We start from the raw sequence: 576,716 nt of genomic DNA, 5'->3' as shown, positions 1-576,716 counted from the left end.
GGACCAGACGGCATACCAGGGCGAGTACTTAGGATGTGCACAGCACAACTGGCAGGTGTGTTTACAGACATTTTTAATTTCTCCCTCTCCCAGTGTAGAGTGCCCTCCTGCTTCAAATTATCCACCATTCTCCCTGTACCAAAAAAGACCAAGGTGACATGCCTGAATGACCAGCGTCCTACACACTCACCTCAATAATAAGCAAATGCTTTGAGAGGCTGGTCAAGGATAACATCTACAGCTTGCTACCACCCCAACTGGATCCCCTACAATCTGCCTACCAACTGCCAGTCTGAGCCTCTGGCGATGATCTTTGCATCATCAATGGGGATCGGAGAGGTTCCGGAGGATTGGAGGGTTGCAGATGTTGTTCCAATATTCACGAAAGGGAGTAGAGATAAGCCAGGAAATTATAGACCAGTGAGTTTTGCTTCAGTGGTTGGTAAGTTGATGGAGAAGATCCTGAGAGGCAAGATTTGTGAACATTTGGAGAGGTATAATATGATTTGTGTTGGGCACGTGGCCAAGTGGTTAAGGTATTCATCTAGTGATCTGAAGGTCGCTAGTTCAAGCCTCAGCTGTGGCAGCGTGTTTGTGTCCTTGAGCAAGGCACTTAATCACACATTGCTCTAGTGTCTGTGCGAGGAGTGGCGCCCCACACAGACTTCCAATTCGCGCCTTGTAAGGCATGAAAATGCCTGATGCAGGCCTCTCATGGTCTGAGTCGATATCCCCCCTTCCCCCCCACAATATGATTAGAAATAGTCAGTATGGCTTTGTGAAAAGCAGGTCATGCCTTACAGGCCTGATTGAATTTTTTGAAGATGTGACTAGCACATTGATGAAGGTAGAGCAGTAGATGTAGTGTATATTGATTTCAGCAAGGCATTTGATAAGGTACCCTGTGCAAGGCTTATTGAGAAAGTAAGGAGGCATGGGATCCAAGGGGACATTGCTTGGTGGATCCAGAAATGGCTTGCCCACAGAAGGCAAAGAGTGGTTGTAGATGGGTCATATTCTGCATGGAGGTCAGTGGGATGTGCATTAAGAATTCATGACGGAAGAGTTATGAAGACAAAGTTTATATTCAGACTGTTCACTTCAGCTATGCTTTAGTGACAGAACTTGACGGCTCTCAAGAATTCCATAACAATGTTGTGGATAGTGTAGAGGGCTGTCAGAGGTTACAGTAGGACATCGATAGGATGCAAAACTGGGCTGAGAAGTGGCAGATGGAGTTCAACCCAGATAAATGTGAGGTGGTTCATTTTGGTAGGTCAAATATGATGGCAGAATATAGTACTAATGGTAAGACTCTTGGCAGTGTGGAAGATCAGAGGGATCTTGGGGTCAGGCCCCACTTGGAGTACTGTACTCAGTTCTGGTCGCCTCACTATAGGAAGGATGTGGAAACTATAGAAAGAGTGCAGAGGAGATTTACAAGGATGTTGCCTGGATTGGGGAGCATGCCTTATGAGAATAGATTGAGTGAACTCGACCTTTCTTCCTTAGAGCAACAGAGGATGAGAAGTGACCTGATAGAGGTGTATAAGATGATGAGAGGCATTTATCATGCGGATAGTCAGAGGCTTTTTCCCAGGGCTGAAATGATTAGCACGAGAGGGCACAGTTTTAAGGTGCTTGGAAGCAGGTACAGAGGAGATGACAGGGGTAGGTTTCTTACACAGAGAGTGGTGAGTGCGTGGAATGGGCTGCCAGCGACAGTAGTGGAGGTGGATACAATAGAATTTTTTAAGAGACTCCTGGGCAGGTACATAGAGTTCAGAAAAATAGAGAGCTATGGGTAACCCTGGGTCATTTCTAAGCTAAGGACAAGTTCGGCACAGCTTTGTGGGCCAAAGGGACTGTATTGTGATGTAAGTTTTTCTATGTTTCTAAGTTTCTACTTGATCAACAGATCAACAGATGATATAATAGCCACTGCACTACATACAGGCCTTACACATCTGGAGAAGAAGGATGCTTAGGTGAGAATGCTGTTCTTGTACTACAGTTGAGCATTCAACTCCATAGTTCCATCCAGGCTCGACAAGAAGCTTAGAGACCTCGGCCTTCACCCTGCCTTGTGCAGGTGGATCCTGGACTTCCTGTCAGATTGCCAGCGGGTTGTAAGAGTGGCCCCCTCACCTCCAAACCTCTGACTCTCAATACAGGAGCCCCTCAGGGCTGCATACTGAGTCCCCTCCTTTACTCCCTGTATACCCACGACTGTGTCGCCACCCACAGCTCCAATCTGCTAATTAAATCTGCCGACGATGCTACATTGATTGGCCTTATCTCAAACAATAATGAGGTGGCCTACAGGGAAGAAATCATCTCTCTGACACAATGGTGTCAAGACAACAACTCTCCCTCAATGTCGCAAAAACAAAGGAGCTGTTGTGCTCAAAGCCTGTGCCCCTCAGCTATGTGGAGTACTTTGCCATGTCTTCAACCTGAGCCTGAGGCTCCGGAGGGTTCCTGTGCTGTGGAAGACATCCTGCCTCGTCCCTGCGCCGAAGACGCCGCGCCCCAACAGCCTCAGTGACTACAGTCTTGTGGCATTGACCTCCCACATCATGAAGACCCTGGAGAGACTTGTTCTGGAGCTGCTCCGGCCTATGGTCAGGCTATACTTAGATCCCTTCCAGTTCGCCTACCAGCCCCAACTAGGAGTTGAGGATGCCATCGTCTACCTGCTGAACCGTGTCTACGCCCACCTGGACAAGCCTGCAAGCACTGTGAGGGTTACGTTTTTTGACTTCTCCAGTGCGTTCAACACCATCCGCCCTGCTCTGCTGGGGGAGAAGCAGACAGCGATGCAGGTGGATGCTTCCCTGGTGTCATGGATTCTTGATTACCTGACTGGCAGACCACAATACGTGTGCTTGCAACACTGTGTGTCCGACAGAGTGATCAGCAGCACTGGGGCTCCACAGGGGACTGACTTGTCTCCCTTTCTCTTCACCATTTACATCTCGGACTTCAACTACTGCACAGAGTCTTGTCATCTTCAGAAGTTTTCGGATGACTCTGCCATAGTTGGATGCATCAGCAAGGGAGGTGAGGCTGAGTACAGGGCTACAGTAGGAAACTTCGTCACATGGTGTGAGCAGAATTATCTGCAGCTTAATGTGAAAAAGACTAAGGAGCTGGTGGTAGACCTGAGGAGAGCTAAGGTACCGGTGACCCCTGTTTCCACCCAGGGGGTCAGTGTGGACATGGTGGAGGATTACAGATACCTGGGGATACGACTTGACAAACTGGACTGGTCAAAGAACACTGACGCTGTCTACAGGAAGGGTCAGAGCTGTCTCTATTTCCTGAGGAGACTGAGGTCCTTTAACATCTGCCGGACGATGCTGAGGGTGTTCTATGAGTCTGTGGTGGCCAGTGCTATCATGTTGGCTGTTGTGTGCTGGGGAAGCAGGCTGAGGGTAGCAGACACCAACAGAATCAGCAAACTCATTCGTAAGACCAGTGATGTGGGGATGGAACTGGACTCTCTGACGGTGGTGTCTGAAAAGAGAATGCTGTCCAAGTTGCATGCCATCTTGGACAATGTCTCCCATCCACTACATAATGTACTGGGTGGGCACAGGAGTACATTCAGCCAGAGACTCATTCCACCGAGATGCAACACAAAGCGTCATAGGAAGTCATTCCTGCCTGTGGCCATCAAATTTTACAACTCCTCCCTTGGAGGGTCAGACACCCTGAGCCAATAGGCTGGTCCTGGACTTATTTCCTGGCATAATTTACATATTACTATTTAACTATTTATGGTTTTATTACTATTTATTATTTATGGTGCAACTGTAATGAAAACCAATTTCCCCCGGGATCAATAAAGTATGACTATGACTATGACTATGATTACAGGTGGAATGTAGATGGGCTAGCCCCTATTGACATCAATGGATCTGGGGTTGAGAGGGTAAACAGCTTTAAGTTCCTCAGCATCCACATCACCGAGGACCTCACGTGGTCTGTACACACCAGCTGTGTGGTGAAAAATGCACAACAGCGCCTCCTTCGCCTCAGACGGTTGAGGAAGTTTGGTATGGGCCCCCAAATCCTCAGAACTTTCTACAGGGGCACAATTGAGAGCATCCTGACTGGCTGCATCACTGCCTAGTATGGGAACTGTACTTCCCTCAATCGCAGGATTCTGCAGAGAGTGGTGTGGACAGCCCAGCGCACCTGTAGTTATGAACTTCCCATGATTCAGGACATTTACAAGGACAGGTGTGTAAAAAGGACCCGTAGGATCATTGGAGACCCAAGCCATTCCAACCACAATCTACTCCAGCTGCTATGATCTGGGAAACGGTACTGCAGCATAAAAGCCAGGACCAACAGGCTCTGGGACAGCTTCTTCCACCAGGGCATCAGACTGATGAACTCATGCTGACTTGAGTGTACTCTATATTACACTGACTGTTCTATTTATTATAAATTACTATGATTGCACATTGCACATTTAGATGGAGACGTAACATAAAGATTTTTACTCCTCATGTATGCGAAGGATGTAAGAAATAAATTCAATTCAATTCTGTTAATCTTTGTAAACATACACCAGCAAGTCAGTGGAAGGTACAACAAACAATTAGAAGGACAATGAGTACACTGGGCTGTATTGCAGGAGTATTTGAGCCCAAGAAAACTGATGCCTTATTCTTGCTGAAGTGGCTGTTCTAAGAAAGCAATGTTGCTGCCAGCGACCACACGGGTAATTATCCTGTATGACGTGTCCACTGGTCAATCCAATAATAATGTTCCACAAAGTCAAAGAAATGTATTCAATCCTTTATTAGCAACTAGCAAAACATACAGCACGCGTGGCCATTTCGGTGAAGATATCTGTTATCTGTCAAGTAGGGGACTGTGCACAATTCTGATTTGATGGAGATGGACGTGAGAGTACAGAGGAACATCTGGAAAACTTCTGAAATGCCCGTTTCGCTGCCACTGCTACTGTGTGGTAACCGGAATCTCCGGAGCAGAAGGCCCCAAAATCCTCGGCTTTGCGTGTCTCAGCGGCCAGGGCGAGGTCGAAGGCGTTTGGCAGAGGATGGCACTCGGGAGGCTGCGTCGGAGAGGCTGGTCGGAAGCTCGAAGTTTTCAGACCGATGGACTCTGGGTCGGCTGTGGTCGGCTGCTTCCAAGGCATCGGCAAGTTGACGGCGCCTGGAGGTTTATAGCAGGGAGTTTCTGCCTTTTTCCGCTTGCTATCGAGGACTCGGGAGTCGATCGACCCGGGAACTTTTGAGACATGATTTACCGTGCCCATGGTTTGTTCTTCATCAAATTATGGTATTGCTTTGCACTGCTTTAACTATATGTTATAATTATGCGGTTCTGTCAGTGCTAGTCTTTGGTTTGTCCTGTTTTCGGTGATATCACACCGGAGAATCATTGTATCATTTCTTAATGCATGTATGCATTTCTAAATGACAATAAAAGAGGACTGAGTGTTCTCATAATCTATTCTAATACCATCTTGAAGTGATGCAAATAAGTGTAGTTAAGTGTAATGAACGATGTATTGAACGAACAACAAAAGATATGAAACCTGTCAGTCCCCAACTACAAACTGCCCAGAACAAAGCACAAAAACATAACTTTGTTAACACAAAATAATAAACATAACTTTGTTTTTACCACACCCCCACCCACGTGACTAGTTACCATAACAAACATAATAAACACCCAACAAAACATGCAATGCAGATAGAGAACAGATTGATGGCTCCTACACTTGCCAAGGAGGGATTTGCTAACAGTAGAATCAACAAGAGTTTACCAAACAGATTGATTCCTTTGCATGGATTGTGTAAATGGAGAGATCAAGCAGACTGGGTCTATTCTCTGAAATTAAGAAAGTACAGGAAGTGATCTCAGAGGTGACAAAAACTGCTTCATTCATTGTCTTTCCTCAGAGTCTTTCAAGTTCTCAACTAAAAAGTACTGAGGAGTGTCAGGAGCTGAGTACATTCAAGGCAAAGAACCATGGCCTTCTGAGTCTTAGGGGAATCAATAGATGTGGAGTCGCTACAGGAACATGGTGCTGAGATGGAAGATCAGTCAAAATCTTGAGTGTTGCAGCCGCCACCAGAGGCCAAATGGCCGACTGTTCTTTCAATTTAATATGCGCCAATGAAAATACAGCATTTCTTCTGTAATGATTTTCTTTGGACATTACACAAGCTCACGAAAGCTGACAATTTATTCTTGGGTTATACATGGCAGCAATATAGGATTCTGCAGAGATTCGGCATGACATCTAAAACCTTGACAAACTTCTATAGATGTGTAGTGGAGAGTTTATTGACTGGCTGGTGTGGAAACTCCAATGCTGCTGAATGAAAAATCTTACAAAAGGTAGTGGATTCAGCCCAGTACATCATGGATAAAGCCCTCCCAGCCATTGAACACTTCTTCATGAAACGCTGTCGTAAGAAAGCTGCATCCGTCGTCAGAGATTGCCACCACCCAGGCCACGGTCTTTTCTTGTTGCTGCCACCAGGTAGAAAGTACAAGACCCTCAGGACTCACCAACCAGCTTCAAGAGCAGTTACTACCCATCAGCCGTCAGGCTCTTGAATAAAAGTGGAGAACTACACTCACTTGCCCATCCATTGAGATATTCCCACCACCATTAATATCACTTTCAGGAATCTTTATCTCAGTATCTCATGTTCTTGTTATTTATTGCTATTTATTTACATTTGCATATTTGCACAGTTTGTTGTCTTCTGCACTCTGGTTGATCTTTCATTGATCCTGTTATAGTTACTATTCTATAGATTTGCTAAGTAAGCCCCAAGAAAAATTAATCTCAGAGGTGTGTATGGTGGCATATATATACTTTGATAATAAAATTTACTTTGAACTTTGAAATTAAATGGAGCCACAGATGAGTGTCCAATGGGGGCTAAAGATGTTTGAGCTGCCCCGGAATGGACACGACAAGCCCCTGCACTAGAGGTGCTACAGCTCCCTGGACATCCCATACACCTGTGGCTCCAAATAGCTGCTGACATCTGACAGTGGCCACATCCCATATCGATGGGCAGGCTAAACCAGGTGAGGGTAGCTGGCGGCATCATACCCCAGTGAGATGGGGACATGCCTGTCCGAGCAAGTGAGGTCAGGTCTGGCAGACTGCGTGGACGAGACCTACAGTGAGATCCAACAGCCAGGGAGGCGGTACTTCTACACTCCATGAGAGCAAAGGGCAGGACAAAGCACAGAAAGCTCATGGTCATTCACTGTAACCAAGGAAGACCCCAGTTTGTGATGCTTGTTTGTAGTGCTGGACTTGGTCAAGAAAGCAGAACTGCCCCAGTGCAATGGCTTGTCCGCTCTAAAAACTCTCCCACACAGGTTTCCCCTCATAGTCGGACGACCACCACCACTTCTAAATTAGCACATTACTGCAGGTAATATACCAAATGCCATGGTTTACTTGCCTGCAACTTCTGGTGCAAACAAACCATGTATGTTTCTTCTTTATCTCCTTTGGTCCCTTGGAATCAACAAAGTTTTAACTCCAGCCCCTTGGTATGAACATAGAATTCTCCAACTTCCAGTAATTCCCTCCCCCTCCCTTCCCCTATCCCAGTTTCACTCTGCCCCCTCCCCCAGCTGCCTATCACCTCCTTCATGGTTCCGCCTCCTTCTACTACCCATTGTGTTTTCCCCTATTCTTTCTTCACATTTCCTGCCTATCACCTCCCTGCCTCCCCTCTCCCACCCCTTTATCTTTCCCCTGACTGGTTTTTCACCTGGAATCTACCAGCCTTCTCCTTCCCACCCTCCCCCACCTTCTTTATAAGGCCTCTGCCCCTTCCCTCTACAGTCCTGACGAAGGGTTCCGGCCCGAAACGTCGACCGATCATTTCCACGGATGCTGCCTGACCTGCTGAGTTTTTCCAGCGTGTTGAGAGTGTTGCCTTGACCCCAGCATCTGCAGAGTATTTTGTGTTTAAGTCTTAACTCCAGTTGTGTAGGTCAGTGGTGCCTGATGAGGTTCATTAAGTCGTCAGAGAAAGGTGTAAGCCTGAATCCTACATGTATTTTAGGATTCTGCAAAGGATGAGGATGACCAACAATTGATGAAGGAAGAAACGGAATTTAAGAGTAAACAAGTGGGTGAAATAAAACAGATTTTAAGAATGTGTTTTAAGTGGTATGGACTAGTGAGGGCAAATGTGGGTCCTGTACAGACAGAGAAAAGATACTTTATGATGGGGATAAAGAACTGCGGAGGAATTAAACAAAATCTTAATATCATAAATGCTTTGGCTTTAAAATTATTCTAGAGATACTGAAGAAAAAATAGTCTTTGTAAATGATGATGTCAAAGAAATTAGCATCAGCATAGATTTTAGGTTAATGAGCCTGAAGATTGATAAATATGATGAACTCAGTGTTCTACCTTCCAAAGATTTGGATAAAAAAGGGACATAGTGATGAAGGTCGCTTCTGGTGATCATCTTCCAAAACTCAAGATTCTGGGATGTAGATTCAAGAATGGAGAGAGAGAGAGTGATGATACAGAGAGAGGAGATCTAAGAAATCAAAAAAATCTAAATCTAAGATGGCAGAAGGGAAGAACTGAATCGTTGAGTGGGTGGATATGCTCACAACCTGTTTGTCTGGAAGTTCCAAAATTTGACCCCAGGGATGTCGAAGGAGCGTCAAGTCAAGGTGTTACATGATGTGGGGGAGAATCTGTAAGTAGAAGTATTTGCTTATTGCTGCTTCCTCCTGTCATTTTCAATGACAAGGACCTTAGGTTTGCATAGCCCATGATTGCAACAAATTGCTTGTACCAGCAAGGAGCTCAGAGAGCATTGAAGAGGATAGTAATTCTTACTGAGCAATATCAGCAGGTAAATGCCACATTTTCTAAGAAGTATCTTTGCAAGAGGGTTGTCATCAAAAGCTTTTGATCTTTGTATCAGTGCATATAAATCAGACATGTTTAAGCTGCTAAGGCAGGATACCTGAAACTCATACAATTCTGACAGTCGTAACATTTCAGCAAGTCATGTTCATTTCTTTTCATCCGTATCTTGAAGGTTTGACATTCTCAGAAATAACAAATAATCCAACATCCAGGTCAACAAGCACCGTTTAGATGTCTTGAACTCTAGACATTGGTTAAACTGACATTTTCAATGCATGGACACATTTTCTTTCAATTTGGCAATATACGCTGAAGGCAATATATCTTCACTTTGCTGGAAGACACAGTGGTCACGTATCAATATTTTAAAAAATTAATATTTGCAAAATGCACTGAATAATTTTTTAAAATCCTAATTACTGTTTAAATCGAGATGTGAGTCTAGTTTTCTTTAACTTAAAAATGTACCAAATATCACAAATTTGGTTTAGTATTTTTATTAATGCTTTACAATAGGCAATACAATAAGAGAAAAGAGTTTTGTCATGTTAGATTCATACAGCACAGAAACAGGCCATTTGGCTAACCACCTGGTCTGTAACTTTCTATGCCTTGTTGATTTAAATGCTTACTAAATTCTTCTTAGATGCTCTGAGAGTCTCTGACTCTGTCAGCCTCTCAGGATCAGAATCACTTTATCATCAGCATGTGAAACATACCAGAAATTAGTGTGGTTCAGTGTCAAGCATAAAAAACACAGGACAATACCATAACAGACAACACAATAGCAGCCAACAATTTACAAGGCAATGGTGCAAACAGCCTTGAGCAACGAACAATGAGAACAGTCACATGCACAAATGTCAATAATCAAACTTAAATGAATGTGAACATATGAATAGACTCAATAATTATCAACAGAACAAGGAGAGCAGGAAAGACCATTTAATGGATATTTTGCAGGGACTGTCAGGGTATTACACCTGAGTGAGCTTTGTTGAGAAGTGGGATAGCTACAGGAAGGAAGCTTCAGAGATGACATGTTGTCCAGGTGGTGATAGACTTTTAGCATCTCATCAAAGGCCATTTGGTGAATAGGTTACTAATAGGGTGGGTGGAGTCAGCAGTAAATTTTAACAGTAAATTCTTTCAACATAATATTTGGAATGTACAGTACATGTCATATTCTACACTTAACTTCAACTTGTGAAGATCTGACCCTTCCAAAGAACTTCCTCTCAAGTAATACGACAAATCTCCTTGTTTCAGAATCGGATTTATTATCAATGACATATGATAGGGCAGCAAAAGCATAAAAACGTAAATAAATACTGCAAAAAAAGGAATAACAAGGGTTTATGAACTGTTCAGAAATCTGATAGAGGAGGGTAAGAAGCTGTTTTTAAATCACTATGGGGCAGGTCTTCTGGCCTCTGTACCTCCTCTTGATGGTAGCAATGAGAAGATATATCCCAAATGCTGAGGGTCCTTAACGAAAGATACAACCTTCTTAAGACAGTGCCCCTTGAAGATGTCCATGCTGGAGGGGAGGGTTTTTCCTGTGGCAGAGTTGGCTGAGTGTATAACCTTTCTGATCCTGTGCATTGAAGGTGAAATACCAGGGTATGATGCAACCAGTCAGAACCAGTTAGAAATGTGTAAGTGTTGTTGGTGACATAGCAAATCTTCTTGAACTTCTAATAAAAGAGAGCCACTGGTCTGTCTTCTTCACAATTTCAAAAATGTGCTGGTCCCAGGATATTTCCTCAGAGTTGTTGACCGGGATTTGGAATCTGCTCAAACACGAGAAAATCTGCAGATGCTGGAAATCCAAGCAACATACACAAAATGCTGAAAGAACTCAGCAGGCCAGGCAGCGTCTATGGAAAAAGAGTAAAGAGTCAACGTTTCGGGCCAAAACCCTCCATCAGACCTGATGAAGGGTCTCGGCCCAAAAACGTCGACTCTTTACTCTTATCCATAGCTACTGCCAGGCCAGCTGAGTTCCATTGACATCTGCTCATGCTTTTCACCAATAACCTCTGTGAGGACTGGTGTTCTCAAACCTTTCCCTTCCTGGTCCACAATCTTTTCCTTGGACTTGCTGATGCTGAGTAAAAATTGTTGCTGTGATATCACTTAACCAGCTGTCCTGACTCCTGCAAGCACTATTGCAATCTGAGATTCAATCAACACAGTGGTATCATTGGCAAATTTATAGATGGTGTTTGAGTTGTGCCTAGACGCACAGCCATGAGTGTAGCGAGAGTAGTGCAAAAGGTTAAGCACACAATTATTAAGGTGCGTCTGAGTCATCGTCAGCAAGGAAGATGTGTTCACACTGGCTATGGTCACCTGATGATGTAGCTGAGGATTCAGTTTCAGAGGGAGCCATAGAGGCTTAGGTTTTTACAGGGTTTCCCTTGCTCAAAATGAAGAGATGTGAATTTCTCTATATCTTTCCAGATATTCCTTCTCTGTCTTGAGTCATCATTGGCCAGGAATTCCTATAGATTGCTGCGGAGGTTCCATGTTTTCATTAATTCTTCAAGAACATCTTTAAAACCTTTCTTCTACCCTCCTGCTTGAGATCTTGGCATGATAGAGATCAGACTAGATTACTTGTTATGAGAGTTTGGTGATAAATGTACAATCAATATGGTCCATTCATCAGACTGTGCATAGCCTTCATGGTGGAACATGTTGTCCAGGGAGGAGAAGAAGTGATAAACTAGAATGGCAAAAGGATACTTCACTTTATCTTCCGGTAAAATAAAATTTGGTTCAATGTTGGAAAAAGAAAATATTCAATCCAATCAACCTATCATTTTCTTCCCTTAATTAAACCTAAAATTATCGATTTGAAGTCCTGTTCTAGTCATCAGAACTATTAATCATAAATCAATGCTAATAATCACTTATTCATCGGTATAGTTGCTCCAGAAAATCTAATAAAGTAAACTGGGTTATTACTTTAAGTTTATTTAATTAACTTTCTAGGTTCAACATTAATGCTTCGGGCTATTCTTTTTGACAACCTGAAAAGTCTCGGAAGATTGTAGTCAATCAATTTGGCATATTGATTAAAAAATCCTGACAGCTTCTCAAATGCATTTTATATATAATTAATGTTGCAGATACTGCAGTTTAGTGTTTTAATGTAGTAACTATGAAAGAAACATTTAAGAAGCATCTAAACTATGTCTTAAATTGATTCATCTTTTTATCGATTGTGTCTGCTGTCATTGTCACCAGCAATATGTCTTTGTGAATGTTATTCGACGTGATAATTAGCAACATGACAGTGAGTAGAAAGTGGGTTGCTCGGCAAGCTTTCCTAAATCCCCGGCATGACATTGATAATGTGAGGATACATATATCACTGTCAGGGTGAGCTGTCACACAACTCTCGTCTTACACAAGCTTCATCAATCCATCATCATTTAGGTCTTGACAGCTCTGGACATATATACAACGGTGAATGAAAATTAGAGGAAACTGCCTATAGTCGGGAATACAGATTTCAGACCTCGGGATGAAATTTGTATTTTTAATGTGAATGCATATTCCCTTGCAATGAATCTTCATTGCCATTTCACCACAGGGAATATTTGAGTCTTTGTAAAAGGTACAAACAGTTTTCCTTTACATAGAATAAAGTACACTTTGGTGTTTGTTCTGTCCCAGAAAAAGATGCCTTACATTCCAATATTTATTCTTGACACTAGAAATATTGTTATTTTACTTTTCTCCCTACCTGAATGACACTTTAAGCAAGAATTTAAAACTCAGTGAAAGTGCAGTTGATGCTAACCATCTTAAAGAGAAACCCCCATTCACTAAGATAGATATATTAAAAGAATTATTCACTAATTAAAATGTGTACAACTTTATTTCAATTTACACAAACAAGTGCTATTTTTAGACCATCAGGGCATGACGCAGACAAATTCTTACTTGATCAAAGTTGCATTTATGCATGTACATGCATCAAACAATGAACAGTACAAGTTGTTGGACACATTAGCTAATTTTACATTAAAAACACATGAAAAGGGAATGCAAGCTAAACTTCACTGCCTTTCTTGTAACACTAGCAATATTAGCTTCATATAGATAAATCGCAATGAACATATCTCAAAGTTCAATGAAAAGAGCATCTGTGAAAATTCCCAAAAGCATCATTGTGGTCATGACTTTTATTTGGCGTTGACATCATTACATTAGTCACGATTTAGTCACCTTGTAAAATCCAATTTGATTAATAAAATATTTAGTTAGAAGTCATTTATGAGGTCTGTGTGCAAGTGACACCTATAAGCACAAAAAGGGAAAGCTCTGTTGAAAAATGAGTAATATCTGTATAGAAATATTTTGTCAGCCCTTGGAGTGGGAACAATACACTTTTCTAATTTCCGCCACCCAGGTCATGGACTCTTGACGCTGCTGGCATTAGGAAAAAGATATAGGAAACACAGGACCCACACCATCAAGTTCAGGAACAGCTACCACCCCTCAACCAGTAGGCTTCTGAGGCCGATGGGGTAATTTCACTTGCCCCATCTCTGAACTGTTCCCACAACCAATGGAATCATTTTCAAGGGCTCTTCGTCTGCTGTTCTCGATATTTATTGCTTATTTATTATTTCCTCTTTAGTCTTGTGTATTTTTTGTCTTTTGCTCACTGGTTGTCTGCCCTGTTGGATACGGTCTTTCATTAATTCTATTATGGATTTATTCATTATGCCGTAGGAAAACGAATCTCAGGGTTGTATATGGTGGCATATACATATGTACTTTGATAATAAATTTACTTTGAACATTGAACTTCCTTATATTGATGAATAACAAAAACCACCTGACTAAATGGTGAAAAAAAATTGTGGAATTTGTAGTAACAAGTTAGAATTGTAGTAACAGTATTAAGACAACATAGGGATCCTATAGTTGCAAAAGTAGACCATTCTCATCATTCCAACCTGCTCCAACAATAAATGTGTTTCTGGTGTTACACAAGGTACTCACCTACATTCAATACATTTAAAGGACCAGAAGACGATCCCGTGAAAAGTGACATTTAATCATGGAAGAGTGCATCATAAAGTTAGGGCGTAACTATTTAAAAGGCATTGCATGTACAAAGGCGTACGATACCTTATGTGCCATTTCACATTACTCAAAACCCGGAAAGAAAATGCAATTTTTACTGCAAATTCCCATGAGGTGTTCATATAAGCCTGATGTAAAATATTGTTACAAACGAATACGTCATGTGCTAAGCAAACTTACGAATATGCATAATTCGAACGTCCATACGCACGCGTTCAGTACCAAAAGTTTGAAATGAAAATAAAATAATCACAGAAAACTAACACTGACATACAAGCGTCTTTAATTAACCCCTAAGCTATATTCTGAATGTCTAATCTGGATATAAAATGAACCCGGAGAACGTGCTGTATTTGTTATTGTTGCCGCCGTGTGCTTTCCCGCCGTCTAGTTTGATATAGATCTCATCTCCAGTGTCCAGGTGAAGAACCACACTATTACTAGCGTAATCGTAGTTCTGGTCTGCGTCCTGAGCGATCGCGCTGGCACGAACCTGAACAGAGGACAAAAGTAAAGGGCAATTGATCGATTCAAGTAATCTTCACGCGAATGGCTTATCAGAACACTTCCTCCGCCTCCTACATTTCAGCGGATGCACTGATCACTGTGCTCCAGGCTGAGGAACCAGTTTTATGCAGAAGTAATGTTATTATTTCGCCTCTAATGCTGCCCTCAGCCATATGTCTCTTGAACAAAAGGGGATAATTACATTCCTCTATTAGATGTTCCCACAACCAATGAGCTCACTTTAAGGACTCTTTATCTGTTTTTTTTCGTGTTCTCTTTATTTATTGCTATTTATTTATATGTGCATTTGCACAGTTCGTTGTCTTCTGCACTCTGGTTGATCTTTCATTGATCCTGTTTACAGTAACGATTCTATAAATTCGTTGAGTATGCCCGCAGGAAAAAGAAACTCAGGGCTGTATGTGGTGACACGAATGTGCTCTGATAATACATTTTACTTTGAGCTTTGCACTTTGAGTGAGCAGTTGGTCAGACTTCCGCGTTAATATAAAAGGCGGATAATTTAACTAAAAATAAACCATCATTTGGGGTTAATGTTTACCATGATGCTGCATTAGCTCTTTATTCGATATCTAAAAGTGGCATGACAATTTATTAAACTGAACGACTGTTTTCCTATGTCTCTTCATGGGAACCCGTGTTGCTGAGTTGGGTTCAGTATCTCTGAAAGCATGGAACCACAGCAAAATACCTGCCACGCATGGCGTGGTTCGCAGGATCGGCAAGGCGGCATGAAAAGAACAGGCTCCTACTCACCTGGCCGTTCTTGCAGAGGTCAGCCCACATGCTCGTCCCGTCACCTCCTCTCATCAGGACGTGGTACGTGAAGAAGTAGATCCCGGGCACAGCGCACGTAAACTTCCCAGTGCTCGAGTCGTAGTAGTTCCCCAAATTGGTGACCACGTCGTCAAACTTCAGGACTTCGTATCCTTCGTGCGGACTTTTCAAGCCAACATAGAAGGCGATCTTCGGGCTGCTGAAAGCGGTGGCGCTCAGCGCTCCAGTAACTGGTCCCCCTGAGGCAGTCAGCGCCGGCAAGCCCGCCTTGACCAGATCACCCTTCTCTCCCGGTGGCCCTCTTGGCCCCGGTGGCCCGGGCTCGCCCGGAGGGCCCCTCGGCCCAGGCTTTCCTGTCCGTCCCGGTTCTCCTTTCGGCCCTTGGATGAAGGGCGGTGGAGGGACGGCACTGAAATCCTGCATGAGCTCCACGGCCGTGTTGCTGTGTTTGGGGCTGTAGGGATCGCAGATCATCCTGCAAGTCCCCAGCATCTCATAGTGAGCGGCAGCGTTGGTACTCTGGACCACGAGCGGGATAGCTACAAGCAGCATCAGCACCATGACAACGCTCACCAGTGCCGCGACTAGGCGCTTCCTTCGGAAAATCCGAGAAGCCGAATCCAGCAACTCTTTACTTTTTGAAGTAATGTTGGAAGCTAATGTGTCTCTATATTCTTCCAGAGGAACAACAGCGAGTGTCTGCGTAACGCCGTAAATTGTAAAGGGGGACGAAATGACTTATCTTAACTGAAAGCTCGGAGATCCACGGGCGATGACAGTACTGCCAATCTCGATTAGCTTCAGCGACTTCTACTCATCCTGATATCTGCTGGCAGCTACAAGCGCTTTCAACAGACACCTGCAGCAATCGCAGCCCCTGGACTGCAACAAAACCCACTGACGTAATGGGGCCAGGGCAATGCCAAATGCAACGTGAGTTAATCACGGATCAATATTCACATCATGTTTTTTTTAATAGTTTAAGAGTGCCAGCTTGAGGATATTTTGCGATGCAGGAAGTTTCACAAACACATGCGTCCTTTGGAAGTTTTCAGGCAGCCTGTAAAATAACTGATATTTTCGCGCTACTCGGAGAATACAGGGAGGCGCTTTTAATCGAGTGGCTGAAGGATATTTTCAACAGACACGGCATTTTTTTTCTTGACAGTGATGCCAATCAAAATAAGCCATGACTTGTGAATGTTAAAGTAGTCTATACTTTTATAATGCAATGCTAATTAATGAAATAACATAGTTTGATAAAGTTAAAAGACAAACAGGCCAGAAGCCGAGCTGGTGACAGCGGAGGGAAGAGGGCCGGAGTACATTCAAATATGTAAACAACTTCGCGAGTTTAAGTCACTGCTATTATTATAGTTGGTTACAAATTAGATTCCCGAGGAAAGGTCTTGGCCCGAAACATAGACTGTTTATTTCCATGGATGCTGCCTGGCCTGCTGAGTTCCTCCAGCGTTTTGTGTGTGTTGCTTTGGATTTCCAGCATCCGCAGGCTTTCTCGAGCTTGTACCGGACGATGAATGTTATTCACCGGCCAACCAAACTGGGATTGTGCGTTAAGAATTCGTGACGGGAGGGTTACGAAGACGAAGTCTGTATCAGACTGCCCACTTCAGCTGCGCTTTAGTGACCGAACTTGACGGTTCTCGAGAATTCCATAACAATGTTCTGAATAGAGCGGAGGGCTGTCAGAGGTTACAGCAGGACATCGATAGGATGTAAAACTGAGCTGAGAAGTGGCAGATGGAGTTCAACCATCTAACCATCTCAACCCAGATAAGTGTGAGATGGTTCATTTTGGTGGGTCAAATATGATGACAGAATATAGTATTAATGGTAAGACTCTTGGCAGTGTGGAGGATCAGAGGGATCTTGGGATCCGAGTCCATAGGACACTCAAAACTGCTGCGCAGGTTGACTCTGTGGTTAAGAAGGCAAACTGTGCATTGGCCTTCATCAATCGTGGGATTGTGTTTAGGAGCCGAGAGGTAATGTTACAGCTACATAGGACCCTAGTCAGACCCCACCTGGAGTTCTGTGCTCAGTTCTGGTCACCTCAGTACTGGAAGGATGTGGAAACCATAGAAAGGGTGCAGAAGAGATTTACAAGGATGTTGCCTGGATTGGGGAGCATGCCTTATGAGAATAGGTTGAGGCAGATACAATAGGGTCTTTTAAGAGACTCCTGGACAGGTACATGGAGTTTAGAAAAATAGAGGGCTATGAGTAACCCTAGGTAATTTCTAAAGTAAGTACATGTTCGGCACAGCATTGTGGGCTGAAGGGCCTGTATTGTGCTGTAGGTTTTCTATGTTTCCAATATATTTAGAGTGATCATTATTAAATTGATACATACTGAACTGACAAGTAGATCTAAAGAATAAAAGGAACACTGAAAAGCAACCTGCATGGAAACAGTTAACCGCACTCACACACAACAAAACGTTAATGATGGGAAGTGACCTTTCATTGATCCGGCATGTTAACTTTCTCCAATGGTGCTGCCTGACATTTTCAATGTTCATGCAATCTCTTTTTTTCGTTTTGTTTTCATATTTCTAGTCTCCCTTCCACACTTCTCGTTCATATTTACTACGTATGTACATTTGTAATGGAAACGTTATTGCTTCCATTCATAGAGTAGACCAGTAACCTAAGATTAATAAGGGCTATGTGCCTCAAACTTCCAAGAGGACAACAAACTTGTTGTAGGGTTTGGAGGCTTGCGTCTGTCAATGATCCAGAGAGCTATGTTGGCTGGAGTCAGGGCTATGGTGACTCTTGGTAGGGTTACCCATGCCAAACAGGTCGAAGGGTACAGGCCAGACTAAGAGTGGTCCCACCAGTCCTGCATGTCTGGGCGCTCAGCTCAGGGTTAACAACACTGACTTGTCAAACAAAACTATTATGGAAACAACAATAAAGGATCCTTACATATCTGCGTGCAACCAAGGACTCTGAACCACACCATATCCACAGGTTGGGATCCAAATTACAATATCTCAGTTATTTTAAAATCTTATTTTGACCTTTTCAAATTTGAAGGCTATTATTCTAATCTCTGGGGTGCTGGGTGGAGATAGATCTCTAACAAAAGAGGTGTAAGGCACTCCTTCCCTCTGCTAGCCTGCAGGTCACCCTTGGGCAAAGTGTTGCAATGTTTAGCCTCCCCACACCCCCTCTCCCTGATCAGGGTCACATGAAGTCATGGGACCAGGTGGTGGATGGTCGTATGAGCAGCTGGTGAATATCACAAGCTCTAGTCACACGATCACTGGCGTCAGGCAAGCAATCTCTGAAGAGTATTAGCTGGGGTCAGCCATCTTGTAAGGACATGACCGAGAACAAGGCAGTAGCAATCTACAACTTAGAAAAATTTGCCACAAACAATCATGGAAAGACCATGATCACCCACATCATTCGACAAGACATTTAATGAACAAACAAATGATTCTATTCTCCAAGTGGTATTAGGACTACATACAGTATTCTAATACATTGATTCAGAGCTGGGGTTCACAGACATCAATTTCCAGGATGAGTTCCGTCAGCTTGAAGTAGGTTTCCTATATATGGAACAACTGTGTCTATTACAATGATACCTGTGTGATTCCAAAGTTTGTTAAGTGTCACAACCAGGGGTCATCTATAAGGAAAAAGAAGGGATGTTTTCAGTTAGTATGCAGATCCTTGTCTGGTGGAACTGCCTGAGTTCCTCAATGTATTGTGAGTAATATCAGTTCTTCAAGCGTCTGTATAGTTTGCCTGAGTTCTTGTTAGCTTTGCTGGTTAATTTCTGTAATAAATGACTTATTTTTAATTGTCAAGGTCTCTGTGATTTCTGCACTTGAGTTCACTAGTGACACTCACAGTACTGAGCCAAGAGGGGTTGGCATGACCCCTGAAAGCATGTAGGAATTCAGGACCAATCAGATAATATAGGTGTCCAGAATTGAATTCAATTGAATTGACTTTATTTCTTAAATCCTTCACATACATGAAGAATAAAAATATTTATGTTATGTCTCCGTCTAAATGTGAAATGTGCAGTCATAGTAATTTATAATAATTTATAATAAATAGAACAGTCAATGTAACATAGAAATGCACTCAAAGCAGCGTGAGTTCATCAGTCTGATGGCCTGGTGGAAGAAGCTGTCCCGGAGCCTGTTGGTCCTGGCCTTTATGCTGTGGTACCATTTCCCGGATGGTAGCAGCTGGAATAGATTGTGGTTGGGTTGACTCAGGTCCACAATGATCCTTTGGGCCCTTTTCTCACACCTATTGTTGTAAGTGTCCTGAATCATGGGAAGTTCAAAACTACAGACGTGCTAGGCTGTCTGCACCACTCTCTGCAGAGTCCTGCGATTGAGGGACGTACAGTTCCCATAACAGGCAGTGATGCAGCCAGTCAGGATGCTCTCAATTGTGCCAAAAGACAATACTTACAATGCAATAATCCCCAAAGACAACAATTACAATGCAAGACATTGAAAATACTGTGCTAAATTAAATCATCCCAAATTGAATACAAATGATAAATATAAAGAAAGCTTAATAATCACCATGATACCAAATGGGACACCTGCAAAACCTGCTTCTGCCTATACAAGGATTTTGCCTGGATTGGGGAGCATGCCTTATGAGGATAGGTTGAGTGAACTCGGCCTTTTCTCCTTGGAGTGATGGAGGATGAGAGGTGACCTGATAGAGGTGTATAAGATGATGAGAGGCATTTGTCATGTGGATAGTCAGAGGCTTTTTCCCAGGGCTGAAATGGCTAGCACGAGAGGGCATAGTTTTAAGGTGCTTGGAAGTAGGTAAAGAAGAGATGTCAGGGCTAAGTTTTTTATGCAGAGAGTGGTGAGTGCGTGGAATGGGCTGTTGGCAGTGGTGGTGGAGGCAGAAACGATAGGGTCTTTTAAGAGACTCCTGGATGGCTACATGGAGCTTAGAAAAATAGAGGGCTATGGGTAAAGCCTCAGTAGTTCTAAGGTAGGGACATGTTCGGCACAGCTTTGTGGGCCGAAGGGCCTATATTGTGCTGTATGTTTTCTATGTTTCTATATTTCTATAAGGAATTTGTATGTTCTCCCTGTGACCACGTGGGTTTCCTCCAGGTGCTCTGGTTTCCTCACAAAATCAAAAGATGTACTAGTTAGTAGGTTAATTGGTTATTGTAAATTGTCCCATGCATAGGCCAGGATTAAATTGGCAGATTGCTGGGCAGTGTGGCTTGAAGTGCCAGAAGAACCTACTTCATGCTATATCTCAATAAAATAAATAAATAAATAACAAAGTGGAAAAACCCAGTGCTATTCCAAAGACAAAAAAAATTAGACTTAACTGGTAAACAAGGAACAGTGCATTCCCACAAGGTGACACTGAGAGAATACAGTCAAAGGTTCAAAGGTTTATTTTACTATCAAAGTACGTGTGCAGTGTCCAGCTCTGAGATTCGTCTTCTCTCGATAGCCATGAAACAAAGAAAACCGTGGAAATTGTTAAAAGAAAGACATCAAACCATACCCCCGCACAAAAAAGAACAAGAACTTGCAAACCCCAAACTCTAAACCCCTCTCTTGTACAAAAACTAACTAAAACAACAAAACCCGAAGCTCCCAACCTCACAAAAAAAGTAATATATTGGCCACACGGAAAAACAGAAACAAGAACATCCAACCCCAAACCTTCAAACATACTAACTTACACAAATCCTTTCTTTTTCTTTAAAAATGTCCCCCAGTTGTGTCATTATGTCTTTTCCGGCTATCCTGAATATGAAAGGATGATGGGATAGATTCACCAGGTGTATATTTACTTCTGGAAAAGGTCAACCTGCAAAGTTTATGAATAATAAAATATTTACAAGATTAATACTTAATTAACAGGTGAAAGTCACAATAAACCAATTACACTTTGACGAACTGCGTTAAAAATAACATTGACTCAGTGACTGATTCCATCTGCTTACAGTGTTACTGGGGGTTTCAAATGGACATTCCTTCCAATTTTATTTGAGTGACTTATGTAATTGTTTTACCATGAAACTGTTGGATTCATAAATAAGTGAGTTGGCTATGCACATTGGAGAACGTCACTAAATGGCACCTCAGTAGGCAGGTAAAGGTTAAAGTTTAAGGATGGAATGCAAGAATTACAACAGTGATAATCTCCTTTCTGCTGCCACAATAAATAAAAAAACTGCTTTCAAAAAGAAAATAAATTACTTTGGATCCAAAAAGGAGTCAAATAAAGTTGCCTGAAAAATTAACAGGCTTTAGATTAAGAGTGGTATAACATTCAACAAAGATAGATAAATGTAGTTTCCTGCAGTCAGATGCAAGGGAGATTGTAATTGAGAAAAACAAAATGGTAGAATGATTAAACAAATACAGTATTGTCCTGTTTTCACAGAAGAGGACACACATAATTTCCTAGAATTTCTGGTAATCAAGAGTCCAGTGACCTCTGGGTCCAGTGGTCCGGACGAGTGTCACAAACTGGCGACTTTCTAGGTTGCAGTGGATGAGCTTGACATCTTCCAGGCCTTCTCATGCCCTTCACTGTTCACGGAGTGTAGCAGTATCACCTTCCCGGTCATTGGATCTCACTGTAGATCTCATCCACCCAGTCGACCAGAGGTGACTTCACATGCAGGGACAGGCATGTCCCTGATTCCTTGGGCCATGAGGCCTGCCAGCTACCCGCACCAGGCTTGGCCCGCCCACCGAGGCTGTGTTCCGGGAAGTGACCGCTGTCGTATGCAAACAGCTACTTGGAGCCACAGGTGGGCGCAGAGTGTCCGGTGTGGACCAAGGTAAGTGAACTTCCCAGAATGGACGCGAGAAGCTCCTCACCAGAGGTGTTTTCCCTCCCCAGACACCTCGTACACTCTCATCTCAGAATACTAAGAGAGATTTGCATAAAAATACAGAACATAGAATGGTATTGCACACAAACAGACCTTTCAGCCCACCATGTCTGTACAAACCATGATGAAAATCTGTTGCACATGGTCTATACAATCCATTCCCTGTCTGTCCATGCGCCTCTTAAATATTGTTATCCTACCTACCTACCTACCTACCTACTTCCACCTCTTCCTCTGACAGTGAGTTCTAGGCACCTACCGTCTCTGTTTAAAAGAACTCGAGTCATAGATCTCTTTTAAACTTCATCTTCTTGATTTGTAAATTTTTAAATTCCTATCTCTTTAAACCTATGCTCTTTATTTCCCGAGGCAAGGTCCTTGCAGTCGAGTGATCATCGAAGCTTTCGGTGGATGGGGCTGGAGCAAGGTTTAATCAGTGTGGATTGTAGATTTGAATTCTAACTTTGGTTTATGATCTGTTCTAGTTTCTAGCTCTAGTTCCACTTGTTCCTTTTTGTTACTACTTTCAGATGGTTTTTGAATTAGAGTGGTCTGAAGATAATGAACTCTGAGCTGAACTGAACTGAAATATGCCTTTTGATTTTGTGTTTTATATTCTGTGTTTTTGCTTGTTTTTTTATTATTGTTTGCATGATTGTTTTTCACATGGCTTGAGGGGATTGGTTGTTTTTCTTTGAATGAGCTGGTTCCATGTTTCTTCTGTGTTTTGTGACTACCTGTCAGGAAGACAGATTTCAGAGTTGTATATGGCAGGCGTACTTTGTACTTTGAATCTTTGACATTTCCACTCTGAAAAAAGACTATCTACCCTAACTCATCATCATCATCATCAGGTGCCATGCCCAGTTTGAGCTTTGACTGCCATGGCCCACACACTCCTCTTTCCAGTCAAGTGGATCAATTCATTGGTATTCATTTCCAGTTCTCTGGTTGCTGTCTCCATCATCATTTGTCTTTGCCTTCCTCTTGTTTTCTTCCCTTCAATCTTTCCCATAATTACTGTGCATTCTAACTCCTCTTTCCTAATCACTTGTCCAATGAAGTTACATTGCCTTTTCATGGTCATATACATTATTTCTCTTTTTGTGTTTGCTCTATTCATAACATCCTTGTTAGATATTCATTTCATCCATTATATTCTTTGCATCTTCCTCAAAAACGACATCTCTGCTGCTTCAATACGTTTCCTCATGTTACTAGATATTGTCCAACATTCTGAGCTATATACCATAACTGGATAAACGTAACATTTCAGTACCCTGAGGTGGGTTATCACGCCTAGTTTAGTATTGGTCAGTACACACTTCATTCTCATAAAGGTGTCTTTTGCCATCCCTGTTCTTCTTTTGATGTCCATGTCGCACCTGCCATCTGATGTCACCCAGCTTCCTAAGTAGCAAAAGTTCTGTACTTGTTTTATGTCTTCCCCGCTTATTCTCAGCCTGCAGATAGGATTCTCCTTCTTTTTGGATATCACCATACATTCTGTTTTTTTGCAATTGATAGATAGACCCATTTTTGCACTTTCTTCAACAACTATATCAATTAAGTTTTGTAGTTCTTCCTCCGTACTTGCAATTAACACAGTGTCATCTGCATATCTGAAATGATTGATGTTTTCACCTCCAACTTTGATTCCCAGGATGTCTCTTATTTTTTGTAATATTGTTTCACTGTAGACATTAAATAAATCAGGGGAGAAAACACACCCTTGTCCAACACCTCTCTTGATTTTCGTAAACTGACTCACTTCATCTATTCTTACAGCGGCAGTTTGTTCCCAGTACAGATTTCTGATTAGGCAGAGGTCTTTCGAATCTAGATCTAGAGTTTTCTGTAATATTTCAAATAACTTATTGTGCTTCACTTTATCAAATGCTTTTGTGTAGTCAATAAAACAAACAAATCTTTGTGCACTTGAATAGCTCGTTCTGATAGTATCCTTAACATCAATATTGCGTTTCCTGTACCTTTGTCTTTCACAAAACCACATTGTTCTTTACCTATTTCATCTTGTATCTTACTTTTAGCTCTTGTCATTAAAATCCTTAGAAATATCTTGGTGATATGACTCATTAAACTTATGGTCCTATGTAATTCACATTCTATTGCTCCAGGTTTCTTAGGAAGAGTGATAAATACTGATTTTTTCATCTCTTCTGGTATTATTCTAGTCTCATAAATTTCATTGATTAAATCAGTAAGTTTTTCAATTCCATAACCTTCAAGGGCGATAATTTGTTCTATTACTAATTCATCAGGACCTGCTGCCTTTCCTTTCTTCATCTCATTTATTGCATTACAAACTTCAGATTTTAAAATACTTGGACCTTCAATGTTTTTCTTAATTTATGGTTTTTCATCTTGATCGTCTTCAAACAATTCCTGAATATACTGTCCTTTGCTTTCAAACATCCACCTGAAGAACATAGGAGCTTTTTACCAGTGATATTCTTGATTTGTTGATGTAACCTTTTTGGATCAGTAATAGGGATTCTTTCTATTTGCTCACATTCCTGGTTTAACCATTCTTCTTTGGCTTTTTGACATAAGCTTTTAACTTTTTTTATCTAAGGACTTACATTCTGTAAGATTTGCTTTCTTCCATCTCCTTACTTCCATTAGATTTTTGATTTCATCTGTCATCCATTTATTCTTTGTGCCTTTTTCTTTTTTAGGAATCACTGACTTTGCTGATTCTACCAAGGCATCCTTTAGAGAGGTAAAGTTCATTTCTACATGATTGCTATGACCTACCCTAACTCAGCCACTCATAATATTACATACTTCTGTCAGGTCACCCCTCTGCCTCCTATACTCCAGAGAAAATGGTCCAGTTTTGTCCACCCCTTCTTTATGGCTAACGTGCTCTAATCCAGATAATGGTGAACCCATTCTACATCTTCTCCAAAGCTTCTGCATCCATGTGGATGGCAGGACGATGGAGGGCTATGGTCCTGGAGCAGGACAATGGGACTAGGCCGTTTAAATGGTTCAACATGGATTAGATGAGCCTGTTTCTATACTGTACTTTTCTGTGACTCTATCCTTTCTGTAATACAGTGATTAGAACTGCACACAATATTCCAATTCCCCCTGACAACCATTGAAAACTTTCTTCTTACATTTAACCTTACAATATGCAACACCTCAGAATTATACCATAAGACCATAAGACATAGGAGAAGAATTAGGCCTCTCAGCCCAGTGAGTCTGCTCTGCCATTCCATCATGGCTGATTTATTATCCATCTCAATCCCATTCAACTCTCTTCTCCCCATAGCCTTTGACGCTCTTACTAGTTGAGAACCGATCAGCTCTCTACTTTAAATGTGCCTCCACAGAATTGTCCGGATTAAACACCATCTGTCATTTTTCTGGTTATATTTGGGCCAAAGAGCCTGGGTTTATGCTGTACAGCTCCAAGTTTGTACACAGACCAACCATGGTCGTTTTATGTTTTTCCAGATACAAACAGATCCTATTCCCATGAAACATATCCAATAATTTCCCCACCATTGATTGAAGACTCATTGGCCTATAACTGCCTGATTTGCTTCTACCTTTCTTAAAAAGATAAATACCACTGACTTTGAAGTTCTCCAGTCCCCCAGTCCAGTGACTCCAGTCCTCTGGGACTTTGCCTGTGCTCAAAGAAGACACAAAGGTCTCTGTTAAGAGACCAGTGTAGGTATATATTCTCTCTCTTGCTCTCTTTCTCTGCCTGTCTCTCTCTCTCTCTCTCTCTCTCTCTCTCTCTCTCTCTCTCTCTCTTTCTCTGTCTCTCTCTCCCCCTTAATATTATTGGTAAGACTTTTGGCAGTGTGGAGGATCAGAGAGATCTTGGGGTCTGTGTCCATAGGACACTCAAAGCAGCTGTGCAAGTTGACAGTGTTGTTAAGAGGGCGTATGGTGTATTGGCCTTCATCAATGGTGGGATAGAGTTCAAGAGCAGTGAGGTAATCTTACAGCTATATAAGACCTTGGTCAGACCTCACTTGGAGTACTGTGTTCAGTTCTGGTCACCTCATTACAGGAAGGATGTGAATACTATAGAGAGAGTGCAGAGGAGATTTACAAGGATGTTGCCTGGATTGGAAGGTGTACCTTATGAAAGTAGGTTGAGTGGACTTGGCCTCTTCTCTTTGGAGTGATGAAGGATCAGAAGTGGTTTGATAGAGGTATATAAGATGATGAGAGGCATTGATTGTGTGGATAGACAGAGGTTTTTTTCCCAGGGCTGAAATGCCTAACACGATGGGGCATAGTTTTAAGGTGTTTGGAAATAGGTACCGAGGCGATATCGGAAGTAAGTTTTTCACACAGAGTGGTGGGTGCATGGAATACACTGCTGGCGATGGTGGTGGAGGCAGATACAATAGGGTCTTTTAAGAGGCTCTTAGCTAAGTACATGGAGCTTAGAAAAATAGAGGGCTATGTGGTAGGGTAATTCCAGGCAGATTCTAGACTAGATTACAAGGTCAGCACAACATTGTGGGCCGAAGGGCCTGTAATGTGCTGTAGATGTCTATGTTCTATGTTCTATGTTCTATGTTCTATGTTCTATGTTCTATGTTCTAAGAAATAGCCTAATGCTGTTTGTATCCCTTATGATCCTATGTACTGATGGCTTAGAGATAGATGAACTTGCAGGTAATGTAGTTGGAGGTGTTGAGTTGCAGAAATATTAACATCATATGTAAATTGTTGAAACTCCCGTAAATGACTTAAGTATAGTCAAATAAGAACTCATTGACTTTGGATAGATCAGAGTATTCTCTAAATACTTAAAAGCTTGATCTAGCAGGAGTATAAAGAGATTTAAGAGTCCATGTGCACAGAAAATCAAATTGTCATCAAGGTTAAGGTTCATTATGGAGAACCTTGAGACCTGGAAAAAGCCTTGAACATAGGCAAGAGGAGCTCAGAAAGTGGACTCAGAATGTGGACCAGAAACTCGGAATGTAAACTACAGACACTCGGAACATAATTTCAAACATTGCCTTGAGAAAATTGGAATGTAGACGAGAGATACAGAATGTGGACTTGAGAATAGATGACATTCTCACCCAAAGCCAACCAATATAATGCTGTCAAGCACAAAATGCTCAGGGAACTCAGCAGGCCAGGCAGCATCAAAGGAAAAAAATTACAGACAACGTTTCGGCCCAAAAGGTCGATGTCCTGCCCAAGGGTTTGGGCCCAAAATGTCGACAGTGTTTTTCTCCAATGTAGAGATGGTGACCAGAATTTATTCATAAGAATTCCAAAAGACATTGGTGGCTTAGTCGAGCAACACCACGAGATGTAACATTCTCAAATCTAGGACCCAACAATTAGCGTTAATTGGGCGTCCGCTTAAGTAATACAATTAACATGGAATCCCTGAGCCTATCAAAATAAAATTAACACGTTTAAACCGAAAGCACTAGGAGACTGCATTACAAAGAGTGAGACTCTTTCAAAAACCACAAGGAACTCAAAGTGATGAATGACTCCCATTAAACAGCAATTAACCGAGTCAGGTACCCTAAGAACCTAGGAGCGCAATGCTCTCTGGCGTCCCACACAGGCCCGGTGAGCTCATTGCAGAGCCACCCTCCCTTTGGCCAGCACCTGACGGTTCAGGGAGTCCTGGGGATCCTTGGGAGAGACCTGGGGAACCTTGATGACATTGAGAACCGGGGACACTTAGACCCAGAAAAACCTTGAGACCTGGAAAGAGACTTCAACATATACTAGAGAAGCTTAGAATATGGACTCAGAACTTGGACTTGAGAAATTCGGAACATTGACAAGAACAGTTTGAAACATGGATTCAGAATGTGGACTTGAGAAACTCGGAACGTAGACTAGAGAAACCGCGAGACATAACTGATTCAGGTGCTCAAAAAATCTTGGCGCCCAGAGCTCTCTGCACAGGCCCAGAGAGCTCATTACACAAATATTATGGATATGCACAGAAAATACTTAAAAAGTTTGATGTAATTCTGGCATATCTAGAAAAATGGAATACAATGGTCAGATATTTAGTTTAGAATATGGAAGCTTTTGTGGACCCCATAATTTTAGAAGAAAGGATTGGCTTTGTAGGGAGGGAGCATTAATTGAACAGATGGACTCAAAGTTAAATTGTGAAGAAAGATTACACAAACTAAGATTGTGCTTGCCTTGGAATTTAGAAAGCAACAAGGTGATTAATAAAGGAATTCACAGAGCAGCAAGAGGAAAATAAATTGCACAGGTAAAGCTATGAATACAGGATAAAGCCTAAAATTTAAAGCCAGGCATTTGGAAAGTGAGGTTCAGAAGTGCTTCTACAAACTAAGGTTATTACAAATGGTGAATTTTCTGTAAATTAAATTGATAAATTTGCATCTTACCTTTGATGCCAGTCTGACAAAATTTTTGTTAACCAATATATTTGGTGGAAAATGGAAATACGTCAGAATTAGAATCAGGTTTAATATCACCTGTAATTGTCTGGAAATTACAGTAAGAACTATATATTAAAAATTAAATTAAAGTAGTGCAAAAAGAGGGGGAAATGCTGATGTGGTATTTATGGATTTATTGTCCATGCAGAAATATGATGTTGGAGGGGAAGCGGATGTTCCTGAAACATTCAGTGGGTATTTTCAGGCATGTCTGCCTCCTCCTTTATGGTAGCAATGAGAAGAGGGACGTCCTGGGTATTGAGCGTCCTTACCGATAGAATCCTCCCTTTTGAATGTGTCCTTGATGCTGGGGAGGCTAGTGCCATTGATGGAGCTAGCTGAATTTACAAGTTTCTGCAGCTTTTTACAATCCTGTACAGTAGCCCCTCCGCACCAGACTGTGGTGCAACCAGTTAGACTGTTCCTCACACTGCATCGGTAGAAATTTGCGAGTGGCTTTGGAGACATACCAGGTCCCCTCAAACTCCTAATGAAATATACCCACTGTCGTGCCTTCTTTGTAATTGTATCAATATGTTTGGTCCAGGACAAATCATCAGAGATGTTAACACCAAGGAATTTGAAACTGCTCACCCTTTCCACTGCTGATCCCGGTATGTGTTCCCTCAACTTTCCCTTCCTGAAGTCCACAATTAATTCCTGGGTCTTACTGACATTGAGTGCAAGATTGTTATGTGACACCACTCAACCAGCTGATCTATCTCACTCCTGTACACTTCCTCATCACCATCTGAAATTCTGCCAACAATAGTTGTGTCATTGGCAGATTTATAGATGGTGTTTGAGCTGTGCATAGCCATACAGTCATAGGTTTAGAGAGAGTAGAGCAGTGGGCTAAACATGCATCCTTGAGGTGTGCCAGTGTTGATTGTCAGTGAGGAGGAGATGTTATTTCCAATCTGCACAGACTTGGTCTCCCGGTTAGGAAGTCAAGGATCCAGTTGCAAGGGAAGGTATAGCAACTCAGGTCTTGGAATTTGTTGATTAGACCTGAGGGAATGATTGTGTTGAACGCTGAGCTGTAATCAATAAACAGCAGCCTGACAAATATGTGGGCTATGGTCTACGTGATCCGAGTCTGAGTGGAGAGCCAATGAGGTTGTATCTTCTGTAGACCTATTGTGATGTTAGGTAGTTGCTGTGGATCCAGGTCCTTGTTTAGGCAGGAGTTGATTCCAGTCATGACCAACCTCTCAAAGCACTTCATCGCAGTAGATGTGAGTGCCACTGGACGATAGTTGTTGAGGCAGCTCACACTGTTGTTCTTGGGCTCAGGTTACAAACCAAACAGAGATCTCAATTACTGGAAGAAGCAAGCCTGAAGGTTAAATAGCCAACCCTGCTCCTTTGTCCCTACCTCATGTTTCCAGGAGCTGCAGCATTTTGCTGCTGTAAAACTTGCTGGGAAATGGGCAAGAGGCAGGAGGGAGTAATTCTAAATGGATAGCCCTTCAGATTTTATGCAATTTTGATTATTTTTTGAAATCTGAGCACCACAGTCAAAGTCAGCATCCTTCATTGTCTTCAGTAAGTTACTGTTGGCTACTCTTATTGAACCTCCACAATTCCTCTGGTGAAAGTACTTACCCAGAGTCCTACTGGACAGAGATTTCCAGGATTTAGACCCATTTCTGGTGATGAACAGTGATGTACCCCACATCAGGATGATGCAAAACTTGAAAGAGAACATGCAGGTACTGATGTTTCGATGTGCCTGCTGCCCTTGTCCTCCCTCGGGTTAGAGGTCAGAGGGTTGGGAGGGGCTGCTGGAGTAGCTTGCTCAAGAAAAATGCAGAACTCTGCACAAACTGGGGGAATGAAAGTTTGAGGATTTCATGAATGCCAATCTTGTACAGTGCTTTTTCTTGGATAGATAAATAAATAAATAGTTTAAAAAGGTGAACATGAATTATTCGTAGTCACTTCAAAGTGACAATAAATGCTTTGAAAATAAATTTAGAGGATTTTTTATTTGTATTTTTGAATCCAATTAATTATCTATGTATACTGCTTATCTTACATTGATATTCAAATGAGTAGACAATTTGTAAATAATTAGCTTGTATAAATTAATAGTCCTTCTGATGAAAAGATGAGCTACAGTCATAGAACACTACAGCACAGAAACAGGCCCTTTGGCCTATCTAATCCATGCCAAACCATTTAAACTGCCCACTCCCATTGACCTGCACCAGACTTCACTTAAACGTTTACATTAATAAATATTTTGACTGATTGCTTTGCTATCACTTCAAAAGAAGCACCATATATTCATGATCAGAAAAAATGAACTAGGCTTAGAAATAATCTACAGATTTTAAGTACTATTTAACTGCCTTGGTACAACTTGTTTTTCACATGTCATTTATGAAGCAAAAATATATATTTACTTCAGCCAGAAAAATAGCCATCAAAGAAATCTCAAGTCAAATTAACTGCATGTTACTTGAGTGTCACATTGTACACAGGTGAATGACAAATACGCCCTTACATCATTGAGCCGGATGAGTACAAGCATTTAGAGTGACACTGCAGTACGTTCACTTTGTAATGAGTGAACAGTGTTCCAGCTTGGTCCACTATCTGTACTACAGAAAAAGTCAATGATTTTACAGTACCTCGTGTGGAAGTCCATTCTCCTAGTCTGTCTAAGTCCCTCTTCATCCTACCTGTTTCCTCAACACTACCTGCCCATCCACCAATCTTCGTATCATCTGCAAACTTGACAACAAAACCATCTATTCCATCATCTAAATCTTTTATATGCAGCATAAAAAGAAGCAGTCCCAATACTACAGATCACCGACCTGTGGAACACCAGTTGTTACTGGCAGCCAACAGAAAAGTATTCTTTTATTCCCACTGGCTGCCTCCTACCAATCAGCCAATGCTCTACAGTAACTTTCCTGTAATACCATGGGCTCTTAACTTGGTAAGCAGCCTCAGGCCTTCTGAAAATCCAAATATACAACATCCACTGTATCCCCCCTATCTATCCTACTTATAATCTTCTCAAAGAATTCCAACAGATTTGTCAGGCAGGATTTTTCCTGAAGGAAACCATGCTGACTTTGTACTACCTTGTCCTGTATCACCAAGTACTCCATAGCCTCATCCTTAACAATTGACTCCAACATCATCCCAACCACTGAGGTCAGGCTAACTGGTCAATAATTTCCTCTCTGCTGCCTTCATCCTTTTTTAAAGAGTGGAGTAATATTAGCAATTTTCCAGTCCTCTGACACCATTCCAGAGTCCAATGATTTCTGAAAGATCATTTCTAATACCACCACAACCTCTAACGCTACCTCTGTAAGAAACGTAGGATGCAGTTCCTCTGGTCCGGGTGACTTATGCACCTTTAGGTCTTTCAGTTTTTTGAGCACCTTCTCCCTTGTAACAGAAACTGCACCCACTTCTCTTCCTTCACACACTATGACATCAGGCATACTGATAGTGTCTTCCATAGTGATGTCTGATGCAAAATACTCATTTAGTTCATCAGCCATCTCCTTGTCCCCCGTTATTATTTCTCCTGCCTCATTTTCTAGCAGTCCTATATCCACTCTCATTTCTCTTTTATTTTTAACATACTTGAAAAAACTTCTACTATTCATTTTGATATTATTTGCTAGCTTGCTTTCATATTTCATCTGATGTAGCAGTATTTCAGTGAAGTAAGGGAAATTACAGTGGTATGAGAGAGGAGTTGGCCAAAGTAAACAGGAAGGAGCTGCTGGCAGGGATGTCAGCAGAGCAGCAATGGCGTGAGTTTCTGGGAAAAGTGAGGAAGGTGCAGGACATGTGTATTCCAAAAATGAAAAAATACTCAAATGATAAAACTCACTGTACACCCATGATTGTGTAGCCAAGTTTCCATCAAACTCAATATATAAGTTTGCTGATGTCACAACAATTGTAGGCCGTATCTCAGGTAATGATAAGCTTGAGTACAGAGAGGAAATTAAGAACCTGGTGGCACGGTGTGAAGACAATAACCTATCCCTCAACGTCAGCAAGACGAAGGAATTGGTTGTTGACTTCAAAAGGAGTAGCGGACCGCACGACCCAATTTACATCGGTGGTGCGCAAGTGGAACAGGTCAAAAGCTTTAAGTTCCTTGGGGTCAATATCACAAATGACCTGACTTGGTCCAACCACGCAGAGTTCACTGCCAAGAAGGCCCACCAGTGCCTTTACTTCCTGAGAAAACTAAAGAAATTTGACCTGTCCCCTAAAACCCTCACTAATTTTTATAGATGCACCGTATAAAGCATTCTTCTAGGGTGCATCACAACCTGGTATGGAAGTTGTCCTGTCCAAGACCGGAAGAAGCTGCAGAAGATCGTGAACACGGCGCAGCACATCACACAAACTAATCTTCTGTCCGTGGACTCACTTTACACCGCACGCTGTCGGAGCAGTGCTGCCAGGATAATCAAGGACACGACCCACCCAGCCAACACACTTTTCATCCCTCTTCCCTCCAGGAGAGGGCTCAGGAGCTTGAAGACTCGTACGGCCAGATTTGGGAACAGCTTCTTTCCAACTGTGATAAGACTGCTGAATGGATCCTGACCCAGATCTGGGCCGTACCCTCCAAATATCCAGACCTGCCTCTTGGTTTTTTTGCATTACCTTACTTTCCATTTTTCTATTTTCTATTTATGATTTATAATTTAGATTTTTGTATTTACTAATTTTTACTATTTTTAATGTTTAATATTTGTAATCCAGGGAGCGGGAAGCGCAGAATCAAATATCGCTGTGATGTTTGTACGTTCTAGTATCAATTGTTTGGCGACAATAAAGTATAAAGTATAAAGTGAGGTATCTTTTCCCTTCCAATGATTTTTTTAGTTGCTCTCTGTAGGTTTTTAAAAACTTCCCAATCCTCTATTTTCCCACTAATTCTTGTTTCATTGTATACCCTTTCTTTTGCTTTTACAATAGCTTTGACTTCCCTTGTCAGCCACGGTTGTACTATTTTATCATTTGAATATTTTTTCATTTTTGGAATACACATGTCCTGTACCTTCCTTATTTTTCCCAGAAACACACACCATTGCTGCTCTGCTGACATCTCTGCCAGCAGCTCCTTCCAATTTACTTTGGCCAACTCCTCTCTCCTTACCACTGTAATTTCCCTTACTCCACTGAAATACTGCTACATCAGACTTCACTTTCTCCCTATCAAATTTCAAGTTGAACTCAATCATATTGTGATCACTGGTTCCCAAGGGTTCTTTTACCTTAAGCTCCCTAATCGCCTCCGTTCATTACATCAAGGGTTCCCAACTGTTTTTGCACCGCAGACTGGTCTAATATTGACAATATTCTTTGCGGACTGGCTGGGTCGGGTGAGGGGGGGGGGGGGAGGGGTGTTAATCACGACTGGAATATAGGTGGAAAGTCAACTATAAATCACTTATAAGTGGCTAATATACTCAATTTCGTTTCTAAAGGGGTTTATCTGATTAATTTAATATTAAATACACAGTGTGTATTTTCCTCGCATGAATATAGTGATAAGTCAATTATAACAGTGGTCCCAAACCTCCGGGCCGCAGACCAATTCGTTGCCGCGAAGAATGCAGCGGGACAGCGGTGGTCGGAGCGCACCTAGCACATCTTTAAGAAAAAAGCTGAAATAAACAAGCTAATTGATTAGGTGCTGCCCGGCACATAAATGTCAGCCCAGGTCAGAGGCGACGCAATCTATGTTTATGTTTCTATCCTGTTTCTATCCTCACTGGTGCATGGCACAAGCAGCAATCCAGAAATTACTACCCTGGAAGTCCTGCTTCTGATCTTTCTACCTAGCTCTCTAAATTCTCTTTTCAGGACCTCATTGCTTTTCCTTCCTATGTCATTGAATCCTCCCACAAGACTGTGAGTTCCATGATGCAGATGATCTGTAATGAATTGGACCAGAGAACCAAGTCTGGCCTAAGGTTGGTGGCAGCAATTTTTGGTGGAAAAAAAGAGTTGTTTATTGACATCCATCAGCATTTTCCAGTCAAAGGCCATGTTCATCTGTCCTGTTTCTGGGTTAGGAGGGAGATTAGTTGGTCTTTTCCCTCCCTCCCGGACAAGTGTTGCTGGTGTCAGAGTGTTAGTTGTTCAGGGGAAAAGGAGTTGGTTGCTTTCCTCATGGTCTCCATTGCCACTGCCAGGCTCTCCAACACCTGGTTGTGATGCTATGTGTATCTGCCTTGTCTGAGGCTGGTTTTGCATCTTGCAAGGATATGCTTGAGTGTTGCCAGCATCGGGCACAGGGCACATGTTGGGCCCTGACCAAACCACAGGTGAAGGTTTTTTTGTGAGGGAAGCATATCATATGTGGCTCTGATGAGAAAGCTCAGTCTGTTTGCTTCCATCTCCCATATGACCTTCCAGCTGATTTTCCTCCTCTTAATGCTCTCCAACCACATCCATTGCCCCTACTTAGCCAGGGAGACCGGCTTTGCACATCTATCTGACTCTTCTTGTTGCTGTACTTCCTCAACAATTATCTTCCTTTGCTCTGGAATAGTGGCCTTGTGCCAGATGAGTCCACTTGCTGCCAGACCAAAGTCATTCCTGGCCTGTTGGACTTGCCCCACAATATCTCTATGTCTAAGAGCTGCTGTTGCTTGCTTTTATTATGTTTTTATTATTATTGTGTTTTTTGTGCTGCACTGGAGCTGGAGTAACAATTATTTCGTTCTCCATTCCACTTGTATACTGCAAATGATATTAAACAATCATGAATCTTGAATCAGCTTGTTTTATGTTGTCCTAACATTTGTCAAGGTCCCTCTCAATAGTGACTACTGATGCAAAGCAATCATTAAGGACTTCCTGTATCTCTCCGAATCCAAGAACATTTTTCCTATTTTGTCCCTGATTAGTCTTGCCCTCACATGAGTCATCTTCCTATTCTTTACATACATTTAGAATGCCTTCGGTTTTCCTTAATCCTACTTAACACAGCCTTCTTATGGTTCCTCCTAGCTCCCCTAAATCCATTGTTAAGTGCCTTCCTGGCTACCCTTTAATCTCTAGAGCCCTGTCTTTCCTTGCTTCCTGAACCACCTTCCTTCCATTGACTAAAATGTTCCTCATGATACCCCAGTTCCTTCATCGCATCATCTTTTCCCTACCTCAATGGGACAAGTCCATCCAGAACCCCATATACAAGTGATTAGGGTTGTTCTTCTGTTTAAGAAATGCAGTAGAGACAAACTAAGAGATTATATGCCAGTAAGTTTATGGTGCTGCCATACTTCCTTCGTAGTTGCACTTAGGTGCTGAGTTCAGGAAAGGTTCTCTAAAATGATAACACTGAGGACCACTGAATCAGTAATCATCAGAGGATCAGAGGCAGAGAGGGTCAGTAACTTTAAATTCCTGGGTGTCACTATCTCAGAGGACCTATCCTGGAACCATCATGTAAGTATTATTGTGAAGAAGCTACTTCAGTGCCTCTTCTTCCTTAGAAGTCTCCGGAGGTTTGGCACGTCATTGAAAACCTTGACAAACTTCCATAGAAGTGTGGTGGAAAGTGTGCTGGCTGCGTTACGGCCTGGTCTGAGAACACCAGTGACTTTGAGTGGAAAATACCGCAAAAGGTAGTGGATTTTGCCCCCGGTGCATCATGGGTAAAACACACCCAACCATTGAACACAACTATATGAAACACTGCCATAGAAAAGCACTGTCTATTGTCACGTACCCGGTGACGGGTTAAAGATCCAGCAGAAATGGAAAACACTTTGGAGTCCAGTATTGCTATTAACTAATGGTACTTATTAGTAACTACGCAATACAGTAATATATGTGCAGATATATCAAACAGGTTAGCAATGATTATATATATATATATGTGTGGAAATATGTGAAAACCAAGCTTCTTCACATCTAGCGGTAAATAGATAGTCTTACGATGATGAGTAAGGATCAGTTCAGTTCATGGTATTTAGTTGAGTAGTGATGGAGAGAGAGAGAGGGAGAGATTTGAGTCTTCAGGTGAGCTGACGTCATCAATCTTCCCGTTGTCCTCCAAAATCCTTTAGAAGTCACCGACTGTGACCACAACAAAGGGGACCATTCTTCTGTGGTGGAATTATCAACCCAGGCGAGAGTTGAACACGTGAAAAACTCCCCACTGGTCACACCCTTTTCACACAGCGAGAGCCACTGATCGATCTTCCAAAGCCCAACTTTTCTGTGGGCACAACAAAGCTCATTCAGTGTCCAGAACCATGTGCCTGTAGGTCTAACAGCTGACCTTCTATTTATCTCAACATGCTGAACACCAGCTGTCCATCAAGCAACTCCTCCCTTCTCGCTCTGTAAGAACTTGGAAGCTGCCAGTGTCCTTGCAGAAGGTATGAACAAACTGTGAGCAGTCTTCGCCTCTCTCTCTTTCTTTCTCTCTCTTTTTAACAAGGTGTCTGTGTTGAACAACTCTCTCTCTCTTTTCAAAAGCACAGTTCATAGGGGTAATTCAGGACCCCGTCACACTATCATCAAAGATTCTCACCACCCAGGCCACGCTCTTTTCTCGCTGCTGCCATCAGGTAGAAGGTACAAGTGCCTCAGGACTCGCACCACCAGGTTTAAGAACGGTTACTACCTCTCAACCATCAGGCTCTTGAACAAAAGGGGATAACCACACTCATTTAAGGATGCTGTTATATTGTTATCTTGTACTTGTTATTTATTTATTGCTATTTATTTAAATCTGCATTTGCACAACTTACTTATAGTTTTTAGGTCCTGATGTTTACAGTTTACAGTTATTGTTCTATAGATTTGCTAAGAATGCCAACAGAGACTTGTATGTGGTGACATACATGTACTCTGATAATAAATTTTAATCTGAACTTTGAACTTTTGAATTTAAAGCTGCTGACCCTCTTCACCTCCGATTCCCCCAATGAGGACTGGCTTATGAACTTGAGTAAGGGCTTATTGTTGTCGCAGCACTCAGCCAAATTTTCATTCTCCCTCCTATATGCTGATTCATCATCACTTTTGATTCAGCAAACTTGAATACGGCATTGGAGATCTGCTTAGCTATACAGTCATAAGTGTAAAGCGAGTAAAGCAGGGGGCTGAGCACACAGTGTTGTGATGCACACCTGATGGAGACTGTGGAGGAGATTCTTTTGCCAGTCTGAACTGACTGGGATCTGCAGGTGAGGAAATCGAGGATCCAATTCCATAAAGAGGTACTGGAGCTGAGATATAGAAGTTTATTGATTAGTTTTGAGGAGATGATAGTATAGAATGCCAAGCTGTAGTCAACGAAGAGCATCCTGATGTATGCATCTTCGCTGCCCAGATGTTTCAGGGTTGAGTGAAGAGACAATGAAATGGCAACCGCTGTACACCTGTTGTAATGGTAGGCAAATTGAAGGAAATCCAATCACAAACAAGAGAAGATCTGCAGGTGCTAGAAATCAAAGCAACACACACAAAATGCTGGAGGAACTAGGCAGGCCAGGCAGCATCTATGGAAAAGAGTACAGTCGACGTTTCGGGGCAAGACTCTTCGGCAGGACTGGAGAAAAAACGCTGAGGAGTAGATATAAAAGGTGGGGGGAGGGGAGAGAGATACACAAGGTGAGAGGTGAAACCTGAAAGGGAGGGATGAAGTAAAGAGCTTGAAAGTTGATTAGTAAAAGAGATACAGGGCTGGAGAAGGGGGAGTCTGATAGAAGAGGACAGAAGGCCATGGAAGAAAGAAAAGGGGGAGGACAGCTGAGGGAGGCAATGGGCTGGTGAGGAGATAAGGAAAAGAGGATGGGGAATGGTGAAGGGGGGCAATTACCAGAAGTTTGAGAAATCGATATTCATGCCATTAGGTTGGAGGCTACCCAGATGGGAGATAAAGTGTTGTTCCTCCAGCCTAAGGGTGTCCTCATCACGACAGTGGAGGCAGAAGTTGATGCGGTTCAGTGCCAATCTCTCAAAACACTTCATCACAGTGGATGTAAGTGCTACTGGATGGTAGTCATTGAGGCCGGTTACCACGTTTTCCTTGGCACCAGTATGACTGAAGCCTGCTTGAAGCAGGTAGGTACCTCAGACTGCCAAAGCGAGACATTAAAGGTATCGGCGAACGCTCCAGCTAGTTGATTAGCGCAGGTCTTTTGCTCTCAGCCAGTTACCTTTTCAGGGCTGGATGCTTTCCGTGGGTTCATCCTCCTGAAGGATGCTCTCACTTCACCCCCAGAGACTGAAATCACAGGGTCATCAGATGCTGTGGGAGATTATCAAGTTTCCTGCATGTTTTGATGGTCAAAGCAAGCATAGAAGGCATTGAGCTCATCTGGATGCGAAGCCCTGTTTTCACCTATGTTGCTTGACTTAACTTTATAGAGGGTGATAACGTTCAAGCCCTGCCACCACACTTGAGCATCCTTCATTGATCCAAGATTGGTCCAGACTATGAGATGGTTTTCTGGAGACCTCTTGTATCTTACTTGGTCACCGGGCCTAAGTATCCCTGATCTGGCCCTCAGCAGATTGTGGATTTCCTGTTTCATCTAGGGCTTCTGGTTGGGAAAGATCACTAATGGTTTTGTGATCAGTTGGAAATTTGTGAGAAATAATGGCAAATAGAGTCTAATCTTGGCCAGTTCCAAATTTAAAGTACATTTCCTATCAAAGTATACAACCTTGAGATTCATTTTCTTGCAGGCAGCCACAAAACAAAGAAACAACATAGATCCCAATTAAAGAAAAAAAACCCACACAGCAGGACCATCAAATGTGCAAAATAAAGAGCAAATAACACACAAAACATTAAACATCAAACTGCAGAGTCTCCGAAAGTGAGTCCATAGTCACGACCCACTGATACGAGAGAAGCTGGTCCAGGAGCCAATGGCCCTGGCCACAGCCTCTGACATGAGTGAAGTTGGTCCAAAGCTGATGGTCATGACCACAGTCACCGATATGAGTGAAGCTGGTCCAGGAGCCGATGGTCATGGCCACAGTCACCGAGTCATCCATTCAGCACTGTGCCAATGGCCGCAGAGCCAGTTCCACACCAAAGCGCCTTGATCAAATAGTAAAGCGTGTTCAGCACTGAGGACATTCAACATCAAACTTCAGCTAAAAATAAATTACTATTGAAAACGTAGAAATGTAGAACATAGAAATCTGCAGCACATTACAGGCCCTTCAGCCCACAATGTTCTCTGACCATGTAACCCACTCGAGAAACTGTCTAGAATTTCCCTGGGGCATAGCCTTCCATTTTTCTAAGCTCATGTACCTATCTTAAAAGACCCTATTGTATCCGCCTCTACCACAGTCACCAGCAGTGCATTCCATGCACCCACCACTCTCTGAGTGAAAAACTTACTTCTGACGTCCCCTCAGTACCTATTTCCAAGCACCTTAAAACTGTGCCCCCTTGCGTTAGCCATTTCAGCCCTGGGAAAAAGCCTCTGACTATACACACGATCAATGCTCCTCATCATCTTATACACCTCTATCAGGTCACCTCAAGTCCTTCGGCGCTCCAATGAGAAAAGGCCAAGTATACTCAACCTATTCTCATAAGGTACGCCTTCCAATCCAGGCAACATCCTTGTAAATCTCCTCAGCACTCTCTCTATAGTATCCACATCCTTCCTGTAATGAGGTGAGCAGAACTGAACACAGTACTCCAAGTGGGGTCTAACTAAGGTCTTACGTAGCTGTAAGATTACCTCACTGCTCTTGAACTCAATCCCACGGTTGATGTGAGCTATTACACCATACACCTTCTTAACGATACTGTCAGCCTGTGCAGCAGCTTTGTGTCCTATGGAAAACAGACCCCAAGATCTCACTGATCCTCCACACTGCCAAGAATCTTACCATTAAAGATATATTCTGTCTTCAAATTTGACCTACCGAAATGAACCACACTTATCTGGGTTGAACGCCATCTGACAATCCTCAGCCCAGTTCTGCATCCTATCAATGTCGCACTGTAACCTCTGACAACCCTCCAGACTATCCACAACACCCCCAACCATTGTGTCATCAGAAAACTTAATAACCCAACCCTCTACTTCCTCATCCTGGTCATTAATAAAAAGCACAAAGAGGAGAGGGTCCCAGCACAGATCCCTGCCGAACACCACTGGTCACCAACCATGCAGAATTTAAACCATAACAATCATCCTTTGCCTTCTGTGGGCAAAAAAATTCTGGATCCACAAAGCAGGATCTCCTTGGATCCCATACCTGCATACTTTCCGAAGGAGCCTTGCATAGGGAACCTTATCAAATATCTTCCTGAAATCCATATACACTACATCCACTGTCTACTGTCATCAATGTGTTTTGTTACCTCCTCAAAGAATTTGATCAGGCTCATAAGGCACAACCTGCCCTTCACAGTGCCATGCTGATTATCCCTAATCAGATTATGTCTCCCCAAATGCTCATAAATCCTGTCCGTCAGAATTTTTTCCAACAATTTGCCCACCACTGAATTAAGACTCACCGGTCCATAATTTCCTGGATTATTCCTTCTCTCTTTCTTGAACAAGGGAAGAACATTTGCAACCTTCCAATTCTCTGGCACTTCTCCCGTCCCTATTGATGATGCAAAGATCATTGCCAGAGGCTCAGCAATCTCCTCCCTTGTTTCCCATAGTAGCCTGTGATATATTTCAACCGCTCCCAGCTTCTTTTCTAAATTAATACCTTTCAACAGCTCCAGTACATCCTCTTTCTTAATGTCTATACATTCAAGCATTTCAGTCCACTGTAAATCATCCCCACAATAGCCAAGGGTTTTTTCACTGGTGAATACTGAAGCAAAGTATTCATTTAAGTACATCCACTACCTCCTGCGGCTCCATCGTATGTTTCCACTTTTGTACCTGATTGGTCCTATTCTCACACAGCTCATCCTCTTGCTCTTCACAATCCTGTACAATGCCTTGGGGTTTTCCTTAATCCTGCCTTTGCACGACCCCTTCTGGCTCTCCTAATTTCATTCTTGAGTTCCTTCCTGGTATCCTTGTAATTTTCTAGAGCTCTAACAGTACCTAGTTTCTTGAACCTTTCATAAGCTTTTCTTTTCTTCTTAATTATATTTTCCACATCCTTGGTTCTTTTACCCTACCATCCTTTCCCCATCTCAGTGGAACATACCTATGCAGAATGCTATGCAAATGTTCCTGAACATTTGTCACATTTCTGCTGTGCATTTCCCTGAGAACATCTGCTCCCAATTTACGTTCCCAAGTTACTGCCTAATAGCAAGATATTTCCCCTGCTCCAATTGAACGTTTTCCAAAGTTGTCAGCTCCTATCCCTCTCCAGCACTATGATAACAGAGACAGAGTTGTGATCACTACCTCCAAAATTCTCTCCCACCGAGAAATCTGACACCTGACCAGGTTCATTTCCCAAAATCTGATCGAGTACAGCCTCTCCTCTAGTTGGCTTATCTACAAATTGTGTCAGGAAATCTTCCTGAACACACCTAACAAACTCTACCCCATCTAACCCCCTAGATCTAAGGAGATGCCAGTCAATATTAGGAAAGTTAAAATCACCTATCACAACAACCCTATTATTATTGCACCTTTCTAGAATCTGCCTCCCTTTCTGATCTTCGAGAAATAAGTTGCAGATACCTGTAAAATTAGTCATTTCCATCATGGGTACTAGCCTCCAGAGTATCCAAGAGATCATCATGGTGCGGTGCCTTAGGAAAGCAGTGTCCATTGTTAAGCATCCCCACCACCCAGGACATGCCCTCTTCACACTGTTACCATCGGGAAAGAGGTGCAGAAACCCGCAGGCACATACTCAGTGATTCAGGAACAGCTTCTTCCCCTCTGCCATCTGATTTCTAAATGGACATTTAACCTATGAACACTACCTCACTACTTTTTTATTTCTGTTTTTTTTGCACTGCTGACTTTAACTTAACTACTTATAGACATATATAAATGTAACTCACGTTTTTTCACTATATTTATTTATCATGCATTTCATTGTACTGGTGATAAGCTATGAAATTCCACGCTCTGTGCCGGCAATATTAAACTGGATTCTGATCCTGAATATCCACGAGCCACCTTGCAGCGTGGGACCCCATATTCCCTCACCTTCCGCTGGCAGCAGTGAGAGGGAGACCAGTCAAACATGGGCAGGTGGCACTGGACACCCACTTGTTTTCCGCCCTCCTCCTCGTCAATTCTAATTTGGCTGAGCGCTTCAGTCAGCACAGAGTAATGGAGGCAAATGCAGCTTCATGTTCTGCCATTAGGAATCAATGCAGCCACCCGCACGGACAGCTGTGGCAGCACTCCATGCTGAATCCCCCAGGAATGACAGGTTGCAATCGATCGCAGTTCAGAAGAACTATATCTAGAAGAAGGATAGTATCCAATAGCTTTGTAAACTGTTTGCAAGATGTTACCGTTGGGTCACTGGAGCATGTTGCGAGAAGTCACTGGAAATGTGAGGTTCTTTTGGAAGTAAATATAAAGGGAAAATATAGAGTAAATGGCAGGACCCTTTGAGTTTTGAGCTGAAATATCTCCAATTTCCCTTCCACCGCAGCTGCTTCTTAACCCATTGAGTTCCTCCAACTGATTGTTCATTGCTCTAGATTATCGCATCTGCAGTCTCTTGTGTCCCTTCAGTCATTGAACTTCAGAGGGATCTTGGGGTGCATGCACAGCTCCCTGAAATTAGCAAGACGAGTGGATAAGGTATTAAAGAATGCTTGCCTTCGTTGGTCAGGGTGCTACAATTACATAAGGAAGGTATTCTAAGGGACCGGATATCAAAATATTTGGATAGACATGGACTGCTTAAGGATAGTTGGCATGGCTTTGCGCATGGTAGCTCATGTCTAACCAATTTTACAGAGTTTTTCAAGGAAGTTACCAGGAAAGTGGATGAAGGCAAGGCAGTGGATGGTTTCTACATGGACTTCAGTGAAACATTTGACAAGGTCCTGCATGGAGGTTGGTCAAAAAAAGTTCAATCCTTTGGCATTCAAGATGAAGTAGTAAATTGGATTAGACGTTGGCTTTGTGGGAGAAGCCACAGAGTGGTCATAGAGGGCTGCCTCTCTGACTGGAGGGCTGTGACTAGTGGTGTGCCACAGGGACTGGTGCTGGGCCCTTCATTGTTTGTCATCTATATCAATGATCTGGATGATAATGTGGTTAACTGGATCAGCACATTTTTGGGTGACACCAAGATTGGGGGTTTAGTGGACAGTGAGGAAGGCTGTCATGGCTCACAGCGGGATCTCCATCAGCTGGAAAAATGAGCTGAGAAATGGCAGATGGAATTTTATGCAGACAAGTGCATGCGAGATTTTGGACTTTGTAGGTCCTACACAGTGAATGGTGGGGCACTGAGGAGTGCAGTAGAACAAAGGGAATACAGGTCCATAATTTGTTGAAAGTGGCTTCACAGGTAGAAAGAGTCATAAAGAAAACTTTTGGCACATAAGCCTTCATAAATCAATATATTGAATACAGGAGATGGGATGTTATGTTGAAGTTGTACAAGATGTTGATGTGTCCTAATTTGGAGTATTGTATGTGGTATTGAGCAACTACCTACAGGAGACGTGCAACCCAGGTTGAAAGAGTACAGAGAAAATTTACAAGATTTGCTGCCAGGTCTAGAGGACTTGAGTTATAAGCTAAGATAGTTTATGTACATACAGTAGATTGATTGTATGTCCATAAATTGTCATTAGGCAGAGGAGAGTCTGTACATAAGCTAACTCTGAATGATAAAGAGGTGGTGGTTGGGGGATGTTTTGGGGTGGGTTAATGTAGAGATGATGATCAGCCTTACTTCTTGGTGAAAGTAACTGCTTTTGAATTTGGTGATACTGCCACGGATGCTATGTAGTCTCCTCCCTGATGGAAGTGGGACGAGTAACTCATGAGAAAGATGGGTGGGATCCTTCGTGATGTTGCTGGCCTTTTCCTGGCACCTTTCTTTACATGCAGTATGTCAGTATGCAGTGATGCGTTGAGCAATTTTGACTACCAGTTGTACAGCTTTCCTGTTGCAGCAGTGCACTTTCCACACCCTGCAGTGATTCTGCATACTGCTCTCCACTGAGCATCTGTAGAAGGACGTGAGCAAAGATGTGCATAGTCCAACTCTCTTCCGCCTTCTCAGAAAGTAGAGGCATTGGTGAACTTATGTGATTGTGTAGGATGTGTTCTGCGACCGTGAGAGTTTGTGTGATATGTGCTCTCCCAGGACTTTGAAACTGCTCACAATTTCCACTTCCAGCATGAAGAGGAGTGTGAGTGGAACAAGTTCTCCTGAATAGTTAACTACCTCATCTGCCTTGTTGACATTGAGGAAGAAGTTATTTGCCTGGCACCAGGTGTCAAGCTCTTCCACATCTTCCCTGTAGACTGTCTCATTGTTGGTGATGAGCTTCATCACTGTTATGTCATTGGTGAACTTGACAAAGTGATGACTGTGGCATTTGTCCATGTAGTCATGCAAAGTGAATAACTTCATACTTGAATATGCTGGTACATGTTAACATTAAGAAAAAGGATGTGCTGGAATGCTCCAAAAATATTAGGATAGATAGGCTAGTGTCTAAGACTTTTGCATAGTACTGTGGTAATTTTATGTATAGCACTATACTGCTGCCACAAAAAAAAGCAAATTTCATGACATATGTGAGTGATGATAAACCTGATTCTGATATGGGTCTCTATTGTGGACTGAGAGTGGGAAAGAGGCAGGGAGAGGGGAATCATGGTTGGAAAAAGGGGAAGGGAGAGGTGAGGGAGTGGGAAGCACCGGAGAGACATTCTGTAATAATCAATAAACCAATTGTTTGGAATCAAATGACCTTGTTTGTTGTCTAGGGCTGGGTGTGACTGCCCACATGTCACTCCCCACCCCTGGCACTCCTTCTCTGCCACCTGTCCCACACCCCTCCCATGATGCTCCACCCTCACCATTCCCAACATTCTTTGCTCCCCCCAGATTTACAAACTCGCTCTCTAATCCACGCTGACAAATACAATTCTGTGCAAAAGTCTTAAGTCTTAATACCCTAAGCTTTATACAGTATATATAATATATATCAGTATATATATGTGTGTGTGTGTGTGTGTGTGTGTGTGTGTGTGTGTGTGTGTGTTTATTTATTTATATGTGCCTAAAATTTTGTAAATCCCCAGTGTATAGGATGTACCCTAGAGAAGAGATTGCTGCGTCTTGGGGGATAATCTTTGCATCCTCACTGGCCACCGATCTGGGCTTGTGGTGAGAAGGGAGAGAATTAAGAGCAGCAAGTATTTTGTGTAGGTGATGTGTAGGTGGAATGAACTGCTAGAGGAAGCAGTTGAGGGAGCTACAATAATGTCATATACAAAGCACTTGGACAGGTACATGAAGGTGCAGATCTTGAAGGGATATGAGGCAAACGCAGGGAATTGGGACTAGTTGGGTGGGCACCATGCTCAGCATGAAGTGGTTGTGCTGAATGGACTGTATCCACACCGTCCTGCACTCTAACTCTATGACTCTATCTCTCGGTCATGTTTCTGAAACAGTTATAATTTCCAGTCTAATGCTCTGAGTTCATCAGACCCTGTCTTGAATATACTCAGTAACAGGTCCGGAATACCCATCTTGGGTAGAAAATTCCAAAGGCTCACCATCCTCTAGGTGAAGAAACTTCTTCCCATCTCAGTCATGAATGATCAACCCCTTACTTAAAGGTGTGACTTCAAGTTCTCAACAAGTGAGCAGGGGAACTAGTAGCTCTGTATTTTTATTTATTTATTTATTGAGTATGGATTAGACCCTTCCAGTCCTTCAAGCCTCAATCCCCTGATCACGGGACAATTTACAATCACCCAGAGGAAACCCATGCGTTTATGGGGAGAACTCCTTACAGACAGCAACAGGACTCTGTCAAAGCCTGAAAGAGCCTTGTATATTTGAATGAAAACACAAACTCATTCCTATAAATTCAAGGGGTGTTTGCCCAGTCTGATTACTCATTCCTCAGTCGACTCCTCTGTCGTTGAGTATGTACTACCTTGGAAAGTATCACTAGATCTTGTACGCGATGTTTCTGATGCGGTCTTATCATGGCAAAGTGATGCTAGGTGTTGTGTATGTGGTGGTGGTGGAGTTGGAGGGATGGGTTAGTGGATGGACATGTTGATCATGCTGATGGCTTGAAGGAAGTATCTGTTTTAGAGTCTGGTGGTCCTCGAGTGAATGCTGTGTAGCCTTTTCCCTGATGGGAGGGAGAGAAACAGTCCAAGAGCAGGGGTGGGTGGGATCCTTCATGATATTGTTGGCCTTTTTCTGGCACCCTTCTATATCGACAGCATGTCCCCGATGTTAGGTAGGCTGGCGCTGGTGATGTGCTGGGCAGGTTTGACTACCCATCGCAGAGCCTTCCTGCCTGCCCCAGCCCAGTTTCTATACCACACAATGATGCAGCATGTTAGAATGCTCATAACTGCACATCTGTAGAACTTTGTGAGTGTTAATAAGCAGAGACCAGCTCTCTTCAGCCTCCTCGGCAAGTAGAGGCACGGAGGAGCTTTCTTGACGATGCAGGATGTGCTTTGGAACCAAGAAAGTTTGTGCGAGAAGTGCTGTGCACCACCAGGCGTTTCAAGCTGCTCACTGCTTCCGTTACTTTGCTGCCAATGTGAAGAGGGGTGTGAGTGGTGAGGGTTTTCCTGGAGCCGATAACTGTCTCCATTGTCTTGTTGGCATTGAAGAAGAGGTTATTTGCCTGGTACTGTGTGTGTGCGTGTGTGTGGAACGTCTGTGCCGCTGACTGTGGTTTGAGCCATTCGTCTTGAACTTACTTGCCATTGTCCAAACAATTTAAGCCCACACATTTTCTACTTCTCAGAACTTGCTATAGAAACAAATCATTCTCAATCTTAAGAGCAATGTGGCACAGTGGTTCACACAACGCTTTATAGCACAGGCAACCTGGATTCAATTCCACCTACTGCCTGTGAGGACATTGTATGTTCTCCCCGTGACTGCGTGGCTTTCCTCCCACGGTCCAAAGGCGTACCAATTAGTAGGTTAATTGGGCGTTTTAAATTGTCTCCTGATTAAGGTTGGATTAAATTGGGGAATTGTTGGGCAGCGAGGCTCGGAAGGCAGGAAGGGCCTATTCCACGTTACCTCCATAAATAAATTTTAAAAATGAATGCCTAAGAAGAAAAAGCAGAATGATTGTGCAGATTGTGCTCTGCCCATCAGTCTACGACACCCAAAGTATGTTCACCCTAACAAGGCCACAACTCAGACATAAGTGATCATGTTAATAGACCTAATGTCAGGATGGCATGGTAGTGTAGTGGTTAGCACAAGGCTTTACAGTACAGCTGATCAAGATTCAATTCCCACCACTGTCTGTAAAGAGTTTACACGTTGTTGCCTTGAATGCGTGGGTTTCCTCCGGGTGCTCCAGTTTCCACCCACAGTCCAAAAGACCTACCGGTTGATAAGTCGATAGGCCATTGTAAATTGTGTCATAATTAGGCTAGGGTTAGACCATGATTAAGCCATGATTAGACGTACCAGTTGATAGGCCATTTTAAATTGTCCCATTATTAAAGGCCTCCGTTAGTCTTGCAAGACCATGGATCTGCGCCTGGAAAGTCTTCACTCTCCAGGGCGCAGGCCTGGGCAAGGTTGTATGGAAGACCAGCAGTTGCCCATGCTGCAAGTCTCCCCTCTCCATGACACCAATGTTGTCCAAGGGAAGGGCATTAGGACCCATACAGTTTGGCACCAGTGTTGTCACAGAGCAATGTGTGATTAAGTGCCTTGTCCAATGCCTTAACCACTTGGCCACATGCCCATTATTAGACTAGGGTTAAATCAGTGGGCAGTGCGGCTCAAACGGCTGGAAGGACCTTCTCCCCGTTGTATCTCAATGGATGTCTACACAGTTGAGGAGCCCCTACTGAAGCAGCTTTTCACAAAATATGAGAGGGTAATGATGAACCTGACCAACAGGTTATTGCTTCTGTTTAAAAACTTGTTTCTATTGGATGTAAACCTTAAATATTGTCCCTTTGTGTAATGAGCAGGAGAGCATCATGGAGTGGTACCACTGAAAATATTCTTTATTAATGTATTAACTACAGAGGTAGTTCCCAGCTGTCTTGCTGCCAGTGCTTAATGAATAGGTATAGGAGGTACTAGCCTTTAACTACCCTTTTAATGGCCCAGAATGACAGGACTACTCCACTGGCCCTTCAAGGAAACATTCACCCTCTTTGTAAATCTGTGTTCCTCTCTCATCCAGCAATCATCATCTTTCTCTCACTAGCCCCAATCCTAACCAAATGCCACTCTCTCCAGCCTCTGCAGCCATCCCACAACCTCTCAGTTCATTCATCCTGCTTCCAGTTCTTATTCTGGCACTACCTAAATGAACCCAAGCGATGAGTGGAAGAGAGAAGGAAAACACTTTAATAAGATGACCTTCCTGGCTTCACTGGATATTTCATCAATCAGCCGTGCACATAAATCTTCACCCATCTTGGAAAATTTGGGGAGAGTCATTGAGAACATAGGGAAATATTAATGTAGGCTGAGTTTAAATTGAAGTTTCTAGGTTGGTTCAGACTCAGAAGGATGCAATATCTGTCCCAAAGCTGCATGAAACTATAACTTACCTTCCTCATAGATATCGGGGCTAAGGTGCTCTCTTTTCCTCTTCTTTGATACCCAACATTGCTGGCATGCTGTAGTTGGGCCTCCACCAAGGAAGGCCGGATTGCTGTCTCAATGCTCAAAGGACATGAGATTCTAAATTATCATAGTCATTAACATGAGAAAGTCTGCAGGTGCTGGAAATTCAGAGCAACACACAACAAAATGCTGGAGGAGCTCAACAGGTCAGGCAACATCCGTGGAAAGGAAAAAAAGTGGTTTGCCATTGCAGACATTCCACCTCTCCCGGAAGTTCCGGGAGTCTCCCGCATATGAATAGTGGCTCCCTGATGCCCGCAAATTATATACAATATCACAGAAATCAATTTTTTTGAGAGCGAGTGAGCGTGAGAAAGCAAGAGAGAGCGCGAGAGTGACTACAAGAGAGAGAGGGCGAGAGCGCACCATGGCAGAGTGTTCCAAAGAAAATAAAATATGAAACGTACAGCACCCCAGACTACACTAAAGTGCACCCCTGCCTAATAGGGGTCAAAAATAATGACAGTGTTGCTCACTGCACTGTTTGTAACAGTGACTTTTCTATTGCCCATGGTTGGGTTAAAACTGTAAAAGACGTGTTGAGGTGAGTTTAACAGGTGTCATTCGTTCATTAGCATAGCTAACATTATTTAAACTAGCTGGCCAGCTGCTAAGGAGCTACTCTATTGCAAGCATCCCACCTCTCCCAGAAGTCTCCTGCAAATTGATGGTGCTACCTCCCTGATATCAGTTTTTGCAGGGTGGGATGTCTGCCAGTGCCTTCTTCTGGGCCGTGTCTTTACAAGACAGCTGGCCCCAGCCAATATCAATACTCTTCAGAGATCGCCTGCCTGGTGTCAGTGGTCACATAACCAGGACTTGTGATCTGCACCAGCCGCTCATACGACCATCCACCACCTGCTCCCATGGCTTCACGTGACCCTTATCGGCGGGGGACAGGGTGGCATGGGTGAGGGCGGCTAAGCAGGTGCTACCCCTTGCCCAAGGATGACCTACAGACTAGCAGAGGGAAGGAGCATCTTACATCTCCTTTGATAGAAATGTATCTCCACTTCACCCCCCCTGAAATTCTAAATAGAGGTTTAATATAAAGATGGAATAATACTATTGCCCTCACTTCATTACATTAAATCTGCATTTCTGCAAATTTTCCAAACACTGTGCTCCTCCCACACCACAGAAAACCCCCATAAGGCCCTAAAATGCAAAAAGGGGCCTGGAGGCTGCATCATTATCGTGTACGATGAGGATGTCCTGCTAGAAAAAGATCTCCTTACCTAGAAGCTTATAAGATAATCAACTGTAAACAGTAGAGGAGAGAATAAACTCTATTACAAGAATAATAATCAGGAAACAAAACAACAATTCGAAAAGAGCAAAGGGTATCAATTTCAGGAGCTTTTTGCAATAGCCCAGCCAGATGCACGTCAGTAATTGGACCTCTATCATTATCAAATCCACAATCTCATTTTCATGTTGATTTTCCACTTGATTAAGCCACAGGGTTTTGGTTTGTACACTGAAAAGAAACAATTTTAAGTCTGTCTAGCATTTTCCTGTAGATGCTCTCTGTGGCAATTACACAAGGCAATAAAATGGTGTCATGTATTTTTGCATGCTGAATTCCGCTAACTGACAACACGGTTGAATTTTAAAATTGAAATGAACTTTAACTTTTAGCAGAGTTATTCTAATACATGCTGTAATTTCAATTTGAAAATCTCCTCATTATTCTTTGACAGCAGAACCGCATCCTTCAATGAAGCTTTTACTTATATTTTTCATGAGATTAAACATTTTGAGGGATTATTACGAAGCTGACATAATGCTGAAAGGGTTTAAGAATGAAGACAATGTAAGTCAGCATCATTACAGTGATTAAGTTAAGAGGTTCTATCAAAACAATCTTGTCTTGCAATGTTAGAATATACAGCCATGTTACCAAGTCAACCAACCTTTTTCAAATCAATGCATTCATGCATGTTTGACACTCATTAAAACATAGTGGATTAACAACAGAAATAAAATAGAGCACAAGAATTGGTAGAGTATGATAATGTAGTTAAAATACACCGGACAACAGGGTTTTTTGATCATTTTGATTCCTCGGAACTTTTTTTTGTATATGATAGGCCACTTGAAGCTGGATACAAATATAATTTCAGACTACATGTATCACACAGGAATTTGGAGTAACAAGAAATTAACTTTTATTGAATATAATGCATTTATTTACATAATGCTGCTGACACTTTTCAATAGCTCAATTAAGCTAAAAATGTTTTGTTGATGATTTTCATTTCTGCTGCGTCTGAGGCTTCTCACTTGTCCAACAATAATCAGCCAGCATTGATGGATTCCAGTTGCCCTGACACCGTTTCTCCATGACCGCAGTGTCCTGCTGAAACCTTTCACCCTGTTTGCATTAACAGCACCAGGATTTGCAGGGAAGAGGTCCAAATGGAAATACAGAAAATGAATTTTTAGAACGTTTCCCTTCAAGATTTTGTATGCTTGAAGCATGTTGTCAAACAGCGCATGTAGTTTTCTGCTCTGCAGTTGCCAAGAAATTTTTTTACAACATTCTTGAATGCCTTCCATGTGATTTTCTCTGGTCCCACTAGAAGTTCTTCAAATTGCCTGTCACTGATCACCTCTTTGATTTATAGACCAACAAAAATGCCTTCTTTAATCTTGGCATCAGTTATTCTGACTTGACTTATGAAGTGAAATAATAAATATAGGCATTTTTTAAATGGTGCCTAACTGGGAAATTCCATGGTGATTTTCATGATCAGCAACCCAAAATCCATAAGATACACCCAAAATTGTTCAGTAAGCAAAATCTTTGTTGTCCAGTGTTATCTGACTTAATAACTTTTTTTTTTTACCTCAGGAATACACATTGTGATTTTATGTTCTAGAATTTATTTATATAAAAATCATATAATTAATCCAGTGATAGATTATATTGGGTTCAAATCCAATAAGATGCTGGCGTGTTCAATTGCAACAGCTTCTGCAGGGTCAAGCAAAGGTATTGTTGTCTTTTTTATAATCACAACACCCAGCTGGACATTAGGAAGTTAAAGTACTGCAGGTCTACCCCATCAGCAAGTTGCTTGTTAGCAGAGAAACTGAAGGAGCTGGACTTGGTGTGATCATGCTGCTGCATCAAGGTTGTGTTCAGTGTAATCGTCACATTTTTGAGATCGCCAGACCCTGCTGGACATTGTCAATATGGAATGCTGCAAGCCTGATTCACTGATTCATTGGCGGACGACAGGGGAGGATGGTGGGAGGGCTGCGTAGCCTCATGCTGCAGTGTGACCTGTATACAGCCAGCCAGGAAAGAGGCATTGGAGTCATCGTGCTTTACCAGAGGCGTTGTGGTGCAGCGTCCAAGCAGGAATCAGTGTTGCCCCAGTGTTCACTCAGCAGAAGAAGCTGTACTGTGTTTGACAGCAGACTGCTACAACAGGGTCTTGAATTATGTTTTCTTTTGTGTGACTGTATTTTACTGATATCTTATATATGCTTGTTATCTTTCATGTGTTATATGTGCCTTGTGACGTGTGTGATTGTTGGTGTCGTGTTTTGCACCTTGGCTCCAGGGTAATGCTGTTTTGTTTGGCTGTATTCATTGGTGCTCATATTTGGTTGAATGATAATTAAACTTGAACTTGGGGTATCGCCCTGCCTCACTCTATTTAGAAATAAACCTCAATTAGCACTAGAAGGACCTGAACAATAAGTGAACGGGCCACATCCTGAGAAGTGAGATGATCAATTTTTGTCCATTTTTGACTTTGTCACAGATTGTCAATCATTCCCATAAAATAGTGCTATTGGACTTTGCAATCATTCAATTAGATGATTGAACCCAGAAACACTTCAGTGATTGACCTAATTTTAGTGCATTTAGTAAACTCCCAATCACTAACTCCTGAATCCAAATACAGTTTATACTACATGCTAAGACAGCTGCAAAGGAAATGATTAATAAATAATTGATCATTACAAGATGCCATAGATGCTTAACATATTTGTTTTCATGCAGAGCAACAAACTTGTGGGAAAATCAGGCAGGAAAAAGCATGATAATCCAGATATGGGTTTGATTGGAAACAAAGGCTAAGTACTTAATCATGCTTAAAAGGAATCTAAGAAACTACCGTCATAAACCAAGCACCATAGTGCAAGACTGCTGCACAATCACTCTGGATTCTGGTTAATTGAGAGACATTGGGACCACTACATTTTGGCCCAATTAAGCGGCTGCCTCAAATAGCCAAAGGAAATAGCAAAAATATATTTAAAAAATCAAATTGCCATTCAACTGAGTAACAAATTAAGTACTTAAATGAAATACAGAACAAATTAGAACACTACCACAACTAAAACAGTACTATAAAACTGTATTAGTTATCGACAGAGGAATTCATTCAGTATATGTTGCCATGTTCTTTTAAATGAGCAATTTTAATTGCATAGATATACAATGCAGATAATGGACTACATTCATATAATACTATCAATGATTATAAAACCATAAGACATAGGAGCAGAATTAGGCCATTTGGGCCCATCAGTTCTGCTCCACCATTCAATCATGGCTAATCCTTTTGCTCCATCCTCAGCCCCACTGCCCAGCGTTCTCCCCGTAACCTTTGATGTCGTGTCCAGTCAAGTACCTATCAACCTCAGCTTTAAATACACCCAATAACCTGGTCTCCACAGCTGTATGTTGTAATAAATTCCACAAATTCACCACGCTCTGGCTAAGAAATTACTCCGCATCTCTGTTTTAAATGGATGTTCCTCTATCCCAATGCTGTGCCTTCTTGTCCTAGACTCCCCCACCATGGTAGGCATTCTTTCCACATCTACTCTGCCTAGGCCTTTCAACATTCAAAAGGTTTTAATGAGATTCCCCCTCATCCTTCTAAACTGCAGTGAGTAGAAACCCAGATCTATCAAATGTTCCTCATATGGTAACTCTTTCATTCCCAGAATCATCCTTGTGAACCTCCTCTGAATCCGCTCCAATGCCAGCACATCTTTTCTAAGATGAGGAGCCCACAACTGTTCACAATACCAGCAACTTTGATGTGTGTTGTTACAATACTCAACATGAAGCCTCAACAGTGCCTTATAAAGCTTCAGCATCACATCCCTACTCTTGTATTCTAGACCTCTTGAAATGAATGCTAACATTGCATTTGCCTTCCTCACCACCACTCTACCTACAAATTCACCTTTAGGGTGTTCTGTACAAGGATTCCCAAGTCCCTTTACATCTCAGATTTTTTGATTTTCTCCTCATTTAGAAAATAGTCTGCACATTTATTTCTACGACCAAAATGAATGACCATGTACTTTCCAACATTGTATTTCATTTGCCACTTTCTTGCCTATTCTCCTAATTTGTCCAAGTCCTTCTGCACCCTATCTGTTTCTTCAACAGTACTTATCCGTCCACCAATCTTCATATCATATTAGTGCGCATGCACCGGTCGTGCACGCAGCCTGGTACAGCCGTTCCAATCTATTCTTTTATTTTCTTCTTCTTACTTTTTAATTTACGTTATTTTTGTATTTTTTTTCTCACGGTAACACGTCGAAGCTGCACCCTCTCTAACATGCTGGTAGAGAGAGTTTTATTTGGGTTTTCTTTAGCGCTGGAAATAGTTACATCCCGACACGCGGGACAGAAGCAAGTTCGCATTGTGTATTCCACGGACCAGCAAATCCCGTCCGGCTTAGCTAACAGAGCGGTGGACACCCCTGCTGAAATCCAGAGGAAAACACACAGAGGATGCAGAGGGGGATCACAAAGCCGAGGAAAGAGGACCGGGTCGAGATAACAGAGACTTTTGGAGAAGAGGAGTTCGGTGGGTAATACCGTTCCGGCTGACTGGAAGTGCACCGAGAGCGGTAAGTGTAAAGGAGTTGGGTGCTTACTGATCTGGTTAACAACAGATGGTGCAATCCGGGGTATATTACGATCGAGGAATGTGTTTGTAGACTGGATATTGAACTTTTTACTGTTTGACTCTGGCCACATTCCACCGAGATACAACACTTGGCGACACGGGAAGTTGTTCCTGCCTGTGGCCATCGAACGTGCAGCTCCTCCCGTGGAGGGTCAGACACCCTGAGCCAATAGACTGGTCCTGGACTTATTTTCCATCTAGCATAGTTTGCATTTTGGTGTTTGATTGTTTGTGGTTTTTGTATTGCTATATTTACGCTCTATTCTTGGTTGGTGCGGCTGTAACGAAACCAAATTTCCCTCAGGATTAATAAAGTATATCTATCTATCTATCTATCTATCTAACTGCAAACTTGGCAACAAAATCATCTATTCCATCATCTAAATAATTGGCATAATGCATAAAATAAGCATTCCCAACGCTGACCCCTGTGAAACACTACGAGTCACTGACAGCCATCCAGAAAAGGATTCTTTTATTCCCACTTCCTGCCTCCTACCAATCAGCCAGTGCTCTAACCACGCAAGTAACTTTCCTGTAATACCATGGGCTGTTAAATTGGAAAGCAGCCTCATATGTGGCATTTTGTCAAAGGTCTTCTGAAAATCCAAATAGACACCACCTACTGCATCCCCTTTATCTATCCATGGTGTAATATCCTCAAAGAATTCTAACAGGTTCATCAGGCAAAACTTTTCCTTAAGGAAGCCACATTGACTATGTCCTATCTTGTCCTGTGTCACCAGGTACTCCACAACCTTATCCTTAACATTTTCCCAACCACTGAAGTCAGGCTAATTGGTCGATAATTTCCTTTCTGCTGCTTTTTTCCTTTCTTAAAGAGTGGAGTGACATTTTCAATTTTACAGTCCACTGATACCACGCCAGAGTCCAATGATTCTTGAAAGATCATTACTAATGCCTCCACAATCTCTACTGCTATGTCTTTCAGAACCCTAGGGTGCAGATAATCTGTTCCGGGTACTTATGTACCTTTAGGTCTTTCAGCTTTTTGAACAGCTTCTCCCTTGTAATCGTAACTGCACTCACTTCTCTTTCCTCTCACCCTTCAACATCTGGCACAACATCTGATGCAAAATACTCATTTAGTTCATCTGCCAACTCCTTGGCCATTATTATTTCTCCATTCTCGTTTTCTAGTGGTTCTATATCCACTCTCATCTCTCTTTTACCTTTACTTACTTGAAAAAGCTTTTGCTATCTACTTTGATATTGTTTGCTAGTTTGCTTTTCTATTTTTTTTCTATTTATTTGTTTTTTTCACCTGGAACCTACCAGCCTTCTCCTTCCCACCCTCCCCCCACCTTCTTTATAGGGCACCTGCCCCTTCTCTCTTCAGTCCTGACAAAGGGTTCCGGCCCGAAACGTCGACCGATCTTTTCCACGGATGCTGCCCGACCTGCTGAGTTCCTCCAGCGTGTTGTGAGTGTTGCTTTTCTATTTCATCTTTTCCCTCCTAATGATTCTTTTAGTTGCTCTCTGTAGGGTTTTCAAAGCTCCCCAACCCTCTGTCTTCCCAAACAAGAGAAAATTTTCAGATGCTGGAAATCCAAACAGCACACACAAAATGCTGGAGGAACTCAACAGGCCAGGCAGCATCTATAGAAAAAAGTACAGTCGATGTTTCGGGCCAAGACCTTTTGGCAGGACTGGAGAAAAAAAGCTGAGGAGTAGATTTAAAAGGTGGAAGGAAGGGAGGGAGAAACACAAGGTGAGAGGTGAAACCTGAAGGGGGAGGGATGAAGAAAAGAGCTGGGAAGTTGATTGGTGAAAGAGACAGAGGACCATGGAAGAGAGTTAAGGGGGGGGAGCAGCAGAGGGAGGTGATGGGCGGCCAAGGAGTCAAGGTAAGGGAGAGAAAAAGAGATGGGAAATGCTGAAGGGGGGGGGGGGCTGTCCATTACCAGACAGTTGAGAAACCAATGTTTACACCATCCAGTTAGAGGCTACCCAGACGGAATATAAGGTGTTGTTCCTCCAGTCTAAGTGTGGCTCATCACGACAGTGGAGAAAGCTATGGATAGACATATTGGAATGGGAATGGGAAGTGGAATTAAAGTGGGGGGCCACCAGGAGATCCTGCTTTTTCTGGCGGACAGAGTGTAGGTGCTCAGCAAAGCGGTCTCCCAATAAGTACCAGGAGGGAGATCAGTGGGGAGGGACGAAAGGACAAAGGAGTCACATAGGGAGCGATTGCTGAGCAAAGCAGAAAGTGGGGAGAGGGGGGAGGGAAAGTTTTGCTTGTTGGTAGGATCCCGTTAGAGATGGTGGAAGTTCTAAAGAATTATGTGCCGGATGCGGAGGCTGGTCGGGTGGTACATGAGGACAAGAGGAACCCTATCCCTGGTAGGGTGGTGGGAGGATGGCGTGAGAGCAGACGTGCGTGAAATGGAAGAGATGTGGTTGTGGGCAACGTTGATGGTGGAGGAAGGCAAGCCCCTTTCATTGAAAAGGAGGACATCTCCTTTGTTCGAGAATGAAAAGCCTCATCCTGAGAGCAGATGCAGAGGAACAGACGAATTGAGAGAAGGAGATAGTGTTCTTACAAGTAACAGGGTGGGAAGAGGTATAGTCCAAGTAACTGAGAGAGTCACACATCAAAGTTGCTGGTGAATGCAGCAGGCCAGGCAGCATCTCCAGGAAGAGGTACAGTCGACGTTTCAGTCCGAGATCTTTCGTCAGGACTAACTGAAGGAAGAGTTAGTAAGAGATTTAAAAGTTGGAGGGGGAGGGGGAGATACAAAATGATAGGAGAACAGGAGCAGGAGGGACGGAGCCAAGAGCTGGACAGGTGATTGGCAAAAAGGATATGAGAGGATCATGGGACAGGCGGTCTGGGAAGAAAGACAAAGGGGGGGGGGGAACCCAAAGGATGGGCAAGGGGTATAGTTAGAGGGACAGAGAGAGAAAAAGGAGAGTGAGAGAATGAATGTGTGTATAAAAATAAATAATGGATGGGTTACGAGGGGGAGGTGGGGCCTTAGCGGAAGTTAGAGAAGTCAATGTTCATGCCATCAGGTTGGAGGCTACCTAGACGGAATATAAGGTGTTGTTCCTCCAACCTGAGTGTGGCTTCATCTTTACAGTAGAGGAGGGCATGGATGGATATGTCAGAACGGGAATGGGATGTGGAATTAAAATGTGTGGCCACTGGGAGATCCTGCTTTCTCTGGCGGACGGAGCGTAGGTGTTCAGCAAAGCGGTCTCCCAGTCTGTGTCAGGTCTCGCCAATATATAAAAGGCCACATCGGGAGCACCGGACGCAGTATATCACCCCAGCCAACTCACAGGTGAAGTGTCGCCTCACCTGGAAGGATTGTCTGGGGCCCTGAATGGTGGTAAGGGAGGAAGTGTAAGGGCATGTGTAGCACTCGTTCCGCTTACAAGGATAAGTGCCAGGAGGGAGATCAGTGGGGAGGGATGGGGGGGACGAATGGACAAGGGAGTCGCGTAGGGAGCAATCCCTGCGGAATGCAGAGAGACGGGGGGGGAAAGATGTGCTTAGTGGTGGGATCCCCTTGGAGGTGGCGGAAGTTACGGAGAATAATATGTTGGACCCAGAGGCTGGTGGGGTGGTAGGTGAGGACCAGGGGAACCCTATTCCTAGTGGGGTGGCGGGAGGATGGAGTGAGAGCAGATGTGCGTGAAATGGGGGAGATGCGTTTGAGAGCAGAGTTGATGGTGGAGGAAGGGAAGCCACTTTCTTTAAAAAAGGAGGACATCTCTCTCGTCCTGGAATGAAAAGCCTCATCCTGAAAGCAGATGCGGCAGAGACGGAGGAATTGCGAGAAGGGGATGGCGTTTTTGCAAGAGACAGGGTGAGAAGAGGAATAGTCCAGATAGCTGTGAGAGTCAGTAGGCTTATAGTAGACATCAGTGGATAAGCTGTCTCCAGAAATAGAGACAGAAAGATCTAGAAAGGGGAGGCAGGTGTCGGAAGTGGACCAGGTAAACTTGAGGGCAGGGTGAAAGTTGGAGGCAAAGTTAATAAAGTCAACGGGCTCAGCATGCATGCAGGAAGCAGCGCCAATGCAGTCGTCGATGTAGCGAAGGAAAAGTGGGGGACAGATACCAGAATAGGTACGGAACATAGATTGTTCCACAAAGCCGTCAAAAAGGCAGGCATAGCTAAGACCCATACGGGTGCCCATAGTTACACCTTTAGTTTGGAGGAATTGGGAGGAGCCAAAGGAGAAATTATTAAGAGTAAGGACAAATTCCGCTAGACAGAGCAGAGTAGAACTGAGAGAGTCTGTGGGTTTGTAACAGGCATCAGTGGATAAGCTGTCTCCAGAGATCGAGACAGTGAGATCGAGAAAGGGGAGAGAAATGTCAGAAATGTTCCTGGAATCATCAGGTGTTTCGGGTCTTTCAACATCATACAACCTCTTCCAGGTGACCCAGCCGGGGCTGATCAGACCCCAGCTTGTCTCCAGATGGCTAGCTACTTATGACTCCATGGCTCCCCTCTTTTGAGCCACAGCCATCTTGAGGCCCTCTCTGCCACATCGGTGGTACTGCGGATGGCTCTCCTCTTCCTCTCTCCCTAAATGCCCAAAATGCTGAAGGCTCTAACTAAGGAACGGGCTACGAATCCCCTACAACCAACCTCCACTGGGAGACACCTCGCTCTCCATCCAGCCTGCTGACAGTTGCTGACCAGTCCTGCGTACTTGGAGAGCTTCCTTTCAAAGGCCTCTTCCAAGCTATCTTCCCATGGGACTGTCAGCTCCAGCAGCACCACTTGCTTAGTAGACTCAGACACTAGCTCAATGTCTGGTCGCAGGATGGTGGCTGCGATGTGGTTGGGGAACCAGCTGCCCTTCAAGGTCCACCAGCAGCTGCCAGTCCCTTGCAGAGGTCAGAATGCCTGCAGATGTTCTTTTGGCAGGTATTGGCTGCTCCCCAGCTCTGACAAAGGCAATGGTCTGCTTGGAGGGTCAGGACCGCTTTGCCCACTCAACTCCTGCGCTGACGGCTTCAGCGATGGTCTTCAGGACCTGATCATGCCTCCACCTGTACCGTCCCTCACCAAGTGCCCTTGCACAGCCGCTGAGAATGTGCTCCAGGGTTCCTCGCTTGGAACACAGTGGGCATGCAGATGAATCTGCCTTGCCCCATGTGCGCAGGTTTGATGGGCTTGGAAGCACATCGTACACTGCCTGGATGAGAAATCGGATGCGGTGTGGTTCGGCTTTCCAAAGATCAGCCCAGGTCACTTTCCTCTCAACCGCATTCTCCCATCTTGTCCAAGCTCCCTGTTGCTCATTCCCACTGCCTTGTAGGCTCTCATCTCCTCCACTACTGCTCTCACCTCCTCCTGAACTAGACAACGCCTTTCCTTCACTCTGGTGTCCATTTGGGGAGTTGGAAAGGATCATAGCCCCCAAATGTGTTCAGTAAAGTTTCCTTAATCAGTGCATAGAAGTCTCAGCTAGAGAGAATGCAATACTAGATTTTGAGGAAATAACAAGCAGGATAGACAAAGGAGAACCGGTTGATGTTGTGTACTTGGATTTTAAGAAGGCCTTTGACAAGGTGCCACACATAGGCTGCTAAGCTAATTACGAGCCCATGGTATTACAGGAAAGATACTCGCATGGGTAGAGCATTGGCTGATTGGCAGGAGGCAAAGAGTGGGAATAAAGGGAGCCTTTTCCGATTGACTGTGGTGACTACTGGTGGTCCACAGTACTTGGTGTTGGGACCTTTTTTTTGCATTGTATGTTAATGGTTTGAATGATGGAATTGATAGCTCTGTGGCCAAGTTTGCGAATGATATGAAAATAGGTGGATTGGCAGGTGGTGTTGAGGAAGCAAGGGGCTGCAGAAGGACTTAGACAGATTCAGAGAATGGGAAAAGAAGTGAAAGGCAGATGCAATACAGTGTTGGGAAGTGTATGGTAATGCACTTTGGTAAAAGGAGTAAAAACGTAGACTACTTTCTAACCAGGAAAAAAATTCAAATATCTGAGGTACAAAGGGACTTGGAAGTCCTTATGCAGAATTGCCTAAAGGTTGGCTTGCAGATTGAGCTGGTAGTGTGGAAGGCAAATGCAATGTTAACGTTCATCTTGAGAGAATTCGAAAACAAGTTGTAACGCTAAGGCTTTGTAAGGTACTCTTGATCCTCACTTGCAGAGTGAGGACCAATTGATGTCTCTAGGCATGTACTCACTGGAATTCAGAAGAATTAGAAGGGATCTCATCGAATGTTGAAAGGCCTCGATTGAATTTGAATCAGAATCAGGTTTATTATCACTGGCACGTGTCATGAAATTTGTCAACTTAGCAGCAGCTGTTCAATGTAATACATAATATAGAAGAAAAATAATAATTGTAAAGGGTTTCTTCTTTTATGTTACTGCTAAGGCTAATAAAATGGCTTCTTTGTTATGTTATAATAAAATGGCTCCCCAGTAATGTTAAATGCTGAATTAACAGTAGCAGCTTGTTTGGGTTATAATTACTGATAAAGAGAATTGTATTCATTTGCTAACCAATTGGGATAGATGTTATTCTTTCTTGTGTGTCTGTAAGCTTTTGTTTTCGCGGGCTTTGAGCAGAAGGCGCGATGGGGACAGAGAGAGGAGACGCGATGCTATAAGCTGGGCGACGGAACGGACCCTGAGCGGGAGTCTGAGGCCCAGGGTCTTCGGCAAGGAGAGGAGACAAGGACAGACTCGTGCGGAGCGTTTGGTCGACCACCAAGGGTCCCATTCGAGGGTCGGAGGACATCGACTGGAGGAAAGGGAGACCCGGTTCTGTAAGAGCTCCAACGAATTATTTGTGCACAGGACTGATAGAGTTACTGACTTGGCGCCTTTATTGTATTTGTTTCTACTAACGCATCACCAAGAAATACTTATAAAGTGTAATCCTTTAATCGCATATGGTGTATTGTCTGTTATTTGGCGTGGTGGGGTACATCACACAGCATCCACACAAACTTGATTATCCATTTTGGCGGGGCCGGAGGCTGCTCCCCCTGGACGAAAGCGAGACGAGCGAGCCTGAGGCTTACCAGGAGGCTACATAATAATAATAAAAAATAAATAAGTGTAACATGCTGTAAGGTTTCAATGTTAAGGCTAATGTACTGGCTTCTATATAATGTTCCACTGTTAAGGTAATGGTTTCCCTATAACAGCAATGGTTGGGTTATGACTAGAGATAACGGGACTTTGCAAAGTATGCTATTCAATGGGAGAAATGTTGTTCTTTCTTGTCTGTCTGGGAGTTGGGTTTTTCATGGTCTTTCATCGGGGAGCGATGGAGAGAGAGGACGCGAATGGAGAGTCAGAATACCACCAGACGGAGTGGATTGAGGAGCGAGGGTCCGAGGGCCAGTTACACTGGGAGGTCGGCGATGCTTGGAGGAGGTCGATGGATGACGAATAGCCATATCTGTGAGCTCCATCGATATGCAATAGACTTTTTTCTTTAAAATGGGCTCTTTTTATTTTTATTTTCTTTACTAACCCTTTATTCAGATTAGGATTTATAAAGTTCAATCATTTAATCGCATATTGTGTCCTGTCTGATATTTTGCGGTGCAGATTTGTACCCAGACAACACACCACACAGCATCCACACAAACGAGATTTCTCAGTTTGGTGGGGCCAGGAGATGTTTTCCCCGAGACAAACACGTGCTGCCCGAGCCTGAGGGTTACAGAAGTAAATCAATTGCAGTATACATACATTGAATAGATAAAAAATCGTGCAAGAACAGAAATATATATTAAAAAAGTGAGGTAGTATTCATGGGATTAATGTCTATTTAGGAATCAGTTGCCAGAGGGGAAGAAGCTGTTCCTGAATCACTGAGTGTGTGCCTTCAGGCTACTGTACCTCCTACCTGATGGTAACAGTGAGAGAAGGGCATGTGTTGGGTGCCTGGGTCCTGAGTGGATGTAGAGAGGATGTTTCCTTTGGTGGGGGAGTCTAAGGTCAGAAGGCATAGCCTCAGAATAGCCTATATCTTATATTCTTAGGGTGTCTTATTAACCATTCTCCCCGGAAAAAAAAGTTTCTAGTGGTCCAATCAGTCTATGCCTTATCATCTTGTACACTTCTATCAAGTCACCTCTCATCCTCCTTCATTCCAAAGAGAAAACTCCTAGTTTGCTCAACCTCTCCTCATAAGACAGGTTCTCTAATCCAGGCAGCATCCTGGTAAATCTTCTCTGCACACTCTCTAAACTTCCACATCCTTCTTATACTGAGGCGACCAGAACTTAACAAAATATTCCAAGTGTTCTCCAAATGAGTTTTATAGATCTGCAACATCGCCACTCAGCTTTATAATTGAATCCCTGACCAATGATGTCAACACATTTGCCTAGTCCTGCAGAGTGGTCTCGGCCTGAAACGTCGAATGTTTACTCTTTTCCATAGACGCTGCCTGACCTGTTGAGTTCCTCCAGCATTTCGTGTGTGTTGAGATGCCTCATGTGTGGCAACTTTGAGGGACTGATGGACATTGTCCCAAAGATCTAATATTAATCTAATATTCAGTAAATTACTAGAATGGTGACATATTCCTTTCTGCTGAAGAGAATTAATTCTATTGCAGTCGTATTTATGACAGTTGGAAGTTTTTATTGCTGAAATCTGCACAGGCTCACAAAAATCATATAAAATACCTTCAGGCTTCACTCTGACATGTCAGTGATGAAATATATCTACACAGATGTACTTGACTACTGGCATCAGTTGTGCCTGTAACAATCACAGATTCAGAATGGCATTAATATACTTTTTAACAAGACACTAATGGCAATTTTAAACAGGGTGACATTGTTATATAAATTACCACAGATAAAATCTGCAATACTGTTTATATTTATTTGAACAAAAATGAAAGGGAACACAGTTTTTATATATCCTTTAATAAGCTCTGCAAAAATAAAAAATATTAAGTACCATGGGGGAGGGAGAGAGGCTGTATTCTCCAGTGTTTCAACCTCATCTTCAGACATTCCGTTTCAGTGAAAGAGGACAAAAATGAGTCAGTAACCTGCTGCTTGAAGTTTATGCTAGTTTAAGCCTGCAAATAGGAAATGTGCATTAAACTGTCCAGGAATGACTACATATTCCAATTATTCCTCTGTGAGGGCAACTCTCAGTATCTATTTGGTTCTTTATCACATAATTGCATAACTAAGAATGTGGATGCTTGGCAAGAACTTACGTCCTGACATTGTGTAATGCATTTAACATCTATTCCACAATTATAATGCTGTCACTTTCCTTCAATGCAACCTTGTATGAGATGTGGCCTTTATTATCTTCAGCTCTGCAAAGTAGGCCATGTTCTCATTAAGATCGAACATAACCTTCCAAAGAAGGGGGTTAAAATGGATTGTTTCCTCAGGGGATTTACCTCTTCTTGCCACCTTACCATTAAGAAACTAGGTAAAAAAGGTAAGAGAACATGTCATAATTATAGTAGGGAGCTTCAAGTACCAGTCAGCTATTCAAACAAATCAAATCGCAACAATTTTGAGAAACAACTGATCATGTAAAGATTCAAAGATTCAAAGTACGCTTATTGTCAAAATATGCATGCAGTAAACAACCCTGAGATTTGTCTTCCCACGAAACAAAGAAACACCTTGGAACCTGTTTGAAGAAAACATCAAAGACCCAATGTGCGAGAAAAGAACGAATCGGGCAAATGGCACGAAGCGAGCCGATAACACAGAACATAAAACATCAAGCCGGCAGGTAATTGAAACAGTCTAGGAATGTTCAGTTCAAATGAATGCTGCCTCATCCATTGACTACAGGTCACAGGGTCAGTCCGCTCCAATCAAAATCGCGCTAAGTAGCAAATACAAAGAAGCAACCAGAACTAGAAACATGAACCGCAGAATATAATCCACAAACTGCATCGATTAAACCTTGTCCAAAACCCAAGGCTCATTCATCATATTTAGTTTATAGAAAGAATGATATTTTAGCGGCTTGAGCAATTCACCAATACAACTTAGTAAAATTGTAGGATAACTTTCATTTTGAGGTAAATACAAAATTCATATTAATATATCTCAAACATTATATTAGTGTTACCATTTGCTAAGTAAAGATATGAAGTCAAAATAGAGAGTTAATTAAGTCATATTCATAACATTGTAATAACATCTGCATTACAAAAGTTAACCATAACTGTTTCAGCCGCTTCCATTTGGCAAATGGTACCGCAGCATTAAAGCCAGAACCAACATACAGGACAGCTTCTTTCTACAAGCCACTGGACTTACAAATTCACATGTCTGTACATTGCAACAGAGTTATGACACAAAGATTTTTACTCTCTCATGTTGTGGAGTGGATGTAAGATTTAAGTTAATTTAATTTAATTAATTAAATAAACGCATGGGTATTTAAATGGGCACATTACAAAAATGCATGTTATAGACTCACATTGTTATACTCATCTCTAAAACACATAACAATTGTTGAAAGGGCCTATGTCTGCTGCATTGTGTATCCCCGCTTAGTGTTTATACTGGCTTTTCATAGTGTCAGGTCAAATAGGATGTATACCCAACCTCAAAATTCAAAGTTCAAAATTCAATGTACATTTATAATTGAAACACTATAAACTACATACTATATACAACCTTGAGATTCATTTCCTTACAGGTAGCCACAAAACAAAGAAACCCAATACTGTAGAACCCATGAAAAAAGACCATCAAACACCTAATGTGCAGGAAAAAACATATTGTGCAAGCAATCAAAATAACATCCAGAACTGAAGTTTATGAAAGTGAGTCCACAGTCACAAAGTCAGCCGTCACTGTAGCTCATTAGGTGCAGATCACAGCCTCAGTTCAGTAGCAAGATGAGCAAACCTCGCGGATCAGTGAGCTGAACACTGGCCCGTCCCTCGCCTCCAGCCCTGACGCACTGAGCTTTCCGATCTGGACAGGGACTTAAATCTTGCAAACCTCAGGTTGTTCCTCACGCTTGGAGGCCGCCGCCTCAATTCGGCCAGTACCCTACCTTTCCAGTTTAGCCTGGTACTTAAATCAGTCAGAACCCAAGTCTTTTCTTACTCTCAGGCCTAGGCCCAGGCCCCGCTGCCTCACCTCTGCTTGCCTTACCTGCATCAAATTCCACTCCAGCAATGGGCAAACACTGGCAAATTCCCCACTCTCGGGCCCAGGCCCTGCTGCCTTGATTCAGCCCGTTAATAGAATAACATCGTTTTGTTTGTTTTGTTTGCTACTAGTTAGTCATCACTCTGCTTCACCAGTGCCATCTTAAGCCAGAAATAAAACTTAACCCCTCCTGTTGGCCAACCACATTTTCCAAACAGGACATATGCAAAGGAAGTTTTATAACCAATTACAAGTTACACAAGTGCCTCATTTACTTAATGTTGCTTTCATATACCAGTTCCAATTTTCTGTTGACAGCCATATGATGTAAGTTTCTACTGGTAGTGTCATTATGTTGCAAATATCTGAGAAGCTATTAAAGTATGATATAATTAACACTGCATTTTATTTCCAGTGAAATATGAGTTGGTAACAAGTGCAAAACACATGATTGGAAAGATTGTTTTAAGTCTGTTGACCGTAAATTAACATTTCAGTTTGCTCAGTGTATATCTTCGATGATTTTTGGTAATTCATTTCTTATGTTGTCTAACCTTGTCAGGATTTCCCTGAAAATGCTTGCTAATGGCTGTTTCTTATTGAGTGATGGATTTATAGCTGAAAGAACTTGATTCTCTTGATTACTCAGGGTATGGCTTCAAGACGAGTAATGAACTGATTCTGTCATGATTTCTCCATTGCTCACTGAGTTTTAGTTGGAGCCCCTGCAAAAAGAAAAGTCCATATCTGACTTGACACCTGTTTTTCAATTATTCTTCACTAATCTTGGTGTACATTCAAAAGAAACTCTTGGGTTTATCAGCATAGCAGGTGTTGGAAGAACAAACTAAAGATATAATTTCAAAAGAGAAAGAACAGACAAGATTGCAACATTTCTGTATAAATATTTATAAAAGTAAACAGTTTTTTAATCAACGCTGATTATTTCAGACTGTCCTGTCAACCACAACTGAATTACAAAGATGAACAGGATATGTTGTGTGTTCAATATTTCAATAATATTTGAGAAATCTTATAAATATGTTGTAGATTGAGCATTGTTGTTCTTTTACATAATTAATTATGGGTTATGAGTAAAAATATGTTAATTACATACATCACCATACTAACACATGATATGTGCATGCCTCACTTAAAGTAAACTCAAACTAGACCCATATTCCCAGACTCGCATGTCTTCGTTTAAATTAGTTTAATGTTTTCAAGTTATAAAACAAAACAGAATAGATTCATTTTGCCCCGAAAGAGTTTAATTTAGATTATGAGAACACTCAGTCCTCTTTTATTGTCATTTAGAAATGCATACGTGCATTAAGGAATGATACAATGTTTTTTCCGGAGTGATATCACAGAAAACAGGACAAACCAAACACTAACACTGACAGAACCACATAGTCATAACATTTAGTTACAGCAGTGCAAAGCAATACCATAATTTGATGAAGAACCAACCATGGGCACGATAAAAATTGTCTAAAAGTCCCCGAATCGATCGACCCCCGAGTCCCCGATAGCAGGCGGCAAAAGGGAGAAACTCCCTGCCATAAACCTCCAGGCACTGACAACTGCCGATGCATTGGAAGCAGCCGACCACAGCCGACACCGAGTCCATCCGTCCGAAACTTCAAGCCTCCGACAAGTTTCTCTGATACAGCCTCCTGAACGCCATCCTCTACCGAGCGCCTTTGACCTCGCCCCGGCTGCTGAAACAATGAGGATTTCAGGGCCTTCTGCTCCTGAGATTCTGGTTACCACACAGTAGCAGCGACAGCGAAGCAGGCATTTCAGAAGTTTTCCAGATGTTCCTCCGTGCTCTCATGTCTGTCTCCATCAAATCAGAATTGTGCACGGTCCCCTACTTGACAGATTACAGATATCACCACCGCACGCGTTGCCGTCGCGCCGCCATCTTTTCCTCCCATTTAACCCAGTGTAAGAGCATTTGTAGTTTGTTACTTGACTATATGAAAGTCTTCTTTTCCCCAAAATGTTTCATTTATCTAAGGGTACACCTGATGTGCCTTGTCAACATTATAAACAACACTTTATTAATAATGATCACCTCCAGCAAAGGGGAAGCGGGCAGCAGCGAGGAAGAGCGGAAGCAGATACTCGGGGCAAGCGGGTGCAAGGAGGGGTTAAGGTGACCAGAGGCAGAGGCAGGGTCAAGGCAAAGGCAAGACATCCCTGAGAGCGAGGAAAGAACCAATGTTTGTCTGATGCTATTTGCTAACTTCCATTGTTTGCATGATTTGTTTATCTCTCTCTCACCACATTCGGTGTTTTTTCTTCACAAACAAGAGAAAATCTGTAGATGCTGGAAATCCAGGCAACACACGCAAAATTCTGGAGGAATTCAGCAGGCCCAAAATGTCGACTGTACTTTTTCCATAGATGCTGCCTGGCCTGCTGAGTTCCTCCAGCATTTTGTGTGTGTTCCTTGACCTTTTTCATGAGTTCTGGTTTGTTTCTTTGTTTTCTGGCTGTTTGTTAAAAGATGAATCTCAATGTTGTATACATATCAAGTATATATACTTTGAGAATAAATGTACTTTGATCTTTGAAACAGGGTTCTGTTTATTTTAATATTTGAATCAAAGAAAAGCCTGCACTTCAGCCCAGATGTACAATGTGTGTGTGAAAATTATAATTTTCCTTGCAGCTGAGTTCTTCAGGAGGGCTGGAATTCCATAAGGCGCTGGTAAGGCCTCACTTGGAATACTGTGGGCAGTTTTGGGCTCCTTCTTTAAGAAAAGATGTGCTGACGTTGGAGAAGGTACAGAGAAGATTCACTAGAATGATTCCAGGAATGAGAGGGTTAACATATGAGGAACGTTTGTCTGCTCTTGGACTGTATTACTTGGAGTTTAGAAGAATGAGGGGAGACCTCATAGAAACATTTCGAATGTTGAAAGGCATGGACAGAGTGGATGTGGCAAAGTTGTTTCCCATGGTGGGGGAGTCTAGTACAAGAGGGCATGACTTAAGGATTGAAGGGCCCCCATTCAGAACAGAGATGCGAAGAAACTTTTTTAGCCAGAGGGTGGTGAATCTGTGGAATTCGTTGCCACGGGCGGCAGTGGAGGCCAAGTCATTGGGTGTATTTAAGGCAGAGATTGATAGGTATCTGAGTAGCCAGGGCATCAAAGGTTACGGTGAGAAGGTGGGGGAGTGGGACTAAATGGGAGAATGGATCAGCTCATGATAAAATGGCGGAGAAGACTTGATGGGCCAAATGGCCGACTTCTGCTCCTTTGTCTTATGGTCTTATGGTCTAATTTTAGTGGACATGCAAGTCTGAAGCTAACAGTATAGTGGTGAAATAACAGTTTGACAATTCCAGCAATAAAGTTTCAAAGAACATAGACATAGACCTACTTTATTGATCCCTAGGGAAAATGAGTTTCGTTACAGCTGCACCAACCAAGAATTGCATAAATATAGAAATACAAAAACCACAAACAATCAAACAACAATATGCAAACTATGCCAGATGGAAATAAGTCCAGGACTAGCCTATTGGCTCAGGGTGTCTGACCCTGCATGGGAGGAGCTGCAAAGTTCGATGGCCACAGGCAGGAACGACCTCCCGTGACGCCCAGTGTTGCATCTCGGTGGAATATGGCCGGAGTCCAACAGCAAGAAGTTCAATATCCGGGCTACGAACACGTTCCTCGATCGTAATATGACCAGGATTGCACTATCCGCTGTTAACCAGAACAGCAAGCTCCCAACTCCTTTACACTTACTGCTCTCAGTGCACTTCCAGTCAGCCCGAACGAGGGTGATCATTATCAGACAGATGTTTTGATCGTGGGATTGCGTCCAATGGAAGTCATTGTTAGTGCTTAAATATTGTAAGGTCTCTGCCTCCTCCATCTTCTCAGGTGGTGCACTTCAGATTACAACAACCTCGGGGCTTCCTCAATCCCTTGTAATTGTCTTCTTGCAGGCAGCCACAAAACAAAGAAAACACAATGGAACCCATTAAAAAAAACCCACACAAGAAAGGCCTTCAAATGCCGAAAGAACAAATTGTGCAAACAATAAGAAAATAAACAAACACTGAACATGAACCACAGAGTCCACGAGAGTGAATCCACAGTCACGGATCCAGTTCAGCAGGTCCAGGAGGCTGATGGCTGCAGAGTCAGTTCAGTGCTGTGGCAAGTAAGCTTCACAGAGTAGTGAGCAGAACACTGGTTTGCCCCTCGCCCTTGGCCTTGAAGCCTTGATCTTTTAATCTGGCACAGTGCTTAAATTGGCAAAACATCCTTGACAATAAGTATTCCTGTTTTGGTACTGTTGGGAGGGACGGCCTACCTGGGGGAAGTAACAGTGGCCATGTCTCTGGCACAGGGTCTGGCCCTGTGGCTTAGACGGGTAGGGAAAGGAAGAGGATGGCAGCAGTGATAGGGGACTCTATAGTTAGGGGGTCAGACAGGTGATTCTGTAGACGCAGGAAAGAAACACAGATGGTAGTTTGCCTCACAGGTGCCAGGGTCCGGGATGTTTTTGATTGCGGCCACGATATCCTGCAGTGGGAGGGAGAACCGCCAGAGGTCGTGGTACATATTGGTACCAACGACATAGGTAGGAAAATGGAGGAGGTCCTGAAGACAGACTACAGGGAGTTAGGAAGGAAATTGAGAAGCAGGACCTCAAAGGTAGTTATCTCGGGATTACTGCCTGTGCCTTGTGACAGTGAGTATAGGAATAGAATGAAGTTGAGAATAATTGACTGGCTAAGGGATTGGAGCAGTGGGCAAGGATTCAGATTTCTGCATCATTGGGACCTCTTTTGGGGCAGGTGTGACCTGTACAAAAAGGACGGGTTGCACTTGAATCCCAGGGGTCCAATATCCTGGCGGGGAGGTTTGCAAAGGCTGTTGAGGTGAGTTTAAGCTAGAATTGCTGGGGGCTGGGAACAGAACTGAAGTGATGGAGGAAGAGGCGTTTGGCTCACAAATAGAGAAAGCTTGTAAACAGTATGAGAGGGAGGATAGGCAGGTGAAAGAAAAGGGACGCGCTCAGACCGATGGTTTGAGATGTGTCTATTTTAATGCAAGGAGTATTATGAATAAAGCGGATGAGCTTAGAGTGTGGATCAGTACTTGGAGCTATGATGTTGTGGTCATTACAGAGACTTGGATGGCTCAGGGGCAGGAATGGTTATTCTGAGTGCCAGGCTTTAGATGTTTCAGAAAGGACAGGGAGGGAGACAAAAGAGGTGGGGGCATGACACTGCTGATCAGAAATAGTTTCATGGCTGCAGAAAAGGAGGAAGTCATGGAGGGGTTGTCTATGGAGTCTCTGTGGGTGGAAGTTAGGAACAGTAAGGGGTCAATAACTCTACTGGGTGTTTTTTATAGACTACCCAATAGTTACAGGGACATCGAGGAGCAGATAGGGAGACAGATTCTGGAAAGGTGTAATAATAAGAGCATTGTCATGGTGGGAGATTTTAATTTCCCAAATATTGATTGGCATCTCCCTACAGCGAGGGGTTAGGATGGCGCAGAGGTTGTTAGGTGTGTTCAGGAAGGTTTCTTGACTCAATACATAGATAAGCCTACAAGAGGATAGGCTGTACTTGATCTGGTATTGGGAAATGAACCTGGTCAGGTGTCAGATCTCTCAGTGGGAGATCATTTTGGAGATAGCGATCACAATTCTATCTCCTTTACCATAACATTGGAGGGGGATAGGAACAGACAAGTTCAGAAAGCGTTTAATTGGAGTAATGGGAAATATGAGGCTATCAGGCAGGAACTTGAAAGCATAAAGTGGAAACAGATGTTCTCAGGGAAATGTATGGCAGAAATGAGGCAAATGTTCAGGGGATATTTGCGTGGAGTTCTGCATAGGTATGTTCCAATGAGACAGGGAAAGGATGGTAGAGTACAGGAACTGTGGTGTACAAAGGCTGTTGTAAATCTAGTCAAGAAGAAGAGAAAAGCTTATGAAAGTTTCAAAAAACTATGTAATGTTAGAGATCTTGAAGATTATAAGGCTAGCAGGAAGGAGCTTAAGAATGAAATTAGGAGAGCCAGAAGGGGTCATAAGAAGGCCTTGGCAGACAGGATTAAGAAAAACCCAAAGGCATTCTACAACTATGTGAAGAGCAAGAGGATAAGACGTGAGAGAATAGGACTAATCAAGTGTGACAGTGGAAAAGTGTGTATGGAACCGGAGGAGATAGCAGAGGTACTTAATGAACACTTTTCTTCAGTATTCAACACGGAAAAGAACCTTGGCGATTGAAGGGTTGACTTTTAGTGGACTGAAAAGGTTGAGCTTAGAAATATTAAGAAAAAGGATGTGCTGGAGCTTTTGGAAAGCATGAAGTTGGATAAGTCTCCGGGACCGGAAGAGATGTACCTGAGGCTACTGTGGGAGGCGAGGGAGGAGACTGCTGAGCCTCTGGCGATAATCTTTGCATCATCAACAGGGACGGGAGAGGTTCCGAAGGATTGGAGGGTTGCAGATGTTTTACCAGTATTCAAGAAAGGAAGTAGAGATAGCTCAGGAAATTATAGACCAATGAGTCTTAATTCAGTGGTTGGTAAATTGATGGAAAAGATCCTGAGAGGCAGGACTTATAAACATTTGGAGAGACGTAATATGATTAGGAATAGTCAGCATGGCTTTGTCAAAGGCACATCTTGCCTTATGAGCCTAATTGAATTTTTTGAGGATGTGACTAAACCCATTGATGAAGGCTAATTGAGAAAGTAAGGAGGAATGGGATCCAAGGGGACCTTGCTTTTTGGATCCAGAATTGGCTTGCCCACAGAAGGCAAAGAGTGGTTGTAAAAACTGTAGCATGCTGCTGTGCAGAGAGACTTTGGAGTGCTTGTGCATGAATCACAAAAGGTTGGTTTGCAGGTGCAGCAGGCTACCAAGAAGACAAATGGGATGTTGGCCTTCATTACTAGAGGTATTGAATTTAAGAGCAGGGAGGTTAGACTGCAACTGTACAGGGGTACTGGTGAGGCTGCACCTGGAGTACTGTGTGCAGTTCTGGTCTCCTTACTTGAAGAAGGATATATTGGCTTTGGAGGCGGTGCAGAGGAGGTTCACCAGGTTGATTCCAAAGATGAGCGAGTTAGACTATGAGGAGAGATTGAGTCAGCTGGGGCTGTGCTTTCTGGAACTCAGAAGACTGAGATGAGATCTTATAGAAGGATAGATGGGCCAGTGGGCATGTTTCCGTGCTGCATTTTCTATGACTCTGTATTATTCCTTTTGTGTGGTTGCTAGCACCGCACACAATTATCCTGCAACCTAACCAAAGTTTTATAAAGTTGCATCATGATCTTCCAGCTCTTTTGCCTATGACCTGGCTTAAAAAGCCAGTGTCCTCTATATTTTCTACATCAACATATCAACAAAAGCTGCCACTCTTGGGGATCAATGGACTTGTACACCAAAGTATCTGTTTCTCAATGCTCTCTGGAACCCTACTATTCATGGTGCTTTACTCCTCACATTCCATTTGTCATTTCTCTGCTCAAGCTACCAAAACTATGAAAGGGAGAGATAAGATAGAGGCAGGAAAGTTGTTTCCACTAGTAGGTGAGAATCGAACTAGGGGCATAGCCTCAAGATTCAGGGGAGTAGATTTAGGACAGAGATGAGGAGGAACTGAGGAGGAGAGATAAGGTACCCCATTCAAGGCTTATTGAGAATGGAAGGAGGCATGAGATCCAAGGGAACACTGCTTTGTGGATCCAGAACTGGCTTGCCCACAGAAGGCAAAGAGTGGTTGTAGACAGGTCATATTCTGCATGGAGGTCGTTCACCAGTGGTGTGCCTCAGGGATCTGTTCTGGGACCCCTACTCTACGTGATTTTTATAAATGACCTGGATGAGGAAGTCGAGGGATGGGTTAGTAAGTTTGCTTATGACAGAAAGATTGGAGGTGTTGTGGGTAGTGTGGAGGACTGTCAGAGGTTACAGCGGGACATTGATAGGATGCAAAACTGGGCTGAGAAGTGGCAGATGGAGTTCAACCCAGGTAAGTGTGAAGTGGTTCATTTTGGTAGGTCAAATATGATGGCAGAATATGGTATTAATGGTAAAACTGTTGGCAGTGTGGAGGATCAGAGGGATCTTGGGGTCTGAGTCCATAGGACGCTCAAAGCATCTGCGCAGGTTGACTCCGTGGTTAAGAAGGCGTACAGTGTACTGGCCTTCATCAATGGTGGAATTGAAGTTAGGAGCTGAGAAGTAATGTTGCAGCTGTATAGAACCCTGGTCAGACCCCACTTGGAGTATTGTGCTCAGTTCTGGTCACCTCACTACAGGAAGGATGTGGAAGCCATAGGAAGGGTGCAGAGGAGATTTACAAGGATGTTGCCTGGATTGGGGAGCATGCCTTATGAAAATAGGTTGAATGAACTTGGCCTTTTCTCCTTGGAGCGGCGGAGGATGAGAGGTGACCTGATAGAGGTGTATAAGATGATGAGAAGCATTGATCGTGTGGATAGTCAGAGGCTTTTTCCCAGGGCTGAAATGGTTGCCACAAGAGGACACAGATTTAAGGTTCTGGGGAGTAGGTACAGAGGAGATGTCAGGGGTAAGTTTTTTACTCAGAGAGTGGTTAGTGTGTGGAATAGGCTGCCGGCAACGGTGGTGGAGGTGGATATGATAGGGTCTTTTAAGAGACTTTTGGATAGGTACATGGAGCTTAGAAAAACAGAGGGCTATAGGTAAGCCTAGTAATTTCTAAGGTAGGGACATGTTTGGCATAACGTTGTAGGCCGAAGGGCTTGTATTGTGCTGTAGGCTTTCTATGTTTCTATATTTCTATGAACTGCTTTTCCCAGAGGGTGGTGAATCTGTGGAATTCTCTTCCCAATGAAGCAGTGGAGTTTACCTCAGTAAATATATCTAAGACAAGGTTGGATAGATTTTTGCATAGTAGTGGAATTAAGGGTTATGGGGAAAAGGCAGGAAGGTGGAGATGAGTCCATGGTCAGATCAGTCATGATCTTATTGAATGGTGGAGCAGGCTTGATGGGCCAGATGGCCTACATCTGCTCCTATTTCTTATGTTCTTATGTTCTTATGCGATGATGAGCAGGTAAGGAGATAAGGTAAGAGGGAAATGGGAATGGGGAATGGTTAGTGAGGGTTGGGGGCCATTCTCGAAAGTTCAAGAAATCAATGTTCATGCCATCAGGTTGGAGGCTACGCAGATGGAATAAAAGGTGTTTCTCCTCCAAACTGGGCATGGCCTCATCACGGCAGCAGAGGAGGCCATGATCTGACATGTCGTAAATATATTGTCTGATTAAGCACTCCTTGTTTGTTTGTATAATTCATTACGGCTTATATGCAAGAAGTATATGAATGACATTCATCATTATGCGTCCACGTCGTATCTGAGCACCTTACTAAATCAAAAATGAAGTAGACATGTTTTCCCAGACTCCTGTGTTGTTCTTTCAATTAGTTTCTGGAGTTGCAGAACGGGACAAAATGGACTTCCCATCGACAGCACTGATGACCGTTGACCAACACTGATCAACTCCTAAGTCTAAATTAATCCAGGCGCTCAGTATTTTTTATCCAATAAACTCCCCTTCCACTGAAGTTAGATTCATTAGCCTATACCTGGCTTATAATTCCTGTCCTGTATGATTAAAGATCCACATTTTCTGTCCTTTAGTCATCTATCACTTCAACAGCACCAGTAAAGAATCAGAAATCTTTGTCAGAACCCTAATAATCTCCTCCTTTGCCTCCTACTTTTAGTCTGGGAAACATCTCACCAGACATGGGGGGCTTATTCATTTCAAGGGGTCCAGAATACAAGAGCAGGGATGTGATGCTGAGGCCTTATAAAGCACTGCTGAGGCATCACCTTGAGTATTGTGAACAGTTTTGGGTTCCTCATCTAAGAAAAGATCTGCTGGCATTGGAAAGGGTTCAGAAAAACGCTAATTCCGAGAATGAAAAGTTTACCATTTAAGAAACATTTGATAGTTCTGGGTCTGTACTAGAAGGATGAGGGGGTATCTCATTGAAATCTTTCGAATGCTGCAAGGCCTAGACAGAGTAGATGTGGAAAGAATATTTCACATGGTGGGGGAGTCTAGGACAAGAGGGCACAGCCTCAGGATAGAAGGATGTTTGTTTAAAACAGAGATGCAGAGGAATTTCTTTAGCCGGAGGTTGGTGAATTTGTGGAATTTATTACCACAGGCAGCTGTGGAGGCCAGGTCATTGGATGTATTTAAGGTATTTAATGCATTTTGGGTGTATATAGGTTCTTCACTGGCCACAGTATCAAAGGTAACGGGGAGAAAGCCGGGCAGTGGGGCTGAAGAGGGGCAAAAAGGATCAACCATTATTGAATGGCGGAGCAGACTCGACTGGCCAAAAATGGCTTAATTCTGCTCCAATGTTTTACGGTCATATGGTCTTATTCACCTTCATGCCCACTACAGCATGTAATACTGCCAAGAGCCCTGCGGCCCTTTGCAGCTTGCTGGAGAGTGTTATGTGTCTGGGTTTTTCAAGCACCTCTATTCACTAATTGTTAGAGCTGTAAAGGCCTTGTGCTTTCTCTTTAATCTTGTTAAGTTTATTGTGACTGGCAAGGGTTTTCTGCTTTCCATTATTACGTTTTTAATTCGGACTCTCAATTAGCGGTGTCAGAGTGCTGGTGTGGAGAATAATTTGTCTCATGATGTCGCTTGGTTATGCTATCAATGCTCTGCTGGTGTTCCTCTATATGATCTCTTATTTCCTTCTCTACATGGAAGTCTGCCAATCCTCCACATCTGGATTCAGTCCTGCCAGTGTTCACCGTGACCGCGTCTGTTGTTCCTCCACACCTGGGTTCAGTCGTTGTCAGCATTCACCATGACAAATACATCCTGCATTTTAAAGTGAATATGCTCTAGAATATCTCTGTTCATTTTCCTGAGCTTTGCAACAATATCTACAATTGTCTCCTCCAAGTTCAATCTATTTCATTACTCCAATAAGAATGGAAAAGGAACTTCCGGACTGACCTTAATAAATAATTTGAGCTTCCTTTTATGTAGAAGTAGAGTTTACTGAAGCTAAAAACATTTCATGCTATTAAGTATTTCCAATCTATCGCCAATGCATCCAAACATATTAGAACATGTGAACACTCACAACACGCTGGAGGAACTCAGCAGGTCAGTCAGTTGAAAAGATTAGTCGACGTTTCAGGCCAAAACCCTTCATCAGGACTGAGAAAGAACTTTGGGGAGGGTTTGAAGAATGCTGGTAGTTGGAAAAAACAGTAATTTTTAAGACATAGGGGTGGGGGAGGGGAAGTAGGGAGGTAATTGGCAGGTGAACAATAGTAGAAGGAGGCAGAACTATGAGGGAGGTGATGCAAAATAGGGATAGAGGAAGGAAGGGGAGGGAATTACTGGAAGTTGGAGAATTCTATGTTCATACCAAGGGGCTGGAGCCTACCGAGACGGTATATGAGGTGTTGCTCCTCCAACCTGAGTTTAGCCTCATCATGGCAGTAGAGGAGGCCATGTATGAACATATCTGAATGGGAATGGGAAGCAGAGTTGAAGTGGGTGGCTACTGGGAGATCCTGTCTGTTGCGGCGGACGGAGTGGAGGTGCTCGACGAAGCGGTCCCCCAATCTGCATCGGGTTTCACCGATGTAGAGGAGGCCGCACCGGGAGCACCGGATGCAATAGATGACCCCAACAGATTCGCAAGTGAAGTGTTGCCTCACCTGGAAGGACTGTTTGGGGCCCTGAATGGTGGCAAGAGAGGAGATGTAGGGACAGGTGTAGCACTTACGCTCACAGGGATAAGTGCCGGGTGGGAGATCCGTGGGGATGGACGTGCGGATAAGTGAGTCGCGGAGGGATCGATCCCTACGGAAAGCGGAGAGGGGTGGAGAGGGAAAGATGTGCTTAGTACATGTGTAGGCCTATTTCAGTAGCACAATGACTTGGACCTTGGGGAAGGGTGGCCCTGCAGCAAAAACAAATTGCAATACGCAAGCCTATAAACAAAACGTTTGCTGCTTCTGGGGAGTGAATCACCAAGCAGTCTTTGTCGGCACTGGCACATTCCTTGACTAATTTGTTTTGATTGTATTGGTTGAGGGAGGAATATTAACTACATCATTAAAAGAGCTGTCTATTGTGTTCAAAAAGTAACAAGGATGAAATAGACATTGTTTCCATGGTTTAATTTCTCACTTGATGCATGTCCGACAATACAATGTTTGCACTCTCCTATCACTTCAGGATTCACTCAGGATCAGAGATAACTTTATTTTTCATTTATTGAGATACAGCACAGAATAGGCCCTTCTGGCCCTCTAAGCCACACTGTCCAACAGTCCCCCAATTTAATCCTAGCCTAACCACGGGACAATTTGCAATGACCAGTTAATTTACCAACTGGTACATCTTTGGACTGTGGTTGGAAACCAGAGCGCCCAGAGGAAAGCCTCGTGGTCACAGGAGAATGTGCAAACTCCCTACAAGCAGCGGTGGGAAATGAACCTGGGTCACTGGTACTGCAAAGCGTTGTGCTACCATCCCACCCCACTTCCTGTTCAAGGATGGCAAGTGAGATCAACCTCAGATCTGTAGACTCTGCGACAAATGAGGCAGGTGGCAGGTAAGAGGGAAGGTGGCGTATTCCTTAGTCTTGATGAAGGGTCTCGGACAAAAACGTCGACTGTTTACTGATTTCCATATATACTTCCAAGCCTGCTGAGCTCCACCGCACTTTTTTTTTGGATTTCCAGCATCTACTGAATTTCACGTGGTTGCATTCCTTCTGCTGTTTATTCCGTGTGCTGCTGAGAAATAGACTCATGGTTCGTGATGCCTGCCTGAATTTTCTTTCTCCATTTTGGAGTGGTCATGACAAAGAATTCTCACAAATCTTTTTGGTGACTTTCCAGAAGACTTTGAAAACATTGACATAGACATTCTCTAATCTCTTGCTGTGCTGGAGCAAAGGATAGAGGGTCCCTGGAGTCTGGTATCAGTCAGGTGAGGAATGTAGCCTACCATGTGATGGTAACTCAGTATAATGATAGCACCAATGCTGGACATGTTGATATGGGAGAGGACACTGAAGTTATTCTGCTTATCCTGCCAGAAGAATTGGAAGATTTTGACATATCCCTCCACAGCTTTGAAGTTCATGTGAGTCAGAGGGATAAGAGGAGGGTGGAGATCGCTGCAGACCAATAGTGTAATGAGCTCTTTGGGCCTTTGCGGGGTGATAGACAGCAAAGAGCTTTGAGATTTTGAATTGGTTAATTGTTGTTTAATGAAAGTTAAATCATTTAGAGTTCCTTGTGCTTTTCTCGAGCAACTCACTCTTTGTAATATGGTCTCCTGCTGCTTTCTGTTTAAGCTTATTTCAGTTTATTTTGATAGGCTTGGGGATTCCGTGTTTCTTGTGTGATACAAGTGGATGCCCAGATAACGTTAATCATGGGGTCCTAGTTTTGAGAATGTTACTTCTCGTGGGGTTGCTCCGCCGAGCCACCAACGTTCTTTTGGAATCACTATGAATAAACCCTGGATGTTGTCTCTACATTGGAGTCTGTCTTTCCTCTGCACTTGGGTTCCGATATTGCCAGCACACACCATGACAAATAGATCATGAGCTGAGTGTACGGATGACAGTCTTAACCCACGGGCTGTACTGATGCACTTAAAAGTGATGGTGAATTTCACTATCAACATCTGCCTTCAGTGAGCTATAGTGACTGAGACACAGGAAGTGATCCACATTTTCTGGAGCTTCATGGTAGAACATTACTGCCAGGAGGTGGTGATGTACAGTGGGCGTAGGTTAATAAAGGACATTTGTTCTGTTTGCTATAAAGTGTAAGACCAATTCTCTCACTGAACATGTCAACAATGTTATGGACCTTGGTCCTTACATATGCAGGTGTCAACAGTAGTTGAAATGACTAAAATTGAGGTGACCTTGGTTTTGGAGTGGAGATGACAAAGGTCAAACAGTTCCCAGTTTCTATTGTGGACCAACTCCATTCTAGCAACGTGTTTGTTTGAGGAAAGGTGAACCATTGTGGTAAGGAGGACTGAGAACAATTAATGTTGTGATGATGCAGCCTTCCTTGCATGTGCCATCTAGTTTTTTTTTACAGCTGTGCAGACCAACACTGCTCTGAACAATTGCCTGAAAACTGTGCAGCACCTTAAATATTTTTTGAAATGCGCATCCTATAAATTCTTATTAGATTATTATTTTTTGAGAGATTATTTACCAAAAAAGTCGAAGTATAGAATTCTTCACATCAAACAAACACAAACCACAACTCACAACACAATAAAACCATGTCAGACAGTCAAAACAATCAACAGGCACAGTAGCAAAAGTAAAATGTTTTGACTAGTTTCCGTCAGTGTTCAGCAGGCTGATAGTTTATTAACAATGAGCTACCGACTTCCATTCTGCACTTATTGTTGCAATTTGTAATCGTATTGTAACTTGAAACACTGACAATGTAAGTACGTTGATGCTCTAATATGTTCCTAATTAACTGTTGTGGTGTATTAACTGTTGTTGTATGTGTATTAATTAGAAAATTAATGGATTATATTAATTAACACAATTAATTACAGCTATTTCACAATTATATTAACATAGATTTCAAAATTATATTAAGATAATTTCAAAGTTGTATTAACATTTTAAATTTCAGCTGTGTGGCAACAAAGGCTGTGTGCGTTGGAACATTCCAGTTACTGCACGGCCGTGCACCCATGCAGCCGAAAGGGAACAGCGCTTCCTTGGCACTAGCCTGTGTTGAGTTTTGCTGTGGACTCATTAGTTCAATAGATTACAGGCTGACGTGGAGCAGATACAGTATAAGATAGTGCAAATTTCTGAAGGGGTCCACATTTGAGGAAGATGCTCCATAATCCCTGTGACAGCGTTAAAGGGTACTTAGAAATAAGTGAAAGTTGCACGTTGTGGTTAGTGATGATATGTGAATTTATCCTAGGTTCATCAATGGTAAAGGTTCTGTCCATTGTGCATCCTGATGGATAGCATCCACTTGCCTCATGCATTACAGCTCTTCAGCCACAAGGAGAATGAAGACATTCAGGCCAAATAGTCAACAACACATCTTGTGGGCAACAGCAGGTGTAATCTTCTGGATTACTTCACTCACATTTGTCTCGCTACATGAAGACTGTAACAATTATGGGCGTCTGAGGTCTCCTGCATTTTCAGACCTTGAAATTGAGGTTGTAGATTTGTGACTGAAGTTTCTTCCCATAATATTTTATGCTTTCAGATGTGATAGCACCTGCTGCTGATTCCTGTTATGTTACAGTTAACATATGATGTTTTCAGCCAGGAGTCGTGAAGAGGTTGAACCCTCTGCCTCCACTTGGTCCATGTTCTCTGTATTTTCATGTGCCCACCTAAGGGTCTCTTAAATAGGTTTGTCATATCTGCGTCCATCACAAATCCTGGCAGCATACGCCAAGCACTCACCCTTTTCTGGGTAAAGATTTTGACTCATACATCTCCTTTGAGCTCCCCCCCCACCCACCATCTTAAAACATGCCCTCTAGTATTAGACATTTTGACCTCAGGGAGAAAGGTAGGGTCTATATATGTCTCCTCATAATTTTAAAAAATGCTATTAGATACCTTCTTAGCATCCATCAGTTCAGATAAAACACCCTAGTTTGTCTAACCTCACCTTATAGCACATGCCCTCTAATCCAGCCAGCATCCTCTGCAGTTTCTCCATAGCCTCTGTATTCTTCCTATAAACCAGAAATGAAAGCAATACTCCAGAGGCAGCCTAACCAGAATTATATAAAGTTGTCACATAACTTCTTGACTTTTGAACTCAGTACTTCAGCTAATAAAAGCAAATGCCTTCTTAACCACCCCCATTGACTTATATGGCCACATTTAGGGAGCTATGGATTTGGACTTCAAGATACCACTGTACATCAGCAATCAAAGAGTTTTTCAAAGTCCCAGCTGCCTGCTTCCCTTTCTCTGATAAGGTTGCATCCATGCTTGGCTCTCAGCAGCATGACCCTATGGCGTTTGGGGCCTTGACAACTCAGAAATGTATGCAGATCATGATTATCAAAGAGTTTCTAGGCCTCCTCTGCCCCTTCCACCCACCATCTGTTCTTTAAGACATGTTTTCTTTTGGATCTTGATGGGCATATGTTTGTGGAGCTGTTTATTTCCACTGAGGTGTGGTAAAATTTCCAATCCAAGAACAATTTTCATGTTTGGACAATTAGCTTCAGAGTCCAGTGTTTTTTTTTGTAGAGAAGTTGAGGTCTTCTTCACTGGTGCAATAAAGGAGAACGTCAGGTCAATCAACATGCTGCATTTTCTATTAGTTGGGGGCCGTCAGGTAGCTTGTCAGGCGCTGTCAGAGAAATGCTTTCCTTTTGGGGTCCCTAAAACCCACAAAAATGAGACCATAAGACAACAAGATGTAGGAGCAGAATTCGGCCATTTGGTCCATCAAGTCTGCTCCACCATTTCATCATGGCTGATTCATTTCCCTGTCAGCCCCAATCTCATGTCTTCTCCTCAAGCACAGACTAAAAAAAGAATCCATCAACCTCTACTTTAAATATACCCAATATTTTGGCCTCCAGAGCTCCCGTGGCAACAAATTCTACAGACCCACCACTCTCTGGCAAAAGAAATTCCTCCTCATCTCTGCTCTAAATGGACATCCCTCTATTCTGAGGATATGTCCTCTAGTCTTAGACTCCTCCACCATAAGAACCATGTTCCTGTCATGGTCCAGTCCGTGAAGTCCGCGTTCCGGTTCACGGTCCAGTCCGTGGACTCCGGACTCCAGGTCTTCCAACTGTCCCTTGTTTCAGTTGGGCTTAATCATAGGCACCTGATGCTCATCTTGGGGCTGGGAATATAAGTGGCCCTGGGATCAAGTGTGGGTGCTGGTTTGTCTTGTCAGTATCCCTTTGGAGCAACCTGCTGGTGGAGGGCTAGAGTAGCCATTTGTGATCTCTAGGCCTGGTTAGAGGACCACTGCTTCATGGAGCCTTGTTGTCTCTAGTTGGAGCAGTCATTATGGTATGGATTCAGCTGTTTCTGGGGCCAGCTGAGTGGCTGTCTGCCACTCTGAGCTAGATATGGATTTGGCTGTTTCCATAGTCAGCCAAGGTTGCTGGCTGTCCTGAGACTTGGAGACACCCTGGATTGAGCTCCCTTCCTGTCCTTGCCTCTGTGGGGTAAGTTGGGCTGTCCTTGCTGTTATCCTATGGTGGGATCTGTCCCTTCCTGTCTTTGCCTCTGTTGGGTAAGCCAGGCTGACTTTGCTGTTACCCTGAGGCAGGACTGTTCTCTTCCCCCTCCCCATCTGAATCCCTGTCAGTTTCCTTGATGGTTTACCTTGGCAGTCATCCTGACCTGGTGTCCAAGGAAGGGGCCTGGCCCTGTGAAAGCATTGTGGCCCTGTGTCCTAGGAATGGTCCTGGCCCTGTACTCTGAGCCCTGGCTCTGCCCCCAAGGACCTAACTGAGCTGAGTCCAAGTGCCCTGAAGAACCCAAGTGCCGGGGTCTGAACCTGAGTCAAGACCCAGGTTTTGGGTCCTTGTCCAGTCTCTGGCTTTGAGTCTAAGCCCAGGCTCCTAGTTCCTAGTTCCTTGTCCTGATCCTCCTTTCCTAGCCAAAGTCCTAGCCCAAGTCTGTGTTCCTGTCCCAGCTCCTAGTCTATGTCCAGTCCCATCCATAACTCTAATCCAGTCCAGTTCCCAGTACTTCAGTGTCTGTGTCTTGCATTTGAGTCTGCCATCAGCCCCCCAGCCATATGACACTACTTCACATCCATTCTGTCGAGGCCTTTCAATGATCAATAGGCTTCAATGAGCTCATCCCTCATTCTTTTGAATTCCAGTGAGTACAGGCCTAGAGCTATCATCTTCTCACCCTCAATCCTTTCTGCCCCAAATCTCTTCTCCTTTTAAAGTCTTCACTTCCTCACCTTCTATGACCCTCCTTCAGATCAGTTCAAATGATTAACAGTGGACCAATCAATTCAAAAAGAAAGCTTTGCACAGGTCAGGGAGAAGAGTTTAAAAAAGGAGCATTTCACAGGGCTTGGCGCATTAGGCTTGGCTTTTCCCTAGGCCTCCTGTCCCATGATCCTCTCCCTTCTCCAGCCTTGTATCCCTTTTGCCAATCAACTTTCCAGCTCTTAGCTTCATCCCTCTCCCTGCCTGCCCCCCCCATCTTCTCTTATCATTTTGGATCTCACCCTCCTCTTCCCACTTTCAAATCTCTTACCATCTTTCAGTTAGTCCTGACAAAGGGTCTCGGCCCAAAATGTCGACTGTACCTCTTCCCATAGATGCTGCCTGGCCTGTTGCATTCCACCAGCATTTTGTGTGTGTTGCTTGAATTTTCAGCATCTGCAGATTTCCTCATGTTAACTATAGGCTAGTTAGTTTAACATCTATAGTTGGGAAAATGCTTGAAGCTATCATTTAAAGAAAAATAACACAGCATCTGGAAAGAAATGGATCCATCAGGCAGACGCAGCATGGATTCAGCAAAGGCAGATCCTGTTTGACAAACTTACTGGAGTTCTTTGAGGATATAATGAGTGCAGTGGACAGGGGGGGACAGATGGGTGTTGTTTACTTGGATTTCCAGAAGGCATTCGATAAGGTGCCACATAAAAGACTTACCCATAAGATAAGGATGCATAGAGTTGGGGGTGATGTATTAGCATGAATAGAGGACTGGTTACCTAATAGAAAGCAGAGAGTTGGGTGCATGGATGTTACTCTGGTTGGCAATCAGAGCAGTGGTGAGCAGCGTGCCGCAGGGATTGGTGCTGGGCCCGCAATTGTTCATAATATATATTAACGATCAAGAAGTGGGGACCGAGTGTAGTGTATCTAAGTTTGCTGATGATACTAAATTGAGTGGAAAGGCAAATTGTGCAGAAGATAGTCTGCAGAGTGATATAGATAGATCAAGTGAGTGGGCAAGGGTCTGGCAGATGGAGTACAATGTTGGTAAACGTGAGGTCATCCACTTTGGAAGGAAAAATGAAAGAGCAAATTATTATTTAAATGGTGAAAAACTGCAGCAGCTGCTGTGCAGAGGAACTTGGGAGTGCTTGTGCATGAATCACAAAATGTTGATTTGCAGGTGCAGCAGGTTATCAAGAAGACAAATGGAATGTTGGCTTTCATTGCTAGAGGGATTGAATTCAAGAGCAGGGAGGTTATGCTACAACTGTACAGGGTACTGGTGAGGCCACACCTGGAGTACTGCGTGCAGTTCTGGTCTCATTACTTGAGGAAGGATATTGGAGGTGGTGCAGAGGAGATTCACTAGATTGATTCCAGAGATGAGGGGTTAGACTGAGGAGAGATTGACTAATCTGGGACTGTACTCGCTGGAATTCAGAAGAATGAGGAGATCTTGTAGAAAGATATAAAATTATGAAAGGGAAAGATAAGATAGAGACAGGAAAGTTGTTTCCACTGGTAGGTGAGACTCGAACTAGGGGCATAGCCTCAAGATTCAGGGGAGTAGATTTAGGACAGATGCAGAACTGCACTTCCCAGAAGGTGGTGAATCTGTGGGAATTCCCTGCTCAATGAAGCAGTAGAGACTACCTCAATAAATGTATTTAAGACAAGATTGGACAGATTTCTGCATAGTAGGGGAATTAAGTTTTATGAAGAAAAGGCAGGTAGGTGGAGATGAGTCCATGGCCAGATCAGCCATGATCTTATTGAATGGCGGAGCAGGCTCGATGGGCCAAATGGCCTATTCCTGCTCCTATTTCTTATGTTCTTATATTTTCAGTACTTGCAGAATATTATACCAATCTGTCATCTTAGTATTAAGAGTGTTCCTTTAGAATCACACAGGGAAAATGTCTTGTGCATACTTGCTTTGAAATACAGACTGAGAATGCACTGACCTCATCATGATCTGTTCAATAGTGCCTTCTTTTGGCAAGTAGTTCTAGCTTATTACATTTATTCATATATTTCCATTATTTTTCATGATGCCCTCAGGTTACTCCTAGACTTGACAAAATTCAGTCACACATTTTTGCATGCCTTTATTCTTCAGGGGAGAACATTATATACATTCCATCAATGCAAATAAAGCGAAGCCAAATGTTATCGTCTAATGTCATAGTGCCTGGCAGTTGTAGCCTAATATGTTCACACCTGAATGATATGATTTTAAACATTGAAAACACTGCTCTTTCCTAGTAGTATTGAGACACGTCTCCTAAGTGACCTCTAGTGTACAAATGGAAAAACAGCTGAATTTAATCAGATTGGACTGGCGACTGTCTCAATTAATTGTTTCACCAATAATTTGGTTTGCACAATTTCTCCCCCAATGCAAGCTGTATCTCTTTGTTATTACTATTCAGCTTTCATCCCTCCTGCTGTTATTCTTCCCTAAGTTTGCAGCCTACAAAGCAAGAGGTTTTGCATTTTCTCGGTGAAATAAAGCTATGAATGTTATCATGTCCATCTGTTACATAATAATCATGTTTCATTTTGAATTAAAGTAATCAATTTTATTGAAAACAAATAAGTGGGTTCTCAGTTTGGTAAGTTTCATCTTCTATTAAGATAATCTGGTGAGTCTCCTGTGCTCAATGTACATACATTTCAACAGTTCAGTTCCTGTGGAGACAATCTGTATGCTAGAGGTATCACATGTGCTGTAGACTTGGTCCTAGTTTATATATTCACTGATCTGTATAGCAAGAAGAATAGAAGCATCACTTCATGGAACTGGAATTCTGATGCAGTGGATTTTTTTTGTTTTATCTCAGTGCTTATTATTATATGTCTATAGATAAATGGTTTGGGTTTGTGTTCAATACCTAGGAAAAGACAAGTTCTCCAAGGTTAACTTATGCAGTACTGGTACCATCAGCTTACTACGAAAACAAACACTGGATAAAATCATTCATTTAGGAAAGAAAAATTTTAAAAATTACAGTTCCAACCTGAACAAGGGTAAACAAATTACTTTCATATAGATTTATAATTCTGGAAGCTATGTATCTATTTTCTGTCTGTATTGTATTTTGTAGTGCATTTATTATGGTAATTTGTCAGCTGGGTTGGGGCGTGGTGGAAGCAAATGTGATATATAGTGATGTATTTACGCTTGGGGTTAGTTAGTTTTTAGCCAGAGGGAGCGAGCCACAGGGAAGGATTTTTTTTGTTGACCGCTTAAATGCGTGCAGAACATCAATTCTGATATTGTTCAAATATGCTAGTTATGCTAATTGGAACATTATTAGCCCACTTAAATATGTTGACTTTGCTAATTGGAATGCTAATTTAGTTTGACTGCTAATTACACTTAGTTATTTTGCTAATTAGAATGCTTAGTTGTACTGATTTGAACATTAAGATTACTATACCACTAATTTGGTTTCATTAGTTTTTTTATCGTTACAAGATCGTTCATCTTTGATGGTTTTGTAATAAAGGATCAAATGCACTTTTTTTTGATTTGGAAATTCGTTACTTTAGAGTTGTGTCATACTGCGTCAACCTCCATACTCAGTCTCTGGGTGGTTTTTGTTTGTTTTAAAATAATGCTGACAATTATTGAGCATGCTAAAATCCTTCATAGGGAATGGATGTCATGCTTGGAAATGATAAACCAATGGCCCAAACTTTGATGGAAGAGATGGATTTACAGTATTAAAATAAAGCTTGAGGGAAGCCTGTGTGAGACCTCCATTAGTTAGGGGCAACCATGGATGTTGTGTCCTAGCTGTCTAGATACACAAGCCAGAGCAGTACAACATGGAGAACAAGCTGTTGCTCATATAGCAAGCTCTCCTTCTCCACACATCTGATGAATCAATCCAAAGGAATGGTAATGAGCATGTCAGGCAGACAAAAATAAACGTACTGCGTAAGGAAGAGATAAAGATAAAAAAATCAAGTTTCAGTTTCAAAAAGAGCACTAATCTACATGCTGTTGATGAAAAATCTGATAATGATGAGAGTGATATAGGAATGAGTAACCTTGAGCTTTACAATGTGAAAACTAACAAGAGACAAGCAGTTAAGGAGAGCAGAGTTAATTGTTCCAGAAGAAAGATGTCCAGTGCTGTCAGAGCCTCTTCCTGCAGTCCCAGAGTCAACTCTTAGAACCACCGCCAAGGAGGATCCAGAACCCGAGATTGTTTTCAAGGCCACAAGTCTCACCTGCCAAGCAGAGAAATTCTCCTTGTCAGGAAAGATGATGTCCCACAAGAGTAAGAAATGCTCCACAGCAATTAAATCTTCAGGCTTCAATGGGACAATTTTAAATTTACTATGTTGTGGATATCTATATAGTAGTTATATTATACAGTATACTATGTATACAGTATAAGATGACTGGAGAGCAAAATGTTATATATAAGAACACAAGAAATAGGAGCAGAAGTAGGCCATCCGGTCCATTGAGCCTGCCCCGCCATTCAATAAGGTCATGGCTGATCTGTCCGTAAACTCATCTCCATCTACCTACCTATTCCCCATAACCCTTAATTCCCCTACTATGTAAAAACCTGCATCTTAGGTTAGGCTAACTGGATCTTAAATATATTTAGTGACGAAGCCTCAGCTGCTTCCCTGGGCAGAGAATTCCACAGATTCACCACTCTCTGGGGGAAATAGTTTCTCCTCATTTCTGTCCTAAATCTTCTCCCCTGAATCTTGAGGCAATATCTCCTCGTTCTAGTCTCACCTACCAATGGAAGCAACTTTTCTACTTCTATCTTATCTATCCCTTTCAAAATCTTGTATGTTTCTATAACATGCCCTCTCATTCTTCTGAATTCCAGAGAGTATAGTCCCAGGCGACTCAATCTCTCCTCATAGGTTAACCCCTTCATCCCTGGAATCAACGGTGAACCACCTTTGCACTGCCTCCAAAGCCAGTATATCCTTCCTCAAGTATGGAGACCAGAACTGCACACAGTACACCAGGTGCGGCCTCACCAGTACCCTGTACAGTTGCAGCATGACCTCCCTGCTCTTGAATTCAATCCCTCTAGCAATGAAGGCCAACATTCCATTTGCCTTCTTAATAACCTGTTGCACCTGCAAGCCAACTTTTTGCAATTCATGAACAAGCACTCCCAAGTCCCTCTGCACAACAGCATGCTGCAACTTTTCAGCATTTAAATACTAATCTGCTCTTCTATTATTCCTTCCAAAGTGGATGATCTCGCATTTACCAACGTTGTATTCCATCTGCCAGACCTTGGCCCACTCACTTAACCTATCTATATCCCTCTGCAGACTCTCCACATCCTCTGTACAATTTGCTTTTCCACTCAGTTTAGTGTCATCAGCAAATTTTGCCACACTACACTCAGTCCCCTCTTCCAAATCATCAATGTAAATGGTTAACAGCTGCGGGCCCAGCACCGACCCCTGCGGCACCCCACTCACCACTGACTGCCAACTGGAGAAACACCCATTTATACCAACTCTCTGCCTTCTATTGGTTAACCAATCCGCTATACATGCCAATACACTTCCTCCAACTCCTCTCTTGTGTGGCACCTTTTCGAACGCCTTCTGGAAATCCACCTGTTCCCCTCGATCCACTGCACTCATTATGTCTTCAAAGAACTCCAGTAAGTTTGTCAAACAGGACCTGCCCTATATTGAGTTGAGGTTTATAACTAAGCAGGGAGGAGCATTGAGTATTTAATATTTTATTAATATTTGAGTAATGTTCTAAATATGTTGTTTGCATTAAGCATTCTTTCACAAACGAGAAGTTCTGCATTCTCTGTTTGTTTACATAGTTCATTATAGAAACATAGAAAATAGGTGCAGGAGTAGGCCATTCGGCCCTTCGAGCCTGCACCGCCATTTATTATGATCATGGCTGATCATCCAACTCAGAACACCGCCCCAGCCTTCCCTCCATACCCCCTGACCCCCGTAGCCACAAGGGCCATATCTAACTCCCTCTTAAATATAGCCAATGAACTGGCCTCAACTGTTTCCTGTGGCAGAGAATTCCACAGATTCACCACTCTCTGTGTGAAGAAGTTTTTCCTAATCTCTGTCCTAAAAGGCTTCCCCTCTATCCTCAAACTGTGACCCCTCGTTCTGGACTTCCCCAACATCGGGAACAATCTTCCTGCATCTAACCTGTCCAATCCCTTTAGGATCTTATACGTTTCAATCAGATCCCCCCTCAATCTTCTAAATTCCAACGAGTACAAGCCCAGTTCATCCAGTCTTTCTTCATATGAAAGTCCTGCCATCCCAGGAATCAACCTGGTGAACCTTCTTTGTACTCCCTCTATGGCAAGGATGTCTTTCCTCAGATTAGGGGACCAAAACAGCACACAATACTCCAGGTGTGGTCTCACCAAGGCCTTGTACAACTGCAGTAGTACCTCCCTGCTCCTGTACTCGAATCCTCTCGCTATAAATGCCAGCATACCATTTGCCTTTTTCACCGCCTGCTGTACCTGCATGCCCACTTTCAATGACTGTTGTATAATGACACCCAGGTCTCGTTGCACCTCCCCTTTTCCTAATCGGCCACCATTCAGATAATAATCTGTTTTCCTATTTTTGCCACCAAAGTGGATAACTTCACACTTATCCACATTAAATTGCATCTGCCATGAATTTGCCCACTCACCCAACCTATCCAAGTCACCCTGCATCCTCTTAGCATCCTCCTCACAGCTAACACTGCCACCCAGCTTCGTGTCATCCGCAGACTTGGAGATGTTGCATTTAATTCCCTCATCCAAGTCATTAATATATATTGTAAACAACTGGGGTCCCAGCACTGAGCCTTGCGGTACCCCACTAGTCACCGCCTGCGATTCTGAAAAGGTCCCGTTTATTCCCACTCTTTGCTTCCTGTCTGCTAACCAACTCTCCACCCACACCAATACCTTACCCCCAATACCATGTGCTTTAAGTTTGCACACTAATCTCCTGTGTGGGACCTTGTCAAAAGCCTTCTGAAAATCCAAATATATCACATCCACTGGTTCTCCCCTATCCACTCTACTAGTTACATCCTCAAAAAATTCTATGAGATTCGTCAGACATGATTTTCCTTTCACAAATCCATGCTGACTTTGTCTGATCATTTCACCGCTTTCCAAATGTGCTGTTATCACATCCTTGATAACTGACTTATGGTGTATACTGTATGTAAAAGTACATGAATGGCATACGTCATTATGCCTCCACGTCATACATGAGTGTCTCTCTAAAGAAAAACTAAGTAGACAAAACATATCTTGTCTCCATGTGTTTCTTTCAATTAGTTCCAGGAGTTACACAACATTACAGTGATCACATTACAGAACACTTGAGCTCACTCCACACGGGTGGGATTGCGTTTCCTCTTACCTGCCACTTCAATTCTTGATCCCACTTCCACTCAATCTTATCGATCGGGAGCCTCCTGCACTGTTACAATGAGTTTGAGTCAGGGCAATTTCTCCAACCTCTAACTGCCTTTCTCTGTTTATTTCAGATGTGACTATTTCTGCTGTAAGTAATCCATCTGAGATATTGGATCATATCTTTTTCCTTATCCAGTAGTACACCCTGATCTTGTCTTTGCAGCCCATCACACTTCTTTGTCTCCCTCAAAGTGACATTTATTTATTAAGTTATTGACCTATAGTGCAGAATAGACCCTTCTGACCCTTCGAGACGCACCGCCCAGCAATCCCCCAATTTATTCCTAGCCTAATCATGGCACAATTAACCTACAAACCGGTATGTCTTTGGATTGTGGGAGGAAATTGGAGCACGCAGAGGAAGCCCACGCAGATGGGAAGAACTTACAAAGTCGTTACAGGCAGAGGTGGGAATTGAACCCATGTGGTCTGTAGTGTAAAGTGTTGTGCTGACCACTACGCTACTGTGCTGCCAACACCTGACTGAATCTACCACAGATCCCAAAATCTGATGAATCTACCAGCTGTTCTCTACAACTTATCGAACTGTTTAGCTTTTAGTTCGGACAAGGAATCTTTAATCTGAAAACAGTAACTCTATGTAATTCTCTTTCCACAGAAGTTGCCTGATCCTCTGAGAATTTCCAGCACTTCCTGTTTGCATTTCCATGGTAACCAGGTAGCAGCAGCAAAGAATCTATGGTTGCCATAAAGAAGAGGCTGCAAGGAAGAAGGGGAGCCCTTAGATTTAATGGAAAAAGACTTGGACATTCTGATCAGCAATCACCATCCTCCTACATGTCTCTATCATGTGGTCCACTGACAGCAGATATCAAAGCCCTAGAAAAATATCACCTATGCTACCTCCACAAAGTCTTCCAAATTCACTGAGGCAAGTCATCATTAATGTCCTCCATCAGGCCAATTCCAGCACTGAGTTACTCTCAATCAAACATATTGTGCAGCCTATTATTCACATCCTCAATACTGATTACATATACATATATTGGTTTTTAAAGCAATTATTAACATGATCATTTTGGTCCACACCTTATGACAGACATTCCTTCTCTTCTCTTCATGCTTTCCTCCCTCTGCAACTTACATTGCAAAGGTCTTAGGCACATATATACAGCTAGGATGCCTAAGACTTTTGCCATTACAGCTCTGACTGCCAGAGTTTGGGGTTGAATTCCAGTGCCGTCTGTAAAAGCTGATTTGTATATCCTCCCCATGAATGCATGGGATTCCTCCGGGTGCCCTGGTTTCCTCCGGGTGCCTGGGTTTCCTCCCCCTTTCTGTGCTGTATCTCTAAACAAATAATTATGACACAGGAATTGGCTCTTTCAGCCCACAGTGTCTTGACTTGTCTATCTACGCTAATCCCATTTATCCACATTAGGCCCATATCCCTCAACAGCTTTCTATCCAAGTGACTTTTAAAAGATATAATTGTATCTGCCACTGTCACTATATCAGCTTTCATCCCCGGTGCGAAAAGCTAAGCAGAAAACAATTTCTGAACACTAAGTAGAAATAAGTGAAATTTGGGGGGAAAAAATCAAAAACATTACTACTGATATTGCCTTAATTTCATAGTTATTTTTCTTTTTGTTTCCAGTAAATGAAATTTTGTCTGCAGCTTTCTCCCATTGGTATCAATTATGGATGGCTATAATTGTTACTGTTGTTCTGTTGGCATAATGGGCCATTGATTTGAATAGTTTAATGAATCTCTTGTCTTTTTATACCTGGTACACATTTCCAATGACACCAGGAGCAGCTGCTGGATGCTTGGCCTGTTACAGCAGGGAGCTTTCTGCACCTGTCTCCGGAACCACCAAAATACAGGGCTGTGCAAAAGTCTTAGCCACATATATATAGCAAGAGTCCAAAGACTTTTGCACAGTCCTGTAGTAATTTTATATATTGTACTGTACTGCTGCCACAAAAAAAAAACAAATTCCATGATAAGTCTGATTCTGATATGGGTCTCTGTTGTGGACTGAAAGTGGGAAGGGGGCAGGGAGAGGGGAGAGGGAAAAGGGGAAGGGAGAGGGGAGGGAGCAGGAAGCACCAGAGAAATGTTCTGTAATGATCAATAAACCAATTGTTGGGAATCAAATTTCATGGTGTCTCAGAGCTATGTGTGTCTACACCCATGCCACCCTCCCCCTGCCTCTCTGGCATTCCTTCTCAGCTACCTGTCCTACACCCCTCCCGCGACGCTCCAGCCTCACTATTCCCAACATCCCTTTGCTCCCGCCAGGTTTACAAACTCGCTCTCCATTCCACACTGACAAACGCAGCGCCGTGTAGAAGTCTTAGACACCCAAGCTATATATACAGTGCATTCAGTGTGTGTATATATATATATACAATATGTCTGTGTTAGTCCATCGTCGACGTGGATGAGGACCTCGACACGCGTGATTTGGATTTAAGTGAAGGAGAGTTGTGCCGCGTCAGCCTCGCTCTATCTTCCTATCTGGATCCAGTGGTAAAACAGAGTCGAGACGGCTGGAGATGGGACTAGGCGCAGTGGATGACCAGGACGTTTTGTGTCTTGTCCTGCTCTACGCGTTCCACGACGCTTGCCGAGACCGCCTTCTTGACCGTTGGAACTTCCATTGGTCTCGTCCGCTCAATCCGCCGGAGTCTGTCTTCACATGCTGGGATAGACAACTCCCTGTTTCACCGAGGGTTTGAGACCCGTCGGCTACCCTCACCTGGTTTAGCCGGCTTGACGAAGCCGTTGCCCGGGGTGTGGCCGTTGTCGCACGCAAACAGCTACAGGGAGCCACAGGTGAGAGCTGAGCGCCAAGTGGGCACCAAAGGTGGACTAACTGCCTTGAAAAAGAAAATCAGCTACTGTAGAACATCGCGAAAACTCGGTTCTTATAGCAGCATCACGTGAGAATTAAAAAAGGAAGGAAACCATATCAAGTTTAAAACTTCTCTTAATTGTGGTCCTTTTCCAAGAAAATATTTTCACAATGTTGCAGATCTGAATTCTGTGCCAAAATGCTTTTAAAATCCTTTGATACCTATTTACTTCACAGAATGATGTGACAGTCACACAATTAATGTTACATGAGATATACAAACTAATTCTAAAATGCGTTTTAATTTGTATTTTCATTTGGAATCATTACAACAGAAACCAACTGGTGAAGTTTGCATTTTTTATTCCATTTTAAAATTTAGAATTACAAAACTGAATCTGAATCTGAATCAGGTTTAATATAACCAGCAGATGTCATGAAATCTCTTGTTTTGTTAAAAATTACAATGACAAGAATATACGGTATAAAAAGTTTAATTTAGTAGTGCAAAAAAATGAGGGAAAAAATACTTGAGGTAGTGTTCATGGGTTCATGTCCATTCAGAAATCTGATGGCAGAGAGGAAGAAGCTGTTCCTGAAACATTGAGTTTGTGTCTTCAGGCTCCTGTACCTTCTCCCTGATGGTAGCAATGAGAGCAGGTTATGACCTGGGTGATGAAGGTAGTTGTTGATGAATGCTGCCTTTTTGAGGCATCGTTTTTTGAAAGTATCGTGGATACAGGGGAGGCTAGTGACCATGATGGACCTGGCTGAATTTACAACTTACAGTAGCTTTTTCCAATCCTGTGCAATGACCCCCTCACACATTAATATGATCCGCTTGCAAACTAAGTGACATTGTCAATTCAGTATTTCATTACTTTCTTGTTGGCCAGCTTATTAATGACCTCCTCGACTACCACTGAGTACATCTACATAGAGCGCTGTCACAGGAAAGCAGCATCCATCATTCAGGACCCACACCACCCAGGCCCTGCTCTTTTCCCACTGTTGCCAATGGGAAGAAGGTACAGGAGCCTCAGGAACTGTTATTACCCCTCAACCATCAGGCCCTTGAACCAGCGGGGATAATTTCATTCAACTTCACTTGCCCCATCACTGAACTGTTCCCACAACCAATGGACTCACTTTCTAGAACCTTTTATGTCATGTTCTCAATATTTATTACTTATTTATTTCTTTTTGTTTTTTGTCTTTTGTACACTGATTTTAATGCCCAAGTTGGTCCAGTCTTTCATTTATTCTGTTATGGTTATTTTCTCAGGAAACTCGATCTTAGAGTAATATATGGTGACATATATGCACTTTGATAATAAACTTACTTTGAACTTCTGAAGTTGCTGAAGAGCCCATTGTGAGATTTACAAACTTTGCTATAGCTGGGGCTGGAGAGATTTGAAGAGGCAAGCAAAATGGCATGAATTCTCCTATTGATGTCTTTGCCGGCCTCCGTTCGGAAGCAGCAGAAGTACACACCATCACAAGTACACCGCCAAGGCCTTCCGACACCGGACTTGGCTGAGCTTTAGTATTCTTCTCCGGGTCTAGAACAACTTAAACATCTAACTCACTTTCTGATGATGCGGTGCTGTAACAGAAAAATGTAGGAAGAATGTCCATTGTAGATCCATTATTCCCATGGAGAGTACAGAATATTTGTTCAAAGCCGGCACTATGTAATTAAATATACATCATTATATCATTATAAAATTAGTCAGCTCTATTTTGGGTAGTAGCCTCCATAGTATCCAAGACATCTTGAAGGAGCAGTGCCTCGAAAAGGCAACGTCCATTATTAAAGACCCCCATCATCCAGGACATGCCTTCTTCTCATTAATTGCTACCATCAGGAAAGGTACAAAAATCTGAATGCACACACTGAATGATTCAGGAACAGCTTTTTCCCCTCTGCCATCCAATTCCTAAATGGACATTGAACCCATGAACGCTACCTCACTACCTATTTTAAATCTATATACTATTTATGTGTGCACTATTTTAATCTGTTTAATATAAATAAATATACTCACTGTATTTGATCTACTTATTTATTTTTTCTTTCTATATTACCACACATTGCATTCAACTGCTGCCGCTAAGTGAACAAGTTTCACGCCAGCACCAATAAACCTGATTCCGATTCTGATTTCATTGGAAATCAATGAGAAATATTAAGTGACACAGACAAAGAGCTAAAGGAACTCAGCAGGTCTAGCAGCATCTATGGAAATGAATAAACACAAGAGATTCTGCAGATGCTGGAAATCCGAGCAACACACACAAAATGCTGGAGGAACTCAGCAGGTCAGGCAGCATCTATGCAAATGAGTAAACAGTTGACGTTTCAGGCTAAGACTCTTCAGAACTGAAAAGGAAGGAAAGATACCAGAATTAAAAGGTGGGGGGAGGGTAAAGAGGCTGGCTGGAAAGTGATAGCTGAAACCAGGTGGGTGGGAAAGGTCAAGGGCTGGAGAATAAGGAACCTGATAGGAGAGGAGAATGGATCTGCAGACTTTCTCATGTCAATGAGAAATATTGTACAATAGTTGTTGAATAAATAGAGGGGATCAAAAAAGCAAGTGACAACCCAAGAAATTTGGAAGTATTGATATTAGAGTGAAAGATGTACTGTAGTATCAGTAGAAAATACCTTGATCAATGAGAAAAAATGGGTTAGAATAAACGGATTCTTGTGAAATAAATTGCAAGATAAATGTTGCTAAAACCTGTGTGTCCGTTGACCCAATACCAGCTACACCTTGGCATGAATGCTGGTGAACAAATTCTGGGTCCTGGTGAAGGGTTTTGGCCCACAGCGTCAACTGTGTACTCTTTTCCATAGACGCTGCCTGACCTGCTGAGTTCCTCCAGCATTCTGTGTGTGTTGATTCGGTGAACAACTAAACAGCTTGTGGGAGGAGGACACTTTCAGAAAGGGCAGCACAGTGGCATTGCAGTTCATGCAACCCCATTGCAGCGCAGAACGTTCTGCAGTTCGGAGTTCAATTCCAGCGCCATCTGTAAAGGGTTTGTACATTCTTCCCGTGACCACAGCTCATCACATGCATGTTATTATCCTGTGGAATCTAAGCTGCTTTAACAGCTTGGATACAAAATTGGTGAAGTAACAGGAAACACACAGCAGCAGTAGTGGTTAGGGATGACATGGTAAAGAAGTGGTTAGCACAACACTTTACAGTACCAGTGACAAGTGAGGTTTATTGTCATCTAACTATATACATGTATTTAACCTATATAATAGATATGGAAATGAGACAATGTTTCTTCAAACCAGGGTGTAAAATACATACCACACATAACACACAATGACTTCGGAAGGTGAGGATGAAATCTACTGATGAATCACACATAAATAACAAACTGAAATGCATTAATATTAAATATTGTAAGGTATGGAACAGATTAACCAGTGACACCTCAAATATGACATAGCCAGAAGCTCAGAAACCTAATGACCTGGGGAAAGAAATTGTTTCTTATCCTGATCATTCTTGCTTTTATGCATTGTCATCTCCTGCCCGATGGTAGAAAGACAAAGGGGATGCTGACTGGATGGGTGGGACCCTTAATAATACCAAGGGACCTGCATATGCAGCGCTCCTGATGAATGTCCCCGATGAATGGTAGGGAAACCCCTATGATCCTCTCAGCTGTTCTCACAGTCCCTTGTAGGGACTTCTGGTCCGATACTCCACTGCTCCTGAACCAGATGGAGATACAACTTGTCAGGACACTCTCAATGGTGCTCCTGTAAAACGCAATTAAGATGGGAGGTGGGAACCTTACTTGCCTCAATTTTCTTAGGAAGTGGAGGCACTGCTGTGCATTCTTGTTCAGGGAGTGATATTAAGGGACCAGGTGAGGTCATCTGTGATGTGAACTCCCAGGAACTTGGTGCACTTAACTCTCTCTATGGAAAAGCCATGTATTCGCAGAGGGGGATGGTTTATGTGCACCTTCCTGAAGTCCACAATGATTTCCTTTGTCTTCTCCACTTTCAGGCTTAGGTTGTTCTTCTCAGACCAATCCACCAGTCGCTCCACTTCCTCTCTATACTCTGTCTCCTTAGGTTTAATTCCCACTGCTGATTGTAAGGAGTTTGTATGTTCTCCCTGTGACTATGTGAGTTTCCCCTGGGTGCTCCAGTTTCCTCCCACAGTCCAAAGATTTACCACTTAGTAGATTAATTGGCTATTGTAAATTGTCCTGTGATTAGGCTAGAGTTAAAAAGATCGGTTGCTGCTCGTTAAGCCAGAAGGGCCTGTTCTGTGCTGTACCTCTAAATAAATAAACAAATATATACAGACTGCTCTCCACTATACTTTCAAATAGAACGGCACCACAGAACACAATCACAAACCCAATTCAGGCCCTTTTCTAAATGACACTAAAGATGAAAAATAACAAATGTGTGAATGGAATTACATTTCAAAATCACGTCAGGAATTCAAATGATGATTTCTAACATTGCATGAAACCCTCGATGAGTTTTCTGGCATGTCGATATGATACTCTCTTTGTTGACGTGTTAAATTTCATAGAAGGCAACATTGCTGCTGCTCTGTCTTGCCGTCACTGGAAATATGAACAGATCGGATGCAGCTGCCAGCCACCTGGCCTTGTTTCCCTGGCAGCAAATGGTACAGGAACAAAAACAATTGACTGACTAGCTTTGAGTTAAAATACTAATTATCATAGAATTATGAATTATCACTTTCAGTCTAAGTATGGACACAGCATGAAACAAAGCACACCAAATGTAAAAGATAAGTTATTTTATAAACCTCATTATTTTGCCTGGAAATAAAGTACCTGGTTTAAAAACTCCTATTGAAGTAGAATTCCATGAAATCTGATGTCACAAGCACATTACATACAGTATATTATTAGTAATATTTTTAATATTGACTTATTAATCTAAAACAAAGAAAGTTTGGATTATCAGACGACATGGCACAGGCTGGCACCAATATTTATACATAAGAGTAAAAACTGTTTGCCCTTGCAAGCAAGATTTATGCATTTTTGAAACATCGCACATGCGGGTTCTGCATATATTACTTTTCCTTTTGGTTGAACCAAATACCAATTACACAGACAAAACCTCCCAAACCTTTTTTTTCATGTGACTGTATTTTACTGACATTTTATATGTGCTTGCTAACAAGTGCCTTGTACCGTGTGTGACTGTTGGTACTGTGGCCCTGGAGTAACGTTGTTTCATCAGGCTGTGTTCATGTATGGTTGAATGACGATTAAACCTGAACTATTAAACTAATCCAATTGGCTGTGAGAATATTTTCATAGAACTGATGCCAATATTTATGCAAATACAAGAACAATGAAAAGGCTAGAACGGCTGAGTTCCTCCAGCATTGTGTGTGAGTGAGTGTGAGTGTGTGTGTGTGTGTGTGTGTGTGTATACACATGTGTGTATGTGCGTGTGTGCAGGTGTTTGTGTGCACGTTTGTGTTTCATGTGTGAGCGTGTGTGTATGTGCATGTGTTTGTGTGTGTTTGTGTCTGTTTTTGAGCGTGTGTGTGTATGTGAGTATGTATGTCTGTGAGTGTGCATGCATGTATGTATGTGTCTGCGTGTGTGTGTGCATGTGTGTTTTTGTGTGTGCATGTGTGTAGGCACGTGTGTGTTTGTGTGTATGTATGTTTGTGTGAGTGTGTGTGCATGTGTGTTTATGTCTGTGTCTGTGTGTTTCTGTTTGTGTGCATGTGTGTATGCATTTGCATGTATGTGTGTATGTGTTTTTGTGTGGGTGCATATGTGTAGGCATGTGTCTGTGTGTGAGTGTGTGCGTACGTGTTTTGGTGTGTGTGTGTGTGTGTGTGTGTGTGTGTGTGTGTGTGTGTGTGTGTGTGTGTGTGTGTGTGTTGATAAAGGCTAGAAATTCTATGTCTCCATACCTGTAAACTTTTAGACCATTTTCTGTCATTTTATACTCTGTTATATTGAATTGTTTTTAGTACTGACATAAAATGATCTCGAATGCAAAACTATCAGTTTGACCCAGGATTGAATTCAGTAGCGTAACCTCAAAGCTCTGATAACATGTTAATACATTAATAAAAAATAAACACCAGTGGAAATGAGCATTTTCAGCAGTTTGTAAATCACATTCCCAAAGTGATTTATAAGGCCTCTGTCCTGGTTTCCATCACTGACCATAAATATTCTGTCCTGTCTCAACCCGTCTGTGTTGAATAATACCCTTACTCCAAAGCTCCCATGGTTAGCCTTCATCCTCCACCTCAGAAAGCCAGTAGTGGTTTTCATTGAAAACTCAACTGTTTGCAACATTTTGCATAACTCCCACCCACACTTGTACTTAATGACTCCAAGTAAAAAGCACAACAGTTAAATAAATGATAAACCCCTGCAATGGGAGCACTTCATTCTCACTCTGTGATTTAATTAACATGCACTAAACTTATCCATTTCTAAAATTACATCTTTAATCGTAGGATGAGGCAGCAACAAAATTTGTTCATCCCAATGTGATTTCAGTGCCCTTCGTTTGGAAATACAAATAGGAAGGGGAATCTGCCAGGAAATGAGTGGGTGGGATTCATTATTTGAAGTTTGTCTTCGGCGGTGTTTATTCTGCTGTCAGCGGAGACTTTAATTAAAGACATTTGCTTCTGCTGTTGCAATATCGTCTTTGGATGTAAAGTGGCAAATTAGAAAAATAAAGAATAACATTATCCACAGCCCAATTCCTCCTATGCTTCAATTGCTCCTTTGAACATAATCCCAGACCCAGTTTTCCCTTGGGTATGACTCAGCACAGTGCAATGTAGAAAGGACTCTCCCAACAGCAGCAAACAACTGTCCTCACAGAAGGGCTTTGAAACTGATGACATCCCACCCCAGGATTAACAGGCATTAAAAATGAGACAGAAGGGTTTACAGTAAAATACTGTCGAAATTTTTAACTCACTTTTAAAAGCTATGGCATTTGAGCACAAACACCTTAAAATAATTAAATGTAAACTAGCTGTTTTCAATCAAATAAAAAAGACTTACTATCTCCCCAGCAGCTGTTTCTTCCCATCAAATCTTAATCAGGTACAATCTGGTGTAGTCTTCACATTAGATTTACCAACTTGCAAAGTGGAAACTAGTAATGAAATACTGGACAGATTCCACCAAAGTACTGCAAGGAAACCCAGCAGTACAAATCCACAGCAAAAGATGGTGCTCTTGGTTTAAGCTGTGCTGGACTTCCAAGGAGAAGTTCATAAGACCATAAAATATAGGAGTGGAATTGCATGACATATGCTGGTGATATTAAACCTGATTCTGATTATGAAGATCTCAGCCATTTGGCCCGTTCAGTCCACTCCATTATTTCATCATGTCTGATCCATTTTCCTCTCAGCCCTGATCTCCTGCCTTCTCCCCATATCCCTTCTTGCCTTGACCAATCAAGAATCTATCAACTTCTGCCTTAAATATACCCAATGACTGGGCCTTCACAGACACCTGTTGCATTCGAATTTCACAGATTCACCACTCTCTGGCTAAAGAAATTCCACCTCATCTCCATTCTAAATGGGCGTTCCTCCATTCTGAGGCTGTGCCCTCTGGTCCTAGTCTCCCCTACCACAGGAAACATCTCCTCCACATCCACTCTATTGAGACCTTTCAACATTCAATAGGTTTCAATGAGATTCCTCCCCCTGTTCTGAATTCCAGTGAGTACCAGCCCAGACCCATCAAGTGCTCCTCATATAAGACCATAAGACAAAGGAGCAGAAGTCAGCCATTCGGCGCATCGAGTCTGCTCTGCCATTTTATCATGAGCTAATCCATTCTCCCATTTAGTCCCACTCCCCTGCCTTCTCACCATAACCTTTGATGCCCTGGCTGTTCATTTCTGTGAACCCTGGCCAACGACAGCACATCCTTTCTTAGATAAGGGGCCCAAAAATGTTCGCAATGCCTCACCGTTGTTTTATAGAGCCTCAACATTACATCCTTGTTTTTTATATTCTAGTCCTCTTGAAATGAATGTTAATATCACATTTGCCTTCCTCACCACAGCCTCAACCTGAAAATTAACCTTCAGGTGCACTGCCACTTGGGTGAAGAGTTGTCTGTTGATTTTGAACAATTTTTCTTTGTCTCAATGTTAAAATTATTCTGAATCTCATATATGAATATCTCAAAGCAAAACAGGAGTACTATTATGAAAATGTCACAAGAAATTATTCTCACACTGAATGAGCCTCAGAGCAGTCCAAAGTGTGAAATTAAGTTGTGAGAAATCACAAAGAAGTTGCAAAGCATCAAATCAGCTTTACTGAAGGGTCAAGGATGTGAGATACAAGAAAGGTCTTTCAGTTTTATGTCTTTTATATTCTGTGTTTCACCCATTCTTTCTTGTTGCAGTTTGGTGCAATTTGTTAGTTTTTAATGTGTGTGTGGGGGGAATGTTGGGGTCTGATGCTCTTGCTGTTTCCAGAATTTCTTTTTCTGCATGGGGGGGGCAATGCTCTTGTTTCAACTCGTGCAATTTTTTTTCACGTGGGGGAGGAGTCTGATGATCATGTTGGCTGATTATTCTGGATGCCACTTAGTGCAATTTGGTTGGGGTTTTTTTTGTAGCGAAGTTTGGACATTAATGTTCTTGCTATTTGTACGATTAGTTTTTCTGCATGGGGGTGGGTTGATGTTGCCATTTGTGCAATTTGATTTTCCTTGTGCAGGGGGTTTATGTTTTACTTTGAATGACACCCATGGTTTTCTTTGCTTCATGACTATCTGGTGAAGATGAATCTCAGAGTTGTATTCTGCATACATACTTCAATAATAAAGGAACCTTTAAATATGAACTTCAAAGGTTCAAGGTTCATTTATTATCAAACTTGTACACTTCAGTTAGAAAAATAGAAAAAGGGCTCTGTGTGAGCTAATAATTTATTGAAGCTTTAAGTTCATTAAATATAGAAAACCTACAGCACAATACAGGCACTTCGTCCCACAATGCTGTACCGAAAATGTCCTTAGAAATTACCGAGAGTTACCTATAGCCCTCTATTTTCCTAAGCTCCATGTACCTATCCAGGTGTCTCCTAAAAGACCCAATCATTTCCGCCTCCAAAACTATCGCCAGCAGCCCATTCCATGCACTCACCACTCTCTGGCTAAAAAACTTACACCGAACATCTCCTCTCTACCTACTTCCAAGTACCTTAAAACTATGCCCTCTCGTGTTAGCCATTTCAGCTCTGGGAAAAACCCTCTGACTATCCACACAATCAATGCCTCTTATCATCTTATACGCCTCTATCAGGTCGCCTCTCATCCTCCGTCGCTCCAAGGAGAAAAGGCAAAGTTCACTCAATCTATTGTCATAAGGCGTGCTCCCCAATCTAGGCAACACCCTTGTAAGTCTCTTTTGCACCCTTTCTATAGTTTCCACATCCTTCCTGTAGTGAGGTGACCAGAATTGAGCACAGTACTCCAAGTAGGGCCTGACCAGGGTCCTATATAGCTGCAACATTACCTCTCGGCCCCTAAACTCAATCCCACGATTGATGAAGGCCAATGCACTGTATGCCTTCTTAGCCACAGAGTCAACCTGTGCAGCTGCTTTGAGTGTCATATGGACTTGGACCCCAAGATCCCACTGATCCTCCACACTGCCAAGAGTCTTACCATTAATACTATATTCTGCCATCATATTTGACCTACCAAAATGAACCACCTCACACTTATTTGGGTGAACTCCATCTTCTACTTCTCAGCCCAGTTCTGCATCCTATAGATGTCCTGCTGTAACCTCTGACAGCCCTCCACACTACCCACAACACCCCCAACCTTTGTGTCATCACCAAATTTACTAACCCATCCCTCCACTTCCTCATCCATGTCATTTATAAACATCACGAAGAATAGGGGTCGCAGAACAGATCCCTGGGGTACACCACGCAGAATATGACCCGTCTACAACCACTCTTTGCCTTCTGTGAGCAAGACAATTCTGGATCCACAAAGCAAGGTCCCCTTGGATCCCATGCCTCCTTGCTTTTTTAATAAGCCTTGCATGGGGTACCTTATCAAATGCCTTGCTGAAATCCATATACACTACATCTACTGCTCTTCCTTCATCAATGTGTTTAGTCACATCCTCAAAAAATTCAATCAGGTTTGTAAGGCACAACCTGTCTTTGACAAAGTCATGCTGACTATTCCTAATCATATTATGCCTCTCCAAATGTTTGTAAATCCTGCCTCTCAGGATCTTTTCCATCAACTTACTAACCACTGAAGTAAGATTCACTGGTCTATAATTTCCTGGGCTACTTCTATTCCCTTTCTTGAAGAAGGGAACAAAACCTGCAACCCTCCAATCCTCCGGAACCTGTCCCGACCCCATTGATGATGCAAAATTATTGTCAGAGGCTCAGCAATCTCATCCTTATACACCTCCATTCCCCATTAAGAAGGCCTCAAAGCCCTCCGCTACTTTCTGGACAATAAACCTCACCAGTTCCCCACCACCACCACCCTCCTCCGGTTGGTGGAACTGGTACTCACACTTAATAACTTCTCTTTTGGCTCTTCCCACTTTCTTCAGACCAAGGGTGTAGCTATGGGCACTCACATGGGCCCCAGCTATGCCTGCCTCTTCGTTTGTTATGTGGAACAGTCTGTGCTCCAAACCTATACTGGTACTGCTCCCCAACTTTTCCTTCGCTACATTGACGACTACATTGTTGCTGCTTCCTGCATCCATGCTGAGCTCATCAATTTCATCGGCTTTACTTCAAACTTCCACCCAGCCCTCAAATTCACTTGGTCTATCTCGGACACTTCTCTCCCCTTTCTCAATCTCTCGGTCTCCATCTCTGGAGACAGACTGTCCACTGACATCTTCTACAAGCCCACTGACTCTCATAACTACCTCGACTATACCTCTTCCCACCCTGCCACATGCAAAAATGCCATTCCTCTGTCTCCGCCGCATCTGCTTCCAGGATGAAGCTTTCCATTCCAGGACATCTCAAATGTCCTCTTTCTTTAAGGATCATGATTTCCATTCTGCTGTCATCAATAATGCCCTCAACCACATCTCCTCCATTTCCTGCACTTCAGCCCTCACCCCATCCTCCCACCACCACAACAGGGACAGAGTTCCCCTTGTCCTCACCTACCACCCCACTAGCCTCCGGACCAACACATTATCCTCCGCAACTTCCGCCACCTTCAACAGGACCCCACCACTAAGCACACCTTTCCCTCTCCACCCCTCTCCGCCTTCCACAGGGATCAGTCCCTCCGCGACTCCCTGGTCCACACATCCCTCCCCACGGATCTCCCACCTGGCACTTATCCCCGTAAGAGTAAGTGCTACACCTGTCCCTACACCTCCTCTCTTGCCACCATTCAGGGCCCCAAACAGTCCTTCCAGGTGAGGCAACACTTCACTTGTGAGTCTGTTGGGGTCATCTATTGCATCCAGTGCTCCCGGTGCAGCCTCCTCTACATCGGTGAAACCCAATGCAGATTGGGGGACCACTTCGTTGAGCACCTCCGCTCTGTCCGCCACAACAGACAGGATCTCCCAGTAGCCACCCACTTCAACTCTGCTTCCCATTCCCATTCAAATATGTCCATACATGGCCTCCTCTACTGCCATGATCAGGCTAAACTCAGGTTGGAGGAGCAACAGCTCATATACCTTCTGGGTAGTCTCCAGCCCCTTGGTATGAACATTGAATTCTACAACTTCCTGTAATTCCCTCCCCTTCCCTTCCCCTATCCCAGTTTCACTCTGCCCCCTCCCCCAGCTGCCTACTACCTCCCTCATGGTTCCACCTCCTTCTACTACCCATTGTGATCTCCCCTATCCCTTCTTTACTTTTCCTGCCTATCCTCTCCCTGCTTCCCCTCCCCCACCCCTTTATCTTTCCCCTTACTGGTTTTTCACCTGGAGCCTACCAGCCTTCTCCTTCCCACCCTCCTCCCACCTTCTTTATAGGGCCTCTGCCCCTTCCCTCTTCAGTCCTGACGAAGGGTTCCGGCCCGAAACGTTGATTGATAGTTTCCATGGGTGCTGCCCGACCTGCTGAGTTCCTCCAGCGTGTTGTGAGTGTTGCTTTGGCCACAGCATCTGCAGAGTATTTTGTGTTTACAATCTCCTCCGTCGCCTCCCACAGAAGCCTGGGGTATATCTCATCCAGTCCCGAAGACTTATCCAACTTCATGCTTTCCGAAAGCTCCAGAAAATCCTCTTTCTTAATGTCTATATGCTCAAGCTTTTCAGTCCACTGTAAGTCATCCCTACAATTGCCAAGATCCTTTTCCGTAGTGAATACTGAAGCAAAGTATTCATTAAGTATCTCTGCAATCTTCTCCGGTTCCATACACACTTTTCCGCTGTCACACTTGATTGGTCCTATTCTCTCATGTTTTACCCTCTTGCTCTTCACACACTTGTAGAATAACCATATAACCATATGACAATTACAGCATGGAAACAGGCCATCTCAGCCCTTCTAGTCCATGCCGAACGCTTACTCTCACCTAGTAGCATTCCATTCCTGTCCATATACATATCCAAATTTTTTTTAAATGACAAAATCTACCACTTCTGCTGGAAGCTCGTTCCACACAGCTACCACTCTCTGAGTAAAGAAGTTCCCCCTCGTGTTACCCCTAAACTTTTGCCCTTTAACTCTCAACTCATGTCCTGTTGTTTGAATCTCCCCCACTCTCAATGGAAAAAGCCTATCCACGTCAACTCTATCTACCCCCCTCATAATTATAAATACCTCTATCAAGTCCCCCCTCAACCTTCTACGCTCCAAAGAATAAAGACCTAACTTGTTCAACCTTTCTCTGTAACTTAGGTGTTGAAACCCAGGTAACATTCTAGTAAATCTCCTCTGTACTCTCTCTGTTTTGTTGACATCTTTCCTATAATTCGGTGACCAGAACTGTACACAATACTCTAAATTTGGCCTCACCAATGCCTTGTACAATTTTAACATTACATTCCAACTCCTATACTCAATGCTCTGATTTATAAAGGCCAGCATACCAAAAGCTTTCTTCACCACCCTATCCACGTGAGATTCCACCTTCAGGGAACTATGCACCATTATTCCTAGATCACTCTGTTCTACTGCATTCCTCAATGCCCCACCATTTACCATGTATGTCCTATTTTGATTAGTCCTACCAAAATGTAGCACCTCACACTTATCAGCATTCAACTTCATCTGCCATCTTTCAGCCCACTCTTCTAACTGGCATAAATCTCTCTGCAAGCTTTGAAAACCTTCTTCATTATCCACTACGCAACCTATCTTAGTATCATCTGCATACTTACTAATCTAATTTACCACCCCATCATCCAGATCATTAATGTATATGACAAACAACATTGGACCCTGAGGCACACCACTAGTCACTGGCCTCCAATCTGACAAACAGTTATCCACCACTACTGTCTGGCATCTCCCATCCAGCCACTGTTGAATCCATTTTATTACTTCAATATTAACACCTAACGATTGAACCTTCCTAACTAACCTTCCATGTGGAACCTTGTCAAAGGCCATATAGACAACATTCACCGCTTTACTCTCATCAATTTTCCTAGTAACCTCTTCAAAAAATTCAATAAGATTTGTCAAACATGACCTTCCATGTACAAATCCATGTTGACTGTTCCTAATCAGACCCTGTCTATCCAGATAATTATATATACCATCTCTAAGAATACTTTCCATTAAATCACCCACCACTGACGTCAAACTTACAGGCCGATAATTGCTAAGTTTACTCTTAGAACCCTTTTTAAACAATGTAACCACATGAGCAATACACCAATCCTCCGGCACCATCCCCGTCTCTAATGACATTTGAATTATTTCTGTCAGAGCCCCTTCTATTTCTATACTAACTTCCCTCAGGGTCCTAGGGAATATCCTGTCAGGACCTGGAGACTTATCCACTTTTATATTCCTTAAAAGCACCAGTACTTCCTCTTCTTTAATCATCATAGTTTCCATAACTTCCCTACTTGTTTCCCTTACCTTACACAATTTAATATCCTTCTCCTTAGTGAATATCAAAGAAAAGAAGTAGTTCAAAATCTCCCCCCTCACTTTTGGCTCCGCACACAGCTGTCCACTCTGATTCTCTAAGTGACCAATTTTATCCCTCACTATCCTTTTGCTATTGATATAACTGTAGAAACCCTTTGGGTTTATTTTCACCTTACTTGCCAAAGCAACCTCATATCTTCTTTTAGCTTTTCTAATTTCTTTCTTAGATTCTTTTTACATTCTTTATATTCCTCAAGCACCTCATTTACTCCATGCTTCCTATATTTATTGTTGATATCTCTCTTTTTCCGAAATATGTTTCCAAACTCCCTTGAAAACCATGGCTCTCTCAAACTTTTAACCTTTCCTTTCAACCTAACAGGAACATAAAGATTCTGTATCCTCAAAATTTCACCTTTAAATGACCTCCATTGCTCTATTACATCCTTCCCATAAAACAAATTGTCCCAATCCACTCCTTCTAAATCCTTTCGCATCTCCTCAAAGTTAACCTTTCTCCAATCAAAAATCTCAACCCTGTGTCCAGTCCTATCCTTCTGCATAATTATATTGAAACTAATGGCATTGTGATCCCTGGACCCGACGTGCTCCCCAACAGATACCTCCGTCACCTAACCTATCTCATTCCCTAACAGAAGATCCAACACTGCCCCTTCTCTAGTTGCTACCTCTATTTATTGCAGCAAAGAACTATCCTGCACACATTTTACAAACTCCAAACCATTCAGCCCTTTTACAGAATGGGCTTCCCAGTCTATGTGCAGAAAATTAAAATCTCCCACAATCACAGCCTTGTGCTTACTACAAGTATCTGCCATCTCCTTACAAATTTGCTCCTCCAATCTTGCTCCCCATTAGGTGGTCTATAATACACCCCTATAAGCATTACTACACCTTTCCCATTCCTCAATTCCACCCAAGTATCCTCCCTAGATCAGCCCCCTACTCTATCCTGCCAAAGCACCGCTGTAATATTTTCTCTAACAAGCAATGCAACACCTCCCCCTCTTGTCCCTCTGATTCTATCACACCTGAAGCAACAAAATCCAGGAATATTTAGTTGCCAGTCACACCCCTCCTGCATCCATGTTTCACTAATAGCTACAACATCATATTTCCAGGTATCAATCCATGCTCTAAGCTCAGCCACCTTTCTTACAATACTCCTAGCATTAAATTAGATGCATTTAAGAAACTCGCCACCTCTTACTCTCTGTTTATCCCTAATGGTGCATACAACTTTATTATCTTTTTCTTCCTTCTCCCCTACATCTTCGTTCTGAATGCTCCCCTTCTCTGTCACCTGCCTATCCTCCCTCATACACTGTCTATTAGCTTTCTCTATTTGTGAACTAACCTCCTCTCTCCTAGTCTCTTCAATTTGATTCCCACCCCGCAACCATTCTACTTTAAAATCTCCCCAGTAGCCTTCGCAAATCTCCCCACCAGGATATTGGTCCCCCTAGGATTCAAGTGCAACCTGTCCTTTTTGTACAGATCACACCTGCCCTAAAAGAGGTCCCAATGATCCAGAAACTTGAATCCCTGCCCCTGCTCCAATCCCTCAGCCACATATTTATCCTACACCTCATTCCATTTCTACTCTCACTGTCGCGTGACACAGGCAGTAATCCCGAGATTATTACCTTTGCAGTCCTTCTTCTCCACTCCCTTCCTAACTCCCTATATTCTCCTTTCAGGACCTCTTCCCTTTGGTTTGAATGCCTTGAGGTTTTCCTTAATCCTGCTCACCAAGGCCTTCTCATGGCCCTTTCTGGTTCTCCTAATTTCATTCATAAGCTCCTTCCTACTACCCTTCATACCTTCTAGATCTCTATCACTACCTAGTTTTTTTGAACCTTTCGTAAGCTTTTTCTTTCTTCTTGACTAGATTTTCAACAGCCTTTGTACACCACGGTTCCTGTACCCTACCATCCTTTCCCTGTCACATTGGAATGTACCTCTGCAGAACGCCATGCAAATATGCCCTGAACATTTGCCACATTGCTGCCGTACATTTCCCTGAGAACATCTGCTCCCAACTTATGTTTCCAAGTTCCTGCCTGATAGCTTCATATTTCCCCTTACTCCAATTTAACGCTTTCCCAACTTATCTGTTTCTATCCCTCTCCAATGCTATGGTAAAGGAGATAGAACTGAGACCCAGTACTCAATCCCTCCATGACTTCCTCCTTTTCTGCAGCCGTGACACCGTCTCTGACCAGCAGTGCCATGCCCCCACCTCTCTTGCCTCCTTTCCTGACCTTTCTGAAACATCTATAGCCTGGCACTCGAAGTAACTATTCCTGCCCATGAACCGTCCAAGTCTCTGTAATGGCCATGACATCTAGCTCCAAGTACTGATCCACGCTCTAAGCACTATATGAGGTCATTCTTACCCTCGGCCATTAGGCTTTATGAGTCAACCTATAGCCAGGGAAATGATGAAACCCTCCTGTTAGACTGTTTGTGGTAACTTATTTTTTTTAATTCTTTCCACTTCTCTTCTATTATTTATATCTGTGCACTTATAGTGCAACTGTGACAATGTAATTTCCTTTGGGATCAATAAAGTAGCTATTTTTCTATCTATCTACCTATCAAACCTGCTCACAATACTCCAAGTGAGGCCTCACCAGTGCTTTATAAAGTCTCAACATTACATCCTTGCTTTTATATTCTAGTCGTTTTGAAATGAATGCTAACATTGCATTTGCCTTCCTCCCCGCAGACTCAACCTGCAAATTAACCTTCAGGGAATCCTCCACAAGGACTCCCAAGTCCCCTTGCACTGCAGTTTTTTTTTGTATTTTCTCTTCATTTAGAAAATAATCAACCCTTTCATTTCTTCAATCAAAGTGCATGACCATACATTTCTGACTCTGCTTTCCATCTGCCATTTCTTTGACCATTCTTCTAATCAGTTTAAGTCCTTCTGTAGTCTCTCTACTTCCTCAAAACTACCTGCCCCTCCACCTATCTTCATAGCATCTGCAAACTTTGCAACAAAGCCATCAATTCCATCATCCAAATCATTGACAAATAATGTAAGAAGAATCAGTCCCAACACAGACCCCTGTGGAACACCACTAGTCACCAGCAGCCAGCCAGAAAAGGCTCCCTTTATTTCCACAATTTGTCTCCAGCCAATCAGACACTGCTTTATCCATGCCACCATCATTCCTCTAATACCATGGGCTCGTTGCTTATTAAGCAGCCTCATGTGTGGTACTTTGCCGAAGGCCTTCTGAAAGTCCAAGTACAAAACTTCAAGCAATTCTCCTTTGCCTATCCTGCTTGTCATTTCTTCAAAGAATTCCAACAAATATGTCAGGCAAGATTTTCCCTTGAGGAAACCATGCTGACTATGGTCTATCATAAGAACATAAGAAATAGTAGACGTAGGCCATCTGGCCTGTCAAGCCTGCTCCACAATTCAATAAGATCATGGCTGATCTGGCCAAGGACTCATCTCCACCTACCTACCTTTTCCCCATAACTTTTAATTCCCCTGCAATGCAAAAATCTACCCAAACTTGTCTTCAATATATTCACTGAGGTAGCAACCACTGCTTCATTGAGCAGAGAATTCCACAGATTCACCGCACTCTGGGAAAAGCAGTTCCTTCTCATGTCCATCCTAAATCACTCCCCCAAATCTTGAGGCTACATCCCTCAGTTCTAGTCTCACCTATCAGTGCAAATAACTTTCCTGCCTCTATCTTATCTATCCTTTCCATAATTTTATATCTTTCTATAAGACCTCCTCTCATTCTTCTGAATTCCAGTGAGTACAGTCCCAGGCGACTCAATCTCTCCTCATACTCTAACCCCCTCATTTCTGGAATTAACCTGGTGAACATCCTCTGCACCAACTCCAGCCAGTATATCCTTCTTCAAGTATGGAGATCAGAACTACATGCAGTACTCCAGGTGCAGCTTCACCAGTACCCTGTACAGTTGCAGCATAACCTCCCTGCTCCCATCCCATTTGCCTTCTTGATAACCAGCTGCACCTGCAAACCAACCATTTGTGATTCATGCACAAGCACTCCCAAGTCCCTCTGCACAGCAGCATGCTGCAATTTTTTACCATTTAAATAATAATCTGCTCTTTCACTTTTCTTCCAAAGTGGATGACCTCACATTTACCCATATTGTATTCCATCTTCCACACCCTTGACTACTCACTTAACCTATCTATATCCCTCTGCAGACTCTCCGTATCTTCTGGACAATTTGCTTTTCCATTCAATTTAGTATCACCAGCAAACTTAGATACACTACACTCGGTCCCCTCTTTCAGATCATTAATGTATATCATGAACAGTTGCAGACCCAGCACCGACTCCTGCGGCACACCACTCACCACTGCTCTGATTGCCAACCAGAGTAATCCATGTATTCCAATTCTCTACTTTCTATTAGTTAATCAATCCTCTACCCATGCTAATAAATCACTCTCAACTCTATGTATCCTTATCTTATGGATAAGTCTTTTATGTGGCACCTTATCAAACACCTTCTGGAAATCCAAGTAAGTAACATCCATCTGTTCCCCTCTATCCACTGTGCTCATTATATCCTCAACGAACTCCAGTAAATTTGCCTCCAAGTACCCTGAGATCTCATCCTTAATAATCGACTCCAACATCTTTCCAACTAATGAGGTCAGACAATTTGGCCTGTAGATACCTTTCTTCTGCCTCTCTCCCTTCCTGGAGAGTGGAATGATATTTGACAATCGTCTGGTCTTCTGGAACCATTCCAGAATCAAGTGGTACCTGAAAGACAATTACTAATGCCTTCACGATCTCTTCAGCCTCCTGTTTCAGAACTCTGGGGCAATACTCCATTTGGTCCAGATGATTTATCTACTTTCAGACCTTTCAGTTTCCCAAGAACCTTCTATCTATTTATGGTAACTTCATACACTTCATACACCCGATGCCTGTAACATCTATCATGCTGCTAGTGTCGCCACAGACTGATGCAAAATACTTATTCAGTTCATCCGCCACTTCCTTGTCTCCTCATTACTACCTCTCCCACATCACTTTCCAGTGGTCTGATATCCACTGTGACCTCTCTTTTACACTTTTTGTATCTGAAGAAACTTTTGGTATCCTCTTTAATATTATTGTAGTGTTGTACTATAGCATGGTACTACTGCCACAAAGTTAACGCATTTCACGATATATGTCAGTGATATTCAACCTGATTCTGATACTGATTCTGACAAGCCCCTTCACCAGAGGTGCTACCCTTCCCTGGACACCTCATACACCCCATACAATTGTACTAAATCACATTTCCATGGTATTGTTCCCAATGTGCTAAAACTAAATTAAAATCTACCAAAGTGTAATATTTTGAAGATTTCCTAAGAAATAATTTTAAATAGGAGATTTTTTTTGATATTGCATTAAGGGAAGGGCTTATCACATTCATAACAACAGGATCTGGATGAAAGTTCATTAATATATTAAAGGCACACGTGTTTTTACCCCTCAAGGATAAACTATTTAAAGTTTGTTAGCATGTGTGGTTATTTAATAAACACCTCAGCACACTAAGTTTTTTGAACTCTACATGGGAACAGATGGGGAAAAAAAGAGAGCATAAGAAGGGCTTTGGGGAGAGAGGATTTCAACAAGGTCAGTGAAGTCTTTAAAGACTAAACTCCAGAAAAAGAAAACTAGACAGGCTAAACAAATTGAAAATACCAAAACCACTTGAAGTCCATATTTTTGTCAAGTTTCTGAAGGAACTGACTATTTGCAAGTGTAAGATTTATTTTAGGACGTGCACGTTGGGTCACTTGAAGCTTTTCTGAATGAAGCAGCCCAACAGGTATTAATTAGGACTATCAACAACAGGGTCTATCATTACCTTTCTCTCATTAACCTGAAGATCAGCAGTTTTTAATTAAATCTTCTTCTTTTCTACCCCCTCAGGATCAAGAACTTCCACTCCAGTTTATAAGGTCAATGTTGGCACTGCAGTATGAGCAGGTAGGGGTTACTTAACATAAAAGCACACAACTAAAAAAAATGGTTGTATTGGTTTAATTTCATAATACAACTGCCATTTGGGATCAGATGCTGACTGAAGGGGAATGGTTAATATAAGTCTAAGTTCTCCTTCTGAGTTGCACGACACCATGTTCACAGAACCTCATTTTAAAACATAAAATGTTGGTGTTGGTCCACAAAGAGATTATAATCTCATCTGGACCATGAGGTGAGATTAAAAAGTGAAAGGAGGAATTGTCAAGGAAGGGAATGATCAGATGCAGATATTTGTTTCAGCACATCTTTGAAACGTTCCCTCTGCTTCACCTCGTATCACTCTCCATGACAGAGTTTGAAATAAAATGTCTATTTCAGCACTCTGCTGCTGCATATGCAAATGAATGCAGTTTCCCCAACATAACTGGTTGAATGGAATTAGGGACTCGGTATTGAGGTAGGATATTGATATTGGTATATTACCCCTTTTCTTAAAATGGAAGAGTTTCAGAGATAGCATTAGTGAACTTTTTGAGATACATGGTATAAGTAGCTTAGGTCCCAAACAGGAGGCTTGGTTGGTGCTATCTGGTACATAAGAACATAAGAAATAGGAGCAGGAGTCGGCCATCTGGCCCATCGAGCCTGCTCTGCCATTCAATAAGATCATGGCTGATCTGGCCAACAATGTCTCAAGGAAAAAAAAACATTATTTTAAAGATTGAAAAATTTTGGTGATAATAAAAAAACCCTACTTTTTCTGCTTAGTATCTATATCTCTCTGCAGGCTCTCCGTATCTTCTGCACACTGGCATATGATTCGTAAATGGACATTGAACCCATGAATACTACCTCACTTTTTAAAAATATATTATTTTTGTTTTTTCACTATTTTTATTCTATTCAATATAGATATACTTACTGTAATTGATTTACTTATTTGTTTTTCATTTTTTCTTTCTATATTATCATGTATTGCATTAATTTGCTATTGGTAAGTTAACAAATTTCACGACACATGTCGGTGATAATAAACCTGATTCTAATTCTGATTCTGACCCTCTGAAATGATAACATCAAAGTATCTAAAATTGCTGACCCTCTCCACCTCTGATCCCCCAGAGGGGACTGGCTTATGGACCTGCTCTTTAAGCCAATAAACAGGTCCCAGGCCTTGCAACATGCTGGAGGGATCAGCAGGCTGGGCAACATCGATGGAAAAGTGTATTCAGCTGATGTTTTGGGTTGAGAATTGGAGCTAATGTACTCCTCTGGAGAGAATTAGCTATCAGATAGAAAGCAAAAAAGAGAAAGTAAACTGACCCTTCTCGATTGGCAGGCAGCAATGAACGAGGTGATGAATTCTGTACCCAAGAGAGCTGTGGCTCAGCCATTGAATTCTGAGATCAATAGAGAAGAACAAAGAGTCTGGGGAATATTCAGAAAATGATACTGAGTGGATCATCAGCTATAATTGAGCTGAATGGTGGAAAATACTTAAGGGCAAATTGTCTTCTCCTTCTTCTAATACTTACGCCCTGATGAAGGGTCTCGGCCTGAAGTGTCAATTGGTTATCCATTTCAATAGATGCTGCCTGACTTACTGAGTGCGTATGTTGGTCTGGATTTCCAGCATTTGCAGGATCTCTTGTGTTTATTCATTTCCATAGATGCTGCCTGACTTACTGAGTACCTCTAGCATTTTGCGTGTGTTGCTCTGGATTTCCAGCATCTGATCCTTCAGCATTTTGTGTGTATTGCTTATGTTTCTATGATTTTTTTCTGTAAAAAGCTCCACATGAATTCATATTTCCCTTTGGCTTTGCAAAATGCTGAAGAATATACAAATGCCAAAAATACCACCAAGAATTTCAAGCAATTACTTTTGGACCATGTGTACCCTGCCTGGGACTGGTGAGGAAAAACTCAAGCGTGCTCTGAACTTGCGATAAATTTCGTGAGAGATATACGTTGTTGTCCATGGGAGCGGTTGATTTTGACACACCTAATAAACGAAAGGTTCGGTGTTGATTAGGATGAGAGCCTATATTTTCATCTAATCGTAGTATACAATGTGGAAGGAGGGGCTTTCGGGAGATTGACTGCAGTTCGTCACATGGCTTATCTGCATTCGGCTTGTACCAAGTACACGAACAACGTGTAAGTACTATGAAGTCAGAATGTATGTGTGAGTTCGCTGTGTTAATGCAGTGTTGTAATGTTGCAGTAAATTGTGTTAAGTTTCTAAATTGAGTTGTTTCCTTCTTGTTTCTGTGTCAGAAGAGTCACGATATGTTGCTAAATTTGGAATTTGGCAGAGGAAGATCAGGTGCTGTAACATAGTATCGCTGCTTTGACCTTAACTTTGAGGAAGTGTGTGTGCTCCTTGTGCGCGAGTACTTTCAGCGTCTTGGCTCGCTTTCACTATTAATTGCAGACTTTGCACTTAAATAAATCAACGAATAGTAATCCGACAACATTTAAGTGCGGCAAATCGCGATGAGTGCGGAGTAGAACCGCATTCGAGAGGTCAGTAGACAGAGTTAGTTTAATGCCGCTGTTCTTAATTGAATGTCACTTTTCTGATTTTCAAACCAGGACGCGTGCATGAACGTGTAAAGCTGCACGACTCATTCCGTAAAATATAAATTGGGCATATTACAGCGGATAGCTTGGGAAGTTTCTGTAGTTAAAATACGGCGCTCTCTGCGACATACACAGAAAGGGGGTGGGGTGGGGGGTTGGGAAATAGTTTGTTTTAACATTTCCATTCAAATTCAGCCATACGCAATCCAATTGTGATAGTTTGCAGAGCCAAGAATGTGGGTGAGCACTCTTCTATTGGGATTAGCACCCATTAATATGATGAGTTCTGGGTGTAGGGGAGAAGGAGTGGAAGGGATTGTTGCATTGTAGATGGGCATAACTAAACAATGTTGTAGACTTTTTTTCAGTTTACAGATGTTTGATTTATAAAAATGTCACCGGAATGTCACCTGATACGGGTATAGAAGTTTATGAGGGGTATAGATAGGGCAAATGCAGACTTTTTTTCCACTGAGGTTGAGGGGACAACTTGAGGTCATGGGTCAAGGGTGAAAGGTGAAAAGTTTAAGGGGGAACATGAGGGGGAACTTCTTCCCTCAGAGGGTCGTCAAAGTGTGGAATGAGTTGCAACATCTAAGAGAATTTTGGATGGGTATGCATGGATGGCAGGGGTATAGAGGGATATAGTCTTGGTGCAGGTCAATGGGAGTAGGCAGTTTAAATGGTTTGGCATGGACTAGACAGGCCAAAGGACCTGTTCCAGTGCTGCACTTTTCTAAGATTTTTCAGAGTATGTACCTTTGGCTTGCAAAGTCGTTCATTTTCACAAGTAATGTCCCACTTCCCATGTATGGGAATATATTGATGCATTTAGTCCCACCTTTGCAAGGTGCACTGTTTTCCCAGTACACGTGCTTTTCACAAATGGAGGAACTGCTACCAAGTACTTGTAATGTACATGGTAATACACCTGACAGAATATACCTGAGCATCACCTGAGACATCCAAGAATAATGGAATCCTATAGGTGTACATTCTTCCTGTTATTAAATAGGTCTCAGATGAAAAGTTACTACAAAATCTTAAAGGAGTTTGATTCATTGGTTAAATATTTTGGTTGAGTGAGAATTCACAGCTGACATTTATCAGGATAATAGAATGGGAAAGAGAATAAAATGCATAAATTTACAGAGTGGTTTTGGAATCATTATTTTTAATTAACATTACCTAGATTTGGAAACATGGGTGCAATTAGATCAAGTTAGCAATAAATGGAGATCAGGGAATATCTGACATGTTCAAGGGGCAGAGTTATTACTGATGTAAATCATACAGATAATTGTAAAATGATATGCATTAAAAAGAAGAACATGAATAGATTTAATAAACTGAAAAGAATTTAATGAAGTTGGTGGTTCCTTCTTATTCTTCACTTAATAGAATTGAAAGAAACTTGCCTCCTGGGAGAGAATCCGTTGTCATACTCCTTCCTGTTTCCACACCATTGCCCTGTGTTTTAAACATTTTTATTCCCACATTTCTGGGATCTATCTGCACTTTGTATTTCCAAGTTTTCTGATGAGATGTACTCAATTAGGTGAAGGAGCTCTAATTTATTTATTGAGATGCAATATGGAATAGACCCTTCTGGCCCTTTGAATCACACTACCCGGCAGTCCCCTGATTTTAATCTGAGCCTAATCATGGGACAATTTACAATGTCCAATTAACCTCCCAACCTGTATGTCTTTGGAATGTGGAGGGCAACACCTGGAGGGTTATGAGGAGAGCGTACAAACTCCTTACAGGCATGGCTAGAATTGAAGCCTGTACTGTAGAGTGCTGTGCTACCGCTTCGCTCCATTTCATGATCGCCCACATCATACGACACAGCGTATAACGAACATCTAAACCAGAGTAGTTAATTGGATGTAGGCAAACTAAAGGAACGGAGACTGATTTGGTAGATAAGAGTACAACGTGGAAAAGTGTGAGGTAATCCATCAGTAGAAGAAAATAAAAGTAGAATATACTTTTTAAAATGATAGATAATTGTGGTGTTGATGCTTGAAGGAACCATGGTGGCCATACATATAGTTAACATGAAGGTGTGTAAGGTAAATGGTACGTTGGTGTTTGCAGGTTGAATTAAATGCAAATATAAAGATGTTTTGCCATATTTATAAAGGGTTTTAGTGAAATTACTCTTATTGTACACAATTTTGCTCTCCTAACCTAAATAAAAGTGTGTATCATATGACATTGACGATCATGGTCTTTCCATGACTGTGATTGCTTTTAGAAACTTCCTCTACAGAAGTGGTTTGCCATTGCTGCCTTCTGGGTAGTGTCTTTACAAGACGGGTGACCCCAGCCATTGTCAATACTCCTCAAAGATCACCTGGCATCAGTGGTCACATAACCAGGACTTGTGATATGCACCAGCTATTTATATGACCATCCACCCCCTGCTCCTATGGCTTCACATGACCCTGATCAGGGGGCTAAGCAGATGCTACACCTTGCCCAAGGGTGATTTGCAGGCTAGTGGAGGGAAGGAACACCTTACACCTCCTTTGGTAGAGACGGATCTTCTCCCCTCCGCCCAACTTTCTTGTTAGGCCTGTCATTATAAGACAATGAGTAGGTCAAATCGTATTCTGAAGAGTTTAATAGAGTGAGAGGTGGCTTCATCAAATTGTACGAAGTTTTCAGGGAGTTTGAAATGATAGAGACAAGAATAATGTTTCTCCTGCCTGAGAACTGTAGAGGTAGGTGACCACAGTCTCAAAATGACTAGCATGTATAAAGAAACTGGAGCAGTCAAAGAAAATCAACCGAGAGGGAAAACATGCGAGCTCCACATAGACAGCACCTGAGGATGGAATCAAGCCCACATCATTGGAGCTGTGAGGCAATCATTCCGTTATTTGTTCATTGAGATACCGCACAATTTGAACGCTAACCTAATCACAGGAAATTTACAATGACCAACTAAGCTCTCAACAGTCTTTGGAGTGTGGGAGGAAACCGGAGCACCCGGAGGAAACCCACGCGGTCATGGGGAGAACATACAAACTCCTTACAGGCAGTGGCGGGAATTGAACCCCAATCACCTGTACTGTAAAATGTTGTGCTAACCACTACGCTACCTTGTTGCCCCAGTTAATTAGACGGCAGCACTTTTTGTTGAGCAGGTTCAACAGAACCCAGAAAAGAGACAGAGATTACAGTGCCCTAAAACCTGAAAGAATTCTTCACTCTCTCGTTCTATACAAGTGCAAGTAATTGGTAGCCATCCCGAAGAGCAAATGCACTGTTTAAATTATAACACCATCCAGTTTACCAGGTAATTAAAATTGCACAAATCATGCAAGATGCCAGTTCCACAATGGTATTTGGCTTCTGTTTTCAAACAGCACGTGATTCAAAATCTGGCTCAGTATAACAAAACTGCATTTTTTGTTCCTGGAATTTAGGAAATCCTTGCATGGTAGTATGTACCACCTAATCCTATTTACCCTGAAAATTAGTGTTAAATATATCAGGCGTTTTACATTCCTGATGAGGATTGTACTCCCCAGAAGGCAATGGATTAAAGAATTCCAGTTTATCAATTTAGTGATGAAGGAACAGTAGAGTGTATGACAGAGGTGGAAGTGTCTGACACGATCAGTACATGTGGATTAAATCAGCAATGCTAGTTATGTGACTGTATTAGTAAGAAATTTCAGTTATTTTCACAGCAACATTTATATTGATATAAGCTCCAGCAGTAATCATGCTTTTATTCTTCTTGGTGATAGGATATGTTATTTTATTTATTTATTGAGGTACAGTGTGGTCTGAATCCTTCCAGCCCTTCAAGCCACACTGTCCAGCAAACCTCGATTTCATCCTAGCCTAATCATGGGACAATTTACAATGACCAATTAACCTACCAACGGGTATGTCTTTGGACTGTGGTAGGAAACACACGCAGTCACTGGGGGAACGTACAGGTGCCTTATGGGCAGTGTTAGGAATTGAACCTGGGTCGCGTATACTGTAAGGTGTTGCACTAAGCACTTCGTTGCTATGCTGCTGTAGAAGCTGTAATAATGAACAGAATAACTTGCAGGTACAGCAAGCTAGTAGGACATCACAGGGTAAACTAGCGATTATTCCAGTAATATTCATGTAGCTTTCACTGCTATAGTTCAAACAAAGCTCTGTAAAGCTTATGAAATACTTTTAAAGTTTGGAGATTTATAAAGTAGGAAAGGTGACTGCTAATTTGTGCACAGATCTCTACAAAATGCAGTATGATCATGTCCAGATAATCTGCTTTTCCATTACGGATTAAGGGATCAATACTGGAGCTGCAGGTAACCCTGTGCTTTTGTTAAAATAGTACAGATCCTTTGCATTTGTCTGTTCAGAGAAACGACGGCATAGCTGAAATGGTCACCCAGAAAATTGTACCTTTTTGTTTTCTTTGGTAATTCCTGGGATCTGGGTATCACTAGCAAGGTTGGCTTTTCTTGCCCACGTTGTTTTTCAAATAATTCTGTTAATTTCTGCTGAAAATATATTGGAAATTTTTCCCCACATTTGAAAGGCTTTCTGGAATGGTGGAATGTATCAGAATCAGGTTTAATATCACCAGCATATGTCATGAAATTTGTTAACTTTGCAGCAGCAGTGCATTGTAATACATAATAATGGAGAAAAAGTATTGAATTACAATAATATATTAAAAAGTTAAATATGAGTAGTGCAAAAAATAAAAATAAAAAAATTGTAAGCTGGTGCTCATGGGTGCAATGTCCATTTAGAAATCAGATAGCAGAGGGGAAGAAGCTGTTCCTGAATCGTTGGTGTCTTTATGCTAAACTACCACCCGAAGAAAATGTATAAATATTTTGGAAAGAAAGTGGGACTTAAGAAAAGAGGGAGTTTACGTCATGCATTGGCTACTGAAGAGAGAGATGGGTAGTTAACCTTTCAATGTGAAAACAGCATTGTTGACATTGAACAACCTTGGATTGTTGGGATGTTGCAAGTCCAACGCACTTGAAATAAAATCGTCTCAGAATTCTCAGCTTACAGCTGTTACTCCTCGTAAAGATTCTGATAAATGCCCTTGTGCAAAGCTTCACTGTTTTTGCTTATGAGTAGTGGAGCAAGATGAACAATGTTATTGTTGGCTCTATTTTTGCAGCAATTCACAGGTTAATGCCTGACAATGAGTGAATTGCTGGGTAATGCTGAAACTTTGAAAGAAATTCTAAAGAATGTAATTTGGGGCTAGTAAATGATCTCAAAACACGAGATTTTGCAGATGCTGGAAATCTTGGCAACACACACAAAGCGCTAGCAGAACACAACAAGTCAGGCAGCTTCTATGGAGAGAAACTCAAAGTCAATGTTTCAGGCTGAGGCCCTTCCTGATGAGTTCTGTATAGTGCCGTTACTGATGTTCAATGAAGGGGAAGTTAGGAATGTTAAATTCTCTAACAATGTTTTGAACTTTATTTGTATTCCTTCTAACCAGTTAATTGGCAAATAATTTTTTAACATTTAAAGTAGAGGGATTTTAAATTCACAATTCGGAATCAGGTTTAATATCACCAGCATAAATTGTGAAATTTGTTAACTTTGCAGCAGTGGCAGTACAATAGAGGGGAAAAAAGTGAATTAGAATAAATATATTAAAACTTTAAAGCTGAGATGTTTTTCTGTGGCCTATTTGTATCCCTTCATTTGTACCACTAAAACAAATGATCTGATCTTTGTACCTTGTGGTTCACTTGACCATGCTTTGTGCATATTGGTTGTCACATTTCCTTCACGTCATCAAGTGAAGAATATCGTCTTCTGTTGTCTGAAAGAAATCTAGGACAGTTTGTAAATTGAAAAGAATGTGTCAGATTTGAACACCTTGTAACTTGAATCATGGGTTTCTTGACCAATGTGGTAAATTAGTTATACTAAGAGTTAACTTGTACGTTGAGTTTCATAGTAAATCTCTGGTGATTTTAAAAAATGAACAGTTTCCGCTACAGGCTTTCAAGTCAATTCAAGTTTATTGTTATTTAACTATATACAAGTATTGAATGTATAATAACCATATAATGTAAATAGAAATGAGACAATGTTTTTCTGAACCAGGGTATAAAACACAGTAGGAAATATAATACACAATAGCTTATGCAGGTGAGGATAAAATCTACAGATGAATTATGCATAATATCAAACTAAAGTGCATAAATTAAATATGGTGAGGTTTGGAACAGATTAACTGGTGACACTTTGAATGCGATGCAGCAGGGAGTTTAGAAGCCTAATGGCCTGAAGGAAGAAACTGTTTCTCATCCTGACCGTTCTTGTTTTTACGCATCGTAGTCTCCTGCCTGATGGTAGAAAATCAAAGAGGGTGCTGGATGGGTGGGATCCTTAATAATACTAAGGGCCCTGCATACACTGCGCTCCTGATGCATGTCTCCAATGGATGGATGGTAGGGAGACCTCCTCTCAGCTGTCCCTTTCTGGATTCAACTATTGTGTTTCACTTGGAGATGGTTAAAATGGTTTATTTTTGGTTTATGGCTATGGCTAACAGGAAGATTTCAAAAAGCATTTTTGCAGATGGTACTAGATCTTGGTCCAGGTTAATTAGTGGTATAATTTTTCTATTTGATATTATCTTGCTTGCAGTATATATAATTGATTTGACTGAGAACTTCATGTAATGACTTTGCTTATATTGGTGATGATAGAATTCTCTCACTGGCAAAACTTGTTTCCTGGTGCAATGGTATTAATAATTAAGGAATGTTATTAATAATTTTGTTAACAATACTTCAGTCTTTTCAACTTCAGACTACGTGGAAAATGAAAAAGGCAGAGGAGAAACCAAGGGAATAACTTCTGTGTCCTGTATTTCTCATATTTTCTTTGCTAACTTATGGATCATTTGACTTTCTCAGATATGTATATGTTGCATATTTGTATTGTTGAGAATTTTTTACATTATACAACAATATATTGAAAATACAGGATTAGAACAGACAAGTAGAGTAAGACTTGCACAAGTGAATTCAACTCCCAGCAGTGATTATATTCAGTTCCAAATAAAAAGGTGCTAATGGGTCCATTGGACCTCTAAAGCATAGAGAATGACTGTCTTATAGAGTAACTTTTGGCAGTGAATTCATAGCTTTGAAACTGTGAGCTTTAAGAAGAGAGATCTGCTGAAGCTATTACCACCTCTTGAACAAACCATCTGCTTCATGAGGAAATTTAATTTTGAATTGACTAAAGCAGGGGTCGGCAACCTTTTTGCTTCTGTGGGCCGGATCGCGAATTAATGAGCGGACGGTGGGCCGGATAAGTGCCATAAAAAACTTGAAATATGGGAATTATCTATTTAAATACATCTAGTTATGTTTTGCCTCAAATTAATGAATAACGCATGCTAGAAAATCATTTGTGCTTAAGGTTGCCTACCCCTGGACTAAAGCAAAGAAGCTGGTGTCTCCACAAGACTGTTGTTGGTGTCACTAAGCCACAAAGCCAGTCCTATGCCAGCATTTGTTCTGCAAAATATAATTATAAATGGAAATATAATGTGGTCTGTAGATCAGAGTTGCCTGCTAAAAGCATGTTTTTCACTGCCCATTGCGCTGGCGTTTAGGGCAGCAATGAAATTCTTCCATTTCTGGTGGTGTTCAGGGCTTCCTTCATTGTGTCAGTAGCTTCCTCTCAGTTTCAGTACTGGCAGTCATGCAAGTCCCAGGTGGAGACTTGGGAATACCATGGCATTCAGATGTAGAAGGATTCTTCATTGCTGTTTCCATAACAAATTTGTTTTTACCAGTCGGTTAGCCCTGAGCTAAACCCCCAAACCTGGAGGACTGGTGGACCACTCTTAGTCTGTCTTCTGCCCTTTAACCTGTTTGACATGGGTGAGAGCCAAAGCATAAAGCCCTGACTCCAGCCAGCATAGCTCTCTGGGTCATTGAGACACGCAAGCCTCCAAACCACTACAAGGCTGTGGTCCTCTTGGAGGGTTAAAAATACAAATGGTGGCTAAATTGCTGGTGATCCAAGGCATCTGGAGCACACAGGCAGGAGCAGGAAGAACTCCGCAGATCAAACATGTATATGGGGAGAAATATACAACTGATATTTCCGGTTGAGACCCTTTGTCGGAACAGGAAAGAGAGGGTTGGATCAAAATTTGGCAGGGGATTGGTGAAAACTGAGGGGATGTACAGGTAGGTGAGGGGGAGGATGGGCAAGTGGGAGAGAGAGAAGGTGTGGGAGAAAGGTCAGGTAGGGAGGTGAAGGGGAGGATAGACAGGTGGGGAGAGAGGAGGTGAGGGGAGGATGTGAGGGGGAGGATGGTCAGGTGGGGGAGGGAGTTCTCCATGTTACCTACATAAATACACCTTACTCTAGTCATCTGGGGCATAATATTATTATTACTGCTTTATATCGTGTACTGCAGGCAGTGGAGTATGCGGATGGCAGAGTGAAGATACATCTCTATCAAAGGGGGTGTAAGGTGCTCCTTCCCTCTGCTAACCTGCAGGTCACCCTTGGTCAAGGTGTAGCACCTGCTTAGCCCCCCAGGCAGGGTTATGTGAAACCATGGGAGCAGCTGGTGCATATCACAAGTCCTGGTTATGTGACCACTGATGCCAGGCAGACCATCTCTGAAGAGTATTGATAATGGCTGGGGTCACCTGTCTTGTAGAGACACTGCCCAGAAGAAGACAATGGCAAACCACTTATGTAGAAACATTTTCCAAAATCAATTGTGGTCAATGGACCATGATAACCCACATCATATGACATGGCACATGATAATGATTAATCCTAAATTCTAGCCAGTTATAGTAATGGTAAAATGGTCAGTTACTTTTTTGTGAAACTTAAGACAACTTTTCAAGCTTGTTGTTATACAACTTTTCAAGTTTGTTGTAGATGGCAATGTGGCCTGTTCCTGCACAGTGTGAGCTGTTAAACATATGTACAGATGGAAGTCATTATAAATCAGCGTAAATTTCCACTTCTATATTAACCCTCAAATGTTAAACTTTGTGAATGAAATGCAGCTTTAAATTTTCTTGGTCTACTAAGTCATTGCTACTACCAAAAAATGAATCCTATATTCTTGAATACACTTCCTTTTCCACCTCAAAATTTCTTTCTTTGCAATTTTCATTCAGTGTTTTGACAAATAAAGACAAATCTAGGCTCAAGGAGTTCTTCAGATGCTGGAAACCCAGAACTGTTAGTCTCCCCTCTTGTTGTGGAAAGAGTGATACCTGTCTGTCCCTCATTAATGAGAGAGAGCCTTTGGCATGTCAAAGTGCTGGGTTATCAGCTGGAGATTTTGATGGACTCCAGATCATTGTCTCTTGGGGCTTTACTATTGCTCGCATGGTGGGCGGTGTGGGGGGGGTGCTGATACTTTCTGCTGGAACAAGTGGGGAGGGGGAGGGTTGATGCTTTGCTGCTGCTTTGCATGGGAGGGGAGAAGTGGGTCTTTGGCATTCTAACGTTTTTCTGTCATTCATTCCTTGGGGGTTTTTTTTCTGTTTCATGGATGTCTGTGGAGAGTACGAATTTCAGATTGTATACTGTAGACCTTCTCTGATATGAAATGGAGCCATTGAACCAACACACACAAAATGCTGAAGGTACACCGCAGGTCAGGTAGCATCTATGGAAATGAAAAAAACAGTCGACATTTCTGGCAGAGACCCTTCTTCATGACTCAGGACTAGACTGACCCAATAAGGCCAGGAGTACTTAGTCAGGCCAACAGCTGCTCTCCCTTTTAGGTACTGTATGATTATGAAGACACGTAGTCCTCTTTTATTGTCATCTAGTAATGCATGCATTAAGAAATGATACATTATTTCCTCCAGTGTGATATCACAAAACACAGGACAAACCAAGACTGAAAAAAACTGACAAAACCACATAATCATAACATATAGTTACAAACAGTGCAACGATACCATAACTTGATGAAGAAGTCCCTGAGCACAGTAAAGTTCAAAGTTTCTCAAATGTCCCACATCCCACGCAGACGGGAGACTCTCCCTGCCATGCCGACCACAATCTGACTCTGAGTCATCGGAAAACTTCGAGCTCTGATCAGCTTTCCAACACCAAGTACTGAGCACCATCTCTGTCCGAGCCATTCGACCTCCTTTTCCATCGCCAAAAGCAGGCAAGGCCGGGGATTTTGAGGCCTACCCTCCAAAAGATTCACGACCACACAGTAACGACAGCAGCGAACGGGCATTTCAGAAATTTCTCCAGATGTTCCTCTGTGCTTTCACATCCATTCTCCATCAAATCAGAATTGTCCACGGCCCCTATTTAACGGATACAATATCATTTTCACCGCAGAGCTGCCGGTGTGCTGTCTTGAAGAAGAACCAGTGTGCTGTTCAATTGCCCTTACCAATATATAGATCCTCATATAATGATAAGAAAGGAGATAATCTATTCATGATTACACTACTATTTGTGGCGGCTTGCTGTCTGTGAATTGATTTTTGTACAGAGTACGTTACAACAACAATTACAATGCACTTCATTACCACAGGTGTCTAGGGTTTTCTGAAAGATGTTTGAATATTGAGGGACAGAAACAAGCCATTCTTTTCATTGACCAAGCCTTTGTTGATCAAACGTGTTTTTTTTAATGTATCAAATCTTCATGTGGTAATATTTCTGCTTGGCATCTTGTGATGCTGAGATACATCCTAGGATGCGTTGGGACACATCATTAGTGATGTAAACTTGGGTTATCAGGTGTTTCAGGTCTTTCGACATCAGACCCTGTCACCCAGGTGACACAGCCAGGGTTGATCAGGACCCAGTTTGTGTCTGAGCAGCATTGGTCCAGGGGTCACACCTCTTGATCCATAGCCATCTGGAGGCTCGCTCAGCAGCCTCTGTGACGATCCCGATGGCTCTTCTCTTTGCAGCCCCCAAAATACAAAGAAGAGAATAGATTCCACGTGGCAAGCGTCCCAACAAAACTTCTACACCCCACCTCTATAGGTTCACATCATGCCCTGCCCATTAGAAAGCGATGCAAGCCAATAACTGGAAGGTCAAAATTCTCTGTTTTCCATAAATCTGTCAATATTCTAAAAGTTTTAAAATTTCAGTTGCTGAATTTTCTTTGTTCTCCTCTGTACCTCTTATTTATTTCATTTCACTCTGTAAAATTATAAAAAGAAGAGGTAAAACTTAATGTATTGTTACTAGTGGGAGCTCTTCCATGTGATTGGCTGTCAGTCCTGCTTGATTTTTGTACCTGAGATTCTTCAAGTTGACTATACAATTAAATTACCTTCAGGCAAAGGTAAAATCTGCACCAGAGAAATAACTGGGTCTTTTTCCTTTGCATCAAGCACTATAGTTGTTGCCGACCACAAGAGATAGGGGAATGGGATGCAAGTGCTACACAAACAAATGTATTACCATAGTTAGTCCAACTGCTGATATCACAGCATCATTTCACAATATTAAATTTCCAAATAAATCTTTTTGATTTTCTCACAGAACAGTAAATCAGTCCAAAAAGGAACTGCAAACTAAAAGAAAATCTGCAGATACTGGAAATCCGAGGAACACACACAAAGTGCTGGAGCATTTCAGTATAGTCCTAAGGGTTTCGGCCTGAAATGTCAACTGTACTTTTTTTTCATAGATGCTACCTGACCTGCTGAGTTCCTCCAGCATTTTGTGTGTGTTGCTACAAACTAAAATGTGTTTTTCCAGTACTGTACAAAGCTAATTCTTCAAAGCAGAATCTTCTACTTTTAGACCAGCACAATTCCAAGAGTTGCTGGCAAACAATCTTAATTTCCAGATTGTGCACTGTGCCACAACCAAAATAATGACTCTAAAATATCTCTTCTACCTTCCACAAGACTGATAACTTCTGTAAGTGTCTGACTGTCATAAATATAAAGTTTTATAGTAAAAGTTAAATTTTGAGTTAACTTCTTTCTCTTAGATTTAGTAGAATTCTTTGGGAATTAGACATACTTCTAGTGAATCCAGAGATGTAGTGAACGGTTTGTATACTCAATTCTTCACCTCTCACAGTGGTACAAGTTAGTATTCTCATTTTGTTCTAAAGGCAAGTAGTTGGACAAAGCAAGTATAAAGATCTTAATCAATACCAGGTGTTTGTGTCTCACTAACAGACTCAGTCATTATAAACAGAAGTAACACACACAAAATGCTAGAGGAACTCAGCAGTCCAGGCAGCATCTGTGTAAAAGAGTAAACAGTCGACGGTTCGGGTCGAAACCCTTCAGCAGGAAGGTCTAACCCAAAACGTCGACTGTACACCTTTCCACAGATGCTGCCTGGCCTGCTGAGTTCCTCCAGCATTTTGTGTGTGTTACTTGGATTTCCAGCATCTGCAGATTTTCACTTGTTCATTATAAATGAACACATTCTAATTATGATAGTACAACATAATAAACTATAATTTTAAACAACACACACACACACACACACACACACACACACACACACACACACACACACACACACACACACACACACACACACAAAATGCTGCAGGAAATCAGCAGGTCAGGCAGCCTCTATGGAAATGAATAAACACGTGAGGTTTCACGCCTAGGCCTTTCATCATGAGTGGAAAGAGGGAAGACACCAGAATGCAAAGGAGAGGGGAAGGGGGATGGCCAGAAGGTGATAAACAGCCAGGTGGATAGGAAAGATAAAGGGCTGGAGAGGAGGGATTCTGATAGGAGAGGAGAGTGGACCATAGGAGAAAGAGAGGAGGAGGGTCACCAAGAAGAGGTGATAGGCAAATGAGATGAGGTAAGAGGCCAGAGTGGGAAATAGATGAAGAGGGGAAGGAGAGGAAGTTTTTTTTTTACCAGAAAGAGAAATAATTTTAATTGGCGTGAAGCATACATAATTATGATTTGTAAAGATGACAACAACTTTTCTACTGGAGCTAGTCAAGAGGAAGTGGAGGGAATCCATTCGGTTTATGTTCATTCAGTATTTTCCCTGCAAGTGCATTCAAAGCATTTGTTTGTAATGGTTTTCAAAAATGAATTACATGCTGCTTGGAATTAAATAGATGTTAACAAAACTAACGTTGAAGTTCTTCGAACATATGACACCAGTTGGCTCCTCTCTATGTGGGAAATAAATGTGTTTATTTTTCTGCATCCATATATCAAAACCTTGTTTAAAATCCACTTTGCATGAAAGATCATACTTTTCATTTCTCAATTCATATCTGTAATGTTGATATTGGGATGAGGGACAGCTCTGCAGGGAAATAAACAATCTCCGTCCATCATTAAGGACCCCCATTACCCTGGTCATGCCTTGTTTACGTTGCTACCATCAGGAGCCTGAAGACACACACTCAATGATTCAGGAACGGCTTCTTCCCCTCTGCCATCTGATTTCTGAATGAACGTTGAACCCATGAATCCTACCTCAGTACTTTTTTATTTCTATTTTTGCACTACCTATTTAATTTTACTATTTTATATATATATACACACACTTACTGTAATTCACAGTTTTTCTTTCTCTATTATTATGTGTTGCGTTGTACTGCTGCTGCAAAGTTAACAAATTTCACAATGTATGCTGGTAATATTTAGATAAATTAAGATAAAACTTTATTCATCCTGAAGGAAATTATGATTGTAAGGTTGCTCAGTCAGAAATATATACTTTTAAATACAAAATGTAAGTATTGAGGTACAAAAATGGATACAAAATGTGCAATATAACGTCTGTCTAGGTACCATATCTGATGTGGACTTTGGTGACCATGGTTTTCCATATAGATCTATCCTCCGTTTTTTGAATGACTTCCATTTCCTCGATGTGTAGCCACCAGGCTATGCTTTTGATGTACATAAGCCGACGTCTTCCTCTAAGTTTGCTCCCCTCAATCTTTCCAGAGAGTATGAGTTTTACTAGTTCATCTTTCCGCATGATGTGTTCTAGGAATCTGAGTTGTCTTTCTCTTATTGTTGGTATGAGTGATCGAACTGCTTGGGCTCTTCTGAGAACTTCTTCATTTGATGTGTGTGTGGTCCATGATATTTTTAACATTCTCCTGTAGAACCATAATTCAGCTGCTTCTGGTCTCTTTTCCATTGCTGGAGAAATGGTCCAGCATTCACTTCCATAAGTCAGGATAGAATAAATGTAGCACTGCAGTATTCTGTTTTTAGTGTACATGCTCATCTTTCTGTCTGTTAATATGGTCTTCATTTTTTGGAAAGCTTCTTTCGCCATTGCTATTCTGTATTTGATATCTGTGTCGCACCTGCCATCACTTGTTATTAGGCTGCCAAGATATTTGAATTTGTTGACTTGTTTGATGTTTGTATTTCCAATCTTGATCACAATATAAAATAATAGTGTAAAATACAAATGTGCAATGAAACCATATAATTGTATGCTTAAGGAGGAGTCGCAGAGTCTTATAGCCACGGGGGGAAAGGATCTCCTGTGACGTTCAGTGGTGAACCTCGGAGGAATCAGTCTGTTACTAAAGGTGCTCCTCTGTTTGTCCTGTATGTCATGGAGGGGTGAGAGGGATCCTTCATAACACTCCGTAGCTTCTGCAGCAACCTCCTCTCAGACACAACTACTTGGGAATCCAGTTCCACCCCCAGAACAGAACCAGCCTTCCTGACGAGCTTATCGATCTCCTTGGCATCAGCTGCTGTCACCCTGCTGCCCCAGCAGACTACAGCGTAGAATAGAATGCTGTCCACCACTGAGTCGTAAAACATCTGCAGCTTAGTACTGCAGATGTTGAAGGACCAGAGCCTCCTCAGGAAGTACAGTTGGCTCTGTTACTTCTTGTACCGAGCCCCTGTATTTTTAGTCCAGTCCAGTTTATTGTCCGGGGGAGTTCCCAGGTGTTTGTAGTGCTGGACAACTTCCACATCCATTCCCTTGGTGGATTAAACCTGATTCTCAATTTAAACTGACCAGAATGCCAGCAAGGAAATTGCTAAATATTACAATACACAAACACCAGAGACATACGTAATAAACTCACACTGGAACGTTTTATATGTTTAAGGATTTTCAAAGCAAATGAGAATACATAAAGTTAATTGTTAAATTATCTCTTCAGCTCTTTATCTCTTCCACCAATCAACTTCTCAGCTCTTTGCTTCACCCCCTCTCCCAGTTTCACCTATCACCTACCACCTTGTACTACCTTCTCCCCTCCTCCCACCCTCTTAATCTGACTTCTCCTCTTTCTTTCCAGTCCTGTTGAAAGGTCTCGGCCCAAAACATCGACAGTTTACTCTTTTTCAAAGGTGCTGCCAGACCTGCTGAGTTCCTCCAGCACTTTGTGTGTATTGCTCTGGATTTCCAGCATCTGCAGATTTTCTCATGTTTTTAATTATTAAGTTGTTTTTTCCCTCTTATACCAGAATATTTTATTTTAGGACAAAACTACATTGCTAAGTGCTTATTCTTCTTTGCTTTTGGAAACAAAAAAGAAAATTTTCTGTATTTTCTGTCAAACCGGAAAGATTGCAGACCAAAGGAATGTATGTCATAGACTGTGAACATGTTTCACAGAAAGTATGAACTTTGCTTTGTCTATTGTGTGCATATGTTCTGTTCAAATCTGCTTATGCCTAATTGCTAAATAGCTTTCAGTTGTTTCAAGGACCCATGGAAGATTAAAATCAATTTGTTATGGCTATTTGTTGAAGATTTCCAATTCTATTAGCCATGGGTCCAAAAATGGAGTTCTTTGTTTTCTAATAACCGTCTTGCCTTAGCCAAGAGAGTAAAGCCCTGCATTAAAAAAAAGTTTTGTGTTTTCCTGCATTTTCAAGTTTAGAAAGCAAGTAGTTGAAGTAGAGCCATCAGGATTCCCCAGAGAATTGCTCGATAACAAGCCTAACATTCACTGGGGGCAAAGTATTAAAAAGCATCCGAAAGAGTGTAGATGAAAAGCCTAATTAAGTGTTGGAGAAAGATCAGAAGTTGAAAATTTGCTGACTTAGTGGAAAGAGGCTTTCAGATGAACAGACATGCAAGAGAAAAGCTATCACAGTTTATCGCAGGAGTTGCTCGGAGATGGCACTGCAATTTGGAGTTCCGGCTGCAATCACAATTGCCTAAATTTGCAGATAGTGTTAAGGCTAAAGCTTCTTGTCGGCTATGGCAACATATTCATAGCACTTAAAAGCTCAAATTCATTCAGGACAAGTTAAGAATAAATTTATTTCAATAAATATGCGCGGAACAAGTGCCTCACCTGCCCCCACACCTCCTCCCTCACTACTATTCAAGGCCCCAAACAGTCTTTCCAGGTGAGACGACACTTCACCTGTTGAGGTCATCTACTGTAGCCAGTGCTCCTAGATCTGGCCTCCTGTATATTGGTGAGACCCGACGTAGATTGGGAGACCATTTCGCCAAGCACCTACACTCCGTCAGCCACAATAAGTGGATCGCCCAGTAGCCACCCATTTCAATCCTGCTTCCCATTTCCCATTCTAACAGGTCAGTCCACGGCCATCTCTACTGCCAGGATGAGGCCACACTCAGGTTATGTTCCATCTGGATAGTCCTCAACTATGATGGCATGAACATCGATGTCTCAAACTTCCAGTAATGGCCCGCCCTCTTCACCAGTCCCCATTCCTGTTTCCTTCCCTTTCCATATCTCCTTACCTGCCCAGCACCTCCATTTGGTGCTCCTCCCCTTTCCCTTTCTTCCATGGCCTTCTGTCCTGTCCTGTCAGATTCCGCCTTCTCCAGGCCTTAATCTCTTTCACCAATCAACGTCCCAGCTCTTTACTTCACCCCTCCCCGTCTCCCAGTTTCACCTTTCACCTATCACCTTCTACCTCTTCCACCATCCCCCCCCCCACCTTACTCTGATTTCTCCCCTTCCTTTCCAGTCCTGAAGTAGGATCTCGGCCTGCAATGTCAACTGGCCTTATTTCAATAAATTTTCACTTTAAGAGCAAGCACAGATATATCTGTTCTGCTTGGCAGTTTGTTGTACAAGATCTTGATGCTTTCAGAGGGAAAATCATCATCATTAAGTGCCACACTTAGGGTTGCCAACTTTCTCACTCCCAAATAAGGGACAAAAGTAGCAGTCAAATACGGGACACTTGTGTTTACCCCGAGAAGGACTACCATGACCATGAAGCCTTGCGCGGGTACCTGTGTGTGCATGCGTGATGTGCGCTTGCGTGTACGTAACAATTTTTTTCCTCTACAAATCGGTTTTGGCTTAACCTCGCAAACACGAGGAAATCTGCAGATGCTGGAAATTCAAGCAACCCACATCGAAGTTGCTGGTGCCTGGCCTGCTGCGTTCACCAGCAACTTTGATGTGTGTTGTTTGGCTTAACCTTCCCGATTCTGATACACTGTACATACATTATTTCTACTTTATATAGGCTGTGTATTTATCATATCACTCCTGCTTTTACTATATGTTAGTGGTATTTTTAGGTTTTATGTGTTATTGCTATGATTTGGTAGGTTATTTTTTGGGTCTGGGAACGCTCAAAAAATTTTTCCCATATAAATTAATGGTAATTGCTTTTGCGCTTTACGCCATTTCGGCATGAAAAGTTTCATAGGAACGCTCTACCTTAGCAGGGGAAATACGGGACAAGGGCAGTCCCATATGGGACAAACCAATTTACCCCAATATACGGGATGTCCCAGCTAATTTGGGACACTTGGCAACCCTAGCCACGTTGTATGATGTGGTCGATCATGGTCTTTAATATCTCTTCTGAACAAGGGATCGTTGCCTGTGGGGAAGAACCTCCCCCCCCCCCACACCCTCTCACGCTGTTGGTCTATCAATGACCATGATTGTTCTTCCAAATGTTTCTACAGAAATGGTTTGCCATTGCCGCCTTCTGGGCAGTGTCTTTACAAGATAAGTGATCTCAATCATTATCACTATTCTTCAGAGATTGTCTGCCTGGCGTCAGTGCTCACATAACCAGGACTTGTGATATGCACTGGCTGCTCGTACATCCATCCACCATCTTCTCCCAAGGCTTCATGTGACCCTGATAATGTGGGGGGGGGGGGGCATTAAGCAGGAGCTACACCTTGTCCAAGGTGACCTGCAGGCGAGTGGTGGGAAGGAGCACCTTCGGTAAAAGAAAAAGTGGTTATTGTCAATCGGGATAGTCAGATTTCAGATAAGTAAAAGGTGAAGCAAATAAAGTATTTGTTAAGTTTAGAAGGTGGGAAATGGCATGTTGCACAGCATGAAGCTAGAAAAATAGAATACAATTCAGAAAATATCAACAATAAATGATGTAATTTAGAGGCTACAGGCCATTGACCAAGAGAAGGATTGGTTGTAGAAATTGTAGTGAATAGTAGAATAAAGTCGACCTGTGAAAGCTCAGCAAAAAGGAAAGCGAATGTGGTTGTATGATAAATAGAGGGAAACAATGTACAACATGTAATTAATGGTCATGTATCCAACCATAATGTCCAAGTTTTATTACTTACTGCCTGTTGTGCCGCTGGCATTTAGGGCAACGATGAGGACCCTCCATCTCTGATGGTGTTCAGGGCTTCCTTCATCATGTCAGTAGCTTCCTCTCAGCTTTCGCTGCTCTTAGTCACACATCCCCGGTGGAGACTCAGGAATACTGTCGCATTCAGATGTAGAAGGATTCATCACTATTTCTGTAACAATTTTGTTTTACCAGAGAGGGTTGTTAGCCTTCAACCTGATGGCATAGTCTGGCCTCTACCCTTTGACCTGTTTGGCATGGGTGACCCTACTAAGAACCAAAGCATAAAGCCCTGACTCCAGCCAGCGTAGCTCTCCGGGTCACTGAGGAACATAAGCCTCCAAACCGTGACAAGGTTGTGATCCTCTTGGAAGAATTTTCATTGCAGTGTTTAATTAAACTGAACATTCTGAGGCAGTTTCAGTGACTCTGTGGTTTGATGTTTTATATTCCTTGTGTTTTGCTCGTTTCTTGCCATTCACACGATTTATTCTTTTTTTGCATGTTGGATGTTTGATGTTTTCTTTGAATGGGTTCCTTAGTGTTTCTTTATTTAGTCTGACAAATCCACGGGTTGTACACTGCATACAACTTTGGTAATAAATGTGCTTTGAATCTTGAAATTTTTTTTTTAAAAACCTTTCCGGATACTGTTTGTGAGTGAATAATTGAAACAATAACTGTCCTTAAACTCTGAAATTAAGAATCTGAGATTGCTTAGCTTGCTAAAGAAAATTCTCTTGGTTAATGCTATGCATAAGTTTTAGTGAAATAGATTGTAAAGTTGAAGGGAAAAGTGCACATTTGGAGACTTTCTGCCGAGAGTACTGAATGTGAGGAACGAAGTACCCAATGCAGGTCGGGGGAAAATATGCAGGAGAATTGATTAGATATTTGATAGAGTAGGGAATTGAGGATTATTAGTTATGAGACTTACCTTTCCATATATTACTTCTAAATTAGCCTTTTCTTTGCATGTGAAGCCATAATATACACGAAACACTTGAAAGAACTTATGCAGTCCATTTTTGAACTGATTCCTCAAAATTAGGGTGGTTTACATAACTTGTCACAATTTTCACTGTTTCACAATTTGGGATGCCGATGGTGTGAACTTGCTCTTTTCACAATTACTAAGGTTGAAATTTTTTCTTAATTTATAGAACTTGCACTTTTATCTGTTAAGCTGTAATATGGACACGAGGAGAAACTGATAATTGGAGAAAAACAATATATTTATCTCGCTGTTTTAGATGGAGGATGGCCCATGAATACCCATCGTTTTTATGGATGCTGTGCCCAAGATGAAGCTAAAGTGCTTGCAGGTTTCCTCTGCTGAATGTTCACTTCACCTTCTTCCCAAGCGTTAGCACCATTAGTAGGGGTGTTAGCTACTTGGTGAAGTTTATATAATGCTATAATGCCTATAATGCTTCAGGGCCTGTTCATTGCAGTTAGATGTTTCCCAAGCAAATCAGTCACAGCTCACACTTGACAATGTAAAGGATCACTTGCTGCTGCCAGAGGAAGATGTCTGCATGTGATGGTCTCTCTCTCTTTTTATCCGCTGCTCATGGAGGAAAGCCTTTGTGTTCAAATAGCCCCCCTCTCTCTCTCTCCCACCTCTCTCTCCCTCTCCCCCCTCCCCCCCCTCCTCCTCTCCCCTCTTCCCTCCCCCCACCCTCTCTCCCTCCAAGGCCACTGGAGTCCTGGGCAAGCTTTAATAGATGTGGTCTGTGGATTGGACTCTTTAGGTCACGTTATGATGTGTTTTTGACTTCTGGTTGCTTTTTTCTGTTGTCTTTGCTACTCTGTGCAATTTTGATCAGATCTGACTGTCTCTGCAGCCTTAAGTTAATGAACAACACAGCACTAAACTGAGCTGAACTGAATATGCTCGGACTCATTCAGTGATTTGTCGTTCGGTGTTTTATATTGCGTGTTTATCGCTTGTTTTCTTTTTGTTATTTGCATATTGGGGGGGTTGATGTATTTTCTTTCCATGGTTTTCTTTCTTTGTTTCGTGGCTGCCTGTGGGAAGCTGAATCTCAGGGTTGTATACTGCATACATACTTCGATAATAGTTCCTGCTAACATAACTTTCCAGGTCATTGAGGCGTGCAAGGCTCCAAACCACGACAAGGTTCTGGCCCTCCTGGAGGTTTCAGGTACCCCTTCTAAATCATGCAACATCATGACTTGATAATAGTTAGCTTCCCCTCCAGCATCCTGTCCGTCCTACTAAATACCATTGTAGAAGCTGTTTTCACCAAAATTCATCCAGAAATCCCAATGAGATCTCACAAGCTGGGCTGGACAGTAGAGGCAGACTTGTTCATATTATCTACACACTCAGATGGAGTGAGAATGCATTTCAGCCAGTCGGTAGAAGCTGACTGTTGAAACTCAGAAGTTTGCAGCTGAATGTTTGCAAAAGATTATGGATCATTTGGAAAAAAATAATCAGCTGCCACTTTTCTGTATTGTCTCTCCCACTGCGATATCATTTAACCGAGTGTCCTTGCCCAACTGTCCTAAATATTTACTCTGAAAAGATAAATGAGTGAACTTTTGAAATCAAACACGAGACTGAAGTTCAAAAATGTATTATCTGGAATATTGGACTCACTACATTTAGTCTTTACAGCTGTGGTTAAATATAGCTTTTTGAAATTAAGGATTTGTCCAGCACACCAGTTCTCAGCTTAATATTACTGTGGCAATATGGTTCAAATACTTTTCACAAATATATCCAATAGGAGTGAACATGTCAGTTTCCGAGTTTGGGGGTATTTTAGACCATAAGATATAGGAGAAGAATTAGGCCATTTGGCCCATTGAGTCTGCTCCACCATTTCATAATGGCAGATCCATTTTCCCTCTCAGCCCCAATCTCCTGGCTTCTCCCTGTATCTTTTCATGCCCTGACCAATCAATAATTCATCAACCTGTGCCTTAAATATACCCAATGACTTGGCTTCCACAGCCACCTGTGGCAACAAATTCCATAGATTCGGCACTATCTGGCTAAAGAAATTCCTCCTCATCTGCTCATTTTGAGTACGTCTTCAATGTAGTTTGCCTAATTTTAAATGTTACATTTCATTAAGTCTAATTTTGATTGGTTCCAAATATCAGTAAAATGCCTCTTCATGTACGCTTAATGTTGTTATATTTAGGAATAAACCAACCTCATGTGGAGGTGATGATCATCATCTGCCTGTTGCAAGGAGCTCACTCCCGCCTGGATGGTGCTGGTGGCATCGCAAGAATCGCATCTTTTGATTTCTCTACTGCCTTCAATACAATCCAGCCACTTCTTCTGAGTGAGAAGCTGCAAAGGATGGGTGTAGACAAATCCACTATCTCCTGAATTATTGACTAGCTGACAGACAGACCCCAGTTTGTACAGCGGGGTAGTTCCCTGTCTGAGATGGTGGTGAGTGGCACTGGAGCCCCACCAGGGACTGTCCTGTCTCCGTTTCTGTTCACACTGGACACCTCAGTCTTGTCACTTGCAGAAGTTCTGTGATGACTCTGCGGTGGTTGGGTGTATCAAAGATGGGCAGGAGTCAGAGTACAAAGGACTGGTCATCAAGTTTGTGGAGTGGTTTGGGAGGACTCACCTGCTCCTGAATATGACCAGTCAGGGAGATGGTGATTGATTTTAGGAGGAAGAGGTCTGTGACCGAGTCCTGTATACATTCTGGGAAAAGAAGTTGAGGTGGTGGAGGAGTACAAATACTTGGGTGCTAAGAGAGTACCCATGAAATTGTTTGTGCAGCATTAGCGGAAAGATGATGGAAATGAAACATTATTCGGTAATTTCTCATGCAAGAATATACCTCTTCACTTGTATTGCCAAGGGCCTTTGGCATTCCTGCGAAGATTAAGGTCTTGGAAATTGTGCCTTGTGGAACAATAAAAAGGAACTCTTACATGCAGGACCTCCCCCCCCCCCCACAACCCCACCACCTACTCATTCCGTTTTTAATCCGTGGCGCTCCATAGTACAAGCACTTATTTACTTCTCAGACTGCTGAATAAAGCAAAGATTAGGATTAGCTTTATTTGTCACATGTACATCAAAGCATGCAGTAAACATGCAGTTGATTAAATCAAATCAATCAGCGAGGAACGTGCTGGGCATCCCAAAAGTGTCGCCACGCTTCTGGTGCCAAAATAAAATGCCCACAACTCCCTCATCCAAACCGTACGTCTTTGGAATGTGAGAGGAAGCCCAGAGAAACTCCACACGGTTATGGGCGGAGAAAGTACTAACTCCTTACTGACCGCGGTGAGAATCAGTCCGCGATCAGTGGTCACTGGTGCCGTAAAGCGATTGCACGAGCCACTGCGCTACTGTGCCACCCCTGACGGTCGGACGGGTGACGGCGCCTCACAGCCACCTGCTTGGGGTGCTCTGTTTCACTGAAAAGGTGATCCAAAAATTAAGACTTCTCTGAAATTGGAACTCAGCAGGTCAGGCAGCATCTATGGAAAAGAGTAACCAGTAGACATTTCAGGCCAAGATTTTTCTACAGGACTGAGAAGGAAGGGGGAAGATGCCTCCCCCCAACTTTTCATTCTGGCTGCTACAGAATCTCTTGTGTTTATTCATTTCCGTAGATGCTGCCTGACCTGCTGAGTTCCTCCAGCATTCTATGTGTTGCTGTGGATTTCCAGCATCCACAGACTTTCTCATGTTTGTTCTGGGAAATTGGTTCCCTTCTTAACTCATAATAGCATGACCTTATCCAACCTGTTCATGATGTTAACGTGGTGGTGGTGCTCTTTTGTGCTTCTTCAGGCTAGCTTTACTGACCAGAACAGATCCTTCCAAGTCTGATTAAAAACAGTTTGGACCTGAAATATTGCCCACCTGTTCTAATAAACGGCAGCAACTCCAGGACTTCTATATCAGCCATGGAAGAGATGAATTTACCATGAGTTGATACTGTATGATGGAGTATACTCTAACCCAGCATTGCCTAGCACTAGAAATCTATCCAGCTGAAACTGCCAGCACTTAAGAGAAGAAAAGAGAAGTTCTGTTTTATTTTTGTATTAATCAGTTATATTATTTTTTTTCCCATGTTAGTTTTAAAATCTATTTTAATACTTTATTTCTCATAGTTTCAGAAATAAATATAACACTTGACATTTTGGACAGCTGGCAAGGCAGGAGGAAAGGTTTTATCGGTTGTCAAAGCCGTCAGAGATTTTTCGAGGGTTGGGCCTCAGTTGCTCCAATGAACCGTGCTGCTCAACACTTTGACATATGACTCCAGGATCCATTGAACCAGTAAGGCTGGCACTCTACATTTGGATCAGGAGGGTTCGCATGGTATGAGCAGCCCCATGTTTTCAAAATCAGATTTGTTTCCCTCAGTGAATCCTATATGATCGTTAATCATTTCCAACTATTTCTGCTTGTATTTCCGCTATCTGGTATTTTTAGAACGTGGTTTTTATGTAGATGTGTGCATTTTAAACTGTTGAAGCAATTCAGCTCACCATCCGTAGTCCCAACCCCATTTCAGTTAACTGGGCTGGATTTCGATGGCTGTTTAGACTGATTAACCACACCCTGAAGGTGCCAGTAAGGCACCAGGCAACCTCAGCAGTAACTGTCCTTGTGTGGGGTTCCCCTGAGGCCTATCTCTGGATTTCCCTTTGCACCTTTGAAAGGAGTCAGAGATGTTAATGGAGCTTTGGCATCCTTCAAATATTGAGGTATTTTAAAAAATATTTATTGAGATACAGTGTTCCAGCCCTTCGAGCCACACTGCCCAGCAATCACCCAAGTGAATCCCAGGACACTTTATAGTGATCCATTAACCTACCAACTGCTAGGCCTTTGGCCTGTGGGAGGAAACCAGAGCAGCTGGAGGAAACCCCACAGGGAGAATGTGCAAACTCCTTCCACACAGCAGCAGGAATTGAAACTGGGGTTGCCTGTACTGTAAAGTGTTGTGCTAACCACTGCGTTACTGTTCTGCCCTAACAACAACTGGAAAAAGACATATTTGTTGAAGAAGGAAATTAACATGTTAAACCAAAATAATATACAAAATAAAATAAGTTACCCTCCCGGTTTACAGTTTGGACCAACGGACTGATTGACATGGAATCAAGGTGACAAATCTCCGCACAATACTGGGGAAGCCGGGCATTCGCAGCTGTGCTGCTGGATTCCACATTAATTCCGCGACAGAATGGAGTAACATGTGCCAGCACCTGTCTGTCACTAGAGTCATAGAAACAGCCCCTTTGGCCCATCTAGTCTGTACTGAGCCATTTAAACTGCCTACTCCCATTAAACTGCACCGTGACCATATCCACGTACCTATCCAAACTTCCCTTTGAAATCGAGCTTGCACGCACCATTTGTGCTGGCAGCTCATTCTACACTCTCATCACCCTCTGAGTGAAGAAGCTTCCCCTCTTGTTCCCTTTAAACTTTTCACCTTTCACCCTTAACCCATGACCTCTAGTTGTAGTCCCACCCAACCTCAGTCTGAAAAGCCTGCTTGCATTTACCCTATCTATACCCCTCATAATTTTGTATACCTCTATCAAATCTCTTCCCAGTCTTCTACATTCCAAGGAATGAAGTCCTATACTATTCAGTGTTTCCATGTTGTGAAGGTCCTCCAGACCCAGCAACATCCTTGTAAATTTTCTCTGTACTCGTTCAAACGTATTTACATCTTTCCTATAGGCAGGTGACTAAAACTGTACCCAATACACCAAATTAGGCCTCACCAATGTCTTAATACAACTTCAACATAACATCCATGCTCCTGTACTCAAAACTTTGGTTTACTCATGAGATCCCATATTTTGAATGGATCCAGGTAATTTAGGAAATAACTTGTGTTACAGCAGCTGAATACTGGCAAGTCTCCTCAAATAGAAACAGGCCTTGGGACCCACTGAGTCCACATCAACTAATCTCTCTGCATATACACCAACCCTATAGTACTGTTCAAAAGTCTTAGGTATATATATGTATGTGTGTGTGTGTGTATATATAAATGCCTAAGACATTTGCACAGTACTGTTCTTGTCAATGTGGAGTGGAGAGTGAGTTTGTAAATCTGGTGGGAGCAAAGGTTGTTAGGAAAGGTGAGGGTGGAGTGCCGCTGGAGGGGTGTAGGACAGGTGACAGAGAAGGATTGCCGGGGCAGGGGATGGTGCAGGTGCAGATGCACCCAGCCCTGAGACGCCAGTCAAGGTCATTTGATTTCAAACAATTGGTTTATTGATCATTACAGAACATTTCTCTGGTGCTTCCTGCTCCTTCCCCTTTTCCCAACCATGATTCCCCTCTCCCTGACCCCTTCCCATTCTCAGTACTACAGTATTGTGCAAAACTCTCAGGCTCCCTATCTGTACATACCAGCCTAAGACTTTTGCACAGTACTATACATAAATCTTATTTCTCTTCTTTCTCTTGTTAGATTTCACCCCAGATTTGACCATTCATCCGTGCATTAGACACTCCTTGGAACTGCCAACAATAACCAACATGATAAGACCATAAGATATAGGAGCAGAAATAGGCCATTCAGCCCATCGAGTCCATGATTTAGCCCAATAATGCCCTTTTCTTCTTTCAAAAACGATTCAGCTGCTATTGAAGCCTGCCATCTACAGTCTGTGTTGTGTTTTCGGGCTGATTGGGCGATCTAGCACTTTGCTGCCTCTGGGGAGGTTCAGTGAGGTTTTCAATGGTGTGCATCCTGGAGGCCTAAAAACCTGGCCGATTAAAGCATTGAGGAAAATTGAAGTCAACAAGGCAGGCGAGCAGTTGTTCAGTGCCATCCGCCTGCAAGTGACCAATCTCTGTCTTGCTCTCTGCTCCCTGAGGAAGGTGCCTGCGTTTGATTGGTCTGCCTCTCGCTCGGAGGATGATGCCAGAATCTTTGGTCGTGGGCAAGTTAATCGATGTGGTTTAGAGACTGGACTCTGTAATTCCCGTTATGATGTGCTTCTGGTTTCCAGTTACAGTACTCCTTTCTTCATTGCTATTTTGTGCAATTTTGAACGGAACATACTGGCTGTGCGGCCTGCAGTCGGATTGAAATGAATTTAGCTGAAACTGAACATTCCTGAACTGTTCCGTTGACTTTGTGGTTTCTTGTTTTATATTCTGTTTTTCGTCCTTTTTTTACTCTTTGTTTTTTTTTTTGCTTGTTGGGAGTTTGATGTTTTTCTTTGAACAGTCTTGTTGTTTTGGTTGTTTCGTGGCTGCCTGTGGGAAGGCTAATCTCAGAGTTGTATACTGCATATGTACTTTGAACTTTGAACCTTAAAGATTGGGTAGCAATTCATCGGTAATAATTAACGGTGCAAATGTATTGATCACCAGTTGTTCCCACCTCTGTAAATAAGAGATCTAGGTGTTCTTGTGCATCAGTCACTGAAAGCAAGCATGCAGGTACAACAGGCAGTGAAGAAAGCTAATGGCATGCTGGCCTTCACAACAAGGGGAATTGAGCATAGGAGCAAAGAGGTCCTTCTGCAGCTGTACAGGGCCCTGGTGAGACCACACCTGGAGTACTGTGTGCAGTTTTGGTCACCAAATTTGAGGAAGGACATGCTTGCTATTGAGGGAGTGCAGCGTAGGTTCACAAGGTTAATTCCCAGGATGGCGGGACTGTCATATGTTGAAAGATTGGAGCAACTGGGCTTGTATACACTGGAATTTAGAAGGCTGAGAGGGTATCTTATTGAAACATATAAGATTATTAAGGGATTGGACACGCTGGAGACAGGAAGCATGTTCCCGATGTTGGGGGAGTCCAGAACCAGAGGCCACAGTTTAAGAATAAGGGGTAGGCCATTTAGAACGGAGTTGAGGAAAAACTTTTTCACCCAGAGAGTGGTGGATATGTGGAATGCTCTGCCCCAGAAGGCAGTGGAGGCCAAGTCTCTGGATGCTTTCAAGAAAGAGATGGATAGAGCTCTTAAAGATAGCGGAATCAAAGGTTATGGGGATGAGGCAGGAACTGGATACTGATTGTGGATGATCAGCCATGATCACAGTGAATGGCGATGCTGGCTCGAAGGGCCTACTCCTGCACCTATTGTCTATTGTGTTTTTGGAAGCAAGAACTCTCAGGTATTTAATATTAATGAAGAGATCTGGCATTCTCCCTTCCCCACAGCAACTCCAATATGTTGAGCAACTTACTTACTGCCTGTGATGCCACTGGCGTTTAGGGTAGCAATGAAGGTTCTCCATCTGTGGCAGTGTTCAGGGCTTCCTTCCTAGTGTCAGTAGCTCGGTTTTCACTACTGTCAGTCATGCAAGACCTGGGTGGAGACTCAGGAATACTGTTGCACTCAGATGTGGACAGATTCTTCATTGCTGTTCCCGAAACAATTTTGTTTTATCAGTCAGGGTTGTTAGCCCTGAGCTGAACCCCTGAACCTGGAAGATCAATGGACCACTCTTAGTCTGTCCTCCACCCTTTGACCAAGAGCCGAAGCATAAAGCTCAGACTCCGGGTCACTGAGGCGTGCAAGGCTCCAAATCACAAGGTAGTGGTCCCCTTGGAGGATGTTGAGCAACACATGGTGTTAATTTGCTGCGTGGCACATTACTCACAGAAAATCACATCTCACCTTTTCTTTTTCTGCTGCAGAGAATGGCTAAGAGAGAGATGGTACGGCCACTCTTGGGGAAGGACAATGACATCCATCATTACAACTTGCAGACAATTACAGTTGGAATTTTGGGGACTGGTGATTTTGCTCGTTCATTGGCATCTCGCCTCATCTGTTCTGGATATGGCGTGATTGTCGGAAGCCGATATCCTAAACGCAATGGAGGTTTGTTTCCCAGTACCGTTGAAGTTACTAGTCAACGTCAAGCCATAGACAGGGTGAATATCATCTTTGTGGCAGTGCACCATGAACATTACAGTACGCTGAGCGAACTAAGAGATTGTCTGACGGGCAAGATTGTGGTCGATGTCAGCAACAACGTGGAAGTAAATGCGAGTGACGAATCAAATGCAGAACGACTTGCTTCCTTGTTCCCAGGATCTACGGTTGTAAAAGGGTTTAATGTCATCTCAGCCTGGGCCTTACAATCTGGTGCTAGAGATGGAAATAAACAGGTATGTATGAGTAACATAACCTAATGCAATGTAATTGTCTAACTTTTATTAATGTGACACAATTTTTGATTGATGAGGGATCACAAAGAGCATATCTGCATGGTGCACTGTCTCAGGAAAGCAGCATCCATCATCAGGAACCCCCACCAACCAGATCCTGTTCTCGCTGCTGCCATTAGGAAGAAAGTACAGGAGACTCGGGACTCACATCACCAGGTACAGGAACAGTTATTATCCCTCAACTATCAGGCTCTTGAACCAGAGGGATTAACTTCACTCAATTTCACTTGCCTCATTACTGAAATGTTCCCACAACCTATGGACTCACTTTCGACGATTCGTCATCTCATGTTCTTGATTTTTTTTTAATGTATTTTGCACACTCGGTGTCCACCTTGTTGGTCTTTCATTGATTCTATTATGGTTCTTGGATTTACTGAGTATGCCTGCAGGAAAACAAATCTCAGAGTTGCATGTGGTGATGTATCTGTATTTTGGTAAATACTTTACTTTGACCTTTGAACTGCTACTGAACTCTGGATATAAAGTACCTTTTAATAATTTGACCTTTCAGTATCTTATATTTATGCCTTTTGGTACTGTAATAATGTAAAAAAAAATAATTCTTTAATGGTAAATTTCAAACAGTATATTGCAGTCAGCTCACTGTTTTTCATTGAGTTGAATTATGAATTTTTAAAAAGGTTCAAAGTATATCTATTATCAACGTACATATGTCACCATATACAACCCTGAGATTCATTTTCTTGTGGGCTTCCTCAATAAATGCATCATAGAATAATAACCATTGTGGAATCAATGGAAGACCGCACCAACTTGGGCATTCAACCAGTGAGTCAAGGACAACAAACTGTTCACGTACAAAAAGAAAGAAATAATAATGATAAAAAATAAAGGAACAATAAATATCAGGAGCATGAGGTGAAGAGCCCTTGAAAATGAGTCCATTTGTTGTGGGAATATTTCAATGATGGGGTGATTGAAGTTGAGAGAGTTATCCACTTTGGTTCAAGAGCCTGATAGTTGAGGGGTATTAACTGTTTCAGAACCTGCTGGTTTGAGTCCTGAGGCTCCTGTAACACCTTCCTGACAGCAGCAGCATGTCTGATGTGGTGGGGGTCCCGAATGATGGATGCTACTGTCCTGTGACAATACTCTATGTAGATGTGCTCAGTGGTAGTGCGGGCTTTATCCGTGATGCACTGGGCCCTAACCGCTATTTTCTGTAGGATTTTCTGTTCAAGGGCATTCGTGTTTTCATACTAGGCCATGATGCAGCCAGTGAATATACTCTACACTATGCACCTATAGGAGTTTGTCGAAGTTTTAGATGTCGTGCCAAATCTCCACAATCTCCTAAGGAAGTAGAGGCACTGCTGTGCTTTCTTCATAATTGCACATGTGCTGGGCCCAGCCTGGGTCTTCCGAAATACTAACACTGAGGAACTTAAAGTTGCTGACCCTGTCCACTTCATCCTCCAGTGAGGACTGGCTCATGGACCTCTGGTTTCCTTCTCCTGAAAAAAATGTATGGATCATAAGCACAATCACATCTCTCAGAAGCAATATACAATTTTATGTTTCACTTAGAATGAGTTTATCTTAAAACTAATGTTGGTGTAAAGGAGTTTCCACGTTGAACTGAAAATAACTTGTAACACTTCAGAGTCGGTAAATTGCAGTAGGATTGCCTGGTGTAGTACTGTTGGGTCCCCGACATTTTGTGTATCCAGTATTGTGCAAGTCTTTGGCACATATATATAGCTCAGGGACATAAGACTTGCACAGTAATGTACTTATCAATGTGGAGCGGTGAGTGAGTTTGTAAATCTGGTGGGAGCAAAATATATTGGGAATGGTGAGGGTGGAGTGCTGCGGGTGGAGGGGCATGGGACAGGTGGCGGAGAAGGAATTGTGCCAGAGGTGGGGTGGTGCAGACACACCCAGCCCTGAGACACCAGGCAAGGTGATTTGATTCCAAACAATTGGTTTATCAATCACTACAGAATGTCTCTCTGGCATTCCCTTTTCCCAACCATGATTCCCCTCTCCCTGTCCCCTTTCCACTCTCAGTCCACAATAGAGACCCATATCAGAATCGGGTTTGTCATTACTCACACATCTGTTATGAAATTTGTTTGATTTGTTGCAGCAGCAGTACAGTGCAATACATGAAATTACAAGAGTACTGTGTTAAAGTCTCAGGCACCCGAGGTATATATATGCACATAAGAATTTTGCTCAGTACTGTAGTAATTTTATGTATTACACTGTACTGCTGCCACAAAAAATATCATGACTTTAGTGAGTGACTACAAACGTTTATGAAGCGACATAACTTTGTATTTCCTGTTGACTTCGTGAACATCACTGATTATTTAAAAATATGTATTTTATAGTGAGAATAACTGCATGTTCATTATTTAGCCTTAAAATTCCTAGAACCATGTTTCCATGTCAATAATGTACTTAAGACCATAATACATAGGAGTAAAATTAGGCCATTTGGCCCAACGAGCCTGCTTTGCCATTTAATCATGGCTGATCCTTTTTATCCCTCAGCCCCACAACCTGGACTTCTCCCCATAAGCTTTGATGCCATGGCCAATGAAGAACCTATCAATCTCACCTTAAATACACCCAACAACCTGACATCCACAGCTGCCTTTGATAACAAATTCCACAAATTCACCATCCTCTGACTAAAGAAATTTCTCCACATTTCTGCCAGCGTCTCCTTCCAATTTACTTTGATGAACTCCTCTCTCATACCACTGTAATTTCCTTTACTCTACTGAAATATTGCTACATCAGGCTTTACTTTCTCCCTAACAAATTTCAAGTTGAACTCAATCATATTATGATCACTGCCTCCTAAGGTTCTTTTACCTTAAGCTTCCTAATCGCCTCCAGTTCATTACATAAAACCCAGTCCAGTACAGCTGATCCCCAGCAGGCTCCACAACAAGCTGCTCTAAAAATCTATCTCATGGGCATTCAAGAAATTCATTCTCTTGAGATTGATTACCAACCTTATTTTCCCAATCGAACTGCATGTTGAAATCTCCCATTACTGTCATAACATTATCCTGTTAACACATTTTTCTATTTCCCACTGTAATCTGTAGTCCACATCCCAGCTACTGTTGGGAGGCCTGTATGTAACTGTCATCAGGGTCCTTTTACCTTTGCAGTTTCTTAACTCAACCCACAAGGATACAATATCTTCTGATCCTGTGTCACATCTTTCGCATAATTTGATGCCATTCTCTACCAGCAGAGCCACGCCATCCAGTCTGCCTACCTCTGATATAACGTGTAACCTTGGACATTCAGCTCCCAACTACAACCATCCTTTAGCCATCATTCAGTAATGGTTACATCATACCTGACAATCTGTAAAAATGCAACAAGATCATCCACCTTATTTCTTATATCCTGTGCATGAGATGTGACACTTTACTGTATTTGTCACTCCTTTTTGATTCTGCATCCCTAATGCACTGATACTCACCCTGCTGGCTGCAATTATGTCCTATCATCTGCCTGTCCTTCCTGACAGTCTGAGGGCACGCTATCTTTACCTTTTTACCATCTGTCCTATCCTGAGTCCCTTCATTCCGGTTCCCGTCCTGCTGCCAAATTAGTTTAAGCCCTCCCCAAGAGCTTTAACAAACCTGTCCATGAGAATATTGGTCTCCCTTGGATTCAGGTACAACCCATCACTTTTGTACAGGTCATACCTCTCTCAGAAGACATCCGAATGATCTAAGAACCTGAAGCCCTGCCCCCTGCACCAGCTTCTCAGCCACACATTTATCTGCCAAATCATCTTGTTTTTACCCTCACTAGAATGTGGCACAGGCAGCAATTCAGAAATTACTACCCTGGAAGTCCTGCTTTTCCGCTTTCTACCTAGCTCTCTAAATTCTCTTTTCAGGACTTCATTGCTTTTCCTTCCTATGTCACTGGTACCAAAATGTACCAAAACATCTGGCTGTTCCCCCTCCCTCTCCAAAATGCTGTGGATGCGATCTGAGATGTTCCTGACCCTGGCTTCTGGGAGGCAACATACCATCTGGGTGCCCCGTTCACGTCCACAGAATCTCTTGACTGTTCCCCCGTCACTACCAGTCCACTCCTATTCCTTCTGCACCACGGACCAATGCTCCAACATCTGGCATGAAGAACACACACAGCCATTTCAACTACACCAAGTACCCCTGACGCAGTATTTACAAGAATATCTTTGTCTCCAACAGGTGCTGATCTGCAGTGACAGCCAAGAAGCTCGGTGTGTAGTGAGTGAAATCACACGAAATATGGGATTCATTCCTGTGGATATGGGATCATTATCATCTGCAAGAGAAATTGAGAACCTCCCATTACATCTTTTTCCTTCATGGAAAATACCTGCTCTCCTGACTGTCGTCCTATTTGTACTTTTCTATGCTTATAATTTTATTAGAAGTGTTATTCACCCCTATGTAATGAAAGGGCAGAATAAATTTTATAAGATCCCAATTGATGTTGTTAATGCCACTCTACCATGTGTTTCATTTGAGATGCTGTCCCTTGTTTACCTGCCTGGTGTTCTTGCAGCCGCCTTTCAACTACGTAATGGTACAAAGTACAAACGCTTTCCATGCTGGTTAGATCAGTGGCTTCAGCAAAGGAAGGAACTTGGCCTGTTGAGCTTTCTCTGTGCCGCCTTGCATGTCGTATACAGCCTGTGTCTCCCTATGCGCAGGTCGGCCCGCTACCAGCTGCTGAATGAAGCATCAGCTTGGGTAAGAGAACTGTCATTTCCAAAACATCATCCCTCTCTGATACCATGCTGCAGCTGACGTGTTACTAGCTATTATCAAAAGATGCAGCAAGCACACCACCAAGTGGCAGCTTTGTTGGAGAACAATTTCTGAGCATTTTACAGGAGTCAAACAAGGTGTTTGCTCTTATAAACAAATTTAGCTTTTGAACAGAAGCTCAAACTAAAATCTTTTCTTGGAGTAGGGATTTAGGATGGGTGGGGGTTGGGATAGAAAGAAATTTTTTTGATTTATCAAATTACCTAGAAATTCCAATTAAGTAATATCATTAAGATGGCAAATTACCACTTTAAGTGCAATTCAAATTATAACAAAAATTGAACTGACTAAATTAGTAGGAACAGAGTACAATTAGTAAAAATTATTAACCTGACTTTCTAATTAACTGTAGATTGTAATATTTAATACGGTGACAATGTATTCTGTAGCTTTCCTGAGCTGTATCAGATGACATTAAACGAGTAGCAGCCATTGAACTAAGGAAAAATTGGCTATAATCACTGGCATTTAAATGTCTAGCATTCCAAAAGTAAATTATGGTGTTCACAGACAAAAAATATAGCAACTAATAACAAGAATCATAACAAATTTTTAATCTGCTTGATCTCCCATAGAGTATTGCATGTAATCTATAGATCCGTATAAACCTACAAATCCCAATAGCCTTTACTATTTCAGCATTTTATTCGTTTTTTTTAGCCATGGCTTGAAAAATCATCTAACCCTGTCATTATTTTCCTCTGGTTTTGAACAACATACTATATTTCACATTTAATTCAGAACTTACTGTGGGCTTATAGGAAAGAATGAAAAAGTGTACTCTATAGGATTTAACAGAAATTAAATTTTAGGTTTTAATTCATTTGTGAAATCTTCTCATAGAACATTCACATGAAGTATTCTAATGTCTCTACTACAATGTAATAAATAAGTATTGAGTTGATTTGTCACTGAAAAGCATTCTTTTGTATAACGTTCTATCTGGACTCCGAGGTTGCAATAATCGAGCATCAAAAATGTGGTTTACCGTACCCATCTAACTGCTAAAATAATACTGCCAGAGAAACTGTGTGAAGATTGTAGTGACTTAGAGACCAGACTGAAACAGAGATGCCATAGTTCGCATCTCAGCTGGTCCAAATAAATCAGTTAAAGATTTCCAGGACAATTCGAATATTAATTTTTTAAGGGACGTTAATCTTAAAGCCACTATTATAGCCCTGGGCATCAGAGTTAAGAGTTCAATTCCATTACCCTCTGTAAGGAGTTTGTATATCCTCCTTGTGGAATGTGTGGGTTTTCTATGGATGACTCAGTTTCCTCCCACAGTCCAAAGACATACTGGTTAGTAGATTAATTGGTCATTGTAAATTGTCCTGTAATTAGGCTAGGATTAAATTGGGTTGATGGGTGACGCAGCTTGAAGGGTCAGAAGGCCATATTCCACACTGTATCTCTAAATAAATAAATATGTTGAAATCTCATTAAATCATTTGAATGTGAAGCCTCTGTAATAGAAGACTGGCATTATTCAATGAGATCTTAATAAAGATTTTTACACTTTATTATATAGCTGACCCACACCACAACATATTGAAATAAAGCAAATGGTAACTTTAATGCTGACAATCATTTATCAGATTCATCAGATTGCTTTAAAAAAAATGGTTTTGACATTGTGGGTGTAAATCTTTCATCAAAACTCAAAAAAAAGGTATTGATGCAGCTGTTATGTTTTATAACTTCAAAACATTAAACTAATTCAAAGAAAGGCAAGAGAGTCCAAGAATGCAAGTTTAACTTTGTGTTAACTTTAAATGAGGCAAGCACATCACATGGTAGTGTAATGACGTGTGCAATTCACATTTTTACATATAACCTGTAATAATGAATTATTTAAACAAGAATGCTTAATCAAATTTTTATATATATATATATAGACACACAAGATTACTGAAATATCAAATACACAACAGCAAGGTTTTAAAACATGCATACAAGAATGATTAAGAGTTGAAGTAGTGTATTGTTAAAACACAGAAAACCAATTAAAGAAAGTTAATGATTCTTTGTGTATAGCTGATTTGGTTCCAGATTTGTACATGAGTTAATTTCCAATGTTTTAACAGGCCAGAGGTGACAAGAAGAATGCTTGGGTAGAAGACGAAGTGTGGCGGATGGAAATTTACCTCTTCTTTGGAATTTTGGCTATTGGTGTGCTTTCATTGCTTGCTGTGACATCATTGCCTTCAGTGGCCAATTCTCTGAACTGGCGGGAGTTCAATTTCATTCAAGTAAGGCAATTTGACATTTGTTTCTGTAACATGGAGTTCGCATGTTTCTATGATACTTGATTATTTCTGGTGTGAGTCTTTGGTGAGTACTATAACGGATGTCAATATTAATTTAGATTTATGTGAAGTAACTGGGGTATGGGTATTTTGTAAGTACTAACATTAAAACAAGTCTGTATTTGGGATGAGACCCTTCAGGACTGGAAAGTAAGGGGGGGAGAAGGCAGATTAAGGAGGGGGGGAAGGGGAGGTGATAGGTGCAAAGGGGCTGAAGAAGGAATCTAATAGGAGAAGAGAGTGGATTATGGGAGAAAAGAAAGGGGGAAGGTACCAGAGGGAGGTGGAGGCAGATGAGATGATGAGTGATAAGGGGAGCCAAAATGGAGGATGGAAGCAGGGAGGAGAAATTACTGGAAATTAGAGAAATCAATGCTCATGTTGTCAGGTTGGAGACTACCCCGATGGAATCTGAGGTGTTGCTCCTCCAGCTCGAGGGTAGCCCCATGGTAGCGGTAGAGGAGGCCATGAACCAACATTTCGGAATGTATATGGAGAGCAGAATTAATCATAGTCATAGTCATACTTTATTGATCACGGGGGAAATTGGTTTTCATTACAGTTGCACCATAAATAATAAATAGCAATAGAACCATAAATAGTTAAATAGTAATATGCAAATTATGCCAGTAAATTATGAAATAAGTCCAGGACCAGCTTATTGGCTGAGGGTGTCTGACTATTGGCTCAGGGTGAATTAAAATGGTTAGCCACCTGCAAATCCCACTTGTAGTAAATGGAACCAAGTCACTTAACAAAGCAGTCCCCCAATCTACATCACATCTCATTAATGTAGGGGAGCCAAAACTGGATTCAGTAGATGACTCTTGATAGATTTGCAGGTGAAATGTTGCCTCACCTGGAGGGACTTCAGGGCCCTGGATGATGGTGGAGGTGAATGAGTAGGTGTAGCACTTGTGCCACTTGCAGGAATAAGTGGCAGGAGAGATGAATAGACAACTGAATCACAGAGAGAGGAACCCCTGCAGAAAGTGGAGAGTAGGGGAAAGGTAAAGGTGCATTTAGAGGTAGTATCCCAGTGAAGATGGTGGAAATTCCAGAGAATGATGTACTGGATGTAGAGGCTCATAGGGTGGTAGTTAGGAACAAGAGGAACTTTATCCCTGTTATGGTGGCAGTAAGGTGGGATGAGGAGAGATGTCCAGGAAATCGAGATGCACATGAGGCAGCATCAGTGGTAGAGGAAGGGAAACATCATTCTTTGAGGATGAAGGATATTTCAGATGTCCTGAATGGAAAACCTCATCATGAGAACTCGTGGAGGAGACAGTAGAACTGAGAAGAGGGAATGGGTGGAAAGTGACAGGGTGGGAAGAGATATAGTCCAGATAGTGGTGAAGAGTCATTAAGTTTATAAAAGATAGCAGTAGACAGTCTATCTCCAGAGAGATTGAGAAAGGGGAGGGAGGTGTCAGAGATGGACCAAGTGAACTTAAGGGCAGGGTACAAGTTGAGGTAAAGTTGATGAAATGTGGCCCAAAAAATCGACTGTTTATTCCTCTCCGTTGATGCTGCTTGACCTGCTGAGTTCCTCCAGCATTTTGTGTGCATTATTTTGGACTTTTAACATCTGCAGAATCTCTTCCGTTCTGACTATCTCCAATCAACCACTGTCTTTCCAAAGGCTGTATATATTATCCCTCAGAATAATAAATTGTCATCAAATTGGTTAAGCAGTTTGTCACACTGAAGCACTCTCAGACATGAAATCATGAAGTATAATTTTTTTTAACTAAGATTCCAAAGAGATTTTAACTACATTAGGGAGAGAACAGAGCCGAAGACCAAAATGGATTATCTTTGGAGCTGCAGGAGATTGGTGAAGTCTTCAGTGATTTTTCTCCTTCATTTTTTATTTTGGAGAGAGACGAGATGATATTGCACCTTGAGATGGTTAAGGGGGAGATCTTGGGAATAGTCGGCATTACGGCAGATAAGGTATTGTATATTTTAAAATATGAAGGTTGATCCCAAGATCTGATCAGGTATATCCAAGAAACACAGTGGGAAGCTGGAGCAGAAATTGTGGGAGCTCTGGCTGAGATTTTATTAGCAACAAGTAAACTGCCAGAAGACTGGAGAGTGACTAATAGTGTGCAGTTGTTTAAGAAGGGTAAATACAAACCTGGGAAACTACAGGCCAGTAATCCTAGCATCTGTGGAAGGTACGTCACTGGGAATTCACCTTAGCAAATCAACAACGGGTTGTTATTTTCTTAGCATTTTAGATAGGGCTACATCAGGGATGCGCAAAAAGAGTTGGCTTTCAATAAGGATGGCAATCGAGATTTTAAAGGCAGAGCTTTGTGGCAGTTTGAGTTGAGTGACCAATTAGCAAGAGGGATTAATTAAAAAAGGCCAATAAAATAGCACAGGTTCAAATGGAGTGTGTCAGTGTTTAGAGCGGCTTTGGCTCATTGGGCTTGGGTGAGGTAAAGTACTTGGTAGGTTTCTCACATAGTGTTCTTATTTGTACACTCTTCTCTGTTAGGGTATAGTGGTGTCATGAGAATGGCTCCAGGGGCAGTGTCTTATACTGTGCGTGGGATGTGGGAAGTCTGCGAGTGCAGTGAGCTGCAGCTCCATGATCTTTGGCTCACAGGAGAGAAGGAGAAGGTGATGGACAGGAGCTACAGAGAGGTAGTCACCCCTAAATTGAAGGAGACAGGTAACAGGATGATTGTCAGAAGGAGAGGAAATGCACAGCCAGTGCAGAGTACACCTGTGGCCATTCCCCTCAATAATAACGATACAACTTTAGATATCATTGAGGGGGACAAACTACTGGGGGGAGGCACAGTGACTGCTCTTCTGAGCCACAGCAGCAGAGACACAGCGAGGTGAAGAAAACTGCAGTGTTGATGGAAGATTCCATAGTCAGAGGGATAGATGAGATTTTGTGGGTGCGCTGGAGACACCTGGATGGTATGTTGCCTCCCTGATGCCAGGGTCAGGGATGTCTCAGATCGGGTCCATGGCACTCTGAAGGGCAAGGGCGAGGAGCTGGAAGTCTTGGTACATGTTGGCACCAATGACACAGGTAGACAAGGTGAGGAGGACCTGCTGAGATTTTAGAGAGTAGGTAGCAAGCTAAGAAACGGGACCTCCAGGATAGTAATCTCTGGATTGCTTCCCGTGACTATGATAACTTGACAGGTGAATGCTTGGCTGAGGAGGGGAAGCTAGATAAATGCAAGTTCATACTGGTTTGCCAAAGATAGGTAATCAATAGGCACCACACTTGTCAATATTTAGCATCTCAAAGGGAAAATTGCCAGGATTCCTGCATATATGTACAGTAATGACAAGATGATCTATCTGACATCAGAAGTCCATTAGTACTAAAACATAGACACGAAAGGTGCTAGAAGTCTAGAATAATACACATGATGTTCTGGAAGAGCTCAGCAGATCAGGCAGCATCTATGGATGGCAATAACAGTCAACGTTTCGGGCTGACACCCTTCATAAGGATTAGAAAGGAAAGAGGAAGAATTCAGAATAAAGTGTTTTGGGGGGGGAGAAATTAGGAGGGCGGAGGGGCTGAAGAGCTAGGAAGTTGATTGAAAGAGATAAAGGGCTGAGAAGGGGAATCTGATAGAGGACAGAATACCATGAAAGAAGGGAAAGGGAGAGGAGTCCTAGATGGAGGTGATGGGGCTGGTAAGAAGAGGTGAGAGAGGGAAACAAGAACGGGGAATGGTGAAGGTTTGAGAAATTGAAGTTGATCCCATTAAGCTGGAGGCTACCCAGACAGAAAATAAGGTGCCCCATACATAGATGCTGCCTGACCTTCTGAGCTCCTCCAGCACTTTGTGTATATCAGACCATCAGTACCACTGGCTAGGAAAGTGATAAGGATACTAAAATTATAACATTAGGCAAAATTATACATTAGCATATTTTGAAATATAACTTAACAATGGTTTGGATCAGCAATTTGTTTCATTATTGCGATTTTTAAGAATGGCAATTCACAAAGTAAACTTAAATTCACATTCATCACTGTGAAGACACAAACAATTGAAATATAAACATGTTCAGCCCTGTTCTTCTTATTGTTACTACAAAAGTAAATTTAAACTTATGAATTAGAATGGTAGGAAAACAACTTCCATTTATTTCGGAGTTCTAAAACTTAATTGTGCAAAATCTCATTAATGATGTACATTATTCATGTGGATTCTAAGAAATATTTAATCTGTACACAATTATGAAATCTTTTCTTTTTTTCAGTCCCGACTTGGATTTGTTGCGCTGGTGATCAGCACGCTGCACGTTCTAACTTATGGATGGCGTAAAGCATTTGACTCTAGCCAGTACAAGTTCTACCTGCCACCTACATTTGCAATTACTCTCATTGTGCCTTGTATCGTCCTTCTGGCCAAAGTGTACCTTCTCCTTCCTTGTGTGAATCGTAGGCTGATCCAGATCAGGCGAGGCTGGGAAGCCAATCACCATGTGAGGTTCCGTGAGCTTAGTGAAGCAAGTCCTTTATCAGATTTCACTGCGGAGAACACCAGCATCGTTTGATTTCCACCTTCAAAAGTACCTCGTCATGTTCTATAGTTTTTTAAAATATATACAGTATGTAAAAAAGAAAGCTGAGTTACTGTTCAAGATTAGTTATTCCTTTACATACAATTGATTTTTGCATATGCTTTGTACAGATGCTAATTTTCTGCAGTTAGAAGAACATTTTAATAGGGCAAATTTAGGATATAATAGTTATGGACTTTAAAAAAACACGAATGCTTCTGTAAACAACAGGAATTCTGCAGATGCTGGAAATTCAAGCAACACACAGCAAAGTTGCTGGTGAACGCAGCAAGCCCACTTTCATATCTCTTACTAACTCTTCCTTCAGTTAGTCCAGATGAAGGGTCTCGGCCTGAAACGTCGACTGTACCTCTTCCTAGAGATGCTGCCTGGCCTGCTGCGTTCACCAGCAACTTTGATGTGTGTTACTAATGCTTCTGTGTTTAGAGTGACACATTATGGTCATAGAACACTCTTAAGCATAACATTAATTGCATTGGTGTATCCTTAACTAATTATGGAGCAAGGTTACTTAGGAGAAAGAGCTGGAATGTCTATTGACTTAAGCAAAAATAATCCTGAATGTTGAGAAATTAGTAAGGTTGTCCTACAGGTAGAGAAGAAATAATTCCACACCCCAGCCACTCCACCTGCATTCTTCCCAACTATGTTCCCAAAAGTTCACACAGACTTGAAGTGGCAATTAGTTGCTGGAGCCATTTACTATGATCTGGCTGGACCATAAAATATTACCTGACACTGGCTTTTACTATACAAGAGTATTTGAATATGCATTGTATAACCTTGCAACAAACTAATTCATAATTTTCTAATTTTCTGGAGTTAAAACTGCCCATAACTTCTCAGCATACTTGCAATACAGAGTATATTTTAATTAAAAAATGCCAGAAGTGTTAGATGCATTCTAATTAACATGAGGTGTGAGTTTAGAACTTGATTTTTCCTAACCTGCTATTCCCTAGAGTGTTATTCCTGTGCAGCAAAATAAAATCAAGTACTGTTCCAGTTACTCAATAGGATTGATTGCAAATAAACATGACAGAAAATAAATGGATTATGTTTCAAAATCTATACTTCATGCTGAAATAAACATCCAGACCTACAACTTAAGCTTTTGTAGACTGTACAGTGTATTGTTTCTTTTAAACCACAACTTTAAGCATTAAAATGTGCGGTATTTGTGTTCATTTTGTCTCTTCGACAGATTTTTTGATCGAATTTGGAGGAAAACTGTCCTGGATTTTATTTATTGAGATATAGTGCAGAACAGGCCTTCGAGCCACACTGTCTAGCAATCCCCCAATTTAACCCTAGCCTAAGCACAGGACAATTTACAATTAACCTACCAAACCGAGTTAGGGAACTGGAGCTGGAGCTGGATGAACTTCGGATCATTTGGGAGGCAGAGGCAGAAATAAACAGGAGTTACAGAGAGATAGTCACCTCTAAGAGTCAGGAGACAGGTAGCTGGGTGACTGTCAGGAGGGGGAAGGGGGATAGACAGAATGAGCAGAGCACCCGTGGCCATTCCCACAATAATAAGTATATCATTTTGGATACTGTTGATGGGGACGACCTACCAGGGACAAGTTGCAGTGGTTGTGTCTCTGGCACCGACACTAGACCCTCAGCTCAGAAGGGAAGGAGGGAAGAGAGCAGTAGTGATAGGGGATTTGATAGTTAGGGGGACAGATGACAGGTTCTGTGGAAGAGATGGAGAATCCCAGATGGTCTGTTGCCTCCCCGGTGCCAAGGTCCGCGATATTTTGGATCGAGTTCTCAGTATTCTCAAGTGGGAGGATGAGCAGCCAGATGTCGTGGTCCATGTAATGGGTAGGAAGAGGGAGGAGGTCCTGAAAGGTGAGTTTAGGGAGTTAGGCGCCAAGTTAAAGGACAGGACTTCCAGGATAGCAATCTCAGGATTGCTACCAGTACCATGTGCAGACGGGTTTAGCAATAGTAAGATAGCGCAGATCAACACGTGGCTGAAGACATGGTGCAGGAGAGGGGGCTTCAGATTTATGGATAATTGGGCAGTTTTTCAGGGAAGTTGGGCCCTGTTCCGGCAGGACGGTTTACGTCTGAACCAGAGGGGGACAAATATTCTTGCAGGTAGGTTTGCTAAAGAGGCTGTAGTGGATTTAAACTAGATACAAGGGGGGAGGGGAACCAGAGTGTAGGAACAGATGTAGGGGAGAAGGAAGAAAACAGAGATAGTAAATTTGTTTGCACCGTCAGTGCAAACAGAGAAAAAGGTGGAAAATTTCTTAAATGCACTTATTTTAATGCTAGGAGCATTGTAAGAAGGTGGATGAGCTTAGAGCATGGATTGATACCTGGAAGTATGATGTTGTAGCAATTTCTGTGCTTTAGGTGTGATAGAATCAGAGGGACAAGTGGGGGAGGTGTTGCATTGCTTGTCAGAGAAAATATTACAGCGATGCTCTGGCAGGATAGATTAGAGGTCTCGTCTAGAGAGGCTATTTGGGTGGAATTAAGAAATGGGGGTGTATTCTAGACCACCTAATGGGAAGTGAGAAGTGGGGGAGCAAATTTGTAAGGAGATAGCAGATATCTGTAGTAAGCACAAGGTTGTCATTGTGGGATATTTTTAATTTTCCACAGTCTGGGAAGCCCATACTGTAAAAGGGCTGGATGATTTGGAGTTTGTAAAATGTGTGCAGGATATTTTTTTGCAGCAATACATAGAGGTACCAATGAGAGAAGGGGCAGTGTTGGATCTCCTGTTAGGGAATGAGATAGGTCAGGTGATGGAGGTATGTGTTGGGGAGCACTTCGGGTCCAGTGATCACAATGCCATTGGGTTCAATATAATTATGGAGAAGGATAAGACTGGTCCCAGGGTTGAGATTTTTGATTGGAGAACTAATAACTTTTAAGGAGATGCGAAAGGATTTAGGGGTGGATTGGGACAAATTGTTTTATGGGAAGGATGTAATAGAGAAATGGAGGTCATTTAAAGGTGAAATTTTGAGGGTACAGAATCTTTATGTTCCTGTTAGGTTAAAAGTTTGAGAGAGCCATGGTTTAAGGGATACTGGAAACTTGGTTCGGAAAAAGAGAGACAACTACAATAAATATAGGAAGCATAGAATAAAGAAGTGTTCGAGGAATGTAAAGAATGTAAAAAGAATCTTAAGAAAGAAATTAGAAAAGCTAAAAGATACGAGGTTGCTTTGGCAAGTAAGGTGAAAATAAATCCAAAGGGTTTCTACAGTTATATTAATAGCAAAAGGATAGTGAGGGATAAAATTGGTCCATTAGAGAATCAGAGTGGACAGCTACATGTGGAACCAAAAGAGAGGGGGGAAATTTTGAACAATTTTTTTTCTTCGATATTCACTAAGAAGGATATTGAATTGTCTAAGGTAAGGGATAGAGGTAGGGAAGTTATGGAAACTATGATGATTAAAGAGGAGGAAGTATTGGTGCTTTTAAGGAATATAAAAGTGGATAAGTCTCCAGGTCCTGACAGGATATTCCCTGGGACCTTGAGGGAAGTTAGTGTAGAAATAGCAGGGGCTCTGACAGAAATATTTCAAATGTTATTAGAAACAGGGATGGTGCCAGACAATTGGCGTATTGCTCATGTTGTTCCATTGTTGAAAAAGGGTTCTAAGAGTAAACCTAGCAATTACTGGCCTGTAAGTTTGACGTCAGTGGTGGGTAAATTAATGGAAAGTATTCCTAGAGATGGTATATATAATTATCTGGATAGACAGGGTCTGATTAGGAACAGTCAACATGGATTTGGAAGGTCATGTTTGACAAATTTTATTGAATTTTTTTGAAGAGGTTTCTAGGAAAGTTGACAAGGGTAAAGCGGTGGATGTTGTCTATATGGACTTCAGTAAGGCTTTTGAAAAGGTTCTACAGGGAAGGTTAGTTAGGAAGGTTCAATCATTAGGTATTAATATTGAAGTAGTAAAATGGATTCAACAGTGGCTGGATGGGAGACCGCCAGAGAGTAGTAGTGGTGGATAACTGTTTGTCAGGTTGGAGGCCGGTGACTAGTGGTGTGCCTCAGGTATCTGTACTGGGTCCAATGTTGTTTGTCATATACATTAATGATCTGGATGATGGGGTGGTAAATTGGATTACTATGATAGGTGGAGTTGTGGATAATGAAGTAGGCTTTCAAAGATTGCAGAGAGATTTAGGCCAGTTAGAAGAGTTTGGCAAATGGAGTTTAATGCTGGTAAGTGTGAGGTGCTACATTTTGGTAGGACTAATCAAAATAGGACATACGTGGTAAATGGTAGGGCATTGAAGAATGCAGTAGAACAGAGGGATCTAGGAATAATGGTACATAGTTCCCTGAAGGTGGAATCTCATGTGGATAGGGTGGTGAAGAAAGCTTTTGGTATGCTGGCCTTTATAAATCAGAGCATTGAGTATAGGAGTTGATATGTAATGTTAAAATTGTACAAGGCATTGGTGAGGCCAATGTACAGTTCTGGTCACTGAATTATAGGAAAGATGTCAACAAAATAGAGAGTGTACAGAGAAGATTTACTAGAACGTTACTTGGGTTTCAGCACCCAAGTTACAGAGAAAGGTTGAACAAGTTGGGTCTTTATTCTTTGGAGCATAGACAGTTGAGGGGGGACTTGATAGAGGTATTTAAAATTATGAGGGGGATAGATAGAGTTGGCATGGATAGGCTTTTTCCATTGAGTAGGGGAGATTCAAACAAGAGGACACAAGTTGAGAGTTAGGGGCAAAAGTTTAGGGGTAACACGAGGGGGAACTTCTTTACTCACAGAGTGGTAGCTGTGTGGAACGAGCTTCCAGTAGAAGTGGTAGAGGCAAGCTCGACATTGTCATTTAAAATAAAATTGGATAGATATATAGACAGGAAAGGAATGGAGTGTTATGGGCTGAGTGCAAGTCGGTGGGACTAGGTGAGAGTAAGCATTCGGCATGGACTAGAAGGGCTGAGATGGCCTGTTTCCGTGCTGTAATTGTTATATGATTACATAACTGGTCTATCTTTGGACTGTGAGAGGAAGCCCACGCAATCACAGGAAGAATATACAAACTCCTTACAGGTAGTGGCTGGAATTGAACCCAGTTCGCTTGTGCTGTAAGTGTTAACCATAACTCTACCATGCCACCCACAATTACCACAATATTCAGCATAAATAGTCACAGAATAAAATAGGGAGAGAAAGACCATGTTACCAGCCATTTATCTCTCTACATTGTGACTATTACTGCTCAACTTCAGTATGCAAGTATAAAAGTCAACTCCCCCCCCCCCACTGTGTTTCAAAAATACTAGTTAGAGGGCAAGGGGTGATGGTTAACCTAGGGATAACTGTATCCCTCATTACTTAGTGATAGGGTTGAACTTAAGGTTCCCACATTTTATGATGAGAGACATCCATTCAGCACATGATAATTTGGCAGGTTTGTTTCAGACAAATTCTAACTCAAACGTTCTTGCTCACTGTCAAAATGTCCTTGTTGAATGCGGCAAGTTTTCTGAAGCCTCAAATATTTAAATGAGCTAAAACACACAAGATTGCAATACCTATTGCAACCCATTTTTAGATACTTGCAATATTTAGTATGTTGAATTTGTTGCTGGGTGGGATTCCTGTCTGTATTTTTACACTGTTTTAGAATTTGTACTGCAACATAAGACAGTGGATTTTTAAAATCTGTCTTTGAAGTCCAATAATGTCCATCCAATTAAAATAATTCTGTTCTATATTAGAGTTTTCTATTTCAAGTATCTAAACTGAATGTCAAATGATTTGGTATAACTTCAGTCAAGCTCATATTAAAATCCAATCTCATTTGCTCATTCATCCACTTAGTCAGTCATGTTTTTTTTTACAATTTGCTACCATTATTTGTATTAAGTAATAGGCTTCAAATGGTACAATGTCACACACAAAGCATTTTGAAGTTAAACAGCAAAAAGTATGTTCAGCCAAAAATCAAGCATTCATTTACATTGGGGGGGGGGGAAGGGGGAAGTTCCCAACCTTTTTTTTTTTTAAAAAGCTCCATACACTAATACCACTAATTAAATTTATGCACCCCAGGCTGGAAACCTCTGATTTACTCTAATATTTTATTCTCCCTAGGTTATCAAACTCACCCCAGATTTTAACATTCACCTATAGATTAGCTTTGTCACCTGTAAAGCTCAGCAAACATACAGTGAAATGCATTCTATGTCCTGGGTTCAGCTTGCAAACATAGCAAGACCACAACTTGCTAATTTGTATATCTTTGGAATGTGGGAGAAGCAGCTGGACAAAACCCACAGGATCATGGCGAGAACAAAAACTCCTTAAACAGTGGCAGGAATTGAACTTTGATTGCTAGCACTGTAAAGTGTTGGGCGACTGCACGGCCCACTTGGTTGGATCAGTTAAGTGGCCAATTAACCTACCAATGCACACATCTTTGGGATGTAGAGGAAACCAGAGCACAAAGACAAGCCACATGGTCATAAGGAAAACCTGCAAATTCCAGACAGCATTGGAGGTTAGCATTGAACTACGGGGTTACTGGAACGATCGGATTGGAACTCAACAATATAGCCGTAGTTGTGTGCCATGTTGTATGACGTAGGTGATCACGGTCTTTTTCATGACTTTTTTTTGGCATTTTATACAGAAGTGGTTTGCCATTGTCGTCTTATTTTGCAATATACGGTGCAAAAAAAAAGCTATAGAAAATGTCAATTCCTCTGCATTAGAATAGCCAATTCATTGCATGTTATCAGTAACTTACTGTAAATCTCAACCTGATAATTTTACATTAGAAAAACAACACAACCACAATTGTGCTTATTTAAAACAATGATAACAATTTGATATCTATGTACAATAAGTTTTACTTTGGTTCAGCTATTTAATTTTATCCTACAGTTCCCCATGGAAAATATGAAAATTTGCTTTTTTCCCCCTCAATACTGGACTATAAACAAATATGACCTGTTGAAGATCTTTCTAAATCCCTCAACTTTGCCATTATTGTTTGGTTTTATGCAGCATTCTCTCATTATATAGAAAAACTGTAACAAACTGTCAGGACAGCAGAAAAGGCTCGAATCCAGGGATTCCCAACCTGGGTCTATGAAGCCCTAAGTTTATGGTAAGTCTGCATAGCAGAAAAAAGGTTAGGAACCCCCGCTATTGTGTCTATCATCACTGCAGGACTCGTATGTGTCCATGATAGAGAAGTGGGTAAAAGAATCGTTGCAGACACTACCCACCTAGCAAATAGTCTTTTCCAAAAACTCACTTTTGGAAAGTGCTATAGCATTATTAAAACAAAAACTTAATGCCATCTTAAAAGTTTCTTCCACCAGGATCAAGACATTCACAAAATGCTGGAGGAACTCAGCAGGCCAGGCAGCATCTATGGAAATGAGTGAGCAGTCAACATTTCAGGACATATATGCTACCTGGCCTGCATAATTTCTCCAGCATCTTGTGTGTGTTGCTTTGGATTTCCAGCACCTGATTTTCTTGTGTTTGCAGTTAATCTGATCCACCATTCTACAGAGCCTTCCCCACCTCCCTCTATTAGCCACAGTCACTGCACTGTGAACACTTGAAGCCACTTTTTATGCTGTTTACATCATGAAGGGATACTGGAAGTAGGCAAGAAATTGCAGCTGAGAGGGAAAGTGGATCAGCCATGATGAAATGGCAGAGCAAATGCGATAAGCCAAATAACATGTTGCTATTTATGTACCTTTTACTCCATATCAGTACTTCAACTTTTTATATAATACTTTATTTTTAATATTTGAATTTTGTTGCACCACAGCAAATTCCTAATACATCTACATAAATGGTGAATAAAGTTGATCCTTACAAAAGTGTACATAACAACTGCTCAACTGGTAAAAATATTGTGAAATGATACTAATAAACCAGACAAATCAAACTGCATATTTTTACAGATAATACTTAAATAGGAAAAATAAAAGTTGCTTCATGTGTACAATCCTCTTAAACATTCATAGAATGTCATATTTCTGGTTATTTAATCATTTTTACTATTGTCACCAGTTCATTACAGGATTCTTTTTGTAAGTCTCATAATCTTCTTTCTTAAAAAAAGCCATTTCAGTTTCATGAGCTGCAAAACAAAAAAAAATAAAAGTTCAATGCTATACAAACCACTTTCATTCAAAAATAAAGCCATTCATACGTCAATTCTTGACTTTATAACAGGAGGAACATGGCAGATCTTCCACCCCAGACTTGCAGGTATCTTGAGTCTGGTTTTAAAACATCTATCTGTCAATGAATGATTTTTCATCAGAATCCTGGTTGAAGGATTATTCAACTAAAGCAAGGGTTGCCAACCTGGATTCACAGACCCCTCGGTTAATGTCAGGGATTCATGGCATGAAGGTGGTTGGGAATCCCTGAATTAATGTGTTACCAATTCCTCCCTGCACAGCTGCTGAGGCCTGATCACAACTTCTAAGATGCTTTTATTTCAGACTTCCAGTCATAAAACACAAGAAAGTTTGCAGATGCTGGAAATCCAGAGCAATACACATAAAATGCTGGAGGAACTCAGCAGATCAGGCATCAGCTATGGAGATTATAATAAACAGTGGATGTTTCGGGCTGAGAAACTTCTTCAGGACGGAGAAGGAAGGGGGGAGATGGGGGGGACAAAAAGGGACTAGGTGGAAGGCGATAGGTGAGGCCAGGTGGGGAAGATCACAGGCTTGAGAAGAAATAATCTGAGAAGAGAGTGAGGCAGAGTTTTGCTTTCTTAGGCAGTCTCTTGGGATTAATGTAGCCTTGCCTCCAGACTAGTAGAGAGGAGGAACGATCCCCATATGATAACCCATCTTGGTGTATATAACAGCACCCCACATTATTAAAGGGTCTTGGTCAAGTGACATGGAGGTCCAAGATAACATAGACCAGGCTTGAATGCACAGGCATCAACACTCACGTCCATGGATTCTAAACACATCATAATCGTCTTTTGAGCACCCAGATACATGATCCTGCCACATTTTTGCTCAGACCCCTCCCTTGCTACCCTGTCAGTGTCCAGCTCCTCCTCTGGCTCCCAACCCCTTCCCACTCTCAGTGATAATACTCTGTAGATACAGGAGAACAGCGAATGCAGAATACAGATCGCCAGAAGATAGTTGATAAGGATCGGCATCAAAGGTTATTGAAGAAAATTCAATCTCACTGTGTAGGAAGTTATACTGATATGGGCAGAAGACTGGTTCACAGTAAACAGCAGGCAGAAATGGGTCTTTTCCTGGTTACAGCATGGGGGCATCAATGAAATCAAAGAAGATACAAAGCATACTGCTAAATTTGTAGATGGCATGAAGTGTAGGTATGAAAGTTGTGAAGAGGACACAAGGAAACTACAAAGATATGTACTGAATGGTGGAATATGTGAGAAACTAAAATTGTTCATTTGGGCAAGAAAGAAAATGTTATCTAAATAGTAGAGGCTGCAGTCCTGTGAGATAAACGAAAAGGCATGGACTGGTAAAGAATTTATAGATTCGCCACAGAGGACATCAACTCAGGAGAGCTAACAAAACATTATTACTTACCATAAGGGTAATTCAATACAAAGAAGGAGAAGTGGTGCATTAGTTGTCAAGATCACAGTGGAGAGCTGTACACTATTGGCCTCTCTTAAGGAAACAGTTCAGGGAACTGTGACTGATGCCCAAAATGGGTAGGTGCCTTGTGAAGGAAAGGTTGGACAGGGTAAGCTTATATCCACCAGAGTTAAGAACACAAGGTATCTGAAAGGCTTCTCAAGCTACATGCAGAGGGGATGTTTTGTCTTGTGGGAACTATGGATGAGTGTTTACAAATAGGATAGGGGAGAAATAAAAATCAAAAACGTGCAAATGATGGAAATCTAAAATAAAATCAGAAAATACTCAGCCACTCAAGCCACAACTGTAGGAAGAAAAACAGAACTAATGTTTCAGATCCAAAATATGTGGTAGAGGTTTGTCCATTTAAGACAGACACAAGTCAATTTTCGTTGAAGGCATCGGTGTTTGGAAAGTTCTTTCACAAGGGTCAGAGGGCGGCACAGTAGTAGTGCTTGGCACAATGCTTTACAGTACCAGCGACCAGGGTTCAATTCCCACCACTGCCTGCGAGGAGTGACCACGTTGGTTTCCTCCGGGTGATCCGGTTTCCTCCCACAATCCGAAGATGTACTGGTTGGTAGGTTAATTGTTCATTGTAAATTGCCCCTTGATTAGGCTAGGGTTAAATTTGATGTTGCTGGATGGTATGGTTCCAAAGGCTGGAAGAGCCATTTCTGTGCTGCATCTCAATCAATCAATAAATAAAGGTAGATTTGTAAAAAAAAACATGTATGACTTAATGGATGAGTGAGTGAGCAAGTTTGGGTTTTAAAATTGGAATTTAGGAGAATGAGAGATGAATAAAATCTGAGGAACATAAAGAGTGTGAATGCAGTCTTTTTACTCCACGGTTGGGGAAATCAGGAACTAGTGGGTATACTAACAGGGGAGAGATTTAATAGGAATTACAAGGGAATTCTTCCACCCAGAAAGTGGACCATTCTTATAATGAACTGCCAGTGCAAGTGGTAGTGACAGGTACATTACAACATTTAAAAGACAATTGGACTGCGTTAAGCACCAGAGGTGGATCTTAAATTGTTTGATAGGAGACAGAAAAATAGAGGATTGATTTTAAAATCAAGATATGGTTGAATCTTATGTAAACAAAAAATGATTATGAATATTTACAAATATATACAGATGCTTCAAAAATGATAATAGTAGATTAGGGATAGGATTCATAGTGCCTGATTTTAACAGTAGTAAACAGGTGCGGATGCATGATGATTTCTCAGTGTGGACAGGGGAAATGACAGCTGGACTATTAGCTTTGCAGTAGGTGGAGGAAGTGAGACCGATGAGAGTTGTATTATAGTCTGATTCAAGCACAACAATCTGGAGTCTAAAAGATTTACATTCACAGGCAAGACCAAACATTATGTATGACATAATACAAACCTTATTTAAACCGAAAATGATGGGATTCTGTCTGTTTTATGTGGAGTCCAGCACATGTTGGTATTAGAGGGAATGAGCAAGTGGATAAATTAGCAAAGGTGGAAACTAGATGAGAAGTGGATATTCAAATAAATTACAATAAAGGAGAAATGAAAAACATAAGTGAAATCAAAAAATGTGGAGAAAACAATGGAATGAAGGGAAAACAGGAAGACATCTTTATCATATCCAGAAAGAAGTGGGATGATCAAGGAATGCAGTAAAGAGCAGGAGGGAGAAGGAGATAATATCGAGATTGAAGTTTGGGCACACAGGGTTAAATACATTGTTTTTAATGAAGACACTCAATAGGAGGTGTGAGTATTGTAATCAGCAAGAAAGTGTTGAGCATAGACTGATGAGGTGTCCAAGATATAATCAAGAGACGGGACAGCTGGTTTTAGAGTTAACATGGAACAAAATACAATTTAACATTAACAATATTTTCAGAAAAGGATCACAAAACTATTGCTTTAAGTATATAGTACAGTTCCTTAATAATACATTTTTAAAAATAGAATTTGATACAATATATAGGACTTAGATTATCCTGACCCACACTGCAGCTTAGAAGGTGGCAGTAATGCACCTTAAAGCTGTTAGCCAACCTCAGGAGGAGGACAGGTGCATGAATAGGGAAGATTTTAGGAATATGGGGCAAACACAGGCAAATGTCACTAGCTTAGATGGGCATCTTGCCAGTCGGGCTGATGAGCCCATTTCTGTTCGGAATTGACAGGTTACCGTAGGTAGACTGTAATGCTAAGCCAAAGTTACAATCAGGTCAGCTATAATTGTACTAAATGGTAGAAGTGGATTGTGATATTTATCCTTTCCCTTACTCTATTACTTACAGTGGTTCCACTTTTGGCTCGGTTGGATTATTATCACAATTTGTAATTCTGGATATTATATAGAAAACATTTTTTAAAAATGTTTAATCCCCATAACTGAGACTGCAAGTCATGCTGCTCCAGCATAATCTGGCCCAACAGATTCCAATATAGCTTTGCCCAAATAACACAATTTGTAAACAATACTCACTGTCTACTTTTTAATCTCACTATACAGTCCAGATGAGATTGAGATCTTCGTCCACCAATGCCAATACAGACTGAGTACCCCTACAGGCTGGGTACCCCTTACCCAAAATACTTGAGGTCAGAAGTGTTTCAGATTTTAGAATATACTGTATAATGAGATAGCTTGGGATCGCCATCATTTCCAACTCTGAATTTGTGTGCTCCCGGTAAGCAGTCTTTGTCTTACATTTGTTCGTGATACACGTGTACTGACAGTAAAAATGAAAACATACCATTAATATAATGAAAATATAACGTGTGCAGGGTGACAAAAGCAGCACAGCAGCATTGGGAGAAAACCTGAATCAGCCATTGAACAATGGCAGGCTTTCAGTCTCCATCTACAATGTCATGTTTTGATAAAAAAGGTTAGAGTATACCATCGATATCTTACTTTTTTTTAGGTTACATCAGCAACCATCTTCGCCATGCACACAGGACCCCAGACATCAGTTCTGTCCAGTGAAACAGTCTCTTCTAAATTAGTGGTACCCATCATAAATTTGGGGGGGGGGCCAACTTCATCGAGCACCTTAGCTCCAACCACCAAAGGAGAACTTCCAAATGGCCAAACATTTTTATTCCAATTCCCATTCCAAGAATGTCTGTTCATAGCTCCTTCTTGTACCAAGGTAAGGCCACCCTCATATTCCACCTGGATAGCCTCTAGATGCCATGAATATCGATTTCTTCTTCCTGTAATAAATATTTTTCCCTCCACTCCCCTCTTCTACTATTTCCCACTATGGCCTCTTCTCACCTGCCTATCACTTCACCACAGGCCCCCTCCTCTTTCCCTTTCCTCTGTAGTCCGCTCTCGTATCAGATCCCTTCTTCTCCAGGCCTTTACAGTTCCTACCCAGCTGGATTCGCCTATCATCTTCTAGCTATCCCCCTTCTCCTCCCCAAATCTTTTTATTCTGGCCTTTTCCCCCTTCCTTTCCAGATCTATAGTAGGGTCTCGACCTGAGATGCTGGCTGTTTATTAATTTCCATGGGTGCTGCCTGACCTGCTGAATTCCTCCAGCATTTTGTGTGTGTCATTGGATTTCCAACATCTGCAGAATCTCTTATATCAATGAACTTATCTTCTGCTTCATGACAAGCAAATGCTTTATCTTTAAAATATTAAAAAATTAATACTATGCCTTTTCTTAAATGTCTGCAGCCTGCCTGCTGAATATTCACAATTACCTTAAATTTTCAGTTCGTCGTGATAGATCTTTGCTTGTTTCACAATCAGCACACTGTTAAGCTGCACGTGATCACTCCAATGCTGATGAATCCACTCTTTTAAATGCATTTGAGATCTTCACTTTTTGCTTTATGCTGCGTTTTTCTATTTTTCATTAACTTCCACTCATTACATACGTGAGGTCCTACCTCAGAACTGTGTGATGCACATCACCCGTGCATATCGCCCGGGAATCTTCCCACACCTTGTGGAGTTCTCCATTTGTAACATCATTCATGGTTCCAAAAACAAATAAATAAATTCGGATTTTGGAATTTCGGATAAGGGGTACTCATCAGCTGTAGTTTCCTTTGAAATTGTATGTGCATGTACTACGCAATGGATTTGACACGTGATCCCAATGAGACATCAAGTCAGGTCCAATTGTCATTGGTCAATTGTACTACGAGATGAACAAGTGGCCAACTGCCCTTCAGTCAATGCTGCTTAACCGTTAATCATCACCTCCAAAAATGCAAACCATCCAAAAAAAATTTTGCAAGCACTTACCCACTCCTGCTTCTTTTAGTGTGCTTGTTTCCTTTAATACAAGTTGATCATCATTATCCAAACTTACAACAAGGTCATTTGTCTGTAAAAGAATGAAACATATGGTTAATTTGCATCAAGGTGGAATATTCTGGGAAACCCAGTGTTTAATTACATGCCTTGCATCACTATCTTGGGAGACAAAATTTGTTTCCTTCCTCTCCCCCTAGTTCCCTTGCAATAGATGATGCTCAACACATTGATTTTCTTCAGCATATTGTGGGCTGTGCATTATATTCTTTACCTATTTCAAAAACCTGGTAGTTATTTTTCCTTTGGAAAAATGGACCACTAGATTTGACTCACTACACAAATATTAACCTTCTAATCCAAATATACCAAAACAAAATTCACTTCTACACAAGTGTTTTCTTTGATTACACCAATGTTGTCAAGAGAATGGTCCAGTCTAAACATGCAAAGGTGTGACCTTCAAAACAAACCACCCATATATTTTGAAATTAAGCATCTTCATAACTACGATTTTGAATGTAAAATATTGTACCTTAATTCTCACAAAATACTTAAAAAGTTAGAAGTTGGCTTTGGAAACAGGCAGATTCTCAGCTCTAGGTCAATCTCATTGTTACAATATTTATCTTCAAGGATACAGCTAACATTCAATAATATAAATGTTAATCCTCTTAGCACTCTTGAAATAGGCAGTCAATAAAAAAGGTTTCGGTCAATGTCAAAACTTTCCTGTAGTTAATTCAATTAAGACTAAATAAATGGAACATAACTCAAAAATGATAAACACTATGCCTCACTTGACAACACAATGCATATGATCATTCAAATGGGATAGTGAGGCAAGTCCAGAAGTGGTCATGGTGAGAGGGAGGAGATGATGAAGACTGCTATCCATTCATCTCAAGTTTTTTTTAAGTTTAAAAGAACATTCACCCCTGTGCTGTTTACTGACAGCACAAATATGCCAGTTGAGGGAGCCATTCTACAATACTACAAGTGACAGCATATTACAGGAAAATTACCTGCTATAAAATTAGGCCAGAAATACGAGCCCATTTCAAAATAACTTTAAAAAGTTTTCAACTGCATACAGGTGTACTTTCAGTTTTATTGACCTCCTTCATAACTGAAAGTTCTGAGGCAAAAAGAGAACACATATTACCAGGATCTCAGTAACAACAAGTTTCCATCAGCAGGAAGCACTTTCAAAAAAGTTCCTTTTATACAAAATGTCCAGGAGTGAAAAGCTTTAGAAAACATGAAAAGCAAAATCTATACACCTACAATTTGGGTAACAAAAATGAATTTGTTTTTTTTTTAAAAAGTCAAATGCAAATTACAAATTAACAGAAAGCTATTTGCTTTCCTGTTCCTAGATGCAAATCCAGCAGGCATAAAAATGCAGATGAATATTCATGATAGCAACCGAATTAATCAACTGGCCTCAGTCAATACTCTCAACATTAATTGACAAGTTAATTCTAACAATCAATTAAAATTACTTGAAAATGATTATTAGAATATAGCAATTTAAAACCAACCAAGTACTGCAATAGAATCAGCTTGCAAAGTCAATCAGCTTGAGAAGGATAAGAAAACACACACAAATAACACATTTGTTTTAGCAAGGCTGTGACACAAAAGTGTTTTGTTCTCTGCTTATGATGTACTGAACAATATAGTCTTATCAGTACACTGCAATAAGTTATCAAAAGATTGAACGCAGAAAAAATTCTTTTCAAAATTTAAACATACCTTTGCCCCATGTGCTTGGTGAATAATCTTTAATGTATCTAAAGAAAAATAAAAGTAAGTCATATAAAACCATAATTTTGTTTGCAAGTTACATCTGTTTCTATTTTCTCACCATTTCTGATAGTCTCAAATTTTCACTATTTAATTCCATAACCAGTATCAGGCCGTCAACCCTTTCAGCCACAAATCGCCCGTTTTTCCCTTGTGCGTAGAGGGAGAAACAGGAAACAGGAAGAAAGGGCACTCAAACAAACAAACATATTTCATGAAATACTTACATCAGCAGTTCAAAGACAACTGAGACATTCTTAAAATGTCCTTTTAAAAAGCCATTTCATTTTTCATAACTGATTATGCTCCCAAGTTCTTCGGGGAAAAAAAATCAAGGACAAACCACAGTAGAAAAAAACCTGATACCGTACAACCTCCCTCGTGTTTGTTTGTGGGAACAAGCAACAATTAAAACCAGACAGAAGGCTGTCAGATGGAGAATGGTGGGGAGGCAAGCTAATACAGCACACATTGTTTCTCAGACTGGTGCAGTTGTCCATCAAGAACAACAACAAAGGTGTTGATGATGACAATTACATTCAGAGTTGGGAAGATAAAATGTGTAGCTTTCCACCAGAGAAAAATAGTAAGCCAGACAAGGCCAGGAATTTGACATATTTCATAGGAAATTGATATTCAAAATATTACTGTACTATTTCAGAAAAATATACAACATAGAATAGTACAGCACAGTACAGGCCCTTCGGCCCACAATGTTGTGCCGACCCTCAGAACCTGCCTCCCATATAATCCGTATCAGTTACAAATGACATATTTAGTTAAGTGCATCATATGTGGCCGATTAAGGAGCATGATCAACTATTCAGCTATATGGAAAAAAACAAACTTCATAAGGCAACAAAGATATATCCGGTTTAAGATGGTGCTACTGAGGTCGAGCGACTACTCATTGACGGCTCCCAAAGCAAAAAATGCAACTGAATACTTTATTAATAACATTTTATGTAAAAGATTATGGTAACCAATCATCACAAACAAGGAGTAGAATGAAATATATACATACATTGATAATATACTTTGAACTTGAACTTTGAAATCCAAAACCAACACACACAAACTTCATAAGAGCTATTGAGTGACTTCAATTATAATATAACATACCATAAGTGCACTTCTTAAAAGGTGGTGGGAGTCCAGGCTTTGAAGGTATATCTACAGAAAGCAAAACAAAGCTTCTTAAGCAGTGATGGAGACTACCAAAAAGAAAAGTGACAGCACTTAAGGGCAAGCAATAGCAACCATTCAGAAGTAACCTCAAAAAGTGTCTCAACTGTAATTTGGTATGAATGAAGTTAAAAGAAAGAGGGGTTCACAATCTGTGGTCTATGGACCCCTCCGTTAATGGTAGGTGTCCATGGAATAAAAAAGGTTGGGAAACCCTGCATGAGTACAAAGGATTTCAAAGCTTTGCAATAAATCATCAAGAGAGGGCACTATCTAACAACCATTACAAAGACATAGTTGCATGGAAAATCCAGGCTACTTTTAGGCAAAATGGAAAAGGAGGCAGGGTAATCTCAATACGAACAGAATGAAAGATGTAAAGAGGAAGGATCTACTCATTTTTAAAAAATAGAGGACAGTATCAGTTAATGCTATTGGTCCATGGCACACAAAAGGCTGGGAACCCCTAGTTTAGGCAGAGCTAACAGCAAAAGACAGTGTAGCAACAACTCGAACAAACCAATACCACTGCTAGAAACCAAATACAGGGATGTTCAAAAAGTCGAAGAAATGTATTCGATCCTTTATGAGCAATTTTCAAAACATACAGTCTCGAAGTGATGCAACTTACGAAACTAAAACCAGCAATATTAAACATACTTAAGCAAAGTAAAGAGTCCTGACGAAGGGTCTCGGCCTGAAACGTCGACTGCACCTCTTCCTAGAGATGCTGCCAGCAACTTTTATGTGTGTTGCTTGAATTTCCAGCATCTGCAGAATTCCTGTTGTTTAAGCAAAGTTAAGTAGCTAAACAATTTCAAATGTAATTAAGCGGCCAGCAAAAGATATGACACCCAATGGGTCCCAGCTCGAAACTTCCCAGAGCTCAGCATGCTTATGCAATTAAACCCTTGCTTTTACCATGCCCCATGCATGTGGGTAACTGCTATAATAAACACACAACAAAGAATACAATGCAGATAGAACACAGATGCATGGCCCCCACAGGCAGAAATAACTTTTTAGATTAGATTATGAGGACACGCAGTTCTCTTTTATTGTCATTTAGTAATGCCTGCATTAAGTGATACAATGTTCCTCCAGTATGATATCACAGAAACACAAGACAAACCAAGACTAAAAAAAACTAACAAAAACCACATAATTATAACATATAGTTACAACAGTGCAAAGCAATACCGTAATTTGATAAAGAACAGACCATGGGCACAGTAAAAGTCTCAAACTCTCTCGAAAGTCCCATCATCTCGCGCAGACAGTAGAAGGGAGAAACTTTCCCTGCCATGAACCTCCAGCGCCGCAAACTTGCCGATGCAGCACCCTGGAAGCACCCGACCACAGCTGTCTCTTGAGTCCGTCCAAAAACTTCCGAGCCTCCGACCAGCCCTCCGACACCAAGCACCATCTCTGCCGAGCGCTTCAACCCCAGCCCCAGCAACAGGCAATAGGCAAAGCCGAGGATTTGGGGCCTTCCCCTCCTGAGATTCTTGATCGCACAGTAGCAGTGGCAGCGAAGCAGGCATTTCAGATGTTCCTCCGTGCTTCTCACGTCCGTCTGCATCAAATCAGGATTGCGCACAGTACCTACTTAACAAATACCGATATCATTTCGGAGTGGCCACGCGCGCTGCGTCACGCCATCTTCTCCTCCCCAATTTGAAAGTTGTATACAGGACCCCTAACAATGGCAATCATACAGTACACAAGACAGATCAGAAAATTAAGAGCTGCAACCAGGGGTAGAAAGTGATTACTTGGGACACTAATCTACATTCATTTTTACTGATATCTTGTACGTGCGAGGACAAGGCCTCAAGTCGCATAGTCATCTGTTTACAGCCACCAGGAGCAAGGCGTCAGAGCCAGTGCACTCACTAGAGTCGGTCCGCCCCCCAATATTTGTTCAGCGGAAGACAAGCGGTATTGTGGACGATTGCAGATTTCTGCAGCGTTCACGGCTCGGGTCTGGACTATCATTTTTGCGTGGCTGCATCTTACTGAAATCTTTATGTGCTTGATATCGTGTATGTGCTAAGTGTGTGTTGAGCTGTGTGACTGTTGGTACTGTGGCCCTGGAGTAACGGTGTCATGTTTGGCTGTATTCATCTATGGGTGAATTAAACAAATTGAATTTAATACATACTGGCAAAACAGAATGAGCGGGGATAGTGTGGAGAAGTATACAAGAGATTTTTTTGTTAAATGATCAGTATATTAACAAACCAATGAGGGAACAGTTAACTTTAGATAATGTATAAAGGAAGTATTGATGGTCAGTTTGTTCAAGGCCTTTGGCAGCTTATCATGCTCAATCTAAAAATAGGGTCTGAAATCAAAATAAAGCAAACAGTAATTTCATAAGGTTAGCTAGGTAGATTGGGAACAGATTTAACAGCTTAAAAAAAAGCAAGGTTAACATTTAAGATACGTAACTTATCCCTTTAAGACAAAATAAAACAGGAAAACTAGCCTAGGCATCACTATCAAGCTAACTAATGGTATATTATGAAGGAAAAGCATATTAATAGAGACAGTAGTGAAGCCTGTGGTTTGGGAATATTTCACAATTCAGAAAGAGAGGAACAAATAATAAGAACAGGAAACAAAAAAAAAATTAGATGAGTAAGCCATACAATCCCTCTTGCGTCCTCTGCCATTTTACTGCACTAACCTTCAGATCACTTGATTTGCTTCGTACTTAAATATCCAATCATTCCCATCTTGACCAGACTCAGCAATTAAGCCTTCACGGCACTCTTAGATGAAAATTCCAAAGACTTACTATCTTTTTTTAAAAAGCTGAAAAAAAAACTCTCATGTCTTCATAACAAGGGGAGTTGAGTATAGGAGCAAAAAGGTCCTTCTGCAGTTGTACAAGGCCCTGGTGAGACCACACCTGGAGTATTGTGTACAGTTTTGGGCTCCAAATCTGAGGAAAGACATTCTTGCTATTGAGGAAGTGCAGCGGAGATTCACGAGGTTAATTCCCGGGGTGGCGGGACTGTCATATGTCGAAAGATTGGAGTGACTGGGGCTTGTATACACTGGAATTTAGAAGGATGAGAGGGGATCTGATAGAAACATATAAAATTATTAAGGGATTAGACATACTAGAGACAGGAAACATGTTCCCGATGTTGGGGGAATCCAGAACTAGAGGCCACAATTTGAGAATAAGGGGTAGGCCATTTAGAACGGAGTTGAGAAAAAACTTTTTCACCCAGAGTGTTGTGGATCTGTGGAATGCTCTGCCTCAGAAGGCAGTCGAGGCCAATTCTCTGGATGCTTTCAAGAAAGAGTTAGATAGAGCTCTTAATGATAGTGGAGTCAAGGGATATGGGGAGAAAGCAGGAACGGGGTACTGATTGTGGATGATCAGCCATGATCACAGTGAATGGCGTTGCAGGCTCGAAAGGCCGAATAGCTTACTCCTGCACCTATTGTCTGTCGTCAATGGCTGACCCCCTATTTTGAGACTGACACCAACCCACAGAGGGGGGAAAAAAAAAATCAACTCTGCAGCCAGGTCGAGCCCAAAACAATTTGTTTCAAAAAGTCAAATATGAAAATGAATTAGCAAAATAAAACAAAAACATTCATACAAATACGAAAGGAAAAATTAGTTGAAGTTACTAATGGTCCCTTACAAATCATGAGAAACAATATTTTGCATTAAGGAAATAGCAGAAAAACAATGCATCCATTTTCACAATAGACACTGAAAACTTATAGAGAAAGCAGAAAACCAAGTCTACAAAACCGGGGATCACAAAGTGAGCATTAGTTAAAACTAACGAGACTCAAAGGCTGCACTGATCCTATCACAAGGGAAAATCTGCAGGTGCTAGAAATTTAAGTAACACCTGCTGGAGGAACTCAGCAGGCCAGGCAGCATCTATGGAAAAAAGTACAGTCAACATCATGGCCTGAAACATTAACTACACTTTTCTTTCCCCTATAGCTGCTGCTTGGCCTGCTGAGTTCCTCCAGCATTTTGTGTTAGCTATCCTAATACTGCAACCCTAATGGGTTGCCTTCAGGATCAATGCTGGGGGCCTTGCTATTCCAAAGAGATTAGCATCATCATCATCAAGCCCTGAACTTGATGACTCTGGATCCAAAGGTTTAAACTGACAGCTCTATAAATGGACAGAACTCTTAATCGCGAGACCCATCAGTGTGAACGCACAAAGGGGTCCTTGGGGTCTAAGTCTACAGCTTCCTGAAAGTGTCCACACAAGTTGATAGGGTGGTAAAGAAGGTATATAGCATGCTTGTCTTTATTAATCAAAGGATTGCATTCAAGATTCATGTAGCAGCTTTATAAAACTTGATCAGGTTTCATTTGGAGTGTTGCATTCAGTTCTGGTCATCCCATTTTAGGAAGTTATGTGGAGGCTTTGGAGAGCATACTGAAATAGATTAGGGGGCATGTGCTACAAGGCTTGACAAACTTTCTCCGAAGCAGAGGGGAGACCTGATAGCAGTTTAAGACTGAGCAGCATTGACAGAGCAGACAGCTGGTTATCTTTTTCCCCCAGGGTCAAAATAACCAATCTGCATAGCCCAATAACTATCATTTTTATCCTGAGAAAAAATTCACTGTTAAAAAACATGGTAATTGACCGTACAGTCACTTACTTTTAGTGCAAAAGCGCACAGGCTGTTAAGAGGTAACTAACCTTATTTTACGTCGTCGTTGGTGATAATGCTGTATTAGCAGAGATTTTAAACAAGACACCCTTCCTTAAAAAGATTTGAACTTACATTGATAGTAGAATGCATATCATCTTAAAACTAAGGGCAATGCATAATTACAATAAAACACAGAACAGATATTTAGCTCACCATTCTGGAGAAAGGCAAGGAATTCCTTTACAGACTGATTTACATTAACATCATGATAAACCACTGGCTTGAAATTGCGATATTCGAAGGAACGAACCAGACGAATAGTAACAGTTATTTTTTCAGAAGTCATTTTCAGAAGTCATTAACTTTAAACCTATAATTTGAAAAAAAAAATCACTAGTTCTGTGCATAAAATCAATTCAACTTTTTTTTATGAGGTATTTGTGATTACACTGCAAATTAAAAATATTACACTTTTCCATGCAATCACTGTTCCTCTAAATATGCGGGTGCACTGCCATACAGTAACTGAAAAGCTCCTGCTCACATAGCCTTCATTGCCTTGCAGCTAGAAAACGATTACGAAACATGAAAGATTTTCTTTGTTGGACTGTATTCCATTATACCCTTCAATTAATAAATAAAATCAAAAGTGTGTGATTTTTCCATTTTCATTCTAAATATGCATAGTATGTGTTACGTACCCCGTAACTGGGTTGCCAATCCAGCAGAAATGGATCACTTAGTTGGAGTCTGGATTACTGGAACTAAGGAAGTTTTATTAAAGAAGTAAGTAACACAGTACTCTAATCAAATGCAACAGGTTAGCAATGATAAAACACCCATGTACACAGAACTAGGGTAATAGGAATCAAACAAACTCTATCGCAGTCTAGGGGTAAAATGATCAGTCTCAAGTGACGCAGAGTTCAGCTCAGCTTAGTACAGTTCGCAGTAATCGCTGTTGTGCCGTTGGAGGGAGAGATAATATGCAAATCTGATTCAGACAGACCTTTGCTCTTCGCAGTTAGCTTTCGGGCGAACCCTTTTAATGTCTCCTATGGTCACCGACTGTGACCCCTCCGTCCCAGATACAACCGTTCTTCCGCGGTGAACCCGGCACCCAGGCAAGGGCGGACACACACACCAGGTTCCCGCCAATCGTACCTTTACACCCTGTGCGTCTATGGTTGGTTCCCGCAACCAGACCTCCAAACTCTCACTAACTTGTGGGGGCACACCGCTTTTCCAGGATCTCGTTATCTCGTGATCTCGTGCCTTAGCGAACCTGTTCCTTTTATCCCCCTGCTGGGATATCGCCTGTCCATCAAACTTCAAACAGTTCAGGTTCAAAGCAACCGGTCTGTCAATACTCAGAACTGTGTCTCTTTTCGTTATCTCTCTCATTAACATTTTGAACGTTTCTCCATTTGTCTCACTTATCTCTCTTATCAGCATCAATCTTCTGATAACTTGGTTTTTCGTCACACTCCTACCCTTCAAAGGACTTTTACCAGGGTAAAAATTATAGGCATCAATACATTATTAGATACACACTAATATACAGTGTCATCAGCTATTCGGCTAATACAGAGAACTTTAAGTTGTCAACACCTTGACAGTCAGCAATCACATTTTCCGTTCCTTTTATATGTTTTATTTTGATATCAAATTCCTGTAAGACCAGGCTCGAATTTAGCAACCTTTTGTTCTTATCCTTCATAGTGGCCAAAAACACTAACGGGTTGTGATCAGTGTAAATTACCAGTGGTTTCTGTGCCGGGCAAATATAAACCTCAAAATGTTGTAATGCTAGTATGATGGCCAGTAACTCTTTCTCCACAGTGGAATAATTTCTCTGATGGATATTAAATTTCTTAGAAAAATAAGCGACTGGGTGATCAACCCCCTCTGTCTGTCTGCAACAGCACCGCCCCGGCTGCTTCGTCGCTAGCATCTGTTGCTAGGGAGAAGGGTTTTGAAAAGTCAGGCACATTTCAGCACAGGATGGTGACACAGAATCGCCTTCAGACTCTTGAAGGCTTGTTGACAAAGGTCATTCCACACAAACTTCGCATTCTTTGGCAAGAGCTTAGTAAGACAGAGGGTAATATCCGCAAAGTTTTTGCAAAACTTCCTATAGTACCCCTCCATCCCGAAGAACCTTCTCAGGCCTCTCTTGTCTGTCGGGGTGGGGACTTCCGAGATAGCCCGCACCTTAGTCTGCATCGGAGCCAGCTGCCCCTGTCCTACCGCAAATCCCAGATAAGTGACCCGTCGCGCGGCTGAACTCACTTTTTGCGAGGTTTACTGTCAGGTTGGCTTCAGACAGCCGTTTAAACAGCTCCTCTACTGCCACAATGTGCTCCTCCCACATGTCACTCCAGACCACTAAATCATCAATATACGCTTCTGTGTTCCTTAATCCTTTCATCACTGAATTAATCATCCTCTGGAAGGTCCCTGAGGCATTTTTCATGCCAAAAGGTAAAACATTATACTCGTATAACCCGGAGGGAGTGACAAATGCTGAGATTTCTCTAGCCCGGTCGGTTAAAGGAACACACCAGTACCCTTTCAGCAAATCGATCTTTGTAATGTACATAGCTCTCCCCACTTTATCGATACAATCGTCTACCCTTGGGATGGGGTAAGCATCAGTTTTTGTGATGGCATTCACTTTTCTGTAATCTGTACAGAATCAGATGCTCCCATCGACTTTTGGGACAACCACACAGGGGGACGCCCAATCCAATTTGCATGGCCTAATAATATGTGGCTAGCATGTGCTCAATTTCTTTCTCCACTAGCTTGCCTTTCTCCAAGTTCATCCTATAGGGGTGTTGCTTACGAGGCTGACCTGATGTGACAACAACACCATGTACCGGCTCTTTGCATTGCCTCGGGACATCCAGACATCCATGTGTGTGCTGGTTAGTTAGCTTTATCAGCAGCTCGCTTTGTTCGGGGGTTAAGTGAGAGAACTCATCAGCAAAGTTGGCCAAAACAATAGAGTTCTCCTACCTGGTCGGCACCATACTTATCTTTTTGAAATGGGTTTTCCCCTTATCAGGTGGCACCCTAGCCTCATTAATTTTCATGATAACACCGACTAGGTCTATTCGCCTATCGTGGCAAGCTGTTAGCATATCAATAGCCTGTAATTGTGTTAGCTCTCGTCTACAATAGTCAATAGCATCCTTCCTCCTGTGCAGCCAGTAAAACTCTTTCATGATTCTGTCGACTGTTTTCCTCACCCCAAAATGTCCACCGAGGGGTATCTTGTGGGCCAGGTTAAAAATCTCATCCCCATAAATTTTCGGCACCACCCCCCATTCCTCATCTGCGGGCATGGTACTTGGTCTCCATTTCCTCCTTAGTACTCCCTCCTTCACATAATAGCCCAATGGCTCCCTTTTTAATTCTGCTTCGGAGAGAGCTGTCTCCGTCAAAACCATCAGCTCCTCGTCTCGCTCCTGTGCCTGTATAAATTCCTTCCTTGCTAATGATAAGTTTACCTCAACGTCTGTTTCACTATGCCCCTTCTTTTCACTTTCTAACCCCTCCTGGTACAAGGCTGGTAAAAACGTCTCAGCTAAATCTATATTCACTTTGGCAGCCTTTCTGGACATGCGCCGAGTCACTGCGCAAACGGGATAAACCTGTTGAGTCCATGGGTGTGGCCTCAATCCTGGCAGGCTTGCTTGTCAATCTTACTGCTGGGTACACCTCTCCGCCGGCGAGGTCATTACCGAGTAAGACCTCCACGTCTTCCATCGGTAGTTCGGGCCTCACCCCGATCGTGACTGGTCCAGAGACCAAGTCGCTTTTTAGGTGTATCTGGTGCAAAGGTACTGCTTCAGTCCCTTTCCCAATGCCTTTTGTCACCAGTCTGGGTCTCTGAACTAAAGTCTAACACACTCTTTAATATCAATGACTGACAAGCTCCAGTGTCTCTCCAGATCCGCACTGGAACTGGGTTTAACCCCTCCTTCACCGACACCAATCCGGCCGAGATAACCTCTCATGCCCTTCCTGAACTTTATCAGACCTCTTCTCCCCTAGCAGTTTGTTTCCCGGCTCAATACAGCCAGTCAGAGTCGTTTTTCCTTTCCCCGTCTCCTTCTTTGGGACAAGGCACCTGGACGCAAAGTGACCGGCTTTCCCAAAATTATAGCATACGACCCCAGGAGATTTCCTACCAAACTGCTTCCTGTCTTCCTTATCCTTCTCACTAGTGCCTGGCTTACTTTCTGGCTTTTCCAGCGAACTCCCTCTGCCCTCACGACTACCCTTGTGGTAGCTTTTACTCAGGGTAAACTTCACTTTATGTGTCAACGCGTACTCATCCACTAACTTAGCAGTTGCGGCTAAGGTGTCTGCCTCTTTCTCATCTAGGTAGAGTCTCATACCTTCAGGGACACAACCTTTAAACTGCTCAATCAGTATTAACTGTAGCAGTCTGTCATAATCCCCATTGACCCCTTTCGAGGTGCACCAACGCTCACAATACATCTGCATCTCACGGGAAAACTCTAAATACGTGCTTCCTCGCATTCCGGAACCTCTGCCAGTATGCCTCCGGGACCAACTCATAAATCCTGAGTATGGCCTCTTTCACCACATCATACCTCCGGGCATCTTCTGCGGACAAGGCCGAGTAAGCTTGCTGGGCTTTTCCTTTAAGTATGCTCTGAAGCAAAACAGCCCACTTATCCCTCAGCCAGTCCTGACTTGCAGCAACTTTTTCAAAATGGAGAAAGTACCAATCAACATCGGCCTCCTAAAATGGGGGAACCAGCCTAACCTCCTGGGTCGCCCTGAACCCCCCACCTTGGTTCGGCATGGGCCCCTGCGCTAGTGTCATCTTTAACTTCTCCAGCTCAAATTCCTTTTCCCTCTGCTTCTCTCTCGCTTCTTGTTCTAACTGCCTGTCCCTCTTCTTTTTCCAGCTGTTTTACCCAGAACTCGTGCTCAAGTCTCAATTTTTCAATCTGCAGCTGTACTGCTTCTCCACCAGGTTTGCCAATAGATATCACCTCCAGCTCCCCTTGGGGAAACACACCTCTATATACATAACGCTCAATGATAGCTCTGTGCATCTCCGCTCTCCTCATTGTCGACTTCCCCTTAAAAAGATTCAACCGTTTGGCCACAGTTGCCAATTCTGATTTCCTGGCATCCTCTAATGCCTCCAAGGTTGGCGCCTTAAGAAATTCCTCAATCTCCATTTCTGCTGTTTGCCCTTTCTTTCTTTCGGGAATTTTAACCCAATCAATTTACCCAGTACCAAATTTGGTGTTCAAAATCCCGGACGAGCCCCCACTTATGTTACGTACCCCATAACTGGGTTGCCAAACCAGCAGAAATGGACCACTTAGTTGGAGTCTGGATTACTGGAACTAAGAAAGTTTTATTAAAGAAATAAGTAACACAGTACTCTAATCAAATGCAACAGGTTAGCAATGATAATACACACATGTACACAGAACTAGGATAAATAGGAATCAAACAAGCTCTATCGCAGTCTAGGGGTAAAATGATCAGTCTCAAGTGACGCAGAGTTCAGTTCAGCTTAGTACAGTTCGCAGTAATCGCTGTTGTGCCGTTGGAGAGAGAGATAATATGCAAATCCGATTCAGACAGACCTTTGTTCTTCGCAGTTAGCTTTCGGGCGAACCCTTTTAATGTCTTCTGTGGTCACCGACTGTGACCCCTCCGTTCCGGATACAACCGTTCTTCCGCGGTGAACCCAGCACCCAGGCAAGGGCGGACACACACACCAGGTTCCCGCCGATCGTACCTTTACACCCTGTGCGTCTATGGTCGGTTCCCGCGACCAGACCTTCAAACTCCCACCAACTTGTGGGGGCACACCGCTTTTCCAGGGTCTCGTTATCTCGTGCCTTAGCGAACCTGTTCCTTTTATCCCCCTGCTGGGGTATCGCCTCTCCATGAAACTTCAAACAGTTCAGGTTCAAAGCAACCGGTCTGTCAATACTCAGAACTGTGTCTCTTTTCGTTATCTCTCTCCTCTCTCATTAACATTTTGAACATTTCTCCATTTGTCTCACTTATCTCTCTCATCAGCATCAATCTCCTGATAACTTGGTTTTTTGTCACAGTATGCAAATCACAAAAATAGCATTTGAAGTGCTGCGCAGTTCTCAAGCTATGTAGAAATTTCCTGCTTCGTGCAACAGTTGGTCCGTGTAGCCATTAAAAAAAAGAGGGAATGTTGCATGCATTTTATACTTACAAAATATTTGTAAGGAAAATGAAATAAGCATATTTTGAAATAATTACAATTCCTCAAAAGAATTCACCAGATTGAATTCAAATAACTACTTCATGTTAACTTAACACCTCATGAACAGAAAGCAAGACGACTAGAAGGCTAATAATGGCTCATCAAGATCATAAAGGTGATGTGCAATATTAAAGACTGCTCGTAAAGATCTGAGAAGCTAAACAATAATCTGAGCCTCAAGTTCAAATGCATCATCGATTTGAAGACATGGCAAGGCAAGGCAGCTTAATTAAAACACTAATTAACAGAGAAATTGGGGAGATTTTTGTAAGTTACAAATATAGTCCATATGTTTTATACAAAGTTAGTTCTCATTCTTGTCCATTTTTTAAAAGTGTAAAGTACATAAAGTTTAATGTCCTGTGTGTCAAGATCTCTGAGTGTCTAACTTGGTCCCAGCATATTGATGCAGCAAAAAGGGGGCAAGAGAGCGACTATATTTCATTCGGAGTTTGAGGAGGTTTGGTTTGTCAACTATAAACTCTGTACAAGTGTATAGTGGTGAGCATTGCGACTGGCTGCATTACTGTCTGGTATGGGGGGGCAGGGGGTTGGTGGGCTATGCAACAAGATTGAAATAAGTTGCAGAAACTTGTAAAATTAGTCAGCTCCGTCGTGGGCACTAGCCTCCACAGCAGTATCCAAGACATCTTCAGGGAGCGATTCCCATCATTAAGGATCCCCAGCACCCAGGACAATGGTACCATCAGGAATGAGGTGCAAAAGCCTGAAGGCACACACTCAACGATTTTGGAACAGCTTCTTCCATTGACAGTACTGTGGCAACAATTATAACAGTGCCTAAGAAAAATAACGTGAGCTGCTTTAATGACTATCGCCCGGTAGTACTCACATCAACAGTGATGAAATGTTTTGAGAGGTTGGTCATGACTAGACTGAACTCCTGCCTCAGCAAGGATCTGGACCCATTGCAATTTGCCTATCGCCACAATAGGTCAATGACAGACACAATCTCAATGGCTCTTCACACGGCTTTAGACCACCTGGACAACACAAACACCTGTGTCAGGATGCAGTGCATCAACTATAGTTCAGCATTTAATACCATCATTCCCACAATCCTGACTGAGAAGTTGCAGAACCTGGGCCTCTGGACCTCCCTCTGCAATTGAATCCTTGACTTCCGAAACAGAAGACCACAACCTGTGCAGATTGGTGATAACCTATCCTCCTCACTGACGATCAACACTGGTGTGCATGACTGTGTGGCTAGGCATAGCTCAAATACCATCTATAAATTTGCTGACGATACAATCATTGTTAGTAGAATCTCAGGTGGTGACGAGAGGGCATACAGGAGTGAGATATGCCAACTAGTGGAGTGGTGCCGCAGCAAAAACCTGCCATTCAACGTCAGTAAGGCGAGAGAACCGAATGTGGACTTCAGGAAGGGTTAAGAAGAAGGAACACATACCAATCCTCATAGAGGGATCAGGTGTGGAGAGAGTGAGCAGGTTCAAGCTCCGGGGTGTCAAGATCTCTGAGGACCTAACCTAGTCTCAACATATCAATGTAGTTATAAAGAAGGCAAGACAGCAGCTATACTTTATTAGGAGTTTGAAGAGACTTGGTATGTCCGCAAATACACTCAAAAACTTCTATAGATGTACCGTGGAGAGCATTCTGACAGGCTGCATCACTGCCTGGTATGGAGGGGCTACTGCACAGGACTGAAAGAAGCTGCAGAGGGTTGTAAATCTAGTCAGCTCCATCTTGGTTATTAGCCTACAAAGTACCCAGGAAATTATCAGGGAACAGTGTCTTAGAAAGGCAGTGTCCATTATTAAGGACCTTCAGCACCCAGGGCATGCCCTTTTCTCACTGTTACCATCAGGTAGGAGATACAGAAGCCTGAAGGCACACACTCAGTGATTCAGGAACAGCTTCTTTCCCTCTGCCATCCAATTCCTAAATAGACATTGAACCCTTGGACACTATTTCACTTCTTTAACATATAGTAGTTCTATTTTTTGCACATTCTTAATCTACTTAATATACATACCGGTATACTGTAATTTATTATTTATTTTTCTTTTCTGTATTATGTATTGCATTGAACTGCTGCTGCTAAGTTAACAAATTTCACGTCACATGCCGATGATAATAAACCTGATTCTGATTCTTCCCCTCTGGCATCCAATTTCTAGATGAACACTGAATCCATGAACACTACCTCACTACTTTTCTATTTCTGGTTTTCTGCACTACTCAAAACATAGAACAGTACAGCACAGTACAGGCCCTTCGTCCCACAATGTTCTGCAGACCCTTAAACCTTACCTCAAATATAACCCCCCACCTTAAATTCCTCCATATACCTGTCTAGCAGTCTCTTAAATTTCACGAGTGTATCTGCCTCCACCTTTGACCCAGGCAGTGCATTCCACGCACCAACCACTCTCTGAGTAAAAAACCTTCCTCTAATATCCCCCTTGAACTTCCCACCCCTTACTTTAAAGCCATGTCCTCTTGTATTGAGTACTGGTGCCCTGGGGAAGAGGCGCTGGCTGTCCACTCTTATCTATTCCTCTTATTATCTTGTACACCTCTATCATGTCCCCTCTCATCCTCCTCTCCAAAGAGTAAAGCCCTAGCTCCCTTAATCTTTGATCATAATGCAAACTCTCTGAAGCAGGCAGCATTCTGGTAAATCTCCTCTGTACCCTTTCCAATGCTTCCACATCCTTCCTATAGTGAGGCGACCTGAACTGGACACAGTACTCCAAGAGTGGCCTAACCAGAGTTTTATAGAGCTGCATCATTACCTCACGACTCTTAAACTCTATCCCTCGACTTATGAAAGCCAACACCCCATAAGCTTTCTTAACTATCCTATCCACCTGTGAGGCAACTTTCAGGGATCTGTGGACATGTACCCCCAGATCCCTCTGCTCCTCCACACTACCAAGTATCCTGCCATTTATTTTGTACTCTGCCTTGGAGTTTGTTCTTCCAAGGTGTACCACCTCACACTTCTCCAGGTTAAACTCCATCTGCCACTTCTCAGCCAACTCCTGCATCCTATCAATGTCTCTCTGCAATCTTCGACAATCCTTTACACTATCCACAACACCACTAACCTTTGTGTGGTCTGCAAACTTGCCGACCCACCCTTCTACCCTCACATCCAGGTCGTTAATAAAAATCACGAAAAGTAGAGGTCCCAGAACCGATCCTTGTGGGACACCACTAGTCACAATCCTCCAATCTGAATGTACTCCCTCCACCACCACCCTCTGCCTTCTGCAGGCAAGCCAATTCTGAATCCACCTGGCCAAACTTCCCTGGATCCCATGCCTTCTGACTTTCGGAATAAGCTATCGCGTGGAACCTTGTCAAATGCTTTACTAAAATCCATGTAGATCACATTCACTGCACTACCCTCATCTATATGCCTGGTCACCTCCTCAAAGAACTCTAGCAGGCTTGTTAGACACGATCTGACCTTCACAAAGTAGTTAACTTATTTTACCTTAACTATTTAATAGATGTACGTATACAGTACTCAATGTAACTCAGGTTTCCTCCCCCTCTATTTATTTACCGTGTATTTCATTGTACTGCAGCCGTAAAGTGAACAAATTTCAAGACATATGCTAGTGATATTAAATCTCTGATGAGCATATGTAATTGCAGAATACTTCTGCAAAACAGAAAAGTGAATCTCAAAGAGAGCTACAAAAAACTAAGAATGTACACCTACAATGTACAGATATAAACACATGAAGACAGGAAATGGATGTAATAGGCACTGTCTTTGCTAGATTTGTCAGAAATTATGGAAAAACCGCTTAAGTACTAGTAACACACATAAAAGTTGCTGGTGAACACAGCAGGCCAGGCAGCATCTCTTGGAAGAGGTAGAGTTGACGTTTCGGGCTGAAACCCTTCGTTAGGACTAACGTCGACCGTACCTCTTCTGAGAGCTGGCCTGCTGCGTTCACCAGCAACTTTTATGTGTGTTGCTTGAAATTCCAGCATCTGCAGATTTCCCCGTGTTCGCATAAGTTTTAGTAACTTCTTTTAGAATCCTAGTAACGAATACAATCAAGTCCAACGATTTCATTGGCCCTCAACCCTTAAAGTTTCCATTATTTTCTTCATATTGTATCAGTAAAACTTCTCACTCAATAAAAACACACACAAAATGCTGGAGGCCAGGCAGCATCTATGGAAAAAAGTACAGTTGATGTTTCAGAATGAGACCCTTCCTGCCGAATTTCTGCTGAAGGGTTTCAGTCCAAAACGTCAACTACTTTTTTCCATAGATGTTGCCTGGCCTGCTGTGTTACTCCAGCATTTTGTGTGCATTACTTGGATTTCCAGCATCTGCAGATTTTCTCATTTGTGATTTAATCACTCACTAAAACCTTTATTTCCCACTGTTTCTTGTACATCAATTGAATCCAAGTATTTTTTTAACCTTCCTTGCCATTTATTACTCATTTTCATTTCTTCCACCACTTTCTCTTTCTATAAAATTCAATTGAGGTTCTCATTTTTAATATTGCAGTCTACTTTTTCCTGCACTTTAAAGTATCTTTCTCTAAATTTTGTAGTCATCACGATTCTTAAAGCTTTTAATTTCCAGGCTTCCTACAGTCAACATTACAAATCCATATTGTTCATACATTGTGCTTCAGTTCTTTAATTATCTACAGAGGGATCCTTCACTCAGAGCTTTATTTCTCAATAGGAAATAATTATTAATTGATCACATTGCTCAACTCTTAATTAATTTTTTTCATGTAATTTTTTGGAAACTTCAGCATTTAGGCATTTCAACATGATGACTATGTTTCCAAAATAAATAACATTCTTGAACTCAATTCAAGAATATTTACTCCATAGAAAACAAATCCAGGAAAATGTTCATGGGATGCATTCACAACGTGTTCCAAACTACTACAAATTCAACGCTTTGGTCTCTACCTACTCAGCACCCACCACATTCCACAAGTGATTATGCAGATGCTGTCTGACCTTCAAACTTTACAACTCCTCCCTTGGAGGGTCAGACACCCTGAGCCAATAGGCTGGTCCTGGCGTTATTCATAATTTACTGGCATAATTTACATATTACTATTTACCTATTTATGGTTTTATTAGTATTTATTATTTACGGTGCAACTGTAACGAAAACCAATTTCCCCCGGGATCAATAAAGTATGACTATGACTATGAAATCCAGAGCAGCACACACAAAATGCTGGAGGAACTCAGCAGGTCAGGCAGCATCAATGGAAGTGATTAAACGCAAGAGATTCTGCAGATGCTGGAAATCCAAAGCAACATACACACACGCAAAATGCTGGAGGAACTCAGTAGATCAGGCAATATCTATGGAAATGATAAACAGTCGACGTTTCGTGCTGAGACCTTTCATCAGGAAACAGGCCTCATAGTTAATCCAACACTCCTGAAGAAAACACACTTTCAATCATATCAAATGAGCCTTGTATTTGTGTGCCCAGAACCAAGCTGCTTCCTGTCTCAGCAGCACTTTCTCTGCCCCCAGAGCCTCCTGTACTCTGTCCCTTACGCTACCTTTCCGGGGCACAACCGGCCTCAGCAGAATACCAAACGCACCGCTGACCCACCTGAGACTGCTGAGGCACCGCTCCACCACACACGAGCGAAGACCCGCAGACGCCCACCCAGCCTTACTGTCAATAGTCCCCCGCACTCTGCGCTTGCGCATTTCGCGCTCCTCTCAAATCCCGCGAGATTCCTCGGAGTTCGACCGCGATCCTTCGGCCGGAGCTGAGCGCTAATAATGCGGGTGAAATTTATATTTAATGAAGCGTAACGACGAATTTTTACCTGTAATTCTACTTACTTCATTTAATTCTCACAGATATCGAAAGTTTTAAGTTCAGCTCCGGCGGTTCGAGACTGTCGTGTGCAGAATCCTAATTATCATCACTGACGTATAGCATAAAGTTTGTTGTTTTCCAGCGGCAGTGCAAAGACATAAAAACCTGTTCATTGCCGATAGAATAACTCTAATTTAATGCTGTCTTTTGACAATATTTGTTAAATCCACAACCAAAAATAAATGGGATAGAGCTGGGTTATCTCACACCCAGTTGATCAGATCAAAGCTCTTAGATCATACCACATTCAGTCGTGAATAGTGGTGGATTATTGAACAGCCAACAGGAGGAGCAGGCTCCAAGAATAGCCCTCATTTCTACAATAGCTGGGTTTAGCATTTGTGTTAAAGAAAGGCCAAAGCATATTCAGCCAGAATAGTTAATTCATTTCAGGTTCCTGCAGAGAAGCTCGCCATCACAGAGATCACCAGTTACCACTAAATAAATTCACTCCATGTGATAGCAAGAAATGGTTGGGAGCACCAAATACAGCGAATGCCATGGGAGCATACAACACCAAGCTGGGCATGAACTCCAGAATCACGGGCACTAGCCTCCGTGGTATATAGGACTTCTTCAAGGAATGCTGCCTCAAAAAGGTGGCATCCATAATTATAGGAACAGAAAATAGGTGCAGGAGTAGGCCATTTGGCCCTTCGAGCCTGCACCGCCATTCAGTATGATCATGGCTGATCATCCAACTCAGAACCCTGTACCTGCCTTCTCTCCATACCCCTGATCCCTTTAGCCACAAGGGCCATATCTAATTCCCTCTTAAATACAGCCAATGAACTGGCCTCAACTGTTTCCTGTAGCGGAGAATTCCACAGATTCACCACTCTCTGTGTGAAGAAGTTTTTCCTCATCTCGGTCCTAAAAGGCTTCCCCTTTATCCTCAAACTGTGATCCCTCGTTCTGGACTCCCCCAACATCGGGAACAATCTTCCTGCATCTAGCCTGTCCAATCCTTTCAGGATTTTATTCGTTTCAATAAGATCCCCCCTCAATCTTCTAAATTCCAGCGAGTATAAGCCTAGTCGATCCAGTCTTTCATCATATGAAAGTCCTGCCATCCCAGGAATCAATCTGGTGAACCTTCTTTGTACTCCCTCTATGGCAAGAATGTCTTTCCTCAGATTAGAGGACCTCATCAACTAGATCATGCCTTGTTCTCATTGCTGCTGTCAAGAAGGAGGTACAGGAGCCTGAAGGCACACACTCAACAATTCAGGAACCCTCTGCCATTGATTTCTGAATGGACATTGAACCCATGAACACTACCTTGCTACTTTTTTATTTCTAATTTTGCACTACTTATTTAACTGAACTCATAGATGTATCTTACTGTAATTCACATTTTTCTATTATATATTGCATTGTACTGCTGCCACAAAGACAACAAATTTAACAACATATGCCAGTGACATTAAACCTGATTCTGATTCCAAATTAGCTGTCCTTTTTAGCTATTCCAGTACATTGCAACATAATGTTTGGATCTAGCAAGCAGGTTTGCCTCATTAACAAAAAGCAGGACAAATCCAATCCAATCAATTACTGTCCAATCAGACTTTAGTCAATCATTTGCAAAGTGATGGATACTCTCATCAACAGAGCTTTCAAATGGCATGTATTCATCACTAACCCTCTCACCAAATTGGGTTTTGCCAGGACCAATAGTCTTCAGACCTTATTACAGATATAATGCAAATGTGAACCAAATGTTTGAATTCCAGAGTGAGATGAGAATGACAGTCCTGACATCAAGCAAATACTTATTTAACAATGGCAACAAGGCACTATGCTGAAATTAATATCTATGCGCATCAAGGGAAAACACTCCAGTGGTTGGAGGAAAATGGCTGTGGTTGTTAGAGGTCAAGATCGCCAGCTACAAAACATCACTGCAGCAGTCCTATTGGTCAATAATATCATAGACCTAGTTATGTACCTTAAGCTTCCCTATTATAATATCTTACTTACTTACGACCCATTATGCAGCTGGTATTTAGGGCAGCAATGAAGGGCCTCTATCCCTGGTGGTGTTCAGGGCTTCCTTCATGTCAGTAGCTTCCTCTCAGTTTTCACTACTGTCAGTCTTGCAGTCGCACCTGGAGATTCAGGAACACCGTCACAATCAGATGTAGAGGGATTCTTCATTGTTGTTTCCGTAACAATTTTGTTTTACCAGTTAGGGTTGTTAGCCCTGAGCTGAACCCCAGAACCTAGAGAATGGGTGGACCACTCTTAGGCTGTCCTCTATCCTTTGACCTCTTTGGTACGTGTGACCCTACCAAGCACCAAAGCATAAAGCCCTGACTCCAGCCAACATAGCTTTCTGGGTTACTGAGGCACACAAGTCCCCATACCACAATGTTGTGGTTCTCGTGGAGGATTCTAATATCAGAGGTGAGATTATGCAATGTTCAATTCCATTTGAAACTTCAGATAATGAAGCAGCCCATGCATGAGCAATAACAACATTCAGGAATCGGCTTATAAACAGCAAACGGTGTTACTGTCACTGAGATACCAGGCAATGATCATCTCCAACAATTGAGGGTCTAACCACCTACCCTTGATATCCGATCAAGTTACAACAACTTACCACACCACCTCCCTCTCCAACACCCAAGGCAATATCTTAAGTATCATCAGTGGGCTGAAACTCATCTGGACCAAATGCCGTAATTGCCATTCCAATCTACAAGAGTAGGTTTGAAGCTAGGTATTCTGTGAGAAATTACACACTCTGAATCCTAAAGCATTTGGGATTTTTTTTTGTACAAGGCATAAACCATGAACATGATGAGATATTTTACACTTACTTAGATAAATACAGTGCCAACATCTCTCAGGAGTCTCAACACCACACTGGACAAAGCAGCTGTCTAAATGTTATCATCTGTCCTAAACACTAAATGATCTTCTTTTCCTGTATTGGAGTATTTAATTGCGAGCTGATATGAACAATCACGTTTACCCTTTCAAAGCTTCATAATTTAAAATAATTTAATTATATTATTCAACTAGCTGGGGGTGGTAGTGGAAATAATCTCCCACAATTTATTAAAAGCACCCAATGGTGTGTGTCTCAAATACCCTTTGACAACCAAGCCCAGCTCGGGGTCTTCACATGTGGTTTAGCTAGTAAGCCGAGCAGAACCATTTCTACCGACAGGAGAAGTGACAAGGGTGGGTTGCTGACGCCTTAAAACCGGTCGCTTCAGACAGATGGGGCTGGTCAGTCATGGTTGGCAGCTCATCAAGGAGGAAAACTCTGAACTCAAAATTTCACTGATTTGTAGCTCTACCACAGGGAAGACTTCAGAAGTAAACCCTTGGGAAAAATCTAGAGCCGGAGCCCCGAAGGCAGTCCTACGTTCAGTTCAACGCTGACTGGCAATTCCTGCAATGCCACTTTTGCCAAACTGTATCAGTCTCTACTGTTCCTTTGGATTTATCAGCAGCATGGAGAGGAGGTGCCGGCTACATGGGCAACAGCTTGCTTTCCATATCATACTGCCCTGGCTTGCGTTTCATGTAGACAGCTGGGACGCAACAAGCATGATTGACTATGTCCAATGGTGGGCCTCAAGAGAAGACAAGCAACTTTGTCAGTACTCACCAGTATTCTCCTCCCTCCATGGACACAAGAAACAGGTGCAAAGGAGCCTTACCACCTCAAGTGACCCCCTTCTCCAAACTCTCCCACCTCAAGTCACATATCTTCCTGACTTGGCTGTTACCAGTCCATCATGCTTGCTGAAGGTTCTATGCTTCATTTTATTTACAAAGTATGCATCTACAATACAACTCTGATATTTGTCTTCTCCAGATAGTCATGAAATACAGAAAGACCATGGGCGTTGATTAAAGAAAGGACATCAACATCCCTATCCCTGCATGAAAAATAATAACGGGGGACAAGAAGATGGCTGATGAACTACATGAGTATTTGCGTCAGTCTTCACTGTGGAAGACACTAGCAGTATGCCTGATGTTGTAGCGTGTGAAGGAAGAGAAGTGGGTGCATTCAATATTACAGGAGGAGTGGTGCTCAGATAGCTGAAAGACCTAAAGGTACATAAGTCACCTGGACCAGAGGAACTGCACCCTAGAGTTCTGAAAGAGGTAGCATTAGAAATGATCTTTCAAAAACCACTGGACTCAGGCATGGTGCCAGAGGGCTGGAAAATTGCAAATATTACTCCACTCTTTAAGAAAGGAGAAAGGCAGCAGAAAGGAAATTATAGACCAGTTAGCCTGACCTCAGTGGTTGGGGAGATGTTGGAGTCAATTGTTAAGGATGAGGTGATGGAGTACTTGGTGACACAGGACAAGATAGTACAAAGTCAGCATGGAAAATCCTTCAGGGAAAATCCTGCCTGACGAACCTGTTGGAATTCTTTGAGAAGATTACAAGTAGGATGGGGGGGGGGGAATGCAGTGGATGTTGTATATTTGGACTTTCAGAAAGCCTTTGACAAGCTGCCACACATGAGGCTGCTTACCAAGTTAAGAGCCCATGGTATTACAGGAAAGTTACTGGTAGAGCATTGGCTGATTGGTAGGGGGCAGCGAGTGGGAATAAAAGAATACTTTTCTGGTTGGCTGCCAGTGACTAGTGATGTTCCACAGGGGTCGGTGTTGGGACCACTTCTTTTTATGTTGTATATAAATGATTTAGATGATGGGATGGATGGCTTTGTTGCCAAGTTTGCAAATGATACGAAGATTGGTGGAGGGGCAGGTAGTGTTGAGGGAAAAGTTGGGATGCATAAGGACTTAGACAGATTAGGACAATGGGCAAGAAAGTGGCAAATGAATTATAGTGTTGGAAAATGCATGGTCATGCACTTTGGTAGTAGAAATAAATGTGCAGACTATTTTCTAAACAGGAAGAAAATCCAGAAATGCAGAGGGACTTGGGAATCCTTGTGCAGAACACCCTGAAGGTTAACTTGCAGGTTGAGATGGTGGTGAGGAAGGCAAATGCCATGTTAGCATTCGTTTCAAGAGGTCTAGAACACAAGAGCAGGGATGTGATGCTGAGGCTTTATCAGGCACTGATGTGGCCTCACCTTGAGTTTTGTGAACAGTTTTGGGCCCCTCATCTTAGAAAAGATGTGCTGGCATTGGAGAGGGTCCAGAAGAGGTTCACAAGGAAGATTCCAGGAATGAAAGGGTTATCATACGAGGAATATTTGATTGCTCTAGGTCTGTACTGGCTAGAATTCAGAAGGATGCCGGGGGGGGGGGCAATCTCATTGAAACTTTTTGAATGTTGAAAGGCCTAGACAGAGAAGATGTGGGAAAGTCTAAGACAAGAGGGCACAGCCTCAGGATAGAGGGGCGCCCTTTCAAAACAGATGCAGAGAAATTTCTTTAGCCACAGGGTGGTGAATTTGTTGCCACATGCAACTGTGGAGGCCTGGTCGTTGGGTGTATTTAAGGCAGAGATTCGTAGGTTCTTGATTGGACATGGTATCAAAGGTTACAGGGAGAAGGCTGGGAACTGGGGTTGAGCAAAGGATTCACCATGATTTAATGGCAGAGCAGATTCGATGGGCCAGATGGCCTAATTCTGCTCCTATATCTTATTATCTTATGGAAAAAGAAAATAGACAAAACTCGCAGACCCCCAAATCCCCACCTTCTCCCCACAGAAAATAACAGCGAAAATAACAATCCCCCGCCCCCTCACTCGCTAATGTTTAGCGTGACACTCCCTAACAACTAACTCTGCTCCGAGTGCTCAGATAACCGAGATGTCTTACAAAAGTAAATGCCTTCACAGTTTATATCCCGAAAAATTAACATGAATTAAAGAGATTCTTGCTCTGCATAGGAAATTTCAAAGCGGTGCCGGGGATGATGCAGTGTGGGCTACAATGCGATGAAACTAGATCATGCCAACGATGATCTATGTGAGTTAACTCAGACACCCGAGACATTTTGAAGCAAAAACTCATGTGAAATTCCGCGAGTCGAGTCGCTTATGTGCAGGCACTAAGATGGTGGATGATTCCGGCCATGATCTTACATCGGGATTAAATCAGATTGAATTAACATTGTAGAATTCGGTCACGGATAAGCACTGAGATTTTCTGTGGAATCCAAAATTGTTTGAACGATTGGATAAATAATGCATCGTGGGGAATCCTCTGCGGATTATACCATATTGTGAATTGATTTTGTAATTCTTTGCTTTCGGGTGCATGTGTAATGGTGGCTTTCGACATAAGGGAAAATATTTGCTCAGCGAGCAGTTTGTGGGCGCCCCAGCACTTCCTGACACTGCTCCCGGAGTCCCGGGACGTCCGAGCAGCCAGCAGCATCCGGATAGGGCCCCTGCGCTTCGGGAAGGCTCCGCCGACCTAGTCAGTGCTCCAGTATCGCCCAATCAGCGTTGGCGCTGAGTTTGTACTGGAAGCGGCGTAATCGAAAGGCAAGGGCTGGGCGGAGCGACTACAGCGGTAGCAATGGCTCAGGTAACATGCTCGGTGCGAGGTGCTGGGGTGGGGGTGGGAATTTGAATGGGGAGTGAAATATTCCAAGGGATTGGCTCAGTCCCGAGGAAAGTTTGGGTTCCAGGACTCGAACCGGGGAGCCAGCCGCTTTGTGTGGTGTTCTGAATGAGTGAGCGGAGTCTTGCCGCAACCCTTCCGATCACGGCACTGAGCTCCCAGCGTTGGGTGCCAGGACGGGACCCGGGGTTGAACCTGTATCCCGACATGATGCCAGTTTGCTGGCTGAGCACAGGGACTGCAGGGAGGCGGAAAGATTGGGTCTTCATTGCGGATTTCCGCAATCGCCAATGTCTGCCTTTGTTACTGAGATAATGTATAATGGGCGAGGTGGTAAAGAGTCCATTGATTGCAGAGGAAGCATGCGGTGCCGGCAGGCAGAAAGGAAAGGGCATAAAAAAATCTTACAATGGACTGAGGCAAACTCTTGGCGTTTCTAGTTTGTTTTGCTAAGACCAGACTTAAAATTTGTGCTGTAAAATAAATGCCGAAAGATAACTTTTTTCGGGATATTGACCAACGACCTCGAGACCATTAACTCAGGAAGTTACACTGGTGGAAATTCCACCAATTGCCTTACAACGTGTAAAATGACCGAGCCTATAATTAACTTCGTTGAAATTATCGAGAAAAATAATTAATTCTCAGAGCTTGTCGGTAGTGATGTAATAGCTAGATTTGTTTATTTGATATCATCGCACCATGTGCTTTTGGTCGATTATTGAAACGGCTGGAGAAGTTAAACAACAGGAAAGTTGATGGATGGCAAAGGTGTGTGTCCACTGGTAGCACTGAATGGATTGGGCCACGTCTGCCAATTGGTATGATCATTCTGAGTGTAACACGGGATACAAAAGAGCATTTGTGTACTGTCTTCAGATCCTCAGAGTGAAGGAAAACACTCCTGTGATGGGCACAGGTGGTTGTTGAAGTTGATGCTGACTGATAGAACAGCATTTAATTATAACCTGATGCGCCTTTGTGTGGCATCACCAAAGTTGTGTTAATCTTAAGGCAGCTTTAAATAAAACCCCCTAATCTTTGTCATTTTCTTATGTTGAGCTAGGGTGAGAACTTTTATCTAGTTGAAGCTTTATAATCAAATATTACGAGATGAAAGCCAAAAAAACTATAGAACATAGAACAGTACAGCGTGGGAGGAAGTGGAAGTGGTCATGGGGGAGAACAGATGAACTCCTTACAGGCAGTGGCGGGAATTGAACCTGGGTTGTCTGTACTGTAAAGCTTTGTGCTAACTACTACACTACTGTGCCATTTTTATGCACCAGCTACTCATACGGCCATCCACCACCTGGTCCCATGGCTTCACGTGACCTTGATCCAGGGTAGGGGGTGGGGTGGGGACTAAGCAGGTGCTACACTTTGCCTAAGGGTGGCCTATAGGCTAGCAGAGGGAAGGAATACCTCCCCCCCACCCCTTTGGTAAGGATGTATCTCCACCCCACCTCCCAATTTCAAATGTACCATTCACAAAAAGGTTACAGTTGTTCTTGGATCACGTTGATACAGCAAACTTACTGAAGTTTACTATTCCCTTCATTAACCCTGAGTTTATCTAGTGTATTATTGGAACTAGTAGAGTGCACATAACTCTCTTGAGCAGGATGACAAATTTTGATCATGTCCCAAGGATGTTTTTGATCTATTCTGATCTTATTTTTTTCCATTTTAGGCTGATTTTGAAAAGGCAGCAGAAGAAGTCAAACGTCTCAAAACTAAACCATCTGATGAAGACATGTTACTCATCTATGGTCTCTACAAACAAGCAACTGTTGGAGATGTGAATACAGGTCGGGTGGTAATCATACTCAGTACCAAAATCAGTTTATAGTGGGGATTGCTGTTCAGTTTTTATATATTATTTTATTTTATTTTCCCAGAACGCCCAGGCATGCTTGACCTGAAAGGGAAAGCCAAGTGGGATGCATGGAGTGCAAAAAAGGGTTTGTATTGTACAGCTAAATAAAAGCCTCCTAATTAGTATAATTAATAGTGTAGAGTACATAGAACATCTATCTAACTTCACTAGTTTTTTTCTAAATTGGATTAACATTACTAATCAGAAACTGAAATTACAATCTCTTAAGAGAGTAGCTAGTAATATTTAGAACTACCCTGTGTACATAATTAAGTATAACATATGTAAACCAATAATTTAATGTTTTTGTATTAGTTTCTGCTGTAATTTCCAAGCTGTCACAGTGGGCAGTTATAGTGGTAGAACCTCTCATTAGAGATTAGATGGAAGTTATACCTCAAATTATAACAGGATGTTTGAACCACCTATCTAAGTTGATGAAATCAGAAATGCTTTGGGCCTTTTCATGTGGGGTGGACATATTTTTCTAATTTCCTGGTGATCAAGACTGGAGATTCTTGCACTGAGATTCTGCTTCTTGATTTAATTAAATAGAGCAAGCTCATTTCCATTTGCATTTTTATAATACAATATGTTACTACTGACATTTTTTTTAGAATTGCATTGAAGAGAAGGTTCCATTTATAAAATTAAAACTTAGACAATAAGATGCAGGAGAATTAGGCCATTTGGCCCATCGAGTCTGTTTCACCATTTCATCATGACTGATACATATTCCCTCGCAGCCCCGATCTCCTGCCTTCTCCCTGTGTCCCTTGATGCCCTGACTAGTCAAGAGTCTATCAGCCTCTGCCTTAAATATACCCAATGACCTGGCCTCCACAGCTGCCTGTGGCAACAAGTTGCACAGATTCACCACTCTCTGGCTAAAGAAATTCTTCTTCATCTCTGTGATAAAAGGACGCCCCTCTATTCTAAGGCCGCGTCTTCTGGTCATAGACTGTCCCACCATAGGAAACAATCTCTCCACATCTACTCTATTGAAGCCTTTCAACATTCGATAGGTTTCAATTAGGTCACCCCTCATTCTTCTGAATTATAGTAAGTTGAGGCCCAGAGCCATCAATGCTTCTCATATGACAAGCTTTTCAGTTCCAGAATCATTTTCCTGAACCGCCTTTGAACCCTCTCCAACATCAGCACAATCTTTCATAGACAAAGGGCCCGAAACTGCTCACAGTACTCCAAGTGAGGCCTCACCAGTGCTTTATAAAACCTCAACTTAGTTGTAAATAAATAAGCTATTTTTTTAATGCATAGAAGGTAGTTAATTTTAATTCTTTGATTATCTTTTAATAGGTACAACTAAAGAAGATGCAATGAAGAATTACATTGAAAAAGTTCAAGAGCTGAAAGAAAAACATGGCATGGAATAGTTTGTGGCCTTAATAAAGTGGCACATTTTATTTGGAATTGTAGGAAATAAACACAGTTAATTTTTTATCTTCATCTTACTGAGATATTATCTAAACAGGACTGCCTTAATGGTGGTATGATTACTTTGATACGATTACACGTCTCTTCATAATATTTACTAATGTTTAGCCATACTTGGGAATTGGAAATCTGGATTTACAATAAACCTAAGAAAAATAAAATCACAACTGGGTTTCAACTATTACTTATTGCTGTCTGTTTTGGCTATGGAATACTTCAAAAAATCATAACATTACAGGCATTTGAAGTTTTTCATTTTGCTTCAACAAAATGATTTCCATTCTAATTTAGAGTGTGCAACCAGATGAGGTGCAGTTCTTCTGTGGCTCTTTAGTCTTTAGAAGTAGTGATTGACCTTTCTGCAAGCATTTCAGGTTTCTAAAAACAGGGAGGAAAGATGTTTAAAATGAACACCAATTTTTGGGAAAGGAATGGGAAGTGAGTTGGTAGGATGGGTAGTTCAGTGAGCGATTTTTTTTTTTGGTTTAGTTTCTGTTCCCTTTACTACCATGACATACTGATTAACTTCATTGTCTGTATTCATCAGCCCTACAGGGGCATAGGCCACCAACAGCAGCCCGCCAGAGTCCCCTATCCTGGGCCTGTGTCCCCGGGTGTTACCCACCTTCTAGGCCAAGGTCCTTCTCTCAGGAGGATGTGGAGCTTCTGTTGGCGTTTCGGTTTCTACGGAATAGGGTTGCTGAACCCATACTCAACTTTCCCGCAGCCGGACATGAGACATTCCATGGAGGAGTTATCTCCATTTTAGTTCCTTGCAAAAATGGCATGTGTCACGTAATTTTTGACTGTAAAGGATTATTACTTTTTAACCAAAAATATGCAGTGGGTAATCTGAGCTAGCTGTTATTAGATAAGTTAGCTAAGAAAAGGCATGGGATGGATGGAAAGCTGTTACTGCACGGTAAGATCACAAATTTGCAGTAAAGATACTTGCATGGGAAAAGTCTAAATATTTTGTGTAAAAACGACTCATCTTGAACAAAGGAATGAGATTAGCACTCACATCTTTGAAACTTTAGGAGAAAATTCCCCCGTTGTTGCAGTTCAGGGTGTAGGGTGGTCAAATAGTTGGGTAAAATCATGCAACACACATAAAAATTGCTGGCGAACGCAGCAGGCCAGGCAGCATCTATAGGAAGGGGTACAGTTGACGTTTTGTGGACTGTATCTCTTCCTATAGATGCTGCCTGGCCTGCTGCGTTCACCAGCAATTTTTATGTGTGCTGCTTGAAATTCCAGCATCTGCAGATCTCGTGTTTGCGGGTAAAATCATTGGCTTGTCTTCCCTTTTAACTTTATGCACTAGTAATTAAGAGTAATGCACTTCAGTACTGGTGAAAGGTCTTGGCCCAAAACGTCGACTCTATTCCTTTTAGTAGATGTTGCCTGACCTACTGTGTTCCTCCAGCTTTTTGTGTGTTGCTACTCTGGATTTCCAGCTCTGCAGAATCTCTTGTGCTAATAAGTATTCCTGAAACATGCAGATGGTGGAGGAAGATATGCAAATGAGGCAGAACTGCTTTTGCTTTCACGTTAAGGCCTGTCGAGTCTGCACCACGTTCCATCAACCCCCTCAACCTCATTCTGCATTCTCCCCATAACCTTTGATGACCTAACCAAGAACCTATCAACCTCTGTTTTAAATATAAGGACTTGGCCTCCACAGCTAACTGGCAATGAATTCCACAGATTTATTACCCTCTGACTAAGATACCTCCTTATCTCTGTTCTACATGGATATCTCTCTGTTCTGAGGCTCTGCCCTATAGTCCTAGACTCCCCACTACAGGAAATGCCCTCTCCGTATCCACTCTTATCTAGATTTTTCAATACAATAAGATTCCACCCCGCCCATTCTTCTAACCTCAGAAAGTACAGAGCCATCAAACACTCCTCACATATTAACCCTTTCATTCCCAGAATCATTCTCATGACCCCCTCAATGCCAACACATCTCTTTGATAATGGGCCCAGAACTGCTCACAATACTCTGTGTGCTCTGACCAATGCCTTATAAAGCCTCAGCATTACATCATTGCTTATGTATGATAGTCCTCTTGAAATGGGTGCTGACGTTGCATATGCCTTCAGACATTTGCCCTGAGCCACCACAGACTCAAGCTGCAAGTTAACCTTTAGGGAATCGTGCATGATGACTCATAAATCCCTTCGCACATCTGATTTTTGAATTTTCTCCCCATTTAGAAAATAGTCTATCCCTTTATTCCTTCTCATACACTTCCCTGCACTAAATCCATCTGCTACTTTGGCTGTAGAGGTCAATTCATTGGCTACATTTAAAAGTGGAGGTTGATAGGTTCTAGATTAATAAGGGGAGTCACAGATTACATGGAGAAGGTAGGAGAATGGGGTTGAGAGATACAGTAGTAAATCAGACAATGGAATAACAGAACAGACTCAATGGGCCAAATGGCCCATTCTGCTCCCGTGCTATGGTCATATACATTGAAGTTGCATGATGTTTTTGATTACGTTGGATGCTTTTCTGAGGCAGCAGGAAGTCAAGTACTGAATTAGTACCCACATAATGCTAAGGGTTTGAGTTTTGAAACTCACTAAAGGGACATAAACAAGAGATTCTGCAGATACTGGAAATCCAGAGCAACACACACAAAATGCTGGAGGAACTCAGCAAGTCAGGCAGCATCTATGAAAATGAATAAGTAGTTGACAGGTTCTGGCCTGAAATGTTGACTAGTTACTGATTTCTATCGATACTAATTAAGAACACCTATTACATGGTCATTCACCTCCCTCACTTATATCAGGCATGAGATACAAAACATTGAATTCCCCAATTTACGGTAATTCCCTCCCCCCCCCCATTACCCATCCCAACTTCACTCTGCCCCCTCTCTCAGCTGCCTATCACCTCCGTCATGGTTCCGCCTCCTTCTGCTACCCATTGTGTTTTCCCCTATTCCTTCTTCACCTTTCCTGCCTGTCACCTCCCTGCCTCCCTTCCTCCACCCCTTTATCTTTCTCCTTACTGGTTTTTCACCTGGCACCTACCAGCCTTCTCCTTCCCACCCTCCCCCAACCTTCTTTATAGGGCCTCTGCCCCTTCCCTCTACAGTCCTGACGAAGGGTTCCCGCCCGAAACATTGACCGATCTTTTCCACAGATGCTGCCCGACCTGCTGAGTTCCTCCAGCGTGTTGTGACAGGTGAAGTATTGCCTCATCTGGAAGGACTGTTTGGGCCTTGAATGGAGGTAAGTGAGGAGGTGAATAGGCAGGCGTAACATTTCTGTCACTTTCAGGTACATGCCAGGAAGGAGATAAGTGGGGAGGGACAAATGGTCGAGGGGATCAAAGAGGGAGCGATTCTTGTGGAAAGTAGAAGGGGAGGGAGATAAAGGTATGCTTGGTGGTAGAATCCCCTTGGAGATGGTGGAAGTTGTGGAGGATGATGTTTTGGATGCAGAGGCTCATGGGGTGGGGGAAGAGGAACTCTATCATTGTTAAGGCTGTGGGAGGATGGGGTGAGTGCAGATGACCAGGAAATGGAGGAGATGCGGGTGAGTGCAGCATCAACGGTGGAGGAAGGGAAAACCCTTTCTCTGAAGAAGGAGGGCATCTGTTCCCAGGATGAGGCTTTCCTTTCCATCTCTGATAGCTTGGCTTATTCTAGGAACAGATGTGATGGAGAAGAAGGAAATGAGAAAAGGGAAAAACATTTTGTACAGGAGACAATGTGGGAAGAGATACAGCCAAGATAACTGGGAAACAGTAGGTTTATAAAAGATGACAGTCAACAGTTTATCTCCAGAGGTGAAGACAGAGATCAAGAAAGGGGAGAGAGTGTCAGAAATGGACCAAGTGAATTTAAGGGCAGGGTGGAAGTTAGAGACAAAGTTGATGAAATTGACAAGCTCAGCATGCGTATGAGAAGAGTCCTATGTTTTCAAGTGTCCTGTCTCTGCCTGTAAAGAGTTTGTACGGTCACGCCATGACTGTGTGGGTTTCCCACCACACTCCAAAGATGGACTGGTTGGTAGGTTAATTGGTCATTGTAAATTGTCCCATGATTAAGCAAGGATTAAATCGAGCGATTGCTGGGCAGCACAGCTTGAAGGGTCATATTCCACATTGTGTCTTGATAAATAGATAAAAAACTAGGGGCCAAATCCAACCATACTTAAGATAAAATTGGATATTGAAATGTACTTTTGCTCATGATGTGTGGAATAGAGGTTTTATAAGCATACGCTCAACAATACAGAAATTGGCATATCACTTCAACTACAATGATGAGCACTGTTACACTAAAATATTAACATTACTGTTGTTGTTTACCAGCTGTCATCAGGACAGCTGTTTCAAAGACCCATGATGCAGTTGTGATTAGAGATGCAAGTCACGGTTCATTGCCTGAATAAAACACCACACAGTTTTCTTCTATGTGTTAATGTGACTACTTGTAGAACCTCCAGAGTCCTCAATTTATACATGCAACACTGCATTTTGTTTACAGTCAAGTGTTTCATGCATGAAACTTGTCTATTTTGATTTCCACTTCTGGGATCTCTTTATCAGCAAGTAATAGTCAAACAGTCTAAAATAAATGATTCATCCAGTTTACTGGACACTGAGCATACAAATATATAAACACAGTTTATCCATAGTTCAAAGTGCATTTATTAACAAAGTATGTTTATTATATACAACATTGAGATTTGTCTCCTTACAGGCAGTTACAAAACAAACCCAAACAAACCCATTTAAAAAAAAACACTGAACACCCAATGTGCAGAGAATAAAAAACAACAAATCGTGGAAACAACAAAAGTAAGCAATTTACAATCAGGGCTGAGAGAGAGCTCACAGGCAGGAAGCCAGTCATCAACTGCAGCCAATCCAGGAGTCTGTTAGTTGCAGGCCACAGCCTTAGCTCTATGCATAGTTGAGTAAACCTTGCCGAGCAGCAAGCTGAACACCAGTCCATCGCTCGCCTCCATTGCTGAAACTATTAAATGCCCGTGCTTGCAGTCTTATACTTTATACTTTATTGTTGCCAAACAATTGATACTAGAACGTACAATCATCACAGCGATATTTGATTCTGCACTTCCCGCTCCCTGGATTACAAATATTAAATATTAAAAATAGTAAAATTAGTAAATATTAAAAATTTAAATTATAAATCAGAAATAGAAAATAGAAAAATGGAAAGTAAGGTAGTGCAAAAAAACCGAGAGGCAGGTCCGGATATTTGGAGGGTACGGCCCAGATCCGGGTCAGGATCCGTCCAGCAGTCTTATCACAGTTGGAAAGAAGCTGTTCCCCAATCTGGCCATACGAGTCTTCAAGCTCCTGAGCCTTCTCCCGGAGGGAAGAGGGACGAAAAGTGTGTTGGCTGGGTGGGTCATGTCCTTGATTATCCTGGCAGCACTGATCCGACGGCGTGTGGTGTAATATGAGTCCAAGGACGGAAGATTGGTTTGTGTGATGTGCTGCTCCGTGTTCACGATCTTCTGCAGCTTCTTTCAGTCTTGGACAGGACAACTTCCATACCAGGTCATGATACACCCTAGAAGAATGCTTTCTACGGTGCATCTAGAAAAATTAGTGAGTGTTTTAGGGGATAGGTCAAATTTCTTTCATTTTCTCAGGAAGTAAAGGCGCTGGTGGGTCTTCTTGGCAGTGAACTCTGCTTGGTTGGATCAAGTCAGGTCATTTGAGATATTGACCCCGAGGAACTTAAAGCTTTTGACTTGTTCCACTTGCTCACCACTGATGTAAATTGGGTCGTGCGGTCTGCTACTCCTTCTGAAGTCAACAACCAATTCCTTCATCTTGCTGACATTGAGGGATAGGTTATTGTCTTCGCACCATGCCACCAGGTTCTTAATTTCCTCTCTGTACTCAAACACATCATTACCCGAGATACGGCCTACAATTGTTGTGTCATCAGCAAACTTATATATTGAGTTTGATGGAAACTTGGCTACACAATCATGGGTGTACAGTGAGTACAGCAGGGGGCTGAGTACACAGCATTGTGGGGCACCTGTGCTCAGAGTGATTGTAGAGGAGAGCTTATCCCCTATTTTTACAGCCTGGGTCCTGTCTGTGAGGAAGTTGAAGATCCAGCAGCAGATCTGAGTGGTAAAGCCCAGGTTCCGGAGCGTAAGAATCAGTTTACTTGGAATGATGGTATTAAAGGCAGAGCTGTAGTCAATGAAAAGGAGCCTTAAGTATGCGTCTTTATTCTCCAGGTGTTCTAAGGAGGAATGTAGGGCCAGAGAGATGGCATCTGCCATTGACCTGTTGCTCCGGTAGGCAAATTGCAAAGCGTCGAGGCTGTGGTTGATGTGTGCCATAACCAATCTCTCGAAACACTTCATAACAATTGATGTCAGAGCCACAGGTTGATAGTCATTCAGGCATGCCACCTTGCTCTTCTTCGGCACTGGGATTATCGTTGCCTTCTTAAAACACGAGGGGATCTTAGACTGAAGCAAGAAGCAGCAGAAGATTTCAGCAAACACTCCAGCTAGCTCGCTTGCACAGGCCTGGAGAACCCGTCCTGGGACGCCATCTGGGCCCGTCGCCTTCTTTGGATTTATCTTCAGGAAGGCCCTTCTAACATCCTCCTCGGTGACGATGAATCTCAATGGCACCAGGTTCGGTTCATCCGGAGGGAGTGGGATGCTCCTCTTCTGTTCGAATCTTGAGTAGAATACTTTAAGTTCATCAGGAAGAGAAGCGCCACAGTTATTGATATTCCCAGCCTTTTCGTTGCGCCCAGTGATCTCATTTAGACCCTGCCATAGTCTACTGGCTTCCCTCTGGTTAGCCTGGGCTTCCAACTTGGCTCGATATTGCCTCTTGGCGCCCTTAATGGCTTTCCGGAGTTCACGCCTGGATTCGTGTAGCGACTGGTATCCCCGGACCTAAGAGCCGCAGGTCTAGCCTTTAAAAGGGACTTGACCTCATAGGGTCTTGCTCCAGTAGTCTATATTGATGAATTTTCAGCCATACTTCAGAACACCACTGAAAGCGCAAGATCTGTGTGCTAAACATAGAATTCCATGTGTTATATCAACATGGACCTAAGATCAACTACCCAGAGAAAAATAGACACCCAACCCACAATGCTGAAACATAGAAACATTAAGGCATTGGGATAAATTACTAAGAAAGCACAGAAAGCACAGAGAATATATATTGGTCAAAATGGTAACGTTGATAAGGTACAAACCATAAATCCCTTCACTGAAGGTCTTCTTTTGTGTCTAAGAGTTACATTTAATTATAAGGTCACTTGATATTTTAAATTAATGGCAATTGCCATGAGAGGCAGTTGCATGAGGTGCCTGTTGTAGGCAGTCTATATCTCAGAGCTTATGGGAGTTCCAGAGACACACAAAATGCTGGAGGAACCCAGCAGTCAGACAGCATCTATGGAAATGAATAAACAGTCGACATTTCAGGCTGAGACCCTTCTTCAGTACTGAAAAGGAAGAGGGAAGATGTCAGAATAAAAAAGTTCGGAGAGGGAAAGAGGCTAGCTGGAAAGTGATAGGTGAAGCCAGGTGGGCAAGAAAGCTCAAAGGCTGGAGAAGAAGGAATCTAATAGGAGAGGAGAGTGGACCACAGGAGAAAGGGAAGGAAGAGGGGACCCAGGGGGAAGTGATAGGTAGGTGAGAAGCAGTAAAAGGTCAGAGTGGGGAACAGAAGAATTTGATATTCATGCCATCAGGTTGGAGGCTACCCAGACAGAATATAAGGTGTTGCTTCTCCACCTTGAGGGAGGCCTCATCGTGGCACAAGAGAAGGCCATGTTGGAATAGGAATGGGAATGGGACTTTGTGGATGGAATGGAGGTGCTTGAGGAAGTGGTTCCTCCAATTTACAATCAGTTTTTCCAATATAGAGGAGGCCGCATTGGGAGCAACGGATATAATAGACAACCCCAGGAGATTCACAGATGAAGTGTTGCTTTAGCTGGAAGTACTGTTTGGGGCCCTGAATGGAGATGAGTGAGGAGATATATGGGCAAGTGTAGCACTAAGTCCGCTTGCAGGGGTAAGTGCCGGGAGGGAGGTTAGTGGGGAGGGAAAATGGACAAAAGGAGCAACGTAGACCAGGAAATATGCTTCAGATCTGAGGTCCTGCTTTTCTCAGTTGGAGCATGGAAGATGATGGTGAGTTTCATCACTAACATCCATCTTCAGCAAGAGGAAGCGTCTGAGATATGGGAGAATTTCCTTCTTGAATCTTTATTGAGAGAGGCACCATTTTCCAAAGGAGGCAGGTTGGTAGTGTTACATGTTGAGTGTAAGGCCTACCTTTTCATATGCTTTTGTAAGTGAATCAAAGACAGTATTGCTTGTTGCCGTACTTTTTGTTGAGTTTTCCAACAATGACAATAACGTCCTGTGTGCCTCTGGGTGTGCAGAATCAGGACGACAGTTCAGGAGTAACTCTGACCGTTGGGAAGAAGCAGCTGAAATGATCCTGGTAGTGCCTTTCACAACTGCAGATAGCATGGAGTCCCCTACTTTCTGCAGATACCTCATTCAGACTTGTCCATGTCTTGAAGATGGTCACAATTATGGAATCTCTACGGTCCTTTACTTATCCATCTCTTCTTAGAGGTAGACATGAGATTGATGGATCTCTAGATGCATGACTGAAGCTACTCAGCAACCAAGTTTCAGAAGGTTAGCAGGAATCTGTCAGATCATGAAGCTTTCTTATTTTTTAGTTCAAAGTTCAAAGTAAATTTATTATCAAGGTATATATATGTTACCATATACAACCCTGAGATTCACCTTCTTGCGGGTGTATGCAATAAATAAGCAATAAATATAGAGAACATGAGATGAAGAGTCCTTGAAAGTGAGTCCATAGGTTGTGGAAACATTTCAATGATGGGGCAAGTGAAGCTGAGTGGTTATCCCCTTTGGTCCAAGAACCTGATGGTTAAGGGGTAATAACTGATCCTAGACCTGGTGGTGTGAGTCCGGAGGCTCCTGTATTTCCTTCCTGACGGCAGCAGTGAAACAAGAGCATGACCTGGGTGGCGGGAGTCGCTGATGATGGATGCTGTTTTCCTGCGACAGTGTTTTGTGTAGATGTGCTCAATAGAGAGGAGGGCTTTACCTGCGATGGACTGGGCCATATCCACTACTCTTTGTACAAATCTGACTGACGCCAAGGCTTTCTTATTTTTCAGTTGAGATATGATACGGTATCTTCAAACTTTGGTTTTAATGGAACCAGCAGCAAGTGTAGGCCAAAATAACAGATGTCCAAATCAAGGACAAAGTTGTGGTTGAGGAGGCCTTCAAAGTGTTTCTTGAAGCAATCATTGACTGCCTTCCTGTCCCTGATCGTTTCAGCTCCATTAGTTAGTAGTATGGAGTCACTGTTCCCTGTAAGCTGTTTGGCTGCATGACCACGCAATAGCCGAAATGCTCCTGTGCACATAGCCTTTGTTGCTGCACAGCTGGAATTGGGTGCGGCTGGAAGAAGTTTACAAAACAGGAAAGATTTTCTTTGTTGTACTGCATTTCATTATACCCCTCAATTAACAAATAAAATCAATATTATGTGTTTTTTTTCATTTTCATTCTAAATATTCATAGTATGCATATTACTAAAAAAATGTTTAAAGTGCTAAGCTGTTTTCAGGCCATGTACAAATTTCTGGCTCACAGCAATAGTTGGCCCACTCAACTGTAAAAAAAAGAGGTAACGCTTGATAGGGCTTTGGCTTATTTGGATAGCAGACACCCTTTACAACACAGAAAATCAATTCATATCTTGTCTATTGGAAAGTAGTTGGGCCTCCAGAACTCCTTCCACCCACCATCTCTTTTCAATCATTTTTTTTGCTGGACCTCAGCCTTGATCTACCAGAGGAGCTGTTTCCTTTTGATTTGAAGCCTAACACAATTTTGATAAAACATCATATACTTTATATACTCCTACCATAAGTAAAAATCAAGGCAACTTATCTTTAGCCACAACATGCAAGTATTTTTATCATATGTGAACCCATTCATATTTCATATGAGGTATTTAATTTATGGAAAGAACGATATCAAGTATATCACTGCACCATTCAGCCTTGTTTAACTCATAGTTATTAAAGTTTGAAAAACTGCTTTCCATTTTAAGACATGAATCAGTAATTTTCAAGCAATGTTGTATTTTATGCTTTTAAAAGATCAAGCATGGATTGTCCACAAGGCATTGTGGAAAAAAGCTCTTTTTCTAATGTTTGAGTTCTTAAATTAAATTTTCAACACAAGCTCCGACCCTGCGAATGGACTATCAGAAGGTTAAATAGCAGAATATTTAGTCTGATATTGAATTTGCAACAAAAATAAAACACTGATATATCGGTTTGTTGTCCACTTTTGGCTCCATAATTCCTTCAATGTTTTCAATTTTGATGAGGACATATGTTCAAACAATTTAATACAGAATTGTTGGAAATGAAGAAGACACAACAGATTTACGTCAGTGCTGCATAAATACGATAAGTGATATTTTCTTGGTGATATGACCAAATACTGCCAGGTGTTGACCAGTGGGTGAGCTTCTCGAATCAGAGCAGGAGGATTTCAATCTGCTTTGAACTCAGAGATAAGAAGGGTTGTTGTGCTTGCACTTTGTATATGTGGGGATTGTTTGAGATCTGCCCTTAAAGATCATGAGCTCTGTGAGATCAGCCTTGTAAATCTTTCCATCTTTGACATTAAAAATGGATTGATGTGATAGGCAGATCCATTTCAAAAAGTCTGTGCTGTCCTGGAATTGGTTTAAGTCTACATTTGGAAACATACAATGATCTGAATTGAAAGTGAGCAAGCTTCTTGCAAAATATTTATTTACTCAGCGATGCAGTACGGTGTAGGTCCTTATGGTCCTTTGGGCCCACCGCCCTAGCAACCACCAACAAACCCAACCAACCCTAACCCAATCACTGGACAATTTACAATGAGTAATTAACCTACCCAATGGGTCTTTGGACTGTGGGAGGAAACGGGAGCGCCTGGGAAGAACACACATGTTCCATGTGAAGTATGCACAGACTCCTGACAGGTGGCACCAGAACTGAACACCAAAATTCGGAACGCACCGAGCTGTAATAGTGTCGCACTAACCGCTATGTACCATGGCGCCCATATATAGTCATCTAGTATATTAATGATTTATGAAACCATTAACATACCTACAGATCAGTTTAATAATCTATTTAAGAAACTTCCGGATGCGAGCCAATGAGCTTCCATTATTCACTGATTAAAGCAATGAGGAAGATTGAAACATCGAGGCCAACGTGGAAGACGAGCGAGAGTTCAGCACTGGCTACCTGCCTTTCGTTCCCTCTGCTGCCAGAGGAGCCTACGTGGCCTTTCACTGTACCCAGAGGATGGGCCTCTCACTTTCCATAATTTTTTTTTTTATTAAGTGCAATCGTGAACAATAGCCAGATCAGAAATGCTGATCAAGTCAACCAGTTCCCAAGGAGAACTCTGATGGGCCAATCAGATGGTTCACTGCTGCTCAGCCAATGTTACCTAGGTTCTGTGTTTATGAATTTGGACTGTGGCCTATGGACGTTTTCAGTCTTATGGTTTTTATATTCTGGTTGTTGCCCGTTCTTTCCCATTTTTTTGTGCAGGGAGAGGGGGTTTTGGGGGCTAATGTTCTTGTTGCGCCTTTGTTAGGTTTTTTGTACAGGAGAGGGGTATTTGGGGGTTGACGTCCTTATTGTGTCTAGTGTGGTGAGAAGAGGGATTGGAGGCCAATGTTCTTGTTTTTCGTTTTTGTGTAGGGAACGGAATCTAAGGGGTTAATATTGTGTTGTCATTTTGTGTGTGTGGGGGGGGGGCAGGGTGGAGTTGCTGTTTCTCTTTGTTTCGTGGCCACCTGGAGAAGAATCTCAGATTTGTACATTGCATACATACTTAGCTAGTAATGAACCTTTGAACTTTGAACAATGCATAAAGCAGCCGAACAATTGTCAATTGTTCTTCAATCATAAGCACCAGCGTTATATAAATCTGAACCTTGATTCAATTCCAATATTGGCAATAATGCCTCAAAAGCATTTGTGGGAAAGGTGAAACTTATTCTTGATATACTGGTTAAGTGAGATCTTGCTCTTTCCAGCCTGCTCTTTTAGAACTACATGTTGCCAAGGACCAGAACTTTAAGTGCAGCCTGACCAAAGATGCACTTAATGTTCTTTTTTTTTTATATACACAGCTGAGCGGACCAAACATTGCCCTGAGCAGGACTTTTTGTTCTACACTGCTGAAGCACCTTCAATTACTCCAAAAGACTGAGGTTTGGTAAAATACTGAAAGGCTTTTATTCGCTGTACAATACGACCTCCACAGTGAGTGTCTGCCCCCGGACTGAGGGGGAGGGGCAAGGCGAACACCTTTATACAGGACTCTGTGGGAGGAGCCACAGGGGCAGTCAGCAGAGGGGTGTGTCCAGACAGGTAACCGAGTTACAACATATATACATGGTTTACCACATTCACCCCTCCTTTTTTTAAAAAGAGTCCCACGGGGTGAAGTGACTGACAATATTTACAAGAAGTATATTTACAGGTTAAGTCTATCAGGCGGTCGAGTCCGTCGCTGTGACCTACGTAGCACCGGCGATGGCGGTTGTGCTGGCTCCAGCCTGACTTCAGGTGCCAGCACGTTAGGCGTCGGTAATCCCTCGTGCGTGTGCGTGTGCGTCGCGCCCAGTATGGGAGTGTCGTGTGGTGTCTGTATAGGGTTTGGGGTGCACGGTGTCTTGTAGGTACATACATTGGTGGGTACAGGGTCAATAGTCACCACGGAGTGTTCAGGGTAGGGGCCCGGAGCTCCTGCGGGCGCCAGGTCGTGGATGGAGACCGGGTCCTCCCGCCCATCAGGTAAAACCAAGTAGGCATACTGGGGGTTCGCATGAAGTAAGTGAACCCTCTCGACTATCGGGGAGTATTTATTGCTCCTCGCATGTTTCCCGAGCAGCACTGGCCCTGGGGACATCAGCCAAGATGGTAGGGTGGTTCCAGTGGTCGATTTTCTGGGAAAAGAAAAGAGCCGCTCATGAGGGGTGGCATTGGTGGCCGTGCATAACAGGGAGCGGATGGAGTGGAGTGCCTCGGGAAGGACCTCCTGCCAGCGGGAGACCGGCAGTCCCTTTGACCTGACCTGTCCATTCCCCTTCTCCACCTGTCCATTCCCCCGGGGATTATAGCTCGTGGTCCTACTGGTTGCAATTCCCCTAGCCAGCAGGTATTGGCGCAGCTCGTCACTCATAAACGAGGACCCTCTGTCACTGTGGATATAGCATGGGTATCCGAACAGAGTGAAGAGCTTGCGCAGGGCTTTTATAACTGATGTGGTAGTGGTGTTGGGGCAGGGGATGGCGAAGGGGAACCACGAGTACTCGTCAATTACATTAAGAAAGTACACATTGCGGTCGATGGAGGAGGGAAGGGGGCCCTTAAAGTCAACACTCAGTCGCTCAAAGGGGCGGGTGGCCTTGATGAGTGGTGCCTTTTCGGGTCGGTAGAAGTGCGGTTTGCACTCTGCGCAGACTTGGCAGTCCCTGGTCATCATCCTGATCTCCTCAAGGGAGTAAGGCAGGTTCAGGGCTTTCACGAAGTGGAAAAGCCGGGTGACTCCCGGGTGGCAAAGGTCTACATGTAGGGTGTATAGTCGGTCAATCTGCTCGCTGGTGCACGTTCCCCGGGATAGGGCATTGGAGGGCTCGTTGAGCTTCCCAGGCCTGTACATGATGTCATAGTTGTAGGTGGAGAGTTCGATTCTCCACCTCAGAATTTTATCATTTTTGATTTTGCTCCGTTGCTGATTATTAAACATGAATGCGACTGAGCGCTGGTCAGTTAGCAGGGTGAACCTTTTGCCGGCAAGATAGTGCCTCCAGTGCCTTATAGCTTCCACTATGGCCTGGGCCTCTTTCTCTACCGCAGAGTGCCGAATTTCAGGGCCTTGAAGGGTACAGGAGAAGAACGCCACTGGTCTTCCTGCCTGGTTGAGGGTAGCAGCCAGCGCAAAGTCGGAGGCGTCACTCTCTACTTGGAAGGGAATGGCCTCATCCACCGCATGCATTGCTGCTTTGGCAATGTCCCCTTTTATGTGGTTGAAGGCCATGTGGGCCTCAGCAGAGAGGGGGAATGTGGTGGACTTGACCAGGGGGCGGGCCTTGTCTGTGTAGTTAGAGACCCATTGGGCGTAATATGAAAAGAAGCCCAGGCACCTTTTGAGGGCTCTGAGGGTATTGGGAAGAGGGAGTTCCAACAGGGGGCGCATACGGTCGGGGTCAGGGCCAATGACTCCATTCTCCACAACACACCCAAGGAAAGCAAGTCGGGTGGTCCCAAATACACACTTGTCCTTGTTATAGGTGAGGTTGAAAGATTTGGCTGCTTGGAGAAATTTTTGGAGGTTGTTGTCGTGATCCTGCTGGTCATGACCGCAGATGGTGATGTTATCCAGATATGGGAACGTGGCCTTCAGTTGGCACTGGTCCATTGCCCTCTGGAAGACAGATACACCATTCGTGACACCAAAGGGGACGCACAGGATTGATAAGGCCTGCCGTCCGCCTCGAAGGCAGTGTAAGGGCGGTCCTCCCGGCGGATGGGGAGCTGATGGTAAGCGGATTTTAGGTCTATGGTCGAGTACACCTTGTACTGTGCTATCTGATTGACCATATCCGCGATGCGGGGTAGAGGGTACGCGTCGAGCTGCGTGAACCTATTGGTGGTCTGGCTATAGTCCACGACCATCCTATTCTTCTCCCCGTTCTGAACAACCACCACCTGCGCCCTCCAAGGACTTGTGCTTGCCTCAATGACCCCCTCCCTGAGCAGCCGCTGCACCTCCGACTTAATGAAAGCTCTGTCCCCCGCGCTGTACCTCCTGCTTTTAGTTGCCACAGGTTTACAGTCGGGGGTCAGGTTGGCAAACAGCGGTGGGGGAGGGATCCTGAGGGTGGAGAGGCCGCAAGTGGTGTCGGTAGTGTGGCAGTTGGCATGATGTTGGGTGGGATGCACGGGTCGGTGTGTGTGTGTGGTCAGTAGCGGGGTATGTGACATATCTCTACAAAACAGGGGATTTATGACAGTAATTGGTGGGAGGGGCCCATCATACTTCATTGTCACGCTTTTCAGGTGGCTCTGGAAGTCCAAGCCCAACAGCACAGGAGCACACAGTTGAGGCAAGACCAGTAACTTAAAGTCCCGATATTCTGTGCCCTGCACCACTAGCGTCGCTACACAACCCCCCCGGATGTCTGTTGTATGCGACCCGGAGGCCATGGTGACCCTTTGACTTACCGGCCGTATCATGAGGCCACAATGCTGCACCGTGTCCGGGTGAATAAAACTCTCCGTGCTGCCTGTGTCAAACAGGCAGCTTGTCCTGTGCCCCTCCACCAGGATGTCCATCATTGACCTTGCGAGCTGGTGGGGAGCGCTTTGGTCGAGGGTCATGGAAGCCAGGGTGGGGTCGCTGTCTTGGTCCGGTGCGGTGGGGTGGCCCGTGAGCACCCGTTGGTCGTAGGCGGTGGGAGGTGGCGCTGACCAAGATGGCCGCCCCCATGTCTCGCACGTGGTGGCGGTGTGCAGGGAAGATGGCGGCCCCCATGTCTCGCACGTGGTGGCAGTGTGCAGGGAAGATGGCGGCCCCCATGTCTCGCACGTGGTGGCAGTGTGCAGGGAGGATGGCGACCCCCACGTCTCGCACGCGGCGCTGCTCGATCCCGCTCGCGGTTTTGACTTACAGACCTTGGCGAAGTGGCCCTTCTCTCCGCAGCTGGAGCAGGTAGCTTGTCGGGCCGGGCAGCGTTTCCGGGGGTGCTTCTCCAGTCTGCAGAAGTAGCACTTCGCGGACTCACGACTGGCTATAGCCGAGGTGGATTCGCCGGCGGGTTGCGGGGTCTGCGGCACCCACAAGGCCATCGGGGGATTGCGTGCCTGGAGAGCCTCGGAGTTATGCAGAGCGGCCTCCAATGTATCAGCCAGCTCCATTGCCGAACTTAGGGTAAGATTGGCTTTTTCCAGCAGCCGCTGGCGCACGTACACTGACCTGGTCCCCGTGACGAAGGCGTCTCTCACTAGGAGTTCTGCATGCTGCGCCGCTGTCAGCTCCTGGCAATTGCAGGCTCGCACGACTGTCTGTAGGGCCTGGACGAACTCAGCACTCGATTCCCCGGACCGTCGTTGCCGTGTCGCTAAACGGTGCCGAGCATAGACGCTGTTTATCGGCCTCAGGTATTGTCTTTTGAGTGCGTTCATCGCGCCATTGTAGTTCGGCTGCTCTCTGATCAGCGAATAGACCCGTGGACTGACCCTGGAGAGTAGAACTCTGCGCTTCGCTACGGGGTCGGTCGCTTTAATCTCCTCTAGATACGCTTTGAAGCAGGCCAGCCAGAGTTCGAAAGCGTTTCCAGCGTCAGGCATTTGCGGATCGAGGTCTAATTTGTCTGGTCTCAGGGACTGTTCCATGTTTTAAAATGTACAGCGAATAAAATTGAAGCACCTTCAGTTACTCCAAAAGACTGAGATTTTGTAAAATACTGAAAGGCTTTTATTCGCTGTACAATACGACCTCCACAGGGGGAGGGGCAAGGCGAACACCTTTATACAGGACTCTGTGGGAGGAGCCACAGGGACAGTCAGCAGAGGGGTGTGTCCAGACAGGTAACCGAGTTACAACATATATATATGGTTTACCATAACTGCCTATAAACTGTGTGGCACATTATATAAAAGCAAATTCCAGCTGCACTACGTGCGTGGGAGCATTTCAGTTACTGCAAGGACACACACCCGCACAGCTTTGAAGGAACAGTGAGCCTGACATGTACTTTCTTTCAGTCTGAACAAATTACTTGGGTCAATTCAACCACATAGACATATGTTTGATACGCCAAACTTATAGGATCTGTCAACATCATCTCACCACAGAAGCTATGGTAACTTCCTTCAGTTTTGCCATCCCATTGTTATTTTGTGAGTGCACTCTGTATTCCATTAGACTAGAAAATGGAGCAAAGTAATCAGAAATATATTTTAATAGGAAGATGTATATAGATTTCCAATCATAACAGATGCATTTATAAAGGAATTTTCTCATTACAGTACAAATAATGTCATGATTTCATTTAGATAGAAAAAAATGAATTTTTGCAATACATTTAGCCACAAGAGTGAAATAACTCGTTTTATTTTATATTTTAATCTTCAAGTTGCATTATCTAGAGAAATTAAATTATTTTTGTTCATTAACATAATCATGCTTTTACAAATGTAGCAAATTAATCATGATATCATCTTATAAATTGCAGCAGATATGTTACTGATGTCAGAGATTGTACAAGATAATTTTGTTGTACACAGAGTCCCCAAGTTCTGTTCCTGAGAACTGTTTGCAACACAATGTTTTTGTCAGTCATAAGTGAACAAAAGCAGTGTGGGGGAGAGGATCACTGAACAGCTGTAATGGGAGAGGGAATTGGGAATAACCACTCAGTGACTCAGTCAATCTGCTCAGCGCTCCCAATTGTTGCAGCCCAGGGGTGGCGGGGTGGCAGGATGGCAGGGTGGGGGGAGGGGGGAGTTATGCGGAAATGCTCCATTCTCACCTGGCAGAAGATGCCCGTCGCCCCACAGCAGCCGGCAAATCCATCACCATCCATCCCTGTGGTCTCCAAATGGTCATTCATATATAAGGGGGTCCATAATTTCAGCATTCATAACCCATGGACGGCCAGTAATTGGAATTTTAAATAAACATTGGTATGTGTTTGCAATAGAAGCATAGTGCATACGAGATAAGACCATAAGGCATAGGAGCAGAATTAGGCTACTCGGCCCATCGAGTCTGTTCCACCATTCCATCATATCTAATTTACTATCCCTCTCAACCCATTCTCCTGCCTTCCTTCTGTAACCTTTCATGCTCTGACTAATCAAGAACCTTTCAACCTCTGCTTTAAATATACTCAGTGACTTGACCTTTATACACTTTCCTGCACTTCTGAATTCCATCTGCCATGTCTTTGCCCAGTTTCCTAATCTGTCTAAGTTCTTCTGCAGACTCCTTGCTTCCTCAACACTACTTGCCCCTCCACCTGCCTTCATATTGTACACAAATTTGGGCACAAGGCCATCAATTCCGTCATCCAACTCATTCACGCATTAATGTAAAAAGAAGCAGTCCCAACACAAACTCCCACAGAACGCCATTAGTCACTGGAAATTAGCCTGCAGCTCTGAGTATAAATGTTAGTTGTTGTTCCTTTTCACACATTGAAACACAGAAACATAGAAACACAGAAAATACAGCACAATACAGGCCATTCGGCCCACAAAGCTGTGCCGAACATGTCCCTACCTTAGAACTACCTAGGGTTACCCATAGCCCTCTATTTTTCTAAGCTCCATGTAGCCATCCAGGAGTCTCTTAAAAGACCCTATCATTTCCGCCAGCAGCCCATTCCACGCAGTCTTCACTCTGCATAAAAAACTTACCCCTGACATCTCCTCTGTACCTACTTCCAAGCACCTTAAAACTATGCCCTCTCGTACTAGCCATTTCAGCCCTGGGAAAAAGCCTCGACTATCCACACAATCAATGCCTCTCATCATCTCGTACATCTCTGTCATCCTTCGTCGCTCCAAGGAGAAAAGGCCGAGTTCACTTAACCTATTCTCATAAGGCATGCTCCCGAATCTAGGCAACATCCTTGTAAATCTCCTCTACACCCTTTCTATGGTTTACACGTCCTTCCTGTAGTGAGGTGATCAAAACTGAGCACAGTACTCCAAGTGGGGTCTGACCAGGGTCCTATATAGCTGCAACATTACCGCTTGGCTCAAACTCAATCCCACAACTGATGAAGGCCAATGCACTGTGTGCCTTCTTAACCACAGAGTCAACCTGCGTAGCTGGGTAGCATTTTTGCCATTTCCTTAGCATTTTTCTGTTTCTAATGACAGCAAGTTGCTAATTCAATGCTCAACCCAGTGCAGATGGAAAGCATGCAAGGAGCCAGCCGGATTTGAATTCAGGGCCACTCGCCTTGAAGTCCAGTGCTGATGCTGGTCCACCACTGGCCGGCAATAAGTGTTAATGCTCGTGATCAAACATTGCCAGTGCTTTGCTGTGTTGCTGTGGTTGTCATTGGGAATAGGAAGCGATTTCAGTGAGGGCATCCAGAAGAAGCACAGGTATCTCAGACTCCATTCCTCATTGTGACTCACACAGAGAAAAGGTTGCTTTGTGGACATCCTGGTGAAAAAAGGCAAACTGCAGATAGCCCTTCTTGTCCTTTTCCTTAATATATTGACTTATTTATTGAGATACAACACGGAACAGGCCCTTCCGGCCCTTCAAGCCACACAACCCAGCCATGCCCCGATTTACTCCAAGCCTAATCACGGGATGATCTACAGTGATCAATTAATCTCCCAAATGGAAGATCTGTGGACTGTGGGTGGAAAGCAGAGCACCCATAGAAAACCCACGCAGTCACGGGGAGGAAGTACAAACCCTTTCCAGATAAGGGTGGGAATTGAACCCGGGTCGCCTGCACTATGTTACCGTGCACAATGCTTGACAGTAACACCAACCTGGGTTCAATTCCCACTGCTGCCTGTAAAGAGTTTGTACGTTTTCCCCGTGACGGGGTGGGTTTCCTCCAGGTGCCCCAGTTTCCTCCCACAGTCCAAAGATGTACTGGTTGGTAGGTTAATTGGTGATTGTAGATCGTTCAGTGATTAGGCTAGGATTAAATTGGGGAACTGCTGGACGGGACAGCTCGAAGGGCCCAAAGGGCCTGTTCCATGCTGTATCTCAAGAATCCAACAAATATTTAAAAACATAAAGTTTTCCTTATTCATTTATTGCCTGTTCTCCCAGATATGCTGCAAGTCCATGAAGATTACTTGCTAATGCGCACACCCTTGGTTGTAACTGGTGTGTTTTTAAGCCTTGAAGCCAAATGAAAATCAGATTAGAACCCATCAGCACCTGACAAATAATCCCTGTTGATTATGATATTAATGAACTCTAGAAAGCACTAGAAATTTGCAAAAATACAGAAATATCTAGTCGAGATTATTCAGCAACTAAATAGGATGTAGTTACTACTTTTAAACAGCACTGATACAGAACTGATGCACATGTATTGTGCTTCAGAGAGTTTGCGAATAGAAGCATCATCTTCTGAAATGTCAGCACTAGCACAACATTGGCAATATATATTGATTGGCATACAATTCCCCTGTTCTGCAGACCTGCGCTTTACATTAGCTGTGCACATTTTAACATCCTCAGTGTAGTACAGGTACCACTACTTCCACTAACAACAACCAACAACCAACATCTTGGTTCCAAAAATAATACATACAAAGCCAAAAATACAAAACATAGGATCCAATTTTAAGCCTAATTTCTTTTGCCCTTGTTTTTATTTTTGCAGTTTTAATTAATATAAATTAAAATGGCAGATATACCAATTTTTTGCCAACTGTGTATTGTAGGAGGTAATTTTCTTTAATGTATTCTTTTGTTTATTGAGGTATAGGACAGAATAGGCCCTTCCAACCCTTCAAGCTGTGCCACCCAACAACCCCCAATTTAACCCTGACTTAATCACAGGACAATTTACAATGACCCCATAACCTACCCACTGGTACAGTTTTGGAATGTGGGAGGAAACCTGAGCATCCAGAGGAAACTCACACAGTCACGGGGGAAAATATAAAAACTTCCTTTTGGACAGTGGCAGGAATTGAACCCCAGTCGTTGATACTGGGACTTCATTCACTGGAATTCAGAAGGATGAGAGGAGATCTTATAGAAACATATAAAATTATGAAAGGGATAGATAAGTTAGAGGCAGAAAAGTTGCTACGACTGGTGGGTGAGACTAGAACTAGGGGGCATACCCTCAAGATTCAGGGGAGTAGATGTAGGACGGAGATGAAGAGGAACTGCTTTTCCCAGAGAGTGGTGAATCTGTGGAATTCTCTGCCCAATGAAGCAGTGGAGGCTACCACAGTAAATATATTTAAGACAAGATCGGATAGATTTTTGCATAGCAGGGGAATTAAGGGTTACGGGGTAAAGGCAGGTAGGTGGAGATGAGTCCATGGCCAGATCAGCCATGATCTTATTGAATAGCGGAGCAAGTTCGATGGGCCAGATGGCCAACTCCTGCTCCTATTTCTTATGTTCTTATAACCATATAACCATATAACAATTATAGCACGGAAACAGGCCATCTCGGCCCTGCTAGTCTGTGCCGACCTTATGTATCTCTTATGTACTGTAAAGCATTGAGCAAATGACTATACTACCGTGCAACCCACAGTAAAATAATAAAATGATAAAAGTGACATTGTTGTTAAGCCAAATAAAAAATTACTAAATACATATAGGTATTTATAAAACTTCCAGTTGATCTGTGAGCCACATAGAATTTGTATAAGCAGCTCCGTAAATGCCTTAGGAGGCAATTCCCCTTGAGAAAAAAAATACCTCTCTACCATGAGGAAAGGAAGTTCCAGGTCTAAAATAATTGTCTTCTCCCTATTTAAAGAACTATTCCTCAGGCAGTGATCTTGATTGACTGGACTTGTCAATCACTATAAACTCTATGGACCCGGTGATGCCCATGTTATGGTTGTTTAATAACTTCAGATCTGCAGCAGTAAATGTCATGATCTTACCATTAAATGCTTAGTGCCAATGGGATCATAAACTTATGTAGAAAATTGATCTCGGGAGATAGATTAAAACAGTATGATTACTGCATAATTGTTCAAAAATCACAAACAACAAGAATTGTTTAATATGAGGGACGAACATTTTGATATTTTTATGTGCATAAAAAATATCAAATATCTAAAAAATATCTTTTCCTTTCTGTGCTCAGTTGCACAGATTCCACCTGCAAAGCTGAAACATTCACTTGTCACAAATTATTAATGGAAGTTTATTTTCCTTGAGAGATATTTTTGCTTTTGCTATTGCTTGCATGGGGAGGGGGTGGGGGGGATGGGGGGATGGGGCGTTTGCTGCTGCTGGCACGTGGGGGGGTGAGGGTCAATGCTTCTGCTGCTGCTTGTACGATGGATGGGGGGAGGGTAGCTTCGGGGTTCTGACATTTCTGTCATACATACCTATCCCTCAACGTCAGCAAGATGAAGGAATTGGTTGTTGACTTCAGAAGGAGTAGCGGACCGCACGACCCCTTTCTACATCGGTGGTGTGCAGGTGGAACAGGTCAAGAGCTTTAAGTTCCTCGGGGTCAATATCACAAATGACCTGACTTGGTCCAACCAAGCACAGTCCACTGCCAAGAAGGCCCACCAGTGCCTTTACTTCCTGAGAAAAATAAATAAATTTGGCCTATCCCCTAAAACCCTCACTAATTTTTATAGATACACCGTAGAAAGCATTCTTCTCGGGTGCATCAGAACCTGGCATGGAAGTTGTCCTGTCCAAGACCGGAAGAAGCTGCAGAAGATTGTGAACACAGCCCAGCACATCACACAAACCAATCTTCCATCCTTGGACTCACTTCACACCACACGCTGTTGGAGCAGTGCTGCCAGGATAATCAAGGACACGATCCACCCAGCCAGCATACTTTTTGTCCCTCTTCCCTCCGGGAGAAGGCTCAGGAGCTTGAAGACTCATACGGCCACAGTGAGAACCCAAGAATCAATGGAATTTTGTTTCTTACCTGAATACAAAGTGTCTGTTCTATCTCTGCCGGCCACGTATACCACTGACTGTTATTATCAGCTAAGTCCTGAAAGGGTTGTTGCCTGGTGATGTTGGACCAAATTATACTTGAGAGGAAAGTGAAACTGCAGCAACTGCATTGACTGGGTAAGTTTCAATCCTTCCAAAACTCTGGAGATTTCCTATTTTTCCTTCAAAAGTCCTCTTCTGTCTACATCGAGTATCCACAGCTCCATTTAACGGCTTCATTAAATCACAGAGACACGCAGCACACTCTTCAGTCCACCAAGCCATCAACCACCCATTTTACACATTACGCTAAACCATGGTCCCAACCTGAAATCCACAGACCCCTCGGTTAATTGTAGGTGTCCATGGCATTAAAAAAAAGTTGTGAACCCCTGCAATAAACCCATGTTTAACTCTTACCACAAGCTCATCAAATCCCAAGGCTGAATTACAGTGGCTCATTAAAAATGTTTCTGTCCCTGTGGAACAAGATTATCTCCTGTCTGTAGAGGTGAAATGCACCTGGCCTTGGCTGGATATTGTTCATCCACTAAAGACAAGAAGCAAAAAGTAGGGTAAGGACAGGAAGGAATTTGTAAAGTGAACTTTCCACTAGGTACAACCAGCAGGAAGATTAGCAATGGAGTTGACACTGCTACTTGTAAGAAAACAATACATTTTATTTGGAAGCATTGGATCAGCTTTCACTTTTAATCCCAGCAACAATATTTCTAAGAGATTGGTGATGAAACATATCAGATCCTGCCTGAGAGGTGACTTGTATCCTCTCCAGTTGGCTTATTAGAATAATGGTCTACAGCAGATAACATCCCATTGATTCCTCGCTCAACCCTGGAATATCTGGATAGCAAATATGCATTCATCAGAATTATCATTATTGACTACAATTCAGTATCCAATACCATCATTCCCCTCAAAAGTAATCAATAAGACTTTGGCTTCAATACCTCCTTGTGCAGCTGGATCCTGGATTTCCTCACCTGCAGACCCCAGTCAGTTCAGATTGGCAGCAACATCTCCTCCATGATCTCCATCGATGCAGGTACACCAGGAGGCTGTGTGTATAGCCCCCTGCTCCACTCGTTTTACACTTTTGACTGTGTGGTTATGCACAGCTCCAAAGCCATATTCAAGGTTGCTGATGATGCATTTTTGTTCAAAGTAAAATTTATGATCAGAATACATACATATCACCACATACAACCCTGAGATTTTTTTTCCTGCAGGCATACTTAGCAAATCTACAGAACAGTAACTGTAAACAGTAAACATCAGGAACTATGAACTGTGAAGAAACTGCAAATGCAGACATAAATAAATAGCAATGTTGTGGGCCAAACCGAAGGTGGAGATAAATCAGCACACAGGAAGGAGATGATGATCTTGCTGAGTGGTGTCATAACAACAACCTCTCACTCAATGTCACTTGTTGCCTGGATTGGGGAGCATGCCTTATCAGAACAGGTTGGGTGAACTCAGCCTTTTCTCCTGGGAGCGACGGAGGATGAGAGGTGACCTGATAGAGGTGTATAAGATGATGAGAGGTGTTGATCGTGTGGATAGTCAGAGGCTTTTTCCCAGGGCTGAAATGGCAAACAGGAGAGGGCACAGGTTTAAGGTGCTTGGAAGTAGGTACAGAGGAGGTGTCAGGGGTAAAGTTTTTTTACGCAGAGAGTAGTGAGTGTGTGGAATGGGTTGCCGGTGATGGTGGTGGAGGTGGATACAATAGGGTCTTTTAAGAGACGTCTGGATAGGTACATGGAGCTTAGAAAAATAGAGAGCTATGGGTAACCCTAGGTAATTTCTAAAGTAAGTACATGTTCGGTACAGCATTGTGGGCTGAAGGGCCTGTATTGTGCTGTTGGCCTTCTATGTTTCTATGTCAGCAAGATCAAGGAACTGATTATCGTCTTCTGGAGAGGAAAACCAGACGTCCCTTGAGCTAGTCCTCATTGGAGGATCAGAAGTAGAGAGGGTTAGCAACTTCAAATTCCTAGGTGTTACTATTTCAGAAGTCCTGTCCTGGGCCCAGTACGCAAGTACAATTGCAAAGAAAGCACGGCAGCACCTCTACTTCCCCTGGAGTTTGTGGAGATTTGGTATGACATCTAAAACTTTGACAAACTTCTATAGCTATGTAGTGGAGAGTATATTAACTGGCTGCATCACAGCCTGGTGTGGAAACACCAATGCATATCAAAGGAAAATTCTACAAAAGGAAGTGGATTCAGCACAGTACATCATGGGTAAAGCCCTCCCAACCATTGAGCACATCTACATGAAATGCTATTGTAGGAAAGCAGCTTCCATCATCACGGACCCCCAGCACCCAGGATATGGTCTCTTCTCACTGTTGCCATCAGGTAGAAGGTACAAGAGCCTTAGGACTCACACCAGCAGGCTCAGGAACAGTTACTACCCCTCAGCCATCAGGCTCTTGAACAAAAGGGGATAACTACACTCAACTTCACTTGCCACATCATTTAAATGTTCCCACAACTAATAACCACACTTTCAAAGACTCTATCTCTTCATCTCATATTCTCCTTATTTATTGCTATTTATTTATATTTGCATTTGCACAGTTTGTTGTCTTTTGCACTCTGGTTGATCTTTCATTGATCCTGCTATAGTCACCATTCTATAAATTTACTGAGTATGCCCAGAAGGAAATGAATCTCAAAGTTGCATATGTGACATATCTGTACTTTGAACTTTGAAGATGTTGCTTCTTCCTATTGGACCAATGGAGGCACTGGGGTCACGTTCTCAAATTGTCTGACATAAAAAGGTTGAAATTTCTTGAGCTGAAAATCAGAAAGACTGCTGTCATCCTCCCTGGAATTTGTTTACATCTACTCTAAGTCATAGTCATAGTCATACTTTATTGATCCCAAGGGGAAATTGGTTTTCGTTACAGTTGCACCATAAATAATAAATAGTAATAGAACCATAAATAGTTAAATAGTAATATGTAAATTATGCCAGTAAATTATGAAATAAGTCCAGGACCAGCCTATCGGCTCAGGGTGTCTGACCCTCCAAGGGAGGAGTTGTAAAGTTTGATGGCCACAGGCAGGAATGACTTCCTATGACGCTCTGTGCTGCACCTTGGAGGAATGAGTCTCTGGTTGAATGTACTCCTGTGCCCACCCAGTACATTATGTAGTGAATGGGAGACATTGACCAAGATGGCATGCAACTTAGACAGCATCCTCTTTTCAGACACCACTGTGAGAGAGAGTCCAGTTCCATCCCCACAACATCACTGGCCTTAGGAATGAGTTTGTTGATTCTGTTGGTGTCTGCTACCCTCAGCCTGCTGCCCCAGCACACAACAGCAAATATGATAGCACTGGCCACCACAGACTCGTAGAACATCCTCAGCATCGTCCGGCAGATGTTAAAGGACCTCAGTCTCCTCAGGAAGTACAGAAGGCTCTGACCCTTCTTGTAGACAGCCTCAGTGTTCTTTGACCAGTCCAGTTTATTGTCAATTCGTATCCCCAGGTATTTGTAATCCTCCACCATATCCACACTGACCCCCTGGATCGAAACAGGGGTCACCAGTACCTTAGCTCTCCTCAGGTCTACCACCAGCTCCTTAGTCTTTTTCAAATTAAGCTGCAGATAATTCTGCTCACACCATGTGACAAAGTTTCCTACAGTAGCCATGTACTCAAACTCATCTCCCTTGCTGATTCATCCAACTATGGCAGAGTCATCCGAAAACATCTGAAGATGACAAGACTCTGTGCAGTACTTGAAGTCCGAGGTGTAAATGGTGAAGAGAAAGGGAGACAAGACAGTCCCCTGTGCAGCCCCAGTGCTGCTGATCACTCTGTCGGACACACAGTGTTGCAAGCACACGTACTGTGGTCTGCCAGTCAGGTAATCAAGAATCCATGACACCAGGGAAGCATCCACCTGCATCGCTGTCAGCTTCTCCCCCAGCAGAGCAGGGCGGATGGTGTTGAACGCACTGGAGAAGTCAAAAAACATGACCCTCACAGTGCTCGCCGGCTTGTCCAGGTGGGCGTAGACACGGTTCAGCAGGTAGACGATGGCATCCTCAACTCCTAGTCGTGGCTGGTAGGCGAACTGGAGGGGATCTAAGTGTGGCCTGACCATAGGCCGGAACAGCTCCAGAACAAGTCTCTCCAGGGTCTTCTTGATGTGGGAGGTCAATGCCACTGGTCTGTAGTCATTGAGGCCACTGGGGCGCGGCGTCTTCAGCACAGGGACGAGGCAGGACGTCTTCCACAGCACTGGAACCCTCCAGAGCCTCAGGCTCAGGTTGAATACATGGCGAAGTACTCCACATAGCTGAGGAGCACAGATTCTGTCTACTGCCATTTCAAGTTATTTTGATAAATGTGACATTGGGCATTTTGACCTCAGTCTCCATTTCTTGCACCTCACCCATTCTATCAGATTATTTTTGTCTTTTTTTCAGAATAGTGGCTTTCCCATTGTTTATCTTTTCCTTTGGCAGTTAGCTCCTTCCCTGCTATCACGAGGTTTGAATCATCAAATGCTTTTCCAGATGAGTTCCCAAACTAACATTACACAAGTTAAGCATAATTTAAAACAGCTGTATCTCAGATAACATTTTATTTCATCTGCCAACATTATTTTTGCAGTCTTTTCATTGGATTTGCCAACATAACAATGGCTAGAAACAAGCAAGCACAAGACACAAGAAAATAAGACCAGGGAAAGCCACTTAGCCCTACCATTCTAAAGACTATAACTGATTTGCTCTAGGCCTCTTTTACTTTTCTTTGGCAGTTGCCCATAATCTTAAATTCCCAACCTATATAAAGTCATCTACCTTCTTTTTAAGTACCTCCAGCAATCTAGTCTGCACCACTCTCCAGGGTAGAGATTTCCAGAGTTTTACAGCCTTCTGTAACAAGAAATTCCCCAATCTTGTAATTATGGTAATTCTCCCTCTGGTGGAAAAAAATACTGTCAGCAAATGCCTTGTCATACACCATAGGCTCTTACATATTTCGAGAAGATCACCACTCCTTCTTCAAACCTCAAATAACACAGATCCAATTTCTCTTGCTACTCTTGATAGGAATTGCCGCAGTGAAAAGTACATTACAATTAATTATTATACAGTATACTAGAACAAACACTTTTTTATTAATTTATTAATTTATAACAGGGATTCCCTACCTTTTTTATGCCATGGACCCCGACAATTAACCAAGGGGTCCATGGGCCCCAGGGTGGGACCCTTGATTTATAGCAACAGCAATATGGATATCCTTGGTAAAACCACCACTTACTATGCTTACTTTGAGTAGGTGTTTGCATCCTGAATCTGTTGACGGACAGACTGAATGATTATGGTGTTAATTGAAAGGCATTTGAACGATACATCACTGGAGTTACATAAAGGCACACACTCAATGTTTCAGGAACAGCTTCTTCCCCTCTGCCATCTCATTTTTCAATGGATGTTGAACCATGAACTCCACCTCACTACTTTATGTTCACGTTCGCACTACTTGTTTAATTTAACTATTTAATATAGATATACTTACTGCAATTCACAGTGTAATTTTTTTCTCTATTATTATGCATTGCATTGTACTGCTGCCACAAAAACAAATTTCATGGCATATGCTGGTGATATTAAACCTGATTCTGGGTTTGATTCTGAATTAGGAGAAGCTATGGCCCATCATGTTCCTGATTTTTGCAGAGTAGACAGTGGATTTCTGAGTAAGGGAGAAATTTATTTTTGAATATCCAAGTACAGTCCACTTTTATCAGCACAGGATTTAGAGGGTTGGTATGTTTTGGCTTCTCATCATTCTCACTCTCTCTCCTTCTCTTGACCCCCGGTAATGTTGATTGATAATGGGTCCTCGGTGATGACAAAGCTGTTGAACACAAGTGGACAACAAGGAAAACAAGATTCTTTTCACCTGTTGGTAATATTCTTATGTTTTTGTGCATTTAAGGAATGTTTTGTTATGCATCCTTATGCCAGTGTTTCTGAGTGATTCTTCATATCAAGATGCTACCAAGGACACTGAATATCTGCAGCACCATAAGAGGTTATCTGAACATTTTGCCTATGCAACCTTTTGCTGGGGCAATCCTAAAATAATCCTATTACCGCATCACCTCCCTCTGTTTCCTATTGATTCTGAAGAAATGAGTTAATTAAATAACTATAAATAATCACTAGGTGGAGCTAGTGTACCTACTTAATAAAAATCATCTTACAAAATTTGCATTTCATATTAAGACTATAAGACCACAAAATATAGCAAAATATAGACCAGCTGGCCCATCAAGCCTGCTCAGCCATTTTATCATGGCCGATCCATATTCCCACTTAGCCCCATTTCCTGCCTTCTCCCCATATCCCTTCATGCCCTGGTTAATCAAGAATCTATCAACCTCTGCCTTAAATGTATCCAATGATGTCCTCCACAGCCACCAGTGGCAAACAATTGTATAGATTCACCATTCTTTGGCTAAAGAAATCCCTCCTTATCTCCTTTCTAAAGGGATGCCCCTCTATTCTGAGGCTGCAGAACTTACTGGTGGGCAAAGATTTTAATTCCAATTCCCATTCTCATTCCAATATGTCAGTCCATGGCCTCCTCTTGTGCTATGATGAGGCCACTCTCAGGCTGGAGAAGCAACATCTTATATTCTATCTGGATAGTCGCCAACCCGATGGCATGAATATTTCTCCTTCTGGTAAAAAATATCCCTGCCCTTACCCCTTTCTTCTGTTCCCTACTCTGGACTCCTACCTCTTCTTACCTGCCTATCATCCCCCTCAGGTTCTCTCCTCCTTCGCTTTCTCCTATAGTCCAATCTCTTCTCCAATCAGATTCTTTCCTCTCCAGTCCTTTACCTTTTCCACCCACCTGGCTTCACCTATCACCTTCCAGCTTGTCCTTCTTCTCCTCTTCCCTTTTTATTCTGGCATCTTCACCCTTCCTTTCCAGTCCTGATGAAGGGTCTCAGCCTGAAACGTCGACTGTTTATACACTTCCATAGATGCTGCCTAACCTGCTGAGTTCCTCCAGCACTTTGTGTACAGTGCTCTGGGTTTCCAGCATTATGGAATTTCTCCTGTTTACATAAATACTTTTGTTGCAAGTACAAGAGCAGGTCAGAAGCTGGTCACCCTGAACCAAGTGACTTGCTTCCTGACACCACAAAGTTTTTCCACCATCAAGCAAGGCACTGGATATTGTCCACATACTTGAGTCAACAGCTTCAACACACCTATCTCCATCCAGGACAAAGCAGCTCACTTGACTGGCCGTATTCTTGCTATCTGCTCCCTCCACCTTCAATACAATGTATGTCATATTTAGTCTGAATTGGAATTGCCCAGTTGCACTTACATCAACAGCCATGAAGTGTTTTGAGAGGCTGGTTTGATTTGGATCCACTCCAATTTGCCTAGCAGAGCAACAGGTCCACATCAGATGCCATCTCATTGGGTCTTCACTCAACCCTGGAACATCTGGACGGCAAAGGTACAAACACCAGGATACTCTTTATCAGCTGAAGCTCAATACCATCGTCCCCTATAAACTAATCAATGAGCTCCAAGACCTTAGCCTCAATACCTCCTTATGCATTTGGATCCTGGATTTCCTCACTTGTAGAACCCAGTTACTTTGGATTAGGACAGCATGTCCTCCATGATCTCCATCAGCACAGCTCCAATACTATATTCAAGTTTGCTAATGACACCACTGTTATGGGCCAAATCAATTATGATGCTGAATCAGCATACAGGAGGGAGACTGAAGATTAGGCCGAGCAGTGTCATAACAACAACCTCTCACTCAATGTCAGCAAGACCAACGAACTGATTGTAAACTTCAGGAGAGGGAAACCATGAGCCAGTCCTCATCGGGGGATCAGGGGTGGTGAGGGTCAGCATCTTTAAATTCCTGTGGGTTACTCTTTCAGAAGACCTGTCCTGGACCCAATACATAAGTGCACTTGTGAAGGAAACCCAGCAGTGCCTCTACTTTCTTCGGAGTCTGTGGAGATTCAGCATGATATCTAAAAATTTGATGAACTTCTATAGATGTGTGGTGGAGAGTGTATTGAGTGGCTGCATCATGGCCTGGTATGGAAGAACCAATGCCATTGAATGGAAAATCCTACAAAAGGTAGTGGATTTGGCCCAGGACATCATGGGTAAAGTCCTCCCAACCACTGAGCACATCTACATGAAATGCTGCCATAGGGAAGCAGCATCCATCATCAGAGATCCCCACCTGTCATGAGCCCTGTGGCTTGCCATAGAGCATTAAACTCCTAAGGTTTTTGAGCACCTGTATTTTCTAATCAATAGGTGGGCTTGGGCAAATGGTGAAGTGGATCGCCAAAATGCATCACTGATGAAAAGCATTAGGATTGCTCAAGCAGAAGGACTTGACTGGAAATGTGATCTGAGAAAGTATGTAACTGTGTACAGATGTGTGGAACATGCCACTACAGGGGAAATCCTGCCAAACTTCTCTACAACCAGAGAATGAGGGGGAAGTTACCAGACATCAAGGAGATACACACAGCAGAACTGGGAGTATGAGATCGGGATGCAGAACAAAAAGGAAACTACAAGCTGTATGCAGATGATCGCAGAGGAGCACAAGAGTCTATTGTAAGTGTTGACAACAGTGTGTCTATCCAGCAAGAAAAAATGGACAAATTCAACACACGTTTCAACACAACACCACACAGGGTGGAGAGGAAAACAAGAAATCAAGTGGTAGTTGAATCTCCAACTGAAGTGCAGTATTCAATGAACAGCACACATGTAAAAAAGTTCAACACGAGAGAGACTTTGACAAACAGGAGGAAATTCAAGGATTTGACAATGAGGTACTGGACAGGAGGACAATATGATGGACAGTTATAGATAAGCTGAAGGTTCACAGTGAGCAAAAGCCATTGCCAGACATTGAAAGCAAAGAGAAACCAGTAGAAAGAACTCAAAGGGTTAGAAAACAATCACTGAAGTTTAACAATTTTGTATTGAAGTAGAGCTTTAAGTTCATTTCAAAACAATAAAAACTGTTGTAAGTTGAAAATGAAGTTTTCAGTTCCAGAGTTATCATTAAGTTGAAACAGAAAATATGTTGGTTATAGCCATGCGAATCAGGGAGTATGTGTTGTGTTGAATTGAAATGGTTAAATCTGTGAGTCGAATGTCTGCTAAAACATTGAAGTTTATTTCTCAGGAAAGGAGCGATGTCGTGTATTGAAATGGTAAGGTCCAAGTCAGCATGGATTTACGAAGGGGAAATCGTGCTCGACTAATCTTCTGGAATTTTTTGAGGATGTAACTATGAAAATGGACAAGGGAGAGTCAGTGGATATAGTGTACCTGAACTTTCAGAAAGCCTTTGATAGGAGATTAGTGGGCAAACTTTCAGAAAGCCTTTGATAGATTAGTGGGCAAAATTGGGGCACATGGTATTGGGGGCAGAGTACTGACATAGATTGAAAATTGGCTGGCTGACAGGAAACAAAGAGTAGCGATTAACGGGTCCCTTTCGGAATGGCAGGTGGTGACCAGTGGGGTACTGCAGGGTTCAGTGCTGGGACCGCAGCTGTTTACAATATACATTAATGATTTAGATGAAGGGATTAAAAGTAAGATTAGCTAATTTGCAGATGACACAAAGCTGGGTGGCAGTGTGAAATGTGAGGAGGATGTTATGAGAATGCAGGGTGACTTGGACAGGCTGGGTGAGTGGGCGGATGCATGGCAGACGCAGTTTAATATGGATAAATGTGAGGTTATCCACTTTGGTGGTAAGAACAGGAAGGCAGATTATTATCTAAATGGAGTCAAGTTAGGAAAAGAGGAAGTACAATGAGATCTAGGTGTTCTTGTATATCAGTCACTGAAAGCAAGCATGCAGGTACAACAGGCAGTGAAGAAAGCTAATGGCATGCTGGCCTTCACAACAAGGGGAATTGAGCATAGGAGCAAAGAGGTCCTTCTGCAGCTGTACAGGGCCCTGGTGAGACCACATCTGGAGTATTGTGTGCAGTTTTGGTTTCCAAATTTGAGGAAGGACATTCTTGCTATTGAGGGAGTGCAGCGTAGGTTCACAAGGTTAATTCCCGGGCTGGTGGGACTGTCATTTGTTGAAAGATTGGAGCGAATGGGGTTGTTTACACTGGAATTTAGAAGGCTGAGAGGGGATCTTATTGAAACATATAAGATTATTAAGGGATTGGACACGCTGGAGGCAGGAAGCATGTTCCCACTGATGGATGAGTCCAGAACCAGAGGCCACAGTTTAAGAATAAGGGGTAGGGCATTTAGAACGGAGTTGAGGAAAAACTTTTTCACCCAGAGAGTGGTGGATTTGTGGAATGCTCTGCCCCAGAAGGCTGTGGAGGCCAAGTCTCTGGATGTTTTCAAGAAAGAGATGGATAGAGCTCTGAAGGATAGAGGAATCAAAGGTTATGGGGAGAAGGCAGGAACTGGATACTGATTATGGATGATCAGCCATGATCACAGTGAATGGCGGTGCTGGCTCAAAGGGCTGAATGGCCTACTCCTGCACCTATTGTCTGTTGTCTGTTGTCAAAGGTTTGTGATCTGTGATCAGGTCAAATTTTCTCCCATATAAGTAAGGATGAAGTTTTTCACAGGCCCATACTAGTGCTAATGCTTCTCACTGTGGTGAGTATTTTCGTTCACCTTCTGTGAGACTGCGGCTCACACAGCAGACAGGTACCATTTCTTCACTTTGTTTTTGTATGAGTACTGCCCCCAGTCTGACTGGGCTGACATCCGCTATTACTTTAGTTGGCCCATCTTTATTAAACTAGGCCAGTTTACCAGTTCTTACTAGCTCCTCTCTTAGGGCTTTGAATACCTGTCTCTGTTCTCCTCTGAACTTGAACTGGGTATTCTTCCTGGTCAATTGCCTTGGTGGTTCTGACGCAGTTGCAAACTGTGGTATGAATCTGCCGCTGTAACCAACACTTCTCACTTCTGTGGCGTTTTGGTTCACAAGCCTCCGTTACCTCTTGCACTCTCTCCCCAGTTGGTCTGATGCCTTCCTGTGACAAGAGAATTCCCATGAAAACTAGTCTGTCCATGTTGAACTGACATTTCTCTGGGTTTAGTGTCAGTCCACACTCAGCGAGTCTCTTTAAGACAGCATGCAGTCTCTCATCGTGCAGTTTTTGGTTAGACGCATGTACAATCACATCATCTCAACTCCTTTAATTCCAGCTAAAGCATTTGCTATCTCATGCTGGTACTGCTCACTGGCTGATGACACACCAAATACAAGTCTCTTGTAACTATACACTCCATTATGCACAGCAAATGTGGTTTTCCCTCTAGATTCTGGAGTTAGTTCTAGCTGGTGATAGCCCCATTTCTCGTAGTTTGTTAAACACCGCAGTCCCATTCATACCCCGTAGCATCTCATCTACAGTTGGAATAGGACATCTCTCCCCCACAACTGCTTCATTTGCCCTTCTCATGTCAAGGCACTTTCTGATGTCCTTGTCCAGTTTTGGTAAAATTACTATCGGGTAAATCAAGGAGTTGGGGCCTGCCACTTTCTCAATAATGTCCATGTTCATTAGCTGTTCAATATTTTTTTTTCAACAGCCACCCTTAAGTTGTAAGGTCTGTGTCTGAGTGTATGGGCCACAGGCTTTACCTTTGGATCAATGTACAGACTGATCTGCTGAGTGTTCAGCTTTCCTCCCCCTTCAAATACTTTTGAGAAGTGACTCTTTGACATCTGTCACTACTGACACACTTTCTCCAGTCTTTTACACACCCAATTTTGTAGTGGTTTCTCTACCTAGGAGTGGTTCACCTTTGCCTTTTGTCATGATGAACTCTTCCTCGTCTGTTCTGTTTCCAATACTGATTTCACACTCAAACATACCCTGAACCTCCAGTGATATGCCAGATAAATATGGGTTCAGTTTTCTCTTCTGCTTAATAATACATGAATGGCACTTTATCTTCTCAGACTTAATTTTTCCCACACATTTTCACCCAGTACACTACTTCTGGTTCCTGAATCTACTAACATGCACAGATTTACACCTCCTACACAAAGAGTAAATTTTTTCAGATGGCTGTCTCATAAACCCCAAGTGCAAATTCTTTCTGTTCATCCTCAACATTGTTCACTTTTTGTGTCTTTAATTCTTTTGTCCAACACATTTTGCAAAGTGGTCCTTTCCAGTGCACTTTCTACATGTCTGTCCAGTTTGGGTCTCTACCTAGGTGATCTGTGTTTCCACATCTGTAGCATTTCCTTTCATAAGAAATAGGAACAGAAGTCAGCTATCTGGCCCATTGAGCCTGCTCTGCCACTCAATAAGATCATGGCTGATAAGATCATCTCCAACTACCTGCCTTTGCCCCATAACCCTTAATTCCCCTACAATGCAAAAATCTATCCAATCTTGTCTTAAATATACTTAGCCTCCACTGCTTCATTGGGCAGAGAATTCCACAGATTCACCACACTCTGGGAAAAGCAGTTCTTCCTCATCTCTGTCCTAAATCTACTCCCCCAAATCTTGAGGATAGACCCCTCCCAGTTTGATAAGTAGACTTTCTTTTTCCCTCTGTCTTTTCGCCATGTGTCGTGTCCTCACGGTGTGAAATATGGTGCACAGTCTATGGCTGGTCCCCTTGGAGTGACATGGCTAACAATTTTTCCTTTCCTTTTTCACATTGTGCTGCTATTTCCAGTGTGCAGGCAAGCGTTAAGCCCAGCATATTCTCCAGTAAGTTTCTCCACACATTGACTAAGTTATATTTTCCCGCTATGGCATCCCTGATTTAGTTGTCTGTGTCAGTTGGAAATTTAAAGACCTTTGCTCCCTGTTAAAGGTAAGTAGAAAACTCTTGAACTGTCTCACCTTGTTTTTGGACAAGCTGATGAAAATGCAGCTGGGCAAAGGTTGTGTCGACCTAGGGAACAAAATCCGTACCCTCAATGCTACTGTTGTGTATTTGCAACCAATCTTAGTACTTGAATAGATAGTGCATATATTGTGACATGATGCCTCATGCTCTGAATGTGCTTTTATTTCTCATGCAAAAGAATCTCTGCAGATGCTGAAAATCCAAGCAACTCACACAAAATGCTGGAAGAACTCAGCAGGCCAGGCAGCACCTATGGAAAAGAGTACAGTCAACATTTCAGGCTATTAGAGTGGATTTCATTTTGGGTAGATGATTTGTTTACACTTAAATGACTTTGGCCACCAGACTTCCGTTTTAACTGTTTGATAAAGGACTGTGGATTGAGTCCACCACAATGGGCTTCCTAAAAGGGTGTGAATACCAGATGCTTCTGGTGCCTGATGCTGTAGTTTCGAAGACAGTATCACCTATACATTATAAATATTAATTGTCTTCTATGTTAACACGGGAAATGCTAAATAAATGTATCGTAGACTTAATTTACATTCCTAAAGGCTGTGGATACCAACCCAGACATGTTGGCATCAGGAGGAAAGGATGGTGTGATATTTTGTAATGTAGCTTCAAAAGGAAGCATTGTCTATAACTTTTAAGTAGCAATTGCCTTTGTGTTTAGCATATAAATATCGAGCCCACTGTGTACATACATCTATTGATGCTTCTGAACACATCTTCACACATTGAGCTAACAGACCTTTCTGTGGAAAGTGTCTCCGTCCGTAAGATGCTTGCTGTACATTGTCGAATAAAGAAGTTACTTTGTATCCACCAGTGACTCTGTCTCTCCGGTAATTTCATCCACACTACAACAAGGCCGAAGCAGGACTGGAGGAAATAGATGAGGAGTCAGAGTGAGAAGTGTTGGGGGGGGGGGGGGAGGATGAAACATAAGATGATAGGTGAAACCAGGAGGGGCAGGGGAGGTTGGTGAAGTAAATAGCTGGGAAGTTGAATGGTGAAAGGGATACAGGGCTGCAGAAGGGTGAGTCTGATAGGAGAGGACAGAAGGCCATGGAAGGATGAAAAGGGGGAGGAGCACCAGAGGGAGGTGATGGGCAGGCAGTGAAAGGTGAAGGCGGGGAGACATTACTGGAAGTTGGAGAAATCGATGTTCATGCCATCAGGCTGGGGGCTACCCGGACGGAATAGAAGGTGTTGTTCCTCTGGTTGGGTGTGGCCTCATCGCGACAGTAGAGGAGGCAATGGACTGACACGTGGAATGGGAATGGGAAGTGGAATTAAAATCGGTGGTCACTGGGAGAACATAAGAAATAGGAGCAGGAGTCGGCCATCCAGCCCATCGAGCCTGCCCCGCCATTCAATAAGATCATGGCTGATCTGTCCGTAAACTCAGCTCCATCTACCTGCCTTTCCCCCATAACCCTTAATTCCCCTATGTAAAAATCTATCCAACTGTTTCTTAAACATATTTAATGAAGAAGCCTCAACTGCTTCCCTGGGCAGAGAATTCCACAGATTTACCACTCTCTGGGAAAAATAGTTTCTCCTCATCTCTGTCCTGAATCCACTCCCCTGAATTTTGAGGCAATGTCCCCTAGTTCTAGTCTCACCTACCAATGGAATCAACTTTCCTACTTCTATCTTATCTATCCCTTTCAAAATTTTGTATGTTTCTATAAGATCCCCTCTCATTCTTCTGAATTCCAGAGAGTATAGTCCCAGGCGACTCGATCTTTCCTCATAGGTTAACCTCATCATCTCTGGAATCAATCTGCTGAATCTCCTCTGCACTGCCTCCAAAGCCAGCACATCCTTCCTCAAGTAATGAGATCAGAACTGCTTGCAGTACTCCAGGTGCGGCCTCACCAGTACCCTGTATAGTTGCAGCATGACCTCCCTGCTCTTGAATTCAATCCCTCTAGCAATGAAGGCCAACATTCCGTTTGCCTTCTTAATAACCTGTTGCACCTGCAAGCCAACTTTTTGCAATTCATGAACAAGCACTCCCAAGTCCCTCTGCACAACAGCATGCTGCAATCTTGCATCATTTAAATAATAATTTAGTTATCAATTTTAATGGATGTTTCGATGACAAATTCTGCCATCTTCATCGAATTCCAGTTCTTACTTACAGCAAACCCTTTGCCTTTGTTAAAATTCTTCTCCTCTAGTTGTATTACAATGGCTTCCTTCACCAGACCGTCCCAATATCCATCGGGGCAGCATGGTAGTTTTGTATCATCTAAGTCAATCCTACGCCCATTTTGACTTACTACCTCACTAAGCGTTTAACAACCATGCTGTCTCCCTTTGTTGGGCGCTGTGAGCATCACATCCCAAATTCAACTGACTTCGTAAAAATGATAACCAACATCCAGCTGACCCCAGAGGACATAATGGTTAGTTTCAAAGTGGTGTCCTTGTTCAGGAGAGTTCCCATTAGGGACAGCTTGTTCAGCCTGCAGTCAAAGTTTGATAAGGGTACCACTGATCTTTTTGAATACACCCTTACATCGAAGTACTTCCTCTGTAAGGGAACTACTATGAACAAACAGATGGAGTGTCCATGGGATTGCCTTTGTAGCCACCTATTGCTAACTTCTACATGGAGAAATTTGAGGAGAGGGCTCTGAGCTCATCGCCCTTGTGCCCCAAATGCTTCTTTAGATATGTCAACACCTTCGCAATGTGGCCTTATGGACTGCAACATGTCCATGACCATTTGAACAGTATACATCCAAACATTTAATTTACTATGGAGATGGAGAGGAATGATTAGATCCCACTTTTTCTGGCGGACGGAGTGTAGGTGTTTGGCGAAGCGGTCTCCTCATCTACCGATCCTTCTTTCAGTTAGTCCTGATGAAGGGTCTCGGCCTGAAACGTCGACTGTACCTCTTCCTAGAGATGCTGCCTGGCCTGCTGTGTTCACCAGCAACTTTGATGTGTGTTGCTACTGATCTTCCACTCGGGTCTCACTGATATACAGTAAATCAATTTATCATTCTTTATGCTCCTTCACCTTACGTGTTGTTTACATCATCACTGTATCAGGTAGGTGTCAAACCGATATATGACATGACATGGTCTGAGTCTCCTACATCTTTAAGGCGAGGACTATCCCGCCACCGCCCAAAAAAACATTAGTTTATAGTCAGAGGGTGGTGTAATTCTGAAGTTAGTTGCAGCTTCTGTACTTACTGTCATTGTGCAAGTCTAACTCGGCAGTCCAACAGTTGCGTTAAACGTCCCAGACATAACTGCCCCCTTCCCGTGCATTATCAACCCTTGTTTACGCAGGGCATTTCTTCCGGTGGGGTGAGGGGAGACTTCACACGGGACTTTTCATCTTGTGACGGGAAGCTAATCGCGCGTGACTCATACATACATAAATATATATAAACCACGCAAGAAAACACGTATGTTTTGACAGACTTTTCACAGCTACTTGATTCACTGATTCCTGCGGCAGTTTTTGTTTTCGTGTCTGCAGTTCGTCCATGTCATTTCTAAACAGACAGCCCGGAGCTATTATTCTTAGTTGTCTTCGCGAAGAGCTAGGAAACGCCTGTGGTTTTTTTTTCAGTCGTCAGCAAAAAGGAACCTTCAAAACAAAACATTCCTTCCTCTCCGACCACAGCTCGTTAATCATAAAACTCGACCCAATGACTGTCCGACTATTGTGTAGTTGACGCCTCCGCTGCCCTCGGTAGTTTCTCCGCGCCGATTATGAGGACTGGCTTCCCGGTACAGGTATACTAAATCTTGTTTTTTACAAAATAGTAAAGTGTATTTATACGTGCTGACGTAGGAATCTAGTACTCTAACTGTATTTTGGGGGTAGTATTCGAGCGTTCAAACAGTGGAAGAGGAGATAAAGGTAGAAAGTGAATGAAGTCCGTACGTTATTACAGTATCTACATTACCACAAAATAATAGCTTTTCGTGTTTAGAAGTGTTGTTTGGTCTTTACGAACAAGAATAAAATCAGTTTGCTTTTCCGACAGCCTATCTCTGCTGGAGGAATTTAACAGAGGTAGGGTAACAATATCTGTTAAAGAGGAACGGTGGACATTTGATGCAGCGTTTGGACCCTTTCCTAAACCCCCTTCCTACCACAGACTTTGCTGGATCTATTGAATCTTCCTCCAGCAGACTGTTCATTTTGTTTAGTCTCCCGTGTATTAGATTTAAAGGGTGGATGCAGTGCACGGCCCTGAGATTTATTTGGCGATACAGCACGAAGTCGGGCCTTTGCCCCATCAACCCCCGACAAACCCGATTAACTCTAACCTAACCACGGGACAACTTACAATGACCAGTTAACCGGTCGGGCTTTGGACTGTGGGAGGAAACCGGAGCACCCGGGAAAACCCATGTATTCCGGGGGGAGGATGTACAGAGGCACCATAATTGAACTCCGAGCTCCAGAACGGCCCGAATTGTAAAATCGCCGACTGAATGACAATAATAAAGGTGAGTTGGGAATATTATTTTCAAAAGGATTTGGTAATATCAGCCAAATGATCCCCAACAGATTCATCAGAACCCTGACTCAGTAGTCAGTGGTAATCCGAACCAGCGGCCATTGATTTGACACTGTTAATCTTATTTTAGAAATCCTCAATTTATTAGAAATGCCTCCAGAAGTGTTCCTACTGTCTTCTGTAAGATACATCACCAACTATTTCTCTGTGTCCTTACGAAACATTCTAATGTCACAGTAAACTTCAACTTGTGGATTTTGCTTTGTGCTCCGTTACTGGTTTCAGTTTACACTCTGCGCAGTAATCACCAATGTTTGTTTGAAGCCCATTATATTATTAAATTCTTTACTGATTGATCAGTAAAGTATTTGTGAAACTAACAGTCTGATCTTAAAGAGGGTTAATGCCCTGGCTGAGAAAATTGTCCTCTGTTAGCTTTTGTCTTCTGTCTTTTAAACCTTGATCCCATTGACTGCTTACAGCAAGGATGGATCATTAACCTTCCAGTGTTGCAATGTATAATTACTTTTAAAATGCCTATTAATGATTTAAAGTTTACAGCTTGAGTTCTTCACCCTATAAAGTTTAAAGGGAAACTTACTTTCAAATGATAAATTATCATACAATTTTTACAGATTTAATTCATGGACCCAGATTAATTAATAAACCTCAACTTGTGGATTTTGCTTTGTGCTCCGTTACTGGTTTCAGTTTACACTCTGCGCAGTAATCACCAATGTTTGTTTGAAGCCCATTGTATTATTAAATTCTTTACTGATTGATCAGTAAAGTATTTGTGAAACTAACAGTCTGATCTTAAAGAGGGTTAATGCCCTGGCTGAGAAAATTGTCCTCTGTTAGCTTTTGTCTTTTGTCTTTTAAACCTTGGTCCCATTGACTGCTTACAGCAAGGATGGATCATTAACCTTCCAGTGTTGCAATGTATAATTACTTTTAAAATGCCTATTAATGATTTAAAGTTTACAGCTTGAGTTCTTCACCCTATAAAGTTTAAAGGGAAACTTACTTTCAAATGATAAATTATCATACAATTTTTACAGATTTAATTCATGATATATTATACAACTTTTGGTAATCTCTGCTGGCTCCAATTCTGCTTCTGTGGATGTTAGATGTCTTCATGAATCATCTTGTTTTTTAAAACTTTGCTAAATTAAAGTTGTTGCATAGTTGCAAATGCAAGATTGTGTTTGCTGTGTGTGTGATGTTGCTTCAATTTGCAACTAAAACTTTGACATGTAGTAGAGGCAGAATCCATAGTCTTATAAATTTACTATTTTCAATTATTGATAGCATGTTTTGTGTTTTCTTCAAGAACACCAAGTTGTATTTTTCCATGAGCTATTAGAGAATGTAACACCACTTTCTTTGACCTTGCACATGTGAATAAAAGGAAAATGTTAACATGATAAATTTTGCAGACGCTGGAAATCCAGAGCAACGCACACAAAATGCTTGAGAAATTCTGCAGGTCAGGCAGCGTCACTGGAAATGAATAAATAGTCAAAGTTTTGGGCCAAGACCCTTCAGGACTGGAAAGGAAGGGGGGGGGGCGCGCGGTGAAATAGGCCACAATAAAAAGGTGGCTGGAGAGGAAGGAGGCTAACTTGAAGGTGATAGGTGAAGCCAAGTGGGTAGGAATGATAAAGGACTGGAGAAGAAGGAATCTGAGAGGAGAGGAGAGTGGACCATAAGAGAAAAGGAAGGAAGAGGGAACACAGGGCTGTGGGTTGGTGGAGGTGATAGGCAGGTGAGAAAGATATGAGGCCTGAATGGGGAATAGAAGTAGAGGGGGGATAAATCCCCAGGGCCTGACAAGGTGTTCCCTTGGATCCTGTGGGAGGCAAGTTCAAAAATTGCCTGTACCCTCGCAAAGATATTTTAAATGGCCTTAGTGACAGGAGAGGTACCAGATGATTGGAGGGTATCCAATTTTGTTCCGCTGTTTAAAAAAGGCCGTAAACAGACGCCAGGAAATTATAGGCCAGTGAATCTGACATTGGATGTGGGAAAGTTATTGGAAGGTATTCTAAGGAACTGGATATATAAGTATTTGCATAGACATGCACTGATTAAGGATAGTCCGCATGGCCTCATACATGGTAGGTCATGTCTAACCAATCTTACTGAGTGTTTAGAGGAAGTTACCAGGAAAGTGGATGAAGGCAAGGAAGTGGATGTTGTCTACATGGACTCTAGCAAGGCCTTTGACAAGGTCCTGCATGGGAGGCTGGTCAAGAAGATTCAGTCACTAGGCATTCAGGATGAGGTAGTCAATTGGATTGGACATTGGCTTTGTGGAAGAAGCCAGAGAGCGGTTGTAGTTGGCTGCCTCTCTGACTGGAGGGCTGTGGCAAGTAGAGTGCTGCAGGAATCAGTGCTGGGTCCATTGTTGTTTGTCATTTATATCAATGATCTGGACTATAATATGGTTAACTGGATCAGTAAATTTGTAGATGACACCAAGATTGGGGGTGTAGTGGACAATGAGGAAGGCTATGATGGCTTGAAGAGGAATCAGCTGGAAAAATAGGCTGACAAATGGTAGATGAAATTTAATGCAGACGAGTGCAATGTTTTGCACTTCAGTCGGACCAACCATACTCCACTGAGGTTGGGTGGGACTACAACCAGAGGTCATGGCTTAAGGGTGAAGGTTGAGAAGTTTAGGGGAACATAAGGGGAACTTTTTCACTCAGAGGGCCATGTGAGTGTGGAATGAGCTGACAGCATGAATGGTGTATGTGAGTTTGCCTTCAACGTTTAAGAGACATTTGGATAGGTACGTGGATAGGAGGTGTCACAGTGCTGTCATGAAAGACTGGATCCAGGTCCAGAGGCACGGCGGAATCCCCAGGAAGAGAAAGAAACAAGGTTAAATATCAGAGTCTGAGCCTCTCTGAGCAACGGCACAAGACAATTCATCCTTTCTGACACAACGACCCCACAAAGGCACTGAATGAGAGACCTCTTTAAATAACCATAGAATGTGGGAAATCTGTGCCAGCCACAATCAAATTAACAGGGTTAAACCAAAAACACAAGGCGTAACAACTCTAGTTAAAATATTGGTTAGTAAATATAGGTGCTCAAGAACCCTGGAAGCTCAACGCTCAATGGCCATGCCGCAGGGCTCACGGCAGTGGGGTTATGGTCCTAGTGCGGGTCGATGGGAGTAGGCTGTTTAAGTGGTTTCAACATGGACTGGTATTTTTTTGTAAACCTCAAATAATTAATTTCAATTTAAATTCCACAGCTGCCATGCTTAAAAACACACTCAAAATGCTGGAGAGCAAGTCATTAGGTCAGGCTGCATTTATGGAGGAAAGTAAATAGTCAACATTTTGGGCTGGGACTTTTCTTCAGGACTGGAGGGGAGTTGGGGGTAGGACAGCAGCTGCAATAAAAGAGTAGGTGGAGGGGCTAGCAGGTGATAGATATCTTTATTGTTATTTCAGGCACCTAGATTACTGCTATGCCCACAGTTTACCCACAGCTATTTTTACAATTAAGCTCCCATTTATGTTATTCAAAGTTCAAAGTACCTTTGGTATTAAAGTATGTGTACCATATACAGCCTTGTGATTCGTCCTCTACCAGCAGCCACAAAACATCGTGCAAACAATAAAAGTAAGCAAATAGCATTCGGAATTGAAGTTCATGGCAGCAAGTCCACAGACACAAAGCCAGGTGTCGTTGCAGCCAATTTAGGAGCCCATTAGCTGCAGGCCACTGCCTCAGTTCAGCACAAAGACATGTAAACCTCACTGAGCCAGCCCATCCTTCACCTCTGGCCCTGACACCTTAAACTTTTCAATCTGGTCTGGCGCTGAAGTCGCCCAAACCTCTGGTTGTTCCTTGCATTCAGAACTGGCCTCCACCGCTCCGACGAGGTCACAGTCACAGGCCCGGTGCTCACTGCTTTGGTTCAGCACGTGCCAGATCTTTTCGATTCGGCCTGGAGCTTAAATAGCTCAAACGGGTCTTTCCTCGCCTCAACCCTTGCCTTGGTTCTGCTGCGTCAAATCAACTCCAAGTCTGCTCCAGCAATGGCTAAACTTTAACTCATTCTCTGCTCTCAGGCCCAGATCCCACCATCTCGATTCAGCCCCACACTCGGTGCTGTGCTGCAACCATCCCGCACCTTCAAGGCTTCAGGTTCATACCACAAAAATGCCAGGTTGTACAGGCAGTTCAAAAGCTCACCTCCGAAAGGGAAGTTACAAGCTATTTGTAGATTGGGGGGGGGAGGAGTCATTTACCACTTTTAAACTGGTATGAAGGATGTTATGGGTCAGAGAAGTTTGATGAAATAAATGTAAAATCTAAAATAGATGACCCTTTGGGCAGCAGTGAGAGGAAAGGGAGTTGGTACTTTTGAAAGGAATGGTCCTGGGGTATCACAGAGCTAAGCTGCGACTTCACATCAACGATAAACTTTAGAATGGGGAACTTGGCTTTGCCTAATGCTATGTAAAGGCAAGGAAAGCTCAGAACCATTTTCCTAGATCATATAGTGAAGGCAACCATGCTTATAACCACTTAAACAAATTTACTGTATGGTGGGTGTCAGGGTGGAAATGTCTACCAAAGGAGGTGTAAGGCGCTCCTTCTGCCACTGGCCTGCAGGTCGCCCTTGGGCAGGGTACAGCACCTGCTGAAACCAACCCCCCCCCCCACCCCAACCCCGATCAGGGTCACATTAAGCCATGGGAGCAGGTGGTGGATGGTCATATGAGCAGCTGGTGCGTATCACAAGTCCTGGTTATGTGACCACTGACACCAGGCAGGCAATCTGTGAAGAGTATTGAGAATGGCTGTGGTCACCTGTCTTGTAAAGACCCTACCCTGAATAAGGCAATGGCAAACCACTTCTGTGGAAAAATTTGCAAAGAACAGTGGTGGTCAAGACCATCACCGGCTATTTCCTATGAAACGGCACATAATGATTATGATGACTGAAATTAAAACGACAAAAATATTTTCTATTATTTTAAAAGGCATTTATTCCTAAACTGTAGTTAATTTCTGGGCACATTTAAAATACGTGGCGTGATGTTATTAAATGTTACTGATCTGGAAAAGTGAAGGCTACTCTTTCTCCTAGCAACTCGTGAGGCTTGTTGATGACAAAGTTAAATAAAAGTTGGAGCCTTGTTTCCAAGGGCAATTAATGTTGTGCTGATGCTTCAAAATTTCCCTTTTGTTATGCTCATGGACACAAATGTGACTTCATGTGAAACTGTTTGCTTTTCCATTGGACTCAGAGGGAAAGCTGCAGGATTTAATCACTATCCACACACTACACATCTGCTTCCCTTCTCACTTTTCTGCTTGATCTCATACATTTGGATAAACATTTTTAATTAACTATTACAGAAGACAAAGTTTGCTTTTGTCGCTCACATTTAACACACTAATCCTGTTCTTAAAAAGTTGAATGCTGACCTTATTTTGCAAGCAAAACACTTCCAGTAATATCCTTTGCCATGTATGTTACAGTTTCAAAGCGGTTCAAAGGTGTCAAAAGTCAAATGCCATATTATATCATGTTTTTAAATTTGCAAAATAAATTGGTGATAGCTTGATTCATTTTGGATGCAATGTTGAAAAGTCTGGGCCCCATATGTTGGTATATCTGATGTAATCCAAATTAGAAATGTGTTTTCAGGTGGACTAAAATTGAGTTAAAAACGTTATATTGGAGTTTTCTTCTTTTGCCTGTTATGCCACTGGCACTTAGCAGACATCCCACCTCTTCCGGAACTTGCGGGAGTCTCCCGCATATTAATAGTGGCTCCCTGATGCCCACAAATTATATACAATATCACAGAAATCAATTTTTTTGAGAGCGAGTGAGAGGAAAGCAAGAGAGAGCACGAGAGAGAAAGCAAGCGAGGGCACGTGAGCGAGAGAGGGAGAGCGCACGAGAGCGAAAGCAAGCGAGAGCGCTTGAGAGTGCGCGAGTGACCACGAGAGAGAGAGAGAGAGAGCGCAAGTGAGAGCGCACCATGGCAGAGTGTTCCAAAAAAAATATAAAACGTACGTCACCCCAGACTACACTAAAGTGTACCCCTGCCTAATAGGGTTCAAAATAATGACAGTGTTGCTCGCTGCGCTGTTTGCAACAGTGACTTTTCTATTGCCCATGGTGGGTTAAGACTGTAAAAGACGTGTTGAGGTGAGTTTAACAGGTGTCATTCGTTCATTAGCATAGCTAACGTTACTTAAACTAGCTGGTCAGTGCTAAGGAGCTACTCTATTGCAGACATCCCACCTCTCCCGGAAGTCTCCCACAAATTGATGGTGCTACCTCCCTGAAATGAGTTTTTGCAGGGTGGGATGTCTGACTTAGGGCAGCAATGAAGGTCTTCCATCTCTGGTGGTGTTCATAGCTTCCCTCATCGTGTCTAGCTTCCCTTCTGTTTACTGTCAGTCATGCATGTCCCAGGTGGCGACTTGGGAATATCATCACTCACGATGTAGAAGGATTCCTCATTGCTGTTTCCATAACAGTTTTGTTTTACCAGTCAGGGTTGTTAGCCATGAGCTGAACCCCCAAACCTGGAAAACCAGTGGACCACTCTTAGTTTGGCCTCTATCCTTTAACCTTTTTTGGCGTGGGTGACCCTACCAAAGGCCAAATCATAAAGCCCTAACGCCAGCCAGCGTAGCTCTCCAGAATATTGAGGCACGCAAGCTTCCAACCCAAGACAAGGTTGTGGTCCTCCTGGGGGACTCTGGAGTCTACCCAGACAATTATACTAGATTTAGTAATTAATTGTCCAGTTCATCCTTTTGTTGCCTGTTTAAAATATTCCTACTGAAGTATTTTCAATTTGTTTGAAGAGGAATTATGGATTCTGTAGGATGTGAATTCTGTTTGTGAATGTTTGACTTACTAGGTTTGAGAACCATTGGGAGCAGTCTTCATTAAAGAATAGAAAAAATTTCCTCCTGTTGTAAAAGAAAGTTAGTAATGTGATCTGGGAGAAGAACAGTAGAGAAAGATGGATTCAAAAATCTAAACTAGTGTGTTGTGGGCTCTTCTGAACTGTCTCAAGAGCAAAATATTGCTTACTTAAACATGGTTTGTTATGTGCCATGTCATATGATTTAGGTGATCATATGGTCATGATTGTTATTGGCAAATTGTTCTACAGATGTGGATTGCCGTTAAAGTGGAGATGTATCTCTACCAAAGGACGCGTAAGGCGGTCCTTCCCTCCGCTAGCCTGCAGATCACTCTTGGGCAATGTGTAACGCTTGCTTAGCCCCTGATCGGGGTCACATGAAGCCATGTAAGCAGGTGGTAAATGGTCGTATAAACAGTTGGTGCATACCTTAAGTCCTGGTAATGCCACCACTGATGCCTGGCAGACAGGCTCTGAAGAGTATTGATAATGGCTGGGGTCACCCACCCGTCTTGTAAAGTCACTGCCCAGAAGGGGGCAATAGCAAACCGCTTCTGTAGAAATATTTGTCAGAGCAATCGTGGTCGTAGGAAGACCATGATCACCCATGTCATACCACACAGAACATGATGATGATATACTAATAAAAGCGAGCCAGCAAGATGAATAAACTAATCTATCTCTTGAGCCTGCACTGCCAAGCAATAAGTTATGGCGGATAATCTATCTTAATGAAAGTTCCCGCCTTATCACCATTCCTTCATTCCTTCAAAGTTGAAAGTGAATTTATTATCAAAGTACATGGATGTCACCATATACAACCCGGAGAAACATTTTCTTGCAGGCATACTCAATCAATCTATAGAATAATAACTATACCAGTATCAAGGAAAGATTGCACCAACTTGGGTGTTCAAGATGTATTTCAAATTCAATGTCTTGAAATCAAAATTGCAATCAAAGCAGTAATTGATAATGCCTGATCCCAACAGCAGGGGCTCCCAACCTTTTTTTATGCCAGGGACCGAGGGATCCATGTACCCCAGGTTGGGACCTCCTGCCTTTCAGCAACCTGAGCTAGAGAACTTCACAGATTCACCACCCATTGAGCAAAGAAATTCCTCCTCATCTTGGGCCAAGTGACCTAGCCTTATTTTGAGACTTTGATCTCTAATTCTGAACTCCTCGGGGAAATAGACTCTTGACATGTTTCCTCCTGACCCCTTTCCCATGGCAAAGTTCACTCACTGAAGATAGTCCTTTTTGTCCTGTTTGCCCATTGAGAAGAAGGTGCACTCTCTGCCTAGTTTTTGAGTTGACAGTTTCCTGGCTATAACGTCTTACTCAGGGCAGTGATTCCATTGACTGTATATGAGTCTTGACATTCTTGGTCCTGATCTTCTTACTGAAGACTGGACATTGTCTTTGTGAAACTTTTATTTATCACGGGACAGTAGCTGCACACCAGTCACCACATGGATTTTCAGAGGGGGGAATTAATTCAGTGGCAAGCGGACCAAGATAACTGGTGACCAGGCTGTATTACACGAACACGAATACCAATAAGTGGGTAGAGACATACCCACTTACTGACTAACCTCCCATGTTGGATCTGGTCAGATGCTTAACTAAAGTGCACATAGACAACATCCACTGCCTTGCCTTCATGAACTTTTCTGGTAACTTCCTCAAAACTCTGGTTTGATATAACCTACCAAGCACAAAGCCATGCTGCCTATCCTTAATGAGTCCATGTCTACCCAAATACTTATGTGAATGATGATAAACCTGATTCTGATTTGGGTCTCTATTGTGGACGGGGAGTGGGAAGGGGGCAGGGAGAAGGGAAATCATGGTTGGGAAAAGGGAAGGAAGAGGAGAGAGAATGGGAAGCACCAGAGAGACATTCTGTAATGATTAATAAGCCAATTGTTTGGAATCAAATTACCTTGACTGGTGTTGCAGGGCTGGATGTGTCTTTACCTACCCCCCCCCCCCACCCTGGCACTCATTCTCTGTCACCTATCTCACATTCCTCCAGTGGTGCTCTCCCCTTGCCATTCCCAACATTGTTGCTCCCACCAGTTTTACAAACTCGCTCTCCACTCCATGTTGGCAAATACAGTACTGTACAAAGGTCTTAAGCACCCTAGAAATGTATATGTGCCTAAGACTTTTGCACAGGACTGTATGCCATGCACGTGCTGACTCCATTCATTCTTTTGATCCGATTCAATCTCTATCTTTCCTGTCCCTCAATCACTTCTTTAGTCTTGGCCTTTCTGCAGATCTAGCTCCTCCTTCTACATAAGAATATAAGATATAGGAGCAGAATTAGGCCATTTGGGCCATTGAGTCTGTTCTGCCATATCCTCATGGCTGATCCAATTTTCCTCTCAGCCCCAATCTCCTGCCTTCTCCCTGTATCCCTTCATGCCCTGACCAATCAAGAATCTATCAACCTCTGCCTTTAATGTACATAAAGACTGTGGCTAAGAATTCCACAGATTTGCCACTCTGTCTAAAGATATTCCTCCTCATCTCTGTTCTGAAAGCACACCCCTCTATTCTGAGGCTGTGTCCTCTGGTCTTAGACTCTCTCACCATAGGAAACATCTTCTCCACATCCGCTCTATCAAGGCCTTTCAGCATTTGATAGGTTTCAATGAGGTCACCCCTCATTCTTCTGAATTCTAGGGAATACAAGCCCAGAGCCATCAGATACTCTTCATGTGACAAGCCACTCAATCCTGGAATCATTTTCATGAACCTTCTTAAAACCCTCTGCAGTTTCAGCACATCCTTTCAAAGATAAGGGGCTCAGAACTGCTCACAATACTCCAAGTGAGGCCTCACCAGTGCTTTATAAAGCCTCGACATTACATTCTTGCTTTCATATTCTAGTCTTCTTGAAATGAATGCTAACATTGCATTTGCCTTCCTCACCACAGACTCAACCTGCAAATTAACCTTTAGGGAATCCTGCACAAGGACTCCAAAGTCCCTTTGCACCTCAGTTTTTTGTATTTTGTCTCCATTTAGAAAATAGTAAACCCATTCATTTCTTCTACCAAAGTGCATGACCATACACTTCCTGATGCTCTATTCCTTCTGCCATTTCTTTGCCTATTCTCCTAATCTATCTTAAGTCTAGCCTCTCTACTTCCTCAAAACTCCCTGCCCCTTCACCTATCTTAATATCGTCCGCAAACTTTGCAACAAAGCCATGAATCCCATCACCCAAATCATTGACATATAATGTAAAAAGAATTGGTCCTAACACAGACCCTCATGGAACACAACTAATCAGCAGCAGCCAACCAGAAAAGGCTACCTTAATTCCTACTCTTTGCCTCCTGCAAATCAGCCACATCTTATCCATTCTAGATCTTTTAGCTTTTTAAGCAGCCTCATGTGTGGCACCTTGTCAAAGGCCTTTTGAAAATCCAAGTACACAACATCCACTGATTCTCCTTCGTCTATACTGCTTGTTGTTTCTTCAAATACGTCCAACAGATTTGTCAGGCAATCTTGTGCTTGATTCCATCATCATTCCCTGAACTGGGCAACCCTCCTGTATCTCTTCCTTCTGGCCGCTTGCTCTCAACCCATCCGCATGCCCTGAGTTCCTGTGGATAGCCTCTGGCACTGTCATGGAGCAACTTTTCCTCAGTAATAGGCTCAAGTGACCAATGGCAGTGGCCTCTGGGTCATGCTCTTCATCGTCCGTCAACGTAAGCCCAAGCACTCCATTACTTCTCCAGTGAAAAGGTACATGGCTGAAGAATGGAATGAAGTTGATGGATGTCTGCCACGCTTGCTTCTGATTTCAGTGTGTCAGAAACTCAAGATGATGTTATAAGCAAATTTGCAAGGAGTGCAAGAAATATGCTGCTTCAATAATTTATAATGAATCATTAATGTTGGGTGAGTTTATTATGTGCTCGTTTCCATCGTGCTAAATTGTTAACTTTTATTTAAATAAATTTCTTGCTCATCTGAGATTGGATATTGAACAAAAGGGATTACAACTCGGAGAAAGTGAATATTGAAAGAGCCTATGGTAAAGTAAAGGCTTAAAGCTTAACTGCTCGTGTTAACCAATGTTTCAGATAAATGTGTATGCATGTGTGTGTGTATGCATATACTATATATATAATAGAGCACAACTATGTTTATTAATCAAATGGTAATTTACATGATTTGCATATACTAACAATTACTTACCAAATAGGTGAAGGAGCAGGTAGTTATCCACAATTACTTGCCAAAAAAGCAAGTTAAATTTCGGAATGATGTTTCAAACAGATCAATTGAATGTATTACACCCATGTGACCAATTCACCTACTGACTTTGGAATGGGGGAGGAAACCAAAGCTCTCGGGAGCAATGCCCACTGGACGAGTGTACAGACTCCTTACAGACAGTGGTGGAGTCAAATCTGTGTTACTGGTACGGTGATAGTGTTATACTAATTGCTACACTATCGTGCCACCCCTTTGATTAAGTTGTAGTTAGTTTTTAAAAGTTCATATATTAATATAATAATTTTTATCGCACCAGCACCAGTATTAATGTAGATCTTTACTCAAGTGAATCACTCCACCTGAAAAGATTTAAAATGTGTGCTTATAAGGTAAAATATTATACTAAAGGAATTAATATTTTTGGCACATATAGATAGTGAAAAGTTGAACACTACCATGTTTTATATCCTTGACTGGAGCCAAAATGCTGGCTGCAGCATTGATATTCAAAGTTATTGAAGCAAAAATATTACTGATGTGATTAGGCAACTTTTTTTTTACTTTGAAAGCCTTAAAGATGTCATAGGATCTAGTTGAAAGCGATCAAGCACTCTGCAATTGGAGCTAAAAGAAATTTAGTAAACCTAATCGACACACACCAAATGTTGGAGGAACTCAGCAGGCCAGGCAGCATCTATTGGATACTGTACTTTTTTTCCATTGATGCTGCCCGGCCTGCTGAGTTCCTCCGGCATTTTGTGTGTGTTGCTTGGATTTTCAGAATCTGCAGATTTTCTCTTGTTAGTAAATCTAATGTCAGGCTCATGTGAAGCCATGGGAGCAGCTGGTGGATGGTCATATAAGCAGCTGGTGCATATCACAAGTCCTGGTTATGCGACCACTGACACCAGGCGGGCAATCTCTGAAGAGTACTGATACTGGCTGGGGTCACCCGTCTTGTAAAGACACTACCCAGTAGAAGGCACAAACCACTTCTGTAGAAACATTTTGCCAAGCACAGTCATGGTCATGGGAAGACCATGATCACCCATGTCATATGATACGGCACATAATGATGGTGAATGTCAGTTTCAGAATTTGCAGGTTAATAGATCATATGTGATCAACACATCATTTGAAAATTATTCTAGTCAATTTCTTGTTTCAAAACCTGTTGCATAATCTGAAATGATAAATTGTCTAATAGGATATACTCCATTGAGCATTGCAAGTTTATTTCTTTTTTTTGCACTAATTTTTAACTCAACCATTTAAAAGACGTATATACACTTACTGAAATTCAGCTTTTTCCCTATATTTATTCATCATGTATTTCATTGTACTGCTGCCATAAAGTTAACAAATTTCACCACGTATACTGGTGATATTAAACCTGAATCTGATTCTGAAATCCTTCTGTTGAATATATTAGAGGCTTTTCAGAGACTTTCAGATAGGCACATGAATATGAGGAAGATGGAGTGATATGGACACAGTGTAAATAGGAGGGATTAATGTTTGGGAGGTTTAAAATTCACTTCTAAGCAGGGTCAACACAACATTGAGGGCTGAAGTACCTGTTCCTGTGCTGTTCTGTTCTATGAAACTTGTGTAGGCTTCACAGAGCTTGAAATCTGAATAACAAATAAAGAGAGGCATCTTACAGCATTAGAAATAAAATAATGAACTAAGATTATTCTTCATATTTATGCCTTTGCAGATTGATGATGGAAAACGTGACATGCACATACTAGCAAAGGTGAAAATGTTCATCAAGAAACAAAATGAATGCTTGCTTAAGGTGAGTTTTTAAACAACTGGATTTGCTTAAAAACTTTCATGAAAAAGGCACCAATTACCAAATCACATAATGCACCCTGTTCATGACAAGAACATATGTCTTTCATGGTGGTGGTCTCTGAGACCCCAGATGACATCGCCTGAGAATAGAGGGGCATCCATTTTGAACAATGAGGAGGAATTTCTTTGGCCGGAGAGTGGTGAATCTGTCTAACTTGTTGCCACTGATGGCTGTGGAAGCCAAGTCACTCAAGGTGGAGGTTGATGGGTTGTTGATCAGTCAGGGCATGAAGGGATTCAGGGAGAAGGCAGGAGATTGGGGCTACAGGGAAAATAGATCAGCTATGATGTAATGGTGGAGCAGACTCAATGGGCCAAGTGGCCTAATTATGCTGCTATATCTTATGGTTTTATAGATATGAATACTGGGGAACAACTGGATGTCATATTTAGAGAGATAACAAAACTCCTACAGTAACTGCACCATGGGTGTGCCTTGCGATCCCAATTTTCCTGTTATAATTGATGTAGAAATACTGTTTAGAATTTCCAACTGATAAAAATAAACACTTAAAAACCATAGAAAAACTACAGCACAGAAACAGGCCTTTTGGCCCTTCTTGGCTGTGCCGAACTACTTTCTGCCTAGTCCCACTGACCTGCACACGGACCATATCCCTCCATACACTTTTGAGGTGCTATGGGGATACGTCTCGACCAGAGGAGGTGTAAGGTGCTCCTTCCCACCACTAGTCTGCAGGTCACCCTTGGGCAAGGTGAAGCACTTGCTTAGTCCCCCCTCCCCAATGATCAGGGTCACGTGAAGCCATGGGAGCAGGTGGTGGATGGTCGTACGAGCAGCCGGTGCATATCACAAGTCCTGGTTATGCGACCGCTGGCACTAGGCAGACAATCTCTGAAGAGTACAGATAATGTCTGGGGTGATCCGTCTTGTAAAGGCACTGTCCAGACAAAAGCAATGGCAAGCCACTTCTGTAGGAAAGAGTTGCCAAGAAAAATGATGGTCATGAGACCATGATCACCCATGTCATACGACACAGCACATAATGAGAACATGTAATTCACATAACATTTTGTCACGAAGCCCATGACAGGTTGAAAAGGACCAGCAGAAATGGAACACACCTGGAGTCCGGTTTACTATAAATTAAGACTATATTTATTACTACTACGAATTAATATCATTAAACCGAATAATACAATACAGGTTAGAAACTATTTTTTTTATATATATATATCTGTAAATGTGTGTGTGGATGCAAAAATAATAGTCCAGGAGGTAGATACCAGTCTTACGGTGTCAGGTAAGTTTAAGCAGTTCAGTTCACTTTGTGTTGTGTCAAGTTGGATTGATATATATATATATATATATATATAGAGAGAGAGAGATAATTGAGTTGATGTTCAAGTCGGCAGCTTTAGTTGTTCTTGCTTCCGAAGTCTTCAGAGTCACTTGTTGTGACCCCCCCCCCCCCACACAGACACAGATGGACAGAGCCCCTTCTAGGGAACGGTCTACTAACCCACAGCACGGGTTCACCACCAGCAGACCCCCACAGGCAAGCTCTTACCCGCACTGGTAATCACGGGTCGAAATTAATCGGTCCGTGGCCTCCACCCTCATGGTGGTCTTAAACTCCACCAGTGGTTTCTCGGGTAGCTTCCCCAGTTCTCTCGTGTCGTGTCTCCTCTGCTGTTATCAGACCGAAGGATCAACCTTTTATAATCCATCCAAAATTCCAGCGTCCGTTAGCTCAAACGCTCTGAGCTGTTACCATGGTGACTTCCCAGCTCGTGTCTCAGCTTGCGCTGTTCTCCCTCTGTCCCTCTGTCCCTCTGTCCCTCTGTCCCTCATTGTTCATTAGACTGCTGAACTTCCTAGCAGTTTCTCACCTGCGTGACACTGTGGACTCACTTTCAAGGACTCTTCATCTCCTGTCCTCAATATTTAATGGTTATTTACTTATTGCTATTATTTTTCCTTTTGTATTCGCACAGTTTGTTCTCTTGTGCACACTGATTGTCTGTCTTGTTGGGTGCAGTCTTTCATTAATTCTATTATGGTTCTTTTAGTTACTGTGAATGCCCACAAAAAAACAAACCTCAGGGTTGTATATGGTGACATGTATGTATTTGATAATAAATTTGCTTTGAAGTACTGAATTTATTTATAATTTTCAAGTCTCTGCTTTGTACGTGTTACTCTTGCTATTGAGAATGTTGTTTTTCCGAATCAAATTGTGCCACCTACTGGAAGCACCATCTTAGGAACACAATGTAGGTTTCAGTTTACTGCCATCAGTAGCGTTTCTGAATGTGTCCTTTCTTACCCAGAAAGACATTATTGCTCAACATCACCTTTCCTGTTTTGTAAATAGGAAGCTTATGACACAAGTAGTCCTTTGGCAAAACAAGGTCTTTTCCCATGGCTCAGACGGTGCTTTTTCATTTCGGACATGTTTACACACAAATTACAAAAAAGCAACAAGTACGAAAACAAAAAAAAAACTCCCAATGCTGTAAGTCCGGGGAAAAAAATATTCTGGAGCAGAACGGCAGCATAGTAGTTAGCACAATGCTTTACAGTCCAGCGACTCGTGTTCAATTCCCGCTGCTGAGTGTAAGGAGTTTGTATGTTCTCCCCGTGACCACGTAGGTTTCTTCCGGGTCCTCCCACAGTCCCACAGTTCAAAGAGATACCGATTGGCAGGTTATTGGTCATTGTAAATTGTCTGTGATTAGGCTAGGGTTAAATTGGGGGATCGCTGGGTGGCGTGACTCGAAGGGCTGGAAGGGTCTATTTGTTGCTGCATCTAAAAAAAAAACAACTAAATTAATAAGTAAGGCAGAAGATAGTGGAATATTTAATACATTGATAGCAAGTGAAATGTATTCAACACTTTCTGCTTTAATTATGCAAAAATACGTACAGATATTTCTGAAATTTCCCAAGCAAATGACATTTGCACAAGAGTCCATGTCGGGTGAGGCATTTTAATATCAGACGGGTAAAATTAATCCTTAAGTATTTGTGTGATGTCCATAATTAGATGGAACTCGATATGGATTCAGTGTAGATTTGCTCGTGTTTGGCATTCTATAAATTAATTACAGAGTAGGCCCATGGGGCCACACCATCCCGATGACCCCAATTAACCCCAAGCTAATCACAGGACAATTTACAATCTAAGTGGTACGTCTTTATACAGTGGGAGGAAACAGCGGCATCTGGGAAAACCTGTGCATTCAGTGGGGAGCACATACAGAGACTCCTGAACTCTGAACTCTGGAATGCCCCGAGCTGTAGTGGTGTCATGGTAACCGCTATGCTATGCTATTTATTTCCCCCAACTCGTTTAGTCGAACTACGGCCAGGATATTTAATGGTGTGTGATTTCCAAGAATGAGAGTTTCTGACAATTCTAAGTTGGGCATGCAAGCCTTTTTTTAAAATGGGGATTAAAGGTGAACTACTCTCAGTGATCAGGTTTCACCTGTAGACAGATAAATCGAGTCGTTGTTTGATAAGAACCAGAAGACTTAGAAATCAAAAATGCTTCAAGATGTGTAGAAAAGGGAATCTGAAAGAATAATATTATTTTAATTAGAGAATGTGGTAGGAGAAGTGGGTAAGATTTGGGGCTGCTGTGATGCAGATTGAGAAGGCTAGTGGATGGAGTGTGCGGTGAGAGGTCAAGGACACAAATTTGGATAAGCAATAGGTTGGCACTGAGATAAATTTATTTATTTATTTTACTTGTTTAGTGATACAGCATGGAATAGGCTCTTTCAGCCCTTCGAGCCGCCCCTCAAACCTCAACAAACCCACCGATGAACCCTGTCCGAATCACAGAATAATTTACAATGACCATTTAACCTGTGGGTCTTTGGACTGTGGCAGGAAACCCACACATTCCACAGGGAGACCGTAGAGAATGGCACTGGGATTGAAATGCCTCCGAGCTGTAATAGCATTGCGCTGACTGCTTTAAGTGGAGAGAAGTGAGAAGGAAAAATTATGGTTATGGTCTGGAATTGCTGATCTTGCTGCAACCCAATGGTTTTGGCAGAGCCTTTTGTAACTGCAGGGGAGGACAGCAGGTTTTTGATTTTTGGAGGTGGTCAGGAGGCCAGATCTCAAGGGGATTTCAATGATCTGAATGGATCATCAGTGAATGGAATATTACACAGCTCTTTGGGAAGAGGTCAGTGATATTGATGGAGAATCATCGAACCTGCATTAGGGCTTGATGATTTGCAAGGCCAGTGGGGTTACAGCATGAAGGTGGTTGGGGAAAGTCAGTGATTGCTGGTTGTAATTTCTTAATTATTAACCAACAAAACAATATCATTACCAAACTATCAGGCTAATTACAAACTGTGTGAGTGAGTCCTTTGGGTATTATTCCTTGCTAATGAGTTTTTATATAAAGAAGTTTAAATAACACTGTCACAAAAAAGCTATCATAACATCACTCTTGAAACAATTTAATTAGTTCTGTCTTTATGGCTAAATTACAAATTATTAGAGCAATCTGTTATTAAAAAAGTATTAACTTTGGCTTAAACAGTCAGGTAAGGATTAATTCAGATATTAGGCTACTTTATGTAAGCTATCTGACCAGAAATTAATTTCATGTGATACCAACCATCCCAGTTATCTTCGAAACCAGAGGAAATTTCCTGGTAATGTGACCTTTTCTGTTGCAGTTATCTTTCATTTTTTTTCTCTACTGGAGGTAATTTCCTGATTTATCAGTGGTACCTTCTGTACACAATTGGGTTGATGCTTAACAAGTCTTCATCATTCCTATTCCCCTCCCCTACCTTTTTATTCTGGTATCTTCCCTTTCCTTTTCAAACCTGAGGAAGAGTCTCGGCCTGAAATGAAGACTGTTTATTCATTTCAATAGATGCTGCCTGAACTGCTGAGTTCCTCCAGCATTTTGTGTCTGTTACTCTAGATTTCTAGCATCTGCAGAATCTCTTGGTTTTGTTTTATTATTCCTATTTCCCTCATTTATCACACACTGCTTAGAAAGAGAGAAGCTTAACCTAGAGGCCACTATGACTGTTACTGTTGCCATTAAACAGCACTGATTTACTGAAAATCCTCTACATTACACGTGCAAAACAAGTGAACAACTTCTGCTTTCAGCTTTTGTCTTCCAAATACTTCATTCTGACAGCCACAAATAGTATTTAAGCATTGTAACATTTTGATTATCTTCTTTTCCTTTAAGCTTAATAATGGAGTTTAAACACTAATTTTGATTGCAGTAGTCATAACCAATTGATCATTCACAACATGCTGGAGGAACTCAGCAGGTCGGGCAGCATCCGTGGAAACGATGAGTTGACGTTTCGGGCCGGAACCCTTCGCTACGTCCACCACAACTGGCAGGATCTCCCGGTAGCCACCCACTTCAACTCTGCTTCCCATTCCCATTCAGATATGTCCATACATGGCCTCCTCCACACTGCCATGATGAGGCTAAACTCAGGTTGGAGGAGCAACACCTCATATACTGTCTAGGTAGTCTCCAGCCCCTTGGTACGAATGTAGAATTCTCCAACTTCCGGTAATTTCCTGCCTATCACCTCCCTGCTTCCCCTCCCCCACCCCTTTGTCTTTCAAATTATTGGTTTTTCAACTGGACCTACCAGCCTTCTCCTTCCCACCCTCCCCCCACCTTCTTTCTAGGGCTTCTGCCCCTTCCCTCTTCGGTCCTGACGAAGGGTTCCAGCCCGAAATGTTGACTGATCATTTCCACAGATGCTGCCCGACCTGCTGAGTTCCTCCAGCGTGTTGTGAGTGTTGCTTTGATCCCAGCTTCTGCAGATTATTTTGTGTTTATAACCAATTGATCAACTTCCTGAAATCGGTAACAGGAAACATACATTTTAGGTCGTCATCATCATCATCTTGCGTCATTTCGTATGCTGTAGGCAATCGTGGTCCCCTTGATCGTTCTTGATGTGATTGTTCTTGGCAATTTTTTCTACAGAAGTGGTTTGCCATTGCCTCCTTCTGAGCAGTGGCTTTGCTAGACCGGTAACCCCAGCCATTATCAATACTCTTCAGAGATTGCCTGGTATCAGTGGTCGCATAACCAAGACTTGTGATATGCTCATATAACCATCCACTACCTACTTGCGTGACTTCATGTGACTGTGATCAGAGGGCTAAGCTGGTGCTACACCTGCAGGCCAGCAGAGGGAGGAGTCGTCTTAGACCTCATTTGGTAGAGACACAGCTCCACCCTATGAAAATAAAACTCCAGTTTATGTGAAGGTTTACGGATTATTTTGTTGAATGCATTGTCAATAATAATGTGGAGTGTCATTTCAAGTTCATGTTATGTCCATGATGCCTTATTTTTTTCCACAATATTAGTGGACACTTTGTATTCATATTTTCTTACAAAGTTAGGGGTAAAGTTGTGAATTTCTGAATGAACTTTGTTTCTGTCAAGGTTTAGAATTTCGGGCTTTATAAAGCTTTGGACACACCACATTTGGAGATTGCGAGCAGCTTTGGGCTTCAAATCTCAGAAAAGATGTGCTGGTATTGGAAAGGACCCACAGGAAGTTCATGAGAATGATTCCAGGAATGAAAGGATTAAGTTATGAGGAGTGTCTGATGGCTCTGGGTCTGTACTTTCTGAGTTTAGAAGAATAAGGGGGATCTCATTAAAACCTATTGAATATTGAAAGGTCTGGATGGAGTGGATGTGGGGAGGATGTTTCCTATATTGGGTGAGTCTAGGACCAGAGGGCACAGCCTCTGAGTAGAAGAACTTTGATTAGCCAGGGCATCAAAGGGAGGCGAATGAGGTTAAGAGGGATAATAAATCAGCCATGATTTATCAGACATGGCTCCAGGGTGACCAGGGATGGGAGCTCAACGTTCAGGGATATTCAATATTCAGGAGGGATAGACATGCAGGAAGGGGAGGTGGGGTGGCGTTGCGTTGCTGGTCAAAGAAGAGATTAACGCAATAGAAAGGAAGGACATAAGCCGGGAAGATGTGGAATCGATATGGGTAGAGCTGCATAACACTAAGGGGCAGAAGACGCTGGTGGGAGTTGTGTACAGGCCACCTAACAGTAGTAGTGAGGTCGGAGATGGTATTAAACAGGAAATTAGAAATGTGTGCAATAAAGGAACAGCAGTTATAATGGGTGACTTCAATCTACATGTAGATTGGGTGAACCAAATTGGTAAGGGTGCTGAGGAAGAGGATTTCTTGGAATGTATGCGGGATGGTTTTTTGAACCAACATGTCGAGGAACCGACTAGAGAGCAGGCTATTCTGGACTGGGTTTTGAGCAATGAGGAAGGGTTAATTAGCAATCTTGTCGTGAGAGGTCCCTTGGGTAGGAGTGACCATAATATGGTGGAATTCTTCATTAAGATGGAGAGTGACATAGTTAATTCAGAAACAAAGGTTCTGAACTTAAAGAGGGGTAACCTTGAAGGTATGAGACGTGAATTAGCTAAGATAGACTGGCAAATGACACTTAAAGGATTGACGGTGGATATGCAATGGCAAGCATTTAAAGGTTGCATGGATGAACTGCAACAAATGTTCATCCCAGTTTGGCAAAAGAATAAATCAAGGAAGGTGGTGCACCCGTGGCTGACAAGAGAAATTAGGGATAGTATCAATTCCAAAAAAGAAGCATACAAATTAGCCAGAGAAAGTGGCTCACCTGAGGACTGGGAGAAATTCAGAGTTCAGCAGAGGAGGACAAAGGGCTTAATTAGGAAGGGGAAAAAAGATTATGAGAGAAAACTGGCAGGCAACATAAAAACGGACTGTAAAAGCTTTTATAGATATGTAAAAAGGAAAAGACTGGTAAAGACAAATGTAGGTCCCCTGCAGACAGAAACAGGTGAATTGATTATGGGGAGCAAGGACATGGCAGACCAATTGAATAATTACTTTGGTTCTGTCTTCACTAAGGAGGACATAAATAATCTTCCAGAAATAGTAGGGGACAGAGGGTCCAGTGAGATGGAGGAACTGAGCGAAATACATGTTAGTAGGGAAGTGGTGTTAGGTAAATTGAAGGGATTGAAGGCAGATAAATCCCCAGGGCCAGATGGTCTGCATCCCAGGGTGCTTAAGGAAGTAGCCCAAGAAATAGTGGATGCATTAGTGATAATTTTTCAAAACTCGTTAGATTCTGGACTAGTTCCTGAGGATTGGAGGGTGGCTAATGTAACTCCACTTTTTAAAAAAGGAGGGAGAGAGAAACTGGGGAATTATAGACCGGTTAGCCTAACGTCGGTGGTGGGGAAACTGCTGGAGTCAGTTATCAAGGATGTGATAACAGCACATTTGGAAAGCGGTGAAATGATCGGACAAAGTCAGCATGGATTTGTGAAAGGAACATCATGTCTGACGAATCTCATAGAATTTTTTGAGGATGTAACTAGTAGAGTGGATAGGGGAGAACCAGTGGATGTGGTATATTTGGATTTTCAGAAGGCTTTTGACAAGGTCCCACACAGGAGATTAGTGTGCAAACTTAAAGCACACGGTATTGGGGGTAAGGTATTGGTGTGGGTGGAGAGTTGGTTAGCAGACAGGAAGCGAAGAGTGGGAATAAACGGAACCTTTTCAGAATGGCAGGCGGTGACTAGTGGGGTACCGCAAGGCTCAGTGCTGGGACCCCAGTTGTTTACAATATATATTAATGACTTGGATGAGGGAATTAAATGCAGCATCTCCAAGTTTGCGGATGACACGAAGCTGGGTGGCAGTGTTAGCTGTGAGGAGGACGCTAAGAGGATGCAGGGTGACTTGGATAGGTTGGGTGAGTGGGCAAATTCATGGCAGATGCAATTTAATGTGGATAAATGTGAAGTTATCCACTTTGGTGGCAAAAATAGGAAAACAGATTATTATCTGAATGGTGGCCGATTAGGAAAAGGGGAGGTGCAACGAGACCTGGGTGTCATTATACACCAGTCATTGAAAGTGGGCATGCAGGTACAGCAGGTGGTGAAAAAGGCGAATGGTATGCTGGCATTTATAGCGAGAGGATTTGAGTACAGGAGCAGGGAGGTACTACTGCAGTTGTACAAGGCCTTGGTGAGACCACACCTGGAGTATTGTGTGCAGTTTTGGTCCCCTAATCTGAGGAAAGACATCCTTGCCATAGAGGGAGTACAGAGAAGGTTCTCCAGATTGATTCCTGGGATGGCAGGACTTTCATATGAAGAAAGACTGGATGAACTGGGCTTGTACTCATTGGAATTTAGAAGATTGAGGGGGGATCTGATTGAAACGTATAAGATCCTAAAGGGATTGGATAGGCTAGATGCAGGAAGATTGTTCCCGATGTTGGGGAAGTCCAGAACGAGGGGTCACAGTTTGAGGATAGAGGGGAAGCCTTTTAGGACCGAGATTAGGAAAAACTCCTTCACACAGAGAGTGGTGAATCTGTGGAATTCTCTGCCACAGGAAACAGTTGAGGCCAGTTCATTGGCTATATTTAAGAGGGAGTTAGATATGGCCCTTGTGGCTACGGGGGTCAGGGGGTATGGAGGGAAGGCTGGGGCGGTGTTCTGAGTTTGATGATCAGCCATGATCATAATAAATGGTGGTGCAGGCTCGAAGGGCCGAATGGCCTACTCCTGCACCTATTTTCTATGTTTCTATGATGGAATAGTGAGATAGTCTTGATAGGCTGAATGGTCTAATTCATTTTGTTATGGAGTCAAGGGTACTCATTGCCAAGGTGGGGAATTCTTTAATATTCTCCTTCCAGTGAATGTCAGGTAAAATGATGCAAGAATCAAGAAATAAGTGTGCCATCCCTGCCAACTCATGAGGTTCCCTGCATTTGACTGTTCCAAATGAACAAGAAATATTTGAGATGCCATTTGGAAAATCTGAAGTCCATTCATTTACAGGAACACCATTTAGGCCAGGGCTTCCTAACCTGGGGTCCACAGACTCCTTGCTTATAGTATTGGTCATGGCATAAAAATGTTGTGTACCCCTGAGTTAGTGTTCTGACCAGCTGCATCACCGTCTGTTCTGGGAATTGCAAGGCATCTGACCGCAAGGATTGAGGGGATCACCAGGGTCTCTTTCACCCATCGGAGTTTGTTTTCCAGGAGAGCTCCGTAAGCAGGGCACTTAAGTGTCAAGGATCTCGCCCATCTGTCCCACAATTTCTTTGACCTTTTACCATCAGGCAGAAGGTATCGTAGCATTAGGACAAGACCAGTTAGGATGGGAAACAGCTTCTTTCCCCAAGCTATGAGACGACTGAACTCCCTGTCAGCACCCAGGTCTCGTCACATATGAAGTGCCAGCAGTGTTATACTGTTTAAATGTGTCATAAAGGCACCGTATGCTAAATGTCAATCTTTTGGAATATATTTTGTTATTTGTGTTGTGAGTTATATGAACTGTTTTACACACCTTCGTCTGGAGGGTCATTGATTTGTTTGGCAGTATACATTTATATAGTTCAATGGCAATAAGCAAACTTGATCTGGGATTTCCAATGCACCAGTGTTCTTTTAGCCAGCCATGTGGGGATCAAAGATGATTTGCTCCTTTACTAGTGATGAGATGTGCATTGGTGAATTATTTGCAGGTTAGCTGCTTGACCACTGCTTTATCTTGAAAAAAGCAGTATTCTGGTCATTATCATCATCATCTTAAGCCTATCACTCCTGCTGGGGCATAGGCCGCCAATAGCAGCTAGCCAGAGTCCTCAGTTCCGGGCCATTCTTTCACATTGTTTCCCTCCCTCATCATGGAGTACCCTTCCTCTCCCAGGGATGAGGCCTTCGGAGCTTGTGTACTGCAGGTACATAGAGGATGGTGTTACTGGCCCTACCCTCCTCCTTCCACTACCAGGTTTGGGACCGTCCATGGTGGGGTTAGGTCATATATCAAGGAGATACAAAACATTTGGAGATCAAGATCTGCAAAACTCTGCAGTAATACATGGAAGTTCTTCCCACACAGGGATACAGGTGCAATGCCATGAACTCATGAACTTTGTTCCATTTTTATTTCATAATTTATAGTAATTTTGTTTTTGCTGTGCACAGCCGGCAGAAAACAAATTTCACATCATATAAAACAATGATAATAAACCTGATTCTGATTCCGATTCTGGTGTCTAGCGAAAAATACCCTCCCTCTTTCCTGGCTTCTCACCTGTCAGTCAACCTCTCCCTCGGCCTCCCCTGCCTTCTATTCTTTTGAGCTGCTCACCTTACCCTGTTGGTCACAGCACCCCGACTTCCAGATACCAGAGTTTTCTTGCTATTCCGTCACAGTTCACACCTCTCAGATCAGCTTGCCTGTCTTCTAAAACTGTGAAACCGCACATTCAAACCCTGCCTAACACAGCAGGCCACAAGATGTTAAAACCCTGGCCTCTAGTAATCCCCTGTTCAAATTACTCAGCTTCTAGGCAAACAGAACTGTCAGCTTGTCACAGATGTCAGCATCAGATATTTTCCTTTACTTGAAATTCCTTTTTTCCATGTTTTAATCTTATGATGTGGCCCAGGTGTGATAGCGATCTCCTTGTGCACTGCTGACAATTTACTCTTAAGCTGTAGGTGTCCACATTACATATGGTGCAACATGGCAGGAGAACATGTGTTTATGCCAATCACTCCCCTTCTGTCAGCACGGAGAGTCATTTGTATTGTGAAATGAACACGGTTTCTGGTTGCCTGAGTACTTGTTTACAGACCATTTGAGAGAAAGGTAAAAGGACAGCATTGACCTGGTCAATAATTAATAGCTTTTGGGTTGTATCCATTTAGAAAAGTTTGAAGTAAGACTGCCTAAACATTATAAAAGAAATGCTTTGTGCAAATCTAGACAGAGATTCGATAAGGTTTATCACCCAACTGCTGGACTTGCTGAGCTTGTCTGATATTTTTCTGGAGCTTGATGTTTAAAAGCCTGACTACTCTCGATGCACCCATTTCCCTAAAGCCTATTACATCTTGGTCTCATTTTTATTTCCCATCTGCCGTTAAGCAGAAAATTGACCTGAATTTAAAAGGATTTCATGGGATTTTCAAATGAGCAGAGATTGAGTTGTTCGGGCCCGTATTTCTTAGAGTTCAGGTAGAAGACTGAGACATGATCTCGTTAAAATATGTCATTGAGTCAAAGAGACGTACAGCACAGAAACAGGCACTTCAGCCCATCTACTGTATGCCAAAACCATTTAAACTGGCATGTAGTATATACTTAGAGCTGGTGGTTAAGCAGTGTATCATAAGACCATAAGATATAGGAGCAGAATTAGGCCATTTGGCCCATCTAGTCTGCTCTGTCATTTCATTACGGCTGATCCAATTTTCTCCTCAGCCCCAATCTCTTGACTTCTCTTCATATCCCTTCATTCCCTGACCAATCAAGAATCTATCGACTTTGCCTTAAATGTACATAAAGAATTAGCCTCAACCGCTATCTGTGGCAAAGAATTCCACAGATTCGCCACTCTCTGGCTAAAGAAATTCCTCCTCATCTCTGTTCTAAAAGGACGCCCCTCTATTCTGAGGCTGTGTCCTCTGGTCTTAGACTCTCCCACCACAGGAAACATCCTCTCCACATCCACTCTACCAAGGCCTTTCACCATTCAATAGGTTTAAATAAGGTCACCGCCTCATTCTTCTGAATTCCAGTCAATACAGGCTATTAACTGCTCTTCATGTGACAAGCTACTCAATCCTGGAATCATTTTCGTGAACCTCCTTAGAACCCTCTCCAGTTTCAGCACATACTTTCTCAGATAAGGGGCTCCTCAGAACTGCTCACAATACTCCAAGTGAGGCCTCACCAGTGCTTTATAAAGCCTCGACATAACATTCTTGCTTTTACATTCTAGTCTTCTTGAAATGAATGCTGACATTGCATTTGCCTTCCTCACCACAAACTCAACCTGCAAATTAAAATTAAGGGAATCCTGCACAAAGACTCCTAAATCCCTTTGCACCTTAGTTTTTTTTTTGTATTTTCTCTCCATTTAGTAAATATCAACCCTTTCGTTTCTTCTACAAAGTGTATGACGATACACTTCCCAACACTGTATTCCACCTGCCACTTCTTTCTTCATCCTTTTGTGTCTAAGTTCTTCAGTAGCCTCTCTAATTCCTCAAACTACCTGCTCCTCCACTTATCTTCATATCGTCTGCAAACTTTGCAACAAAGCCATCAACTTCAACATCCAAGTCATTGACATAGAATGTAAAAGAATTGGTCCTAACATAAATCCCTTTGGCAGCCAGCCAGAAAAGGCTCCCTTCATTCCCACACTTCGTCTCCTGCCAATCAGCCACTGCTTTATCCATATTTGAATTTTTTTCTGTAATACCATGGGCTTGTAGCTTGCAAGCAGCCTCATGTGTGGCACCTTGTCAAAGGCCTTCTGAAAATCCAAGTACACAACATCAGCTGATTCTCCATTATCTAACTTGCTAGTTAATACTTCAAAGAATTCCAACAGATTTGTCAGGCAAGATTTTTCCTTGAGGGAACCATGCTGACTATGGCTTATGTGCCTCCAAGTACCCTCAGTCCTCATCCTTAATAATCGACTTCAACATCTTCCCAACCACTGAGGTCAGACTAACTGGCCTATAGTTTCCTTTCTTCTGCCTTTCTTCCTTCTTGAAGAGTGAAGTGACATTTGCAATTTTCCAATCTTCCAGATCCATTCCAGAATCCAGTGATTCTTGAAAGATCATTACTAATACCTCCATGATCTCTTCCGTGGCCTCTTTCATAACTAAGGGTGTACACCACCTGGCCCAAGTGACTTATCTACCTTCTGATCTTTTAGTTTCCCAAGAACTGTCTCCTGAGTAATGGTAACTTCACACACTTCATGACCCCTGACAACTGGAACTTCCGCCATAGTACTAGTGTCTTTCAACGTAAAGGCTGATGCTAAATACTTATTCAGTTCCTCAGCCAATTCATTGTCTCCCATTACTACCTCTCCCGCATCGTTTTCCAGTGGTCTGATATCCACTCTCGCCTCTCTTTTACACTTCATGTATCTGAAACACTTTATGCCTCATTTGACCATCTTGTGCAGATCTACGAATCACAGACTCAGAATAGATAGCAAGTGTTTGGGACAAAAATGAGGAAAGTTTTCCATTTCCAGAGAATCGAGTACCTTGGATTTTTTTTTGTTAGGTTCCCAATACTGTTTTGTTGATTTCATTCAAGAAAGAATTCAGAAGGTATTTCAATATACAGAGAACCATAGTATAGCGTCATAGAAAAGTGCAGCACAGAAGTAAGCCTTTTAGTCCATCTAGTCCATGCTGAACCATTTAAGCTGCATACTCCCATTGACCTGCACCGGGACCATAGCCCTCCATACCCCTACCATTCATGTACCTACCCAAACTTCTCTTGAACGTTGAAATTTAGCTCGCATGCACCACTTACGCCAGCAGTTCATTTCACACTCTCACCACCCTCTGAAGTTTCCGCTCATGTTCCCCTTAAACATTTGACATTTCACCCTTAATCCATGACTTCTGATTGTAGTCCCACACAACCTCAGTGGAAAAAGCCTGCTTGCATTTAAAGTATCTATACCCCTCATAAATTTGTATGTTGCTATCATATCTTGTCTCAACCTTCTATGTTCCAAGGATTAAAGTCCTAATCTATTCAATCTTTCCACATAACTCAGGTCCTCCAGACCCAGCAACATCCTTATAAATTTCTCTGCATTCTTTCAACCTTATTTACATCTTCAAAATCTTTAAACTTCATATTTATTCTTTTCAGAATCTTGAATATTTTCAAAGCAAAAAACCTATCATCTTCATCTAACAAAGCGTGATCATTATCCACAAGACAGCAAGTTCAGCTGCAGTATAGATACATACAGCTTTATTTTTCAAAGAAATATGGCAATGAGCCAGTAAAGTAATTCACTTATGTCAGTTCCACATCCCTCAAACCAGCTCGAGGTTCAAATTCATTCTTACGTATAAGACCGTTTTCAGCAATGTGGAAACTTGATGGTCCTATCCATTTAAACCGGGTTCAGTAAGCAATATTTCCTCTGCTGTTCTTCTCAGTGTAACTTCACAGCTTACTAATTTACACAATGTTCCTGGTGTCTCAAATCATACCGCAAAATTTCAGAAAGCAATATTTATCATAGAAAGAATTTGAAAATGCACACACTTCTAATTTTATTTTTCAGCAATAATCACTATAACAAAGGTTTCTAGATAAAAGGTGCTAACTGGAAGCTCTTTTCCCAACAGAATAAACTGAGCTGTGTGTGTGTGCTTGTGGAAGAAATTCAAGGAAGTAATATGACCTGCTATTGTGCAGCATGTTATAACAAATTAGATCTGTCTTTGCGGGTTCGAGAACATCGATTTCACAAACTTCTGGTAATTGTTCCCCACCCCTCTCCTTCACCGTTCCCAACTTCCATTTCCCCCTCTCGCCTTATCTCTTCATCTGCTCATTACCTCCCTCTAGTGTCCTCCCCCTTCCCTTTAATCCACGGCCTTATGTCCTCTCCTATCAAATTCCCCCTTCTCCAGCCCCTCATCTCTTTCTTCAGCCGACCTCCCAGCTCATTACTTCATCCCTCCCCCTCTCCTGGTTTCACCTATCACCTACTACCTTGTACTTCTGCTTCCCGTCTCCCATCATCTTCTTCTGACATCACATTTCTTTTTCCAGTCCTGATGAAGGTTTCGGCCCAAAACATTTTGACAGTTTACACATCGCCATAGATGCTGTCTGGCCTGCTGAGTTCCTCCAGCATTTTGTGTGTATTACTAGGGTGTTATAACACACTTGAATGTGATACAAACTATAGCCCTTACTTAAGTATGCAATTCAGGTTTCCTCAGACTTGTCCAGGAACCACACAAGCCAAACCAAAATCCAGACCAGGACACACCCATTTTAAAAAAATAGCTATGTTATAATGTTCTTTCATTCCTAATTCATGTACCTCAGGCCTGGCTTTCTCTAATTATAATCCATCCTTGACTTCTCTCACTGCTATTTGCTGAGTATCCCAGTCCTATGGTTTGTTCAACATTTTGTCATTGAAGATGAATTTAAATGGATATCTAAAATCATAGAATGGATTTTCTTTTAAAGTCAACCATATAGCCCAGTCCATCATGGGTAATACCCTCCCCACCAATGAGCATATCTACATGAAATGGTGTCACAGGAAGGCAGCAGCTATCATCAGGGAACTTCACCACCCAGGACATGCTCTCTTCTCAATGTTGCCTTGGTACAGGAACCTCAGGACTCACACCACCAAGTTCAAGAAAACCTTTTGCCCCTCAGACAACAGGCTCTTGAACCAAAGGGGATAACTTTGATAATAACTGTACTTTGAATCTTTGAACTTCGCACATCACTTGTCCCATCACTGAAATGTTCCCACACCCTATGGACTCACTTTCAAGGACTCTTCATCTCATGTTCTCAATATTTAGTGCTTACTTGTTTATTACTACTTTTCTTTTTTTTCTTTTTGTATTTGCATAGCTTGTTGTCTTCTGCTCACTGGTGGAATGCCCAAGTTGGTGTTCATTGGTTCTATGATGGTCATTGGATTCATTGAGTATGTTCACAAGAAAATAAATCTCAGGGTTGTACATGATGCTGTGTGCTTTGATAATACATTTACTTTGAACTGTACCTCAGGTTTTTAGCTACTCTTTCCAGAGGGGCCATCTTATAGGTGGCCCATTTTCTCATCTATGAATTAACTGGGTGTCTGAAATAAAAAAAGAGTTTATTTCACTAACCATAATCCATTATCTGAGTGAGCACAAAATGTGTCAATATTCCCTGCTTAATATTGGCAGTTCAAGGAAACTTGATTGGCTTAAAGTCCAGATTTTATCTTTTAAATATGTAAATACATGTAAAAGATCATGTTTTCTCCCCCCATTGTTTTACCATCAAGGTTCAACTGCTTAATTGTATTGATTATCATAAGGGCTGCTTCTGTAACTGATTAGGGAGTGAATTACCACCGTGCAGTCTGGGACCACCACTACGATAAAAATTCTCCTAATTACGGTAATTGAAAGTAAAGATCGATGTGGAAAGCTGAATGAACTCTATTCTCATTGTGAAAGTGACAAGTAAAATTTAATTGAATGTGGATTCTGAAAATATGTCCTCCGGTAGGGTAATGTAATTGGTGGAAACGTACAGAATTCATAACCACTGATACTGGGTTAGGGTTCACATTGAGAGGTGGGTCTGACATGATGAGGGAATTGTGTAAAGGACTTTTAGCTTGCTTTGTGTTCAGTTTTTTGGTGGTCAATAAATGAGTTGCTGTGGCTTTTCTGAAACATAAAACGCCTCCACCGTTTTATTTGTAAAAACTTGCACTCCTTTAATAATGTGTACATTTCATCACAGGTTCAGAGCCTGCACAGGAAGACTGGAAGATCAATACTACATGTACTCATCAGGATTCTTATAATTCTCTGCACAGCAACAGTAGTGGTTCTATCCTCCATTTCTGTGTGCTACGGTCACTGGCTATTTGTAGACGGGAAGATATTTGGACTCTGGCATTTTTGCACTTTAGAATTTGACCAGAAGGCTGAGTGTACAGCTGATATCAGTGTTGCTAAGGTAGACGGCTTATACACTGGCCTAGTTTTCATACGGATTACTGTCACCCTTGCCGTGGTGGTGGCAATGTTTGGTTTGGAGATGCTACTCACTTCTCAGCTTTGCCAAGATGACTACACCAGACGCAAGTGGACCTTTGGCTCGGGACTGACTCTACTATCGTTTTGCATGATGTCTGTTGGCATGTTGACCTTTGCCGTTCTGTTATTGAACTATATTACATTCACTGGTTTAAGTTTAGCATTCTGGTGTGAATTCATTGCCACTTGCCTTTCGCTCCTCAGCAGTATTAGTGGTCTTCAAATTTACACGATCCCCTCAGCTAAAGATAATTCAGTAAATGTGTAATTGTTCTAATTTCCCTACTTCTGTAAAAATAAGCTTCCTTGTCTGTATATTTGAAACGTGAATAAAAGTGCAAGCTGTTATAGTATCTCTTGTGATATTGTTAACCTATCATTTTGCTTTATTTAAAAACCTACTCCAGTTTGTATTGTAATCTGGGCTTTTGTGTTTCTCCCTTTCTACAAGAAGTCAATAAATTTGATACAGATATTCTCCATCTTCTCGAGAGCATCACCACTACTGGGACATAGGCCACTGGAGTCCTCTGTTCTGGATCAATTTTTCAAGCTTATGCAAGTGTAGCCCTTCATGGTGAATCCTTCCTCTCCCATCGACAAGGTCTGTGGAGCTACTGTTCACATTTCCGTCGCTGTGGGTTGTTACAGGATGGAGTTGCTTGCCCCATGCCCAGCCCTCCTCCCTTGTCAGCTGGGCTTGGGACCATCCATGGCAGAGATGATTCCAATATTCAGACCCAAAAAAATTTTCCAGGTGAGATGTGGGGAAGTGTGTGGATTTGTCAAAAACTTTCCTGAAACATTGCAATTTTTGTTCTTTTAGAAGAACCCATTGGGTTGACAGTACTGCAGTAGAGCCAGGCAAGTGAGGAGAAAACATGAAGTTGGCATTGAAGTAATACTTGAAAATTCCAGGCATTTCCTTACCTAAAGAAAGTATCCTGGATATTTTTTGAGATTTTTGTCTTCAAAACAATACAACTACATAGTGCATTTCAAGACAAGTGTCCTTAACGAATTAATAATAGCACCATGGTTTACTACATTGTGCTTTTTTACCTTCATGGGATTTGGATGTGAAACGAAGACCGACTTTCTGGATGAAAGATTCCTGTTCTTTGACTGCAGGAGCTCTCGAGTAAAATTAATGTGGAAAGCCTTAAACCAAACCTTTTGGGGGTTGGTTTACAACATAAAATGTTCCCATGTTGACACTAAACTAACTGAATCACTGGGAAATTCTGGAAATGACTGATGGCTGGGGGAATTAGGAAAATGGATACTGATGCAGTACAGGTGCTGCTCTGAAGTTGTGTTGAGGCACGTCGTTGGGGTAGAACAGATTTTTTTTGCAGTAAGTTTCACTAAACAATACCTGTCATCTAGAAGTTTTAATTCTGACACTGAACAGAGACACTTTATCATCCTGTGCTGTCAATGCAGTATCTACTAAGGAGGCACCGAAAATTACCCCATATGATAACAATATTGCAGTCAACAGCTTGAGCCTTGCTATTCTGATGTGCTACGTAATGTCCTGCCAGCTCACTGCACTGCTAAAGTGCTATAATAAGTGATGTGGCGTTAAATAACTACTAAAGACATAGGAGCAGAATTAAGCCATTTGGCCCATCGAGTTTTCTCCAACGTTTCAACATGGCTGATCCATTTCCCTCTCAACCCCAATCTCCTGCCTTCTTCCCACAACCTTTTATGCCCTGGCTAATCAAGAATGTATCAACCTTCATCTAAAATGCACCCAGTGACCTGGCCCCCACAGATTCCACACCTTCTGACTAAGGATGCTCCTCCTCATCTCCATTCCACATGGACATCCCTCTATTTTAAGGCGATGTTCTCTGGGCTTAGACTCTCCCACCAAAGGAAATGTCCTTTAAGAAAGAATAACATGAAACTCTTTCATGGCTAAATCTGAAACATTGGGTTTAATATGAGTAGTTAAATAGTGTAGTTTGAAACCTATGCAAGAACAAATTTAATAAGATCTCTGACAACTATAGACAACTTGTCATTATACAGTAAAGATATTTTGTGTTATTCACATTCTCATAGATGCTCTTGATTTGATCACAAACATTTCACAATTAATAATACATGATATAAAGGAACCTTTAAGCATGAAATAATTATAATGAAAAGGACACAAATTACAGTTTAGCTTATGCAGTAACGAAAGGCTACAACAAATCAGCCCGATATCATCAAATTCAGTTTTACACAATGATTATTAAATGCAATAGATCACATTTAAATCTTTTACAATAATGCTGCACTCAACAAATAAATACTTCTGATTCAAATACATTCACAGAATATATTGAGATTTTTTAAAAATGGGGAATTAAGCAAGTAAAATATCATCACAAACCAAATATTTAAATGTTATGCATTTTATAAACTTCTTGTTTGAATGGCCTGAATGTTATTACTTTAGCAAAAGGGAGAAGTGGCTTTTAATAAAACCTATATGTCATACAAACTTGTTTTATTAAATATACTGAATAAGAGCAAACCAGTTTTTAAAAGAAACCTTTTTTCTATCATTAATTAAAAACAAAGAAATTGTAATACAAGTTGTTATTTGCACATCCCCATCTAGCTAGGATGAATTATAATCCAAACTGAATTAAAATGCCTTTATTAAAATTACTTCTTTGTATTTGTACCATTTTTAAATGATTTGTAAATCTGCATTGTTGTGAAACCACTTTTTTGTGCCTTCTCCGAATTGTATGTTCATTGTAAAATAAATTTCTGCGAAATCAGCTTTAGAATGATGCTGTTAAAAGTAGGCATGTAGTTTGCTGCCTTTCCAAATTTGGTTCAGATTTAAAAAGATAAAACCTTAACAACAGAACATTGATTTCAATTGCTATTCAATATTGTTCATCCTGCACTTTATATAATCATTTGTCAGCAATGAAAGAGGCTCTCCATAATGTTCAATTCTCTTTATTGAAGTTCATATTAAAATGCCTTTTGTATATCACGTCAGGATGGTTGTGCAACAACTTCTCAGACTAATAGATTTTAGACTATGGATATAATCTTGAGTTTATTTCAAACAATAACCTGTTAGCAGATACTTTATTGAATAATTTGCTGAAACAGGGTATTTAGACATTATGTTATGTCAGGGTAGCCTCCAACCTGACGGCATGAACATCAATTTCCCCAGCTTCCTGCAATTTTCCCATTTTTCCCCATATCCTTTTCTTTAAATCCTCTTTGGGCGCCTTCTTACCACTTCTCCTTACCTTCCTATCACCTCCCCCAGTGTCCTTTCTCCCATGGTCCACTCTCCTCTCCTATCAGATTCCTCCTTCTCCAGCCCTCTACCTTTGCCACCTATCACCTCCTAGATCCTTGCTTCATTCTCCCCACCCCCTCACCAACCTGGCTTCACCTATCACTTTCTAAGATTCTACTCTTTTCCCCAGCTGCACCCCCCATTGTCTTGTTCAGGCTTTTTGCCCCTTCCTTTCCAATCCAGATGAAAGGTCTTAGCCCCAAACGTCAACTGATTATTCATTTCCACAGATGCTGCCTAACCTGCTGAGCTTCTCCAGTATTTTGTGTGTATTGCTCTGGATTTCCAGCATCTCTGGAATCTCTTGCATTTAGACATTTGCATTATGTAGACAAACTGCTGTGCATTTTGGTTGCAAATATTTTTTTCAGCAGCAAGGGAAATGGAGGTATCTGAGACCTAAATGGTCAGGAGAATAACTCTAAAAATACCAAATAGACAAAATGTGAAATATAGTATGCAAGGACTGAAAGAAATTAAAATGTGTGAATTCAGTATGAAACTAAGAGATATGTATGGGGTTGGGGGAAAACAGTAGACTTTGAATCTGAAGAACAAAGGAATGAAATCATTAAAATAATGAATATTCTCAAAATTTCCCTCAATAACCCATAACCAAAGAAATGAAACTGCAGCTTATGTAATAGTTTTCAGCCCTAGTGAGATTAATAGTAATTAATACGTATTCTGTTTTTAACAAGATACGACAGATACAGAGTTCAAAGAGGTTCACAGGAATGATTCATAGAACTAAAAGGTTACTATATGAGGAGAGTTTGTGTTGGACCTGTAGTCACTGGAATTTAGAAGAATGTCGGGGTGAGATCTCATTGAAACCTATCAAATGTTGAAAGGCATTGTAGAGTGGAGGTGAGGAAGATGAGAGAATGTTTCCATTGCTGGGAGAGTCTAGGACCAGAGGGCACAGAATCCAAGTAGAGCGACGTCCATTTAGAACAGATGAGGAAGAATTTCCTTAGCCAAAGGGTAGTGAATCTGTGGAATTAATTGCCACAGGTGGCCGTAGAGGCCAAGTCACTGGGCGCATTTAAGGCGGAAGTTGATAGGTTCTTGATTAGTCAGGGTGTGAAAGGTTATGGGGATAAGGCAGGAGAATGGATCTGAGAGGGGAAAAGATCAGCCATGATGAAATGGCAGAGCAGAATTAATGGGCCGATTGGCCTAATTCTGCTCCTATATCTTATGGTCTTATACTAAATTAAAAAAAAGGCATCCATTAGTCTTGTGAGACCATGGATCTGCGCCTGGAAAGTCTTCACTCTCCAGGCCGCAGGCCTGGGCAAGGTTGTATGGAAGACCAGCAGTTGCCCATGCTGCAAGTCTCCCCTCTCCATAACACCAATGTTGTCCAAGGGAAGGGCATTAGGACCCATACAGCTTGGCACCGGTGTCGTCGCAGAGCAATGTGTGATTAAGTGCCTTGCTCAAGGACACAACACATTGCCTCGAACTCACGACCTTCAGGTCACCAGTCCAATGCCTTAACCACTTGGCTACATGCTCATACTAAATGTGAAATGGATTAAACTTTGTGCAACATGTTTAGTTCATTTGCCACAGAAGTATACCAACATCACTGGTGAGAAGGATGAAAAGATCCCAATTTTTCAAAGGTAAAGTGGAGTGTCATACTCAGAAACAACTAATTTGAACTTGCTGAATAGAAAGTGTTATGAGCTTTCCTGCTAATACTGAGATCTGTTCATTTAAATTTGAAGCAGCATTAGTTGCTTAGCCCAAACAGAATTCCTTTTGATTTTTGTATTTTTTTTGAGCATTTAATAATCGCAATTGTAGGTGAAAAATAAATTGACCGTTTATAAGTTTAATTTTAAGGTAATAAAGTAGGGTCTTATTGGCAACAAAGGACAAGTCACTAAAGTGAATAAGCCTTGTTGTGAAGGCCACACGGCACTTTGGGGATACAAATCTACATCTCTTATTGCTATACTGTTTGACAATTTGTACCAGCTTTCTTCACAAAGACCAATAACAAAAAAAACTATTTTTGATGGTCTACGTTTCAAAGGGGTGACAGGGTGGAGATGTGTCTCTATCAAATGAGTTATAAAGTGCTCCTTCCCTCCGCTAGCCTGCAGGTCAACCCTGGGCAAGGTGTGGTACCTGCTTAGCCCCCAAGCAGGGTCATGTGAAGCCATGGGAGCAGGTGGTGGATGGTCGTACAAGCAGCTGGTACATATCACAAGACCTAGTTATGTGGCCACTGACATCAGGCTGACAATCTCTGAAGAGCATTGATAACGCTTGGGGTCACCTGTCGGGTAAAGACACTGCCCAGAAGAAGGCGATGGCAAATAACTTCTGTTGAAAAAATTTGGTAAGAACAATCATAGCCATGTGAAGACCATGATCACCCATGTCATACGACACAGCACATAATGACGGAACATTTCAAAATCAAATCCTGAAGTTTTAAAACTGTGTAATGTAATTCTGTTGATCATTCAAAATACCCTTTTCTAGTTTGTTAATTGTTACTTGAATATTTGTGTAGGATAGTTTTAAATTTAGTCATATTAATATTAATTTTTTTCTCTCTATTTTCTCCCTTCATTTGCTGGTTCTTTGTGAAAATATGATGACAGTTAATACAGCTCCTTCCAGTAGCTTTATTCATGGCAGAATTGTAATAATGAGCACTGGAATGATAATTGTTAGTGGTGAAATCATAACTAAATCCTATGATGTTCTCAACATTTCCTCCTGCAAGCTCACAGTGGAGCTGCTGCTCTGTAAGTTTTACTGCAACACTGGCTGATATTTTTCTCTCGCCATTTCCACTCAATGTGTTGAAGCCACTTTGCTGATATAAACTAACTTTCCATGAGTAATTGAGCTAATAGGGAAGCTTCCAAATTGCGTTTTTTTTTGTGCAGAATTAATCTTTCAGTTAGCAATGAAATCCACGAAGAACAATGAAATCATTTTATATTATTTTGCTGAAACATTTTGCTCAATGGAGATGAGGAATTTCTTCTCAGACAGGAGGCCTGTGACTAGTGGTGTGCCTCAATGACCTGTGCTAGGACCATTGTTGTTTGTTGTCTATATCAATGATCTAGATAATAATGCGGTAAATTAGATCAGCAAGTTTGCTGATTACACTAAGATTGGAGGCGTTGTGGACAGCGAGGAAGGCTTTCAAAGCTTGCAGAGTGATCTGGATCAACTGGAAAAATGGGCCAGAAAATGGCAGATGGAATTTAATGCAGACAAGTCTGAGGTGTTGCATTTTGGAAGGACAAATCAAGGTAGGACATACACAGTAAATGGTAGGGCACTGAGGAGTGCGGAGGAACAAAGGGATAAGACCATAAGACAAAGGAGCAGAAGTAGGCCATTCAGCCCATCGAGTCTGCTCCACCATTTTATCATGAGCTGATCCATTCTCCTATTTAGTCCCACTCCCCGGCCTTCTTACCATAATCTTTGATGCCCTGGCTACTCAGCTACCTATCAATCTCTGCCTTAAATACACCCAATGACTTGGCCTCCACTGCTGCCCGTGGCAACAAATTCCATAGATTCACCACCCTCTGACTAAAAAAATTTCTTTGCATTTCTGTTCTGAATGGGCGCCCTTCAATCCTTAAGTCATGCCCTCTCGTACCAGACTCCCCCATCATGGGAAACAACTTTGCCACATCCATTCTGTCCATGCCTTTCAACATTCGAAATGTTTCTATGAGGTCTCCCCTCATTCTTCTAAACTCCAAGGAATACAGTCCAAGAGCAGACAAACGTTCCTCATATGTTAACCCTTTCATTCCCGGATCTGGGAGTTCAGATACATAATCCCTGAAAATGGCGTCACAGGTATTAAGTTAACTCTCAGACTGACCAAAACTGTACACGGTTCCCTTTGTGGCCTCTGCAACAAATTTATACAACTGTAACTGTAATTTTATACTCGACACCCTGACTGAAGGTCAGCATTTTAAATACCCTTTTCTCCACTGCCTACCGAAGTCACTTGCGACAAAATTAAAATGTGTGAAATCATTGCCAAACCAAGAAATGTGGATGGGGGTGGGGAAAGTAAGATGGTAAACTTTGAATCTAGAGTACAGAGGAATGAAATCATTAAAAGAACACGTATATTATCAAAATTCTCCTCAATAATCTCTACCCAAAGAAATGAAACTGCACTTTATGTGGTTGTTTAATAGTAATTATTATGTATTCTTTTGTCAACAAGATACCTAATGTGAAATGGACTGGACTTTGTGCAATGTGTTTAGTTCATTTACCACAGAAATATACTAACATCATTCAGTGAATTTTAATGACGAGAAGGATTACGAGGTCTCAGTTTTACAAAGGTAAAGTGGAGTGTCATATTCAGAAACAACTAACTTGAACTTGCAGTTATGAGATTTCCTTCTAATATTGAGGTCTGTTCATTTAAATTCAAAGCAGAATGTATCTTTGTTTAGCTCAATTAGAATCCCTTTTGTATATTTTTCCCTTTCAACTTAAACCTGTGCCCCTTAGCGCTGGACTCTCCTACGCTGTCACCGTCACCTTATCTACACCACTCCGAAGTTTAACCACTTTTATAAAGTTAACTCTCAGACTGACCAAAGCTGTTCATGGTATTCTGTGTGGCCTCTGCAACAGGTTTATACAACTGCAACATAATTTCCCAGTTTTCATACTCAATACCTTGACTGAAGGCCAACATTTTAAAAGCCTTTTTCACCACTGTATACTGACTTCACTTTCAACTAACTATGCAATTTTACTCTGAAGTCCATCTGTTCCATCACACTCCCTAGTGCCCTCCCATTTACAGAATAAGTGCTGTAGTGATTTGACTTTCCAGAATGCATCCGCTCACTCTTATCTGTATTGAAATCTATTTACCCGTCCTCGGCCAACGTCTCTAACTCAGCAAGTTCCCCTGTACTCCATGATGACCTTCTTCACTTTCAACAACACCACCTAATTGAGTCATCTGCTGACTCGCCAAAGAAGCCTTGTATACTTGTATAATTTAGATAAAAGATAAGTACAAGGGTTCTAACACCGACCCCTGCAATATATCACGTGACACCAGCCTCCATGCCAAGAAATAAACTGCAACCACCACCCTCAGTTTCCCATTTCCAAGCTAAATTGGAATCTATTTCATGAGCTCTCCCTGAATTCCATGGAACCTAGCCTTATAGACCAGCCTACCTTGCAGAAGACCTTACTAAAATGCAAACTATCCACTGCCCTTCCCTCATCTATCTTTTTATTTACCTCTTCAAAAAAACTCGAGGTTGATGACCTTCCATACTAACTCCTGCTAATCAGCCTATCTATCCGAATGCTGGTAGATCACCCCTCCAATAGCTCATCCACCACCAACCTTCTCTTTAATTCTTTTTTTATAGCTGCATAGACCAACCTTTGCTCTGAGAAGGAAATGCTTACATGGCCAGAAAACTGTGCAGCACTTTATATTAATATATAAAAGAAAGTTCCAGCTGCGTGGCAACAAAGGCTATGTGCACGGAGCACTTCTGTTACTGTGCAGCTGCATACCCGTGCACCTTGGAGGGAACAGTGCCCACCACTGATGTCAAGTTGACAGAAAATGGTGGAGGAACTTCATCAAGTCAGGCAGTATCTAAGGAGATAAATGAAAAGATGACTGATGAAAGGTTTTGGCCCAAGTTGTCAACTGTTCATCCCCTTCCAAAGATGCTGCTTGACTTGATGTGTTCCTCCAGCATTTCATGTGTGTTGCTCAAGTTTTCCAGCATTGGCAGAATCTCTTGAATTTATGATTTGTAATGCTCTAGCTTGTCCTTGATTTGCTTCTGAAATGAGGAAACAACATTTTACTTTTTGGGAAATTTACCAGTGGCTAATGATAAGCAAATATCTCCACAAGGGCCTTTGCAAATTCTGCTCTAGTCTCCCACAAAGTCCAAGGATACTCTTGGTCAAGCCCTGGTATTTTCTCCACCTTACTGCACTGGTTGGCTGTAAATAGCTCCTCCTGGGAATGCAGATGTTCTCTAAAACATGTCCACCTGTTTCCCTTATTTCCTGAGCAACCATAATTTTCTCCTAAGTAAACACAGAGCAGAAATGTTCATTAAAAATCCAACTCATCTCCTGTGGTTGAAGACATAGATCTGGTGATATTTAAAGGAACCTTCACTCCCCATAGCCACAACTTTTTTCTTGATACAGCTGTAGTACATCTTTGGATTTCCCTTAACCCGACCTACCAGTTCCATTCTATCTCTTTACATCTCTGCTATTGTAGCAGTTACTTGAGAAACAAATCAAAACCCCCGAGTGACTGAGGGGATTCACGTTGTGTGACACGCTTCCCAAGAACTGAGTTCCAGGTAGAAAAAAGTATATTCGATCCTTTATTATGAAACCAGCAAAGATGAGCAATCAAAGTTAGTGATGTCAGAATTAGTGAAATGAGGGTAATTCTGCTTGTTTTGCTAATGTCACTAATTTCATAATTGCTAATTTTGTTTCTGCTAATGTTAACGTTAACTTCGCTAATCCTGACATCAGAAAAGAGATACGTGGCTCCTACAGCCACTCTAAGCACTGGTGCTCCACAAGGCTGTGTATTCAGCTCCCTACTCTATTCACTGTAAGCTCATGACTGTGTGGCCAGATTGTGGTCTAACTTCATCTACAAGTTTGCAGACAATACTACTGCAGTGGGATTTATCTCAAATTAACAATAAATCAGAGTACAGGAAAGAGACATATCTGTACATGACAGGGATTATAAACCCATCCTGGACATCAATGACAGTGACGCCTCTGCTCCTGATAGGCTGAATGCATTCTACGCACGATTTGATACAATGAATAATGTAACGTCAAGGAAAGCCTCCTCTCCCCGAGGAACATAGATAGATAGATAGATATACTTTATTGATCCCGAGGGAAATTGGGTTTCGTTACAGCCGCACCAACCAAGAATAGAGCGTAAATATAGCAATACAAAAAACCACAAACAATCAAACAACAAAATGCAAACTATGCCAGATGGAAATAAGTCCAGGACCAGCCTATTGGCTCAGGGTGTCTGACCCTCCAGGGGAGGAGCTGCAAAGTTTGATGGCCACAGGCAGGAACGACCTCCCGTGATGCCCAGTGTTGTATCTCGGTGGAATATGGCCAAAGTCCAACAGCAAAAAGTTTAATATCCGGTCTACAAACACGTTCCTCGATCGTAATATGACCCGGATTGCACCATCCGTTGTTAACCAGAACAGTAAGCCCCCAACTCCTTTACACTTACCGCTCTCAGTGCACTTCCAGTCAGCCCGAACGGTCTGGAAGCTGTCCATGGAAAAGATTTGATCGGGTATGTCCTCGTGCAGCCCGGTTCCAGTAAAACACATAATACTGCACTCCCGAAATGTTCCCTGATGCCTGGCTAGTGTCAGAGAACAACATGCACCTTGCTTGGCCACAGACAGCAGTGAAGAGGATCCTTGCCAGGTTAAATCCTTGCAAGGCTGCGGGGCCAGATAACATACCTGGTTGTGCTCTAAGAGATTGTGTGGCCCATCTAATACAGGTCTTAACAGACATCTTTGGTATCTGAAAAAGGATCTATTGCTTTTCCAGCATATATAATGAATAAATTATTCTCAGGCTTCCAGCGAGGTACAAGTATCAATTTTAACTGATGTTTCAATGACAAACTCTGCTATCTTTATCAGGGATGATGCCTAGGCATGTCTAGTTTGGTGGTATTTATACCCCCACCATCCATCCCTCCTGATTGGTTAGTCTCATCCAATCAGCTTTTCGCTGTTCCATCTTGTTTACAATTGAATTCCAGTTCTTACTTAGAGAACCTTTGTTAAAATTCTTTTCCTCTAGTTTTATTTCAATGGCTTCACCAAGTGGTCCTAAAAGCCATTGGCGCGGCACAATAGGTTTGCGCCAAAGTCAATCCTATGGCCATTGCGAATGCAATATTCTGCTACCACCGATTTCTCTGAGTAACTCAAACGAATGCACCTCCTGTGTTTTTTGATGTGGGTTTCCACCCTACCTGGTCGATATACACTGCTCCGCATTCACAGGGAATCCTGTAAATGCCAGATATCCTGAGTCCCAGGTCATCTTTGACCAGCATAAGCTGTAATTTGAGCTTCCTTACAGGTTTGTGGGTGGTATTAGTCGGGTATTTCTTCAGGATCCTGGAGATCCTTCCAGAAACTGTGGAAAGATAGGGAAGACAGGCAGCAGTGACGGGTTCCCCCTCATTGTTAGGTTTCCTGGTTTTTCTATTGGCCCTTTTAAGAGCCCGATTGATTTCCTTCACCTTTTAGCCTTAGCTTTTGGGACCACTTGGTGAAGGAAGCCATTGAAATAAAACTCGAAAAAAAGAATTTTAACAGAGACAAACATCTTGCTCTAAGTAAATACTGGAATTCAATTGTAAACAAGGTGGGACCGCAGAAACCTGATTGGATGAGGCCAAACCAATCCGGAGGGACAGGTGAAGGGGGTATATATACCACTGGACTAGACTTGCCCAGGCGTCATCCCTGATATCGATGGAAGAGTTTGTCATCGAAACGTTGGTTAAAATTGATACTTGTACCCGGCTGGAAGCCGAAGAAGAGTTTATTTACCTTTAGTATCTCTGTGCAATTGTCCATTGTCTCTGTAGGCTTCAAGGCAGTTACCATAATTTGAGCAGCTAGTAATGGACCTTCCACCTTCCAGCTACATTGGACCCTTTCCAGTTCACCTACCACTCTAACTAGTGCAATGATGACGCATGACTTCAGGATTGAATGACGTCCATTTAGAACACAGATGCAGAGAAATTACTTTAGTCAGAGGGTGGTAAATCTGTGGAATTTGTTGCCACGAGTGGCTGTGGAGGCCAAGTCACCTGGTGTATTTAAGGCAGAGATTGATGGGTTCTTGATTAGCCAGGGCATCAAAGGGTATGGGGAGAAGGCAGGGAAGTGGGGATGACTGGAAGAATTGGATCAGCCCATGATTGAATGGTGGAGCAGACTCAATGGGCCGAATGGCCTACTTCTGCTCCTATACCTTATGGTCTTATGACAGCATAGCCTCAGCTCTCCATTCCGTCCTGTCCCAACTAGAAACTAATGCCTCAGATGCCCAGTTGTTATTCATCAACATCAGCTCGTCATTTAACACAACCATCCCTTAGAGGCTAGTAGATAAACTGTCCTTCATGGTTTACTCAACACCCCTCCCTGTAAAATGGATCTTGGATTTCTTGACGAGAAGACCCGAGGCAGAAACATCTCAAACTCCATCACACTGAGCTGTGTGCTCATCACTACTCTTCTTACTGCTGACTCACAAATCACTGCCAGCACCAGCTCAGGTCGCACCATCAAGTTCACTGATGGTACAAGAGTGATGAGTCGCACGTGGACCAGACAAGAGATCATTGTGGACTTCAGAAAGGTGCAGGTCAACCACTTCAATGGCTCTACCGTGGACAGAGTGAAGAGCACAAGGTTCCTTGGTGTGCACATAGTGGATGATCTAACCTGGACCCAAACATCTGCTCATTAGTCAACAAGGGGGCAACAGCATCTGAGGTGTGCAAGGTTCCCTTCTCCATTCTAACAGCTCTCTGCAGGAGCACCAACAAAGGTCTCCTGTCTGGCTGCATTATTGTGTGATACCGAAACTGGAAGGCATGGGACTGCAAGACCCTGCAGAGGACCGTCAAAACCACTGAGAGGATCACTGCTGGGGCCTCCATTCCCACCCCCACCCCCCATATGTGACACTTCAAGTTTATTATTATTCAACCTTATACCACCAAACAAAACAGCATTCCTCCAGATCAAGGTGCACAACACAGCACATATAACTCACACAAATAAAGTGATATTACCATAAATAATAAGATGCATTTATGACCCAAGTTAAAAAGTAAACAGTACAACACTACTGGCACTTCATGTGAGATCAGACCTGGGTGGTGGCAGTTAGTTCGGTAGTCTCACAGCCGGGGGAAAGAAGCTTTCCCCAGGCTGTCATGGCCAGCAGCATTGTATACAAAGGGCCTGAAGCATTGAAGAGGATCCCTGCTAATCATCCCACAATCTCTTTGACCTTCTACCATCAGGAGGGAGGTACAGGAGCAACAGGACTAGGACTGCCAGGCTGGGTAGCAGCTTCTTCCCTCAGGCTGTCAGACTAATGAATACCCTGTCACCACCGAGGTCTTGTCAGTGGGTCAGCACCTGATAATTAGACATATTAATAAAGTCTCACTTCAGCCCCCTTTGCTCCCTAAGAAACAAACCCTACACCTCAGCTACAATTTTCAAATCACAGCAAAATGTTGTTAAGACTCCTCTGCATCAATTTCAGTGCAATCATATCTTTCCAGTAACAAGGTTCCAGTAACAGTTCTTCAGTTATGTCTTTTATTGTTGCATACAGTTTTAATATAATCTTTCTGTTTGTCTTTTTGCTTATCTTATTTGTCTGCCCTATGACCTTTAAGGGTCTGTGCATATATACCCCAAGGTCTTCTGTTCTTTAACCTTAAATTCTTCAGTGTTCTTACTTCTGAGGACCTGTCTTGTCCCCAGTGCCTCTACTTCTTTTACAGCTTGCCTGGTAGAGAGTATACTGATTGCCCGCACAACAACCTGGTATGGAAACACCACTACCCTTGAACAGAAAATCCTACAAAGTGTAGTGGATTAGGGCCAGTCCTTCACAGGTGAAGTCCTCCCCACCAGTGAGCACATCTGCAGAAAATGCTGTGACAGGAAAGCAGCATCCATCATCAGGGACCCCCACCACACAGCACAAGCTCTCTTCTCACTGCTGCTATCAGGAAGAAGGTACAGGAACCTCAGGACTCACACCACCAGGTTCAGGAACAGTTATTACCCCTCATCCATCAGACTCTTCAACCAAACAGGATAAATTCACTCAACTTCATACACCCTAGGCTGGCTGGTGGCATAGTGGCATCAGCGCCGGACTTTGGAGCAAAGGCTCCCGAGTTCAAATCCAGCCGGCTCCCTTGCACGCTTTCCATCTGTGCTGGGTTGAGCATCGAGCTAGAAACTCGGCCTCATAAAAATACGAAAGCCTACTAAAAGAACGTCGTCATGACAGCATCCCGATGACTCCACTCAGAGTTAAGGGCTTTCTTCTTCTTCTTCTTCACTCACCCTATCATTGAATTGTTCCAACAACCTATCCTACGGACTCACTTCCAAGGTCTCTTCAACTCATGCTCTCAATATTTATTGCTTATTTATTTATTATTATTATTTCTTTCTTTTTGTATTTGAAATATTTGTTGTCTTTAGTGTGCTGACTGAACAACCAATTTGGTGCGATCTTTCATTGATCCTGTTGTGGTTATCATTGGAGTCATAGGGTCATAGATAAGTACAGCACAGAAACAGGCCCTTCAGCCCATCTAGTCCATACTTTAACTATTTAAACCGCCTATTCCCAATGACCTACACTGGGACCATAGCCCTTGATATCCCTACTATCCATGTACCTATCCAAACTTCTCTTAAATGTTGAAACCGAGCTCGCATGGATCACCTTGTGCTGGCAGCTCATTCCACACTCTCACGACCCTCTGAGTGAAGAAGTTTCCCATCATGTTTCCATTAAACTTCTCACCTTTCATCCTTAACCCATGACCTCTGGTTGTAGTCCCACCCAACTTTAGTGGAAAAGGGTTATTTGTATTTGCCCTGTCTACATCTTTCATACTTTATGATACCTCTATCAAATCTCCCTTCAATCTTCTATGTTCGAAAGAATAATGTCCTAACCTATTCAATCTGTCCTTAAAACTCAGGCCCTCCATACCCAGCAACACACCTGTAAATTTTCTCTGGCAACACACATAAAAGTTGCTGGTGAACGCAGCAGGCCAGGCAGCATCTCTAGGAAGAGGTGCAGTCGACGTTTCAGGCCGAGATCCTTCATCAGGTCTCGGCCTGAAACGTCGACTGCACCTCTTCCTAGAGATGCTGCCTGGCCTGCTGCGTTCACCAGCAACTTTTATGTGTGTTGCTTGAATTTCCAGCATCTGCAGAATTCCTGTTGATGGCGTGTAAATTTTCTCTGTACACTTTCAACCTTGTTTACATCTTTCCTGTAGGTAGGTGACCAAAACTGCAGACAATACTCCAAATTAGGCCTCACCAATGTCTTCTACAACTTCAACATAACATCCTATCTTCTGTACTCAATACGTTGACTTATGAAGGCCAATGTGCTAAAAGCTTCCTTTATGACCCTATCTATTTATAACTATTACGGATTTATTGAGAATGCCCACAAGAAAATGAATCTTTGGGTTCTATATATGGCGACATACATGTATTTTGATAATAAATTTACTTTCAACTTTGTTCCTTCACACCACAGAGTTATAAAAAAAAGTACAGCACAGAAACAGGTGCTTTGGCCCATCTAGTTTGTGCTGAACCATTTAAACTGACTACTCTCATGGACATGTTCCAGAACCATAGCCTCCACACTTTGACTATCTATATACCTATCCAAACTTCTCTTAACCGTTGAAATCAAGCTCGCATGGTCCACTTGTGCTGGCAGCTTGTTCCACGCTCTCACGACCCTCTGAATGAAGAAGTTTCCCCTCCTGTTCCCCTTAAAATTTTCACCTTTCACCCTTAACCCATGACCTCTGGTTGTAGTCCCGCCCATCCTCAGTGGAAAAAAGCCTGCTTGCATTTACCTTCTCTATATTCCTCATAATTCTGTATGCCTCTATCATATTCCCACTTGGTACCTTCCTCACAGATCCCTGGATTAAATTCCAATTGCGATTTTTTTCTACAACTGTTGAGATCATCTGTAGTTTTATTCCTGTGAATTACACAGCAAGGTGTTGTATCATCAAATTTCTTTTCATCCTGTATCTTCATCAATGTTTTTATTATTTCTCAACATCATTATCTAATCACAAAAACACAAAGGAGCTGTGGAACCTTTCTGGTAAAGGATGATGCCAGGTCAAAAAAAATCACTTGTCAACCAATAAACTTTCACTTCTTGTTTCTGAGCTAATTTGGTGCATTCCTTTGGTCACCATCTACTTACTCATTTCTGACAAGCCTGCTTGTCGGAAGCCTTGCTAAAATCCAAGCACACTGTTCCTTCATTAACAAGAAAGTTGATCAGACATGCTGTTCCCTTAAGATGCCCAGATTGACTGTTCCTGATTAATCCGTGCCTTTCCAATGCGTTATGTAGATTACATTATAACATGGATTAATGTTGGTTTGCATATACCTTATAATGTACAATTAACTGCTATTGAACAAAAGATCCTTGACACATGAATGTTTGTTTACGCTTAATACAGGCATTTAAAAGTGCTCATATTTTCCATTAAGAAAATACTGATTACACTGGACAACAAAGATTTTGCTTCCTTTCAGCTTGTATCTTAAGGATTTTGGGCCGCTGATCATGAAAATCTTCCTAAAATTTCGCTGTCATGCACCATTTTAAAAAATCGTCTATATTTGTTATTTCAATTTATAATTCAAGTCAGAATAACTGATGCCAAGATTAAGGAAGGCATTTTTTTGGTCCACAAATCAAACAGACCATTAATGACAGACAACTCAAAGGATTTCAGGTGGGTCTGGACAAAATCACATGGGAGGCATTCAAGGATGTTGAAGAAAATATTCTTGCCAACTACAGAGCACCAAACTATGTGCAGCTGGTTGACAACATGCTTCAAGCATACATGACCATGAAGTGCAACATGTCACTAAGGATTCATTTTCTGTATTCCCATTTAGACTTCTTCACTGTCAGTGAAGAGCATGGTGAAAAGATTTCACCAGGACATTGTGGTCGTGGAGAAACGGTATCAGGGCAACTGGAATCCATCAATGCTGGCTGATTGTTGTTGGACATTTAAGTGAGAAGCCTCAGAAACTGATTACAAATGAAAATCATCAACAAAACATGTTTAGCTTTGTTGAACTATTGCAAAGTGTCAGCACTGTTATGCAATTAAATGCAGTATATTCAATAAAACTTCTGCGTGGATTGTCACCTTGTAATGGTGGAGAAGCTTGTGTGGTCCTGTGATCCCGAGAGCAATGCCGTCTGGAGCTATGCTCCTGGCAGGATCACCCATGGCGGTGAGGTCGAGGGTGAGGTCCCTGACAAAGAACAATCCAACCAAGACCGCAACGGTGGAACAGGCGGACGAGGTTACCTCAAACTCAACGGTTGTGAAGGCGGATGAAGACTGCAACAAATCCATCAGCTCCAATTGTCGTGGTTTCCATGCCATTGGAATGAGTTGGTTGATTTGTGAAGTACCATGTGCTTCTTGGAGTGCAACATCAAGTACACATTAAACAAATACACGCACAGGCGTCTTCACCCTGTAGGCCACTTCTTTAGAATGAAGACCATCATCCTCGACCTCGAGGGATAGCCACGACGACGATTCAATAAAAGTTAATTTCTTACTTCTCCAAGTAGTCTGAAATTATATTTGTATTCAGCTTCAAGCACTCTATCATAAACCATAAAAAAGCGGAAGCAATACTCTTCAAAAAAATTTGTTGTTCAATGTTACTTTTCTCAGACTTCCAGACTATAATTTTTAAGGAAATCTTGAATAACTAATCATGTAAGAATTTGGTTAATGACATAAAAAAGTTACTATCTTGCAAATTACTGTTAGCTCATACTGTGTATATCATGTGAAATTACAAGGAAAAATAGATTAAGCATCACCAATGCTAGAATGAGGATATGTTATATCAGTATTAAAACAAAAACCTAAAATATATTTTATGTTAAACTTTAACCAGAAATAGATCTACATAAAATAGGGGTCTATGGCCTATGATAACTTGAAAAGAGTCTGTCCATTTGCACCTCTAGAGTGATCCTGGACTTCCTGTCAGATCACCAGCAGGTGATACGAGTGGGCTCCCTCACCTCCACCCCTCTGACTCTCAATACAGGAGCCCCTCTATACTGGGCTGTGTACTAAGTCCCCTCTTTTACTCCCTGTATACCCTTGACTGTGTCACCACCCGCAGCTCTAATCTGCTAAATAAATTTGCTGATGGCACTACACTGATTGGCCTAATCTCAAACATTAACGAGGTGGCCAACAGGGAAGTCATCTCTCTGACACAGTGGTGTCAAGAAAACAACCTCTCCCTCAATGTTGCAAAAACAAAGGAACTGGTTATGGATTATAGGAGGAATGGAGATAGGCTAACCCCTATTGATATCAATGGATCTGGGGTTGAGAGGGTAAACAGCTTTAAGTTCCTCGGCATCCACATCACTGAGGACCTCACGTGGTCTGTACACACCAGCTGTGCGGTGAAAAAGGCACAACAGCGCCTCTTTCACCTCAGACGGTTGAGGAAGTTTGGTACGGGCTCCCAGAACCTAAGAACTTTCTACAGGGGCACAATTGAGAGCATCCTGACTGGCTGCATCACTGCCTGGTATGGGAACTGTACTTCCCTTAATCGCAGGATTCTGCAGAGAGTGGTGTGGACAGCCCAGCGCATCTGTAGTTATGAACTTCCCATGATTCAGGACATTTACAAAGACAGGTGTGAAAAAAGGACCCGAAAGATCATTGGGGACCTGAGTCACCCCAACCACAATCTATTCCAGCTGCTAGCGTCTGGGAAATGGTACCACAGCATAAAAGATAAGACCACAGGCTCCAGGACGGCTTCTTTCACCAGACCATCAGACTGATTAACTCACGCTGATTTCAGTGTAGTTCTATGTTGCATTGACTGTTCTATTTATTATAAATGATTATAAATTACTATGATTGCGCGTTGTACATTTAGACGGAGACGTAACGTAAAGATTTTTACTCCATGTGTATGAAGGATGTAAGAAATAAAGTCAATTCAATTCAAAAATTCTTTGCTTCTCACTGTAAACTCTCTTCATATAAATGAAGTAGTGCTTAGAGTGTGTCTTGAAATAGTTCTAATGGGAACTGTTACTGACACTGCAATGAGAGTCCGGCTTCATCACAGCCAATATTCTAACAGACCTTTAAAATATTTTTAATTCTAATGGGTAAAGCTGCCTGCTTATCTCCAGTTCCTTGCCTCTCACCATGGAGAAAATATGTTGACTTAACATTCATCGGCCGAAAGTGGATGAGACTGTATTTTACTATATTAAATTTCAGTTTTTTCCCACCCACCTACCTGCACTTTGCGACATTCTGCTCTTATCTAAATAACTAATTTTGCATAAAGTTACATTGAGTTTGAAGATCAAATGGATCTTATTGAACGATGGAGCAGGTGGGAAGGGCTGTAAGGATTACAGGTGTCTCCCGCTTTTCGAACATTCGCTTTACGAAACCTCACTGTTACGAAAGACCTACATTAGTACAGTACCCTGTTTTCGCTTTCAGAAGGTGTATTCACTGTTACGATTAAAAAATTCAGCGCGCGATAAAAAAACATAATTCTGATTCCCATTCCTATTCCAACATGTCGGTCCATGACTGTCTCTTGTGCCAAGGTGAGGCCCACCTCAGGATGGAAGAACAAAACCTTATATTCCATCTGGATACTCTCCAACCTGATGGCATAAATATTGATATCTCCTTCCGGCAAGCAAATTTCATACCACTCCCCACTTCCTTTATTCCCCACACTGACATTTTACTTTTCTCACCAGCCTATTACTTCCTTCTGGGTCTCCTCCTCCCTCCCTTCCTCCTATGGTCCACTCTCCTCTCCTGTCAGATTATTTCTTCTCCTGCTCTTATTTCCCATCCAGCTGGCTTCACCTATCACCGTCCAGCTATCCTCTCCCCTTCCCCCACCTTTTTATTCTGGCATCTTTCCCTTCCTTCTCACTTCTGTGAAGGGTCTCAGCAGAAACGTTGTCTGCTCATTCATTTCCCTTGATGCTGCCTGACCTGCTGAGTTCCTCCAGCATTTTGTGTGTGTTGCTTTGGATTTCCAGCATCTGCAGACTTTCTCCTGTTTATGATTTGCCTTTCATCGGATAAATGTTAAGATCTGGTATTGTGTAAGTCAAATTTCAAAAAATTTTACCTGCACCCACCTTAATCACACCCCCGCCAATAATTCACTAGGAAGTTTGTATGGCCACATCAGCACCGTGTGAAGGAAAAGGACACTCTTGCCAGGATTCAGCTGGATGGCTTTTATGAGAATGTCACGAGGAATCAGGCCTGACTTATAGGGACCGTTTGAGTAAGCTTGGTGGGTATGAGACCGAATGGTAACTTTGTAGATGTGCAAAAGATCATGAATGGCATAGAGCTGGTGAGTGCACTTTTACTCAGGGAAAGACAAACAAAAAAACTAGAGGACGTGGACAACAGGTGGTGACCATAAGACCCTAAGATGTAGGAGCAGAATTAGACTATTTGGCCCATTGAGTCTGCACCACCATTTCATTATAGCTGATCCCTTTTTTCCCTCAGCCCCAATCTCCTGCCTTCTCCTGCATCCCTTCATATCCTGACTAGCCAAGAATAATCATGAACATGCACTGCAGATTCTTGTTTAGGCAACCCTGATAACAATGTCCAAACTAATGACTTTTACTATCAAAAAGGACAAGAGCTTCATGCATATGAAAACACCATCACTAGCAGGTACCCCTCCCAGTCCCACACAATAAATATATCTAATTACTGGAACTCTCTTCCCTATCAGTGGTGTGGGAGGATCTGTGTGAAAGGACTGCAGCTATTTAATGTGGCTGCTCACCTACTGAAGGGTAATACAGAATTAGGCAATAAATGCTGGGTTTCACAGCACAACTACTTTCTGAAAAATGAATCAATAAATGAAAATTATTCCTCCCATTTAATTACTGTTATATTTGATAGATCTATAATTACGAGTTTGAAGATCAAACTCTGTCCTGAACCTTGTGGCCAATCAGGCCGGTTTCTGTGGCATGAAGCGACTGAGAGTACGAGACTCCCCCCCCGGGATAGGACACCAGTCTATTGCGAGGTTAACCCCCAGTATTCTTGCTGGTACCCATTCTCAGCTGGGTAGACTGGAGCATTGTGTGGTTAAGTGCCTTGCTCAAGGACACACACGCTGCCTCAGCCGAGGCTCAAACCCACGACCTTCAGATCGCTAGTCCAAAGCCCTAACCACTCAGCCACGCGCCACAGAAATTACATAAGACACTAATAATTACAAGTTACTAGTGTCTTAAGATTGTCATGGCTGGGGGAGGTTGTGGGGACAAGCTCCCACTACCTATTAAATGCTCTAATGGCAAGCACCTCAAATAGCCTCTGGCAACCATGTCCATCTCCTGGCCTTCGTGTGTGGCTTAGCTACTAAGCCCAGGGGAACTGTTTCTACTGACAGGACAAGGGACAAAGCTGGGTTACTGGCGCCTTAAAACCAGTCACTTCAGGTAGATGGGGCTTGTCAGCCGTGGTTGGCAGCTCATCTAAGAGAGGGAAAACTGTTCTCAAGCCTCCGCTGCTTTGCAGCTATACCCACTCACAGGGAAGGCTTCAGGAGTAACCTCTGTGGAAAAAATCCGAAGCTGGATTCCCTACACTGAATTCGACGTTGACTCGCAACCCCTGCGACACTGCTGGTGCCAAACTGTATCAGTCTCTGCCGTTCTTTTGGATTCATCAGCCACATGGAGAGGGGAGCCTGGTGCATGGGCATCAGCTTGCTCTCCGTATCGTACTGCATGGGCTAGGACACAGCATCCACGGTCAACCCCAGTCCACAGGGGGCCTGCTACTATTTATCACTCGGGGTGTGTTTTCAAGAATGAGAGTATTAAAATCAGTGTTAAGAAGATCATTATAGCATTATAGGTAGATAGGATAATAGGACAGCCATGTTAGAAACCTGCCTGAGGGCTCAGCCTTCCTTTGAGACTCCCACAGTGATGAAATGGTTGAAGTGATATTGCTGTGGATTAGTTTGGAGAGGATGCCAGTGAGGTCTGGCGTTGGGCATTGAAATGTGAGGTTCAGGGCAGCATCCTAGCCAGTGCAGAGAATGTACACTATCACTGGGGACCAGCACCAGCTACATTGGATGTTGACAGACCAATAGACCAATATGTCTATCTCATCCTCACTGGTTGGTTCTGATGGATCTCCCTCTTGCTTTCCTTCTCTACACAATTTATCCCATAGGCTTCCCTATGTTGACAAAGGCGGTATTATCGATGAGCTAGTGTTATGACTCTCTTTTTCTAAAACATAAACCACACACATTTCTGGCCAAAGGTTCCCAACCTGGGGTTCATGGACCCCTCGGTTAATGGTAGGGGTCACTGGCATAAAAAACTTTGGGAACCCCTGCTTCAGACATTACCAAGTTTGACCGGAAAATAGTTCAACAATACTTTACAAAATACCTGCTCCATAAATTTATAGCTAATGGATAGAACAAATTGAATGTAACTTGCTTGAATACAAAATATACATGTGTATAGTCACACATAATCCACACATGCATATTTTGTATATCTGATCATGACCCTTCTTAATCAGAATAACAAACCTTAATAAGCATTTAACACAAACACCGACTCACGAGGCAAACCATTTTGGGACAGTTTATACTTCCCAGTAGATCTGTCAAGCCTGGCACCTGATCTACAAATAGCAGCATTATGTATTCTCAAATTGTTCACAGTTAAGTAAATCACTTGAACTACAATATCATATTCGCTCCTTTAAAGAACATTTGATTCCTGGAAAACAAGTTCTTGTTCCTTGGAAGTGGAACTTGTCAACAGAGATCCCCGTGTCCCACCAGTCATTCCACTGCTCATTATGGAACTGTGTCGGTTTTGTGAATCAGCAGCTAAATATTTCTTCTGCTTCCACCGTCTCCACTTTTTTTTGATTTCAGTTTGAACCTATGTGTAAATAGTCATAATTTACTGATAGGAAGGTAGAATCATGTTGATTGTTTTACGGAAAGAAGTGATTTTGACTGTGGGTAAGCATTGTTTATTAAAGGTACTCACTTCGCCATTAAGGAAACAGTAAAGGACTGCAACAGCGGAGCCCTATGGATTAAAAATAAACTTTATTAATGGTTTGAGATATATTCTCATTGATACATGTATTCATCTACAAAATGCATCCATTCTTGGAATAATCTTAATCTGCAATTATTTTTAACTGGAATGGAATAGGTTTCCTTCATGTACCTCTGAAATCCTCCAGGAGGACCACAAATTTGTCATAGTTTGGAAGCTTGCATGCCTCAATGACCCAGAGAGCTATGCTGGCTGGAGTTAGGTCTTTATGTTTTGGCTCTTGGAAGGTTCACCCATTCCTAACAGGTCAAAGGGTAGAGGCCAGACTAAGAGTGGCCCACTGGTCCTCCAGGTTCAGGGGTTCAGCTCAGGGCTAACAACAGTCACTGGTTAAAAAAATTGTTATGGAAACAGCATTGAAGAATCCTTTTACATCTCAGTGTGCGAATATTCCTGAGTTTTCACCCAGGAGTTGCATGACTGTCAGTAGTGAAAACCGAGAGGAACCTACTGACACGATGAAGGAAGCACTGAACACCACCAGAAACAGAGGGCTTTCACTGCTGCCAAAAAACACCAGCAGCACAACAGGCAGAAAATAAGTAAGTGACTTCTGAATCAATTTGTCAGGTAATCTGATAGGATGGACAGGACTGGCAGCTCAATGTTCTGTTGTTTTAGACCTGAGGGGGGGGGGGCTTTAAAGCGTTACTCATCAGGGAAAATGTCACAGCAGTACTCAGACAGGACAAACTGGAGGGCTTGTCTATTGAAGCTATATGAGTAGAACTGAGTAATAATTAAAGGATGACCATGTTAAAGGGACCGCAATACTATGTTAAGGAATGCCTACCATTCCATGTCCAGACCACATTTCGGGAAGTCTGATCACTTAGCTGTCCTCTTCCTACCTGCAAATGGGCAGTGTCAGAAGAGCAAGGCTCCAGAGGTAAGGACAACAAAGAGGTGGTCATGGGAGGCAGAGGAGCGGTTTTGGGATTGCTTTGAGTTGGTGGACTCGGCTGTGTTCAAAAACTCATCAGAGGATCCGAACCAATACATTACAGTTGTCACGGACTTTATAAAAAGATGTCATAGATGAGTGTGTCCCCACAATATCATTCAGAGTCTCTCCCCAACCAGAAGCCCTGTATGAACCATGAGATCCGCAATCTGTGATGGCTAGATCAGTGGCATTCTGGTCTGATGACCAAGTAAAATACAAGAGCTCCTGGTATGATCTCCAGAAAGCCATCTCGTATGTCAAGTGGCAATTTATTTATTTATTTTTCTTTTTATATTTGCACAGTTTGTTTCCTTTGCACACTGGCTTTTTGTCTGTCCTACTGGGTGCAGTTTTTCATTGATTTTATTGTGTTTCTTTTATTTACTGTGAATGTCACAGGAAAATGAATCTCAGGGTAGGAACACACATAAAAGTTGCTGGTGAACGACGCAGGCCAGGCAGCATCTCTAGCAAGAGGTACGATCGACAATTCGGGCCGAGACCCTTCGTCAGGACTTATACTGTCAGGGTAGTATACTGTATGGTGACATACAGTGCCTATAAAAAGCATTCACCTCCCCTTGGAAGATTTCATGTTCTATTGTTTTACAACATTGAATCACAGTGGATTTAATTTGACTTTTTTGACACCGATCAGCAGAAAAAGACTCTTTTGTGTCAATGTGAAAACAGATCTCTACAAAGATGATCTAAATTAATTACAAATATAAAACACAAAATAATTGATTGCATAAGTATTCTTCCCCCCTTTAATATGGCACACCAAATCATCAATAGTGCAGCCATTTGGTTTTAGAAGTCACATAATTAGTTTAAAGGAGATCAGTTTTTGGAGACCTATGTACAGACAAGGTGTTTCAATTGATTGTGGTAAGAAACCACCTGTATCTGGAAGGTCCAACTGCTGGTGAGTCAATATCCTGGCAAAATCTACACTATGAAGACAAAAGAGCACTCCAAGCAACTTTGCGAAAAGCTTACTGAAAACCAAAAGTCAGGAGATGGATACTAGAAAATTTCCGAGTCACTGAACATCACTTGGAGTACAGTCAAGTCAATCATCAAGAAAAGAAAAGAATATGGCACAGCTGTAAATCTGCCTAGAGCAGGCCGTCCTCAAACACTGAGTGACCGTGCAAGAAGGGGACTAGTGAGGGAGGCCACCAAGAGACCTAAAACAACTCTGGAAGAGTTACAAGCTTCAGTGGCTGAGATGGGAGAGACTACATATACAATATCTGTTGCCCGGGTGCTTCACCAGTCGCAGCTTTATGGGAGAGTGGCAAAGAGAAAGCCACTGTTGAAAAACACTCACATGAAATTTCAGCTGGAGTTTGCTAGAAGGCACGTGGGAGACTCTGAAGTTAGTTGGAAGAAGGTTCTATGGTCTGTTGAAACCAAATTTGAGCTTTTTAGCTGTCAGGCTAAATGCTATAACAGCACACATCCTCAAAAACACACCAGCCCTACCGTGAAGCATGGTGGTGGCTGCATCATGCTGTGGGGATGCTTCACTGCAGCAGGCCCTGGAAGGCTTGTGAAGGTAGAGGGTAAAAAGAATGCAGCAAAATTCAGGGAAATCCTGGAGGAAAACCTGATGCAGTCTGCAAGAGAACTGAAACTTAGGAGAAGATTTGTTTTCCAGCAAGACAATGTCCCCAAGCATAAAGCAAAAGCTACACAGGAATGGCTTAAAAGCAACGAAGTTAATGCCCTCAGTAGCCAAGTCAGAGTCCAGACTTCAATCTAATTGAGAATTCATGGCTGGACTTGAAAAAGGATGCTCACTCATGATCTCCATGCAATCTGACAGAGCTTGAGCAGTTTTGTAAGGAAGAATGGGGAAAAATTGCAGTGTCCAGATGTGCAAAGCTGATGGAGACCTATCCACACAGACTCAAGGCTGTAATTGCTGCCAAAGGTGCATCTACTAAATACTGACTTGAAGGGGGTGAATGCTTATGCAATCAATTATTTTGTGTTTCATATTTGTAATTAATTTAGATCACTTGGTAGAGATCTGTTTTCTTGTTGACATGAAAGAGGCTTTTTTTGTTGATCAGTGTCAGACAAGCCAAATTAAATCCCCTGAGGTTCAATGCTGTAAAACAATAAAACATGATAACTTCCAAGGTGGGGGAATACTTTTTGAGGCACTGTATATATATTTTGTTAATAAATTTACATTGAATTTTGAACTTGGAACTCGTGATAGAGCTGACTGAGTTTACAACTCTCTGCAGCTTATTCCAACCCTGTGCAGTGGTCCCTCCACACCAGACTCTTGTAAATCTTTGGAGAAATACTGTAGAGAGCATTCTAATTCGTTGGATCACTGGTACGGAGGGTCCACTGCACAGGATTGGGAAAAAGCTACAGAAAGCTGTTAACTCAGCCAGCTCAATCATGGACACTGGCCTCCTCAGTGTCAAGGACATTTTCAAAACGTGATGCCTCAGAAAGGCGGCATCCATTATTAAGGAGCTCCATCACCCAGGACATGTCCTCTTCTCATTGCTACCATCAAGGAGGAGGCATAGGACCCTGAAAACACACACTCAACATTTTAGGAACAGCTTCTTCCCCACCACCATCAGATTTTTGAATGGACATTACGTACACTACTTCACTATTTTTTCTTTTTTTTGCTCTTTTGCACTATTTAATCTATTTTCTTTATATATTTCTTATTATAATTTATTTTTTTTTATTATTATGTATTGCAGTGTACTACTGCCACATAATAAGTTTCACAATGTATGCCGATGATATTAAACCTGATTCTGATACCGATTCTTTCTCCCCTGGAGCGGAGGATAATGAAGGGAGTTTTGATAGATTATGAAGGCTAAGTATATGCAGACTTTTTCCCTTCAGGTTGGGTGAGACTAGATCTAGGGGTCACAGGTTTAGGGTGATAGGTAAAATATTTAAGGGGAAAAGAAGGGGAGCTTCTTCACTCAGAGGGCGGTGAAAGTGTGAAACAAACTGCCAGCAGAAGTGTGGATGCCGGTTTGATTGCAACATTTAAAACATATAACATAGAACAGTACAGCACAGTACAGGCCCTTCGGCCCACAATGTTGTGCCGACCCTCAAACCCTGCCTCCCATATAAGCCCCCACCTTAAATTCCTCCATATACCTGTCTAGTAGTCCCTTAAACTTCACTAGTGTATCTGCCTCCACCACTGACTCAGGCAGTGCATTCCACACACCAACCACTCTCTGAGTAAAATCCTTCCTCTAATATCCCCCTTGAACTTCCCACCCCTTACCTTAAAGCCATGTCCTCTTGTATTGAGAGGTGGTGCCCTGGGGAAGAGGCGCTGGCTATCCACTCTATCTTTTCCTCTTATTATCTTGTACACCTCTATCATGTCTCCTTTCATCCTCCTTCTCTCCAAAGAGTAAAGCCCTAGCTCCCTTAATCTCTGATCATAATGCATACTCTCTAAACCAGGCAGCATTCTGGTAAATCTCCTCTGTACCCTTTCCAATGCTTCCACATTAGTGAGGCAACCAGAACTGGACACAGTACTCTAAGTGTGGCCTAACCAGAGTTTTATAGAGCTGCATCATTATATCGCGACTCTTAACTCTATCCCTCGACTTATGAAAGCTAACACCCCATAAGCTTTCTTAACTACCCTAACCACCTGTGAGGCAACTTTCAGGGATCTGTGGACATGTACCCCCAGAACCCTCTGTTCCTCCACACTACAAAGTATCCTGCCATTTACCTTGTACTCTGCCTTGGAGTTTGTGCTTCCAAAGTGTACCACCTCACAATTCTCTGGGTTGAACTCCATCTGCCACTTCTCAACCCACTTCTGCATCCTATCAATGTCTCTCTGCAATCTTTGACAATCCTCTACACTATCTACAACACCACCAACCTTTGTGTCGTCTGCAAACTTGCCAACCCACCCTTCTACCTGCACATCCAGGTCTTAAATCCATTGGATTTAAGAGAAGTTTGGATAATTACAGGGATGGGAGGGATATGGAGGTCTCTGGTCCAGGTACGGGTAGATGGGACTAGGCAGAATAACAGCCATCATGGACTAGGTGGGCTGAAGAAGCAGTTTCTGACCGGTAGTACTCTCTGACTCTATATTATTGCACTTTGAAAATCATCAGCTGTGTGCAAAAATTATTGTTACAAAATACTATTCCACTGGAATAATAATATATTAAATGATTATTCACTAATTCCAAAGTCTATTCAAGCACATACCTGAAATGATCCAAAAAAGAGATCAAAGCCTATTCGTGAATCTGTTGCGAGGTTGCTTTCTTTATCCGGGAAAAATGCAAAAATGATATAGTGGATTCCAAACAAGGGAATTAACAAGAAAGTTGACTTTGCAAGTCTCCTAGAAATAACAAATGCAACATACAAAAAGTGTTAAAATACATCTGCTTTTTATATTCCTGAATGGTTTTTCACTTCTAAGTGGAAAACCTGAATGATTCAAGTAACAGATGTAGTAATTTTGTTGCACATCTGTGTTAATTGCCTAACACTGTGAGTCAATTTAGCCCTCATGGTGTCAATTCCATCAAATAAGAGTTGTGAAAAGAATGTTACCTTGATCATTTGTGCTTGAATATCTGATTATAGTTTTCAGAAATGACTTGGATTATGATATTATTTTCTCAGCATGTGGAAATCAGTGCGCGTTCACTCATTGGTGATGATGTGAGAGGTTTAGAAAGAGCTTGGGTGCTGTTCAGCTTTTTTCTTGGTGGCGGCAATCAGCAATGGGTCAATAGAAAGAAAGGAGATGTAAGTGGAGTGGCCATTGTGTGACTGGGGCTTTGTTAGAGTGGTCTGGTTTTGCCGAGAACAGACTTAGGCAAGTACAGGTACTTACTTTCTAAGTAAGTAAGTAAGAAAGCTTCTGGTAAGTTTTTCTTTTCTGTTTGTACATATCTAGTGCACTGAGAATGGATGTGGAGGTAGTGTTATGTTCCCTGTGTAAGATATGGCAACTTTGGGAGATGTCCAATCTCCCTGATAACGATATCTACATGAAGTGCATTGAGATCAGCTCCTTAGACTGTGTTAAGGAACTGGAGCTGTAGCGCAATGTCCTTCAGCTCATATGGGAAAATGAGGAGGTTATAGATAGGAGCTATAGGGAGGTGGTCACCCCTCATTTACAGGAGGCTTGTTCCTGGGGATTGTCAGGCAAGAATAAGTGAATAGGCAGTCAGTGCAGAGTAGCCCTGTGATTGCTTCCCTCAATAATAAGTATACTGCTTTGGATTTTTTTTTGGGGGGGGGAATGACCTACAAGGGGAAGCCACAGTGTCCAGGTCTCTGGCACTGAGTCTGGCTCTGTGATTCAGAAGGGAAGGGAGGGAAAGAGGAGAGCAGTAGTGATGGGGGATTCCATAGCTGGAGGAGCAGAAAGCAGATTCTGTGGAAATGCAAGAGAAACCCGAATGGTATGTTACCTCACAGGTACCAAGGTCATGTCCATGACGTTCCAACAGGGGAGGGTGAACAGTTGGAGATGATGGTACAGATTGGTACTAATGACATAGTGTAGGCAGGAAAAGGGAGGAAGTCCTAAAGGGAGAATATAGGGAGTTAGGCAGGAAGCTGAAAAGCAGGACCTCCAGGTTGGTAATCGCTGGATTGCTGCCTGTGCCATGCGCCAGTGAGGGTAAGAATAAGATGATTTGGCAAATTAAGATGTGGCTCAGGAGTTGCTGCAAGGTTCTGGCTCTCATCTTTCTGGATCATTGGGAACTATTCTCAGAAAAGTATGACCTGTACATGAAGATTGGATTACACCTGAATCCGTGGGGACTGAATATCTTTGCGAGCAGGCTTGTTAGAGCTGTTGAGGAGGGTTTAAACTAATTTAGCAGGGAGATGCAATGTGAAGTGAGACTGTGAGGAAGGGCAGGCAAAACTGCAGTCGGTGAGATGAGGCGAAGCGTAACAGAAATCTACAATCAGAAAGGGTGATGAACACAGGACTGAAGGTGTTGCATTTGAATGCACGCAGTCCAGGGAATACAGTAGCTGATCTTGTAGTGTTGTTGGAGATTGGCAGGTATGACGTTGTGGGTATCTCTATGAGTCCTGGGCTGAAGGAAGATCATAGCTGGGAGTTTAACATCCAAGGATACACAATGCATCGAAAGGACGGGCAAATAGGCAGAGGGGGCAGCGTCACTCTGTTGGTAAAATATAAAATCAAATCATCACAAAAGAGGTGACACAGGATCTGACGGTATAGAGTCCTTGCGGGTAAAGTTAAGGAACTGCAAAGGTAACAGACCCTGATGGAAGTTATATTCATGCCCTCAAATAGTAACCAGATGTGGACTACAGATTACAATGGGAGATACAAAAGGAATATCAAAAAGGCAATGGTATGAGAGTCATTGGGGTTTCAATATGGAGGTAGATTGGGAAAATCTGGTTGGTGCTGGATCCCAAGGGAGTGAATTTGTAGATTGCTAGTGAAATGGCTTTAAAGCAGCTTGCGGTTGACCCCACTAGGGGAAAGGCATTCCGGGGCTGGGTGTTAGGTAATGACCCAGATTTGATTAGGAAGCTTAAGGTAAAGGAACCCTTAAGACAGTGCTCATAATAGAAGCACTGAAGATGGCGGCGCGACACAGCACACACTGGCCTCTCCAGTGATGAATATCTGTTATCTGTCGAGTAGGGTGCTGTGCACAATCCTGATGTGATGGAGACAGACATGAGAGCACGGAGGAACATCTGGTGAAACTTCTGAAATGCCTATATCGCTGTCACTGCTACTGTGGATCCAGAATCTCCGGAGGGGAAGGCCCCAAGTCCTCGGCTTTGCTTGTTGCTCGGCGGCCAGGGCAGATGTGGTAAACCATGTATATATGTTGTAACTCGGTTACCTGTCTGGACACACCCCTCTGCTGACTGTCCCTGTGGCTCCTCCCACAGAGTCCTGTATAAAGGTGTTCGCCTTGCCCCTCCCCCTCAGTCCGGGGGCAGACACTCACTGTGGAGGTCGTATTGTACAGCGAATAAAAGCCTTTCAGTATTTTACCAAACCTCAGTCTTTTGGAGTAATTGAAGGTGCTTCAATTTTATTCGCTGTACATTTTAAAACATGGAACAGGCTCTGAGACCAGACAAATTAGACCTCGATCCGCAAATGCCTGACGCTGGAAACCCTTTCGAACTCTGGCTGGCCTGTTTCGAAGCGTATCTAGAGGAGATTAAAGCGACCGACCCCGTAGCGAAGCGCAGAGTTCTACTCTCCAGGGTCAGTCCACGGGTCTATTCGCTGATCAGAGAGCAGCCGAACTACAATGGCGCGATGAACGCACTCAAAAGACAATACCTGAGGCCGATAAACAGCGTCTATGCTCGGCATCGCTTAGCGACACGGCAGCGACGGTCCGGGGAATCGAGTGCTGAGTTCGTCCAGGCCCTACAGACACTCGTGCGGGCCTGCAATTGCCAGGAGCTGACGGCGGCGCAGCATGCAGAACTCCTAGTGAGAGACGCCTTCGTCACGGGGACCAGGTCAGTGTACGTGCGCCAGCGGCTGCTGGAAAAAGCCGATCTTACCCTAAGTTCGGCGATGGAGCTGGCTGATACATTGGAGGCCATTCTGCATAACTCCGAGGCTATCCAGGCACGCGATCCCCCGATGGCCTTGTGGGCGCCGCAGACCCCGCAACCTGCCAGCGAATCCACCTCGGCTATAGCCAGTCGTGAGTCCGCGAAGTGCTACTTCTGCAGACTGGAGAAGCACCCCCGGAAACGCTGCCCGGCCCGACAAGCTACCTGCTCCAGCTGCGGAGAGAAGGGCCACTTCGCCAAGGTCTGTAAGTCAAAACCGCGAGCGGGATCGAGCAGCGCCGCGTGCGAGACGTGGGGGTCGCCATCTTCCCTGCACACTGCCACCACATGCGAGACATGGGGGCCGCCATCTTCCCTGCACACTGCCACCACGTGCGAGACATGGGGGCCGCCATCTTCCCTGCACACCGCCACCACGTGCGAGACATGGGGGTGGCCATCTTCCCTGCCGTCATCTTTCCTGCACACTGCCACCACGTGCGAGATGTGGGGGTCACCATCTTGCCTGCCGTCATCTTCCCTGCACACTGCCACCACGTGCGAGACATGGGGGTGGCCATCTTCCCTGCACACTGCCACCACGTGCGAGACATGGGGGCGGCCATCTTGGTCGGTGCCACCTCCCACCGCCTACGACCAACGGGTGCTCACGGGGCACCCCACCGCGCCGGACCAAGACAGCGACCCCACCCTGGCTTCCGTGACCCTCGACCAAAGCGCTCCCCACCAGCTCACAAGGTCAATGATGGACATCCTGGTGGAGGGGCACAGGACAAGCTGCCTCTTTGACACAGGCAGCACAGAGAGTTTTATCCACCCGGCCACGGTGCAGCATTGTGGACTCATGATACGGCCGAAAATCGACCACTGGAACCACCCTACCATCTTGGCTGACGTCCCCGGGGCCAGTGCTGCTCTGGAAACATGCGAGGAGCAATAAATACTCCCTGATAGTCGAGAGGGTTCACTTACTTCGTGCGAACCCCCAGTATGCCTACGTAGTTTTACCTGATGGGCGGGAGGACACGGTCTCCATCCGCGACCTGGTGCCCGCAGGAGCTCCAGGCCCCTACCCTGAACACTCCGTGGTGACTATTGACCCTGTACCCACCAATGTATGTACCTACGAGACACCGTGCACCCCAAACCCTATACAGACACCACACGACACTCCCATACCGGGCGCGACGCACACACACGAGGGATTACCGACGCCTAACGTGCTGGCACCTGAAGTCAGGCCGGAGCCAGCACAACCGCCATCGCCGGTGCAATCACCGCTGGTGCTACGTAGATCACAGCGACGGACTCGACCGCCTGATAGACTTAACCTGTAAATATACTTCTTGTAAATATTGTCAGTCACTTCACCCCGCGGGATTCTTTTTTAAAAAAAGGAGGGGTGAATGTGGTAAACCATGTATATATGTTGTAACTCGGTTACCTGTCTGGACACACCCCTCTGCTGACTACCCCTGTGGCTCCTCCCACAGAGTCCTGTATAAAGGTGTTCGCCTTGCCCCTCCCCCTCAGTCCGGGGGTAGACACTCACTGTGGAGGTCGTATTGTACAGCGAATAAAAGCCTTTCAGTATTTTACCAAACCTCAGTCTTTTGGAGTAATTGAAGGTGCTTCAGCAGGGTCGAAGCGCTCGGCAGAGATGGTGCTCGGTGCTCGGTGTCGGAGGGCTGGTCAGAGGCTCGAAGTTTTCAGACGGACTCAGAGTTGGCTGTGGTCGGGTGCTTCCAGGGTGCTGCATCAGCAAGTTTGAGGCGCTGGAGGTTCATGGCAGGGAGAGTTTCTCCCTTCTACCGTCTGCGTGAGATGATGGACTAGCGGGACTTCGAAACTTTTTTTACCATGCCCATGGTCTGCTTTTATCAAATTACGGTATTGCTTTGAACTGTTGTAACTATATGTTATAATTATGTGGTTTTTGTCCGTTTTAGTCTTGGTCTGTCTTGTGTTTCTGTGATATCATACCGGAGGAACATTGTATCATTTCTTAATGCATGCATTTCTAAATGACAATAAATGAGGACTGAGTGTCCTCATAATTTAATCTAATCTAATCTAATCTAATCTAATAATATGATAGACCCTAACCCTGCTGTTTGAGAAGGAGAAGGGGAGACATTTAGGGTTTTAGGTATATAGGTCCAAAAGCTAATGAAGCTGAAAGGGGAAGTAGATGATTACCGCTTTTCCAATAAATGCAAGGGATACAAGAACAAGGAGATAATTATATAGTAAATGTGTATTACTCTGCTCTTTTAGCATCAGCCAAAATAATCAAAAATATAGAGAATAAGAAAAGAAGTGTGCAACTGTAATGGAAATATAGTTTGTGCGTGAAAGCCTGAATGTTTCTTCCACTCTATAATGTCTAGTACATCAATTTTGCATCATACATCAGGCTTCTGGAAAATCGCTGCTAATAAGCACACTGTAGAAACAACAAGTGAAATAAAACACTTCTTCTCTGCAAAATATTCCTTCTGATTATTGATGACACCAGTGCTAATTTAATTTCAATGCACTTTGTAACTCTTTCAATATGTTTAAGAAAAAGTGAGAGATTTAAAACTGATGCATGCAAGCACTTCTGGCAGACATGATGTACTCTGGGAATTCTCTGTCATAGAGGGCAGTGGACTCCAGATTGTTGATAATATTTAAACAGGAAGTACAAACACCATTTCCAGAAAAGTCGGGATATTTTCCAAAATGCAATACAGACATCCCACCTCTCCTGGAAATTCCGGGAGTCTCCCGCATATTAATAGTGGCTCCCTGATGCCCGCAAATTATATACAATGTCACGGAAAACAATTTTTTTGAGACCGAGCGAGAGAGCGCGAGAGAGAAAGCAAAAGAGAAAGCGCAAGAGCGACCATGAGAGAGAGCGTAGCAAGCAAGCGAGAGAGAGGAAGGGCGAGAGAAAGAGAGAGAGAGAGCGCGCGAGAGCGAGAGAGAGAGAGCATGAGAGCAAGCAAGCGAGAGCACGCGAGCGAGAGAGAAAGCAAGCGAGAGCGAGAGAGAGAGAGCGGGCGCGAGTGAGAGAGGGAGAGAGCGCGAGTGAGCGAGAGAAAAAGCAAGCAAGAGAGAGAGAGAGAGAGAGAAAGCAAGCGAGACAGAGAGAGAGAGAGCAAGCAAGATCGCGCCATGGCAGAGTGTTCCAAAAAAAGAAAATATAAAACATACGTCACCCCAGACTACCCTAAAGTGTACCCCTGCCTAATAGGGGTCAAAAATAATGACAGTGTTGCTCGCTGCACTGTTTGCAACAGTGACTTTTCTATTGCCCATGGTGGGTTAAGACAGTAAAAGACATGTTGAGGTGAGTTTAACAGGTGTCATTCATTCATTAGCATAGCTAACGTTATTTAAACTAGCTGGCCAGCTGCTAAGGTGCTACTCTATTGCAGACATCCCACCTCTCCCGGAAGTTCCGGGAGTCTCCCGCAAATTGATGGTGCTACCTCCCTGAAAATGAGCTTTTGCAGGGTGGGATGTCTGGCAATAAAAACAAAAATCTGTGATATGTTAATTCACATGAACCTATATTTAACTGACAAAAGTACAAAGAAAAGATTTTCAATAACTTTACTGACCAACTTAATTGTATTTTGTAAACATACACAAATTTAGAATTTGATGGCTGCAACACACTCAACGAAAGTTGGGACAGAGTTGAAATAAGATTGAAAAGTGCACAGAATATTCAAGTAACACCGGTTTGGAAGACTCCACATTAAGCAGGCTAATTGGTAGCAGGTGAGGTATCATGACTGGGTATAAAAGTAGCGTCCATCAAAGACTCAGCCTTTGCAAGCAAGGATGGGTCATGGCTCACCCCTCTCTGCCAAAATTTGTGAGAGAATTGTTAGTTAGTTCAAAAGGAACATTTCTCAATGCAAGATTGCAGAGAATTTAGGTCTTTCAACATCTACAGTACATAATATTGTGAAAAGATTCAGAGAATTCAGAGACATAGTGCGTAAAGGGCAAGGTCGGAAACCACTGTTGAATGCGCGTGATCTTTGAGCCCTCAGGCGGCACTGCCTAAGAAACCGTCATGCTACTGTGACAATTATAGCCACCTGGGCTCGGGAGTACTTCGGAAAACCATTGTCACTCAACACAGTCTGTCGCTGCATCCAGAAATGCAACTTGAAACTGTATTACGCAAGGAGGAAGCCATACATCAACTCTATGCAGAAACACCGGCGAGTTCTCTGGGCCCGAGCTCAACTCAGATGGACCGAAAGACTGTGGAACCGTGTGCTGTGGTCAGATGAGTCCACATTTCAGCTAGTTTTCGGAAAAACAGGCATCGAGTTCTCCGTACCAAAGACGAAAATGACCATCCAGATTGTTATCAGGGAAAAGTGCAAAAGCCAGCATCTGTGATGGTATGAGGGTGCATCAGTGCCCACGGCATGGGTGAGTTGCATGTATGTGAAGGTACCATTGACTCTGAAGCATATATTAGGATTTTAGAGAGACACATGTTGCCATCAAGGCAATTTCTCTTCGCGGGACGTCCATGCTTATTTCAGCAGGACAATGCCAGACCACATTCTGCATGGGCTACAACAGAGTGGCTTTGTAGATACAGAGTGCGTGTGCTTGACTGGCCTGCTGCCAGTCCAGATCTATCTCCTATTGAAAATGTATGGCGCATCATGAAGAGGAGAATCAGACAATGGAGACCACGGACTGTTGAGCAGCTGAAGTCTTATATCAAGCAAGAATGGACAAAATTTTCAGTTGCAAATCTACTATAATTAGTATCCTCAGTTCCAAAACAATTAAAAAGTGTTATTAAAAGGAAAGGTGATGTAACACAATGGTAAACATGCCTCTGTCCCAAGTTTTGTTGAGTGTGTTGCAGCCATCAAATTCTAAATTTGTGTATGTTTACAAAATACAATTAAGTTGGTCAGTAAAACTATTGAAAATCTTTTCTTTGTACTTTTTGTCAGTTAAATAAAAGTTCACGAAAATTAACAAATCACAGATTTTTGTTTTTATTGCATTTTGGAAAATATCCTAACTTTTCTGGAAATGGGGTTTGGAGAGAGATTTTTGAAATATCGGGGGTGGGGAGGTTGAGGGCAATAGGGAACTGATTTAGAAGAGGAGATAAGAGCTGGTTGTCTATTCCTGCTACTACATCATTATTTCTTGGCCATTTTCAAGCAACATTAATGTGATTTCATCATCATTTATAAAGATTATCCATGTTCACAGTGAAATGCAAACGTGAATAAAAAGACCCGAAAACCTAGGAACAGAATTAGGCTATTCAGCCCATCAGACCTGCTCTGCCATTCCATCATGGCTGATTATTATCCCTCCCGACTCCATTCTCCTGTCTTCTCCCCATAACCTTTGACATCCTGATTAATCAAGAACCTATCAACCTCCATCTTAAGTATACCCAATGACTTGACCTGCACAGCCGTTTGTGGCAATGAATTCCACAGATTCACCACTCTTAGGCTAAAGAAAATTTTCCTCGTCTCTGTTCTAAATGGATGTCCCTCTATTCGGAGGCTGGTCCCTCTGGTCCTAGAGTCCCCCTCTATAGGAAACATCCTCTCCACATCCACTCTATCCAGACCTTTCAATATTCGATAGGTTTCAGTGAGATCCCCCCATTCTTCTAAACTCCAGCGAGTACAGCCCACAGCAATCAATTGATCCTCATGTGTTAACCCTTTCATTGCTCAGATCATTCTTGCGAACCTCCCCTGGACTTTCTTCAATGCCAACTCATCTCTTCTTGGATAAGGGATCCCAATCTGTTCACAATACTTCAAGTGCCGCCCAGCCAATGCCTTATTAAGCCTCAGCATTACATTGTTGTTTTTGTATTCTTGTCCTCTCAAAATGAATGTTAACATTGCATTTGCCTTCCTTAGCACTGACTCAACCTGCAGATTAACCTTTAGGGAAATTTGCACGAGGACTCCCAAATTCCTTTGCACCTCAGATTTTTGGATTTTCTCCCCATTTACAAAATAGTCCATGCCATTACTCCTTCTGCCAAAGTGTATGGCCATACATTTCCCTACACTATATTCCATCTGCCATTTCTTTGCTCATTCTCCTAATCTGTCGAGGTTCTTCTGTATCCTTTCTACTTCCTTAAAACTACCTGTACCTCCACTTGTCTTCGTACCATCTGCAAACTTGGCCACAGAGCCATCAATTCCTTCATCCAAATCATTGACATATAACCAGAAAAGAAGCAGTCTTATCACTGACACCTGCAGCACAACACTAGTCACCAGCAGCCAACCAAAAAGGCCCCTTTATTCTGACTCTTTCCCTCCTGCCAATCAGGCAATCTTCTATCCATCTTAGTACCTTTCCCATAACACCATGGGCTCTTATTTTTTAAGCAGCCTCATATGTGGCACTTTGTCAAAAGCCTTCGGAAAATCCAAACAAACAACATCCACTGACTCTCCTGCCTGTTATTTCCTCAAAGAATTCCAAAAGATCTGTCAGGCAATATTTCCTCTTTAGAAAACCATGCCGAATTTGGCCTATTTTATTATGTGCCTCCAGGTACCCCAAAACCTCTTCCCTTAATAATAAACTGCAATATTTTGGCCAGGCTAACTGGCCTTAATTTCATTTCTTCTGCCTCTTTCCCTTCTTGAAGAGGGAATGACATTTGCAATGTTTCAGTCCTCAGCAACTATTCCAGAACCTAGTGTTTCTTGAAAGATAATCACTAATGCCTACACAATCTCTCCACCCACCTCTTTCAGAACCCTGAGGTGTAGTCCATCTGGTCCAGGTGACTTATCTACCTTCAGACCGTTCAGCTTCCCAAGCACCTTCTCCTTAGTAATAGTAATGGCACTCACTTCTGCCCCCTGACACTCTCACATTTCTGATATTCTGCTAATGTCTTCCACAATGAAAATTGATCCAAACCACTCCATAAGCTCTTCCCCCATTTCTTTGTCCCCATTACTACTCTCCAGTGACATTTTCCAGTCTCTCTTTTACCCCTTATATAACGCTGGACTGGCCACGTAATCCGCATGGGTGAAACAAGAATCCCCAGGCAGCTGCTCTACGGTGAGCTTGAGCATGGCAGTCACGATCAGGGCCGCCCCAAAAAAAGACGCAAAGACAATCTGAAATCGTACATCAAATGGGCAGACCTCCAGCCTCGACAACTTGAGGAGTCCGCAGCCGACAGGGCTGCGTGGCGCGCCCTGACCAGAAAAGCTTCATCTGACTTTGAAGATGACCGAAATCAGCCCCTTGCAGCAGCACGAGAGACCAACGCCACAAAGCTGTGTATGCACCTGTTCTAACAACCGCCATTCCATGTCTAACCTGCAACCGCTTGTGTGCTTCAGACTTCAGCCTCCGAAGCCACATGCATATCCACAGATGACTGCACAACGTTTAGTCTTCCTCGGACCCCGAGAGACAACCACCACCATCTGAAAAAATATTTTGTATCCTCTCTTTTATATTATTGGATAGCTTACCTTCGGATTTCAACTTTCCTCTCATTATGGCTTTTTTTCGTTGCCTTGTGTTGTTTACTAGAAGTTTCCCAATCCTCTTCCTTCCCACTAATTTTTGCTCTATCATATGCCCCCTCTTTTGCTTTTATGCTGCCTTTGACTTCCCTTGTCAGCTATGGTTGTGATCCTGTCCTTAGAATACTTTTTCATTTTTGCTGCACCTTCTGAATTGCTCTCGGAAACTCCAGCCATTGATGTTCTGCCATCATCTCTGCTAATGTCTTCTTCCAATCCACTGGCCAGCTCCCCTCTCATGCCTCTGTAGTTCCCTTTTACTCCACTGGAATGCAGTCGAACAGTGATCATGATTTTTTCCATGACCATGACTTTTCTTTGCAAATTTTTCTATTGTAGAGGTTTGCCATTGTCTTCTGGGCAGTGTCTTCACAAGATGGGTGACCCCAGCCATTATCAATACTTTTCAGAGATTGCCTGCCAGGCGTCAGTGGTGTGTGGCATAACCAGGACTTGTGATGTGTGCCAGCTGCTCATACCACCATCCACCATCTGCGCCCATGGCTTCACAGATCTTGATCCAGGGGTGGGGGGTCTACACCTTACCCGACAGTATAGCAGAGGGAAGGAGCACCTTACACCTCCTTTGGTAGAGACATATCCCCACCCTACCTCCCAATATTTTTATAAATTTCATCACTTCAGAGGCCATGATACAGGTTATGAAACAAAGTAACATATTAAATCAGAGATAGCATGATGTTGTGGTATAGATCTTCTAACACTGTTGGGGAGTATTCATGACTTCCCACAGGCAGGGGAAATTTTGCATTTGCCATAAAGAGGATGTCAAGTAAAGTGGCTTACTTGTATTGGTTAAATTCATTCCTCACAACATCAGGTGCCTTTAGCTTTTTTATTAATATGCTGATGATGTGAACAAAGAGCACAAAGCTGATCTGCAAAACAGAAAAAAAAAGTAAACATCACTCACGGAAAGGTGCAGGACTGAATTGGCATTGACTATCAATCATCCATTTTCACAAAATCTACAGTAATCCCGTTCTTTCCAGCTCTACATGAGGGCAATTCACTGAGGAAAACCATCTGTGCTGCCCTCCAGTGTTCAGTCAGTGGAATGACAGGCTGGATTGCATGCTTCTTCACACTGCTGGGTACCTGGTTACTATACCATCAATTTCTGGGACATGTCGCTTAAGGTCTTGCACTATATATGTGTTTTTGTTTGCTTGATTTGCTGTGTACGTTTTGCATCTTGGCCCTAATTCATTTGGCTGTATCCATTTGATTTAATTTGATAATTAACCTATCAATCCACAAGTCTTTAGGACGTGGGAGGAAACTGGAGCATCCTCATGTGGTCATAAGGATAACCTGCAAACTCCACATGAACTGCATCCAGGGTCAGAATTGAAACTGCGCCCTGTCACTGTGACACACCAGCTGTACCAGCTGTCCCACTGTACTGTCCCCGATGTCTTGGTCCCACTGTACTGCCCCCGGTGTCCGTGTCCCACTGTACTGCCCCCCAGTGTCTGTCCCACTTTACTGCCCCCGGTGTCTTGGTCCCACTGGTCTGCCCCCGGTGTCTGTCCCACTGTACTGCCCCCGGTGTCTGAGTGCCACCGTACTGCCCCCGTTGTCTGTGTCCCACTGTTCTGCCCCCGTTGTCTGTGTCCCACTATACAGCCCTCGGTGTCTGTCCCACTGTACTGTCCCCGGTGTCTGGGTGCCACCGTACTGTCCCCGGTGTCTGTGTCCCACTGTACTGCCCCCAGTGTCTGTCCCACTGTACTGCCCCCGTTGTCTGTGTCCCACTGTACAGCCCTCGGTGTCTGTCCCACTGTACTGTCCCCGGTGTCTGGGTGCCACCGTACTGCCCCCCAGTTTCTGGGTGCCACTGCACTGCCCCCGGTGTCTGGGTGCCACCGTACTGCCCTGGTGTCTGTCCCACTGTACTGCCCCCGGTGTCTGGGTGCCACTGCACTGCCCCTGGTTTCTGGGTGCCACTGTACTGCCCCCGGTGTCTGGGGTGCCACTGGTCTGCCCCCGGTGTCTGTCCCACTGTACTGCCCCTGGTGTCTGTGTCCCACTGTACTGCCCCCGGTGTCTGTCCCACTGTACTGCCCCCGGTGTCTGGGTGCCACTGTACAGCCCTCGGTGTCTGTCCCACTGTACTGCCCCCGGTGTCTGGGTGCCACTGCACTGCCCCCGGTGTCTGGGTGCCACTGCACTGGCCCCAGTGTCTGGGTGCCACTGTACTGCCCCCGGTGTCTGTCCCACTGTACTGCCCCCAGTGTCTGGGTCTCACTGCACTGCCCCCGGTGTCTGGGTCTCACTGTACTGCCCCCGGTGTCTGTCCCACTGTACTGCCCCCGGTGTCTGGGTGCCACTGTACTGCCCCCGGTGTCTGTGTCCCACTGTACTGCCCCTGGTGTCTGTCCCACTGTACTGCCCCCGGTGTCTGGGTCTCACTGCACTGCCCCCAGTGTCTGGGTCTCACTGTACTGCCCCCGGTGTCTGTCCCACCGTACTGTCCCCGGTGCCTGGGTGCCACTGTACTGCCCCCGGTGTCTGGGTCTCACTGCACTGCCCCCGGTGTCTGGGTCAGACTGGCAAGGTGGCATTCATTACCCATCCCTAATCGCCGTTAGACTGTGTAACTGAGCTTGAAAGTGAGCTGCTCCCGTCAACACTAGACAGCAAATTGCTGAATGTTATTTATGTTTAAAATATGTTGTTTTAACTAATATTTTACCGCAACTCAGATTTTTTTTAAAATTGGAGAATACTTACAAAAATAGATAAAATTACAGGTCCCTTAATAATCCACCATATGAATTCATTTGAATTAATATCCCAGCAGCTGTGGATTAAACAAAAATGTTTTAAATATGTGTTGTTTCTCAAGAAAAAATATAGATGAACAATGTATGTGAATTAGAATAAACTATTGGATTAAGTACCACACCTGTCATGTTAAATTTACATATGATTAGAGTTCACTTTACTTTTGGTGTCTTTAGTAATTAGCACACAACACACACAAAACTGGATAAGATAGTTATAAAACTAAATTATATAAATAAAATTATATTTTCTAAAAGCACTAAAGAACAATTGTCAAAATGGGCCAGAACAGCAGGTTTTCATTACTACTGGCCTGGAGAGTAGGCCATATACCATAAGATATAGAAGCAGAATTAGGCCATTTGGCCCATTGAAACATAGAACATAGAAACATAGAAAACCTACAGCTCAATACAGGCCCTTCAGCCCACAAAGTTGTGCTGAACATGTCCCTACCTTAGAAATTACTAGGCTTACCCATAGCCCTCTATTTTTCTAAGCTCCATGTACCTATCCAAAAGTCTCTTAAAAGAACCTATCGTATCTGCCTCCACCACCATTGCTGGCAGCCCATTCCATGCACTCACCACTCTCTGTGTAAAAAACTTACCCCTGACATCTCCTCTTGTACCTGCTTCCAAGCACCTTAAAGCTCTGCCCTCTCGTGCTAGCCATTTCAGCCCTGGGAGAAAGCTTCTGACTATCCACACTATCAATGCCTCTCATCATCTTGTACACCTCTATCAGGTCACCTCTCATCCTCCATCGCTTCAAGGAGAAAAGGCCGAGTTCACTCAACCTATTCTCATAAGGCATACTCCCCAATCCAGGTAGGATCCTTGTAAATCTCCTCTGCACTCTCTCTATAGTATCCACATCCTTCCTGTAGTGAGGCGACCAGAACTGAGCACAGTACTCCACGTGGGAGTATTGAGCATTGAACCTACTCTGTCATTTCATCACGGCCCATCCATTTCCCCTCACAGCCCCAGCTCTTTCCCTGTAGCCCTTCATGGGTGATTTCTGAGAAGGTGTTTAACTCACTGCATAGCTTTGAACATATGCATTGTGAGGGCAGTACATATATAGCACTACGCACTTAATAATTGGGATGTATTGGGTGTCCAGGGAGGGTAATCTGTGGTGAAGGGGCTTATCATGTGCATTCTAGGGCAGCCCACTCACCTTTGGTTCCCACCGGCCATTCAGCTCTCACCTGAAACTGTTTTACATGCGACAGTGGCCACACCCTAGTACACTGCTTTAACAGGCGAGCTAAACCAGAGGAGGGTAGACCAGCGGACTCATGCCCTGGAGAGATAGGGGCATGCCTGTCCCAGCATGTGAAGTCAGCTCTGGCAGACTGGGTGGATGAGATCTACGGTGAGATCCAACGGCTAAGGAAGCGGTTCTGTAACACTCAGTGGAGAGCGAAGGGCATGACAAGCCATAGAAGATGTCATGGTCATCCACTGCAACCAAGGAAGACCCCAGTTTGTGATGCTTCTTCGTAGTACTGAACCTGGACTTCTACGGTCAAGAGAGTGGAACTGCCCAGTGCAATTGCTTTTCCACTTTAACAATTCTCTTGCATAGGACCTGACGGACAACAGCTATAACATCATCCATCTGTGCCATCTAATAAAAACTTTGAATTTTCCTGCAGTATTGGTTCTTCATGGACAGCTTTTATTTACCATGGAAACAGAGCTTACCCAATGTTTTCATAAAAACTTCTCGTAATTGCCCAAGGTAGAATAAAAAGTGCTGGGGCACCTGAAAATGAGATGATAAAAGAATCAAAAAAATCAAATAGCATCACTGGATTCGGGAAAAATGGACAAGATTTTCCAAAAACAAACAACGCAAGTGAACACAAAAGTTTAATTTAGTTTTTAAAGGGAAACTTACCCCATCCTAGAATAATGAACCACCTGAAATACTTCTGCGGATACGCAGATACCACCAAGAGTGTGTGCAGATACAGTGCTTCCACAAGCAACCAGCTAAAGTTAGCCAGAGTACAGTATTGAAAGAAAACGATAGCAAATTTGCATTCAACCTGGAAATGGAGCAGACAGAAAACAAAGTAAATCACAAGTTAATTCCTGAGTTAACCTGATTTTAATCTGACATGTTCACCCTGTTTCTCTTTCTCCAGATGCGAGATGACCTTTTGAGTGATTTTTTTAAAGCATTTTTTGATTTGTTAATGCTTTCAGTTTTTGATTTTCATTCATGGGGCAATTCAAAGTTCAAAGAACATTTATTACGTCTTGATGAAGGATCTTGGCCCGAAATGTCAATTGTTCATTCCCACCCACAGGTGCTGCCTGACCAGCTGAGCTCCTCCAGCACATTGTCTGTATTGCTCTTTAAAATCAAAGTGTCCATACAGTATACAACCTTGAGATTTGTCTTCTCACGGGCGGCCAGAAAAGAGAGAAACACTAAAGAACCTGTTTAAAGAAAAACCCCACTCCACACGATCATCAAATATTCAATGTGTGAAAAAACACAAACAGTGAAAAGTAAACAAATAACATGAGCTGCTGAGTTAGTTCAGATCAGCACCGAGGCACCCCAATCAAATCACAATCAAACGTAAACCAAAACATAAGACACAAAACTCTAGAGTCCCCAAAATTCTCTTCTAATTGTAGAAATTCTTATCTAATTCTAGAAATTGACAACATAATGGAATGTTATTCACAAGACTACTTTCACAGCTTCTTTTCCTTTCCGATGTGCTGCTGCCTATGGTCTACATTTTGGTGGTATGTTTTCAGGCCAATTGAGTGCTCTGGCGCTTTGCTGTCTCCGAGGGGGCTCAGTGAGGTTTTGAGCGAGGTGTGCCGTCTCGAGGACAAGAAGCTTGGTCACCTGATCAGCTCCATTTCTCACCGATCTTGCCAACTAAATTGATGAGGAAGATTGGAAATCATCAAGGACGGGAGTGGAAGGTGGCAGGTGTTCTGTGCCCTCTACCTGTGTATGTCCAGTCTCTCTCTCTCTCTCTCTCTCCCTTTCACACGCTGCTCCTGGCAGAATGTGTCTGTGTGTGACGGTCTCTCTCTCTCCCTTTCACTCTCTGCTCCTGAGAATGGTGCCAGTCCTGGGTCTTGGGCAAGGTTTAATCAACACGGTTTGTGGATTGGACTCTGTAGTTCCCGTTATGATGTGGTTCTGGTTTCTGGTTGCTCCTTCTTTTTGTTGCTATTTTGTGTATACTGACTCTGCGGCCTGCAGCTAACGAACAACACAGCTACAGATTGAGCTGTACTGAAATGCCTGGACTCATTCAATGACTTTTTGCATTTTATATTCTGTGTTTCTCGCTCGCTTTATTTGAAGTTGGCACTGTTAGTTTTTTTGTGTTGTCCGTTTGATGCTTTCCTTTGAACGAGTTCCATGGTTTTCTTTGTTTTGTGTCTGTCTGTGGGAAGATGAATCTCAGGGTTGTATACTGCATGCAAACTTTGATAATAAATGTACTTCTGAATCTTTGAATCTCAAATCTAATTATTTTGGCAGCATGTTGGCACAATATTTAGTTGAATGGCATGATAGATCAGTAGTTGGTGCTGCTGGCTCACAGATGGGACACATGGCTCAATACTGACACTGGGTGCTGTTTCACTGGATTTTGCACCTTCGCCCCATGATAGCATGGGGCTCCACTCTGGATAATTGTCTTCTGTAAATTGCTCCACAAATATCAGATAGTGGCAGAAAAGATTCAAGGGGTCAATGAGCATGTGAGAGAAAAAAATAAATTGCAGAGATACAGGGAAATAGGGTGGGTTAAGGAGAATGAACCTGATGGGATTGCTCTGCTGGGAGCAGGGGAATGAACCTGATGGGATTGCTTTGCTGGGAGCAGGGGAATGAACCTGATGAGATTGCTCTGCTGGGAGAAGGAGAATGAATCTGATGGGATTGCTCTGCTGGGGTAAGGGGAATGAACATGATGGGATTGCTCTGCTGGGAGCAGGGAATGAACCTGATGGGATTGATCTGCTGGGAGCAGGGGAATGAACCTGATGAGATTGCTCTGATGGGAGAAGGAGAATGAATCTGATGGGATTGCTCTGCTGGGGTAAGGGGAATGAACCTGATGGGATTGATCTGCTGGGGAAGAGGAGTGAACTGATGGGATTGATCTGCTGGGAGCAGGGAATGAATCTTATGGGATTGCTCTGTTGGGAGAAGGGGAATGAACCTGATGGGATTGCTTTGCTGGGAGCAGGGGAATGAATTTGATGGGATTGCTCTGCTGGGAGCAGGGAATGAACCTGATGGGATTGCTCTGCTGGGAGCAGGGGAATGAACCTGTTGAGATTGCTCTGTTGGGAGAAGGAGAATCAATCTGATGGGATTGCTCTGCTGGGAGCAGGGAATGAACCTGATGAGATTGCTCTGCTGGGAGAAGGAGAATGAATCTGATGGGATTGCTCTGCTGGGGTAAGGGGAATGAACTGATGGGATTGATCTGCTGGGAGCAGGGAATGAATCTTATGGGATTGCTCTGTTGGGAGAAGGGGAATGAACCTGATGGGATTGCTTTGCTGGGAGCAGGGGAATGAATTTGATGGGATTGCTCTGCTGGGAGCAGGGAATGAACCTGATGGGATTGCTCTGCTGGGAGCAGGGGAATGAACCTGTTGAGATTGCTCTGTTGGGAGAAGGAGAATCAATCTGATGGGATTGCTCTGCTGGGAGCAGGGAATGAACCTGATGAGATTGCTCTGCTGGGAGAAGGAGAATGAATCTGATGGGATTGCTCTGCTGGGGTAAGGGGAATGAACTGATGGGATTGATCTGCTGGGAGCAGGGAATGAATCTTATGGGATTGCTCTGTTGGGAGAAGGGGAATGAACCTGATGGGATTGCTTTGCTGGGAGCAGGGGAATGAATTTGATGGGATTGCTCTGCTGGGAGCAGGGAATGAACCTGATGGGATTGCTCTGCTGGGAGCAGGGGAATGAACCTGTTGAGATTGCTCTGTTGGGAGAAGGAGAATCAATCTGATGGGATTGCTCTGCTGGGAGCAGGGAATGAACCTGATGAGATTGCTCTGCTGGGAGAAGGAGAATGAATCTGATGGGATTGCTCTGCTGGGGTAAGGGGAATGAACCTGATGGGATTGATCTGCTGGGGAAGAGGAGTGAACTGATGGGATTGATCTGCTGGGAGCAGGGAATGAATCTTATGGGATTGCTCTGTTGGGAGAAGGGGAATGAACCTGACGGGATTGCTCTGCTGGGAGCAGGGGAATGAACCTGATGAGATTGCTCTGATGGGAGAAGGAGAATGAATCTGATGGGATTGCTCTGCTGGGGTAAGGGGAATGAACATGATGGGATTGCTCTGCTGGGAGCAGGGAATGAACCTGATGGGATTGCTCTGCTGGGGTAAGGGAAATGAACCTGATGGGATTGCTCCACTGGGAGCAGGGAATGAACCTGATGGGATTGATCTGCTGGGGAAGAGGAGTGAACTGATGGGATTGATCTGCTGGGAGCAGGGAATGAATCTTATGGGATTGCTCTGTTGGGAGAAGGGGAATGAACCTGATGGGATTGCTTTGCTGGGAGCAGGGGAATGAATTTGATGGGATTGCTCTGCTGGGAGCAGGGAATGAACCTGATGGGATTGCTCTGCTGGGAGCAGGGGAATGAACCTGTTGAGATTGCTCTGTTGGGAGAAGGAGAATCAATCTGATGGGATTGCTCTGCTGGGAGCAGGGAATGAACCTGATGAGATTGCTCTGCTGGGAGAAGGAGAATGAATCTGATGGGATTGCTCTGCTGGGGTAAGGGGAATGAACCTGATGGGATTGATCTGCTGGGGAAGAGGAGTGAACTGATGGGATTGATCTGCTGGGAGCAGGGAATGAATCTTATGGGATTGCTCTGTTGGGAGAAGGGGAATGAACCTGATGGGATTGCTCTGCTGGGAGCAGGGGAATGAACCTGATGAGATTGCTCTGATGGGAGAAGGAGAATGAATCTGATGGGATTGCTCTGCTGGGGTAAGGGGAATGAACATGATGGGATTGCTCTGCTGGGAGCAGGGAATGAACCTGATGGGATTGCTCTGCTGGGGTAAGGGAAATGAACCTGATGGGATTGCTCCACTGGGAGCAGGGAATGAACCTGATGGGATTGATCTGCTGGGGAAGAGGAGTGAACTGATGGGATTGATCTGCTGGGAGCAGGGAATGAATCTTATGGGATTGCTCTGTTGGGAGAAGGGGAATGAACCTGATGGGATTGCTCTGCTGGGGTAAGGGGAATGAACCTGTGGGATTGCTCTGCTGGGAGCAAACAGAGATTCTGTGGGCCAAATGGCACTCTTCTGAGACATAGTAAGCAATACTATTACCACTAATGTTAACTGTGCATAGATGCAGTAAAAAGGTTATTTCTTGGAAGAGAGTAACAATACATTTGGGGTATGAATGAGTAATCTAATGTCCAAATACAATGCAGCAAAAACAGTGGCCTCCCAGAGGACCACAACCTTGATGTGGTTTGGAGACTTGCATGCCCCAATGACCTGGAGAGCTAAGCTGGCTGGAATCAAGGTTTATGCCCTGTGCTTCATGCTTTGGATATTGGTGGGGTCACAGGTCAAAGGTCAGCAGCCAGACTAAGCGTGGTCTACCAGTTCTCCAGATTTGGGGGTTCAGCTCAGAGCTAACAGCCCTGACTAGGAAAACATAATAATTATGGAAATAGCAATAAAGAATCCTTCTAAATTTGTGTGTGATGGTATTCCTGAGTCTCCACCCGGGATTTGCCTGACTGACAGTAGTGAAAACCAAGAGGAATACTGACATGTTGAAGGAAGTCCTGAACACCACCAGAGATAGAAGATCTCCATAGCTGCCAGTGACATAACATATAGGAAGTGAAAATTGTCTAACACTTTTTGATCTTTGCACCATGTGTGATGTAGCCCCACAGAGTATGAAGATATGATTTAAGATGCAATGCTAAAAAATTCTAGCTTCTGCTGGAATAAAAACACGTGAATTCACTTCTGCCATTAACCTGGGTGCTTATATTATGCTTGTGTTAAGTGGGGCTAGATGCCGGGATAATTGAGCAACATGTACCAACCCCACAAAGATACAGGAACCTCCAGGGGCACTCACCATGCTTCTACTTAAATCTCAGTGGGAATTCCTACGACCAAGACAGTTGGACTGAAAAACAGCTTCTTCCCAAGGGCTGTTGTGCAGCTGAATAATGCTACACCCCAGCTTCCCAGTCACATTTGAGTGTTACGTACCAGCAAAGGCACTTGTTGCATGTAAATATGGGGATTTTATGTATGTATGTATTCAATTATTAATTTATAAATTAAGCTGTACTGATGCTTTGTAAATATCTGTTTTGCACAGACTGGAGTAACACCATAATCTCATTGACTTGAGCAATGACAATAAAGTTCTATTCTATTCTATTTTAAATACTGGAGGCAAAGGCCTAAAGCCAGATTGCTTAGCATCCAAATTTTGGTTCAATTGCATCTTAGCAGACGAAATATCAACTGTTTATTCACTTCCATAGATGCTGCACGACCTGCTGTGTTCTTTCAGCATTTTGTGTGTGTTGTTCTGGATTTCTAGCATCCGCTGACTTTCTCGTGTTTGTGACACCTTAGAATAGCTCATATTGAGGATGATTGCTCCGTGAAGTTTGTGGCTTTACTGACACAAACTAGGATATAAAGCTGCAAGCTATGACGTCAGCAGAACTAGTAGAAATGTGCTAGTTTGTTGCTTTCACTCATTATTTAAAAAGACATTCTGCTGACATCAGAGACCCGTCAGAGCAGTTTCACAAAAGGTTTCAGGAAGATGTCATTTTTTGTTAAGTTACATAATATTTACCGAGTAAGCACTGCAATGATCAACTTCCTTATTGGAAAACAGGATGCTGTCTTTTATGAAGACGGAAACTGCACGAAGCATGTGTGACACAAAGAGATGCATGTGAATGTAATTCCTGGTGCAATGAAGTTTCCTAAAAAAATACAAAAGAAAATTAATGAACAGGGTACAAAATTAAACAGTTTAAACATCAGTCTTTCTATACATCTTATAAAATAATGGTACATTTCCCAAGCAGTTCCCAATCATCTTGCAAGTAAGGAATAGACGGCAGAAAGCAGGACCCAGCATCATAATGCTTTACAGTACAAGTGACTCGGGTTCAATTCCCACCGCAGTTTGTAAGGAATTTGTTCTTTCTCCCTGTAACCGCATGGGTTTCCTCCCTGTGCTCCAGTTTCCTCCCCCAGTCCAAAGACATGCCAGTTAATAGGTAAGTTGTCCCAGGATTAGGTTAGAGTTAAATCAGGGGCTGCTGGAATGCATGACCGTAAGGGCTGGAAGGGCCTATTCCATGCTGTACCACAATAAATAAATAAGTATTTTTCCTGAATGAGAAACAAATATACCAATACCATTACCGACATCTATCATTAAGGACTCTCACCACCCAACACATGTTCTCTTCTCATTACTGATGTCGGGGAAGAGATACAGGGGTCCGAAGACCCCCAGTGATCCTTGGTGATTCAGTGGTGCCCCACCACTGGTTTCAGAATGGTTGAAGAACCAAGAACACTTCATCATTGTTTCATTTGTACTGTTTATTTTTGTAACTTACGGCCCTGCACTGCTGCTGCAGATCAAGTCTTATATCAGACATGCAAGTTTATGATAATAAATCTGATTCTGATTCTGGGCAGCCCTAACACACAGGAGCGGGGAGGGAGATGGAAGTGACCATAACTCAAAGAATGTGAGACAAACTAGGACAGAAAGCTTCAAGCTCAAAACTAGTCAAGAGACAGGTCTGACGTCTGGTTTTGCGGAGTGCAGACAGGGAACATCAGTGTCCTCTAGCACATAAATCTTCTTGGGTCAGTTGAAGAGACTAACAGGAAAATAATGGATGGGTTTGTACTTTTGGTTAGACTACAGTTTGCTGACTGTATAGACCTCATGTCAATGTTACATGAAGAATTCTGTAAGGTTGACAGCACTCACTAAATGGACTAAATCAGGTGGGATATTCTTTGCACATGCAAAGCTCTCTTTAGAACTCTCAAAATTGTTGTCAGAGATACCTGTGTTCTTTTACTATCTTCACATTGAAATGGTCATCACAATACAAAATTAGGGAGGGAGCTGGGAAGAACATTGTCCTTCAACTCCCCACTAATGATAGCAAAGAAAATGAATTTGTAAACATGAGTGTAACATCCACTCTATCTACTCCTTTCAATATTTGTTAAGTTTCAATGAGATCTCCCTCATTTTTCTAAACTCCAACGAGTACAGGCCCAGAGCTATCTAACAATCCTCACACATTCACCCTTCCGTTTCTGGAATCATTCTTGCAGACCTTCCATGGACCCTCTCGACTGCTAGCACATCTTTTGTTGGATAAGGGGAACAAAACTGCTCACAATACTCTAAGTGTGGTCTGACCAATGCCTTACAAAGCCTCATAAAGCCTCAGCGTTTTATCTTTGCTTTTATATTTTAGTCATCTCAAAATGAATGCTAACATTGTATTTGCTTTCCTTACCACCAACTCTACTTGCATGTTAATATTTAGGGAATCCTGCATGAGGACTCCCAAGTAACCTTTGCCCTTGTAATTTTGAATGTTCTCCCCCCTTTAGAAAGAAACTTATTTATTCTATCAAAGTGCATGACTGTACACTTCCCTACACTATATTCCATCTGCCACTCCTTTACCCATCCTCCCAACCTGTCTTAGTCCTTCTGCAACTCCCTGCTTCCTCAACACTATCTGGCCCTCCACCTTATCTCCGTATCATCTGCAAACCTGGCCACAAAGCCATCAATTCCATCATCCAAATCATTAACATATAACGTGAAAAGAAGCTAGTTACCGGCATCCAAATTGAAAAGGCCCCCTTTATTCCCACTCCTTGTCTCCTGCTAGTCAGCCAATCTTTTGTCCATGCTAGTATCTTTCCTGTAATACCAAGAGCTCTTATTTTGTTAAGCAGCCTCATGTGGGGCACCTTGTCAAAGCCCTTCTGAACATCCAAGTAAACAACATCCACTGACTCTCCTTTGTCTGTCCTGCCCAATATTTCCTCAAAGAATTCCAACAGATTTGTCAGGCAAGATTTTCCCTTAAGAAAGCCATGCCGACTTTGGTCTATTTTATCATATGCCTCCAAGTACTCCAAAATCTCATCCTTAACAACAGACTTAAGCTTTTTACCAGCCACTGAAGTCGGTATAATATGAGAAGCGTACACAAGATATACGATCAGAATCTTTTCCCAAGGTAGAAATGCCAAATACTAGAGAAAATATTGGAGATACAGTATAGAGCATACCTATTCAGCCTATCTAGTCCCATATGGGTGAAGAAATGGCAGATGGAGTTCAACCTAGCCAAACTTGAAGCCTTACACTTTGGTAGGTCAAATGTAAAGAGGCAGTATACTGTTGAGGGCAAGACCCTTAACAGTAGTGATGAGTAGAGGGATCTTGGGATCCCAATTCATAACTCCCTGAAAGGGTGATAGGTTGATAGTGTGGCCAAGAAGGCACATGGCAGGCTTGCCTTTATGAGTTGAGGCATTGAGTTCAAAAGTCAGGAAGTTATGTTGCAGCTTTATAAAGCTCTAGTTAGCCCACACTTGGAGTATTGCATACAGTTCTGATCGCCCCATTATAGGAAGGATGTTGAGGCTCTGGAGAAGATGCAGAGGAGGTTTACCAGGATGTTGCCCAGGTTAGAGGGTATGAGCTATAAGGAAAGGTTGGACAGACTTGCGTTGTCTTCTCTGGGGTGGCAGAAGCTGAGGAGAGATCTGATAGGGGCCTGTAAAATTATGAGAGGCATGGATGAAGTAGACAGACAATATCCTTTTCCATGGTTTGAAATGTCTAATACCAGAGGGCATACATTTAAAGTGAGAGGGAGTAATTTCAAAGGAGATGTGAGGGGCAAGTTTTTTACACAGAGTAGGTGGGTGCCTGGAATGTGCTGCCTGGTGTGGTGGAAGAGGCAGAAACGTTAGACACTTTAGGAGATGTTTAGATAGACACATGAATGTGAGGAAAATGGAAGGATATGGACATTGTGTAGGCAGAAGGAATTTGCTTAGTTAGCCATTTGGTTACTAATTTAATTGGCTGACACAACACTATGGAGAAAGGAGCCTGTTCCTGTGCGGTACTGTTCTTTGTTCTATGAAGAAGCTCCCTTCGGATTTCTCTTTCAACCTAAACCTATACCCTCTAGTTCTAGTCTCACCCGCCCTGAGGGGAAAAGTCTTGCATGCATTCACCCTGTCTGCTATATATCCCTTATAATTTTGTATCACCTTTCAATTTCCTGCACTCCGAGGAATAAAGTCCTAACCTATTTAACCTACCTCTAACTCAGGCCCTTCTTTCAAGCTTATTGATATCTTTTCTGTAAGTGTCTGACCAGAACTGCACACAATACTCAAAATTTGTCTTCACCAATGTCTTGTACAACTTCAGTAGAACATACCAACTCCTGGTTTAGGAAGGCCAAAAGCTTTCTTGATGACCCTATCTCCCTATGGCACAATTTTCAAGGAATTATGGATCTGTATTCCAAGGTCCCTTTGTTTTACCACACATCTCAGTGTCCAATCATTCACAGAGTAATACTTATGCTGGTTAGTCCTCCCAAAGTGCAACACCCCACACTTGTCTGCATTAAATTCCATCTGCATTTTTCACCTTCCTTTCCCAGCTGGCCCTGATTACTTTGCAAGCTTTGATAGCCTTCCTCACTGTCGACTATGCTCCCAATCTTAGTGTCTTCCACAGATTTGCTGATCCAGTTACCCATCTTATTCTTGGAGTCTTTCTGAAACAGCAGAACAACATTATCCATCCTCCAGTACTCGTGCACTTCACATAAGGCTAAGGAGGTTTTACTGTGCCTTGAAAAAAATATCCATTCCCCACAGCTATCTTCACATTTTGCTGACTCATTTTCTAAATTTGAAATATAATGAACTAAGATTTTTTGAGCTAATCTACAAAATATTGTGCATTATATCAAATCAATATAAAATTTCCAAAATCTGTCAACAATTTATCAAAAATTAAAAACCAAAATTGTGAGGCTGAAACAGTATTCACCCCCTTTGTAATTACCATGCTAACTTTCCTCAGGGGCAATATACTGCAATACCTTACCAACTCACCCAATTTGTTGATGTAGAAAATTGGAGAATTACCTTTTTTCAATGAATTTGTAAGAATAACTACACCCTTTCTCTGTAAGGTCCAACAGGATGGTAGATTTTCAAAAGACCAAACCAAAATGAAGACAAAACAGCATTCAAGGCAAGTCAGGGAAAGTGACAATAGAGAAGCACATATCTGAGGAAGGGTACAAAACCATCTCATACCTCGGAACTCACTGCAATCTATTGTGAAAAAGTGGAAAAAAAATGAAACCCCAGCCGTACTTCCCAGATCAGTCTGTCACTTTAAAATTAGCCACCAGAGAAGAAATGCACTTGAAAGACTAGCTGCCGTGATGTCAACATTTACTCTGAGTGAGCTGCAGAAGTCAGTGGTTACAACTGGAAATGAAGTTCATCGTTCCACAACCTCTAAGGCCTTGCACAAAATGGGTATCTATGGAAGAGTGGCAAGGAAGAAGCCCTGGCTAAAGAAAAAAAACATATCCCTGCCCATAAAGACTTTGCAAAGCGTTACTTAGAAGATACTGTAAAGATGTGGAAGAAAGTCTTATGGTCAGATGAATCCAGCGTGGACCTTCTTGGCCTCAACACTAAACAGGACAATGACTCTAAAAGTACACTGACAGAACAACTATGGAGTGGCCTCAAATGAAGAAAATTAATGTCCTTGAGTAGCCCTGTCAGAGTCCTAACCTTAACCTGATCGAATATCTCTGGCAAGACCTCAAGATTGCTGTCCATTGCCACTAACCAACTAACCTTGTACAGCTTGAGCAATTTTGCAAGGAGAAATAAGCAAATCCTGCCCCGTCACATTGTGTAAAGTTGATGGAGATTTATTCAAAACATTACTGGCTGTAATAGTGGTGAGGGGTGGTTCAATTAACTACTGAGCAAAGGGGGTTAAATTCTTTTGAAATGCTGATGCTTCAGTTTTTGAATTTTTAGTTTTCATGCTTTACAAATTTCCCTGTTTTTGGGATTTACTGTGTGATTCACAAATAAGAATTCTCAGTTAAATTGACCAAAATCCCCAGTTGTAAAGCTCATTTATGTGAACAAAGGGTTGGAGGCTGAATACTTTTACAAGACCCTCTAGATATGTGGTGGGGAGTATATTGACTGACTGTAACACAGCCTGGTATGAAAATACTAATGCCCTTGAACAGAAAATCCTATAAAAAGTAGTGGATACAGTCCAGTCCATCACGGGTAAAGCTCTCCCCACCATCGAGCACATCTACATGAAGCATTGTCGCAGGAAAGCAGCATCCATCATCGGGGACCTCTACCACCCAGGTCACGCTCTCTTCTCGCTGCTGCCATCGGCAAGAAGGTACAGGAGCCTCAGGACCACACCACCAAGTTCAAGAGCAGTTATTACTCCTCAACCATCAGGCTCTTGAACCAATGGGGATAACTTCACTCAACTTCACTTACCCCATCTTTGAAATGTTCCCACATTAATTGCTTATTTAATTATTATTATTATTTATTTCTTTTTGTTGTCTTTTGCACACTGGTGAACACCCAAGTTGGAGCGATCTTTCATTGATTCTGTCATGATTATCATTCCCTGGATTTCCAGCATCTACAGAATCCCTTGTGTTTATTGAATTTTGGATGTCAGTTTAGAGGATGCATGAGTGGGGTTTGTATATTTATTTAGAGATACAGCGAAGAATAAGCCCTCCAGGCCCTTCGATCACCTTGACAATTCTTATTAACCCTGACTTTATCACGGGACAATTTGCAATGACCATTTAACCTACCCTTGTTCTGAGGAACTCACAAAATGTCATGGGTAATCGTTAGGGAGGTAACTATCACCAATCAAAATGTTCATGTCCATGGAAATTGCCAAAACCATTGGTTCATTCATAGTCATGCACCAATACATTCTAGCAGACAAGTAAACACAGAAGATTGATACTCACCTCAATAATCCAATAATTGCTACTGCAATGGACAAGGATACTAAGGATGTACTGTATCCTACTGTATACATGATCTTCATATTCATATAGTTTGCAGTCTTTGTAAAAATATAAATAAATAATATTATAAAATACATTTAACATCAGACAAGATAAAGAATTAAAAAGAGGTGGGGGGGGTGGTCACATTATTGATCGGGGTAAATGTCACAGGGGACATCCTGTGAGGTAATATGGTCGGAGATCAGGTATAAGAAAGATGCAACCACTAATGATGGGATCATACAATAGACCTTCAAATAGTCCATGGGAGATAGAGGAACAGATATGAAGACATATTATGAAAGGATTTAAAAGTCACAGGGTAGTTGTAGCAAGTATGTTTAATTTCCCCAAATATTGACTGGGACTCCACTGTTGCCAGAAACTTAGACTGGGCATGAAGTTATAGAAAGGTTTCTTAAGCAGTAAGCTTGTAGGTGATAACAAAAATTGATGGAATAGTGGATAGTGAGGAAGATTAACAAAGGAATCAGCAGGATATAGATCAGGTGGAAACGTAGGCAGTGAAATTCTAGATGGAGTTTAACCTGGACAAGCGTGAGGTGTTGCACTTTGGAAGGCCAAATATAAGAGAAAGGTATACAGTACTGTACATGGCAGCACCCTCAGGAACACAGATGTTCACAAGGATCTCGCGGTGTAAATACACAACTACACGAAAGGCCCAAATCAAATAGACAGGGTGGTAAAGGTGGTCTATGTGCTCAGGGTGTTGAATAGAAAAGTCATACTGTAGTTGTATAAAAGATTGGTTAGGCTGCATTTGGAATATTATGTGCAGTCCTGCCATGATGTCCAGTCCTTTGGAAAGGGTGCAGAGGAGCTTCACCAAGATGTCCAGTCCTTTGGAAAGGGTGCAGAGGAGCTTCACCAAGATGTCCAGTCCTTTGGAAAGGGTGCAGAGGAGCTTCACCAAGATGTCCAGTCCTTTGGAAAGGGTGCAGAGGAGCTTCACCAAGATGTCCAGTCCTTTGGAAAGGGTGCAGAGGAGCTTCACCAAGATGTCCAGTCCTTTGGAAAGGGTGCAGAGGAGCTTCACCAAGATGTCCAGTCCTTTGGAAAGGGTGCAGAGGAGCTTCACCAAGATGTCCAGTCCTTTGGAAAGGTGCAGAGGAGCTTCACCAAGATGTCCAGTCCTTTGGAAAGGGTGCAGAGGAGCTTCACCAAGATGTTTCCTGGATTTGAGACTATGAGCTACAAGAAGAGATTGGACAGACTTGGATCGTTGTCCTTGGAGTGTTGGAGGCTTAGATGTGACCTGGCAGAAGTATATAAAGTTATGAGAGGCAAAGACAGGGGCAATAATCAGTGTCTTTTTCAAAGCACAGAAATATCAAATACTAGAGAATATAGTTTTAAGCTGAGGGGAATCAGCTTAAGTTTTTTTTAAACAGTGAAAGGTAAGTGCCCGGATTGTGTTGCCTGGGGAAGTGCTAGAAGCAAAAACAATAACAATATTTAAGACACATTTAACAGACGCATGAACAGGCAGGGGACAGAGGTGTACAGACAACGTATAGGTCAATGTACTGTTTAAATTAACATAATGGTTTGCACAGCCATTGTAGGCCGAAGGATCTGCTCCTGTGCCGTGATGTTCCATCTTTTATGTTCGATATCACTGGCTCATGGTTCAAATGATTTAGCTAACTATATAATTGATTTAATCACTCATGCAAAATTTTAAACTCTATTAATAAAATGTAAATGCCAGCAATGTTGACCAAGCTCCTCCATCCATTCACTCTGGAATATTGCTCTTCTGCATCAACACACAGTCTCCTGGAGGAACTCAGCAGGTTGTACAGCCCCAGTGAAAGCAAAGAAACAGTCTCCATTCCGGGATGAAACCCTGCACCAGGACTGAGAATCGAGATGCAGTATGGCCAGCATAGAGAGAGAGAGAGGGCAGGGAGTTGACTGATGGACTGAGAAGAGGTCGGAGATGACAGGCAGGGGAGGTGAGCATGGACAGAGCTGGGAGACTATGGCAGGAGAATGATAGATGGAGGCAGACAAAGTGAGAGAGGAAATAGAAAAAAATCAACAGGTGGAGCAAGGTGAGGAGTGTGTGAAGATGAAAGACAGTTATTGGACAGCAATAAACAGCAATACAAAATGCTACCCGAGCTGGATTTAGATAAGTAGAAGTGGTGAAAGTCGAGGAGAAGGGAGAGGTGAATGGCTACTGGAGCCAGCTGAGGGACGGGGGAAGGTGGAGGGAAACCTGTGTGTGATGTTGGTAGTTGGAGCCAGGAGGGGGAAGGGGACAAAACTGGCTGCAGGGAGGCTGGGAGGAGGGTGGAATAAGAGACAAAAATTGGAGGACTGGAGGATCACGGGCAGCAGGAAACTAAGGGTGTGGTGGGAGAGGGAATAAGAGGGGGCAAGGTTAAACTTAAAACTAGAAAACTCAATATTCATGTCATTGGGTTGTACACTACCCAGGGGAATATAAGGTTATGGTCCTCTTGTTTGCATTAGTTTTCATTTCAGCAGTAGAGAAGGTCAGGGGAGACAGGAGAATGTGGGATTGAGAAAAAAAAAGCTGACATGGTCTGCAAATGGGTGCTTGGAATGGTCATGGTGAACCAAGCATACAGTAGTTGTTCTGCAAAGCAGCCACCAAGTTTTGTGCTTGGTCTCGCTGAGGTAGAGGAGGCCACACCAGGAGCACCGAATGCAGTAGGCAAGATTGGAGAAGATGCATGTGAATCTTTGTCTTACCTTGACGGACTGTTTACATCCCCGGATGGTGGTGAGGGAGAAGGTGAAAGGAGAAGTGTAATACCTACGCAAGGATGCGGAAAAGAGCAGAGGGTAAGGTGGGTTGTGGGTTTGGTGGGATGAATGGACTAGGGTGTCATGGAGGGAGTGGTTCCTGTTGAAGGAGAAAGGGGTGGGGATGAAAAGGTGTCATGGGATCACTTTATACCAGGTGTAAATGAAGCTGGATGTGGAGATTCATAGGGTGAACGGTAGGGATGAGGGTCCTCTCTTTTCTATCTCAAACAGGGGTTCCCAACCTTTTTTAATACCATGGACCAATACCATTAAGCAAGAGGTCCATTGACCCCAGGTTGGGAACCCCTGATTTAGAAGGAGGCAGAGTAAGAACAGAAGTATGAGAAAACAGAGGAGATGTGAGATTAGGCTCCATCAATCACAGAAGAAGGGAAGCTATACTTCCTGAAAAAGGAGGACATGTCAGATATCCTGGAATAGAAAGACTCATCTTAAGAGCAGGTGTGGCAGAGATGGAGAAACTGAGAGAGAAGAATGACAATCTTACAAGAAAAAGGATGGGAAGAGGCACAGTCTAGGTAGCTGTGGGAGTTGGTGGGTTTATAATAAATACCAGTGGATAGTTTGTCTCCGGATGTAGAAAAGGGAAAGAAGTATTCTTCAAAAATCTGACAGCAGGGCGGAAGTTGGCAGTAAAGGTGATAAAATTGAGGAGTTCCATACAGGTGTAAGACGCAGCACCAATGCAGTCAGGAAAGTAATGAGAAATAATTGGGGAGGGGTATAGGATGAGGTTTGGAACAGGGACTGTTGCATGTCGCCAACAAGAAGACAGGCATTTGTATTTCTGCAATCTCACCTTGATGTCACTTGTGGTATCATTCACATCATATCCACAAGCTGCTTTGTATCCAGGGAATGTATCTGACCAACCTTCACTCGTACAGTTTCGGTAAAGGAAGCCTGGCAAAAATTGTAAACAGAACCCGATCAGCCTCAGAATCAGATTTAATATCATCAGCAAATTTGTTGACTTTGCAGCAGCAGTACAATGTGATACATGATAAATAAACAAAAGAACTGAATTACAGTAAGTATATTTCTGCCTATTAAAAAGTTAAATTCAAATAACTAGTGCAAAATAAAAACAAAAAAAAAGAATTGAGGCAGTGTTTATGAGTTCAGGTCTTCCAAGACTTTAAAATAAAATATCAAAAATACCATCTGCCGCTGGCTACCCAAAGGATCGTTCCATTTTACTCATGAGGTCCTGATGAAGGGTCTCGGCCCAAACCGTCGGCTGTTTACTCTTTTCCTCAGATACTGCTTGGCTTGCAGAGTTCCTCCAGCATTTTGTGTGTGTTGCTCTGGATTTCCCACATCGGCAGATTTTCTCATGTTTGGGAGAAAGATACTATATTACTAGGCTTTTTCCACTGGGGTTGGGTACGACTACAACTAGAGGTCATGGGTTAAGGGTGAAAGGTGAAAAGTTTAAGGGGGATGTGAGGGGAAACATGTGCACTCAGAGGGTTGTGGGAGTGTGGAACAAGCTACCGGCACAGGTGGTGCATGTGAACTTGATTTCAATGTTTAAGAGTAAGTTCGGATGGGTACACGGATGGTAGGTATATGGAGGGCTATGGTCCTGATGGAGGTTGTTGGGAGTAGGCAGTTTAGATGGCTTGGCACAGACTAGATGGGCCAAAGGACTTGTTTCAGTCCCATACTTTTCTATGACTCTATGTATTAATTCCCCAGACAATCTGCCAAATATTGCTAATATTATTAAAATTAGCTTTGATGTGCTGAAGGCATTTACGCCTGTAAATAAGCAGAGTGTGTATTCATATCACAGAAAGAAACAAGCACATAATCTAAAATAGAACTTGACTATAAAATTGAAGGAGTGCCTTTCTATTGGAAGTGGTGCATTTCAGAAACAACATTAAACGGAAGTTCCATCTGCTCTGTCACATAGACATCAGCTTCAATAGAAGCAAAGGGTCAAATCTTTCAATGTTCTGGTCAACTTTTATCTCTCAATTTAACATCTGAAAAAGTCAATCTTATTATTAATTTGCTTGTTATTTGTTGGCATAATGTGCAAACTGCCTGTCATGTTTCCAAATACTGAAACTTATTAAGTAGCTCCACTATTAATGATGTTCAGATACATCATAAGATGTACTGGTGCACATTATCAGTGATGCAGCCTGGGGTCATTGAGTGTTTCAAGTCTTTCAACATCAGACACCAACACCCAGGCAGCACAGCCAGGGTTGATCAGACCCTGGCTTGTGTCCCAGCAGCATTGGTCCACGGGTCACACCTCTTGATCCATAGCCATCTGGAGGCTCGCTCAGCAGCCTCTGTGACAGTCCTGCTGGCTCTTCTATTTGCAGCCACATAATGCCAAGGAGAGGGTAGGTTCTGCACAGCAAGCAGCCAGAAAAACCTCCACACCCCACTTCCATAGGCTCGCATCGTGACCTCCACCCCTGTCTCTGGCATTGCTCTAACCCCTCCTGGTACTTTGCTTTCCTACACTCAATCCGGTCTTCCCAAGGAACTGTTAGTTCTGCCATGACACCATGGTTCCATCTACCATGACTGAGAACTCATCACCATGAGATCATGAAATTTGTTGTCTAAATAAACATTCATTAGAGAAGTAGTTAATTTTTTTTTTATCTTTGACAATAATAAACCAGTTTACCGAGGAACAAGTCATGAGTGTGATAAAATACACACCATTTGCATGGGTTAGTACAGTTCCAACAACTCTCAAGAAATTCAATACCATTGCTTGAGTATTCCTTCTACTGTCAGCACACAATAAAGTTCAAAGTTCAAGCTTAATTGTCACTCAACTATACATGAATACCCATGAATACAGCCAAATGAAACAGCGTTACTCCAGGCACAAGGTGCAACACACGTACCAACAGATAACACAAAGCACATACAGTATGAGATACCAGTGAAATACAGTCACACAAAACAATATATCCAAGATGCTGAGTCCATGAATGTTGCAGAAATCTGCTAACACAATACAGCTTGTCTTCTGCCAAGCAAGCACTGGGGACTGCACTGACTCCAGCTTTTTGACCAATTTGCAAAAGGTATTTGAATAGGTTGTTGGATCTGCTGTTTTCTGACTAAGGTGACTTTTACTTCTTGTCTGTATTTGAGCTGTTGTCAACAGCAGTTGTCAGAGGCATTCCATCAAAAACACAAGAGATTCTGCAGATGCTGGAAATCCAGAACAACACACACAAAATGCTGGAGGAACTCAGTAGGTCAGGCAACATCTATGGAAATAAACAGTCAATGTCTTGGGCCAAGACCCCTTTTCAGGATTGAAAGAGGGAGGGGAAGACATCAGGATAAAAAGGTAGGCGAGGGGAAGGAGGCAAGCTAGAAGGTGAGAGGTGAAGCCAGGTGGGTGGGAAAGGTCAAGGGCTGGAGAGGAAGGGATTTGATAGGAGAGAAGAGTGGATCACAGGGGAAAGGGAAGGAGGAGAGGCACCTGGAGAGGTGATAGGCAGGTGAGAAGAGGTAAAAAGCCAAAGTGGGGGCCAGAAGAAGAGGAGATCGGAAGGGAATTTTTTTAACCAGAAGGAGTAATTGATATTCATACTATCAGCTTGGAATTCAATCATATTGTTCCACTTTTAAGGTGTAGTAATGAAACAGAAACTATAAGAATATTGTAAAATTTATCTCGAAAGGAAAAGGTATTTGTTCAGAAGAAAATATGAAAATAAATTGGATTTCTCATTTAATACCTTGAGATGAAACTTCAGTTTAAAAAAATGAGAGTTATTTGCCATTTTTTTTACCTTCTTTATGAGTCAAAAGATAAATCACCTTGGGACAAGGTACAGCAACAGTCTTTCCCAATGAGGAGGAGGGCCAGCACGTCATGTTGTCCCACATTCCATCACACTCTGGTGTAATAGGAACAGAAACAGAGAACAAGTGCTTAGACCAAATGGTGTTCTTAAAGAATAAACATAGTTCACCAGTGCTTGTTTTCTCTTTAAATCCTCCACTACAAACATATTAATATCTTAAAGAATAGATCTAGTTCACCTATGATTGTCCACCTACAGTAAACTAAGTTCCCACATTTAATGATTGTAAAATTTCTATCCATTCCAATTATTCTAATTTGTATTAGGAATACCTGATGTCTTAACACATTAAAAATAATTCTTTCCCCTGAGAAGATACTACTTACGCAATGAGTTTGAGAACTAAAACAGGATTTATGGTGTTTGAATGAACAATGAAAGTCAGAAGAACTGGTCCAAATAATTCAAGCAGAGAACTTGAAAAGATGAAACTTCCCTGTGATCTTTTTCAGTGCATATGGTTTTCACTTGCACCTATACTCTGAGCTTAGCCCGAATCCACCTAGATGTGATAAAACTTATTGGAGATATCAGAGCAGGACAACCCAGGCTCTTGTTTAAAGTTTATAAAGACTGAAAAATATGTCACAAATAAATTACAGTATGAAAAACCATTGAAAAAATTAAAAGATATTACAAGAAACTGCCAAAAATCGTAAGACTCAAATACTTACATTCTGTACACTAATAGGAGCCATGTAAAATATTATACAGTTTTAATCCTCCACAATAACTGTAACTTTGACTCATATCAGAATCAGAATTAATATCGCCAGCATATGTCATGAAGTTTGTTAACTTTGTGGCAGGAGTATAATGCAATACATAATAGAGAGCAAAAATGTGAATTACAGCAAGTATATACACCAAGTATATATTTATATATAAAGTAGTTAAATTAAGTATGTAGTACAAAAAAAAAGTAGTGAGGTAGTATTCATGGGTTCAATGTCCAGTCAGAAATCAGACGGCAGAGGGGAAGAAGCTGTTCCTGTATCATTGAGTGTGTGCCTTCAGGCTTCTGCACCTCCTTCCTGATGGTAGCGATGAGATCAAGGCACGTCTTGGGTGGATAGGGGCCCTTAATGAAGGACGCCACCTTTTTGAGGCAGCACTCCTTGAAGATGTCTGGATACAGCGGAGTCTAGTGCCCATGCTGGAGCTGATTAAGTTTACAACTCTCGGCAGCTTAATTCAATCCTGTGCAGTAGCCCACCACCCCCCCGCCATACCAGACTGTGATCCAGCCAGTTAGAATGCTCTCCATGGTAACATCTGTCGAAATTTGTGAGCGTTTTTGGTGCCATGCCAAATCCCCTCAAACTCCTAATGAAATATAGGCACTGTCTTGCATTCTTTATGGCTGTATCAATATGTTGGGTCCAGAGTAAAAAAATTGGATCACTCAAAGAAGGCTTAAAAAAGTAATTTCAATAAATTAAACTACAAAGTTTAAATTTTTTAAGATTAAAAAAATTGCGGAACTGGAGCCAAATTTGTAAAGAGTACTTTGGAAAAATAAAGGTATTAATTCTTTTTTGGATTTATTTAAAGGAGATAGATTGATGTCTTTTGAACAATTAATTGATAAATATTCTCTTTCATACTCACACTTCCTGCAATACCTTCAAGTTAGACATTTTTTACAAAGATATTTAAGTAATTTTCCTTACATATTGGAGGCTGATCTGTTAGATACTATTATGAGTATGAATCCTTTGATTAAGGATTCTGTTGGAAGAATTTATAATTTATTATTACAATGGGATAAGCGTCCTTTATCTAAGATTAAACAGGATTGGGAAAAGGAACTTAATTTGACTTTTATGTTGGAGGATTGGATGCGGATTTTGAAGTTGGTTAACTCTTCTTCAATTTGTGCTAACCATTCATTGATTCAATTTAAAATTGTACATCATTATCATTTGACAAAGGAGAGCTTTCTAAAATCGTTCAATGTTGATAGTCATTGTGATAGATGTAAAACTGAGATAGCTACACTGACACATATGTTTTGGTCTTGTTCAATATTGGAATAGTTCTGGAAGTCGGTTTTTTCAATAATTTCTAAAGCACTTAAAATTAATTTACAACCAAATAAATTAACTGTGCTTTTTGGAATAATTCCTCAAAATATTCATGGTATTTCTGTGTCTGACCAACACGTTATTGTATTTGTTACATTGATAGCTAGGAGGGCCATTTTGTTGAAGTGGAAGGATACATCAGCTCCCACTTTGTCACAATGGTTCTCTCAAGTGATGCTATGTCTTAGTTTGGAGAAAATTAGAAGTTGAACCTTTGAACCTTTATTTGATTTTGAGAAAAGATGGGGCTCATTTGCTCGTTATATCATTTGAGTTAATTTATATAATTTTTCCATGATCTAATTGTAAATTTTTTAGTATATTTTCTTTTCTTGCTGGCAGTTTGATGTTTACTTTTAGAAGCTTTTTGTATGACGCCTGACTCCGGGGTTGTACACCTAATGGGTTCTTTTTTTTTTCTCACTTTTCTGCTTAGTAGGTTTTTTTTGTTATCACAAAATTTTTTTTCAATCTTTAAGATAATGTCTTTTTTGAGACATTGTAAGTGTTATTACTTCAATGTACTCATGTTATTTTTGCTGTATAATATAACAATAAAAAGATTTGAAAAGAAATACAGTATGTTGGGTCCAGGTTAGATCCTCAGGGATATTGAAACCCAGAAACTTGAACCTCACCTTAATTTTGTCTCTGAAAGCACACACAGAGTGATTGTCCAAAGGATCTCACCAATCCCCAATTGTACAGTCAGTCACCCCTGTCACAATTCTCTTGCAAACAGTACATTTATTTTAAATATTATGCAAAGTTTAAAGCAAATTTATTATCAAAGTACATACATGTCACCATATACAACCCTGAGATTCATTTGCTTGCAGGCATTCACAGTAAATACAAGAAATGTTGAATTTAAAACCAATGTTCCCTCAACCTATGGACTCACTTTCATGGACTTTTCATCTCACGTTCTCGGAATTTATTGCTTATATATTCATATTATTGTTTCTTCTTTTTGCATTTGCAAAGTTTGTTGTCTTCTGCACAACAGGGACAAACAGCCAATGTGCAGAAAACAACAATCTTCATAAATACAAAAGAAAACAAAATAATAATAAATGAATAAGCAATAAGGGTCAAGATCATGAGACAATGAGTCCTTGGAAGTAAATCTATAGTCTTCTGCGGATAGATTTTAACTTGTTTCATTCAGTGCATCAGTCCTTTTAAAGGTCTTTTGCATTTGCTTAAGTTTCATCTGAATCCTCCTTATCTGACAGTACTGATAATTTGATCATTGCAATCCTGCCTTTGTTGTGCAATCTCCTTCCTGTCTGCTTGCTGTAAATCCATTAACTGATTGATTTAAAAATTTCATTCCAAATATTATTAACACAACAAGAATGTTTCAAAGGGGAAAGTGTGATTTTGCCATCATTCTGAAATTTTTCCGATGACTCCTACGTTAAAGGCTGGTGGACAGAAAAACATTAGCTGCAACCACCTTAGTGATTTTTTTTGTTGGCACTGCCTGAGCTTGGAGAAGTACACCATGGTCAAGTTTCAAATCCATCCTGATTATGAAGATTTTCCTTCAGTTTAAAGCTTGTTCTAAAATTAATCAGAGCTTCATAGTTTCTCTCAGCACACTGTAATCATTTTAAATCAATTTTGTATCGAAGTTGGTTACTGTTATGTTTTGTAGCTTCAAAACATTAAACTAATTCAAAGGAAGATATTAGAGTCTGAAATGTAGGAAAGGGCTCCGTCCACTCGGGCAGAGGAGAAGTGGAGATCAGGAGGAAGGAAGACATTTCAAAGTGACTAGTGCAGAAAGTCCTACCATCAGAACAAATGCAGCTGGGACAGGGAAATTGGGGGAATGCAAAGGGAAATATTGGGTCAGGAGAGGGTTTTGATGGCACAGTGATGTGGGCCCCTATTGTATAGGGGTAGACTAATTAGGAACATAGTCATATTCATGCACCACGGCTACACAGAGTCTATCATCAAAACTTTGGTGAAAATCAATATTGGTACCTGGCTGGAAGCCCGAGAAGAGTTTATTTTTCCAATAACTTTCCCAGTACTGATGTCAGGCTCAATAGCCTGTCTTATTCTTGGCTTATTCTTGGAGCCTTTCTTAAACATTGGAACAACATTAGCTATCATCCAATCGTCCAACATCTCACCTGTGGCAAAGGATGCTTTAAATAACTCTGTTAGGGCCCTTGTAACTTCTGCAATAGTATCCAAGGGAACACCTTGCCAGGTACTAGGGAGTTACCCACTCTAATTTGCCTCAAGGCACCAAACACCGCCTCCTCTGTGATCTGTATGTAGCCCCCCCCCCCGGCCACCCTCAGGGTCGCTCGGCTCCCTGTCGTCTAGGGAAACAGCCTCGGCCCCGCCAAACTGGATAATTCGTTTGTGTGATGTACCCCACCCCGCCCAAATAACAGACAATACACCAGATACGATTAAATGATTTACAGTTTATAGATATTACTGGAACTATATAATTAAGAGAGAATAAAATATAAAAGGAAAATAAAAGGCGCCACGCTTATCAAAGTTCAATCTCTTCGTGCACAAAACAGTTGGAGCTCAAGGACCACCTTGACCGGCCGCCTGGGACCAACAACAGTGGTCGACCAGACGCTCCACACGAGTCCATCTCCGTCTCCTCTCCTCGCCGAACGCACCTCTCGGGGTCTGACCCCCTTAGCGGACATCACAGCACCTGGTCCATCCTTGGTCTCGCTCTCCCGCCTTCTGCCCCAAAACCCTGTGCATACAGTATCTTCAAATACACCAAAACCATAACAACTATCCCAATTGGTTAATAGCACACTCTTATCACCCTCTTAAACCACAACAAGCTGTTAGCGCAAACTTTCTCCGCATTCCCCACATTAACATAACAAAGACACCATTTTAATTAGCCTCCGCAGTAACATAAAAGTCCAAACCCCCTTACATGTATATGGTCTTTGACCTTGCTGCTGAATTTCCTGACATCTTTAGACTCCGTGTCCATCTCCTGAGTAAATACAGAAGCAAAAAATCCATTTAAGATCTCTCCATCTCATTTGGCTCCATGCACACATTCCCACTGTGATCTTCCAGAGGAACAATTTTGTCCCTTGCTATCCTTTTGCACTTAATATAGCTATAGAAGCCCTTAGGATTCGCCTTCACCTTGTCTGCCACAGCAGCTTCATGCCTTTTTTTAGTGCTTCTAATTTCCTTTTTAAGTGTTCTCTTGCATTTCTTATACCCTTCAGGTGCTTCATTTGTTCCTACCTGCCTATACCTACTTGGCATCTCCTTTTTGTTAACCAAGGCCTCAATATCTCTTGAAAACCAAGGTTCCATAAACCTGTTATCCTTCCTTTTTATTATGACAGGAACATACAAACTCTGTATTCTCAAAGTTACACTTTTGAAGGCTTTTGAAGACCAAGTACACCTTTGCTAGAAAACAGCCTGCCCCAATTCACAAATGCCAGATCCTTTCTAATACCACCAAAATTGGCCTTTCTCCAATTTAGAACCTCATCCTGCAGACCAGACCTATCTCCTTGCATATTTATGACATTGTGGTCACTGGATGGAAAGTATTCCCCTACACAAACATCTATCACCTGCCCTGTCACACTCCCTAATGAGAGATCTAGTATCACACTCTTTCTAGTACAGTCTGCGATGTACTGTTTAAGGAAACGTTCCTGAACGTATTGGATGACCTCTTTCTCATCTAACCATTTTAAAATATGGGAGTCCCAGTCAATATGTGGAAAGTTAAAATCATCTATTATCAAAACGTTATGTTTCTTGCAACAGTCTGTAATCGCTCTGCAAATTTGTTCCCCTAAATCCCACCGACTGTTTGATAATATAATCCCGTTAACATCGTCATACCTTTATATTCCTCAGTTCTACCCTAAAATCCTCATTAGATGAGCTCTCAAGTCTGTCCTGACTCAGCACTGCTGTGATATTTTCCCTGACTTGTAAAGTCATCACTCCCCCCTTTAACCCCTCCTGCTCTATCACGTCAGAAACAACGGAACCCCAGAACAAGGAGCTGCCAGCCCTGCCCTTTCTGCAGCCACGTCTCACTAATGGTTACAGTGTCATAATTCCACTTGCTGATCCAAACTCTAAACTCATCCACCTTTCCTACAATATTCCTTGCATTGATATACAATGGATCCCAGTTAATTGTGGCACATCAGGACCAGTACATTTTGGCCCAATTAAGCTGCTGCCCAAATTAGCCAAAGTTCCATGGAAATAGTTAAAACGGTATAAAAAAGACAAACTACCGTTTAACTGAGTAACAAATAGCACACTTAAATGAAATATAGAATAAATTAGAACACTACCAAAACCTCTGCAGTACTATAAAATACTATAAAGGATGATAATGTGTTCTCTTGGACCTTACGGGAGGCAAGTGCAGAAATTGCCGGGGCCCCAGCTGAGATATTTAAATCATCCTTAGTGACAGGGGCGGTGACAGAGGATTGGAGGATAGCCAATGATGTTCTGCTGTTTGAAAAGGGCTTTAATCAGAAACCACGAAATTATAGGCCAGTGAGTCTGACATCAGTTGTGAGTAAGTTATTGGAGGGTATTCTAAGGGACCAAGTATATAAGTATTTGGATAGACATAGACTGATTAAGGATAGTCAGCATGGCTTCATGGATGGTAGGTCATGTCTAGCCAATCTTATAGTTTTTTGAGGAAGTTACCATGAAAGTGGATGAAGGCAAGGCAGTGGATGGTGTCTATATGGACTCCAGTAAGGCATTTCACAAGGTCCTACATGGGAATCTGGTCAAGAAGATTCACTTGTTTGGTATTCAGGATGAGATAGTAAATTGAATTAGACATTAGCTTTGTGAGAAAAGCCAGAGAGTGGTCATAGAGGGTTGTCTCTTTGACTGGAGGTCTGTGACTAGTGGAGTGCCACAGGGATCAGAGCTGGGCCCATTGTTGTTTGTCATCTATATCAATGATCTGGATGATGTGGTTAACTGGATCAGCACATTTGCAGATGCCACCAAGATTGGGGCTGTAGTGGACAGTGAGGAAAGTTATCATGGCTTGCAGCGGGATCTGCATCAGCTGGAAAAATAGGCTTAAAAATGGCAAATAGAATTTAATGCGGATGAGTGTGAGGTTTTGCAATTAGGTAGGACCAACCAGGTTCACTGTCTTACACAGTGAACAGTAGGGCACTGGGAAGTGAGGTAGAACAAGGGAAATCTGGGAATACAGGTCTATCATTTGTTGAAAGTGACATGACAGATAGATAGGGTCATAAAGAAAGCTTTTGGGGCATCTGCCTTCATAAATCAATGTGTTGAGTACAGAAGATGAGATGTTATGAAGTTGCACAAGATACTGGTGAGGCCTAATTTGGAATATTGTGTGCAGTTCTGGTCACCTATCTACAGGAGAGGTGTAAACAAAGTTGAAAGAGTGGAGAGAAAATTTACAAGGATATTGCCGGGTCTGAGGGACCTGAGTTATAAGGAAAGGTTGAATAGGTTAGGACTGTATTCTTTAGAACATAGAAGACTGAGAAGAGATTTGATAGATGCACACAAAATTATGAGGGGTGTAGAGTAAATGCAAGCAGGCTTCTTCCACTGAGGTTGGGTGGGACTATAGCCTGAGGTCATGGGTTAAGGGTGAAAGGTGAGAAGTTTAATGGGAAAGTGAGGGGAAACTTCTTCACTCAGAGGGTCATGAGTGTGTGGAATGAGTTGTCCACAAAAGCTTGATTTCAATGTTTGCATATTAGTTTCTAATAGTTATTGACTAGAGGAATTCATTCAGCGTACACTGATGTGTTGTTTTGATTGACTGTAAATTAAAAAAATCAGCATGGACACCTAGCGCATCCTCTAAATCTTCATTTTTATTGTAACATTCAAGATGATTGTCAATACTTTCAAATTCTTTGTAGTTCCTAACTTGTTGAAGTAGTGAAACCATTTCATTTTCACTCCTGGCCATTTCTGGCATGTCCAAGCCTCAATGCTTGAAACTGCAGTGAGCAAAACTGTTCCGAATTGTCTTACTGCTTATTTCTTGCCAACAGAAATCACTGATTTTTGAACAGAGAAACATGTAACTGACACTATTTAATAACTGTTCGCTCCAATCACTGTGTAGTGTCTAACGGCCACACTACTGCACGCGACTGACGCTAGTTAGAAACTATTCAGCAACAGTCTCCTGTCCCAATTAAGCAACATAGTGTCCCAAATAAACAAAGGGAATCCCAACTATTTTCTTATTAGATTTTGTTCTTTATTTGTCCCAAATAAGTAGCTGCCCAATTAACCTAAATCCACTGTGTATACAACTCAGAACATCAGTCACACAATGCTCAACCTTTCGATTCCTGACTTTGTATGAAGGCTTATCATCTTTCTCCACAACCACTCCTCTATTTGCTCTGGCATTCTGGCACTCTGGCACTCTGGTCCCCATCCCCCTGCATCTCACTCACCCACCCCGTGTAGCACTACCAAGCCTCCCGCAGGGATATAGGTCTCCCTCCATCTCAGGTGCAAACTGTTCCATCTGTCCCACCTTCCCCAATAATCCAAAGATCTGAATCTGAATCAGAATCAAGTTTATTATCACCAGCATGTGTCGTGAAATTTGTTAACTTAGCAGCAGCAGTTCAATGCAATATATGATAATAGAGAAAGAATAAATAAATAAATAAATAAATAAATAAATTACGGTAATTATATCTACATATATTGAATAGATTGAAAATAGTGCAAAAACAGAAATAATATATATTTTTTTACAAAGTGAGGTACTGCTCAAAGGTTCAATGTCCATTTAGGAATCCTATAGCAGAGGGGAAGAAGCTGTTCCTGAATCACTGAGTGTGTGCCTTCTGGCTTCTGTACCTCTTTCCTGATGGTAACAATGGCAAGAGGGCATGCCCTGGGAGATGAAAGTCCTTACTAATGGACGTTGCTTTTCTGAGGCACCACAGCTTGAAGATGTCTTGGATATTATGGAGGCTAGTACCCAAGATGGAGCTGACTAATTTTACGACTTTCTATAGCTTCTTTCAGTCCTGTGCAGTAGCCCCTCCCATACCAGACAGTGATACGGCCTGTCAGAATGCTCTCCACGGTACATCTATAGAAGATTTTGAGTGTACTTGTTGACATGCCAAATCTCTTCAAACTCCTGATGAAGTATAGCCGCTGTCTTACCTTCTTTATATTTGCATCGATATGTCGGGACCAGGTTAGATCCTCAGAGTGTCACCCAGCAACATGAAATAACTCACTCTCTCCATTTCTGATCCCTCTATGAGGATTGGTTTGTGTTCACTCGTCTTATCCTTCCTAAAGTCAACAATCAGTTCTTTTGTCATACATTGAGTGCCAGGTTGTTGCTGCGACACCACTCAGCTAGCTGGTATATCTCACTCCTGTACTCTCCCTCCTCTCCATCCTAGGTTTCACCAACAATATTAGAATCAGCAAATTTATAGATCGTATTTGAACCATCTAGCCATATAGTCATGGTATTTTTTTTTATTAAGTGCAATCGTGAACAATAGCCAGATCAGAAATGCTGATCAAGTCAGCTAGTTCCCAAAGAGAACTCTGATAGGCCTATCAGATGGTTCACTGCTGCTCAGAGAACAGGCACAAGGGTCGCTAGCCCCTGTACCCCAGTAACACACCTGAGCGGTGCGGCGGATGTACGTGCTGTGCATGACCTGATCTGAAAGCATCATGTTAACTCATAACAGATCGTGTCCACAGTGGAACAGCTTAGTCAAGGATGGGGTGATCAGCACAGTTGGACAAATTATACTTCCACTACCCTGGCATAGAGAGAGTAGAGCAGTGGGCTAAGCACACACACTTGAGGTGTGCCAGTGAGGGGATAATATTATCACCAATCCACGCAAATTGTACTCTTCCAGTTAGGAAGATGAGGATTTAATTGCAGAGGGTAGTACAGCCCTCTCTTCTGCACCACTTCCTCAGTCATATGTTAAACTTTCTGGTCTTACTAGCAGGTGAGGCAGGTATTAATTCTGAGGTCACAACCCTGGCGGTCCTGTCCTTTAACTTAGCACCCAACTCCCTGAACTCACTCTGCAGGACCTTGTCACCCTTCCTACCTATGTCATTGGTAGCTAATGGACCACAACTTCTGGCTGCTCACCCTCCCACTTAGGAATGCTGAGAACTTGATCCAAGATGTCCCTAAACATGGCATTTGGGAGGCAGCAAACCATCTTGTTCTCATCCACAAAATCTCCAGATGTTCCCCTGTCACTACAGTTTGCCTCTTCTCCCCACTTCCTCTCTACGCCACTGAGCCAGATTCAGTGCCAGGGATCTGACCGCTATGGCTTTCCACTGCTAGGTTATCCCATTACTGTGAGAACATTGTATTTTGGATCTCTTTTGTATAATAAATCCATGTATTTTACATTTCCACAATGATATGAGCAATAATGATTGAATTTTATTTGCTTTTCAATATACTTAATTATTCCACAACATGGTAACTATGAATTTAAAGATGTATAAAATTATCCTCGTACAGAAAAAAGCTAAAGCTTGCATGAAAATCCTCCATTGTTTCGTTGATGTGGTTCAGTGCTTCACAGTTCAATATAAACTCGTGTTGCTGGTTGTAAAAGGATGATTAATCAAACGCTTTCTGTGCACTCATTGACTCTATTTATTGTGGTTGCGAAAATGGTCTTTCCAGTTAAGCTGTTATGGAGTATCTAGATAGCATCCGTTTATGAATTACTTAGCCAACTGCAGGCAAGGTTCAGACACCACTTCTTGAATTGGCGGGGGGGAGTGGGGAGCATTGTACGAACTTACAGTATTGAATGCCAAATCAGTTTATTGCCGGAGACTTGGGTGGTGGAGTAAGGATGGTTCTCACAGGGGTAGTACCCTTGTAAACTTTCACTCCTCAGGTAATTTCATCGCAGCTGATCCTTAATCTATTCTAAAACTTTTTTTTAAACGTATTTAGAACTGTAAAGCTACCAGGTGCCATAAACTTTCCACCCAGTACGTCACGGGTAAAGCCCTCCCAACCATTGAGCACATCTACATGAAACACTGTTGTAGGAAAGCAGCATCCATCATCAGAGATCCTCACCACCCCGCCAATGCTCCTTTCTCACTGTTGCCATCAGGTAGAAGGTACAAGAGCCTCAGGACTCACACGACCAGCTTCAACAACAGTTACTACCCCTCAACCATCAGGCTCTTGAACAGAAGGGGATAATTACACTCACTTGTCTATTCATTGAGATGTTCCCACAACATCTTTATCTCATTATCTCATGTTCTTGTTATTTACTCCCATTCATTTATATTTGTCTTGTACAGTTTGTTGTCTTCTGCACTCTGGCTGATCTTTCATTGATCTTGTTATAGTCACTATTCTATTGATTTGCTGAGTATGCCTGCAGAAAATTGAATCTCAGGGTTATATATGGTGACATATATGTAATCTGATAATAAATTTTGCTTTAAACTTTGAAGTTTGATATGACTTCTGACATTCACTGGCAGTGTCAGAAAAGTCAAAATACATGATCACCAACAGTAAGCAGAAAGCATGGCCATACCTCTATCTCCTTAGGAGTTTGTGGATATTCGGCATGATATCTAAAACTTTGACAAACCTCTATATGAAGTGAATATTGACTGGTTGCATCACAGCCTGGTGTGGAAACACCGATGCCCTTGAACAGAAAGTCTTACAAAAAGTAGTAGATATGGCCTAGTCTATCATGGAGAAAGCCGTCCCCACCATTGAGGACATCTACATAAAATGCTGTTGCAGGAAAGCAGCATCCATCATCAGGAACCCCCACCACCCAGGACATGCTCTCTTTGCACTGCTGCCATCAGGACTTACACCACTAGTCACACACCAGGAACAGTCATTACCCCTCAACCATCAGGCTCTTGAACCAAAGGGGATAACGTCACTCAACTTCACTTGCCCCACCATTGAAATGTTCCCAGAACCTATGAACTCATGTTCAAGGATGCCATCTCATGTTCTCAATAGTTTTTGCTTATTTATTTATTAGTATTATTTCTTTATTTTTGTATTTGCACAGCTTGCTCTCTTTTGCACACTGGTTGAACGTTGAACGCACAAGCTGGTGCGGTGTGTCATTGATTTTGCTATTATTCTGTAGATTTATTGATGATGTCTGGAAGAAAATGAATCTCAGGGTTGTATATGGTGATGTATATGTGCTTTGATAATAAATTTACTTTGAACTTTTAAAGTCACAGATCATTGATGTTGCAATGACAATCAGAGGATATGTCAACTAAGCACCGAAAGAAAAGACCGCAGATATCTGGCTCCTGTAAGTAAAATGTAATGATAAGTTTCATGGGATAGAGCTGGTTGCTCAGCTGGATCAGATAATGAGCAAATCACCTAATAGGTCTGAGGTTCAAGCTGAAGTCCATAATTTCTTAAAAGTTTTCTGCCAGCATGTTATGTGAGAGTGCTGGAATCCGGGGTTCCAACCTTCCTTGTGCCACGGACCCCTACCATTAACCAATGGACCCCAGGCTGGAATTATAATTGATGATATTGTAGTTAGCAGAGGCAGATCAGATGGTGTACTTTCCTGAGAATGTTGACTTCTTGCAGTCTTGCAGGGGTGAAGCACCAACACTCACATGATAAATATTTGCTTGTGTATTTGACAAGATAATATGATATAATACTCATTTTCATCATCCTCAACCAGGGTACTGAGTTCATTTCTGATCAGCTGAAGGAAATGCATTGTGCATTATGTGGACGATGTAGTCATTTCACTGGGCAAATGCATGTATATTGAATGATGTCTGTTGAATTCACTGTTGGCAGGGATCTTTCCAAACAATGAGAAGTTAGCGACAAAGATTAGAGTTTTGTGCTGTCACAGATGAATCTACAATCACAGGTACAATGGCCCACCATCACAGTACTGTACAAAAGTCTTAGGCATGTATATATAGCTAGGATGATTAAGACTTTTGCACAGTACTATATTTATCAACGTGGAGCAGAGAGCGAGTTTGTAAATCTGGCCGGAGCAAAGGATGTTGGGAATGGCAAGTGTGGAGCACCATGGGAGGGGTGTGGGACAGGTGGCAGAGAAGGAGTGCCGGGGCGGGGTGGTGGGGGGAAGGGGAGGCATGGGATTGGACACACTCAGCCCTGAGACACCAGGCAAGGTTATTTGATTCCAAACAATTGGTTTATTGAATCTGAATCAGAATCAGATTCTCTCTGGTACTTCCTGCTCCCTCTCCTTTCCCTTCTCCTTTTCCCAACCATGAATCCCCTCTCTCTACCCTCTTCCCACTCTCAGTCCATAACAGAGACCCATATTAGAATCAGGTTTATCATCACTTACATATGTCATGAATTTTTTTTTGGCAGCAGCAGTACAGTGCAATACGTAAAGTTACTACAGTACTGTGCAAAAGTCTTAAGCACCCTAGCTACAGTATGTATATGCACCTAAGACTTTTGCACAGTACTGTATCTCTCTTATGAACTTATACACATTTATCAGGTCTCCCCTCAACCTCCACTGCTCCAGACAAACCAACAGAAGTTTATCCAACCTTATAGCACATACTGTCTAATCCAGGCAGCATCCTCGTAAACTACTTTTGCACCCTCTCTAAATTTTCGACATCCTTAATGGAGTAATCGGAACTGAATGCATTAATCATAACAAACTGCAGCATAACCTAATGACTCTATAACACAGTTCCTCAATGCACAAAGGGAAGCACTTCTTACAATTCTATCAACCACTTTCAGGGATCTAAGGACTTGGACCCTAAGATCCCTTTTCACAACCACATTGTTAAGGTTCTTGCCGTTAACAGTGTACTGTCTCATTACACTTGATCTCCTGAAGTGCAACTCTTTACATTTGACCAGGTTAAACTCCACCTGATATTTCTCTGTCCATTTCTGCAAAAGATCTAAATCCCAATGTATTTTTTGCCAGTCTTTTACTCTATCCACAACACCACCAATATTCCTATCATCTGCAAACCTGGTAAAGCCCCCATATACGTTTTCATCCGGGACATTTATATACATCACCAACAGCAGAGGTCCCAGTACGGATCCCTCCATGTGGAAACTAAGTCATTGGGTATATTTGAGGCAGAGGCTGATAGATTCTTGATTAGTCAGGACATGAATGGATATCGGGAGAAGGCAGAATATTGGGGTTGAGAGGGAAATGGACCAGTCATGATGAAATGGGGCAGTAGATTTAATTAACTAAATGGCTATTTCTGCTCCTCTTTCTTATGATCTTATGGTCTAATTCACCATAGATCCAACACACCTTAATCTCCTGGATGAGCTGCCTATGAAGGACCTTACTAAAGTTCCTGAATAAACGCATGCAGACAGCACCCACAGCTCCACCTTCATCAGTCACCTTTGTCACCTCCTCATAAAACCCAGTCAAGTTAGTAAGACACAATTTGCCCTGCACAAAGTCACGTTCACCGTTCTTAATTAAAGCATCGAAACATAGAAACGTAGAAATTAAGCCATTGGTTTCCAAATGCTTCATGGAAGATTCACTGAGAATCCGCTCCTGTCACTGACATGAGACTCACTGGTCTATAGTCTTCAGGATTATCCCTATTTCCCTTCTTGAATAATGGAAGTCTAAGATCCTTAAGTGAAATAATTTTATTGGCTAATTATCCTCAGTATTGAAAGGACTTGAATTTGGTAGAGAGCACTGTTTAGTGCGGTAACAATCTGGATGAATCAATGTTAAATCAACACACTATGATTTATGTGTATTATCTTGCTGTGATGTTTTAACCTAATAGATATTTGGATTCAAACTCGATAGTTTAGATCTTCTGCTGAAGTTTCCACAAACTTTTAGCACAATTCCTACTGGCAAGAGTTGCTCAGACACTCTGCACATCCCCATACACGCCCCGAATCCTCTCTCCACAAAATCCTCATTTCTTATATGCAACACAGGGCCATCGTCATCATCATCATCATTATGTGCCGTGTCATATGACATGGGCAATCATAGTCTTTCCATGACCATGATTGTACTTGGCAACATTTTTCGACAGAAGTGATTTGCCATTCGCCTTCTGCTGAGCAGTATCTTTACAAGACGGGTGACCCCAGCCATTACCAATAATTGTCGGAGATTGTCTGTCTGGTGTCAGTGGTCGCATAACTAGGACTTGTAATTTGCCTAGTTGCTCATATGACCATTCACCACTTGCTTCCATGTGACCCTGATCGAAGGTGGAGTGGGGTAGGGGGGTGTTCTAGGACGGTGTTACACCTTGCCCAAGGGCGACTTGCAGGCTAGTGGAGGGAAGAAGCACCTTACATCCCCTTTGGTAGAGATGTATCCCCACCCCACCACACAGGGTAGCACATTAAAATACAAATACAAATTACACGTTTGCCACCGTTGATACTTCAACATGTAGATTGGAGGTTTTGCGTATGTACTTGACCTCCAACATTCTGTGAGCATTGAAAGGTGTATTTAACTAAGTTCGGCAATCAGCTGCACAGACTATGATATATTTTGAGAGAATGAGAAGCATCATTTTTCTTCAGCCTACAACAATCCATAATGTTGATAGCCACCACCTACACCTCTAAGGTCTGCTACAGGTAAATTTTATGCATATTACGCCATAAAGTTGTTCAAGATCAAGTTGATCTTATTGCAATCAGATTCCCCAATCAGTCTAAAGATATACTGGTATCCTGTAAATGCAGATTACACAAGGAATCAGATGGTCCTCAAGGTTTTACTAAAAAATACTGCCAAAACAAAATTATTGATAGCTGTTGTAGGACCACTGGTAAATGTGTAACCAAGTCTCAACATGCCTATGCCACTTGCTGAGAAGCAGTAAAAATGGGAGAAAACATTTTCTCATGCCAGTGTGATATATCCCACAAAGATCTGTACACTTAGCCATTTCTAACCACAAAGCACATCTTTCCCTCCCCCCCACCCACTTCCCCACTTTCTGCTTTCCGCAGGGATTGCTTCCTATGTGACTCTCTTGCCTATTCGTCTCTCCCCATAATCTCCCTCCTGGCACTTATCCTTGCAAGTGGAACAAGTGTTACACCTGCCCCTACACCTCCTCCCTCACTACTATCCAGGGCCCCAAATAGTCCTTCCAGGTGAGGTGACACTTCACCTTTGGGTCTGTTGGGGTCACTTGCTGTGTTTGGTGCTCCCAATGTGGCCTCCTGTATGTCAGTGAGACCCGACGTAGATTGGGAGACTGCTTCGCCAAGCACCTACGCTCCGCCTGCCAGGAAACACAGGATCTCCCAGTGGTCACCCATTTTAATTCCACTTTCCATTCCCATTCCGATATGAAGCCACACTCAGGCTGCAGGAACAACACCTTATATTCCGTCTGGATAGCCTCCAACCTGATGGCATGAACATGGATTTCTCGAACTTCTGGTAATTCCCCTCCACCTTCACCATTCCCTATTTCCTTTTCTCTCTCTCACCTTATCTCCTTGCCTCCCATTCTGTCCCCCTGGTGCTTTCCCCCCTTTTCTTTTTCCATGGTCTTCTGTCCTCTTCTATCAGACTCCCCTTTCTCCAGCCCTGTATCTCCTTCACCAATCAACTTACCAGCTCTTCACTTCATCCCTCTCCCTTCAGGGTTCACCTATCACCTTGTGTTTCTCTCTCGCCTCACCCCACCTTTTAAATCTACTCCTCAACTGTTTTTCTCCAGTCCTGCTGAAGGGTCTTGGCTGAAACATTGACTGTTTACTCTTTTCCATAGATGCAGCCTGGCCTGCTGAGTTTCTCCAGCATTTTGTGTGGGTTGCTTGTACAATTAGCTTAACAGTTCTCTCCTGCTACCTGATTTTACTTCTTCTCAGAACTTCTTAAGTTATTTTCAAATATTGAATGTCTAAACTAGTGCCTTCAATTCCAAGGAAGGCATTTGTAACACATTTATTTTCACATAAAATAATCTTAGCAAATATGCAACAACCTCCATGGAGACCAGAGCCTTGTCGAGGTTCGCATGCCTGTGTCCCTCAATGACCTGGAGAGCTATATTGGCTGGAGTCAGAGCTTTATGCGTTGGATCTGGGAAGGGTCACCATGAAAACGGGTCAAAGGCTAGTGAACAGAGTAAGATTGTTCCACTGGTCTGCTGGGTTCAGGGGTTCAGTTCAGTGCTAACAGCCCTGACTAGTAAATCAAAATTGTTACGGAAACAGCAATGAAGAATCCACTATATCTGAGTGTGGTGGTATTCCTGAGTCTCCAGCGGGACTTGCATGACTGACAGCAGTGAAAACCGAGAGGAAGCTGCCTACACGATGAAGGAAGACCTGAACACTGACAAAGATGGAGGACCTTCATTGCTGCCCTAAATGTCAGCAGCATAATGGGCAGTAAGTAACCAGATATGCAACAAAACTCAAATATTTACACAAATATGTAAATATAGAAAACTAATTGCATGAAATGAAGGTGAATGTTCCATGCATCCCGTTCAGTCGACAAGTTTCTAAACATAACCTTTGAATTAATTTTTAAATTACAAAACTATGCCTGTAACATACTCCCAAAACAGATCCTCACTTGAAGAAAACACTGAATGATGTTCAGAATTTACTTTGTTTTCGGAAAGTGGTCATCATCATCATTATGTGTCATATTGTATGACGGGGTGACCATGATTGTTCTCGCCAAATTTTTCTACCGAAGCTTTCTTCTGGGCGGTGTCTTAGAAGATGGGTGGCCTCCCCCCAGTCATTATCAATACTCTTCAGAGATTGTCTGCCTGGTGTCAGTGGTCGCATAACCAGAACCTATGATATGCACCAGCTGCTCATACGACCATCCACCACCTGCTCCCATGGCTTCACATGACGCTGATCAGGTCCTAAACCTTTCCCTTGGGTGAACTGCAGGCCAGCTGAGATAAGGGGGTGTGTTATAAGATGATATCACCAAGCATAACCAACTACCCAATGGCAATACAACATGCAATATAACATAAATTTCCTTGTTGGTTGATCGTGTTTTTTTAGAAGTTTATTCTATGCTGTCAGTCAGTACTTACTGACAGTTAATAGTATCCATATAAACCACTAGATGGCAGCAGCAACATAGCATTTTTCCTTGCCAACAGGATTATAAAAATAAATTCTATTATTTTATAAGCATTGCCTTTTTTCTCTTTGAATATTGACCTACAACAATATCTACAACACAAGAAAATCTGCAGATGCTGGAAGTTCAAAGTAACCCACACATAAAATGTTAGGGGTACTCAGCAGGTCAGGCAGCATCTATGGAGAACAGTCAATGGTCTGGGCCAAGCCCCTTCTTCAGGACTGAAGTAGATTTCCTTTTCTCTCCAGTTTCAGTGGCTTGGATGGTGTATACCTCAGACTTTAGATTCAACACTGAGTCATGTCATCTGCAGAAATTGTCTGAAGACTTAGCAATAGTTGGATGCATAAAGTGAGATCCAGAGATGAATGCAGGGCCCTAGTGGAGGACTTTGACAAATGGTGCAAGCTGAATCATCTGCACCTCAACATCAGTAAGACAAAGGAGATGGTGATGGACTTGAAGAAGACTAAGCCTGCACTGCTCCCTGTTACTATTGATAGTGAGGATGTGGATGTGGTGAGGACCGACAAGTACCTGATGACAGAGTTAAGTGGAACACCAACAGGGAGGCTGTATACAAGAAGGGCCAGAGTCGCCTCTACTTGCTGAGGATACTGAGCAAGGATACTGAGGATACTGAGAAGGCCTCTCCTTCACATGTTCTACCAGTTTGTGTCGCCAGAACAATCTTCTATGCAGTGGTGTGCTGGGGCAATGGAATCAACACAGGTGATGCCAACAGGCTCAATAAACTGATTAGAAAGGCTCGCACTGTTATAGGAGTCAAACTGGACACACTGGTGGTCATGGTAGAACAAAGGACCCTATGGAAAATTGTAGCACATTAGAACAATGTTTCTCACCTTCTGCATGCCACCTTGGCTGAACAGAAGAACAATTTTAGTAATAGACTCAGTCAACCGTACTGCTCCAAAGAGTGCTATATGAGGTCATTCTTATCTTCGGCCATTAGGCTCTATAATGAGTCAACCTATAGCCAGGGAAGTGATGACCCCCTCCTGTTAGACTGTTTGAGGTAACTTATATTTTATTCTTTCTTACTTTTCTTCTAATATTTGTTTATTTGTATATCTGTGAACTCGTAATGTGATTGTGACACTGTAATTTCCTTTGGGATCATTAAAGTAGCTATCTATCTATCTATATTGATCACTGTTGATGAATTTTCCGTTTCAATTCTATCTACTCCAACAATATTTATGGAGTATTTCTACTGCTGATATTGGTGTTTTATATGAAACACAACACTAGTCTGTATCATTTTTTATAGTTTGGCACTTCAATTGTTTCGCTCGTTCTGTGGTTTCTGAGCTGACACTTACATTTGCATTCATCCTTCAGTTTTACACATTTAACCAAAATTTACTGACCTTCAGAAACAAATTATTGACTTAATTATACTACAAGGCTTCAGTTAGTTCATTTGGCTCAGTTTCTGTCTAATATCTGATTTGAAATTGACTGACCTGACATGCTGAATAAAAAACAGTCAGAGAGACCTGGAATCTTTTTGTAACTGGTTTTAGTAAAACAGATGCTTTTAAAAAATTAATGAAATATAAAATGATAGCTGCATCTATTACTAGAGAGTCATTGAAAAGTACAACAAAGGAGCAAGCCATTCGGCCCATCTACTTAATTAAATACAGTAAATCTGTATTTCCATTTCCACTTACAATGTATAATTTATTATTAATTAACACCAGAATGGGCTATGGGTACCCCAAGGTAATTTCTAAATTAAGTACATGTTCGGCACAGCATTATGGGCCGAAATGCCTGTATATGCTGTAGGTTTTCTATGTTTCTATGTTTCTAAGAATGTGTTATGTTTCATTGGTAATCTGAGCCATACTGGAATTGACAATATATAATTCTCATGAAATCGTACTCATAATTTAAACAATAATTAATCTAATTATTTGAGATTTGTTTCTTTAAAAAAAACAAAGGAAGTATTTATAGCAGCACACGTACGTTATCTGTTTGATCAGTATCTCTATCCAAAACCACAGTGAGAGATGAACAATAGACTGATTGCTTTCACCTTATGTTCTGCTTATTTGACATTTAAAATATTGAAGAATTATAAAACTGGAGATATGCCATCGGATGCTGGCACATAAATTCACTGAGATTTTGAATCAGATTGTTAAGAGGTTGAGATATGCAGATTAGTGTTTATCCTAAAATAGTACAGAGGAATTTCAGATATAAAGAGGAATCTATACATTCTTATACATTAGCATATTTCAATTTCTATTTTAATGAAAATTTATGAGAAAATATTCACTGGTATGTTGAATCGTTTGTTTTTTTTGGTTCCAGTACAGTTAAAAGAGATAAGTTGTTTTGGAAGATGACCAATTATATTCAGAATCTGAATTAGGTTTAATGTCACCGCATTTGTTATGAAATGTGTTAACTTTGCAGCAGTAGTACATGATAATATAGGGAAAACTGTAAATGACAGTAAGTTTATATAAATGTATATCAAATAGGTAAGTGAAAATAAGTAGTTCAAAACAGAAATGAAACGGTAGTGAGGCAGTGTCCATGGTTGCAGCGTCCATTGAGATCCCGGAGAAGCTGCTCCCCCAGTCGCTGAGTGTTCTTTTGAACATTAGAAACTATTTCATATATATATATATATATATATATATATATATATATATAGAGGACTGCCTCAAGGCATATTATCTGCTCCATTCTGGAGTTGTAGTCTTACCTACTTCAAGCTTCTGCGATTCAGGATGGATTTGGTTGCCTGACAATGTTTGAAGGCAATGCTCCTTCTCCATTAGTAGAATAGCCGGGAGATCACACTCTATTGGATCGTTTCTCACCTAAATAAATGAAAATAAAAGTTACTGTCAGAGCCTTTAATCTGGTATAACGAATATTTTATATTTATTATATATATATATATGTAGAGAGAGAGAGAGAGAGCAAAGCTCTTTGAAATTGCATGTGAAATTTGTGCCAGAAACACAGTATACTGGACTCGTTGTAACCGAAGTGAATTGAAATGGCCCGCACTAAAGCAACAGATGGAACGAATATCACAACAGATGAACACACATATGTTCGTTCGGTCCTAAATAGTATACATCTTTGGCGTATACTATTACTTCGCCAACACCGGCTTGGCGCACTTAAACCAGGCTAACAAAAGCAGGAGTAAATGCTGGAAGCAAGCAGCATCTGTGGAAGGAGAATATATTCTCCGAACCGAAATCAATTTTCTTTCCCCGATATGATCTTCTAGTCATGCAAGTGAACACTCTCTATACAACATACTTCTAAATCAAGGGGCCCTAACCTTTTTTATGCCTCCCCCCACCGCCATTAGCCGAGGGATCAGTGGTTCCAAAGTTCGGAGCCCCTGTACTAAATCTAGAAGTAAACGGTTTACTTACGATAGCAATAGTGTCCAGGCACATCACAATGAGAAAGATCCTCATAGTGTGGAGATGTCCCATAAGATGTGCTCCTTGGATTTCTGCCGCCCTCTAAGTAATTGAAATAAATTGTTTGGGGTCGTTTAATCTTGCCGATGAAGATGGCTGTTCCTTTTTACTTCTGAGTATAACTGCCACCTTACTGTTCAAAGAAAGCACAACCATCCGTTTGGCGACCTTTGATGTGAGAGAAACCTTTTCTTGTAAGAAGAATTGGGTTGTAAACTTCTGATCCCGGAGAAGTCCTGATAAAAGGTTTTAATCGGAAACGTCGCCTCGCGCTTTTGCCTCCACAGATGCTGCAGGACTCGCTGAGTTCTTCGTGTCAACTGTTTTTGTTTGTAAATGTTTCCTCCTGCCACTGATCGCAATTCGACAACTACAGCGGGATTTATGCCCCAGGTGCTGACATTAGCAGATTATACCGTCAATATCTTGAAGGCAAAGATTACACAGCTAGAGGAGGGCCAATACACGCAAATGTTTCAGCTGCGGAAAAAAATAGTGTATACAAAACGCCTTCCACCCACCCTTTAGTTTGAAAGTCCCGAATGAGTAAACCTAAGGCTGAAGATGCGCGACCTCTGGCGAAGACGCGAACGCTTGGCCCGGCTCCGCAGGATGATTCTTTTGTTGTTGTTTTGGCCGTTGCTCTGGCCGCCAGTGTTCCGTGGTTTGCAGATATTTCATTATCCTCCAGTCGGCAACAAAGGACGCAAGGAGAAGCCGGGAGGAACCCAACCCAGAGCAAAATCAATGATTGCAGTTTATCGGAACGTGGTGATGAATTATTGTATTATGCTTCCAAGCAGCTGCTTTTTAATCTCTGTAATACGCAGAGAGATTGTAACTTGTTCATGTTTAATAATATTAAAGCTGCTTGTTTTGAGCTGCATTATTATTTAGATCCAATTAAATTTGCAACATTTCAATTTGTTTTATGAATAATCAATCCAACGATTTGTAAAAGTGAAATCTATGTTTCATATCTGTTGTAATGATACACAGCCTGCTGGAGATTGCTGCCAACACTTATGTATACAGTAATATGAATAGAAACGTTCGCAGCGTTGGTCTGTGAGACTCCTCCGTGATACCTTACTCATGTGTGCTATTCTAGATACAGGCTGAAAATAGCGCTTATTAGAGATGTCTAAACCACGGCCACAGTCCCCAAAGACAGGAGACATGGCCACATCAGGTCATCGACAAGTTCCTCTCCTTGTCACATTCAGGGCTCCTCAATAACAACCCATGTCTTTCTGGGGTAGGGACAATGGGTCAAAGAACAGAAGTCATTTAGTTTTGAGGAATAATTGGTGTAGTAAATACATTTCTTACATCAGTTCAGCTGCTCCCTATCAGAGAAGGTAATGTTTTTAAGGTGCTGAGTCAATTTTACAAAACCATTGTATTAAACTTGATTGTGTGCCACTTACTATTAAGAATAGTGCACAGGACAGCCGGCCATGTCTGCACTAAACCTGATGCAAAATTAAACAAATTCTCTTCTGCCTGTACATGAGATAATAAGACATTTGAGCAGAATTAGGCAATTTGGCACCTTGAGTCTGCTCCATCATTTCATCATCACTGATCCAATTTTCCTCTCTGCCCCAATCTCCTGCCTTCTCCCCATATTCCTTCATGTGTTGACAAACCAAGAATCTATCTACCTCTTCCTTAAGTATGCAAACAGACTTAGGCTCCACAGCTGCCTGTGGCAATGAATTCCACAGATTCACTACTCTGACCAAAGAAATTCCTCCTCATCTCCATTCTAAAAGGACCTCTCTATTCTGAGGCTGTGTCCTCTGGCCTTAGACTCTCCCACTATAAGAAACATCCCCTTCACATCCATTCTATTGAGGCCTTTCACCATTCGGTAGATTTCAATGAGGTCATCCCAAATTCTTCTGAATTCCAGTGAACCCAGGCCCAAAGCCATCAAAAGCACTTCATATGACAAGCTGTTCAAGCCCGGAATCATTCTCATGAACTGTCTTTGAACCCTCTTCAGTTTCAGCACCCTTTCTAAGATAAGGGGCCCATAATACTCACCAGTGTTTTATCAAATCTCAACATTACATTACATCCTTGCTTTTATATTCTAGTCCTCTTGAAATGAATGCTGACATTGCATTTGTCTTCCTCACCACAAACTCAATCTGCAAATTAACCTTTAGGGAATCCTGAACAAGGACTCCTAAGTGACTTTGCAACTCAGTTTTATTTTGTATTTTCTCTTCATTTAGAAAATAGTCATCCCTTTCATTTCATCTACCAAAGTGCATGACCACACACTTCCCAACACTGTATTCCATCAACCACTTCTTTACCCATTCTCCTAACCTGTCTAAGTCTTTCTGTAGCCTCTCTAGTTCCTCAAAACTACCTGCCACTCCACCTATCTTTGTATTGCTGCAAACTTTGCAACAAAACCATCAATTCCATCATTCAAATCATTGACATATAACATAAAAAGAATTGGTTCCAGCACAGATTCTTTCCAAAGTCTCTAAATCTTTTCTGTAATGGGGTGACAGAATTTCACACTATACTCCAAATGCAGCCAAAGCAATATGCAGCAATGACATAACTTATTGATCAAATAAAATGGATATAAATTAAAATGGGTACATCAACATATAATTTTAACCAAAATAGATGAGGTTCCCTGTCATCATTGTGGGTGCTCAAAACTATTTCTGAAGCAGAAAAAACAACAAATCATTCGCACCCTGGTAATCGATTTACCCAAATACTTTCCTATAACTGCAAAAATTTCAAATTTTCTTAAAATATTTCCCATGCTGTTGCAAAATCAATATTTTTCTGGCCAAGAAGAATTACATAATTAAAAAAAACATAATATCAAGATGGGGAGTCTTGGAGGTGAGAGGACAATATACCTCTTCCTCTTTTGGAAGAGGTATGAAGTGTACAAAAGTGACAAGTTACACCTGAACCCGAGAGGGAACAATATTAAGTTTCTAAGCTCACCAGTGGGAGGTGGTGCTTTAGCACTGCTGGCCCACCACCTTGAGGGAGTCTTGATCATAAGCGGGCCGAAACTCCTGAAGACAGGTGGCAAATCAACTGATGATCCCACTGGTGATAGCACAGGACAGTTAACATCTTAGTCCACGTGTATTTTGTAACTCTTTTGTTCTGGACACCAGTGACTACCAGGAATAGTCTGGTTGGCAACCGGGAATAGTCCGGTGACAGCATGGAGAGACAGCGGACAGCCAGGAAAGACTGGCACCGGAGGTGTCAGGATTGGCAGTCCGGGTACCAGCTCAGAAGAGCACCCATCTCTTGAAGCTTCTAGTTTACATGGAGATACATACCCTCGGGGTCCTCTGAGAGGGAGGGAGAATGATGGACCCAATCGGACGGATACAGTTAATTACAGGGAACGACTACTACCAAGAGCTAGGATAAGAGGCTCTGAGTGTCCAGTGTGTTGGTGTGGGAGAGCATTTTCTAGCATTAAAGGTTTACGAGTCCACCAAGCAAAGCTGAAGTGCTATTCCATCCCAGCGGATGAAGATGAGATTTCTTCACCAAGCACAGATGATGTGGTCTTTTCAACCACTGATTCACAAGCCACAGCGATTCACTCTGGAGAGCGTCATCATACTCCAGGTCAGATGAGAGATAACCCAGGTCAGGTTTCAAACCACAGTACCCAGGTAGATTCTTTGCATGATGGTGGTGGTGAGGAGGTAGAGAAGAAGAGGAAGGTCAAGTGGCCAGCAATGGCAGATGAGAAGGCTTGGTGTGTATTTGAAGAGGATATCAGTATGATGTTGGAGAACACGCTCAGGGGAACATCAAAGAGAAAGTTGGAAGTGATGGGCGATGTGATTTACAATGTTGGAAATTACAGGTTTGGTTTGGTTGAGTTGAAGAAAGCAAAGCCTACACAGCAACCAAGCAGGCGCCAGAAGGAGATTAGTAGGTTGAGGAGAAAGCATAGATCATTGAGACAGAGGTGGAAGGTAGCAAGTGAGGGTGACAAGCCAGAGCTTGCTGATCTCCGAGAGCATTTTCGAATAAAGTTAGCATCACACCGTCGTGCAGAGTCACAATGTAAAATGAGAAAGAAGAGAGAGAAGGCAAGAAAGTTGTTCTTTGAGAACCCTCACGAGTTCACAAAGAAACTGTTTGAACAAAGTAAGAAAGGGCAGCTTAACATCTCTCAACAAGAACTTGAGGATCACCTAGCAAGCACTTACTCTAACGAAGAGTGGGAGACTCCTCTGCTTGACATTTCAGGGCTTGTGAAGTCTACCAGGCCAGGAGTGAAGTTCGATCTGTCAGGACCCAAACTGGCAGAAGTCGAACGGTTCATCAGAAAGGCAAGGTCAGGCTCAGTGCCAGGACCTAATGGAGTGCCGTATAAGGTGTTCAAGAAGTGTGAACAGCTGAGGAAATACTTGTGGAGAGTGTTAAAGGTGGTGTGGAGACAAGGTGTTGTTCCTTTGTCATGGAGTGAGGCTGAAGGAGTATACATCCCGAAGGAAGAGAATTCTTCTACATTGAATCAGTTCCGACCAATTTCACTCGTGAATGTAGAGGGGAAGATTATGTTTGGCATTCTGGCAGAAAGAATATCTTCACTTGTGATAAAGAATGGATTAGTAAATACATCTGTGCAGAAGGCAGGAATACCAGGCTTCCCAGGATGCCTTGAACATTCTAGTATGATATGGCATACCATCTAGGAGTCAAAAAGGTTGAGAAGAAATCTGACTGCAGTTTGGCTTGATCTGGTAAATGCACATGGTTCTGTTCCCCATGTCCTGATTGAGTTTGCGATGGAATTCCTATGGATTCCTGCTAAGGTGAGGAACTTTGTTATGCAGTACTACAACGATTTCCGGATGAGGTTTTCCACTCAGCAGTTTACAACTAGGTGGCAGAGCTTGGATGTTGGAATCCCAAAGGGATGTGCGATTTCACCCGTCCTTTTTGTGTTAGCCACGGAGGTCATTGTGAGGGCTGCAGGATCAGTGGCACCAGGTGTCGCATTTGATGGCAGAGGGGAGTTACCACCAATACGAGCGTTCATGGACGATCTTACCCTTTTGGATCCCAGCACGGAGGCAGTGGAAAATGTACCATCTAGACTCGAGGAGCTAATTGATTGGGGAAGAATGAAGTTCAAGACCAAGAAGTCAAGGAGCCTTGTTCTTAGGAGAGGAAAGCTGGTTGACTTTCATTTCACCCTTTGTGGAGAGGAGATTCCATCCATTCAGGACAACCAGTTAAGAGCCTTGGGCGATGGTACACAGAGGAGCTGAGAGACACCAAGAGGGTTCAAGAGACAGGAGAACAGATCAGCAGATGTCTGATGTCTGTTGATAAGTGTGGCTTGCCTGGCAAGTTGAAGTTGTGGTGCTTGCAGTACGGACTGATGCCACGGATAATGTGGCCACTAACTGTCTATAAGGTGGCAATGTCCCATGTTGAGGCAATGGAACGGAAGATCAACAAATATGTGAAGAAGTGGCTTGGAGTACCAAGCAGCCTCACCAATGTCGCAATCCACAGTAGCCAGACAAAGCTTACCATCCCAGTGCAATCCCTTGTTGAAGAGGTCAAGGTAGCCAAGGTAAGATCATTCTTGATGCTTTGAGACTCAAAAGACCCTGTCATCAAGAACACCCAGCCAGATGTGAGATCAAGCAGGAAGTGGTCAGCCCGTGTAGCAGCTGATGAGGCAGAGTCCAGATTGAAGCACAAGGAGATGGTTGGGGCTATCCAGCTAGGCCACCAGGGACTTGGATGGACAATCCACAAGTAGTGGTCATCTTCTACTGGTAAGGAGCGCCGCGAGCTTGTAACACAAGAAATACGAGAGGTAGAAGAGGAGAAGGGGTTAGCTAAAACAGCTGGCCTGGCCAAACAAGGGGCTTGGACCCAGTGGGAAAGTGTTGAACAACAACATCGATCTTGGAATGTTCTGTGGCAGATGGAACCGCTCCGCATTTCTTTTTTATGCAGAGCAGCGTACGATCTGCTCCCAACACCTGCCAACCTCAGCACCTGGTATGAAGATAAGACAGACAGGTGTGCTGCTTGTGGCGAGAAGGGAAAACTTCAACATATCTTGAGTGCATGCAGAGTCAATCTTTCCAGCGGCATGTACACTTGGAGACATAACAACGTTCTCAAAGTTGTAACAGAAGCGGTTGAGCAGAGAGTACTGCAGCACAACTTATCTCATGCCCCAGGCTGCACAGAACATCGCATATCATTTGTGAAAGAAGGCTCCAAGTCAAGGGTGTACAGCATAGGCTCACGATCAAGCATACTTTCTTCAGCCAATGATTGGTGTGTCAAGGCTGACCTGGACGGGAAAGGCAGTTTCCCGGAGCAAATAGTTTTCACAACATTGCGTCCAGATATAATCGTATGGTCTGACACCTGTAGAGAAGTGGTTATTGCTGAACTCACAGTCCCCTGGGAAGACAACATCGATGAAGCCCATGAGCGCAAGTTAACCAAATATGCAGAGTCGAGATCAGAGTGCAGAGACAGAGGGTGGAAGGTCTCATGCTATCCATTCGAAGTAGGCTGCCGTGGGTTTATTGCGTTCACTCTCCAGAAGTGGCTGCTTGACCTTGGCTTCACTAGAAGAGAGATCAAGTCAACCAGCAGGGCTGTAGCTGAGGCAGCAGAGACAGGATCAGCATGGGTGTGGACCAAGTATGTCCAGAGGGGCAGATAGCCAGACAGTGTACACATATCTTGCAAACCCTTCAGTAGTTGCACAGACACCTGAAGAGCAGACTATCTGTTGGATGGAAGTGACTGATAGAGGCAGATGCCAAGTTTTTAAGCTCACCAGTGGGAGGTGGTGCTTTAGCACTGCTGGCCCACCACCTCGAGGGAGTCTTGATCATAAGCGGGCCGAAACTCCTGAAGACAGGTGGCAGATCAGCTGATGATCTCACTGGTGATAGCACAGGACTGTTAACATCTTAGTCCACGTGTATTTTGTAACTCTAACTCTTCTCACGAGCAGGTTTGTTAGAGCTGTTGAGGAGGGTTTAAACTAATTTGGCAGGGGGTTGGGAACCAGAGCGAGGGAACTCAGGATAGGATGGATGGTTTAAAAAAAAGCAAAGATAGCATGAAATCAGACTTTTAGGGAGGCCAAGCAAATGATAGGACATAATTGCAGCCAAGTATCAGTGCATTAGGGATGCAGAGTCAAAAAGAGTAGCAAATACAGTGCTCAAAGTGTTATATCTCAATGCACAGAGTATAAGAAATAAGGTGGATGAGCTTGTTGCACTATTACAGATTGTCAGGTATGATGTTGTGGTCATCACTGAATCGTAGCTGAAGGATGGTTGTAGTTGGGAGATGAATGTCCAAGGTTACATGTTGTATCAGAGGGGTAGGAAGGTAGGCGGAGGGGGTTGCGTGGCTCTGCTGGTAATTTGTTGCATGGCAGCAAATCAGTAGAAAGATGTGAAATCAGGTCAGAAGATGGTGAATCCTTGTGGTTTGAGTTAAGAAACTGCAAGAGTAAAAGGACCATATGTCAGTTATATACAGGCCTCCAAACAGTAGCTGGGATGTGGACCACAGATTGCAATGGGGAATAGAAAAGGTGTGTCAGAAGGACAATGTTATGATAGTCATGGGATCATTTCAACATGCAGGTTGATTGGGAAAATTAGGTTGGTAATGGATCTCAAGAGAGTGAATTTGTTGAATGCCTACAAGTTGTCTTTATAGAGCAGTTTGTCATTGAGCCTACTAGGGAATCAGCTATACTGGATTGGGTGTTATGCAATGAACCAGAGGTGATTATTGGGAGGCAATGATCACAATATGACTGTTCAACTTGAAATTTGATAGAGAGAAAGTAAAATCTGATATAGCAGTATTTCAGTGGAATAAAGGAAATAACAGTGATATGAGAGAGGAGTGGCCAAAGTAAATCAAAGGAGATGCTGGCAGGGATAACAGCACAGCAGCAATGCCGTCAGTTTCTGGGGGAAATGAGGAAGGTGAAAGATAGATGTATTCCAAAAACAAAGAAATACTCAAATGGCAAAAGTGGATAGTAAAAGCTTTTTCAAGCATGAAAAAAATAAAAGAATGATGAGAGTGGATACAGAACCGCTAGAAAATGAGGCCAGATAAATAATAACTGGGAACAAGAAGATGAAAGATGAACTAAATGAGTATTTTGCATCAGTCTTCACTGTGGAAGACACTAGCAGTGTACCAGATATTGAAGTGTGTGAGGGAAGAGAAGTGAGTGCAGTTACTATTACAAGGGAGAAGGAGCTCAAAAAACTGAAAGACCTTCGGGTACATAAGTCACCCAGACCAAATGAGCTGCACGTTAGGGTTCTGAAAGAGGTAGCATTAGAGATTGTGGAGGTATTAGTAATGATTTTCAAAAATCATTGGACTCTGGCATGGTGCCAGAGGCTGGAAAATTGCAAATGACACTCCACTCTTTAAGAAAAGAGGACGGCAGCAGAAAGGATATTATAAACAATTTAGCCCGACCTCAGTGGTTGGGAAGATATTGGAGTCAATTGTTAAGGATGAGGTTTTGGAGTATTTGGTGACACAGGATATTGTAGGACAAAGTCAGCATGGTTTCCTTAAGGGAAAATCTTGCCAGACGAAACTGTTGGAATTCTCAGAGGAGATTGAAAAGTAGGATAGATAAAGGGGGTGTGGTGGATTTTGTATATTTGGACTTTCAGAAGGCCTTTGACAAGGTGCCACATGAGGCCGCTTACCAAGTTAAGAGCCAACGGTATTACAGGAAAGTTACTGGCATGGTTAGAGCATTGGCTGATTGGTGGGAAGCAGTGAGTGGGACAAAAAGGATCCTTTTCTGGTTGGCTGCCAGTGACTAGTGGTGTTCCGCAGGGGTCAGCATTGGGACCATTTCTTTTTATGCTGTATATAAATGATTTACATGATGGAATAGATTGCTTTGTTGCCAAGTTTGCATATAATACAAATATTGGTGGAGGGGCAGGTAGTGTTGAGGGAAGAGATAGGGCAGAAGGACTTAGACAGATTAAGAGAATGGGCAAGAGAATGGCAAATGAAATACAATGTTGGAAAATGCATGGTCATGCACTTTGGTAGTAGAAATAAATGTGAGGACTATTTTCTAAACGGGGAGAAAATCCAAGAATCTGAGATACAAAGGGTCTTGGGAGTCCTTGTGCAGAACACCCTAGAGGGTTAACCTGTAGATAGGGTCAGTGGTGAGAAAGGCAAATGCAATGTTAGCACTTATTTTAGAGGTCTAGAATACAAGAGCAGAGATGTGATGCTAAGGCTTTATAAGGCACTGGTGAGGCCTCACCTTGAGTATTGTGAACAGTTTTGGGCTCCTCATCTTAGAAAAGATGTGCTGGTGTGGAGAGAGTCTAGAGGAGGTTCACAAGAATGATTCTGGGAATGAAAAAGTTATCATGAATGGAATGTTTGATAGCCCTGGGTCTGTACTGGCCAGAATTTAGAAGGATGAAGAGGGATTTCATTGAGACCTTTTGAATGTTGAAAGCCCTAGACAGAGTTGATGTGGAAAGGATGTTTCCCATGGTGGGGGAGTCCAGGACAAGAGGTCACAGCCTCAGGATAGAGGGGCGCCCTTTCAAAACAGAGATGCAGAGAAATTTCTTTACCCAAAGGGTGGTGAATTTGTGGAATTTGTTACCACAGGCAGGCGTGGAGGCTAGGTTGTTGTGTGTACTTAAGGCAGAGACTGACAGATTCTTGATTGGACATGGCATCAGCGGTTATGGGGAGAAAGCTGGGGAGTGAGGCTAAGGAGGGGAGAAAACAGATCTACCATAATTGAATGGCAGAGCAGACTCAATGGGCCAAATGGCCCAATTCTGCTCCTAAATCTTATGGCTTTATGGTCTTTTACAGGTAAAGTCATTGTGAGAGAGGAAAAAATGTTTAAAAGAAAGACAAGATGGAAATAATGGTTTCAGAAAGGAAAATAAGCTATGTTAGTCTTAGCTTCTAAAATGAAAAAGGCTGACAAATTGGATGCCTGGAGAAGAGACTGCCTGTGCTTTGGGGAGTTTACAAAAAGACAGATATCAAATGATCCTCAGATGGCCATTCTGGAATGTAATCTCCTTCTCTTGGAATGAAAGGAGCAAGGAATGATTCTTTTGCTCAATGAGTGACCAGTAAATAGTAACGCCAAAACTTTCACTTTACAGCTCCTTTTCATAAAAATTCCGTTTAGGATGTCTTTTTTCCCTCTGATTTGGAATGTTAGTGTAGCTAGCGGAGTCATTGCTTTACAGACCCGGAGATCTGGCTTCAATCCTGACCTCAGGTGCAGTCAGTATGGAAATTGCATATTCTGCCTGTGACTGCGCAGTTTTCCTTTGGTTTTCTTTACATCCCAAAGACCTGCAAGTTGGTAGGTTAATTAGACTTTGCAAATTACCCCTAGAAAATACATAGCTGAGTGGTAGAATCTGTAGGAAGATGGATTATTATCTTTGTATTTTATTTTCCTCCATTGCACTTCTGTGCTCGATCCTGAGCACAGCAGGTAAGTGTAATTACAAAGAAAGCATGGCTATGCCTCTACTTCCTCAGAGATTTTGCATGACATCTAAAACCTTGACATACTTCTGTAGATGTGTTGTCGAGAGTATACTGACTGGCTGCATCACAGTGTGGTATGGGACACCAATGCCCTTGAATGGAAAATCCCACTAAAAGTTTTGGATATGCCTAAGTCCATCATGAGAAAGCCCTCTCAACTATTGAGCTCATCTACATGAAACACTGGTGTAGGAAAGCAGCATCTAGTGTCAGGGATCTTTAGCACCCATGACATGCTCTCTTCTCACTTCTGCCTTCAGGAAGAAGGTACAAGTGCCTCTGGGCTCACACCACCGGGTTCAGGAACAGTTATTACCCCTCATCCATCAAGCTCCTGAACCAAAGGTGATAATTCAAACTTCACTCAACCTGATTTGCCCCATTGTTGAAATGTTCCAATAACCAATAGACTCGACTTTCAAGGACTCTTCGACTTATGTTCTCAATACTTATTGCTGATTTATTTATTATAATTATTTCTTTATTTTTGTATTTGCTGTTTGTTGTCTTTGGCACTTTGGTTGAATGCCTTGGTTGGGTGGTCTTTCATTGATTATGTTGTAGCTATTATTCTATAGATTTATTGAGTATGCCCTCAAGAAAATGAATCTCAAGATTGTCAGTGGTGACATATCTGTACTTTGAAAATGAAATTTATTTTGAACTTACTGATTTTATAAAGGTTTGATGTTTGGCATGACTTGGTGAGCCGATGAGCCTGTTTCTGTGCTCTGAATCTATGGTTTCTCAGTAGCTAGCATCTAGGATTCACATGTGCTCTAAGGAAATGCTACACAACATTAGGGCCAGTCTATGTAAGAAAATCAAATTTGAACCAGCAGGTGCAATAGCTTTATAATCTTGAAATAACTCACTTTGTGATTTTTAATATGTACAGTAGTTCCAAATGTGTCCCTGTAAACATTCGGTTAAAGAATGACCAAATTTCGATCATGGATAACATAAGCCAGATAAGTCAGTTATAGTTGATCTGTCATTTAGCAGTGCCAAAGTATACAGACTATTAACTGTCATGCTGAAAGAATGAACAGTAGAAGTGCACTTGGAATATAGTGCATGTAGGAGACAGGAATAGCTCCCTTGTTAAATAAGTATAAGGTTATTATCAGCAACCACCGTAGGTCCCTGTGTTTAGTAACTAATTCATTAAAGCTAGAAGTATATTCAGCAAATAATGAAAAGGACCATAAGAGCACATCATAAACAGAAGAGATTCTGCAGATGCTGGAGATCCAAAGCAACACCCAAACTGCTGGAGGAACTCAGCAGGTCAGGCAGCATCTATAGAAATGAAGAAACTGAGTCCTGAAGAAGGGTCTCGGCCTGAAACATCAACTGTTTACTCTTTTTTAGGGAGCTTAATATAAAGGAACCCTTAGGAGGCAGTGATCATTATATGATTGAATGTTAGAGGGAGAAGCATAAGTCAAATGTAGCAGTATTGCAATGGAGTAAAGGAAAATACAATGGCATAAGAGACAAATTTGCCCAGATGGATTGGAGGAGGATACAGGCGGGACGTCAGCAGAGCAGGTATGGCTGAAATTTCTGGGAATAGTTCACAAGATTCAGGATAGATAGGTCTCACAGAAGAAGATGTTCTCAAGTAGCAGGAGTAGGCAACTGTGGCTGACAAGGAAAGTTAAGGACTGCATAAAAGCCAAGGAAAGGGAATATAAGGTAGCAAAAGTGAGTGGGAAGTTGGATGATTGGGAAGGTTTTAAAATCCAACAAAAGGCACCTAAAAAAGCTACAAGAAGGGAAAAGATGAACTATGAGGGCAAAATAACCAAAGATATAAAACAGAACGCCAAAAGTTTTTTCAGTTATATAAAAAGGGAGGTGAGAGTTGATATTGGACCACTGGAAAATGATGCTGGTGAGGTATTAATGGAGGAGAAAGAAATGGCAGATGAACTTAATGGGTACTTTGCATCAGTATTCACTGTGGAAGGCACTAGTATTGTGCCAGAGGCCTGTTAGTGTCAGGGAGCAAGTGTGAGTGCCATTGCTATTACAAAGGAAAAAGTGCCAGGCAAACTCAAGGGCATAAGTCACCTGGACTAGATGGGCTACATCTCAGAGTCCTGAAAGAGGTTGCTGAAGAGATAACGGATGCATTGGTCATGATCTTTAAAGAATTACTTGATTCCGGGATGGTCCTGGAGGACTGGAGGATTGCAAATGTCACTCCACTCTTTAAGAAGGGAGGAAGGCAAAAGCAAGGATATTATCAGCCAGTTAGCCTAACCTCAGTGGCTGGGAAAGTGTTGAAGTCTATTATTACGGATGAGGTTTCGGGGTACTTGGAGACTAATGATAAAATAAGTCGAAGTCAGCATGATTTCTGTAAAGGGAAATCTTGCCTGACAAATCTGTTAGAGTTCTTTGAGAAAGTAACAGGCAGTGGATGTCATTTACTTGGATCTTCAGAAGGCAATTGATAAGGTGCCATACATGAGGCTGCTTAACAAGATAAAATCCTATGGTGTTACTGGTAATACACTGGCATAAATAGAGGAATGTCTGACAGCCAGAAGGCAGCGAATGGGAATAAAAGGGGCCTTTTCTGGTTGGTTGCCAGTAACTAGTGGTGTTCCTCAGGGGTCAGTATTGGGACCGCAATTTTTAATATTGTTTGTCAATGACTTAGGTAATGGAATTAATGGCTTTGTGGCAAAGTTTGTGGATGATATGTAGGAGGAGGGATAGCTAGTGCTGAAGAAGCAATGCGATTGCAACAGGACTTAGACAAATTGGAAGAATGGGAAAAAAAGTGGCAGATGGAATACAGTGTTGGGAAATGTATGATAGCGCATTTTGGTAAAAGGAACAATAGAGCAGACTATTATCTAAATGGGGAGAAATTTCAAACATCAGAGGTGCAGAGGGACACAGGAGTCCTTGTGTAAGACTCCCAGAAGGTTAATTTACAGGTTGATTCTGTGGTAAAGAAGGCAAATGTAACGTTAGCATTTATTTCAAGGGGAATAGAATATAAAAGCAAGGATATAATGCTGAGCCTTTTGTAAGACACTAGTCAGGCCACATTTTAGTATTGTCAACAGCTTTAGGCCTTTTAGGCCCCATATCTCAGAAAGGATGTGTTCTCATTGCAGAGAGTCCAGTAGAGGTTCATGAGGATGATTCTGGGAATGAAGGGGTTAACATATGAGGAGCGTTTGTCAGCTTTGGGCCTATACTTACTGGAATTTAGAAGAATGCAGGGGGATCTCATTGAAACCTACCGAACGTTGAAAAGTCTAGATAAGGATGTTTCCTATGGTAGGGGTATCCAGAATTGAAAATTGAGGAGCGACTTTTTGGAACGAGGTAAAAAGATTTTTTTTTTGCCAGAGAGTAGGGAATCCATGGAATACTCTGCCACAGACTGCAGTGGAGGCCAAGTCTGTGGGTAGGTTTAAGGTGAAGTTGATAGCTTCCTGATCGACCAGGGCATGAAAGGATATGGCGATAAGTCAGGTGTATGGGATTGAGTGGGATCCGGGATCAGCCATGATGGAATAGCAGAGCAGACTCGATGCACTGAATGGCCTAAATCTGCTCCAGGGTCTTCTGGTCTGGTCTAAATCCATGCAGACTCAGTGAACACGCAAACCTCATCAAATCAGGACTGAACCCAGGCCTCTGGTACTGTGAGGCAGCAACTCTGCTTGCTGTAACACTGTGCTGAAACTAGCATATATCTGCTTTTCAGTTAGCCAACATTTTGACAGATGAGTAATTTTCTGAGTGGGTTGTCCTGACAAAATAACAAAAAACAAATGGCATTTTCTTACCAATCTAAAGAAAGCATTACGGAGAATTACAAGCAGCTAAAATAGATAACAAACTACTGTAGGTACGCATGAGCTGAAAATGGCACATCTGTACTTTCACCCTATAAGGTAATGGTATCAATGTTTGCTCAATATCACATTTAAACATTATTCATAACACAAATAAACAAAATTCCACGAAAGCTCAGGATCCCTCCTTATTTGCAGGAATCAGCTGAAATACTGGGTTAAAATGACTAGACATAACAGTAACAACAGCTTTAAAGTATCCACCCTCTTATTTCTTATTACATTTTAATACACACTTGTGCATATGATATGGGTCGTTTCTTGAAACATGCATACCTAATCTAATGTGGTAAAACTTGTTTTTTATGACATACCCTGAACACTTTAGGATCCAGAACATATTGCACAGCTGACACCTTTGTATACTTAGGTGACCTGCTTTTATAGTCATAGTCATAGTCATAGTCACACTTTATTAATCTCGGGGGAAATTGGTCTTTGTTACAGTTGCTCCATAAATAATAAATAGTAATAAAACCATAAATAGTTAAATAGTAATATGTAAATTATGCCAGTAAATTATGAAATAAGGCCAGGACCAGCCTATTGGCTCAGGGTGTCTGATCCTCCAAGGGAGGAGTTGTAAAGTTTGATGGCCACAGGCAGGAATGACTTCCTATGACGCTCTGTGTTGCATGTCGGTGGGATGAGTCTCTGGCTGAATGTACTCCTGTGTCCACCCAGTACATTATGTAGTGGATGGGAGACATTGGCCAAGATGGCATTCAACTTAGACAGCATCCTCTTTTCAGACACCACCGTGAGAGAGTCCAGATCCATCCCCACAACATCACTGGCCTTACGAATGAGTTTGTTGATTCTGTTGGTGTCTGCTACCCTCAGCCTGCTGCCCCAGCACACAACGGTAAACATGATAGCACTGGCCACCACAGACTCGTAGAACATCTTCAGTATCCTACGGCAGATGTTAAAGGACCTCAGTCTCCTCAGGAAATAGAGACAACTCTGACCCTTCTTGTAGACAGCCTCAGCGTTCTTTGATCAGTCCAGTTTATTGTCAATTCATATCCCCAGGTATTTGTAATCCTCCGTCATGTCCACACTGACCCCCTGGATGGAAACAGGGGTCACTGGTACCTTAGCTCTCCTCAGGTCTACCACCAGCTCCTTAGCCTTTTTCACATTAAGCTGCAGATAATTCTGCTCACACCATATGACAAAGTTTCCTACCGTAGCCCTGTTCTCAGCCTCATCTCCCTTGCTGATGCATCCAACTATGGCAGAGTCATCTGAAAACTTCTGAAGATGACAAGACTCTGTGCAGTAGTTGAAGTCCGAGGTGTAAATGGTGAAGAGAAAGGGAGACAAGACAGTCCCCTGTGGAGCCCCAGTGCTGCTGATCACTCTGTCGGACACACAGTGTTGCAAGTACACGTACTGTGGTCCGCCAGTCAGGTAATCAAGAATTCATGATACCAGGGAAGCATCCACCTGCATTGCTGTCAGCTTCTCCCCCAGCAGAGCAGGGCGGATGGTGTTGAACGCACTGGAGAAGTCAAAAAACATGACCCTCAAGTGCTTGCTGGCTTGTCCAGGTGGGCGTAGACACGGTTCAGCAGGAAGACGATGGCATCCTCAACTCCTAGTCAGGGCTGGTAGGCAGACTGGAGGGGATCTAGGTGTGGCCTGACCATAGGCCGGAGCAGCTCCAGAACAAGTCTCTCCAGGGTCTTCATGATGTGGGAGGTCAATGCCACTGGTCTGTAGTCATGGAGGCCACTGGGGCGCGGCGTCTTCGGCACAGGGCCGAGGCAGGACGTCTTCCACAGAACAGGAACCCTCCAGAGCCTCAGGCTCAGGTTGAATACATGGCGAAGTACTCCACATAGCTGAGGGGCACAGGCTTTGAGCACCCTGGTACTAACACCATCCGGTCCTGCAGCCTTGCTTGGGTTGAGACATTTCAGCTGTCTTCTCACCTGTTCGGCTGTGAAGCCCACTGTGGTGGTTTCGTGTGGGGAAGGGGTATAGTCATGAGAGCAGGGTGGGGGACTGTGAGGAGGGGTAGGAGGGGAGAGTGGAATATGTGTTGGTTGGGGGCCGACAACAGATGGCTCATGTATGGGATGGGCAGGAGCCACAATGTCTTTTAGTAAGCATTTTACAGTAATTGTACAATTCCTCCGGAATTAAATAAAAAAAATCATAAAACTTTGTAAATTGCAGGATCCTCATGAATAAGTAATATTTTTCTAAGAAAAAGATTATTACAATAGCACATTGAACTGCATTTGAGAGACACAGATCATAAACTCTGCAGCAAGCCATAAACTGTTGGGCTTCTAGGTTTCTCGAGCACAGGTACTTATTAATTGTTGTCGAAACTAGAACTGTTAAGCCCTGGCTAAGCCCTCGCCAAGTTAATTGTGACTGCCACGGGTTTTCTGCTTTCAATGATTATTTAATGCGGACTCGCGTTAAGCACTGTGTCAGAGTCCTTGCAGTGAGAATGATTTGTCTCACAGTGTCGCTCAGTCATGCCACTGATGCTCTGTTGGTATTCCTCTGTATAATCTCTTGTTTCTGTCTCTACATGGAAGTCTGCACCTAGGTTCAGTCATTGCCAGGACTCACTGTGACAGAGTTTGCTTTAGAGGTGGCTTTAGAAATCGTGGACGCATTGGTAATCATTTTCCAATGTTCCATAGATTCAGTATCAGTTCCTGCGGATTGGAGGGTGGCTAATGTTGTCCCTCTTTTCAAGAAGGGAGGAAGAGAGAAAACAAGGAATTACAGACCAGTTAGCCTGACATCGGTGGTGGGAAAGATGTTGGAGCCAATTATAAAAGATGAAATTACGACACATCTGGATAGCAGTAACAAGATCGGTCCAAGTCAGCATGGACTTACAAGGGGGAAATCGTGCTTGACTAATCTCCTGGAAATTTTTGAGGATATAACTATGAAAATGGACAAGGGAGAGCCAGTGGATGTAGTGTACCTGGATTTTCAGAAGGTCTTTGATGAAGTCCCCCATAGGAGATTAGTGGGCAACATTAGGGCACATGGTATTGGGGGCAGAGTACTGACATGGATTGAAAATTGGCTGGCTGACAGAAAACAAAGAGTAGCGGTTAATTTCGGAATGGCAGGCGGTGACCAGTGGGGTACCGCATGGTTCAGTGCTGGGACCGCAGCTGTTTACAATATATATTAATGATTTAGATGAGGGAATTAAAAGTAACATTAGCAAATTTGCTGATGACACAAAGCTGGGTGGCAGTGTGAAATGTGAGGAGGATGTTATGAGAATGCAGGGTGACTTGGACAGGCTGGGTGTGTGGGCAGATGCATGGCAGCTGCAGTTGGATAATTGTGAGGTTATCCACTTTGGTGGTAAGAACAGGAAGGCAGATTATTATCTAAATGGAGTCAAGTTAGGAAAAGGGGAAGTACAATGAGATCTAGGTGTTCTTGTACATCAGTCACTGAAAGCAAGCATGCAAGTACGGCAGGCTGTGAAGAAAGCTAATGGCATGCTGGCCTTCATAACAAGGGGAATTGAGTATAAGAGCAAAGAGGTCCTTCTGCAGCTGTACAGGGCCCCGGTGAGACCACACCTGGAGTACTGTGTGCAGTTTTGGTCTCCAAATTTGAGGAAGGACATTCTTGCTATTGAGGAAGTACAGCGTAGGTTCACAAGGTTAATTCCCAGGATGGCGGGACTGTCATATGTTGAAAGATTGGAGCAACTGGGCTTGTATACTCTGGAATTTAGAAGGCTGAGAGGGGATCTTATTGAAACATATAAGATTATTAAGGGATTAGACACGCTGGAGGCAGGAAGCATGTTCCCGTTGATGGGTGAGTCCAGAACCAGAGGCCACAGTTTAAGAATAAGGGGTAGGCCATTTAGAACGGAGTTGAGGAAAAACCTTTTCACTCAGAGGGTGGTGGATATGTGGAATGCTCTGCCCCAGAAGGCTGTGGAGGCCAAGTCTCTGGATGCTTTCAAGTGGATGCATCTCACTTGTAGTAACTGTGTTCACTTCTCTTCCCTCACATCCTTCAATGGTGCTAGTGTCTTCCACGGTGAAGACTGAAGCAAAATATTCACTTATTTCATCTGCCATTTCCCTGTCCCCGTTATTATTTCTCTGGCCTCATTTTCTAATGGTCCTTTATCCAGTCTCTTTCATTTTTTACATATATGAAAAAGCTTTTACTATCCCCTTTGATATTGTTTGCTAGCTTGCTTTCATATTTTATCTTTTCCCTCCTAATGACTCTTTTAGTTGCTCTCGTTGGCTTTTAAAAGCTTCCCAATCCTCTGTCTTTTCTGCTAATTTTTGCTTTGTTGTATGCCCTCTCTTTTGCTTTTATATTAGCTTTGACACCCCTTGTCAGCAAAGGTTGAACTATTTTGCCATTTGAGTCTTTCTTCGCACTTGGAATACATCTATCCTGCACCTTCCTCAATTTTCCCAGAAACTCACGCCATTGCTGCTCTGTTGTCAACTCTGCCGGCATCTCCTTCCAATTTACTTTGGCTGCTCCTCTCTCATACCACTGTAATTTCCCTTACTCCACTGAAATACTGCTGCATCAGACTTTACTTTCACCCTATGAAATTTCAAGTTGAACTCAGTCATATTGTGATCACTGTGTCCTAAGGGTTGTTTTACCTTAAGCTCCATAATCACCTCCAGTTCATCACATAACACCCAATCCAATATAGTTGATCCCCTACTGAGTTCCACGACAAATTGCTCTAAAAAGCCATCTCATTGGCATCCAACAAGCTCACTCTTTTGAGATACATTTCCAAACTGATCTTCTGAATTGACCTGCATGTTGAACCATTTCTCCATAGCATTGCACACGCATGTAGAAAGGTCAACTAGTTTTACGTTACTTATTGTATGTTATCAAACCTAGAATGAGAAGTGTATGTTTATTATATTTCCTGGAAGTGTTAGTAATATTTATCTGCCTGAATAAGATTGTTTACACATTTATTACTTACTGTCCATTACACCACTGATACTTAGGGCATAAATGACGGTCTTCCCTCTCTGTCTGTCCATACCGTCACACATAGATGTAGAAGGATTCTTCATTACTGTTTCCCTAACAATTTTATTTTACCCGTCTGGGTTGTTAGTCCTGAGCTGAACCCCCAAACCTGGAGGACCGATGGACTACTCTTAGTCTGGCCTCTACCCTTTGACCTGTTTGGCATGGGTGACCCTAACAAGAGCCAAAGCACAAGGCCCTGACTCCAGCCAACATAGGTCATTGAGGTATGCAAGCCTCCAAACTCCAAACAAGGTTATGGTCATCTTGGACATTACAAATTTAAGTTGAAGCCATAAATCAATGACCGTTATAATTAAATACCCATAGATCTTATCTCTTTTCTGCTTTCAAAAGCCAGAGGCTTACAGCACTTATTAATACAAGGAGTGGCTGTAGAAACTATATGCTACAGTATTAGGGAGAGAAGAATTTTGAAAGGAAATATTGGATGTAGGGGGATAGAAAGGAGGAAAGAGCAGCATGGTAATGTGGTGGTTAGCATAGCAGTTTACAGTACCAGTGATCGGGGTTCAGTTTCCACCGCTGTCTGTAAGGAGATTATACATTCTCTCTGTGATCGCATGGGATTCCTCCGGGTGCACCAGTTTCTTTGCATATTCCAAAGACATATCAGTTGGCAGGTTAATTGGTCATTGTAAATTGTGCAGTGATTAGGCAAGGGTTAAACTGAGAGCAATGCAGCAGCTTGGCTCGAGGGGCCAGGCGAGCCTGTTCCACACTGTATCCCAGGATCTTATAGAGGTGGAAGTAGGATGCTGGGGAAGACATAGAAATGAAGTATATAAGAAATAAGACCGATCAAAAAACCAAGAGATAACATACACAAAATGCTGGAGAAACTCAGCTGGTCAGGTGGGATCTATGAAAATGAATAAAGAATTGATATTTCTGATCAAGACATCCTGATGAAGGGTCTCAGCCCAAAATGTCAACACTTTATTTCTCTCCAGAGATGCTGCCAGACCTGCCGACACAGCGTCTAGGTTGTGTTTCTCTCGGCCTATCAAAGCCAGTTTATTAATAGAAAAGGCACTTGGGCACTCTGGAACAAATACATATAATGCTAAGAATGCTCAGAGTCAATACAGCATCTGTCCAGGGAAAGAACTGTAGTTTAAATGTTTCAGCTCAATAACATTTTACAGAAACTGGAAAACAAGCATATTTTAAATTATAGAGGGGGAAAGGGGTGGAGAGAACAGATAAAAAGGAGAAGGGTAACATAAGCTATTGAAGGTGAATAAAGTAAAAGAGACAGATGGAAGTCTCATTGGTGAGATAAGCAAAACCTCTAAGTGAACCTTTTTGCAAAAGAAGAGACAGTTGTGGAAATCTGAATTAAAAGTGCTAGAAACATTCAACCAACACACATCAAAGTTGCTGGTGAACGCAGCAGGCCAGGCAGCATCTCTGCAAAGAGGTACAGTCGACGTTTCGGGCCAAGACTCTTCGTCAGGACTAACTGAAGGAAGAGCTAGTAAGAGATTTGAAAGTGGGAGAGGGAGATACGAAATGATAGGAGAAGGCAGGAGGGGGAGGGATGGAGCCAAGTGCTGGACAGGTGATTGGCAAAGGGAATATGAGAGGATCATGGGACAGGAGGCCCAGGGGGAAGGAAAAGGGGGAGAGGGAAAAACCCAGAGGATGGGCAAGGGGTATAGTCAGAGGGATAGAGGGAGAAAAAGGAGAGAGAGAGAGAAAGAATGTGTGTATATAAATAAATAACGGATGGGGTACGAGGGGGAGGTGGGGCATTAGCGGAAGTTAGAGAAGTCAATGTTCATGCCATCAGGTTGCTAGAAACATTCAGCAGCTTGGCCAATTGCCGGAAAAAGTTAGGAGCTTGAGATGTGAGCTGAAGAGCTGTTAACATAATCTTGCTATAAAGACAACAGATTTGCAGGTACTTTCCTGAGTGATTCTATGAAATCTTTTATTATAGGAGCTCCAATAGTTCTTCCCTTATTAACAAATGGAATAAACATTGCCAACTTTGTTGTTTTAGTAACCACACTTTTAGGTGTGCTTATGCGATTAATATGTTTAGAGGTTTTCCAACAATATGAAACTCGGTTTAGCTTTTACAGAAATGCATTGGGAGCCAGAAGAGAAGGAGCTTGGGCATTCATGTAGCCTCAGCATCAAGCTAGACAGAAGAGAGGGGTTTATGACTCATCAGCAGTGACATTCTTTACAGGCAGTATACAAAGTGTAGATCACTTTCCTCAAAAAGTTGAAACAACAATGTTCCAAGAATCTTAGGGTATTGAATTAGGTGAAGTCCCATTTTCTTCTGGTTTAGTAGATATGCTCTCCCTTCAGTCAAAATGATCATAATTTCTATGCATTGGGCTCATTGCAGAATTATCCCCAGGGATTTTACATTGTTTTCTCATAAAGGAAAACTGAAGCAAAGGAATCAGCTGTCAAATGTAGAGCACAAAATGTACAGATTAGTGTATTAAGGAGGGGAATTCCCATTAGCTACCATTTTATTAATATTAATTCTTTTACATCAATCCAAAACATCACAGTGCTAAATATTAAAAATAAATTGAAGAAGTGCGATATGTTGTGAATAGGTGATTACTTTAAAATAAAGTTTCCTCTGGCAGCTACCTCCATTTGATTCTCAGTTTCAACAGTTTGTTGATATGGTTACCGATGTTGTTGCTTTCCTTAATAGCTCTATCGAACTGTATATCTGCCAAGGAGTGTTTTCTAAAGACACAATCCAAGTTACACTCTGGCATTCCTTTCTGTGCTAATCATGACATTAGTGAACTCCCTCTCAATATTGAGCAGTGGATTTCTAAGAGTACCTGGTATGTCTGATTTTGCCATGTCAAATCAAAAGACACGGTAGGATTATCTTTGAAAATTTGGTATTGAATGCAACATAGCTACATGGTAATCCCTGGACACCACCCTGAACAAAGTCCCATATAACTTTCTGTTTAGACTAACCAGCAGTTTACTTCTCAGTCTCTTTGATCCCCTTCATTTCTCACCATAATCTTTGTTCTGTGGTTCATCTCTGCAGAACCTCCCATTTGGACCTTCCCTTGTATAACCAATTCAACTTTTGCAATGTTTGTTTTCTCACTTTCAGTCATGACTTTCATTCCTCATCTGCATGCTTTCTTTACGGATATGAGTCAAAACTTTATCCAGGTGAACACTGAAGTTTTTTAAGACATTGGTGAGGCCTAATTTGGAGTACTGTATGCAGTTTTGGTCACCTACCTTGGGGAAAGATGTAAACAAGTTTGAAAGAGTACAGAGGAACTTTACAAGGATGTTGCTGGGTCTGGAGGACCTGAGTTACAAAGAAAGATTGAGTAGGTTCGGACTTCATTCCTTGGAACATAGAAGATTGAGAGGAGATTTGATAGAGGCATACAAAATTATGAGGGGTAGAGATAGGGTAAATCCAAGCAAGCCTTTACCACTGAGGTTGGGTGAGACTACAACTAGATGCCATAGGTTAGGGATGAATAGTGAAAAGTTTAAGAGGAACACAAGGGGAAACATTTTCACTCAGAAAGTCCTGAGAGTGTAGAACGAGCTGCCAGTCCAAGTGGTCCATGCAAGCTCGATTTCAACGTTTAAGAGAAGGTTGGACAGGTACATGGATGATAAGGGTATGGAGGGTTATGATCCTGGTGCAGGTCAAAGGAATTAGGGAGTTTAAATGGCTCAGCATGGGCTAGATGGGCTGAAGGGCCTGTTTCAGTGCTGTCCTTTTCTATGACTCTAATATGTCTTGAAACTATATTGGTGATTCCCACCAGAAATACTCTCAGGCTGATACTTCATAAAAGGAACTGAATGAGGACCACGTGAAAATTAAGATTCAGGCAGTACCTGGACTATGTGCTAGGTATTACAGCGTACCTGCCTAAAAAGCACCTTAAATCAGTACAATCTGGAGGCTCACATCAATATCATGTGACTTCCACTCACAAAATTCTACTGTGCTCAAGGCCCAAGTCTTAGGGAGGGAATGTCGACTCAGACCATGACAGGCCTGTGTTGGGCATTTTCATGCCTTACATGGCGCAGACTGGAAGTCTGTGTGGGGCACCACTCCTCGCACAGACTAGAGCAATGTGTGATTAAGTGCCTTGCTCAAGGGCACAAACACGCTGCCACAGCAGCGGCTCGAACTAGCGACCTTGAGATAACTAGGTGAACGCCTTAACCACTTGACCATGTGCCCAAGTCTTAAGCATAACAAAATAGGTCTGAAAATCTTTAAACCAAGGCCTTTGGTTGAGTAATCCTACAATTAGGTTTTTATTAGATAAAGTTATCTAGGCTGTGGATTAGATTGAGGGTAGCGACAGGAAGATAAGATTGGGGATCAAGTAGTTCCATCAAAGATAAGAATGATGGTTTAAGTTGATGGCTCAGCTATTTAGGTTTACCGGGACAAGTGGGTCAAAGGTTTGGGGTCAGGAAAGGTTCAGTTCAATAGACACCAAGAGTCCAACATTCATTGATGGCACTGTTGGTAGAGTGGCAGAGTTCTGACATTGATAAGAATATGAATGAGAACTGGTGGTCCAGTCCTGAAAAATGTTGGGTGGCCAGACTCACTAGCAAGATCCTAATACAGTTGGCAAAAAAAAACATTCCCTGACTGTTTCTATGACTCTGGGTTGATGTTTTTTATTCTGGGTTTCTCCGCTCTTTTTTTTGCCATTTGTGCGTTGGGTGTTTGATGTTTTCTTTATACAGGTTCCATGGTGTTTCCTTGTTTCGTAGCTGTCTGTGAGAAACCGAATCTCAGCGTTGTATACTGCATACAAACTTTGATACCAAATGTACACTGAATGTTTGAAAAAATACTCCAGTTAATGAGCGCTTCAGCTGGGGTGGCAGTGTGCCTGATAATTGTGTCCATTTGATGGCGCTGTAATTGCCCGAAGGCCTCCATGTGTAAAGATGTGAAATGCACAGCACATAAGATCTCCTTGCAGTAAATCTGACACAAGATACGATTGGCATCTAAATTAGTATATTAATGTTCCCGAATGCAGGGTCTTGACCTGACAATTCTTTTCCGTTCAAAAGATACTACTTTAAACTATTAGGTTATTCCAGCAGTTTGTTTTTGCTTTATAAAATACAAATTTCCCAACACACGATATACCTGATTATATTTACCATGACAACACACACAAAACGCTGGAAGAGCTCAGCAGTCAAGCAAGCATCTATGGAAAAGGCTTTTCGGGCCGAGACCGTTCATCAGGATTGGAGGGCAGAGAGGGTTTCACTAAACTCCCGTCAAAGGGAAGATTTAAACTTCATCAGGGTAGGCATCCCAAACAGGAAGGCCGATTAACACCTCCACCGACTAACCCCACCACTACTTTATTATTTCCCGACGGTTACCTAATGTATAGCCTAGCGTCACTTACGTATTTATATTTATGTTTTTAATCATTTATTTATTGAGATACAGCACCTGAATTTTGAGCTGCATCAGATCTCAAGTGACAATTATTTCATTCTCCTCACGCTTGTGTGCAGGAAATGTCATTAAGCAATCTTGAACTGAGTTCTGAAATTTAACTTCTTTTGGAGAAAGTTTGTAATTCCATTCTTATTTTGCAGGATATTCCTTCCCACCCGAGAACCCTTGACTCCAATATTAAAATTGTCAGAACAGTCATACGGAATTTAATTTAAAGCCACCTGGCATCATCTGCTTGTGTAAGGTGTATCAATGCAGACCAGCGCGAACGCCCAGCGCCCCGGAGAGACCACATGACCGGAAGCTGCCGGTTGTTTCGGCGGCCCGGCTGCTACGGCAACGGGCTATGTAGCGAACGGCAGGATTTTCCTTTCTCTGCGCAACAGGGTGAGTGAATTTTGCGCGACCTGGGCGATTCTGTGCCGCTGCGAAACGGGAACCAGACCCAGTGTACCTTGTCCTTAGCCTCTTCCCGTAAGAGGGCATTTGATAATCCCCTTCACCCTCCGCTGGCCCTTAGTTTACGCTCAGTTATTAAAGTTTTTACACCGTGCATTTGAAGCACGTGATGCAATGAAGTAGACTCTATTCCCTTAAATTTGGAGGGGTGGGGGTGTTGCTGGAAATGTGTTGAGGAAGGATGAGCCCTGAGGGTTCCTAACTTTTTTGATGCCGTGGACCCCTGCTAGCCCTTCCCGTGGAGTGTTGAACTTGCAGCAATTGACCCATTTACTTCAACGGGCCTGAGCACTGCCAAAGTTAGCCGTGGTAAAACTGGCAGAGGAGGTGGTGCTGTTCATTTTGGAAAAATGACAGGACCCACAGATCGCCTCCCCCCACTCAGTTTCATAATGCCATGTTTTATGGAATAATGATGACCTCTAAAATGGAGGTCATACAGCACAGAAACATGTGTGCACTATTCATCTCAACCAAGGGTTCCCAACCTTTATACCATGAGCCCCTACCATTAGCCAAGGGATCCGTAGACGCCACGTTGGAACCCCTGATCTAGACTGATTCTATTTTCCAACGTTTGCTTCCTAGTCTTCTGTGCCATTATGTTTCAAGTGCTCATTAAATAGTTTCTAAATGTTGAAAATTACAAATGAAACACCTTCCATCCAGCATCAAAAATATTTCAACTGTCACAACATTAGTGATCAGTATCATAAATTTGGGAATGCTTATGGTGAAATGTTTCATAGAAACATAGAAAATCTACAGTATGATACAGGCCCATTGGCCCACAATGCTGTGCTAAACATGTACTTTTTCAGAAGTTACCTGAGGTTACCCATAAGGTTGCCCACTGTTTTACTAAGCTCCATGTACCTATCCAGGAGTCCCTTAAAAGACCCTACTGTATCCACCTCCACCACCGTAGCTGGCAGCCCATTCCACACACTCACCATTTTCTCACCAAAAACTTACCCCTGACCTCTCCTCTGTACCTACTTCCAAGCACCTTAAAACCGTGCCCTCTCATGTTAGTCATTTCAGCCCTGGGAAAAAGCCTCTGATTATCCACACCATCAAAGGCTTTCTTCCTCTGACCATCCTCTGACAATTCTGCAGAGGCCAATAGATTCTTGATTAGTCAGGGCATGAAGGGATACAGGGAGAAGGCAGGAGATTGGGGCTGAGAGGGAAAATGGATCAGCCATGTTGAAATGGTGGCATAGACTTGACAGGTTTCCTGTAGGTTTTTTTAAGCAATTATTTGTAAAATTATTTTCTCCTTCAAAAGTTTATCAAAAACTATGCAGTTACAGTAAACATTTACCCTCACAGTGAAAATAGGCTTCATTGAAATTTGCGCTTTTTTGAGTGACAAAACCTGGTATACTGAAAGCAGTCATTCAGTTGGGGCAGTTTGGTTGGTGGACACAGTGTGAGCTCAATTGCCTTTACTAGATTTGAGGATTCCACCATATTTTGCTCAACCTTTTGAAAAACATCTGAATGAAATGTTTAGTGTGTCCAATTGGACATCAATTGGACATAGCTACTTTTGCACTTGTCCCTTCACATTTCTTGTTCATGAAACTTCAGGTGACAATTGACAAGTGGCAAGGCTGCTTCGTACATCCTGCACTGTGTTTCTCAACAGTGGCCACCGAAGTTTCGGCTCACATTCCTGGTCGTGTTCCGACGTCCTGTTTCGAGACCCTATCATATTCCAGCCCAGGCTGCTGGTGGCACACCATCTTCATGTCCATTTCTTTCATTTATTAGGATACAGTGCAGAATATGCCACGCTGCCCAGCCCTTCCCTTGATTATCTCCTTGCCTAATCACGGGACAATTTACAATGACCCATTGACCTACCGGCCGGTACGTCTTTGGACTGTGGGAGGAAACCAGAGCACCTGGAGGAAACCCACACGGTTATGGGAGAACATACAACCTCCTTGCAGGCAGCGGTGGGAAATGAACCCAGTAGCTGGTACTGTAAAGTGTTGTGCGAACCACTATGCTACCACGCTGTCCTTTGTTGAACAACTAATTGCTCAAGCAACTCCACTCTCACTGCACACTCTGGCTACACACCTGTCCCCTGGTTCCCAGCTTTGGTTTCCCTGCACATCTCACCCTGTTCTGGGCCAATGCTATATGTGTATGCCGGGCCAGTTGTAGGCTCACACCTCACTACTCCCAGCTGCCGGTCATATTTGCTGCTGGCCTAAGTTTGCTAACCCACTTTGTTCACACACTTGATCGCATGTTTTAAATTTGACCGCTGATAATGTTCAAGGTAAATTTATTATCAAATTACATTTATGTCACCATATACAACCCTGAGTTTCATTTTCTTGTGGGCATACTCAAATCCAGTGACCATAATAGAATCAATGAAACACCGCACCAACAGGATGGACAACTGGTGTGCAAAGACAACAAAATGTACAAATACAAAAAGAAAGGAAAAAAATAAATATAAATAAATAAGCAATAAATATCGAGGACATGAGTTGAAGAGTTCTTGAAACTGAGTCTATAGGTTGTGAGCACAGTTCAATGATGAGCAAGTGAAGTTATCCCCTCTGATTCAGGAGCCTGATGGTTGTGGGTTAATAGCTGTTCCTGAACCTGATGGTGTGGGTCCTGGGGCTCCTGTACCTTCCTGATGACAACAGCGAGAAGAGAGCATGGCCTGGGTGGTGGGGGTCCCTGATGATGGATGCTGCATACCTGCGATAGCGTTTCAGTTCAGTAGATGTGTTCAATGGTGGGAATGACTTTACCCCTGTGATAGATTGGGCCATTTTTGTAGGATTTTCTGGTTCCAGGGCATTGGTGGTTCCAATCAATATACTCTCCGCTACATACCTATAGAAGTTTGTCGGAGTTTTAGATGTCAGACTAAATTTCTGCAAACTCCTGAGGAAGTAGAGGTGCTGCCGTGCTTTCTTTGTACAGTTGGCCCTCCTTATCCGCAGGTTCCGCATGCGCGGATTCAACCAATCACGGATCGGGAAAACCCGGAAGTTCTCTCTCCGGCACTCGTTGTTTGAGCATTGTTCACCTCGCGTCTTGTGTTGTGAGCAAGAGGAAGGAGTTTAAGGCTAGTAAGGGATGGCTGGCTAGCTACGTAAAGCGTTACAGCCTCAAGAACTTAAAGATCACGGGAGAATCGGGATCGGCTGATCTTCCCGGAAGAGCTACGATGGTTGCTTCTGTACTGAACATGTACAGACTTTTTTTTCTTGTCATTATTCCCTAAACAATACTGTATAACAACTATTTACATAGCACTTACATTGTATTAGGTGTTATAAGTAATCTAGAGATGATTTAAAGTATACGGGAGGTTGTGCGTAAGTTATATGCAAATACTACGCCATTTTATATAACGGACTTGAGTATCTGCATTTTTTGGTATCCGCGGGGGTCCCGGAACCAATCCCTTGCAGATAAGGAGGGCCGACTGTAATTGCAGTTACGTGCTGGGCCTGGGACAGATCCTCTGGAAAAAATAACACCTAGGAATTTAACGTTGCTAACCCGCTCCATCTCTGATCCTCTGATGAGGACTGGCTCATGGAACTCTGGCTTCCTTCTCGTGAAGTCCTTGGTCTTGCTGACCTTGAGTAAGAGGTTGTTCTGACACCATTCAGTCAGATTTTCCCTCTGTCTCCTATATGCTGATTCATCACCACCTTTGGTTCAACCTTCAACAGTGCTGTCATCAGCAAACTCGAATATGGCACTGGGGCTGTGCTTGGCCACATGGTCATTAACTGTAAAGCGAGTAGAGCAAGGGACTAAGCACACAACCTTGTGGTGCACCTGTGCCCGTGGAGATGTGGAGGAGGTGTTGTTGCCAATCCAAACTGACGAGAATTGGCAACAATCCCCGAACTTTCATTCGTAAAGCCAGTGATGTTGTGGGGATGGAACTGGACTCTCTCATGGTGGTGTCTGAAAAGAGGATGCTGTCTAAGTTGCATGCTATCTTGGTCAATGTCTCCCATCCACTACATAACGTACTGGGTGGGCACAGGAGTACATTCAGCCAGAGACTCATTCCTCCGAGATGTAGCACAGAGCGTCATAGGAAGTCATTCCTGCCTGTGGCCATCAAACTTTACAACTCGTCCCTTGGAGGGTGAGACACATTGAGCCGATAGGCTGGTCCTGGACTTATTTCATAATTTACTGGCATAATTTACATATTACTATTTAACTATTTATGGTTCTATTACTATTTATTATTTATGGTGCAACTGTAACGAAAACCAATTTCCCCCGGGATCAATAAAGTATGACTATGACTATACTGCAAGAGAGGAAATCTAGAATCCAATTGCATGATGAGGTATTGAGGCCAAGGTCTTGGAGCTCATTGATTAATTTTGAGGTGATGATGGTATTTAATGCTGAGCTGTAGTCGATAAAGAGCATCCTGATGTATGCATCTTTGGTGTCCAGATGTTCTAGGTTTGAGTGAAGAACCGATGAGATAGCATCTGCTGTGGACCTGTTGCCAAATAGAGAGGTAGTGTTTGTGGGTTCATGGACCCTCAATCTGTTGGTGTAGAAGAAAAAGCTGTTTTTAAAACATTGAGTGTGCATCTTCAGTCCTTGCAGATTTAATAGCAAATGACTATACTAGGTACAGTGATATGAGAGCTGGCAGCTGAACCAGTAAAGAACTTATCTTTCCTAATCGAAATCTACCTGGATATCATGCTGTTTACTTAAACTGGAAGCATTCTCCTTGTGTGCTTATATGAACAACAGCATAATATACTAAGTATGGGAATCCATTTAATGACTTCAACTTTATACTATCATCACAAGATTATTTAGGCCAATAATCCTGATAAGCGTTTATGGTGGTCACAGCTGAGAACTTTTTTCTCAGGATAATTTAAATCTAGGCCTCTGTACCATGATCTTTACTAGAGTCTAGTTTGTTACTTTGATGATTAACAAGAGTAAACAGACAGTCTTTTGTCCATAGTCTATTCACTAGCAGGTTCACAGAGGACCTGTTTTCTGCAAGTTTAGTGTAAGGCGCGTTGTCTCAAATGCTTTAATGATGTCCTGCTACTTGGCTTCTGAACATGCACACATGGACACGTTATCTGTGTAATACACCCCAAGGAGCAAAGTTGGGTTGACTATTGTGGAGTGGAGGTGATGTAAATTGAACTGTTTGCCCTTTAGATTAAGCACATTTTTATAGTACGTTTATTAGAGGTAAGGTACGGCATTGCAGTGAAGAAGGTCCACAGTGAGACCCTAGAAAGCATGAATTGCTTTCAGTGTCTTGGGAGCCACCTCTCAATCAAGGCAGGCATTAGTAATGTAATTCACCATTCCTTTAAGTGTTAAGTGTTAAGCGTATTAGAAAATCAAGACCAAAAGCCAGGGCCAAAGCTTTGGCCTTTGGGCAGACGTAATTTCTGCTCTCCTGTATGGTTATAAGATAGGAACTACCTCTAGCAGATACCTCAAAACTGAACAAATAATGCTATCTCTGAAAAATTCTCCACAGACATGTTCAGTGAACGAATATCAACATACTGTTGCAGACTAACAATTTGAATTTAGAGGCCTTAATTACACTGATTTGGCTTTAATCTGCCACATTGCTTTCATTACTAATGTCAGACTCCTGAAGCACAAAACAGAAATTGCTGGAAACAATTCAAATAGCATTTGTCAAAGAGAAATAGACTCAACATTTCAGGCCAAAGACTTTGTCATTCGTGGAAAAGTGAGAAAACACGTATGTTTTAAATTGCAAAGAGGGACACGATGGAGAGAACAGAGGGAATAAGAATTAGCAGTTTTAAATGGCATAATGGGAAGTAACTGGAATGCATGGTAGAAAGATTTTAAAAGTATATGTAATGATGTTTAGTGGGAATTTCATGCAGAAAATGTGACAACAAGTCTGAAGAGCTATGAATGAAACTAGTCAAATCATGCTCAATCTCAAGGAGCTCCTGAGAATTGTTTATAACTGACATTAATTCCTGTTGATTCTTCCAAAGAATGAATGATCAGGATTCTGCTCTATCCTTTGCAAGATGACACTGAAATAACTTTGCATGTAATCATCTGTACATTCTTAGAATCCTAAAAGGAAACTTCAGAAGGCCACTTTTGGGTGGTTAGGACACCTCGTCCTGAGTCTTTCAAGTCCTTCTGGTTATTCACATTAGGCTCTCTTGTAAAAAATAATTTTAACATTCTCAACATGCTATCGAGGAACAACTGCGCAGGCGCGTGGACGTTAGCGAGTTAACTAGTGGGAAGAATTGAAAAAGAAGGCAGCTTTATAGAGCAGGTGATGAAGTAGAGGGAGTCAGAGTAGGAGGGTTTTGGCTCAACGGGGCTTCGGCGATAACGGATCAAGGTGAGGTAAGTTACTTGTGAAGAATAGTAAGTATGCCTGTGAGGCCGGTGTTCTGTACTGGGTGTCAGGTGCGGGTTGTCCGGGAGACTCCCAGCCCCCCGGATGGCCACATCTGCACCAGCTGCAGCTCCTTAGGGACCTGGTTTGGGAACTGGAGCTGCAGCTCGATGACCTTCGTCTGGTCAGGGAAAATGAGGAGGTGATAGAGAGGAGCCATAGGCAAGTAGTCACCCTGGAGCCTTGGGAGACAGATAAGTGGGTAACAGTCAGGAGAGGGAAGGACAAGGGTCAGACACTAGGGAGTGCCCCTGTGGCTGTCCCCCTTAACAATAAGTACTCCTGTTTGAGTCCTGTTGGGGGGTACTACCTACCTGGGGGGAAGCAACAGTGGCCGCTCCTCTGGCAGAGAGTCTGGCTCTGTGGCTCAGACGGGTAGGGAAAGGAAGAGGATGGCAGCAGTGATAGGGGACTCTATAGTTAGGGGATCAGACAGGTGATTCTGTGAACGCAGAAAAGAAACATGGATGGTAGTTTGCCTCCCATGTGCCAGGGTCCGGGATGTTTCTGATCACGTCTGTGATATCCTCAAGTGGGAAGGAGAACAGCCAGAGGTCGTGGTACATATTGGTACCAACGGCATAGGTAGGAAAAGGAAGGAGGTCCAGCAAACAGACTATAGGGAGTTAAAAGGAAGTTGAGAAGCAGGACCACAAAGGAGGTAATCTCAGGGTTACTGCCTGTGCCAAACGACATTGAGTAGAGGAATAGAGTGAAGGTGGAAGATAAACGTGTGGCTGAGGGATTGGGGCAGGGGTTTAGATTTCTGGATTATTGGGACCTCCCCTGGGGCAGGTGTGACCTGTACATAAAGGACGGGTTGCACATCAAACTGAGGGGGACCAACATCCTGGCAGGGAGGTTTCCTAAGGCTGTCAGCGAGAGTTTAAACTATAATTGCTGGGGGGGGGTGGGAACTGAACTGAAGAGATAGAAAAAGGGGCGGGTGGCTCACAAACGTAGACAGTGTGAGAGGGGGGATAGGCAGGTGATAGAGAGGGAATACACTCAGACTGATGGTTGAGATGTGTCTATTTTAATGCAAGGAGTATCATAGAACATAGAAAACCTACAGCACAATACAGGCCCTTTGGCCCACAAAGCTGTGCTGAACATGTCCTTACCTGAGAAATTACCTAGGGTTACCCATAGCCCTCTGTTTTTCTAAGCTCCATGTACCTATCCAGGAGCATCTTAAAAGACCCTATCGTATCCATCTCCACCACTGTTGCCGGCAGCCCATTCCACGCACTCACCACTCTAAAAAAAACTTATCCCTGATATCTCCTCTGTACTTACTTCCAAGCACCTGAAAACTGTGCCCTCTCATGCTAGCCATTTCAGCCCTGGGAAAAAGCCTCTGACTATCCACATGATCAATGCCTCTCATCATCTTATACACCTCTATCAGGTCACCTCTCATCCTCCATTGCTCTAAGGAGAAAAGGCCGAGTTCACTCAATCTATTCTCATAAGGCATGCTCCCCAATCCAGGCAACATCCTTGTAAATCTCCTCTGCACTTTTTCTATAGTTTCCACATCCTTCCTGCAGTGAGGCGATCAGAACTGAGCACAGAACTCCAAGTGGGGTCTGACCAGGGTCCTATATAGCTGGAGAATTACTTCTCAACTCCTAAACTCAATCCCATGGTTGATGAAGACCAATGCACCATACATCTTCTTAATCACAGAGTCAACCTGCACAGCAGCTTTGAGTGTCCTATGGACTCAGACCCCAAGATTCCTCTGATCCTCCACACTGCCAAGAGTTTTACCATTAATACTATATTCTGTCATCATATTTGACTGACCAAAATGAACCATCTCACACTTATTTGGGTTGAACTCCATCTGCCACTTCTCCACCCGGTTTTGCATCCTATTGATGTCCCACTGTAATCTCTGACAGCCCTCCACACTATCCACAACACCCCCAACCTTGGTGTCATCAGCAAATTTACTAACCCATCCTCCACTTCTTCATCCAGGTCATTTATAAAAATCACGAAAAGTAGGGGTCCCAGAACAGATCCCTGAGGCACACCACTGGTCACCGACCTCCATGCAGAATATGACCCGTCTACATCCACTCTTTGTCTTCTGTGGGCAAGACAATTCTGGATCCACAAACCAATGTCCCCTTTTATCCCATGCCTCCTTACTTTGTCAATAAGCTTTGCCTTGTCAAATGCCTTGCTGAAATCCATATACACTACATCTAATGCTCTACCATCATCAATGTGTTTAGTCACATCCTCAATCACTGAAGTAAGACTCACCGGTCTATAATTTACTGGGCTATCTCTACTCCCTTTCTTGAATAATGGAACAACATCCACAACCCTGCAATCCTCCAGAACCTCTCCTGTCCCCATTGATGATGCAAAGATCATTTCCAGAATCTCAGCAATCTCCTCCCTTGCCTCCCACAATAGCCTGGGGTACATCTCATCCAATCCTGGTGACTTATCCAACCTGATGCTTTCCAAAAGTTCCTGCACATCCTCTTTCTTAGTATTTACATGCTCAAGCTTTTCAGTCCGCTGTAAGTCTTCCCTACAATCGCCAAGACCTTTTTCCGTAGGGAATACTGAAGCAAAATACTCATTAAGTACCTCTGCTATCTCCTCCAGTTCCATACGCACTTTCCCACTGTCACACTTGATTGGTCCTATTCTCTCACGCCTTTTCCTCTTGCTCTTCACATACTTGTAGAATGCACTGGGGTTTTCATTAATCCTGTCCGCTAAGGCCTTTTCATGGCCCCTTCTGGCTCTCCTAATTTCTTTCTTGAGCTCCTTCCTGCTAGCCTTATAATCTTCTAGCTTTCTATCATTACCTAGCTTTTTGAACCTTTCGTAAGCTCTTCTTTTCTCCTTGACTAGATTTACAACAGCCTTTGTACACCACGGTTCCTGTACCCTACCATCCTTTCCCTGTCTCATTGGAACGTACCTATGTGGAACTCCACGCAAATATCCCCTGAACATTTGCCACATTTCTTCTGTACGTTTCCCTGAGAACATCTGTTTCCAATTTATGCTTCCAGGTTCCTGCCTGATAGCCTCATATTTCCCCTTATTCCAACTAAACGCTTTCCAAACCTGTCTGTTCCTATCCCTCTCCAATGCTATGGTAAAGGAGATAGAATTGTGATCACTATCTCCAATATGCTCTCCCACTGAGAGATCTGACAGCTGACCAGGTTCGTTTCCCAAAACCAGATCAAATACAGCCTCTCCTCTTGTCAGCTTATCTACATATTGTGTCAAGAAACCTTCTTGAACACAACTAACAAACTCCACCCCATCTAAACCCCTCACTCTAGGGGCATGCCAATCGATATTTTTGAAATTAAAATCTCCCACCATGGCAACCTTGTTGTTACTACACCTTTCCAGAATCTGCCTCCCTATCTGCTCCTCGATATTCCTGTTATTATTGAGTGGTCTGAAAAAAACATCCAGTAGAGTTATTGAATCCTTCCTGTTCCTAACTTCCACCCACAGAGACTCCATAGACCATCCCTCCATGTCTTCCTCCTTTTCTGCAGTCGTGACACTATCCCTGATCCACTGTGCCATGCCCCCACCTCTTTTGCCTCCCTCCCTGTCCTTTCTGAAACATCTAAAGCCTAGCACTCGAAGTAACAATTCCTGCCCCTGAGCCATCCGAGTCTCTGTAATGGCCACAACATCATAGCTCCAAAGCGGATGAGCTTAGAGCATGGATCAGTACTTGGAGGGAGGCAAAAGAGGTGGGAGCGTGGATGAAGGTAGAGCAGTAGATGTAGTGTGTATGGATTTCAGCAAGGCATTTGATAAAGTACCCCATGCAAGGCTTATTGAGAAAGTAAGGAGGCATGGGATCCAAGGGGTCCTTGCTTTGTGGATCCAGAACTGGCTTGCCCACAGAAGGCAAAGAGTGGTTATAGATGGGTCATATTCTGCATGGAGGTTGGTGACCAGTGTTGTGCCTCAGGGATCTGTTCTGGGACCCCTACTCTTTGTGATTTATATAAGTGACCTGGATGAGGAAGTGGAGGGATTGGTTAGTGAATTTGCTGATGACACAAAGGTTGGGAGTGTTGTGGATAGTGTGGAGGGCTGTCAGAGGTTACAGTGGGACATTGATAGGATGCAAAACTGGGCTGAAAAGTGGCAGATGGAGTTCAACCCAGATAAGTGTGAGATGGTTCATTTTGGTAGGTCAAATATGATGGCAGAATATAGTATTAATGGTAAGACTCTTGGCAGTGTGGAGAATCAGAGAGATCTTGGGGTACGTGTCCATAGGACACTCAAAGCTGCTGCACAGGTTGACCGTGTGGTTAGGAAGGTGTATTGGCCTTCATCAACTGTGGAATTGAGTTCAGGAGCTGAGAGGTAATGTTGCAGGTATATAGGACCCTGGTTAGACCCCACATGGAATACTGTGCTTAGTTCTGGTCACCTCACTACATGAAGGATGTGGAAACTATAGAAAGGGTGCAGAGGAGATATACAAGGATATTGCCTGGTTTGGGGAGCATGCCTTATGAGAATAGGTTGAGTGAACTTGGCCTTTTCTCCTTGGAGCGACAGAGGATGAGAGGTGACCTGATAGTGGTGTATAAGATAATGAGAGGTATTGATCATGTGGATAGTTGAGGCTTTTTCCCAGGGCTGAAATGGCTAACATTAGAGGCTATAGTTTTAAGGTGCTTGGAAGTAGGTACAGAGGGGATATCAGGGGTAAGTTTTTTACACAGAGGGTGGTGAGTGCATGGAAAGGGCTGCCGGCCACTGTGGTGGAGACAGATACAGTAGGGTCTTTTAAGAAATTCCTGGATGGCTACATGGAGCTTAGAAAAATAGTGGGCTATGGGTAACCCTAGGTTATTTCTAAAGTAAGTACATGTTCAGCACAGCATTGTGGACCGAAAGGCCTGTGTTGTGCTTTAGGTGTTCTATGTTTCTATGTTTATATATTTCCAAAATGTATATAAATTTGTTAAGGAAATTATGTAGCATTGTCAACTGACTTCTATGATGACTAAAGATTGCAAATTCAATTTAAAAGGCTGTGAAAAAACATTTGTACCGGAAGTTTAATGAGATTATTCACTGAGCAAACAGTGCTGTAATTGATCGTCATAAATAGAATTCTAGTTTTGATGAGACATGAGAAGATTCATCTGAAGATATAGTCATACTTTATTGATCCCGGGGGAAATTGGTTTTCATTACAGTTGCACCATAAATAATAAATAGTAATAAAACCATAAATTGTTAAATAGTAATATGTAAATTATGCCAGGAAATAAGTCCAGGACAAGCCTATTGGCTCAGGGTGTCTGACCCTCCAAGGGAGGAGTTGTAAAGTTTGATGGCCACAGGCGGGAATGACTTCCTATGACGCTCTGTGTTGCATCTTGGTGGAATGAGCCTCTGACTGAATGTACTCCTGTGTCCACCCAGTACATTATGTAGCGGATGGGAGACATTGTCCAAGATGGCATGCAACTTGGACAGCATCCTCCTTTCAGACACCACCGTCAGAGAGTCTAGTTCCATCCCCACAACATCACTGGCCTTACGAATGAGTTTGTTGATTCTGTTGGTGTCTGCTACCCTCAGCCTGTTGTCCCAGCACACAACAGCAAACATGATAGCACTGGCCACCGCAGACTCATAGAACATCCTCAGCATCGTCCAGCAGATGTTAAAGGACCTCAGTCTCCTCAGGAAATAGAGACGGCTCTGACCCTTCTTGTAGACAGCCTCAGTGTTCTTTGACCAGTCCAATTTATTGTCAATTTGTATCCCCAGGTATTTGTAATCCTCCACCATGTCCACACTGATCCCCTGGATAGAAACAGGGGTCACCGGTACCTTAGCTCTCCTCAGGTCTACCACCAGCTCCTTAGTCTTTTTCACATTAAGCTGCAGATAATTCTGCTCACACCATGTGACAAAGTTTCCTACAGTAGCCCTGTACTCAGCCTCATCTCCATTGCTGATGCATCCAACTATGGCAGAGTCATCAGAAAACTTCTGAAGATGACAAGACTCTGTGCAGTACTTGAAGTCCGAGGTGTAAATGGTGAAGAGAAAGGGAGACAAGACAGTCCTCTGTGGAGCCCCAGTGCTGCTGATCACTCTGTCGGACACACAGTGTTGCAAGCACACGTACTGTGGTCTACCAGTCAGGTAATCAAGAATCCATGACACCAGGGAAGCATCCACCTGCATCGCTGTCAGCTTCTCCCCCAGCAGAGCAGGGCGGATGGTGTTGAACGCACTAGAGAAGTCAAAAAACATGACCCTCACAGTGCTTGCTGGCTTGTCCAGTTGGGCGTAGACACGGTTCAGCAGGTAGACAATGGTATCCTGAACTCCTAGTCAGGGCTGGTAGGCGAATTGGAGGGGATCTAAGTGTGGCCTAATGATAGGCCGGAGCAGCTCCAGAACAAGTCTCTCCAGGGTCTTCATGATGTGGGAGGTCAATGCCACCGGTCTGTAGTCATTGAGGCCGCTGGGGTGCGGCACCTTCGGCACAGGGACGAGGCAGTGCCTTGTAAAAGTATTCAGTCCCCAACCCTTTGTTCACATAAATGAGTTACACAACCAGGAATTTTGATCAATTTAACTGTGATTTTTTAAAAATTTGTGTATCCATTGCTCTTTTTTTCACAGTAGGACCCAAAAACAGGGAAATTGTAACACATGAAAATCTAAAAGTCAAAAACTGTTCAAAAGTATTCATCCCCCTTAGCTCAGTGCTTAGTTGAACCACCTCTTGCAGCTATTACAGCTAGTAGTCTTTTTGGATAAGTTCTTTTTGGCACTGTGTTTTGGGTTGTTGACCTGCTGAAGGACGAACTTCCTCCCTGGTTTAAGCTTTCTGACAATGGCTAGCAGGTTTTTATCCAGAATCTCTCTGCATTTAGTGGTATTCATCTTCCCATCAATCCTGACCAGATCTCCAGTCCCTGCTGCTGAAAAGAATCCTATAGCGTGATGCTACCTCCACCATACTTTATGGTAGAGATGGTGTTACCTGGCTGATGTGCAGAATTAGATTTACACCACATGTACTGCTTAGTGTTGTGGCCAAAAAGTTGCACTTTAGTCTCATCCAACCACAAGATTTTTCCACATCTTTCCAGTATCTTCTAAGTGATGCTCTGCAAAGTCTTAATGGACAAGTATATGTTCTTTTTTAAAGCTAGGGCTTCTTCCTTGCCATTCTTCCACAAATACCTTTTTTTGTGCAAGGCCTTAGAGATTGTGGAGCCATGATCTTCATCTCCAATTTGAGCCACTGACTTCTGCAGCTCATAGTAGCTCTTTTACAAGTGCCATTCTTCTCCAGAGACTAATTTTAGACTCGTGGTCTCACCTAATCAGTGTGGCTGTGGTTTCATATTTTTTCCACTTTTTCATGATGGACTACACTGAGCTCTGAGATATGTTCCGTGCCTTTGAGATCGTCTTATACCCTTCCCCAGATTTGTGCTTCTCTATTATCTTTTCCATGACTTATCTTGAATGCTCCTTTTGTCTTAATTTTGGTTAGGTCTGTTGAAAATCTACCATACTGTCAGACCTTAGAGAGAGAGTTAATTATTCTTATGAATTCATTGAAAACAGGTGATCCTCCAATTTTCTTCATCAACAAATTGCTTCAGTTGGTAAGGTAATACTGGGTATTTCATTGAGGAAAATTAGTGTAGTAACTACAAAGGGGATGAATACTTATTCAGCCTCACAATTTTGGTTTTTAACTTTAAGTAAATTCTTGACAGGTTTTGGAGTTTTTCTTATGATTTTCATGAGGCACAATGTTTTGTAGATTGTTTTGTAAAAAAATCCTACAATATGTTTTTTAGATTTAAAAAATTAGACAGTAAAATGTGAAAATAGTTGTGGGGGCTGAATACTTTTTCAAGGCACTGTTCATTACTGCCTGATATATTTGCCAAAGACTATGCGATAGATATAGTTATTATTAATATTTATTGATTTTTAACTACACCCGATTAGACTGGTTGTCGCAATTGTGTAGTCCCAATTACATGCAATTAGTGTGCTGTGTGGTCAATAGTTCTTTAATTCATCTGTTAGAATAATCTTTTATAAGAGTTATTTCTTTATAAAGATCACCGACAAGGCTTGAATTTCTACACTTCCAGCTAATTAAGGTGACAGTATGAGAGGAGATCACATTAAAACCCATTGAATGGTGAGAGGCCTTGATAGAGTGGATGTGGAAAGTATGTTTCTTATGGTGGGAGAGTGGAAGACCTGAGGACACAGCCTCAGAATTGAGGGGTGTCCTTTTAGAATGGCGGTGGGAGGAATTTCTTTAGCTAGAGAGTGGTGAATCTGTGGAATTTGTTTCCACTGACAGCTGTGGAGGCCAAGCCATTGGGTATCTTTAAGAAAGAGATTGATAAATTCTTGATTGGTCAGGGCATGATATGGGGAGAAGGCAAGATATTGGGGCTGAGAGGGTAAATGATATTGGGGCTGAGAGGGTAAATGCATCAGCTGTGATAAAATGGTGAAGTAGACTCAATGTCCCAGATGGCCTAATTCTGCTTCTTATGGTCTTAAGGTGAAGAGTATTATATCAGTCTCCTGACTTATGCTTTGGTAAACATGGAAAGGATTTGGGAAACCAAGAGTTAGATAGGACGCTATGTTGCTGTTGTGCAAATCATTGGTTAGTCCACACTTGGAACATTCTGTGCAGTTCAGATCACCACATTATAAGAAGGATGTGATGAAGTTAGAGAGGACGCAGAAAAGGTTCACAGATGTTGAATGGACTGGATGTGAGGAGTGATTGAATAGGCTAGGACTGTTTTCATTGGAACAAAGATGGCTGCGAGGTGATTTTTATAGAAGTTTGTAAAATTATTAGGTTGGAGAGTCACAGTCTACTTCCCAAGATCAGAGAGTCTGAAAATAGAGGGCAGAGGTGTTAAGTGAGAGGGAAATGCTTAAATGAATCTGAGGGGCTTTTTGTTTACACAGAGGGTGGAGGTATACAGAATGAATTGGCAGAGGTTGCTGTAGTATAATTACAAAATTTAAAAGACATTTGGACAGGGACGTTGAAAGGAAAGTTTTACAGGGATTTCAAGTTAATGAAGGTAAATGGGATCAGCGTAGACAGGCATCTTGGTTCGCATGGACATGGAGCCAATGGGCCTATTTCTGAGGCATCCAACTCTTTCCGATATCACTGATGAGAATAATCAGACTCTGACCTTTTCTTGTAACTAGCTCAATTAAATTTCTGATCAATAGTGACTGCAAGTTATTCATCTTGGGAATTTGCTGAAGGTAATGCTGAAATAGTTTCTGACACTCTGACTATGACAATATTGCCAGCTACTATTTCCTGTATGGCTGCCAAATTTTAAAAGATGGTTAAGCACCATAGTTGGAGATGATAGATTCTTGCTATACATGTACTCATTTATTGATTCGTCTTGGAATTTTGCACATATTTTACAGAAAGTAGATGTCAACTGCCTCATTTTCTGAGGTGTTGTAAAGGATATTGATTATTGTAATAAAATCTTCTGACATCAAGATTCAAAGTAAACTTATTATCAAAGTACATACAGTGGCATGTAAAAGTTTGGGCACCCCGGTCAGAATTTCTGTTACTGTGAATAGCTAAGCGAATAAAAGATGAACTGATTTCCAAAAGGCATGAAGTTAAAGGTGACACATTTCTTTGATATTTTAAGCAAGAAAACTTTTTTATTTCTATGTTTCTATTCAAAAGGTTCAAAGGAACATCTAAACAAGCCTGATGCATTTTGGAAACAAGTCCTGTGGACTGATGAAGTTAAAATAGAACTTTTTGGCTGCAATGAGCAAAGGTATGTTTGGAGAAACAAGGATGCAGAATTCCATGAAAAGAACCCCCCTCCAACTGTTAAGCACGGGGGTGGACCGATCGTGCTTTGGGCTTGTGTTGCAGCCAGTGGCATGGGGAACATTTACTGGTTGAGGGAAGAATGAATTCAATTAAATACCAACAAATCCTGGAAGCAAACATCACACCGTCTGTAAAAAAGCCAAAGATGAAAAGGGGATGGCTTCTACAACAGGATAATGATCCGAAACACACCTCAAAATCCATGATGGACTACCTCAAGAGGCGCAAGCTGAAGGTTTTGCTATGGCCCTCATAGTCCCCCGACCTAAACATCATCAAGAATCCGTGGATAGACCTCAAAAGAACAGTGCATGCAAGACGGCCCAAGAATCTCACAGACCTAGAAGCCTTTTGCAAGGAAGAATGGGTGAAAATCCCCCAAACAAGAATCGAAAGACTTTTAGCTGGCTACAGAAAACATTTACAAGCTGTGATACTTGCCAAAGGGGGTGTTACTAAGTACTGCCATGCAGGGTGCCCAAACTTTTGCTTCAGGCCCTTTTCCTTTTTTGTTATTTTGAAACTGTAAAAGATGGAAATAAAGAAGTGTTCTTGCTTAAAATATTAAAGAAATGTGTCATCTTTAACTTTATGCCTTTTGGAAATCAGTTCATCTTTTACTCACTTAGCTATTCACATTAACAGAAATTTTGACCGGGGTGCCCAAACTTTTGCATGCCACTGTATATATCACCATATAAAACTCTGAAATTCATTGTTTTGTGGGCAAAGTCAATAAATCCATAGAATAAATTCCATAACAGAATCAATGAAAGACCACACCAACTTGGGTGTTCAGTCAGTGTACAAAAGACAACAAACTGCAAATACAAAAAGAAAAAAGAATAATATTAAATAAATAAGCGATAAATATCAGGTACATGAGATGAAAAGTGAAAGTGAGTCCGTAGATTGTGGGAACATTTCAATGATTGGGCAAGTGAAATTGAGTGAAGTTATTCCCTTTGGTTCGAGAGCCTGAAGGTTGAAGGGTAATAACTGTTCCTGAACCGAGTGGTGCGAGTTCTAAGACTCCTGTACCACCTTCCTGATGACAGCAGCGAGAAGAAAGCATAGCCTGGAAGGTTGCGGTCCCCAATGATGATGCTGCTTTCTTACGACAGCATTTCGTGCAGATGTGCTCAGTGGTGGGAAAGGCTTTACCCGTGATGGACTGGACTGGGTCGTATCCACGACGATGAGGGCTAGCTCATGGACCTTTGATTTCCTTTTCCTGAAGTCAATAATCAGCTCCTTGGTCTTGCTGACATTGAGTAAAAGTTTGTTGTAATGGCAACACATTTTGCAGAGCAGAATTTTGTCGAAAATAGTTGAACCTAGGACACTGCTCAAAGTGCAGCATGATATAGGGGCAGTATGAAGACCTTTTACCCGAATGCACACTACATTCATAAAAGATAGATTTTGAATTCCTATCAAAGATGTACTCCATTGGAAAATCAAGATAATCCATCTGTGGTATCAAATTGAAAGTAAGTATGTGGAATGGTGCAGGTTAGTTGGAGTCCAGAAAACTGATGACATTTTAAAACCAACAAAAGATGACTACCAAAATAGAGGGAGAAAATAGATTATGAAGTAAGTTAGCAAGAAATATGGAAATGGGCAAAAAGACTATATAAATAGGAAGAAAGTAACTAACGTAAATTTTAATCCCTTAGAGAATCAAAATCAAAAACAGATTTAATATCACTGGCAGGTCGTGAAATTTGTTAACTTTGTGGCAGCAGTACAATGTAATACATGATGAATATAGAAAAATACTGTGAATTACAGTAATATATATATATGTATATTAACTAGTTAAATTAATTTAGTGCAGAAACAGAAATAAAAAAGTAGTGAGGTTGTGTTCATTGGTTCAATGTCAATTTGGATGGAAGAGAGGAAGAAGCTGTTTCTGAATTGCTGAGTGTGTACCTCCTTCCTGATGATAACAATGAGATGAGGGCATGTCCTAGGTAGTTGGAGTCCTTGATGATGAATGTGCCTTTTTGAGGCACTGCTCCTTGAAGATGTCTTAGATACTATGGAGGCTAGTACCCGTGATTAAGCTGACTAATGTTACAACTCTCTAGCTTACTGTGATCCTCTGCAGTAGCCGCCCCCCTCCCCCCCGCATACCAGGTGGTAATGTAACTAGTTAGAATGCTCTCCACGATACATCTGTAGAAATTTTCGAGTGTTTTGGGTGACAAACCAAATCTCAAACTCCTAATGAAATATAGCTGCTGTCTTGCCTTCTTTATAGCTGCATCGATATGTTGGGACCAGGTTAGGTCCTCAGAGATATTAACACCCAGGAACTTGAAATTACTCACTCTCTTTACCTGTGATGGCTCTATGAGGATTGGTGTGTGTTCCCTCGTCTTACCCTTTTTGAAGTTCACAATCAGAATTCAGAATCAGATCTATTATCATTGGCATTTGTTGTGAAATTTGTTAACTTAGCTCTTTGGTCTTACTGACGTTGAATGCAAGAGCTGTAACACCTCTCAACTAGCTGGTATATCTTTCACCTGTATCATCACCATCTGAAATTGTGCCAACAACGGTTGTATCATCAGCAAGTTTATAGCCGGCATTTGAGCTATAAACCTAGCTACACAGTCATGAGTGTATAACCTTACAGCAGTGGGCTAAGCATGTATCTCTGAGATGTGCCAGTATTGACTGTCAGCAAGATGGCGATGTTATTACCAATCTGCAAAGATTGTGGTCTTCTGATTAGGAAGTCAAGGATCCAGTTGCAGAGAGAGATACAGAGGCCCAGGTTCTGTAGCTTTTCATCAGGACTGTAAGAATGTGGTGTTGAACACTGAACTATAGTCAATAAACAGCATCCTGACATTGGTATTTGTATTGTCCACGTGGAGAGCCATTGAGATTGCATCTGCTTTAGACCTATTATGGTGATAGGCAAGTAGCAGTGGGTCCAGGATTTGAACACGTGGGATTTGAAAATAGGAAATCTGTACTCATGATAGAAAGCACAATGAAAATTCAGCGGCAACTGAGAAGGGCGAATGAAAAAAAAAATTAACTATCACTTGGGAAAAGGTACTAGGCATTCTTGATGTGAATAAAGCCTAACAAGTCCCCTGGTTACGTACTAGTTAGCACCTTAAATCTTGTTGATATTTTCACCAAATATAAGTGGTGGTTAGCAGCAAGTATCCGGGTAAAAAGAGTTTGTGAATAAAGATAGTTATTGTACTTAAATGGAGAAGGTGGATGATAGGGAACAGCACAACAATTTGAGGAGTTAGAACTCTGAGGAAAGTTGGTCAAGTTTTAATTTCTTAATTTTCTATTATCTATTTCTTTAAATATCTTGTTCATATATTAAATACTATCTCAAATGCATGGCTTAAAAACAGCTGGTGGAACAGAAAGTTTTGTGAGAAGAGATGTAGAATTAAGTGCTGTGTGCTATGAACTGAAATAACTGAAAAAAATTCTGTTTTTAGTTTTATCTATCTATGCTTCAATTCTTCCAGTCATCTAGTGCCTCTTCAACGGCTGGAAGACATTTAAAATTTCTTTCAAAACCTCAGCAATCGGCTGTGGAATTTTACCATGTTGAACAAGAGATGGAAAAAAATTCAATGACTATCTATGCCAGGATGGTGCGTTTGTTGAAGACAGAATTCATAATGTCATCTAGATTTTCTCATTCATAGTGCATACTTGCATAGCACACACACTAAGGGATTTAATCAGACAAGATGTTTCTCCATCCTTTGGGACTTTCATAATCCACACAGTGCATAGCATAAGAAGACCTTTGATCATGCCACTCTGTGCACATATTGGATGAAGGATAATGCTCCCTGTCTACGCAGGATTATTCCCAGTCATATTGGATTGCTGAATTGATGCCACTCCTTCCCCATCTTGAATTATATTGTATAATTATGGCATATTACAGGCTTGCAAGCAGAATCATTTTTGTTAATATTTTTCATAGGTTCAATTTAATGTCAGAGAAATGTATACAATATACATCCTGAAAATCTTGTTCTTCGCAAACATCCACAAAAACAGAATGCCCCAAAGAATGAATGACAGTTACATGTTAGAACTCCAAAGCCCCCAGCCCTCCCCCATTCATAAGCAGCAGCAAAGCGACGGCCCCCCCCCCCCCCAAAGATCTCGGGTCTCTGGGTACATAGCCAGTTTTTTGTGGTGGCACCGACATTGAATTCGCCCGCCTTCAGAGCCACGAAAATCCGGCACCCTGAAGAAGCGCCAGTCTTCTAGTCTGCATCCTTGGCATATCGAAAAAGGGCCGACCATGAGGCCCTGAGAGCAGGTCCCATTCCTGCAAAGAACTGAAGTCAGCATGTAGCTCCAGGTCAGGGTCTTCAAAAGAACCCTGAAAAGGAAAAAAAGAGATATTAAGATAGAAATAGAGCTGTTTCCGGAGATGCAAACAAAGGAGTCGCCATTAGGTGCCATCATCCTAAGCTCCACCCTCCTACAAATAAATCATAATCTATTTGCAGATTTGTTATTTAGTCAGTTGGAACTCAGCAACCATGCAGAACTGCAAAAACTAGAGTGATCTGAACATTGCATCAGTGAAACACCTATTTACATTCAAAAACATTATCTCCCATCATATTGAGAAATAAGAAACGTGGGGCCACAAATGATGTTCACCACTCAAAACCAGAAGGATTATGGAGTGAAAGACTAGCCCAGAAAGCCTTTTCCCTCACTGTTTCCATGCTGACTTGTCAATAAAGCAATGCACGCAAAGGCTAACTTTTTCTATGGCACACTTCTGTTGGCTGAATTACAACCACATGTTTGAAATGTTTTGCCAATACTTGTATTGCTCATTGACAACCTAAAGTTTAGGGCCTGAATCTCGTAAACTCTAGATCATTACAGAACACCAGCATTTGAAATATCCTATGTCCTCCAATTTGTAGCACATTGCTGCATATGTACCAGCACAAATGTGCTCAACTTTAGGAGAAAATAATTCATTTCTTTCTGCAAGAGAAAAATGTCTGGCATTGTAGTTTTGTGGGATTGCATATTTTCAGTGTATAAAAAAATTATATTTGTGTGATGCTCTGGGTGGATTAGGTAATCTTTATAAACCACAAAAGCCAACACTTCGTGATTGTATGATTGCTGCTGATAAACAAAATCTATCCTCACAGCCGAGGTATATCTGAGATGCTTCTGAACGCCACAGGGCAAGATTGAACTGAACTGAATATGCTGGACTCGTAGTTTTTGTGTTTTATATTCTGTGTTTTTCACTCCTTTTAAATTTTTTTTGTGCATTGAGGGGAGGGTTTGCTGTTTCACCTTGAACAGTTTTCACAGTTTTCTTTGTTTCATGGCTGTCATGGGAAGATGAATCTCAGAGCTGTATATTGCATGCATACTTTGATAATAAATATACTTTGGATCTTTGATTTAGACCATTAGACATAGGAGCAGAATTAGGCCATTCAGCCCATCGAGTCTGCTCTGCCATTCCATCAAAGCTGATCCTGGATCCCACTCAACCCCATACACCTGCCTTCTCGCCACATCATTTGATGCCCTGACCGATCAGGAAACGATCTACTTCCACCTTAAATATACGACGGACATGGCCTCCACCACATTCCGTGGCAGAGCATTCCACAGGTTCACATCTCTCTGGCTAAAAAAATTCCTCCTTACCTCTGTTCTAAAAGATTGCCCCTCAACATTGAGGCTGTGCTCTTTAGTTCTGGATAGCCCCCACCATAGGAAACATCCTCTCCACATTCACTTTATCTAGTCCTTTCAACATTAGGTAGATTTCAATGAGATCCCCTGCATACTTCTAAATTCCAGTGAGTACAGTTGCCAAATGCTCCTCATATGTTAACCCCTTCCTTCCTGGAATCATCCTTGTGAACCTCCTCTGGACTCTCCAATGACAACACATCCTTTCTGAGATATGAGGTCCAAAACTGTTGACATTACTCCAAGTATGGCCAGATTAGTGTCTTATAAAGACTCAGCATTATCTCCTTGCTTTTATATTCTATTCCCCTTGAAATAAATGCCAACATTGCATTTGCCGCCTTTACCACAGACTCAACCTGTAAATTAACCTTCTGGGAGTCTTGCATGAGGATTCCTAAGTCCCTCTGCACCTCTGATGTTTGAACCTTCTCCCCATTTAGATAAAAGTCCCCACTATCGTTCCTTTTACCAAAATGCATTATCATACATTTCCCACCACTGTATTCCATCTGCCACTTTTTTGCCCATTCTTCCAATTTGTCTAAGTCCTGCTGCAATCGCATTGCTTCCACAGCACTACCTACCCCTCCACCTCTCTTTGTATTATCTGCAAACTTTGCCACAAAGCCATCAATTCCATTATCCAAATCATTGACAAATAATGTGAAATGTAGTGGTCCCAGTACTGACCCCTGAGAAGCACCACTAGTCACCGGCAGCCAATCAGAAAAGGCCTCTTTTATTCCCACTCGCTGCCTCCTGCATGTCAGCCATTCCGCTGTCCATGACAGTATTTTTCCTGTAACGCCGTAGGGTTTTATCTTATTAAGCAGCCTTCTGAAAATCAAAGTAAATGACATCCATTGCCTCTCCGTTGTCCACCCTGATTGTTCATCGAAGAACTCGGTAACAGATTTGGCAATTGTTCATGCTAAGCCAGGTTGCAATGTTTGCTGCATTTCATCTGTGCTAAACAAATGGATCTGGAGTACAAACGTTTGCACCTTGCTCCTCGGCATCACTGAAGTACTAAATATACTGGACGGTGCCATTCGAAACACAACTCCAGACACAGTGAATTTAGTACCAACAGGCCGAAATTCTGTTTTATTGTTACATACTGCTTTTTAATTTCATTTTTCTCAGCACAGTTATTGTATGATTTGTAGTGTAAAGCATTTCAATACTTTTGATTTGAGTTATTGAACTTCCTTTGTATAGCATATTCCAGTTTCCTAGGTGAGATATAACTAGTAAGATTGGCAATAATTGCTCATCCCTAGTTGTCTTAACTGATAATAAAAATGAAGAAAGAATGAAATTATCATATTTCATATATTGTCAAATATGCATGACTTGAAGATGCAGAGATTAATAGGGTGTTCTGGACCTTGATCTTTCTGGTTGCAGAGGTTATGCCTTCAATATGGCATGATATATGTTAAAAAATAAATCCATTGATTTTTTTAAAGGAAGTTTCTATACCTTGAAATGTACCAAAGTCATGTTTATGTTATGTATATATCTGCGTCGACCATGGATGTTGTGTCCTAGATGTCTAGACACGCAAAGCCAGGACAGTACAATATGGAGAACAGGTTGTTGCCCATGTAGCAAGCTGCTCTCTCCTTGCAGCTGATGAACCCAAAGGAACGGCAGAGACTGATGCAGTTTGGCACCAGCAGTGTTGCTGAAGTTGCCAGTCGGCGTTGAACTCAACGTAAAACTACCTTGTGGACTTCAGCTCTGGATTTTTCCCTTGGCATTTACTTCCAAAGCCCTCCCCATGAATGGGTATAGCTACAAGGTAGCGGAGGTTTGAGATCAGAGCTTTCCTTCTCAAAAATGAGCTGCCAACCATGACTGATGAGCCCCATCTGCCTGAAGTGATTGGTTTTAAGGCAATGGTAACCCACCTTTGCCCCTTCTCCTGTCAGTAGCAACAGTTTCTTCAGGCTTAGTAGTTAAGCCACATGTGAAGGATAGGAGCTGGACTTGGTTGTCAAAGGCCATTTGAGGCACACGCCAGTGGGACCATTTAATCGATAGTTGGAACTTACCCCATGACCACCTTTGGCTATAATAACCTTAAGGAACCATACATACGTACTCCAAAGAAATTAATGTATTGCAAATAGAGTCAGAGAGAGATAGAACACAGAAACAGGCCTTTCAACCCCCTAGGTCCGCAACAAGCAGCATGTACCATTTTCCTTTTACACTTCTACCTTAACCCATTTTATTGTTCCTACATTCCCATAAATTTCCCCTATATTCTACCACTCATCTACACATGAGGGTCACTTTACGGTGGCTAATTAACCAATCAACTTGCACATTTTGGGAACAGGAGAAAGCCAGAACACCAAACAGAAACCCAGCAAGTTATAGGGACAATGTGCCAATTTCACCATGTCCGAATTGATCCTGGTCCACTGAAAAAATTAAATGTTTGCTATCTGTTATAAATGTGTCAGTCACACACCTTTCCTGCTAATTGATTTAGTCTGGGCAATTAGTACATTTGAATCATCAAGGAAGTTTAGCTCAAAGTTATCCAGAGTGTAATAAATGGTCAATCAATAGATTGCCCGATATTATTCCATGTTAGAACTCACTGACTTCAGTGTGAATGAATATGAAATAAATCCATTGTTCAAAAAGTGGGATGGAGCAAGAAAAGACAATTGCACGATGACTTCAGAAAGAAAAAAAATTCAGTTAATTTGTGTAAATGTTATGAATCTAACCTCCCAAGTTGATTGTGGCACTTGGAATAAGCATACAGTATTAATCCTGATTTGTAGCAATAATCATAATTTTAAATATGTCCTAAGGTGATGAATATTTTGAATATACCACATAATTCTATATAGCTGATTAGAATTTTAGTATTAAAACAGTGTCCTTCTTAAAAGTATCTTCTAGGGCAATGTGATGAACGTTAATTCTGGTTTATAAGGTTCAGAATTCATAATTTGTAGAAAATTACGTATTTGTTTGTAAAAATCAAAGAATTAAGTGCTCAATAATAACTGTAAAAAGCATTTAACATGTAGATAGAGAAAGTAATCTATCTATTTCCTAACAAAATCTTATCTAAGTAGTTTGAAAATCTTGTCAATACAGTTTCTTGTTCGATCTTGTTTTGCAGTCCATTTTAAAATGATAATAGATTAATAAGTTTAATATACATTTAACTTCAAAATTCAAATCAATTTGTTTGTAGTTTTGGCACCTTCCAGTTCAATATTTTCTGTGTATTTACATATTTAAATGAATTTAAAAAGTAATTATATTAAAATTAATATTGCTGTGAAACCTTTTGTGAAGATATTTTACAAAGTCGAAAGAGATTAAAGGAACCAGAATCAGGTTTAATATCACTGGCATATGTCGTGAAATTAGTTGTTATGCAGCAGCAGTACATTGCAATACTTAATAATGAAAGCTGTGAATTACAGTAAGAAGGAAGTAATATGTTGTGAGACAGTGTTCATGAGATCAATGCCCAATCAGAACTATGATGGCAGAGGGGAAGAAGCTGTTCCTGAATCACTGAGTGTTGTCCCTTCAGGCTTCTGTACCTCCTCCCTGATGGTAGCAATGAGAAGAGGGCATGTCCTGGATAATGGGGGTCCTTAATGATGGATGCCGCCTTTCTGAGGCATCACTCCAAGATGCTGGGGAGGCTAGTACCATGATGGAGCTGACTGAGTTTACAACTTTCTGCAGTTTATTTTGATCCTGTGCAGTTCCCCCTCCCCCCGCCCCCACTATACCACATGGTGATGCAGTCAGTTAGAATGCTCTCCACGGCACACCTGTAGAAATTTGTAACTGTCTTTGATGACATATCAAATCTGATCAAACTCCTAATGAAATACAGCCCTCTCATGCCTTTTTCTGTAACTGCATCGATAGATTGGGTCCAGAATAGATCCTCAAAGATGTTGACACCCAGGAACTTGAAATTGCTCACCCTTTCCACTTCTGATCCCTCTACGAGGACCGGTGCGTGTTCTCTCAACTTGCCCTTTCTGAAGTCTACAATCTTTGGTGTTACTGACATTGAGTGCAAGGATGTTGTTGCAATACCACTCAACTAGCTGATAGATCTCGCTCCTGTACGCCTTCTCATCAGCATCTGAAATTCTGCCAACAATAATTCCTGTACGCCTTCTCATCACCGTCTGAAATTCTGCCAACAATAATCCCTGTACGCCTTCTCATCACCGTCTGAAATTCTGCCAACAATAATTCCTGTACGCCTTCTCATCAGCATCTGAAATTCTGCCAACAATAATTCCTGTACGCCTTCTCATCACCGTCTGAAATTCTGCCAACAATAATCCCTGTACGCCTTCTCATCACTGTCTGAAATTCTGCCAACAATAATCCCTGTACGCCTTCTCATCACCGTCTGAAATTCTGCCAACAATAATTCCTGTACGCCTTCTCATCACCGTCTGAAATTCTGCCAACAATAATTCCTGTATGCCTTCTCATCACCGTCTGAAATTCTGCCAACAATACTCCCTGTACGCCTTCTCATCACCGTCTGAAATTCTGCCAACAATAATCCCTGTACGCCTTCTCATCACCGTCTGAAATTCTGCCAACAATAATCCCTGTACGCCTTCTCATCACCGTCTGAAATTCTGCCAACAATACTCCCTGTACGCCTTCTCATCACCGTCTGAAATTCTGCCAACAATAATCCCTGTACGCCTTCTCATCACCGTCTGAAATTCTGCCAACAATAATCCCTGTACGCCTTCTCATCACCGTCTGAAATTCTGCCAACAATAATCCCTGTACGCCTTCTCATCACCGTCTGAAATTCTGCCAACAATACTCCCTGTACGCCTTCTCATCACCGTCTGAAATTCTGCCAACAATAATTCCTGTACGCCTTCTCATCACCGTCTGAAATTCTGCCAACAATACTCCCTGTACGCCTTCTCATCACCGTCTGAAATTCTGCCAACAATACTCCCTGTACGCCTTCTCATCACCGTCTGAAATTCTGCCAACAATAATCCCTGTACGCCTTCTCATCACCGTCTGAAATTCTGCCAACAATAATTCCTGTACGCCTTCTCATCACCGTCTGAAATTCTGCCAACAATAATCCCTGTACGCCTTCTCATCACCGTCTGAAATTCTGCCAACAATAATTCCTGTACGCCTTCTCATCACCGTCTGAAATTCTGCCAACAATACTCCCTGTACGCCTTCTCATCACCGTCTGAAATTCTGCCAACAATAATCCCTGTACGCCTTCTCATCACCGTCTGAAATTCTGCCAACAATAATCCCTGTACGCCTTCTCATCACCGTCTGAAATTCTGCCAACAATAATCCCTGTACGCCTTCTCATCACCGTCTGAAATTCTGCCAACAATAATCCCTGTACGCCTTCTCATCACCGTCTGAAATTCTGCCAACAATAATTCCTGTACGCCTTCTCATCACCGTCTGAAATTCTGCCAACAATAATCCCTGTACGCCTTCTCATCACCGTCTGAAATTCTGCCAACAATAATTCCTGTACGCCTTCTCATCACCGTCTGAAATTCTGCCAACAATAATTCCTGTACGCCTTCTCATCACCGTCTGAAATTCTGCCAACAATAATCCCTGTACGCCTTCTCATCACCGTCTGAAATTCTGCCAACAATAATCCCTGTACGCCTTCTCATCACCGTCTGAAATTCTGCCAACAATAATTCCTGTACGCCTTCTCATCACCGTCTGAAATTCTGCCAACAATAATCCCTGTACGCCTTCTCATCACCGTCTGAAATTCTGCCAACAATAATTCCTGTACGCCTTCTCATCACCGTCTGAAATTCTGCCAACAATAATTCCTGTACGCCTTCTCATCACCGTCTGAAATTCTGCCAACAATAATTCCTGTACGCCTTCTCATCACCGTCTGAAATTCTGCCAACAATAATCCCTGTACGCCTTCTCATCACCGTCTGAAATTCTGCCAACAATAATCCCTGTACGCCTTCTCATCACCGTCTGAAATTCTGCCAACAATAATCCCTGTACGCCTTCTCATCACCGTCTGAAATTCTGCCAACAATAATCCCTGTACGCCTTCTCATCACCGTCTGAAATTCTGCCAACAATAATTCCTGTACGCCTTCTCATCACCGTCTGAAATTCTGCCAACAATAATCCCTGTACGCCTTCTCATCACCGTCTGAAATTCTGCCAACAATAATCCCTGTACGCCTTCTCATCACCGTCTGAAATTCTGCCAACAATAATCCCTGTACGCCTTCTCATCACCGTCTGAAATTCTGCCAACAATAATCCCTGTACGCCTTCTCATCACCGTCTGAAATTCTGCCAACAATAATTGTGTCATCAGCAAATCTATAGGTGGCATTTGAGCTCTGCCTAGCCACACAGTCATGGGTGTAGAGTGAATAGAGCAGTGGGCTAAGCACATATTCTTGAGGTGTGCCAGTATTGATTATCAGCAAGGTGGAGATATTATTTCTGATTCGCACAGTCTGTGGCCTTGCGGTAAGGAAGTCGAGGATCCAGTTGCAGAGGCACGTACAGTGGCCCTGGATTTGGAGCTTTTTGATCAGCTTTGTAGGAATGATGGTGGTAAACACTGAGCTGTAGTTAATAAGCAGCAGCTTGACATAAGTATTAGTATTGTCCAGGTGATCCAAGGCTGCATGAAGAGCCAATGAGATCGGATCCACTGTAGACCTATTGTGGTGATAGACAAATTGCAGTGGGTCCAGATGCTTGTTTAGGCAGAAGTTGGTTCTCGCCATCACCAAGCTCTCAAAGCACTTCGTCACCGTAGATGTGAATATTACTGGACGATAATCATTGAGGTAGCTCACCCTGCTCTTTTTGGGCACTGGTAGTATTCTTGCCCTTTTGAAACAAGTGGGAACTTCTGACTATAGCAATGAGAAATTGAAAATGTCTTTAAACCAGTTGGTGGCACAGGTTTTCGGTGCCTTAACAGATACCCCATTGAGACCTGTCACCTTGCGAGCGTGCACCCTCTTGAAAGACGGTCTGATGTCAGCCTCTGAGACAGAGATCACAGGGTCACTGGATGCTGCAGGGATCCTCATAGTTGTAGTTTTATTCTCCCTTTCAAAGTGAGCATAAAAGGCATTGAGCTCTTCTGGGAGCGAAGTGTCACTGCCATTCATAATATTACGTTTCGCTTTGTTGGAAGTACTGGGTTGCAAACCCTGCCAGAGTTGACATGCATCAGATTCTACCTCTAACATTGATCAGAATTGTTCTTTTACTCTTGAGGTAGCCCTTCATAAGTTTTACCTGGCCTCTTTGTGGAGAAGTGTTAAGTCAGTATAATATTTTATTTGATTCTTATTTATGTCCGTTTAATAAACAAGAGAAAATCTGCAGATACTGGAAATCCGAGCACCACACACAAAATGCTGGAGGAACTCAGCAGGCCAGTCAGCATCAATGGAAGAAAGAACAGTTGATGTTTCGGGCTGAGACCCTTCAGCAGGACTGGAGAAAAATGCTGAGGAGTAGATTTAAAAGGTGGTGGTGGGGAGGGGAGAGAGAACCACCAGATGATAAGTGAAACCTGGAGCGGGAGGGATGAAATTAAGAGCTGAGAAGTTGATTGGTGAAAGAGATAGAAGGCCATGGAAGAAAGAAAAAGGGGGAAGGAGCATCAGAGGGAGGTGATGGGTGGGCAAGGAGATGAGGTGAGAAAGGGAAAAGGGGATGGAAAATGGAGAGGGGGGGCATTGCCAGAAGTTTGAGAAACCAATGTCCATGCCATCAGGTTCGAGGCTACCTAAATGGAATACAAGGTGGTGTTCCTCCAAGGTTGTGGAGGATAAGTGTGGCCTATCATGCCGTTGGAGGAGGCCATGGATAGACATATCGGAATGGGAATGAAAAGTAGAATTAAAATGGGTGGCCACTGGGAAATCCCACTTGTTCTGGCAGACAGAGGACAGATGCTCAGCGAAGCGGTCTCCCAATCTACATTGGGTCTTGCCCATCGCCTCCCTCTGGTGCTCCTTCCCCCTTCCTGTGTACCATGGGAAATAACTTTTCCATGTCTAATCTGTTCAGGCCTTCTAACATTCAGAATGTTTCTGTGAGATCCCCCTCATTCTCCTGAACTCCAGGGAATACAGTCCAAGAAATGCCCAGATGTTCCTCATACATCAACCTTTTCATTCCTGCAATCATTCTCGTGAATCTTCTCTGAACCCTCTCCAATGTCAGTATATCCTTTCTAAAATAAGGAGCCCAAAACTGCGCACAATACTCTGTGTGGTCTCACGAGTGCCTTATAGAGCCTCAAAATCACATCCCTGCTCTTATATTCTATACCTCTAGAAATGAATGCCAACATTGCATTCGCCTTCTTCACAACTGACTCAACCTGGAGGTTAATCTTCAGGGTATCTTGCACGAGGGCTCCCAAGTCTCTTTGCATCTCTGCATTTTGAGTTCTCTCCCCATCTAAATAATAGTCTGCCCGTTTATTCCTTCCACCAAAGTGCATGACCATACACTTTCCAACATTGTATTTCATTTGTCACTTCTTTGCCCATTCCCCTTAACTATCTAACTTTCCCTGCAAGCTCCCTGTTTCCTCAACAGTACACACTCCTCTACCTATCTTTGTATCATCAGCAAACTTAGCCACAAATCCGTTTAATACCACAGTCCAAATCATTGACATACATCGTAAAAAGCACCCCTGTGGAACTCCACTGGTAGCCGGCAGCCAGCCAGAGTAGGATCCCTTTGTTCCCACTCTCTGTTTTCTGTTGACCAGCCAGTGCTCCACCCATGCTAGTTACTTCCCTGTAACTCCATGGACTCTTATCTTGCTAAGCAGCCTCATGTGTGGCACCTTGTCAAAGGCCTTCTGAAAATCCAAGTGCACCATGTCTAATGCATCTCCTTCATCTACCCTGCTTGTTGTAATTTCCTCAAAGAATTGCAGTAGGTTTGTCAGGCGGGACTTTCCTTTCAGGAAACCATGCTGGCTTTGGCCTATCTTGTCATGTGCCTCCATGAACTCTGTAATCTCATCAGGAGTAGTTGTTCTACTGGTTATCTTGGTTCACTACTGTGAGGCTCCATATTGTGAATGGCTGGTTTCCCATTAAATCTAGCTACCACTTATTAATCCTGCCCTACTATTCATAAAAATAAATCTTAGTGGTGAATGCTAATTCAGAGTACTTAACAGCTTTCCAGAAGTTCATTCATTCTAGCTAGTCACAAGAACGAATGCCTAGGTTTTGTGATGCAGCATTGGCGCTGTTGGAGAGGAGGCATTTTTTTGCATGCATGGCTTCCAGACAGATGCTAAAATTGCAGTGGAAGAAGATGACATTCAAGGATTACAAGGGAGAAATGTACATAGGAACAAAAGGACCAGGAGCAGGAGTTGTCCGCCATTGAATAGGCTGTCCATTGATGGCCTGGACATCACTTTCCCACAGTCAACCCATATCCCTTGACTCCATTGTAATTTAAATCTGTGTCAATCTCTGACAAATGTACTCAATCGTTCTGCCTCCGTAAATCTGAAGCAGCGAATTCCAAAGATTCACTGTGAGAAGAAATTCCTCCTCATATCTATCTCAATGACTTGCTATATGAAACCATGTGCTCTGGTTTTAAAATTTTCTACAAGGGAAAACATTTTCTCAAGATCCACCCTCTTCAGAACCATATGAAGTACATTAGATTACCTCTCATTGTTCTAAATTCCAACTAGACAATAGACAATAGGTGCAGAAGTAGACCATTCGGCCCTTCGAGCCTGCACCGCCATTCTGAGATCATGGCTGTTCATCTACTATCAATACCTGGTTCCTGCCTTGTCCCCATAACCCTTGATTCCTCTATCCATAAGATACCTATCTAGCTCCTTCTTGAAAGCATCCAGAGAATTGGCCTCCACTGCCTTCTGAGCCAGCATGTTCCACACCTCCACAACTCTCTGGGAGAAGAAGTTTGTCCTCAACTCTGTCCTAAATGACCTACCCCTTATTCTTAAACCATGCCCTCTGGTACTGGAATCTCCCAGCATCTGGAACATATTTCCTGCCTCTATCTTGTCCAATCCCTTAATAATCTTATATGTCTCAATCAGATCCCCCCTCAATCTCCTTAATTCCAGCGTGTATAAGCCCAGTCTCTCTAACCTCTCTGCGTAAGACAGTCCGGACATCCCAGGAATTAACCTAGTGAACCTACGCTGCACCTCCTCCACAGCCAGGATGTCCTTTCTTAACCCTGGAGACCAAAACTGCACACAATACTCCAGGTGTGGTCTCACCAGGGCCCTGTACAAATGCAAAAGGATTTCCTTGCTCTTGTACTCAATTCCCTTTGTAATAAAGGCCAACATTCCATTAGCCTTCTTCACTGCCTGCTGCACTTGCTCATTCACCTTCAGAGACTGATGAACAAGTACTCCTAGATCTCTTTGTATTTCTCCCTTACCTAACTCCACACCGTTCAGATAATAATCTGCCTTCCTGTTCTTGCTCCCAAAGTGAATAACCTCACACTTATTCACATTAAACGCCATCTGCCAAGTTTCTGCCCATTCACCCAGCCTATCCAAGTTAACATCCTCATCACATGTCACACTGCCACCCAGCTTAGTATCATCAGCAAACTTGCTGATGTTATTCACAATGCCTTCCTCTAAATCATTGACATAAGTCGTAAACAGCTGTGGTCCCAATACCGAGCCCTGTGGCACTCCACTAGTCACCACCTGCCATTCCGAGAAACCCCCATTCACTGCTACCCTTTGCTTTCTATCTGCCAACCAGTTTTCTATCCATGTCAATATACTCCCCCCAATGCCATGAGCTCTGATTTTACCCACCAATCTCCTATGTGGTACCTTATCAAATGCCTTCTGAAAGTCAAGGTACACCACATTCACTGGATCTCCCGCATCTATCTTCCTGGTTACATCCTTGAAAAACTCCAATAGATTAGTCAAGCATGATTTGCCCTTGGTAAATCCATGCTGGCTTGGCCCAATCCTATCACTGCTATCAAGATATGCCACTATTTCATCTTTAATAATGGACTCTTGCATCTTCCCCACTACTGATGTTAGGCTAACAGGGCAATAGTTCTCTGTTTTCTCCCTCCCTCCTTTCTTAAAAAGTAGGATAACATTAGCCATTCGCCAATCCTCGGGAACTGATCCTGAATCGAAGGAACATTGGAAAATGATCACCAATGCATTCACAATTTCCAGAGCCACTTTCTTTAGTACCCTAGGATGCAGACCATCTGGACCTGGGGATTTGTTAGCCTTCAGTCCCATCAGTCTACTCATCACCGTTTCCTTCCTAATGTCAATCTGTTTCAGTTCCTCTGTTACCCTATGTCCTTGGCCCATCCATACATCTGGGAGATTGCTTGTGTCTTCCCAAGTGTAGACTTCAACTGCTCAATCATTCTTACCATGTCAGCTTCTTCACCCCAGGAATCAAACTTGTGAAGCTTATGTAGACTACTTGATTAGGGATAGTCAATATGGCTTTGTGTGTGATAGACTGTGTCTAACCAAACTTATAAGTTTATCAAGGAGGTTAACCGGAAAATTGATGAAGGAAAGGCAGTGGATGTTGTTTACATGGACTTTAGCGAGGCTTTTAACAAAGCCCCACACGAGGGGAGAGGAGGGGGGAAACAAGAAGGTTCAGTCACTTGCTTTCACAAGAGAAGCCAGATGTGGTTGTAGATGCTTGTCTGTCTGTCTGGAGCACTGCTACTTTATCATTTCCTGTCAGAATCACCTTAGGTACAGACACTCCTGTGTCTTCATGAGCATACATGAATCTATGTACTGTATATTAGCCAGCTTATGTTTTTGTTATGTATTTATTTTTATTGTGTTCTTTATTTTAATGTACTTTTTTGTGCTGCATCGGATCTGGAGTAACAATTATTTCATTCTCCTTTACACTTGCTTACCGGAACAGTCTTGAATCTTGGACACCAGTTCTTAGTGGTGTGTCACAAGGATTGGTGGTGGGTCCACTGTTGTATGTCACCTACTGTATATTAGTGACCTGGATGATAATGTGGTAAACTTGATCAGCAAATTTGTGGATGACACCAAGATTCAGAGCATAGTTCACAGTGAGGAAGGCTATCAAAGTTAGCAATGGGATCTGGGCCAGCTCAGAAATATGGTGGATGAAATTTAATGCAGACAAGTGTGAAATGTTGCACTTTGGGAGGAATAACCAGTGTATGGTAGGGCACTGATGACTGATCAATGAGATAGAGCAAAGTGATTTGGGAATACAGGTCCGTAATTCCTTGAAAGTGACATCATAGGTAGAAAGGATCGTAAAGAGAGCTTTTGGCACATTGGCTTTCATAAACTAAAGTACTTAGTACAGGAGATGGGATGATATGTTGACGTTGTATACGATATTACTGAGGCCTAAGTATTGAGTGCAGTTCTGATTACCTACCTGCAGGAAAGATATCAAGAAAATTGAAAGGGTATTGAGAAAATTTACAAGGATGTTGTCAGGACTTGAGGAACTGAGTTATAGGGAAAGGTTGAACAGATTAGGACATTTTTCCCATGGCAAAAAAGAGAATGAGAGTAATAAAAAATTATGAGGATAGGGTTAATGCATGCAGGCTTTTTTTTCACTTAGGTTGGATGAGACGAGAACTAGAGATTATGGGTTAAGGGTGAAATGTGAAGTATTTAAGTGGAACCTGAAGGGGAATTTCTTCATTCAGAGGGTGATATGAGTGTGGAATGAACTGCCAGCGGAAGTCGTGGATGCGGATGCAATTGTAACATTTAAGAGAAGCTTGGGTAAGAACATTGAGGGGAGAGATATGGAGGGCTATGGTCCAGATGTGGGTCAATGTGACCAGGCAGAAAACCAGGCTGGCATGGACTAGATTGCCTGGAGGGCCTGTTTCTGTGCTGCAGTGCTTTATCACTATTTCTCCAGTACCTTCAATATGGAGTCCAAAATAAATACTGAATTTTGGACTCAATGAAAAGTTCTATGTATTCTTACAAATCCAGTTTTCAACTCACACAGTACTTGTGCAGGGCCTGGAATCAGTCTTTTCCCACATCAAAATTATGTCCAGCTCAATTTCAAGATATATATAATCATTTATTAATTTTACTCAGAACATTTCATCTGTGTTCTGGCACTAGCAGAAGTCAACCAATGTCTAATTGTTGCGACCTCTGCTAAACAAGCTCGGGTTGAAGAATGTGATCACTTCTCATGCTTATAAACTTAAGAAAGTGTAAGTGCACTTTGGTGAATTTCTCCTTACTGGAAAAACTCAGTCAGTTTGATGAAATGTTATAGAAACATAGAAAATAGGTGCAGGAGTAGACCATTCGGCCCTTCAAGCCTGCACCGCCATTTATTATGATCATGGCTGATCATCCAACTCAGAACCCCGCCCCAGCCTTCCCTCCATACCCCCTGACCCCCGTAGCCACAAGGGCCATATCTAACTCCCTCTTAAATATAGCCAATGAACTGGCCTCAACTGTTTCCTGTGGCAGAGAATTCCACAGATTCACCACTCTCTGTGTGAAGAAGTTTTTCCTAATCTCGGTCCTAAAAGGCTTCCCCTCTATCCTCAAACTGTGGCCCCTCGTTCTGGACTTCCCCAACTTCGGGAACAATCTTCCTGCATCTAGCCTGTCCAATCCCTTTAGGATCTTATACGTTTCAATCAGATCCCCCCTCAATCTTCTAAATTCCAACGAGTACAAGCCCAGTTCATCCAGTCTTTCTTCATATGAAAGTCCTGCCATCCCAGGAATCAATCTGGTGAGCCTTCTTTGTACTCCCTCTATGGCAAGGATGTCTTTCCTCAGATTATGGGACCAAAACTGCACACAATACTCCAGGTGTGGTCTCACCAAGGCCTTGTACAACTGCAGTAGTACCTCCCTGCTCCTGTACTCGAATCCTTTCGCTACAAATGCCAGCATACCATTCGCCTTTTTCACCGCCTGCTGTACCTGCATGCCCACTTTCAATGACTGGTGTATAATGACACCCAGGTCTCGTTGCACCTCCCCTTTTCCTAATCGGCCACCATTCAGATAATAATCTGTTTTCCTATTTTTGCCACCAAAGTGGATAACTTCACATTTATCCACATTAAATTGCATCTGCCATGAATTTGCCCACTCACCCAACCTATCCAAGTCACCCTGCATCCTCTTAGCATCCTCCTCACAGCTAACACTGCCACCCAGCTTCGTGTCATCCACAAACTTGGAGATGCTGCATTTAATTCCCTCATCCAAGTCATTAATATATATTGCAAACAACTGGGGTCCCAGCACTGAGCCTTGCGGTACCCCACTAGTCACCGCCCGCCATTCTGAAAAGGTCCCGTTTATTCCTACTCTTTGCTTTCTGTCTGCTAACCAACTCTCCACCCACACCAATACCTTACCCCCAATACCGTGTGCTTTAAGTTTGCACACTAATCTCCTGTGTGGGACCTTGTCAAAAGCCTTCTGAAAATCCAAATATACCACATCCACTGGTTCTCCCCTATCCACTCTACTAGTTACATGCTGACTTTGTCCGATCATTTCACCGCTTTCCAAATGTGCTGTTATCACATCCTTGATAACTGACTCCAGCAGTTTCCCCACCACCGACGTTAGGCTAACCGGTCTATAATTCCCCGGTTTCTCTCTCCCTCCTTTTTTAAAAAGTGGAGTTACATTAGCCACCCTCCAATCCTCAGGAACTAGTCGAGAATCTAACGAGTTTTGAAAAATTATCACTAATGCATCCACTATTTCTTGGGCTACTTCCTTAAGCACTCTGGGATGCAGACCATCTGGCCCTGGGGATTTATCTGCCTTCAATCCCTTCAATTTACCTAACACCACTTCCCTACTAACATGTATTTCGCTCAGTTCCTCCATCTCACTGGACCCTCTATCCCCTACTATTTCTGGAAGATTATTTATGTCCTCCTTACTGAAGACAGAACCAAAGTAATTATTCAATTGGTCTACCATGTCCTTGCTCCCCATAATCAATTCACCTGTTTCTGTCTGCAGGGGACCTACATTTGTCTTTACCAGTCTTTTCCTTTTTACATATCTATAAAAGCTTTTACAGTCTGTTTTTATGTTCCCTGCCAGTTTTCTCTCATAATCTTTTTTCCCCTTCCTAATTAAGCCCTTTGTCCTCCTCTGCTGAACTCTGAATTTCTCCCAGTCCTCAGGTGAGCCATTTTCTCTGGCTAATTTGTATGCTTCTTCTTTGGAATTGATACTATCCCTAATTTCTCTTGTCAGCCACAGGTGCACTACCTTCCTTGATTTATTCTTCTGCCAAACTGGGATGAACAATTGTTGTAGTTCATCCATGCAACCTTTAAATGCTTGCCATTGCATATCCACCATCAATTCTTTAAGTGTCATTTGCCAGTCTATCTTAGCTAATTCACGTCTCATACCTTCAAAGTTACCCCTCTTTAAGTTCAGAACCTTTGTTTCTGAATTAACTATGTTACTCTCCATCTTAATGAAGAATTCCACCATATTATGGTCACTCTTACCCAAGGGGCCTCTCACGACAAAATTGCTAATTAACCCTTCCTCATTGCTCAAAACCCAGTCCAGAATAGCCTGCTCTCTAGTTGGTTCCTCGACATGTTGGTTCAAAAAACCATCCCGCATACATTCCAAGAAATCCTCTTCCTCAGCACCTTTACCAATTTGGTTCACCCAATCTACATGTAGATTGAATATGCATCCCTTCAATAGCAAATGTATCTTTCTTAAGGAAAAGAGACCATATTTATACTCTGTACAATTTTCAAACACTAGTCTCAGCTGTATAATAGAGCATCTTGACTCTACTACCCTTCTCAAATCCTCCTGTAATAAAGGTATATACTGTTTTTGTTTATAATCACACATCATCTGTGGAGAGGGTAGGGGAATAGACAGAATGAGCAGAGCACCCCTGTGTCCGTTCCTACCAATAACAAGTACATCATTTTGGATACTGTTGATGGGGATGACCTACCAGGGACAAGTTGCAGTGGTTGCGTCTCTGGCACCGAGACAGGATCCTCAGCTCAGAAAGGAAGGAGGGAAAAGAGGAGAGCAGTAGTGATAGGGAATTCAATAGTTGAGGGGACAGATAAGATGTTCTGTGGAAGAGATCGAGAATCCCGGATGGTCTATTGCCTCCCTGGTGCCAAGATCTGCGATATCTCGGATCGAGTTCTCAGTATTCTCAAGAGGGAGGGTGAGCAGCCGGATGTCGTGGTCCATTTAGGGACCAATGATGTGGGTAGGAAGAGTGAGGAGGTTCTGAAAGGTGAGTTTAGGGAGTTAGGCGCCAAGTTAAAGGACAGGACCTCCAGGATAGCAATCTCAGGATTGCTACCAGTGCCACGTGCAGGCGGGTTTAGAAATAGTAAGGTAGCGCAGATCAACACGTGGCTGAAGACATGGTGCAGAAGGGAGGGCTTCAGAATTATGGATAATTGGGCAGTTTTCCAGGGAAGGTGGGACCTGTTCCGGCAGGATGGTTTACATCTGAACCGGAGGGGGACAAATATTCTTGCAGGTAGGTTTGCTAGAGAGGGTCCGGTGGATTTAAACTAGATACAAGGGGGGAGGGGAACCAAAATGTAGGAACAGATGTAGGGGAGAAGGAAGAAAAAGAAAATAATAAAGTTGTTTGCACCGTTAACGATAAACAGAGAGTAAGACGTGGAAAATTTCTTAAATGCATTTATTTTAATGCTAGGAGCATTATAAGAAAGGTGGATGAGCTTAAAGCATGGATTGATACCTGGAAGTATGATGTGGTAGCTATTAGTGAAACATGGTTACAGAAGGGGTATGATAGGCAACTATATATTCCTGGATTTAATTGCTTCAGGTGTGATAGAATCGGAGGGACAAGAGGGGGAGGTGTTGCATTGCTTGTCAGAGAAAATATTACAGCGGTGCACTGGCAGTATAGATTAGAGGGCTTGTCTAGGGAGGCAATTTGGGTGGAATTGAGGAATGGGAAAGGTGTAGTAACACTTATGGGGGTGTATTATGGGCCACCAAGTGGGGAGCGAGAATTGGAGGAGCAAATTTGTAAGGAGATAGCAGATATTTGCAGAAAGCACAAGGTTGTGATTGTGGGAGATTTTAATTTTCCACACATAGGCTGGGAAGCCCATTCTGTAAAAGGGCTGGATGGTTTGGAGTTTGTAAAATGTGTGCAGGATAGTTATTTGCAGCAATACATAGAGGTACCAACTAGAGAAGGGGCAGTGTTGGATCTCCTGTTAGGGAATGAGATAGGTCAGGTGACAGAGGTATGTGTTGGGGAGCACTTCGGGTCCAGTGATCACAATGCCATTAGTTTCAATATAATTATGGAGAAGGATAGTACTGGACCCAGGGTTGAGATTTTTGATTGGAGAAATAATAACTTTGAGGAGATGTGAAAAGATTTAGGAGGAGTGGATTGGGACAATTTGTTTTATGGGAAGGATGTAATAGAGAAATGGAGGTCATTTAAAGGTGAAATTTTGAGGGTACAGAATCTTTATGTTCCTGTTAGGTTGAAAGGAAAGGTTAAAAGTTTGAGAGAGCCATGGTTTTCAAGGGATATTGGAAACTTGGTTCAGAAAAAGAGAGATATCTACAATAAATATAGGCAGCATGGGGTAAATGAGGTGCTCAAGGAATATAAAGAATGTAAAAAGAATCTTAAAAAAGAAATTAGAAAAGCTGAAAGATATGAGGATGCTTTGGCAAGTAAGGTAAAAATAAATCCAAAGGGTTTCTACAGTTATATTAATAGCAAAAGGATAATGAGGGATAAAATTGGTCCCTTAGAGAAACAGAGTGGACAGCTATGTGTGGAGCCAAAAGAGATGGGGGCGATTTTGAACAATTTCTTTTTTTCGGTATTCACTAAGGAGAAGGACATTGAATTGTGTAAGATACGGGAAACAGGTAGGGAAGTTATGGAAACTATGATGATTAAAGAAGAGGAAGTACTGGTGCTTTTAAGGAATATAAAAGTGGATAAGTCTCCGGGTCCTGACAGGATATTCCCTGGGACCTTGAGGGAAGTTAGTGTAGAAATAGCAGGGGCTCTGACAGAAATATTTCAAATGTCATTGGAAATGGGGATGGTGCTGGAGGATTGGCGTATTGCTCATGCTTTTCCATTGTTTAAAAAGGGTGCTAAGAATAAACCTAGCAATTATCGGCCTGTGAGTTTGATGTCAGTGGTGGGTAAATTGATGGAAAGTATTCTTAGAGATGGTATATATAATTATCTGGATAGACAGGGTCTGATATTTTTGCACCTTTCCAAAATCTGCCTTCCAATCTGCTCCTGGGTATCTCTGCTGCTACCAGGGGGCCTATAGAATACTCTCAATAGAGTAACTGCTCCCTTCCTGTTCCTGACTTCCACTCATACTGACTCAAAAGAGGATCCTGCTACATTACCCATCCTTTCTGTAGCTGTAATAGTATCCCTGACCAGTAATGCCACCCCTCCTCCCCTTTCCTCCCCTCTCTATTCCTTTAAAAGCACTGAAATCCAGGAATAATGAGGATCCATTCCTGCCCTGTTGCCAGCCAAGTCTCTGTAATGGCCACTACATCATAATTCCATGTATATATCCAAGCTCTCAGTTCATCACCTTTGCTCCTGATGCTTCTTGCATTGAAGTACACACATTTCAGCCCTTCTACCTTCCTACCTTTACACCCTTTATTCTGTTTCCCTTTCCTCAAAACCTCTTTATATGTTAGATCTGGCTTTACTCCACTTACTACACTTGCAGTTCTCTCATGACCTTTATCCTCCTCCACCTCACTATCTGCTCTAACACTCTGGTTCCCCTCCCCTTGTAAATCTAGTTTAAACCCCCCCCCCCCCACCTGGAGCAGCACTAGCAAACTTTCCCGCAAGGATGTTAGTCATCCAATTTTATTGTAGTTGTACAGATGGGTCTGTACAATTACAATAAACTTTTCTTAACTTCATATTCAACTCTAATTGTAACAAAGGCAAACATACCATTTGCGTTCGTAATTGTATGCTGCACCTGTTTGTTGGCCTTGAGAAGCTACAGCTCTGCAGTGACATCACTCTTGAGGGAATTATTCCCTGCACATTTCAAAACATGTTAAAATTTAGCATTTCTGTTGAGTGTATCTAAATGCATTTGCAGGTTATAGTTAGTATTGTGAAGCATCATAATTCTTTCAAGCTAAGTGATATTTCATTACCCATACATTTTTTTGAAAGATGTACATCCTACTTGAGAGGACTAGGAATTTTGATTAGTTTAATGTAAAATTCACAAATGCGATTTATGGCATGGTACCACAATTTAGTACCTGATAGTACAAAGTACACAATGGGACAAAGTTATTTCTTTTACATAGCACTGTTTACAAAACCCTTCTCCGAATTCCAAAAAGCAGCTTGAAATTGAGATTAATGTCCTTCTCAAAGGATTTTATTTTGGATTTCAAGCATTGGCAATTTTTAGATTTTTGTATCTCCTAACATGGCCTACAGTCTTATTGCAACACTTGGATACTTCCTTGGCTGTAGGCTTATGAGGCTTGGGCTTCCCTTTGTTAATGAGCTCCAAGATACACTTTATCTTGTATACATTATCCTTCACCTGCAAAACAAACAGGTTACAATACTGGTTTCAATCCTTTTCAAACTGTGAAGAAAACTGCATTACATAATACTAAATCTTTGTTTTAAAATGTTGAGCTGATGTTATTATTTTAAACATGCTGAAGTCTTAATATACAATTATTTTCTTTTGCACATTTCTTTAGATCAGAGCAAGCTGTTCAAATTCAATGCCATCATGGAGGTGGAAAAACCCGCTGTCCAGCAGTTCAGCAATCATGGTCATGTCCTTACGAAGCAGGCAGTTCTTCCTAATGACAGATTGGTGGAGGAACCCAAGCATGAAAATGTGCCAAATCATTTACTGGAAACAAGTAAGATAACTTGAGAAGTAAGCAATAAAATCTCTAACACATAGCAAATTCAGGAATGAAATTTTAATCCTATTCAAGAATACATAATTTCTTCTATCTTATATGTGAATACGTTATTATACTTTAATCAGTAAATGGATGTACTGAATAGTAAAGGCATCCGTTAGTCTTGCGAGACCATGGATCTGCACCTGGAAAGTCTTCACTCTCCAGGGCGCAGGCCTGGGCAAGGTTGTATGGAAGACCAGCAGTTGCCCATGCTGCAAGTCTCCCCTCTCCACGACACCGATGTTGTCCAAGGGAAGGGCATTAGGACCCATACAGCTTGGCACCAGTGTCGTCGCAGAGCAATGTGTGATTAAGTGCCTTGCTCGAGGACACAACACGTTTCCTCGGCTGGGGCTCGAACTCACGACCTTCAAGTCGCTAGTCCAGTGCCTTCACCACTTGGCCACGTGCCCACATGTACTGAATATAAAATAAACTTCCAATAAATCTATTTTTAAGAGCTAAAAGACTGAATTCCCAAGGATGTTAGCTGGCAGCTAATTAACCATACACCAGGAATCGAGCAAAATATGTCTGTTGAAGTTTGAATTATTAGATATATTAAATTAAAAATGTTTAATGAAGGGAAGAATATTATATGCATAAGGAATGTGAGTTTAAATCTGTTTTATGTATGTTTTTGGTTAGAACTCAGTGGTTGGATCTGCCCATTGACAACAGCAAAAGGCTGGATCAATTTTTATGCTAAGGCTTAATGAATTATGAGTCTTATGAGCTATTAAATGGTTTCCTGGTACAATAAGATGGACTCTGGACCTCAGTATGATCTTGCACCTTATTGTTTATATGCACTGCTCTTTCACTGTACAGTATCTGTTGCAATACATTGTTAGGGTCTCCCGTCAGATTGTACGGGAGAGAAAGGATTAATAATTGATCAAACCTACAGGGAAGTAGTCACCCTGCAGTTGCAGGAGGCAAGTAGTTGGGTGACTGTCAGGAGAAATGGAAATAGACAGTTAGAGCAGAGCACACCTGTGGGCATTCCCCTCAAAGTATACCGCTTTGGGTACTCATGTTGGGGATGACCTCCTGGGAACAGACAGGAGATTCTGTGGACGTGAATGGGACACCCGGATGGTAGGTTGCCTCCCAAGTGCCAGGGACAGGGGCGTCTCAGATCGTGTCCACAACATTTTGGAGAGGGAGAGCAGCCAGGCGTCTTGGTACATATTCGTGCCAATGACATTGGTCCCAAAAAGAGAATTTAGAGAGCTATGTAGAAAGGTGAGAAGCAGGACCCCCCGGCTAGTAATTTCTGGATTGCTGCCTGTGCCATGTGCCAGTGAGGGTAGAAACAGGATGATTTGGCAGAGAAGCTGGTGCAGGGGGTAGGGCTTCAGGTCATTGGATCATTGGGATCTCTTCTGGGGGAGATATGACCTGTTCAAAAGTGACGGGTTGCGCCTGAACCTGAGGGGGACCAATATTCTTGTGGGCAGGTTTGTTAGAGCTGTTGGGGAGGGTTTAAACTAATTCGACAGGGGGTTGAGAACTGGAATAAAGGGACTCAGGATAGGACGGATGGCAAAAAGTAAAGATAGCATGCAGTCAGACTGTCAGGAAGGGCAGGCAGGTGATGGGACTTAGTTGCAGCCAACAGGCTGAGTATCGAAACATTAGGGATGCAGAATCAGAAAGGATAGCAAATATGGTACTCAAGGTGTTGTATCTAAATACGCGTAGTATAAAGGCTGATTTATACTTCTGTGTCAAATCGACGCCGTAGGTACGGCGTTGCTGCGAACCCTGCACAGAACCTACACGGATCCCTATGCCGTAGCCTGATGCGCACCTCTCCCAAAATGTAACTACGCGTCGCGGCAACACAGACTGAACAACTGTGATTGCTCCGCTTGGTAGCATCACATTTCATCCTACGCTGCAATAGCTTCCCATTGAGTGACTGAAGGGCAGGGAAGGAACTCTGGCTGCAATGCTTTCCATAAAGCTTTACAGACCTCCGAAATTATGGAGGACACATTTCGCTTCTACGAAAAAAGACGCTTGCTTTAAACTTGTTGACCCAGAGAAAGACTGCCATGGCCATGAAGCCTTGCACGGGCAGGTGTGTGCGCATGCGCGATGTGTGCGAATTGCAGAGCGACGCAGACACACCAACGCACAAGTATAAATGCTCACAATGCGTGTAGGTCACTTGAGTAGGTTACAGCATCCATTTGACGCGGAAGTATAAATCAGCCTTTAGAAATAAAGTGGATGATCTTGTTGCACTATTACAGATTGCCAGGTATGATGTTGTAGTCATCACTGAATCGTGGCTGAAGGATAGTTGTAGCTGGGAGCTGAATGTCCAAGGCTACACGTTATATTGGAGGGATAGGAGGATGGAGGCAGAGGGGGTGGTGTGGCTCGACTGGTAGAGAATGGCATCAAATCTGTAGAAAGATGTGACATAGGATTGGACGATGTTGAATCCTTGTAGGTTGTTAGGAAACCGCAAGGGTAAAAGGACGTTGATGACAGTTATATACAGGCCTCCCAACGGTGGCTGGGAGGCATATCACAGGTTGTAACAGAAAATAGAAAAGGCGAGTCAAAGGGCCATGCTATGGTAGTCATGGGAGATTTTAACATGCAGGTCGATTGGGGAAAATCAGGTTGGTAATGGATCTCAGGAGAGATCTCAGGAGCCTAAGAGGTGGCTTTTTAGAGCAGTTTGTCATTGAGCCTACTAGGGGATCAGCTATACTGGATTGGGTGTTATGTAATGAAACAGGCGATTATGGAGCTTAAGGTAAAAGAATCCTGAAGAAGCAGTGATCACAAAAGGATAGAGTTCAACTTGAAATTTGATGGGGAGAAAGTAAAGTGTGATGTAGCAGTATTTCAGTGGAGTAAGGGAAATTACAGTGGTAAGGAGAGAGGAGTTGACCAGAGTAAATTGGAAGGAGCTGCTGGCAGAGATGTCAGCAGAGCAGCAATGATGTGTGTTTCTGGGAAAAATGAGGAAGGTGCAGGACATGTGTATTCCAAAAATGAAGAAATACTCAAATGGTAAATCTAGTACAACAATGGCTGACAAGGGAAGTCAAAGCTATTGCAAAAGCAAAAGAAAAGGCATACAACAAAGCAAAAATTAGTGGGAAGATAGAGGATTGGGAAGTTTTTTAAAACCTACAGAGAGCAACTAAAAAAATCAATAGAAGGGAAAAGATGAAATATGAAAGCAAGCTAGCAAATAATATCAAAGTGGACAGTAAAAGTTTTTTTCGAGTATGTTAAAAATAAAAGAGAAATGAGCGTAGACATAGGACCCCTAGAAAAATGAGGCAGGAGAAATAATAACGGGGGACACGGAGATGGCTAATGAACTAAATGAGTATTTTGCATCAGTTTTCACTGTGGAAGACACTGTCAGTATGCCTGATGTTGTAGTATGTGAAGGAAGCAAAGTGGGTGCAGTTACTGTTACAAGAGAGAAGGTGCTCCAAAAGCTGAATGACCTAAAAGTACATAGGTCACCCGGACCAGATGAACTGCACCCTAGGGTTCTGAAAGAGGTAGCGTTAGAGATTATGGTGGCAGTAGAAATGATCTTTCAAATATTACTGGACTCTGACATGGTGTCTGAGGACTGGAAAATTGAAATTGTCACTCAGTCTTTAAGAAAAGAGGAAAGCAGCAGAAAGGAAATTATAGACCAGTTAGTCTGACCTCAGTGGTTGGGAAGATGTTGGAGTCAATTGTTAAGGATGAGGTTGTGGAGTACTGGTGACACAGGACGAGATAGTATAAAGTCAGCATGGCTTCCTTCAGGGAAAATGCTGCCTGACAAACCTGTTAGAATTCTTTGAGGAGATTACAAGTAGGTTAGATAAGGGGGCTGCGGTGGCTGTTGTATATTTGCACTTTCAGAAAGCCTTTGATAAGGTGCCACACATGAGCCCGTGGTATCACAGAAAAGTTACTAACATGGTTGGAGCATTGCTGATTGGTAGGAGGCAGCAAGTGGGAATAAACGGATCATTTTTTGGTTGGCTGCTAGTGACTACTGGTGTTCCACAGGGGTTGGTGTTGGGACCACTTCTTTTTATGCTGCATATAAATGATTTAGATCAGCGGTCCCCAACCATCGGGCCGTGGATCGGTACCAGGCTGCAAATCATGTGCTACCAGGCCGCGAGAAAACAATATGAGTCAGCTGCACTTTTCCTCATTCCCTGTCATGCACTGTTGAACTTGAACATAGGGTTGCCAACTGTCCCGTATTTGCTGGGACATCCCATATATTGGGCTAAATTGGTTTGTGCCATACGGGACCACCCTTGTCCTGTATTTCCCCTGCTAAGGTAGATCGTTCCTGTGAAACCTTTCGTGCCGAAATGGCATAAAGCGCAGAAGCAATTACCATTAATTTATATGGGAACAATTTTTAAGCGTTCCCAGACCCAAAAAATAACCTACCAAATCATGCCAAATAACACATAAAACCTAAAATAACACTAACATATAGTAAAAGCAGGAATGATATGATAAATACACAGCCTATATAAAGTAGAAATAATGTATGTACAGTATAGTCGGGAAGATTAAGCCAAAACCGATTTGTGAAAAAGGCTTCATGGTCATGGTAGTCTTTCTCGGGGTAAGCACAAGTGTCCTGGGATTTGACTGCTACTTTTGTCCCTTATTTGGGAGTGAGAAAGTTGGCAATCCTAACTGTAAAAGACATGTTGAGGTGAGTTTAACCCTACTTGAACACCCCCAGCCTGGTTGGCCAGTCCGCAAGATTATTGTCAATATCCAACCGGTCAGTGGTGCAAAAAAGGTTGGGGACCCCTGATTTAGATGATGGAATAGACGGCTTTGTCGCCAAGTTTGTAGATGATACGAAGATTGGTGGAGGGGCAGGTAGTGTTAAGAGAACAGGTAGGATGCAGAAGGACTTACACAGATTAGGAGAATGGGCAAGAAAGTGGCAAATGAAATCCAATGTTGGAAAATGCATGGTCATGCACTTTGGTAGCAGAAATAAATGTGCAGACTATTTTCTAAACAGAGAGAAAATCCAAAAATCTGAGATGCAAAGGGACTTGCGAGTCCTTGTGCAGAGCACCCTGAACGTTAAGCTGCAGGTTGAGTCAGTGGTGAGGAAGGCAAATGGCATGTTAGCATTCATTTCAAGAAGTCTAGAATACAAGAGCAAGGATGTGATGCTGAGGCTTTATAAGGCACTGGTGAGGCCTCATCTTGAGTATTGTGAACAGTTTTGGGCCCTTCATCTTAGAAAAGATGTGCTGGCATTGGAGAGGGTCCAGAGGAGGTTCAGAAGGATGATTCCAGGAATAAAAGGGTTATCATACGATGAACATTTGATGGCTCTGTGTCTGTACTCACTGGAATTCAGAAGGATGAGGGGGGATATCATTGAAACCTTCCGAATGTTGAAAGGCCTAGGCAGAGTAGATGTGGAAAGGATGTTTCCGATAGTGGGAGAGTCTAGGACAAGAGGGCACAACTTCAGGATAGAGGGGCGCCCTTTCAGAACAGAATTGCGGAGCAATTTCTTTAGCCAAAGGGTGGTGAATTTGTGGAATTGGTTGCCACATGCAGCAGTGGAGGCCTAGTCGTTGGGTGTTCTTAAGGCAGAGGTTAATAGGTTCTTGATTGGACATGGCATCAAAGGTTACGGGGAGAAGGCCAGGAACTGAGGTTGAGGAAGAGAAAAAAAAATATCAGCCATGATTGAGTGGCTGAGCAGAGTCGATGGGCCAGATGGTCTAATTCTGCTCCTATGTTTTATGGTCTTTTATCTTGGTCTACCTTAATGCATTCTAACAATTAGATCTGTATTAACAGTATGCAAGACAGCTTTTCACTGTATCTTGGTACATATGACAATTCCAGATCATCTAAAATTTGTGGACACTTATGGGAACTGAACAGGTTGTAGATTCATAGAGGCCCTTCAGTTTAACTCATTCAAGCTCATCAAATTATCTAGCTGAGCCAGTCCCATTTGTCTGAGTGTGACCCATCTCCCTCTAAACCTATCCTGTCCTTAAACCTGTCCAAATGCCTCTTAAACATTGTGAACATACCCATCTTTACCACTTCCTCCCTCAGCTCCCGCCAGTTGTCCAACTTTTAGGAAGTTAAGAGTATCTTTAACTGGAAGAATGTGAATCTTTTAGATTCTCTGTTCCGGTGGACTAGTGATGCTCTATCATTCAGTGCATTCAAGACTGAGATAAATAGACTTTGTTTTAATCCAGGGAGTCAGAGAATATCAGGATTGAATCAGTAACTGGAAATAAAATAAAAAATCAGCCATGATGTTGTTAAATGTCAGAGTGGGCTTGCTGAAGAGTGGTTTACTTGCTGTTCTATTTTTAATATTTTTATGCTCTGAAATATATTTGGGGTAGGTGCAGCTAATAATAACGCTTCTCGCAATTTGCACCATTTGTAGATGGAAATACTTAACATTGTGAAGGCCCTTCAGTCTGCAGAACTGAGCAGTTTTATAAGAAATTTGCATAAATATTAAAAGCATCTAAAATTAATTAAGTTTAGTAGCAACATGCAGTTTGATATAAAGTTATTTCCTAGCTCTACCAGACAGAAAGACTTGCATAATTCCTGTGCTGTCTCTCATCAGATATCTGAATGGTCCATGAACATCACATCATTCCTTATTTTCACTATTTATTTTGTGTATTATTTGTTCATTGAGATACCGCGTGGATTAGGCCCTTCCAAGCCTTCGAGCCATGCTGCCTTGCAATCACCAATTTAACCCTAGCCTAATTATGAGACAATTTTTATAATGACTAATTATCCTACCAACCAATACATCTTTGGACTGTGAAAGGAAACCAAAGCACCCGGAAGAAACCCACAAGGTCACAGGGAGAATGTACAGACTCCTCACAGATGATGGCAGAAATTGAACCCAGATCACTTGTTCTGTAAAGTGTTGTGTTAACCGGTATGCTTCCCAAAGTTATAGCAATTTTATGTCTTTGCACTGTACTGCTGTTGCAGAACAAGAAAGCATATAAGATTCAAGACATATTAAAGTGACAGTAAGCCTGACTCTCATTTTAATAGCCTTAACTGCATGCCTTGACTTACGTCCACCTAATCCCTGTCCACAATCAAAAACTGATCTATAGGTTTGTTGTTTTAGTACAGTAATAGTCACAATGTAAAAATGTTGTTGGCAAATTACTAGAAAGGACATAGAAATAGATTGGTCATATATAATCGCTCATCATACTACAGGATAAAATTCATATTTGCTTTTAAACAATAGCTTCACTAACAAATAAATAACAACAACTTTGTGTTAAGTAGTGAATTGTGGAATTTAGACTTGGATATGTTTTCAGTCATACACAACTGGTTTCCTAAAGAGTTTTAGAAAATATCTTAATTAGTTCCATAAAACAAGTATTTTACATTGTATAAAGCACAGTTATGCATTGAGAGTAAATTGTAGAAGTCAATGTTAATAGGTATTTATATTGTTTTTTGGCAGACAGGAAGATTAGACAATCCTGGTCTGAAAAGTACTGAGTTCCTTATTTACAAACAAATGTATTTTATCTGGTCTATGAAGGAAGCTTTAATTTAAATTGAATATTCTTTAAAATGATGCTTCAGTTTATTTAATATTCTTTTGCCAACTTTTCATTTTCTATTTTTCCACTCTTATTTTGCAGAAATCTATAGCACATTACAGAAAAGCAAAACAATTAAGGCTATCCCTGCTATTCTACATTTTGGAGGTTATGACATAGAAAAGCATCACCAACAGAATCTGGTAGGTTGAAAACTTAAACTAGCAAGACATTTTCTCTATACATTGTGGATAGTTTCATCATCCAGAGTGGATAATTTCATCAAGATAATGCAAGTGATATGCGTTTTGACGTTATGCTTTGAATATTTTCATTAATTTATAGGGATGTGGGTTTTATTGAATCGGCCTGCATATATCGCCAATACTTATTTACTCTTGAAGCGACAATAGCCTTTCTTCTTGAACTGCTGTGGTCTCTGAAAATACTTAAGGAATTTCCAGAACATAGCCTTTCCAATGATGAAAGAAAAACAATATATTTCCAAGTCAGGATGTTGTGCAAGTTGAAAGAAAATTTCCAAGTGACAGTGTTCTTGTGCACCTGTTACCATGGTGCTTCAAGCTGAAAGAAGTCACAGATTTGACAAGCCCTGCTGAGGAAGCTGGGGTGGGTAACTGCATTGCATGTTGTAGTGGAAGGACATGGTAGCAATAGAGAATGCAGAAAAGATTCACTGGGATGTTGCCTGGAATAGAGAGTTAGAGTTTCAAGGGAAAGTTGGTTAGGCTGAACTTGTTCTATTTGGAATTTGGGAAGCAGTAGCCTTATAGTGATTTATTAGATCAAGATAATTCTCAAAATCGTTTTTCTCCAGGGAAAGTAGGTCTAGAACTAGAAAGATTAGGTTTAAGATGAGAGGAGAGAAACAAAGAGATAAGGTTTTCATGCAATGTATGGTAATTATCTGGAGCAAGCTGCCAGAGTAGGTGGTAGAAATAAATTGAATTAAAGGGCATTTGGACAGGTAGCTAGAACGTGTAGAGGAAAACCAGATGAGCAATAAGCACAGTATGGATGTGGCTGGCTGAAACAGCTCATTTCTGTGTTGTGCTGATAGAGGACAGAAGTAATATTTTGGAAGCTGGTTGGTATGCCAATCAAACAGGCTATTTTGCCCTGAATGGTGTCAAGCTGTATTGGAATTGTGTTCATTTGACAATTCAACAGATGTGTTTGGCCTTACAGATGAACAAGGAGGTGAGTCACTCCTCTCAATATAGCCATACCTTGTCTAATAGTCGTAGGTATTGTATTTAGGAAGCTTCCTGTCCCATGGTGTTATCTGTGGGGAAAAAAAGTGGTAATACTGTTGAATTAGAAGGCGGATGGTTTGACTGTCTTATTGGTGATGATCATTGCTGAATTTCACATTATTAATGTTCTTCACATCAAAGTTGCAGGTGAACACAGCAGGCCAGGCAGCATCTCTAGGAAGACGTACAGTTGACGTTTCGGGCCGAGACCCTTTGTCAGGACTAACTGAAAAAAGAGCTAGTAAGAGATTTGAAAGTGGGAGGGGGAGATCCAAAATGATAGGAGAAGACAGGAGGGAGAGGGATAGAGCCAAGAGCTGGACAGGTGATTGGCAAAAGGGATATGAGAGGATCATGGGACAGGAGGCCCAGGGGGAAAGAAAAGGGGGAGGGGGGAAAACCCAGGGGATGGGCAAGGGGTATAGTGAGAGGGACAGAGGGAGAAAAAGGAGAGAGAGAAAAAGAATGTATGTATATAAATAAATAACAGATGGGTTACGAGGGGGAGGTGGGGCATTAGCAAAAGTTTGAGAAGTCAGTGTTCATGCCATCAGGTTGGAGGCTACCCAGACGGAATATGAGGTGTTGTTCCTTCAGCCTGAGTGTGGCTTCATCTTTACAGTAGAGGAGGCCGTGGATAGACATATCAGAATGGGAATGGGATGTGGAATTAAAATGTGTGCCACTGGGAGATCCTGCTTTCTCTGGCGGACAGAGTGTAGGTGTTCAGTCCTTCCAGGTGAGGCGACACTTCACCTGTGAGTCGGCTGGGGTGATATCCTGCATCCAGTGCTCCCGATGTGGCCTTCTATATATTGGCGAGACCCGACGCAGACTGGGAGACCGTTTCACTGAATACTGATGCTCTGCCTGCTAGCTCTTCTTTCAGTTAGTCCTGACGAAGGGTCTTGGCCCAAAACGTCAACTGTCCCTCTTCCTAGAGATGCTGCCTGGCCCGCTGCATTCACCAGCAACTTTGATGTGTGTTGCTTGAATTTCCAGTGTCTGCAGAATTCCTCGTGTTTGCGTTATTAGTGTTCTGGTGATTTGTAGTTGATCAAAACCTTTATTGAATCAAAGATATCAGCACTGTGTGATACTTGTCACTTCATCAAACCATGTCTGCAATACATGCAGTGCCGCTGCGTGTGAGCACCCTCTGCTTCATTTTTGGGGGGCTGTGAATGTAATTAAACATCCATCAAATAACCATACCAGTCCTTATGAAGCAAAAGCTGGTGAAGATGTTCATGCCCACAAAACATTGCATAACTGTACTGAACTGAACTGAACATTCCTGGACTTTGTGGTTTGATCTTTTATATTCAGTGTGTTTTTGCTCATTTTTTGCTGTTTGCACAATTTCTTCTTTATTTTGCATGTTGAGTGTTTGATGTTTTCTTTGAATGGGTTTCATGGTGTTTTTTTTTGTTTCGTGGCTATCTGATGGAAGATAACTGTCACGATTGTATACTGCATTCATAGTTTGAAAATAAATGTACTTTGAATCTTTGACAAACTCCTATCATGGGCTTGACCTCCAGAAATCACAACCATCTTCAGTTGTATGCACATTGACTCCAACCAGTGAGTAACAAGGCCACAATTACCCTAGATTTCAGTGTTGTTAGTACTTCGTTTATTGCCACACACAGTCATCCTCGTGTTTGTGTCAAACACAAATGCTGCTTTGACATCAAGGTCAAAATTTTTACTTTACCTTTAGAAATGATCTCTTCATATTTGGACTAAGGTTGTGGTGGGGTCTGAAAATCCAAACCTAACATCACTGAACACAATTATGGTACATTCACTTGATAGCCCTGTTGATGATCCATTGATTAATTTTTGACTGAAAATAATTTAATGGGGAAATAATTATCTGAGTTGAATTTGCTCTACCTCTTCTGTGTAGTGCATAATCTAGACCAGTGGTCCCCAACCACCGGGCTGCAAAGCATGTGCTACCGGGCTGCGAGGAAACGATATGATTTGGCGATATGAAGCAATATGAGTCTGCTGCACCTTTCCTCATTCCCTGTCATGCACTGTTGAATTTGAACAACACCCCCCCATCCCTCCCCCGTCGGCCGGTCCAGAAGAATATTGTCAATATTAAACCGGTCCATTGTGCGCAAAAGGTTGGGGACCCCTAACCTAGACAATTGTCTATGAAGTTTGGTAGTTGCAGTTGTTATAATTGCACTGAAACAGTAATGAACTAGCCTTTAGCTCTGCTGCAAGAATGTTATTTTGTCAAAGGCCTATCCTATGTCCAGCACTCCTAGCCATTGGTATCACATGCCATTAATTGATCAATTTTTCAAATAACATTGATAAAAGTTAAATAGTATTAAAATAACATTAATTGGTAAGTATGTGTAAGATTGCTAAATTAGATTTAAGAATAATCTTAAGTTATTCAGTGAATTATATAATAACAGATGATATTTCCTTCTGAGATTGCATTATAAGAAATAATATAATGGTTGTAACATGCAATATGTTTAAAAAACATTTAAAACTCATTCACTGAGTTCTTTTAAGAACATTTGCTATCTGCTCCAATTTAGAGAATTGGACCTCTTTCAATAAGGCCTTTAATTTTCAAAGGCCTTTACAGTGAGAATAATCATTAAAGTCTGAAATTCATATTAGTGATTTCAAGTGATTTTCATGAACAAAGGTGCCAACTATTTATCTTAAGGAAAAGCTCATTTCAATGTTTAGCGATGGATAATGGTAAGTAAGAGATAATCTGCAGATGCTGGAAATCCAAGCAACACCCATGAAATGCTGGAGGAACTCAGCAGGTCAGGTAGCATCTATGGAAAAGAGTACAGTCGATGTTTTGGCCCAAGACCATTTGGCAGAACTACAGTTGACGTTTCGGGATGAGACCGTCCTGCTGAAGGGTCTCGGCCTGAAACGTTGACTGTACTCTTTTCCATAGATGCTGCCTGATAATGTTAAATAATTTTGCATTTATTTACAGACTGAAATAAAACGTTCATTTGTTCAAAACTAAAGCAAAAATATGGCATGATGTTTAATGTTTATTTAAATTAAATATATAAATTTTAAATTGTTTCTTTGCAGAAGCTGGTCAATATTTCTACAGTAGTGACAAATGTTCATATCCTACCTCCTCAGACAAAAAACTTCCAAATTAAATATACCAAAAAGGCAAGTACTTTGTTAACCTTTTTGTTTTGTGCGAAGCAGGCAGAAAAGAGATCAAGTAAGATTAATTTTCCTCCTTGGATTGAACTGATCTTTACTCAGTTTGAGATCAATGGTTGTTTTTGCCTGTATTAGCCTAATAATCACTTTAGTTGTATCTGTATACTATTTATTTTCCTTTATATTTGTCTTAGCATACTGAAATGAAAAATAATCGTCAATAAAACATCTAGCGCCCTTGCTTTTTAATTACATCTCTAGCAAGCTCCTGTTGAATTTGAGATAGTAGTAATAACTGTTGTAATGCAAGGAGGGGGTGGCAGGGTGGAGATATGTCTCTAGGAAAGGAGCTGTAAGGCCCTCCTTCCCCTCTGCTAGCGTTCGGATCACCTTTGAACAAGGTGTAGCACCTGCTTAGTTGCCCCCCGATCAGGGTCACATGAAGTCCTGGGAGCAGGTGGTGCACCTGACGACCCTGTGATCTCTGTTTCAGAGGTCGATGTTAGGCAGTCTTTAAAGAGAGTGAACCCTCGTAAGGCGGAAGGTCCTGATGGAGTACCCGGTAAGGCTCTGAAAACCTGTGCCAATCAACAAGCAGGAGTATTCAAGGACATTTTCAACCTCTCACTGCTATGGGCGGAAGTTCCCACTTGCTTCAAAAAGGCAACAATTATACCAGTGCCTAAGAAGAATAACACGAGCTGCCTTAATGACTATTGCCCAGTAACACTCACATCGACAGTGATGAAATGCTTTGAGAGGTTGGTCATGACTGGACTGAACTCCTGCCTCAGCATGGACCCAGACCCATTGCAATTTGCCTATCGCCACAATAGGTCAACGGCAGACGCAATCTCAATGGCTCTTCACATGGCTTTAGAAAACCTGGACAACACAAACACCTATGTCAGGGTGCAGTTCATCGACTATAGCTCAGCAATTAATACCATCATTCCCACAATCCTGATTGAGAAGTTGCAGAACCTGGGCCTCTGTACCTCCCTCTGCAATTGGATCCTCGACTTCCTAACTGGAAGACCACAATCTGTGCGGATTGATGATAACATATCCTCCTCGCTGACAATCAACACTGGCGCACCTCAGGTGTATGTGCTCAGCCCACTGCTGTACCCTCTATATACCCATGACTGTGTGGCTTGGCATAGCTCAAATACCATCTATAAAGTTGATGACGATAGAACCATTGTTGGTAGAATCTCAGGTGGTGATGAGAGGGCATACAGGAGTGAGATATGCCAACTAGTGGAATGGTGCTGCAGCAACAACCTGGCACTCAACGTCAGTAAGACAAAAGATCAGATTGTGAAGGGTAAGGCGAAGGAACACATACCAATCCTCATAGAGGGATCAGAAGTGGAGAGAGTGAGCAGCTTCAAGATCTCTGAGGATCTAAACTGGTCCCTACATATCGACGTAAGACCAAAAGGCCATAAGATATAGGAACAGAAGTAGGCCATTCCGCCCATCGAGTCTGCTCTGCCATTCAATCATAGAAACATAGAAATATAGAAAACCTACAGCACCATACAGGCACTTCAGCCCACAAAACTGTGCCAAACATGTCCTTACCTGAGAAATTACCTGGGGTTACCCATAGCCCTCTATTTTTCTAAGCTCCATGTATCTATCTAGGAGTCTCTTAAAAGACCCTATTGTATCCAACTCCACCACCGTCGCCGGCAGCCCATTCCATGCATTCACCACTCTCTGTGTTAAAAAACTTACCCCTGACATCTCTGTACCTACTTCCAAGCACCTTAAAAATGTGCCTTCTCATTTTAGCCATTTCAGCCCTGGGAAAAAGACTCTGACTATCCACACGATCAATGCCTCTCATCATCTTACACACCTCTATCAGGTCACCTCTCATCCTCCGTCACTTCAAGAAGAAAAGGCCGAGTTCAATCAACCTATTCTCATAAGGCATGCTCCCCAATCCAGGCAACATTCTTTTAAATCCCCTCTGCACCTTTTCTATGGTTTCCACATCCTTCCTGTAGTGAGGGACCAGAACTGAGCACAGTACTCCAAGTGGAATCTGACCAGGGTCCTATATACCTGCAACATTACCTCTCGGCTCCTAAACCCAATCCCACGATTGATGAAAGCAAATGCACTGTATGCCTTCTTAATCACAGAGTCAGCCTGCGCAGCAGCTTTGAGTGTCCGATGGACTCAGACCCCAAGATCCCTCTGATCCTCCATACTGCCGAGAGTCTTACCATTAATACTATATTCTGCCATCATATTTGACCTTCCAAAATGAACCACTTCACACTTATCTGGGTTGAACTCCATCTGCCACTTCTCAGCCCAGTTTTGCATCCTATTGATGTCCCGCTGTAACTTCTGACAGCCCTCCACACTATCCACAACACCCCCAACCTTTGTGTCATCAGCAAATTCACTAACCCATCCCTCCACTTCTTCATCCAGGTCATTTATAAAAATCACCAACAGTAGGGGTCCCAGAACAGATCCCTGAGGCACACCACTGGTCACCAACCTCCATGCAGAATATGACCCGTCTACAACTACTCTTTGCATTCTGTGGGCAAGCCAATTCTGGATTCACAAAGCAATGTCCCCTTGGACTCCATGCACCTTACTTTCTCAATAAGCCTTGCATGGGGTACCTTATCATGTGCCTTGCTGAAATCCATATACACTACATCTACTGATCTATCTTCATCAATATGTTTAATCACATCCTCAAAAAATTCAAACAGGCTTATAAGGCATGACCTGCCTTTCACAAAGCCATGCTGACTATTCCTAATCTCCAAATGGTCATAAATCCTGCCTCTCAGGATTTTTCCATCAACTTAGCAATCACTGAAGTAAGACTCACTGGCCTGTAATTTCCTGGGTTATCTCTACTCCCTTTCTTGAATAAGGGAACAACATCCGTAACCCTCCAATCCTCCGGAACCTCTCCCACTTGGAGTACTGTGCTCAGTTCTGGTCACTTCACTAAAGGAAGGATTTGGAAGCCATAGAAAGTGTGCTGAGGAGAGGTTACCTGATAGAGGTGTATAAGATAATGAGAGGCATTGATTGTGTGTATAGTCAGAGGCTTTTTCCCAGGGCTGAAATGGCTGCCACAGGAGGACACAAGTTTAAGGTGCTGGGGAGTAGGTACAGAGGAGATGTCAGGGATAAGTTTTTTATGCAGAGAGTGGTGAGTATGTGGAATGGGCTGCAGGCGGGGTGGTGGAGGCGGAAACGATAGGGTCTTTTAAGAGACTTTCGGATAGGTACATGGAGCTTAGAAAAATAGAGGGCTATGGGTAACCCTAGTAATTTCTAAAGTAGGGACATTTTCAGCACGACTTTGTGGGCTGAAAGGCCTGTATTGTGCTGTAGATTTTCCATGTTTCTATATTTTATGTCCCCATTGATAATCAAAGAACATCGCCAGAGGCTCAGCAGTCTCCTCCCTTGCTTCCCACAGTAGCCTGGGGTACATCTTGTCTGGTCCCGGTGACTTATCCAACTTGGTGCATTCCAAAAGCTTCAGCACATCCTCTTTCTTAATATCTACATGCTCAAGCTTTTCAGTCCACTGTAAGTCATGCCTACATCTTTTCTGTAGTGAGTACTGAAAAAAAGTATTCATTAAGTACCCCTGCTATCTCCTCTGGTTCCATACACACTTTTCAACTGTCACAGTTGATTGCTCCTATTCTCTCACGTCTTATCCTCTTGCTTTTCACATACTTGTAGAATGCCTTGGGGGTTTTCCTTTATCCTGTGCACCAAGGCCTTCTCATGGCCCCTTCTGGCTCTCCTGATGTAATTTTTAAGCTCCTTCCGGCTAGCTTTATAATCTTCTAGATCTCTATCATTACCTAGAATTTTGAAGCTTTCGTAAGCTGATTGTGGGCTGATCCAATTTTTACAGTCATCCCCACTCCCCTGCCTTCTCCTCATACCCTTTGATGCCCGGGCAAATCATGAACCTATCTATCTATGCCTTAAATACACCCAATGACTTAGCCTCCCCAGCCGCTCGTGGCAACAAAATTCACAGATTTACCGCCCTCTGACTAAAGTAATTTCTCCACATCTCAGTTCTAAAAGGACAACCTTCAATCCTGAAGTCATGCCCTCTTGTCCTAGAATCCCTTACCATGGGAAATAACTTTGCCATATCTAATCTGTTCAGGCCTTTTAACATTCTGAATGTTTCTTTGAGATCCCCCCTCAATCTCCTGAACTCCAGGGAATACAGCCCAAGAGCTGCCAGACATTCCTCATACGGTAACCCTTTCGTTCCTGGAATCATCCTCGTGAATCTTCTTTGAATCCTCTCCAATGTCAGTATATCCTTTCTAAAATAAGGAGCCCAAAACTGCACACAATACTCCAAGTGTGGTCTCACGAGTACCTCATAGAGCCTCAACATCACATCCCTGCTCTTTTATTCTCTACCCCTAGAAATGAATGCCAACATTGCATTTGCCTTCTTCACAACCGACTCAACCTGGAGGTTAACCTTTAGGGTATCTTGCATAAGGACTCCCAAATTCCTTTGCATCTCTGCATTTTCAGTTCCCTCTCCATCTAAATAATAGTCTGCCCGTTTAATTCTTCCACCAAAGCGCACGCCTACACACTTTCTAATACTGTATTGTATTTCATTTGCCACTTCTTTGCCCATTCCCCTAAACTATCTAAGTCTCTTTGCAGGCTCTCTGTTTCCTCAACACTACCCGCTCCTCCACTTTATTTTTGTATCAGCATCAAATTTAGCCACAAATCCATTGATACCATAGTCCAAATCATTGACATACATTGTAAACAGCAGCGGTCCCAACACTGACCCCTGTGGAACTCCACTGGTAGCCGGCAGCGAGCCAGAATAGGATCCCTTTATTGCCACTCTCTGTTTTCTGCTGACCAGCCAATGCTCCACCCACGCTTGTAATTTCCCTGTGATTCCATGGTCTCTTATCTTGCTAAGCAGCCTCATGTGCGGCACCTTGTCAAAGGCCTTCTGAAAATACAAGTACACCATGTCCAGTGCACCTCCTTCATCAACCCTGCTTGTAATTTCCTCAAAAAATTGCATTAGGTTTGTCAGGCAGGACTTTCCTTTCAGGAAACTATGCTGGCTTCGTCCTATCTTATCATGTGCCACCAGGTACTCCGTAATCTCATCCCTAAAAATCGATTCCAACAACTTCCACTGATGTCAGGCTAACAGGTCTATAGTTTCCCTTCTGCTGCCTCCCACCCTTCTTAAATAGTGGAATAACGTTTGCAATTTTCCAGTCCTCCGGTACAATGCCGGAATCTATCGATTCTTGAAAGATCATCATTAATGCCTCCGCAATCTCTCCAGTTACTTCCTTCAGAACCCAAGGGTGCATTCCATCAGGTCCAGGAGTTTTATCCACCCTCAAATCATTCAGCTTCCTACATTATCTTCCCAGTTGTAATTTTCACTGCACGAACTTCACTTCCCTGACACTCTTGAATGTCCGGTATACTGCAGACATCTTACACTGTAAAGACTGATGCAAAATACGCATTCAGTTCCTCTGCCATCTCTGCATCTCTCATTACAATATCTCCAGTGTCATTTTGTATTGATCTTATATCTACCCTCGACTCTCTTTTACCCTTTATATACTTTTAAAAAATGGATATCGTTATAAAGAAGGTAAGACAGTGGCTATACTTCATTAGGAGTTTGAAGAGATTTGGAGTGTCAACAAATACACCCAAAAACTTATATAGATATACCGTGGAGAGCATTCTGACAGCCTGCATCACTGTCTGGTTTGTGGGGGGGGGGGGGGGCCTATTGCACAGGACCGAAAGAAGCTGCAAAGGGTTGTAAATCTAGTCAGCTGCATTTTGGGTACTAGCCTACAAAGTACCCAGGACATCTTCAGGGAGCAGTGTCTCCGAAAGGCAGCGTCCATTATTATGGACCTCCAGCACCCAGGGCATGCGCTTTTCTCACTGTTACCATCAGGTAAAAGGTACAGAAGCCTGAAGGCACACACTCAGCGATTCAGGAAACGCTTCTTCCCCTCTGCCATTCTATTCCTAAATGGATATTGAACTCTTGGACACTAGTTCACTTTTTAAATATAAAGTGGTTCTATTTTTTGCACATTTTTTAATCTATTCGATATATGTATACTGTAACTGATTTACTTATTTATAATTATTATTATTTTATTTATTATTTTTTTTCTTCTACATTATGTATTGTATTGAACTGCTGTTGCTAAGTTAACAAATTTCATGTCATGTGCCAGTGATAATAAACCTGTTTCGGATTCTGGTGGATGGTAGTATGAGCAGCTGGTGCCTGTCACAAGTACTGGTTATGTGACCACTGATGCCAGGCAGATGATCTCCGAAGCGTATTGAGAGTGGTTGGTGTCACCTGATTTGTAAGTACATTGCCCAGAGGAAAGCAATGGCAGACCACTTATATGGAAAAAATTGCGAAGAACAATCATAGTCACGGAAAGACCGTGATCGTCCACGTCATATGACATGGCACATGATGATGATGAATACAAGGAGAAGTGGAAATGCGAAGTTTTGGTGAAAGCAAGGTGGCTGTTTACTGTGCTCCCTTAAAATTCAACAGGCTTTTTTGGAGAACTTGTTATGCAATTTAAAAATATGTTGGCATATTAATAGGAATAATATCCAGCACCACCAAATTCCTTTGAGTGCCACATTAACAGGAGTTTTACTGTACATTATATTTTAAATATGTATTATATTTTTGAGGAAGTAATTAATTTTGTAATTTATCATGCAGAATCACTTGGTGCCTGGAATATCATTAATAGTTACAGTTGATTTCTGCCCTAATGAATGGCGATATTATTATGACTGCATTCGCATTCATTGTAAGGTAAGTCTTTAAGTTGTTTCCCAGGTAATGGCTGTTGTGCAAGGTGCCTTTTGGAGTGACTGCTCCTTGGATAGAATGCTGCCTGGCCTGCTGCGTTCACCAGCAATTTTTATGTGTGCATGCTTGTAGATACTTTCTTTTTGGCTTGCCCTTCCTTCATATAATAATTGGATTGTGTTTGTGAAACACAAAATTATTCAATACAGCAATGCCTATACATCATAACAGGGAGCAGAGTGGTGCAGCTCTAATGTTCTAAGTTTAGTCAAAGATTGTTGATGAAACATGTCAACTCTTCCTTTAGAAGTGACTTGGATCCTCTCCAATGTGCCTTCAATCCTGTCACAACAGGTCAACAGTAGTTACCATTTCATTTGCTCTTCTCTCAACCCTGAAACATCTTGACAGCTAAGACACATACATCAGGATGCTCTGCATTGACTGCTGTTTGGCATTCAATACTATTATCCTCTCGAAACTAATCAATAAGCTTCAAGGCATAGGCATCGATACATCCTTCTGCAACTGGATCCTCGATTTCCTCACTTGCAGACGTCAGTCAGTTTGGATTAGCAACAACATCTCCTCCACAATCTCCATCAGCACAGGTGTACTACAAGGCTGTGTGCTTAGCCCCATGTTCTACTCGCTTTAAATTTATGACCGTGTGGCTAAGCCCAGCTCCAATGCCATATTTAAATCTGCTGACAACACCACTATCATTGGCCAAATCAAAGGTGGTGACAAATCAGGGAGATTAAAAATCTGGCAGAATGGTGCCACAACAACAACCTCTTTGTCAATGTCAGCAAGACTGTGAAGCTGATTATTGACTTCAGGAGGAGGAAACTGGAGCTCTGTAAGCCAGTACTCTTCAGGAAATCAGAAGTGTAGAGAGTCTTTGTTGTCAGGATCAGTCTTGGGTCCAGCACATAAGTGCAATTATGAAGGAAGCACTTCTACTTTCTTCAAAGTTTGCATAGATTCAGCATGTCATCTGAAACTTTGACAAACTTCTATAGATGTGTAGTGAAGAATGTACTGACTGCCTGCATCACAACCTGGTATGGAAGCACCAATGCCCTTGAGCAAAGATGCCTACAAAATGTTGTGGATACAACCCAAAGTAACACACTCAAAGTTCCTGCTGGAGGAACTCAACAGGCCAAGCAGCAACTACAGAAGAAACAAAACAGTCAACGTTTCAGGCCACAACCCTTCTTCAGCACTGGTGTTTATGTATTCCTTATTTTGTCATGTTTGTGGGTACAACTCAGTCCATCGTGGGTAAAGCCTTCCCCATCATTGAGCACATCTGCAAGGAGCACTATTGTAGGAAAGCAGCCAGCATCATCAAGGCCATGGTCTCTTCTCTCTTCTTCCATCAGGAGGAAGATACAGAAGCCTCAGGACCCACATCACCAGGTCCAGGAACAGTTACTACCCCTCAACCATCAGATTCTTCAACCAGAGGGAATAACTTTACTCAACTTCACTCACCTCATCACTGAACTGTTCCCTCAGCCTATGGACTCACTTTCAAGGACTCTTCATCTCATGTTATTGAAATTGATTGCTTATTTATTTATTTTCCTTTCTTCTTGTTTGCCTGTCCTGTTGGGTGTGGTCTTTCATTGATTCTATTGTGTTTCTTGTATTGACTGTGAATGCCTGCAAGAAAATGAATCTCAGGGTTGGAGACGGTGATATATATGAACTTTGATAATAAATTTGCATTGAACTTTGAACTTTAATTGTGATCTCTGGTGCCATCTGTGTATCGTGCACATTTTCCCTGTGACATTGAGTTTCGTCCAGGTGTTCCATTTTCTACCCACATTTCAAAATGTTTGGGTTTATAGGTTAATTAGCTGGTGTAAATTGTCCTGAGATGAGAGATATAATCTGTAGGAGTTGATGGGAAAATGGCGAGAATAAAATTCCATGCAGAATTCATGGCTGAAGGGTCTGTTCCTCTGCTGTACAGCTCTCTGACTCAGTCTATTAGAATATCATTGTTCAGGCAAAATAAATGAAAATGTTTCTTATCATAACTATGGATGTTTGGTTGAATTAGTGAGTTGTAAAAATAAGTACAATACAACGTCTGGTATTTTATAAAGCAAAAGGAGAACTTTGAAGAATTAACACTCATTTCATGGAATGGATGGTGCACTAATAGGAGCTGTGGAGAATGTGCTAAAGAAGATGGTGCCTACAAACAGCATAACCAATGACGATGTCTTTCAGACTGTTCATGAAATTACTTCTTTTACTTCTATTTCTTTCAAATATGATTCTACGACTAAGCTGGAGGAGGGGGCCTACATTTGACCAGATCTCTCCCTCTCACTCACTAGTGCTGGAATCTTGGGTCTTGGGAATGGTTTAATTGACAGGTTATGGATTGGACACTGGTTCATGTTGTTATGTGTTTCAGGTTTCTGGTTACTTTCTGCTTTTTTGGTTGCTATTTCGTGCAATTTTGATTGCAACGTAGTGGCTCTGCGGCCACAGTCAGCAAATGACATAGTGCTAAATTGAACTAAACTGAGCACTCCTCGACTGTTTCAGTGACTCTGTGGTTGGATGTTTTATATTCTATGTTTTTCGCTGTTTGTGTGATTTGTTCTTTATTTGCGTTTTGGGTGTTTGATGTTTTCTTTGAATGAGTTCCATGGTGTTACAAAGACAAGAAAATCTGCAGGTGCTGGGAATTCAAGCAGCAGACACAAAATGCTGGAAGAACTCTGCAGCTAGGTAGCATCTATGGAAAAGAATAAACAGTTGACATTTTGGGCCAAGACCCTTCATCAGGACTGGGAAAAAAGACGAAAACTTCCATGGTAAACACGAGGAATTCTCCAGATGCTGGAAATTCAAGCAACACACATCAAAGTTGCTGGTGAACGCAGCAGGCCAGGCAGCATCTCTAAGAAGAGGTACAGTCGGCGTTTCAGGCCGAGACCCTGCATCCTGACGAAGGGTCTTGGCCCGAAATGCCAACTGTACCTCTTCCTAGAGAAAACTTCCATGGTATTATTTTGTTTCATGGCTGTCTGTGGAAAGCCAAATCTCAGGGTTGTATACTGCATACCTATATACTTTGAATCTTTGAATTCGCTATCAGAATTTGGTAAAGACTGAAACATTATACAAGGACAATGGAAAATTATTGTAGGAATCAGTGGGTACAGACTTACCTGGAGAAGATTGTTGGAAGTATTATTGTGATCACCTTTTGACTGGCAATTGGTCATGCTCACCCTTTGCAGTTAACTTCTTTGTTTACCATTCGAATATAACCAGTATGCCATGTATTACAGGTCAATTAACTGTCAATTCTGCATTAGCAGATAATGATTTTGGAATGTACAGATGTAAAAATAATACTATAATCAGGGAGTTGGTCATTTATCTTGTTTCCTGATTTCTGGAGCTTGTGAGCACTTTCAGGAAGTAATTCTGTACCTTCTGAGCTTGGCAGCATTTATCAGCTGATAGTAAACAAACATAGAACACAAAACAGGACAGAGTAGAAACAGGCCTTTCGGCCCACACTGTCCGTGTCAAACACAGTTTAATCTGCTCATCTGTCTGTCTATCTCTCCATTCTGTACCTGTTCTTGTGCTTGGCTAAGTGCTCCTCAAAGCTTAAGAAGAGTCTTAGTGCTCCGTTAGTGAGTCGAGGAACTTATTAAATTTAGCCGTGAATATCAGCAGTGAAACAGTGTGTGGATTTATAAATATTCTTGTTCTGTGCCATTGTCACTATGCAAACTCTTTTGGATAGGTAATAGAGGACCTTGAGTCTGTTTGCAGCAAGAAAAGAGTACTAAAGTGAAACAAATAACTGTATATAGTTATCCCTAAACAATAATCCTGATAATCTTATTCCTGATTGGTTGAATTTACTTCATTCTCTGTGACAAACTGTAACAGAAGAAATTCTCAGATCAAGTGCATAGATTCATGGTATGTTACTAGATTAGATGTTGCAGTCAGCTACAAAGCAATGGGCCAAGACACTGATAATGAGGAAGTGTGCAGACATATCCAGTATATTTTGTAGTCAAACACTCGGATGTTCAGATGTTAGTTAGTGTCAGATTCAGTTCGAATAGGAAAGAAATAACATAACTGGTAGCTTGTATATTAAGTATTTTACCAGGATTTAGAAATAAAAGATCAGTTGTGTATATGGTGAAAATTAAAATATCAGATGTGTGTAATTTAAAGCATATAAAATATTTTTTGAAATAAATTAGAATTTGTAATTCTTAGCTGATTGAGTTACAAACCACCCATAAATTTACCAGTTTTGTGCCAGGAATTTGCTAAGCAGTAACTAGTAATTCATATCCTATTAGAAACTCAAGATCTTATGCAAAAACCGTAACCTGTGGGGAGCATTTAGAAGTAAACTCAGCTTATTCTTTTCTTAAATTTTGATTAATAGAACCAATTTCTTGTTATTGTCTGAGAGCAGGTCATGAGATTGTTAACTAGATAACTGTCAGTTTTGAGGATTTTCTGGCTAAACTATGCTTATGCGTAAACCCCAAATTTGCTTTTAATTTTATACTGTTATTCTTCAAAAACTGATAATTTCTCTAAGGTCTGTTTGATTGCCACTATTTTCTGGGTGCATTTTTTTCCTCATTTTAATTTTTAACATTCATATTTTTGCAGGAAGATGAAACACTACTCATTCCTATACATGCATATCCTGTTGCAAACATAGTGGATTTTCCTGCTCACATAAATATAACTGATGTCTCTCTTGGGCAAAGGTAAGATTATATAATTACTTTTTTCTATTTTTGAAGGTCTTTACTATTTCTTTACTAATTATTGAATTTTATGTTCTTTGTGTTGTACCTATAGATATATTGGAATAATAATGTCTACCTTTCTTACTTTTTTAGCATTACATCTAGATGCGGATGTTATATATCATAACGTGTTAAGTGATTGACATGCAGTATAAGACCATAAGATACAAGGGCAGAATTAGTCCACTTAGCCCATTGAATCTGCTCCACCATTTCATCATGGCTGATCCTGGATCCCATTCAACCCCATACACAATACCCCAAGTGGGACCTCACCAGCGCTTTATATAGACTCATCCTTGCTTTTATATTCTAGTCCTCATGAAATGAATGCTAACATTTCATTTGCCTTCTGCACCGCAGAGTCAACCTTCAAGTTAACCTTTAGGGAACCCTGCACAATGACTCTCAAGTCACTTTGCGCTTCAATTTTTTTTTGTATTTTCTCTCCATTTAGAAAACAGTCAACTCTTTAGATTTCCTCTACCGAAGTACAGGACCATTCACTTCCTGAAACTGTATTCCAACTGCTATTTCTTTGCCCTTTCTGCCTGTCCTTCTGTAGCCTCTCTACTTCTCCAAAATACCTGCCCCTCCACCTATCTTCAAATCATCTGCAAGCTTTGCAATGTCATCAATTCCATCATCCAAATCATTGACATATAACGTAAAAAGATTTGGACCCAACACAGACCCCTTTGGAACACTACTCGTCTCTGGCAGCCAACCAGAAAAGGCTCCATTTATTCCCACTCTTTGGCTCCTGCCAATCAGCCACCGCTTTATCCATGCTAGAATCTTTTCTGTAATACCATGGGCTCGTAGCTTGTTAAGCAGCCTCATATGTGGCACCTTGTCAAAGACCTTCTGAAAATCCAAATACACAACATCGACCAATTCTTCTGCTTGTTATTTCTTCAAAGAATTCCAACAGATTTGTCAGGCAAGATTTTCCCTTGAGGAAATCGTGTGACTACAAGTACCCTGAGACTTCATCCTTAATAATTGACTCTAACATCTTCCCGACCACTTAGGTCAAGCTAACTGGCATATAGTTCCCTTCCTTCTGTCTCTCTCCCTTGTTGAGGAGTTGAGTGACGTTTGCAATTTTCCAGTCTTCTGGAACCATTCCAGAATCTAGTGGTTCTTGAAGGAGCATTTAATAGGTAATGGAAGCTTACTCCCAATACCTCACCTGGCTATGACAACCTTAAGGAATCTGTATTCTAATATTGCGAGAAGATATGAAAAAGAATGAACGGATTACATACTGATCTCAGTTATGATGATCTAAGGCCATAAGACATAGGAGCAGAATTAGGCCACTCAGCCCATCGAATCTGCTCCACTATTTCATCATGGCTAATCCTGGATCCCATTCAACCCCATACACTTGCCCTCTTACCATATCCCTTCATGCCCTGACCAATCAGGAATCTATCGACCTCCACTTTGAATATACCCACCCACTTAGTCTCCACCACAGTCTGTGGCAGAGCACTCCACAGGTTCACCACTCTTTGGCTAAAAATGTTCTTCCTCACTTCTCTTCTAGAAGGTCACCCCTTAATTTTGAGGTTGTGCCCTCTAGTTCTGGATACACCCATCAGAGGAAACATCCTCTCCACATCCACCTTATCTAGTCCTTTCAACATTAAGTAGGTTTCAATGAAATCCGCCCCCCCTCCACATTCTATTAAATTCCAGTGAGTACAGGCCCAAAGCTGCCAAAAGCTCCTCATATGTTAACCCCTTCATTCCTGGAATCATCCTTGTGAACCTCCTCTGGACTCTCTCCAATGACAACACATCCTTTCTGAGATAAGGGCCCAAAACTGTTGACAGTACTCCAAGTGTGGCCTGACTAGTGTCTTATAAAGCTTCATCATTATCTTCTTGTTTTATATTCTATTCCTCTTGAAATAAATGTGAATATTGCATTTGCCTTCTTAAGGAAATATTTTGATATTCTCTTGAAATGTCTGCGCATATTGACTAGAAACATTGAGGACCAGATTAATTTTCAGTAAGCCTTGCACAGTAATTTACTACTCTGCTTTCACACCTGTGGGCAATACATGATGCAAAGAGGATTAAATTAATTTATCCTCCTTTATCATGAATGACCGTATCTATAACAGCTTGATCCACAGTTGATTCCATATAAAATATGTTCAATATACAGTATATTGTTCTAAGAATCTGTCCTGAATACATTCTATGCATTCCCCATTACAACTACTTTACCAAATAGATTTCTCAAAGCTATGTGAAGATTAAAGTCATCAACAGCAACTTTATGGCAGTACATTCTGCTGCTTTCTACCTGTCTTTTAGAACTGCCATGGTAGTTTTGTATAGGAATACCAAGGAGAGTCAAATCTACATCTAAAAGCCAAGAATCTTTGTTGACATTTTTATGATATTTAACTTGTTTGTGTTTATAAACTTGGCTAGGAATACTGAATTTATGTTCATTTTTAGTTTATCATTATGGCTAAGTTCGTGCTGTGATAGTCAGCAGATGAGATAGCTGAATAGTAAAAGGTGTGAACTTGTATGACTAGATATCCTGTCTGTCCATTGCTCTGTGGCAGGAAAAATGGGAATATATTTAATATTCAAGATACTGCATCTGTTACCTTATGCAACAGTGAAGGGCTAACCAATACTTTTTGTTTTGGAAGAAACCCCACATATAGAAGTCAGGTTGCTAATGGCAAGATGGTCCTCATCCTACTTAGAGTTTAACGTTGTAGCTGGAACCCAAAATAAATTTCAGTGAAGCTGCTTGAAGTGAAGTGAGGTGTTTCAAACTCTGTTCCTTGGCAAAACTCATTTTGGAGAATTAACCCTGAGATCACACATGGACGTGCAAGAATATTGCCAAGACCTGAGGATTGAGTAAAAGGGGGAGGTTGGGCAGGCTAGGTCTTTTTTTCTTTAGGATCAGATTTTTAATCCAGGACATGGCCTCTCCTCATTACTAGCATTAGGGAGAAGATACAGGAGCCTGATGATGCATACTCAGCATTTTAGGAACAACTTCTTCCTCTCCACAATCAGATGTCTGAATGGTTCATGAACCCATGAAACTACCAGAATATTTTGCTCTCTTTGCACTATTTATTTTGTTAATGTATTGTTATTGAAAATTGTAGTTCTCTGTGTATTGCAAGGCATTTGATAAGATGCCCCGTGCAAGGCTTATTGAGAAAGTAAGGAGGCATGGGATCCAAGGAGACATTTCTTTGTGGATCCAGAATTGGCTTGCCCACAGAAGGCAAAGAGTGGTTGTAGACAGGTCATATTCTGCATGGATGTCAGTGACCAGTGGTGTGCCTCAAGGATCTGTTCCGGGACCACTTCATCTCTTTGTGATTTTTATAATTGACCTGGATGAGGAAGTGGAGAGATGGGCTAGTAAATTTGCTGATGACACAAATGTTGGGGGTGTTGTAGATAGTGTGGAGGGCTGGCAGAGATTACAGTGGGACATCAATAGGATGCAAAACTGGGCTCAGAAGTGGCAGATGGAGTTCAAACCAGGTAAGTGTGAGGTGGTTCATTTTGGTAGGTCAAATATGATGGCAGAATAGAGTATCAATGGTAAGACTCTTGGCATTGTGGAGGATCAGAGGGATCTTGGGGTCCGAGTCCATTAGACACTCAAAGCTGCAGTGCAGGCTGACTCTGTGATTAAGAAGCCATATGGTGCATTGGCCTTCATCAACTTTAGGAGCCAAGAGGTAATGTTGCAGCTATATAGGATCCTGGTCAGACCCCACTTGGAGTACTGTGCTCAGTTCTGATCACCTCACTACAGGAAGGATGTGGAAACTATAGAAAGAATGCAGAGGAGATTTACAAGGATGTTGCCTGGATTGGGGAGCATGCCTTATGAGAATAGGTTGAGTGAACTTGGCTTTTTCTCCTTGAAGCGACGGAGGATGAGAGCTGACCAGACAGAGGTGTATAAAATGATGAGAGGCATTGATCATGTGGATAGACAGAGGCTTTTTCCCAGGGCTGAAAAGGCTAACATGAGAGGGCACAGTTTTAAGGTGCTTGGAAGTAGGTACAGAGGAGATGTCAGGGGTAAGTTTTTTATGCAGAGAGTGGTGAGTGCGTAGAATGGGCTGCTGGCAACGGTGGTGGAGGCGGATACAATAGGATCTTTTAAGAGACTCCTGGATAGGTATATGGAGCTTAGAAAAATAGAGGGCTATGGGTAACCCTCAGCAATTTCTAAAGTAAGTATATGTTCAGCACAGCATTGTGGGCTGAAGGGCCTGTATTGTGTTGTAGATTTTCTATGTTTCTATGTTTTACTCCCGATGCTGCCTCTCCATTGGTGAGACCTGACATACATAGATTGGGGGACCTCTTTGTTGAGTTCCTTTGCTCTATCTGCAAAAAGCAGGATTTCCCAGTGGACAGCCATTTTAATTTCAGTCCCCAATTCCATTCCAAAATGTCAGTTGGTGGCCTCTACAGCCACAGTGAGGACGCTCTCAGGTTGGAGGAGCTGCAATTCATATTCTGTCTGGGCAGCCTTTAACCCGATGGCATGAACAATGATTTCTCTAATTTGCGGTAATTTCCCCCCTCCACCTTCCTTCTTCTTCCATTTCCCACTGTGATTCCCTTCTCTCCTCTCAGTTCTCCTTACCTGCCTATCGCTTCCTCCTTTTTCCCTTTATCCCATGGTCCACTCTTCTTTTCTATTAGATTCCTTCTTCTCCAGTGATCACTTCCCTGCTTCTTGCTTCCTACCCCACCTGGCTTCACCTATCACTTGCTAGCTTGAATTCCATCCCCTCCATCCTATCCTTTCTCATTCTAGCTTTGCTTCCCTTCTTTTCCAGTCCTGATGAAGAGTCTTGGCCCAAAATATCTACAGTTTTTCATTTCCATAGATGCCTGCTGATCTGCTGAGTTCCTTCAGCATTTTCTGTGTGTTGCTGTGGATTTCCAGCATCTGCAGAATCTCATATGTTTAAACTTTCATGACAAATATCAGTGATAATAAACATGTTTCTGCTTTATTTTACTGTAAGATTAACTGGATCTGCTTTGACTTTCCTTTATAGTTTTAAATAATCTTTATTTCCAAAACAATGATTGATCTGTTAGCATGTATAACTTTGTGTTTTATTTAAACCACAAGTCTTAGTAATATTATTTTACTAAATTTTACAGCAAAGACACCATCATTCCTTTGCGATGTAGCTGCCCAGTTGATTTTGAGTTTCAGTTGAATTGTTCACAGCTGCATCATGCATTCAAAATTCAGCCTACATCAGGTAGGGTACATTGTTAATCTTTAACATTTCAAACTAGGGATGTTGAACCATAAATACCACTCCTCATCACCCCACCAGATGTGCAATGCCAACTGTTTAACAACTTCTAGGTGGAATTCTGTATTATAATTATTGTTGAAAGCTTAGAACATCTTCTTCTTTTAGTTAAAAAAATTAATAAAGCATGAATTTTATTTTCTAAGAATTTTTCACCAATGTTGTAAATCAGAAAAGCAGAGAAAAATGATTTGAGAATTACATTTTTAAATACATTAGTTTCTTTGGCAGTTTGAGCACTAAAACCTAACGAGTCAAACTTGAAGCAACACACATCAAAGTTGCTGGTGAACGCAGCAGGCCAGGCAGCATCTGTAGAAAGAGGTACAGTCGACATTTCGGGCCGAGACCCTTCGTCAGGACTAACTGAAGGAAGAGCTAGTAAGAGATTTGAAAGTGGGAGGGGGAGGGGGAGATCCGAAATAATCGGAGAAGACAGGATGGGGAGGGATGGAGCCAAGAGCTGGAAAGTTGATTGGCAAAAAGGATATGAGAAGATCATGGGACAGGAGGCCTAGGGAGAAGGAAAAGGGGGAGGGGGGAAGCCCAGAGGATGGGCAAAGGGTATAGTGAGAGGGGCAGAGGGAGAAAAAGAATGTGTGTATATAAATAAATAAATAACGGATGGGGTACGAGGGGGAGGTGGGGCGAGAGTGGAAGTTTGAGAAGTCAATGTTCATGCCATCAGGTTGGAGGCTACCCAGACAGAATATAAGGTGTTGTTCCTCCAACCTGAGTGTGGCTTCATCTTTACAGTAGAGGAGGCCGTGGATAGACATATCAGAATGGGAATGGGAGTGGTAATTAAAATGTGTGGCCACTGGAAGATCCTGCGTTCTCTGGTGGACAGAGTGTAGGTGTTCAGCGAAACGATCTCCCAGTCTGTGTCGGGTCTCGCCAATACATAGAAAGCCACATCGGGAGCACCGGATGCAGTATATCACCCCAGCCGACTTACAGGTGAAGTGTCGCCTCACCTGGAAGGACTGTCTGGGGCCCTGAATAGTAGTGAGGGAGGAAGTGTAAGGGCATGTGTAGCACTTGTTCCGCTTACAAGGATAAGTGCCAGGAGGGAGAATGGTGGGGAGGGATGAATGGACAAGGGAGTTGCGTAGGGAGCGATCCCTGCGGAAAGCAGAGGTGGGGGAGGGAAAGATGTGCTTAGTGATGGGATGCCGTTGGAGGTGGAGAATGCAGGATCTCCCAGTGGCCACACATTTTAATTCAACGTCCCATTCCCATTCTGACATGTCTATCCACGGCCTCCTCTACTGTAAAGATGAAGCCACACTCAGGTTGGAGGAACAACACCTTATATTCCGTCTGGGTAGCCTCCAACCTGATGGCATGAACATTGACTTCTCTAACTTCCGCTAATACCCCACCTCCCCCTTGTACCCCATCCGTTATTTATTTATTTATATATATATATATATATATATATATATATACACACATTCTTTTTCTCCCTCTGTCCCTCTCACTATACCCCTTGCCCATCCTCTGGGCTTCCCCCTCCCCCTTTTCTTTCTCCCTAGGCCTCCTGTCCCCTGATCCTCTCATATCTCTTCTGCCAATCAACTGTCCAGCTCTTAGCTCCATCCCTCCCCCTCCTGTCTTCTCCTATCATTTTGGATCTCCCCCTCCCCCTCCCACTTTCAAATCTCTTACTAGCTCTTCTTTCAGTTAGTCCTGATGAAGGGTCTTGGCCTGAAACATTGACTGTACCTCTTCCTAGAGATGCTGCCTGGCCTGCTGCGTTCACCAGCAACTTTGATGTGTGTTGCTTGAAATTACAGCATCTGCAGATTTCCTCGGGTTTGCGAGTCAAACTTGAAATCATCTTAGGCAAAGATGTCAATTTTATCAGTAGGAACAGAAATGGGTTATATATCAGAGGTAGAAGCAAGTAGCTCAGCTGATGGATTGGGTGTGATATGTAAAATTCAGCTCACGGTGAATAGGATCTTGAGAATGCAGACACATCCCAAATTTGAGTGATGCATATAATCATTCAAATTAATAAAATTTTGTTAAGATGCCATTCAGAATAATGGCTTCATAAATTTTATTAAGTAATATATGATTTATACAACATATTCATATTTTTGAACAATTCTAAAATCTTATTTATTTTACATACATGAGTTGGAAATGCAGAATAATTTTTTTTTGAGAATTTGATACTTCTGATATAAAAGTTGATTACTGAAATACAAAAAAGATAATCCAAATGACTCATAATTCAGAGTTTTTGTAAACAAACTATGTATCAGAGTTGTAGTCCTGGTGTAACTCATTAGCTGGTCTTTTATCTGCATAGAGAGCACTGTGAACAGGACTCACTGTTCTCCATGGGTCTAACTAAAGTCTTTAGTAAGAACATGTGGTTTTTGTGTTGGTTCAGCTCATTCCTAGTTTTAAACCATGATCTTCTCTAAATTATGTTTATAAGAATACTACAAATTCACAAATATACAAATTGCATATAAATATACTGTAATACCTGGGCCTTTAACTAAACTTTAATTTGTATCAGATGAACTTCAATTAATTGGTAGCTGAACATAATGACATTAAATTCAGATCCTCAGATCTTTACTGTCAATCTTTGTGTGAATTTGGTAGTTCATATTTAACAAAGTTTAAAAAGTTCAAAGTAAATTTTATATTTTATATTTCTTGTGGGCATTCACAGTAGGTACAAAGAGACACAATAGAATCAATGAGAAACTACACGCAAACAAAGGACAACCAATGTGCAAAAAACAACAAATTGTGCAAATACAAAAGGAAAAACAAAATAATAATCTTCAGAGTAATCTTCCTCCCCTCCCCCCACCTTCTTATTCTGACTTGGTCCCCCTTCCTTTCCTGTCCTGATGAAGGGTCTTGGCCCAAAATGTTGACTGTTTACTCTTTTCCATAGATGCTGCCTGGCCTGCTGGGTTCCTCCAGCATTTTGTATGTGATGCTAACAAAACAATAATAATAAATAAGTAATAAATAATCTTGAGATGTAGTCCTTGAAAGTGAGTTCATATGTTGTGGAATCAGTTCAGTGTTGGGGTGAATGAAGTTATTTATACCTAAATAAGTAAAATTAATTGATATGTCGAAGTTATAATTTTATTATTTTATTATTTTTATTATTTTTTACCCACACAGAAAAAAACCCTTTCATGGTTTGTCCCATTCTTTTCTAACATTATTTGATTTATAATTTCTTGTTGTACTCTGCTTTGTTTGAATGTTCTTGCCTGTATCAAGATGCAAGTGCCTTGTGAAAAATGGAACCAGATAAAGGACAGATATTGTACAAACTTTTTTTTAGCGTGTCGCACCAGACAGTCAGCCATTCTTGTCTGGCGCGTGGTGTCAGGATTGGTCTCCTTTCGGATTAACCGGGTCACAATATGAACGTTCCTGACTCGACCCTTTTTCTTTTAACAAGGCCGAGTGGCTAGCTTGACGCTCAACCCGGCACGGATGGAAAGCGTGCTCGGGGGAGGGGGGGTGGCCTGTCTTGGATTCGAACTCGGGAGTCTTTGCTCCGACGTCCAGCACTGATGTCATTGTGCCACCAGCTGGCCGAATAACTTACTGTACAAACTTACTGTATCCTATCAATGTCATCTATGAAACAATGGTTATATATAACTTAACTGTGAATTTCCTGGTGGGTTTTCCCAAGTGGATTTGGCAGATCAGCAACAACATTGTTAAGGTTATCTATCCAAGATAAGGAGATTAAAGTTAAAAAATGTTGTTTCTAAATGGGGATATCTTAATAATAATAAGTAATAGTGCAACTATGTTGATGAATGTAACATGTTTATAAATGTTAGTCTGGATGATTACTTGTGGGTTTTCATCATACAGGAATAATACCAGCTAATGAACAAATTGACGTTGTTGTCACTTATACACCATCTGAACGTGCTACAGCTCAAAGTAAGGTGCAGCTCATCATTTCAGAGTTCAACGCAAAGCCCTACATTTGTACTATCACTGGGATTTACTCTCCAGGGCACAAATTTAGGTAAGTAGTAGGCAGTAAAGCTGGATTATTTGTTCTTTCAGGAGAATTTCCAGTAGATGTATCTATTAATGCAAAAGATGTGTGATGTAGTGTAGTTGTCACCTGAAATATGGTCACATCCAGTGACCACACTGTCATTAGTTTCAAAGTAAATATGTAAAGAGATTCTGTGGGTTGAGATTCTAAATTGGTGAAAGGCCAGAAACGATCTGGCAAGTGTGGACAGGCTGTCTTCTGGCAAAGGTGTACTTCAAAAGAATGAGGTCGTCGAAAGCAAACTTTTGAGAGTACAAACCTTGTATATGCCTGTCAGAATAAAAGGTAAAGATAACAAACATAGGGAACCTTTGTTTTCAAGAGATATTGAGGCCTTGGTTAAAAAACAAAAGGAGGTGCGTAACAGATATAGGCAATTAGGAACAAATTTATTATCTTTACCTTATGGAGTCCAAGAAATGTAAGAGAACACTTAAGAGAAATGAGAAGGACTAAAAGAAGGCAAAAAGTTGCTCTAGCAGACAAGGTGAAGGAGAATCCTAAGGGATTCCACAGGTATGTTAAGAGCAAAAGGATTGCAAAGGACAAAACTGGACTCTGAAAGACCAGAATAGTTAACTCATGTGAGGAGCCAAAACAGATGGAGAAAGCAGAAATGTGGCAAATCTTCAGGGGATACTTGAGTGGTGTTCTGCATAGGTATGTTCCAATGAGACAGGGAAAGGATGGTAGGGTACAGGAACCATGGTGTACAAAGGTTGTTGAAAATCTAGTCAAGAATAAAAGAAAAGCTTACAAAAGGTTCAAAAAAACTAGGTAATGATAGAGATCTAGAAGATAATAAAGCTAGCAGGAAGGAGCTTAAGAATGAAATTAGGAGAGCCAGAAGGGGCCATGAGAAGGCCTTTTCGAGCAGGATTAAAGAAAACCCTAAGGCATTCTACAAGTATGTGAAGAGCAAGAGGATAAGACGTGAGAGAATAGGACCATTCAAGTGTGACAGTGGAAAAGTGTGTATGGAACCGAAGGAGATAGCAGAGGTACTTAATGAATACTTTGCTTCAGTATTCACTACAGAAAAGGATCTTGGGGATTGTAGGGATGACTTACAGCAGATTGAAAAACTTGAGCATATAGACATTTTAGAAAGAGGATGTGCTGGAGCTTTTGGAAAGCATCAAGTTGGATAAGTCTCTGGGACTAGACGAGATGTACCCCAAGCTACTGTGGGAGGTGAGGGAGGAGATTGCTGAGCCTCTGGCAATGATCTTTGCATCATCAATGAGGACAGGAGAGGTTACGGAAGATTGGAGGGTGGCAGATGTTGTTCCCTTATTCAAGAAAGGGAGTAGAGATAGCCCAGGAAATTATAGACCAGTGAGTCTTACTTCAATGGTTGGTAAGTTGATGGAAAGGATCTTGAGAGGCAGGATTTTTGAACATTTGGAAAGGCATAATGTGATTAGGAATAGTCAGCATGACTTTGGCAAAGGCAAGTCGTGCCTTACAAGCCTGGTTGTATTTTTTGAGGATGTGACTAAACACATTGATGAAGGTAAAGCAGTAGATGTAATGTATGTGGATTTCAGCAAGGCATTTGATAAGGTACCCCATGCAAGGCTTATTAAGCAGGTAAAGGAGGCATGGGATCTATGAGGACCTTGCTTTGTGGAGCCAGAATTGGCTTACCCACAGAAGACAAAGAGTGGTTGTAGATGGGTCATATTCTGCATGGAGGTTGGTGACCAGTGGTGTGCCTCAGGGATCTGTTCTGGGACCCCTTCTCTTTGTGATTTTTATAAATGACCTGGATGAAGAAATGGAGGGATGAGTTAGTAAGTTTGCTGATGACACAAAGGTTGCGGGTGTTGTGGATAGTGTGGAGGACTGTCAGAGGTTACTGCGGAACATCGATAGGATGCAAAACTGGGTTGAGAAGTGGCAGATGGAGTTCAACCCAGGTAAGTGTAAGGTGGTTCATTTTGGTAGGTCAAAAATGATGGCAGAATATAGTATTAAAGGTAAGACTCTTGCCATATGGAGGATCAGAGGAATCTCGGGGTCCAAATCCATAGGACACTCAAAGCTGCTGTGCAGGTTGACTCTGTGGTTAAGAAGGCATATGGTGCATTGGCCTTCATCAACTGTGGGACTGAGTTCAAGAGCTGAATGGTAATGTTGCAGCTATATAGGACCCTGATCAGACCCCACTTGGAGTACTGTGCTCAGTTCTGGTCGCCTCGCTACAGGAAGGACGTGGAAACCATAGAAAGGGTGCAGAGGAGATTTACAAGGATGTTGCCTGGATTGGGGAGCATGCCTTATGAGAATAGGTTGAGTGAACTCCATCTTTTCTCCTTGGAGCAATGGAGGCTGAGAGATGACTTGATAGGGGTGTATAAGATGATGAGAGGCATTGATCGTGTGGATAGTCAGAGTCTTTTTCCCAGGGCTGAAATGGCTTACATGAGAGGGCACAGTTTTAAGGTGCTTGGAAGTAAGTATAGAGGGGATGTCAAGGGTAAGTTATTTTACGAAGAGAGTGCTGAGTCCATGGAACAGGCTGCCAGCAACAGTGCTGGAGGCGGATACGATAGGGTCTCTTAAGAGACCTCTGGATAGGTAAATGGTGCTTAGAAAAATAGTGGGCTATGGGTAACCCTAGGTAATTTCTAAAGTAAGTACATGTTCGGCACAGCATTGTGGGCCGAAGGGCCTTATTGTGCTGTAAGTTTTCTATTTTTCTTTGTTTCTGATATCTTAAATGCATTCTTTGCATCAGATCCAGTGTCTATAGAATTGAGGCAAAGCAGCATCAATTTCATGAACCCTGCACAGATTACAGAGTAGAAGGAGTTTCCTACCTGGAGGCAAGTCAGGGTAGATAAATGCCCAGGGCAGAACAAGGTGTTTCCTTGGACCCTATGAGAGGCAGTCCAGAAACTGCAAGACCCCCAGCAGAGATACTTAAATCATCCTTAGTAACCGGAGAGGTACCAGAGGATTGGAGGATAGCCAGTGTTGTTCTGCTGTATAAAAGAGGACTCTACACATAAACCCGCAAATTATAGACCAGTTGAGTCTGACGTCAGTTGTGGGAAAATTATTGGAAGGTATTTGGATAGACATGGACTGATTGAGGATAGTCAGCATGGCTTCATGCATGTTAAGTCATGAACAACTTACAGAGTTTTTCAAAGAAGTTACCAGGAAAGTGGATGGAGGCAAGGTAGTGGATGATGTCTACATTTACTTTTGTAAGGCATTTGATAAGATCCCACACGTAGGCTGGTCAAGAAGGTTCAGTCGCTCTACAGTCAGGATAAGGTAGTAAACTGGATTAGTCTTGGCTCTGTGGGAGAAGCCAGAGAGTTGTAGTAGAGGGTTGCCTCTCTGACAGGAGGCCTGTGACTAGTGGTGTGCCACAGGGATTGGTACTGGGCCCTTCATTGTTTGTCATCTATATCAATGATCTGGATGATAAGATGATCAACTTGATGAGCAAATTTGTGGGTGACATCAAGATTGGGGGTGTAGGGGACAATGAGGAAGACTGTCATGGCTTGCAGAGGAATCTGCATCAGCTGGCAAAAAATGGGCAGAAGAATAGCAGATGGAATTTAACGCAGACAAGTGCGAGGTTTTGCACCTCAGTAGGACCAACCTGGGTAGGTCTTACACAGTGAACAGTAGGGCACTGAGGAGTGCAGTAAAACAAAGGGATCTTGGTTTACAGGTCCTTAATTCGTTGAAAGTGGCAGTACAGGTAGATAAGATCATAAAGAAAGTTCTTGGCACATTGGTCTTCATAAATCAATGTATTGAGTGCAGAAGATGAGATGTTATTTTGAAGTTGTATAAAATGTTAATGAGGCCTAATTGGGGTGTAGAATGTGTACTTTTGATCACCTAACTACAGGAAAGATGTAAACAAGTTTGAAAGAGTGCAGAGAAAATTTACAAGGATGTTGCCAGATCTGGAGGACCTGAGTTATAAGGAAAGATTGACTAGGTTAAGACTGTATTCTTTAGAACGTAGAAGATTGGGAGAAGATTTGATGGAGGTATATGAAGTTGAGGGTCATAGATACGGTATATGCTTTTTCCACTCGGGTTGAGTGGGACTACAACCAGAGGTCATGGCTTCAGGTGAAAGGTGAGAAGTTTAAGGGGAACATGAGGGGAAACTCAGAGGGTCATGAGAGTGTGGAATGAGCAGCCAGCGCAAGTGATCCATCCAAGCTTGATTTCAATGTGCAAGAGAAGTTTAAATAGGTACATGGATAGTAGAGATATGGAGGGCTATAGGCTCAGTGCAGGTTGTTGGGAGTAGGCACTATAAATGGTTTCAGTATGGGCTAGATGGGTCAAAATGCCTCTTTCTGTGCTGTACTTTTCTATGACTCCGCGAAACTAAAATAATGTATTTCGTAAATGTCTGGCATTTTTCCTGTATTCCACAAGAAAACCAACACTATAAAAATAATTGTGCTTCACTTCAGCTAGGTTTTAGTTTTCTTAATCTATTGCATGCCTAAGTGTCGAATGAAACTTAACTGAATGTATTTAAATGAAGGATTATTGTAAAAATAATAGGATGCAAAAATTCTGCAAATCTTACTTGATTTGTTCTATACTTAACTCCAGACCCTCAGCAATGGAGTGAACTGAACTGCCCTCTGAAATGAAGTTGGGTTGTTCAAGAGTGTTGGTTTGGCCAATGGTACTATAATCTTACAAATAAATACTGAAAAATTCTAATAATATCTGAATTTTTCACTAAAAGAATATGTTAATGTTTTAACCATCTGATCCAATTTTCTCCCTAATTTTATTGACTCTTGGAGGACCATCTTCGGACATGCTGAACCTATGTATGTTGTTGAGAATGATCCTAGCCACGTCATAATGATTAATTCTTATCTATGTCATACTAGCTTTATAAGAGGGTATTTATGACAATAATCAGAAAAATTATAAACTTCTCAATTAACTTAATCTTGAAACACTTCATTTTGCTTCTCACTCATTTGAGTAGTTCAGTCCCTCCTGATCAAGTGGCTTTGGACACAGGCCAGGTTTAAATCCACAAAATGTAATAGTATTTCAGATAATTGATGCCAACCCGCTGACCTCTCGATTTAGCACAAGTGCTTCAAAATGTGATAAGGATATGTACTCCAGAGACTCAATACCAGAAGATATAGGAGCAGAATTCAAGACCAGAAGATATAGGAACAGAATTAGACGATTTGTTACTCCGCTATTTGCATATGTTACTCTGCTATTGCAAATATTGCTCCACTTTTTAGGAAGGGTGGGAGGCAGCAGAAAGGAAAATACAGACCTGTTAGCCTGGCATCAGTGGTTGGGAAGTTGTTGGAATCGATTGTTAGGGATGAGATTATGGAGTACCTGGAGGCACATGACAAGATAAGCCAAAGCCAGCATGGTTTCCTGAAAAGAAAATCCTGCCTGACTAACCTTCTGCAATTTTTTGAGGAAATTACAAGCAGGGTAGACAAAGGAGATGCGGTAGATGTGGTGTACTTAGGATTTCAGAAGGCCTTTGACAAAGTGCTGCACATGAGGCTGCTTAGCAAGGTAAGTGCCCATGGAATTACAAGGAAGTTACTAGCATGGGTGGAGCATTGGCTGATTGGCAGAAAACAGAGAGCGGGAATAAAGGCATCCTATTCGGGCTAGCTGCCGGTTACCAGTGGACTTCCACAGGGGTCGGTGTTGGGACTGCTGCTTTATATGATGTATGTTAATGATTTAGACAATGGGATTAATGGATTTGGGGCTAAATTTGCAAATGATACAATATTGGAAAGTGTCTGGTCATGCACTTTGGTGGAAGAAGTAAATGGGCCGACTATTATTTAGATGGGGAGAGAATTCAAAATGCAGAGGTGCAAAGGGACTTGGGAGTCCTTGCAAGATACCCTAAAGGATAACCTCCAGGTTGAGTTGGTGTTGAAGAAGGTGAATACAATGTTGGCATTCATTTCTAGAGGTATAGAATATAAGAGCAGGGATGTGATGTTGAGGCTCTATAAGGCACTCGTGAGACCACACTTGGAGAATTGTGTGCAGTTTTGGACTCTTATTTTAGAAAGAATATACTGACATTGGAGAGGATTCAGAGAAAATTCACGAGATTGATTTGAGGAATGAAAGGGTTACCGTGTGAGGAACTTCTGGCAGCTCTTGGGCTGTATTCCCTGGAGTTCAGGAGACTGAGGGGGGATCTCATAGAAACATTCCGAATGTTAAGAGGCCTGAATAGATTAGATATGACGAAGTTATTTCCTACGATAGGGGAGTCTAGGACAAGAGGGCATGACTTAGGGTTGAAGGACGTCCATCTAGAAAAGAGATGCGGAGAAATTACTTTAGTCTGAGGGTGGTAAATGTGTGGAATTTGTTGCCAAGAGCGGCTGTGGAGGCCAAGTCGTTGGGTGCATTTAAGGCAGAGATAGATAGGTTCTTGATTAGCCAGGGCATCAAGGGGTATGGGGAGAAGGCAGGGGAGTGGGGATGACTGGAAGAATTGGATCAGCCCATGATTGAATGGCAGAGCAGACTCAATGGGCTGAATGGCCTACTTCTGCTCCTATATCTTATGGTCTAAGAATCTTACTTGGCCGGTCGAGTCTGCTCCATCATTTCATCATGACTGATCCAATTTTCCTCTCAGCCCCAATCTCCTGCCTTCTCTCCATATCCCTTCGTGCCCTGACCAATCAAGAACCTATCAACCTTTGCATTAAATATACATAAAGACTTGGCCTCCACAGCCTCTTGTGACAATGAATTGCACAGATTCACTAACTCTCTGGATAAAGAAGTTCCTCCTCATCACCTTTTCTCCGTTCTAAAAAGATGCCCCTCTATTCTGAGACTATGTCATCTGTTCTTAGACTCTCCCATCTTAAGAAACATTCTCTCTACATTCACTCTATCAAGGCTTTTCACCATTCAATAGGTTTCAATGAGATCACCCTGTTTCTTCCGAATTCTAGTGAATACAGGCCAGAGCCATCAAATGTTCTTCGGACAACCGACCAGGTGTGAGCCACGGTGGCAGGGCCTCTGGCACTGAGTCTGACCCTGTGGTGCAGAAGGGTGGGACGGAGAAGAGGAGAGCAGTCGTCATTGGAGACTCTATAGTCAGGGGAGCAGACAGGAGATTTTGTGGACGTGAGAAGGACACCCACATGGTTTGTTGCCTTTCGGGTGCCAGGGTCCGGGATGTCTCTGACCGGGTGCACGACATCCTGGTACGAGAGGGAAAGCAACCAGAAGTCGTGATACATGTTGGCACCAGCGACATAGGCAGGAAGAGGGATGAGGCCCTGAAGTGTGGGTTTCGGCAACTAGGCAGAAGGCTGAAGAACAGGACCTTAAGGGTGGCGTTCTCAGGATTGCTACCAGTGCTACGTGACAGAGATGGTAAGAATTGGAGGAGATGGCAGTTGAATGCGCGGCTGAGGAGTTGGTGCAGGGGGCAGGGTTTTAGATTTTTGGATCATTGGGATCTCTTCTGGGGAAGGTGGGACCTGTACAGATTGGATGGGTTGCACCTGAACTCGAAGGGGAGCAATATCCTTGCAGGTAGGTTTGCTAGTATGGTTCAGTAGGGTTTAAATTAATTTGCGAGGGGGATGGGACCCAGAGCGATAGAGCAGTGAAAGAAGTGCATGGAGTAAAGCCAAATTTAACATATAGAGAGGCTTTGAGGAAAGAGAAGCAGAATAAACGGTGTAAAGACAGTAAGGTAGAAGGGCTGAAATGTGTGTACCTCAATGCAAGAAGCATCAGGAATAAAGGTGATGAACTGAGAGCTTGGATACATACATGGAATTATGATGTGGTGGCCACTACAGAGACTTGGCTGGCACCAGGGCAGGAATGGATTCTCAATATTCCTGGATTTCAGTGCTTTAAAAGGGATAGAGAGGGCGGAAAAAGGGAAGGAGGTGTGGCGTTACTGGTCAGGGCTACAGAAAGGGTGGGTAATGTAGCAGGATCCTCTTTTGAGTCAGTATGGGTGGAAGTCTGGAACAGGAAGGGAGCAGTTACACTATCGGGGGTATTCTGTAGGCCCCCTGGTAGCAGCAGAGATACCGAGGAGCAGATTGGGAGGCAGATTTTGGAAAGGTGCGAAAATAACAGGGTTGTTATTATGGGTGACTTTAACTTCCCTAATATTGATTGGCACCTGATTAGCTCCAAGGGTTGGGCAGAGTTTGTTAAGTGTGTCCAGGATGGATTCCTGTCACAGTATGTTGACAGGCTGACTAGGCGGAATGACCTACTAGATCTAGTGTTACATACCCCGTAACTGGGTTGCCAAACCAGCAGAAATGGACCACTTAGTTGGAGTCTGGATTAATGGAACTAAGAAAGTTTTATTAAAGAAATAAGTAACACAGTATTCTAATCGTAAGGATATAAATGCAACAGGTTAGCAATGATAAAACACACATGTACACAGAACTAGGATAATAGGAATCAATCAAGCTCTATCGCAGTCTAGGGGTAAAATGATCAGTCTCAAGTGACGCAGAGTTCAGTTCAGCTTAGTACAGTTCGCAGTAATTGCTGTTGTGCCGTTGGAGAGAGAGAGAGAGCGAATGCAAATTTCGATTCACAGACCTTTGATGTTCCTCGCAGTTAGCTTTCGGGCGAGCCCTTTTAATGTATTCGGAGGTCACCGACTGTGACCCCTCTGTTCCGGATACTATCGTTCTTCCGCAGTGAACCCGGCACCCAAGCAAGGGTGGACACACACACCAGGTTCCCGCCGATTGTACCTTCTCACCCTGTGCGTCTATGGTCGGTCCCGTGACCAGACCTCCAAACTCCCACCAACTTCTAGGGGCACACCACTTTTCCAGGGTCTCGTTATCTCGTGATCTCGTGGTGTGTGTCGTGCCTTAGCGAACCTGTTCCTTTTATCCCCCTGCTGGGGTATCTCCTGTCCATCAAACTTCAAACAGTTCAGGTTCAAAGCAACCGGTCTGTCAATACTGGAACTGTGTCTCTTTTTGTTAATCTCTCTTGTCTCTCATTACATTTTGAACGCTTCTCCCTTTGTCTCTCTTATCTCTCTCAGCATCAATCTTCTGATAACTTGATCTTTTGTTGCACTAGTATAAGGTAACGAGGTTGGCCAAGGTGCAACAAGTGAAGGAGTGAGTGAGGCAACTGGCTGAGAAGGAGGGGTTGATTTAAAAACCGGTTGGGACCATCCAGCAACACAAACGTTCAAGGTCGGAAGAGGTGCGACAAGTGAAACAAATTAGTCAAAATATCAGCCAATATAATCAAGGTTTGCTCTAGGGGAGCGGCCTTGTCGAAGGAAGTACCTTGTGATAAAAGTGTGAGTCTTTGTCTCGAGAGTCTTTGGTGAGGAGGCTGAAGGAGGAGACTATGTCACAGCTGGAGAGGGTGAGAGGTGGTGAAGAAATCACAGGTCAACTGATTCAGTGTGCTGCTTGCATGATGTGGGAGGTCAGGGACGTTGATGGTGCCTCTGGCTGCTACAAATATGGAAAGTGTGTCCAGGTTCAGCTCCTGAAGGACCGTGTTGAGGCACTGGAGAAGCAACTGGGTGACCTCAGGTTCATCTGGGAAACTGAGAATTTTCTGGACAGGACCTACAGTGACATCATTACACCGAAGATACTGGAAGAGAGAGGGGGGTGGGGGCGATGATGAGGAAGGGATGGATGCTTGGAGTACAGGAGATGTACCTCTTGAAAACAGGTTCACCCTCTTGGAAGCTGTTGGGAAAGAAAGCATTACCAGTCGGTCAGGTCTGCGAGTCAAAAATTGGCGCTGAAACAAAGCCGAGGAGACAGAAGTCAGGCAGAGCCGTGGTACTAGGGGACTCCGTAGTGAGAGGTACAGAAAGGGGTTTCTGCTGCAACAGGCGGGATTTAAGGATGGTGTGTTGCCTCCCTGGTGCCAAGGTCCAGGATGTCACGGACCGATTGCATGGCATCCTCAAGGGTGAAGGTGAACAGCCAGAAGTGGTAGTGCATGTCGGCACAAATGATGTTGGGAGGATAAGGAAAGAAATTCTGCAGCGTGACTTCAGAGAACTCGGAAGAAGGCAGGACCTCTAGGGTGGTTATCTCCGGTTTGCTTGCAGTTCCTTGTGCTGGAGAGGACAGGAACAAGGAGATAGGGGATCTGAATATGTGGCTGAGGAGCTGATGCGGGGAGCAGGGATTTAGATTCTTGGACCACTGGGATCTGTTTGGGGTAAGGATGAATTGTACAGAAGGGATGGGTTGCACCTTAACAGACGGGGGACCAGCATTCTGGCAGGCAGGTTTGCCACTGCTACACGGGTGTGTTTAAACTATGTAGTGTGGGGGGGGGGGGGATGAACTGGAAATATAAGAATGGAGTTAAAGGGAAAGAGAGAATAAGAACAGTTAAGAAAGCAGAATTAATGAGGGAGAAAACTCAGGAAGGGATCGGAGAGTATGAGCAAATGCAATATGAATTGATGTGAAAGGTTAGAGGAGTAAAGTATTACTTTAAAAGGATTAAAAGTATTATATATGAATGCACGGAGTATAAGAAATAAAGTGGATGAGCTTGAGGCTCAGTTGGAAATTGGCAAGTATGATGTTGTGGGAATAACAGAGACATGGCTCCAAGAGGACCAGGGCTGGGAAATGAATATTCAGGGATATACATCCTATCGAAAGGACAGACAGGTTAGCAGAGGGGGTGGGATGGCTCTGTTGGTGAGGAATGAAATTCAGTCACTTGCGAGGGGGGACATAGAATCAGGAGATGTAGAGTCAGTATGGATAGAACTGAGAAACTGTAAGGGCAAAAAGACCCTGATGGAAGTTATCTACAGGCCCCCAAACAGTAGCCTGGTTATAGGATGCAAGTTAAATCAAGAGTTAAAATTGGCATGTCGTAAAGGTAATACTACAGTTGTTTTGGGGGATTTCAACATGCAGGTAGACTGGGAAAATCTGGTTGGTACTGGACCCCAAGAAAGGGAATATGTGGAGAGCCTCAGAGATGGATTCTCAGAACAGCTTGTATTAGAGCCTACCAGGGAGGAGGCAATTCTGGATTTAGTGTTGTGTAATGAGCCAGATTTGATAAGGGAACTCGAGGTAAAGGAGCCATTAGGAGGTAGTGACCATAATATGATAAGTTTTAATCTACAATTTGAGAGGGAGAAGGGAAAATCGGAAGTGTCAGTATTACAGTTGAACAAAGGGGACTATGAACCCATGAGGGAGGAGCTGGCCAAAGTTGACTGGAAAGATACCCTAGCAGGGATGACAGTGGAACAACAATGGCAGGTATTTCTGGGAATAATGCAGAAGGTGCAGGATCAGTTCATTCCAAAGAGGAAGAAAGATTCTAAGGGGAGTAAGGGGCGACCGTGGATGACAAGGGAAGTCACGGACAGTATAAAAATAAAAGGAAATAAGTATAACACAGCAAGGATGAGCGGGAAGCCAGAGGATTGGGAGACTTTTAAGGAACAACAGAAGATAACTAAAAAGGCAATACGGGGGAAAAAGATGAGGTACAAAGGTAAGCTAGCCAAGAATATAAAGGAAGATAGTAAAAGCTTCTTTAGGTATGTGAAGAGGAAAAAATTAGTTAAGACCAAAGTTGGGCCCTTGAAGACAGAAACGGGTGAAATTATTATGGGGAACAAGGAAATGGCAGACGAGCTGAACAGGTACTTTGGATCTGTCTTTACGAGGGAAGACACAAACAATCTCCCAGGTGTAATAGTGGCCGGAGGACCTAGGGTAATGGAGGAACTGAAGGAAATTCGCATTAGGCAGAAAATGGTGTTGGGTAAACTGATGGGACTGAAGGGTGATAAATCCCCAGGGCCTGAGGGTCTGCATCCCAGGGTACTTAAGGAGGTGGCTCTAGAAATCGTGGACGCATTAGCAAGCATTTTCCAATGTTCTATAGATTCACGATCAGTTCCTATGGATTGGAGGGTAGCTAATGTTATCTCACTTTTTAAGAAAGGAGGGAGAGAGAAAACAGGCAATTATAGACCAGTTAGTTTGACATCAGTGGTGGGGAAGATGCTGGTGTCAATTGTAAAAGATGAAATAGCGGCATATTTGGGTAGCGGTAGCAGGCTAGATCCGAGTCAGCATGGATTTACGAAGGGGATATCATGCTCGACTAATCTTCTGGAATTTTTTGAGGTTGTAACTACGAAAATGGACATGGGAAAGCCAGTGTACCTGGACTTTCAGAAAGCCTTTGCTAAGGTCCCACATAGGAGGTTAGTGGGCAAAATTAGAGCAAATGGTATTGGGGGTAGGGTACTGATATGGATAGAAAATTGGTTGGCAGACAGGAAACAAAGAGTAGGGATTAACGGGTCCTTTTCAGAATGGCAGGCAGTGACTAGTGGGGTACCGCAAGGCTCGGTGCAGGGATCACAGCTATTTACAATATATATTAGTGATTTAGATGAAGGGATTAATAGTAACATTAGCAAATTTGCAGATGACACAAAGCTGGGTGACAGAGTGAAATGTGAGGAGGATGTTACAAGTATACGGGGTGACTTGGACAGGTTGGGTGAGTGGGCAGATGCAGTTTAATGTGGATAAATGTGAGGTTATCCACTTTGGTGGTAAGAACAGGAAGGCAGATTACTATCTGAATGGTGTCAAGTTAGGAAAAGGGAAAGTACAACAAGATCAGGGTGTCCTTGTCCTTCTTCATCAGTCACTGAAAGTAAGCATACAGGTACAGCAAGCAGTGAAGAAAGCTAATGGCATGTTGGCCTTCATAACAAGGGGAGTTGAGTATAGGAGCAAAGAGGTCCTTCTGCAGTTGTACAGGGCCCTGGTGAGTATTGTATGCAGTTTTGGCCGGTACTGTGCTGTACTATTCTATGTGTCTATATTTCTATAACAAACCATTCAATCCTGGAATCATTTCCGTGAACCTCCTTTGAACGTATTCCAGTTTCAGCACATATTAGGTTGGATACTGTTCATTGGAAATTATAATAATGACATTGGATGGAATTGAAGGTGCGTGAAGAAATCTGGGGAGAAATTCTTAAACTGCATCCATCAACAAAATAAAATCTGGAAATGTTGGTAATTCTCTGATGATCAGACAATATCTTTGGAGAAAAAAGCAGTTTCAACATTTAACATTGATGAACATTCTCAAGTGCTACCAGATCTTCAAAGCATTTCCAGCAGTTTTTAATTTAGATTTTCAATATCCACAATGTGATTCCATGAAAGGGGGTTTTCAGGTGAATTGTGTTTCATTCAGTACAAAAGTTTGGTTTGTGATAGTTAGAGTCATAGGAAACTACAGCACAGAAACAGGCCATTTCAGCCCTTCTAGTCTGTGCTGAACTATTTAACCTGCCTACTTCCATCAATCTGCACTGGGGCCATAGCTGTCCATACCCCTACCATCCCATGTACCAATCCAAACTTATCTGGATCATTGAAATCAAGCTCACATGCACTATTTGTGCTGGCAGCTCATTCCACACTCTCGCCACCTTCCACCCTTAATCCATGACCTCTAGTTGTAGTTCCACTCAATCTCAGTGGAAAAAGCTTGCTGCATTTACCGTATCTATACACCTCATGATTTTGTTTACCTCTATCAAATCTCTGTCTTCTATGTTCCAAGGAATAAAGTCCTAGCCTATTCAGTCTCTCCTTATAACTCAGGTCCTCCAGATCTGGCAACATTCTCATAAATTTTCTCTTTATTCTTTCAAGCTTCTTTACATTTTCCCCCTAGGTAGGTGACCAAAACAGCACACAGTAGTCCAAATTAGGCCTCACCAATGTCTTTCGCATCTTCCACATAGCATCCCATCTCCTGTACTCACTATTTTAACTTCTGAAGACCAATGTGCCAAAAACTTTCTTTACGACAGTATCTACCTGTGCTTCAGTGAATTATGAATCTCTATTCCCAGACCCCTTTGTTTACAGCGCCCCTCAATGCCCTACCGTTCACAGTGTAAACCCTCCCCTGGTTGGTCTTAATGAAGTGTAACACCCCACTCTTGCCTGCATTAAGTTCCACCTGCCATTCTTCAGACCATTTTTCCAGCTGGTCCAGACCTCGCTGCAAGCTATGTTAGTCTTCCTTCCCGTCTACTACACCCCCAATCTTGATGTCATCTGCAGATTTGCTGATTGAGTTACTTTTGTTGGATTTCCACAAGTTATTCAACAATGCTATCACTTCCAACATCTCCCCACTTGTTCATTGCATTTTGTAGGTCAGCATTACAATATTGCACGCTGCTCACAGCAATATTTTAGGCTTCAAAGGACTGTGAAGAGCATACATAAGAACAGTTGAAAAGTACTTCTCTTTGCCTGCAGCTACAGGGGACAGAGGATCTTCAGGCTTGCGTAACGATATATTCTGCACTTATGGCTTAAAGGCAGAACATAGAAAATAGAAATTTACAGCACATTACAGGCCGTTCAGCCCACAATGTTGTGCCGACCATGTAACCTATTCTAGAGACTGCCTAGAATTTCCCTCGCGCATAGCCCTCTATTTTGCTAAGCTCCCTGTACTTATACAAGAGGCTCTTAAAAGACCCTATTGTATCTGCTTTCACCACCGCTGCCTGCTGTGCATTCGAGGCACCCACCATTCTCTGTGTGAATTTCCAAGCACCTTAAAACTAGCCATTTCAGGCCTGAGAAAAAGCCTCTGGCTATCCACATGATCAATGCCTCTCATCATCTTATACACTTCTCATCAGGTCACCTTTAATCCTCTGTCACTCCAAGAAAAAAGGCCCAGTACACTCAACCTATTCTCATAAGGTACACCCTCCAATCCAGGCAACGTCTTTGTAAATCTCCTCTGTACTCTCTCGATAGTATCCATAGTCATAGTCATAGTCATGCTTTATTGATCCCGGGGGTCCACATGCTACCTGTAGTGAGGTGACCAGAACTGAACACAGTACTCCAAGTGGGGTCTGACCAAGGTCTTACGTAGCTGTAACATTACCTCATGGATCTTGAACTCAATCCCACAGTTGATGAATGCCAGCGCATCATACGCCTTCTTAACAACACTGTCAACCTGTGCAACATCTTTGAGTGTCCTATCGACACAGAGCCCAAGATCTCTCAGATCCTCCTCACTGCCAAGAGTCTTACCATTTATATTATATTCTGACTTCAAATTGGACCTACCAAAATGAACCACTTCACACTTATCTGGGTTGAATTCCATCTGCCACTTCTCAGCCAAGTTCTGCATACTATCAATGTCCTGCTGTAACCTCTGACAACCCACAAGACTACCCACAACATCCCCAGCCTTTGTATCATCGGCAGACTTACTAACCCACCCTTCTACTTCCTCATCCAGGTCATTTATAAAAATCACAAAGAGGAGGGGTCCCAGAACAGATCCCTGTAGAACTCTACTGGTCACTGACCTCCATTCAGAATATGACCCATCTACAATCACCCTTCTATGGGCAAGCCAATTTTGGATCTACAAAGCAAGGTCTCCTTGGATCCTTGCTGAAATCCACATACACTACATCTACTGCTCTTCCTTCATCAATGTGTTTAGTCACATCCTCAAGAAATTCAATCAGGCCTGTAAGGCACGACCTGCTCTTGACAAAGCCATGCAGACTATCCTTAATCAGATTTTGTTTCTCCAAATGCTCATAAATCCTGCCTCTCATGATCTTTTCTAACAACTTGCCCACCACTCAGACTCACTGGTCTATAATTTACTGGGTTATCTCTACTCCCTTTCTTGTACAAGCGAACAACATTTGCAACCCTCCAATCCTCTGGTACTTCTCCTGTCCCTATTGATGATGCAAAGGTCATCGCAAGAGGCTCAGCAATCTCCTCCCTCACTTCCTACAGTAGCCTGGGGTATATTTCATCTGGTCCTGGTGACTTATCTAACTTAATGCTTTTCAAAAGCTCCAGCACATCCTCTTTTTTAATGTCTATGTGCTCAAGCATTTCAGTCTGCTGTAAGTCATCCCCACAATTGCCAAGGTCTTTTTCCCTGGTGAATACTGAACCAAAGTATTCATCAAATACCTCCACTGCCTCCTCCGACTCCATGTGGATTGGTCCTATTCTCACACGGCTCATCCTCTTGCTCTTCACATACTTGTAGAATGCTTGGGGGTTTTGGGGTTTTCCTTAATCCTGCTCACCAGGACCTTTTCATCGACCCTTCTGGCTCTCCTAGTTCCATTCTTAAGCTCCTTTCTAGCAACTTTGTAATTTTCTAGAGCTCTAACAGTACCTAGTTTCTTGAAACTTTCGTAAGCTTTTCTTTCATTCTTAACAAGATTATCTACATACTTTGTACACCATGGTTCTTTAACTCTACCATCTTTTCCCTGTCTCAATGGAAATTACCTATGCAGAACTCTATGCAAATTTTCCTGGAATATTTGCCACATTTCTCCTGTGCATTTCCCTGAGAACATCTGCTCCCAATTTATGCTCTCAAGTTCCTGCCTAATAGCATCATATTTCCCCCTAACCCAATTAAATGTTTTCCCAAATTGTCTGCTTCAATCCCTCCACAGCACTATGGTAAAGGAGATAAAGTTGTGGTCACTACCTCCAAAATGCTCTCCCACCAAGAAACCTGACACCTGACCAGGTTCATTTCCCAGTACCAGATCAAACAGCCTCCCCTCTCTGCAGAAGTTTAATTTCTGAAGAGGTTGAAAATACTATAGAAGATGGTGGTATATCTAGTTCCAGTAGGATACCTGATCCTGATGGTCCTGGTGATCACATTGTAATTGCGTTTGAGAAAATAAATGAGTACCTTTGGCTATTAGTCTCAAGATCTCTCTAAGGCCCTGACAGAAATTTTGTAGGATCTTGCAGTTAAACACTGGTAAGTGCATTAAGGAGATGACAGATCTTTTCAAGGGTTGGCAATTACAACAATTCTACTAATAATGAGTCCATCCTGATGAAAGTGAACTCAAGTTTGCAGTTTTGACTGACTTTCCGTTGATATAGAATGTAATTGAATACATGCGCATGTATTTCAAAGCTTCCCAAAAATTTGTGAGAGTTTGCAGGCTCATAGTTCAGAAGATCTATGGCTTGTAGCCTGTCTACAAGATTTCCTAACACTTGTTTTTTTTTTGTTCTGAGCGGTCGATCTTGCCTGATCTGTATTATCAGCAGTGTAAAGCGTGACTGATTACCCCAATGAGCAACCCACACAATAAAGCCAGAAATAGTTTACCCAAAACCTCTTTCCCAAAAGATATATGATTAGAAATTATCAGCAGGCTGAAAATACATTTTAAGTGATGAATAACTCAACCTTTTCCACAATGATACTCAGTACAGCTCCTTGTAAAATGTCTCAGGAAATATAAGCTTTATAAGTGTCCATTTCATTCAATGATTGAGTCTCTGCAGACTTACTTGGGAAAGAATTCCAAAATCCATCACTTTCTGAGTGAAAAAACTGCTCCTTTTTCAGTCATCATTTGCCCACCCTTTCTTTTGAACCTACGACTCTTAATAACCCAGGCTCCATATCCAGGAAAAACATCCTTTCTGCATCTGCTCTGGTGTGTCTTCTGAATATTTTACAAGATTTTCTGAAGTAACATCTCATTTTGCTAAATACTAAAAAAACAGAAGCCTAATCTGCTCAATCTCTCCTTGTGTGATAGCCCCACACTTCCTGTAAACTCTAATGAAATTTTTGTGAACTTCATTCGTAACAGTATATTTTCTATGATAAAAGACTAAATTTCAGCACAATACTCCAGGTGTGGTTGTTGTTAGGCTTTGGAGTTTCACTCTTCTGATTTGAATAATTACTAGAAAATAAATTACTTTTCTTTCTTTTTCTTCTGTTTATTCAGGGATTCGCCCTTTTTTCATATCTGTATTTGATTCTGCATTGAATTTATCATATTAACTTACATCTTCATTACAGTCAAATTAGTGGAGATGGAATCCATTTAATGTTGATATTCAGTCTAATCCATATGCTCACTGGGCACTCGACAGAAGATTATAAAAATTATGAGAGGCAGACATAGATACGTTAGGTAGTCAAAATCTTTTTGCCAGAATGAAAACGTTAAATACTCGAGGGACATGCATTTAAGGTGAAAAGATGAAAATTTAAGGGAGATGTGTGGGACGTGTTTCTTACACAGATGTTATAATCTGGATCTGAGAAGTTTTCCTATATTACCGGCTGCAAATTCACAAGTATAAATAATGACACAAGAGATTCTGCAGATGCTGGAAGTCCAGGGTAACATACACAGAATGTTGGAGGAACTCAACAGGTTAGGCAGCATTATGGAGAAGAATAAAGAGATGAAACGTCAGCTTTTTATTCCTCTCCATAGATGCTGCCTGATCTGCTGTGTTCCTGCAGCATTTTGCATGTAAAAATAATAACCCTTGGCTTGTGTGTGGAAACCTCTGGGCTTTGCTACAGAGGAATTTTTCTGATTTCTTAAAACTGAAGAGCATACACTGTTCAGTCACATGCATTTTATTGACTCATAGGAGTATGAAACATGCATTTGGTTCTTTCATCTAGAATAAGTCTAGTGGCAACTTTGGATGTATAGTATGAATGCCAAACAAGCAGTCCACCTCATTATAGAAGGAACAGATTCATAATGAGGAATATGCCAACTCACATTGTCTAAAATAATCTATGAAGTTCCACCATGTTTATACTGTAACTATATTTTTTCAAGAAAATAGGTGCAGAATAATCAGAGTTTTTAAGCATACAATAGATTTCTAAGCAGGCCAATGAATGTCTAGTCATAGAATACTACAGCACAGAAGTGGGACCTTCAGGTCACCAAAACCATGCAGAACTATAAATCTGCCTAATCCCATCCACCCACAGCTGGACCATATACCTGTCCAAATTTCTCTCAAACCTTGTAATTGAATCCACATCCACCACTTCCACTGGCAGCTCATTCCACTCTCTTACCACTCTTAAAGTGAAGAAGTTCCCTCTCATATTCCCATTAAATGTTTCACCTTTCACATGAACTCTGGTTATAGTCCCACCCAACCTCAGTGGAAAAAGCTTGCTTGCATTTACCTATCTATACCCATCATAATTTTATATACCTCTGTCTAATCTACTCTTATTCTTTTAGGCTGTAGAGAATAAAGTCGTAACCTATTCATACTTAACCTATAACTCAGATCATCAAGTCCTGACAACATCCTTGTGAATTTTCTCTTTACTCTTTCAATCTTTAGAGAAATTTTCTCTTTACTCTTTCATCTTTCCTGTAGGTAGGTGACCAAAACTGCACATTAAACCTTTTCAATATCTTACACAACTTCAACATAAGATCCCAACTCCTGTACTGAATACTTTGTTTTATGAAGGCCAGTGTGCCGAAAATTTTCTTTACAACTCTAGCTACCTGTGACACCATTTTCAAGGAATTATGGATCTTTTTTCCCAGATGCCTCTGTTCTACCGAACTCCTCAGTCCCATACCGCTCACCTTGCAAGCCCTACTCTAGTTTGTCCTCCCAAACTGCAACATCTCACATTTGTCTGCATTAAATTCCATCTGCTGCCCTGTCCTTAAAGATGTTATTGAAAACATTTCTCTAAAGGACAAGACCATATTTTAGGTAAATGTTTGTTAGTGCAAGAATGGTAAAAATAATAAGAACTTTTTGGTCCACTAGAAATCATAACAGAAGTCCACCAACTCATTCAAATGAAGAACATAAACAAGAGGAGAAGATACATTCCTGACATTTTCTCTATTGTGTGTATGCTGAAAAATTATTAACTTTGTGACACCAAATCATAAAGTTTGAAAAGTTCAAAGTGCAATCAATTCTATATACTTGTCTATGTTTTACAGAGGATAAGAATACTTGCACTAGCAGAAGGATTGAGTTTTTATCTTGCCAATTAAACCTGAACATCTCTGCAACACTCAGCATCAGCACAGGTGCACGACTTTCACTCTGCCCCTCCCCCAGCTGCCTGCTACCTCCCTTATGTTTCCGCCTCCTTCTACTATCCATTGTGCTTTCCCCTATTCCTTCTTCACCTTTCCTGCCTATCCCCTCCCTGCTTCCCCTCCCCGACCCCTTTATCTTTCCTCTTACTGGTTTTTCACCTGGAACCTTCTAGCCTTCTCCTTCCCACCCTCCCCCACCTTCTTTATAGGGCCTCTGCTCCTTCCCTCTTCGGTCCTGATGAAGGGTTCCACCCTGAAACGTTAACTGATCGTTTCCACGGATGCTGCCAGACCTGCTGAGTTCCTCCAGCTTGTTGTGACTGTGTGCTTAGCTCCCTGCTCTACTCACTTTATAATTAGGATTCTGTGGCTAAGTACAGCTGCAATGCCTTATTTAAGTTTGCTGATAACACCACAAAACCGAAGAGCTGATAGTTGACTACACGAGGAAGAACCAGAGGTTCATGAGCCAGATCTCATTAGGGGAATGGAGGCGGAGAGGATCAGTGGCCAGGTGTCAACATATCAGAGGATCTGTCTTAGGATCAGTACACAAGTGTCATCACAAAGGAGGCACAACAGTGCCTCTACTTTCTTAGAAGTTTACATAGATTAGGCATGTAACCAAATATATTTTGACAAACTTCTTTAGATGCACAGTGGAGAGAAACTAATTGTTTGGATCACAGACTGGTATGGAAACACCAATGCTCAGGAGAAAGAAAGGACAACAGAAGGTGGTGGATACAGCCCAGTCCATCACAAGCGAATCGCTCCCCAACCATTCGGTATATTTTCATAGAGCACTGCCACAAGAAAGCAGCATCCATCATCAAAGACATGCACCATCTAGACCATGCCCTCTTCCCGCCACTACCATTGGGAAGAAGTCACAGAAGCTTTAGATTTTACACCATCAGTTTCAGGATCAGTGATTACCCTTCAACCATCAGGCTCCTGAATGGGAATGATTAACTTCATTCACCAATACTCCGAACTGATTCGACAATCTATAAACTCACGTTCAAGGACTCTACACCTCATGTTCTCAGTTTTATTTTTATTTGTAAAGTTGGTCTTTTTTTTTTTGCACTTTGGTGTTTGTCAGTCTTTGTTTTTGTTTTTTTCGTATAATTCTATTGTGCCTATTTTTACCTATAATTGCCTGCCATAAAATGAATCAAGGCAGTAAATGACAGCATACTGTGTATGTATTTTGATAATACAGTCAGTTGGAACCTTCATCTTTAAATCCCCATTTTCAAATGATACCGTATTGGAAATTCAAATTGATGTGATTTACCTAATATATTTCAGGCTTCAAGATGAATATGAAACTAAAGACACCGTCACAAGAAAATTACTGGATCCTCAGAGTATTTCGCCAATAAACATTTCAAGAAAAAAGAGACATCAGAAGCATGTATTGGATCAAACAGCTGAAAAATTAAAGGTATTTTTTTTAGGAAAGGGATAGCAATTTTTCTGTGGAATAGTGAAAGAAATTTCAAGTTTTATCCAGGTATATAAAAAACATTGGAAGTAGGTCATTTGAACAAACTAATCAGGATCGGGTCTAAACTACTCAGCCCTTCATGCCAGCTCTGGCATTTAATAAGATCATGTCGATTGTCTGTTTAATCTCATTGTAATTTCAGCTCCATATTTCTATCTTCCTGTGGTAATTATACACCTGCGTGCAAATCAATCTACCTCTACCAAAAAATATATTCAAAAATATTATCTTTAAACAGCTTCCTGCCCTACTTGTTCCCAAGCTCCTATGAAAATATCCTCTGCACATCAATGCTATCCAGATCCTGCAAGTTCTTATATATCTCAATAACTTACTTACTGTAGTTATTTTAAACAACAGGTGTGAATCTAGTATGTCCTCTTGCCCACACATTTCAGTACTGGTTGAGTTAATTTTTCTGATCTGCTTCCAGTGCTGTTGTACCCTTTATTAAATACGAAAAACAACACTATACATGTTGCTTCAGATAAGGTCCCACGCCATATTGTAACTAAATGTAACCACTCTACTTTTGTATTGCATCCCCCAGCAATAAAGAAGTTCATTTTCTTAGCTTTCCTAAATATTCTCTGTATCTGCAGATTATCCTTTTGTGCATCATTCATGAGGACACACAGGCCCCTCTGCATTCTCAGAATGCTCTTCAGTCTCTCACCACAAATGATTTTTACTTTATTTTTTCTGCAAAAATGGACATTTTCATGCATTTACTCCATTTGTCAAATCTTTGTCCATTCAATTAGTTAGCATTCACCATTATGTGCCTTGTATGGCGTGAGTGATTATGGTCTTTGACCATGATTGTTTTTGGCAAATTTTTCTACAAAAGTGGTTTGCCATTGCCTTCTTCTGGACAGTGTCTTTACAAGACAAATGAAATTAGCCATTATCAACACTCTTCAGCGATTGTCTGCTGGCGTCAGTGATCACGTAACCAAGACTTGTAATATGCACCAGCTGCTGATATGGCCATTCACCACCTGCTGCCATGGCTTCATGTGACCCCAATCAGGGGTCTAAGTAGGTGCTACCCCCTTGCCCAAGTGTGACGTGCCGGGTAGCAGAGGGAGGGAGTGCCTTACATCTCCTTTGGTAGAAAGCAAATAGGAAGGTGGAGCAACAAATAATCTACTGGAGGAGCTCGGGGGAGGGAACTGACAGAATTTTGGGCAATTTATTCTCCCCCCATTGATGTTGATCAATCTTCTGAATTTCTCCAGTAGATTGTTTGTTGCTCCAATTTCCAGCATTGCAGTCGCTAGGGGATCGCTCTGCTATTTTAGAGGGTAGAATGATTGCTAGTGGGATCTGCTGCCAGAGAGGAGAGACTGCCTTTTGATTGCTAGTGGGATTGCTCTGCTGCTGCAGAGGGTAAGGCCTGCCACTGTGCCCAGAGAATGTTACCCAGGTTTTCTGGATTTTGGATATGGACTTGAACTATAGACTTTTTTCAGTCTTGTAGTTTTTTTATATTCTGTGTTTTTTGCCCAATCTTTCTCATTTTTTATGTGTTGGGGAGGAGGATTTGGAGATCAATGTGCCTGTTCTGCTTTTCTTCATTTTTGTGTGGGGAGGAGAGATTTGGGGATTGATGATCAAGCTGCTGTTCTTTTCTTTCTTGGTTTCATTGCTATCTGGAGAAGAAGAATGTTAGAGTTGTATACTTTGATAATAAATTAGTCTTTGAAAATAATTTGCTCTCATAAATTTATGTGAAAAAGTAAATAAATATATGCAAAATATATTTTTCATCTTGTGTTTCTTGATGCATGCATGGATGATGAACTTCACATAATGAAATGTCACGATCCAGACCATTTTTTTCAGAATGCAACACCTTCCCCTGTACATGAACATGCAGGGAGTAAAAGGATACAGACTACGTGCAGGCAAAAGGAAGTAGTTTAGATTGGCATTGTCATTAGTTTAGTCATGGTGGGTGTTGTGACTGTGAACGTAGTCACCTGAGAGACTCTGAAATTGGTTGACATAGAAGTCTTTATTAAGCCAAACAAGCAGACATCATACTGGAGACACTCTTGAAAGAAGAGGCTTGCCTGACCCAATATTACATAACAATTTTTATGTACTAAAGATCAAAGGTACCAGCAAGACAGTTCTTAGTTACAATGTATCCACAATGCTTTCTTTGAATTACATATAATTTTCGAATATCTCCATCTTCACATCAACAATCCAGACACCCAAAATGAATGTTAATCCCCACACCCTCTGCAGCTGCATTCATGTACATGCAGACAGACACCTTACATGAAAAAATGTTTCTTGGTTTGCAATCAAAGCCAGTTTGCAGCTCCAGGAAGACTATTGTTTTAGGCTGCACTTTAAACTCAATCTACAGTCCACACTCAGACCTGAGGACTGGTTGCTATTGAAATTAATATTTGTTATATGCCCTAATTCCAGAATGTGCCCTAACAGTGGGCCAAAGGGCTAATTCCTGTTCAGACTATGTGCAGGCAGGTGGAATTAGTTTAGGCTGGCATCATCATGGTGCAGCTGTACCATACTGTTCTTGCTTTACATTCTCTTGCATTTAGTTTTTGGTGAGGAATTTGACTTGTTCTCATCAGTCAGTGTTATTGGACCATGAAATTATGACGCAAGGTTGAGATATTGTATATATACTTATAGAGGGAAAATTATGAGTAGGAGGAAAGTCTAATATCAACAAATAAGTAATAAATGATACTTAAAATTGTGAAAAAATAAGTACATGTTTTTTTTTCTTTACCAGGGCTCAAAGTTTCCAGCTGATTTGTCCAATCCACATGCCGTAGCCCTTGTATTAAACCAGAAACCTGGCAAATTACGTCTTAAAGATCTGCAAGAAGGTAATTCAGTAACTCAGTTAGTTACCCGATCACTATTTATTACATTTCTTTCTTAAGTATAATAAACAAAATAATTTTTATTTTTGAGTATTTATGATATTTTTTTACCCACGGAGCAGGAAGAATGAACTATTTTCGATTAATAGCAGCAGAATTTCAATCATACCAGTTTAATACATTTAAAATCAAATTAAATGTATTATCAGAATACATATATATCACTATATACAAACCTGAGATTCATTTCCTTATGGAAATATCGATAAATCCATAATAGAATAATAAACATAACAGAATCAATGCAAGGCCGCTCCAACTTGGGTGTTCAACTGGTGTGCCAAAGAAATGATAATAAATAAGCAATAAATATCGAGAACATGATATGAAAAATCTTGCAATGGAGTCCATAGGTTGTGGGAACATTTCAATGAAGTGACATGCCCAGGTGAAGTTATCCCGTTTGGCTTAAGTGCTTGATGGCTGAGGGGTAGTAACTCTTTCTGAACATCTGGAGAATAATAATCATAACAGAATCAATGAAAGACCGCCCAACTTGGGCAAAAGCAGCAGCAAGAAGAGAACATGATCTGGATATTGAGGGTCGTTGATGTTGGTTGCTGCTTTCCTGCGACACTGCTCCATGTAAATCTGCTCAGTGGTAGAGAAAACCTTATCCATGATGGACTGAGCTATATCCACTACTTTTTGTCGGATTTTCTGTTCAAGAACACTGGTGTTTCCATACCAATATACCAAGTCAATATACTTCGGGCTCATAATTATGTGTTCACGATATTTTCTTCATAAGGTGCAATACCTTCAGAACTCTAAACCTCATATCATACGTGCACCCATTGATTGTATTTTCATTGTTGACCTACACTGGCAGAACTGACTGTTTTTTGTTCTCCCACTTTAAATAGTTGTGCAGCTTTCTCCAGCCAACAACTGCCAATGAACACTTCATTCCCCTAATTCTTGCTCTAATTCTTCATCACTAACTTCCTCCAACCTCACTCTGTGTACACTTCTCGCTGCCTCGATAAAGCAACTAACTTAATCAAAGACCGGACCCACCCCACTCATTTTCTCTTCTCACCTCTGCCATCGAGCAGAAGATAAGAAAACCTGAAAGCACGTACTACCAGGCTCAAGGACAATTTCTTTGCTGTTGTTATAAAACTTGAATAATCCCCTAGTCCAATAAGGACAAACCCTTGACCTCACAACCAACCCCATTATGGTTTTGCACCTAATTGTCTGCCTTATACTGCATTTTCTCTGGAACTGTAATACTTTATTGTATGTTCTGATATTGTTTTCCCTTGTATTACCTCAGTGCATTGAAAGCGTGCAAAACAGTTTTTTTTTACTATACTTGGGTACATGAGACAATAATAAATAACTTTACCAATTTACTTTCTTAATGGTGTTTAGAAGTCTTTCTTAAGGTGTGTTACGGCATTTTAGCTATTTTAATGTGTTTTTTAATCTTAGTTCTTCCTATTTTCTATTCATTGCTTTTTCAAGATCTCTGTGTTGCTTCTGAGACCAGAATGTATTGTTAATACATAATTACTCTTGGGAAGGTGTAGAGAATCTGTGACTTTGAACAACTTTAGTCCTCATGTTGACGGTATACCCACAGTGCTGTTGGTTAGGAAATTACAATATTTAGAACTAGCAACAATGGTAATATATTTTTCAATTAGGATGATAAGTTACTCTGTGGGTGGTTAGCAGAAGAATGTATAGGTATACAGGTGGCGATTTTACCATACTTTGGAAGTCCTGTTTGTAGATTATAGATTCAACAGGTGCTGTTGAAATTGCTTAGGCAAGTAACTACTGTGCATTTTGTAGATGGCACACAATGCAGCCACAATATACCAATTTGTGATGGAGAATATGGATGTTTAGGGTAGTGGATGGCATACCAACGGTTAGGACTACATTGTTCTGGATGAGATGGCAAGCTTCTTGACTGTTGTTGAAAGTGCATTCATTCAGATATGGAAGTATTCTAGCATACTTCCAACTTGTGGCTTGTCAGTTGTGGAAAGTCTTTGGGGCATCAGGACGTGTATCAAGCCTCTGACATACTTTTGAACTTGTGGCTGGTACAGTTGAGTTTCTGGTCCTTGTTGACTCCCAGAATGCTGGAGAAGAGAAACTCAATTATGTTAAACTGGGGCATGCTCTCTCCTGGTTCCTACTGTTAGGGAGGAGATACCATATTGATGATCCAAACTCAATGATTCAGAAACAGCTTCTTCCAAACAGTCATCAGATTTCTGAATGGTCCAAGAACATATGAACAATACTTCATTGTTCCTTTTGTTGCATTATTGATTTATTTCCAGTTATAGTAATTTTTTTGTCTTTGCACTATACTGCTGCTGCAAAGTAACAAATTTTATGTCGTTTACAGTGCCTTGAAAAAGTATTCAGCCTGTAATTACAAATTTTATGTCATTTATAGTGGCTTGAAAAAGTATTCAGCCTGTAATTATAAAGGGGGTGAATTCTTTTTCAGCCTCACAATTATGGTTTTTCATTTTTAGTAAATTGCCAGTGGCATGTGTTACAGGGTAGAGGCATGGTGCAGTTATAACAGAAAGCAACAAATACTGGACTGAGAGTGTTGTATTTGAATGCACGCAGCATAAGGAATAAAATGGATGATCTTGAAATCCAGCTACAAGTTGGCAAATAGAATGTTGTGGCCATTTCTGAAACTTGGCTAAAGGATGGCTGCCATTGGGAGCTGGATGTTCAAGGATATATGGTGTATCGGAAAGATAGGTCAACAGGCAGAGGGGGTTGTGTGAATAAGAAATAATATGAAATCATTAGAAAGGGATGACATAGGATCGGGAGGTATAGAGTCTCTATGGGTTGAGTTAAGAAATGGCAAGGGTAAAAGGACCCTAATGGCAGTTGTATACAGGCCTCCAAACAGCAGCCAGGATGTGGATTACAAATTACAGCAGGAGATAGAAAAGACGTGTCAGCAAAGTAATGTCATGGTAATTGTTGGGGATTTTAACATGAAAGTGAACTGGGAAAACCAGGTCAGTACTGGACCTCGAGAGAGAATTTGTAGAATGTCTAAGGGATGGCTTTTTAGAACGGTTTGTTGTTGAGCCCACTAAGGGATCAGCTGTGCTGGATTGGGTGTTGTGCAATGATCTGGAGGTAAGAAGAGAGCTTAAGGTTAAGGAACTCTTAGGGAATAGTGATCATAATATGATTGAGTTCACATTAAAATTTGAGAGGGAAAAAATAAAAGCCAATGTGTCGTTATTTCAGTGGAAGAAAGGAAATTACAATGGCATGAGAGGGCAACTGGCCGAAGTTGACTGGAAAGGGGCATTTGCAGGAAAGACAGCAGAGCAGCAATGGCTGGAGTTCCTGTGAAAAATGAGGGAACTGCAAGACAGATATATGTCAAATAAGAAATTTTCAAAGGGAAGAAGGACACTACCATGGCTGATAAGTGAAGTCAGAACCAAAGTAAAAGCAAAAGAGAGGGCATACAAGGAAGCCAGAGCTAGTGGAAAGATAGAGGATTAGGGAGCATTTAAAAACTTGCAGAAGGAAATTAAGAAGGTCATTCAGAAGGAAAAGATGAATTATGAGAGGAAGCTAGTGACTAATATCGAAGAAGATACTAAAAGGTTTTTTAAGTATATAAAAGGTAAAAGAGTTGAGGGTAGATATAGCACCAAAAGAAAATGATGCTGGAGATACTATGATGAGAGATGCAGAGATGACAGAGGAACTGAATGCGTATTTTGCATCAGTCTTCACAGTGGAAGACATCTGGCAGTATACCAGACATTCAGGAGTGTCAGGGAAGTGATGTATGTGCAGTGAAAGTTATGACTGAGGAGGTGCTCAGGAATCTAAATAGTCGGAGGGTGGATAAATCTCCTGGACCTGATGGAATGCACCCTCGGGTTCTGAAGCTGGAGAGATTGCAGAGGCATTAATGATAATCTTTCAAAAATCGATAGATTCTGGCATTGTACTGGATGACTGGAAAATTGCAAATATTACTCCGCTATTTAAGAAAGGTGGGAGGCAGCAGAAAGGAAACTATAGACCTGTTAGCTTGACATCAGTGGTTGGGAAGTTGTTGGAATCGATTGTTAGGGATGAGATTATGGAGTACCTGGAGGTACATGGCAAGATAACCCAAAGCCCACATGGTTTCCTGAAAGAAAAATCCTGCCTGACAAACCTACTGCAATTCTTTGAGGAAATTACAAGCAGGGTAGACAAAGAAAATGCAGTAGACATAGTGTTGTAATTGTATCTGCCTCTACCATTTCCTCTGGTAGCTTGCTCATTCCATATGCCTACCACCCTCAGGTCCCCTTTAAATCTTTACGTTCTCACCTTAAACTATGTCTTCTAGTTTTAGACTCCATCACCCTGGGAAAAAGATTATGACCAATGATTTTATTTTGATTTTCAGAAGGCCTTTGACAAGATGCTGCATATGAGGCAGCTTAGCAAGATAAGAGCCCATGGAATTACAGGGAAGTTACTAGCATGGGTGGAGCATTGGCTGGTCAGCAGAAAACAGAGAGTGAGAATAAAGGGATCGTATTCTGGCTGGCTGCCGGTTACCAGTGGAGTTCCACAGTGGTCAGTGTTGGGACCGCTGCTTTTTACGATGTATGTCAATGATTTGCACTATGGGATTAATGGATTTGTGGCTAAGTTTGCCAATGATACAAAGATAGGCAGGGGAGTGGGTAGTGTTGAGGAAACAGAGAGCCTGCAGAGAGACTTAGATAGTTTTGGGGAATGGGCAAAGAAGTGGCAAATGAAATGCAATATTGGAAAGTGTATGGTGCAGAAGAAATAAACGGGCACACTGTTATTTAGATGGGGAGAGAATTCAAAATGCAGAGATGCAAAGGGACTTGGAGGTCCTTGTGCAAGATACCCTAAAGGTTAACCTCCAGGTAGAGTTGGTTATGAAGAAGGTGAATGCAATGTTGGCATTCATTTCTAGAGGTATAGAATATGTGATGTTGAGGCTCTATAAGGCATTCATGAGACCACACTTGGAGTATTGTGTGCAGATTGGGCTCCTTATTTTAGAAAGGATATACTGGCATTGGAGAGGGTTCAGAGAAGATTCACAAGAATGATTCCAGGAGTGAAAGGGTTACTGTATGAGGAATGTCTGTCAGCTCTTGGGCTGTATTCCCTGGAGCTCAGGAGAATGAGGGGGGATCTCATAGAAACATTCCGAATGTTAAAAGGCCTAAACAGATTAGATATGGCAAAGTTATTTCCCATTGTAGGGGATTCTAGGACAAGAGGGCATGACTTTAGGATTGAAGGACGTCCTTTTAGAATTAAAATGCGGAGAAATTACTTTAGTCAGAGGGTGGTAAATCTGTGGAATTTGTTGCCATGAGCAGCTGTGGAGGCCAAATCATTGGGTGCATTTAAGGCAGAGATAGATAGGTTCTTGATTAGCCAGGGCATCAAAGGGTATGGGGTGAAAGCAGGGGAATGGGGATGATTGGAAGAACTGGATCAGCCCATGATTGAATGGTGGAGCAGACTCAATGGGCGAATATCCTACTCCTGCTGCTATATCTTATGGTCTTATGGTCGCATTTCATGCAGGCATGGACTAAGGCAATGAAAATAGGAACTTTCTCCCAGCAATAGAAGTGCTGCAAATAGTTATAGAATCATAGAGCACGGACCAGCCCTTTAGACTAATCCATCCATATCAACCAGTTGCTTACCTGAGCTAATCCCATTTCTTGTGTTTGGCCCATATTCCTTTAAACCTTTTATATATCTGTTTAAATGTCTTTTAAAAGTTGTAATTTTTATCTGCCTCTACCATTTCCTCTGGTAGCTTGTTTTATTGTGTGCAATTTTGGTCCCCTAATCTTGCCACAGAGGGAGTACAAAGAAGGTTCACCAGATTGATTCCTGGGATGGCAGGACTTTCATATGATGAAAGACTGGATCGACTAGGCTTATACTCGTTGGAATTTAGAAGATTGAGGGGGAATCTTATTGAAACGTATAAAATACTAAAGGGATTGGACAGGCTAGATGCAGGAAGATTGTTCCCGATGTTGGGGAAGTCCAGAACAAGGGGTCATAGTTTGAGAATAAAGGGGAAGCCTTTTAGGACCGAGATGAGGAAAAACTTCTTCATACAGAGAGTGGTGAATCTGTGGAATTCTCTGCCACAGGAAACAGTTGAGGCCAGTTCATTGGCTATATTTAAGAGGGAGTTAGATATGGCCCTTGTGGCTAAAGGGATCAGGGGGTATGGAGAGAAGGCAGGTACAGGGTTCTGAGTTGGATGATCAGCCATGATCATACTGAATGGCGGTGCAGGCTCGAAGGGCCGAATGGCCTACTACTGCACCTATTTTCTATGTTTCTATTCCATATACCTACCACCCTCAGGTCGCCTTTAAATCTTTTTCCTCTCACCTTAAACTATGCCTTCTAGTTTTAGACTCCCATCACCCTGGGAAAAAGATTATGACTGATCATTTTCTTAATCCCCCTCATGATTTTATATACCTCGATAAGATCATCTCTTAACCGTTTATACTCCAGGGAAAATAGCTCCAGTATCTGGGTATAACTCAAGCCATCTTGTGAATCTTTTCTATATCCTGTCCTGCTTCAGGACATCCTTCCAACAGCTAAGTGACCAGAAATGCACACAGCACTCTCAGCTCTCGCAGCTCCTATGCTCTAGATTCTGATCGATCAAGGCAAGCATGCCAAATGTCTACCTGTGTCACTGCTTTCAGGACACTCTGTGCTTGTAACCTTGGTAACTCTACCCTTCAGCATTTTCCAGAAACCTGCCATTATAAGTCCTGCCCTAGTTTAGCTTTCCTAAATGAAGTATTTCACATTTGTCTGAGTTAAATGTCACCTGCCATTCCCTGGCCTGTTTTCACAGTTGTTCTAAATCCTGCTGTAATCTTAAAAAAGATTCAAAGTTCATTTATTACCGAAGTATATATACAAAATACAACTGTGAGATCCATCTTCACGCAGGCAGTCATGAAACAGAGAAACACCAGGGAACTTGTTCAACAAAATGTCAAACAGCTGCATGAAAGAAGAACAAATTCGCAAACAGCGGAAAGTGAACAAACCACGCATTCAATCTCAAACATCAGGTATTCAGCTTAGTTCAGTTCAGTGCCACACCACTAGCCAATAAAGGCTGCAGAACCATTCATTGTTGAAATGCCCCAGTCCACATCAATCACCCAAATCAAATTGCTCAAAAACAGCAAGAAAAAGAGGGTAACCAGAATCTAGGAACACATGCACCTCAAAGCCCTCCAAAAGGAATGCACAACCTCCTGGCAGCAAAGCCCAAGACTCCTGCATCCTGCTTCGACAGCAGCTAGCGAGAGGGAGACAAAAACCAGTCAAGCGCAGGCAGATGGCACCAAACAGCTGTCCATCCTCCACCCTCATTCTCGTCAACTACAACCTTGCTTGACACTTCAATTGGAGAGAAGAATTAGATTCGATAATGGGCTCACACCCTCAACATATCAATTGGAGAGAAGCAATGGAGTTGATCATGGGCGCGCACACCATCTCCAGGCTACAAGGCCTCCAGGCCGGACGCTGCACTCCAAACCGCATCGAATTCTCTTGGAGACAGCAAAGTGCCAGACGGTTCAGTCGATACCGAAACACACCATTAAAAATTAAATCACATGTTCCAATTGCACGCAGCTTAGTAGTTCAATCATAGAAAACATAGAAACATAGAAAACCTACAGCACAATACAGGCCCTTCGGCCCACAAAACTATGCAGAACATGTCCTTACCTTGGAAAATACCTAGGGTTACCCATAGCCTTTTATTTTTCTGAGTTCCATGTGCATATACAGGAGTCTCTTAAAAGATCCTATCGTATCCAACTCCACCACTGTCACCGGCAGCCCATTCCACACATTCACCACTCTCTGCGTAAAAATCTTACCCCTGACATCTACTCCCAGGCACCTTAAACCTATGTTTTCTTGTGGCAGCCATTTCAGCCCTGGGAAAAAGCCTCTGACTATCCACACAATCAATGACTCTCATCATCTTATACACCTCTATCAGGTCACCTCTCATCCTCTGTCCAAGGAGAAAAGGCCGAGTTCACTCAACCTATTCTCATAAGGCATGCTCCTTAATCCAGGCAACATCCTTGTAGATCTCCTCTGCACCCTTTCTATGGTTTCCACATCCTTACTGTAGTGAGGTGACCAGAACTGAGCGTAGTACTCCAAATGGGGTCTGGCCAGGGTCCTATATAGCTGCAGCATTACCTCTTGGCTCCTAAACTCATTCCCACAATTGATGAAGGCCAGTGCACCATATGCCTTCTTATCCACAGAGTCAACTTGAGTGTCCTATCGACTCAGACCACAAGATAGATAGATAGATAGATATACTTTATTAATCCCGAGGGAAGTTGGGTTTCGTTACAGCTGCACCAACCAAGAATAGAGCATAAATATAGCAATACAAAAACCACAAACAGTCAAACAACAAAATGCAAACTATGCCAGATGGAAAATAAGTCCAGGACCAGTCTATTGGCTCAGGGTGTCTGACCCTCCATGGGAGGAGCTGCACGTTCGATGGCCACAGGCAGGAACGACCTCCCACGCCACCCAGTGTTGTATCTTGGTGGAATGTGGCCGAAATCCAACAGTAAAAAAATTCAATATCCGGTCTACAAACACGTTTCTCGATCGTAATATGACCCGGATTGCACCATCTGTTGTTAACCAGAACAGTAAGCACCCAACTCCTTTATGCTTACCACTCTCAGTGCACTTCCGGTCAGCCGGAACGGTCTGGTAGCCGTCCATGTAGAAGTTTTGATTGGGAATGTCCTCGTGCAGCCCCGTTCCAGTGAAACACGTAACACTGCAGTCCCGAAATGTTCTCTGACGCCTGCCTAGTGCTTTGAATTTGTCCATTTTATTACCCACCGAACTCCTCTTCTCCATAAGTCTCTTTTGTCTCGACCCAGTCCTCTCTCCTCGACTTTGTGATCCCCCTCTGCATCCTCTGTGTGTTTTCCTCCAGATTTCAGCAGGGGTGTCTGCTGCTCTGCTCACTAAACCGGCCAGCATTAGTGCAAACAGCTGGTCCCTGGAATACACAATGCGACCTTGCTTCTGTCCCGCGTGTTGGGATGTAACTATTTCCAGCGCTAAAAACCCAAATAAAACTCTCTGTACCAGCATGTTAGAGAGGGTGCATCTTCGACGTGTTACCGTGAAAAAAAATACAAAAAATAACGTAAGTTAAAAAGTAAGAAAAAGAAAGTAAGAATAGATTGGAACGGCTGTACCAGGCTGCATGCGCGATCCCTCTGATCTTCCACACAACCAAGAGTCTTACCATTAATACTATATTCTGCCATCATATTTCACCTACCAAAATGAACCACTTCACACTTACCTGGGTTGAACTCCATCTGCCACTTCTCAGCCCAGTTTTGCATCCTATCAATGTCCCGCTGTAACCTCTGACAGCCCTCCACACTATCCATAACACCTCCAACATTTGTGTCATCAGCAAATTTACTAACACATCCCTGCACTTTCTCATCTAGGTTATCTATAAAAATCACGAAGATTAAGGGTCCCAGAACAGATCCCTGAGGCACACCACTGGTCACCGACCTCCATGCAGAATATGTCCTGTTTACAACCACTCTTTGCCTTCTGTGGGCAAGCCAGTTCTGGATCCACAAAGCAATGTCTCCTTAGATCCCATGCCTCCTTACTTTCTCAATAAGCCATGTATGGGGTACCTTATCAAATGCCTTGCTGAAATCCATATACTGTACACTACATCTAATGCTCTACCATCATCAATGTGTTTAGTCACATCCTCAAAAAATTCAATCAGGCTCATAAGGCACAACCTGCCTTTGACAAAGCCATGCTGACTATTCCTAATCATATTATGTCTCTCCAAATGTTCATAAATCCTGCCTCTCAGGATCTTCTCCATCAAGGTACCAACCACTGAAGTATGACTCACTGGTCTATAATTTCCTGGGCTATCTCTACTCCTGTTCTTGAATTATGGAACAACATCCGCAACCCTCCAATCCTCCAGAACCTCTCCTCTCCCCATTGATGATGCAAAGATCATCGCCAGAATCTCAGCAATCTCCTCCCTCGCCTCCCACAATAGCCTGGGGTACTTCTCGTCCGGTCCCGATGACTTAATCCAACTTGATGTTTTCCAAAAGCTCCAGTACATCCTCTTTCTTAATATCTACATGCTCAAGCTTTTCAGTCTGCTGTAAGTCATCCCTACAATTGCCAAGATCCTTTTCCGTAGTGAATACTGAAGGAAAGTACTCATTAAGTACCTCTACTATCTCCTCTGGTTCCATACACACTTTTCTACTGTCACACTTGATTGGTCCTATTCTCTCACGTCTTATCCTCTTGTTCTTCACATATTTGTAGAATGCCTTGAGGTTTTCCTTAATCCTGGCTGCCAAGGCCTTTTCATAGCCCCTTCTGGTTTTCCTAATTTCATTCTTAAGCTCCTTCCTGCTCGCCCTACAGTCTTCTAGATCGCTATCATTATCTAGTTTTTTGAACCTTTCATAAGCTCTTCTTTTCTCCTTGACTAGACTTACAACAGCCTTTGTACACCATGGTTCCTGTACCCTACTATCCTTTCCCTGTCTCATTGGAATGTACCTATGCGGAATCCACGCAAATATCCCCTGAATATTTACCACATTTCTCCGTACATTTCCCTGAGAACATCTGTTCCTAAATTTATGCTTCCAAGTTCCTGCCTGATAGCTTCATATTTCCCCTTACTCCAATTAAACGCTTCCTAACTTGTCTGTTTCTGTTCCTATTCCTCTCCAATGCTATGGTAAAGGAGATAGAATTGTGATCACCATCTCCAAAATGCTCTCCCACTGAGAGACCTAACATCTGACTAGGTTCATTTCCCAATACCAGATCAAGTACAGCCTCTCCTCTTGTAAGCTTATCTACATATTCAGTCAGGAAACTTTCCTGAACATACCTAACAAACTCCACCCCATCTAAACACTTTGCTCTAGGAAGATGCCAATCGATATTTGAGAAATTAAAATCTCCCACCAGAACAACCCTGTTATTATTACACCTTTCCAGAATCTGTCTCCCTATCTGCTCCTCGATGTCCCTGTTAGTATTGGGTGGTCTACAAAAAACACCCAGTGGAGTTATTGACCCCTTTCTCTTCCTAACTTCCACCCACAGAGACTCTGTAGACAATCCCACCATGACTTCCTCCTTTTCTGGAGCCGTGACACTATCTCTGATCAACAGTGCCACGCCCGCACCCTCCCTCCCTGGCCTTTTGGAAACATCTAAAACCCGGCACTCGAAGTAACCATTCCTGTCCTTGAGCCATCCACGTCTCTGTAATGGCCACCACATCATAGCTCCAAGTACTGATCCACACTCTAACCTCATTCGCTTTGTTCATGCTACTTCTTGCATTAAAATAAACACATCCCAAACCATCAGTCTGAATGCGTCTTCTCTATCACCTGCCTATCTTCCCTCTTGCACTGTCTCCAAGCTTTCTCTCTTTGTGAGGCAACCGCCTCTTCCTCCGTCTCTTCAGTTCTGTTCCCATCCCCAAGCAATTCTAGTTTAGACTCTCCCCAATGGCCTTTGCAAACCTCCCTGCCAGGATATTGGTCATCCTGGGATTCAAGTGCAACCCGTTCTTTTTGTACAGGTCACACCTGCCCCAAAAGAGGTCCCAGTGTTCCAGAAATCTGAATCCCTGCCCTTGCTCCAATCCCTCAGCCACATATCTATCCTCCACCTTCTTCTATTCCTATATTCACAGTCACGTGGCACAGGCAGTAATCCCAAGATTATTACCTTCGTGGTCCTGTTTCTCAACTTCCTTCCTGACTCTCTGCAGTCTGTTTTCAGGACCTCCTTCCTTTTCCTACCTATGTCGTTGGTACCAATATGTACCATGACCTCTGGCTGTTCTCCTTCCCACTTCAGGATATCTTGGACGCGATCAGAAACATCCCGGACCCTGGCACCTGGGAGACAAACTACCATCCATGTTTCTTTTCTGCGTTCACAGAATCACCTGTCTGACCCCCTAACTATAGAGTCCCCTATCACTGCTACCATCCTCTTCCTTTCCCTACCCTTCTGAGCCACAGGGCCAGACTCTGTGCTGGAGGTGCGGCCACTGTTGCTTCCCCCAGGTAGGCTGTCCCCCTCCGACAGTACTCAAACAGGAGTACATATTGTTAAGGGGGACAGCCACAGGGCTGTTCTCTAGCCACTGAGTCCTGCCCTTCCCTCTCCTGACTGTTACCCACAAAATACATATCTGATACAGAAAGTGTGTGTTTAGTACAGGCATGATTGAGCTGTTAGAGTACTTGGTCAATTTTCTAGCTTGATCTAATTTGATTAGAGGCCCTGTGACTGCCAATAAAATCATGCTGTTTGGAAAAAGTGCTGTAGAATCAAATTTCTGTTTGGCATTCTATGACAATTCTGGCTGTTAAAGGATTGTCAAATCTTTTTTTCTGTGAGGTGGGCTTGTTTTTGCAACCTCACCTGGTACAATTATGGCATAGAAAGATAAATTTTACCAGAGGTCCATCAAAATGACGGTTTTTCTGGTTGTTCTGGTGCTACCCATGTTATAGGGGCTGACTTTTGAGCAATTTGAAAAGCCCATTTTCAAATGGATGCAAAGTTAGCATATTGCTGGATGGATGTGTACAATGTACACCAGTGACACCAAGGTGCTATTGCAGGTGAGATGCAAAAAAGGAGTTTATTTTTGTTGGACTAATAGAATGTCACATTCTTTTATGTAAGAACAAAGAAATCTAATAGTGAATCCATTTTCATGCCGCAATGCCTTTAATCTGTCTAGAAATAAGTAGACCTTGAGCCCACACCCAATAAACAGCTGAGGAGTTCTCCTTTCATGTTCCCCAAAAATGCCCAAGATCCTCTGTCAGCAGGGTCTTTTTTGCCATTAATTGGCCTTCAGTCATTAAAGAGGATTATTCCACTGCCATGTTCATCTCTTTTCTACATGCCCTCTCTTTTCTGTTATTTGTATGTTCATTTCCCTTCCTTCCATTTGATATCAACGATGTACAGTCAGTAATCTCTTTGTTTTTCAGAAGCATTTGTATCTTTTAGAAGGAGGCAAGAAAGGTTAATCTTCCTATTTCACTTAACTTGGGCCAAGAGGCACTAAAACTAAACTAATGTTATTTTTCTGTTTGCCCAGGGATGTGAAAGATTATTTGTGTTTTTTAAGTAATTAATATTTTTAAAGTATGCACTGTCAAATAGATCTTATTATTAAGGTAAATTATAAATTCTGACATAGAATGTTACTTCTCAAGTTTTTTAAGGAATTTGAAACCATTTTATTTAAAGCATTGGCGAGTGTTCAAGGAGCAGCACAAGGCAGACAGGCAAAGGAAACAATGTTTATTCAAAAGGTCAACAATACTGCTTCGTTGGAACAAGCTAACCAATTACAATGGTAAGTGGAAGATAAAATAATATCAATTTGTATTATTACTTGAAATGTTAAATGCTTTCCAAATATGATTTTTATTTTTAAACATTTAATATATTGTTCAAAATACTATTTGATAAGTCATTAACTTAGACATATTCATTTTAACTGGTCTTGTATTTATTCACTTCAGTTTCTGGTTATTTTTCTTTAATTTGTAGCTTCTGTATAGATGACACCAAACATTGTTGTATTGCCTTTCAGGCAGTCACACCTTGGTAGAGATCCAATTTCTCCTAAAGCTAAACAGTTAATTCTGGAAAATAGACAACTAGCGGATGAAGAATACAAGGTTTGAAATTTTTTTTGCTGTATACATAAATGTAACAGTAGCTGTTTGAACATGAGGCTAAATATGATCTATTCCTTACACAACAACCAAGGCAAATGTGGAACTGTTGCAAAATAGTCTAAAACCACTGGTTATTCTGTCAGTTCAGCATATTTACATCACTGGTTCAGGTAAATATGACATAAATTATTTTCTGAGTAAAATGAAGTTCAGGTCCACAATCCCTTATCCGAAATCCTTGAGGCCAGTTGCATTTCGGTACTCAGAATTTTTCAGATTTCAGAACACCCCCCCCCCCCAATACCAAATAACACGTAAGCTCAAGTCCCTTATTTAACCTGGCTCAGTGTGGTGGACTTTAGGACCCGGCGGCGCACCAAACCTACGTACATCCTCCCGTATACTTTAAATCATCTCTACATTACTTATAATACCTAATACAATGTAAATGCTATGTAAGTAGTTGTTATACTGTATTGTTTAGGGAATAATGACAAGAAAATATTTTATTTCCAACAAAAACATTCAATAAAACATAAAATTATACAGCTTCAAATGAGCCGAATCAAACACATGGTAAATGACTTAATTGGAGTAAATGTAGAACGTCACTGTCACTGTCACTATAAAACTTCAGTAACTTGTCTTTCTGTTTATTTAAATCACATACAGTGGTAGTTCCGACACTATTTTCTTCAGTAAGACGCCGCACAGACACACCACGATCAAGCTTCTGCAATAACTCCACTTTCTGCGTTATTGATAATGATAGATGCTTCTTTCTGTTTTTCTCATTGTTACCCATAGGGGTATCTGCAGCTCGTTTTGGCATTTTCACAGTGAAATTATACACAAAGTCAACAGTGAACACAAAATATCAGCGAACAGCAAATGCATGTGTAACCAGTACGACGCGCTGAGCCACAACTGACGTCTGGCAGCCTCTGCTTGTGCTGCCACGTCACACCTGAGTGATGTCAGCTGTTGGCGAAAAGAACTTAGGTTTTCGGAGCTTCTTGGATTTCAGAATTTCAGATAAGGGAATGTGCACCTGTAATAGAAACAGGAACTCAATGGAACATTGAAAGAATGCTCACAAAAGAGAGACAAGAGTGGATACCTCACTGCTGGGATACGATGCTGGAGAGGAAATAATGGGGGACAAGGAAATAGTGGAGGAACTGAATAAGTATCTTGCATCAGTCTTCATTATACTAGCAGTGTGGTGGAAGTTCCATATGTTGGGGGTTATGAAGTGTATGAAGTTACCATTACTAGAGAGGTGGTTCTCAGGGAACTGAAAGGTGTGAAGGTACCTTTCGGATCTATAAGTCACCTGGACCAGATAGTGTACACACCAGTGTTCTGAAAGACATGGCTGAAGAGATGGAGACATTAGTAATGATCCTTCAAGAACCACTAGATTCTGGAATGATCCCGAAAGACTGGAAAACTGCAAATGTCACTCCAGAAAGGAAGTTATAGGCCAGTCAGTCGGACCTCAGTGATTGGGAAGATGTTGGAGGCATTTGTTAAAGATGTGATTTCAGGGTACTTGGAGGCATATGATAAAATAGGCCATAGTCAGCATGGTTTCCTGAAGGGAAAATTTTGCCTGACAAATCTGTTGAAATACTTTGAAGAAATAACAAGCAAGGTAGAGAAAGGAGAATTGGTTGATGTTTTGTGTTTGGATTTTCAGAAGGCCACAAATAAGGCCACAAGCTACAAGCCTGTGGTATTACAGGAAAGATTTTAGCATGGATAAAGGAGTGGCTGAGTGCCAGGAGACAAAGAGTGGGAATAAAGGGAGGCTTTTCTGGTTGGCTGCCAGTGACTAGTGGTGTTCCAGAGGGGTCTATGTTGGGACCATTTTCTTTTTACGTTACAAGTCAAAGATTTGGATGATGGAATTGGTGGCTTTGTCATAAAGTTTGCAGACGATACGAAGCTGGGTGGAGAGGCTGGTAGTTTTGAAGTCACAGGATCAGTTCATCCCAAAGAAGAAGCACCCTAAATGGAGGATGAGGCAACTGTGGCCTACGAGGGAAGTCAAAGGTATCATAAACACAAAAAAAGAGGACGTACATTATCGCAAAATCCAGTGTGAAGATTGAGTACTTGGAAGCTTTTGAAATCAGCAGAATGCGACTAAAAAACCAATAAGTTTGGAAAAACTGAAATACAAATGTAAGATAACCAATAATGTAATATAGGATTTCAAAAGTCTTTTTCAGTTATTTAAAGAGTAAAAGAGAGTCTAGAGTGGATACCGGACTGCTGAAAAATTGTGTTGGAGACGTAGTAATGGGAACAAAGAAATGGAGGATGAACTGATTAAGTATTCAAAGATAGGTGGAAGAGAAGGTAATGTAGAGGACACAGACAATCTGCGGAAGGGCTTGCTTGCAATGATTAGGAGAATGGGGAAAGAAATGGTTTATGAAATATAGTCTATGGTGATGTACTTTGGTAGAAGGAATAAAAGCATAGACTATTTTCTAAGCAGGAAGCAAATTCAGAAAGCAGAGGTGTGAAGTTTGGTCAGTAGTAAGGAAGGCAAATGCAATGTTAGCATTCATTGTGAGAAGACTAAAATATAAACCGAAGGATGTAATGCCGAAGGATGTAATATAAGGCTTTGGTCAGACCACATTTGGAGCATTGTGAGCAGTTTTGTGCCCCATAACTAACATTGCGCTGGCATTGGATAGTGTCCACAGGAGATTTACAGGAATGATCCTGGGAATAAAAGAATTAATGTCTGAGGAGCATTTGATAGCTCTGGGTCTGTGCTCACTGGAGTTAAGAAAAATGAGGAGGGATCACATTGAAATCTACTGAATATTAAAAGGCCTGGATAAAGTGGACATGAAGAAGATGTTTCCAATTGCGGGATTACAGCCTCGGAATAGAAAAGTGTCCCTTTAAAACAGATAGGGAGGAATTTCTTTAGCCAGAGGGTGGTGAATCTGTGGAACTCATTGCCATAAATGGCAAGAAAGTATGTTGTTGAAATAGATTGTACAGTGAACATGCTAAATTCTGATAAAACACACATATGTTCCCAGTGCATTATTTTGATGGCAGTATCGAGCCAACACTAACCAAGCTGCTTATCGTATTGACACATATTTATGGGCTGTTATTTCAGGAGTAGTAACTTAAGGTGAAGTTGATGTCACTCACTAAAGTGAAGTTTGCATCTTTTAAAGTGAAGTTATTTTGTGGATGGAAATGATGATGATTATACTCAAGCAAGGGCTCCCAACCTGGGGCCTACGGGTCCCTTGCTTAATGATATTAGGCCATGACATAAAAAAGGTTGGGAACCCTGCTCTAAAGGTTTTGGGATTTTCCTGAAAGCCATGATGAAACACAGAAGATATGATGCACCCCTGTTTTTTTTAATAATTGTTCCTTCGTGGACAAAATGGAAAAGTGGATCAAAGCCTTCTTTGTGGTACACCTTACATTGAGACTTGACCAGAAGAAGGAACATAGCAAGAAAGTAAAACACTGGACCAGAAAAGTCTTCATGTTTGGAGGATGAATTAATGATCTAGGTGAATCTTCCAGTAGCAAAGATATCTGTGACATCATAGTTGGTTTTGTTCGCTAATTCTTCTGTACCAAATGCTTCGATTTCCATCTTTTCATCATGTCTACCATCAAAAGCAGGGGTTCACAACCTCAGAGCCACAGATGCCTCAGTTAATGGTTGGGGTCCATGGCATAAAAAAGTTTGGGATCCTGCTCTAAAGAGGTGTAACTTAGCTTGACAGCACTAACAAAATATAATATTTTTTAAAAAATCATTATTTCAAATTGATTGCAGACATCGAGCCCAAATTTCATTTTTGGCTGCAGTCACACACAGCAAAGCTAGTGATGCAGGGGAGGGGTAGGGAGTGGAAATATTGGGGGAAGAAAGAAATTATAAAAAATATGGTTTTGAGTTTGAACACAGCATCACATTGGAACAAACCAGAGTGAACTTTTCTTTTCTTTGCTAGCTATTAATATTTTTATATGGTAGGTTAATTCCAACAGAGAATTTGAATGTAGTGTGAAAGATTAAAATGAGGGTAGTACAGCTGTTGCTTTGAGGATGGGACAAAACCATACTAATGGAGTACCGCATGGGAGTTTTCTGTTGATTTGTAACATTCTGTATTTAATACTGTATACTAAAAGTGAAAGAATGTTTAACACCAACACGCCTCATTTGATAAGCACTTAAAACACATAAATTAAGTAACATTTCAATTCCCTTACATAGAAAAAGATCTAACTCCAGTAGAGTAAATTCTAGGAAAGCGAGAAGAGCAGACTAGAAGGATTATTTTAAACTTTAGCTTCCTTTAATATGGATTAAGTACAGCTTCTTTCTTTATCCTGTCAATACAAAAAGTCACTTTGACCCTGTTTACGAAGCTGTGGTTTGTCAGTGTACAGGGCAATGAAATCCATGTGCGACGTGCTAATTTAGGAAGGTCATTTGTGGAAGGTCATTACTGCAGCAGATAAGATAAATGATCCATTTTCTATGCCATGAAATGCAGCATGTACATGGACAGATAACTGCTTGTTTCAGATGTGCATGAAATGGCTAAAATTATGTGATTGGGACTGCATTTTTGCCTTTCCTTTACTTGGAAGTTATCGAAAGATAAAGTCTTAGACAATCTAGCTAACTATGTGCCTAAAACTTTTGCACAGTACTGTAAGTGGTTGTAAAAATTCTCCAAATCTGCTTTCTAACTGCAGGAACTCCTGTTTCAACACTCTGGAAAATATATTTCATTTGCCTTATCTTCACAAATTAATTTATATCTTCCATCTATATACTACTAGACAATGGGGTGACCCGTTGGGGCACCCTTTGAGAGAAGGGTTGTGCAGTCTGATGTGACCAGAATGACCATTAAATTTTCCTGAATGCTATTGCTATCTCTTTGATTTCCAAATTAAAGAAGAAAAGCTCAGCTTATTAAAGAAGAAAGACGCATAGCAAGACAAATATGTGACCAGAATGAACATTAAATATCCATGAAGTAAATTTGAAGGAATCTGGCTTGCTGGGTCGGGTCTGGAATTAAATGTCCGACGTAATGATGGATTTGGCCTTGAATAATCACAGAAGGATTCCATCGATTCATAGAAATATAGAAAATAGGTGCAGGAGTAGGCCATTCGGCCCTTCGAGCCTGCACCGCCATTCAGTATGATCATGGCTGATCATCCAACTCAGAACCCTGTACCTGCCTTCTCTCTATACCCCCGATCCCTTTAGCCACAAGGGCCATATCTAACTCCCTCTAAATATAGCCAATGAACTGGCCTCAACTGTTTCCTGTGGCAGAGAATTCCACAGATTCACCACTCTCTGTGTGAACAAGTTTTTCCTCATCTCGGTCCTAAAAGGCTTCCCCTTTATCATTAAACTGTGACCTCGCGTTCTGGACTTCCCCAACATCGGGAACAATCTTCCTGCATCTAGCCTGTCCAATCCTTTTAGGATTTTATACGTTTCAATAAGAACCCCCCTCAATCTTCTAAATTCCAACAAGTATAAGCCTAGTTGATCCAGTCTTTCATCATATGAAAGTCTTGCCATCCCAGGAATCAATCTGGTGAACCTTCTTTGTACTCCCTCTCTGGCAAGAATGTCTTTCCACAGATTAGGGGACCAAAACTGCACACAATACTCCAGGTGTGATCTCACCAAGGCCTTGTACAACTGCAGTAGTGCCTCCCTGCTCCTGTACTCGAATCCTCTTGCTATGAATGCCAACATACCTTTCGCCTTTTTCACTGCCTGCTGTACCTGCATGCCCACTTTCAATGACTCGTGTACAATGACACCCAGGTCTCGTTGCACCTCCCCTTTTTCTAATCGGCCACTGTTCAGATAATAATCTGTTTTCCTGTTCTTGCCACCAAAGTGGATATCCTCACATTTATCCACATTAAATTGCATCTGCCATGAATTTGCCCACTCACCTAACCTATCCAAGTCACCCTGCATCCTCTTAGCATCCTCCTCACAGCTAACACTGCCGTCCAGCTTCGTGTCATCTGCAAATTTGGAGATGCTGCATTTAGTTCCCTCATCCAAGTCATTAATACATATTGTAAACAACTGGGGTCCCAGCACTGAGCCTTGCGGTACCCCACTAGTCACTGCCTGCCATTCTGAAAAGGTCCCGTTTATTCCCACTGTTTGCTTCCTGTCTGCCAACCAATTCTCTATCCACATCAATACCATACCCCCAATACCATGTGCTTTAAGTTTGCACACTAATCTCCTGTGTGGGACCTTGTCAAAAGCCTTTTGAAAACCCAAATATACCACATCCAGTGGTTCTCCCCTATCCACTCTACTAGTTACATCCTCAAAAAATTCAATGAGATTCGTCAGACATGATTTTCCTTTCACAAATCCATGCTGACTTTGTCTGATGATTTCACCGCTTTCCAAATGTGCTGTTATCACATCTTTGATAACTGACTCTAGCATTTTCCCCACCACCGATGTTAGGCTAACCGGTCTATAATTCTCCGGTTTCTCTTTCCCTCCTTTTTAAAAAGCAGGGTTACATTAGCCACCCTCCAATCCTCAGGAACTAGTCCAGAATCTAAAGAGTTTTTAAAAATTATCACTAATGCATCCACTATTTCTTGGGCTACTTCCTAGTTGGAATGACTTCTTTGGCACCAAAGTATGTTATTTGGAAGAGGCAATTGTATTGTCTGATGTTCTTCCTGAACTCGTTTGTAATAAGTTCATCATTGCTGTACAAATTGAGGAGTTCATTAGTTAGAGGCTGCAAATTGCCTATCTTGACCTGTCCCTTCATACAGCAGAAATGTGTGGTTTCTCCAGTGAATAGGAAGGCACGACAGTGAGGACATACTCTGGTCATCGAACCAACACCAGCAGAAATGTGACGGCATGCCAGTCGTGCAGCTTGCCTTGCTCTTTCTCTGTCGAGGTATTGTCATTGAAAGCGGCCATTGTCGTCTTCAGCAACTCTCGCAATAATTACTCTATGCCGCATATTCTCGAGTTGATCTTTCCTTTTCTCCTCTGTCTCTTTCTCTCTCCTCCTCCTCTGCCTGTTTTTGTCATTCTGGAGATGCGCAGGCTTTTCATCCTTTGTCTCTTCATCTCTTCTACCATTTGTTCTTTCTCTCTGATCCTGGAGTCGTGCGGCCCTGGCCTGATCGGATTCTTGTTCTCTCCTCCGTCTGTGCCTATTGTTGTCATTTTGGAGACGTGCTTGCCTGTCCTCCTCTGTCTCGTCTTCTCTCAACTTTTTTGTCCTGACTCTTTGATCCTGGAGTCGTGCAGCCCTGGCCTCATCTGGTTGTTGTTCTCTCCCTCTCCTTGCCGGTTCCCGACGACGTTTGGCGTCATCTCTTGACCATAATGTCCCCCTTCTCTTTCCACGCGGCATAATTAGGCTATCCATATATTTTTATCCTAATGCTTGATGGAAGATAGGAAACAGTAACACCAAAGTCTCTAAGCTGCTGAGGCTGGCCGTGCGCATGCGTCGAGCTGTGGAGTCACTGTCTCCATGGAAGGTGGAAGCGGCTCTGTGAGTATCGTGAGGCGCTACTGAGGCTGGCCGTGCGCATGCATCAGGCCGTAGCATCCCGATTTCCATGGTGGCCGATCGGGTCTCGGGTGAAAGACAGCCTGTTGATTTTTGGCGAATAAGCAATTTTATATGAATATATAACCCTGAACTTTGCCTGCGTTCTGTAAGTTAGCGCACTTTAACTCGATTTAGCCAATAAAAGTGCTGCTTCAATGCACCATTTGTGCTAATTGGAGGTCAGAAACAGACAGACAGAGCATGAGAGATTTAGTAGTATATAGATTGTTCTTTTCTAGCACATTTGGTAGCAATAGAACTTCTGAATCAAAAGGGTTATGTTTTAAAAACGCAAACACGAGGAAATCTGCAGATGCTGGAATTTCAAGCAATACACATCAAAGATGCTGGTGAATGCAGCAGGCCAGGCAGCATCCCTAGGAAGAGGTACAGTCCGACGTTTTGGGCCGAGACCCTTCATCAGAACTAACTGAAAGAAGAGCTAGTAATAGATTTGAAAGTATTGTTTTAACCCCATTTGAGAACTTTTGTACACAATGTGTCCAATTACTTAATATAGAGTTAATATGGAGTTTGGAAAGTTTCTTTGAAGATCTTGACTTTCAGATAAGATGTACAGACAAGTTCTCATCCACACATTTGAGTGGTTCCATTTGGTTCAAAATCCCAAGATACTTTTTGATGGAGAAAAATAAAAAAAGTGAGTTAAAATAATGGCCAAGATCTTCTTGGGAAATAACAACAGTTCCACATGGAATGCTTTGGCAGTGTCTTGCTGTTTTCCAGCAGTAATGCTGGAAATTAGCCATCCAGCAGTCTATCCTTTTCAGTGGAGACATGTTGCTATGTAGAAAAAGATGTAAGCTTCAGGTAATTTATATTGTTGGTGTTAATTATATTTCAAAAATGAATACAATTAATTTATATTTTCTTGTGTTTTAAATATGTATTTCAGGTTTTATTACTTTTTATAAATCTTCACATTTTCAATTATTTTATGGCATGTGTAATCTGTAACAATCTAATGTTTTTGAATGTCAAAGACAATTGCAGTCATTCAAATTGCTTAAAGCTTTGACTACTGAAAGTGTTGTTTAAGCAATTCTCAAAGTGTTTCAATCAGCAGAGTACCTACCGTTTCATGCTATTCCCACTAGGACTGCACAGAGCTAACTAACCATGTCAGAGACAGTTTTGTGGACCTTGTTGCCACTTGGTAACTGCAGACCTGATGGGTTGGGAAACGGAAACCTTGATGTTTCCGGTAATTGGAGACCAACAGATAAATAAAGCAAAAGTAAAGTGCAGGCAAATAAATACAAATAGTTCATAATAAAGCAGTACACATAAATCAACAGAAGAGTCATTTTGCATTGAATGACACAATTGATTAGTTAAGTTGCATATTGTAATATTTTTATTTATTTATTCATTGGAATGGACATTTCTTCATTGCCAGCATTCATTGTTCCATTCCTAATTTCTCTAAACTGTGAAAGCAGATAAGAGTCAAATGGATTGGTTTGAAGTCCTGTACATTGTCAGATTTAAGAATTATTTTGCTTTCCAGTGCCTTTGGACTACACAGTGAGTCATGGTGAGTATTTATGGAGTAGTAGTAGGTTATTTAGTGAGGTCATGGGGGATAATTTCTCTTAACACCATCGCCTGATTCCTCTAAAATTCATCTTATTTTTAAGTGCAATAAAATGACCAAACCTCCCTTGCCACCTTCAAGAAATTTCAATTCAGTTCAATTGAAGTTTAATTGTCATTTAACCGTATATGAATAAGATTGATGAACGCAGCCAAACAAGACAGTGTTTCTATGGGGTCACGTTGCAAAGACACATTACCAGCAGTCACAGTAAGCACACACAAGATTACAATCATGTAATAAGAGTCCATCACCCACTCCCACCCCTGTGGCGCCGTGGCTTGATGCATACAAGTCAACAAGCCCATATTGAATGTCAATAAAAATACAACAATGCAGAATATGCATATGTGTGTGTGTGTGTGTGTATATTTTATGTGTATGTGTGTGTGTATGTCTGTTTATATATTTTAAATCCTCAGTCACCATAACTGCCCTACGCCGCCCTGGCAGAGAATGATGGCTTGGACGCGTCACCTCCAGTGGATGAAAAGCAAGCAACTCCACAGCTTGAGGCCCAAGTCTATTGAGTACCCTAAAAGAATCTGCAGTCGGCCGCAACAGAGCTTGTCTTCTACCAAGTGAAACTCTGGAGGGTAGCTCTGACTCCATTCTGGATACAGCACCACCTGACCCCGGTGAAGCGCAATGACTTTGTCCCCTTACTCCGAGCAGCTGCAAACAAGAGACACTGTGGCTTCAGGCCTAGTCCTTGCTACAACCAAGGACTAGGCCCCGTCAATCCACCCTGCTCATATCCAATAAATCAGCGAATCAAACTTGCGGTGTACCAGATTAACAATGTCCAAAGGGATCTTGCAATCACAAGAAACGAGACCATGATGGGCACTCACTATTGGACTGTAAGCCTCCATCAACTCAAGCAGCAGCACATTGCTCAGCTTCTTTATTATCTCCACCAACAAGGAACTTGTTTTGAGTTCTTAACGTTTAAACACCTTTTGTTGATCCCGTATAAGCCGCTGTGACCAGTCATCTTGCCAGAATCTTGTCAGAGCTCATTTCAGTTTACTTATTTTAAAGCAACAATCTCAATTCTGGACCGCTCAGCCAGGACAAACATCTTTTTGTACGTATACTTACTCTATCAAGCTTTCTAAAAATTATATATATTTCAATGCTCACAGATCATTCTTGCAAACTGTAATGACTTAGGGATCTAGTCTACTCAATCTCTGTCAAATGACAGTCCTGCCACCCTAGGGACCAATTTGGCAAATTTTAACCACCTTTTCTCTAAAGTAAGCATATTCTTTCTGGGAGAATGCACTTGGTACTCCCCGTGTAGTTTAACTAAAGCCCTATAAAATTGTAATGAGGCATTTTTACTCATGTATTTTCTTGTATTTAAATCCTTTCCCTTCTTGCAGCAAAGGTCAAGCATTTATTTCTTAGTATCCTTCTGCATCTGCATCGTAATTTGCATGCCTTGTAAATAAAAAACATCCGGTCTCATTGAACTTCAACATTTCCCAATCGCTCATCACTTAATTTAATATCTTGTATTTTCTGCCCAAGTCGATAGCTGCACATTTTAACAACATTGACTTCCAAACCCTATTAAAGCACCAAATATTGAAAATTCATAATTTTGATTTGTTTTCCCTTGAATTAGATAAACAACTGCATAGCTTTATTACAGTTTATCTTGCTTCCTCCAGGATAGGTTGTGAAAATAAAGCTTCTTTATCTTGTTCCTAATGGAAGTGGTGACTTTTTCTGACAGGATATACACAAGGATGCAGGCAGGATCTGACCAGTCTTTAGCTTGCAGTAAATTAATCCTTATGTGCATACACTACCAAAATATTTTGCAACAGGCAGAAAAACGGATACTGAAATCTCTAACACGAGGAAATCTGCAGATCATAAAAGTTGCTGATGAACGCAGCAGGCCAGGCAGCATCTCTAAGAAGAGGAAAAGTCGACGTTTTGGGCCGAGACCCTTCGTCAGGACTAACTGAAAGAAGAGCTAGTAAGAGATTTGAAAGTGGGAGGGGGAGGGGGAGATCTGAAATGATAGGAGAAGACAGGAGGGGGAGGGATGGAGCCAAGAGCTGGACAGGTGATTGGCAAAAGGGATATGAGAGGATCATGGGACAGGAGGCCCAGAGAGAAAGAAAAGGGGGAGGGGGGAAGCCCAGAGCATGGGCAAGGGGTATAGTGAGAGGGACAGATGGAGAAAAAGGAGAGAGAGAAAAAGAATGTGTGTATATAAATAAATAACGGATGGGGTACGAGTGGGAGTTGGGGCATTAACGGAAGTTAGAGAAGTCAATGTTCATGCCATCAGGTTGGAGGCTACCCAGACGGAATATAAGGTGTTGTTCCTCCATCTCTTACTAGCTCTTCTTTTAGTTAGTCTTGATGAAGGGTCTCGGCCCGAAATGTCGACTGTACCTCTTCCTAGAGATGCTGCCTGGCCTGCTGCGTTCACTAGCAACTTCTATGTGTGTTACTAAAATCTCTCATGTCTTGCTTCAGTAATGTGTAATTTTTTGTGCATCTGTTACCCCAATGATTGTTGGCTTGCAGGGTTCAGTGCATGGAGAGAGTGAAAACTCAATTTTAATAGAAAAAAGAATTCTATTTTATAAATGTCTCATTAAATCTATTTAATACCTGTATTATGGAAGGACAACTTTGAGAAACAATTCTGGAAGGGAGAGATGATGTTTTGTCAACCTAAGAGCTACAATGTTGTCTTGCTCATTGGTAGATTGAAAACCAAATCCTATTTAAAATAACTTCAGTTACAGTGGCATATAGAGAAATTTTTCCTAACATGTTTCTTACCCATGCGCTAGATCTTGAACAATGAATTTCCTTTAAATCAGGGGTTACCAGTCCGCAGACTTCTTTCCTAATGGTATTGGTACATGGCATAATGGCATAAAAAGGGTTGGGAATCCCTGCTTTAAATGCATTGATATTAATCAGTGCAATGACTCCTTTCAGTATTAACTGGAAGCATAGATTTCTTTCTTCATGGGTGTATGTGCTTAGACTCTATAATAACATGGACATTGTTACTTAATAGGTTTACCTGGATGTCCATGTACCACAAAAGGAATGTCAAAGACAGGAAACAAAGATTTCATTGATTCGCATCCTCCGATCTGCTGGACAGGTTAATTATGTTTTCTTTGCTTACATTGTTTGACATATTTCAACATCTTTCAGTTGTAACTATATTTTTCCAATAGATGATTTTTATTTCTGAAAATACCATTCTATTTAATACCCAAATATACTCTGTACAATAGAATAGAACTTTATTGGCATTGCTCAAGACAACAAGATTGCAGTGCTACTCCAGTCTGTGCAAAAAGGATATTACAATGCATGTGGTACAGCTTAATTTAAAAAACATTCAAAATAAACTGTAAATTAGTTTTGTGCTACTGTGAAAACAGTCAAGTAGAAATCCATTAAATTTGGTAAATTATTAGGAGAATCAAAGATAACAGAATAGTTCCAAAGGAGTTTTTAAAAATAAATTTTTAGTTGTTTTATAGGATTTGTGCATCACTATCAAGGCTATCATTTTTATTTCATCCTAATAAACCTTGAAAAGCCATTGGGATTCCTGAACTGTTGTATTTCTTCTGATGCAGGTATTTCCAAAGTGTTGGGTAATGAACTCAATGATTTAAACCTGGTGGCAATGAAAGAGCAACTACATATTTCCAGTTTAGAATGATGGGCACTTAGAAAGGGAAACTCTAAGTAATGATCCCTTTGCCCCAAAGCCCTCTTCCTTAGAAGTTACAATTAAGAAAGGTGCTTACAGAGTTAAATAGATTATTAACCATGGTGTATTTTGATCCATTTTTGATATGCAGGTAATTAAGGGAATAAATGTTTAGGCAGGTGGATGGTAGGTTTTTAAGCAGGCTTCTTGGGAGATGTCACTACTCTCTTGTACTTTTTAAATAATAGAAAGACTTTGGTGTGGAAAGACTCAGGAATGGTGGAAAGACTTAGCAAGTGAGTCACTGGGTTAAAAGTACTGAGCCTTGGACTTGTCCTTGTAGGCCACAGTATTTATGTGGCTCGTCAATTTGGGTTCCTTGTCAATGATGACTCCCAGCATGTTGACGGTTGGGAACCAATGCTATGCAAACTGAAGAAAAAATACTGGGACCTGTGAAGGTGGTAATTTCATGGTAGCTTTATGCCTTAAACATAATTTGCCTTTTTCAGTTCATGCTTGAATATTGCCTACATCTTTCCCATATGGATTTGGACTGGTTAAAATGCAATCACCAGGGAACATGCACATTTCTGACCTTATGATGAAAAGAAACTCCTGTAAAAAGTAGTGGATACGGCCCAGTCTATCATGGATAAAACCCTCTCAACCATTGAGCACATCTACATGAAATGCTGTCATAAAAAGCAGCATCCATCATCAGGGACCCCTACCACTCAGGAATGCTCTCTTCTTGCTGCTGTCATCTGGAAAAAGGTACAGAAACCTCAGGACTCTCACCACCAGGTTCAGGAACAGTCATTACCTCTCAACCATCAGGCTCTTGAACCAAAGGGGATAATAACTTCACTCAACTTCACTTGCTCCATCATTGAAATGTTCCCACATTGAACAGCTTCTTTCCAACTGTGAAAAGACTGCTGAACAGACCCTGACCGCGATCTGGGCCGTACCCTCCAAATATCTAGACCTGCCTCTCGGTTTTTTTGCACTACCTTACTTTCCATTTTTCTATTTTATATTTATGATTTATAATTTAAATGTTTAATATTTGCTAATTTTTACTATTTGTAATATTTTAAATATTTGTAATCCAGGGAGCGGGAAGCGCAGAATCAAATATCGCTGTGATGATTGTACGTTCTAGTATCAATTGTTTGGCGACAATAAAGTATAATCTATGGGCTCGCTTTCAAAGACTCGTCATCTCATGTTCATGATATTTATTGCTTATTTATTTATTATTATTATTATTTATTTATTTATTTTTGTATTTGCAAAGCTTGTTGTCTTCTGAAGACAGTTGAATGCCCATGTTGGGCAATCTTACAGTGATTCTGTCGTGCTTATTATTCTGTATATTTAATGAGCATGGCCAGAAGTAAATGAATCTTGGGGTTGTATATGGGGACATGTATGTATCTTGATAATAAACTTATTTGGAACTTTGAATATTTGTCCTATTGTAGAAAAATGACTTAATTTTGCATGTTTGCTACCATTATTGTAGATATTATTTGGGATTTAATAGCATTTGTACTGGTTTATGTTCCATTAACGGGTAAAGGATATGGATAGTATAAATTGATAAAACTTCTTAATTTCAAACGTTATACATTATACCAAGTGTTCTCAATTTACACATAATTGTGTTCATTCATTGCAAGAATCTAAGAACTGAAATAATGCATCTGCATCATAAATTGATGGTTCATAGGCCGAATTGAATTTGCTTTTTGTTCTTAATTAAAAAAGAACCCTTCACAGGCTAAGCTTTCCTTCATTCTAGATCATTTTGGTTCCTGGGACCCTGTTAATTTTAGCTGGCCAGGAATAATGGTAAGGCACCACCAATGGTGGTGACAAAGATGTTCATGTCGAGTTTCAACGTTTCATGTAGAGGTACTCAGTGGTGGGAGGGCTTTACGTATGATGGACTGTGCCATATCCACTACTTTTTGTAGGTCAGATGGCATTTGAATAGACTTTTGAAATCTTACTTCCAATAGAATGATTGCCTCTCTGCCCTCAGTTGTTCTTAATGAGTTGTGTATTTGGCCTTGGATGCTCTTGACAGTGTTGAAGAATCTGCACATGTCTTGCTATTAGCAATCTGCTGGACTTCTTGCAGCCTTCCCACCCATGATTTCTCCTTTATCTTCTGAGTTTTCTTCTGGACTTTTAGGTGCTTGTGAAGCACTTATTCTTCCCTTGAGGTGTGGTGGAGCTTCCAGTGTAGGACACTTTGCACTTGCCTATAGCTAAGTCCTGGATCTGCTGGTCATTCACATCAAAGCAACTTTAGTTCTTTCTAGCAAAGAAGTCAAGAGTCTTCTCAATCAGAGTACAGACCAGTATCAAGCAAGGTTTAAATGTTCTATCTTCCATGATGCAATGTTGCTCTTCATCAGTAATAACTTACATGGCAGTGTGGAATAAATATATATAGATTCAGTCTATATGGAATATCTAAATCCTTATCGACTCATTGCAATCTCAGCATTCAAGCTGGAAATTTAAGATGTAGTATGTGTATTCAAAGATTGACTTCCAAGTCATCATTTGGTATTTTCTGAACCAAAGAGAGGATGGGAATTACATTCAAGATATGAGAAGGAAAAGCCCTCTTCTAAACTGACCCTGCTCAACAATGTTATTCACTTACAATAAAGGTCTAGGTCAGAGGCTGAGAGAACTTGTACTGATTCCCTTATTTTGCAAAGAAGACAGGATAATAGAATCAATATCGCTTTCCTCTTCCTGGACACCCAAAGAAGTTGTGCATGAAGCACCCATAATCATGATACTACGAGGGTGATTGATAAGTTCGTGGCCTAGGGTAGAAGGCGTCAATTTTAGAAAAACCTAGCACATTTATTTTTCAACATAGTCCCCTCCTACATGTACACACTTAGTCCAGCGGTCGTGGAGCATACGGATCCCTTCTTTGTAGAAGTAGTCCACAGCAGGGGTGATTGATAAGTTCGTGGTCTAAGGTAGAAGAAGATGAGTTATACAGCTCTCATTACGTGCACGTGCAATTCAACACTTTTTCAGTGATTATGCAGAAAGCTTGAAGTTTCTCCTCATCTCCTTCTACTTTAGGCCACAAACGTATCAATCACCCCTGTTGTGGACCACTTCTGGAGGTCCAAGATGCCGACTTCTACAAAGAAGGGATTCGTATGCTCCATGACCGTTGGACTAAGTGTGTAAATGTGGGAAAAATAAATGTGCCTAGGTTTTTTAAAATTGACTCCTTCTAACTTAGGCCACAAACTTATCAATCACCCCTCGTATGTAATCTATGCACGATAACATGATTTTGCTTGCTTGATGCACAATCGCTATAGGTTTAGGCCACTGATTCCAATTACTTGCACACATACACCATTTTCTTTCAGCCTATATTGCCCCTTATCAACTTGAAACTTCTTTGGATTGGTCTCAGGCTTGCATCTGTTTACATACAAATGTTACGCCAATAGAATGGAATTTCATATATAATCAGTGTATCCTGTTATGTCGATGGAACTGACTTTGAAGCATTAATGCTGAGCACGCTATACCAATATACTTTGAGTTATTCACCTGGTCTGTACTTATTACTGTTGCTTTTCTTTTCTTAACCTTGAGACTGTGTAAGTAAGACTCAACTGGAACATGTGGCCATTTTAAACTTGACATCCATAGTACTGATGACAGTTAACTGGATAGATATCACTAGTATGCTTTGGACTGAGTTTCAGAGCCTTAGATCACCACAGCTCACTGAGCTTATTTATTTTATACACTTCTCTTTATGCGGGCATTGTTGGCAATGCCACCATTCATTGTGCATTCCTTATTGCTGTAGCTGATGGCAAGCCACTTTCTAAAACCATAATAACCACCTGGAGGAGAAACTCCCAGAGTACTCAAACACGAGGAAATCTCCAGATGCTGGAATTTCAAGCAACACACACAAAAAATAAGGTGTTGGAGGAACAACACCTTATATTCCGTCTGGGTAGCCTCCAACCTGATGGCATGAACATCGACTTCTCAAACTTCCACTAATGCCCCACCTTCCCCTCGTATCTCATCCGTTATTTATTTATTTATATACACACATTCTTTTTCTCTCTCTCCTTTTTCTCCCTCTGTCCCTCTCACTATACCCCTTGCCCATCCTCTGGGCTTTTTTTCCCCCTCCCCCTTTTCTTTCTCCCTAGGCCTCCTGTCCCATGATCCTCTCATATCCCTTTTGCCAATCAACTGTCCAGCTCTTGGCTCCATCCCACCCCCTCCTGTCTTCTCCTATCATTTCAGATCTCCCCCTCCCCGTCCCACTTTCAAATCTCTTACTAGCTCTTCTTTCAGTTAGTCCTGACGAAGGGTCTCGGCCTGAATCGTCAACTGTACTTCTTCCTAGAGGTGCTGCCTGGCCTGCTGCGTTCACCAACAACTTTTGTGTGTGCTCCCAGAGTACTGTTGGCTTGTAAATTCCAGGATTAGTCATAGCAACAATGAAGAAGTGACAACCAAGTTCCAGGGCAGAGTGACTGTGCAAGTTGGAGGGGAACATGCAGATGCTATGCATTTGATAACCATCTTAATAGTAAAGATCAAAGATTTGGGAAGAGCTTTCTGAATACCATAAGTGAGCAACTACAGCATATTTAATTGATGGCTCATATGACAGCCATTGTGCATTGATAGATGTGAAACTAATCAAGTGGGCTACTGTATTTTTGGGATAGCTTTGACGATCTTGAGTGTTATTGAAGCTGCACATTAAGGCAAGTGGAGAGCAGTCCACACACTTGTGATTCGTGTCTTGTATATTATGGGAAGGCTTTTGGATACATGGAGGTGAGTTACTAGCAGCAGGATACCCAGCCTGTGTGGCCACAGTGTTTATGAGATACATTTAGTGGCCAGTTTATTAGGTACACCTGTACACCTGCTCGTTTGTGCAAATATCTAATCAATCAATCACATGGCATCAACTCAATGCAAACAGCATGCAGACATGGTCAAGATCATGTTGTTGTTCAGATCAAACATCAGAACGGGAAACAGATGTGATCTGGCTGAGTCTGACCATGGTATGATTTTTGGTACCAGACTGTTGATCTCAGCGGTAGACAGTAACTTAAATAACCACACATTAGAACAGTGGTGTGCAATAGCGCATTTCTGAATGCACAACACGTGGAATCTTGAAGTGGATGAGCTGCTGCAGCAGCAGAAAACCATGAACATACACTCAGTGGCCACCATATTAGCTACAGGATGTACCTAAGAAAGTGTATATCACTAGTTCATTTGAGATTTCGGTTTGTTGTGCCATGCCCCCCCACCCTCTCCCAGTTTGTTGATGGCTGATGACCCAGTGATAACAATGCTGTTTACATCGGTTCGGTGATGTCATTTTGTTGGAGGATGGACGTTGCCTGACACTGTTGTGGCATGAACTTACTTGCCACATATCAGCCCATGCTTGAATGTTGTTGAGACTTTGTGGTTTGCAAGCATGAGCTGCTTCGTTTGCTGAGGAGGTGTGAAAGGAATTCAACATTGTAAACTCACTGATAATACCAACAGCTTGTGGTAGGGGTAATTCTCTAGCATCCTTGGATGACAAGTGCAGCAAAGTTTGAACGTGTCCTGAATTATTTTCTTCATCTGCTTGGTAGTCTCCCATGACTGAACTTGGAATACAATGTTTGCACCCTGAGTGCAGTGTTGGGAATGCAAACAATATTTTCTGCCAAATTAGCCAACTATGGACTCATTGCTACATTCTGAAGAGTCAGTTGCATTATAGCAAAAGTTCATAGCTCAAGTGTTTGGAAATAGAGGAATACCCATATAGAAATTTAGCAGCTGAACAGTAGAGGCTGCCTTAGGAAAGCCTGCTGACAGCCATCTAACACCAATGGCAGAATTCAAAGAATGTGCTGTAGGTTAAAAACAATAACATTTGGTTGAAAGGAAACAGAAATGATGTAATTTATTTTCTTTATTAATAACATGTTTTTAATTATTGAAACCAGAAGCTGGCAGAAATAAATTGGCTGTTTAGAAGTCACCTGTAGCAAAAGAAAGAAACATAAACTTTTTAGATTAGCAACTTTGCAGCAGGATCTCTGATGAACTCTATATTTATTCTCCATGCTATCTCACATACTCATTTCTGTTTATTGGTTGCATTTTAATAATTCTGTTTTATTTCAGATTCTTTGCATCTGTGGTATTTTGCTTTTGTATTTAATAATTGTTATATCTAACTTGATTTCTAATGAATAATTATTTCTTATAAAATATTCTACAAAAGGCAAATCATATGGTTATGAAAAAGTATGTTACACAATCTTTTACAATGTTAACAAAAATTGTGAAAAGAAGTTTGAGTGAGGGTAGGGTGTATAAATTACATTTCATAAATGAATCAACTTGATCGTTACATCATATCTGAAAATTGTTAACGTACGATCATTGGGATTTTGTTTTATGCGTTTTAGTTTCCAAGCTGCGTCCCAGAATTTGATCCCTATTCAAATGATCCCTGGGAAGTTCGTCATAGAGTTCTCAGACGTTTTCAGCTAACTGCAAGAAAGGTACAACTTAATCATAGCAGCTTTCTCTTCTTGTCTTGAACTTTACAAATTTGTCTTGCAGTTTTCTTGGGCAATTGTGTAAGGCAGGAGTTCTAAAGATGTAAAAGTTTCTTGTAATTTCAAGGATAACTCCTTTTTGCTTAAAAACCTGTTGGCCCTTCCACCCCAGTACTTTTTACAATTTTCCTTTCCTCTTCTTGAATATGACATATATATATAGTCATCTCATCCAGATTTCTTTGTTTGAACTTTCCCAATAGGCTTCCACCATTCTCACGATAATGTTACAACTGACATATCTTATATGATTTATTCATCTGCAACCTTTAACTCAGTTAGTCACACCATGCTTAAATTTTGTCAGTATGCATCCAATTGAATTGGGTCTTAGTCAGACATTTAGGTTTCATTATTATCTTTCAGATCTATCCTAAGAATCACTTGCAATGGCTTTTCTTTCTGTGTAATTACTGTCCCTTCTGGTGCTCCCTAAAGCCCAATTTATACTTCTGCGTCAAATGTACGCCGTAGGTACCGCATACCCTACGCCATAGGGTGACGTGCACCTCCCCAAAAATGTAACTCCAGCACTTTTGTGTGTATTGCTCAAGATTTCCAGACACTTTAGCTGGCATCCAGCCATGGTTGAGCATGAATTTCCTTCATTTAAAAATCAGGAAGACTGGAGAAATTAAATAACACTAGGAAGCAAAAAAAAAGGCATCATATTTAGTTTGGATCACAAATGTCATTCTGCTCCCTGACCTTAAACTGACCATGTCCAACCTCGTTTGAACTGAGTTTAGATCTTGTATCTATGTCATGTGTAGGAACATCAAATTCCACATACATTACATTGACCTTCTGTAGCCTTAGGAAGTTTATGTCAGATCATTGATAAATTTGAAGACGTCATCTTTAATTATCAGCATATTTTCTTCTCCTGTTTCAGTTCCGTTATTTGTCTTTTCCTTAACTTCTCTTTTCCGTAATCATTTAGAGGACACATCTGGGAATAGCCTTATTTTATAAAGATCTGGGTTGTTATACTACAAAACTCACTAATCACTGGCATATGACTTGCTTAGAAAGGTGCTTTATCTCCCATTTAGTAGATTGATGTAGCCCACTTATTTAATAAATGACAAATATTCAACATAAGCACAAATAATGATTAGCTAATGATTCCATTGTTTCCTGAGTTTTAATACATAGGCAACTTATTTGCAGTTATTTAGAATAACTTCCTCAGAAGGCAAGACTAAACAATTAAAATAGTTATTAGATCTGAAAAAAATGTTTGAAATAAAGAAAAAAAACTGAAAATGTCAACCTGTTTTCAATGACAAAATTAAACTCCAGATTTCTGCAGCGATTAATTTTTTTTGATTTATATGAGACTTTCATTGAAATTGATGTGAATGGGCGGCTCTTTTTAACTATACAGATGAATTTTAGAGCAAAGTGTTCGAAATTAAGAGTAATAGAATTAGAAACATATGTCATGAATGGAGAGCAAGTAATTCAAATGTATTTTTAAATCGCTTGTAAGCTTGTAGTGGCTCTTTATTTGCATGTTCCTGGCAGGCATAATGATTTCCTCTCCCATGGCATGACTGGAATATTACTATTGCACTTCATCTACTGAGGTACTAAAATAAATTGACTAAAAAATAAACTTTTTAATTCTAATCATTTCTCTCCATCATTTCCTCTCTTTCCCATTCACTTACTCTTTTGGACTCACAAGTTTAATTTCCCTGATCATCCTACACTCTTAACTTGTCCAAAATAGCTGGTGGAGTTCTTGCTGCTCTTTCGTTGTTTCTCGATCCCCTTTGGCTTGCATGGAGCTTGAAGTGGTATCCTAAAATGTTGGGTTCCTGTTACTTCAGAGCCATCCCTTTGTGGAAGACCAGCAATGTTTTGATGGTCAGCTGTCCTAAGTCTGAAGTATACTGAGTCAATGTCATGCCATACTTCCTGTAAATTCATATTTAGATGTGCCAAGTTTTACCTTAATGAAAAGATTTATCTCATTGCTTTCCTTCTCCTTGTCATTCTGGACTATCATCGTCACTTCTTGTAGAGCATCATTTCAATCTCTCTCCTGCCCTGATCATTCAGTTGTGAAATTGCTCTTCCCATAATCTGTAACATGCCCAGTTCAGAATTTATTTTTATTCAATGCCTTGATTTCAAAGATTTAAAGTACATTTATTGTCAAATTATGTATGGAGTATACAACCCTGAGATTCATCTTCCCACAGACAGACACAAAACAAAGAAACACCATGAACCTGTTCAAAGAAAGCATCAACACCCAATACACAAAAAAAGAACTAATCTCGCAAGTGGCAAAAAAGCGAGTGAATAACACACAGAATATTAAACATCAAACCACAGAGTCCTTGAAGCAGTCTAGGAATGTTCAGCTCAGTTCAGTTCAATTTAGTGCTGTGTTGCTGATTGACTGCAGGCCGCATCGAAGTGCTCCAATCAAAATCATGCAAAATTGCAATAAAAAAGGTGTAACCAGAAATACATATAACATACACTGCAGAGTCTTCTAAAAACAAGCCCAATCCACGAACCGCACCAATCAAATCTTGCCCAAGACCCAAGATTCCTGCACCTTCCTCCATTTTTTCTCATTTATTGATTTCTCAGACTTGACTGTCAGCATTTCTTGCCATCTCTAAATGAAGGAGGCAACTTCAGTTAGGATTGAGATCCAGCTATAACAAACAGGAAAATATATGTCCAAGTCAGGAGAGGGTGTGGGCTTGTAGGGAGATCTGCAGGTGATAGTGGAGGCACTGGTGCAGTGATATCCTGGTAGTTAATTCCATGTCTGTCAAGTGATTGCTTACTATTCCTAATGTTTAGGTACCTAATTTCATTATGTACTTTATGATTGCCATTGATGTATACTGTTTATATTGGCCATTACTGGAACTCTTCTCTTAAACACACTTGTTTATAAACTTTACATGGCATCCATATTTCAAATTAGTTAACCTTTTTTTTTTGGCATGTCCATTCTACCAACATCTTATCTGCAAGTATTTCTTTTGAACTTAGGTTATCATACAATGCCGAGTAAATCATAGGTTGATTTTGTTGAGAAAACTTATTGAAACTCTCAAAACTCAACGAGAAAGTTTAATTGATTTCAATGGTAAGCATTTGATTTTTCAAATCTCTTAATATAAGTAACAATCATTTTAAATGGAAAAATCCTTACTTATAAATCTTCTTATTCCATCATTCTCTGACATACAATTACCAACTGGTTTTGGATTATTCAACATGTATGTATATCATGGTGACATTGTGGAATTGTCCTTATTGTAAATTTCGGTAATTGTGCTGTTTTCAAATAACTGTTTGCTAAAGGAATGTTTGTAACTTTATGCATTTTTAAAGTGCCATTCAGGAGCTTTACAAGCAAATCTGAATGACACTTTTAAAAATACATACAAACGAACAATCCTTTAGCAAACACTTATTTGAAAACTGTATGCTGAGAGGAACAACATGGTGAGGAAAACCTGCTTCTCTCAGATGGTCGTGAGAGCATGGAATGGGCTGCCAGTGCAAGTAGTGCCTGCAAGTTCAATTTCAATGTTCAACAGAAGTTTTGATAGGTAAATGGATGGTAGGGGTATGGAGGGCTATGGTCCCAGTGCAGGTTGATGGAAGTAAGCAGTTTAAATAGTTTCAACATGGACTAGATGGGCCAAAGGGCCTGTATTTGTACTGTACTCTCTTTGACTCTGTGACTCTAAATCAGACATATAAAACATTCTGAAGATGTTAAAAATCTTGAGCAAAGCATCCGAAATGCTGGAACAACACAGCAAATCTGATCAATCTTGGAGAGAAATAAAAGTCAAAATTTTAGGCCAAGACCTTTCATCAGGACTAGATGAAGGATCTGGGCCTGAAACATCAACTGTTCGTTCCCTTCCACAGCTGCTGCTTGACTTCCTGAATTCCTCCAGCATATTGTGTGCATTGCTCAAGTTTTACATGCAACTCTGATTGTAAACACAACAAATGAGAGGAGAGGCTTTAATAGTAGTATTGAAATTTTAAGGCTCTGCTTTAGCAGCAGAAGTACCATGAATCCAAGAATCTCAGATATCTAGGCCGCCTTAAATTATTTATATATATATATAGACAAGGTAATTTGGCTAGATGGTCTGAGCCAATAAAGGTGCATCAGTATGTTTCCTCCTGACCTTTAGCACTAGGTGGACTTAATGGAGCTCTTCTTAATTGAAGATTTAAAAGAATGCACTTAAAAAAAAGCCTTTAGATGTAAATTAACCACCCAGCGCAGTGCTCAGTTGCATAATTTGGGGTAAGATCTGAAACCTTTCCTGCTGTTCTCACAATTACCTCCAGGTGTCAGAAGTGAGAATTCCAGAAAACCTCTAAGAGGATCTGTGGGATGACACATCAAAGTTGCTGGTGAACACAGCACGCCAGGCGGCATCTCCAGGAAGAGGTACAGTCGACGTTTCAGGCCGAGACCCTTCGTCAGGACTGACGAAAGGTCTTGGCCTGAAACGTCGACTGTACCTCTTCCTAGAGATGCTGCCTGGCCTGCTGCGTTCACCAGCAACTTTGATGTGTGTTCCTTGAATTTCCAGCATCTGCAGAATTCCTGTTGTCTGTGGGATGAAATCCTTTTGGTGGTCCATGAAACCCTTCGATATTATAGCGAAGTCCAGGAGAGGCACATCATTTTCCATTAGCAAGAAATGTTGTTGAAATCAATTTCTACCCTAAATTTCAGTGGCTATATGCCCACTTACTCTTTATTCCTTGAACCAAGATGGAGGATGGTAACTATGTGCTGTGACCAAAGCACAAATTTCTTTGTTTTCCTATATTAACATGTTTTAAACTATTTTCCTTCCCCCTTGTTTGGCAGTGAGCAGTAAAGTCACCATTGATTGGTCGGATCAGGAAACTGAGAAGTATCGTGCAAGTCTTTCCATGGAAAAACTTCAGCCTTTTACATTCCCTTATTATGTCTCTCCTGACTGGAGTGATGAATTAGTAAGTGAATTAACAGAATGTGAAGGGAATTTTAATTATTTTTATTCAATTACTGTCAAGACAAATTTCAAACACATGAAACAGATACTTTTTTATATTCATAATTTAGTTAAAGCAACAAAACAATTATATTGACTATAAGTACATTCTTTTTCTTGTCATATTTTATTTACAATAGGTTATAAAAGACAATAACAAATTACAGTATAAATTCAACATTTTGGCAATTGGATAAATACTTATAACTAAAAGTAAGTGCAGTCAAAAATGGGGTAAATAGTGAGGAAAATGGAATTCCATTCAGGGTGACAAAGCAAATGCAGATGGGGATAGTTAACTGGCATGCCTAACCTCACTCAAAGTAATTGATTCTTCAGTACGTAATTTTTTTTCCATTCTATTTCAGAGGACAGATTAGGGTGCAGTTCAATGATATAATCCTTATGGATGCAAACTGGATTAGTGTAGATAGCAAAATAGTTTGAATGGACTTGATGGACCAAAGGCCAGTTCTGTGCTCTACAATTCCATGGGTCTCTCATTTTAAAAACAAGGAAGTCTGCAGATGCTTGAAATACAAAGCAACACTAACAGAATACCAGGGGAACTGAGCAGATCAGGCAGCAACTATGGAAATGAATAAACCATTCAGGCTGAGACCCTTCTCTAGGATTTTTTAAAAAAAGGAGGGAAGACATAGAATAGTACAGCACAGTACAGGCTCTTTGGCCCACAATGTTGTGCTGACCCTTAAACCCTGCCTCCCATATAAGCCCCCACCTTAAATTCCTCCATATACCTGTCTAGTGGTCTCTTAAATTTCACTAGTGTATCTGCCTCCACCACTGACTCAGGCAGTGTATTCCACGCACCAACCACTCTCTGAGTAAAAAACCTTCCTCTAATATCCCCCTTGAACTTCCCACCCCTTCCCTTAAGGCCATGTCCTCTTGTATTGAGCAGTGGTGCCCTGGGGAAGAGGTGCTGGCTATCCACTCTATCTATTCCTCTTAATATCTTGTATACCTCTATCATGTCTCCTCTCATCCTCCTTCTCTCCAAAGAGTAAAGCCCTAGCTCCCTTAATCTCTGATCGTAATGCATACTCTCTAAACCAGGCAGCATCCTGGTAAATCTCCTCTGTACCCTTTCCAATGCTTCTACATCCTTCCTGTAGTGAGGCGACCAGAATTGAACACAGTACTCCAAGTGTGGCCTAACCAGAGTTTTATAGAGCTGCATCATTACCTTACGACTCTTAAACTCTATCCCTTGACTTATGAAGGCAAACACCCCATAAGCTTCCTTAACTACCCTATCTACCTGTGAGGCAACTTTCAGGGATCTGTGGACATGTACTCCCAGATCCCTCTGCTCCCCCACACTACCAAGTATCCTGCCATTTACTTTGTACTCTGCCTTGGAGTTTGTCCTTCCAAAGTGTAGCACCTCACACTTCTCCGGGTTGAACTCCATTTGCCACTTCTCAGCCCACTTCTGCATCCTATCAATGTCTCCCTGCAATCTTCGACAATCCTCTACACTATCTACAACACCACCAACCTTTGTGTCGTCTGCAAACTTGCTAACCCACCCTTCTACCCCGACATGCAGGTCATTAATAAAAATCACAAAATGTAGAGGTCCCAGAACCGATCCTTGTGGGACACCACTAGTCACAACCCTCCAATCTGAATGTACTCCCTCCACCACCACCCTCTGCCTTCTGCAGGCAAGCCAATTCTGAATCCACCTGGCCAAACTTCCCTGGATCCCATGCCTTCTGATTTTCTGAATAAGCCTACAGTGTGGAACCTTGTCAAATGCCTTACTAAAATCCATATAGATCACATCCACTGCACTACCCTCATCTATATGCCTGGTCACCTCCTCAAAGAACTCTATCAGGCTTGTTAGACACGATCTGCCCTTCACAAAGCCATGCTGACTGTCCCTGATCAGACCATGATTCTCGAAATGCCCATAGATCCTATCTCTAAGAATCTTTTCCAACAGTTTTCCCACCACTGACGTAAGCCTCACTGGTCTATAATTACCCGGACTATCCCTACTACCTTTTTTGAACAAGGGGACAACATTCGCCTCCCTCCAATCCTCCGGTACCATTCCCGTGGACAACGAGGAATGGTACCGGAGAGACCTCAGAATAAAAAGGTGGAGGAGGGGAAGGAGGATAGCTGGAAGGTGATTGGTGAAGTCAGGTGGGTGTAAAGGTAAAGGGCTGAAGAGGGAGGAATCTGATAGGAGAGAGTGGGCCATAGGAGAAAGGGAAGGGAATCAGGCCAAGTGACCTATTTCTGCTCCTATATCTTATGATGGACATGTTCAGCATTTAAGAAAGATTGACATTTGGCATTCATACTGGAGAAATAAGCATAATTTGGATACTTAGTGTATCGGTTATTTTCAAACAGAAACTAAACCGCACAGAGACTAAGCGGGGTTGGGGGGAGGTGGAGGGAGGTTGACTCTGTATGACGCACTGCACAAATAACGAAGTCCTAATTCAAAGAAAGTACTTTCGATCCTTTATTAAGAAACTAGCAAAAACGAACTGTCTTGTAATGATAAAAATCTAATTAAACTGAAACTAACAATATAAATATATTCAATCGTACTTAAACATTAGTGTTAAGCGTATTTAAATGTAAGTGGTTTTAAGCAGTCAACAAAACAAATAATTCCCCTCACCTACCCCCGCTTTAACCAGACTAAAGCTGAACTAAAGCAATGCATGTGACAAATTACCTATAATAAACACAAAATAAAATTCAGACAGAAAATAGACACATGGCTCCTACACTTAATATTTAATCCTTTTTAAGCCTTTTAGGTGGTTTTATTCATAGTAAGAAAAGCATTCAATTTTGGTCATAGTCTTGTCAATATCTTTGCCATACTAACCCAGCACATCATTGTTCAGTTTGAATAAAGGCAGTGTACAAAGTAATGTCTCCACTAAAATACAAAATAATATACAAAAGTAGTATATTATGTTTGTTACATAAATATATAATTTCTTTAGGCTGCTGATGGACTTGGATCTGTGCCTGTCAAACCTTCAGAAGTAACGTTCAGTCGAGTGGTACCATACTTTAACCTAAAGGTTAGATGCTTTATCACTTTTATTTTCAATGGTGCATGGTCTCAGAATGGTATTTTCAATATATTTATAATGGGGTTATATACATGAAGCTAAATTCTTTAAGAAATTTGTTTTAAAAGCCTTCATTCCATTGGTTAATTGATCTTTGTTATTTTTAATGTACTGTTTTATTTTATATGTAATTTATAAATTTTATAGGCTTTTCGTCGTTATCAGTTAATGGATTATGAACCTTATTCTACTCAATATTCTTCATCCACTTATGTTCCATTAACTTTGGCACGGCCTCTCAGGACAGGAGCAGAGGTAATCTTTAGTTTAGCACATAAAAATAATATCTATTATTTGTTATCAAGAATGGAATTAAGATTTGGGGCCATTCAAGAAACTAATTTGGCCATTATATATCTCAAATAAGAATTACACATATCATCTAAGTTCAAATAGAAGAAAGAAAAATGTCTGTAATATGTTGCACCTTTAATATCTATTTATTTTTCAAACTTATTCATTTCTTCTCCAGTGTGTGCAAAAAAACTGGCAGAGCTGCACAAATTGCCCTGACTAGTCGTGATATTTTGGTCAAGAGAAGAAACAGCAATCTCATCAGAAGGAGCATACTCATGCCAGTTGACCTTATTAAAAATATATAGGATGATTATTATTAATGGAATCAAATGTCATATACTGATAAATGATGTAATTTGTTTCCTTATTAAAGAATAGGAATCAAATGTGAACTGATCTTCTGCTGTGTTGCTGCTGATTGGCTCCAGTTGTTTAAATGAAAGGGATGATTGCAGTGAGAGCAGCCAGGGACAGATCTCACAAATTCTTGCCTGTTTTGCGAAATATGTAAACAATAGTTAAGCCTTACAGGAAACATAATAAGTGAAGTTTTTTTCAATGAAGCATTAAAATCTATCTTAATGACATGCTGTTTGAATATTATTTAGATCAGTAAGAAACAACAGGGCGGGGGTGGGAGAGAGATAACCTGGGGTGATGTAAAATCAGATTTTCAAAATTTAGCAGTATCTAACAGTACCTAGAATAAATGGGTGGGATTTGATCCAGATGTATGCATCTATTGCTCCGTTACATCCAATAAATTTCCCAGGCCGAGTGTCACTAAATATTAATGATGAATCCACCATCAGATCCAAGGAAGTAGTAAGTGGTACTTTAGTAGAATTTGCCCAGCCAGTGCCACAAAAGGTCAAAGCTTTTTGCTAAAATAAGCCGTGAAATTCCTTGGCCAGCGTTGAAGTGTTCAACAGCTGAGCACTGGGAGTAACTTAAAAGAAGCTAAACGTCCATCTCAAGGATTGGTTCCAGACTTTATCTGGGAACCATCAAGACCAGTAAGAACAGAGGTAGATTAGAGCGACCATAGTGGGAAGGGAAATTAAATGGTGGAAAGAAGAAAACAGTTGGAATGATGTTAGTGTCATAAACCTGAGAAATAGCTATCAAGTATCCATTGACCTTATCAGTGAGGTGTTGTGTTACTGTTAGCTATAAGAGAAAATTTTAATGTCAGTAGACATCCATGTAAGGAGCAGATTACATCTGAGAGCATATTTTCAGTTACCACATTTCAGTTACTGTTAGCTATAAGAGAAAATTTTAATGTCAGTAGACATCCATGTAGGGAGCAGATTACATCTGAGAGCATATTTTCAGTTACCACATTGGTGGTGCCTGAATATCTACATTGAGGCACTAGTGGTTCCTGCTCAACAATAAAAGTAGGCATTGACTGTCTTTGCATTGTTACTATTGTAAATTCCAGTCCAATTTGAAACATCATTCCTTTTAAATGTTCTTTCTACAGGATGAATGTATCTCAGTGCCACTAAATTGTCAGAAACATTTTGAAACTGACACACATTTGGATGAACGGCACATGATAAAACCTTTGGCAAAGGATGAAAAATCAGCCTCAAGCACAGCAAACTTACTTCCCCCTGAAGAGTTACTCAGACAGCCAGACTTCCATCCGTTATACGTGTTTGTAAGTAATAAGTGCAAACATTCAATTATAACTTAAAATTCCTCTCCGTGATTGAAATATAATTGCATGATATCATAATATGAATGAAGTATAGTGTTATTAGGTTTTCATGTGTAAACATGTACTGTATCAGTTTTAGTGCACTTTACTGTGTTTGTCGATTGCAAGCCCTCACAACTGTGACATCAGGGACATCTCACCAGCACATTGTACTACTGGAAAATGTTAGGACCTATTCTGGAGTTATGCTATATAGCAAACACTAATTTCAGCAGCAGCCAGTCTGAACATGGATTGTAGATTGAATTTTAAACACAGCTCTGAACAACGGTCTTCCTAGATCTGCATTTTGGGGGTTGACTGCAAACACAGAAACACTCAATTTTACCTCAGATGCCTGCTTATGTATGAATACAGCCCAGAGGCAATGGGAATTAAGGTACAAATCAAATCAAGTTTAATTATCATTCAAACCATACATAGATACTGCTGGATGAGAAGGTGCAAAACATTCAAAATAACAAGCAAATATTCAGAAATAGTGAGCAACATAATTCAAACTTTCAGGCGAAGAAGCATACTCATTCGGAAAAAAAGCATATATAATCCAAGACCCTGAGCAACAATGTCCAGCAATTGATGGTACAGTCTCCCAGTAGTGTACAGATGCACGCAATCCAGCCTGTCATTCCATCGCTTGAATACAGGAGGACAGCACCAATAGGCGAGGCCAGGCCCCAGCCAAGCTCAACCATGCTGTGTGCTTCTGCATCCTCACCTGGTCTGCAGCAGCAGGCAACCCCAAGGCTTGAGGCCTAGTTCTCGCTACAGCTGAGGCTACACAGCTCCCATGTCGACTGCCCCTCCACCAGACAAGGCTTGTGGCAACTTACATTATCACTGCCCAACAGAGTCTTGCGATCACAAGTGAAACGTCCAAGAGAATCTCCCACAGTTATACTGCACTAACTCCAATGCTTCCAAGTTGCAGACAGCAACACCACTCTGCAGCCAGGTCAGCTCCTCCGATCCCAAACCAGCAGGCTCCCCGACATCCCAATGGGCTCCTCTGATATCCGGTGTGTTTCTCTGATATTCCGACAGGTTCCTCCAGCTCCTCCAGTATCCCAAAGGGCTCCTCCGATACCCGGTGGGTTCCTCTGACACCCCAACCGCCCTCTCCGACATCCCGACCAGCTCCTTCAACACCTCAGCTGGCTCCTTTGTCACCATTCTGGCCGGCCCTTTCGACCCCTCAACCGGCCCCACAGCCGACACCAGACCAGCTACTCCTATCAACGAGCAGCTCATTGATGATATTATCATTAATCTTTTATAGATTCTGTTATACTTCTTGGATTAACTGAGTATGCCCACATGAAAATGAATTTCAGGGTTGTATATAGTTGCGCATATGTGCCTGTACTTGGATAATAAATTTACTTTGAACTTCGAACTTCCATGGTAATTGATTTATTGTTGTCACATGTACCAAGATACAGTAAGAAAACTTCCTTTTGCATGCCATCGACACAGATTATTTCATTACAACAGTGTATTGAGGTAGTACAAGTGAAAACAGTAAACCAAAAGGGCTTCTCTGGAGCCATTTTGGCCTTATTCTCATGATCTGTTACCCTGATTGTTGACTTCAGGGTAAGGAAACCGGAGGTCCACAGTCAAAGGTGGAGAGAGTCAGCACTTTTAGTTTTCTTGGTGCTATTATTGCGAAGGACCTGTCCTGGGCCCAGCACATCAGTGCAATTATGAAGAAAGCATGGCAGCGTCTCTACTGCCTTAGGAGTTTGAGGAGATTCAGCATGACATCTAAAACTTTAGCAAACTTCTACAGATGTGTGGTGGGGAGTATATTGACTGGTTCTATCACAGCCTGGTATGGAAGCACCAATGCTCTTGACTGGAAAATCCAACAAAATGTAGTGGAAATGGCCCAGTCCGTCACAGGTAAAGCCTTCCCCAACATTGAGCACATCTACATAAAACACTGTCACAGTAAAGCAGCATCCATCTTCAGGGACCCCCACCATCCAGGACGTGCGCTCTTCCTGCTGCTGCCATCTGTAAGAAGGTACAGGAGCCACAGGACTGTGACCAGCAGGTTCAGGAGCAGTTACTACCCCTCAATCAGCAGGCTCTTGAACCAAAGGGGATAACTTCACTCAATTTCACTTGCCCCATCATTGAAATGTTCCCATAACCAGTAGACTCATTTTCAAGGATTCTTCATCTCATGTTCTTAATATTCATTGTTTATTTTATTATTGCTATTATTTATTTATTTATGTATTTTTGTACTTGCAAAGCTTATCTTTTTCACACTCATTGAATGCCCAGTCAGTGCGGTCTTTCATTGATTATTGTTCTGTTATGGATTAATTGAATATACTGCAAGAAAATGATTCTCAAGGATATATATGGTGATATATATGTACTTTGTTAATAAATTTACTTTGAACTTTTCAACCCATTTCTTAATGACATCCTTATCCTCCCATATGATCTTATGGCAATCAGCAGTAAAACGTGGATTGGGTGTTAGTTCTGTTTGCTACATACATATACCACATGTCTGTGTCACTGCTATAAACAGTAAGCCTCAGCTCCAGCATCCCTTCTGCAGCTGGCTTAGGCAAGCATGCTCCACAATCATTAAGTCGGTTAAGACCTCCCTGATTGCCACATTATTGCCAGTCAGATTGCGTTGCTACTTGCAATTTGCTCATGCTGATATTGCGACGTAATAAATGTTGTTCACCAAAGTATAATTCAGGAAGGTTTCATTATTGACATGGAACAGCTATATGTAGCAAAACCACAGTCAGTCAGGCCTCTTCATACAATCTTTTCTAGACATGCCCAATGATTCCTGCTTGGACTTGTGCAACTTGATTGCGTAGGCTGGTGGGTTGCTTCGAGATAGCCATGTTCCCCTGTGATATTTCCGACATTATGCACTGTCATGAGAGGTGGTTGTCACTGTGTCAGGGAATGTGGAGGACCTCTTCAACATATAGTGAACTCCTCTCATTTCTGCAGTCTCTCAGGACATGACTAGTTAGTGTTGGACTTGCAATGTAGCACACAGAGGCACCTTCACCCACCCATTGTTTCATCTGGTTGTCTGATAACCAGTTCAGGACTCTGTGGCCTTTCATGAATGTTTGTCTTGACAAGACCCAGGCAGCAGATGTTTTACAGACTTCATTTTTTTTATCACTGTGCCAGGTATCATTATTCAGTCTTTCAATAATCTCTTTAGTTATATCCTTTAATGGCTGCAATAACTGGATTGTTTCCAACTACACCTCTGTTCTTTGTTTACCTGCTCTACTAGTTTATGTGCATTGTGGTGGATATCCAGCCTCTACAGAATCTCTTGTATTTAAGTATAATTTAAGAAAGGCTCACAATCTAAAACCTCTAGGGAGACTGGATATTAGATAGCATAGTAGTTATGTTACTTGATTATTGTTCTAATGAAACAAATTTAGATTGTGCTATGCAGCGAAATTCAATTAATAGTTAATTAAAAGATGTACATTATATGGTGACCGTGTAAACAGCAAGTTTGTTGTTTACAACTACATCCAAATTATTTATGTCCTTTGAGAAAAGAATTGTTAACCATTTCAAATCTAATCTAACTGCAGAACAATGTCTACAAGGCTACCTTGCAGCATTTCAATGATATTAGAAATGGTTTAGTCATGCCAATGATTAGGGGATTTCTAACAAATGCTAGCCATATTCTGTGAATTCTTGTGAAGCCCTGTCCTATGAATAAATTTTAAAAAAGCACAAGATGAAAATACATTGAACATGATGTGTCATGGATATACATTAGCAGAAGAAAGCTTTGAAATCTTTTTGTTATCTAAATGAAATAGCAAAACAATTAATACATTTTTGTTGAAAATTGAGATAGACACATACAAACAGGCTAACTTAACATCTAACCACAAAATCCCACCCTGTCTGCATAGACATATCTGCAAATGATTGAATAAACCTTTCACAGGAATGAAAACTTAACCTTAAGAGTGGCACTTTCCATAGAAGTGCAACTTGACCATGCGTACTTGACTTGTATGTTGATAGTTCAATGGTGAGGAAATTGAGCCATTTATTGATTGTGACGTTAAATGAATGATCTTGTAAAATTTACTTAAAAGATTAAAATATGCATAAATCTTGTAAAGTAAGGGTAAAAAGTTAATAATGTACACATGGAAATGGTAGAGTACAAAGGGCACAGGTCACTTCCATTCCTTCTTTGAATTTCATAGAAAGTTCCCACCTGGATAGTGAGCCTAGATATTAGGGGTTGGTATGTTTTGCCCTGTACAGTAACAAAGGGAACAGTCATTTCAATACAAGTGGCATTTGATCTGATGAAGGAAGTTTTCAAAGATTCACAAAGAATGCACTGCTGGCAATGGTGGTGGAAGTGAATACAATAGGCTCTTTTAAGAGACTCTCAGATAGGTTACATGGAGCTTAGAAAAAAAGAGGGCTATGCAGTAGGGAAACTCTAGGCAGTGTCTAGAGTGGGTTACATGGTCAGCACAACATCGTGGACCGAAGGGCCTGTAATGTGCTGTAGATTTCTATGTTCTATGTTTTATGTTCAAAGTACATTTCCTGAAGTTCACCTTCCCCACAGACAGTCACGAAACAAAGAAGAACCGTGGAACCAACCCTTTCAAAGAAAAACATCAATTATCTAACCCTCTCCCCCCCATGCGCAAAAAAAATCACACAAACGGCATAGTTTAGTATAGTTCAGTTCAGAACCTCTACATGAACAAAACAAACTTCCACCGTTTTTCACTATATGGTACCCTATTTTTAAAAATTACGGTCCAACTCTTGTCAATTCAAGATCATAATGGAAGTATTCACAGGATTCATACTTGCGGAGCAATCCTACATGCTGAAGGTTCTGAGGTTCAGCAGAAAATTGTTGTCTGATTATTCATGATGTTTCCTATTCTTAGCTCATTTATATTTATCCTTCAACAATAGCTGATTTATGGATTTTTTAGGCTACTAACCAGAAGTGGATGGAAGTGCAGGGTTCGACAAATGAAATATTGCCAAGGTCCAATACAGAACATAGGGGAGAGGATAATCATTGGTAGGGAAAATGCAGGCTGAAAGAGGGACACCCAAAGAGTGCTGGGAACTACAAAGTCTGCAACGTGCTGGTAATCTTAATGCAGTTAATTCACAATTCTCCTGTTTGGTGTGGTTTGCTGTGGATAATACCCTGGATGAACATAGAAGTATGGAAAATTAATTGTAGATATTATTCAATAGTATTTAACATCTTTACTTTATCTTTTTCTAGAACCTTGTTCCTGATCTTTGTGCATTTAAGAAACCTCTTTCGTTTGCTGAAACAGATCTAGAATTTCATCTTTGTCCTCTGCCAAGATATGTCATAGACAGTAAAAATGGAAGTAATTTTGCAACTACACAGAAGAAATTTCTTGATCGTGATGTAAGCAGCTGTGATCATTTGATCTTTGTTTTCAAATAAAATTTTGGTCTTATTATTTTAGCTAAGCCTCCTCTCCACATCCACCTTATCTAGTCCTTTCAAAATTCAGTGGGTTTCAGTGAGATCCCCACGCACTTTTCTAAATTCCAAAGCTGCCAGATGCTCCTCATATGTTAATGCCTTCATTCCCAGAATCATTCCTGTGAATCTCCTCTGGATTCTCCCCAATGACAATACATACTCGCTAAGATAAGGGCATGCTTGCCTTTATTAGTTGAGTCAATGAGTTCAAAAGTCAGAAAGTTATGTTACTGCTTTATAAAGCTCTAGTTAGGGTACATCTGGAATTTTGCATACAGTTCTGGTTTCCCCATTATAAGAAGGTTTTTGAGATGGTTCAGGTTTACCTGGATTAGAGGGCATGTGCTACAAGAGGATGGGCAAACTTAGCTTGTTTTCTCTGGAGTGGCAGCGGCTGAGTGGAGATTTGATAGAGGTTCATAAGATTTTGAGAGGCACAGATAGAGCAGACGGACAATATCTCTTTCCCAGGGTTGAAATGTCTAATACCAGAAGGCATGCATTTAAATTGAGAGGGAGTAAGTTTAAAGGAGATGTGAGGGTTAGGGAATTTACAAATTAGCAGGAGTAATCAACTGAGGCCTTCAAGTCTGCTCTGGAATTCTATAAGATCGTGTCTGATCAGAATGTAACTTCATTTCTGCATTCTCATCTCCATCTCAGCTTCTAACCTCGAAAATCTATCTGCTTCTGCCTCAAAAATGTTTGAAAAAGCTGTTATCACCAGCCTTTGGGAAAGATTTTCTGAACTTGCAATCTTCTAAATGGAAAAAAAAGTGACATGTTTAAACATGGATCATGGATTCTGCATTCCCTCAACATGAAACATCTTTATCTCTTTTTATAGATGCTGCCTGACTGACAATTTATTTCCTGTTTTTTGGGGAGGGATTTCCAGCACCTGCATTTTTTTTTAGATAAATCAGTCATAAATAAGTGCTAGTTTGTATCGTTCAATTATCTACGAACAAAATTTCTGATAATCTGAAACATACCCAAAAAAGCAATAATTCAAACATTCAGATTATTTGATATATTGATAATGAATAAATAATATATCAAAGTTTACTGTTCACTTTTCTTATGTCATCATATTTATTCTAAATAGTGAAGCTAAATACTGTATTATCAATCTTATTAACTATTGTTTTTTCATACAGGACATAATTAAAGGCTTAATGAATTGGAAAAAGTTTCCTTCTGCTGCTCTTAAGTCTATAACGACCACTGACTTTCTAACTAACTCATGGGTGCCAAGATGGTATGTATTATTAGGACTTTCAATGGTAAGATTTGACTGAATCTTTTAATTTTTACTTTCACTAATTCAAAGTTCAACATAAATTTATTATCGAAGTGCATATATGTCACCATATACAATCCCGAGATTCATTTTCTTGTGGGTATTCACAGTAAATACAAAGAAACTCAATAGCATCAGCGAAAGATGATTCTCAACAGGATTGACAAGCAATCAATGTGCAGAAGACAGCAAACTGTGCAAATACAAAAAAACCCAATGATGAAACTAGAGCAGTAGATGTAGTGTATATTGATTTCAGCAAGGCATTTGATAAGGTCCCCCTTGCAAGTCTTATTGAGAAAGTAAGGAGGCATGGTATCCAAGGGGACCTTGCTTTGTAGATTCAGAATTGGCTTGCTCACAGAAGGCAATTGTTGAAGGTGGTTGTAGGTGGGTCATATTCTGCATGGACGTCGATGACCAGTGGTGTGCCTCAGGGATCTGTTCTGGGACCTCTTCGTGATTTTTGTAAATGACCAGGATGAGGAAGTGGAGGGATAGGTTAGTAAATTTGCTGATGACACAAAGGTTGGGGGTGTTGTGGATAGTGTGGAGGGCTGTCAGAGGTTACAGCGGGACATCGATAGGATGCAAAACTGGGCTGAGAGGTGGCAGATGGAGTTCAACTCAGATAAGTGTGAGGTGGTTCATTTTGGTAGGTCCAATATGATGGCAGAATAGAGTATCAATGGTAAGACTCTTGGCAGTGTGGAGGATCAGCGAGATCTTGGGTCCGTGTCTATAGGACACTCAAAGCTGCTGCGCAGGTTGACTCTGCGGTTAAGAAGGCATATGGTGTATTGGCCTTCATCAACCGTGGCACTGAGTTTAAGAACTGGGAGGTAATGTTGCAGCTATATAGGACCCTGGTCAGGCCCCACTTGGAGAACTGTGCTCAGATCTGGTTACCTCACTACAGGAAGGATGTGGAAACTGTAGAAAGGTGCAGAGAAGAATTACAAGGATGTTGCCTGGATTGGGGAGCATGCCTTATGAGAATAGGTTGAGTGATCTCAGCCTTTTCTCCTTGGAGCGGCGGAGGATGATAAGAGGCATTGATCGTGTGGGTAGTCAGAGGGTTTTTCCCAGGGCTGAAATGGCTAACACAAGAGGGCACAGTTTTAAGGTGCTTGGAAGTAGGGACAGAGGAGATGTCAGGGGTAAGTTTTTTATGCAGAGAGTGGTGAGTGCGTGGAATGGGCGGCCGGCAACAGTGATGGAGGCAGATATGACAATGTCTTTTAAGAGACTCCTGGATAGGTACATAGAGCTTAGAAAAATAGAGGGCTATGGGAAATTTCTAAGTAAGTAAATGTTTAACACTGCATTGGGGGCTGAGGGGCCTGTATTGTGCTGTAGGTTTTCTATGTTTCTACGTTTACTAGAAGTGACACCAAAAATGTACAAGTTGAATTTTGTAAGACTTTTTGGTTACATTCTTTCAACCCTTAAGCAAGTGTATTTTTGTCTACTGAGGTTGGTATAAAGGATTCCAAGACTCCCTTTTAATGAACAGTGCATTTTGAGTACATGCTAAAAAGTACCCCGCAAGGGACCTGCACTAGTTTGTCCAGGTACTTGTCATGTACATTATTCCATGCAAAGATTGTATATTTAAGCAAGATTAGTTGTGATGATTTTTCACGTCAGAGTACATTTTTACTCGTAACTGACTCAGACTAAGCTTTTGTTTCTCAGCTTCTTGTTGGTGCTCGTAAAGATATGACTGTTGTCCTGAGGCTTCTGTGAACTAGCTCACTCACACTGTCCAGACAGTTCTGTGACCAATTCTCTGAACTATTTATCATCAAAGTTTGTGGAAGTCCCATTGTTCTGAGATGGTGATGGACGTGGCAGTGTTGAAGTATAAGCTTTCATTACACACTCTCACCAGAGAGTGGTGAGTGCGTGGAATGGGCGGCCGGCGACAGTGATGGAGGCAGATAAGACAGTGTCTTTTAAGAGACTTCTGGATAGGTATATAGAGCTTAGAAAAATAGAGGGCTATGGGTGCAGTTTTGGTCCCCTGATCTGAGGAAAGACATTCTTGCCATAGAGGGAGTTCAAAGAAGGTTCACCAGATTGATTCCTGGGATGGCAGGACTTTCATATGATGTAAGACTGGATCAACTAGGCTTATACTCGCTGGAATTTAGAAGATTGAGGGGGGATCTTATTAAAACGTATAAAATCATAAAGGGATTGGACAGGCTAGATGCAGGAAGATTGTTCCCGATGTTGGGGAAGTCCAGAACGAGGGGTCACAGTTTGAGGATAAAGGGGAAGCCTTTTAGGACCGAGATGAGGAAAAACTTGTTCACACAGAGAGTGGTGAATCTGTGGAATTCTCTGCCACAGGAAACAGTTGAGGCCAGTTCATTGGCTATATTTAAGAGGGAGTTAGATATGGCCCTTGTGGCTAAAGGGATCAGGGGGTTTGGAGGGAAGGCTGGTACAGGGTTCTGAGTTGGATGATCAGCCATGATCATACTGAATGGCAGTGCAGGCTCGAAGGGCCAAATGGCCTACTCCTGCACCTATTTTCTATGTTTCTATGTAACTCATGATGAATTGTCTTTCGCTAGCCCTAGACTCAGAATATCTTTCCCTTTGGAGAAACCCTAATCTGGTCTACTTCCCAGATCAGCCTCATCCTTTGCATTTCCACTTCTCAACCTAATAGTGGCCACTACATGCATTTTGCCCTTGTGTTCTATGCAATTGTGTTACAATAGCTGCCTCAGTTTATTCTTACAATGCCAAAGATGGATGTCATCTCGCTCCCCAATGAACAATACAATTAATCTCAATCCCCTTTGTTATTTCCCAAATTACCTGCAATTTTCTCTCTCTTGTATTTCCCCTCAGCTCTCATTTGATTTTTTTTTTTTACCATTAGCTCACGCTCAAAGTAGTTTTAAGTGGCCAATTAACCTGTCAGCGTATCTCCAGGATATGGAGGGAAACCAGGGCACCCAGAGGAAAACCATGTTGCACTGGATAGAACTCCACACAAACACACCCAAGGTTATGCTTTGAACTTGGGACCGTAGTGCTGTGAGGGAGCAGCACCAATGATTTGCCAGGTGCAGTACAAGCATGAAAGGAACAAGAGGAATAAAACTGCAGATGCTGAATTCAGAATTATAAGCAAGTGTCAGAAGTCATAAACACAAGAGATTCTGCAGATGCTAGAAATCTTGACAACACACACAGAATTCTGGAGGAACTCTGTAACTTGGGCAGCATCTATGGAGGGGAATAAACAGTCAATATAATCTCCATGTGTGTGACATGGGAGTTCTCCACACCGATGATGGTTGGTCTCTGGTTCCAACCATTAACCCGTTTCACAAGTAATGCATTACTGTGGTGAAATGGTGATTCCCCAAAAGGCCCGTTTGAACAAGCAACAAACACAAAATGCTGGAGGAACTCAGCAGGTCAGGCAGCGTCTATGGAAATGAATAAACAGTCAATCTTTCAGGCAAAGACCCTTCATCAAGACTGAGAAGAAAGGGGGAAGCTGCCTGAATAAAAAGATGGGGGAGAGGGAAGGAGGGTAGCTAGAAGGTGATAGGTGAAGCCGGGTGGGTGGGAAAGATCAAGGGCTGAAGAAGAAAGAATCTGATAGGAGAGGAGAGTGGGCCACAGGAGGAAGGGAAGGAGGAGGGGACCTGGGGAAAGTAATAGGCAGGTGAGAAAAGGTAAAATGTCAGAGTGGGAAATAGAGGGGGAGAGGTAGTCAGAATTTGTTCACTGGAAGGAGATATTCATCCTATCAGGTTGGAGGTTACTCAGACGGAATATAAGGTGTTGCTCCTCCACTGCGAGGGTGACCTCATTATGGCACAAACATTTGATTTTATCAAGTATAGGCTTCCAGTCATTTTTGGCTTCCTCACTTTTTGAAACCATTAGCACTTTTAGTAATTCCAAAGTCCTAGCAATGAAATAATGCTGTTTAAAACAATTATGCACTCCATTTAACTTTGTATTTTTAAAGTTATAATCAGGTGTAGTTGCAAATTACTGTTGATCTTTATTCTTAAAAAGTTACTTTTTCACAATTTATCACATTCTGCGTCACAGTTTGAATGAAATACTTAATCCAAGATTCTCCCCTCCAATCAAGACTTACTGTAGTTAATCGGGTTCAGCCGAGACAACTACAAAATTTACCCTTAGTTCAACACCTTTGATTCCAAATAGACTGTTTACTACCTCACCCAACTATCATGTACCCTAACTGAGATAAGTAAGAATTTCCTTCCATTTCAGTAGTCAGCATTTCCTAGTCTCTTAATATGATACAATCTGATATGGTGCAACATTTCTACTTTTTTAAAATTATTATTATTTTACTCAAATAGAGTGAAGGACTTCAGGTTACCTGGAAGAGCCACAGACTTTATAAACAATACTGACAACATTCCATTAGTATCCATGAAATAGTATTAAAAAGTAGTGATCTGCCATTTTTATTTTCACAGCACTGGTGCATTGATTCTGATGCCAATTATAGCAGCTGGTTTAGAAGCAATTCTGAATGCTAGTAATTATGAAATCATTTTACACTGCATTAGAAATTACTCTAGCAAACTATGCATGACTGCATTTTGGCATGCCTGATTACTTGACATGTTGTTTGTCTAGGAATGATCCATTTTCATTGGATATGCTTCCTGTTGATGTTCCTTTGCAACTGGATCATAAATTAGATGGAAACAAGGAGAACATAACTGCAGAAAGGTACTCTTTAAAATATGGACTTTTACATTTATACTTTCTATTGGTTGACAACATGTGAATCTTCACATACTTCACAGGGAAATGTGGAAAATTAACAGGTAACATAGAATAAATGGCATGAGTTGTTTAGAAGAAACTGCAAAAGTTCTTAGTTTTATGAGAAAAAATTGGAGAGCAAAGGCAGTTGTTGACATTCTCAGCATAATGCCACCATTGAATCATCTCTCTCCCCCTCACTTTTCAGTATTCCAAAGGGATGTTTCATTCTGGGGCATTCGAATTTATCTCATATCTTCAAGTATACAGCTGGAAGAATATCTTCCCGTTCAACAGCTACTTTTTAGTTTTTTTCTTCTTCCCTCATCCAAAGCACTCTTTTCTGCTGAAGTTGGTGCCTTCCTCGTATTCCTTTAAATTTATTGCACTATACTCACTGTATTGGACTGTAAGTCCCTGCAAAGTACTATGAGAATGGCTGAGAGGATTATAGGGTTTTCCTACCATCAGGAGCGCTGTGTACCTGGGGCCCTTAGTATTATTAAGGATCCCACCCATTCATCCAACATCTTCTTTGACTTTCTACCATCAGGCAGGAGACTGATGCATAAAAGCAAGAATGGTCAGGATAGGAAAGTTTCTTCCCCCAGGCTTGTGAACTTCTTGCCACTTCGCATTTGAAGTGTCAACGGTTAGTTTGTTCTGTACCTGAAAATATTTAATTTATACTTTTTACTTTGTTTATTTATGTGTAGTTCATCTGTACATTTTATCCTTACTTTCCTAAGTTATGGTATGTGTATTATGTGTACCTTTGTGCTTTACACCCTGGTTCGGAGAAAGATCTCATTTGCCAAAAAACACTAATCGCTAATTAACAATAAACTTGACTTGATGTGACTTGACTTGACTGCTCAGATTATGGACTGATCTAGAGGGGAATAAGCACAATATTGATGTAGCCTCGCAGAACATGAAACAGTGCACCCTAACTCCTTCACCATTGTTTTGGGAGATTTTAACCAAGCCATTCTGAAAAAAAATCACTGAACAATTACTGTCAATAGATCACTTGCAACACCAGAGGAAACAGCACACTGGACCATTGTTACAACAACAACAAGAATGCTATTCCACGTCTCACTTTGGGAAGTCTGATCACCCGGCTGTACTTCTACTCCCCGAGTATAGGCAGAGACTGAGGACTGCAGCACCAGCAGTGAGGACCAAGAAGGTACGGACAAGGGAAGCACTTACAGGACTGCTTTGAATCGGTAGTCTGGACTATATTCACGGATTCATCTTCGAATCTGGATGAGTATGCTGCTGTTGTTATCAACTTCATTAAAAATTTTGTGGATGAGTGTGTGCCTACAAAGACTTGCTGTACGTTCCCAAACCAAAAGGTGTGGATGAACCAGGAGGTGAATCGTCTGCTGAAAGCTAGATTTGTGGCATGCAAATCTAGCGACCCAGGTCCATACCAGAAAACCAGCTATGACTTGTGGAGAGCTGTTTCAAAGGCAAAGAGACAATTTTGAACAAGGTTGGAAGTGACATCGGATCTGTGACAACTCTGGCAGGGTCTGCAAAACATTACTTCCTACAAAGCAAAACCCAATTAAGATGAATGGCAGTGATGCTTCACTACCAGTTGAACTCAACACCTTCTATGCCCGCTTTGAAAGGGAGTTTATACCTACAGCTGTGAAGATCTCTGCTGCACCTGGTGACCCTGTGATCTCTGTCTCAGAGGCCAATGTTAGTCTGTCTTTAAAGAGGGTGAACCCTCGCAAGGTTGAAGGTCCCGACGGAGTGCCTGGTAAGGTTCTGAAAACTTGTGCCAACCAACTGGTGGGAGTATTTCAAGGACAGTTTCAACCTCTCATTGCTATGGGCAGAAGTTCCCACTTGCTTCAAAAAGGCAACAATTATACCAGTGCCAAAGAAGAATAATGTGGGCTGCCTTAATGACTACACCCAGTAGCACTCACATCTACAGTGATGAAATGCTTTGAGAGGTTGATCTTGACTAGACTGAATTCCTGCTTCAGCAAGGACCCGGACCCATTGCAATTTGCCTATCACCACAATAGGTCAACAGCAGATGCAATCTCAGTGGCTCTTCACATGGCTTTAGACCACCTGGACAACACAAACATCTATGTTCGGAAGCTGTTTATTGACTATAGCTCAGCATTTTCTACAATGACCTAAGTAGAAAAATGGAGGAGGTCCTGAAGAGAGAATTCAGAGAGTTGGGTAGGAAGCCGAAAAGCAGGAGTTCTGGGGTAGTAATCTCAGGATTGCTGCCTGTCCCACGTGCTAACGAGCGCAAGAATAGCATGATCAGGCATGTTAATGCGTGGCTGAGAGACTGGTGTAGGGGGCAGGGCTTCGGGTTCCTGAATCATTGGGGCCACTTCCTGGGGAGGTACGACCTGTACAAAAAGGACGGGTTACATCTGAACCCAAAGGGGTCCAATATCCTTGCAGGCAGGTTTAATAGAGCTGTAATAATATTTAATAGAGCAGGTTTAATACACAGTGTATCGGAAAGATAGGTTAGTAGGCAGAGGGGGTGGTGTGGTCCTATGTATAAGAAATAATATTAAAGCAGTAGAAAGGGATGACATAGGATCAGAAGGTGTAGAGTCTCTATGGGTTAAGTTAAGAAATGGCAAGGGTAAAAGGACCCTAATGGCAGTTGTATACAGGCCCCCAAACAGCAGCCAGGATGTGGATTACAAATTACAGCAGGAGTTAGAAAAGGTGTGTCAGAAGGGCAATGTCATGATAATCGTTGGGGATTTTAACATGAAAGTGGATTGAGAAAACTAGGTCAGTACTGGACTGCAACAGAAAGAATTTGTAGAATGTCTAAGGGATGGCTTTTTAGAACAGCTTGTTGTTGAGCCCATTAGCGGATCAGCTGTGCTGGATTGGATGTCGTGCAATGATCCAGAGGTGATAAGAGAGCTTAAGGTTAAGGAACCCTTAGGGAACAGTGATCACAATATGATCGAGTTCACTTTGAAATTTGAGAAGGAGAAACTAAATTCCAATGTGTCGGTATTTCAGTGGAATAAAGGAAATTACAGTGGCATGAGAGGGGAACTGGCCAAGGTTGACTGGAAAGAGACACCAGCAGGAAAAACAGCAGAGCAGCAATTGCTGGAGTTCCTGTGAAAAATGCGGGAAGTACAAGACAGATATATTCCAAATAAGAAGAAATTTTCGAATGAAAGAAGGACACTACCGTGGCTGACAAGTGAAATCAGAGCCAACATAAAAGCCAAAGAGAGGGCATACAAGGAAGCCAAAGCTAGTGGGAAGAAAGAGGATTAGGAAGCTGTTAAAAACTTGCCGAAGGAAACTAAGAAGGTCATAAGGAAGGAAAAAATGAATTATGAAAGGAAGCTGGCGACTAATATTAAACAAGATACTAAAAGATTTTTAAGTATATAAAGGGTAAAAGAGAGTTGAGGATAGATATAGGACCTAAAGAAAATGATGCTGGAGATATTGTAATGAGAGATGCAGAGATGGCAGAGGAACTGAGTGTGTATTTTGCATCAGTCTTCAGAGTAGAAGACATCTGTAGTATACCGGACATTCAAGAGTGTCAGGGAAGTGAAGTGTGTGCAGTGAAACTTACGACTGAGAAGATGCTCAGGAAGCTTTATGGTCTGAGGGCGGATAAATCTCCTGGATCTGATGGAACGCACCCTTGGGTTCTGAAGGAAGTAGCTGGAGAGATTGCGGAGGCATTAGCAATGATCTTTCAAGAATCGATAGATTCTGGCATTGTACCAGATGACTGGAAAATTGCAAATGTTACTCCACTATTTAAGTAGCATGGGAGGCAGCAGAAAGGAAAGTATAGACCTGTTAGCCTGTGACATCAGTGGTTGGGAAGTTGTTGGAATTGATTGTTAGGGATGAGATTACGGAATACCTGGAGGTGCACGATAAGATAGGCCAAAGCCAGCATGGTTTCCTGAAAGGGAAATTCTGCCTGACTAATCACAAGCAGGGTAGACAAAGGAGATGTAGTAGATGTGGTGTACTTGGATTTTCAGAAAGCCTTTGACAAAGTGCTGCACATGAGGCAGTTTAGCAAAATAAGAGCCCATGGAATTACAGGGGAGTTACTAGCATGGGTGGAGCATTAGCTGGTCAGCAGAAAACAGAGAGTGGGAATAAGGAATCCTATTCTGGCTGGTTGCCAGTTACCAGTGGAGTTCCACAGGGGTGGTTGTTGGGACTGCTGCTTTTTACGATGTATGTCAATGATTTGGACAATGGGATTAATGGATTTGTGGCTAAATTTGCTGATGATACAAAGAAAGGTGGAGGAACAGGTAGTGTTGAGGAAACAGAGAGCCTGTAGAGAGACTTAGATAGTTTAGGGGAATGGGCAAAGAAGTGGCAAACGAAATACAATGTTGGAAAGTGTATGTTCATGCACTTCGGTGGAAGAAATAAATGGGCAGTCTATTATTTAGATGAGGAAAGAATTCAAAATGCAGAGATGCAAAGGGACTTGGGAGTCCTTGTTCAGGATACCCTAAAGGTTAACCTCCAGGTTGAGTCGGTTGTGAAGAAGGCAAATGCAATGTTGGCATTCATTTCTAGAGGTAGAGCATAAAAGAGCAGGGATGTGATGTTGAGGCTCTATAAGGCACTTGTGAGACCACACTTGGAGTATTGTGTGCAGTTTTGGGCTCCTTATTTTAGAAAGAATATATTGACATTGGAGAGGGTTCAGAGAATAATTCCAGGAATGAAAGGGTTACTGTATAAGAAACGGCTAGCAGCTCTTAGGCTGTATTCCCTAGAGTTCAGGAGAATCAAGGGGGAGATCTGATAGAAACATTGAGGTTATTTCCCATGATAGGGGAGTCCAGGACAAGAGGGCACGACTTCAGGATTGAAGAACATCCATTTAGAACAGATATGCGGAGAAATTACTTTAGTCAGAGTGTGGTAAATCTGTGGAATTTGTTGCCACGAGCGGCTGTGGAGGCCAAGTCATTTGGTGCATTTAAGACAGAGATAGATAGGTTCTTGATTAGCCAGGGTATCAAAGGTTATGGGGTGAAAGCAGGGGAGTGGGGATCACTGGAAGAACTGGATTAGCCCATGATTGAATGACGGAGCAGACTCGATGGGCAAATGGTCTACTTCCACTCCTATCTCTTATGGTCTTATTTAACACTGTCATTCCCACAATCCTGATTGATAAGTTACAGAACCTTGGCCTCTATACCTCCCTCTGCAATTGGATTCTTGACTTCCTAACCAGAAAACCACAATCTGTGCAGATTAGTGATAATAGCTCCTCCGTGCTGATGATCAACGTTGGTGTGCCTCAGGGGTGTGTGCTTAGCCCACTGCTCTACTCTCTCTATACCCATGACTGTGTGGGTCTAGTACCATCTATAAATTTGCTGATGATACAACTATTATTGGTAGAATCTCAGATGGAGACAAGGCCATACAAGAGTGAGGTATACCAACTAGTGGAGTGGTGTCATAGCAACAACCTTGCAATCAACGTCAGTAAGATGAAAGAGACTGTGGACTTCAGGAAGGGTAAGACGAAGGAACACATACCAATCCTCATAGAGGGATCAGAAGTAGAGAGAGTGAGCAGTTTCAAGTTCCTGGATGTCAAGATCTCTGAGGACCTAACCTGGTCCCAACATATCGTTGCACCTATAAAGCAGGCAAGACGGCGACTATACTTCATTTAGAGTTTGAAGAGACTTGGTATGTCAACAAACACACTCAAAAACTGGTATAGATGTACCATGGAGAGCATTCTGACAGGCTGCATCACTGTCTGGTATGGGGAGCTACTGCACAGGACTGAAAGGAGCTGCAGAGGGTCATAAATTTAGTCTGCTCCATCTTGGGTACTAGCCTAGAAAGTACCCAGGACATCTTCAAGGAGCAGTGTTTCAGAAAGGCAGTGTCCATTATTAAGGACCACTAGTACCCAGGGCATGCCCTTTTCTCATTGCTACCCTCAGTTAGGAGGTACAGAACCCTGAAGGCACACACTCAGCGATTCAGGCACATCTTCTTCCCCTCTGCCATCCAATTCCTGAATGGGCTTTGAACCCTTGGACACTAGCTCACCTTTTTAATGCGTATTCTGTTTTTGCACAATTTTTAGTCTATTTGATATATACTGTAATTTATTTATTCTTCTATATTGTGTATTGCCTTGAACTGCTGCTGCTAAGTTAACAAATTTCATGACACATGCTGGTGATAATAAACCTGATTCTGATTCTGACATCCACTATGCCCTAAACATACAGATTTTTCACCTCTTTCTCTTAATCCCATTCTCCTACAGTTTTGCAATAAACCTTAATGCAGTTTGAGAAACACCACCTTTTTCTTCTGACAGGGCATATTGCAGTTGCTAGTCTGTAATTAAGTTAATTGACCTCAGAAAATAAACATCTCTAGTCATGATATTTCAAAACTCTGACATTTACAATGCCTTGCTTTGGCTATCTATCTGAGTTAATGATTTTTATTAGTTACAAAAAAAGAGAAATACCAAAAGCAGTGAAAATCCTCAGTCTTCAGGTGATTGTTCTTAATCGTGAACCTGATAGTTAAAGTAACAATGAAAATTGAAATGAAATAAAATTAGACCTGTGTTGCATTTATTAAAAGAGTGTGGTTTCTGTAATAATTGTTGATTTTTGGATCATAGTCCTGAAGAGGTTGTATTGACACCAGAAATGTTGGAAGCTGAATTCACAATGATTCAAAGTGCATTATCAGAGAATCCTAAATTTGAAGCAGAACAAGAAGATGAGTAAGTGTACACCCAGATAGGCTTCTTGCATCTTTCTTAACTACATGCTATGTCTGTGATTGCATTCAGTTTTGGCAGGTTAGTAAATGAACCGTTCTGTAATTATCTCCCATTAATAATGTTAATGGAAAGGAAAACTGATATCTACTTAGAGCAAGGGGTTTAGATGGGGTGGAGTTTGTTAGGTGTGTTCAGGAAGATTTCCTGGCACAATACGTAGATAAGCCATCTAGAGGAGAGGCTGTACTTGATCTGGTATTGGGAAATGAACCTGGTCAGATGTCAGATCTCTCAGTGGGAGAGCATTTTGGAGGTAGTGATCTCCTTTGCCATAGTGCTGGAGAGGGATAGTTGGCACGTGGCCAAATGGTTAAGGCATTCGTCTAGTGATTTGAAGGTCGCTAGTTCGAGCCTTGGCTGAGGCAGTGTGTGTGTCCTTGTGCAAGGCACTTAACCACACATTGCTCTGTGACGACACTGGTGCCAAGCTGTATGGGTCCTTATGCCCTTCCCTTGGACAACATTGGTGGCGTGGAGAGGGGAGACTTGCAGCATGGGCAACTGCTGGTCTTCCACACAACCTTGCCCAGGCCTGCGCCCTGGAAACCTTCCAAGGCGCAAATCCATGGTCTCATGAGACTAACGGATGCCTATAAAAGGAGAGGGATAGGAGCAGAAAATTTGGGAAAGCATTTAATTGGGGTTAGGGGGGAATATAATGCTATTAGTGGTGTGTCACGGGGATCATTGTTAGATCTGTTGTCATTTGTCACCTATATCAATGATCTGGATGATGATGCGGCCACTTCAATCCACAAATTTATGGATGACACCAAGATTGGGGGTGTAGTGCTCAGCAAGGAAGGCTATCAAGGCCTACAGTGGGATCAGGACCTGCTGGAAAAATGGGCAAAAAAATGGCAGATGGATATTTATGCAGACAAGTGTGAGGTGTTGCATTTTGACGACAAATCAAGTTACAACTTACCCAGTGAGTGATAAAGCACTAAATAGTGCAGTAAGACAGTGGGATCTGGGAATACAGTCCCCTAATTTCGTGAAAATGATAGCTGATGTAGATAGGGTAGTAAAGAAAGCTTTTGGCACATTGTCTCTCACAACTCCACGTATTGACTACAGGAGTTGGGATGTTATGTTGAAGTTGTATAAGACTTATTGAGGGCTAATTTGGAGTGTTATGTGAAGTTTTGGCCACCTGCAGTACCTACAGGAAAGATATAAAAAGAAGAGCTCTGACCAGTGGCCAATCTGGACAATGAAAGTTTTGAGAGGAGGGGACTTCAATCAGGTCCACTACCCCGGTACAAAAGGCAGCAGTAAGTCACTACAGTGAAAGAGAGCTTTGACTAGCAGCCAATTCAAACATAGGAAGTTTTGAGAGGAGGGGACTTCAATCAAGTCCACTGCCAGTACAAAAATCAGCAGTGGGTTGCTACAGCAAAAAAAAAAAAGAGCTTTGACCAGCAACCAATCAGCGTTTGGGATTGACTGGCAAGAGCAAATTAAAGAAGAGGCAGGGGCAAGCACAGTTGCTATCATCGCAGCAGCCATGGTCTGTGTGGACAGAGTCAGAGTGGTGATCTTGAGGCTTTAGTTCTTCAAGGCTTCCGCGAAGAGAGCCTTCAGTCAGAGAAAGCAAAGGAAAGAAAAGCTGAAGGTTAAGTTTTTTTCCTTTCCATCTTTTTATTTGCTCAGCTAGGACAGTAAAGATGTCAGGCAGGATAGTTGAATGCTCCTCTTGCAAGATGTGGGAAGGCAGGAAGACCTTCAGTGTTCTTGATAACTACAGCTGCGAGAAGTGCATCTGGTTGCATCTCTAACAATCCATGTTAAGGAGTTGGAGCTGGAACTGGATGAATTCCGGATCATTTGGAGGCTGAAGGGGTGATAGAGAGTTAGTGACACCCAAGATGGTCACAGGAGACCGGGTGACAGTCAGGAAGAGGAAGGGGGTTAAGGAGGGAGTATAGAGTACACCTGTGGCCAGCCCCCTCAACAATTGCTATATCACTTTGGATACTATTGGGGCATGACCTATTGGAGGAAGGACATAGTGGTCAGTTCTCTGGCACTGAGTCTGCTTCTGTGACTCAGAAGGGAAGAGGGGAGAAGAGGCATGCTGTGGTGATAGGGGATTCATTAGTTAGGGGAACAGAAAGGAAGTCCTGTGGATGAGAATGAGATCCCTGGACAATATGTTGCCTCCTAAGTGCCAGGGTCCGGGACATCTTGGATCAAATCCTCAGCATTCTTAAGCGGGAAGGTGAACAACCAGAAGTCATGGTCCATGTAGGTATCATTTACATGGGTAGAAAGAGTGATGAGGTTCTGCATAGAGAGTTCAAAGAGTCAGGAACTAAGTTAAAGGGCAGGACCTCCAGGGTTGTGATTTTAGGATTCCTACCTGTGCCACGTGCTAGTGAGGCCAAAACTAGGAAAATTATACGTTTATTATGTGGCTAAGGAGTTGGTGTAGGGGGGAGGGCATAAGATTTTTGGACTCTCTTCCAGTGGAGGTGGAATCTGTACAGAAGGGATGGTTTGCACCTGAACTGGAGGGGGACTAATATCCTAGCGAAAATGTTTGTTAATGCTGTACGGTGAGGTTTAAACTAGAGTTGCAGGGGGATGGGAAGCGGAGTGCCAGAACAGTTAGCAGGGGGGTTATGAAGGCAGATGTTGGTAAGACCTTAGACAAAGTCACGAATCAAAACTGAGCATGGTGCAACTGATGTCCTGAGCTGCACATATTTCAATGCAAAAAGTATTGTAGGAAAGGTGGATAATATTGCTGAAGATGAGGTAGCTGGTTTACAAACAGAGGGAATGTGTAGTGAGGAGAGGCTATTGTGAGGGCAAAATTGCAGTCAACAAGATGAGTTGAAACGTAAAAGGCGGACAAAATCAAAAAGGGTGAATACAAGATTGAAGGAGTTGTATTTGAATGCGTGCAGTATTTGCAATAAGGTAAATTAACTTGCAGCAGAGTTGCAGATTGGCAGGTATGATGCTGTAGGCATCGCTAAATCATGGTTGAATGAAGGTTATAGCTGCGAGCTTAATGTCCAAGAATACACATTGTATTCAAAGGACAGGCAGGAAGGCAGAGGGGGTGGCGTTGCTCTGTTGTTAAAAAATGAAAGAGGTGACATAGGGTCAGAAGGTGTTGAATCATTGTGGATAGAGCTAAGGAACTTCAAGGTAAAGAGATCCAATCAAATAAAAGAATATCTACAGATGCTGCAAATCCAAGCACCACACAAAATGCTGGAGGAACTCAGCAGGCCAGGCAGTATCTAGGAAAAGAGTAGTGTTTTGGCCTGAATTGCTGACTGTGCTCTTTTCCTAGATGCTGCCTGGCCTGCTGAGTTCCTCCTGCATTTTGTGTGTGTTGTTCAAAGTAAAGAGACCCTGAAGGGAGTTGTATACAGATCCCCAAATTGTAGTAAGGATGTGGCCTACAAATTACAGCCAGAGATAGAAAATGCATGCCAAAAGGGCAATGTTACAATAGTCACGGAGGACTTCAATATGCAGGTAGATTGGGAAAATCAGGTTAGTGCTGGATTCCAAGAGGGGGAATTTCTAGAATGCCTACAAGATGGCTTTTCAGAGCAGCTTGAGGTTGAGCCCACTAGGGGATCAGCTATCCTGGATTAGGTGTTGCGCAATGAACCAGAATTGATTAGAGAGCTTAGGGGGAAGTGATCACAATATGATCGAATTCACCCTGAAACTTGAGAAGGAGAAGCTAAAGTCAGATGTATCATTATTACAGTGGAGTAAAGGGAATTACAGAGGCTTGAGAGAGCAGCTGGCCAGAATTGATTGGAAAAGAATACTGGCAACGATGACAGCAAAGTAGCAATGGCTGGAATTTCTGCAAGCAATTCGGAAGGCATAGGATATATACATCCCAAAGAGGAAGAAATATTCTAAAGCAAAGATGACACAACCATGGCTAACAAGAGAAGTAAAAGCCAAAGAGAGTGCATATAATAGAGCAAAACTTAATGGGCATTTAGAGGATTGGGAAACTTTTAAAAACAAACAGAAAGCAACTAAAAAGTTATTAAGAAGGTAAAGATGGAATATGAAAGTAAGTTAGCCAATAATATTGAAGTGGATACCAAAAGATTCTTCAGATACATAAAGTGTAAAAAAGAGGCAAGAGTAGATATTGGACTGCTGGAGAACGATGCTGGAAAGGTAGTAATGGGGGACAATGAAATAGCAGATGAACTGAATAAGTATTTGGTGTCAGTCTCAACTGTAAACTGTTGGAAGTTCCAGGTGTCAGGGGTCACGAAGTGTATAGTTACCATTACTAGAGAGAAGGTTCCTGGGAATCTGGTCTGAAGGTAGATTCTTTCCATAGGGGGAGTACGAAGAAGGTTCACCAGATTGATTCCTGGGATGGCAGGACTTTCATATGAAGAAAGACTGGATCGACTAGGTTTACACTCACTGGAATTTAGAAGATTGAGGGGGAATCTTATTGAAATGTATCAAATTCTAAAGGGATTGAACAGGCTAGATGCAGGAAGATTGTTCCCGATGTTGGGGAAGTCCAGAACGAGGGGTCACAGTTTAAGGATAAAGGGGAAGCCTTTTAGGACCGAGATGAGGGAAAACTTCTTCACACAGAGAGTGGTGAATCTGTGAATTCTCTGCCACAGAAAACAGTTGAGGCCAGTTCATTGGCTATATTTAAGAGCGAGTTGGATATGGCCCTTGTGGCTAAAGGGATCAGGGGGTATGGAGAGAAGGCAGGTACAGGGTTCTGAGTTGGATGATCAACCATGATTACACTGAATGGCGGTGCAGGCTCGAAGGGCCGAATGGCCTTCTGCACCTATTTTCTATGTTTCTAGATAAGACATCTGCATCAGATGCTTTACACCTCAGGGTTCTGTAAGAGGTGGCTGAAGATATCATAGAGACATTAGTAATCATCTTTCAAAATCACTAGATTCTGGAATGATTCCAGAAGACTGGAAAATAGTAAATGTCACTCACATTCCAAGAAGGGAGAGAGGCAGAAGAAAGGAATCTATAGACCAGTTAGTCTGACCTCAGAGGTTGAGAAGATGTTGGAGTCGATTATTAAGGATGAAATTTCAGGGTACTTGTAGGCACATGATAAAATAGGCTGTAGTCAGCATGGTTTCCTCAAGGGGAAACCTTGCCTGACAAATCTGTTGGAATTCTTTGAAGAAATAACAAGCAGGATAGACAAAGGAGAAGTTGATGTTGTGTACTTTGATTTTCAGAAGGCCTTTGACAAGGTGCCATACATGAGGCTGCTTAACAAGCTATGAGCCTGTGGTATTACAGCAAAGATCCAGCATGGATAAAGCAGTGGCTGATTGGCAGGAAGCAAAGGGAGTCTTTTCTGGTTGGCTGCAGTGTCTAGTGGTGTCCCACAAAGGTCTGTGTTGGGACAGATTCTTTTTCATTATATGTCAGTGATTCAGATGATGGAATTGATGACTTTGCTGCAAAGTTTGCAGACCATATGAAAGTAGGTGGAGGGCAGGTAGTTCTGAGGAAGTAGAGACTCAGAAGGTCTTAGACAGATTAGGAGAATGGGCAAAAAAATGGCAGTTGGAGTGCAGTGTCAGGAAGTGTATGATCATGCACTTTGGTATAAGAAATGAAAGGCTGAATATTTTCTAAATGGAGAGGAAATACGAAAACTGAGGCACAAAGGGACTTGGAAGTCGTTGTGCAGAATACCCTAAAGGTTAAAAGTGGATTTCCAGGTTGAGCCTGTGGTGAGGAGGCCAAATGGGATGTTAACATTGATTTCAAGAGGACTAGAATGTAAAAGCAATTCTTGTCATTTTGAGACTTTAGAAAGCCCTGGTGAGGCCTCACATGGAATATTGAGAGTAGCTTTGGGCCAATTATCTTAAAAAGCATATGCTAAAACTGGTGAAGGTTTAAAGGAGGTTCACGAAAATGATTCCAGGATTGAAGGGCTTGTCATATGAAGAGCGTTGGATGGCATGGGCTTGTATTCACCGGAATTCAGAAGAATGAGGGGTGACCTCATTGAAACCTATCAAATGGTGGAGTGGATGTGGAGAGGATGTTTCCTCTGGTGGGAGAGTCCAAGACCAGAGGACACAGTATCAGAACAGAGGGGTGTCCTTTTAGAACAGAGATGAGGAAGAATTTCTTCAGCCAGAGAGTGGTGAATCTGTGGAATTCTTTGCCACAGGCAGATGTGGAAACCAAGTCTTTATGTATATTTAAGGCAGAGGTTGATAGATTCTTGGTTGGTCAGGGCATGAAGGGATACGGGAAGAAGGAAGGAGATTGGAATTGAGAGGAAAGTTGGATCAGCCATGATGAAATGGTGAAGCAGACTCAGTGGGCTAAATGGCCCAGTTCTGTTCCTGTATCTGGTCCTATAAATGATCTTATGGTCTAAATAAGATCCGAAGAATGTGTAGAAATTTTACAAGGATATTGTTAGGACTTGAGGACCTGGGTTATATGGAATGGTTGAATAGGATAGGATTTTATTCTCTGGAATATGGAAGATTGATGAGAGATTTTATAGGTGTATACAAAGTTATGATAGGGTAAATGCAAGTCGGCTTTTTTCCACTGAGGTTGCATGAGACTACGATGAGAGGTTATGGTTGAAAGGTGAAAGGTGAACAGATTAAGGGGAACATTAGGGGGAACTTCTTCACTGAGAGTGCAGTAAGAGTGGAATGATCTGCTACCAGAAGTGATAAGTGGAGGTTTGATTTCAACATTTAAAAGAAATTTGAATAGGTACATGGATGGAAGGCGTATGGAGGGATGTCCTCTGGATGTAGGTCAGTGGGATTAGGCAGAATAATAGTTTAACTCAGACTGGATGGGTAGAAGGGCCTGTTTCTGTTCTGTAGTGTTCTATGACTCTATAAGTCACACAAGTTTGGTTCTGTTGATCAGAGGGCTGACAGGAATTTGACCTAACATTTTATAAAAATCAAACTATCTGCAATAGTAATATAACTAATGTTTATTTTAGTTTTTACTTGTTCATTTTTTATTTTTAAATCAGTTTTTAAAACAATTCTATTACTTATTTTGGGAGCACATTAGAAGAGGGGAGCAGGAAATTAAAATTCTTTAAACAGTATGGAAAGGTGCATTAATCAACAATGTTTTCTCTTTATTTACAGTAAGCTTATAAAGGCTAAATCTTCACAAACATCAACTCCTGTTCAACCCACTCCAAGGTAAATATTACACACATACACAGACGAACAAATTTTTGCTTCTTTGAAATATCAAACAACTTCTTAAGCTGTTTAAAAGCATCTAGCCGAGACAGCAATGAAAACTAAGTTCCTGCATCAATGGTTGTTTCACTCGTAAAACAGTAGGTACGGTATTTAATATTCTGTGCTTAGGAAATTGGAAGCAGTAAATCATTTTTATTATTGATATTAAAATAGCTTGTAATTTTAACATCAAAAGAATCAAAGAAAAAAAACATGGCAAGACAGGGCTCAGATTTAGGATATTAATAAATCCTAAATTTATTTACAACATTATTGCAATTCATGTAAAAAGCAATGGATTGAAAATGCATTTTGTTTTTAGTGAATATAATTGGTATCTAACAGTTGCAAAAGTAGTTAAGTAGTTTAAAGAAGAAACCTGTCAATGCTGAGTATGGGACAGCACAAAAATCAGCTGGTTGCTTATCAATAGATGATGAATTAAGGAGTTCTTTTTCAGGAGCAATTGCATGAGGAATTAAGTCAATTTGCAGTATTCTAAGCACTCTTTAGGAAATAATATTGTAGTTGGAAATTTATTTGAAGTAGTTGATATATGAACAAGCAGAGCACATGCATTTCCCAACCTCATTGTCTTCAAGTATAAGGGAGAAACCAAAGATTTATTATTTTTTTGTATATTAATGCAATTCAAAAGAAGATTTCTATTTATAAATATTGTTCAATGACTGTGATAAGGATAAACTAGAGAAACACAAATTTTGTGCTATTATCTAATTAGATTTTAAGTTCTATACTTGCATGTTTTGAGAATGCAGTGTCAGGTAGAATTACATTTTAGTTCATTGCAAATGGGAAGTGAGGCTTTATGATAAAATCTACCCAACAGTTCCACCTTAATCCAAAGGGAAGAGCAGCAGAAAGCACAGGGAAGTTAATTTGATTTTTTATGGGTTTGTGTTAATGACTGGAGAAACTCAAATATCTACAACATACTGTATACATCAGATACTTATATTCATAACATGCCATCCTTTGCAAAAGGTTTGTCAATATAAGTAGTCAACCAGAACTATTACTTGATACAAATGAACCACAAATATAGAAATTTTATTTTAAAAGAGAGATAGCTTATTGAGATTGAGAAACTTTCATTCAGATAAATCAAAATAATTGGTTTAGCATTCAACATTTTTATGGTATGAATGCATTATTTTCTTAATTCATTCTATTAGTATGCTGTAAGTTCCTTAATTTAAATAGGCAATACCTAAGAACTCAGGATTTATTCTATAGATTTTTAAAATTATAGTAATAACAACAGTTTGCTGGAATTGTTGCAGTACAGTTGCCTGGAGAAATTGGGAGCAGCACCCCCTTCGGGAAATACCTCATTCTTGGAACATGGCCATGACTGGCGAGACCAACGTTTAATGCCTAGCATTAATTGCCATTTTACGGATGTTGTCCGTGGCTTGTCGAACACCAGGGTACTTCAGAATGTAGTGACAGTAAAAGGCCAACAATAAATTTTCCAGTCTAGTGCGTGCTATTAAAAGAATCAGTGTATATTGTGTATATATATTCTACTCCACTCTCTCTGTTCTCAGCAGTGCTAATCAGTGATCATATTTTCAGGGAAGTAAGAGAACAACATTTGGAGAATGCCCTACAAGTTCAGAACAACCGTTTGGGATCAGGTTTTCAAATGCGACTGGAGCACCTCAGACGTTTAAGTATCAACAAGTTGTTGCTTCTAAACTAAAATTGACATTTATTACTACATCGTAGTTTCAAAATGACATGTGAACTGCTTGGTGCACAAGTATTTTCATACTTACAATTATTTTTCTAGTTTGCTAAAAGTACAATTATACATTTATGGAATATTGACATTGTGCCATTATAATGAATCAGGAATTCCATGTGCCCAGATTGCAATAAATAGTAGAGTAAAATTGTTGTAAATAAGGTCAAAACTATAATTAAATAAATACTTTGTTATTGTGATAACAGTCACATGTTAAAGGTAATATGTTATCCATACTCAAGGAATTATTTCTGTGTGGCTTTTTATGGTGAAGGCAGGGGACTGTTGGAATGTTGAAAAAGTGGGAAATAGCCTTGCATATAAAAAAACTAATCAACTGATTTTTTTCTTAATCTGAAATTTTGCCTCTTTATATCAGCGACTAGTAATTAGATCAAAATATTAATGATTAATAAGACCATAAAACATTGGAGCAGAATTGAGCCATTTAGCCCAATGAGTCTGCTCTGCCATTCGATCATGGTTGATTTACTTTCCCTCTCAACCCCATTCTCCTGCCTGTAACCTTTGATGCCCTTACTAATTAAGAATCTATCAACACTGTTTAAATATACCAAATGGCTTGCCCCCCACACCTTCTGTGGGCACGAATTTCACAGCTTCAATATCCTCTGGTTCAAGAAATTCCTCTTTATCTTTGTTTTAAATGGATGTCCCTCTATTCTGAAGCCATTCCTTCTGGTTTCCACTATAGGAAACATCCTTTCCATGTCCACTCTATCAAGGCTTTTCAAAGTTCAATAGGTTTCAATGAGATCCCCGCTCATTCTTCTAAACTCTAGCGATTACTGGTAGAGAGCCATCAAATGTTTCTCACACAAAAATCTTTTTATTCCCAGAATCACTCTCATGAGACTCCTTGAACCCTCATACCTTATTAAGCCTCATTATTATATCCTTGCTTTTATATTTTGGACCTTTTGAAATGTTGACATTGCTTACCATTGACTTAACCTGTAAGTAAAGGAATCCTGCTTGGGGACTGCTAAGTCCTTTCGTACCTCTGAATTTTGAATGTTCTCCCCATTTAGAAAAGAGTGTACGCATTTTTTCCTCTACCAAAGTACATGACCATACATTTCCCGACACTATATTCCATCTTTGCCCATTCTTCCAAACTGTCTAAATGCTTCATCAACACTACCTGCCCCTCCACCTATCTTTGTATCATCTGCAAATTGGCCACAAAGCCATCCATTTCATCATTCAAATCATTGACATATACAGTACTGTAACATGAAGAGAACCGTTCCCAAAATGGACCCCCTCGAAACACCATTAATCACTGACAGCCAACCAGAAAAGGCTCACTCTATTCCTAGTTTTTGCCTCCTGTCAATCAGACAGTCTATTATCCATGTTGGTATCTTTCTTCTAATGCCATAAAGTTTGTCTTGTTAAGCAGCCTCATGGGCAACACCTTGTCAAAGGCTGTGAACTCAATCTGAGACGTCCCTGACCCTGGCACCTGGGAGGCAACATACCATCTGGGTGTCTATTTCACAGCATCTCCTAACTATAGAATCCCCTAACACTACTTGCTGTCCTCTTCTGCCCCCTCTCCTTCTGAGCCACAGAGCCTGACTCAGATCGAAAGTGATACATCTGTTGTTGAGTGGTACGGCCACAGGAGTACTCTCCACTGGCTGCCTATCCCTTTTCCCGCTCCCGACGGTTACCTGGTAACATGTGTTCTAGTCCCTGCGTGTAACTCCTTCCCTATAATCCTGTCAGTCAATCCCTCAGCTTCGAAATGATCTGAAGTACATCGAGTTCTAGCACCAGTTCCTTAACAGGGTCTGAAAAAAGCTGCAGGAGGATGCACTTCTTGCAGGTGTAGTCATCTAGATAGAGTTCTTCCCACATCCCGCAAGAGGAGCATTCCATTATCCTGCTTGGAATCCCCACTGATCTAACTATGCAGTAACAAAGAAAGAAAAAATAAACGAAAAAGAATCTAACTTCTGCTTCTGCCTCTCCTCACCAAAGCCTCTATGTGCCAAAGTCTGAGCTCCCCACTATAACACTGGCCCATGCACACAATGCTTAAACCTAACTTCTTTATATTGGATCTTGCCAAAGTGCCTAATTAGGCACAACCCAATATCTCCCTGGGAACTCTATTGCTTAAAATATCCTTGCTTCTTTTGAACTCTCTCTCCCGCTATGCAATCCATTGATTTAACAGAGATCTGTAGCACACGCATCTTAGTGTAAAATAGACGCTTCTGAATAATTTTGCTTTTTTTGATGAAATATTAAACAAAAGATTACCTCATTCACATCATTGATTATGGTGACATTTGGTGGCAATGTCTGTTTACATCACATATTCCCTATCATCTACCATTTTTCTTTTCATTGTGATTAATCAAGTTGAGATAAATGCTCATAGCACCGTACTCTGCCACTGAAACTGAATGAAACAATTTATGTATACTGTGCTTTGGGGTGTTTGTTCTTCAAATGAATTTTTTAAAGTAAAAATAGGTACAATGATAATATTACATAGTCTTAATTTACAATGAAAATTCCTAATGGCAGTGTCATCTACACTTAGGGTATAAAACCTTTCAATATATGAAGGGGGCCGATAAGGTTAAAGTGAGATTTACAGACTCCTCCATAAGAGAGTTAGAGGTACTTAGCAGGTGTTTGATAGGTGATGTACAGTTTGGGAGCTAGTCATCTGCTTTTGTTGCTTAGCTGGGTTTCTGTGTGCTCTTGATTAAACAGATTCAAAGTAATTAATGCTGATTTGTTTACCCTCTCAGTGGATTTGAAGGAGTTTGTGATGTACTTTGAGGTACCTGGAGGAGGTAGCACCTGATGCAGAAGCATATAGTTGAGTAATGATTGTATAATATATTATGTTTGACAATTTTGCTCTGGAGGAAAGATCCTGACTATCTGCCCTATTATACTTCTCATAATTTTAAAAACATGATAAGTTTCCCCTCAACCTTCAATGCTTCAGTGGGAACAAGCCAAGTTTGTCCAACCTGTCCTTGTAGCTCATACCCTTTAATCCAGGAAGCTTGCTAGTAAACCTCTTCTGCATCCTCTCCATTTTTTCTGCATCCTTGCTATAATGAGGAAACCAGAACTACACACAGTACTCTTTCTAATTGAAGTTTTATATAGCTGGAGCGTGACTTCCTTTCTCTTATAATCAATCTCCCCAGCAATGAACGCAATCATGCCATATGCTTTCATTACCACCCTATTCACTTTCAGTGAACTATAGACCTGGACTCCAAGATCCTTTTCTATCTCAATGTCATTAAGTAATCTACCATTAACTTTATCTGTTTATTTGACATCCTTAATTGCAATACCTCGCACTTACCCAGATTAATCTCCATCTAACACTTCTCTGCTCATATCTGCAACTGATTTCTATCCTGCTATATTATTTAGTAGCCTTTTATACTGTCCACAACTCACCAATCTTGGTGTCATCCACAAATATGCTGATCCACCCATCTGAATTTTCATCCAAATCATTGATGCATATCTTAAACAGAATTCACAGCAACTAGCCCTTGGGAACACCACTGGTCACAGACCTCCAGCCAGAATAACAATCTTCCACCCTTACTCTGTTTCCTATTGGCAAGCCAGTTCCAAATACAAGCTTAAAATTCATCCTAGATTCTATGCATTCTTATCTTCTGAATCAATCTACACGAGCAGCCTTACTAAAATCCACTGTCTTACCCTGATCAAGTTTCTTTGTCATCTTCTCAAAAAACTGGTCAAGTTTGTAAGGCATGACCTGCCTCAGACAGAGTCATGCTGACTTTCCCTATGTGGGCCATACCTTTTCCAAATGCACATAAATCCTGTCCTTAGTATCCTCTCCAATAGCTTCCTAACCATTGAGTGAGGCTCACTGGCCTATAATTGCCTGGATTGTCCTTTGTGCTTATCACTGTGATAGATAAGTCTTGGCAATGTCAGGAGCCTCTTTTCCTTATTCTTTCCTTTCTACTCAGACCCTGTGAGAAAATCATGTCCTGACATCGAAGTCAGTCAGGAGAATCAGTTTGCTTTCTGGAATGCAGGCCAGGTTTGAGAATTGTAGTAGAAAACCGTAACTTTGGGATTGTAACATGTGAATGTAATCATGGTGTGCTGGTTCAACCATAGAACAAGATGTAATGTTCTGAGACACTCACTTAGTCAACAGGAAGAGCCACTGAGATATCAAACTGGATCATTCTTGACAACAGAGCTCACCCCATGAAGATAGCATTGCTCTTATAGTTTGTCCTTACAGAAAAAGGTATACCTGATTTCTTCTTCTTCAACCTGGCCATCTTCTACCTATTATCTATTACCTAGAGCAACAATCTCCATGTTAAATCATCTGGATCGTTGACCTACAGTACTGTGCAAAGGTTTTATGCAGTAGCTTCAGTGCCTAAGACTCTTGCACAGTACTGTATGAACGGTGCATCATTCAGGTTTGTTGCTAGTGGATTTATCCATGTTATGGACCACTACTCTTATCTTTGGAGCTTTTTGATGCATGCAGATATCAATTAAGAAATTTGCCATCACTCACAGTTTTTGATGAACAGCCTTTGAGAAAAAGGAAGTTTGAAGATCCTGACCTCTGGTACTGTCTGTGCGGAGTTTGTATGTTCTTCCTGTCACAGCATTCATTTGCTCTAGTTGCTTCTGTTTCCACCCACTTGTGCAGGTTCATAGATAAATTCCCCAGTATAAGTAATTCCTAAGGTGAGTGTAACCGTGATAGGATCTTTTTTTTTTAGATTATGAGAACACTCAGTCCTCTTTTATTGTCATTTAGAAATGCATACATGCATTAAGAAATGATACAATGTTCTCTGGAGTGATATCACAGAAAACAGGACAGACCAAAGACTAACACTGACAGAACCACATAATTATAACATCTCGTTACAGCAGTGCAAAGCAATACCATAATTTGATGAAGAACAGACCATGGGCACAGTAAAAAAAAAAGTCTCAAAGTCCCAAGTCGATCGACTCCCGAGTCCCCGATAGCAGGTGGCAAAAGGGAGAAACTCCCTGCCATAAACCTCCAGGCACCGTCAACTTGCCAATACCTGGGAAGCAGCCAACCACAGCCGATACTGAGTCCATCTGTCCGAAATCTCCGGGCTTCTGACCAGCCTCTCCAATACAGCCTCCCAAGCGCCATCCTCTGCCGAGCGCCTTCAACCTCTCCCCGGCCGCTGAAACACGCAAAGCCGAGGATTTCGGGGCCTTCAGCTCCGGAGATTCCGGTTACCACACAGTAGCAGCAGCAGCGAAGCAGGCATTTCAGAAGTTTTCCAGATGTTCCACCGCACTCTGACGTCTGTCTCCATCAAATTAGAATTGTGCACGGTTCCCTACTTGACAGATAATAGATATTCATCACTGAAGTAGCCGCGCACGCTGCCGTCGCGTCGCCATCTTCTCCCCCCTCTGATGGGAGTTTAAAAAGTGAGGGGAATAAAATGGGGTTAGAGTATCATTAATGTACATCAAAACTAGTATGGATTCAGTGTGCCAAAGAGTCCTTTCATGATGTGGGACTGCCTGCAGTGGGTAGTGAAGTACAAAAATGGTTTCATGTTCTAATATAGTTGCTAGCCATGAATGCAATGGTGAAGAAGATATGAAGCATGGAAGTGGACTGGAGGTATTTTAAACTTTTAGCATATTGTCTTGGGCTTGTATCTCCAATCTGGAAGAGTGGAAATAGACTTTCTAAAGGTGGATACCTATTTTATGTACTGGATGACAGAACAGAATATTGAAACAATGACAGAAATTAACTCCCTTTGAATGGATATTATAAATTTAATACTTGTTGACACCATTAAAATAGATGGGAAGTCTTCGTGTGTGATTTCTATCTCTAGCAACATACAAAATCCAACCAAAACTCTATAGAAAAGGATGTCTCAAAGTTCAGAGTACATTTATTAGCAAAGGATCTATGCAGTATACAACCCTGAAATTCGTCTTCCCCACAGACTATCACGAAACAAAGAAGAACCTTGGAACCAACCTGTTCAAAGAGAAACATCAAACTTTCTCCTCACGCAAAAGAAAAATTGCACAAATGGTATCAAAAAAATCAGCTCAGTGTTCATTATTTGCTGTACATCCAAATCATAAAATCTCCCAAAAAGTAGAAACAAAAAACTAGAACTAGAAATCGAACACATCATAAAAGCTGAGTTAGAGCCCAAATCTACAATTGGCATCAATTAAATCTTTCTCTGGCCATCCACCGACAGCATTGAGAGATCCCATTGAGAGAGAGATCAGTCGAACGCAATGACCTTCCCTTGGGAGCAGCGAGTGAGACAGAGCAAAAGAACATCATGCACAGACTCCTCCAGCAGCGACAGGCGAAAGGCTAGTAGACAGCACTGAAAAACTAACTCACCTTCCGCACCCACCTCGATGGTTTTCAGCCTTCATCGGCACTTTAATCAGTGAGACGTGGAGTAAATCATAGGCCTGCACCAGGTCTCCTAGATTCCATGCCACAGGTTTTAGTTACAGCTTCGTGAGACAACAAAGCACCAGATAGCCCCATCAGCCCAAAATCACACGCCAGATTGTAGATTACAGGCTCTAACAGTAGCAGAACCATATCTGAAATAAAAAAAATATTTAAAAGAAGTGAAAGGAATTTCTTCATGACCCGTCTTGAGGACGTCACCTTTGGAAGTATTGTTCGCTGATGCCATCTTCTCTCTCCTACACCTCTTCTCCACAATATATCTTTGATGTTCCAGCCATCCAATCACATTCTGTATCATGGCTACACAAATGCTAAGTTAGAGCCAGGAGCCTGAAAGATATCAAAGTCAGCAACATTTCCCATATGTGACACCTGCACCAATTTTCTGCTCCGCCATAGACTCCAAGAGGCACCAACATTGTCTCTGCAGCAGTTATGTTTTGTGGAGCTTGTAGAAGCAATATAAATTGTAACATGGTTTTAACAAGATGCAGTGATCTCAATCAGTATAAAAAGTATACCAATAGACATAATATATTATTCTTTGCTTGAAGGGCCAAACCGAATCATGCAGCTTTGGTATTTGAAAGAAAAAGAGAAAATGCTGGAAATTCTCAGGTCAAGCAGCATCTGTGGGAAGAAAAAAAAATATCATTTCATCTTTAACCTGAAAAGTTAACTTTGTTTCTCTTTTCACAGGTATTGCCCGTACTGAGTATTTCTAGCATTTGGTATTTTTTTGTTTCAGATTTCCTGCATCTGCAGGTATCTTTTCAATATTGAGAGCACTGAAATTGTTAATAATAAAGAATTGAATAATAAATAATTTAAAAAGAGTGAGGAAAAAGTGATTGGAATGAAGATGAAGAAAGTGGTGGAGCAAAACTGGAAAACATTCTAGTCCAGCAATGGAGAAATTACTGTCAACGGCTCTTTTTTAGCATAATACAATTCTGAGTGGTAATATTTCTCACAATGTTCACCAGATTGAATTTTTTCCTCCATCTAGCTGATTTCAGCCTGTGAAGGAAATATCTGTTTATTTGATTAATCAAGAGGACATTCTCATAGCCTTAAGCTTGAGTTTCAAAGCAAACTGCATTTATCTGCTATTAATAGTGGTTACAGCCATTTGTTGTGCCTTACAGCCACCTAGTCATAAGATCAGTACATGTCCTTAATAGTTTAATCAAATCTAATTCCAATTTTCACCAAAATGAGTTTCACAAAGCTGTCACAACCAACTTAACACATCTGTATCATTGCTGATTTAGGCATTTAGTTACCTGCACAATCGTTCTTATATAAAAGTTATATTTGCACAGAGTTCTCATCCTTTTTATTTGTTTACTTCATCACTCTTATGAAATCAGAATTAAGTCATGTTTCAACTGGAGCTTCCTTTATGACATTGTTTTTCAGGAAAAAAAATATTTTTTAGAATTTTTGGTAGTGTGCAAAAGTCTTAGGCACATGTAAAAGAAATTCTGTAAAGCAAAGATGCTTTCAAAAATAATGAAATGAAAAGTTTCTAAATATTAAAAAATTGCTATAAAGAGCAGTAAACAGTAAAATAAACTAAATCAAATCAATATTTTTATTTATTTCTTGACGTACAGCACAGAATAGGACCTTTTGGCCCTTTGAGGCAGGCTACCCAGCAATCCCCTGATTTAATTCTAGTCTAATCACAGGACAATATACAAGACCAATTAATCTACTAACCAGTATGGCTTTGGACTATAGGAGGAAACTAAAGGACCCGGTGGAAACCCACACAGTCATAGGGAGAGTGTACAGACTCCTTACAGGCAGCGGTGGGAATTGAACCTGGATCACCTGTACTGTAAAGTGTTGTGCTAACCACCACATTACTGTGCTGCCTTTTGTGACCACCCTTTGCCCTTAAAACTGTATCATTTCTCTTAGGTACACTGTCGTGCAGTTTTATAAGAAAATCAGCAGGTAGGTTGTTCCAAGTATCTTGGAGAACTGTTCTTCTGCCGACTTTGACTGTCTCACTGGCTTCTATCTCTCCAGGTAATCCCAGACAGCTTTAATGACGCACAGATCTGTGGACGCCATACCATCTGAAACTGTATAAGTCTAGGGCGCTGAAGACTTTTGCACTGTACTTTTGCATCTATGTTAATCTGTGTGATTATGATCCAGTGAATTTAGACTATCTTACTGATGCTTTACAGTTGCCTTGTTGCCCTAATATTTTAATTCTCAGTGCCACTGTTAAACATCTTATTTCTCATTCTCACTGTAGAAGATATTTGGGTGGCTCCTCCTTTCTACTCTTCTCTAATTTCTGGGTGGCTTTGAAAATGCTGCAAAGACAGTCAACTGGAAAGCAGTACTTGACCCCAGCAGTTAGTGTAGATATTTTCTAATCTGATGTTCAAATTGGTGTTGGTCAGAAAGAATGACCCAAATCAGTGAACACTTTGTGAGACTGTCCTTGCTGTCCCCATTTTGTGAACTGTTTGAACCAATTTCTTGCTCTAAGACAATTTAATCAGTGAAATGGAATGTGGACGCAAGGAGTTTTCTGATAATGACCTGCTAAACCTGAGGACATTCAGACATGTAGCTATTTATTATATAAAGTGGCAGGCTTCCAGAAGGAGCAGGAGGAGGCTTGGTGTCTGCATCACCTGGCTTGAACCAATCAGAGTGAAAAGAACAAAAGGTATGATGAGACTGAGGGAAAAAACCGTACGTAGAACAATGCTGATTGTAGCCCTGGGCCAGAGCCAATAAGAAGGTGACTCGGGTAGATCAGGTGACCTCAGGCCAACGGAATGAAAGTACAACATTTGAACTGATACAAAATGATTTTCAAAGTAAGGAGCTTGTATTGCAAGGCAGTACCAACTCTCCAGAGCCCAACAATTGCAGATGCAGAGGACCCCATGGACATGTGGAAACATGAGGAATGCCTGGCCAGCCTAGACTCCTTTCCCGTGTAATACTACTTCTCTTCATTGACTGTTCATGGAGGGTCAGAGAATCCCAATGGGTGCACACAGATAGTTAGGCTGTAAACCTAGGTGCTTTTTAGTTGAAACAATGAAGTTACAGTATTTGTTGGTAATTACAGATTCCCTCTGTGTCTCTCTGATCATTATCACTAAGGGGTAGATCCTTGTAACAATGGAAATGGACTGTTCCCTTTTAATTTTTATTTTCAACCCCACCAAATTTGTTTCTTCCCATGTTGTCTTCATCCTTCCTCCCCTAGCCCAGTTCTTTCCCACTGACATCCATGACACTGTGGATGGCCTTTCTACTTAGGTAGTTTGCAATTCTCTGGTCCTAACCTATTTTGTCTTCACAAAGGACATAAAATCCTTCCATACTTCCTTCCTACATCAGGAGGGTTTCTGAGCACCCCCACCTCCCCTTCCTTGAAAAGGATTTCAACCAGTTTTCCGCTACTATCACACACTGTTCCACTTACACCCTTTTAGTCTGACTGAACTTGTCCTAACACTGAACAACTACTTCATTTACTTTCATTAGATCAGTGGTGTAGCCATAAGCACTCACATCAAAACAATCTACACTCAACTTTGTTTTTAAGAATATATGGAACCATTTTTATTCCATTTTGAATTGGGCCAAGTCCTTCAACCCTTTATCTGGTCTGCCTATAGCTGCGTTGGTGCTGCTTCCTACACTCATAAGGAAGTCTAAAATGTCATCAGTTTTTGCAGCCAATTTCCACCCTGTCCTCACCTTCACCTTTTTGACTCACTTTATCTCCTTAAGGGACACACTGGCCATAGATATACTAGTCCACAAGTTCCCACAACTATCTTGACTATACTACTTCCCACCCTACTGTAAAAATATGCATTCCACCCTCCCAGTCAATCTGTCTCATCGATTTCCCATGCCTTGGCTCTCAACCTCTCTCCTCTGGGACACAGCAAGAACAGAGTTACTCCTGCCCTTGCTTTCCACCCCACCAATCTCTGGATTCAATGGATCATGCTTCCTGCTCAACCAGATTCCACCACCAAATATATTGTCGCCGCCCTTTTTCAGCACTTTGAAGAGATCTCTCCCTGTAAAACTCCCTGGTCCTCTCTTTATCCCATGCAAAGAAAGGAGATCCAACACCTGTCCTGTCACCTCTTCCCTTTCCACCATCCAGAGACCCAAACTACCTTCTCTGCGACTGAAAGATAACTTACACAATTCCAGTTCTGATGAAGTGTCCCAGATGTGAAACATCAGCTGTTGCAAAGTACACAAAATATATCACAAAATTTGGTCACATTTCATCATACCAAATATATCAATTTAGATCTATAGTTTTAATTGATTATCTAAAGAGGAATTTCCCGTTTCACAATGTATTCCTTACATGCCCATATCAGAATCAGGTTCAGTACCATCAGCATATGTCATAAAATTCGTTAACTTTGTAAACACAAAATAATCTGCAGATGCTGGGGTCAAAGCAACACTCACAATTTGTGGCTGCAATACAATACAATACATGGTAATAAATAAAATGTGAATTACAGTAAGCGTGTGTAAAACAGAAATAAAAAAGCAGTGAGGTAGTGTTCATGGGTTCAATGTCCATTCAGAAATTGGATGGTGGGGGGGAAGAAATGTTCCTGAATCACTGTGTGCCTTCAGTCTTCTGTACCTCCTTCCTGATGGTAATAATGAGAAGAGGGCATGTCCTGGGTGGTGGGGGTCCTTTATAATGGACACAGCCTTTTTGAGGCACCTCTCCTTGAAGATTTCTTGGAAACTACAGAGGCTAGTGTCCATGATGGAGTTGACTAATTTTTTCTATGTTTCTTATTTTGACTGAATCCTGAAAATTATTTGTTATAATTCCTCTGTGTTATCTCTTTAAATGGCACTACCGAGTGGTCCTACATTTCTACCTTAAGGAGAAAAGGTATGTCAATCGATATTAGAGACATGCCCTCCTATCAAAGCATACAAGCCAAGGTGAAAATATATGTTCAGTGGCCACTTTATTAAGTATGCCTGTATATCTGTTCGTTAATGCAAATATCTAATCAGCCAATCATGGCAGCAACTCAATGCATAAAAGCATGTAGACATGGTCAAGCAGTTCAGTCATTGTTCGGCCCAGACATCAGAAAGAGGAAGAAATGTGATCTAAGTGACTTTGACCATGGAATGATTGTCGGTGCCAGATAGGGTAGTTTGGTTATCAGAGAAACTGCTGACCTTCTAGAATTTTCATGTGCAGTAGTCTCTATAGTTTATAGAAAAAGGTGTAAAAAAAACCAAAAAAAAACACATCCAGTGAACTGAAATTCTGTGGTGAAAATGCCTTCTTAATGAGAAGTCAAAGGAGAATGACCGGATTGTTTCAAGCTGGCAGGAAGGGAACAGTAACTCAAATTACCACAGTGATGTGCAGAAGAGTATCTCTGAACACACAATGTGTCAAACCTTGAAGCGGATGGGATGCAGCAACAGAAGTCCACAAACGTACACTTAGTGGCCACTTTATTAGGTACAGGAGGTTTCTAATAAAGTGGTCATTAAGTGTATATCAATGTAAACTATAGGCAGATTAAGCCCCACTACAGCGATCTGAAAGTTACAGATGTAATACAAGACGCGGCAGCTCCAGAAATGCTTAAGAATCTCAATAGCATTTAGGAAAAAGCAGTCTGCTTGATTGATGCCCCTTTACTTCTCTGAATATTCCCCATCTCCACCATCACTGTGCAAATGATCTTCAGGTGCTCATCAAAGTGCCTCTGACGCCACATTTCAAACACACCAGCTCTACCACCAAGAGGAGCAGCTACATGAGAACATAATCAAATGGAACTTACCCTCTAATTCACACAGTATCCAAGCTGATTTATATAGCCATCACTGCATCTAAATACTGGAACTCTACTAATGGTAAATTGAAGTCCTTTTTATTGGAAGGACAACGGGTTCAAGTAAAGAGCTCACCAGTACCTTCAATCAGGGATAGGCAATAAATGATGGTTTTGGTACCAAAGAGTTTGCTGAAGGGTCTTTGACCTGAAATGTTAACTCTGTTTCTCCTTCCATGGTGCTGTCAGACCTGTTAAATGTCTGTTTTTATATTTTGAAAAAAGAACTGAGTTAATCCACCACAAAAATGGCTGCAATTTCTCTCAACATAGGGTCAGGGCCACCCATTTCAACTGAACTTTTCCTTTCTCCTGTGAACAATGACCTAATTAATTTGGAGCTACCTTTCATAGGTTTAGACCTTCTGACACCCAGAAAACAACTCCACCTCACTGATAACACTGGCACACTTCAAGAATGTGTGCTTAGCCCACTGTTCTAGTTACTCTGTACACCCATGACTGTGGCTACGCACAGCTCAAATGCTATCTATAAGTTTGCAGGTGACTCAATTATTGACAGAATTTCAGTTGGTGACGCGGCATACAGGGGTGAGATATATTGGCTCATTGAGTGGTGCTGGAACAACAATCTTGCACACAATGTCAGTAAGATCAAAGAATTGATTGAGGGACTTCATTAATGGTAAGACGAGGGAACACACAACAAACCTCATTGAGGAATCAGAAGTGGAAAGAGTGAGTAATTTCAAGTTCTTGGGTGAAAACATCTCTGAAGATCTATCCTGGGCCTAACATATCGATGCAGTTAAAAAGAAGGCATGACAGTAGATATATTTCATTAGGAGTTTGAGGAGATTTGGTATATCACCAAGGACCCTAACAAATTTCTACAGATGTACCATGGAGAGCATTCTAACTGGCTGCACCATCACCATCTGATTTGGAGAGGTCACTGCACCGGATCAAAATAAGCTGCAGCAAGTTGTGAACTCAGTCACCTCCTTCATGGGCATTAGCCTCCTCAGCATCCGGGACATCTTCTAGAAGTGAGGCCTCTAAAAGCCGACATCCATCATTTAGAACCCCATCACCCAGGACCTGCCCTCTTCTCATTGCTACCATCAAGGAGGTGGTACAGGAGCCTGAAGGCACACACTCAATGATTCAGGAACAACTTCTTCCTCTTTGCCATCAGATTTCTGAATGGGCGTTGAACCCATCAACGCTAGTTCACTACTTTTTTTTGCACTAATTTAATTTTACATATATATATCAGAATCAAAATCAGGTTTATTATCACCAGCATGTGTTGTGAAAGTTATTAACTTAGCAGAAGCAGGTGAATGCAATACATGATAATACAGAAAGAAAAAAAATAAGTAAATGAATTACTTTAAGTATATCTATATATGTATGTATTGAATAGATTAAAATTAATGTAAAACCAGAAATAATATATATTGGAAAAAATGAGGTAGTGTTTGTGGGTGCAACGTCCATTTAAGAATTGTATAGCAAAGATGAAGAAGCTGTTATATAATAACAGCATAACAACAAATTTCACAACATATGCCGGTGATATTAAACCTGATTCTGATTCTGAAAAATTAGTGAGGGTTGGTTGAAAACTATTAATATGCAGCTGTTCTTGCCAAGGAACCAAAGTAACTATAGATCAGATAAAATTGCAAATTATTGAGTTTTGGGTTTTCAAATGACAAAAACAACCAGCTATTTTTATAATTAAATATAGGAAAGAATGCCACCTGATATGAATTTGAGAAATAAAATTCATATAATATTAGAAAGCTCTCCTTTTATTTTTTCTTACTCTCTCTCTCTGGCAACATGAAAAAGAATTCAATAATTTTGAGAAAGAAATTTATAGCTGTCTTTGACATTCCAAATAATATTTACATGGTGTTTTTAATCAGCTATTTTTTTCAAATGTTTTTACAGAATGTTTCTTAATTCCTTATCAGTCTATTTACTGACTGCCAGAAATAGTATTTGCTCACTCTGTTCTTTTATTCAGTCTGTCATCACTTGGCAAGACATTTCATCATGTAACTACAAGACTTTGCCATCTATTTTTAATAAATTTAGCCATCTATTTTAATTAATCTATCATCACTTGGCAAAACATATCATGTAATTACCAGGCTTGGGCCATCTATTCCAGACTGGACTTTGTAAATACTGGGAGGGATGCCGCCATTATTCATAATAATGAAATATCCAACTTAACTCCTAAGATGTGTTCAAAAAGTATTTTTTTTAAAATTCTTGATCATTGAGTGTTGCTAGTTAAATAATTACTGGACATATTCAACATATTGCTTTCTTTGCGACCCCATGTCTTCACACCTATCAGCCTGCTCTAGACCCTCCTGTTCACGTCTACCATTTTAAACAGCCTCTGTAACCTGGAGATGATCCAAAAGTCAGTTTGTATGAAATCCATTCATCCATCATTGCTGGGTTTGCTGACCTACATTAAAGATTCAAAGTACATTTATTATCAAAGTACGTATGCAGTATACAACCCTGGGATTTGTCTTCCCACAGACAGTCACACAACCAAGAAAACCATGAAACCCATTCAAAGAAAAAGATCAAACCCCCCCACCATGCACTGAAAAAAGAATATCACACAAATGGCAACAAAAAAAGAGCGAGAAACACAATTCATACAATATAAAACACAAAATTCAGAGTCCAAATTTTAGTTCAGTTCAGTGTTCATTATCTGCAAGCTGCCCTGGTTCAAATTGGCCCAAAATAGCAACAATAAAGGAGCAACCAGAAATCAGAAAAATATTATAACATGAATTACGGAGTCTAATCCACAAACCACGCGGATTAAACCTTGCTCTGGCACCATCCTCGACGGCATCGAGGGAGAGAGGGACCATTCAACCGCAAGGACCTTCCTTCGGGAGCAGCAAGTGAGGGGGAGAGAGAGACCACACTCAGACACCCTCCTTCTCCAGCAGCAAGTGAGTGGCTGGTATACGGTGCTGCATACCCACTCACCTCGATGACTCCAATCTTTCTTGGCACTTTAATCAGCGAGATCAGTGAGATGGAGTTGGTCATGGGCTCACGCCCTGTCTTGAGGCTTATTGGCCTCAAGACCATCCACTTCCAGTTTAGCAACATTTCAATTGCACAATCATCATCTCGCCTTTCAAATTCCCTCACAAACTCTCCCATCCCGAACTCTTCCATTTCCATAGCTTCTGTGATTCTGTTCTCTAGTACTGGCTTCTCACATATCTCCACATTTAGTCACTCTTAATGTCATTCATTCAGCTGCTCAGATCTCTAGCACTTCAATTCCTTATCTTAAACCCATTTATTTCACACTTGCACATTCTCTTCAATGGTTCTCCTGTGAAACCCCTTGAAATGTTAAATCAATGTAAGGGTGTTTCTTTACATTATACTGAGAAAAGCAAGGTCTAAATAGTCTCTGAGTGTCTACTTGCCCCATCCATGATTCATTGACTCCTAGTTTAGGTCTAATTGTAATGACACTGTACATCCTCTTGCGCCTCCCTTGTGACTATTCTTTCTTCTGAGATAATACAATGATGCGGCTGTGATTGAGGCATTGGGATCCAGGCCTCAGAACGTATCGAAGTGACTGAACCCAATGTTTGGACAATGATTTAAGCATCAGACCATATTGGAAAGGTCAAGTATTGGCCAAATCAAGGTGGCAGGGTCCAGGCTCCAGGCTCCAGGCTCCAGAACATATTGAAGCAACTGAATCTGATGTTTGGACGATGATTTAGATGCTGGGCCAGAGTGAAAAGGTCAGGGTGTTGGGGCCCCGAGGCGAGGGACAGGCCAGTTCAGCTCACTGCTCCATGATGTTTATTCGGCTGTGGATGGACTCCCTTTGTGAACTTCAGTCAAGAATACTATTTGCTTGTTTTTATTGTTTGTGTGATTTGTTTTTTTTTCAGCACATTGGGTGTTTGATCGTCTTCTTTTGTTTTTAACAGGTTCTTTTGGGTCTCTCTGCCTGTTAGGAAACAAATTTTCTACATACACATACTATGATAATAAATGTACTTTGAACTTTGACATTTAAAAGTTTGGTTGATCTATTCCCCCTGAAACATAGTGTTTTCAAGTATAAGACACTTGCTGTGACTGCAGTAGACACACCTAATTGAATACATCTGTATGACTTGTATGTCTTGGCTATCATTCGGTATTAGCTGCTGAGCACACTGCCTGCTTATTCGCAATATATTCCCAATGAAATAAGCTAGAACACTGTAACCTTAGACCCTACTTTGCATATATTTTAAAGTGAGCTCACACTTTGAGAAAACTTTTTTTTCATTATACTTGAAAAACAGAATAACATCATTCAACATAAATCTATTTCTGTCATGAGTATACTTTATTAACAGGTTTATTGTGTACATGACTATGATATACGAATGATCTGTGGGATTTCTTTTCCAAATTTTCTCTGAGACACTCTTCAGAAGATTCCCAAAAATCTTGACTTTTTTTTAAATGTATTCCTCATTGATCCACATTCGTGGAAAAATAAAAGGACAGAGAAGTTATAATGAATTATAGCCAAAAAACCTGCAACTAAACCTCAATAAAGCATGATGGGAAAGTAAGTCACCTTTATCTGACTAACACATCATTGTGAGATGATAAAAAACAATTTTGGAACTGAAGGGTGGGTGGAGTCTTCAGTTCGAGTAGGCCACACAGAAGCAACATTAAATGTCTGTAGACCACCAATGATTCCCAGAATCATTTTGTTAGCTTCCTTTGAATCCTCTCCAATGTTAACACATCCTTTCTTGGGAAAGTCAGAAGATGCACAAAAACAGCTTGATACGGTAGCCATACCTCCACAGTATTACATACACACAATACATACACACAATTAGACCAGTAAGAATGAACAATTACTAAAGGTGGAAAGAAAGAGGAAACTACTTCTGCCATTTGTAGGAATGAATCTCCTACAAATGGCAGAAGTATACACAGCACATAATCGTTATGGGAGCTCGTCCATACGCCAGGGGTTCACAACCCACACTGTTTGGTGGCTTTGGGCCTGCACTCTCTGGAAGTTAGAAAAATGAAGGGGGATCTCATTGAAACCTATTGAATTTTGAAATGCTACAAAAGAGTAGATGTGGAGAGGGTGTTTCTTACGGTGGGGTTGTCTAAGATCAGATCACACAGCCACAGACAGATGTCCGTTTAGAGCGGAGATGAGGAGAAATTTCTTTGGCCAGAGAGTGGTGAAACTCTGGAATTCATTGCCACAGATGACTGTGGAGGCCAAGTCACTGTATATTTTTAAGGCAGAGGTTGATAGAGTCTTTATTAGTCAGGGCATGACGGGATACGGGGAGAAGGCAGGAGATTGGGGCTGAGGGAAATGGATTAGCCATGATGAAATGGCAGAGCAGACTCGACCGGCCAAATGGTCTAATTCTGCTCCTAGATTTGATGGTCTTAAACCCTCAGACTGCCTGTAATTGCCACTCTATCTCTTTGTTATCAGTGGGAGTTCCTTACTCAAAGATTCAGAAGCCTAATCAATTGGTTATATTGAGATGTGAAACTAACACATCCCATGATAGCAAAGACCTCTACAACAGGCAGAAGGGCTGGTTGTCACTATGGTATTAAGAGATAACCAGAGGACTTGGTTAAAATAGTGAAATATTTCTCACAGCAGCTCCCGATTGACAGTTCTGTGATCAGACTGTCAATACTGGAGAAACCTTTTCCAATTACACAACTATCATTTCTCTTGGTGGTCTTAGTAAACTTCACAGACTATTAATGTTACTAAGAAACTGTCAGCAGCAATTATTTCCATGCTCTTCTGTGTTTGATTGGGGTTTGAAGAGCCACAGGATTCAGAAAGATTGATGTAAAAATGAAAGGTGAAGGGCCACACATTACATTGCCAACAATAACCTGGGAACAACTATTATAGAAGAATGTCCTTGGATTCAGAACTCGGAGAAGACTGCAATCCATTGATGTGAGCATGGCCAGTTCATCTCACGTCTGAGTCAGAGTTCAATGTATTGAGTGGGAAAATAAGGCAGTGAATTCAATGCAAGGACATTTTAAGAGTCAATGGAATGCTTGCATGTTGCTCCGACTACTAACAAAGATTGAATTCTAGTAAACTTCAGCTTGACTGTTTTCTTTCTATCTGTTGGGTCATTTGATTCCCTGAAGAAGGTTCCATTACCCCAGCAATTCAGACCATATGCAGACCAAAGGGATAAGGCCAAAACACGAGCACATTTTTACAAAGTGGAGTCTGTGAGGAAAATCAGGCAACATCTGTGGGGAGAGAAACTGAGTCAACGTTTGCAGCAAATTAAGAGACTTTAAGGAGGTGCAGAGTAGAGCAATGAATGAAAGGGAAAATCTGAGATGTTATGGGATGTGGGAGGCATAAAATGTCAAATGTGATCATGGTACATGGTGAAAAAAAAACTTGTAATAAGAGAAAAGAAAATATATTAACACTAGAGATTCTGCAGATGCTGGAAATCCAGAGCAACATGCACAAAATGCTGGAGGAACTCAGCAGGTCGGGCAGCTTCTGTGGAAATGAATGAACTTTCAACATTTCAGGCCAAGACCCTTCTTCAGGACTGAGGAGGAAGGAGGAAGGTGTCAGAATATAAAGGTGGCAGGAGGGAAAGAGGCAAGCTGGAAGGTGAGAGGTGAAACCAGACGGGGGGGTGGGGGGGGGGGGAGGACATGGGCTGGAGAATGAATCTGGAAGCCATGTGGCAGAAGGTGGTGGTGAAGACTAGCTCCAAAGAAAGAAAAACATTGGTCTGGAGAAGTAAATCATAACAGTCAAATATATTAAGGAGTAATGCTTAGGCCTCTAGCTGAGATAAGAGAATTGACTTGCAATGTTCTACTTCAGTGACTGCCTCTGGAAGTTGCAGAGGTTTACAATGGGTGGAGATCACCAATGTGCATATTTATATAACTTTCTCCATGCTGAAGGCAACTCAACCCAGAAATGACACCACTGGGATTCTAATTGTTATGCTCTCCTGCAAGAAAAGGCAACCAGTAATTTAAAAGCATGGCCGTTTTTAATGGAAATATCTGGTGTTTACTACAGAGCTGAACCCATTGCAGTATTTACCGCAACCTTAAAAGAATGAAATCAGAGCACATTCTTTCTAGTTGGCAGTATCTGTAATTGATGGAACTTGGATTTTCAAAACTTCATTTATTTCGCAAACTGTCAAGTTGAAATTTGGAATTGCACTCTCTGGACCAGTCAATAACATAGCATGAACACTATGTCACCTAAACAAAACTTGAAAAACAGATGCTGTTTCTGGAAATCTGAAATAAAATTAATGTCATCAGATGGAGGGAAGTAGAGCTTCAGAAATACTCGCAGGAAAGCCCCCTCCTGGGGCAGCACGGTGGCGTAGTGTTTAGCACAGCAGTTTACAGTTCCAGTGACCCAGGTTCAATTCCCGCCATGGCCTGGGAGGAGTTTGTACATTCTCCCTGTGTCTGCATGGGTTTCCTCCAGGTGCTACGGTTTCCGCCCACAGTCCAAAGACCTACCAGTTGGTAGGTTATTTGGTTACGGTAAACTATCCCATGATCAGCCTAGGATTAAATCAGGGGTTACTGGGCAGTGTAGCTAGAAGGGCCGTACAGCCTATTCGATGCTGTATCTCCATAAATAAATAAAACTGGTGCCAGAGCAAATGGAAGCCCTGGTATATCAGCTACCTGCTGTTGCAGTCTATCCTGTTTGCTGCAAAATCATCTAGATTCAACATCCACCCTGACACAGCATAACCATTACCAAAACTCATGGTACCATTCACTTTCTCTTTCAGTCTCAACTGCCAGGCATCTACCTCATAAACATTATCATTGCTAATAAATCTCTGCTTCATCCCTCCTGAGTTTACCGATGTGTTAAGTTGCTGTGGGATTTTGAATCTAGGCCATTTGAGGATATCACATAGATAAAGATTATCCTTTGTAAAAAAAAAAAAATTCATAATTTCAGATCTTTACTGAGGCCCTCCATTGCTCATGGTTGACCATGGATGTTGCATCCCAGCTGCCTATATGACACACATATGGTACACTAGCCAGGGCAGTATGATATAGACAGCAAGCTGTTGCCCATGCAACAAGCTCCCCCCAGCCCCCTCTCCACACAGCTAGCGAATCCAAAGGAACAGCAGACACCGATACAATTTGGTACCAGTGGCATCGCAGGAGTTGCCAGTCAGCATTGAACTTAATGTAGGACTGCCTTGGGGACTCCAGCTCTGGATTTTTCCCCGGGGTTTACTCCCAAATCCTTCCCCATGAGTGAGTATAGCCACAAGGCAGCAGAGGTTTGAGGTCAGAGTTTTCCTTCCAGACAAGCAACCACACATGGCTGACAAGCCTTATCTGCCTGAAGCAATTGGTCCTAAGGGACCAGTAACCCACCTTTACCCCTTCTGTCAGTACAAGTAGTTCCGCTGGGTTTAGTAGTATGCCTGTAGGTTCTTTTTCCGACAGGCATACTCCGCAAATCTCTAGAATAGTAACTAACAGGATCAATGAAAGATCAAGTAGAATGCAGAAGACAAATATGAATATAAATAAATAGTAATAAATAACAAGAGCACGAAATAACAAGATAAAATTCCTTAAAGTGAGATTGTTGGTTGTGGGAACATCTTAATAGCTGAGTGTAGGTGTCCTCTTTTGTTCAAGAGCCTGATGGTTGAGGGGTATCAACTGTTCTTGAACTGGTGTGAATCCTGAGGATTTTGCTCCTTCTACCAGATGTCAGTAGCAAGAAGAGAGCATGGCCTGGAACCAGTAACCTGCTCTTCAGTAATACATAAATCCAAGTCAGAGTTCTTAAAAAGATGTATCATGACTTTTTTCAACCATTGTGAAGACAGTTGTGAGAAGTGCAGCAGCCTTTAGTGATACTCAACACCAGCCTTCCTCAACCCACACATTAGGGTTAGGCTTAGGGACAATCTACATACATTTCACATTGTCAATTAATTAATTCGATCAGTTGTAGGTACATGGTTCTTTTGATCAAATTTCATTTTATTGAGACACTTTTTAAAAAGATTAACAATAGTAATGCAGCTTAAAACCTCACGCATAATAATATTTTTTTTAAATGCTAAAAAATTAAGAACAAAAGACAGGAGGAGACTTAGGCCATTCAGCCCATCGATTCTACACAGAATTCTACACTGTTTAGCTTAGTTTTTTTGGAGGGATATATATTTTTTTTCTTTTTCATGATTTTTTTTTTAAGATTTTTTTTTGTTTTATATTGTTCATCTGTATCCTGTATGATTGGGAGATTTAACACTCATGTCAACTGCGCTTATATTTAACTATGTTAATCACAACAATGTATTCCCAATAACTTTGTATCAATATTATGCTCTATTTATTATGAAAC

The 576,716-nt window shown here is 42.0% G+C and overlaps 8 protein-coding genes across 18 annotated transcripts; 4 read left to right on the top strand and 4 right to left on the bottom strand.

Annotated features, from left to right (window-relative positions):
- Window positions 1-14,339: 14,339 nt before the first annotated feature.
- On the bottom strand, window positions 14,340-15,895 carry c1ql2 (complement component 1, q subcomponent-like 2). The gene is made up of 2 exons (XM_072259692.1): window positions 15,314-15,895; window positions 14,340-14,522 (listed from the first exon to the last, which is right to left on the bottom strand). Exons 1-2 carry the CDS (start codon window positions 15,893-15,895, stop codon window positions 14,343-14,345), a joined length of 762 nt encoding a protein of 253 aa, XP_072115793.1. The 3' UTR covers window positions 14,340-14,342.
- Window positions 15,896-114,992: 99,097 nt separating this feature from the next.
- Window positions 114,993-163,992, top strand: steap3 (STEAP family member 3, metalloreductase). Of its 5 annotated transcripts, none has more exons than XM_072262116.1 (5): window positions 114,993-115,049; window positions 145,831-146,307; window positions 150,591-151,118; window positions 153,287-153,451; window positions 157,766-163,992. In XM_072262116.1, exons 1-5 carry the CDS (start codon window positions 115,026-115,028, stop codon window positions 158,060-158,062), a joined length of 1,491 nt encoding a protein of 496 aa, XP_072118217.1. In that variant the 5' UTR covers window positions 114,993-115,025; the 3' UTR covers window positions 158,063-163,992. The 5 variants fall into 5 exon arrangements, with proteins under 5 accessions (XP_072118217.1, XP_072118219.1, XP_072118220.1 ...); XM_072262118.1 differs by lacking the exon at window positions 114,993-115,049 and adding an exon at window positions 117,177-117,206; XM_072262119.1 differs by lacking the exon at window positions 114,993-115,049 and adding an exon at window positions 117,495-117,575.
- On the bottom strand, window positions 152,828-241,273 carry c6h2orf76 (chromosome 6 C2orf76 homolog). 7 transcript variants are annotated; one of them, XM_072262129.1, is made up of 7 exons: window positions 191,598-191,679; window positions 186,830-186,980; window positions 179,883-180,039; window positions 174,951-175,001; window positions 173,778-173,815; window positions 172,011-172,092; window positions 165,539-166,222 (listed from the first exon to the last, which is right to left on the bottom strand). In XM_072262129.1, exons 3-7 carry the CDS (start codon window positions 180,013-180,015, stop codon window positions 166,146-166,148), a joined length of 381 nt encoding a protein of 126 aa, XP_072118230.1. In that variant the 5' UTR covers window positions 180,016-180,039; window positions 186,830-186,980; window positions 191,598-191,679; the 3' UTR covers window positions 165,539-166,145. The 7 variants fall into 7 exon arrangements, with proteins under 7 accessions (XP_072118225.1, XP_072118230.1, XP_072118229.1 ...); XM_072262124.1 differs by lacking the exons at window positions 179,883-180,039; window positions 186,830-186,980; window positions 191,598-191,679 and adding exons at window positions 235,472-235,658; window positions 240,727-241,227 and having other exon boundaries at window positions 152,828-166,222; XM_072262128.1 differs by lacking the exon at window positions 186,830-186,980 and having other exon boundaries at window positions 165,541-166,222; window positions 191,598-191,684.
- On the top strand, window positions 198,199-201,922 carry dbi (diazepam binding inhibitor (GABA receptor modulator, acyl-CoA binding protein)). The gene is made up of 4 exons (XM_072262131.1): window positions 198,199-198,367; window positions 200,097-200,214; window positions 200,305-200,367; window positions 201,603-201,922. The coding sequence occupies exons 1-4, from the start codon at window positions 198,359-198,361 to the stop codon at window positions 201,677-201,679; spliced, it is 267 nt and encodes an 88-aa protein (XP_072118232.1). The 5' UTR covers window positions 198,199-198,358; the 3' UTR covers window positions 201,680-201,922.
- On the bottom strand, window positions 214,229-218,525 carry LOC140199665 (uncharacterized). Its single transcript, XM_072262120.1, has 2 exons — window positions 217,115-218,525; window positions 214,229-214,833 (listed from the first exon to the last, which is right to left on the bottom strand). Exons 1-2 carry the CDS (start codon window positions 218,282-218,284, stop codon window positions 214,750-214,752), a joined length of 1,254 nt encoding a protein of 417 aa, XP_072118221.1. The 5' UTR covers window positions 218,285-218,525; the 3' UTR covers window positions 214,229-214,749.
- On the top strand, window positions 240,885-273,116 carry tmem37 (transmembrane protein 37). Its single transcript, XM_072262122.1, has 3 exons — window positions 240,885-241,278; window positions 254,916-254,996; window positions 272,470-273,116. The coding sequence occupies exons 1-3, from the start codon at window positions 241,255-241,257 to the stop codon at window positions 273,034-273,036; spliced, it is 672 nt and encodes a 223-aa protein (XP_072118223.1). The 5' UTR covers window positions 240,885-241,254; the 3' UTR covers window positions 273,037-273,116.
- A 22,505-nt stretch (window positions 273,117-295,621) lies between these two features.
- LOC140199663 (secretin receptor-like) lies at window positions 295,622-357,962 on the bottom strand. The gene is made up of 13 exons (XM_072262114.1): window positions 357,902-357,962; window positions 357,211-357,328; window positions 336,077-336,184; window positions 333,088-333,191; window positions 329,421-329,518; window positions 323,123-323,255; window positions 317,131-317,281; window positions 316,935-316,995; window positions 315,166-315,235; window positions 313,216-313,307; window positions 301,469-301,607; window positions 296,188-296,229; window positions 295,622-296,076 (listed from the first exon to the last, which is right to left on the bottom strand). Exons 1-13 carry the CDS (start codon window positions 357,944-357,946, stop codon window positions 295,891-295,893), a joined length of 1,347 nt encoding a protein of 448 aa, XP_072118215.1. The 5' UTR covers window positions 357,947-357,962; the 3' UTR covers window positions 295,622-295,890.
- Window positions 357,963-383,233: 25,271 nt separating this feature from the next.
- On the top strand, window positions 383,234-557,505 carry cfap221 (cilia and flagella associated protein 221). The gene is made up of 25 exons (XM_072262113.1): window positions 383,234-383,404; window positions 425,567-425,734; window positions 433,495-433,595; window positions 437,769-437,855; window positions 444,667-444,762; window positions 449,455-449,555; window positions 454,800-454,903; window positions 458,843-459,002; window positions 480,364-480,499; window positions 483,342-483,438; window positions 496,948-497,056; window positions 497,297-497,384; window positions 509,731-509,820; window positions 516,915-517,010; window positions 520,095-520,191; window positions 521,956-522,083; window positions 525,130-525,210; window positions 525,409-525,516; window positions 527,048-527,227; window positions 532,599-532,751; window positions 533,993-534,093; window positions 538,792-538,887; window positions 545,624-545,728; window positions 552,937-552,993; window positions 554,638-557,505. Exons 1-25 carry the CDS (start codon window positions 383,311-383,313, stop codon window positions 554,762-554,764), a joined length of 2,760 nt encoding a protein of 919 aa, XP_072118214.1. The 5' UTR covers window positions 383,234-383,310; the 3' UTR covers window positions 554,765-557,505.
- The last annotated feature ends 19,211 nt before the right edge of the window (window positions 557,506-576,716 follow it).

The sequence above is a fragment of the Mobula birostris genome, chromosome 6 (assembly GCF_030028105.1).
Source record: "Mobula birostris isolate sMobBir1 chromosome 6, sMobBir1.hap1, whole genome shotgun sequence".
Classification (NCBI taxonomy): Eukaryota; Metazoa; Chordata; class Chondrichthyes; order Myliobatiformes; family Myliobatidae; genus Mobula; species Mobula birostris.
Note: the sequence above shows the minus strand (reverse complement) of the source record. Positions and strands in the feature narration are given on the sequence as shown.

Coding starts and splice junctions, on each gene's coding strand:
- LOC140199665 (XM_072262120.1), bottom strand. CDS start 218,284: ATGGAACAGTCCCTGAGACCAGACAAATTAGACCTCGATCCGCAAATG. Junction 214,834..217,114: donor GTGGCCTCATGATACGGCCG/GTAAGTCAAAGG, acceptor TTCTTTTCCCAG/AAAATCGACCACTGGAACCA.
- c6h2orf76 (XM_072262123.1), bottom strand. Junction 211,257..235,471: donor TCAGAGGAGAACAGAGACAG/GTATTCAAAGCC, acceptor AACTTCTTCCAG/CCGCACCCAATTCCAGCTGT.
- c1ql2 (XM_072259692.1), bottom strand. CDS start 15,895: ATGGTGCTGATGCTGCTTGTAGCTATCCCGCTCGTGGTCCAGAGTACC. Junction 14,523..15,313: donor ACCTCTGCAAGAACGGCCAG/GTGAGTAGGAGC, acceptor TCCTCTGTTCAG/GTTCGTGCCAGCGCGATCGC.
- cfap221 (XM_072262113.1), top strand. CDS start 383,311: ATGACCGGAAGCTGCCGGTTGTTTCGGCGGCCCGGCTGCTACGGCAAC. Junction 538,888..545,623: donor GAGAACATAACTGCAGAAAG/GTACTCTTTAAA, acceptor TTTGGATCATAG/TCCTGAAGAGGTTGTATTGA. Junction 545,729..552,936: donor GAAGCAGAACAAGAAGATGA/GTAAGTGTACAC, acceptor CTTTATTTACAG/TAAGCTTATAAAGGCTAAAT.
- steap3 (XM_072262115.1), top strand. CDS start 141,456: ATGACTCCAGGATCCATTGAACCAGTAAGGCTGGCACTCTACATTTGG. Junction 146,308..150,590: donor CTAGAGATGGAAATAAACAG/GTATGTATGAGT, acceptor TGTCTCCAACAG/GTGCTGATCTGCAGTGACAG. Junction 153,452..157,765: donor GGGAGTTCAATTTCATTCAA/GTAAGGCAATTT, acceptor TCTTTTTTTCAG/TCCCGACTTGGATTTGTTGC.
- dbi (XM_072262131.1), top strand. Junction 200,215..200,304: donor TGTTGGAGATGTGAATACAG/GTCGGGTGGTAA, acceptor TTATTTTCCCAG/AACGCCCAGGCATGCTTGAC. Junction 200,368..201,602: donor TGCATGGAGTGCAAAAAAGG/GTTTGTATTGTA, acceptor ATCTTTTAATAG/GTACAACTAAAGAAGATGCA.
- LOC140199663 (XM_072262114.1), bottom strand. CDS start 357,946: ATGAGGATCTTTCTCATTGTGATGTGCCTGGACACTATTGCTATC. Junction 316,996..317,130: donor GTTCATTATTCTAGGATGGG/GTAAGTTTCCCT, acceptor TCTCATTTTCAG/GTGCCCCAGCACTTTTTATT. Junction 301,608..313,215: donor AATGAATTTAACCAATACAA/GTAAGCCACTTT, acceptor TGTTATTTCTAG/GAGACTTGCAAAGTCAACTT.
- tmem37 (XM_072262122.1), top strand. CDS start 241,255: ATGAGGACTGGCTTCCCGGTACAG. Junction 241,279..254,915: donor GGACTGGCTTCCCGGTACAG/GTATACTAAATC, acceptor ATGCCTTTGCAG/ATTGATGATGGAAAACGTGA. Junction 254,997..272,469: donor AAAATGAATGCTTGCTTAAG/GTGAGTTTTTAA, acceptor ATTTCATCACAG/GTTCAGAGCCTGCACAGGAA.